The 576,716-nt window shown below is 39.4% G+C and overlaps 2 protein-coding genes across 4 annotated transcripts; one reads left to right on the top strand and one right to left on the bottom strand.

The window, feature by feature from the left end:
* Positions 1-44,605: 44,605 nt before the first annotated feature.
* Positions 44,606-103,956, top strand: LOC149313131 (bone morphogenetic protein receptor type-1B-like). The gene is made up of 12 exons (XM_089527253.1): positions 44,606-44,940; positions 48,900-48,958; positions 68,538-68,694; positions 79,597-79,699; positions 80,220-80,322; positions 84,583-84,679; positions 92,579-92,720; positions 93,912-94,104; positions 96,578-96,875; positions 99,253-99,428; positions 100,578-100,708; positions 103,501-103,956. The coding sequence occupies exons 1-12, from the start codon at positions 44,606-44,608 to the stop codon at positions 103,624-103,626; spliced, it is 1,920 nt and encodes a 639-aa protein (XP_089383379.1). The 3' UTR covers positions 103,627-103,956.
* A 21,922-nt stretch (positions 103,957-125,878) lies between these two features.
* UNC5C (unc-5 netrin receptor C) lies at positions 125,879-505,231 on the bottom strand. Of its 3 annotated transcripts, XM_089526097.1 has the most exons (17): positions 504,810-505,231; positions 279,815-280,036; positions 251,288-251,431; positions 227,328-227,431; positions 205,547-205,727; positions 201,316-201,483; positions 199,400-199,564; positions 176,839-176,895; positions 173,113-173,304; positions 168,339-168,683; positions 164,287-164,374; positions 154,461-154,629; positions 149,959-150,192; positions 143,133-143,282; positions 141,506-141,670; positions 127,939-128,117; positions 125,879-126,828 (listed from the first exon to the last, which is right to left on the bottom strand). In XM_089526097.1, the coding sequence occupies exons 1-17, from the start codon at positions 504,931-504,933 to the stop codon at positions 126,663-126,665; spliced, it is 2,853 nt and encodes a 950-aa protein (XP_089382223.1). In that variant the 5' UTR covers positions 504,934-505,231; the 3' UTR covers positions 125,879-126,662. The 3 variants fall into 3 exon arrangements, with proteins under 3 accessions (XP_089382223.1, XP_089382225.1, XP_089382226.1); XM_089526099.1 differs by lacking the exon at positions 176,839-176,895; XM_089526100.1 differs by lacking the exons at positions 176,839-176,895; positions 199,400-199,564.
* Positions 505,232-576,716: the final 71,485 nt, after the last annotated feature.

The following is a 576,716-nucleotide window of genomic DNA, read 5'->3' as shown; positions in this document are numbered from 1 at the left end:
CATGGCTTGAGTGCTGGATTTGAATTTAATTTCCTTTTATCCATGAAGCTCACTAGATGTCCTTGAGCAGATCTTGTACTTTCACCTAACTTACTGCTCAGGTTGTTGTGAAGATAAATGGCTTAATCCTCAAAGTATCAACTCCTTGGGATCATTGAAGGACAGATGGGATGCTAGTCTGTGGAATAAAAATATATGATTATGAACAAATTCTGCAAAATATGGTCAAAACAAAACAGTTGAAGACAAAATGTGCTTTGAAGTAGTAAGTGTGTTCTGGAAAGCAACATGTTTTGATATTTTGCAGCTCAATTCTAAGTTGTATGTTCATTTGAAAATGGTGTCCCACTGCATTTGATTATACTTACTCCCCTATCGGGTTTGCAGATTCATTGTTCTGTGATATAGTTAGCATTCTAGTGGTGGTACACTTAGTTATCATTCCTTTCCTTCTCCCTCAGATCTGTACCAATCACTTAGTAAAAAGATGTGTTTGAAAGAAAAAGTCTGGGGTGTTTGGGGGGTTTTTTGTATGGGAAATTGGCCGATATTTATTGGAGGAAGCTGTTATGGAGAATGGAGAAGAAAAGTACCTTTTTGCCAAATTGTTCTTCACTTTACCCCATCTAAACTTCTTAAAGGCATAGTTTCCAATAGCAACTGCAGAGAATTTGTTGGAAAACACACAAAGGGGGGCAGGAGGCGACAATGGGCCCCAACTCTACTCTGACACAGCTTTAAACTTTATTAAGTCTGCCTTGGACTCTCCTTCCTTTCCTCAGTTAAACTGAAGAAAAGTTTGGCAGCCTCCCTGCTGTGGGCTTGATTGATGCACAGAACATCTGAGGGACTTTTGTTTCCCAGCTTGCTTTCCCTGGGTGTATAATGTGTGAATACTCCAATAAGGTCGGCCCTTATCACATGTAATCTTGGCCCAATTACAGATCAACTGTGACAGTCATACCCTGTGAATGAGAACACAAATCATCCCATTCAAGCTTTGGAAAAATTATGGGATTTTCTCTGCTCATCTTGGTTGGAAAGGTGGGGAGCTGGGGGGAAAGAGAGAGGGGGAAGATGACCCAGCTCTTTTCTGCAAAGAAAAGGGAATACGTGCTTGGAATGTCACACTGCTCATTCAAGGGGGCTCTCAGAGTGGGTTGGGGTGGGTCTTGGGGAATTGTATCTGTTCATCTTTTCATTGGGAGTTTCAAGGGAGTTCTTCCCTATGGGCTCTTCCTGGCCAGTGTTAGGGAATGTTGCAAGCTAGGAACATTGTTGGGAGAAAAGATTCCATGGAAGAAAGCCGGGGTGGGGGCAAGGGAGAAAGCCAGAAAAGAAAAGAAACTCTCAGCTTGCTTTGATGATAAGGGGAAACTGCTGAATGGTTTCTGCTAGATCAACAAAGCAGTAAGGCCAGGGGTGCTTATATTAAATTGATTTAGGCTGTGATCTTAAGCTCGGGTGTTTGAAAGGAAGTTTCATTGTTGAAATTAAGCCCGAGTTAAGACCCACACCTGGCATCTCTCCTCCTGCCCCCAAGGTTATTGCACTGACACACATCTCAATTCACATACAAAATGGACCATTAGCCACCAACATGCAACCTTAGGTATCTGCTCAGTTCATCATCATCATCATCATCATCATCATCATCATCATCATCATCATACATTTATATGCTGCCTCTCCCGTGAGATCTAGGCAACTTACAATAACAAATAAAGTACAATATAAAATACAGCATATATTAAAACACATTATTTCACTCCCCCCAACTATACCCTAATAAAATATCATAAACTATTAAAACAGTTAAAACAATTTAAATAATCAATGAGCCAGTTCATATGCAAGCTACTTAAAACAAGATGCCAAACACACAGAATTTTACATTGGCACTTTCTCCCCTTTTGCCCCACATACCCACTCCATTTAGTTTGGCCTTTCTCTTTCAAGAACCTGTATGCAAGACCAGGAAATGGCATTACAGTTTTGCATGTGTCAACTAAATTATTTGACAGGCCAGCAAAATAAAATATATACATTTACATTTTATTCAATCCGTTTAGTTTTTTTAATGTAGTAATTAAAGTATCCATGCATGTGTTGTGATATCATTGAAATATCATAGTGGGACTGAGCACCTATAAATTCTGCCACAGAGAGAGAACAGTATATTTCCAAATATGTCTACAGATATTTCTTAGCAGCTCATTTCCCAGCAAATTGATTTCTCTTTGAAATGCACAAATTCATCTCTCTCTCTCTCTTTCTCAAACATTATATAAAAGGAACTTGTTTTGTTTAAATGAGAATTATGTCTGTCAGTGTACTCAGAATTTATTATCATGCAGTTGCTTTTAATCGGAAATAAAAAGCAAGGCAGATTTTCTTGTAATAGTTATTTTATCCTTTGTGCAGTTCTGTTGTTGATTTTTGACTTTACCTAATGGGTTCAGTGACTTTCTGATACAAGAAAGTGCATAATAGAATGAGTAACATTTTATCTGAAAAACAAAACAAAAGCTAGAGTTACAGCATGGATAAGATTAACAAGCATGGAAGAAATGATGTCATTTTCCAAACTGTGAAAATAACTGAGATTCTTCCCCTTTCATATTTTTTTATTAACTTGAAGCTTTTTTATAAAAATGCCCTCTTTCTCTTTTCAGGATTTAATAATGTTTACGTTAGCTTTATGCAGTGAGAAAATACACTATAGGCTAAATTATTTATCTAATGGAAAGCTCCGAATGCCTAGTGATGTACTTCCAAATTTTGCATAATCACAGTAGTTTCATGCGTTACTATTTTTTAAACCACACTTTTGCTTCCACATATAAGGCCCCAGGATAATTATTTAAATAGAGTATACAGCTAGATTTCGGAGGTTACTGTACCTCTGAATAAAGTGTCTTACCTCTGCCAAATTCAAGCTTCCTTCGGGCTGTACCCTGGTGTTATCTCACGGCTTCCATTTTACAGAAACTCCAGAAGGTGTTATCACATGGCTTTTGCCCCCAAAACCACCATATGGGTACAGCCCGGCTCCAATGCTGGTCCCTGAACTCGCTTTTGTGGCCATTTTTCAAAGTCGGGAACCCAGATGATGGTTTTGAGGACAAAAGCTGTGCAATAACATCATGGTACAGCCCGAATGAAGTTTGAATTCAGCAAAGGTAAGACATTTTTTCAGCGGTATGATAATCTCCAAAGTCATTGCACCATTATGAACACAAGACAAAAAACTTAGAACACTTCAGTAGATTATCTGTGCTATCTCAGTTGTAAAGGTAATTGTGTATGTGCTTCGTGTGTGTGTGTGTGCCTTTACTGGTATCACAATTGTCTGCATCTCTTTTATTTTCATTTTAGATAAAGGATAGATTCAAATACCCTGGACCTCTTATTCAGTGGGATCATACCTTTTTTCATGTTATGGAAACTCCAGAAGTGTGAAGCTTACAGCTGTATGATGTTGTGACTAGTCATGTGGGATTTTATCATGGTTTTGCATCTTTAACTACAACAGGCTGAGCTTTAACAGACAGAAAGTAGATTTAGTAAGCATAAACTGCCATCATGTTCATATTGCTCCTTTCATATATTTTTTCCTAAGATGGTGTTCACTGATTGATAAAAACCACCTTTTTGAAAGCTCTGCATATGAGGCAAGTTCTGTTGAAAAACACTCAGGAGTTGAAACACTCACTGGCTTTGAAACAAAGCAGACATGTTCAAGATACATTAAGAATTGTAATAGAATCAGTTTTATGACAGGAAAAATGTTGTGAGATGGACTTCATATCTGTTGAAAATATACAGAGCAAATAGATTTCTGCTATGAACATACCAAATTACACCTGTTCAGAAAGTAAGAACAAACCTGGGGAACATATAGCTGTACACACATGTATTTCTGTAACATAAGAACTGTTTATGTATTTTTTGTGGGTTTTTTGGGCTAACCCACAAAAAAACTATGGATGCCGGCCATGAAAGCCTTCAACTGTTTATGTATTTTCTTCGTAATCTTCTATTTTACTTTATTTCAGTGAATTTTGTAAGGCCAGTCCATGCACTGTGGTTGCTGAAACTTCACTATATCTTAGTTCATCAGATATAACTTGGAGGTGTAATATGGATAACTTTTTATTATGTGGTTTCCTTGTGGTACATCTCTTGTTAAGGACACATCCCTGGCAGCTGATGTGTGGGATAGCGTTGGATTGAACCTGAGACCTTCTGCATGCAAAACATATACTCTACTGTTTGAATCAAATTAATTTTTTGTTTTTTGAGTTTGGCTTCAGTATCCTTTTATGATTCAAAAAGGTGATGTTGGTATAACAATATATGATGCTGTTTTATTGCACATGAGGAAATAAATGACAGTTCCTATGTATTTAGAAGTACTATATCTAGAGAACCAGCAAGGTGTAGTGGTTTCAGTTTTGGACCAGAACACTGAGAGACCAGGGTTTCAATCCCCACTCAGGCATGCAAAAACCCACTGGGTGAACTTCAGTAAGTTACACTCTCTCAGCCTCAGAGGAACGCAAGGGCAAATGCTGGCAGGAAAACTCTGATAGGTTCACATTAGGATTCCCATAAGTCAGAAATGGCTCAGAGGCACACAACAAAAAAGAAAAAATAGCTGCAAAGGGAGATTAAGTCACCACTGAACACCATGGGACTTACTTTGTAATTAAGATGCATAGGATTGTTTTGTAAAATACTAACAGGTTCCTATAGACATAAGGTCTGTTAAACACAGGATTTCTCATAGGACTGCATGTACAGTGGACTCTCCATATTTGCTGGGTTAGTGGCACAGGACTAGGGTTGCCATATCCCGCCGGGGGGCGGGACAATCCCGGTTTGGGCGGTGCTGTCCCGGTCCCGGCCCGGTTTGGCGCCCAAACCGGGACGGCCCCGCCCACCGCGGCCACCTCAGGCCCCGCGGCGGCTCCAAGGCCTTGCTGAGGCCTGGGAAGGCTCTCCGCGGTTGGAGCTCCAGCCGCGGAGACGCTCCCTCCCGGGCCCCAGCGAGGCCTTGGAGGCAGCTCCGCGGTCGGAGCTCCGGCCGCGGGGTCCTCAAGGCCTCCACGAGGCCAGGGAGGAGGAGGAGGACGCTTCCCCTCGCGGCGATCGCCGCGATGAGGGGCGGCCCCCACGCCCCTTCCTGGCCTGGGAGGCGGCCTAGGCTCCCTCGCAGGCCGGGAGGAGAAGGAGGAAGCCTGGCACCGTGGCGATCGCCACGGTGCCAAGCTTCCCCGCGCCCCTTCCTGGCCTGGGAGGCGGCCTAGGCTCCCTCGCAGGCCGGGAGGAGGAGGAGGAAGCCTGGCACCGTGGCGATCGCCACGGTGCCAAGCTTCCCCGCGCCCCTTCCTGGCCTGGGAGGCGGCCTAGGCTCCCTCGCAGGCCGGGAGGAGGAGGAGGAAGCCTGGCACCGTGGCGATCGCCACGGTGCCAAGCTTCCCCGCGCCCCTTCCTGGCCTGGGAGGCGGCCTAGGCTCCCTCGCAGGCCGGGAGGAGAAGGAGGAAGCCTGGCACCATGGCGATCGCCACGGTGCCAAGCTTCCCCGCGCCCCTTCCTGGCCTGGGAGGCGGCCTAGGCTCCCTCGCAGGCCGGGAGGAGGAGGAGGAAGCCTGGCACCGTGGCGATCGCCACGGTGCCAAGCTTCCCCGCGCCCCTTCCTGGCCTGGGAGGCGGCCTAGGCTCCCTCGCAGGCCGGGAGGAGAAGGAGGAAGCCTGGCACCGTGGCGATCGCCACGGTGCCAAGCTTCCCCGCGCCCCTTCCTGGCCTGGGAGGCGGCCTAGGCTCCCTCGCAGGCCGGGAGGAGAAGGAGGAAGCCTGGCACCGTGGCGATCGCCACAGTGCCAAGCTTCCCCGCGCCCCTTCCCGGCCTGGGAGGCGGCCTAGGCGTCCTCCGAAGCCGGGAGGAGGAAGAGGCCACTGGAACCGCGGCGCGATTCCAAGCGGCCCCTGTTCCTCCTCCCGGCTTGGGAGAGAGCCTAGGCGTCCTCCGAAGCCGGGAGGAGGAGGACAGGGTTTGAAAATGTAGGACTTTTTTTTAAATTTCCTAGCCAGGAAATTAAAAAAAAAAAGTCCTACATTTTCATACCTGGTCCTACATTTGTCCCGGTTTGGAGGTCCTCCATTATGGCAACCCTACACAGGACCCATGTGAAAGTGGAAAAATCTTAAATATCTGATAGAATGCCTCTCTAGGAATCTCTAGGTCTTCCAGGGCAATTCTCAAGATCTGCCAAAAGTTGACCATGAAATTGTGCTGGAGGACTTACAAATGCCTACAGAAGAGTTCTGCCTAGGAATCTCTAGGTCCTCCAGTGTGGCTTTTGGCAGAGGTTAGCAAGAGTCATGCTGGATGACCTAAAGATTCCCAGAGAGGACATATTAATCAAACCCTTGAATAATCAAATTCACAAAAGTCAAAGCCACAAATGTGTGGGCCAACCGTAAATTTGAAACTGATTAATTGAAATCGATGTTCAAACTGCTGTTGATGTCAGTTTTAGATATCACTGGAGTATTCTAAATATTAAAGGTATTTGAAATGTTAAAAGAATAGATAACCTAATACATTTTCTTCATCTGGTTAGTCAATTAAAGATGTTTTCCTTGTTGAGGATCTGTCTGTCTCTAGGAAAATGGCTACAGGATCAGACCAAAGGCCCAGCTAGTCAGGCATCCCGTTTCCCAATTAAGAGATGCGTCAGGGGAGTGCCTGAGCAGTACATGAGCACAATAGCTCTCTCTTCCCATTGTTCTACAGCAGGCATTGACCAGAGATATGCTGGCTCTGATAGGGGAGATAGGCTATAGTTATCATGACTGGTGGCCATTGATAGACCTGATCTCTGAATTATTCTAATCTATTATCTTAAGGCTGTTTAAATTACTTGATGTCACCACATTTTGTGGTAGTAAATCCAGTTATTTATCTATGTGCAGTACAAGGAAGTATTTTCTTTCATCTTTTTCTATTCAGAAATGGCCACCATTTGGTGATATTGCATGACCCTGGGTTTCAGTATTATCTGAGAGAGAATAAAAGTTTAGCTTTCTCAATCCAAGGAATTACAGCTGTTCAGATGTTGTTGTGTTGTAACTCCCATCATCTCTCACTATTGGCTGTGCTGCCTTAAGTTGTTGTTTCAGTTTGATATCATCAAGGAGGGCACACATTTCCCATCCCTGCTCTACACTATGTGTAATTCTATCAGATTTCACTACATAACATTTTTTCCCCTAAATACAAGAGTTCCAGCATTTGTTTCCATTCCTCATAGCAGATTTTTTACAGCTTCTTGATAATTTTGTCTCCCTGTTTTGTTCTTTTTCAAGTAACATTTTTCATACCATGACTAGGGGCCCATTCATACTACACATTAAAGTGCTGTGATTCTGCTTTGGAATTTTCCTATGGAGTTGTGAACTCTCTGAAGGAGAATTCTAAACACCTCTCCCTAAACTGCACATCCCATGATTACATCAGACAGAACTATGACAGTCAAAGTGGTATTATAGTGCTATAATTATGTAGTGTAATAGAGTCTCAGAGCTACGCACAGTATTCCAAATGCACTTGCACCACATATTTCTTTAGGGACATTATAATATTAGCAATAAGTGCATTGCAGTGCGTCTCCCAATGATTCCTTGCATGCATTTTATTTTTTCTACACCAGGCTATAGACAACCATATTTACACACCAGAGAATCTTGTGCAATGTCACCCGCTGTGGAAAGGGCATGTACATGCCCCTCTGCTTCCTGGTTCCTGACCTTTCTCACCTGGAAGTGTAACCCAGGGAAGGAGCAGCCGGCAAGGGTGCACCTGCCCCCTTCCTGCGCCAATGGGGGACGAGGGCTCAACTGAGTGTCATCCCTCTTCTGAGTATCACCCGGTGTGGTTCCCACACAAACACACACACACCAGTGATGCTACTGATCTTGTGACAGCTTAGAATATTAGAGCACCATAAATGTACATAAACTGGGCAGAAAGGTTTTATGAAAACTAAATGGCAAAATTATAGCAACAGAGGAACTATACCAGAGGATGAAAAATGTTAACATAATAATTCTTTTCCTGAAATTGGCTGTGTTTTGCTGTGAATTTTTAAATGTGTTTTGATTACTTTGTGCAAAATCCAAGCATAGTTCCATTGGATTGCCATACTGTTTTGCACAAGTGGAACACACTGTAGCAAAAATGTAACATCTACTCACCAAACAAAACAGAGCACTGTGCAAACACCAAGAAAATCAGCCTGTGCAAGCTGTGGTCCATTGGTTTGCCCTAGTAGGATTGTGGCCATTAAGTGATCCCATAAAGCAGGTATTTGGAAAGGATAATATGAGGGAGGTTGTTTTGTTTTGACTTTTTAAAAAATACAGTATTTTATAGCCTCTTTATATATTCTATAATAGAATATAAACTCCATTCCAGTAGCTAAAATGGAACCCTTCTCTAGAAATACTGGGAAGTTTTGAACATTATCTCATGAGTGCAATCTAGTTTTGTACTTTGAATTTAGTTTGCAGCAACTGAAGCAAGCTGAGGACAAAGGGAAGTGGAAGGAGGAGAGAGAAACTGGGGCATTTGAAAAACAACTAAAAATGGGATTACAGAAAATTAATCAGAACTGTTGCTGCCAAATTGGAAAAGTTGGAGGGTATGCAATAGTATAAATTTGTCAGACCCTTAAAAAACTTAGTAAAGAACAAGAATAATAATCAGAATCCCAGGGGCTTTTTTCCATTACGCAGTAAGCTTGGGACACAGTTACTGCAAGAGGGTTACAGCAGTCCTTTGTGGAATGGTGGAATGAGCAAGATGGCTTGCAAGGGTGAAGGATAGGTGCCTGGGCCTTGTCCTATTCCCAAGGACAGATAGTGAGCCGTCTAGGTCTGGTTCTGTTTCCACGACACCAGAAGCAATGGCAAGAGTGGCCAGTTTAAGGATGAATACTTTGGGTGAACTTATTTTTAGGCCAGAACAGATTGAACTGAATCTGAAGAAGCTGGGCAGTTTTGAACATTATCTCATGTGTGCAATCTACTTTTGCACTTTGAATTCAGTTTGCAGCAACTGAAGCAAGCTGAGGACAAAGAGAAGTGGAAGAAGACGAGACTGGGGCATTTTAAAAATAACTCTCAACACTTAAAAAACATTAGTAATGATTTACCACTTACTATGTAATATTTATGTGTATTATGCTACTATTTCTTGCATTGTATGCCAGGGGCAGGTTTACTCATATCTATTTTATTGTTTGTATGTAATGTACGGCGCTGCGCAAATCTACCGCACTATATAAAGCATAATAATAATAACTTGTGAATGCCTTTGAAAGACTGCCTATTGATAGAGCCCATTCTGACCCACTGCAGGGAAGTGGAGACTACACAGGAAGCAAGGATTTATGAATGCTACCTTCTCCCCTGTCCCTGGATCCTTAGGTGCTTAGGAATAGGCTGAAATGAAAAGCCAAATAAACTTAAACAAACAAATAACATGGTAATGCAATTATATAATCCTCAAGCTGTACAACATTCTATTGTTCTGCGCAAAGAATAAGCAGTAAAATAATCCAAATGTCAGAAATTGCAGCTGTGGTGACAGGGGGACATTTGTGTTCATGGTAATGCTTCGCAGAATAATTTTATGTGCATCCAGTTAGATACTCCAGAATATCATGGCTTTGCTTTGTGCACAGGAGTGTGCAAGAGAAAAGGATAACTGGGATCTCTCGATCTCTCTTTCTGTCTCTCTCTCCTTGTCTTTCTCTCTCTCTCTCTGGCTGCAACTTCTAAGTTTACACAAATTCCCTGTGTGGGCAGCAATCACTCCATGCTCCTGTCTAAGGAATCCAGTCCAGCTTGGGAGCCTCTCAGTGCCCTTTTGTTGTCCTCCCCACGAGGGTGATCAGTTGAGGACTCTGGGGTGACAGAACCAGTTCCTAACCAGCTTGTCTTTCCCCTTCTCTTCTTCTCCAGGCTTTGCAAGAGAGATTCATCCAGGCATCTGAGAGGCGGGAGCAAATAGGCTCCCTGTGAAATAAGGAAGGGGAAAGAAACAGGAGATTTTAAAACCACAAGCAAATCAGAGAGGCAGCTGCTTGTTGCTGCTGCTGCAATGAACTGGCTGGAGGAACCAAACTGGCAGCTTCAGGTTTCCTTGCTCATGCTGCTCTCCATACACACCAAGGGTAAGAACAGAAAACCTTGTACAATATACTCCGGAAAGGGTGCTGAGCTAAAAGATTTCATCTGACTTGTCTGTTGCTGTTAAGAAAAATGTTGGACAGGATATCAGACGTTTGGTGTTTGCAAGCCCCCCTTGATTTATGTGAAAAGTTCAGCAAGTTTCAGCTTATGCACAGAGTTATTTAGGCTTGTGCATGGGGATTGAAAGCTTAATTTGGAAACAGATGTGTGTAAAGTTTGGAAGGCTCTGCTTATTTCATTCCCTCCCATATTTACTATTGGATCTGTAGTTCTTTGAACCACAGAACCCTTGTGGTGATAATGTTTTCATGAAAAAGCCCTATTTCTTTCTTGCTTGGAAGAGCATTTTCACTGTTGATAGCAAGTGATGCAAACTGTTACAATGTCACTTCATTAATTTGACAATTATTTTGTAATGCATTGTAATAAAGTTGTTGAAAGAAGAAGCTGAAAGGAAAAATATTAAAGAAGGGATTTTTGGCGATGTTTTCATGTTTAGAACTTGATTTTTTTTTTTAAAAAATAGCTGACTGAAATGCAAATAATTCTTAAAGAAACATGAGTCAGCACATTTAATTTGTTTTGCTTAAAACTGTAAAGACTCCTCATTTTTAAAAATAAGGAAAATGATGAAGAAAATTAATGAATGAACTACTCATTTGGCAAGTTGGTTTTTTTTAATGAACAAACTGATAATCATCAGGGGGAGTAATGCAGGAAAAAATTGCACAGAAAACCTGATTTAATTCATGTTTATTGTTATTGCCTTGTATTATCCCCTCTGTAGTAAGCCGCCTGGATTCCCCATGATTGGGCAGCATATAAATAAATCCTATTATTATTATTATTATTATTATTATTATTAAATGTGCATCTGTATGAGAGCAGAATGTTTCTGTGTAATTATGTAGCTGTTTATGCATCATGTAGCTGTTTAATTAGAATCTGGCTTCATTAATCTTACCCAGGGCCAGAATCTACCAAAAGCAGAGGGAACAGTCTTTTAAGTGAATAGATTTGAAGTGTCAGAAGTGAGCAGTACCTTGTGAATTTATTATCATGCATGCTTTTCTGATAATGTGGGGAAAGGTAGGACAATGGTAGGTTCTGATCTACCTTAGAAAATAAAATGTGTTGTGATGTCCTTGACCAAACCTCACATTTGTCATTGTTTCACATTTTTTTAAAACAGTTTTATCCACAATCTAATTTATATGTACTTTGAATATTTGACTCGCCTAACTCTGGCTTACTTTTCGCTATCATCAGACAAGATCCTGGTCTCTGCCACTCCACTCTGCAAGTGATGTCATAGGGCCCTCATTCGACATGGCACTAAACCAGAACCTGTTTCCCTCCAGATGTCTTTAACTGCAGTTGCTATCTGATCCATACAGCATGGCCAGGGGTCTCGGATATTGCCAGTAATATCTGGAGGCTTCACACCTTGTACTAAACTATGGTTTTGGTATTACAAGAAGAAGCCTTGGGATCACATGTGCCTCTTACCTTCTATCTGGCCATGAGAAGGAGTTCAGAATGCTCATTCAAGTTTTCAATTTACTCTTCTTACTTCCTAGCCCAACCTAACTCTATATAACCTATAGATATATATAAATTATATATAACCTATAGATGGTATATAGATGGTTGATAAAACTACCAGCTTGTTAGATGAAGGGAATGCTGTAGATATAGTATATCTTGATTTCAGCAAGGTTTTTGACAGGGTTCCCCATGGCATTCTTGTAAACAAGCCAGTGAAATGTGGGCTAGACAATGTAACTGTTACATGGATTTGTAATTGGTTGACTGGCCGAACCCAAAGGCTGCTCAACAATGACTCTTTTTCACCCTGGAGAGAAGTGACCAGTGGGGTCCCACAGGTGTCTGTCATGGGCCCAGTGCTATTCAATATCTTTATCAATGACTTGGATGACAGAATTGGGAGCATACTTATCAAATTTGCAGATGACACCAAATTAGGAGGAGTAGCTAACACCCCAGAGGACAGGATCAAAATTCAAAATGACCTGAATGGACTAGAAAGTTGGGCCACAGCTAACAAAATAAACTTCAACAGGGAGAAATATAAGGTACTGCACTTAGGGTGGAAAAATTAAATGCATAGATATAGGATGGGGGACCCCTGGCTGAACGAGACAACATGTGAAAGGTATCTAGGAGTCCAAATACACCACAAGTTGAAGATGAGTCAACAATGCGATGTGGCAGCTAACAAGGCCAATGCGGTTTTAGGCTGCATCAATAGAAGTATAGTGTCTAGATCAGGGGTAGGCAACCTTTTTGAGCTGGGGGCCAGGTTGCTGTCCCTCTGACAACTGGGGGGCCGAAGCCGGGGGGTGGGGCTTCCACCCCCGGGGGCGGAGCCGTGTGCTGGGGGTGGAGCTTCCACCCTCTGGGGGTGGAGCCGCATGCCGGGGACAGAGCTTCCACCAGGGGCCAGGCCCCTGCTCTTTGCCGGCCCCTGACAGGGCCCCAGGCCCTGTCAGAGGCCGGGAAAGAGCTGGTGGGGGCCGCCAGCGCTGGAGGCCTCCCCCTCTTTGCCACCCCCAGCCCCAGGCCCCATTAGAGGCCGGCAAAAAAGGCGGCAGGGGCCACCAGTGCTGGAGGCCTCCCCCTCTTTGCTGGCTCCTGACGGGGCCCCAGGCCCCGTCAGAGGCCAGCAAAAAAGCCGGCGCGGGGTGCCAGCACTGGAGGCCTCCTCCTGTTTGCTGGCCCTTTTGCCATTGCTGGGGCCCTCCAAGAGGGCTCCAGCGGCAGCAACGGGCCTCTTGGAGGGCCCCAGCAACGGCATTGGGCCTCCCAGAGGTCCGCTGCTGCCATCGGAGCCCTGTTTGAGGGCTCCAGCGGCCGCAGCGGGCCTCCTGGAGGTTGAAGTCTCGCGTGACCTTTTCTGTGGTCGTGCGAGACTTCGCCTCTGGGCGCCACCATTTTTTCACCCAAAATGGCGGCGAAGTCTTGCGCGACCTCGCTGCCATTTTGGGCAAAAAATGGTGGTGCCCAGAGCGGCGAAAAGCCGCAATCGCCAGTGGCAGCGGTGGTGGCAGCAGCAGCCAGGGGCCGGACTAAAGGCCTCCGCGGGCCGGAGGTTGCCGACCCCTGGTCTAGATCAAGAGAAGTAATAGTGCCACTCTATTATGCTCTGGTCAGGCCCCACCTGAAATATTGCGTCCAGTTCTGAGCACCACAATTTCAAAAGGATATTGAGAAATGAGCATGCCCAAAGGAGAGCGACTAAAAATGGTATAGGGGCTGGAAAACATGTCCTATGAACAACAACTTAGCGAGCTGGGAATGTTTAGCCTGGAGAAGAGAAGGTTAAGAGGTGATATGATAGCCCTGTTTAAATATTTGAAGGTATGTCATATTGAGGCAGGAGCAAGCTTGTTTTCTGCTGCTCCAGAGATTAGAATGCGAAGCAATGGATGCAAGCTACAGGAAAAGAGATTCCACCTCAATATTAGGAGGAACGTCCTGACAATAAGGGCTGTTCGACAGTTGAACTCACTCCCCCAGTGTGTAGTGGAGTCTCCCTTCCTTAGAGGTCTTTAAACAGAAGCTGGATGGCCATCTGTGAGGGGATGCTTTGACTGAGAGTTCCTGCATGGCAGGGGGTTGGACTGTATGACCCTTGTGGTCTCTTCCAAGTCTATGATTCTGTGGTTGTAATCTATATAGCATCTTCTGTAACATCATAGATGCCAGGAGCATAGAGGCTGCTGGAGTAGCCTGAGTTGGGCGGAACAACTACCAGTGACACAGAAGACAAACATAAGAAGTATTGCATGGGCCTTTAGCCCAACATTACATGGAAAACCAGGCCTTCTGATCAACCTCCGTTCTCTGTCAACCCAAAGAACAACTCCATGTTGCTTAGGAGGCTGGTCCAAAAGGTAGCATACGAAAAGAACTCATTCTTCCTTCCTGTAGTCATTCCCTCTCCTAAACTGACTCGCTCATGCAAACTGACAGCAACAGCCCTGATGTAGATCTTTCTTCCTAGTAAACATAGTATAGATCATACACTGCATCAAATTTGGAGGCAGAAGTGCAGGTGTTTTTAGTCTCTAAGGACCTATTAGGAAGAAAACGTTCCTATGTTGTTGAGGAAGTTTAGGAGTGGCTTTGGAAAAAATTAAAGAAGCTTGAAACAGATTTTGGAGATACAGATTGTATTCCACTACCAGATGCTAGACAGCAGTTCCCACCTTAAAACAGATTCTTAACGGTTTGGCTGACCCTCAAGGGAAACAGATCTTTTCAAAGATATGAACATCTGTAAGGGCGTGGAGAGATTTATGCAGGAAACCTGCAGTGGACTGGTGGAAGACAAACACTGTCGATTTTTCTATCCAAAGGAATGGAATTTGGTTGTCTTCTTAGGATATTTCAAGGGAAACATCAATAAAATAATGACAGTATGGAGGAATACAGAAGAGAATGACACTATGAATGCATTCTGTTTTAACACACATAGGAATCCCGACTCCTTTCTCAATGCCTTTTTTATTATCTATTGGGATATCAAACTTAGAGTATTTCCTTGTTACATAGAACCTTGAAACTGAGTTTAGGCATCATCTAAAATATGCAAAATACTAAGAGGACATTTCATTTTACTCTGCTGAAAGACAGAGGGAAAAGGGGACCCAAAGCATGTCATACCTTAAGGTATTTCCATATCAAAATCTGGGGCAAGGGGGGTTCCCCTGCAACAGCAACATTGCATAAAACAGGGAAGAACACTGAACCTGTATATCTTTCCCTCTTTGTTTTATTTGGAAAGGTATCTAGAGAACTGAAATTTGGAATCCGTATAATTCAGGTCACCCTGATGTTGAGATGTCAGCTTTCAAAGAGTTATAGGCTCATATCTTCTTCAAACAGAAGACTCATTTTGAATGGTTTAGGTAACTTGAATGAGATAAGGAATTGCAGAAGATACAAGACAAGAAGTTGCAGAAGATACAGAGTTGTATTTGGTATACATCTAGTCAAGGAGCCAAATTAGTCGAGTTGGAAATCTGTGGCTAGAGCTCTAGTTTCTCTTATTTTCTGTTGAAAGCAGTTATAGACCATAACTATGTAATTTAATGAGACACAACGTAGGGCCTATGATGTTGCAGGATAGAAGGTTCATTTTTTCTCTTGCAACAGTAGCCCTATTCAGGTGTTTGAAAGAATGCTTTGTGGGCTAAATGGGTGCTAGGGAGGGTAAGTGTTGCCCACAAATGGAAGTACCATATATATTCGACTATAAGTCAACCCCATGTATAAGTTGAGGGCAGCTTTGGGGACCAAAATCAGGGATTTTGATGTGACTTGTGGATAGGTTGAGGGTAAAACCCTTTCTCCTCCACAGCCCAGTTGCCCCTTGGGAGACAGCTGGGTTGGGGAGGTAGACTGAGCGGTGAGCATCCAGCCTTCTTCCCTTCTGCAACCCAGGTGTTCCCCTGGAAGACAGGCTGAGCGGGGTGAGCGCTGGCCCTCCATTCTCCCCCCCCCCCGGCTGTCTCCCAAGGGACAGCCAGAGTGGGGACAAAGCTTGGGGGACCAGCACTGGCCCTCTATTCTTCTCCTCACCCTGACTGTCTCCTGACGTAGTCATGGTGGGGACTAGGCCTGGGGAACCAGCACTGACCTTCCATTCTCCTCTCCACCGTAGCTGTCTCCCAAGGGACAGCCATGATGGGGATGAGGGTTTGGGGAGCCAGCGCTGGTCCTCCCTTTTCCTCACCATCCCAACTGTCCCCTCAGGAGACAGCCAGTCTGGAGAGGAGCCTTGATACCATATTGACCCATGTATAAGTTGACCCAGGTTTTTTGGCTCAAATTTTTAAGCAAAAGTTTTCAGCTTATACACAAATATATATGGTATATTAGATTCTTGTATGTTAAATGTATAACTGTGACCTGACCTATATCAGGTTTTATATATCATAACTAACACTCAATTGTGCCTGGAAGATAGTGGAGCTGTTGCAACAAGGAAGTTGCCATGGATCCATCACTGTGATCCCAAACCAATTTGTATGCCACCCACATTGGTTTGAAAAGAAATTAAAAAGGGTTAGAAGACCTGTTACTGGTATATTGAAATGGTTTAGAATAATTGCTGCTGGAGTGAGATGTGCATTTTTTGCTGCAATGTGGGTTCTATTATATTATTGCCTTATTTATTTATAAATGTTATATTTATTTATTGAGCTGATATTAGGTATCGAATCATAGAATGGTAGAATTTTAGAGCTGGAAGGTGCTGCAAGAGCCATCTAATACAACCCTCAGTCATGCACAACTAAAGCTTGTCCATTTATTGCAGTATTTTTATTGTCAGATAATTGCTCAGATTATTGTTTTGTGTTATTGAGGTTGATAATCATTTTGTTTGTTTTTGTGTGGCAGTGTTTACCACTTTGGACTTCCTTTTGGAGGTAAAATCAATTATGACGGTGGTAACAATGATGATGAATAAATAAAAACTATAATTATTTCACTGATTTGGAACAAAAAACACCTTTTGTTGTTAGAATGGTCTGACATGAGGATATTTCTATCCTTCAAAACTGGAGAGTCAAAGACTGGCATTCTGTTGCTGGCATATGCAGGCATAAATCTATCTAATATTCTGTACAGTATGTCTTTTTTGACTGATGTGGAGGTTCGTACTGTCTTCCACCTTCCACTACCCCCTCCCCACGATTCACTGTTTAGCTGTTGCAGCCCTCCACATGCCATTTTAGTGAGAAAAGAGATTGTAGAAGCATCTAGCTGTAGCTAGACACAGAATGATTGTATCATCTGCTGAAATTTCCAGAGGACCTTGGCAGATCTCCGTGCATGATGTAGTCATTCTGTGTCTGGCCATGGAGAAATAGCTAGATATTTGATGCCCAGCACTCTCAATAAACCACATAATAGCTTGGAGCACCTAAATAGTCCAGTGAGTATTGAGAAGACACTATAGCTTAGTTTGGTATGTGCCATACAGGCCAGCTACACTTTGCCATACAGGATATTAGCCAATGTATGTAACATGCTTTTCTATATCATTGAGAAAGGGGATAGCTGACATTTTATTCTAAAATTCGCTGAGTTACACTGAGATTGCCTGCAAATTGAGGAGGAAATATCTCATGATGTTCACCTAATAGCACAGGTCAAAATTCCAGCACAGAGCAGATCAAATTGCATGAGAGGGAATGTTGGGGTGGGGGAAATCAGTTACCTTTTCAGTATTAGGGTGTGTGGGATGTGCTGGAGGAATGCTTTCAATAGCAACTGAAATATGTACCTGTGTCAGCAGAATGCAAGCTTCACTGCTGAATTTTATTTTTATTAGCATCTACAGCTTTGAAATATTAACATGCATGCTGAAGAACTGTAGATAAGAGGGAACAATTTATAGGAGAGAGATGAATGCCAGAGCCAAGGTGTTATAATAATTGTCTGCTAGAAAGTGGTTATTGTGGTTCTGCCCTGCACCCTGACCTCCCACTTTTAACATTTTTAGCAGGTGAGGACAGACTTTCTGGGTCTGCAGATGGTGCTAAATGAGAGACATTGCAACCACTATACTAAGATTCAAATTTAAGATCATAAATTGATATTTTGAGCTGCAAGAAATAGCTTTTGCTTTGAGAACTCTAAAATGATTTATAAATAATAGTTCTGTGTAGTTTCCCCACATTTATAATAATTAGCTAACCAGAGGCATGATGAAATACAGTGGGATGTAGTATCTGTATGAGACATAAATGTATATAAAATAATCAGATTTTGGGCATAATAGGTAAATGAAACAATAGGCACATTTTGAAAACTAGATTTCTTGTAATTTGCTGGTGTCTACAGTGATGTAAGGATTATACACATATGATCTGTATTTAGACCATTGATATGATTGTTGTTGCTGCTGGTGGTGCAAGTTTTACTTGTTTAAATTATTCATAAAAGACATGGGAATGGCAAAAAAAGGGAAAATGGACCCAGACTTTGTAGATTATACTACATTATTGGCTAAAATAGCAGATATGATATACTGTAGAAATAATACAGTTTGACACCACTTATAGTTTTACAAGGTCTTTAGCCTTGTCTGCCAAAGAATGCTGGTGCCTCACACAACTGCAAATTCCAGGATTCTGTAGGATGGAGCCATGACAGTTAAAGTGGTGCCAAACAGCATTATTTATACAGTGTAGATGCATCTTGTGCAACAATGTGGTGGGGAACTTGAATGTACTCATTTTCATGCATGAATAAGGGATGTGTGATCAAATTGGCCACATAGCTGTACACTAAGCTGCACTTTCAAAGTCACACCCCTTCTCCCGATGTCTTGCTATTTGGCATAACATCTGCAGCAGGAATCTTCTGAGTTTGTGAAGGCTCCTCAATTAATTTAAAACCCTGTTGTTTTTTTACCTGAAACCCCAGAAGGAGATTCCACAAGGACAGGTGATTCCTTGCTCCAAACCAGCAGTGGCAGAGATGGGTGGGCAGGTACAATTTTCAGACTTCTGATTTCTCCTTTCATGTACTTAGCATGCTTGTGTAGGTAACAGGTGAACACGCATTCTGGATGAGAGCAATATGATATCCATTGAAATAAAAAAAAAATCCCTCATTTGATGCATAGACTGGTGAGATTAGAACTGTTTGTAAGTACTTGTGAAAGAGAACTTGAGAAAGGACTTGTTATGTATGGCCTATTGTCAGGTGTGGCCTCCCACTTTCCTAAAGATATTGGCCTTGGAACTTTTTCTTTTTTTCAACTGTTGACTTTTGGGTGGCTGCACAGTTATAGTTCTGTTGCTCCTTTTTGTTTCCAAATATTGGGTAAAAAGCTGATTTTCTAATGTTGTTGTGAACCTTCAAGTCATTTCCAGTTCATGGCAACCCTAAAGCGATCCTATCACAAGATAATTTTTTGCAAGATATGTTAAAAGGGGGTTTGTCTTTGCCTTCCTCTGAAGATGAGAGAGTGTGACCACCCAGTAGTTTTCCATGGCTGAGTGGGCATTTGACTCTGGTCTCCAGAGTCACAATCCAGTGCTTAAAGCTGTACATTGTGTTGGTTCTCAGTTTCTAAAATTCTAATTTTCTGAATACTGTTGTTGTTTTTTGCAGGAGAGGGAGTTATGGTTCATGAATGTTTCCTGGAAGAAAAAATTGAGAATCACGTTACCACCTTTACAGCTAATTTATAGTAACATCTTCTAATACACAAGCTCTGTCTCTTTAAGAGACAGGCTTGACTGTCTCTCTCTTTTGTGATTTGGTGTGGTTTACATAAAGCAGGGCTGGGAATTGTGTAGCCACAGGGGTCACATGTAGCCTTGGGGAGATTCTGTGTGTCCTTTCCCCCTGGCCTACAAACCCCATTTTTAAAATTCACCCCCTTCAAAAGAAATAGAGTGTAAAAGCTGAAAATAGAATGCAGAGAGCCTTGCACTGTTTCTGGCCCTCACTCAAAACAGAAGGAAAATCACAATGGAAGTGACTTTTGGTTGCCCAAAGGGTCACTTGATCACCAGCAGGCATCCTGGTACAGCCTGCCAAGAATCTGAAAGAGTAGAAATGGTGCTGTGACTCTCAGAACTTGCCCCCCCCCCCTGCCTTGGAGAAGTTAAAAGGGGCACTAACTGTTTGGAGATGTTGTCTGTTTTGCATATTGAGTCCAAGCTGTTGACCGTTTTATTATATTTGGTTGGCTGTTCCCTTGTTATTATAGCTTTAGCAAGTAGGGTCCATCAATATGCCCTTAATTTGTATTATCATGGAATGATTATGGAATACATATTTCCTTGTTTCTGGTGGTATAACTCCAAACTTTTTTTTATTTTATTTGCTTTTTTGGAGATTGTCAGTTAATAATCCAGTACATGATCCTGGCTGCTAACAGGCATTAAAAAAGTTTCCTGATGTAGATGTATAGTAAAAAGCAAAGCTTTGAAAAAGCTATCTAAGAGGGTCTGGGAGCTGTAGCCAAAAACGTATTTTTTCCAAGCTCTGGATAGGGAACACTTCTCTTAATACAAGCCAGAATCCAAACCCTAAAGCACTATAGATGGTGGGGAGATGAGTGTTCAATTCTGATGCTAATTGAAACCTCAAACCATAATTTGACCTGTGCCAAGGTATTGCACTGTTGTGGTGTGCTGTTAAGCATCAAGTACACTTTTTAGTATAAAGTGATCTTGGGTTCCATATGGTCAAATTTAATGGAAATTTCAGTGGTTAAGATATACTTAGCTATTGACACATAACTATGTCTGAGTGTGTTTCAGACTGTACATACTAAATAGGTAGGTAGCTCTGTGGAAAGATTTGGATTTGGAGTTACTGACATGTGGGCTGAAGCACTAAGGTTTTATGTGATGCTTAACGCATGACACTCCTTGCTGTTTTTCTTCAAATATTAGTTTTATCAAATACAACTTGCGCAGTACAGATGCGTAGAATTTTATCTCTTTTGTGGTTTACACCAGGGAGAAATGACAAAAACTTGGCATCAGTTTTTATCCTTCCTTTCTTTTGGGGGATCGGATTGTGAAAAAGACATAGTACTTCACAGCCAGCTCCCAACTTGTAATATGTATGTGTTTATGCCGAAACTGAATTATCATCATGTTTATTATTTACAAAATACCAAATGTAACTAGGCACTGTTCAAAAACTCGGCCAAGTCCCTAGCTGCAGATTTACAATCAAATAATGGCAGCCTGCTACATTATAACTGCCCAGCAACATTTAATAAGTTATTACTTCTAGATATTGTTATAATCATTTCATATGGAGCATATTATTTGGCTAGTTTAAACTGATGTATTTTATTTTATACATATTATTGGAAGCTTGTCTCTACATTTCTTTTTTCATGGTAATTCAGACAAATAAATATATTCATTTCTGGAATGCTGATTAGCAGTTGGTATGTTACTTGGGGAAAATGTAAATTAAACCAAAAAAATGAAGCCTTTACCCTATCTGCAGGTGATCACTTCTTATTGTATGTCTTGTTGGGAAAATGTTTAAAAGGCTAGATTTGAAATATAGTTTGCATATCTCAGCCTGTGCAGACAATTCTTAGAGGGAGTTTAGTGTCCATAGAACACAAGAAATCAGAAGCCTACAAAGGACTTGTTCCAACATTCTTTGGCTACTGTTAGATATCTATCAACTCATTATCTTTCCTTGAATTTACTTTCCAACTGGACTTTTCATAGATTTCTTTTTGTTTCTTTGAAGGCACAAAGCAAGACGTGATAACAAGCTTTTTTGTTGTTGTGCACAATCTATTTTGCTTACCTGTGTACAACAACCTGCTGTCAGCCATATACTACTATTCTATATTAGGTGTTTTTTTTTTTTTTAAATCACCAAAAAGCTATCTGATTTATTTCACCTGGCCAGTGCTTTTTGGCAAGTGTAATACAGTTTAGTTCTAGAACATGAGATAATGTCATTTATTTTAAAAATGTGGGGAAAAAATGTGTGGCATCATAGCAAGCAAAAAGATTTAAAAGGCTGGGTCAAATAATAAAAGATCTTCTTCACCTGACATAAAAAAATGTTTACACTCCATGTCAAACAGATCTCCTAGGGAAAAAAGTATGCAGCACTAGACAACTGAAAAGATCCTAAAAAATCACCAACCACCCCACTTTTGAAATCTGTGATATCCAAAGAAAGAACAACATATGAGGCAGACCTGAGTGTCCAAACACGTTAATAACAGTAGAAGCAGATGTCAAGTAAGTACACGTAGTCTATTTTGGACTATGAGGCTGCTTTAATCGCTTGCTTGGAAGGATATCCCATTAAACTCAGTAAGGCTTTTACTACCTGGTAGAAAGTGGTAGAATATCAAAATTGAAGTATACAATTGTGTTCTGAATGATGAGGCAGTATTCGGGTTTTAGGACTGGCAAAATGCATCCTCTGAGCCATGAGAATGGCTATTTAAAAGAAGGATGTCAGCAGGAAAGGAAAAAAGAAGGGTGGCAGCACCTTTAAGACTTACTGGATTTTAATTTTGCATGAGCTTTCATGATTGTAAAAAGTACACAGTGGTTGGCTGTTCCACTAATAGCAGCTTCTTTCTAGAAGCAAATGGCAAACACTTGTGGAGCTTGGAAAAGTTATGTACAGTCACCCCTCCTTTCTTGTGGGCTTGAGGTCTGCGGTCTTGAATATTCACAGGGGGGTGACCCCTGTTATTTTCAATGGGGTGTGCCTCCATGATGCATACCCTGTATGCGCTTGTGGGCACGCGCCTCATTCAAGCCTATGAAGCTTGAATATAGGCGAGTTTCCATTTTCGCAAAGTTTCCAGAACGGATCCCCTCGAAAATGGAGGGCCGACTGTATACTAGAGATCCTAGGATCTCTTCACCACCATAGCCATATTGTTTAAGGTAGATTTTAGAATTTGGAAACCAAATAGGTAATGTTTCCAAATTTTGGCTTAGTGAGGGGAGAAAACTAATCCAGAAGCCCTCTCCTGCCCTCCCCACCACTCTCCTGATTTCCATCCTATTTCTTGGATTTTCATTCAGGTTGAAAAAAGTGCCCAAGACTCAATCACATGATTATCATGTCTAATTTTGTCGTGTTTTCTTGGAGGATGTCCTCTAGCTTTTAGATTCCAAGGGAGGCTAGTTTGTTTTCCTCCATATTATCCTTCAGAAGGCAGGCAAAGTCTTGTTTATTCAGATGGGCCTTTGACACTCAATTGGATGGTTGTCTTTTTGTGTGTCGATGGGAAGGACATTGACTGATTGGGTTGTTTTTCTTTTACTGTGCTTTAATTCTGAATAATAAATAGAAATGGCTGATATAGGATGCTCAACCTCTGTAAAGGATCTTTGGGTGCTTGTTTTTCTCTGACCAACAGTTTTCATAGGAGAATCTGTTTAAAGTAGCCAGAGATTGTGTGAGCTTTGGAAAACTGGTTGCCTTTCCTGTCTGCTTATGGCTTGGAGTGGCCCTAGTGGGATGAAAAACTATTGTTTCAAGGCTTGGGGCTAGGTTGATTGACATGGATTTAAATCTGATATTAATCCAACATTGAAGAATAATCTTGGAATTCCTAGCATTTTCACCCTGTTTGAGGCAAGTATTAGCAACCTCTCAAGTTTGTATTTTAGGCTGCTGTCACAGTTAATACAGTTTGACACTGTTTTAACTACTATGGCTCATGGGATTTGTAGTCTGTTGTGGCACCAAAGCTCTCTGACAAAGAAAGCTAAATATCTCAGAAAACTTCAAATTTCAGAATTCCATAGCATTGAGCAATGATAGTTAAAGTGGTGTCAAACTGCATTAATTCTCCAGTGTAGATGCCGCCCGAGTCTCTGCTCATCAAGCTTTGCTGGTATCTCTCACATGAAAGGATCTCTGTGCTTGGCTTCTTTGGGGTTGGGATAGGGACAGGTAAGTGATTCCAGAACATATGTGTTTCTGTACACACACACACACACAAATCAGTGTCAACGTTTCGCCTGGTTCTGGGATACTGTCTTGTTGAGCTATAACCTATCCAGTGTTATTAGCAGCTGAATATCTCCATTATAATCTGACCTATGAGTGCAGAGATACTTATTCTGTATTCTATCCCCCCCCCCCTTTTTTTTTTTAACCCAGAAGCCTTGAAAACATATTTCTTTACATTGATTCAGTTGGTCCACTCTGGCTGGGACTAACAATAAGATTCAGGTCAAAATTTCCCTAAACATATCATTGATTTAGTTTATTCATATGAAAGTGATGCAGTTTGGAGATACCTAATAATAATAATAATAATAATAATAATAGTTTTGTTTTGCCTGGTACTAGATAGTTTGTGTCTTAATAAATCATTACTCTAAACACATTTTTCCAGCAGCAGAATTGGAAGCTGTTTGTTATCTTGGTGGCCTTACAACAGTTCTTTGATTTCAGGTAAAATACCTGGATACTGCTGGAGTCTGGCTATTTAACTCCCTTGTCTGGCGGGGGTGGGGGGGATCTAAATACCAGTTTTTTGTATGGCCAGTAGACATAGAAAATGAATTAAGCTATTGCTCTTGCTCATGTTAATTTAGAACCAACTATTTATCAATCAGGTCATAAAGAATAAGTATGGCGGGTCCCTGCCTCATAAGGCTTGTGTGTATGGGCTTTCAAATCACTGTCTAGTTAGTACTCGGATGGGAGACCTCATGAATTTCATAGAGTTTTCTTAGGCAAGGAATCTTCAGAGATGGTTTTGCTAGTTCCTTCTTCTAAAATATAACCTAAAGGTATTCATTGGCAGTCTCCCATCCTAGTACCAACCACAGCTAACCCTGCTTAGTGTCCATGATCAGGTGGGATCTGGTGCATTTAGGATATTACAGTCTAAAATAGACACAGGAAAACAACAATTAAAGGTAGAAAGTAAGGGAAGAGTGTAATTATTTCAGTTGCCTATGAAGATCACCCAGGAAGTTTCCATGGCCAAGCAAGGAATCAAACCATGAGTCTCCGTCCAGCATCAGACCGCTGCATCACACTGAAAATGTATATCAATTGTTCAGATGTACTTTTCACTAGAATGTAATACACAAACAAGTGATTTTTTTCATCCCTTATTAATAGAGTCCACATTAGTCCAGTCAGATACTAGTTAAATTAAATTCTGACACTACAGTGTTCATTCATTTATTCATTTCATTGTGCTATTTGTGTGTTGTTCCCACCCCACTGTATTCCACCCTACACACTTTCTGGTAATTGATTTTTAGATCCCCAGTAGATCAGGTGGTATCCAAATGTTATTATTTTAAGGAAAATATTGGACAAGCTGCTCTATCAAGTCACTTACTACAACCATAGTTGGATATAGCCACATGCTATCCATTCTAGTGGGAGTGTGCATCTTAGCCATTGGTTTGTAGGAGTGCATACTTTGATTCTGTGGTTGAGCTTTTAATTCTTGTGTTCAACATTTAAAGGGTTTTAAAGAGCTAATTAAAGATGTGGTACAATCACTACAACAGATTGTCTTTACAGGCTATTAGTGAAAATTACAAGATTTGTCTTTCACTCCTGGCATGTCAACCTTCAAACTCTGTGTGTGTGTGTGTTTTAAAAAGCCATGTTTCTGTGGTTTCAAATATATTGTCATTGCAACAGAACATGAGATAAGGGTAAATCCCTTCACTTGCAGTTTTCTTAATGAATAAATCAAATTTCTTCAGGTTGTACAAGGTACTATTTTTTCTCCCAAATTCTGTTTTGGGCTGTTCATATTTTGTATAACTGAGATTGCTGTAAATGTGGAGAAATGCTGTCTCTAACTCACAGTTTGTTACCTTGAGAATACTGGATTTCATTTTAAAAGATGTGTTTCTGGCCCTTATGAATTAATAAAGCTTGAAAAATAAACCAGTGTTTCCTGGCTTAAAAAACAAGCAAATGATGAAGCAGTTCTTGCCATTGATCTAGGGGCAATGCTTCAGTGGTGCTATGCCAAAGATTGGAAAAGTTAGTTCTTTGGACTATGTCTCCCTGAATTTCCCAGTAAACATGACCATTGCTCATGCTGGTTGATAGATTGCTGTGACTTATAGCCCAAAGAATAACATTTCCATGCTCTGTGCTAAGCTTTGATGCTATTTCAAAAAATACTTCATTCTGACATTTTCCCAGATAGAATGAGAGCTGGGCTGAGGAACTTGTGTCGAGAAAAGTGAATAAACAAAGCAAGAAGAGCTTGAATATATTGATACGATATACCACATGAGCTAAATCCCTAGTTCTATGTGTAAAATATTCCCTGACCACTTGCCTCCATTTAGGTTTGTTCCTCAACTTTGGCTAGGTCTAGCTTCTCATATACTCTGACTGAAAACTCTAAAAATAAAATAAAATGAGTAAATAACGAAAAAGTTAATCCTTCGAAAACCTGGATCATGTAAGGAGAATAAGGATGCGTCCACACTGCACGGTTATAGTAGTTTAATATCATTTTAGTTGCCTTGGTTTCATCCTTAGGTTGTGTGTGTGTGTGTGTGTGTGTGTGTGTGTGTGGTTGGGGGGGGGTTGGTGAGGTACTCCGAATTTCCAACTTGAGAGATCTAGTGTTTGTAGTTCACGGGAGTGGACTTGAGCTCTCTAGCAGAAAATCTACTGACCAAACTACACATCCTAGGATTGCAAAAGAAGGAACCATGGCAGTTAAAATGGTATCAAACTGCTGTAATTGTACAATGTGGATATACCACAGAACTGTAAGAAACTTGTAAATACGTGCAGATTGGCTTGATCCTTGTAGTTGACTTTGGTGCCTTGTATTTTTTGATGGGGGAAAAAGGTGGATAGGCTCCAAATGTAAAAAAAAAAAATCTAAAAAGAAATAAAGAAATATGCTGTCATTTCAGAAATTATAAAAAGACTTAAACTGTATAGTATGATGTTAAGATTTTTCATTAATTTCAGAATCATATATTGTGAAGCTAGTTGTAGAATTATTCCTGTGGAACAATGCTCCTAGTTTCTGTGACTCCATTTTTGAATTTTTAAACAGATATGCAGAGGCTGTGTCGAGGAGCAAACATTTACTTGGATGCATTTCCCATAAAAGTTCGTGTTTATTTCTATTATATAAGGAAGTTTCTGACTTTGATGTATGCTGCAGCACTGAGTATTTTTATTTTGTTTTCCTCCATAGAAAACAAGGAGACCGAGTAGTGAAGAAGCAGGGATTAAGCTTGTAATGCTTATCTCCACAGCACTGCTAATCTCTTAAAATAAGGAAAACCACCATTCCTCACCTCCTCCTCTATTTTTGTTCTCCTCTTTTCACTATTTCTCTAGGAGTAATTTGACGTTAAGCAAAACATGGACTCTTCCTGTCAGCAGTTTAGGATGGAGTGGAGAATCAAAATGTATAAACAAACCTTGAAAACCTTTTTCATTATAGTCTCATGAGAATTTTTTTCTAAAACCAGCCATAAAGAAACAACAACATAATGCTGAGTTTAGTTGATTGTTGGTTCGAAACACAGTTAACCCTTTCAAAGAGTAATGTTGAATTCAGTGTCCTATTTGACAAATACCTCTTGGAAAAATAACCAGAAGTTTATTGTTTGAGGTTGTTGTCATTCAAACCCTTTAGACACATACCATAATGAAACATGAGGCATTTTAGCAATGTTCAGAGTGCATAGTGTTGGTTTCTGTTCAATCTTCTGAACCCAAAGGTGTGAGGAGGGGCATTTTTCATTTCTCAAAGTGGAAAACCTGTCTTGAAAGGAGAGAGAGAGAGATTGAAATTTGAATGAATATTTCTTGTGCATGTAGAAACTGGCTGCAAAACAGGCCCTTCTCTTTGTTCCACACCTTCTCAACTTATCTGAAATGCAGGTTTGTCCCTTAATATTAACCATGTCAGAGTGCTTTCTTCCTGTTCTCATTAGAAAGTTGGTTGTCCTCAGTTGTTTTTCAGTTCTTTCCCTAGATATTTAGTGGGGTTCAGATCATTTGCTACAACCAGAGAATGGAATAATTGTGATTTACAGATATCAGTGAAAACTGTTACTGTGATTTTAAAATACCTGTGATTCAAAACTGTGATTTTCTGTGATTTCTGTGATTTTTGTGATCTGTACACTATGTTGGAGCTCAGTAACAGAATGAATCACAGTCACAGAAAAAGTAGCAGTTCACAGTTTGGAGGCTCAGTAGCAGAATGAATAACAGTCACAGAAAAAGTAGCAGTTCACAGTTTGGAGGCTCAGTAGCAGAATGAATCACAGTCACAGAAAAAGTAGCAGTTCAGTTTGGAGGCTCAGTAGCAGAATGAATCACAGTCACTGAAAAAGTAGCAGTTCTGTGAAAATCACAGTTTGGAGCTCAAGAGCAGAATGTGTGGCTGCATCCACACTGCAGAAATAATCCAGTTTCAATCACTTTCAGTGCCATGGCTCCATCCCACGGATTCCTGGGATTTGTAGTTTGTTGTGGCACCAGAGCTTGTTGACAGGGAAGCCTAATGTCTCACTCACAAAACTACAGTTTCCAGAATTCCATAGCACTGAGCCATGGCATTTAAAGTGGTGCCAAACTGGATTATTTCTGCAGTGTGGATGCAGCCACAGTCACTGAAAAAGTAGCAGTTCTGTGAAAATCACAGTTTGGAGCTCAGTAGCAGAATGAATCACAGGCCTGTTACAGACAGCCAAAATAAAGCTGCTTCGAGTCACAGTGGAGGTATGGTGTTTCAATGATGCATGCGTCCTAAGAGTCCAGAAGTCGCACCAAAGCCATGCTCCAGCCCTAAGGACTGGAGCGTGGCTTTGGTGTGGCTTCTGGACTCTTAGGATGCATGCATCATTGAAACACCATACCTCCACTGTGACTCGAAGCAGCTTTATTTTGGCTGTCTGTAACAGGCCACAGTCACCGAAAAAGTAGCAGTTCTGTGAAAATCACAGTTTGGAGCTCAGTAACAGAATGAATCACAGTCACAGAAAAAGTAGCAGTTCACAGTTTGGAGGCTCAGTAGCAGAATGAATCACAGTCACAGAAAAAGTAGCAGTTCACAGTTTGGAGGCTCAGTAGCAGAATGAATCACAGTCACAGAAAAAGTAGCAGTTCTGTGAAAATCACAGTTTGGAGCTCAGTAACAGAATGAATCACAGTCACTGAAAATCACAGTTTGGCCTTCAAGCCAGTCACAGTTCCAAACTGTGACTAGTGAGTATCTGTGAAAAAGTAACAGTTCTGTGATTCTATTCCATTCTCTAGCTACAACATGACATTTCTTTCCATTGGCCATTCCTACTTGTTGGAGATGAAAGTAATATACTGTGCTGCTGATTTGCCCTTTGATGAAAGATTCGGTTCAATTCAGGATGTTTGTAGTCTCCATCAGTCTGGATATTCATCTTCATCAGTTTTACATTAGGGATAGAAAAGTGTGCTGCTTAGCACCATTGGATATAACAGTGATTAGTTTTTAATCTTACTTCCTAGTCTATAGAAAGTTGAGTAAGATTTAATAGATGGTGGATCAGGAGCTGTATGGCAACAGTGGCTGTAGCCATAGGCAGTGGTGGTGGATTTGTAAATCCTCTCCTGATCTTCTGTCATCACACAAAGGTACAATACCATACAAATAACCTCTGCCTCCCACAGTCTGTTTCTTTCCCACAGCTCTCCCAAAATCTATCTCCCCTACCGTATATGAATACTTACCTCCTCTACATGAGACCTCCTCTATATGAGAGTATTCCACTTACCTCCCCTGTATGGGGGAAAATACTTATCAGTATTTTAACATTCTTTTCTTCCCTAGGCAAGGAAACTTTCCTTCTACTTTGTAGGCAAGGAAATATGGTTGCTTTCCATCTTCATGGCTTTGGTCAATGGATTTTTATCTCAGTAGTTTCTTGAGGGAAAAATTATAGAATACAAGAGGGTAGTGTGTTGTTTGCCCTAGTAGCTTGCTGTATGCCTTGATTTCTGACTTAAGAATGGAATTATTGTGAGAGAAATAACAGAGGCTAAAACACCAAAACTTCTCATCATCAATACACTGCATTTCTTTCTCAGTAACTTGCAGAAAGGTAGCAATGGCCCCATACAGACAGGCCAACATAAAGCTGCTTCGGGTTACTTTGGAGGTATGCTGTTGAAATGATGCATGCGTCCTAAGAATTCGGAAGTTGCGCTAAAGCTGTGCTCCAGTCATTAAGACTGGATCGTGGCTTTGGCATGGCTTCTGGACTCTTAGGACGCATGCATTATTTAAACAGCATACTTCCAAAGTGGCCCAAAGCAGCTTTATGTTGGCCTCTCTGTATGGAATTATTGTGAGAGTTTAATTGCTGAGACCAAAAGAAATTAAGAAAATCTTTTGATACCTTAAAAGACAAACACATCTCTGATGACATAAGCTTTTGTGGGTTCAGGTAACAAAAGCTTTGGCGGATTCAAGGAACAATTTATGAGAACACCTGAAATCCAAATGTGCATGTGGTATGATGTGCAATGTGAAAGCGTTCCTATGGAGCCATGTTTTTTCATTATAAAAACAGCCTACAATAAAAGGAAGTAAATCATGTGATGTCAAAATCCAAACTTACCTCAGGCAGAAACTTGCATACACATAGATCATTTTTCAGTTTCAACCTCGAGAATCCTATAGTCAGTTAACTCCAGCCTTGTCATCCATCTTGCTTCCTTCTTATCTTACCTGGCACATAGAATTGTTGTTGTTAACTGCCATCAAGTCAGTTTCAACTTATGGTGACTCTATGAATATGAAACCTCCAAGTCACCCTATTATCAGCAGCCTTGCTCAGGTCTCCCAGACTAACAGCTGTGTCTTCCTTGATTGAGTCTATCAATCTGGAATATGATCTTCCTCTTACCTTCACCCTTACGAAACATTATTGTCTTTTCTAGTGAATCATATTTTCGCATGATATGTCCAAAGTGCAACAGTCTCAGTTGAGTCATCTTGGCTTTTAGAGAGAGTTTCGGCTTGATTTGCTCTAGGACCCATTTATTTGTTTTCTAGTAATCCATGATATCCATAGAACTCTTCTCCAGCACCACATTTCAGATGAATTGATTTTCTTCCTATCAGCTTTCTTCACTGCCCATCTTTCACAACCAAACCTAGAAATACACGGTCAATCCTAACTTTAGTATTCAGTGATATATCTTTATGTTTCAGGATCTTGTCCACTTCTTTCATAGCTGCCCTTACAAGTCCTAGTCTTCTGATTTCTTAACTGATTGATTGACTGTTTGACTATTGATTAAGACTGAACTATTTCAGTGTCTTCATTGTCTACTTTAAAATGCTCTGTATCATCTGGTGTCATTATTTTGTTTTCTTAATGTTCAACTGTATAATCTATACTGTATACTGTATAATCTATACAGCATAGGCTACTTTTCTTCTGAAATTCTTTGGTGTTCTCCATTATCGAACATATGTTTGCAAAATGATTCCTAGCATCTCTTCCTTTCCTGAACCCAACTTAGGTATCTGGCATTTCTTGCTGCACATATGGTAAAAGTTTTTATTATAGAATTCTGAGCATTACTGAGTGCATGGAAAATTAAAGCAGTCCTATGATTATTGTAATCCCTGGTATTCCCTTTCTTGAGGACTGGAATGTATATTGAATGTTTCCAATTGGTGGCCCATTGTTTTGTTTTCCATATTTGTTGACAGATTTTGGTTAGAACTAGAGTAGATTCTGTTCTGTTGCCTGAAACAGTTTTTGGTTGATGTGCTGACTATTTCTAGTGATTGATTTTTACCATATGGTCTTAGTAAAGCTTCCACTTTGCTTTCTAAAATTGTGGAGTCATCTTCAAGTGGTTCTTCCTTGAATTAACCTGTCTTCCTTTTATCTCTTTTATATACTGTATATCAATGGTGGCGAACCGGTGGCACTAAGAGCCCTCTCTGTGGGCACACGCTCTGTCACCCTACCACAGAGTTCGCCAGATTTTGTTACTTGAAAGCCAGAGGAACGTGGCACTTTGTGATAAATAAGTGGGTTTTGGGTTGCAGTTTGGGCACTTGATCTGTAAAAGGCTTGCCATCACTGTTGTATATACTCAACTATAAGTAGACCTCATGTATGAGTCAAGATCATGTTTTGGGGCCAAAATCATGGATTTTGTCATGACCTGTGGATAGGTCAAGGATAAAACTTGGAGAATCCTTTATTGTGTGTATGTCTGCATATGGCAAGAAAGACTCTCGCTGAGGCTTTTTGCTTAATTGTTTCAGCCAGATGTGCGGGCGGGAGAGGGACTCTTAAGCAGCAATATCAATCAATGACCCAGGACTCTTTCTGCTTGGCTCCAGAGAGGAATAAACTCCTCTCTGCACCACATGGGGAAATCTGAAAGCACTGCTATCACATTACCACAGTGACCTATAGATAAGTTGACCAGGGATTTTGGGGTCAATTTTTGGCCATAAATTTTTAGACTTATAGACGAGTATATATGGTAGTTCTTCCATGTGTTATTTCCATAGTCTTTTTATTTCTATTTGGTCATGTAATATGTTCCCCTGCTGGTTTTAGCACATCTCCATTCATGGTTTAAATTTTCCTGTTGCACAAATACAAGAGAGCTGGCACAGTTCCAGAATTAACAGAAAAAGAACATTTCCCTTAAATGCTCTCTCTTGCTGCCTCATGTTCAGCCACACAGTGTAAGCTCACAGTGTGCAATGTTCAATATTAGTTTGGAAGCCACATCATCTCCATGAAGAAAGCAAGCACATGTAAAAGTGGTAGCAGATGCACCATACACTTTGTTAGGAATATTTTTTAGCCTTTTGCAGTGGCCCTAATGAGCACTCTTGCCCACATGCCTGATTTTAATTGTATACCTGCCAACTGTCCTGACTGCAGGGATAGTCCCGATTAATCTTTTATCACCCCACTTTTTAAATTGCTTTTCAAATGTCCCAGTTTCTTTCTTCCTCTCATCTTTCACCTTTGTCCTCAGCTTATTTCAGTTGTTTCAAACTGAGTTCAAAGTGCAAAAGTAGTTTGTACTCAATTATCTCAACAAGGAAGGAGAAGAGAGGAGATGGTCTTGGCTTTCCTTGTAGGGTAAGTCAAAAGCAAACTGCTACAGCCTCTCCAAACTTGTGCTATGTTCCTCATGAATAACCTTTACCATCTTGAGCACACGATGATGTTGCTTAGCCATGCAAAACCTGGTGAAATGTTGCAACTAATTTACTTTACTGCTTTTTAAAATTTCATTGATGTACAGGAGTAGGAGGAAAATATGTAAGGTTTTATGTCTTCTGACTCATTAATCAAGGTTTTTCTGTATTATAATAGTCTCCCTTAAAAAATGGGACCCATAGGTAAAGCTACTATATGGCAGCTTGGGCAGGATAAGATGTAGGCTACAAACTGTGTTATGTTTATCTCCTGAGAGTAGAACCTTTTTGTCTTTCTGTGTATGCATAGACATGTCCTTAGTATCCAAGGTCAGTTATTGTCAAGCTTGGTTGTTTATCACAGACAATTCATCATTTATTCTTATAAAAAGTCATGTTCTTAAATATTTCAAAATTGTACTATTTGCAGAGTGGCAGGCAGCCAGGAAAGCACTGAATAGTCATTTTTGTCCATCTTCCTGTCTGTCTAACTAACAGTGTGTGCTGTTTTTTGTCTTGAAGACATTGCACAGTACTCTGTCAAGGGAACCTACTTTATATTTAGACATGCAATAAATTAGCCTTGGAAAAAGACCAAGCCATTCAACTATATTTCTTTGCAGTACAAGCTGTGTATTTATTGCACATGGTTTTAGACACAGTGTTTTCTCTCTAACCTCACCTGCTTGGTACTGAAAGAAAGTATTTTGAACAAAGTATCGAGGACTATTGGCTGGTAAGCCTTCAATTTAACATAGATCTTTCCCCCTCCAGGTTTGTTATATTTGATTATGATATAATGTACAGCTCCTGGTTTTCATAATCTTGGAGGTTATCTTTCGTTACCTAGGTAAATAATATTTTTGTGATTTGGTAACAGATGGGTTCTTGGAGGCATTTGAGGTAACAGTGTTGTGGTGAATGTAGTGGAAAGACTTGCTTGCTTATTTATTTCTTGGAAGGATTTCTAAATCACCTATCAGGATCTTTTAGGAGTCACAAGACTTCCAGAGAATCTTTCAACTTATTTAAAACAATAGCAGTGGTAGTTTTACACAAACATTTAAATTTAAAATGAATAGATCCTTATGAAAACTCCCTAACTAGTTCAAGGGTAACACTTGAATAGGTGTTCGAGATGGGAAGAGCCCATCTTGTGATCCATCCCACTGAAAATGAATTGCCACCCAAATGACATTTCCATTGCAGAAAGCAGTGACTGCCACAGTTCTGAAGATTTTGGAGGCTGTTTTTGCTTTCCTTAGTGTTACCCCAAAACTAAAGAACAAAAGAAAACTGAAATTTCCCTTAATCCTCTGTGCCTCTGTCCAGGATTTTAAGACCTATGGCATATCCTGTTGTTGGTAGCTCTCCCCACCCCACCTTTCTTATTCTTGCACTAAATGTTCCCATTCCTGCACTAAATCAAATTGTTCATCCCAGGTAGAACGTAGAACCAGGGAATCAGTATGGATATAATAGTACAGTACTCATGTAAATCCCTTCCTTTTGAATGAATTCCTCCTGTCAAGTCTTAACTATTGGATTTAGGCTACTGTTGGCCACTACTTGTATAAAATTTATGCCCTCTTTTGGAAAAGTTACCCTTTGGGCTGTAGCTGCCAGAATAGCCCCAGCTGACATAGCTAGCAAGACTCTGCTTGTGTTCTTTCAGATTCTGGTACTCTCCCATAATTCTTCACCAACTGGTTTGTTGAAGACCCAAAACTAAGAACCTAGATATGTGAGGATATGACTACATAGCTTTGGTGTTGCCTTGCCTTGTAAACTTGAGCTGAGACTATAACCAATTATCTGCTAAGCCAAGAGAGTAAAGTTGGGCAGACAGTATCATCTCCCCCCCCCCCCACTCCTGAGTTTCTTGTAGGCATAAAATGTAACAAAATAAGAAACCAGAGGCACCTAAATAGGTATTACTGTGTTCTTCAGGGGGGAAAATACTTGTCAGATGCCATTAGTGTCTGAGCTACTTAGCCACTTGACTAAGGTGGCAATTTACTGTTTGTTTAATTGACCACAAAGGAAATGCTACTACTTTTCTGAATTTCTATTTTTTTTTTCTTTTCTAACTGGTTTAGTGGATCAGTGAAGTGCAGTTAAGTGTATTATACTTTCAGACGTCTTACTAAGCCTCAATGTCTTGAGTTACTTTAGCCTGGGCATATGAGTCAAAGATGAGTTGTCTTACTCTGATTAGAATACTTTGGAAATAGCATCTACTCGTATACGTCTCTCACATTGAGGATTCCATAGTGTGCAATCCCATAGATTCACAGTACTACAGTACCTCTGTTCAGGGTGTCGTAGACAAACGATAAAATATTAAAGACAGTGTAAAGTGGGCCCATGGTATTTGGTGGGATTTGATTGCAGACTCCTCAGTTGATACCAAAATCTGTGGATAATCAAGTCCCATTAAATGTAGTGGGGTAAAATGACATCCCTTATATAAAATGGTAAAATCAAGGTTTGCTTTTTGGAATAAATATATTCAAGCTTTGGATGGTTGAATCTGCGCATAAAGAACCCGTAAACAGGGAGGGTCATCTCTAATTATATAATTAAAATACAAGGAAGTTTAAAGTAGTTTAAAAACAGATCAATGACATAAAATACAAGTATTGGATGGATGGCACCTAGCTTGAAAGCAGTATATCTGAAAAGGATCTGGAGGTCTTAGTAGACCACAAGTTAAACATGAGCCAGAAGTGTGATGCAGCAGACAAAAAAGCCAGTGCAATTGTGGGATGCATCAACAGGAGTATAGAGTTCAGATCAAGGGGAGTAATAGTCCCAATCTGTTCTGCTTTGATCACACCTCATCTGGAATATTTCATCAAGTTCTGGGCACCACAGTTCAAAAAAGATATTGATAAGCTGGAAAGTGCCCAAAGAAGAGCAAACAAGTTGATGAAAGATCTGGAAACCAAAACTGGGTATGTTTAGCCTAGAGATGACAAGGCTGGGAGGTGATGTGATAGCTGTCTTTAAGTATCTGAAAGAATATCAAAGATTGAGTTAGCTTTTTTTCTGATGTTGAAGACACTAGAAAATCAAACAGTGGATACAAATCACAAGAAAAGAGATTCCACCTAAACACTAGAAAGAATTTTTAAGAGTTGTTCAACAGTGGAATAGACTGCCTCACAGGGAGTCTATTCCATCTCTGGAGGTCTTCAAGTAGCGGTTGGAAGAGCATTTTTGGTAGTGCTGTAACTGTGTATTCCTGCATGGCAGGGATTGGACTATATAGCCCTTGTGGTACCTTCTAACTCTAGGATTCTATGATTCATGCAAATGTATGGGAGCTCAATCTGTGTGTATGTAAATATCAAGTTTGGACAAAATCAGTTTATACATTCCATTGTAGAAGAAAAAAAATAGACATGCAAAGTGTGTTTGTCTAGTGAAATAAAGTATTTGGTAGATTAGGTCCAAAATTTTATGACATTCTTTCTTTTAGTAACATTAGATAATACATCAGGATATGGCTCAATAATAAAACTTGTGAATTTGTGTTGTTTAACAGTCTGACATACAGACTACAGCACATACACATGTGTATGTGAATTATTCCTAGTGGCATAAAAGCAGTATGAATAGTGGAGAATAAACAATTTCTAACATCTAACACATTTCAAGTTCTCAAATCTAACTCACTTCAAATTCACATACTGTTGGACAAAACAAAACAAAACCTTACCCCTCCAATGTATTCACATTAATTTATTTGCCATAACACCAAATCCTTTAACTAAACCACATCTTTCTTTCCCTTTAATGTTTCTTCACTACTAGAGTGCACAGCAAAATAATAACATTTTAAAATCTAGTCATTAATAATTATTTTGTAAAGAACAAACTATTTCCAAGGAGAGTCTGATTAATCACAGAAAATTGCAATGATGACCAATAAATACAACGTCAGGCAAATCCAATTACTGCATACAAATTGTACAGATAATGATATTCCTTAAATTAAAAGAGCAAATCTAATTATTTTATTTGAGTGGAGTGTACAGGAGCTGTCTAAAGATATTTCGCATGACTTTCTTTAGATACAGTAGGAGCAAAGGGATGAGAAGAAAGATATTAGTTTCCCCCTCATACTTCCATAGATTTTAAAAAAATACTATTTGTCTTGGTCTCCATTTTCTTGTAACTATACATATTTAGCATAAAAGTTTAGCTTTTGTAATTTTCTGTTTTTATTTTTTTTAAAAAAAGAAACATATCTGATACGAAACATGATAAAAGTGATTCTTAACCTTAAAATATGTAAAAGAATCCTGTAACCTATTTGTTGTTATTATTGCTGTTATCATCATCATGATATATATATAGCACCATCACTGTATGTGGCACTTTACACGTAAAAGAACAATTCCCTGCTCTCAGACTTGCAATCTAATTAAGACATGACAGCAAAGGAACAGAATGGTAGTATGGGAGTGGGATAAAGTCCAGCACACACTGCTGCTTCTTCTTCCCTCCTTCCAAGGCCACAGCAGAGGACCCTTCATCAGCTTCTGGGCCTAGGCATGATGGAGCTGTGCCTTCTTCTTGTACTCTTGTTATGCCAGGTTAGTGACAGTTGGGATGGAGGGAGGCACTCCATTTTTAATTTATAAATTTCTAGCATGTGTTTTGGTGGACTTAAGTCCACACCATCAGATTCATGGGGTTCATGAAAGCTTATGCTCAAATTCCCTTTTGTCAGTTAGTCTCACAAGTGCTATAGAAATCCTTTATATCTTTTTTATGCTGAAACAGACTATTGCTAGTTCTTTGATCACTGCTTCTGAGCATGTACAGGATACCTTATTCTCCAGATTAACATACTATAGCATGCCTCCATATATTTAGTAATACAAGTCAGTGCATTCTTCCAGGAAACACTGCAGACCTCCTGAGTTTTCCTTCTTTTTAGTGTCTAGTGCTACTTATACTTTTCTTGACAACATTCTGCAAACCAGGTGTCAAATTCACACTTGGTCATAATGTGGGAGACCTTGGGCAACTCACTTTTACTCACAGGCTAGGGCAACCTCTTCTAAACAAATCTTGCCAAGAACCCCCTCCCCCCAATAATTTCACTTTAGGATCACCATAAGTCTGAAACTATTGAAGGAACGCAGCAGCAGCAACATACCTCAGTTGAAAGTAGATGTATTTCTGACTTTGAAACACATCTGAAAGTAGATGTGTTCCTGACTTTGGGTACTAAAGGTACAAATAAAATGGAAATAATAGGAATAGGTTCCTACACCACAAAAATGAAGAGCAGTTAAATGGGTTTCAGCAAACTCTTTATTCAAAACTGGCATTATGCATGTGTGAAATGAAACAATCATAAGTAAACAAAAACAATTTGAATTTTCTAGAGACCACTTGAAAGCTTCTTCTAATCTAAAATGCATCCTGGGGTGATTTTCTTTCCCAATAGCCTCCACTTTTCTTATGATTTGCATTTTGGTGATGAAAATGATAGTTCTATGCTTTTTCAACATGTCAGGATAGCTGGTGAGGGAGGATACTCTTTCTCTGTTTTGCTATTCACCCTTTCACAGTAAGTGATTCTTACTGTGAGTAAGATGGTAGATAAGTCAGCTGTTTACCTTGTACATAAACACCCCCAGCTACAGTAGAAAACATCTAGAGTTGACTCCATTCTTTCTAGGTTATTGCATTGTTTACTACAGAGATGCTGCTGCAACTCAACACTGAAAGCCAAAGCAATAGCATTTATACAGTGCGCCCTTTCCTTACCTGGGGGATCCGTTCTGGACCCCCACCCCCCGTGTAAGGAAAAAACGCATATTCTGGAGCCCCATTAAAAGTGAGCTTCTGGGAATGCCGAGGCTTCTTCTGACACAGGCTTCCAGTGTATGATGGAAGCCGTGTATGGTGCACCCACGTATAACGTGGGCGCACTGTATTTCTGTACTGCTTCATAGTGAAGTCAGCATTCTCTAAGTAAGCCAATTGCCCCCAACAAGCTGGGTATTCATTTTACCAAACTACGAAAGAATAGAGGGCTGAGCCAACCTTGGAGACTTGGTTCAAACTTACCACACGGTGGTACTAGCATTTAACCACTGCACCAGCAGGGTTCCCTGGTGAAAGTCTTGTCTTTCTCCAGCCCTCCTTCATCTTCGTCCCTATGCCAATGTTGCCAACCCCCCCCCCCAAAAAAAAAAAAAAAACAAAAACCCTTCTAGTTAGACAGAAGACAAGAAAGGAGGGCTGGATTGGGGTTCCATAAAAAGACTGTTAAAAGGAACTTCTTTGTCAAAGGCTTTGTTAACTGAAGTATTTAACGTTACCTGGTGATGAGCTATGTATGTGTTTAGTTTGCTTTCTGTCATGACATAAAATGTGGGGCAGCTGTGGGAGGATAGAAGTCTACATTAGCCCTACGGGAGACCTTGGAAAGTTCCACAGCACCTCCCCTAGCAAAGCCCCAGATTCTCCCCACCCCATGCCAGCAGCCTCACCAGACCTGGAGGGCCACGGATGAGGGTGGGTTGTTGCTGCTGCTTGGCAGCCTTTTCTGGGTCTAGCAAGGCTGCTGGGTAAGTGGGAAAGGACGATGATTCCCTTTCTTATCCAACCAGCAGCCCTACCAGACCCAGATAGCAGCCCTTTGTCACCAGTGGCCGTTGCTGGGTGTGGACTGCCACTGCTCCCCCAAAGCCTTTCCCCAGCTTGATCAGCAGCCGCACTAGACCCAAAAAGAGCTGCCAGGTGACAGTAGCCTCCCACCCCCACCAGTGGCTGCATGTGATGGATAGCACAGGCCCCCTGACTGGCAGAGTGTTCACCCCACTCTGCGGTGTCACTCAATGTGATCTGAACCCCTGCACCACCCTAGTGACGTCCCTGGCGTTATGCTTTGTGCAATTATGTGTATGTACAATTGGAACACATTTCTACATGAAAGAGGCTTCTACCTCAGTAGGTCCAAATTTGGGGTGGGGCAAAAACAGAAGAGGAAGAATATCTAAGAAAACATCTGCATCTGGGAAAAATTACATTTGGGTCTACGGAAGTAGCCATTCTGAGAACTGTAGATCAAAAGGGGGAACTTTTTTCAAGATAGGACATTTTCTAATTGGGTACTTTTGCAAGAACTGTTTTTGTGTGAATAGAAGAAATGTTTAAACAGACAACTTTGGTGGTAGAGGGCTACCAGTTTCACCAGCTTATGAGGAGCTATTCTTGGTAAACCTATATATTTTTAAGTGGCACAGTGTAACAGTGAACTTCCTCTCCTTGAAATGTATACAGTATATTTTTCAAGGGGGAAAAATACACACGCCAGCCAAACACCAGGAACTGACTGTGCTAGATGTGTTGCTACCTCCCAGTGGTACTCATTTAACAAGAGTTTTTCCCTCCCTGAAAATATAAATCACCCAGATATTTTCCTCAAATAGAAACAGCTCAATTGTCTTTTCTGTGATTTCTCCTGCAGGAGCACTAGAATATTTGAGTTATAAACAAAACAAATAAGAAAAGGAGGAAGAAGGGGATTCTGGAGGGCATTGTGAGAAAGAAATTTACAACAGTGTAGATAGTTTACCTCTCCTTAGGACTCTGGGTTGCATCATGGCACCAGAAGCTGGGACAAATAGAGCATGCTACTACTCTGAAAAAACAAATGCCACTGACTTCTCTGAACTACAGCAGTGTTGCTTCTGGGAACTGGACCATTTTTGTGCCATAAAGTTCCTTTTGGTTTGAAAGCAGACACATCTGCAAAGGTCATGCTGAGTGAGCTCAGAGGCTCACCAAATGTCACTCATTTTTTTCAATTGTAAGTATCAAAGGCAGCGTCTGAACAGAGTGCAGTTTAAAGGATAAAATACATGTTAGTGATATCCTGATTATTCCTATAAATTTGAAAAGCTCATTGGTTTTTGCAGTAATGAAGAATAAAACACAGGGTTAAGAAAGCTGGCAAAACCAACTCTGAGTAATCTTTGCGTAAGAAGACCCTATGTAATCCATGGGGTTGCCATAAGTCAACAGGTGAGTTGAAGGATTTGAGCATCTGAGGATGGCAAACCCGCATTGTCCCCAATGGCGGCACCATTAGGGATAACTGCACTGAAGTCCTCCCCTCCCTATTCCTTCCTTCCTTGTTTGTTTGCTTGCTTGCTTCCTCTCTCTCTCCCCCTCCGAGGCTTCTGCCTTGAGCTTGGCTTCGGAGGTGGAGGCTGAAGCCCTTTTGTCCTGAAGGAGCCAGCACTGGGGCCAAGGCTTGGGTCTCGGAGCCTGGAGATTCGGTCCCAAATGTTGGGCCTGTGTGGGGGGTGTGCTTTGAGACCGAAGCCCTGGCCCCAGCACCGGTGCCAGCTCCCTCCAGCCAACAGGGCTCCAACCTCTGCCTCTGATCCTCCCCTGAAGCCAAGCCCTGGACATCAGCCTCCGAGGGGGAGGTGGGGGAGAGAGGAAGGAAGGAAGGAGGAAGCTGAGAGAGAAGGAAGAAGGGAGAGAGAGAGGATGGAAGGAAAGAAGGAAGGAAGAGGGAGGGAGAACTTCAGTACAGTTGTCCCTAATGGTGGTGTGACCATGTGGCTCCTCTGCCATTAGAAACAATGTGACTAGAGGATCCGTGGATTTTGGTGTGGATCCCCAGCGGATACCGAGGGCCGACTGCACAATACCAGATATGAAATGTGAGGATCTGTGTTCAAATTTCCTGACTTTTGAAACTTTAAAACAGTATTTATGAAGCAGTGACACTTGGCATTCTTCTGGCAAGAATATTTTGTGTTGTCAGTATAATCAAATACTGTCAATAATGAAGTCGAAGGCTTTCATGGCCGGCATCTATAGTTTTTTGTGGGTTTTCGGACTATGTGGCCATGTTCTAGAAGAGTTTATTACTGACGTTTTGCCAGATGCCACAGATGCTGGTGAAACGTCAGGAATAAACGTTTCTAGAACATGGCCACATAGCCCAAAAACCCACAAAAAGCTGCCAATAATACTTTGAGTTCATTTTGGTTATATAGTGAAATACATAATCCCTCAAATACTATTTATGCCAAATCGTCTTCATTCCTGGTTCCTTATTTTAAAACAGTCCTCGTTTGTAATTTACTGAAAACATGGCTAAATGTTTCCCACCATAAAAAAAAAATACGCTTCTCAACCTGATCTACGTGTGGCTGCCTAGTTAGCTAAAAGGTTATCTGATCTGGTTGACTTATGCTGACAACCCTTTAGCACTATGTATTCTGTGCTTATGACTCCATATTTAAATTTCACATCTAAACAATGGATTTAAATTAAATTTCTGCAGGAAATGAACAAATAGGAGGTGTTCATTAGGCCCTATTGTGTATGCTGATCAGATAAATTAAGAATTGGCAGTCTTCCTGCTAATGCACCACTATGTTATGAAGGCTGGAAATTGTTCCTTTCCACCTTGAAAGCTTATGTGTTAGAGAGATGTATTTTAGTAATTTCACTCAACCTGAGAACCTTCAAATTTGTTATCTCTACTTTTATTATTAGGAGTTCTTGGCTGGCTCAAATTCTTGGTCTGCTCTTCATCAGTTTTTGTAAATGTTTTCAAAGATTTGATGGTTTTTAAAATCCATAATGCTCTCTCTCTCTCTCTCTCTCTCTCTCTCTCTCTCTCTCTCTCTCTCTCTCGGAGATGGATAACTATGGCACATAATCAATCTATTATACATTTCTTATTGTTGTTTAGAAGTTGTGTCCAGCATATTGATGAAAATTTGACTTTTTAATATACAGTCAGAGAGAAGACTTGGCTCAGAACTAGCCAGCAATATGTTTCCTTACATCTGACTGGTTTTTGCATTTCAGAAAGTGAAACATCCCTTTGATGTGCTTCACAGTTCTCTCTTTAAAAGGTTCCAGAGTAACAAAACCCCATAAATTTTAGTGAGGGTTAGTCACACTTGCCACAGGTTTTTGAATTGTCATGCTTGTTACTCACCCATCTGTTTTTTGTATACTTGGAAATGAAACAGACTCTGTAATTCTAGTTCTATGATGTGTGTGTTGAACAGTATTAAGAGGCAAATATCAGCCACAAGTACTAGTGACTTTAAAGATACACACATTTTGTAAAAGATGCTCTTTTTTGTTGTTGCAATGTTGGCTTTACCTGAGAAATTAATTATCAGGTTTTCTCGAACTATGACAGAATAAATCTTAGTAAGTAAAAAAAAAAAAAAATGTTTTGCACACAGCCAAGAGAGATCTTAAATAGATTAATTGAGAGCATTCATTCCTCTCTTCAGATAAAGGGAAAATCTCTCCTGAGAGAAAGGCAACAACGTTCAATACCCTAGAGAGCAAGACTTTCATGAAGGCAAAGCAAAACAAAAGAAATATAAGCCTTTAACACTGTCATTGACCTTTAGCATAGCTGCTCAATTAATTTGGACAAATCACTGTTCACACTGTTGTGAATGGCTGTAAAAAAAATTCTTTGCTTTCCTCTGTGCCAGTCAATAGATACACAAACATACATTGGGATAGAGGAAGTAAACTGAAAGGATGTGGTGGAATTATCTAAAATCAGATCCACCCTTCCAGATTTTCTGTCTATGTGGCCTAGCCAAGGGGTTAATCTTCACCCTTTAATCCCATGGTACCATATTTCTGTGATCATTTATTTGTTTCCTTCACTAATTAGAGATTATTTGTGAATAACCTATAATCAATAATAGGTGTGTTTATTTGTCCATAACAATGTGTATTTATGTCAAAACGTATCACTTTCATTTACACCCTGTTCTAATTTTAACAAGTTTACCTATCAATGACATAAGGTTATTTTGTAAGGTAGACCCCTGGAAAAATATTATTCTTTCTTTCAGATATTATACAACCTGCCACCATGAAGTGCCTTTGCTTTAGTCACCTAGTTCTCATTATTCAGTATTTGTTTTAGGGTCTGGCCAGCTTCTTTTAAAGGAAACCACTGTCACGGTACAATATCTTTTGAGAATGGGAGAAAATCTAAAAAACAGAGACTGGAAAGAAAATAAAGCATTAAAAACACACCATTAGAAATAACAATTGCATCATAAATTCCACTCAGAATCTGCAGATAATGTTTCATTTAATTTTGTCTAAAGTCTTTTCTTTCCATGAAAGATAAATGTACATAGTATTTCAGTACCACATTATGCTTCATATTTAGTATGATTCTACAGCACTTAAGAGACACTGAAGCATCTGCTTGTTTTCATCTGATTAAAAAAGCAACTGCAGAGGAAGGGGCCTCATACCGAGTCAGACCATTGATCCAACTAGCCCAGTATTGTCAACTCTGATGGGCGGTGTGGTTCTTCAGTCAAGATTATTTATAATATACTATCCGTTGGACTACGGGTGCATCCATACAGATCAAAAAGACCAAAAAATTCCAGTCTTCATTCCTGTTCTTTCCAATCTTATTTTCGAGTTCCATAATCATTTTGATTATCCCAGGACATCTTCTGTCAGCTTCCAGAATACTCAGATACTTTTTATACCAGCTCCCCAGGTTGTCTTATTTTAATCCAGTATAAAATCAGGAAGAACAGGAATGAAATTTGGGACTTTTCAGTTAAGCTGGATGCATCCTTTGTCTCTCTATGAAGATTTTCACACCGGCGCTTACCGTGGGTTAAGCGCCAGTAAAACATCCCTGAAGCACAAGGATGTGAAAGCCAGTCATGCTTCTGAAACATCAGTGAAGTGTCCCCTCATCTCTATCGTCCTTGAATTGTTCGCAGAACAGCCATTTTCTATTAACAAGAACCTTGTGTTCTGGAAATGGCTGCTCCACGAACGATTCAAGGACAGTAGAAGCGAGGGGATGCTTCATTGGCTTTTTAGAAGTGTGACCAGCTTTCACACCCTCATGCTTCAGGGACGTTTTACTGATGCTTTACCGACGCTTAACCCATGGTAAGCACTGGTATGAAAATATTCTGTATGAGTTTGCCTGGGGCTGAATCCTCAAGAGAGGCCCTTCTCTCATATTCACCACTTTTACAGGCACAGCTTGTGGAGATGCAAGAGAGAGCCTTCTTGGTAGCTGCCCCAGGCTCTTCGGAATTTGTTTCACAGGGAGGTCCGAGTGCCCCCTCCTTGCTTCCCTTCTGTCAGCAGGCAAAGACTTTTTATTTTTATTTTGACAGGCTTTCAGAACTGAAGGTTTTAAAGAAAGAGCTTTAGAGCATGATAATACTGTTTTTATTGAACTATTTCAAACTTATGTTTTCTCCTTTTTAGTGTATGTTTTAAATTGTTTTACTATTGTGCATAGTTTAATTCTATTTTAATGTTGACATTAATATGTTTTAGCTATACAGTATTTGTTTTATACTGTAATCAATTTTGACTCCTAATTTTGCCAAAGAAGCAGAAATAATGATGGTAACTCTTATCTAGACACCCGTGGAGTTTCTTGGTCGTCTCCCAGCCAAGTACAAACCAGTTGGCTGATTTTCCGAAGTCATTGTCAAAAACTTAAAGCGTCTTTTCATAAATGTCTCATCTGCTCAGAAGCTCCGCAGGTTCCACATACAGCCTGGAAAGTTCTGAGCAGCTTTATTGCTGGGCTGGGTTAAGGTTGCCTGGTTGTCTTGTGAACCATCACAAGAGTGAAAGATGACAAAATGAGTTTAAAGGAAACTAAAACTTCTCAAGTGAGACAGTGAGTGATCAAGTAGAAATACTTCAAGGAACTACTGTTCAAGATATCTATATATTAAATTAGATGCAGAAACAACCAGTGCATCATTATAACTAGGATACAAGTTGACTTGTGTTCTTTGGGCACAATGGGACAGCATTACTAAAGCTATTTATCATGCATATCAACATATGGGTACCCAAGTTTCCTAATTTTTGTGTGCAAAAATGTAGTATAAAATGACCCTTTCATTTTAAAGGATGTTGACATATGTTTAGGAGAAGTGATCTGAAGAGAATTTAAAAGCTTTTATGTGAACAGGCTCTGAAGAGATCCACATTTCCAGCTGAACCAGCTTTGCATAGTACAAAGAAAGTGGTGGGAAGGGAGGTTTAAAGAGATCAGAGGTGTTTGTGAAAATTAGTCAGTATTAGTGTAATATTCCTTTAGGTAGTGTTTTATAATGCCCACCGGAATGTGTGGGTGGTGGGATCAGATTCCAGTCTAACTTGGTTGCTTTCATTCACTGACATGCAGTAATGCACATCTGTGTGTCTCACTACTGACCTGTAAGCTCCACTGAAAGGACCTTGACACCTGCATTTACGAGAGTGGGCTTTGTGTCAGTGTTTGTTTGGTTTTGTATGTGATGAAAACAAAATTCAGCAAAGGTTATTGTACGATTATACGTTTGGGATTTTGGAGCAGTGTAAAAGTTGATTTCTCAACTTTTCCTCTTGCAGTTTTCCACTTACAAATACATCTTCTTTCTGCTTTATTGTTGGGTCTTGTCTCTTTGCAAATGTTTGTAACATTTATAGTATTCAAAAGGGCAATGGTAAAATCCCTATTGCAGTTTTCCACAGTAAGTTATTTAGATCTAGCCCTCTTTCTCCAGCAGAGTATCCTACCTCTAACCAGCTAAATCTCCATATAATACAGAAAGTAAAGGCTCGAATCTAATTGTTAATCCAATTTAGAATAGACCCATTGATTCAGTGCTGACATTGCAACTTCCCATTCAATACAGTTGGGAATAACAGATAGATTTAGGCCTAAAATAGCTGTGCTTGTTATTGTTTTTTGTGTGGCATCAGAGGAGGCTTGCCATCCCCTTTCCCAGAGGATGAGAGTCTGTGACTTGTCCAAGCTCACTCAGTGAGTTTCATGGCTGAGTGGGGAATCGAACCCTGGTCTCCAGAGTCATAGTCCAACACTCAAACCACTATGCATAGTGCCTCCCGTGCTTAATATAGGAAAAGTCAATAATCCATATAATATAATATAATATAATATAATATAATATAATATAATATAGAATTCAAATATATAGCTGTGTTAATCTGTAGAATCAGTAAGTAGAGAGATCTTGTAGCACCTTTGAGATTAGTTAATCTGAAGGGTGCTACAAGATCTCTGTACATAATAATATAATATAATCTGCTTGATGATTGTGGTCTTCTGGTGGACTCCTCTCTTGTTTTCCACTGGATACAGCCTTCTGTGCTGGGGCACTCTGGTTGTGATATGCCCTCACCTTGGAGGCCCAAAGAGTACCAAGGTTGGTTAAAAGGTTAAAACTTGGCTGCTTATTAAGGCATGGGGGGGGGGGGCTTAATGATTTTATACAAGTCTGTATATATACGGCCTATTTTCACTTATTAATTTTTTTTTAGTTTTAAATTATTTAGTTGTTTAATATGTTCTTTTACAATATTTAAATTACTGTCATTGTTTTAATTTTATTGATTTTATTGTAAGCCAACCAGAGATGTTAAGATATAGGCTGTGATATAAGTATTTGAAGAATAAGAATGGATAAGCTGTGCTTCTGGTCAGATCCTACAGAGTTCTTTTGTTTTGTGCTACCTCTTCAGAAAACAGCACTTTTTATTTATCTATGTTTCTGAACTGCTTTTCCCACACACTCATGTAGATTTGAAATCAAGGATGAGGAATGTATGGCTAGTTGGATGCACAGGTGGTCAGTGGTGAATTTACTCTTGGTTTTATGGCTGCTACTACCACAGTTGTTCTGGGCTGTACAGGAGTGTTCAGAACCTCTGTCAGGAATACCTGGTAGCTGATGGCTCTCATGCAGCTAGGAGCCACTTCAGGAGAAACAGCTACAGAACTGAGAATGGAATTGCTATTGCCATGGCAAGAAATGTGGTGGATGTCCTTGGTTGATTGCATGCCCCCAGGGCCTCCTGTGTGCCCCCCTTTTATACTGAAAAGGACACCTCATAACATTTCAGGCCCATGAGGGCAATGTTCATGCTTTTGCTCTTCCAGGTGCTCTATACTGGGTGGGTGGGTTCCTCACACTGTTCCTTTCTGACATTTTAAAAAGAAGTCTTCTCCGGGGCCTAAATTGATCAAGATAAGAAATAGCAAAAATTATGCTTAGAGAATACAAAAGTGTAGTAGTTTGAGTGTTGAATTACATCTCTGGAAATCAGGGTTCAAATCTTGGCTGTGAAAACGCACTGGGTAACCCCCATGTGAACACATCTTGCTGATAAAACCATATGATAGGTTCTCATTAGAGTCTCCATAAATCAGAAGTGACTTGAATGCAACACAACAATAAGTGCAACAACACACTTTAAAAATTAGGGTGTGTGCGATGAAACTAACCCTCTGTGGTCCATCAGGAACCTAGGGAAGTTGCATGCCTCTGTTTTAACATTTACATACAGGTACGATGGGAATTTTGAGGGGCCCACGTCTTCATTATGGTGGTTGTATGCACTTGCAGTCACTTCAGGATTTCCAGAAACATTGCACATGTGGCACCATATTGTAGCTATGATTACTGGTACATACACAATAGATGGGTGTGCGGGTGGAGAATGTCCAGGGTTCAAGGCTAGGTGTAAGTTATTCTCCTCAGTTTTTCAGGTTGTTCTGCAGATTGCAGAACAAGACTGAAATGAGTTAAAGGATTTTAGGTTTTGCAATAACTGATTGTACTGGGTTAATCTTTCCAAAGCATGCTATGTACAAGCAACTGATTAGTCAAGAATGTTAAAATTAATGTACCAACATTTATCTTTCAATGCCATATTTTCACTATGTTGTCAAACAAGGTCACAGAGTACAGTAAACTTTCTGTACATTTCAATTTTCAAAATGAGATATGCCAGTCCGGTTTAAGTATCCTTGGCATAGTGTTTTCCTTTGTACTTTTTGCTTTTTCAATTGTGTTTTTTTTTCTTTTTCATAGCAGTTGTCTGAAACATCCCAAATCTTTTGTTGGTTTTGGAGGTGTTGCTTTTGTAGGGTGTAAGTTCATGATTATTATTTTAAAAAAAGCTTGTTTTCATAACGTACAGTATGTGTTATAGTCCAACTTCTTCCTTTCTTACTTTATGAACAGCTTTCTTTCTTTCTTTCTTTCTTTCTTTCTTTCTTTTCGTAGTCTGTTAAACAGAGTGGCTTCTCCTGTTTATTCTAAGAATGCAGATAAGTAGCTTTCAAGGCACTGTTTGTAGTTTAATAGCTCCTGAGACAAGAGTCAACACACTATCTTCTAGACTCTCCTAGTCATAACTAATGATCTGTTGGCTTCCAGCTCAGAACAAGTCAGGAGACAGTGAACTCTGTAGCGGGAACAAGCCTTCCATAAAGTGTGTGGGTAGTTTGTTTGTAGTGGCGCCTTATAGGCAAGACTTTCTGTTGCATTAATGGGGAACAGAACTGAGATCCTCAGTCACCTCTGACTTACTGCCACTGAACCATTTAGCTTGTGGATGTGAAGACAAGGCTGAGTCCAAGCCAGCATTATTCAAATTGTCATGAGATACAGGGTAATAAAACAGGATTGCATTAACTTGCCATCCCATACTCTTCAACTATATTCAAAGACATGTGTTATTCTGGAAGATCACTATGCAAAGGGATAGTGTTGTAACTTTGAGACTAATTGAAAGAAAGAAACTGGTACCATCAGCTTTTGTAGACTTCAGCCTACTTCCTCAGATACATGCATCTTTCTTTCTATGAAAGTACATGCTACCAGCTTCTTTCTTTCAATTACTCTTCAAGTATATATATTTAACAGGTGCATTAATTAGATCTGGGAAAGGGGATTTTGGATTGCATCTCCAAAAAAACCTCAGCCAACATGGGCATGCCAGCCAAAGGATTATGAGAGTTATAGTCAATAAAGTTAATTTTTATGTGAAAATGTAGTGTGCTTAAATCTCTTAAATCTCATTGTTGAAAACACAGGGGGTTTGAAAAGGCTTAAATTTGAAATGTACAATCAGCCCTCTGCATCCACAAATTCAAAAATATTAACACATAAAATATTCCAAAAAGCAAAGCTTGATTTTGTTCTTTTATATAAAGGATGACACTTTACTGTGCCACTGTATATAATGGGACTTGAGTTTCCACAAGGAGTCCTGGAACCAAACCCCATTGGATAATGAGGGGCCACTGTGCATTGTGTTTCCTTGTTACTATCAAATGCTGTACAGACTTGTATAAATAATAACAGTGATAGCAAGGGAGATAAGTCACATAGAGGGACATGCAAAGAAACCACTCTGGGTATACTTATCATATGTCAAAGCTTCTGAATGTTACATATGGGATCTAGAAGATGTTTTCTTCCCATTCACAATAAACTAGTGATCACTTTTAAGAAACATTTTCATTGTGGTTCAGGGGGAGAACAACGCAGCTTGCCCTGTTCTGTAATCACCATTCTGTATTGCAGTTATTCTGTATTTTTGGTTCATTATGGTTTGGATTTTACGTACCGGTAATGATTTTTGCAATACTGCCTAAGGATATTTCACAGCCAGGGATGAGATCTGACTGCCTGCTGGCATTTGTCCAGTCTATGATTTTATGTACTGTGCTAATAAAAATATCAGGAGAGAAAAAATGCATTGAAATAATAAAAATCTGTTCTCCAGGTTGTGAAAAGCCTTTGGTTGTTTCTTTTGATCTGAATCACTTTGCATTTCAAAGCTGTTTCAAGCCACAATTGTGAAGGTTCACCATATGGCTCCAGAAGTCTTTTAGGCTTTTGCAGAGATCACTTTAATCAGCGTGGTACCAAGGAAAATATTGGCATTGTGTGCCTTTAAGTTGTTTCTGAATTATGGAGACCTTAAGATGACCCTGGATGCCTAAATACCTAAAAGGCAGGAGATCCTGTCTGATCTTGGAAGCTAAGCAGGGTCAGCTCTGGTTAGCATTTACATGAGATACATGCAAATGCCTGCAAATACCAGGTGTTGTGTATATTTCAGAGGAAGGAATTGGAAATGCCACCTGTAAGTATTCCTTGCCTAAGAAAATCTTATGAACTGCATGAGGTTGCCATAAGTTGACAGGTGACTTGAAGGCATATATTTACACACACACACACACACACAGGGGGGGGGGCTATTATGAGGTTTTCTTGACAAGATTTCTTCAGAAAGGTTTTGCCACTGAGGCTGAGAGAACGTATCTTGCACAAGGGTTTCCATGGTCAACTCTGGGCTCCCACATTCTTGGTCCAATATGCAAATCATATGTGAGGCTGCCTCTCTCCATACAGACTACATAGCATATAGTAATACGTAAAACAATAACACCAAACAGATATTAGAAACAAAGTCAACTGCCATTTTAAAACGTCAAATGAGTCTTCAGTGATGGGTTCTGAGAATCAAAAGAGCTTCATTTCTCTCTTTTATTTTGTTTAATATGATTACATTTTGTTTATCATAACAACTATGCAGTTTTCATTCAAAATGTAAGACCAATATGTAAAGAGGAAGCCCCCACTTATCTCATGGGTTAGGGACCGGAGGACGGTCAGAAAGTAGAATTGCTTAAAAAGTAGAATAAAAGGGGGGGGGGGGGTAGCTTGTAAATGCAGTTTGGCCACCAAAAAAACATGGATAACATGAATGCATGTGAAAACTTAATAACAACACACACACACACACACAAAAATAAAGTTAAATGAACAAAAAGTTACCCTGAATGATCTGCTATCAGTACATTATTCTATATTATATATATTATATTATACTCTATTACTGTCAGCCTTCTAGATCCACAGATTCAATCATCTACCTTCTGAAAATGTTCAGAAAATATATATATTGTAAATTCCCAAAAACAAACCTTGATTTAGCCATTTTATATAAGATACACTATTTTACTAGGACACTGTATTTAATGGGACTTGAACATCCAAGGATTTTGGTTTCCATGGGGAATCCTGGAACCAAACTCCAGCAGATATGAAGGCCCCTTGTATAAGAACAGACACTGAACAGTAATACTGTAGGAGAAGCACTGCCCGTAATCTCAGAACCGTTATGGACTGAACACAGATTGAAGGAACAAAGGTGGTAAAGGAGGGGTGCTAAGCTGCAGCCTCTGTTCTTAGAATTATAGGAGTTTATCACATGGGAAAAATCGAGGGTTTAAACTGTCATTATCCTGTGAAAGTCATGCCATTTTGAAAAGATTTTCACACACATTGTGATTAAAAAGGACATATCCTGGCAATAACCAATCATTCATGGGATTTCCCCGTGAATGATTTGTTGCTGGTTATTACCTGGTTATTGCCGAGATAAGTCCTCTTTAATTGCAACGTCATGTGAAAATCTTCAGTATGATTGCACAGCTTTCATGGGATAATGACAGTTTAAACCCCTGCTTTTCTCCAATTTTCCTGTGTGATAAAATCCATAGAATTACAGAGTGGGAAGAAAACACAAGGGCTATCCAGACTAACCATCACATGCCATGCAGGAGCTTATAATCAAAGTATCCCCAACAGTTGGCCATCCAGCCTGTTTAAAGACCTCCAAAGGAGACTCCACTACACTCTGAGGGATTGTGTTCCACTGTTGAACAGCCCTTACTGTCAGGAAGTTCCTCCTAATGCTATCATATCACCTCTTAACCGTCTGTTTTCCAGGCTAAACATACCCATCTCCCTAAGTCTTTCCTTAGAACGCATGGTTTCCAGACCCTTCACTATTTTGATTGCCCTTCTTTGGACGCACTTCAGCTTCTCAACATCCTTTTTGAACTGTGGTGCCCAGAATTGGACACAGTATTCTAAGTGAGGCCTGATGAAAGCAGAATAGAATGACACTATTACTTCTCTTGATTTAGATACTATACTTTTATTGATGCAACCTAGAATCATATTGGCCTTTTTAGCTGCTGCATCACACTGTTGACTCATGTTCAGCTTGTGGTCTACTAGGACTCCTAGATCCCTTTCACTTGACTTGACACTTCTCCCCCTCTCAGATCGCTTTGGTAGCAGTGTGCACATGCAAGTAGTCCAAAACAAAACCACCTTAGGAAGAAGACCTGACAACGTTCTGCTGTTTCCACACTTGCAAATTCCAAAGATAAATTCCATTAATTCAAAGAGGATTTACATACTTCTTTCCATACTGCAGCTTTGGGACTGCACATGCAAGCAGTCTCAAGTGAGCCTCGTAGGCAGGAAGAACTGACAAAAGAGTGGATCCCTCCTTGAATTAATGGAACTTGTCTGTAATTTGAAAGCATCAAAAGAGCAACTCATCAGAAAGCAAGTTGTCAAAAGGCAAGGGAAGCCTGCATTAATCTAAATTCTGTTAAAATGTTTTGTTGAAAGTCTGAGGTTATAAGTATACTCATGTATTTAATTCATATCCTGCCTACCTCCTGACATGGCACCAAATGTGACTTAAAACAAAATTAAAAAAAACAAAACAAAAAACAAACAAAAAAAAAACAGCTGAAAGCTATTTAAAAAAGGTATTTAAAAGTTTTTTTTAAAAAATAACAATTATGTAGATTATTGTGTTAAAGCATCAATAATTTAAAACAGTATAAGGTCATGTAAAAACATAATATTTACCTCAATGTGACATTACACTAAAAGAGCTAATTAATCACTAAATTCCTGTTTAAATAAAAAAAGAAAGGAAGGGATGGGAGGTGATGGGAGGAGATCAGGATCGGAGGATAGTTTAGCTTCTTATAGAAGGGAATTCTCCAGCCATTCTGCCTTCCCACATTGCAGAAATAAAGTTTTAACTGTCATGGCCCCATCCTATGTAACCTGGGATTTGTAGTTTAGTGAGATATTCAGCCTGGTCTGTTAATGACCTCTGGTGCCTCACCAAACTACAAATCCCAGGATGGAGTCATTGCAATTAAAGTAGTGTCAAAGTGCTTTATTTTTGCACTCAGTGTCTATATAACTATATTGATTAGGAGAACTCCCTCTCTAAGTGCTGAGTCTCTCAGATGTTAAAGCAGGTGACAAAAATGGAAGAAGAATTTAAATATATAAAAGATTGCAAATGTATTGTTGATAAATGCAAACATGAAATGATTCATCTATATATATCACTGCAGAGTGAGCCCTGTGACCTTAATTGATGATATGATATTGCTGTTCATATTAATGTGTATGATGAAGTTGTAACCTTAGTTTGAGCGTTGGACTTTGACTCTGGAGACCAGGGTTTGAATCCCATCTTGGATATGAAACCCACTGGGTGAACTTGGGCAAGTCACATGCTCTCAGCCTTGGGAAGGCAATAGCAAACCTCCTCTGAACTATCTTAGCCAAGAAAACCCCATGATAGGTTCGCCTTAGGGTCACTATAAGTAGGAAACGACTTGCAGGCAGACAGTACACACACATGATAATGGTTATATTGATTAGTAATCATGAAGCTTCACCTTCATTAAATTATTCAGCTATTCATATTTTCCATAGGTGACAATACCAAAGAGTGAACAGTATGTTGCATTCTTCTTTCTTTCATCTTTCACTTTCGGTTTCAGAGGGTATGACACTTAGAAAAGAACTTCTCACAATTAAAGTTGTTATGCAGGCAATTAGTATTGATGTTTTTGTTTGCTGATCTGTCAAACTGCTTTCTAGAGTCAAAGTCATCTGGTCTCTTATCAGAACCAGTGGAATAGTTACACATTTCTCCTGATGGCATGGTTGTTGCCAGGTGTCTAAAGAGAGCCTCCAGGATACTTAACAGGGCCAACTTTCTCCCTCTGCTGCCATCTCATGGAATGGCTGCTGCAACTTCTTGGACAGGCCTCCTTTATAACAAAGGATGCTTCTCATCGTTGGTGCATATTTCTTTCATGTCAATAAGAAGAAGCATCCAAGACTTGGAGAAAGCATGAGAGGCCAGTTTTCATTGTATCTCTGTACGTCTTTTACAATCCCTGGATGATGGGATATTGCAGCCAGTATCTGTTTTTTCTTGAAGATCCCATTTTTCATTTCTTTCTCTCTAATATCCATTTGTAGCATCTGGCTTCCACATTTTCTAGATACATTGTGATATGCAGTGAACTTTTGCTCCAAAGAAATTTTGTGAATCTTTCATGAATTAAATTCATAAATCACAAACCCATCTGTACCTGTTATAAATTACAAACCCATCTGTAGCAGTCATTTACATCCAACCACTCTCTTCATTATGTTTGGACTGTTTGTACCACACAAAGCACAATTACAAAAGACTGTCGCTCATATTACAATATGAGATGCTGTTTACAATTGTATGTTATTTAGTAGGTTTGTTTGTTTGTTTGTTTGTTTGTTTTCGGCTTTGGTCAAGGCTTGCTGTAAATTTCAGAGTGGATGTGCAAAACACAACTAACCATCTAGCACCTTTAAAATTTTCACAACCAGAATCATATAGAAGCAGGATTTTCCAGGTTTGGCCATGCAGTACTAGATTACAGTACATGGCTGAATTATATTGGGTTATCTTGGGTGTATGTTACACAGTGACATACGATGCCAAACACCATACAGCATACACCATACTGACAAGTAGATTAATACAGAATGTAATTCTGTAATGAATTTTGCAATTAACAACAGTTTTGACTACTACCCTTGGTGTCTTTATCACATTTAGCCACATCTGCACATAGATGTGTGGTAGCAGCATAAAATAACACAGTGTCCATGGGTAAGAAAGAGATGAGAGGTTTCTGAAACTACCTGAGTGATAAGAAAGCATCCCCAAGGCTAAAGATGGACAATAGCTTGAAAGTGGTATTGAAAGAGTCATTGTTCCCTTCGGTGTATATAGCTTTCCCTTTTGTTCTTCTGTCATCTTTAGCTGAACAGGTTTTGCAGGTTTTTGAAGCTTCACAAATTTCTGCACACAGTGAAATAATAGTATAAATGTCAGTGAGTTTCTTTTATACTAGTTTTAGCTTAAATATGCTAAAGGCACCAGAACCTGTCTGATCTTGGAAGATAAGCAGGGTCAGCCCTGGTTAGTACTTGGGTGGGAGATTACCAACAAATATTAGGAACTGTAGGTTATTTTTCAGGTAGAAACTGACAAAATCACCTCTGAGTATTCCTTGCCTAAGAAAACCCTATAAAATTAATGGGCCACCATAAATTGACAGCTGACTTGAAACCACATACACACATACACAAGCTTTAAAAAACAAAAACCTAAACCTGGGGACAAATGTGTACAGCTAAAAGATTTAACTGGAGAAGCCAGTATAGTTTTTATAAGAGCCAGGTTTATAGTTATCTTAAATATAGATGGATATGCATTTGTCTCTGACATGTGGTCTACACAAGTTTTCAATTCCATTCAGTGAGTTTATTGTAGTAACTGGAATTCACCATATATACATTAAAGGTACATAAATGTATATAAAATACAAAAAAGTATTACAGACAGTAATCGTGTTTCAGACAATAAAGTAACACAATTTCAAATTTATTAATACAAATTAATACAAAATACAAATTAATATTCTGATTCCCCAAAACAATATGTAACAGTTTTATCTGATTCTGTCTTTCTAATCTTTTTTTCCCTTTCAACCAAACAAAAATAGCTGCTTTGTATATCACATAGCCATTGGTATCACTTCCAGAGGTTGAACTGACTCTGCAAGAGCATTCCCACTTCCGTGACCCAGAAAGGGTTTCAGAAAACTTTCTCTTGGAGAAAGAGCAAGAGACAGATTAATATATGGTGAACAATGTCTTCCACCTGGCTGTGTGCACAAACATACAGTCTGTTTTCAATGGCACCTTGTTCCAGCATCCACTTAGAACATTAGGTCCTAGAACTAACTTGAAATCACAGTTCAGTGAAAACATTACTTAGGGAAAATGATGTATGTTCAGTGGTATAATTAGCTATGAAATGTTGTGTTTTTTTAAAAAGAAAACCATGGAGAGAATTTAGGGATCTTGATTAATTGTAGATCCCTTCTAGAATCTATCCACAATAGCCAATCCCTTAATTGCCTCTTATTCATGCTCAAAGCAGAATTCAGCTCAGGGCAGCGATAGCTCTATACAAACTTTTGAGAACATTGGCTTCTAATATTGATTATTGCTCATTTCCATGTAACAGTGCTGGAAGGCACTCATTTGATAAAGTAACAATTTAATTAAAATACAGTCTACTCTTTTCTCAGTTGGTGGCCAACCAAAATCTGTGTGCAAAAAAACCCTGCAGATATTACAGATGGGAAACAGTAAAGTTATTGGAAGAATGTATTATGTAGAGTTTCCCAGGCTTTGTAAGCACTAATAGTACAGATTTCAGCACCATAAAGCATTTGAGTGATCACATTACTACTGTATTTTTTAAGGGCAGGTTTGATCAACTGTCCTCCCTTGTAATAAAACTTAAATCACTGCTCCTATGGTTTTCTCTGCTTTCGGCTTCAGCACCTCCCTATCCCCTTTCCATGAGAGAGACTCACTGAAAACAACACCGAAAGGTCTAAATATATGGATTTGTTCTATGACTTGATCTAAACTCCATTTGTGCCTTTGGCTGTGTCTTATCAAAATGTATGGTCATGGTCTAGAATAATTTCTTGACAGATTTTTATGTTTACAAAGCATCCAAAAAGATTTTTAAAGACCTAAGCAGGAAAGAGTAATGAATACTAAATCATCCACATGCATCAGGTTGAAAATTCTTCCATCCTTGGTTACTTAAGTTAAAACTGCTCCACTGGCTACCAGTTTGTTTCTGGACACAATTCAAAGTACTGTCATTGCTTTTTGAAGTGAGTATTGAGCATGTGGCTTTGAAGAGATATCTACGAAGCAAACTAGCCAGTAATTTTACGGGATCCTATCACTTTTCTTGTGAACTCGGAATATAAGAGGCCTTTGCCCAAAACTGTTCATTGTGGTAAATAACCCAGCAAAAATAGACAGTCACCATTCTCTGTGTTCTTTACATTTAGTTTTCTGTCCCTGTCCATGTTGCATCCAGGAACAGTTGTGGCAGTAGAGCCATCCTTACCTGTCTGTTCATACAAAAAAAAGTGTGTGTGTAGGGTATATATAGGAGATGTGGTGGCTCAAGTGGTTAAGATGCTGACTCTGTTGATTGCAAGATCACAAGGTTGGCATTTCGAGGCCCAGGTGCCGCCTGATAGGGTGAGCTCCCATCATTAGTTTCAGCTTCTGCCAGCCTAGCAGTTCGAAAGCATGCAAATGCAAGTAAATAAATAGGTACCACTCCGGTGGGAAGGTAAACAGCATTCTGTGCAATCATGCTGGCCACATGATCACAGAGTAGTCTCTGACAACGCTGGCTCTTCGGCTCATTTACAGAGATGAGCATCGCCTCCTATGGTTGGACACGACTTGACAACCTTGTCAATGGGGAATACCTTTACCTTTTATATATGTATATATTTAAACATTTATATCACACCTGTCTGGTGTAGAAAAAGCACTCGAATAGATACATCTCAGATTAGGGGAACTGAATTAATTCCTTTACTGCTGAATGTAATTTATTCAGACATAGCACTTGAAGACAGATGGCAAACAGACTGTATGTCTTGTTCCTAATTTATCACATTCCTCTTATTGAATATCTACTTGCAACACACAGTTAACATCACATACCTGATTATATTGCTGTGGGTGTGTGTATGTGTGTGTGCATTTCACAGATGTATGGTGGTTCTTGGATGTTAGAGCTATAATGTGACAGTTCATGTTTAGATTTCACAAACAGCTTTTCGCCCATCTAGATATGAAAAACAAAGTATGAGCAGTCAATCAGTTTTTAATGTCCACCTATCACGTGCTCTTCATCCTACATGAGGGTCTTTGCTTGGTTGTGTGTGTGTGAGTTTGCTTGCCAACTTTGTAATCAAAGAGAGTACTGGCAGTCTGAAGTGGAGGGGGGAGAACAGCTGAGCTGCATTAGGCAGCCGTAGTCGGGGCTGTATTTCTTAACTGCTGAATAACAGATCACAGGTGCAGGATTAACCCAACATACGGTGCTCTATTTTGTTAATGGAAGCCCCTTAGCAGCAGTAGTTTAGTGTTTTGTCACATGATTCTCATCCGGGAGAGAGGGAGGGAACTTGGCAAGGATATAACAAGCCTACGGAAATTGAATGTAAGTAGAAGAGGTCAGCATTTTTTTTCCAACCCCCCCCCCCCCCCCCCTTTAACAAAATACTTTAGGGAAAGGAGAATGGTGAAGAATGAGGTTGAGTTTATCTTCTTTGTATGGGAGAGGGAGAGAGGTTCAGTAGCTTTTTACAAAAGGTCAGGCATGGAGACACATGACTGGAGAATGCCATTTAATTGAGGTAGGATTTTAAAATTTTCAGCTAGCTACCTGTTGGGCTAAAATGGCATGGTTTTACACATTGCCTTGTATTTAATTCTGCCAACTCTGCCCAAGAAATCTTCGCCCACATTCAGTTTGAGGTAAATGGCACTGATTTCAGTCGTGTTTATTACCACCAGTTCAGTGTTCTTAGGACCACAATCTCTTTTGAAGACCAAATTTTCCCCAGTGCAAATTTGTCTTTCACACACTTCTGTTGAGAATGTGGTTTCAAGTATAGGAATTAGGCCTCCTCTCAGAAAACATTTTTGTAATATATTGATACTCAGGCTTTGATGTCCCTTTCTGTGAAAAGTCAAAAGATGCATATTAAAAATGACACACAACTACAGTATTTTTAATATTTAAATAAAAAAAAAGAACCTGGACTCTTCTGCAGTTAAATGCAATTTCACAACTGTCATGTCTGATGCTTTGAGGCAGAAGCAATACCATAAAGGTATTGCACAACTCGTTACAACGTCACTGCAGTTTTGCTAGCATTTTAGCAACTACTAGTGGAATGATTCAGAGAACCCACATGGTGTAATAGTTTAAGCATTGAACTACGATTCTGAAGACCAGTGTTCAGATCCCCACTTGACCCTGGAAAATGGGAAGGAGGAGTGACTCAGTGGGCCCAAACAGACAGGTAAAAATAAAGCTGCTTTGGGTCACTTTGGAGGCATGCTGTTTAAATGATACATGTGTCCTAAGAGGCCAGAAGCCACACCAAAGCCACGCTCCAGTCCTAAGGACTTGAGCGCAGCCTTGGAGCAGCTTCAGGCCTCTTAAGATGTCTGTGTCATTTAAACAGCAAAGTGACCTGAAATAGCTTTATTTTGGCCTGTCTGTTTAGGCCCACAGTTACTTTTACTTGCCATTTTGAAGGAGTTAGGGAAAAGGGGTATTTTGGTATGTTGGAGGGGATATGTGGCTTACAGGGAGGAGTCTGGAGGAGATAAACCTCTCAGTGCCCACGCATTGCTGTTTTGGATCTTCAGAGGTTATTTCGTTTAACTCTGCCATGGGAGGGTCCTCAGTCAGCCCTCAGATCAATGGTAGTAAACATCAGGAAGCTGATACCTTCTTTCCCTTCTCTTTGCCTCATAAGGATGCTCAGCCATTAAGTGATGCATTTTCTTTAGCCTCCCCTCCTCTTTCCCCCCCTTCTGTATGCAGAAGTTAGCACATTTGACATCAGACCTGAGTGCAGTCATTTATTTGCATTGTCTCTGTTGCACCTTTATTTATGTATTGCTTACAGGACAGTGGAGTTTGAGCTGGAGTCATGCATTCTGAGTCAGACACAGAAGCAATTTTGGGTACAGTCAGAGCTGGTAGAAATGTACTGACTCTGGCTTCAAAATAAAAAATTATTATCACAGTGTATACTAAATATAACATTTTATACAATCAAATATATTTTATGTTCTATAAATCGTCTGATGATTCACATAGTAGTGATGAAATGACTTGTGCTACCATTTTACTACAGTACAATGGGCTACATTAGCGATCTGCAAATTGTAGTGTCTGCAGGTCGCCATGCCCCATATTATACAATGATGGCATATCCATCCATTGAATAGCAGGAGCCATGACTGTCCACTCCTCCCCCCCCCCCCCCACAATCTACAGAGGAGCTTGGAACCAAATCCCTGCGGATGGGAAGGGTCCACTGTAAATAATAATAATAATAATAATAATAATATGATTTTACTAGTTAATATATACAGTTGGCCCTTCTTATACACGGATTTTTTATACACGGATTCAAGCATCCACGGTTTGAAAATGTTCCAAAAAAGTATAAATTTACCTTGATTTTCCATTTTTTATAAGGGACACCATTTTGCTATGTCATTATGTTTAATGGGACTTGAGCATACACGGATTTTGTTATACACGGGGGATCTTGGAACCAAACCTCAGCGTATAACAAGGGTCCACTGTATTTGCCATTTAGGAAGGAGTCAGACTTGGACAGTAGAAAAATAGAGGAGCTATAATTGGAGTAAAAAGTTTGGAGTCGTGACTCCACACTCATGTTGCTTAGTCCCCTCCCCAACACTCTTATTTTCCCTTCACTCACTGACCAAATTGGTTTTCCTCTCCATGGCTCACATACTTATATGCATACCTAGCAGTCTTCCCTGCAGAGCTATGTGTGCTTTCTCTCCCCTTTCCCACTCCAATGTTCTTTCTTCCCCTTTACTCAAGTGCCTTTTCTCTTTCCTGAGGTTCAAATAACCAAGTTTTGCTGGTTTTATAGATCAGGGTGTCAGATCTATATAGCAGCTTTTTATTTAGTCTGGATTCAGATCTCATTTCTGAGATTTCCTTCCTTAAGCTCAGGATATTAAAACTAAAAGAAAGAATGTCATGCTGCTTTTCACTTCTAAAAGAAAACATGACACCTTACGTTGTCTCTCTCCCACCACCCACCCAAAACAAAGCATGGAGCGGACACTTGACACAGCATTTTGGCTTTTACTGACCAACAGCAGAGTATCATCCCCAAATGTGTGGCCAGCTGCCAAAGTAGTCAATGAATTCCTCTATATTCTTGTCAGAAGATTGAGAAGCCAATGTGCTGCCACTACAGTTAAACTAAACAGCTGCTTTGTATTTCTGAAAGGCAGAAATGCTTGCATACTGTTGGAACAGACCTAGTAAATTTCACAGCACTGTTGCCAGCCTCACACTCATTCTTGTTGGCTGTTGTATCATGCTGGTTGTGGTTTGCCATGAAAGTATTCTCTGCTCATAGAGGCTACATGTTAAGCAGGTGTAAGCAGGTATTCTCTTTCTAATGCCTGTTCTCTTTGTTTTCAGAGTACACATTGTATGAGTATATTTATAGTCCATCTTGTTACTGAAAAACAATTGTAAATAATTGATTGACTAGATCTACTTTAGTTGTGACTAACCAACAGGATGGCATCTAGTGTGTATGAGATAAAGTGGGCCCTTACTATTCACTGGGGTTTGGTTATATAAAATGGCAAAATCAAGGTCTGCTTTTTGGATTTTATATGTATATATGTATATATATATATATATATGTGTGTGTGTGTGTGTGTGTGTGTGTGTGTGTGTGTATATATATGTTCAAGCTATGGATAGTTGAATCTATGGATGCAGAATCTGTGGATACAGAGGGCTTAACTATCTTCAACGTTCGGAAGCTCAAATGTGTTATTATATATGTGTAATATATGAGTAGTGTGATTTCATTATAGTACTAACACAACTGTGGATTTAATGTAATTCTCTGAAAGCAAAGTAGCAGCTGGTTGTAAACCAGAGCATGTGTGTGTGACATAGCAGACAATTCAGTACTGTATACACTAATTAAACTTGTTTTCCAGATAGAAGCACTTTTATACTAGTGCTTCTTTTTGTGGAACCCATGTTTGTAATTGGGATATGAACATTCTATCAGTACAGTGAACATACACATTATTTTAAATGACTTTTCTTGTGTCTTCTTTCCCTAGGCAAGTAACATTCCCAAGGCAGAGAAATCAGCACAAGAGTGTCTCAGGTCCTCTAGGGGTGGCATTAATTATATGAATACATTTAACGTGCATATATTTGCAGTGCAAATTGAAGCTGTTGAATCTGTGGGGTCATCAGTGGGGTGAAGATATTTTACTTTGTTCTCTCTGACAAAGTTTCTATTAACATGTAAGAGAAGCTGCTATTTTTGTCAAGTTTTTGGATGCAGAGGCCCAGGGTTACAAGGCTGGCCAGATGGTGGAGCAACTAGCAGAGCTCTCTTTTAGAGTTTAACTTTCTTTAGAGGGAAAAATCTTAAAGGGACATGCTCTGGTCTTGTAGCCTAGCTTTCCTCCATCTCTTCAAGAATGTGTGCTGAACATACTTCTGGCATTGATGTGCAAGCTCACTGGATCATGGAGCTCTTGAAGATGGCTGTGTGGGGTAGTGGTGGAGCTAGGTTTGTGCAGTGGGGAGTGGGGGTTGTCTGACCATGTTTAAAGATATCTTTTCTGGTATCTCATAGATTGTCATCTTGGTTCTACAAAGCTAGTTGGGTCCAGTGTGTCTTCTGTTGACATTAGTCCTCACCCTCTGAATTAATGTCCAGATCACTGCTGGACTTAATTAAAAATGATATTTGTGCTTGCTCCTTTCTCCACTCCAATTGTTGCAAGGCTGCTACGGCATTTTTAAAATGTGCACTTTCATTGTACCCCAGAGTTAATATTATAACTAACTTGGCCTTCTGTGTCATGTGCAAATATGCTGTTCAACCTTTCTATCTGAGCAGAGAGCCAGCCGTAAAACCTGCAGGTAGTAGAATACTATTGCCTGAGCAAACCTGAAATATCCATACCTTATTTGGGGCAGTTTGTTATTTTTGGAAGAAAATTATGCATGTTAATATGGGCTGAGAGCGTATGACTTGTCAAAGGTCACCATGGAGCTTTCTGTGGCTGAGTAGGGAATTGAACCTTTTCTCCAGAGTCCTAGTCCAACACTCAAACCAACACTCATTTTGAGATATCGGTATCTGTGCGTGACTGTGTGTGTATTCATTCCTTCTTGAAGGAGCAACCTCAGTGGAATAGAAGAGGGGGGACATTCCCTCCTAGAGAGAAGGGGAGAAGGTTGGGTATTCTCAGTATTTGCTTGAAACACTGACTACATTTAACATCTTTGAGGGTACTGCTTGTCTACCACAGAAAAGGTGTGCTTTCAGACATGTGGAAGAGATGTTATCACTCATAGAACACTCATGCATTTTTCTAGGACAGAGCGAGATAAGGGGGGAAAGTTTTGCTTTTATGAGGGAGGAGACAACAATAGGGTGCTAGTTGCTCTGGACCTGTCCTATAGCTCAGATGGATACATCTACACTTTAGAAATAATTCAGTTTGCTACCACAGCAGAATTCTGGGATTTATAGTATTGTGAGGTAAGACTAAAGACTGTGTAAAACTACAAATCCAAGGATTCCATAGGATGAAGCTACAACACCTACAGTGGGGTCCAATTGCACTACAGAATAGATGTTCCCCTTGGTGTATTGATGTACCAAGGGTATTGATGCACCCTTGTGGACTAAAAATCCTGCTGATGAATGCTAGATTGGTGAAACTGCTGCCATTCAAAACTTTTTCCTAGATTAACACATCAATGCCCTTTGAGTCATGATTCACCATTCATTACTCAGCCAACTGCCAGTATGCTTTCAGAAATGGTAGTAGGTGGTTGTGTTTCATAAACAATAGTCTGACATCTCCATATATAATGTGAAGGACTGAGAGTGCGGGGAAGACAGGAGATGACTGTTGTCCCAATCACACTCCAGTTTCCTATTGCCCAAGGCAAGAGAGATGGAAACTCCTTTGTCCATTTCTCCATGTTCTGGTAGCTCTAGTCATAAGCAAAGGTTATTCTGCACTTTGTTAAGGATGGGCTGTGAAGCCTTACTTTCGAACTCTGTTTTACTTCCTGTATGTGTTAGTTCTAAAGCAGTGATTCCCAAACTTTGGTCCTTCATTTGTTTTGGACTTCAGATCCCAGGAACACCAGCCAACTTGGCCAACAGTATAGAATTGTGGGAGCTGAACCACAAAACATCTGGAAGACCAAAGGATGGGAACCACTGTTCTGAGGCAAAAGTGGAAATCATGCAGTCCTCCAGGTGTTAAAATTATAGGGTTGGGAGGGATCCCAATGGTGTTCTAATACAATCCCCTGCCAGTGCAGGAATCTTAATGCTAAAGCTCTCCTAAAAAGTGGCCATCTAACCTTTGTTGTTGTTCTGCTAGGCCCAGCAGATCAAGCAAGCATAGTGGTAAGGAATGATGGGTGTTCCAGTCCAACATCTGAATTCCCATCCCTGTTCTAAAGGAATCTAATTAAAGTGTTTTATGTTTCTGGAGTAGAGTGAAGCATGGCAGATATTTGATTAATGTTTTATTAGTAGTGTACTTGCCATATTGAAGATTTTTGAAATGCTTCTCTTGCATTTTACTGCATTTCACTTTACAATATCACTGCACTGCATTGCACTTTCCACTCTCTCATAAGACCATTTTGAATTTTATCTTAATGGGGTCTGTTGACAGATAGATAACTTGTGCTTCATTCAGTACAGGCTATTTCAAATAAAACCTTGTTTTAAAAAATGAACCTTTGGTTTTACTGTCCCTTTCTGAAGTAATTTATACAGTAGATTGGGCTTGTGTTTTGGGAGACATAATTTATAATAATTTTTAGTGCTGCTGTTCTATCGCTGCTTAGTTTCCAAAAATATCCTGTGGAAGTTCTTTTATCTGATGTCAGAAAAACAATATTTCCCTTTCCCATAAAAACAATCATTTTTAGGATGTAATTCAGCTTGTTCAGTTGGTTGACTGCTTATTCAGTGCTACTGCAGAGTATTTCCTGCTTATTATTTTTTTAAGGAAGTGTTTTGGGGACTGAAACTTAATCATTCAGAAAATGATGATGATTATATATAAAGTGCAGGGAAGCCCATTTTAAATATATTTAAGTCCATTTGATTTAAATAGGAGATATTTATTTTGCCAATAAAACTCTTTGTTTAAATCTCTGAGACTCAGTTCACCAGATTATTTACTGTGGGTTATACATATGTGAAAGAAAGCAAGAGAAAGAGAAAGAGATTGAATCTGATGACTTCATCAGCTGCAGGAGGTGGAAAAACCTAGTTAATTCTACAGAAGTATCAAAATAGATGAAAATGAAGCCTGGTATTTCCCTCCCAAAAAACTTTACTATTAACTTTTCAAATGTAACCTTGTCTCTCCCTGAGCCAGATGTCTGAAACCTCTGCCTAGAACATTTTGAAAAGTTCATTTTCATTCCATGAATAACAATGTTTCTCAGTCACAATCCCTTTTTGCTGAAAAGGGGACTCAGTTTTAAAAGGCTCTGTTCCACTGACCCAGAAACAACCACTGTTAAATTGTGTTGTGAGGGATAGATTTTAAAATATCCTAAATAATAAATATCCTAAAAATAATCCATCCATAAAGGCAAGGGGGGAGAGAGAAACAGAGAGGTTTAAAAGAAACACTGTAAAGGTTGTTTAGGGCAAAGTAATAGTTGCTACTTGCAGATGGAAGATTATAGCCACTTAATACCTACAGTTCTCAACTCAGATTTGTTATTTTTGTGTAGATGATATTTTGTTTCCTGCCTCCCAAGAAACCAAGAGAATTGTATGTTTGTTGTAGTGTTTTATATAGCTATGCAGGGAGAAAATGTTTCCAGCAAAGATTTATTTCCAAAAAATAAATAAAAATTTATTAACATTTTTATGCCTTTCACCCAGCATGGGGCCCAGTCTGGCTCACAAGACAGAATTTTAGAAGTACACCTAAAACATAATGATTATGATAATTTAAAAATTATCCATTAAAAACAGCATTAATTTAACCCACTTTGAAAACATTTAAAACATAAGTATATGGTTAAAAATACAGCACACACATATTCCTCTAAAAGATACCCTATAGCAGTAATGGTGAACCTTTTAGAGACCGAATGCCCAAACTGAAAGGTGTTCCCACCAGGGCTGGGGATAGTGGTGATTTTGGGGTTACTTCTTGTCTTACTCCAGAGTAAGACTTTTTTTCTTAATGTTACTCCTACCCCTACAAAAACCTCTAACTCCTTTACTCCTTAGTCCTACTCCCGAGCCCTGGGGAAAAGCCCTGGTTACTTTGCAAGGCTGGGGTGTGTGCGTGTGCATGTTTAAGTGTCTCTTCCCCCCCCCCCCCAGTCTCTTTCCTAGTGCAGTATTATAAAATTGTTTTACGGTGTTTGCATGTACAATATAATAACAGTAATAAGGAGTAACAAATATATTTTATTACTCCTTATTCCTATCCCTATAAAATCCTCTTACTTCCTACTCCACAGCCCTGGCTCCTCACTCCCTGGTAAGGAGTAAGAGGATTCCTATAAAATCCTCTTACTCCTACTCCATAGCCCTGGTGTTACCTGGTGCCAGTGGGGTGGAATTTCTGGGGGGGGGGAATGGAAATCTGGGGGCGGGACTTCTGCCTTTGGGGGCAGGACTTCCCCAGAGATAGCTGAAGACCCAAGAGGGTGGGGGGAAGAAGAAGAACAGTTGTGTGTGCCCTCTCTGGCGCATGAAGCAATTTCTGAGGGCATGTGGAGAGATAGGAGGGCAGGGGAAGAGTAGGAACAGGCGCACATCTTTTCCTCCTCTTTCCCCTGCCTTCCTGTGCCTTTGGCTATCTCCAGGGAGGCAACTGAGACAGTGCACACCTGTTCCTCTTCTTCTCCCCACCGTCCCGTGCCTTTAGCTGTCTTTGGGGAAGCATTTGAAGGCCCTGGAGGGTGGGGGGAGGAGGAGCAGGCGTGGACCTGTTCCTACTTTGCCCCTGCCCTCCCGTCACTCCGCATGCTCTCAGAAATGGCTTTGCGTGCCAGAGAGGGTACGTGTGCCATAGATTCACCAACATGGCCCTATACAAATAACACATGGTACCATCCTTTCTTTTTTCAGTCTACATATGGGACATTGCACATCTGAATGATATCACACTGCCATCCAAGCTTCCATGCAATTTTCCGTATTCAGAATATATTTACTCAGAAAATTCAAACATGCAATTTACAATCTGCAGCAGGAAACACTATACCATGAGTAACATCTTGAATTCACATTCATCATCAGTGTTGCTTCATACAATCTAATGTTACCTTTGTTAATTTTGCAGGAAACACCCAGAATCCCAGATTTCCACTAACACTCCCTTTTTGCTATCACTGCTTTCAGAGGGGCAGCCATAGTAGAGGTTTATAGAGAGAGGAGGCTTGTGGGGCAGGCTTCCTTATTCATGAGAAGACAGGAAAGATAAACTTATCTTAAGCTTACTGGGACAATCTTTCAGACAGCATAATACTGCAGCCTTAATTTCATAAAAATATTTACAAAATAGCACATATCTAAAAAGAAAAGCTAGCAAATTCAGAAAAGTTACTTGCTAAAAAAAAAAACTGTGATTATGTTAGTCCTTTGTGGTTAGTCCTTTGACCTTCAGTGAATGTCTTTCTGGTATAAAAACACTCTTGCTAATTTAGCTGTGGATGACTAGCTTTTGATCCTTAAAAAATAGGAAGAAAATATTTAGCATTCAACTTTGTAACTTATTTCTTATTTTATTCTGTTTCCTTTGCAGGGAATTTCCTAGACAGCAGACCCTTGAGGGGTTCTGGTAAAATAAACATGGAACCCAGGAAAGAGGATGGTGGGAGTACAGCTGCTCCTCCCCAGAAGATGCTGTGGTGTCACTGCCATCACTACTGTCCTGAAAACTCAAAAAACAACACCTGCAGGTTGGTGGAACAATGCTTTCTAGAATTCATAGCTCTCTTGCACATTCCAGTTCCTAAAGATCACCTAGCTTCATGGACAAATTTGTGAATGGCTAGTAGCCATGCTAATAAGCTTCAAAGTCCAAAAGTCATTGTGCCGCCAAATACACATCTTTGGGGAAGAAACAGTAAGTAAGGGTTTCAGGTCCTATTGCTCATTACTAAAAATGTTTTGTTTCTCCACAGTTGGAAACATAATGGTAGACTCTTAGTCTGCTGCTGAGCTGGAAACACAGGAAAAAGTTTCTGCCTTATACAGAATCAGATCTTTGGTCCATGTAGCCTATTAGTGTCAACTCTGATCAGCAGCTGTTATCTAAGGCTTCAGACAGGATTCTTTCCAGTACTATATGGACATCCCTGTTATTCTCTGCTTGGCTCCTATCCAAATGCTAACTAGTCTTGATCCAAGTTAGCTTGCAAAATAAGATTAGATACACTCAAGTTGGTTATGATAATGCAGCTCAGGATGGTTTTCCAAATACTTGATTTCATTGTTTCAGATATCAAACTGACATCTGTGCAGGTGCCCTTTTAGTGCCCCTTACTTTGTGCTAATGGTGGGGAAACTGAGGCCACTCCTGGTTTAGTCCATACTAGATGTTAAGTTCATAGTTTGGTGTTGCATGATCCAGTTTATAACACTAAATAGTTGGCAGCTGCTTAGAGAAGTGAGGATCAGGACTGGGGCCGTGGAGCTTAAGGTTTCATTTACACCAATGAGGGTAGCCATTCTCCTGGTGATGTTGTTTGAGTATATTTATACTGGTAGTAACTTTTCCTCCAATAATAGTTTGGGGGTGAATAAGAGTGTGTGAGAAAAATTAAACATCATCTCTGTGATCCTCTTCTAATCCACTTTCTACATTATATGGCTCCTTTTTTAGAGTAAAAAATAACCAATTTATACCAAATTACACCATTTAATTTAAATCACTTTTCTCCCTACTGTCTTTGAAAACTGCAGGGTTGTTGAGGGCAACCAAGTACACATCCAGCTATTGGAACATAGCTGGACAATCCTCAGCTGCTTCCTTCCTGCTTGACATAGTCAAGCAGATGCCAAAAACCACAGGACCTCAAGTCCTGTTATTTTCAATGATGCTATACTGCGCACATGGCCATATTAGCACAGCTGGCTGCACATGTGCCACTATTGGGGGAAATGCAGCAGGGCCATCCATGGATGCTCTAGTCCATGGATGGCAAGCCCATAGATAGACAGGGCCTACTGTACCATATAGATTTTGGAGCAACAGATTATCATGGCTACCTGTCTGGAAGATAAAACATGTTGCTGACCCTCATAGTAAAGAGAATCACATTCTGATGTTTCATTCATGAGCTCACACCAGTTTGGCAGGGATACCTGAGCAGTTTTCCTATATGATCCTATGATTAAGACATATTTAGGATAATAATAATAATAATAATAATAATAATAATAATAATAATAGGATATAATTATGACTGCTCATTTTTCTGTACTTACTATTTTAATTCCTTCAAAAATGGTTATAGTTGTTTTCAGATTTTTGTGAATGTGCCAGTTCTTATGTAAGATAATGTAGTAATTTTAGTATCCCTTTTGTGCTACTTTAAAGAGAGTAAGGGGCTACTCTGACAGGTGTAAATATTAAGAGTTACCCAACTGCAAATATTTACTTGCCTTTTTTCCTACTGAAAGTGGCTAGCTAGTTGTTTTCCCGGCTCACCATAAATGGTTGCTTTGCAGCTTGAATTTCAGAGGGGCAAGATTATTATTTTTTTCATGTCCATAAGTTCAGCTCAGTATCAACCACATGGACTTGGGTCGCTTTTCAGGACTACGGTATTGAGTTTCCTTTTACCTTACATCACCACAAAGAACATGTAAATACTGTCAGCCTATCTGAAGGAGGTGGAGGTTGAGTACACAGGTGTTCGGAGGACTGAGTGATTAACAAGGACCTTTCTCCAAGAGAGGTGAATGCTTTTGAAAGAGTCCCCTAAACTTAGTCTTGTAAAGGTTATGTTAGCCCTCAGCCTCTTGAAACTTTAATCGCCTCTGAGAATGTGTTCTGCACCTGGAAAGTTCCAAATAGAGATTTATTTGCTTGTGCTTTATGGACAGCTCTGTATAATACAGCTTTGATGTTGCCAAGACACACATTGAGTGCATCCTTTTAAAAGCATTGAAATGTGTACCAGTTCCCAGTCGTGGCATTGTTCATTTCAAAGAGCTTGTCTACATTTTTTTCATCCTCCACATATCTGAAGGACCATTTTAGTTTTGTCTCTTTGAACATTTTTCTCCCCTTTGGCCTAAAACTTGGAATATGAGATGTATGAAACAGGGAAATTAGAATCATAGAGTTGGAAGAGATCTCAAGGGCCTTCCAGTCCAACCCCTTGCTATGCATGAACTCACAATCTAAGCATCCATGACAGATAACCATCCAGCCTCTGTTTAAAATCCTCCAAAAAAGGAGACTTCACCACTCTCCGAGGAAGTGTGTTCTACTGTTGAACACCTCTTACTATCAAGAACTTCCTCCTAATCTCGAGGTGGAATCTTTTTTCCTGTAGTTTGAATCCTTTGCTCCGAGTCCTATTCTATGAAGCAGCAAAAACAAGCTTGCTCCAGCCTCAATATGACACCCTCCAAATATTTAAATAAGGCTGTCATATCACCTTTTAACCTTCTCTTCTCAATGTTACACATACCCAACTCCCTAAGTCTCTCCTCATAGGGCATAATTTCCAGACCCTTCACCATTTTGGTCACCCTCCTGGACATGTTCCAGCTTGTCAACATTTTTTTAATTGTTGTGCCCAGAACTGGACACAGCATTCCAGGTGAGGCCTGGCCAAAGCAGAATAGAGTGTCACTATTACTTCCCTTGATCTAGACACTATGAAGCTTATTGCACTTACCTTAGAATGGCCCCTGAGCGTTCTTAAAGGGGCCGTTCCTGGAATGGGAGGCGTTGGGGAACGCTGTATATCGCATAGCGAGAACGCTGCCGCCGAGCGTTACCCTTCCATTGTGGGAGCGTTCCCCAGGGGCGATTTTTGGGAACACTTTCTCAAGCATTCTCGAAAATCGGCCCTCTAGAACAGAACGGAAGGCTCCCAGAACGAAAGGGGAACGCTCGGCTGTGTGATATACAGCTTTCCCCGCTGCCTCCCCTTCCAGGAACGGCCCCTTTAAGAACGCTCAGGGGCCATTCTAAGGTAAGTGCGATAAACTCCTATATTTCTATTGATGAAGCTTAGAATCACATTGGCTTTTTTAGCTGCCGCATCACACTGTTGAATGTTCAACTTGTGGTCTACTAGGACTCCTAAATCCTTTTTATATGCACAATAATTAGCAACAATTCGCATTAATAATTATTAAACAATACAAATCTAAGATTCCATGTGCAAGGAGGCTTTATACAGTTTTTAACATACAGATAAATTTTGTAGCTGCCTACATTTTCTTTCCACCTTTCTTCTTCTTCTGAGAGCAATTAGTCCTTCTGGCTAAGACATGAACAAGTAGTCCCATGGCAACTAAGGATATGAAAACTGTTCTATCATCAACACCCTTGTCATGTCCGTGAATTATAACAGATTAATGGACTTCCCCCACAACCTTCCCACATGGAAATTTGATAGCATATTTTGATAGCACCTTTCTTAATGCATGCATTTTATCCATTTTTTCCACATTGACCAAAATATGTTTTTGCACATTTTTACAATACAAACATTTTCCTCATATTTAATTGTGTTGAAAAAGGATCATTTCACTTATGGTTTCCTCTTGGAAATGGGAAAGTACATGCATACCTTTATTAGTCTCACAGACCCTTTGCATGGAATAACTTCATAAATAAATCTCAGTTGATGCATATTATTTCTATTCCTCCTCCTCCTCCTCCTCCTCCTCTTCTTCTTCTTTCTTTCTTTCTTTCTTTCTTTCTTTCTTTCTTTCTTTCTCAGACATACTTCCTGCAACAGTATGGAGTTCAAACCAAAAATGTATGGCTTGGGAAATTAAAAGTTTCCTGAGCTAAGGTGGTTATGTAGTTCTGTACTATGAGAACTAATTTAAGAATTCTTGAAGTAATCAGTTCATATGGACCTTACTCAGTACCCAGGGAGCAGAGATAAATTTTCCCCTTTTGGGCTTGATAGAGGTCTTATAAAATTATGCATGATGTGGAGAAAGCAAATAAGAAGATTTCCACATCCCTTCCCCTTAAAGCCAGACACGACTTGACAACCTCATCAAGGGGGAATATCTTTACCTTTACTCCATAGTCGTAGAATCTGTGCTAACCTGATGAAGCTAAATGAAGAACCTCTTCACACAACCTATATTTCAGCTGTGAGATTTGCTATCATAAAATTTAATGATGACTTGCAACATGAAGGCAATTCAAAAGTGGTTAGAAAAATTAATTGGGAATAAGAATGTCCATGGTTTCGGGTCACAGTAGTTATATTTCTTCTAGTATTAGAGGCAGCATAATTATGCTTTTATATGTTAGTTCCTAGGGAGCACAAGTGGTACTTTAAATACCCTAATGGCACGAGATCTCATCTGATCTTGGTTGCTAAGCAGGGTCATCCCTGTATAGTATTTGGATGGGAGACTGCCAACGAATAACAGATAATAGGCTATATTTCAGAAGAAGGACCTGGCAAAGTCACCTGTGTATGCCTTGCCCAAGAAAGGATTCCCTCAGACATATGGTTATCCAATGTGGAAAGAGAATGCTCGATAGACCTTTAGACTGATTCATTTGGATTCTTATGTTTTTGTTTCAAAGCAAAGTAATATTAGGTTTCTGTACTACAGATTGAGGGATTAATGGTTTACAACATTGATTTCATAGTTAGTTGAAAGTCAAGTTCAAACATTCAAGGTCATATGTGATAATGTGATTGTACCACTTTAGACTGCAATGGTTCCTTGTGTGTATAATGCCAGCAAGGCAATTTTAAAAAAAAGGATGTGGGGGAACTAGTCAACTCACATTGAGATCACATGGCAGCTACTTATAATCTTGTAAAGGGCCATTGTTTAGTGGTAATGCACAAATGTTATATGCCACTGATACAATCCCTGGAATCCCCAGTAGTACTAGGAAAGATCCTCTCCTGTAACCCTCAGAACTACTGCCAGTGTTAACAATACTAAGCTGGTAGACCAAAGTTCTGATTCAAAGTTTACAGCAGCATCCTATTTTCTTGAATATGGTGAGGTTGTGCTTCTACCATTTCCTGACTTCTGACCATTGCATTCCCTACTCATATGGAAAGGGGACCACTTACAAGGAGAGAGAACAGAAGCTTTGAAAAGCCCTGACTCTAGCCCAGGGAAGAGAGGGGAAAAACTGAGTGGCAGAAAACGTGAAAGAGAGGATTGTTCTACTTACTTTTGTCACTGGCTACTACCACAACCATTATAACCCCGATAGGTTATGATCAGTACCCCCAGATAATGAGTGCAGCCACAGTCCTACCTTTTCACCTCCTTAGTATGTACACAATAGTGCAAGCATGATAACTGTGCTAGGGAAATGTCTTTGGACATTTCTCTTGAATCTCTAGGGGGAAAAAAGTCACCCCTTAACTAAGTTAAAGGGGGGAATGGGCCATTCTGCAGTAAGGACATCTGTTTAAAAGCTGCAAAGTTGCTGGCCTCAATCCCTCCATTTGACATTTAGAAATGATCTCTGTTAAGATCACCTTCTTGGACTAGGTAATCTTTAATTAAAACAGCACCCTCTACTTCAGAATCTGTCAGCATTTCCGTTACAAGCAAAAGAATTTCAGGTGTTTTCCTTGGCTGTACAAATTCACCCTTGGCAGTGAAACATGACACACCAAACCTCTGTTTTCTTAATTATTACACTCAAAAGCTGAACTCTGTGGGAAAACAATGGAGATCCAGTTGAAGTTCAAGTACATACATGGTACTTATATTTTACTGATTTTTTCCAATTAAAGCTAAAAATTGTGTGTGTGCAGATTCTTTAAAGAACAGGCACAGTTCAGCTCAGACATAACCATCTCACTTTTGAGCTAAAAATGAGGTATGTGCTTATTTCTCTCCGCTCATTCTTGATTCCTGTCCTTGGTTATTGGCAGTCCTTAAACCTTAGTTCCCTGTTTTAGATAGAAAAACTGACAGGTTGTTAGTGCAAATGATTGTGCTGGCTGGAGCTTCTGGGAGTTGAAGTCCAACAGCATCTTGGACACCACTGATTTAAAAGAACTAGTCAGGAACAAAAGAATAGTTTAAAATTGGCTTGTTTACTTAAATCAGTGTTTCTCAAATTTTGGTGCTCTATGTGTTTTTGACTTCAGCTCCCAAAAACCCAAGCCCTTTTGGCCAACAATCAGGAATTTGGGGAGCTCCAAAACATCTGGATGACCAAAGTTTGGGAACCGCTGTCTTAAGTGATGGTTAACACTAACCATAGCTTCTATGGGATTACATATAAGTAGCAAGCTGGGATGAGATGAAAATGGAAAAGAAAGCTTCTAGTTTTTTAAAGGACCATATGGGAGGATAAGATGGGCAGAAACAGGATCCTGTGTATTATATCCAAGTGCAGTCAATATCTGAGTGCCATACAAACATGCACACCTTAAGTCCAGTAGCCCATAAGATGTTAAAACCTCTGTTAAATGTTTTAAGGTTAAAAAAAAACAACACACACTGGATTTCTGTATAAAAGAATGAAGAGAAACAAACATTTGTAGGCTTTTAGGTCAACCAATACAGATACAATAGATATGTATATTAAATTTATTACTGTGGACATTTTGGCCAGCATTTCATAGTGACATATGCAGAAATAATCAAGGTTACATTGGCATATAATTTTTTTTGGAAGAAGGTAACCAATACCACTTCTGCAGTGCCCCCTCTTTGTTATGCAAAAAATAGTTAGAGGACGGCTGGGTACAGATTGTACAGCTGCTCTTGAATACTGAAGGAGGAATGAGCAGCTTTACTCTATCTTCTTTCCATGCTCAAGAGTAGCCAGAATATGCTCAAGCACACCCCACAGCTGATCAGTGGCCAGGGAGAAAGAGTTGCGTCCAGTCTTGTTGCAAAGTGGAGGAAGGATTCAGGCTGTCGGTGAAGCTTCCACCATCTCATGTAAAGACATAGGTGGGAATGTACACTCCACCAGCATGGCATCAGATCTCAGCTTTACTTTCTTTGTTGGGTGTTTTTTTAAAGAAGCAATGTTCTGCCTAGTATTCCCACCCCTTGTGTAAGGCATTGGGAAGATACTCAGGTAAGTGATCTTAATAATAAATAAAACTTTTATTTATATCCTGCTTTTTGTGAAAACAATCAAAGCGGCGTACAGCATATTAAAAACATACAGCAATATATACATAATATCCCCCCTTAAAAAGAATTAAACTAGTTAAGATAAAAAATTACATGAATAAACAATTAAAATCTTATATGTGTATAGAGAGAACCAAAGACAAATTCTTAATTTCACAATTGTTCTCTCTTTAGGTCAAAATGATTATGGCTTGCATGATCTGATATTTTGCATTAAAGTCTTGGTTATTTATTTAGTTGCAACAACATACTGTAGTATCTTTGCTCAGGAAACTTATTTTACTGTAAGTCATTATATAAATTGGCTTGATTAAAATTATCCTAGGTAATTCTTAGTAATGATGCAGAATCTATGCATAGAATTCATTAAAAGTTTCACCCTTTTTTAATGGACCCTGAAGTTCCTTTCCATGAATGGAAGGGTTAATTCTATTTAGCAAAGGGAATCAGCTCCCACAGAAATCTCTGCTTCGAGAAAGAGAAAGAGTATAATTTTTGACCAAGTCCCTTGTCTTGCAAACCCCACTTCCGATGCACCTCCCAAGCTCCCTGATAGATGTTGGGAGGAAGCAGATAACTTATATCTCGAATAGAAAAGCAAGGCAGGATGTGTACGTGTGAAAAGGGCAGGGGATTCCATCATCTTCAATGGAAGAATTGTTATCATGCTTAATTTTATTTGCATTAAAATCAGGCAACTCAAAAGTGTCTAACCTTGGCTAGAATGTGCCCTACGTTGCCCCTCTTTTCATTCTTGTTGTTGCTGTTTGCCTTCAAGCCATTTTCAACTATCACAGGGTTTTCTTGGTTTGATTTGTTCAGAAGAGGGTTTGCCTTTGTCTTCCTCTAAAGCAGAGAGTAGCTTGCCCCACATCAGCTATTAGGTTTTCATGGCTGAACAGGGATTCCAACCCTCTCCTCTTGGAGTCCTAGTCTCAATACTGAAACCACTATACCACACTGCATGTCCCCTTTCATGCTACGTATTCCAAAAGTCATTCACTTTCTCCTCTTGGAGGAGCTCATTGTGAGGATTTCACTGGTGGTTATTAGCTGATAATTTTTTTTAAAGGCTAATTGCTATCCATTGTTCTGTTGCTGTATACTTCAATTATCCTTGCTCATTGATATGGAGGTATGGCACCATGTAAAATAAATAAAATGCAACATAATATAATATACCACCCTAATGGATGCTTTTCAGTCTCTTCTTGGCTGTTCTTTCTATTATTCTTTCCTGAGCATGAGTGATAGAATTATAATAGTACTCAGAAGAACAATTGTCTTATTTGAATTAACTAAATTCATTGCATGACAGTACAGCAGAAGTAATTGTCAAATGCAGCTTCCCTGCTATGCTTAAATAGCTAGTATTTCAGACATAAATTGTGTCTAGGTTTTCCAGAAACGTAGTTGGGAAATGTGCTATAGAGATACAAGATAACTTAGACATGTGGAGTTTGTTCAGTTTCTTCTTTTCTACCAGAGGAAATGTGTGTTAAATGGACTTCCAATCCAATTGAGGTAAGGATGGTAAAATTTAGAACATTTGCAGTAATAAATGGGCGGGGGGTGGGTGGTTGAGAGAATGTATCATAAACATATACAGAACTATCTTTCATTATTGCTTTAAGAGCATGGCATGTATTATGTGTAGCTTTATTCTCAAATTGAACTGTGTTTATATTTATGAAAGGTATAAATCCCTTTTAAAAATCCAAACAATAAGGATATATACCACATGTTACTAATTGAGATAAAAGTTGTTGTACTGCAGGGGCCTAAATCCACTTGCTATTTCAAACCAAAGTAGAGGCGTGGAATCAATAGGATTTACATAAGTGATAACTTGCTGTTCAGTGGTTTTCTTTTAGTTTAGACAAGCAGTTGGATTTAGGCTATGGTGTATCATATTTCCTAGTGGGGTATAGGCATATCTTACTTTCCAGTGGAAATCCTAGGAGTAAAAAAATAACACCAACATTTCAAATATAGACTATCAACATTATAAAGTAAGAGTTGTGGTCCACAGGATCAGGAGAAACTTATAAATCAGGGATGAGTAACTGTGGACTGGGGAGGGGGCGGGGGCGGGGCAAATTGGGCCCCACTGTACCTTCTCCCTCACATCAAAAGTGCTTTTTGACTTTGGGAGCCACAAAAATGGCCCTGGGGACTACATGTGGCCCATATGCCACACTTTGCCCACCCTTGTTGCAAATAGAGACGAGATCTCTTTTGATTGACAGCTTTAGCCAATCTTAACTATTGTTAATTTAGACAAGCCACTTTGAATAGTTACAATTTCAAGTTGGCTTATTTGAAACAAACTAGAGTTAATGCTGGTCAATGCTAAGAGAAGTTTGTTGATTGAGGCCTGATATAGACCGGCGCTTTGCGCAAGCCTGGGGCCAAAATTAGGGTTAAGCAGGGCTGGGTGTCCATATGCACCCAGCCCTACTATTGGAATGCAGGCGCCATCTTGCCGCGTCCCCATCCACACGGGGCATGCAAAGATGACGTCTGCGTGGTGCAGTGCCCAAACAGCGCCACACAGAAGTGCTCCGATGGCACCCCACACACAGTGTAAAAAGAAGCCACCAGGAGTGGGTTCTTTTTCAGCCTCCTGGAGGCCGCACTGTTTGTCTACTGTGGCCTCCATCTGGGGCAGAAAGGGGCGGCATATCTCTGCCCCTTTCTGCCAGTTGTATCCCCCATTAGATGACATAACAAACTGTGCTAAAGGAAAAGCAGAAACTTCCAACACCCCACCCCTATGAAATGAGCCCAAGGATTGCTAGGGCTTAGCTTGTTTACATTAGAGGACCTAGACAATATGTGCAAGGATGGATGTCATGGTGCTCACTGTCACACTAGTCAGATTCAGTTTGTACACAAGACAAGGTGAAAATATGCAGTGAATTTGGAGGAAAGAGTAGCCATGCTAATGTGCTACAGCCACAACAAGAGATAAATTTGGTGGTTGACAGGCTTGATTTGGCATGTTTCACCAACTCCAGCCTATTCCAGGTGTATCTGATGAATTTCTCTAAGCTAGTGCCAAATAAAACTTACCAGTATTTAAGGTGCCACAAGAGTCACTCTAGTTTTTACTGCCTTAAAGATCATGCTGGGAAATTATCAAATATGTTCATGCCATGTCTAGATTTGGAATCAACAAAAACAGCACATGTCTTGCTTGTTTCCTTTTGTTGGGCCAAAAATAACTTGAAACATGATACCTAAATAAATAAATAAATAAATTCACACTTCTTCCACCAGAGTGTACCAGAGTTCTCAGGAGAAAGGGAAGGAGTCAGTAGCAACAGTAACTAATGGATTGTCATGCGGCATGTACCATATAGCAGGCCATTCAAAATAAATACATTTCATTGAAATTTCATTAAAGGTTTTCCAACGCAGGATGATGTTAATTATGAACAATGTCAGGATACTTGTGAGAATTTCTAGATAAATAGAAGTATTTATGTTTCTCTTTTTTCTCCACACAGTACTGATGGCTACTGCTTTGCCATGATAGAAGATGACGACTCTGGAGGACAGACCTTCACCACAGGCTGTATAGGATTAGAAGGCTCTGATTTCCAATGCCGGGTAAGTTGTGTAATAGATTTGATTTTTCCATTACTTTATCTGTGAACTAACCTAGATATGGTTTTACATTGTCTGTGGACAGAATAGAGACATACTGGTTTTTCTTTCTTCTTTCAGGAAATTTCTACTATATGTAAGAGACTAGTATATTCTAGTATTGTCCAGTAGCCTATCTACACAGATCAGCAAAATTGTACAATTATTGTTTTTTGAGAAATGATGCATATCGTACAGAAAATTCTGGTTTGGATTGTGAAATCAGTATTAAATAAGATAGTTTAGCACTGATCCTTTGGTTCAAGTTATTTAAATGTAAGGCACATTTACAAATACTGGATTTCCTCTGTAGGATTTTTCACTGGAATGGCATTTAGTCATGAATTCAGTTTCCATTGTATGCCTCCTTGAATATGCATATTACTTACTGAAGTAATATGGTCCAAGAAGGATAATATCATTTGTTTTTTTCTAAATGTTGACCATTTGGGGAAACATATACTCATGTCTTCTCTTATTTCAGGACACTCCATTGTCACAACCAAGGAGATTAATTGCATGTTGCACAGATCAAAATTTCTGTAATAAGGATCTTCATCCTACTCTGCCACCACTGGAAGGTCGAGGTAACAGAAAATACAAATCTTAGTTGCCTATCTGTATATTGTCTTTTTTAAAAAAATGAAACTAACCAGTAAGAATTTGGGGTACAGTGATGACATTTAATGTAAGCATTATGCATATACATATTGTTCGTTCAGCTAAAATGTTTTTAGGATGGTTTTCTGAAGATAAGCAGCTTGGTGCTACCAAGTCAAGAAAAAGCATATTCATTATTTTTTTTTAAAAAAAGCTGAGATATTTACATTACCCGGTTTGCTGATTAGGTAATAGGCCTGAATGTGAATTTCTCTGAATTATATTATATTTTCTGTTTCTGCTAGAAACTATTTTATTAAGGTATACATTTCCTTATGAATCGTTATAGCCTAGACCTATTGATAGTCCCAGTAGGTTGGACCAGTTGATCAATGGGATTGCTAACCTTTTTTCCTTCACTAGTTTGGCTCTGTTTGAGTCAAGCAACTGAGTTAAGGCTTTAGTGCAAAAATTCATTAATGAAATATCCTGTTTGGTACCATTCATGATTGGTGCAGATGCACTGTTTTCTGAAAGTGCCTTTCCATGTCTGGAATTTTCTGTGGACCATTGTCTAAATATGAGAGGAAAAAAAGAGTTGTGTACATGTGGATACATCAGAATGAGGCATGAATGACTAAGCAGGTATGAGGGCAGGGAATGTTTTGGTGCCCCCTCCCCCCAGGAGGCAAGATTTGAAAGAAAAAATCCCCTAGCAACAACAATTTAGCTACATTATCTGTTCACAATTCTAAATAGCCTCCTCATCTAGCAAATAAAATAAAATCTTCTGATGAGTACAAGAAGACCCTGTGCTAGTCAGGCAGTGTGCTTATTACAAGAAAGCAGGAAAAATAATCAGATCCTAATATAACATTGCCATTTTAAACAATAAAAAGAAATATTACTGGAAATCCCAATGAAAAGGCAGACTGCGGCAAATGAGAGGAGAAATCCGTCTTTACCGATTTAACACTCTCATAAGCAGAAGTGTTGGTGCCACCATGTCTGGCTCCCCGCCTGTATAGCTGGTGATTGAATGAGATGGGCATTGATGACTGGGAGAAAGGATATGTGTACGACCTACAGTTGTCAGGCCTTAACTCGCCAATGCAGTAGAGCCAAACACTGCCAGCATGCAGGAAGAGGAAGAAATGGTCAGGGCTTGGAAAAATCCTCCCTGTTTGGACTAAAATCTCAGGTTCCCTCAGTTAAGCACTTTCCCAGTGTCTGGACATTCAACAGGAAATTCTTCCCACCAAAATGAATAGGAGTGATTCCTATTCATTCTGTGTAGGGTGTGCCCAAGTTAATTTTGTAGCTTAGGACAGATTCTAGTTGGAACAGTGGTGTTTTATAATTCCAGCTTTGTTCTCAGGTAGCTTAATATGATTATTGAACTGTATAAAAAACATTGTATCATTTTAGGCAGTTCTGTGAAGCATTTTCCATTTTATTATTCTCTGTGTATGTACCTTCAAGTCATCTGTCAAATTATGGCAACCATATGAATTGCTTAGGGTTTTCTTAGTCAAAAACAGTCAGGTGATTTTACCAGTTCTTTCCTCTGAAGTATAATCTACAGCCCTGGTGTTCATTGGTGGCCTTCCATCTAACCAGGGCTGATCCTGCTTAGTTTTCCAGATCAGATGGTTTCTTGCCCAGTATTAATTTTACACTATTAATCCAGTGAATGGTGATCTGTATATTCTAAAAAACCACACACATCTTCCACTGTAAAAACTGTCATATTAATATTACATCTCACAAATCCATTATGAAATAATAGCCCCCTAGCCCCCATCACCTGTAATAACCATTTGTTACGGGAATCTCACTAAGTTTACTCTAGAATGGATAAATATTTCTCCCTTTACTGCAGGGGACACTTCTCCATGAAAGTATGACATTACATAATCATGTCTCTCCTTAAATACAGTTTGCTTGTTAACTAGTTGTTAGGCAGTGTCAAATTCCTCCTGTCCCTGAGAGCTTGTGAATGGACATTAACTATCTACCAGGTTCTTATTCTGTATTCCCAACAGACTACATTCCAAAGTCTGCAAAGCCTGTACTAAGATGTTCATTTCCTTCTCAAGCACACTGTTTATGGAATATATCTATATGAGTGGTATTTAGGCTGAATCTGCACTGCAGAAGTAATCTGGTTTGACACCACTTTAACTACCATGGCTCAATGCTTCAGGAATGGTAGTTTGTTGTGGAGCTCTGGTGCCACAATGCACTACCATTCCCAGAACTCCATAGCATTGATTCATGACAGTTAAAGTGGTGTCAGACCAGATTATTTCAGCAGTGGGGGTGCAGCTATAGTGGAATAAAATATTGCACCCAGTCCATGAAAACTCTGCCATGTTTACATCTACTCCCAATTAAGGACAAATAAATATATAGTTTAAGAGTGTAGTCATTTAATTAAGTGGTTTGTAAACACTGTTTTGTATCTCTGAATGGAATCTCCATCTTAGAGAATTTTGTAGCCTTCCTGTTACAGCTGACTGACATTCCTATGTCATATTAGGGAAGATGTCATTGGTCACAGTCCACCAGGAATTGGTGCACGTCCTTTTGTTACCACGCTATGTTCTGTTAAAGTTTTTCCATTTAGACACTATCTTCCACACTACACACACAAATGCATGCATTGGAAGGGATTTTTCACCCATTAACAGTTATGTTCCTCATGCATTACACATAATGACTTCTCAGTTAAGAAATACCACTCTCTCACAGATGGCACTGCTCTGGCTAGCTTGTGCCTCCTATGATACACAAGACCAGTATTGAGCCTGATAAGTGTAGCATTTACCATGTTGTGCTTTTTTCAGAAATGAAACCAAAGAAACTCAAAACTACTATTCCATGATTTTGATGAAACTGGAGATGCATTGCTGGGTGCAAGCCACCCTAATTTCACAAACATGATGCTCTTTTCTCTCTGTGTCTTTATCTTTGTCTTATTAACTTTATTTTTCTGAAGGTGTTTAATTTGCAACAGATACAGACTGTTGTAGGCAATTTGTATTTGAGGGTGGGGGGAAGACAAGTGGAAACATAGCTCTGATTAACAGTAATACAGAGCATTTGTTCCCCATCTGCTTGCCCCAGTAGCAGCCTTTTCCTTCATAGGGACAGCTGATCTCCCTGGTGGATTCTCAGTTTCCAGCCCCCCTCACTTGGAGTGATGGCTCAGGTACAAATCTGCTAGCCTAGTGAGAATACAGCACGGCAGTGTTTTCCTGATTGCCAGTGTCTCTTTACAAAAGGGATTTCAAAAAGAACAACATTGTCTTGAGTGTTCATGCCTGTAATATACTAGTAGCAGGTAATGTTAGGTTAAAACACTAAACCTGATGCAAACAGGAGGCACATTGTTTGTCAGTCTCTCACATTTGAAGCAAACTAGGAGGAAATGTTGTTGTCAGGGGGCCAAAATAGAAGAAGAAACCAGAGCTTAGAAATAAAAGCGCACAGGAGAAAGCCAAGTCCCCAAGGAATAGCCCCCGGTCGCATCACTCTGGTAATCTGAAATACAGTAAGCCTTATTTCTGGACAGATCAATAAGAATAGAGTTTCCACTGCTTTTTGGCTTGCTCCAGTTTATCATATACTGGCCTGTTACAGACAGCCAAAATAAAGCTGCTTCGAGTCACAGTGGAGGTATGGTGTTTCAATGATACATGTGTCCTAAGAGTCCAGACGTCACACCAAAGCCACACTCCAGCCTGGAGCATGGCTTTGGTGTGACTTCTGGACTCTTAGGACGCATGCATCATTGAAACACCATACCTCTACTGTGACTCGAAGCAGCTTTATTTTGGCTGTCTGTAACAGACCACTATGGTACAAGATAATCAGAATGAAAAAGCTCCTCCTGATCCAAAATAACTGGATGTACGTTAGAAGTGTTAGTACACTGAAGATAGAGAACCTCATCTGTACTAGCGATCTCTAAACACCTCTAGCTCTTATGCACATTAGTGACCATGGTGAATTGGGTTAGAGTGGTGGCATTTGGCATCGAAAATTGGCCAGTTTAAGAAAACAATTGAACCATAAAAGCTGAGCCAGAGTTACTGCTGTTGATAGTTGGCCTTTGTTCTGTTTTTACTATTTGAATCACAATTGTAAGCTGTCTCAAACAATTGGCGACACAAGGTATGAATTACATACATAAGGTAAATATAGTAATTTTCAATCATTTGAAATGTTTGTTTTTATTTGAGGTTTCGCAGAAGGAAATGCTCACCACAAGGCCTTGCTGATTTCAGTTACTGTTTGTAGTGTACTCCTTGTGCTTATCATCATATTCTGTTATTTCAGGTAAGTTTGAGGAGCTCATAATTCTTCTCTTCACTGCTCATTTTAAACACCCTTGTTCTGAATTTGTAAACAGCAATGACAAAGCAAGCAGAACTTTAAGAAAATGTATTCTATATTCTAGTAATGCTGAGGTCCCACAAATGTTAAGGTCACACAGATGTTAACAGGATCTTATTTTAAAGTGACTTTTATTTTCATAGCAAGGAATTTTCAAAGTTAACATTTCTTTTTAATTAGAGAACTGATCAGCCAACAATAGATGATTAATAACTGGAGCAAGAAGCCACTTCAGGCAGTAGTCTCATTTGCTGATTTACTCACTGAAAATTTAAAATGTTCTTGCAGTCTTCTGTGATGTGATCGTTGAACAGAAGGTGGGCCCGAGATGTCCAAATGGAGAGAATGAGAAAATAGAGGGAGCATGTGGGGTTTCAGGTGCTGTATTGGCTCAAAATCATGGATAAAGTATGCTTCTCTAAGGAGGTTGCTGAACTGAGCATCAGATGGACCCTTTGCAACTTGTGCAAAACATCTAACCATAAAAGGAGATGTGCTATCTACTGGCAATATCTATAGGCTTTGTTGAAATGAACCAATAAACTTTAAGAATATACAGTGCTGAAAGCCGCAGGGGGAGAAGGGGTGGTGCGTCCCATAGGGATGAATGAGGTGTGTGCCGCCACGCCTCCACGCCACTGCATGCATGAGCCCCATTCATTTAAATGGGGCTCGAGCATAGGTGGTATTTGCTTTACGCAGGGGAGTCTGGAACGGATCCCCCACGTAAAGAAAGGGCAAACTGTATTGTAATTCTCTAAATGTTAGTATGCAAAGGGATCTTGCAGAACCTTTGAGACTAACTGTGACAAAGAAGTTGTAGCATCAGGTTTCATAGACTAGATCTTTCCTCAAATGCTGTGGAAGGTTGTGTAAATGTTGGTAAATGAGCTCTTGGTATCTGCTAAGGTTTGGTTTCAGAACTCTCCCACCCCCACAAAATCTGTGGAGACTCAAGTCCCATTATAGACAATAGAATAGTAAAATAGTGTCCCTTCTATAAAATGGCAAAATCAAGGTTTGCTTTTAGGAATTTTTTAAAAAAAATATTTTCAAGCTGTTGATGGTTGAATCCATGTATACAGAATCCAGGGATATGTAGGACCAACTGTATTGTTAGTTGACAGAATAAAGCGACTTGGAGGGGAAGTTCATTTCTTTTTAAAGGCTGTTGTTTTGGGATGCTTGGATGACTTGGGTGTTCTACTTCACAACTCCTGATGAAAGCAGCCAGACCAGTACAGCTCTTTTTTCTGACCTTTTAAGTGTATTTACTCTAAGGAATGGATGTAACTGTGATTATCTTATCTGTCTTCACATTGAATTTGTACTTTTCACAAGCATTTGAAATGAGTTTGCATGCCACCTGATTCCCTAGTCAGTGGGTGACAGTTCAAAGAAAGAGAAGAAAATCCTTTCCTTCATCATTAAGAAGGATCATGGGTTAACATCTAGAATTTAGTAATGGCATTTCCAGGAGGAGGTAATGAAAATTGATCTGAAATTATGAGTAACTCAGGAATGAGCAATTTAATATTTTTTATTTAATAGCTAGCATTGGACTGTTCACTACAGGGACCCTTTCACACAGGACAGTTACAGCACTATGATTCCACTTTATGCCATGGTTTGATGCAGTGCAATTTGTAGTTTAGGGAAGAACATTTATAATTCTCAACCAGAGATTTCTGATGCCTCACCAAACTACAAACCCCAGGATTCCATAGGATGTTCCTATAGTAATTAAAGAGGGTTTAGAATACTGTGATTTCATATTGCTGTGTAAAACCACTACTAGATAATGTTATCTGGAATTTAGGAGAGAGATTTTGTAGCATCTTTGAGACTAACTGAAAGAAAGAAGTTGGCAACATGAGCTTTCGTAGACTTAAGTGTGCTTCTTCAGATGCATTTGGAATTTTGGAGTTCAAATTCACCAGTATGCTGATGACACAACTCTATCTCTCCTTTCCTTCTAACAAATGAAGCCGCCCAACTTACCGGGCTGGTGTTGTTGTGGGGAAGAAGGCGCCCTAGTCTCTGCAATTGTGTCTCACCCCAGCAGCCTTTGGGCCGGCAGGAAGGACCGCCATTGGCTGCTGGGGTGGAAAGGGTGGCTCTTTTGCACTGAGTGCTAGGACTACATGTCCCAGCTTGTATTGCAAAAGGGACCCCCGAGCACAGCCTATTGGTGGAAGGGGTCTGAAAGGTGCCTCTGCTCTTTCCAGGCCCCTTATTGGTGGGCGGGACTATTTAAGTCCGTGTTGCACACCATCCGGTGCCATTTTAGCTTTGCAATCCCATCCTCCCTCCCTTGGCTAGGGTTTTTTTGTCACAGCTTTGTTTTAGGGCAGCAGCATAGGCCCTGTATCTGGTGGGTGTGGTTTCCAGGGCTCCATAGCACTGGATCGGGAGTCCATTGGACCCGGGAGCTCTGAGGGCAGGCGGTGTGGCCATTGCGGGGACCACATCAAGTGAACATCTCCCGGTGATTAGGGGCTTATTGGAATATGCAACTGATCAGTTGCATATATACGAGAGGGCATTTCTGTTGCCCTTACGTCATCTCGATGCTTGGTCACGACCAAGCAACCTTCCATCAATCAACTGGGGTGTTGATTGATGTTTCCAGATCTGGACCTTATGCTTTGGGCCAACCCTACCCTTTGTGCTGTTTGTTAATAAAGTTGTGGCCTTTTCCTCCAATTCTGTGTTGTTGTCTTATTGGATGGCTTCCTTCCCACAGCAAAAGTGAAGCTGTGTTGGTACTAAAGCAGTATGTTAGTAATGGACTGGATGAGGGCAAACATACTGAAGCTTAATCAAGAGCTGCTCCTGGTTAGTCAAAAGACACACCAGGGAACAGGCATTCAGCTTGTATTGGTTGGGGTTACATTCTTCTTGAATTATCATCATCATCATCATCATCATCATCATCATCTTGCTTTTTCCTGAAGAAATCAAAGCGGATTCCAACAGTATAAATAAAACATCAAACAATTAAAAATTACATTTTAAAAACCCCAGGTTTGAAGCTGAGGTGTACTCTTGGATTCAGATTTGACTTAGATGCTCAGGTTTATGGCCATGGCCAGGAGTGCATTTGCATAGTTTAAAAGTTTGTCAGCTGCACTCTTTCCTTGAGATGTCAGATCAGGCTATGTTGACACATGCCTTGATAACATCCTGGCTGGGTTAATGTGTTGCACTTGATGTGGGGCTGCCTTTGGAATCTGTTCAGACTTCTCGGGTTCAAAACATTGTGGCCAAGCTGTTGGTTGCAGGGAATGTATAACTTCCTTGATGGAACAGCTTCAGTGGCTACCAATCTGTTTCTGGGCATCATCGTCATCATCATCATCTTCTCTTACCAGTCTATTCCTGATTGCCTAGAGTAAATGTTAACCAGCACTTTGTATCTTGCCAAAAAACCAACTGGAAATCAATTGAGCGATTTTAATATTGGTGTGATATGATCACTTCTGGATGTACCAGTGACCAATCTGGCTGCCGTGTTTTACACTAATTGAAATTTGTGAATTTGATACAGAAGTAGCCCAATGTACAATACATTGCAAAAAGTCCACCATTGAGGTCACTAGTGTGTACACTACCATCTTCAGGTCCTCCAGTTCTAGGAAGGGGCACAACTGGAGTAACAGCCGAAACTTGATAGTAGTAAGCACTCCTGGTTGTTGTCATTTGGAGTGATGGATCCAAAAGCAGTCTCAGGGTGCGAACATAGTCTTTCAGGGGGAGTGTAACTCCATCCAGGCACACCTCTAAACCTAGTTTAGGACCCTTGAAAAGCATCTATGTCTTGTCAGGGTTCAGCTTCAGTTTTTCCTCATCCAGCCCATTACCCCTTCATTCATTCAGAGGCATTCATTCAGATGAGACATATTATCTTTAGCAGTTCAGCCCATGCATCTGGGGAAGTAGACCAGCTGCAACTTCTTTTACACAATTAGTTTTAAAGGTGCTAGATACTCCAGAGCAGGGGTAGGCAACCTTTTTGAGCCGGGGGCCGGGTTGGTGTCCCTCAGACAACCGGGGGGCCGAAGCCGGGGGGTGGAGCTTCCACCCCGGGGGCAGGGCCACATGCTGGGGGCAGAGCTTCCACCCCCAGGGGCGGAGCTTCCACCCCCAAGGGCCATGCCACCTCCTCTTTGCCGGCCCCTGACGGGGCCCCAGGCCCTGTCAGAGGCCAGGAAAGAGCCGGCGGGGACCGCCAGCGCTGGAGGCCTCCCCGTCTTTGCTGGCCCCTGACACCAGGGCCCCGCTGCCGCCGTCGGAGCCCTCCTGGAGGGCCCCTGCGACGGCAACTGGCCTCCCAGCGGGCCCCTGGGAGGCCAGTTGCTGTCCCTTGGGCCATCCAGGAGGGCTCCTGCGACGGCAGGGGGCCTCCCAGAGGCCCGTTGCCTTTGCTGGGGTCCTCCAGGAGGGCCCAAGGGACAGCAACTGGCCTCCCAGGGGCCCACTGCTACCGCTGGAACCCTCCTGGAGGGACCCTGCGATGGCAACGGGCCTCCCAGGGGTCCGCTGCCGCCGTTGGAGCCCTCCTGGAGGACCCCGGTGAAGGCAACTGGCCTCCCAGGGGCCCGCTGCCGCCATTGGAGCCCTCCTGGAGGACACCGGTGCAGGCAACGGGCCTCTGGGAGGCCCTCTGCCGTTGCAGGAGCCCTCCTGGAGGGCCCAAGGGACAGCAATTGGCCTCCCAGGGGCCCGCTGCCGTCGCAGGAGCCCTCCTGGAGGGCCCCAGCGATGGCAACTGGCCTCCCAGGGGCCCGCTGCCGTCGCAGGAGCCCTCCTGGAGGGCCCCAGCGATGGCAACTGGCCTCCCAGGGGCCCGCTGCCGTCGCAGGAGCCCTCCTGGAGGGCCCCAGCGACGGCAACTGGCCTCCCAGGGGCCCGCTGCCGCCGTTGGAGCCCTCCTGGAGGACCCCGGTGAAGGCAACTGGCCTCCCAGGGGCCCGCTGCTGCCATTGGAGCCCTCCTGGAGGACCCCGGTGCAGGCAACGGGCCTCTGGGAGACCCTCTGCCGTCGGAGGAGCCTCCTGGAGGGCCCAAGGGACAGCAACTTGCCTCCCAGGGGCCCGCTGCCGTTGCAGGAGCCCTCCTGGAGGGCCCCAGCGACGGCAAGTTGCCTCCCAGGGGCCCGCTGCCGTCGCAGGAGCCCTCCTGGAGGGCCCCAGCGGCGACAACTGGCCTCCCAGGGGCCCGCTGACGTCGCAGGAGCCCTCCTGGAGGGCCCCAGCGGCGGCAACTTGCCTCCCAGGGGCCCGCTGCCGTCGCAGGAGCCCTCCTGGAGGGCCCCAGCGGTGGCAACGGGCCTCCCAGGGGCCCGTTGCGGCTGCTGGAGCCCCATTTCGGGGCTCTGGAGGTCGCAGCGGGCCTCCCACAGGCCCGTTGCGGCTCCTGGAGCCCCGTTTCGAGGCTCCGGAGGACGCAGCGGGCCTCCCAGGGGCCCGTTGCGGCTGCTGGAGCCCCGTTTCGGGGCTCCGGAGGTCGCAGCGGGCCTCCCAGGGGACCGTTGCGGCTGCTGGAGCCCCGTTTTGGGGCTCCGGAGGACGCAGCGGGCCTCCCAGGGGCCCGTTGCGGCTGCTGGAGCCCCGTTTCGGGGCTCCGGAGGTCGCAGCGGGCCTCCAAGGGGCCCGTTGCGGCTGCTGGAGCCCCGTTTCGGGGCTCCAGAGGCCGCAGCGGGCCTCGTAATGGGCGCCGCCATTTTGCCCTTCAAAATGGCGGCTGAAGCCGCCGAAATCGGCAGCGATTTCGGCGGCGGGAGGGACCGGGGGCCGGCAGAAAGGCGCCCACGGGCCGGAGGTTGCCGACCCCTGCTCCAGAGTAATATGGCTCTGTTTCTGAATTCTATTTTTAGTTGAGGCTGTTTTTGAAGGAATGGAGAAATACATTTGGGTGTCATCAGCATTTTGATTACATCCTGTTCCATGTCACTAGGTCATCCTTCCTGTATTGGTTTCATGTAGATGTTAAATGGCATTAGGGATAGAATGGCGTTTTGTGGTATGCTATATAACAGCTCATTTTTTGAGGATCACCTATCCCCAAGGTCCACCATATAGAATATGACGTTAATATAGGACTGGAACTACTGAAACACACTGCCTTCAATCCTCAAATCCTCCAAGCATTACTGAAATATACTATGGTCAATCGTATCAGTGCTGCTGCAGGGTCCAAAAAATCAGTGGGGACATGCTCCCTTTGTCAATGCTCAGGTGATGATCATCCACTAAGGTGACCATAGCAGTTTTAACTCCGTGTTCTGCACTGAAGCCAGTTTTAAATGGATTTACATAACATGTATCCTCCAAGATTGTCTGGAGTTGGGAGGCAACTACCTTCTTAATCGTCTTGCTTAGAAAAGGGAGATTTGATTAGCTTTAAAGCCTACCCAGCTTGGGTCCAGATTACCTGAAAGACAGTATCTCTCTTTATGACCCTGCCCAAGTTTTAAGTTCTGAGAGGAACGGCTTTATTTCAGTTCCACCACCATCACAAGGACATTTGGCGAGGACATGAGACTGGGAGAGACCTATCTCTGTGGCTGCTCCAAAGTTTGGAACTCCCTCACACAGAAGATTTGGTTTGCTCCCTCTCTGTATTCATTCCTGCACCAGGAAAATATCTTTTTATTTAGGCAGCATGCACTTTTAATGGGGTGTGCTAGGCTTTTTTTCTTCTTCTAAAATCAGAGTTCATAGAATCATAGAGTTGGAAGAGACCACAAGGGCCATCCAATCTAATCCCCTGTCATGCAGAATCAAAGCACCCATGACAAATGACCATGCAGCCTCTGTTTAAAGACCTCCAAGGAACGAGACTCCACTACACTCCGAGAGAGTTTGTTCCACTGTTGAACAGCCCTTACTGTCAGGAAGTTCCTCCTAATGTTTTGGTGGAATCTCTTTGCTTGCAGTTTGCATCCATTGTTCTGGATCCTAGTCTCTGGAACAGCAGAAAACAGTCTTGCTCCATTCTCAGTATGATTACCTTCAGATACTTAACAGGGCTATCATGTCACCTCTTAACCTTCTCTTCTCCAGGCTCCATACCCATCTCCCTAAGTCTCTCCTCATAAGGCATGGTTCCCAAACCTTTCATCATTTTGGTCAAATGTGTTTTAAACTGCTTTGGTGTTGCTAATTTTTGCTTTTTTTAAAAAAGAACTTTTCTATCAATAGTCATTTAGCTATTTAATTTTTTGACAGCCACCTTGAGTCATGTTCTGGGAGCAAGGTGTTAAATAAAATCAGTCAGTCAATCAATCAGTTATGTAGTGATAAAGGTGCTATCCAGTGTTCCAGTGTCTCTGGCACACCCACATCCCCCAGTGTTGCAAAAGAAGGCACATGGGTTTCCTTCGCTGCCTGCCAGTGGTTGTTATAACATTGATGTTTCTCACATAGAGGGACATATATTGGTTTGGGGTCCCAACCTACAGCCAAATATTGGTCATAGTAGGTATCATAAAAATGACAAAGTATAGTAAAAGAGAAAGGAGTTTCACGATGTTGAGGTGCACAGTAAAATACTGTTAAGTCTGTGTCTGTTTGTGCATGCACCAGTGCATGCACTGAATTACCCTCACTACTGCATATCTCAATGAAGTGAATTGAACTGGGCACAAGTTCAAAGAAATGGAAGTAGTACTTTAGTTACGGAGGTTGCTGGAAATATATGAGAAACTTAAATGCTCCAGAGAGTTTAACATGCAGCACTAGTGGGAAATGAAACAGACTCAATTCGTAATTACTGCCTACCGTCTTAGACCACCCAGCAGTAGAAATCACCCATGTTTATTTTCACATAAAACTGCAGGTATAAAAGGCAAGAAAGCAGGCCTCCTCGTTACAGCATTGGACTCGAACAAGACGAGACTTACATTCCTCCTGGAGAATCCTTGAAAGACCTCATTGAACAGTCTCAGAGCTCAGGAAGTGGTTCTGGGCTCCCTCTGCTGGTAAGAAAAATGTACTAAGACATCTTCATCACAATAATAATACACCTGTGGAACATCATAGCCTACAGCACAAAACAAAACATCTGAATGCATGGTGGTGGGGAAAAAAGCTGATCTAGAATAAGATTCTGTAAGATAAACATTTTGTTTCCCTAAGAACAGGAAGAGAGAATCTGGTGTAGCCCAGTGTAACAATATCCTCAGGACTTCTTTTTCACAAAAGCCCACTAGTAAGAAATGGCAGGTCTTCTCCTCAGTTTGTTTCCAAGAACAATTAAAAGTGTTGCTTTTTATACAGAAATCCCTAAAGGCCCAGAAGTCTATACACAATGGAGTGACATAGTTTGAACCTTCCAATATATTTAGATTATCAACTGAGAAACTGTTTTAAGTATCTCTCACCTTCTGAAGTTGGGAGGAAATCTTCCAAGAAGAAGAGCTTGCAAATGCTTTTTGGGACTACAGCTCCCAGAATCATCTAGCCAGCATGACCAGTAGTTTGGATTCTTTCTGTTATGTGTGTTGAGTGTAAATTGTCACTGGTGGTGCAGTGGTTAAATGCCTGTACTGTAAGCCACAAGGTGGTGAGTTCAATCCCAGGGGCTCCAAGGTCTACTCAGCCTTGCATCCTTTACTAGAATGCTAAAATGAATACCCATCTTGTTGGGGGCAATTAGCTTACACATTGTAAACAGCTTAGGGAGTGTTTAGTTCACTGATAGGTGGTATAGAAATGTACTTGCTATTGCTATTGTTATTTTCCTAAAATTTGTTTTGATTTTTTTTAGAAATCCAAACAAAAATATTTCCTAAAGCCTTTGGTATATTTTCATCAAGAAGAAATGTTGCATTTCATTTCTTCAGTCCTGCTGCTATTTCAGACAAATTCATGAAAGATAGATTTATCAGTGCCTGTTAGCTATGATTTATATATTATTTCCATTATAAGAATTAATATTGTGGTGTAGGAGTGGATCATGATTGTGGGTTTCTGATAGGCATCTTGGTAGTCACTCTGGAAAGAAAATGGTGTATTAAATAGGTTTGAGGGGAGCTCACCCTATTTTCTCAGATGGTCTGTCAGTTACAAAGTCCCTCTCATTACCAATTTCTGTCCTTGAGCCTCCTCCCCATGAGGAGATTGCTGAATTTTAGGTAGTAGTTAACATGCCTTCATCTTCTTCCCAATAGGTGCAACGAACTATAGCAAAACAGATTCAGATGGTGAAGCAGATTGGTAAAGGTCGCTATGGGGAGGTCTGGATGGGAAAATGGCGAGGAGAAAAGGTGGCTGTCAAAGTCTTCTTCACCACTGAGGAAGCCAGTTGGTTCCGAGAGACAGAAATCTATCAGACTGTTCTGATGAGGCATGAAAACATTTTAGGTGAGTGGTTCTAACATTAAAACATAGCATAGAATCATAGACTTATAGAAGATTTTCATACCAGCTCATCCATATAGGCCAACTAGGCAGCCGCTTAGGGTGGCAAAATTTAGGGGCGGCACAGCGGATGGCAAGGGAGGCCAGAGAGAAAGCTGAGGACAAGGCGAGCAGTGAGCAGCAGGAGGAGAGCTGCTTGGAGCAGCTGCAAAGGGTGCCTGGCACCTGGCCAACAGAATCCCCAGGCACCACCCACACACCTGCTGCTGAGAGCTGTTTGGAGCAGCTCTGCAAAGGGCGCCTGGCGTGCACGCACTGCCAGCAGAATCCCAGGGCACCGCTTGCACTCCTGCTGGCTGCTGCTGCTGCTGTAAGTGAAGGGGAAAAGTGGCTCCCGTTTGCATTATTCTCCTCTGGGGTGACTTTACCAACAGCTGCAGCACCTGTGCGCCCTCTGGCCACTGAGGTGTGCTTTCCCTCACTCAGGTAAGAAGAGAGGCGGAAAAGGTACCTCTGGTTCCCTCTCTTTTCGCACACGACGTGGCCATCTCTCTCTATCTCTTTGTGTCTTATTTTGAGGCAAAGATTGTGTTTGCGTTCCTCAGTGTGTTCTTCCATAGAAGCCTTCTCCCTCCTAAAAAAAAACCCAGCCCACCTCACCTACTGCAGGTGGCTCTGAGGAACTGGTTTGGACTTTTTTTACTCTTGTAATAAAAAAAAAATACTTTCAGTTTAGGTCAAAAATGATTTTATAGTTTTCAAACACAATTTAAATAGTAGTGAAATACATTTATGTTCTATAAACGGCGGTTTTTTACTTGTATTGTTTTTAAGTTTAAGTAATAAAACTGATCTCAAATTACAATTAAAAAGACCAAATTTTTATTGCTATATAAATGGACAATAAATCGGCTACTTTGATTTGTGTTTAATTTTAAACACTTTGTAGTTAAAAATATACCAATATGGTGTAAATAACATTGAAAATATATTTGTAATTTAATTAAGTGAAAATAATTATGAGTGGCGACAGGGGGTGCCAAAATATTTCTTGCCAAGGGTGGCCAAATACCTAGAGCCGGCCCTACATACCAGCACTTACCATGGGATACGCGCTGGTAAAATGCTGGTAAAACATCAGGGAAGTATGCATGTCTGAAAGCCTGACACGCTTCCTAAATGGCAGGGAATTGTTTCTGTTCATAGGAAATTGCGACTCTCCAATGATTCAGAGATGCTGGAGGCAAGAGGAAGATTCCCTGCCGTTTAGGAAGCATGTCAGGCTTTCAGACACGTGTGCTTCCCTGATGTTTTTGAGGCATTTTACCAGTGCTTACCCCATGGTAAGCGCTGGTATGAAAATCTTCATAGAGTGAATAGGGACACCATAGATATCTGGTCCAATGCTTTGCCAGTGTAGTAAATCTGCAGGTAAAGGATCCCTGTGAAGTGACTATCCAAATTTTGTTTCTAAACCTAAAATGAAGGAGAACCCATAATTCCCCTGACAATCTGTTCCACTGCCAAACAGCTCTTAACTTGTGCAAATTCTTCCTAAAGTTTAGGAAGAGTCTCTTTTGTTGTCATTTGAAGACATTGCCCTTCCCTTTGGGGTTTCTAAAAAAAAGTTTTTTCAGCTTCTATGGGACAACTCCTCAAATATTTGAAGATAGCTTTTTTTATTATCTCTGAATTTTCTTATCTCCAGACTATCCAGATCCTTCAAATATTCTTCCTAGAGTTTGGTTTCCAGGTCTTTCACCATTATTGTCATCCTCCTCTAGGCACATGGCATCTTAATATCCTACACATATTATTGTTTCCAGAATAGGATACCATATTCCTAGTGTGATCTGACCAAAGCAGAACCACTGTGTGCCATTCTGGACACCATAGTTTTAGAGGGATATTGGCAAACTGGAACAAGTCCAGAAGAGGGCAGCAAAGATGATAAAAGTTCTGATGAACATCTGAAAGTTCTTGCAATCCAGAGAGCACCAGCGAATTGGATTTTCACATTTCATTTCTGTATTTTACAACAAAAAATTGATTATTATTAATCAACTTCAAATTTAATGCATCAGAATTTTTTTTTTTAAAGAATGGTTTTGCCTCAGTAATCCTGACCCAGTTTCTTCTTAGCTTAGCTGATGCTTAACTTCTTCATAGGAATTTTTCTTTGAAGAAAACTTAGACCTTACTTTGTTAAGTAAGTAAAAATTTCTGGGGGGGAAATGAGAATGCCTATGCTTCTAGATTCAAGCGTTACCCATAGTTGCTCATAGACTAGAGATAATCTATGTGCATTTGGTATGAATGTACATTTTTTAAAAAAATTCCCATGGCCAATAAGAGAAACCAATATATTCACAGGTTTTAGGATCATGGGCATGGTCTTCCATAAGGACTTGGAGAGTGACTACTCAAAATCCCTCAGTGGATTTAAAAGAACAGTTGTGTCTTTCTTTCTTTGTAGGTTTCATTGCTGCAGACATTAAAGGCACAGGGTCTTGGACTCAGTTGTACCTTATAACTGACTATCATGAGAATGGATCCTTGTATGACTACCTGAAATCCACAACCTTGGACACAAAAGCCATGCTTAAGCTAGCATATTCCTCTGTCAGTGGATTGTGCCACTTGCACACAGAGATCTTCAGTACTCAAGGCAAGCCAGCTATTGCCCACCGGGACCTCAAAAGTAAAAACATTTTAGTAAAAAAGAATGGAACCTGTTGTATAGCAGACCTTGGATTAGCAGTTAAATTTATTAGGTGAGTAAAATATTGGAATTCTGAGTGCAAATGGTTTGGTGAACATGGAAAGAATAAAGTGGGGTTTGGGACTGGAATTGGATTTGGGTGCTTGGTGGTTTCAGTGGTGGTTTGAATATCACAGAGGCAGATAATCTGCTCTGAGTTTAGTTTGGAAGCTTATTCACAAAAGTTGGGATTCACCACTCTGTTGATGTGGGAACAACAAGCAATTACTGGGTAGATCATTGTGACTAAAAAGGAATTGCAGTTTGGTTTGGCCAAATTTGAATCCAAATTAATGCAGCCCAAACAGAGCATTTCCTGTTTATGTCTTATAAGGGTAGCACAGAGTTGATGTATTGCCATCATTACTTTCTATTTCTACCACCATGTGCTGCTGGGAGAAGCCTTCTTTATTTTAAAAAAGTGTATCTGGGAACAATGTTGTGTCATAATGTAGTGTCAGTCTCATTTGTGCATCTGTAGGACAGAATGGTCAGTGGGCAGCTGATTGCCACTTCTAGAGGTATCAAGTCCTTTTTGTCCAAAGAAAGGAATACTTAAGGAAACCTTCTACCATTTCATTTCATTCAAAGAAATGCCTGTGACATGATTTCATCACAATGCCCCTTGCCTGAATATAGATCTGGTTCACCATCTCCTCCCCAGGGTTTGGTTGTATTATTCCCCTCCTCATCTCTTGCTAGGAATAACTGGAAAATGAACTAACTTATGTATAAGAAAACATCACAGGTGATGCAGTGCTAACTGTTGGTACAGGAGCAAGTGGAGAGTCTCGTGATCCAAACGGGGACCTCACTCCAGCATTTTGAGGCGAGGTAAACCCCTCTCTACTTGGACTCTGGACCACCCCAATGATCAGTGTTAGTGATGTCAGTAGGGCAACTATCCATTTAGCATCTATTAACTTGCAGAGTGCTGTGTGTGGCATGCTACATCTCCACAGCCATTTTGCAACATGAAAAATTAACTTCTCCCCTCCCCTGGTGTGGAGCAATAGCCAGGAGTTTTCTGATGAGCTAAACATTATATGCCACTGGTTGCATATTGCTATCTGAATAAGAAAGCAGAATGTTCAGATTGGACTGACACCCCCCCCCCCCCCCCAATATGTAACCAGCAAGCTGTTTTTACTTATGGAGAAGTGTTTTCTACACAGTGGTCTGGCTCATACAAACAGCACCTCCTTGTGATTTCACCTGGGCTGTAAGATCTCTGGAGGTTCCACATATTCCCAGAGGAGATTACATAGGGGCCAATAAATGTATGAATTTGGCCAGTATGAAAAAGTAAATAAGGTGATAAGCTATACTTGTGCAACTGATATTTTGTCAAGTAAAAAGACATTTAAAATGCTGGACCAAAGAAGATTGTCTTCATCTGTTCCAGGATTTGCTTAAAACATTTTGGTGATGGCCCTTTTATTCTATAATCTGCAAATCTGGCTGAAAGACTATAGATGTGTGATTTAAAAATAAATATTAGAAAGTTAAGTTTATGAGAGCCATTAAAGAACCTATGAAGAATTTCTTCCTACTGGCCTTTCATTTGATCCACTTGAAAGAAGGTCCACACATGTACATAGAGTAAAATGGAAATACCCTTTCTGTGATTTTGTGAACCTAAGAGTATATAAAGTGTCAGTGGTTGAATGCTTGTTAAGATAATTTAAACAAAGAAAAATTACACAGACACATTGAAAGAATGACAGCATGAATTGTACAGGAAGGGTGGGGAAATGTGGCTTTACTACTTATCATGTGCTGTTTGTGGACATTTAGCTTGTTTGAGAGCATAAAACAAGAACTAGGATAGTGTATTTCTTATAATTGTGACAGACAAAGCTTGGGCCAGACTTGAATTCTGTTACAGCTATTTTTTTTAAAAAAAAAGTCTCCATAACAGATCTATGTTTTAAGAATGCTAATTGTGCTTTTGATGTCTTCCTTTAATGAATGAGAGATTAAAACATTAGAAATTGAGCCATGTTAGGAAAACTGCCTTTAAGGAAGATTATTATCTTGTTTTTAAAATGATTTGGCTTGTTTGCTGTCCTTGGCATCAGAATCCATCTTAATGTTACTGAAATCTCAAAAATGTTACCAGTGTTCCCTGCTGAGTCCCGTCTTTGCTTTGAGTCTGCATTTTAATGCTTAATACAAACCAGACATCTAAACCTTTTTTAAAAAATTGATTAATGGATGAGTAGCTTTTCTGTATAAAGGTAATTTCCATCGAGATTATTTATTAGTTCTCAGCTTTTTCCTTGATGATTTAATGTTGAGGTGTTCTCTCTTTCATATTTGGTTTAGTTTTGTGGAGATGCATCTACAGCTTATGCCATTTAAGTCTTCTCCTTTTCTCTATCTTTCAGTGATACAAATGAGGTGGACATTCCACCAAATACAAGAGTAGGAACAAAACGGTACATGCCTCCTGAGGTCTTGGATGAAAGCTTGAATCGGAATCATTTCCAATCATATATCATGGCCGATATGTACAGTTTTGGTCTCATCCTTTGGGAAATAGCACGGAGATGTGTTTCAGGAGGTAAATGCTACATGCATTGGTGCATGTCCCTATTCTGCTTCTATACCTTTTTTTAAAGGCAACAACCAGCTAGCAATCTGATGATACTAAACTTATTTATAAGCATTTCCTTCAGCTGGGAGTTATTTTTCAGTTCCTGTAAGTTCTCATTTAACTGCAAAGATTTATTCTCTGTTTTAACAATCTCATTTAAAGATGCAGTGTTTCATAATTGTAATGGGAATTTGGACCTCATTTATGAGCACTTCCAGAGTTATAAACATTACTGCTAAAATGCAAGCATTCCTGTTGTTTATGTAGAGGTACAGTGGGGTTGATTTTGCTTCGGTACTATGATTAACGAAGAGATTACTTAGATTTAAGTGAAGAAATACAGGCATTAGTGGGTGTTAGCTAGCATTATCAAGACTATACAGAAAGAACAATGCTGCTCTTGTATAAAATTAATTCTTTATCTGACAAGATTGGAGCTTCTCAACTCAGATCCTGTATTTTCTTGTATTCCCTTCTGCCTTCAGATTTCCTCTGGCTGCTTGTTATATAACAAGATGGGGAATGAAATATTTAACTGTTTAAAAATTCCTATATTTCTTCTGCTAAGATTTAGCAAGTTAAACAAAGCAGTTAGATTTAATTGTCATTACTTTGGCTGATGAGAATTTGAGGATGGAGTAAGTTTAATCAGGCTTACGCCTGGATATTGTTTTGGTGTCAAGACTCAGTCATGAGACTTATTGTACAGGGGAATATTAAGTGCTTTTGGACATGTACCAAGTACCTTTTTCTACTTCTGCCACCTAGATGAGGTGGAGAAATTTCAAGATTGTGGAGGGAAATTTATTTCTAACTTGCTTGAGTATGAACTACATGCACTGTGTATTACTGAGATAAGATATTCTCAATTAACCTACGTTTTATATATCTGTTTCATTTGAAACAGGGATTTTGTAGCATAATATTCTGAAATATGTGGATGTATTGTTCATACACCTCCTACAACCCAACAACCACATCCCAAAAAGATATTGGGCTTCATTTGTTGAGTACATGTCTTTAATTGGCTTTTTAAATTCTTGTAGAGGTCTTGAATCTTCTTGAATCTTAAATCATATGATAAAGAAATATCCGACAAATTACATCTTTTTCTAGGTATAGTTGAAGAATATCAGCTTCCATATCATGACCTTGTTCCCAGTGACCCTTCATATGAAGACATGAGGGAAATAGTATGTATTAAGAAGTTACGGCCATCTTTTCCAAACAGGTGGAGCAGTGATGAGGTAAGAAGGGAAAATATTTTCAAAGCTGACATATAGTTTTCTCCCAGGTCTGCCTGGAGTCAATTTTATCCACATTTGGTTGATTTATGAAGAAAAGGGTAATAATTGTACTGAAATGCTAGGAGCACTGCCTTTGCCATTAGAAGAGACTACTAGTAAGCACTTGGAAAAGCTTTAGAATATGCAGATATATTGTGAGAAATCTTGGAGAGAGCTTGTGATTGAAAACACAGATTTTCAAAATGTGTGTAGTTATACTCTTCCACAAAACCTAGAACAAATTATAGATGAAACTTATGGACTAAGTCACACATGCAAGTTAGCCTGGTAAGTGTATATGTTTGTATGTTAAAGACTTGTACCCTGTCTTTCAGTTCAAGTGAACTCAAAGTGGCTTACAGACACAAATGAATAATGTAAAATCCTCAAAAGTGATAAGCAGGACACCATGAAAATGATTATAAATGGAACGGTATTAAAATAACAAGTTAAGAAAACATTCAGCCAAAAACCTATTTTAAGACTAATGACAGAGCAGATTATTATTGCTATTATTACTATTGTTATTACTAATGTTATTATTATTATTATTATTATTATTATATTAAGGTAAATTACTATTTACAGTTATTAATGTAAAGCATGTTTTAAATATACAAGGAATGTGGATCGTCTCTTCTCCATCTGCTCTTCTATCTATAGTTGCTCAAATGGGACTGAGATGATCTGAATCCCAGCTGGGTTTTGGATAGATTTGACTTTTGCCAAGGGCGTTTTCCTTGAAGGGGAGGTCCTGTAGATGTACACGTTTGACATTTAGGATACACATATTCTTATTGCTTGTGAATTCGTCCTAAGAACCTCTGTGTGTATGTGTCTAACATACCATGCTTGCTTGAGGCAATGTAGTAGTTTGTTCTGATCTCTTGAACAAAGGAGCCACTTGTAGACATGAGTTGTTAGATAGGCTACTGTGATCTGTAAAGGGCACAATATTTTGTGGGGCAGGGGGGAGTGAATGTGTTGAGGAAGACAAGGAGTTGAGCTAGATGTCCTATGGATAATATGATCTGCAGAATCTTTAGTTTGTGATTGTAAGGTAGATTCTTCACAAGGAGGTATCTGGTGATATTTATTTAACTGTTTATTTCATATGCTAGTACATAAAACCTCAGGAAAACAGAATACAAATGCCATTTTACAAGCCTGACTTATCCACTGTTTCTTTTTGCCAAAAAAAAGTGGGGGAAGGGGTAACAGAGTGGTCTTAAAAGCCCTTGTGTGAGTCTTCTGCCCTCTCATTCTCACCTTTTGTAAATTAATATAGGAAATTGCTCTTCAAAGCTATGCTTCTATTTTCCAGGGAAGGGAAGGGAGAAGGGGAGGAAGTTGTCTGAACACTTTCCACTGAGAATTTATAATGAAGCAAAATTGTGTTTTGGAATCAGTAGACCAGTAATTGATGTATTGCAGACAGATCTGCCGACAGTTATGGTGATGCTATGCAGAGGTCATTAATCTTGTTAAGTGGTACAGTGTAATGCTATTATTGTAGGAGACAGCTGTGATTTGGGAATAGCAGTCTTAGCTTAAGTATTCTGCAATTAGATTTAAAAAGACTTAAATGGCAGGAGTTGTAAACAATCTTGAGTGTGTGTATAGAGAAGCCTTATGGTGGGTGGGGAGGGGTGAAAAAACAGCGGGGGGGGGGGAGCATGGCATGCCAAAGTAGACTAAAAGTTGATATTTGGGGCATTTGGTTCCACATAGTGGAAGTGACTCGAATTCTTCTTACGATTACTGACCATGTTGTAAAATTATTTCACAAAATTGGTGAACCATCAGTGAAGGGGAAAGTCATGCAGAGCAAGCCCAGTAACATTTTGGGCAGCTTGAGGCAGAAACTTTGCTGGGTAGCAAGACCCAGCTCTTCCCATCATATCCAGTTAGTGGGCTTTCCATGGGCATCTGCTTCTATGATGATATTATAGTTCTTGTCTAGATCAGGAGCAAGGAACATATAGTCCCTCAGGAAATAAATGCAACTATTAGTCCTAAATGAAATAGAGTCATTGAATTGGCTAAGTTTGTAAGTACTATTGGTTCACTGGGTCTGCTGTAATTGGGATTAACACTTGTATTTAGCTTTGTATGTTTTTGGACTGCAGCTCCCATTATATCTAGCATTCAAGCCAAATGTGAGTTTTACTCCAGCAACATCTACAACACCACATGTTCCCCATCTTCATGTATTACTGTAAGCAGGTGGGAAATTGTGTTCACACAGCTCTCACAACATCTAAGTGGAAAACTTAGATGGTTGTAGCAAGCAATTCTAGTGCCTTTTCACAACTTTTGCCTTTTTCATATAGTTCCTTTATGTAGAATTTGACTGGAACAGGTGCAGACTGTTTCATGTGCAAGTAACTCCAAAATTAACACTTTTAGTAGCTGTAACTGGACCAGGATTAGAATTCAATATCTTTTTTAGTACTTTAACTAGCCACCCCCTTGGCTTCTTCTGTATGACAACCAGCAGTCAGCAGGCAAAAGGACTAAGAAAATCCCCTTGTTGGATATCTGCATATTGAATATGCTGCAGGAATTATATCTGTGGGGAAGTAGAACTTCTGCAATGTCCATATTCAGTAGTTGCTGTTACATAAGTATGTAGAGGAGCCAACAACATTCTATATTCAAAGTAGCTTTCAAGCTTGCAGCCAGCTTTAGACCTTGCTTGTATGAATATGCGTGTATAATATATATATGCATATATGTCTTCTCTTCTGCAGTGCTTAAGACAAATGGGCAAACTAATGACAGAATGCTGGGCTCACAACCCTGCTTCTCGGCTCACAGCCCTGCGAGTAAAGAAAACACTTGCCAAAATGTCAGAGTCACAGGACATTAAGCTCTGATTCAGCTGACGAAAGGCTCCTCATTACTAAAGTTCAGAAAAATGGACTTTCCTTCATGTTTCAAAGAGACAGGAAGAAGAATTGCAAAGCTCTCACTAATATAAACCTTGAATGCAGACATTTGGCAAAGCATCTGCGTACACGCGCGCACACACAACCTTTCCAGGGGAAAGAAATGTGGCTCAAGCAAGAATGACCCAAAGAAGAAGACATTTTGCCTCTTCTGGGAGTGACCAGAGAAACAGTGTCGACAACTGCTTCAAGATTGTGCATGCTGCTTTCTGCGAAAGCACCTATTATTAATATTGTTCTTATTGTTGTTGTTGTTCTTTGGATGGTTTAATTTTGATGAAAATGAACCTTTGCAAATATAAAGTACAAGAAAAAGAATTATATTGTAATACTAAAAGAAAAAAAATTGAAACTTCACCAGAATTCTAAAGAAAAGTTGCTATTCTTTCCTATTATCAAAAAAAGTAAAAAAAAATTGGTTGCACTTCAAGATAACCCCAAACCCATTGCAGTGAGAAACGAGACAAGACTGCAATAGAATGTGTCTTAAAAGTGATGGTCTACACACCTCTGAATGCCATGTCAGAGGAATCTGTTAGAAAGACGATACCATGTAGAAATCACCTGAATTGCTGCTAAGCAGTGCCTTACACATCTGGGGCTATTCTCTTGCAGTTTCCTCTACATAAGTCTTTAACATTGCCAGTTAAGAAAATGCCACCAAAAGCAATAATAGAAAAATCTTTTGGGGATACCTTTCCAAAACAACAGCTGATTGGACACATTGGCTTAGATCCTACTTGAAACTGGAGGTTTAGGAAAATAAAGGTGAAGGAAGCTCATCAAAGAGACAGGGAATATGATCATAGTCAGCTGGCCAAAGCTTTCCTGGCACACCTGTGACCACTTAACAGTTGTTCAGATTGAGAGTACAGCTGTGCATGGGTGCTGTATGGTGGCTGTTACATGGCATGGCAAAATCACTGCAAAGAAGGCACTAGATACCTCCCTTTGCAACACTGGAAAAAGTAGTTGTGGCATCACAGCCTTGCTAGTACAATCCCATCATAATAGTATAAGTCATCAAGAAGATTCCAGCTACTCTGCACAGATTCCAATGGAATCAATGAAAATATAGCTTTGGCTTTTACAGGGGTTTTGCAAGGGACATCAGTGGAGAATTTTGCCTTAAGAGACAGCTTGGTTTTCTGCTACATCTTACATTATTTTGAAGCAAATGTGAATTATGAAATATAATTCTTTAGTAACCTTTCATTTACTGGTGATGTAACTGGTAAAGAAAGCTACTCCCAGAGGTGCATTAAAATCCTTTTTGCCTTAAGATAATTGAGTTAAGACTACAAACAATGTTGACAAAAGGAAGAGTATTGTTTAAAATGTATCAGAAAATGGGAGGTTATAATTGAATAGTTAAAGTAGATCTGCAGTCTGTTTTTAAACAGCCAAGATTGATTTGAAAAGAACACTTTCTTTCCGGTTTGCATTAAAGAGAAAATTCTAAGGCCTTTTTTATGATTATTCTGAAGAAGGTTTTTATATGGTATTATTAGGCTGGATTCTTCTTTCTGTTTTTGCCCAAATTTCCAAAGAAGTCATTGGGAGAAAAGCCAAATGCACAGAACCTCTGTCTGTCTGTCTGTCTGTCTCTCTCTCCCTCTCCTCCTCCTCCTCCTCCTCCCCCCCACAGTGATGGATAATATATTGTCCATCCCTCATTGTTGACTGTATTGGCTTGGAAAAGTGTGAGTTCTTGTCCAACATCATATGAAGACCCACACGTTCCCCACCACTGCTCTATACAAAATTTTGCCATGCAATTTATCCCCTTGGTAATGTTAATCAAGACACAGCATGTCATTGAACTCATGCTTTTCATGTTTTGAGCAGGGCTCCAAGGAGCTGTATGATATGAAACCTGTGTCAGGACTTCTCAGGATTTATGAGTGCCTCTGCCGTCAAACTGAGAGGTGTCAGTCTTTTCAGTGCAGTATGCTGAAGTAGGAAACAAAATGTGGCAAGATTTTATGTACACTGAGGGAGGCCTACCTACCAGCTCTTTGAATCCTAACCTTGTTCTTAGAACTTTTCTTACACATCTTTATAATTCTGTCTCTTGGATTTGTGCTCTTTTAAAAGAAAAAAAATGTCAGATTGTTGTGGCTTTTTAACAACAGACATGCTTTTTTGTAACATTTTCATTTGGAAAGTCCTATTAAAATGACTCTTAAAACTCTAGGGGGCACCACAGAGCTTTGAATTTTAAGAGCAGTGGGCTTAGTTAGTCACAGCAAAAGCAAAACTCTACACTGACAGCCTAGATTTTAGTGATATGATCAGACTTCCTTCCTCTTTGCAAGGGTAGTACAGTAAATATAAGGTTTAACATACTGTGGAAAGAGCATAGTGCTTGAAGTTAAATACTTTTTGTTTCAAAATACTGTGTTGGGAGCAAATCTAAGTTGTGGTTGGAAGTTGTTTCAGACTGTTCATCAGAGAAAACAGGTCTGGATGTATGAAGATACATAGATCTTACTATACAGATACATAGGTTATACACATAAATTCAGAGGTAATTCTGATCATATGAGAATTTCAGATGTTGAGACCTCAATCCTATAGTGAGCCTGCTAGGAAAAAATATTTCCTTTTTTTTTTTAAAAAAGCTGCAACTCCTTTCCTCTACAACTCTCACAACTTGAATAGGCTTGTTGCTGCATTCAGTTAAGCATGGACGATTCTCATTGATTTGGAGTAATTTATAGACTATTCAGAAAGCCATTTGACATCTGAAGCTATTAGTTGCTTTTACATAAACATTGCTGTTCCAAAGGAGAGGCAGTCATGCACAAATCCAGTTTCTTCATAAGTTGTACTCTTCTGGGTGCTTTGTGACTTGACAGCAAGCCCCATAAATTATCCATGCCATGACTAGTGATTAGCTAATAGAGGTTAAGATTAAAAGCCCTACAGAGTTTCTGACATTGCGGGGACCAAGAGGGGAAAACCTATTTAAGCTCTTACTATATAAGTAATGGGCATTCTTCTTTCGCACAACATCGTACCAAATGGCTATAAATAAACCTGAATTAATATGAGAGAGTCATTCAAATAAATGACTTGACTGCTCCGAGGTAAATTTCTTAAAATACTCTCAACTGTTCAGCCAGTTCATGTTCCCTCTAAAGGTCTCCGAGCACGACAAAGATCACAAAAGAAGCAATGGGTGTAATTGTCTACTGCCAGGGGCCTCCTCCAGCGATGGGAATTCCTGTGCATTTGTTGAGCATTTTCTTGTGTCTGGTAGCTTGCCTCATGTTTGAGCATTATGTGAAGTACAGGTTTGTGATAAATGTGATTTCTGCCTCTAAGGGAAAGCTGACTCTTTGGCTCTGTACGGTATTTGCAGCAAAATCCATGGCCTTGTGTAGTTTTTTTAAAAAATGCAGTTAGATGAACCCTTCATGTAGTTTGTTCTGTGGTGTACTGTTCAACTAATTCACAGCTTATGAACACTGTCAATCTAATCAGGCATTGAAAGTTACTAAACACATGAGAAGAGGGTACATGCTAGTCTTGTCCCCCTTTGCTACTGGTTTCACTGCCCTATAAATGTGGAGGGAGGCATTGGGCCCGTTCATACCACATAACAGTAGCCCTTTGGTTCTACTTTAACTGCCCTCATTCCATCCATGGTTACAGGGATTTTTAGTTTTTGGGAGAAGCATTTAGAATTCCCAGCCAGGGAGATCTAGTGAATCCTCAGATCACAAAGCCCAGAAATGCATAGGAAGTTGTCATGGCTGTTCAAGTGGAATATAGCTCTAAAATTATGTGATGTGAAAGGGTCAGCTCCCTCTGTAGAGGTGAACAGATCTGGCAATATGGGATAAGGGCACAGTTGGCACAGACATCGAGTGGATACTTCAACATAATGCCTGAATAGGGCTTGTGTGTTGTGTGTCCACAGCTTACCCACGGGGAGATTCATTGTGCTCAAACAGAACAAAAACAGTGTTCTTGACTTAGTGAATTTATTAACAATCTTCTTTTATGGTTGTTTACAAAAAGTGAGATTTTAAGATGCCAGTTTTCAGATGGCCTTGTTCTTAAATCTGCTCAGATATTCAGGTGTGGGTGGGTAGGTTTTTTGTTTTTTTAAGACAATACATTCACTTGCGAGTTAGAACAACTATATTATGTGTATATTCCAAGTGCTGGAGCACTAGATGAAGAATTTATTTATGGAAATACATGCAGTTTGACAGCTGATAGTGACAGCGTGCTATGAAAAATAAAAAGGACTAGCACTGGAATTGAAAGGGCATAATAATAATATTTTTGTTTAATTCAGTGTTGCCCCAAGACTTGTAGAACCATTTACCTTTCAGTGTTAATTTGGCTAAAATTGAGTTATGCAACAGGATTGTTCAAGAAAACAGAACCAGTCTCTCGCCAATGTTGCACTATTATTTGACTGTACTACAAAAACTACTCATAAAGATTGTGAAGCTGTAATTGTTCTGTTCCAGTTGGAAATTTTGTTATCCACACAGAGATGTCCTTGTTAGTCATTGTGTTCAGAAAAATGACATCTGACAGGATTTTTAAAGCTTTTCAGGGAAAGAGAGATGAAAATGTTTTGTTAATGAGATTATCTGAGTGGCAGGTTTATTGGGAAGAAACAAGCTCAAGGAGAACAATTGTTAGCATACTATTTCTTTTGAAGAAAAGTTGACCATGTAATTTTAAAAAATAATACTCATTTGTGTTCTTTTTTGAGAACCAGTGCCTTATTCAGTCTGTAAATATTGTAACTGTAAACTAGGGAGCAAACATATGTTTGTAATTGTTCAAAAATGGTTATATCTGTTTTAACATTCCCCAAATAAAATATTTTCAGTTCCCCATTAGAAAAATAGCCTGTTTTCTCTCAAATTTCCAGCAAAATTTATCACTCATAATGGCATTGACTGTGTCCGACTCACATTTCTTACTTACAACAGTCTCAGTTTGATTGCAGACATTACACAATTATGAAAACTTTCTCACTCGCATCAGATAACTATCAACCAATATAGGAAACAGCAAAGTGGCCATCATTTGGAAACTGCCACAAGCCATCATGAGACAGTAATGCACTGGCATGCATTAGAGTTTCTAGGCATCTAAAGTACGTCAGCCAGATCAAGATGTAGTGCAGTACTGGAGAGGTGCACTGAATACATAAACACAATGTAATTTGGTGGTACCTGCAAGGAAAGTTCTCATCAGATGCTAATGGAGACACTACCTGGACATGAACTTTCTGTAAGCAGTCAGTGCTTCCAAACCTGCTCTCCCTGTTACCATTTAACAGGTAAGGCTAACAATAAAGTGTTCTTGCATATAAGTGTGATATTTGTGAAACATAGATGTGGTACATACTGCCAACAAGCGGCATACTGGTGCCAATTCTAGGGTTAGGGACTGCATAGCAACCGCACGGTCCCTAACTCGAGTACCTGTTTGGTGGCTGCGGCTTCCCTCCAGAGGAAATTAGGCTACTGGCAGGCTGCCTTTTTCGGGCGGTTTGTCCTGCGCCTGAGATAGAGTCTGAGAGATATATATGGGTGCAAACAAGGGCTGTGGAATGGCCTCGAATGGGGAGATGTAGCCATGAGACACAAGTATGATTCCTGTCCCACTTCTCACCCCAAACCCATTTTTTCTCAGATACCATCCCTGAAATCTCTTGCAGCAGCAGCAGGCAAATGTCCAGCTGTTGTCCTCAAAACTGGACACCCAGCAAAAAGCATCCACAGGAACCTTCAGGGGACATCTGGAGATTCCTGTAAATTATATACTGCTCTGCATCCAGCTGTAGGAAAACAGGTAGGATGCTGGTCTGCTTCTCCTCTACGCTCTCCAAAAAGTGGCCCAGGTTCAAGGGCTGAAGAAATATGGGTTGGAGTGGATTTTGGGTTATTGTGTAGTCAGTAGAGAATTCCAGTCTCTCATTTATGGTATCAAAATTCACCAACAGGAAGACAGCCAAGGTGTATTTCCTGTCTGCTCTCCATGTTCTGTTAGAAGATACACAGTTTAGAGCCATGTAGGAAGACCTAGACTGACATTTGAGTATCAAAGAAGGCATAAAAAAATACCAGGGTTAATATTACTAGGGGGCCATAACACTGAAGTTTTATGTATTTCAAACTGATTTTAAATGGATATTTTAAGTGTGCATTTTTAATTTATTGTAGCTTCCCAGCAGCCTCTTCTGATTTTTATTCTCCACTGTACATCTATGTTTTACTGCCACTGCAGAGGAAGAGTGGCACGTTCGATTGCTGGCCTTGCTGTGGTGCATGCAATAGAACTGAGCAGGAGAAAAGTTAACAATTTGGAAATAAGTTGGAGTCTAGAATTGGTGAGCTCCCTTTGCAACAATTCTATTCTCCCATAATTGATTGTTTGAGACAGAGATCAGGCTTCTGCACTTTCCTTCATTGTTCTTTTTCAGGTGCTTTTAGAAAATCTGTCTGGAATGTTTTTCTTCACTTTTGCTACTGCCAAAATGAAGGCCATGTAACAATGAGACAGACCCACTTCTTGCTTTGTTTCCACACAACGTCATACCATTTTTGTCTGCATTCACTTGTCTGCACCCTGTTATTGATTTCCATGTAAAACACCCATTTGTTTGAAAGAAAAAATGCCTCATGTAGATCAATGACAGGATGTAGTTCATAACGTTCGGTATGTGAATCTTCATTGATGCCTTAGGACCTAAGGGTCTCAAATTTTGAATCAGACACTGGCTGGAATCCTTCTAGTGACATTTGTTGTTGCATGCCTTCAAGTGCTTATGGTGATCCTAAGGTGAACATATCATGGGGTTTTCTTAGCCGGGTTTACCATTCACTTCCCCTGAGGCTGAGAGAATGTGGCTTGCCCAAGATCACCCAGTGGGTTTCACTACAGTTAATTCTCACAATGTTGTAGATGCAGTGTCTAAACAGCAGCTTAAACTGACATCAGATATGTGACTTATTTTACCAATGGATAAACTAACAGTTTCTTTATGCCGAGGGTCAGTTTTTTGTTGGTCTTAATTTCCCATAAACCGCTGAAACACCATTATTTTGTCTTCTAAGAACCATCCATATCAGGAGTCCAAAAAATCTCTCAGAATTTCACTGGCATGAACTGTACATGTTCTGCAACCTATGATTCTGCTCAAGTAGGTAAAATGTACCAAATTAGATTCACTGTTTTATATTATTCACAAGACTCACTGAGAGCCAGCATAGTGTAGATGTTTGAATGTTGGACTAGGACACTGGATGACCAGAGACCGAATCTTTGGGCATGGAAATCCACTGGGGGACTGGACAAGTCACACATTCTCTGTCTCAGAGGAAGGCCAGGGCAAACCCCCTCGGAACAAACTTCCAATAAAACCCCATTATAAGCTTGCCTTACAACTGCAGTAAGTCAGAAATGACTAGAAAGGCACAGAACAACAAACAAGACACACAGTATGATTTAGTAAGATTCCCTTTCCTCAATAAAATTATTTGCATTGTTTCAATGCATTGTTTAAAGGGGGAATTAAACATGTCCACATGTGATACCATATGGTATAAACTCATCCATTATATTCTTAGGATATTTCATGTGTTTTCTGTCTTTACACAACTGAATACAAAACATCCTTTTAATTTTTTCTTAAATTAATGGGATGGGAGAGAGGCTTAATCCATGAGAACTTGAAGTCTTTTGGACCTGTCTGTTAGCAGCTTATCCCAATTCTTATGTGGGAAAATGCTGCAAAAAAGAGGACCTACCATTAGAAGAAGATTCCCACTTCATCCTCCAAATCTCTCACATAATTTCTGGATGGGTCTCAGATTTCTAAATGAGAATGAAGACTTACTGGAATCCTGGACCACCTTTTACTGAATGGGACTGTATGTATACTTAGGTTAGTAGCAGAAACACTACAAAACCCTGTTAGTGGATTCTGTAGAAGGGTTCTGGGGCACCAGCAAGAGTGCCCAATGCATATGGTGAACGATGCACCCCAGTGCATGATGCACATTGGCTACTTTGCCAGATCTGCTGCATAGTAAAGTAAAATCTGTCTTCTATTAGAAAAAGACATTATGAACCTGACTAATTCTATTTTTAACAGACTGTATGGCCATCTGTCAAGGGTACTTTGTGTATTCCTGAAAAGCAGGGGCTTGAACTGCATGACCCTTGAGGTCTCTTTCAACTCTATGATTCTGATCCCTGAATACGTGAGTCCACTTCTGAAGACATAATTCCCATACTTTCTCTTCTTTCTAGTATATTTCTCATAAACACTGACATCCTAAATGTAGTTTCTTTGAAAAATAAGTCTTGTTGATTTTTATAATGTTAAGTCTAGTAAGATTATTTGCTTTTTTAATATAGAAAAAATAACCATTTTTTTAAAAAGGCTTTCAAAAAACAACAACCAAGTTTCTTTATACAAACATTTCTGTGAGGTAGAAACTAGCCAGGCAAAACTCAGAAGTTTTTCTCCATATGTGATACTAAGTTTTCTTCCATGCCCCTCTGCTGTCTTTCAGGATTTCACTTTGTTATGCAAATTCATTCCCAATAGCCCTTTCTCGGTTTTACCATTTACCAAGTAAATGTGCTTTCACACTGCTGGCATGCCTTCCAGTGAAAAGCAAGACAGCATTTTCCATTATACTCTGTTCTTATTTCCAACCATATGTAGAGTTTGTCCTATGACAAGTTGAAATATCACCATGATGTGACATATTTTATTGATGGAAAACTTTTTAGCACTTAGCTGTATTGGATTCTCTTCTTTTGAGTGTACAATGAAAGGTAGTCATCCCTTCTCCCTCTGTGTCATGTCTTTTTAGATTGTAAGCCTGAGGGCAGGGAACCGTCTAACTAAAAAGATTGCATGTACAGCGCTGTGTAAATTTACAGCGCTTCATAAATAAAGGTTAATAATAATAATAATAATGAACTTAGTCAATAAAGCAGCATCTGGTAACTGTGGAACATTTTCCGCTTCAGAATCATCAGTGTCCGAAACTTCATTTCCCCTGCTGTAGATAATTTGTCCTTGCATTTCCCTCCTAGTATGTTTGGTCTTTCAGAAGAACTCCATTTTGTGTGATGTCATAATTAAAAAAACAACCTTTTGCAGCATCTATGAACAGGGACATAGCCAGGATTTTGGGAAGGGGGGGGTCCAGACTAAGTGCCACCATTATAATGGGGCTTGGCTGTGGCGGCGCAGCAGCACACACCATTCATTTTATCTAACGGAAGGGGGGGGGGTCCAGACCCCAAGACACCCCCCCTTGGCTACGTCCCTGCTATGAAAGTACTGTAGTAAGCTGAAGCTTCAGAAGAGGTCACTCAGCATTTTTGACTGGCAGAGCATGGTGACCAATAATTGTGTACAAAATCTAGTTGTCCCTCCCCACCCTTTACTTTGGAAAAGAATCTTTTTTTTTCAAGTGCATAGGGCAGCTTAATGAATAGAAAATACATATAGTTGTGGGAGTATACTGTAATGGGATCCTGAAAGATGAAAATCATGACCACCACCACCTTAAGCCTTCAAAGGGCTGTTTGAGGTTATTGGTTCTTTCAGGTCTTTAAAGTGGTCAGTTCCTTGCCACAGAATTTACATATCAAGATTGATGGGATGAGAAGAGTTACATGAGCTTGTACCTTCATGGCCCCTTTGTACATGTATTGGTCATTGTGTGAGTAAGGCTAGAATATTTCATTCATTTTCCCCCAAAATTTATAATGTATTAGTGTCAGTAGAATTTCAAATAAGGCTCCTCTTTCTGTAACAAAGTTGGTTTATTGTCTAGATGCTATTATGAAGAATAGTGGTGCATAATCAGTAAGGAGTTTACCAGTGATTCCAGGAAGGCTCAAGTGTTGCTGTAAAATTATTTTCTTCCCAGATGTGATGTAAAATGCCTTTGTATTATGATGAAGGCTCTTAAGTTGCAATCTTATGCAAATTGAAAAGGAAATAAATTCTTGAATACACTGGAGTTTACATCTGATAAAAGTTTCTAAGGCTTGCACAGTAAACAAGGCTGCAGTCCTATTCATTGTATTGCTTTATATTAAAAAGGATAACAAAACACACTATGGGTATACATTCTCCATACACACACACCCAAATAAGGAAAGAGGAAGCAAAATTATGAATGTCTGAATTTGTGCAAGGCAGAGTTTTATCCTGCCTACAAAATTCCACATGAGAAAAAAATAGGGAGATTATCATCTTCTGTTAGATACACTATTTTGATGTTTGTTTGTTTTTTTTAAATCTCATTTTAGGATTTTTGGTGGCCTAGGACCAGTCAGGTTTGCACTGCACACTGAAAACTATGCATATAGTGTGTTGTCCAATCTCTGCAAGCCTATGTATGCATGTGAGTTTCATTCGTTCCTTTGCCTGTAATCCCATCATTGAACCATTTCTACAACTCTACATAAGAAAGGTTTGTTGTTGTGCATGACCAATGCCATTTGGTCTGTAGCTCTTTGTCCTCCTGCTTTATCCTGCCCTGTAGCTGATTACTCAGGAGTGCTAACATTGCATGGTGTGCTGATTAAAAGATTGTCATTCTTAGAATACTTGCTCAACCATGAAAACTCACTAGATGACCTTGGCACGGCACACGTGCTCAGCCTCAGACGATGGCAATGGCAAACCCTCTCTGAAGAAACTTGCCAAGAAACCCCTGTGATAGGATTATGGCCTTAGGGTTGCCTTAAATCAGAAACACCTTGAAAGCAAAGAACACACACAAACAACACATTATTACCTTTGCCACTTCCTAAGTATAGGACCTCAGTACTAAAGTTAACAAAATATTCTGCTGTGTTGCTTCTTAGACCAAATCAAAGCTTACTAGAATCCCGGCAGGAGATTTTGTTATTTCCCTGACACTGCAAGCCAGGATTGTGAACCTGGCAGGCCGGAACGTATGTTCTACCAGTCAGAAATTATGCAGGATTATGAGCAACACATGCTTTAAATCTACTACAGTTGGTTTTATTAACCCATTGGGGATCTGTGCTTGGCTTGGTAAATTCATGAGTTGTACAGTCTTGCTGCAACACATCAACAACCAATGTGCCATTTCATTTCCAAGGATGGAACATAAGAGTAGGCAGATCAGTTCAAATACTGCAAAACCATGTTGTGTCCACCACAATTCCCAAAATCACTCTGCCAAGGTAAGACAACTAGATGTGATGCTGGCACAGTTTCCATTGAGTTGGTGAGTTCTTTGGCTGGGGAAACATTAAAGTGCAGCATGGTTGGGGAGGAGAGGATGGCAAAACCTCTATGTCGTGCACATTTTTCTCCGTGAAGATCTTCTCCCTAGCTGAGTTGAGTTCTCCTCTTTGGGATGACGGGGGAAGGATAGCTGGATTAAACAGATTCAGGAAGATATGATTCTGGGAAGATTTTTTCTGGACAAAAGTGTGCCTAGGGGAGAGCCTGTTCAGCAATCCCACTCACTGTCCCACTTGCATTATTTTTACATGTATTTAACAACAACACACCATGCCTCATCCTAAATGTATAGCTTGTATCACTAGTGCAACTTATACGTCACTCATACTCCATCATTTCCTAGTATTTCAGTGAAACCCAAGTTTGTAGAATCATAATGAGGAAGCCAACCTGGGAACAGCATGGCAAAACAATGACTTTTAACTCTGATTTATCCTCCTTTGATTCTAATAGAACAAAGCAACAGATTTGACTGTAATAAAAAAAAAAATCAGGTGTCTTTCAAGTTTCAAAATTATTTCAAGTTAAGGAGTACAAAAGAATCTATGTTGTTGGAGACTCCAGAGAGATAATATGACTTGGATAACCAAATGCCTAATTGACTAGTGGGATCAGGAGACAGGGCAGGGTGGAGGCAGGAGCTGGGTTGAAAAGAGTTCACCCAAATAGCTCAGGATTTATCTGTGAGAGGTGACTCCTTTCATGTATGTTCTGGGTCCTACTGATTTAAATGAGCTCTATTCATGTGTAACTAAGCACTGAAAAAAGCCCTGTAAAAACAGGAGTAATAATAGCACATTAATGGAGAAAGAAGATGCAGAGTACCTACAGCCATGCTTATCTCTTCAGTGGTCTTATTTTTCCACCAACTTAAACAGATAGTTCAGTTTTCTGGATATTCTGAGGGAAGGAGAGAAGGTAGTGGCAAAAATTGAAGCGTCCAGCATTTTTTCAGGAAAAAAAAAGGGCCTTTGGCCTCATTATCCCTTTGCACAATCACTAAATTTGGAAGAGTTTTTAAGAAGCTGGGAATGCTTATGCTAGTCAGGCTTTCTCCCAGGGCTGAAACTTATGAAAGTAGGCTTTTCATTTGTATTTTTGTGTGTGCATGCACTCTCAAGTCATCTGTTGACTTATGGCAACCTCATGAATTTCTTAAGGTTTGCTTAGGCAAGCACTACTCAAGAGGTAGTTTGCTGTTGCCCTCCTCTGAAATTTCTAATGCCTACCCTACCATGCATGGCTAGCCATATTTTGTCACCCTATAGTCATGCCTGCTACTTCTATCTAGATTCTTGCACCAGTTTAGTACCCTTCCCTTCTGTTTAGCCAAAGGAAAGGTGTTGCAGTGACCTCAGTTACAGGACTGCAACTTCCTTGCCAAACCTTAAGGGACAGAACAGAACACTTACAGGCCTCCAATTACTGCCACAGCCATGATCTAAAGACATAGGCTGGCATCCTGTTAGTGACATGTGCAGGTGTAACTGAAGGTTATTCTGTGTGTGGTGAATATTTGTTGTGAATTGGAGAATTCAGCTCTTCCAGCTGCTATGACTCCCTGCTCCAGCCACCTATCTGTTTTCTGTGGCCACGGAAGGCCATGGGGAGGAGAAAGAAGTCAGCAAGCTCTATTCCTGCAGGGACCCAAATAACGGATTATGGCTGGTGGTTCTGCCAGGGTAATTCAGGGCCTCAACATTTTTTGAGCATGCTCAAGGCTTTTATGCTGCCACTTCATACGCCCTATGATTTCCCCTGGGGCATTGCAAAGTGATGCTGCTTAAGATACTGAAGTTTTGGGTTTATGCAACTATGTGAATAGCTTTCTGATCTTTTCCCTTCAACATCTCAGGGACCACACAAAGATAGTCATGTCAGAGCTAAGCGTCCTTGCAAGGTAGTTGAATCTCCCCTGAAGACACCAAACATTCACCTCATTCACAGTTCCCAGCATCTTGGAATGGAGGAAGAATAATACAAAGATGTCTGAAGGTCATTCTCTGTAACTAAATGAAATACACACATGGATTGGTTTTTTTGCTTGCTTATAAATATAATTTATAACCTGTTTAAAAATTCTTTCTTACACTTTATACATGTCAGGCTGACAGCATAAATGCAGGCATTTACAAACAGAGGGTAGAAGAAAAAAGGGAGAAGGGGACAGAGGCACACTCTGAACTAGTAAACTACACCTCCACTGTACAGCAATACAAAGAATGCAATGGCTAGCGCTTTGCTCCATTAGTCCTAGTAATTCATTAGAAAAAGGAATTGCATAGAAGATACAGCAATAAGGGAGATCAAAATCAAACCAAACACTTTTTCATAAACTGATCAGCAAAACCAAAGCAAAAGACCAAAACCCAGGCCTGTCATAAAATCTGAGCCATACTTCTATGGGTCAACTGTGAGATGCAAAAAGTGGGGAAACAAGAGTCTGCTTTCAAGCTCAGGTACCATAAATTTCTTCCCACTCCCCATCCTCCCTCCTCACTTGAGCCAGGACTGCTTTTTGCCTGTGCTGAAGTCGGTATCAAGTGCCCTGCTCTCTCCATCCTTTTACTGTTCAGTGATAGACGGAAAGAGCATTTCTCAGTAGAGGAAGTCAAAGATGTAGACGCCATAATATCAGCCCCAGGAGAATCTTATTTCTTAGCAATGATTATGTTCAATGCTCTCTCACAGAAAGAGGGGTTAGAGGTTCATGTGTGGTTTAGGATTTATTTTTTTCCCCAATGATGATTTGCAAAGGCCATGGAGGGAAAATGAAAGGGAGCACTGTGCAGCAGCTTTGCTCTATATTATCTTGTTTACTTGGTGAGTTATTTTTTCCTTCACCTAATTCCCTGGGTTTATATTACCATCAGTTTTTGGGAATAGTCAGGTGGAGACCGCACAAGCTCAGCTAAACAATGTAACAATGTTTCCCCTCTCCCCTAGTAGAGAAACATTTCCTCTGTGCCCCACTGCCTATCGTTCTTAAATAAATGGAACTGCCAAGGGAAGTGACATTTAGCTTCTTGGCCCTGGAAAGAAAACCAGAGTCATTAGATAAGGATGCCATCTCTGTAATGTCCGTGTCTGGCAAGGCTAACTCTGTCCCTTGATCTATAGGAAAAGAAAAGATAAAGGGGACAGGGAAAGAATTCATATCTGCGAGCTGTAACCATTGCTAAAATCACAATATACATTTTCATTGACATTATAGAAAATGCTAAATTGCTTCCTCCATAAAGTTGGTGCATGATGATACACAACAGCTTTTCATCAATGTCTTGCTCATCTGGACTGTTCCTGCTCATCTGGACTATTTTGCTTCTTTTACCAAGTGCACATGTACAAGAGTAAACGACAATACCAATCAGGTTTACAAAAATGCTATTTTTTCATGTTTTAATTAAAAAAATGGATCCTAGTGTCTGTTGTTCAAATTAGACTGATGTTAAGATCCATCTCTTTTGATACCAAGCCTAAAAGACGAGTTGAAAGGGGGGAGGGGGAGAGAAGGAATGGAATTGTTTGTGCATATTAGGTAATTGAACCATTTATGAATAATAATTTGAACTGAACTCTAGCCATGAGCAATAGTCAGCCTTAATTTCTCAAGATTCCAAAATGGGATTAACACTACCATCCAACTCATTACCTGTAGTTTTTATGGGACCCACAAGGGCATCATGATACTGATGTGGGTATGCATCCAGAAGTGCTGATAAAAATCAGGATTGTACATGGAGGGCACTTTCTCCATGCAGTCATTCCTTGCAGAACCACACAGGAACAATGATGTATGAATGTATACATTATAAACTCCCACTTTGGGAGAACGACAGAAGATGGGACAGAAAGAGTATCCATCAAGCATACACATGTTCATCAGTTGGTTCACCAGTCAAACACATATGCTAATAATCACCTCCTTATGTTATGGTTTCTCTGTGAAAGCATCGGCCTTCTAAAGATGGGGCATATATGTGATATATCACCACACTGCCAACACAGATGTCATCCTATCCTATCCTTACACTGTCTTGCTACAGAAAGAAGTTTCCCAGACTAGCAGTTGAATCTTATTTCAGAATTGTCAGTGGGATAAAGTCTTCCTCCACCAGCACCACACTAGAAGGGAGTGAGATAGCTCTGTGGGCTTCACAGAAGTTGTGCAGCCCATACAACTCTATCAGCCATAATTCACCACTATCTCCCACAAATGTCCTAATGCAACAGGACTGGTGCCAGCCTGTGTCATGGGAGCAGCCCAGCACAAGTGTGATACTAGTTTACCTTGTCTGTGACTCAGTTGGGAGCCATCCCCAACAGCACTGCATCTACCATATTGGAAGAATGTGAGCAGACAAGTTAACTGCCCTTCTCAGGCCAGCAACCAGCAGACACTGTCTGGCACTGAATGGGGATTTGAATGGAAGGGGCATTCAGGGAGAGGAGTGAGAGAAAAGGCCATGAGGCAGCTCCAGCTGCTCCTTCTCACCTGCATCTGACACTCAAAGCAGCTATTTCCCTCTATCTAATGGCAAGGTTGGCTCTGTGATCTTTTGAAAGGCAACATGGAAACAGGCAACAAGAGCAGAAATTGCCTTCAAGCAAGAAACCTACTTGGAGACCTCAAAGAGAGGACAAAATTTCAGGGACAGATTTGGTTTCTCTCTGAAAGAAAGAGACCCTCAAAAACAGTCTAATTTTTGAAGTCTATCATGAATATAAAAATAAAAAAGCAGTATTGTTTTCTACAAAATTCATGTGTCTTCTATATTTAATGCCTGCTCATTATAAATGCAAGCATTCTTGTAATCAATAGAATCATGGTAGCCAGCATTTTATACATGCTTTTGTGTTCAGTTGAGTACAGTTGGCCCTCCAAATCCACAAATTCTTTATCCATAGATTCAAACATTCATGGCTTGAAGATATTCCAAAATTATATAAATTCCAAAAAAACAAACCTTGATTTTGCCATTTTATATATGGGACATCATTTTATTATGTCATTGTATTTACCAGGACTTGGGCATCAATGGATTTTGGTAACCACAGTGCATACCAAGAGCCCACTCTATTCATACTCTCTTTCAGTAAGCCCCCCTGCTCTATCTATTGATAAGTTGAGTCACCATTGTTTTAAACTGATAGTATAGATAGAGATGCAAAACTGAGAGCTGGAGACTTGCTGATGGCCTACTTGTGCATGCTACAATTTCAGGATTTCAGGAAATCTACATAGGTCACTATTCAGTCTTTGCTTACCCTCACTAGTGGCACTATTTGAAAAAAGAAACCAAGAAAGAGGTAATACATTTTGCCTTGCTTGATACTATCTTTGAGTTTTTGACTGCTCTGTACAAATAATGGTTTATGAACACCACAAATGAAGAGGAAGGTGAAAGGTGATAGCCCAGTCCAGAAACATCAACATAAGCAGATATGCATCAGATATGCAGATGCCCATAAAGTTTACCACTACAGAAATGATCAGTGCTTGGATTCAATGACTCAATGTATATGCTAGATCTCACTGGATTGGAATGAATGGATGTTTCCAGACATCAAGCCAATAACATGAAAAATCATTACTACCCAGTCATAATCATTACTACCCAGTTCCCTCAGCCATTCCTCAGAACTGCATTGGCTTTACTTGGGAGTAACCAATGGCATAGTGTGTCTAAATATCCTAAAGTCTCAAGATCCCATTTGAGCTTGGAAGCTAAGCAGAGTCACCAGCCCTAGTTAGTATTCATATAAGAGACCACCAAGGAGTACTAGGTGCTGTAGGCTATATGTCAGAAGAAGGAACTGGCAAAAATCCCTCTGAGGATTCCTTGTCTTAGAAACTCCTATGAAATTCATGGAGTCACCATAGTCAACAGGCAACTTGCAAGCACAAACACACACACAAAATCATTACTCAAATATAAGACTCAACTCAAATGAATTTTGAGTAGAAAAATGTAAGGCTGGCCTGCTAGTGCTTAACCAAAAAACAGAATCCTATTGTCAGAGACTCCAGAAATCTATCAGACATCTGTCTTATGTAAGCCTTGGAAATTCCAAATATTACCCAGTAACATCTTTTATCTAACTACACTGACAATCGCTTTGTCAAGAAATACTATAAAAAGTTGTCAAAAATGCTTCCTCAACATAGAACTTTAAAACTAAAAAACTAAAACGCTTAACTTTTCTAGTTATTTTTATATAGATGTATATATAGATACATATATGTATATATTTTACTTATGTTACTAATAATTGACATGAAGGCCTGCATATGATAGACATTAGTACTTCCCTTTAAAAAAAATATACCCTGAAAGACTACAGTAACTGTAGAGGTTTAGGGGATATTGTTGTCGGGTTTGTTTTAGCATGTCTGATCTCTGGGTTGATTCCTTCTACGACTAATCATAAATGCATTTTGCCAAGATCTGAGCCCCTACACTTCACTAGCTCTCAGTATGGATATATTTAAAAGAATGCAAGGAAAAGATAAGAAATGATACTGAATGCCAAGATGCAAAACATTTTTCATGCTTTTTTAAAAAGTATTCAGATTGTGTACTTTCCCACTAGGTGGCAGTGGGCTCAAACACTCAAAATCACTACACTTGCTGGTTTACTCCCTTTTTTCATGACTCCCAAAATTCTTTTCTCCATATCTTCATATATGGATTTAGCTTCACAATAGATACATTTGCTTGATTATTATTTATTTATTTTATTGCCTCACAGCTCTCAAGAGTTCCTGAGGCAATGAACAAATAAAAACCAATTAAACCAATACAAAGATTTTAAAAGTACATTTTAAAAGCATATTAAGAACTCTTTTAAAACTCCTAAAAGCAGTTTGAAAACAACCCTAGAGTCCAGTTTTGAAACAGTTAAAAAAGCAACTTCAAACATGGAATGTCATGCAGCACTGTTGTGGCTGCACACCGGAAGCTGAAAAGATATGGGGCCAGTCTGACTTCTTTGGGTAGGGATTTCCACAGCTGAGATATTGCTACAGAGGAAGCTGTTACAGGCACCCATAACCTTAACTTCACAAGATATTCAAACATGCGATAAGGCTTCCTCTGAAAATTTTAAATTTCTGCTAGCTTATTTGTTAGGAGGCAATCTTGGCCCACAGTTGTTTAGAACTTTGTAGGTCTACCCCAAAAATTTTGTTCAGAAGCAATTCGAAGCTAGTGTAATTCTGGTAGGACTGGTGCTATATGATCATTAAGAATGCATACATGATTCCAGTCTTGCAGTTGCATTTTGCACCGAACAGCCTTTTCATTTTGCACTATATGCAGTTTCTGAACACTCTTCAAGAGCAGCCTCACATAAAGTACCTTACAGTAGCCTAATTGAGAGGTAACTAAGGCATGAACCACTGTGGCCAGGTCTGTTGGGCGGCCATTCTGTACCCTGCTTCAAAAAAATCTATATCTATCTTTAACAAGACTATACCTAAATCACATCATGCCTTGACTACCACAATATGGTATGTGTGGGAATATCTTCAAAGAACACTGAGAATTTTGCATTGGTGCAAACAAGTGCACAATACTGAGATATAAACTTTTTGCCCGCTGTTCTTTGTGCAAATTTCAAGGTGCTAGTTTTAACCTTTAATGCTTTAAAAAGCCTGGTTATTTGAGCCTGTCCACATGATAAGGCCCTGGTTATTAGCCTGTCCACATACTAAGATCTTCAAGAGAAGCCCTCTGGAAGATAGCATTATTCACAGAAGCTTGCTTAACTGGGTGCCAGGATTTCTCCTGTATTGCTGCTGAATTGTGGAATAAAGTCCCGTTGGAGGTGTAGTTTGTTCCCTCTTTTGCTTCCCTTTATTATGACTGTAATAGCTTTACTGTCTTTAACTGTTTTTATGATGCTTGTTAGCCACATTGGGTGGCTACCTCACAAGGAAGGATAACATATTTTTTGCAGCCTTCCCAAGTCTCCCCCACTCAACAAGCTTTAGTATTTTCTGACATAATGGGCAAGAACTAGGAACCATGTCAAATTCACTCTTACACTGTCCATGAATTGTTTTCATTATAATTAATACCATCTTTACTATTTTCTGTTGCATCATAAGGATTAAAACTGTGTACAAAGCAGGCAACAGATTTTTGAAAGAAAGCTGTCAAAGGATAGTACCCCACCTCATGCCCACTTTTAAGAACAGGGATGAATGCAAAAAGAAATGAAACGCTGAGACATTAGGTTCCTGAATAGAGCTTGGTAGCTTTATGGCTGAACAAGAGCTAACAAAACTACTCTCCAGTGATGTTTCCCTTAGGGAGGTCCAGTGGGAACGCTTCGTTCATGATCAGGATCTTCCTGCCTAACATACATATGGGCTGAGATCAATATGGGTTCAGGAAGAATTCCATCTCATTTCCTCTATTCTTTCCCACAGGACTCACCCAATATGGACAAGAAGTGTTGGGAGAGGCTAAGAGCAGCTGAGAAGCATCCAACTATGTTTCTCTAATGCAGATTTTCTCAGCCTTTTTACCTTGGAGGAAAACTTGAAATCATGTTTAAGGTTTTAGGAAGTCCTGCATAAAAATTATAGTTAAAGCTCAAAGGAAGGAAGGAAGGAAGGAAAAGAAAAGAATCCCCCTTCCCATGACAATATTTAGAGGAATCACAAGCAATCTTTTGAGGAACCTTAGGGCTTTGGGAAACCCTGGTTGAGGAACCCTACATTAGCTGGAACACAACAATAAAGGCACATCCCAAGTCCTCCTGGGGTTCTTCTGGAGATCTCAGACAATTTCTGGATAGGGCTATGATTGGACATTTCTTGGCTGTTTCTGGACACTAACAGTGGGAGAATTGCACGAGAGAGGTAGGGAATTGCTTCTCCTGCAATGACTATAATAGGGCAGGATTCCAACCATTGAATGAGGGAAAAGGATGGGGTTAGCAAGCAAATCATGAGGATGTGCTGTATGTGTGTGTGTGTGCATTTTAATTGTTCCCACCCACTCCCCAAAATGTCTGGAGTTGCTAAATGTAATTTTTCTCTTTTTCTGCCACAGGGGGATCTCCAGGTTTAACAAGTAGCCAATAGTCAATCTTTCTACACCTATATATTTCTGACACAGCAGCAGGATCACACACACACACACACCAGTAAGACAAAGCTATACAACCATCATTAAGTTGTATAGGCCACACCTCAGTTGAAAGCATCAGTCATTTAACAGGAACATTACATTGATTAAATCCAAAACTAACTTTAAGTATGGAAAAGTAGAGTAAAGTGAAATACCACCTGACTTCAGGGGGTGCTGGATCTGACTTCTAAAAAGACAGAGTTTGTGTCTCTGAATACAAATGATAATTAGACCAAAAAATCAGCAGCGGTGGATCAAGAAACACTTGCATATCTGAACTAAAAATTTCCAAACTAAACCCTGACCACTTTTTGAAAAGGGTCCTGTGTCCATAATGATTCAGTCAAAACCTACCTTTTGCTTTTGACTGTTTAAAGGCTGAAGGCCAACTTTCCTAATACAGAATGTTTTATGAACGATCTGTGTGTTGAATAAAAAAACACAGTCAGTAGGTGAAAAATAAAAGCCTGTGGAAATGTCAAGATGGAGAAAAGGTCAGGCAAAATTCACCTTCTCTGCTAACCAATGGCATTTTCACAGCTACTGTTAGAAATGCAGACTAGAGAACCTTCGGAGAAATAAAATCCTGCTGAAGAATGCAAAGTGAAAATGAAAAAAACCAAACAAAACTTCACCACAAAACCCTCTTATATACACTTGCTGGACAGAGGACCCAGGCAAGCAACAGGCAGGAGACAGGAGGATGCTGAAAACAGAACCCAAAGTGGGAGGTTGTGATTTATTCAAAATCAAAACCAAAAAAAAAATCTTCACAAAGTGCCAAGCAAGGAAGTTGCTCACAAGCCACAGTTAATGAACAATCACCAATTTGTTAACAGGCCACCAACATTTTATAATTTCTTGCCATCCAGTTGCTATGCAATGACACCCAGAGTAGCCACCATGAATACTGACATCCAGTCCATTACTCTTTCTTCAAAAACCCAAGGACAAAACTCAAGCAAGTAACCAAACTTTAAGCTCAGTAATCCATTGACATTTGCATCTACTCTCAGAAGTAAATGCACAGATGAACAAATCCCTCCTTTAGTAGAAGCCTGCAAAAATCTGCACAAAACATTTTTTTAATGCAGAAACATCTTCATGTCAAGATCCATCTCTTGAGGGTAATAATAAAGGCTAGGTACCAGTAGGAAAAGGCAAATCCATCAGAGCCCATTGATTTGCATATTTTATGACAAACGGAAAGGCAAGCCAACATGACCACATGGTAGAGAACATGTCTAAATGGATAAGGGCGCATTGATCTGCAGTGTTCTTTTCTTGTGAACTATCTTGTTTGTATATGTTCAAAAGACTGAGCACCCTTTTCTCCAAATGCATTATTATCTATCTGCAATGGCATCACTTTTCATGAGAAATTATCTTTACTTGATAACAAACTATTCATTACTCACTAAAACTGGTTTTAAGGTGAGCCCCATGACTAGAACAAAAAAAGAGAGGAAGAAACCTCCACTGGAAAGAGTTAGAAGACCCCTGGACACTGCAAACAGCGTCCAAGATGCTGATGCCATTGCACATAAGATTGCTGCAAAAATTTGGTAAACAAAAAAAAATAGTAATAATAATAAGAAATATAATATTCTTTGTACTAGATACTATTCAGTAAATATTCATACAAGATTTTTTTTAAAAAAAAAGATTTTGGTAGGGTTCTTACCCTGCTCAAACTATGCCAAATTGCATTCCTCTCTCTCTCTCTCTCACACACACACACACACACACTTTTATGATGGAGGCAGGATATATGAGCTTGAAAAAAATATCCCTGCAATTTAATTCACCAAGGAACACAGGCATCCCTGGGGAAAGTAGGGAAAGGTACGTGCATTCCTGCTTAGCATCCACATTATCTCCTTGCCAGATGCAAGATTTTGAAACTCTGGCTCAATAACTCAATCTAGAAACAGTATTGTTTTAAGGATTATTTTAAGACATCTGATGGACAGATTTGCAAGCATGAAATGGATCTGCAATGGGTATTAGGAAATGATTTGTCTGAAAAATAGCCACAACCCTGCTTTATCCACGGCTTGGTCTAAAATGGCTTTTAACAAAAGAAGAAGAACAAGAAGAAGAACAAGGAGAGCAAGTAAATATATAAAAAGAGAGCCATGGGGACAGACATTTCCATCCCGCTGCCCAGGATTTGATGTAAACAATGTTCATAGAAACTGGGATTGTTAAGAAAGTTTATCCATATATCTGGATAGCAATAAAAAGCGTTTCCTAGGAAACTGTAAAATCCTGTACCAAGCAGTGTACAGCCAAGCTGAGAGGGATGCTAGACTGAATTATATTATCAAGGTAACAACTTTGCGTGATTTCTTTCAAATCCTGTGATAATGTACAAGGAGACTATGCATGTGAAAAGTCAGGATTTTGTGTCTTTTCCCCTTTGAAATGCCTCTTGTTTTAAAACACATTGGACTGGGGTGTTCGGTTTGAGTAAGTCACAGCTGACATGGTTAACATTCCTTCTTTCTCATTCTAAGCTCGCCTTCTTAGTACTTTCCTTCGGCCGACAATGAAACAACTGTCTCGTGCCTTCCCATCTCTTCAAGGACTGTTGCTAGCATGCTCAGATTGCCATCAGGGAAATTTTGGGCTTCCCACAGGTCCAAAATCACACCAGTGGGACTTGATTTTGTAGCAAAGTAATTAAGGTACCTGCAGTGGAACAATGGTTATAGTTAGGAAAGGATGCAGAGGAGACTGAGAATGAAGAGTGTAAGCATACAGTTGTTGAGTGGGGGCACTGGTGCTGTGTCTTCCCACAACAGCTGGGGCACAATGCTTACTAACACCAGTGCATTACTAAATTATTGCTTGAACTATGACTCTACTGTTACTAGACACCATTATATTCATACATATACACTGAAGAAAGCACAGAACAACATTACATGACCTCCAGCAATACACTTTAAGGGATACATGGCCTAACCCAGAAGAGATTATGAGTTGGTTAGCATTCCAATGATTCCATTGTGAAGGAGGCAACTGGGCAAACATGGCTACAGCTAGCTATCCAGTCACAGCTCATGGCATGCTGTGAGGGGGTGCATATTAAGGTAACAAATATAACAACCAGGGTTAGATAGGACCACTGAGAAATAGAGTTAGGGCCAGTTAGAAAAAGAGGGACAGGAACAGACAAGAATGGATTAAATTTTGAAGAGCTGGATAGGACTAGTTAGGAAGAGGGGAATGAAGAAAATCTGAATTGAATTTGAGAGCTGACACTGTAGAAGGCAATGAATTTGGGAGCTGAGATTGTAGAAGGGACAGTGCTGCTCTGTTGGAAATGAAGGTGTTAACCAAAATAAGGATTGATGTTTTATTTGTTATACAACAAATCTTTTCTGTAATTTTCTATATTTCTCTCTGGATTTTTAAAAATTTAATAATTAACAAGGAAGACTGGTGGTGCCTTACCACACTGAACCCACTGATGAGTACATCCACTCATCTAGATGGCCTTGTGTCTCAAGTACCTGATCCAGAGAGGAATCTTAAGGGTAAAAGGACAAGGTAAATGCTAGCAGCCCAAACACTGGAATAGCAGGGCCAACTTGGATAGAGGCTCCATCACATCCATTGTGTGACTTATTCATATCATTCTATATTGCTTGCACAACCTGGGCAGCAGCAAAATTCAGTGGAGACTGAGCATTAGAAGTCCCAGATGAATTGTGTCATGCATTGCTAGAAAAACAAATTTATCTATGTTACTCACTGCAGTGTTGCATAGTTTGTGTGGCCAATAAGCCAACCCACCTGTCCAATTTTAGTTTATGTGCCAGCATCCTCCAATCATGACCTCTTGTCTGAGGAGCATCTAGGCTACTGCAAAGCTTCTGACGGATTGGGAGGGGAATACTGAATGCACAAGGTCCTATGATGCTGGTGATGGTGCTTGCTGGATCCATTAGTGGATATTCAATGCCAGTAGGTTCCTGCAAAATACAGAAAAAATGTGGAGGAAATGGCAAAGGTATCAGCAGAGGAAAGAAAACAATTCATTGAGAAACCCTTTGTGAAACAGAAGTCACTTAGAAAGTATACATTGCAGATGTTACAGAATATGCTTTGAATATTTTTGTAGAAAGGCATCCTAAAATATTATTTTCATAAATGACTAATAAAAGATAAAGTTCCTTATTGTTAACTAGACAATACTTTCAGCCTGTTCCTGGTCTATTGCAAGTGGCAAAAGTGTTTCAAGTCTCACACAAAAGTTTTTTCCAACCATAGATACCAGGAAGCCCTTCCACTGGGATAGAGACTTTGTGGGCTACAGCAGGAGCAGAATTATACTTTACCATCCCTCCCCCCCGCCCAAAAATCATCATGCTACTACCAACACTAGAACAATAGTTGTAGGTAGGGAGATATGGAAAATGAAACCTATATTGGTGTATTAAATGTGTTTGTGTGTGGTGTGTGTTAAAGTAGAGGGGGGAGAGAATAGAAATGCAATAGTGCCTTCACCACTCTTTTACAATGCTCAGGGCTCTTTCACTCCAGATCATAATTAATGAGTTTCATGGATAATACAGAATGGCAACTCTAAATCTGCAGCAGAGATCACAATTTGGATGGTGCAACTGAACTCTTTAAAAATGAGGAAAGCAAACATTGTACCCTATGATTCAACCAATATCACATGGAAAAAAGCTGAAATAAGAAAATAAAGGATGTCCTGCTATCTGTGAGAACATGAACAGACACATGAGAGCACACAGTCCCTAGTAAAAGAGATGGTAAACATTTTCCGTAAAGATTCAAACTGTGATCTTCTGCACATAAACCATATGCTCTGCCACTGTACTTCCATATCATTCAACATTACACAGAAAAGGAATCTTAAGACTAATTGAGGTGCCACCAGATTCTTTTTCCATGCTTTTTCTTTTATACTGAAACACATTAAAACAATTCTCTCTTTGAAAACTGTTAGATATCAATGTGTATCTTTTTGTGTAGCTTCTTTTCCTTATTTTTTTGATAAATATTCTTACTTTTTCGTGACATGGGGCCCTTTGTAAATGGTTTGAGGGCTAAGTAACACAAATTTGTATCTATTCTTAGTATCTATAGATACATACTCTTAAAAAGACATGAATATACATGTTTGTGTGGATGTGCAGGGGTAAGCATTTGTGTGTGATGGTAATATTACTTCCATTCATGGGACACAATAGCCTCCCTTCCTTTACCCATGGCTTTTCATGCATCCTATGAAAATTCTCCTGCTAATGATTCTGCTCATAAAATAAGCAACCACTGATGGCAATGCAACTTGCCTCCTGGGTCAACAGCAGATGGGGCAGAAATCAATGGGTAATAGACCACTTGTCTATTACCCTCTGTAGGGCACTTTAACCATTACATCACCGACTACATCAGTAGTACTTAACACAGTTGATTTGCAATTAATACTTACTACAAGAGAAAGGATTTGCTCTACTTCCAACATTTCTTTACTATTTCATCTTGCCGAAGGGTCATAATTCAGTGGCACATGCAATGCCCCCTGCCTAATATTCTAGGTTCTATAGGTAGCACTTGAAAGACCACAATCTAAGAACTACAAAAGCTGCTGTTGCTATTTGATAACAGTATATAGCTCAATGGTCTGATCTGTCAGAAAACAGCTTCTTATAATCTTAAGAACAATACATTTTTTAAAAAAAAGTTTCTATAAAAATCAGTTGTGGGGCAAAGGAAAGCTAAACTAGATATACTGCTCTCCATGACAACTCATCTGAGTTCTTTTTTTTTTTTGTAACATTGCTTTACATCTCTTCTGCAGACTGTTGAAGCTTTTTTTAAGCCTCTTGAAAATGCTAAGGCATAACAGCCTATATATTTCCAATTCCCAGATGCCACCTGTCTTCACTTAAAATCAGTAAGAGCTCAGCAGGTGATGCCACCCATGTAAATCCATAAACATTTTGAAAGAGAATGTTAAAAAGAGACACCCCCCCCCCTTTCTGAAAGAAGGAATGTCATAATGAAAGAGACATTTCAACCTGTGGATAAAGCTTACTAGCAAATGGAAAAGAAAATAATAACTGATCCCCATCATTGGGATGCCAGATAACATTGAGGTTTTTCTCATATGCAGCATGTCTCATCTCTAGTACAAATCAATGTACAATGCATAAAGACCACATCCATAGATAGGGAAATTGAGGTCAAATGCTCATATCCAAGATAACTACACACACACGAATCTGCAGCAGAATATCCTGACCTATTTTTGTTCTCCTCCACTTCCCAAGATCAGCACCTTTTCCCCTACTGTCTTCACCAGTCATTCAAATATTTTACTCCAAGTCTCAAGTCAAATCTCAAGTCTTTGCCTTCAAGTCTCAACTTTAACATAAAAAAGGAGATGATTTGTGTTTCTCAGAGGTGAACAGCAAACAGATTAGGCAATAGGTTTGAGGTGGGAGGTGAGGTCTACTCAGCAGCCTGTCTCTGCTGCACATCTGAGGAGTGCTCTAAAGCTTTTCAAAACCCTTGGAAGGACTTTTCAGCCTCAAGCCCATTGCCTAAAACATTTGTTGTTCCCCTCCAAGAAATGTGCTCCATGCTCTTGGGTTGGGTCTTGCCTGCTGTTCAAAGTGAATGACACCAGAGAGTTGGTTACTAAAAATATATGAGTTGGAAGTCAAGATGAATCAGAGCATCATTTATGACTAAGTTGAGTCCAAGTTGAACCACTGAAGTGACTTGAGTCTGATTTGAGTCTGAGTCAATAGACCTGAGTCTACATCACTGGTTTTCACCATGGAATGAAATTATAAGAAATACTGTCTGTCTCCTTGAGAGAGAAAAAGATTGACTATAGGACTGTCAGAGGCATAAATATATTGTTAAAACTTATATTAAAAGCACATACATAGCTATAACTATAAGGGGGAAAACTCTGTGTGACATTTAAAACAGATGAGAACAATAAAAACATCATTTCAGGATCTCACATCTGAAGCAGAAGAATGGAAATTAATTTGGCCATCACATCAGCTGTCTGGAAAAGCAAGGCAAATGTTGTCTGTGAACTACTAAAACAATAAAAGAGAGCTGCTTTAAATGTCAGCTTCTTTATATATCAGCTAGTTGCCTTGATATCCATGACATATCTAGCTCTCCACGATGCTTTAGCACTAATAAAACCACTTTAAAACTTGCCAAGGTCCTAGGGCATATGCAGCTCTCACCTGCTATAACAGCAAATGAAGTGTGCCCAGTTCCACTACAAAATATTTTGCTGCCTGAGAAGGCAGAGCAAACAGCAACCCTTCCCACAAAGTCATGTTACATAGTTCCTAAGGCAACCTGAGTTATTTTTTGCACCTGAAACATAGAGATCTCACAAGCACCTCTTTCTGTCTCTCACAGTTATACAAAATGAATATGATGAATTAATAACTAACCACTTTCTGCCTTTTCATGATACATCTCACCCCACTATTTTGCCAGAGATGTTTGCCTCACTCTGCCTAGTAGTAGGGTTTCCCCTACTATTAAAAAACAAGTATGGATGATGGAAACAGACTTTCAAAAGTTCTCAGTTGAAGTTCTCCACATATTAAATTATACATGTTAGAGATGCCAGTAAAAAGCCAGAGAAGCTTATAAACTATGCTTCAGAGGAGCTATGAGCTTTCAAGGGTCCCAAATTCTTTTCCCACTTCACAGCTCTCTTAAAACACATCTCATTTATGCAGTGTAAATGAACTAGGGCATGTTTTAAGGGTGTGAAATCAGAGGATGGGGACAAATCCTTCATGGATAATTCAAGAGCGGTGATATTTGGTCTCCATTCCCTATTTGTTCCCACAAAGTATTCCCTTCCTATCATGGAGGCACTTGGTTCTATGCCGGTATGGATAATAAAACTGTACAAGAGGAGAATAAAACTGGGGGCCAATGGCTCTTCTGTTCCCCCCTCCCATTTTATTCTCACAGCTCTTATGAGGGGGGAATCTTAGATTTTCTTGTGAGGATTGTCTTGGATAAGTTACCCAATTGTTTCAATTTATTTTAGAATAACTCAATTGCTTTTAAATTAATCCAATGGAAGCTTGGTGAAGCTTGTCTACCTGTGCCATACATTCATTTCTGGATCCCCATGAGTGTGAACAAAATATATTACCTTCAGACTTACTGGAAGCTGCAGGTTCACAGGCATTCATCAAATTTTCTCAAAATATTATTTGATTTGGTCAAGCTACACTCTACATGCAATAATGTAATGACTGGAAAATGTACCACACAAATCAAATTTTAGAGTTCTGATTCTAAAGGTCCAAGTCCTTGCTATGGCAGAGAAGACAAACAAGTAAGGAGAGGGAGATGGGAGGTGAGGTAGATCAGAAATTAAGCAAATTGGCAGTGTTGAAATGGGAAGGTTAGGCTTTAAACCAAATTTTCAAACTTCTTGTAGGTTTGCTAACTACAGTGTAAACTGAGATGGTGGTGGTTGGTGTTTTGTTTTCCACATCCTTTCTCATTTGGATTTTGGCACTAGCTGACAGGGTCCCTTTTACCTGTCCCCTTGCTCTACTGTCATTGATACATTCATTGCCTTCTTGCATTCCAAAATCTACATGAGATCTGAGTAACCAAGGCTACCCATGACTGGGTTCATAGGTATGAGCTACCAACTGTGCAAAAGTTCTAGGCGCCAGGTCTGAAAGTACTGAACAACCAGCACCTATCAAGCTTTTTTCCCCTTCAGAACTGGGATTCAAGGCAACTTAAAAAATGTAAAACTGAGACAGAGAGGGAAAATAGGTAAAATATATGAAAAAAGTTATTACTAAACTATAATAAAAACAGTGCCAAAACTATTTAAAACCAGTCTTTATGAAATCCCATTCCCAGAATAAAAATGTTGTAACTGGTGGCTGAAAGGACAGAAAGAAGGAAACCACTCTAGCCTTCCAGAACCTTGGAGCAGCCACCAAGAACTCCCTTTCACGCATTCATAACAGATGTGCTTGTGAGGATAGTGGGACTAAGAGAAGGCACTAAGTTCTGAAGATTTGAAAGCATGGAGAGTCTTTCAAGGGAATATGGCCTTTGTTACTACTTCCAAAAACTGATAAGATAATTAAAACCTGGATGTTCTTCTCTTAACTTTTTTCCTTTATAGACCATTCTGGCAAATCTTCAGTACAGTAGTTGTGAGTAAGGCCTAACTTCATCCAAAGTTTTTCTAGACTGCACCTTGGGAGTTAGTTTTTATATTAAGATTATGGAACATATGATCGGTCAGTTGCACCATTCTTTCCTCATCTCTCAACCTTTCCTCATGGTTTTGTCCAAGAATATGGACTCAAAATGGGGCTGTTGAGACAAGCAGCAGCTTTTTAATGCAGGGATGAGCAACTTTATGTCTCTTCCAAAAACTTTTCCTCTACTGCATACAGCCAAAGGTGATAAATAATGGGAACTGTAGTCCAACTACATCTGGAAGACCACATGTGGCTTACCCCAGCTTTAATGGCTAGACTCACTAATCATGTCGGGGGGAGGTTTACTTCTCAACCCAATGTTTTTACTCAAATACAATTCTCCTACATTAGTGAATGACTGTTTGTTATTGTTGTTGTTGTTGTTTAAACAGACAAACAATATACTTGGACACTGTTGCATTGAAGGGAAAGCTTACATTGCATTGAAGGAAAAGCTGTCTCTGACACCGGCAGACAGTGTTTATGGTTGGATCTTAGTAGCACACAAATCTAACTCCTTTGGGAAGATTACAAAACCCAAGGACCACCAGACCTTTCATCTCAGGGTGCTACACAACAGCTGGACAGGCTAATGGCAGGTCTGTGCCTTCATCTCTCCCTCTTGACATAGAAATAAAGAAAAGGAAGAGGGTGTTTGAGAAATTGAGCACAGACTAACTAGGTGATATTTGGAGAGGCAGTAAGGGAAACTTGAAATTCTTATCTGGCTTGGATATTAATCGAAGCCAGAGAAAAAATTTGAGACTTGTAAATCTTGCTGCTGCTGCTGCTGCTGCTGCTGCTGCTGCTGCTGCTTCTTCTTCTTCTTCTTCTTCTTCTTCTTCTTCTTCTTCTTCTTCTTTTCAGGTGGGCTTTTCCTAATTCCTGAAATCCATTACTGAACCAAGCTGTGGAAAATGTCATTGCCATTCCTACTGCCAGGGGGACATTTGAAAAATTCAAATATTTTGTGAGATAAAAGAAATAAATAACTGGAGAGCATGCATGGAAAAGAGAGTGTTAATATGTGGTCGATGGGAAGGCAAAGTGGAAAATTTAACAGAAAGAAAAGAGTAGGGTTTTACATATCCTTGGTGTGTAATCACTAACAAATATAAACCCAGTACTGCATTACAGATGGAATCAGAGCACAGAAGATTGAAAACTACCGGTAATAACAAAGTAAAATAAAAGTCCTCTTTTCTCTTTTACCAGAGCCTCTTATATATAAGACAAAATTAGCTATATACTATAATTTTACTAAAGATAATGCCCACTCATTCTTCTGTTCCTTAGCTAGATTAACGTTGATATTACTTCAGTGCAACACTTATTGTAATACTTGTTTATGACACTTGTTTTACCATCTGCCTTTAATGTTATTGTGACCCATGTTGAAGATATAACTTTACACCCAATAACCATGCAGATGTTATCTCCAATGGTACACACTGCAGAATTAAGTAACTTGCAGTTGTTATCTTTTGGTCCTTGAACATGGACCCAGGTCCCACTACCCACCCAGACTACTTTTTTCTTTCATTAAAATTTTTCAGATCTTGGCTAGTCTAACCTAAAGAAACACTGAATTAGTCCCTCAGGCAATTAAATAATTATGTGTACTGTTCTTTACTTTCTGTGTGGGTGGGAAGACTTCATCCATATGTGACATTTATACAAAGGAAAGGTCATGTAACAAACAAATTATAATGACTGCGTTTATGTGAAAATTAGTTACTGCTTTGCGGAACTTATTTTTATTTTTCCATCAAGGTATATATAAAAGAAGAGGGAGCCAACAGTGACATTCAGTTAGCATAACAACTGAATCCAGCAGAATGAGAAAGGGGCAATTCTCTATATGCAGTGTAGTCCCATAGACGTGCAAAACCAGGTCTGATGGGGTAGGAAACCCGTAGAGCCAGTTTTCTGGAATGTGGAATAATTTCTATCACTGGAACACCAGATTCAGCACAATGTAATCAACTGCATTAATCTACTGGTTTTCTGAAAATTATGATGATGATGATAATGATGATGACGGACAACAACAAAAAGAACTTATAGATCATTGCCTCCCATAATACAGTTGTCCAACAATGAAAAGTGATAACATTCATGAAGGATGCCATAGTGATCTGATTAAATCTGATCTCACATGTGCATGTTGTTTTGCTAATGCAATCAGTTGCTCACATCCATTCTTATGAATACCAGTATCCAATTTGTTAAATTAAAGAAGGGAGACAAGCAGTATCTGAATGTGAAAACTCTTGCACAAACCAGGTGGAAGGGATAGTAGATAAACCAATTAAACATTGTGATGCATATCTGAGTGTGGGTGTTTTTCAGCAACACACACCTTTCAGTTGAATGCATATCTGAGCTGGGCTAAACTTTTAACAAATCTAGAGCTTGACTCAAGTTTGACGCAGTTTGTAGCAGAAGAAGCAAAGCTGCATTCCTGATTTTGTTGTTGTTGTTGTTGTTGTTGTTGTTGTTTTGGGGTTTGTTTTTTTGGTGTTTTCTAAAATGGGAGGATAATTTTAAGAGTGGAAGGTAATGTCACACTTTCTGGGTTTCTTCACATGCCAGCTACAAGTCTTCTCCAGATTTATCAGACAATGTAACAGGGTATAATTCCAACAGATACATTGGGGGGTGAGTGGGTGGGTGGAAATAGTATCCAAAAAGGATCAGAAAGCAGATAGGCACAGTGGAAATTCATCTCTACACCTTGAAAAAACTACAATCCATTTCTTCTAATGAAGCTGTCCATAGGTGAACACTGGTTGAATTACACCTTGTCATAATCCACTCATACTTCTTTAGTCTGTAAATGGGGGTGAAAAGGGGGTGGGAATTTTGTTCAACCCTATACTTGAATATACACATTCGGGTTTGCATTCTTGTTCCTATTTCATTGCAAACAATATGTGTAACTGGGATTAGATTGGAATATATATGAGCAAAATTCTATGTGAAGGCAAAAATGAACAAAAAGCCCCCTAATATGAGTCCACATTTCACATTTTGTGGGATTCCCCATAAAGCATATGTGTTTATACAGCTGTCTGCTTTTCACCTTTTCTCAAATTCTGTGGGTCCCTATAATAAAGGCAAGCCAATTGCAATTATAGTGCAACCAGCCTTACTGCACTTATCCTTGGCATCAATGATGCCAAATGTAATGCCTTCAAGTCATTTCTGACTTATAGTGACTCTAAGGCAGTGGTTCCCAACCTGTGGGTCGGGACTCCTTTGGGGGTCGAATGACCCTTTCATGGGGGTCACCTAAGTCCATTGGAAAACACCTATTTAATTACAGTTATGAAGTAGCAACGAAATAATTTCATGGGTTTGGGTCACCACAACATGAAGAACTGTATTAAAGGGTTGCGGCATTAGGAAGGTTGGGAACCACTGCTCTAAGGCAAAACAATTGTTCAGAGGGGGCTTTTGTCTTTGCCTTGCTCTGTGGCCGAGAGAGTGTGACTTATCCAAGGTCACACAGTGGGCTTCCATGGCCAAGTGGAAATTTGAACTTTGGTTACCAGAGTCGTAGTCCAATGCTCAAATCACTACACCACACTGGCTTTCTACATTTCAGTGTACATTTCAGGGATAAAATAAGCTTAGAGGAGCATTTAAAAATATAATGCATAAAGCAGGTCTCAATTTTGATAGCCTCACATCCTCATGGCATGTTTCTTTTATGGTCCATGGATGGTGTCATCTGCTGTCTGAACAGACCTGTGTCTGATAACAGATAAAGCCCCTCCCCCTTTTCTCCATTTATCATTCCCTTCCAGCTACTTTGCACTATCTTTTTTGTTTATCTATAATGTCAGTTGCTGGTACTGAAACCTTATCAGCATTTCTCCCACCCACTCTGTTTGGAGGCTCATCCTACAGCAGACTCATGAAATAAATAATTATTTATCCCAGAGCAACTCACATGAAGTCTTTATTCTTCTGATACCCTCTTTGAGGAATAATTTCTCTACAAAAAAGAGGATTTTCTCCTTCTTTTCCTTTGTTCTTCTGTCTAATCCACCTTTCTCTTTATCTGTTGGCACTTGTGCACACCAAACAGAAAGCATTCATCAGAGGGACAGCTCACCCTTCCCTCTGATCCCCAAAATGCTTTCCCTTTAGTTGTTGCCAGAGTTGTACTGTTATTGAACTTCACAGACCTGCTGGGCTTGGAAAGTAAAAACATCATCCAAAGCCAGCAGGGGTGGAGCTGTGTGGCTCAGAGATATGGTGTGCGGAATGAAAACCACTGGCTGGTTGCTATGGCATCATGACACCAGGATCATTCCTCATTAATGTTGGCGGCGCCTTTGACTGAAGTTGTTTGTAAGTCCAAAAGGGTGGTGAAACTCGGGGAGGCTATGGTGACCCCACCACAGGAGACTGCAGGGAATAGAGAGGAGGTCAAGGCAGCAGCCTGCTGGACAAGAAGGCCTGCCCTTAATTATAGCTGATGAAAATGAAGACAAATGTTTCACTTTGTGTGGTTTTGGCACTGCATGGGAGGGTAGCCCTTAAAACACTTTGAAAATAAAATTACAGAGTGACAGAACTTACTCTGCCATTGTTTCAGCTAAGTCCCCAGGCAGTGATTGGGTCAATTTCATTGCTCTGAAGTCAAATGAGTTCAAAACAGAATTTTCAAAACAATTCTGACCCTCCAAAGGAGTGTCAGTTTATTGACAAAGAATGTGTAACACAACAACTGTAGAAATCCACTGCGCTTTGAAACAGGATTCTCACTAATTTATCAGCATTGCACATAATATTTCCCCTCTCCTTATTTCTTTTATAATGTAAATCAGCCTGAGACAATTGTTCAAATGATAGAGATGAAGTATTAATAATAATAATTCAGTCCTAAGTGGCCAAAACAGCCAAATGTCAGCTGAAATTATGTTGAAGCCAAGCCTCTCCCAGGTTAAGAGTATTGGGAATTATTTAAAACAATTCTAGTCTTGGCCTAGCTTTATACTGTAGCCCTGCAGGGGATTTGGATCTGGATCTGGCATAACTCAGCTCCTTCCTCGCCCTGTTCCTTCTTTGCTCCTTTTTGACTCTTAGATCTTATTTATTGCAGCAGCTCAGCAGAAGAGGACAAAAAAAGTTTGGCTTAATCCCAGCAAGTGTATCATTGTATTAAATTGTAATGCCCATTTGCCTGGGAGGGCGGCGCCACAATAACACATGAGCCATATGTGGCGGAAAGGCCACAACTTTATTCACACAAAACCAGCAGCCAAAAGGTAGGGTTGGCCAAAAGCATGAGGTCTGGATCATCGTACAACCCACTGTTGTAAGATACTGGCCAGTCATATATCAGCAAGATATCGGGATGAGCTAGGGGCTGATGGAACGCCCTCTCATATCCATGCAACCTAGTGATTGCATTCAAATTAAATCCCCTAGTCACTGGGAAGTGGTGTCACGTTATGGCCCCCGCAATGGCCACAACACATGTCCTCATCGCTCCCGTGTCCCATAGGGACTCCCGATACAGTGCTATGCAACCATATAGACCATGACCACCAGATCCAGACCCTCTGCTGCCGCCCCAAAGTTGTGACAAACACCAACACCCTGGCGGAGGGCGGGTGGGAGAGCCAAGCAGCAAATGGCACCGTGCACTGGGCAACTGGGCGTAAATAGGCCATGCCCAGGGGGTTGCTGGGAAGGGAGTCGTCCCGCCCCCAGAGCAGCCGAACCAATCGGTCGCCCTGGAGAACCGAGGCAACCATAGAGAGGGACTATCAGCCCCCTAGAGCGGCCTTTCAGAGGCGGAAGTACCTCCCTTTCCTTCCCCAGCAACTAATCGCCAGCAAGCACGCCCCAGCAAAGCATGCTGGGGCACTCCACCGAGCCTGCGTCGCCGGTCCGGCGGCAACACAGCCTGCCCGCTCAGTCGGGCGGCCGTCTTTAGTTGCACTTAATTCCTGTTGATATCAGAAGGGATGTAACAATGGCTAATTTGTCTTATTGATTTAAACAGGATTCAATACAACTTAATTTGGATTCAACTCACTGAAATGATCTGCTTATATTTCTACATATGGCAGGTAGAAGTAAACTGCGTTATTTCAGTTGAATTTTCTTTCATGTAAATTATTTTGAAATGTATTTTAGCTATTGTACTTACTTATTAATAAAATTTAACATCCTGTTCTTCAGTACAAATAAAACTTCTAGGGTGGCTAACAGTGATAAAATCCACAGAAACAAAGAACACCACGTGAAAGATTAAAAGGGATGTGTAATTAAGAAAAAGCACTAAAGGAAGAATGATTGGAAGATAAACCCATTGTATTATTCAGGTGAAGAGGTTGCTTAAGTAGAGCATTGCCTCTAAAAAAATTCTCCAATTGTCACATGCTTTATCTCAGAAGGTGAAGTCACTCTGAGATGATAACCTCACTATCTGGACAGATTACATGGGAATGAATAGTCCCAAACAATATAGGTCTCTGAACATTTAAATACAACATCAGAAATTATTGAGACCAAATGGATAGCCAAGAAAGCCACTTAAAGACTGGCTTGTTTTGTCCAGCAGGTTCCAGCTGACATCTATATATTCAAAGTTGAAGAGTAAATGCATCTACAACACATGGTGGATGTCTGCTTCAGAATTTGCCATTGCATAAGGCCAGGCTCTCTCTGTTCAGAAGATGCTGCAGCTGGTGAAACAGCTGTAGCTGTTAGAAGATGTTTCATGCAAACTGGGCATGCAAAGATCACTTAACTGTAAACCCAGTCACTTAGGCAAAGCTTAGAAAAACCTCCAAAAAAGTCCATGTTGGCAAAAGGAGAAGTGGCGTTAGCTGCCTCTTCCTCTGTTTCCTCATCTTTTTTATTTATCTGCTTATGTATCTTTACCCACAGTACATCCTACCTTTCTCCCAAAATGGGAAATCAAGGCAGTTTACAATTTAAAAAAGAATAATGCTTTAGCTTATAGGTATTATGTCCAAAGTATGGAAAAGCCTTCTGCTGCTCCAGAGACTAGAACATGGAAGAATGGATGCAAGCTCCAGGAAAAGAGATTCCACCTCAACATTAGGAGGAATGTCCTGACAGTAAGAGCTGTTCAACAGTGGAACACACTTCCTGAGAGAGTGGTGGAGTCTCCTTCCTTGGAGGTCTTTATACAGAGGCTGGATGGCCATCTGTCAGGGATGTTTTGATTGTGATTTCCTGCATGGCAGGGAGTTGGACTGGACAGCCCTTGTGGTCTCTTCCAACTCTGTGATTCTATGATTCTATGAGGAATGACTTGTGGGGCTGGGAATGTTTAGCTGGTTAAAAGAAGACTGAGAAGTGATATGATAAGCATTATATTTGAACAGGTGTCATATGGAAGTTGGAGTAAATTTGTTTTCTGCTGCTCCAGATACTAGATACCCCTTAGATGAAAATTAATAACAATGTTTATTATTATAAATAAACATTGTTATTATAATTATTATACCATGAACCAATGGATTCAAATCACAAGAAAATAAATTCTAAATAAATTAGAAAGAGTTTCTTGGTGGTAAGAGCTGTCCAACAGAGGAATGGTGGACTCTGGCTTCAATTGAGATATTTTTAAAAAGGTTGGACAGCTCCCAGGAATGATTTAGTTGTGTTTTCCTACTTGGCAACAGGTTGGCCTAAATGGCCCTTGTGGTTCCTTCCAACTATATGGAAGGATTTGGTTTTCAGATCAAAGTGTAACATTACCTACATATGCAGCATTATAGGTATATGGGTCCCTTCCCATGAACAGCAAACTAATGGACTGGGAAACCACACCTACATATAATGTGCATTGCAATTACTTTCATTGCTTCTTGTGTCTTCAGACATGAGTGAAACCACCAAGAATGCACAAAAAGTCTTAGAACCCCCTATGTTATTTAACCATGCAGTGTTCTTTATGCCCTTTTCTAGAAGGCAGAGCAATAGTTAATGGATATTATATTTAGAAAATAAGGTGTGTGAGAGCGCATCTTGTCATTGGGAAACTAAATTCCCTTTTCCTTCATTTCAATATTGAAGAGAAATTTGAGTCTTCTTACCTCTGATACTGTGCAATTGAGTTGGAATATTTGTCCTTCTCCTTCAACTTGCCGTATGCAAAGCTTGCACACCAGCTCCAGTGTGCTCAGGCTGAATCTTTCCAGGGTGAAAGTACAATGCAGATTTCTTTGACATCCACTCCAGATATGGTAAAAAGGAATTTCCTGTAGAAGAAGTGATAGCATAGATGTACAAATTACTAATTTACTTCCAGCAAATCTCAGTGGGGAATAGCTCCTTAGTGACTAAATGAATATACAGTGTTGATTAACACATATACAAATGTGTAACTACATATTTGATGCCTCAAACCTCCCTTAAAAACCAGCATTTGCACTGAACAATGCAAGTCTGTCTTGCTGCCATTCAGCAGGAGATGTTTCCAGTTCCCTCCCACCACCAATCTGCAGTGCCAAAATCAGGATAAGGACTGTTGTTGCAATTACTCATTGTATCATAGAACTGGCCTGCATCACTTGGTATAACTGCTGGCTTTTAAAGTAGGTTTTGGAAGGCATTTGCAGTTGTGGCATTAGTGCCATGATCTTAAGCATGAATTACAGTTAGAAATGGGTAAGTGCCATATTAATAGAATGCACACTTAGCATCAGGAATGATTTAACACAAGACATGGCAATGGCCACTAGTGCAGATCCATTTGAGAGCAATTGATATAGAAATATGGCATTCTGTCAATTGCTCCCTCAGATTTTTTTGACACACTGGGGAGAGAAAAAATCTGTATTTTGAGCATGGGTATTGTTCACATAACAAAAAAATGTGTTCTTGCATATGTTCGGCACACACAAAATGAAGTAAGGGAGGGCATTAAAAATAGGTGCTGAACATAAAATGTAAAATAGAAGAGGAATACATCTAATTACAAAGTAAAAAAGATATTTGCTCCCAGTCACTGTTTGGTTTTAAAATACTTTTGCACAGTCATCATCATCGTCGTCATCTCCTCCCAAAACCAAGACTGAATGTACTTTATACATTAAAAATCAACATTAAAATAAAGTTAAACTATGAGCAGTAAAAACAATTGAAAATGTTTAAAAGCCATTTAGAAAAACATACAGAGCACTATTAAAACCTGTTACTTTAAAAACTTCATTTCTTAATAGCCTGCTTGAATAAAACTTTTTTTTATTAAATCCTTAAAACTAATCACAAATATTTGTCAAATAATTCTTAACTATCATCACATTCAAAATTCATTTCAGTTTAAATCATCTTCTTATATAATCTTCCAGGCTTGACTTCCATTGCTAACATTCCTTAGTGTTTAACTAATTTCCCCAAACTGTTCCTAGACTGCATAAACAAAAGTAAACAAGGATTCCATCTAATGCTAACCTATATGATAGCGCATGAATAAAACTTTTGCATGCTGAAAGAAGAACAGCAAGGAGGGAGGGATTCTAGCCTCTCTTGTGGGAATTCCAGAGCTTAAGGGCAGGCACAAAAAAAAAAGAAAAAAGCCTTATCACATGTTCCCATTAACCCTGCCTTGGAAGGTGATGGGAGTGACAAATATAAGGAATGCCGAATATCTCTAGACCTTTATCCCTGTAACCTTCTGTTGTGTTTCAATTGATATTTAGAGAATTTGCCAAGTCTTACCTGGTATTTAGCCAGCAGTTTGCTCTTCCAGAGGGAATGGGTGATATCATGAATGGATAAGCGGAGGTTGTGAGTGCTACCCTTAAAATGTAAAGCCTTTGGTTCTTCCAGGAGTTGTCCACCCATTTGCCTCTCCAACTGTAGTACTTCCTGAGTGTAAGGAGAGAAAAGACAAAATGCATTGAATCTAATTCAGTTAAGTTCCAAGTATTGAAATAACGTTCAATATTACAGCAAAACATCCTGTATCCTGCCCTTCTCCATGAAGCTTAGATTGACATAAGAAACAATCCTGTTTTATTTTATTTTTCTCCTAGCATGGACTCAAATTAGCTTACAGGGTTAAAACAAGATAGAGCTAAAACCTGGTGATAAGAAAGCTAAAATACAATTAAACAACCTACAGGGTTAAGGTAGATTAAAATTAGAAGTTACACAGTAAGCTTCCTAGCTGAAAACAGTTTTGCATACAAGCCTTATAACCAAGTCCAAGCTTCTGTCTAGTGCACTGTGGTAGCACTCAATATAAATCTAGCAAATCATTCTTAAATGGTCCATGAATTGAGCTGTCTACTATTAAACACATGCCTGAAAAGCAGCTAGCAAGCAACAGCATCAAAGGAAGGACATCTGTTCTACAGCCCTTTTCCAGAGGAAGGACACAAAATAAAATCTGTTTCAATACAGTGGAGGGCATCATCATGTTGTTACTGGAATAAACAGTGTTGCATGATAGACTGGTCTGCTGCTATGAAGTTTGCTTAATTGCTTGAGAGACTCCAAGTCAAAGCCCCAACACAGTCATTGACAATGTGTCATTCTGGATGTGTTCATTTCATGATGTCTTCCAGGGAATCTTATTCTTTGCCTTCAAGAGAGCTGAACTTCTGAAGTTGTCAGAAACTTCATTAGTGTGTGCCCTCGATTTAAATGGTGTCAGAAATCTGTCGTGTGAAACAGACACACTCCCCCTGCCCCCAGTTAATTAGAAATTGTTTTTGGACCCTAAAAAGCTGCTACAAGTGAGAATGCATTATAAATAAAGAAGCAGAATTTAGATATGGATGAAAAAGTTAACTCTTTTTAGAACATGTTTGTACTGGAATAATATGCTTTAATGGGATTTTTAAACACACACACAAACACAAATGCATGATTATCTTACCTGCCTCTCACATATTCTGCACAATATACAAAAAACAATAATGTTAAAGCCAACTGTTATGTAAAAATGTGAGATCTGGCAGACAGCCACCACAAAAGTCCTTTTCAGTGTTGACACTGTCTTTATACAACACCCTTAGCTAACAGGTGAAGATTGAGTTATGCATGTAGTATCGCAGACTATTCTCCCTTTACTTTTTAGATCTGTTACACTGATATTAATATTTGCTGATGGATTTAGTTTATCACCATTTTACATTTCATTTTCAAGTTTATTTCTATTATTGTGTTACTATTTACTCATTAGCTGCCCAGAGACACCAATTCATAATAATGGCACAGCATATGGATACATCCATATATACGGCATAATCACACCTTCCATTTGCACGTTGTTCTGAAGTATGCTAACAGAACAGGCTTAGGACCAGGGGTTTTGTTTGTTTGGTTGGTTTTTTAGGGAACATGCAAATCCCTATGAACATGTTCAGGCCTAGAATTAGCTACAGATGTCTGGGTTGTGTGAAGTCTATTATGTTGTTGGACATTAGAACCAAGGTATTTTTGTGGTGACTCATCCTTGTGGAAAGTCCTACCCCTTGGATATGTCAGTGCCTTGGGTTCACCACAACTGCTCTAAGACCATAGCTAGCAACCTAAATGGTTTTCACTTTTGCAAAAAGATATAGAGATACATAGAAGCAGTAACACATTATGAAAAGAAAGAAAGAAAGAAAGAAAGTTTGAATTCTAAAAGTAATTATGTTTTTGCTTCAGCAGTGATATGCAAGAGCATTATACGTTCACGTTCATTGTTTATTTAGCCTAAGTGAGGAAGTTTGTGTTCCTCCAAGTAACCTAACATCTGACAAGTTCTAAAACCAATGGTGTCTGCTTCTACACTGTTAGATGAAAAGAACATAATTAGAAAGCTTTAAGAATTAAGGTAATGCCAATCAATCAGTTCCAGCATCTTCCATGTAAATCTTAATTATGAAGATGCCTATAGAGCAAATCAATAGTAATTATTTGATAACTATCAAGGCTAATTATGCCCAAATTATCTTGCAGTGCTGTCTAAACTAAAATTTGTTACGTTTCTTCACATCAGTTTACTGATATATGGTTCACATAGACTGTACTCATACACATCATTACTGAGGTTCGCTTATATATGCATATTTATGACCTTGTTCATTATACTGCTAAACAACTTATCATTTATATAGCATTTTAGAGCATCAAATCAATTCACATGCATTCTTTAACTAACACTAACAATTTATTTTAACTTTATGATGTTACTATTGTTCCTGTGTTGAAAATTACTACTGTGTGATGTTGCTATTGTTGCTGCATTGAAGACTGCACAAGGGAAAGGCTAGGGTTGAGAGGTAGTTTGCTTGCAAATGGAAATATATGACTGTCTCAAAATTTTATGAAGGACTTCTCAGTTTGAGGAATCTGACCTTTAAAAACTCCTATATGAGAAGACCCAATCCATATCTATTGGTCTAATGTGCAGATTGAAACTTTGGTATTCATAATTTTTCACACTTTCCTGAATACTGTGCCATAGTTCTTAAAGTTCATGGAAGGTTAAACATATCAAAACATGTGTTCTGAGAGAACATTTATAATATTTTGAGAGAAAATATTCATTCCAATAATATTTTCTTGAACAATTCCTCAGAAATATAGTTATTCATACTCTTGCTTGCTATTCTAAATACACTTACAGGATGATAAGATCTACTGAAAACAGTGGGACATAGTTCGGAGCAAACATAGAAAGCATTACTCTGCTAGCCATCATGCCACACTGCATTATCCACTGAGATGAAAAAGAGAGAGTAAAATGCACAAAATTTGCATATATTAAAATATAAGTATAGACAAACATTTAATAATTGTTGTTAAGTTTCATCAAGTCATCTTCAATGCACACCAATCCTATGAATGAGAGGCCTCTAAGCCATTCTGTCAGCAACAGCTCTGCTAATCTCCTGAAAACTCAGGGCTTTGGCTTTCTTGATTGAGTCATTCACCTGTAATGCAGTTTTCTACTTGTTCTATTGCCTTCCACTTTACCAGGCATTATCAACCTTTCTAATGAGATCTCGTCTCATGATATGGCTAAAATACAACAGTCTCAGTTTAGTCATCTTGGCTTCTAGGGGAAGTTAAGACTTGGTTTGCTCTAGCAATAATTTATTTGTCTTTTTAGTAGTCCATGGTATCCGTAGAGCTTTTCTCCAACACCACATTGCAAATGACTTGATTCTTTTCCTGTCAGCTCTCTATACTCTCCAACTTTACAGAAATCAGAAATACAATACTATGGATGTTCCTGACTTTGGCATTCAATTGGTTGATGATCAACCATGAAATAACGAGATCAGACACATATACAGTTGGCCCTCCATTTTTGTGAACCCCCACGAAAATGGAGACTTGTGCATATCCAAGCCCCATAGGCTTGAATGGGGCATGTGCCTGTGAGCATGTGCAAGGTGCGCACCACAGGGCACGCCCCATTGGAAACAATGGAGGATGCCCCTCCGTGAGTATTCAAGACCACGGAACCCAGATCCGCATATTAGGAGGGGCGACTGTATATGGGAAAATAAAGGGCCATTTATTTGACCTATTCAAATACTAATAAACTTGACTTTTTAGGAAACTACAAGACACCAGGCTTGAGGTAAACCCAAGATAATGGATTGAACCTTTGGTCTAGTCTATTGGAAAGCAAACATAGGGCTCCTTTTCATCCTGGAGAGAAGTGACCAAACTTTGCCAGTAGTGAGATGCAAGAATCCAGTCTTTGCTACTTAACTCTCCTTAATTTGGATTCCTCATTTGGGACATTAACCATGTTGTTCGATACCACTATGTGTCCCACTGTGTGGCTGCTCTTGTCCAATGCTCCATATAATTCCTAAGATATATGAAATGGGGAAAAGTCCTTAAAAATTCAAGAACATACACATTTAAATACTCAAGCCCTGGTATGCGAGCAGGTTGGATATGTCTCTCTCCCGCCTCCCAGGTTACTTCTTGAGTTTCAACCTGGAAACTCCCGGTGTCCCCAGGTGTCTACAGTGGGTTGGCTACTAGTTGTATTTATTGATTTTTCTATTCTAGTGCAGAATCAAAGCCAGGTGTGAACACAGTAAATAATTAGAAAAACAATCCAGGTGCTTTAAATCTGTGATTTCTGCATCAACTACACCACTGCATTCTTACAACCATATATCTCTTCCATTCATTTCTGCTGGGATTTACCAAAATAAGGCTAAACTTTCAGTGAAAGTCAGTCATATTTTAATCTGAATCTGCATCTTTAAAGCAGAGGTGCCAATTCCCTTCTGTTAGCTGATAAGCTAAATGGCAGACTAGAAACTAGAAAAATTAGCATTGGCGGCACCATCTAAAACTGTACTGCCAAACAGCATTACAACTGGCATCTCTTAAAGTATCTAACCCTGCTTTCAGATAATGCTATACTGCTAAAATCCAACATAGAGGGAAATTGCTTCCTGGGCACATTGTCAGGCATGTGGGCACAATAAGTGGTTCTTGAGGCATATATATCACTAGTCATGAACTAGACACCTTGCCAAAACTAAAAACAATAACAAAAAATGCCTGGTGGACCCACTATATTATGGGACTTGACCTGCTCCATGTGGTCCAGTATCCCACTGTTTGTGTAGATCAGAGCTTAGAAATCTTAAAGTTTTGTTTGTTGTGTTCTAGTTTTTTTTTTTGTTTTGTTTTGTTTTTGGACAGTAGCAATACTAGCTGGGAGGGTTTGGGAGCTGCAATCCAAAACAGGTACTTTTTCCAAGGTCTGCCCAGAGTAAGAAAGTACAAATAAGCTTGGATTATTACTCTACACACTAGGGGAAAAATCAGGAAAGAGGGAAAAACATGTCATTATGCAATACTGCTATATGGAGAATATGGCTAAGTATCTTAATTCTTAATAAAAACATTTGGTTCCTTGATGAACCTGTGACTTTCTGCATAAACCAGGAGGACAGATGCCTCTATTTCTAATTCTCAGATGTTTGTTTGTATATGCAAATTCTGGAGAATATGAGAAGACACCCACAGATTATGAAGACCACGATGGCCAGATCGGAAAAGATAATTTATCCTTGGGAGATTCAGACCTTGACTTTACTTAGAACTTAATCCCCTTTTAATGAGTTTGGGATGCAAGCAATAATATTCTGATGAGTAAAATGCAGTAATTTTCTAGCAGAAGCTGTCAAGACATTGCCTCAAATAAACCCCATGCAGAGCACAAAAGCTTTTCTGGCTTGCATTCTCTGGTTGGTAAAAGAGAACGACCCCCCCCCCCCCGAAACTATTACTCAATACAACACAAACATTGCACAAAACTGATTTATTTCATTCCACTCTTTATCACTGCCCAAATAAGTTTAGCAGGCTTTTGGTGGACTACAAACCTGAGTGTACACTTATCTAGGATAACAATTATTCTTTTATATCACCCTACACCTTTCTTTAGTCACCTAGATAGCTTATGTACAGCCTATTATTTTGAAAATTTCTTCACACTGTGTACTTGTTTAATAACTGCAGAAACCAGTTCCTTACACCCCTGACAAAGAAAATGTGATGGTCCAGAAGGCACCGTAACAAACAGCATTTACAAAGAAATGAATTGGTAGCACTGCACTAAGAAATTCAAAAATCTTCTAGGCAACATTTATGGATATGTTATGTAAACTCTTAAGAGTATTCCCGTCTGAAGGCAGCTTGCTAAGTGGTGAGTCACTCAATGCACCAAAAAAAAAGTAATGTTGGGGAGCTAAACCACTCAGCACTATAGATACTACCAATGAAGGAACTGTATTTGTAAATACAGCAAAACTGTTCTATATTTGATCATAGGTGTGTGAGGGTTAATTTGCTGGACACATGTACACATGTCTTTACAATAAATATTACTTATATGGTCACTAGATGATGCATATATTACTATAATCTAATCCATACAGATATGGTGTAAGGTATGTACATATTCAACTATGCATAACAGGATCATGTGTGTCAATACAGACAGCAGTGTTTCATTTCCATTGCAAATTGTCAGTGCAAAAACGGCAGACGAAGTCATCTCAAAAAGCAATATAGCAGCAGGCTCTTGATTAACAACCCTGGAGCTTCTTTTATCATTATCAACTATTTACAAAGAGGTATTTATATGTTTTGCATCTTTGGGGAACTGGCACTTAGCATTAAAAATACATGAATAGCCAATGAAGTTCTTGTGCACCTTATGGCCTTTTAATAATGCAAAAATACCAGAACCCAGGTTATGATACAGGTAAATGAGAAGAAAAAAGAATACGAACAGAAGAATTAGCCTACTGAACAAGGAAAGTAAATAGGCAAACTATGTAAATCTTTAGCTCAACTTTTTTTCCCTTTTCTACCCACTGATTGTCAAAGAGTATTTTGTCAACTGTCATACCAATCAATCACGAAGTCTAGCAAGATGTACAATACTTGCAATAAAGAGGATAATGTATGTTAATTGTAGTTCTAAAATTACAATAGCAAAAAAGGATGTTGTACAGAAAAGGGATGAAGGAAAGAATTCTAAAGAAAAAAAATAAATTACCTTAAGGGCATCTTGGGTGTCATCCAGACAGTAGACACGGATGTTGTATTCCAAAGATGAGCAGATGAGTGGACCAAAGATGGCCACTTTTAGACGCTTTGCAGCTGCTTTGGTGATGGACTGTCCAACCAAGGCATAGGTGCTGAGAGTTTCTGTCAGGATATGGCAGGCTTCTGGATCCAACTGGATGTAGCATGGGGTTGTAAAGTTTTCTTCTCCGACCATGACAACATCCTAAAATGGGGGGTAGGTGGGAGTTGGGAAATTAACAAAATAAAAGCAATCTTAGTGGCTCCGAACTATTAAGAAATTAATGTAGCCCACTATTAGGTCTCAAGTACTCCCTGACCAAAGATGATACAGTGGTAGGCATTTCAGAAAGCAAAAAGCTTCTGAGAACAGAGGCGGGTATCGGAGACAGGGTTTCAAATAAGCCAGAACTATCTCTGTGAGGATTATTGTATCCATTTATTGAAAACACATTTGTGGTGAAGCTATCACTGTAAAATTCCAGTTCAATTAAATGTACTACCTTTTTGGTGAAAGCTTAAATTGAGGCTGGGTTATGTGGTCCACCAAATGTTGCTGGAAAGCATCTTCTGCTTGTAACTCCCAGCTCTTCTCATTATTGACTATGTCGGCTACTGTGATGCTTAGTGTTGCAGTTCAACAAAATCAGGAGAGCCTCATAACTCTTACATCTTGCTTAAAGGGGGAAGTGCAAAGGTATCTGTCAAGTGAAGGATCTTGCAAATACACTGTCACCCACCCTATTCACAAAGAGCTTTGACAGTCGCCTTGAAAAAAAAAAAAGGATCCCAGAGCATTATCCTTCCTCTGCTCACTTATGTATGGCTTCATGTCATTATATTCATTCATCTTTTAAAAATAATATCTCAACTTTGTTGGATTTTTAAAGATGAACATACAGTAAATGATGATTAAGGACAAGATCCAAAACCACATTTACTCATGCAGGTTGTTCCCTTTTACTTCCACAGAGGAAACAGATCTGCACATTTGAGCAATTATTTTATTAATGGCCTTATATGCAAACCAGAAAGGTCCCTGCTATCATCGGCTTCTGTTCCTACATTATATACCAGAAAAAGAGGACTATAGGCATGAAAGCAGTGAGAATAAGTATATGAATCTCCTCTTCTTCTAAAACATGTGACAAATCAAATGTCAATTGTTTGGGCAGGCAGGATTCTGAGACTTATATATATTAGTAAATTAATTGTTGCTAACTGCTATTTTTGGTGTTCTGAATTGCATACATACAAAAGGTGCTATGAATATTCAGTAAGAGAGAAGAAGAAAAAGTGCACAATTCCGTATTGTAAATGTCATATCTGTAAAACAAAATGGTCTGGGGAATTCTTGAAGAATCTTCCCTCTATTGCCTCCAAGTAGGAATTCTGGTAATGGTAATGATATGAATTAACAGCTGGATTTAATAAATTCCTAGAACAGGAACCTATTCAAGACTCTCAGTTTAGGACAGGGTGATGTTACACATTGCAAAGGTGTCATCACCCTTCCCAAGGGGCAGGAAGAAAAGTATTATCTGCAATGCAGATTCCACCAACCCCTGCTGGCCAAGCCATGAAATATTTGAGCTGGCACTCTTAAGATTGACTTGCCTCCAGCAATGCAAACATCTGTTCAGTGGAGGGAAAAGAAGCACAGAGATGTGTTCCAAAATGAGTGAATGTGGATAACAGAATGAGAAACAAGATGTTTGGTAGACTTCCTACATACATAATGCCAGAAACCGATTTAAGATTTGCACTGTTATGAACATATGAAACTATAAGGGGCTACAACCAAAGGAATCCCCAGTTAACATGGCTACAGCACTTGAGTTGTGCCCAGAAAGAAAGAAGAAGTCACATCAATCTATGCATGAAAGAGTACACCCCTGTTTTCCCTACCTCTTGTGAGTCAAGTGAGCAGTCAACTCCCTCCATTATCAACAAGAAGTAGAAAATAATGACCCAAGACAATCATCCTCAAAAAGAGGGCTGAGAGGACCTATGTATAACTTTATCAACAGGCTTTATGGAAGGCAGCAAATGCTGCATGGAGATCAGCACAACAGGAAAAATATTAGAAGTGAATCAGCACATGCGTACTTTCTGTAAAGCAGGTTCCCAGACAAGGGATATGGCCAGATTTCAGGATGCCCTCAGATCTGGTGCTGCTGAGTTCCTTCCTTCTCCTATCCATATGCCATCCTACAGGACATCATCACTGCCTGCTTCTCTTGCTTGTGGCTGATATCTTCTCCTGCTCCTGCCTGTGGAAGCCCATCTGTCCCCATAATCCACCTCCTAGCCAGTTGCAGCCACTTCCTTCATCCTCCCTCCACCCTCAGCACATACTTGCTTCATTTCCTGCTCAACACTGCATCATCACACTTCTTTGCTAATGGCTGACTGCCTCCTTCTCTTCTGTGCTCCACCACTTCAATACAATTTTTTGACAGGAGCCAGTGCTTCTAAATAAAGCTGTACACTACACTTTAGTGCTGGCATTTTATGATGGGCAACTAGCAGGGTTGGGGGACTAATTCAACAGGAGCTTGAAGGGCTGCAGTCCCCCTCACATTCCCCTCATGCTCCTAACCTTGAATTTCTTTTTTAAAATCATTTTAAAAAGTATATTGGGCTGTTTTGTGCCCAAGTGATGTCTGCTTACAGAAGGAAGTGAACCAGACCTCTTGGGGGGTGAGCTTGTTCCCATATTCTGAACAAGAGATAGATCTGGTGGTGCATGACATGCCGTTGTTTATCATGGTCACAGACCAAGATTCATAGACACTAAGAGAGTCTCTAAACTACACAATTATAGCAGTTTAATACTGCTTTACCTGCTAATGCACCACCCTACAGAATTGTGAGATCTGTAGTTAGTGTGGCACTTTGAATTGTCTGACAAAAGGGTCTTGTGCTATGGTTCAAGGAAATGCACTAGAGCAATTTAGCAGAGAATTCTCAGTAAGTCATCTAAATATAGACCTCAGAATTCTGTAGAATGGAGACATGGCACATAAAATCATATTGAAGTAATATACCTGTGTAGTATAGATATAATCTTAGATTTACCAAACAAAAAGATCTGAGGAATGGCTACAAGCTAAGACACAGAACAGATTTTTAGTGGAATATACATTCCCTGCATAATTTTTTCTCTTATCTTTTGCAATAATGGCATCAATAATAACAATAAAATCAACTTCCATCACTACCACCAGCAATCTATAGATGAAGTATGCTACTTCATATTTATTATTAATTAAATTTATTTGCTTATGTATGTGTAACTAAGGCTGTCATTTGACATTCAAAACTTTCACTCTCAGAAGATTATTGCACAAGCCGCCCTTTGCCGATCTGAGCACGGGCTGTGAGCAGGCTGGGAACATGGGCTATTGCACAGCTCCTTGCCCAGTTCATTATCATTCCATCCTTCTCCCATCCTAAGGTAAAAACACTTGTTTTCTGTTATGGAGATGTTCCGATCAGGGATGGGATGGTAACAATGTTGGCACAGAGCTGTGTGATAGCCCATGCTCCCAGCCCACTCTCAGCACGTGTGTGATAATCTAAAACAAGAAGAACCAACTACAATACTCTAAAACCCTGAAATAATGGTGGGAGATGTGGCATTGTAGTCTTTACCAATTTCCATTTCCCAGTATGTTACACAACTGGCAGCATATAAATTATTATTTCCACTGCGTTTTATAAACAGTGCCATTACAAAGTACAGTTTACAAGGAATGAAAAGTAGATTCTTCATCTAAATCTCAACAAAACTCTTCTTTCCTACCTACATCCTGCACTAGCCAATAATGAAAGCAACCATAAGAGAGTGAGTATGTTAAGCCAGTCAGTGAGTACATCCATAGTGAATGAATATATTTAGCCAGTCTTTCTAACTGAAAAGACAAACCAAATCATGGATGTTTTCTAATGAGTATACAGATTTCATATTAAGGGTGTACACTTTTTTAAAAAATCAATCAATTGCTATTAGTTATGAAGCAAACATATCAAGATGTGTTTGAGAAAGTTTAGCCAGCATTAATAAGCAGGTGGAAATGTTCCAGTTTACTAATTTCTAGAGCAATTCATGTCATAAAACTGGAATGTAGAGTTCCCCTTCCCTACTTAGCTGAATAATTTATTCATACCTAATGTTTTCTTCAGTCAAGCTTTCAGCTGTGAGACCAATGTCAGGTGGCAGGTATTATTAAGCTGATCACTAAATAGCCACAAATGTTTCCAAACTCAGGATATAGTAAAAACACCAACGTTCTGCAATATAGCTTGTACTGTCAACCTGTAATGTTTTCTGACAACACTTTAGAGCTCTTTTAAGCTGCTCTCTCTTTTTGAAATTTATTTTCTATGACAAATTTTGCAATTTTGATAACATTATGGCTACTCTCCTGAGCAATCTTAGCAATATATAGTGAAGACCTATATTCTTACCTCCCATTGTCCCTGGGCTGACTGGTTCTTCAGTTGGATTTTCCAATCTTCTGTGTTTGGTTCTGCACAATGGTGCATTGTTAGAATGACAGGCCGAGTCAGCAATGCTCCTGGAGGTCCACAGCTTACAACAGGGGTCAAAAGGGTTTGACTGTCTTCTACTGGGGGCCTGGAAGGATTATAGGGCAGAAAAATCCATATTGATGAGATCATAATAAGGGATTTTATACAGAAAGAGTAGATTTACACACTGTTGAAGTAAAAACCAATGGAATATTTGGTACTAATTCATATTCAAACTATATCAACAAGATAGGAAGCAACATAAAAACCCCAGAACAAGAAATAAACTTTTTGGCAAGTTTGAGGCTGTGCAGACTGCCCCTAAGGGACGGCTTGCAGATGCCTCCAACTATGCCAGATCAGGGCCGCGGCAACCAAATGCCACAGCCCTAATCTGGCCTTTCCAGGGTGCAATAGTTGTAGCGCTGTGGCTTTAAGGTGCTCCTTTGGAGCTACGTCATGTAAACACAGCACCAGAGGAGCCCCAAGACACTGCACGCCATGTGGAGCGGCGCATGGCATCACGTTGACATGGGGGTGGAGTCAGGGCATGCTTCATATGGATGCCACATCCTGATTCCACCCCAGGCCGGCCTTAATGGCTGGTCTGCACAGCCCCTTTGAAAGCAAAGAAAGTACACTCCCTTCCATGTAGTTTCTGAACTTCAAGGTGATGCTTTTCACTTGTACAAACTTAAATGGATCAGTGGTAACACATCTGAAAGACCGCCTCTGTAAATTCAACATGTTCATCTCAGATGCTGTTGCATATGTTGCCAGTCAAGAGAAGTTAGGCTGAAGAGCAGGGTGTTTCCTGTATCGACATCTCCATTATGAAACTCTTTCTCAAAAGAAGTCAGGTTGAGTACATTCTTAATGAGTTCTTAACTGATAAGAAAAGCTGTGCTGTTTTGCCACTCTTTTGGTTCTTCAAACTGTTTTTTGGGTCTGTTTTAAGGGATGGATTTTAAAAATTATTTTATTGTGATTTTATTATATGTTATTTTGGAGGCCCTGATGGACACATAAGTGATATATAAATACTTTTACATAAAAGTAAGCTTGTGTTACTCTAATGTCTACTGAACTGTACATAGGTAATTGCACTACTTTGGTTTACCTCTTATCAACTAAGCAGGTAAAAGTGCTGCACAATAAAGAAACAAGAAATTGAGAAACATCACACCTATTAAATAGCCAAGCAAATGGTCTTTCCTGTTTATACTATGGCACATTATTAAGTCCCACTGCCCATAAACAGCTATTGGGGGTGTAAATCACTCATGTATATTATAAAATGAGAATGCACAAATTGTTTGGGGAGAGGGTTGCCTCCAGACTTCCTTGTTCCAAGTAGTCTAGCTATCAGTAAGACTCAAGCAGGAATTATGTAACAACAAAAACAAACAAACCCAATGAACTTTATTTAAACAACTCTGCAGACAACTCGCCTAACAGCATTTTTCTCCTCACCTCAATCTCTTTACTGGTCTCTGTCTTGGTCTCTCTTTCTCTCTGTACAATCAGCTGTTCCTGTACATTCTGTCTTCCCTCTGTGCAACTAGGGGTAAAAATAATGCAGTTTTGACACCATTTTAACTGCTATGGCTCTATCCTATAGAATTCTGAGATTTGTAATTTTGTGAGGAGAAGGATAAAGGCTTTGTAAAACTATATATTCCAGGATTCCATAGGCTGATGCTACAGCAGTTAAAGTGGCGTCAAACTGCCACTTCTTCTTCTTCTTGGCTTTACTTCGCGAACGAAGATTCAGGAAGGACTCATCCGTGCTTTCTACAAGCACGTTGATGATGTTGGATGTATCCTTCGAGCCTGTGCAATTGATTTTTCTGGTGGAGCGCAGCGTGCACAGAACTGGCCTCACCCTTTAAACCAGAGGTTCGACTGCTGAGGCCTTGACAAGCATGGGCGGTGGCAGCGAGGTCCTCGGGTCGTAGGTTTGATTAGAGTTTCCTTCTCTTAGATGGTTGACCTTACAGGGTTAGATGAGCACCAACTGCCCGGGTTTGGGATTAGAGTTTTCCTTCTCCTAGGATGGTTGCCATAACGCTAGAGAGCCCATCCTGCCCTTTGGCGCTCTTGGTCAGATCCTTCAGTTGTGACCTGTCTGGCATGGGAGGCCCTACCGGTGGCTATTATACCACTGCCAGCATAGCTCACAACTTCATTAGGGTACACAAGCCTCTCCCACACACAGTCAGAGCACAGCTGGAGGGGAGTAGGAGGCCAGAAGATGAAAGTTAAGGAGGGAGGAGTCTCTTCCTTCAGGCTAGCCCTGATGGAGCTGGGTCTGCCAGATCATTCCCTCTCAGGCTGGAAGATGACAGTTAAGGAGGGAGGAGCCTTTTCCTTCAGGCTATTCCTGATGGAGCTGGGTCAAACTGCCACTTCTACAATGAAGATATACTCTAAAGTTTCTCTTCCTGTCTGCTGTCTTAAACTTCCTATTTACTTCGACCTAAACCAATACACTCCCCACTCTCAAATTCCTCCCTTCTGCTGGTTCCCATCCATTTCATACACACTGTTTTTGCAGTGAAGACAGAGTGAATGCATAAGGAAGACTGGGGAGGTGGTCCAAAGAAGGTATTTGGTCTCCTAGAGATTTTAATACAGATTGCTCTCTCCTAACTGGAAAGGACATCATGAATCAGGGTCAGACTTAGACCAACATTATACCTTACTAGTCAGCACAGTAAAACTAGATGAGGCACTTATGTACTGAAATCCTGCTGATATGTGATCTTATATTACTATGGTATCTAAGGTTAGTGCAACACTAGTCAAGAAAAAGACTTCTTGTAGAGAAAATTGCTTCTAAAATTTATCACTAATACTGGATTAGCTGTTGCTTGCAAAAATTATGAGTTTATGGCCTGATTTAAATGGGCCTTTGCGCCGCCCCGTCACTTGCTAGGGGTTGGCTGAGGACTTAGCGTCCATACCAGCCTCACCCCAGCATGTGACGGGGGCGTCAAAATGGCGGCATCCTGGACACACGGGTACCACCATTTTGAGATGACGGACGCGTAGCGTCCGCACGTCCCAGCGCCTTTGTGATGCCGCAAGTGCGCCACAAGAAGAACTTGCTTTTTGCGGGTTTTTTTTGTTCCACGATGGAGCCACGCGGTTTGTCCGCTGCAGCTCCCTCACGGAGCAAACTAGGGTGGTGGGAGACTGCCCTTTTTGGGCGGTCTGTATCCCGCCTATGTTACAAATGTAAAATAAATTTGGGGAAAATGTCAAAAGTAAATTTCTACTGTAACTGAGAAGAGCAGTGAAACAATTTTTACAAGGTTTTCTATTTGTCTCAAATGTTCTTTATAGGGGAGCCTTTACACATCTTATGGATGTATCTTTTTGTCATAAGGTTTCCCCACTGATGACATTAGGGATGCTCTTGTAGGCAAAAGTGGATAATTGTACAGGTTTTCTCCCAATCCAAAACTAGACAGTTTTTGAGGACAATGTACAGTTTGCAGTTATTCCGTGCAAATAAAAAAAAAATTAAAAATGTGCATTTTTGAATGCAGAAAATCTCATTTTCTGCACAAAAAATATGCAGTTTTTTGGGTGCAGATTATATCCCAAACTGTGAAGGTTCTCAACCACCCACGATTGTCCTCACCACGTTTTCTGACATAGAGAAAAACCACTTTTCATCTATTATTCAAAAATCTGGGGGTATTCTTTCCATCCTCCTATCACACTTTCCAATGTCCTCCCCCCCAAAATGCCCCTTTCTTCTTATCAAGATATGTGCCGCAACCCAGAGCTATCTGCTCACTTCACATGGCCTACAGTGATCTCCTTCTGGTTACTTAATGATGTGCTGATGTATGGTGTGCAATGTTGAGGGTTGCAGGATAGAACAGCCTATCAGTCACCTTTTATAAAGAGAATAGAGGGACACTGTTTTGGCCTTTGCGTATGGCAACAAAATACCTTGGCCAAGCTTCCTAACTTCTTTCTTTCTGCCTATCTGCCTCTGGAATCAACTGAAACTAAAAATGGCAGGACACAGATGATAAGCCCACCCACCACCTAGAAAACTGCAATTAATAGTTTTAATTACTTATGCATACAAAAGTTTGTTTACAAAGGGCAACTGTCATCTTTAACTGTCATGGCATCTCTGAAGGAATTCTGAGATCTGTAGTTTATATAAGGTTTTTGACTATTCCATTAGTGATACCATCCAATCTTTCCTCTATGGTACATTTTTCAGATTTCCCTAAAGGGTAGCCAAGCTAATCACTTTAAGCTTGTGGAATATACAATCCTGAGTACAGATTTCATTATGGCAATTATGTTTGTTCTCTCTGTCACTCTGCCTACCATTTGGGTTGCAGAAATGAAAATGTGCTTTTTTGATTGACATACAGTTTTAATAGCTATGCTCCAAGAAGGTAAGGATGAGAAAAGGGAGATGAATAACTCACAGGAGCAGATGGTACCCCTTCCAGTCATGTTAAGTGAGGATTTTGCAAATCTAAGACTCTGTTGTCTTCCTGCTGTTTTATGTTATGAAAAATGTTTTGTGTCTTACAAATTAAGATCCAGATTGTCCCAAGCATCCTCTACCTATCTTACATCTGTACTGCTTTTTTCTTCTACCTAGAATTTCCTCACCATTTTTATTCACCATTTTCATTTTCTCCTCTTTTATTTTTAAAAAAGGAGAAAGGAAGCAAAACAAAAGCATTCTCAGCTTTGTCTGTTACTGAAATAGATTAAGAAAGGAAGTCTTGACACACTTGTTTATTTGGAACGTTTCTTTATTGACACTAGGTTGAACCTATAAAACTGTATCTGTAACCAAAGTAATTTATGTTTTCAAAGGCATGCATTCAAACACAAGTGTAGAAACCATTATTATGCAGTTATATTTACTAAGGGCAAGATGTTCACCAATGTAATTTTGTCATCCATAATGTTTACCAATCAACCACAATGGACCTCTTTATTTTATCTCCACTGTCCAATCCATCCATCCAACTAGGAAAGGTAATCCAGTTATGGCTGAAGTGGCTACTCTCAGGCTTTGGAACATCTTCCCCAGGGAAGCTAGGATGGCCATCTCCTTGTTGACATCCCATTGGCCAGTAAACCTTTTTTCTTCTGACAGGCTTTTAGGAATTGACTGCAATGGACTTTTAGTGGTATGTTTTGTTGATTTTTATCTCCTGTTTTGAAAGGCTTTTTAAATTGCCTTGTTCCTATAGATTATTTAACTGCATTTTAAAAATGTGTTTCACTGATGAGTTTGTATATATTTTAATTGGAATTTGTTTTAATTTTTGTAAACCATAAATATTATCTCTTGTTGTTGTTTAGAGTAAGCCCAGATTAGGCTAATTGTCCTACTTGCGTGGCAATTACTAGCTTTCACTGCAGAAATAACATTAAAAATAAATAAATAGAATGAAAATGAAATCATGGCAAAATCAAGATGTTATATAAGAACTAATGAAGGAATTCAAAAAAAATGTAATTACTGCAATGAAAAGTGTTGTCTCTTTACTAAGTATTGTTGGAACAACAGACTATCAAATGATGTTAACCATTAAATTTTCTATGTACTGTTTCCAACATACATTGTAATCAAGAAAATCTTACATGTGTATGCCAGTATCCTGAGCATTTTAATTAAGACCAAGATTCATACATGTAAATTTGAAACTATTAAGAGAAAATCAACATCTAGATTTCCAAATACCTATTTAAAACAATGGCCTTAACTACACTAAGAGGCTATGCACACCTGCCATAAAGGCCGGCCTGGGGTCAGAGTCAGGACATGAGTCCACACAACACAGCGCCAAAGGACTGCCTTAAACCCGCAGCCATCGCACCCTTCCCAGGGTTCAAAAAGAAGCTGCTTTTTGAGACTCCTTTTTGTGTTTGGGAAAGGCCAGATCAGGGGCACGGTGTGCTGTTGCTTTAGCCCTGAACCGGCACAGTTGGAGGTGGCTGCAGGCCGCATCTTAAGGGTGGTCTGCACAGCTTCTAAGAAAGCAGAAAGTCCTCAAACCAACTTTCTTCAACATGGTACCATCTAAATCAGTGTTTCCCAAACTTTGGTCCTCCAGGTGTACGGGGCGTCAATTCCCAGAAGCCCTAGCCAGTTTGGCCAACAATCAAGTTTTCTGGGAAATGAAGTCCAAAATATCTGGAGGACCAAAGTTTGGGAACCACTACTCTAGATGTTTTGGACAACAATCCCTTCCAGCATGACCAATCATCAGGGATGATGGGAGCTGCAGTCTAAAACATCTGGAGCTTACAATATTGGATATAGCTGCTTTAGGTCATGCTGAACTTACAGGAATGTCCTTGCGACTGTCTTTTTTTTTTATAACAGTGGGACAAGACTGTGACTATCTGGGAGCAACATTAGCTTGTCATATGGACCATTAAGATTCCCAAGTTGATGGCTAATAGTAACACTTTCAACAACACTCTCATACTTTTAGATGGAATTGAAGGAAATGCTCTGACACCTCCAACCTTTACCAGCAGAAAGAGTGGCTTTATTGAGCCGCAGAGCGAACACTGTCAAACTCAAGCAGTTGCAGAAAGACAAGAGAATGAACCTAGGGAGATTAGAGGGAGAGAGCAATGTTTTGGAATGTGGAGGTGGGAAAACAAGGAGCTGGCAAGTGGGACTCTGAGGAATAACACATTTCTGCTTTTAGTCTGCACTATTAACAGTTGCCCTGTCATATTCTGAAGTAGGCTCAAGGGACTGTAGGTTTGTAGCTAGTGCAGTTTTGGTCATGACTCTGATGCTCACAGCACAATCCTTATGTCTGTTTATGCTCAGTCATAAACAGGAATAGCTAGATTTAAATAAAATTGAACTCAGTGGGCTTCACTTCCAAGTAGGCATGCTTAACGCTGAAATTCTTAATTTAGTTCCCAATTTATTTGCAAAATTTCCATTCTAAAATCCACTTTGCAATTTAGTTCTCAAATCATGACCTGTATTACAGATTATTTCTGTTGGTTTTGGAGTTGAAGAATCTGCAGTTATGCTAAAATATGCCTGATTTAGGATTCCAAAGTCCATCATGTCCTGGAACTTTAAGCCCAATGTCAGTTGTCTGACAAATATTAAATGATACCACATCTGAATGAAAACCAGGCTCACTTGCAATGCCAACCTTCTGATCGTAGCAGAAGGATATCACATGGCCATTATCTGTTGAAATACAGGATTTCCCCCTTCTACGGTAATGACCTAACTGGATATGAAAGTATCGAAACTTAAAATGCACCCAATAAAAGGAAAAGGGTGCAGGAAAAGGGAAGTATGGGTGAGAACTACAAAAAGGTCTTTCCAACCATAACCTAATATCCTACAAATTCTCTGCTAATGTGCATTCCTCTTAGTTAAGGTAACTCAGAAAGACAGTGTGGTCCAGTGGTTTGAGCAGTGGACTATGACTCTGAAGACCAGAGTTCAATTATCTGCTCAGCCATGGAGACCCACTGGGTGATCTTGGGTGAGCCACACACTCTCAGACCCAGAAAACCTTGTGACAGGTTTGCTTTAGGGTCACCACAAGGCGGAAGTGACTTGAAGGCACACAACAACATGTTAGCTCATTTGATGCTACAGAAAGGAAAGCTATGAATGGTGTCCAAAACACTTCAGCTCTGCTGCTAAACTGCACTCAAGTTCCTTTTTGTGTGAAGTACTCTTGTGCTTGTGTTCTGTCCTGAAACAAAAACAAACAAACAAGCTTCATTTATATACCGCTTCATACCGCCTAAGCAGTGTCTAAGCGGTTTACAACTGTAAGCTAATTTGCCCCCAACAATCTGGGTAGTAATTTTAGCGACCTCGGAAGGATTCAAGCCTGAGTCGAGCTTGAGCCCTTTTCCTGGTCTTGAACTCGCAGCCTTGTTCAAGTGAGTGAGTGGCTGCAGTACAGGCATTTAACCACTGTGCCATCAGGGCTCCTAAATATCCCATATGGAGCAGTGTCAAACCTCAGGAGGGTCTGATGTTGATCTTTCTTGCCAGGAGGAAGAAGAGGGAAGAAGAGGTGATTCAGAGTGTAAAGATCCAGCTGCTCTGAGTGTCTTGAGGGAAGGAAAAGGTATGTTCATTTCATTTAAGAGTGCAATCTCATTTCTGCCCCCCCCTCCCCCGAGCTGAAATCAGGTGCTTCTCTATGATCTGAACTGCCATCTCTCCAGCTTTCCCACTGGTAAGAAACAGCACCAAGGACCCCTTCTAGAGCTTCATAGCTATTGGAAAATAAAAGTTCAGTATATCTATTGAATTGATGTGATGTGCTGTGATTTGACCTGTGTCGACCTGTGTTGATCCTTGGTTACAACATTTGTAACTAAGTACACTGTACTAGGGATATTGTATTGTGTCTTGATGTTTATGGGCAATTTTAGCAGAAGGAGGGAGGGTTAAGAGAATTAGGGAAATTTTATTATTGTCTGTATATCTGTTTTATTGGACTGTTGTTACCTGCCTAGATCCCGGAAGGGATATAAATAAATATTTTATTATTAATATTCTTATTCTTATTGTGTGTGTGTGCGCGCGCTTATGAGAGACAGCATAGTGTAGTGGTCTGAGTGTTGGACTATGACTCTGGAGACCAGGGTTCAAATTCTGCCTTGGCTATGGAAACCCATTGGATGACATTGGGCACATTACTCTCTGTCAGAGGTAGGCAACGGCAAACCCCCTCTGAACAAATCTTACCAAGAAAGCCCTGTGATAGGTTCACTTTAGGGCCACCATAAGCCAGAAACAATTTGAAGGCACAGAACAACAACAAATGTGTCCTTACTTCCTATTCAGCAGTTACTTCAGTGGGTCTGCTCAATTTTATTTTGGCCATATTGTTGCCATTTCCCTAGCAAATACACCAAAAATATTTCAGAACAATTAAAAAAAATCAGGCCTGGTTTTCCCCAGTTCTCACCCAGGAGCAAATCATAGTAGGTCTGCTCTTACCGAGACTAGCAATTTTATTGAGGCCTATATAATTTTCTGTAGATGGCTCAAGATCTAAGGCTTTTTAGGAGGTGAAGGGGTTAATGGGTGTGTTTGTAGTAATTTTGTTTTTAAAATTACTTTTATTTTACAAAAATTGTTGTAATTGCCATTTCTCATTTGCAGGATGTGGATATGGTGAGTAAAAAAAAAATGCTTCTCTTGAAGTTTAATTTTCCAAACATACTAATGTAGAAGTGGCTGACCAAGCACCAATTAAATGCAAATATTTGTGGATGAACAAACAACACATAGGCTCTCAAATTTCCAGGATATTAGGTTTTGCATAAAATATTATATTTCAGTTGTACACAGTTCAATGTGACAATAATTCCTGTCAAGGGGCTGGTGACATTACCTTATAGTTCACCTCCCAGTATTATGTTGTATTGTATCCTTGTGGCATTTACTTTTACCCAAATCAAATTAAACAGAAGCTATATAACAAAACCAAAGATGTTGCTAGTAGCACAATGTAACTTTCCAGTCCCAAACTCACACACCATATAGGAAAGAGCTCGGTGTAGATTCCCACCCAACCCACATCTCATCCCCCTCCTGGCATTGCTTGAACAACTCAGTAGATTTTCAACCTTGCGTCAATATACATCTATATCTACAGTATATGCTGATCAGAATGTTGCCTTAACACACTTTGCCTCCTCCCAGCAATTAGTGCTAAAGCAAATGCACTGTAAGCAGAGCCTCTTTTACCTCATGTTCTCCTTGCGGTGAACTGTCACATACATTTCATAGACTCTCCCCTGGGGAACAGCCCCTGCAGGAATCAGCAAACTTACTCCTGCAGAACAACAACAAGAATAAGCTAGCAGCAGAGAAAATGAAGAGAGAGAAAAAGTGAAGCAGAATGACCTTTTTGAGCAAGAAGCTTGTGAAGAAGCAGCTCAACATACCAAAATCCTACCCAAATGATATTTTTACAAAGCTTCTAGATGCTTACACCTGTCAGTTTATTACATAGTAGTGCCTCCCAGCCTTCTCTTCTACATTGTAGGAGTTGGAAAGCAGGGTCTCCCCACCCCCAACTCCTGTTTATTTTATTTAAGGAACAAGCAGATGGCTGCTCTGCTGTTTGCATTGTAAAAATTGGAAGAGGGCACCAACAGTTGTATTTCCCATTCTAAACAGCAGTAATAGGATTTTTTCCTTTGGCAATTATTATTTAAACAAACTGGGGCAGAGGGGAGCCAGCAGAACTTTGCCTCGTGAAACAGTAAGCATCTCCCAACCCCATTTATCCCAGGCCCAGGATATTAATTTTATCTAATCATCATCTATATGTACGAAGCTTTCTCTAAACTAAGATGACCAGGGTGATGTAGTGGGTTGAGTGTTGGACTACAACTCTGGAGACCAGGGTTTGAATCCCTGCTTTGCCATGGAAACCCACTGGGTGAACTTGGGCAAGGAACAATCTCTCAGCCTCAGAGGAAGGCAAAAAAACTGCCTCTCAACAAATCCTGCGCCAAGAAAATCCTGCAATATGGTTGTCTAAGGGTCACTATAAGTCAGAAACACAAACAAGAGAGAGGGAGGGTTGTACTTCATTCAGCCCAAGTATTGGGATATATCAAGGATCACAACTGTATAAAAACATAGCCAATCAGGGAAGAAAAGTAAATTCTCTGCATGTACTGATGCTAGAATCACCAAGATTAAAAATTAAGGACATACTTAGTCAGATCTGGGAGCTATATCCTCCACAGAGGCTTTTGGGTTGCTATAAGGAACTATTTGAGAGAGAATGGGATAGGAAACTTTCCTTCCATGTAGTTCACTTCTCATATAAATCATGTTTCTATCAGCATGTCAGTACGCTAGCCTTCCACAATTGGGGGACATTCTCAGGCAGGGACAATGGGAACTGTGACCCAACTAGATGTACAAGATTGGGGGAAATTGCAAAATATAGTTGTTTTGTAATGTTCTGTGTGGCTATAATGCACAATTCTCTCTCTTTCTCTTTCTCTCCCTCTTCTTCCCATCCTTCCTTTCTCTCCCCCTCTGTGTGTGTGAGAAAAAGGGAATATGAATGAATGGGTTCACATGGCCAACCCTAGCATTAGACAGAATAAGGCTGTTGCCATCTCTGGCATGAGATTCTAGGAGTCCTGAAAGGGCATTTACTTTCTCTACTTTGCTGCTATTGTATTTTTCCTGCCATATATAGAGAAAGGCCATTGTGGAATATTCCAAAATGATTTGGCTTGCTTCTGCTACAGAGCTTGCAGCATCAAAAATTAGTGTGTTGAATAAGGTTGAATGCCAAATGACACTTCCAAGTCAACTGTGCATTTTTGGTGAGGTTCCTACAGATGACAGTGCCTTGTGCAAAAAACAAAACAAAAACAAATGGCTGGAACTCACTTTTGTAATATATCGTGCAGGGTCTTCTCATGGCGATGTGGAAGTGTCATTTTGGGTAGCTTAGTGCTTATTTTGGATGTCTAGCTACAATTACCTTATTAATAACTACTGACTGTGGTGATTGAGCATTTCCGTGCTTTGCACAAAAACAATACTAGAGACTGATTATGCATCTTGAAGGGCAGCATTTCCTGGTGATGGAGATGTGTGATATTGGATTTCATAACTCATGTTTTGTGGTGTGGGGTCAAATAAACTATCAAGGCTATTCACACAGCAATTTGTTAGAAAAGGGAATAAGGAACTGGGCACAAAATTCAGCTTCATAAAAACATACAAGACAGTGATAACTGCAAGATCAACAGTTGGTTTTTTCCAACTATTAAGATATAGATCTTGTTTAAAAGTAACATTCAACCTTATTCAGAATACTTTGTATCAATTTCAGTCTTGGTTTGTATGCTATTTGAATACTTGTGTAGATAGGTGGTTCCTGCTTGCTGTACTGTTCAGATAGAAAAGTGCTGGACTGCTTGTGTATGTATGCATGCTTGCATCATGACAGCACATCCTGGTACAGTGGGCCCTCGCCTTACGCGGGGATCCATTCCGGATCCCTCCGCGTAAGGCAAATTCCGCCTATGCTCAAGCCCTATTGTAAACAATGGGGCTCGTGCACGGCGGCGCGGTGGCGCGGTGGGCGCAACGGGTGCGCGCACCCATTCAATTGAATGGGACGCGCCGCCCCTTCCGCCCCACGCGTGCCCCGCGGCTTGAGCGTGTATGACGTGGGCGCACTGTATATGCATGGTTCACAAAGACATGTGGGAGACCCCAGAAATGCAGTTATACATGCATATCTTGGTTGTCTTAATACAATTTGATTGCTTGCCTTGGGATGCCTCATGTTCACTCAACTCCCTCCTATGCATAGGTTTTTTAGAACAGCATGGGCATGCTCCCAGGGGCCATGTTCAGCTCTGTAATCTCTTAACAAACTGCAATGGCACATTCAGAGACTCCTGAAAATAAGATTTTGAGATGTTACTTCTGAATACTGCAGAGGCAAGTTTGGCTAGTTATTGGGTTGTTCTACTGGTTTGTCTTTGCAGATTTTTTTGGGGGGGATGTGCCCACTGGAGTTAATTTCTGGCTAATTTTTGGATAATTTTTTTCAGCCATTTTGTTATATTAAAAAAGTGCATATAATAATAATAATAATAATAATAATAATAATAAAGTGCATATGGAGAGAGTCTGGAAGAGTTATAATAGGAATAAGAGCCACAGCAGAAATAAAATGGCTGCATGTAGTCCAGAGACCACACAATTTCGTCCCCAGCTTTTAGAACATACAGCATGCCTTCCAACTTGCCAAGGACAGTCCTGGTTAATTCTCTGCTGTCCCACATTTTCAGCAGCATTTAAAATGGCATAAGTTCCCTTTCTCCTTCCACTTTTCCGCTTTGTTCTTGCCTCACTTCCACTGATGCAAAAGGCAAAAATAGTTTGCACTGAACTCAGCAGGGGAGAGAGGAGAGGAGGAGGAAATCTTGCTTTTCCCAGAAGGCTCAGAAAAAAGCAAACAGTTGTAGGCTCTCCTAGCTTGTCTGTTCTTCATCATTAATAACTTTCATCATCTTGACCACACTCTCATGTTGCTTGGTCTAATGTGTCCTTGTTTTCATCAGCAAAATGATGGTGGGTGTGCCTACAGAAAGGGCCATTGCAATCCTTTAAAAGATTATTATATTTCTTCTATTTTTTGCTGAACACCCAACACTGAATAATAGCTTTTTTATTTAAAAAAATGAACAAAACAAAAATACCGAAGAGTTAACTGTAGAGAAAGAATGTTTTGCACTGGAAACTAGGCCATGATAAAGGAAAAAAAAATCTGTCACATCCTAAACATGTTTCTCTCACACCAGACATATCTGAAGCAAAATGGAATTTGGAACAACTGATTTGTTTTCTAATTAATTTGTCCCTTTTATGTCTAGCATCAGCAGTAACAGATTCTGCCTTGAAGCTGGGCATTTTCTTTTCCTTTCTCTCCCCCTCTCCCTTTCTTTGGTGCTACATGAAAGAAAAGGTCAAGGGTTCTGAATCCCACTACACAAGGAAGTTGGGAGGTCTAATACTTCTGAAGGCAATGACTCAGAGCTTTGCAATTTTCTGCTAAAGAAGGCCAGGGCTTTGGGGAGAGAATATGTGTAATACTTGAGTAAACCCAAATGGGAGAAAAGACACTCTTCATTCTAAACATAGAAGATATAGATTTCCAAAAATGACCTACATTCTTCTACTTTTTTTAACTAAGAAATAAAATAGAATACTTTAAAAAAAACAGTCAGCTTGTGTGTGTAGTTGTTTACCTGAATTAGGAACAATCAGATGACCCCCAAGGGAGTTGAAGGTGCCAAAAGCAGTGCATGATGGATCTGTTTGCCGTGCAAGACTCTGGTTTTTCATGTTTAATGCCTCATTCTCCAGCAAGGACTGAGTGATCTGTGGGGATAGTTTGGATGAAAAGTCAGACAGCTCATCCTGTGGTGTGACTGAACCCGAATTGTTGTACACCTTGATCTTCAAGTTGGGCAGTGGATCAAGAATTGGAGAGTTGGTCATTGGGATTTTATCAGAGACCTCGTGCAAGGCGTAGACAGGCCCTCGGTACATGGCTGCAGCGGAGGTGAGGTCCGGAGGCACAGCTAAGAGATCTGCATTCAAACCAAAAAGATGCCACATGAAAGTTATTTTGCATAAGCTATATTCTTACCATTTGAAACACCATTTAGAGTAAAAAGAAAATGTAGGGGTCTAAATGACAGCTGGAGAAAAGAAAAGAACCCCTCTGCTTGCCACATCTGCTATGAAAGGATGTAGAGGCTTCCAGTTGAGTATAGAATCTTTACCACCTTGCTTTAATCAACTTAAATGCACTAAAGGCATCAGATCCCCTCTGATCTTGGAAGCTAAGCAGGGTCAGCCCCACTTAGTACTTGAATGTGAGACTGCCAATGAATACCAGGTGCTATATGCCAGGCTGTAATTCAGATGAAGGAACTGGCAAAACCACCTCTGAGTATTTCTTGCCTAAGAAAACCCTATCAAATCCATGGGGTCACCATAAGTCGACAGGCAACATGAGGGCATGTGTGCACACACACAATGTGATATTTGTTCTTTGTCAAGGTTGAGTACCCTGTCACCCCCTAGATATCTTCAGAATCCCATGAATTACAGGTTTGGGCTATGAAACTTAGATCCAAAAGTTTTCAAACTTTCCTCTCTTGATCCACGACCAAAAACCTGGATTTTATGCTAATATAACTAAATTTTAAAGTGAAAAATCCCAGTCTTTGCCAAGAAAACTTAATGCTTAACTCATGTTTTTGAATACAAATTATCCCTCCACACACATTCAGATCCTTTTTTTAAAGCTACAGTTGCAAAGATTGTTCTACAGTGGTATTTTTCCCTCCAGGTTACTTGTCATTTGTAGAGCACAATAATATATGCACTAGCAAGTTCAAATAACAAGAACAAGAACAGGGCAAAAAGTCAGGACTGGGCTGCAAAAGTGATGGACAGAACATAACAATTAACACTTAATCATGACAATTGGAGTTCAAGCCAAATGCTCTATAGAGTAAATTTTCTCTGGCATATTTTTGCAAAATGCTGACTGCAAAACATCAATCAGTGTGATCAAAGGGAAGAGGAAAAGAAAACAGAGAATTGCGAACAACTATGAAATCATATTCTTTATCATTCTTAGTCAGAGCTGAATTGTTGCCTGTGGCATATTCTTGAATGCCTTCTGCAGCACTGCTTTAAATGAATCCTTGGCAAGAAAACTGCAGTGCTGCTAATCTTCTGCATTGGACAAAACTCTGGGTGTATTTACTTCCAACTTGATTTAACTTTAATTTGCAAAACAGTGTGTCTGTGTGTGTGTTTTAAGATGCAGCATTAACAAGTATTTTCCATCTCATAGTCCTTCTTGGCTTCATTGCCTTTATTTTCTAAACTTTCAGTGCTACCAACATAAATCTATCCAAAGGGTCAGTTTAAGCAATCAGTAAAATCAAGTCTTATTCCTTTACCACTGGACTGTCTCACTGAAGGCTTCAGGTGGGGGGGGGGGATAAATTTGTGAATACTCCATGGATGCATTTTCTGGAGGAGAAACACAAAATGCCAGGGATGGATATTCACTTTAGCCTTTCACTGACATCCCAATACTTCATGGTTTTTTTAATCATAGAAAATATATTCAGATCCCCTCTGCAGCCCAGAATATCCTTGGATCACTCTTTATTGTCCATGTGAGAATTAGGAGCAAAGAGCAATAAATGAGAGGTAACGGTAGAAAACTGTCATTTATTGGTCTTTATCCCTAGTCCTCACATGGCCAATAAGGATCCACTGTTAGCCAGTTCAAATTACATGGCTATAGTACTATGATAATGCCTTATGCCATGTCTGCATCCTGTGGAATCTAGGGGTTTGTAGTTTAGTGAGGCACTACAGCTCTCTGGCTGAGAATTCTAATTATTCCTTCATAAACTGCAAATCCCAGTATTCCATAGGATGATGCAGTTAGAGTGGAATCATAGCACTATAACTGTGGATCCTGAAAGGGGCCTAGACCTCCCTTCATTCCCTAACCACTAATTGCTGGAGACAGATAGGAATTACAGCTTAAAATCACCAACAAGGCACAAGCTAGGCAGCACAACAGCATTTAGTAACAACAGAAGGAGACTTCAGAGGCCCATAGAATGTCTTTTTAGTCCATTAACTCATCCTCATGAGCATTTTGAAAAACAACCACCCCTGTCTGGAGCTCAGAAATTGTATGGAACATAGGTTTGATATTATCAAAAGGACTAAATGAGTGAGTTCCTTGAAAAAGTCAGCAGACTTTTCTTTCTTCTTTGTTCCTATTGGAACACATGAAATTCAATAAAAGCATGACTTAAGTGAATGACAGACAGATGAGTCACTCTATCTAGGTAAATCAGTTGATAAATGGTCAGTCATAGCTGGCTGTCATGGCTCTTTACAAATTAAAATGTGGGCAATGACATATGTGTTTGGACCAGTTGAAGCACTGGTTGAGCTGCAAGGCCAAACAGGAAAAGAAGGACAAAAACTTGAAGAGTGGATTTCTAAATGAGTTTATCTTCTAATTCTGTACAGAAGGGGTCGACAAGCTTTGGAGCTCCACTGATCAAATTTTGGCTTCCAGGACCCACCACAGTTAGCATACAGTCCTCTTCCACGATTGATAATGTCCAGAACCAATTGAGTCCCCCTTTTATTGTTTTTCTTATGTGTGATTTGTTTTTAACTTTGATGTATTGTTTGTACTTTTTAAACATTTTTTTTTTTACTATTTAATTTTATAGTTGGGAGGGAGGGTTGGGTCAGGGTTTTGTGGGGCTTGTTGTTTTTATTGTTGTATATTGTCTTTACTTTGTTGTTACCCGCCTCGATCCTCAATCGGAAGAGACGGGATAAAAATAAATAAATAAATAAATAATAATAATAATAATAATAATAATTATCCCAAAATGGTCCTGTAGCCTTTTTAAAGCCAAATTTAATGAATTTTGAGATTTCCCAGAGTAGAAACAGCCAAGCTTCATGATGGGGCAACTGAAGCCACCAAAAAAGTCCTGGGGTCCATATATAGCCTACAGGCTACAAGAACCCCACCCCTTCTGTACAGATATTCAAGCAATCAAATCAAATCAATAGCAGTAGCAATGGCATTTACATTTCTGTACTGCTTTCTTCTATAAAGCACAGTCAAAGCAGCTTACAATCTGTAATCCAATTGTCCCCAACAAGCTGGGAACTCATTTTACCAACCTATGAAAGGATGGGGGGCTGAGTCAACCGTGGAACCCTGGGATTGATTTACAAGATTCACAAACTGTGGCTGCAGTAAAGGCATTTAACCCACTCCACCACATGGGCTCCAGGGATCATATTTATATCCTGCCTTTATCCCAAAATGGGACTGCAGATGCCTTACAATATAGGTTAAAAACAGAACAAGATTAAAATGAATCATAATACAATGTAAAAAATATAATAAATTTTTAAAGCATTAATTTGCAACAAATTAAACAGAGTGAACACATAATATTGTAATGACAGTTTTTTAAAAAATACAGCATACCCCAGTTAAAAGACCTTTTTTGCAATGTCCAGTTAGCAACCAAATGCCTGGTGGAATAAAGAAGGTCTTTGCCTGCCAGGAAAAGACATCAGAAAGGGGCCAATCTACTATCATGAGGGAGAGAATTCCACAGCTTTGGAGAAGCCACTAAGAAGGCTCTTTCTTGTGCCCTACCAAATGTTCCCGAGAGAAATGTGGGACTGGGAGAAACCTCTACCCAAAGATCTTAAAACTTGGGCAGGAAATATATATTTTCAGATAGTCTGAACTCAAGCTTTACAGTACTGATTGACTCATTATGCAAAGGACTAAGATTCTAGGTAGGCAAGGAGGAATGGGATATTACTGAGTCACGGTGTGTGAAAATGGGGTAAGAATAATAGAATCATAGAGTTGGAAGAGACCACAAGGGCCATCCAGTCCAACCCCCTGCCATGCAGGAAATCTAAATCAAAGCATCCCCGACAGATGATCATCCAGCCTCTGTATAAACCAATGACATTCAGATCAAACATACATTTTTTCTATATATATGTGTGTCTATCTATCTATCTATCTATCTATCTATCTATCTATCTATCTGACTTCTTTATCCACAGGGCATATGTTCCCTGATTTGTGGCGGATAGTAAAAATAGTGAATAATAGTGAACTGTATTTAATGAATGACTTCTGGTGGAAGCATACCACAGAGTTTCCCTGGAGGACACAGAAAATGTCTAGAGATATATTTTGTCAGGTGCAGGTAAATGAAACCTTGGGTACTGACAAATACAGGGTAAAACTGTATTTTTTTCCTTTGTTTTGATGTGTCATTTACTTATAACTCACACTAGCTGCATTTTAGCACATTATCTTTAGAACATAAAGAAATATACCATAATTCATATGATCCCCAGGGCTGTTTCTTTACACCATTTCCTCGAATTTGGTCAATGTTGAATAGAACTCACCTTGCCTTGCAGCTTTGATATTAACAGGTTGAAATCCACCGTTTAGTGCTGAGGAATCTATAATATCTGACTCAAAGTCCCGATGGTTTTTCCGGTAGATGAATAGTGCAACAATCACTGAAATAGCCAGGCACACGATCACAGCTATCACAATTCCAACATACAGAGCGACATCGTCTGAGTCAGGAGCAGCTAGGAGGGAAAAGGAAAAGAAAAAGAAAAAGAAAATATTGGATTAGCGGCACAGAAATGTAAAAATGTAAAATATTAACAATATTCTCATAGTTCTCATACTCTTATATGAGTATCATTTCCTACAGAAGTTTACTACCTATTTTATAAGTAAATTCAAAATTTATTTTAGAACCTCAGCAGTAGGGCCGTTCAGTCAATATATATATATATGAATTTACTTATAGCTGGGTTCTCATTCCTTATCTCTGTAATTTTCTTGTAAAAAAAGAATAATAATGGACTATTTATAACCAGATAAGGCAAATGTAGACGAAAGGTATTCATCAAAGCCTTTTCAGGGTAAATGATGAATTTGAATCTAGCAGAGATCTGATTATAAAATCAACCAAGCAATTACACTTTTTTTTCTTACACCAAATGCTTAAATTTATTTTTTTTAACAGAAAATAGAGGGCATCTCCTAAATCTGAATTTAGTTTTGCATTCTTAAGGAAATAATTCAAGGGACAAATATTCAATGAAACCAAAAGGTCTTAAAATTTATCAACTATGTACTGATAATTCCTAAAGTCACTATATACATACTGTGATTACTTGGGGAGCTATGGCTGGCAACCTGCATCAGGAGACATAGCCATGATTATGGAGCCCCATCACTGTAGCTCCATCTCTTGATCTGGGACCTCCAAAATTGACCTTAGAAGCCAGGCAGTACTTCCAACACAGGGATTTACAAGGCACTGGGGAACGGGGTAGTGAGTGAAGAAAAATCCACCCCGAGGTGCTTTACAACTAGTATCTGGATGGATCCCTGTGGAGTCCTGTCACAACTCCTTGTCCCAAAATGCCTCATTTCTGGGAGAGGAGTGGACACGTCTTCACTTGCCACTCCACTTCCCAGTGCCTTGGAAATCCCTCCCTCTGCTGGCAGGGCTGCCTGGCTTTCTCTGGTAGATTTTGGGGAACACTTGCCATTATTGCAATGGTGCAACAACTGTAAATGTGAATTATAAATATACAATATTATAAATTAGGTGTATGCCAATGTGTATGTGTGATAGACAGTGTGCCTGTGTGCACATGAGAGAAATCAAGAGAACAAGAGCTTTTGCTTTGGGAACCTTTGAGGCTGAAGGGCAGGGCAAAATATTCTAAACAAACTAACGGATGGTTAACCTTTTTTTCTCTACAATTGACATAATCATTTTTATTGACTGATAGCACTGCAGCTCCTTCTTGGACTTTGGGAACATAAATTCCAAGGAGAAGTGGTTTTGCACTTGAAAACTACTGTAAACCTATGACTGGCTCTTACAAGTCCTGCAACACTTGGGAAGCCTTCAGGGACCTGTCTCAGTGTAACACAACTGATTTTTTTTAAAAAGAAGGTTTTTGTGTCTGACTATAAAATATAACCTTTCTCACCATAAACATTTTTCAAAATTGGCCAGCTCATATTGTTTGAAAGCAATTTTGAATTAAAGTCCTCTACATCAATGCTACTCAAAACAGTGATCTCTGGAAATGCATACTCTCCAACATTTTACAGATGAAAACCAAGACACGTATGGCCAAGCAACATGGTCAAGATGGCAAAAGTTGTTATTGAGGAAGAATATACAAGCTAGAAGAGACTATCACCATTTGCTTTTGGCTGAGCCTATTGGAAAGGATATGGTTCTGTCTCTCCTTTCCTCTCCCCTCCCATTAGGCTGACTGAGAGCATACTACTTCTGCAGCAATTTAAATGAGCTGAGGACACAGGGGAAAAGTGGGAAGAAGAGGGAAAATCTAGGACACTTTAAAAGCTATTGAAAAAGTAGGATGGCAAAATATTAATTGGGACTGTCCCTACCAAATTGGGGCAGTTGGAGGGTATGCCAGTGTTGGTCCATGAGCTTCTGGATGTCAAGACACTGGCAAGTTTCTAGAAAGAAAAGAAGTGACTATAGCCAATAGGCGCACATTTACTGCTAGTGCCTGGCATATTGGGGGGGGGGGGGGGGGACCTGCCAGTCTCCCACACCAGATAGCCTAAGAAGCACTGTACTACATTTGTTTGCAAATGGACAGAATTCAAGAAATCTGCCATCTCTCAAGTAAGGAAGGTCTACATCAACTGACCAAAAGCACTTTTCCAAATAGCCTGGCTACTGAAGCAAGGTGGTTGGCAATTTCTGAATTGCCTTTCTTTCTTTCTTCCTTCCTTTCTTTCTTTCTTTCTTTCTTTCTTTCTTTTTGCTTCATAAATTAAAATAATGCAAACAAACAAATGAACAGTGCACAGAAACACATTTTGAAGGTTCAAAGTGCTTGACATGAACACTTTTCTTTGATTAGGGAACCACTGGTCTTCCAGATGTTTTGGACTACCATTTCCATAATTCCTTACCATTGGCCATGATAGCAGGTGCGTTAAAGTCCAAAATGTCTGAGAGGGCCAGAGGTTCCCACCGTAGTCTTACAACAACCCCATAAGGAACGCTAGAACTCGTATCCTATCCCAGCGAGGGTGAATCTAGAGGTGAGTAATATCTGCTTGCCTAGACTACAGTTTATGGCTGAAGCAAGCTTTCCCATTAAATCTTTCCCACCTTATTCACTTAGCTCCATCTATTCTCAGATTTCAGTAGAGTAGAAAGCTACAAAATCTCTAAAAGCAAGGCAGGATTTTCTGTAGTTCTCCTGTGGGAACGAGGCCAGCTTATGAGACTTTGTGCTATCTGGTTGTAACACATCTCCTTCACTAATCCCAGTGTAATACTTAATGCCACTCTTCTCCTCCTTGCCCCCTCCCTGGATATCGTTCAGAAAGGCTCGATTACGTGACAGGAAACTTGATGCAGACTTTTGGTGTAGGCAAAAGAAATCCTATCATTATTATTTTTAAGCAGGCTGAGATTAGAAAATGTAAACTTATCAGTATCTTTTTTTAGTGTTTCACTTTGCATGCTTTCTGCCTAAAGAAAATATTTTTAAAAAACCACCCTAATCTTTTCCATGTTTTGTTCTCCACTTTCTTTAAGTCTGTAGCTGTTTCCCAGCGGTGTAGCTAAAAACAGAGAGATGTCCAAAAGGGAATGATCAAGTTCAATCTACTCTACACTAATGGAATTTATAGGCTCCATTTTGAAAACACTGCTATTTATCGTATTCCATCTGTCAGCCAGCAGATAGTGCAGGAAGGTGAAAGCAAAATCAACCAGGAAACTATTCCATTTTGCTGTCTTCCCTTCCCTCATCAAAATCAAATATCTGCAATCATTTTGTGCTTCTAAGTTTCCTGCTTTTGATGGGGATTTAAATACCTTACTCCTCTCCAGTTTTTACTTCCTCTCCAGTTTTCTCAACTATCCCCTCTCTTGTCCCATCTGTTTCCCTAATAGCAGCTAGGCTATTTCATTAAAACAAGCAAAGAACAACTCTATCTGGGTGGAAAACTTCTCTTCTAGGTACAGACAGGACTAGACTGAAAGTAAATCTTGGACCAAAAAATTAGTATCCAAGAATATAATATCAAACAACACTTACAAGAAAATCCATATTCATTCTGGGTTCTCTGTTCAGTTGATATAGGGTAAATGAAACCTTTAAAAGAAAAAAAAGATGGGAACAAAATCAAATTAACAAAGGGAGCTTTAAAAACACACACACATACATGAAGAATGGTTTAATTTAAAGGGAAAAAAGGAAAAATGAAACGAAACCCATGGTACTTTAAAATTCTGATTCAGCATACTATTATAATTTTGCATCTCCTGTCTGCTCAGGAGTCTCACTAAGAATTAATAAGTAGGCAGATTGAATTTCAGAGCCAAAAATCGGTCTCGAGTCACTAACTTTGGAGTGCTTAAAGTGTTTCTTTTATTGAGCATAAACTCTAATGGATCTAATTTATTTCAGACATCAAGGGTCATTAGCATATGGAAAGTCTTCTTCCCTCCAATCTTTGCCATATGCTTTAATTCCCAGGACATATTCAGTAAGGCTCTAAACAGGTTTTTTTTTTTATTTAATTATGGTAACTTGCTGTTGGCCTAATAGAACTGAAAAAGGCTTGCCGTCATTGGTCAGAGGTTAAATACCCATTTACTGAGAGCTCAGTCCATGCAAAAGGCTTATTCTCCCACCTTCCCTTTCCCCTAGATTTCTGGGGAAATGGTTTTAACCTTCCCTTTAACAGAAATCCAATAGGAATTCTCCAGGGAGCAAGCAATTTGCCAGAGAGTTGGAAATGGAATGTGTTCCATTTGAGATCATTAGAAAATCAATAGGAGCCTTGAGATCGTGGAGTAATTTATTTTAGATTGTGAAGGCTTTGTGTAATATTGACAAAATCATAACACAATTCACTTTTTTTAAAATAGTAGAGACAGAAATAAATAAAAGTGACTTTGTTCATGATTTCCAATGATAATACAGTGATTTAGCCCATTTTGCAATCACTGTGATACAGGAAACATCTCTTTCTTTGCTTTATAATGAAAGAGAGACATGTTTACTTGGGAAGCAAGTTGTCACTGAAAACGGTTGGGCTTCTTTCCAAATAATCAAGCATACGGTCAGGGCACCAGATGAAGAGAAGCTGGTCCACTGGATCAAGAGCACCGAATGAAGTGAATTTTGCTCAATTGTAAAAAATTGTGTCCAGGCATACGGCAATGATGCAGTGATACTAATTTGAGATCAGTGAACAAGATAAATTAAATGGAATGGAATATTTGTACTATATACAACTCAAAAAAAGAGGAGAAAAATGAGAAAACAATGAAATGAAGAAACAGTAAACAGAGACTTGTGGATGTTTGTGCAACATGAAAACATTGCAGAAGACTGTATAATATTCATGAATGAAATGTTTCTCTCTCCTCAGCATTTATGAAGCTACAAATATTCTCTTCTAACCATTGTTGTTTTCACAAGGACCCTGACATTGTGTGGAGTTGGGAGAATGGGGAAAAGATGCTGCAAGTGGTATCTGCTTGTTTCATATGGAAATGAATTTGCTTTTGAAAGCTTTCCTTAAGGGTGTCTACAGGAGACGGGGGATTTGACAGGCCAAGGAAATTCTTCTGGGGCAATTCGTTTGGGAAAACATATGCCTGGTGGGCAGAGTGCTGGGTGCAGACTGAGCCCATACTCCTATTGTTTACTCATACTGGCACAATCCTATTTACATCAACTTGAGTATAGTACTTACATATTGATCAAGTGATATCTAGTAGCTCTTTGCACAATATCACTGATGCATCTATATGTTTCCCCGGCAGACTTCCGTCCGCTGAGTGGTTGAGGATGGGGGCAGCCAGGTACTGCCTCTTTGCCCTTGTGCACACAGACCTCACTCTTGTTCATGGGCAACAACGTCTGCTTTGTCTCCTCCTCTTATCAAGTGGTAGCAATAATTTTAGGTTGATGCTACTTTTCCTCTTTGATCCCAGTGTTTGATCCCAGTTGGTGTGCAGAACCCATTTCACTGTTGCTTGGACAGGTACACTAATTTAATACAGCACATGCAAACCATTTGCAGGAGAGCCAGCATATCTACTTGGGCCTTTCATCTTTAGCAACCCATGAATATGGAAATGTTTGAAAGAAAGATGAACAGAGAAATGGGCTTTTGTCCCTGAACCATGTACTCTTGCCTTTATACTATGGAAGCAAAATCAATTGCCAGCCAGTGTTCTAGCTGGCCAAAAGAAAGGTCACTTAGAAACCCTGAGCTTGCTGATCACTTAGAAACTATCAGCCTGTTAATGGCGGGATACAGACGGGCAGAGGAAGACGTCTTGGAGGTGTATTCTGCTGAATACGGAGCCTTCAGACCGCCCGCCCCGGGGGCGTGGCTCAGGAGATGGGGCTTCCACATGGGGGGCAGTGAAGATGCCTCACCTGGGTCCGTTTCGGACCCACAGTTTCCAAACCGCCGCCTCGGAGGACGCTGCAAAGAGAGAGGCAGCTTCCTCACGGGCGGCCAAAAACGGGGCTTTTTTTTTCCTTTGCCGGCTGGCGGATGCGCAGCTGCGCAGCTGCAGCGCTAAGCAGCGGCGGCTGAAAGCCTATGGGCACAGTTAAAGTGCCCAAGCCCCTTTAAAACTTTCCCCCCCGCTCTGCCCAAGAACAATGGTGGTCTCCTGCCAGCTGGTGATCAGCTGGTGTTGGCATCCTTGTCCGCTTGCACTTTGCCAGTGTCACCAGCATCATAGATGCCTCCTCTCCTTTGGTCCCCGCGCTCCTGCTGAATCTGCAATGCACAGCCACAGCTGTCTCTGCTGCCACCGCTGTCCCCCTGCCATCCCCCATCACCTCCCTTGTATATATGTAAATATTTACAGTTTTAGCGTTTTTTATTGTTAGGTGAAAATGGCACAGGAATGTGTGTAGGGGTTCACTTTAAAGTCCAAACTTTCCAAGCAGTGGATGCGTACATGTTGCTCTAGGGTTAGGGTTAGGGTTACGAGTCTTAAAATGCGCTGCAGCTGTGCTGCAGCTTCCACACCTGCATGGCAGCTGACGCTGCAATTAAAGCCTGACTGCAAACTGCGCATGTTCCAGGACCCCGACTCATTATGCAACGCAGCAGACACGGAGCTTTTAAATGGGCAACTTAAATTAGCGGCGTAGCAATTCTGGCGTACCGGTGCAGCAGCTTAAACGGAAAAGAAGCGGAGAAAAGCAGCACCTTTTTAATGCCGCCTCTTCCTGCTTGGGGCGTGCGGGGGGCGTGTTCATGGCAGCATTCAGGTAAGGCCCGTCTGAAGGCTCTACCTTCATGACGTCATGAATACACCCCTTTTTGCCCGTCTGTATCCCGCCAATGACAGGTACTCTTTCTTCACAAGCATATTTTATTGTAATTTGCTTTAGGCCTCACATTAATGATAATACTTCATTGATCCATACCTCATCTTTGCTTTAAGATCACAAAAGTATTTAAATAGGTGTAGAAATAGTTTTTTCATGGCTTCTTTCTCACTATTCTCATCATAGGAAGAAAAGAACCATATGGGAACGATGAAAACATATGAGGAAAAGCCACACATGTTTAAAAGCTAGTTCACATGTTCTCAAAAACCTCACATGTCAAATGTACATATTAGCTAGTCACTGATTTTAACATTAAGTGGTGATGTGTATTTATGAATGAATTGCTGCAGTTCAATTTTTTCTGCCATAGATCTTGTGCTTACATAGAAACAGATCCCGTTTAAGCACAATATAGCCTTGTTTTCTCCTATTGTCTTCAAAATACATGTATGGCTACCCAGCAGTCCTGGTTATCACAGGACACGACAGCCCTTTGAGCACACTGTCCACCCAGTAAAAAAAAAGTGTTGACTAACTCAAGTAATGGACCCTAAAGTTTTTAAAGGTCACCACCCCCTTTCCTCTTGGACAACAACCCTAGTGCCCCCAATACCTATTTCTTGAGATTAGGTAAACTGTGAAGCAGTAAGCCAGACAGTGACATCTATCTCAGCTGTGTCCAGCTCACCGCTGCTTCTTCCTCCTCCAGCACCTCAGTCTCTCATGATTGAATACAGCGGTGGCAGTATTCCAGGCCTGTTCCTCTCTCTCACCCACACTGGCCTTACAGTAAAAATGCCAGCTGGCTGGTTACAGGGTTGATTCTGCCAGGGTGACTGGATACAAGGTTTGACAAGTATGGGAAGCATACGGGATGCCTCTCATTTCCTATAATGGTTTGGCACTTTCAGTGCCCATATGCCCATGCCACATAAAAAGAGGAAGAATAAGGATTTGTTGTGACCTATGTTGGGGTGGGTAGCTTCCTCCCACCAAAGGCTGCATGAAGCAATGGACTGGAGTCAGAAAGTAGTTGAAGACAGTGGTAGGTAATGCCTCAACTCTTGATAAGGCACGGCAAGCATTCATCTTAGCCCCTAATTTCTCATACAAACATATACACAGAAAGAGCTTGCTACCTGTCTCTTTCTCTATCTCTTTTCTTCAAACACACAAACATAAACCCAGTCTTCTTGCCACTCAGCCTACAGGGATACATCACTATCACAGTTTCCTCCCATCCAGACCAATATAGTTGCATCTCTTTACCCTCACACCCTACTCCCTGCTGCATATATGGCTGGAAATAGCTGAGAAACACACTGATTAATATGCTTTTCTCCTCTTCCCAGGGCCAACTAGCTCAGCAGGAGCAGGGGCACAATTTATACAGGAGAGTTTGGCGCATGGTGATCAGTCTGCCAGCTCTCTTTACCACCTAAATTGTGCTTTTCCAGGCAGGGACGTAGCTAGGATTTTAGGAAGGGGGGGGGGGGTCCAGACTAAGTGCCACCATTATAATGGGGCTTGAGTGTGGCTGCGCAGCAGCACACACCATTCATTTTTCTAATGGAAGGGAGGGGTCCGGACCCCAAGAACCCCCCCTTGGCTACGTCCCTGTTCCAGCCCAACAAACTACTTTCTGCTGTCCTGGGAGAGCATGATTGTGACAGGAAGGATGGCACATGAAGAGAGTTATCTCTATGTGTTTCTCCCTCCATTACATGTTCCCACAGTCTGTCCAACAGCTGGGAGGAAGGAGCATGATTTTAGCAGAATATTTTGGTGGTGCAGGGTCATGCCCACAGAAACAGGAGAGGAAGGCATGAGTTGTAGGCAATCTACATCTTGCAGGTAGCCTGCTTATGGCCCTTACCCATCTTCTGCATGTAGTATGGTATATTGGGCAGATGATTGTTCTCAATGGCCTGTTTCACACATCTAGGTCTGAACCACCAAGCACTAATTAGCCAAAGAGATTCACAAGATTCAAATACCTATCCAATGGGACTGTGGGATGGGGCACTGGAGCCAGAAATTGCAAATCACAGCTTTGTAACACTGCATGATTAAGGACAAACAATAACCAAAACTTCAATTTATGGTGTTCATACATTACATGTTTTGAGGGGGAGAAATTGCTCATAAATGCGGCACTCCTGATTCTACATAGATACTTCTAAGGGTGGGTGTCTCACTGTAAATCAAACACTTTATCACCTCTCTGAAATGACTCCTAATTCTGACTTTTAATAGGATGGGGAGTGGCAAGGAAAATATTTGAGGGACACAAGCAATTAGCAATTGATGTCTGCTTCTTAATATGATGTGAGCTGGCTATCTCTTTAGAAAGTTGTTTTCCTGCCACAATCCATGCTTGCCTATCTGATCTTTCTTATAATAAGAAAGGACGTTTTCTTCAGATAATGAGGCAAATCTGCTGAGATTAGTACCTGTAATAATGAAAAATGACTTTTCTCCCAGCTTCAAAGTGAGAGCAGAGCAAAGCAGGGATTTGTTCTCCTTCTTCCTTGATCTATTTTGCTACTGGTATCAGCACTGCTGCATGGTAAGTACCTGAGGGACTTCAACTATCACTACCACATTTCTTTACTAGGGTAAATGTAGAAAAAAGGTGCCAGGAAATTTGACTCCACAATACTTGCTGGCACTGCTGATGGGTGCCCTGAGCAGCTGGTGTCACAGTGAGTAACTTGCTTTGAGTAAAAAAAAAAAAGTAATTTAAGATGCCTCAAGTGCTTTTTGATGAAACAACCACAAAAATATTTTCAAAGGTTTTAGTGGTGTTTCTTGTTAACTCCTTGTGTGTTTACTGCAGAAACAGATACACTTACATTAGTTCAACACTTAGATATGCTCTTGCATTTAAATTAACATTTCACATTATTCGGAGCGATGGGAATTAATCATTCCCATTTTAGGGAAGAAAAACTAGGACACATTTAGACTTAAGGCTTTGTTGAAACTTCAATTACCATTTATATCCTCACCATCACAATATTGACAGTTTTTTTAAAAATCATTTTACCTCAGTATCAACACCTTCCATCCCTCCTGTTTCAAACTTTGTAACTCTGAGAGCTTGTAAGAAAATATCACATGGAGCAAAGAATAATAGGGTAGTAGTTCCATTGTGTGTGTTTGCCAGTTGCAAAGACACCTCATGTCTAATTTGGTCCTCATGTGTCGATGGCCTATAATCTGATCAGGGGGAGCTTCATTTGAAATTATGGGCTGAACCTCTCACTGCTCAGACCATGACCCACACGAGTTCCTTCAAGAACACCAAAATTAGGACCAAGACAGAGGAGTGAGATCTGGGCAGAGAAAGACAGGTGCTTAGTGGAATCTGCCATTCTTTGGTCTTGTTTGCACTGGCCAGGATATTCCTGGGGCAGCTGCAGCACCCTCCCCTGTTACAAAAAAGCCCCCTGATCTGACACTGAGTGGTTGTTCGCATGGGCATCTCACTGAACTGCCTGGCACATCTGAAGCTGCCATGGGTCATTTCACTTTGATATAAGAATGAGGCACCCAGCAATGATCATATAGCTGGCTGCCTTATTCTGCCATCAGTGTGAGCAACTGGTGGTATTGGCATGGGGCGACAATCACCTGGTATAAGAACAGAGGCCTCTGGATCTTCTGTTAAGTTCCAGAGCAAACACTGAGGTATTTTAGTATGGTTTAAGAGGGATATACCTTAGTTTTAGGGCTGAATGGAATCTGGACTGTTCACACCAGAACCAGAATTTGGGTCTTGCACTATTCAGTCTCCCTGTTAAGAGGATGAAAGGGGGCTGTTTTGCATGCAGACAGACCCTTTGAAAAGCACTCAGAAATATTTTACAGTGAAAAGTAAGGGTATACCACTAGACTAGTAGTCACAGGGATTACACATATGAAAGTGAGCTGACTATTGAAGGAGGGACAGAATTGGGGTGAAAGCTGTGCACCTACCTAATATGTTGCTGGACTGAAACACCCAGCACAGCTAGAGTAAGGGCCCACCTGTCACAATAAACACTTACCCATCATAGTGCCAGCCTGGAGACTGACCTGAGCCAGAACCAGGAGCAGGATAGCATGGGTCATGTTATCCTGCCCATCTACTTAGGACTAATGTAATTTTGTTTTATTTTCCCCCACAATTAAACACTAAATCTGAGTCCAGTGAAAAATTGGCAAAGATTGGTTGAGATTATTTGATTTCTCCCACAATGTCTGCATTAAACCAGTTTTCTTAAGCAGCTTGCTATATACTTATGGTGGCGAACCTATGGTACACATGCCCTGTCTGGCATGTGAAGACATTTTTGAGGGCACATGGAGAGATGGGAGGGTGGGGGAAGAAGAGGAACAGGTGTGTGCCTGTTTCTCCTCTTCCCCCACCCTCCCATGCCTTTAGCTGCCTCCCTGGGGCAGTAGGCAACCCGTATCCAATCCAGGCTTCTCTGGAAGCTTTTCAAGAATAGGAAAATCCTGTTCATGAAAAGCTGCTGGAGAAGCAGGGGTTGGAAACAGGTTGCCTACTGTCTGGACATGGGCAGTGTGATAAGATCCACCAGTGACAGTTATAACCCACGTCTGTCCCAGTGCACATTTCACGTGTAATAATCTCCTAAGATCCCCCTTACCTTTGTCTGAAAAATATAATAAAACTGCACAATATTGTTGCATAATTGAAATATTGAATAACTGCACCACTTAAACTACTGAGACCTAGTGGAAGCATGCAGGATGATATGTTAAGGAAAGGAATTTCTGGCAAGAATTTAGTTATATGCAGAAAATTTCCCTCTTCTCTGTGGGCTACAGGAAAGCAAAAATATAAAATGGTTTCAAAGTAACTCCTGGTGGTTCCTTTATTAACATGCTATATTAAATTTGTGTTAGATTTATATGTCATGCAGGGTAACAACTGCTGTTCATTTTAAGACTCTGTCTTGGGGACCAGAGCATCAGCTAGGTAATATTTTATCTAGAGTAGTCAAATTTCAATAAATCAAATTTAAGCATGCTAGACATGTCTGTTTCCTTTAGCATATCCTGTGCTTTCTCTCCAATGCTTCATGAAATTCACAGTACGACACCTAAAGCTACATATCAAAAATGTTGTATTGGCGATATAATAAAATAATAAAAGAAAAGAAAAATCCATCCTAGACTGTAATTGCCCTATTTTAATTTTAATTTTTTTATTCTTCCATCTGTTTTCATAACCAGTAAGAACATTTATATTTAAATATCTTTGTATTTAGATACAGATGTAAACAGATTTTGTTCTCCAATTGAAAAAGAATCTGGTTCTCACAGCAAGTTTCCATTTCACAGTGGGCACTACATTCACACACTATGCTGACAACTCCAGATGAATGTCAGACTTTCCATTGTTTATGTGTATCTGTGCAGATAAGATCATTGTGTAAGTATTTAAGTTTGGATGGTGTACTAAAGAAAAAAAGAGGGGAACTGATGCAAATATAATAATTTCCATTGAATAGCTTTTTAGGGTCTTCATTATTTTCTTTCCCCCAAAAGGTCTCTCATCTCCTCTCCCAATTCTAAGACCATAAACATTCAAACCAAGCCAAGGGGAAGGATATTTAACTAGTCAAAACTAACCCCCAAACAACTCTTTCCAACCATTTTTTTAAAAGAAAGAAAGAAAGACAAATTTTGTCTTTAAATAAGACTTCTGTGAAATGAAGTAGTGCTCAGTTCCAACAGAGAGGAATCATGACATTGCTTCATATTGTTTCCTCTTCTAGTCACAGGACATCCGGTTCTGCATGATCTATGTGAAGGACATGGACTAGGTTCCAACTGATGAAGCAGTATCAGGTGGAGATAGTGTTGCTGAGTGTGCCTCATCTGTCTACCTCTTCTGCCCATAAAGTAGTGAGTTCTAAATGGCCTCCATGAGAATCCCAGCTCTATACTTACGGACAAGTAGATAGGACAATGGTGACCTTCATTTTTCTCCTCTTCACAAGTCTTTTAGGTGACTGTCAAAACTTAGCATTTTCCCCCCTGGAGTTCCCTGGTATTGTGCTCTAGGTCTCCAGCTCCCATTTTGGCTTAGCTTCCAAAATGTTCCAAGAAGAGCCTTGGAACATTTGGGGGTGTTAAGACAGAATGTTGCTGAATGCAGTCCAAGAATTGTCAGTATTCACATGTAAATATCTGATGACCAAATTCCTCACTTTGACTGAAACTCACGAACAACTGCAGACAGCAATAAAGGATTGTACCCTGCTATCTAGATACTGTATTACAACCCTCTAGAAGATGTTATTGATAGTATATCTGTTGATATTAACAATGTAATTACAACGGTCTATATATCAGAGATAGATATCAATGTATCTTTTCTGTGCTTCCCTAACATGCTAACATGACCTGTCCAAACATATTTCTACTTGTGAAAGGAAGCAATAACCTATTAGATTTTATTTTACTGTTTTGACCAGTTTACTCTTAATATCAAATTATTGACTGTTATCTGGAACATCTTTTAGGCTTCAATTGATGATGCCATGGATGGCCATTGACATCAGATATCCTATAGCCATAATCATTTATCTTCTTTATGAAGTCCTAATTACTGCCAGTTACACAGTGGGCAATCAGAATACATTTTGAGGTATTGTCATCCATTGATCCAGGCTTTTCCTGAGGGGATATGTTAAGTGGATATTGCATTTCTTTCATGAAAGAAGAATATTTATGACTCCATACACAAATTAGAACAGTTATGCATATAATGCGCTTCAAAATCAATATGTAGCACCTTCTGAGTTTCTGACATCATTTTCAATCTAACTACTACTACGTTTTGATCAAAGGTCAAATCAAATAATATTTCAACTTGATCTTCAGACAACTGATTTCAAGGTTTTTAAAGAACTAAGTGTGATGACCACAAGTCATTTCCCCAATCTGCTTATTTAAGGTGTTTTCCTTCCCACTGTTGAGTTTTTTGTACAATTTGCCTTGTTCCCTCTATAATTTATTATTTATTTATTTATTTATTTATTTATGGTATTTATACCCTTCCCTTCAACCCTAGAGGCTCTCAGAGCGGCTTACAATTATTATTATTTTTAATTAGATGGTTCTCTGCCCTCGGGTTTACAATCTAAATCTACAATGTATAGTCTAATAATAGTCTAATAATAGTCTATAGTCTAATATTGTCTAATAGTAATCTATTATTATATAATCTATAACATTTGGGCTATTGTTTCCAGCACTTGATGAATTCCTTCCCTCAGGAATACTGCCTCCCTCTCCCACATAACTCAGTTTAAATCCCACCTGATCAGGTTTGTGAGACTCTTAGCAAAAGCATTCCTGCTAACTGCTGTGAGGTGCAGCACTTCATCTGCCAGAAGTTCACATCTTCATAAAACCACAGACCATGGCCTAAGAAGCCAAATTTTTCCCAGCAACACCATGTGTGCAGGTGGTCGTTCACCTCCACCTTCCTGGGCCATGTCCTTCAACTGGGAAGGTAGACAAAATGACAATCTGTGGATGAAGGCCCTTCAGCTTTTTACTCTGTGCCTTGTAATCCCTTGTGATATCCTGAAAGCTATGCTTTACAGTGTCACTGGTTCCTATGAGGACCAAAAGGAAGTGGTAATTGTCAGTGGGCTTGATGAGTGTTGTTGGCCTTTCTGTTACATCTCAGATTTTCCCCAGGGAGACAGCACACCTCTAAAGCCATTCTGTTAGGATGCAAACCACTGTATTGGCAGGGGCCATTCTATGTGCTGAAACTTCCAAGGTAATCTGTATGTTCTCAAAGGACTGTTGCTCTTGTTGCCCCTTTTCATCACTGATAAGGGAGAGAGTTTCAAATTGATTCTGTAGCTCCAGACTCACAGAATGATCCTTGGTCCTTTTGCTTCTGTGTGTCCTCCAAATGTCTACCTCCTCTGTTTGGGAACTGATCTCCTCCTCAGAGACAACCCCTGTGTTTTCCTCATCCAGGATAGTCTGCTCTGCTCTGTCCAAAAAAGCCCCATGCTGCCTAATATGCTGAAGAATAGACAGATGGGCCTCAACTTTCTGGACCTTCTCTTTTAATAGGGCAACCAGCTTCTTCTGGCTGCAGATATAGCTACCTACACCTTTGGCAAGAACATAAACATACCACAGCCATTTTAAGTGACTACAGCATTCATATCCAGTTGTTCTAAGTAGGTAGTGAAACATAACTCCAGGCCTCCCCCTAAAAACTACCCTGCTGAAAGCCCACATAAAATGCATGTTGGCCTTGCTGCCAAAAGAAAGAGAGTGCTGGGGTAAATGAAGCAGATGATGCAGGGAAAATGAAGGGCCCTCCCTCCATTCCAACTGCCACTGTCCTGGCCTCAGAGGAGGGAAGAGGAGACAAAGCTCCATCATACCTGGCCCAGAAACAGAAGAAGGGCCCTCCCTCCATTCATCAGCCATGGCCCTGGCATCAGAGGGAGAGAAGAACCACTGGACTTGATCCTCCTCCCCACTGCCAATCCCTTCTCCTTTTGTTTCATGTCTTTTTAGATTGTAAGCCTGAGGACAGGGAACTGTGTAATTAACAATTCGTAACCACTCTGGCAGAAGACAGGGTATAAAAACACTGAATGAATGAATGAATGAATGAATGAAAATGCAGCACAGAAGAGGTATAGAGGTAGTACAGAAATACCTGGCTAATATAGATGTAATCAGTTCTACAGGCCAGATGAACTACATCTAAGCATATTAAAAGAACTGGCAGAAGTTATCTCAGAACCACTGGTAATAATCTTTGAAAACTTCTGGAGAAGTCCCAGCAGATTGGAGGAGAGTAAATGTTGTCCCCATTATCAACAAGGGAAAAAAGAAAAAAAGAGAAAGGACCCAAACAAATACAGTCAGCCCTCTCCATAAGTGGGCCTGCCTTCCATGGCTTTGAGCTTACGTGGAAGGCAAGCCCTGGCAAAAGTAATGGGGAATGTACTTTTGCCACCCTGAGCATGCAAGTACTATGGGGCTTGAGCATATACTCTTTTCCCCATATGCGGGGGGGGGGGGGGGGTCTGGAATGCATACCCCGCATATGGGGAGGGCAGACTGTATTTCCCAGTCTGCTTAAATTAATACAGTGTGTCAGCGCCTTGCGCAGACGCATTTTACATGGCTTCCAGCTTACGCGGAAGCCATTTGGGGAGGGAAACAATGGTGCGCGCACCCACGGTACACACGCATCGCTCTGCCACATGTACAAGCTCCATAGGCAGATTTTCCCTTATGCAGGGGATCCATAACAGATCCCCCGCATAAGGAGAGGGCCCACTGTACCATGAAAGATTCTAGAGCAGATAACTGAACAGTCTATAAGCACTTAGAAAGGAATTCCATAACTACTAAACTAAAAGTTGACTAAATGTTGACATGGAAGAACTTCCTGGCAGTAAGAGCTGTTCAACAGTGGAATATGCTGCCTCAGACTGTAGTGGAGTCTCCTTCTTTGGAGGTTTTTAAACAGACACTGGATGGCCATCTGTCAGCAGTGCATTGATTATGTCTTCTTGCATGACAGGGGATTGGACTGGAACGGAAATCCCTTGTGGTCTCTTCCAACTTTATGATGTTATGATTCTTTTACAATGCAGTTGAAAGACAACAAAAGACCTAGAATAGTTTATCTTTCAGGACATAAATACAAGTTACATGTTCATGTGGGACAATGTAAGATTCCTGGGTAATGACACTAAGAACCCATAGGAGATTATCACATTCAGTTTAAAGTGATTTATCCCTGATGGGATAAACTGGGTTTCATTTTAAAAATGGCTGTCATCACACTCAGCTACAGGAGCTTTCTGTTTTTGAAAAACCACTAGATAAGCATAGCTGGAATATGGGTTGTAGACAGATTGCACTTGCCTGGCCATGGCTGAGTGTGATAACACACACTTTTAAAATTAAACATGACTTTATCCCATCAGCGATAAGTCGCCTTAAACTGAATGTGATAATTTCCATAATCTAGCACCCATTTCTCAGCAGTGGCCAGCTAGGTGCTTCAGTACCATCCAGAGGTAAGATATAAAAATAACATGTGTAAAAGGGGCAGGAAGGTGAGATGAGCATGGCTTGCCCTGCCGTTAGGAAGGGTGAGGCAAATGTTTCAGGTGGCAGATGGCACACCAGCATCAATCCTCTCTGTCTTCCTACAGCTGTTCACTTTCTATTAAGGGCAGTGCTCTGTATGTCATCTTCCCTGCTCTGTCCTGCCTTACGTAACCTTCTGCCTGCCAGTCTAGTTGGACATTATGCACAGAGTGTGACAACAAACTGTCTTTCACCTCAGAAAGCAAAATGTCTTAGGCAAACCCTGGAGGTGATTACTGCGAAGAGGAAAAATGAAAATGAAAGGCAGATCTCTGAAGAATTTGATGTTTTTCATTTATTATATCTAGAGGCCCGTGGGAGGAGCCACAGCCTCATTGAAACAACAGTATGATGTTCACATCCCAGCAAAGATTAAGAATAGGGAAATCCAAATTCAAATTCCCTTTGTGCCATGAAGCTTTTGGGTGAGATTTTTACCCTACCTCAAAAGATTGTTGCAAAGATAAATGGAGGAAAGGGAAAAGGAAAACAAAGTTGGGGTTGGAGAGAGGGGAAAAAAGCATGCATACTGCCTTTAGCTCCTTGAAGAAAGGGCAGCATGGTGTAGTGGTTTGACTGTTGGACTATGAAATCCATGGGTGACCTTGGGCAAGTCACATGCTCTCAGCCTCAGGGGAAGGCAATGGGAAACTTCCTCTGAACAAATCTTGCCAAGAAAACCCCATGATAATCTGGCCTCAGGGTTGCCGTAAGTTGGAAATGACTTGAAGGCTCACAACAACAACATATAATAAATAAAATAAACAAGTAACATCATATATTGGGCTCTTTTGGCAAAACAAAACAAAACAAAAAACCCACAGTTCTGCAAGGGTATGTGTAACGGGGATCTAACATACGATTTTCAAACTACAGTTCTCAAAAAATCCTTGGAGAAAGCCATCAAAGTTAAAGTAGCATTAAACATTTTGTAGAAGAACTATACTCTTTGTTGGTTTTCATGTTTAATTTGTCAAGATGACTGTGGGTGCCATTTCTTCTTCTCTCATATGTATACTGTTGAAAGTAAGTGAAGCAGTCATGTGATAAAGTATAAAAACGCCTGCATAAAATCTTGCAACTTGACATTGGCCTTTTAAATTCCCTGTGATTATGCATGTGAGAGCTTTGTACTATGAACTGAAGATCCCTCATGCACATCTTCAGAGTGCTTATGTCTAAAATGATATTATATAGTTAAGGCTGAATCCTTCTGAGATATATATATATATATGAATTTTCTTTGTGAATAAATAACTGTAAGCTACTGTGAAGACACTGAAATATATGAATCAAACCAAATACTGGCAGTTATTTATTCCAAATTGTTTTTGGAATACAAAATCAAAGAAATAACTGTGATAGAATATATTTCTAAACTGTCCAGATCTCGTAGATGTAGGGAACTGGTTGTGTCATCTTAATAAATGTTTTTGTATTAACGTCACTCATGAATCGTAATTCCTGTATATCACTGAATGTAATGGTAATAGTTGTGACATAAACAACTAGCAAAATTAAAATTAACCCTTTAAATTATAATACCATACACACGGCTTACATGTATTTATATACATGTTTCATGTGGTTATGGTTAAAATTTAGTTTAAAAAATTAAAAAATATTTTAACAATAATTTTAAATTTTTATTTTTTAAAAAACCCAAGTCCTCTCCTTTTTCCTCCCAATAAGCCTTGCCCCACTCATACTATCTCTTCAGCATTTTAAAGGGATACAGGTGAATGCCACAAGTGGTGTCTGCCAAAAGGCAGATGTTTGAGGAGCAGTGGTGTCACCCCCTCCTTAAGGTCTTACCTGTTGAAACCTGCATGCACCTCTCTCCCCTAGTGACACCCTTGGCTCTATAGGTCAGAAACAGAAATCTTGATATCTTATATGATTGTGATGATTATATTATTGTTGTTTTGTATGTAACATACAGTTAGCCCTGTATATCCATGGATTTTTTCACCATGGATTCAACCATCCAAATCTTGAAAATATTCCAAAAAGATAGAAATTCGAAACACCATTTTATATAAGGGACACCATTTTACTATGTCATTATATTTGATGGCATTTCAGCACCCAGGGATTTTGGTATCCATGGGGGATCCTGGAACCAAACCACAGCGGATACATTGTACATTTAAACCTTCAAAGGATTCAAGTTAGACATTTAGTCTGCAGTCCTACACTGACTTTTCTGGAAATAAGTCCCATTGAATTCAATGGACTTTATTTCTGAGTAGTAGACATATATAGGTTTATGCTGTTAAATATTGCAAGAAGTCTAAGGCTGCAGTTCATTGGTCATATCCTGAAACTATGTCTTACAGAACAGCATAGGGATTACCTCTGAATAAACATGTATAGGATTGCAATACAAGCTGATATGTACCAAAAATATTAACATTTTGTGTAGTTTCACTAGCCCCTGTTTTGTAGATTTCAGAAATATCATACTTAGCAGTAAATAGAAACTGCAGAATGGGCACCACTATATGCAATCGATAACATGTTTTAAACTCAAGTTACTGGTTTCACTCAGTGTTTCACAACCTGAATTACATCTCTATCATCCCTATTCATCACAACCTATGCTTACTGAATGGGACTGATAGTCCAACACATCTGGAGGGCAGGATGGGAACAGTTGGCCTAATTCCTTGGCCAGGGACAAGAAACCCCGATAGCCCTGTACCAGATGATCTTTCATTGGCAGGCAAATACATTTTACTCAGAAAGTCCTTTGGCCCATAAACTAGTAAATATATTCTGATTTATTTTAAATGGTAATGCATTGTTTTCCCCCAGCTCATTTTTGTTGTTTATTTATTTTATTGCTCTTTTGTGTACTGTATTTTATTTTCATTGGAATGAATCCAGTTATTAATCCTAACTGGCATAAAGCCATTGAACCAATGGAAATTATTTATATATCAACTCATCATTTATTAATTCAGTGGGTCCATTCTAATTTGCATGAACCACTATGATTCAAACAACTGTGTTTGTATAATCACTGTAGAGTAGTGATGAAAAGAATATTTGAAAATATAGTAAAAAATGTTAAAACGTGGATTTCTAGCATCAACAAATGCTTATAAGAATCCTAAACCACTGACACTCTTCACAAGTGATTCTACGCAAAATCTACAGATGGTTGTTTTGGGCAGAAAACAGCATTTTCTGTGCAGTACAGTAAAAGCTGTTTTCGTTGCAGAAAATATTGTTTTCTTTGCAAAACAATCATATGTTATTTTTTTGCAGACTAAGCCCTGAACTGCAATTAGGCTCTGAAAACTGGTTTGAAAGACTTTCCTGCAGGAGAAAGAAAGTGCTAAAATAATGTAATGCTCCCTTTGGGGAAAAAATGAAGTATTATATCTCTACTGCTGAGCACCATTTGGTGGAAAGACGGGATACAAATTTATCAAATATATAAAAACATCAGTGGGTGAACTAGTACAAGGTTGTAATTCATGAGGACAGACTTCAAGAAAGCTACGATTTGCACTATAGTTCTCAGATTTCCCTATTATGCTGGGTAGAGATTCTGGAAGCTGAAGCCCAAAATAACTTTTCCAAGCTCTACATGAGAGATCATTTGCATTCAAGAGAAATCATGTCCTGAAATAACTATGTGAGAACACAATGTGAGAACTGGGCTCTATAAATTTAAGAGTAAGATCTGAAAGTTTGGTACAACTGAACATGTATCTATTCTAAAAAAAAAAAAAAAAAAAAAGGTAGCATTTACCATTGGTGTACAAAATGGAATATATCACAACAGTGCCTTTATGCTCTAGAAATGTGAGAAGTTTAAAATATTAACCGCATGAATCAACAAACAATTTATACTGTAAGCTGGAAAGTACAGAATACAGCAGATGCAATGGTGAACAAATGAACTCTTCTCGATGGCAGTTGGCCAGATTTTAATGCAATGCAAGGTACTGCTGAGACCTAATTAAAGCCATTACAATAATTAGTAAATTTCTGTAACAACACTGGCATAAAGATATTGTGTACTGAAGACGCATCTAATAATGCAGTCCTAAATTTTCAGTACAGTTTTTTCCTCCTCTGAAGGCATGGTGGCTTAATGACTATTCATCCTTTCACATTAGTGGGGAAATACTAACTACAGAATGAGAGAGTATGTGTACTGGCAAGATCATTAGTCTGAATAAATGTGACAGCTGAGTTGCACTAGAAATACCACAGTTAGCAGTAAGCACAAACTACATGTTTGGGTGAAAAAATACTGTAATTACAAGGGACAAGGTGCGGGGAGAGATGCAGGGAAGGCTTCACAGTTTTTATCTTCAAAGAAATCAATACCAGTTCAGAATGCTACTTTACACAGGAGTAGAGCTAGGTGTATGAAAGAACTTATTGATTTGCCTGAGTGATGTTATTGTAGTGAATAATGGACTGGAAGAGAAAGAGCTTGTAAATGCAAAGCAATCTTTTCTAGGATATCTATATTTATTTATACAGCTATCTCTTGTTGGTTGTATGTGCGAGAAAGGGAGACTGCCTGTTTGAGTATTCCTGTGCTTGTTTATTCAGACTTGCTCAGGCTATTATTTTCCAGTTACTGGTATTTTGCTGGACAAAGCTGCCCAATGACTTCAATCCAGACCTTCAGCCTGCAAAGTATGTCTTTAACCTCTAAAGCTATCTTCTCTTTCATAAGAAAGTAGATGTTTTTTAACATGAATGGCTCAGTGTTACTTTTTAGTTCCTTGTGTACAAATCCAGGGTTTGTGTGTATACAGTTGAAAAGACATGGATTAATCAGTTCCATTTGGGAGTTGTCACCACTCTCTTTGTTGTTGTGTGCCTTTGAGTCATTTCTGACTTATGGTGACCCTACAGTGAACCTAATACCCTAAAGACATCAGATTCAGTCTGATATTGGAAGCTAAACAGGGTCAGATATGATCACTACTTGGATGGGTAACCACCAATGAATAGCAGATGCTGTAGGCTGCATTTCAGAGGAGGAAACTGGCAAACCACCTCTGAGGATTGTTTGTCTAAGAAACCCCTATGAAATTCATGGGGTTGCCATAAGTTGAGAGGCAATTCGAAGGTGTGTGTGTGCACGTGCACGTGCGCGCACACACACACAGAGTGGACCTATTATGGGTTTCCTTGACAAGATTAGTTCAGAGGGGGTTTGCCATGACCTTCCTCTGAGGCTGAGTGTGACTTGCCCAAGGTTTCCATAGTTGAATGGGGATTCAAATCTTCGTCGGCTGGAGATATACGCCAACATTTAAACCACTACACCATGCTGTCTTCCCCTCTCTATCCCTCCCAAATGTAAGGACATTTGTCAAATACCATGAATAAAATTTTACTCCCAGTGGTCATTAGATCTTTGGCAATAATCTGCAATCTAAATTGACCCACTATCAAGTAAGTGTGGTGTAGTGGTTTGAGTTCTGGACTACAACTCTGGTTGTACGTTACTAGGGTTTGAATCCCTGTTCAGCCATGAAAACCCACTGGGTGACCTTGGGTGAATCACACTCTCTCAGCCTCAAGGGAAGGCAATGATAAACTTTCTCTGAACAAATCTCACCAAGAAAACCCCATGATAAGTTTGTCTTAAGGTCGCTGTAAATCAGGAACAACTTGAAGGCACACAACAACAAACCTAAAAAGATCTGAGTCCAACTGTGTAAAATGTGTGCTGTGAGTACCCAGGATAATACCAAGATAATCAATATATTGTCTTCTGCAAGTTACTTTAATTTTTTTAAGCCACAGGGGAGGGGTTAAAATAAATAAAGAAAGAAATGGTCAGCTATTTGATACAAGAGTAGTAGTCAAATTAAAGCCAAAAGCAGAAATGAGAAAGGCAAAAGGAATGGCTTGGCTAGCAAAACTGTCCAAGCAAAAAGAACTAAGCAGAACCAGGTGTTCCATTTACTCATACAAAAAAGCTAGGCATAAATGGGAAGCAGGTGAGGGAAGCAACCAATATCACTCCTGTAGCTGTCTGCATAATGTTTCACTCCGTATGAAACAGGGCTGATGGAGGATTCTCTGCCTGGGCCTAAATGCTTCACTTTGAGGGAGGCCTATTTTTAAAGCAAGGAACATAGTCACAAAGACAGATGATCCTGTGTAGTGCAGCTAGCATGTCTTTCTTGTGATCCCATCTACTTGACATCACAGTCTGAGTGGATATTTAATACAGCAGGAGAGAGGGGCAAGTGGGGTTCCTTGATATAGTTGGTGTTGCCAAAATGTAAACTGACAAGGACACTTCTCTCTTTAACAGTTGTGTAGAAGAGGAAATTTCAGCAGGCATTGCTTGTCATGCAATCAAGTAACAAGCAACATCTCTTGAAATTCCCCATCCTATCCACCAATTAAAGATGTGGGATCTCTGTCCAGTTTTCATTCTGGCAACTCTGTATATAGCACCTTACTCCACCAAGTGATGCCAGGTACACCTCCGATGGAGTTCATGTGGAATTGACTGCTCGTGCTGTTCTTCTGCCTGAAGTGGGAGATTCACTTGCCTTTTAGGGAGGGCTTAATATGACAGAAAGTTTTGTCAAGCTGTCATTACAAGTTATTTTGGCTGTTTATCTTGTCTTAGCTCATTATTAGTAGGTCTAATTAGGACTGCCATTGTCTCTTCTGACAGAAGACCTTTTTCATTAATAAATGTAAGGCAACTGTAAATAAAGGGGGACTGCTTTTCCCAATAAGGACAATATTTTCAGAGGCCTTCATACTGAATCTTAACCTCAAATCAGGTTTGACTGATATCCAACAATAAACATTAAAGAGCAAACCATAACTTATATCTCTTAAGACATATGCACCTATGTCCGTTCTTTTCATTTCTTATGCAAAAGCAAACATGAGGGACCCAGCTCTGACAGAGGAGGGCAGCAGACATTCATCCCTTTGTCACCTTTTGATTGAGTCTCCTACACATGCAGTCCGCATAATGAAAAAAACCTGCATTCACCAGCTAACTCCAATGGAAGATCACCCCCGTGGTGGAGAGGGAAATAAAACACAACAGAATGTTATATGTCAAAGTCAGTAGTTAGTTTGACTCTAAGCTGCACTGTTTGTGGGACTGAATTTCATTAGACCACCTTGAGCTACAACTTTATTTTGAACAACAGGAATAAAACCAGGAGTCACTGGAGTGGTTTTGCACATGCTCAAAGAAGGAGAAAGAGAGAAAAAGAGTCAGTCCAGCAGGTCCATAACATATGGCAAATCAATCTTTCCAGCAAGACTGCATCACACAGCAAGAGCAAAGTTTACAAGTAAATGTACCCTTAAGGTATAAAGACACTATTAAACAGAAGCTAAGAAAGTCAGCATGAAATAATACACTTTTCCTTCACTATTTGTTTGGTGGTGGTGGTGGTATGTGTGTGTATTAAAGAGAGACTGAAAAACAGATACTACTATTTTTCATTCTCCTAGAGAGAGCAGAGGTTTTAAACTCAATAGTCACTTTTTTTTGCAAATAAAAAGCAACACAGAATCTACAATACATAATAGTAATAATAATGGAACACCTATAGGGCTCTTATCATTCCATAGCATAATAATCCTCATTTTGAAGAACAGGAGAAAACCTCTTCAAATGCACAGAGATGACACATGCCTGACTAAATATAATCTAGTAATATAAAACATAATATGCTCAAAATGGAGTAAATGTCTATTTCCTGATAATTCATCATAATGGCTCATTCAGACTCAGTGGAGTTATGTGTACATTAGCTCTTCTACCTCCAAGACATAATTTGGAACAGAGTTTGTTCGTTTGTTTGTTTTTTAAAAAATCACTCTTTCTAAAGTTTTGATGTTTCAGAAATATTTTTGCTTCATAGTTTTTTGTGGGTTTTTCGGGCTATGTGGCCATGTTCTAGCAGAGTTTCTTCCTGACATTTCGCCAGCATCTGTGGCTGGCATCTTCCCATCTTCTCTAAAGATGCCAGCCACAGATGCTGGTGAAACGTCAGGAAGAAAATCTTCTAGAACATGGCCACATAGCCCGAAAAACCCACAAAAAACTATGGATGCCGGCCATGAAAGCCTTTGACTTTTTGCTTCACTTCCCAAGAGGCTGATGAAATACAAATTAATTTACACGATTGCTACCAACAAAATAAGGAAATACTGTGATTTCCTTCTGCTAAGTGAGCTGAATTTTGGTACTTCTGAGGTGCTTTATTAGGTGAATTGGGTTTTGATATCTTGAAGTAAAAGCCAAAAAGGAAGAGTAAGAAAAATATATAATTTTGTTCTTTTTGTCTTCATAAGGCATTTGCAGTCTCTTTAGCTAGAGACTACAGAAAGACAGAAACTATTATTGTACTGAGATCCCAAACTCTCCTAACACTATCAGCTGTAAACAGTGATGTGGCTGGATAGGAAGTTAGAAATGCATACTTTGTGAGAAAATAATACATTCAAAATATAAATTTAAATATGAACTCTTACACAGATACCATGTAAATAAATTTGCAGATGGATGTATAAATGGGATGACGCTGCCTTATCAATTAACACATTGAAAACTGGCACAAACCAGAAACTATTGTCCATATCTATCCATCACTATCCAAGGAAAGACTCACAAATTCCATAGGGACTTTTTCGGATATCATACTAATTTCAGAACTTGTACGTTCACTTCTAGATTGGAGAATTACTAGGTGTAGTAGATCTGTGCAAATAGCAAAATTTAAAATGAGATGTTTGCTGTGCAAAATGCTATGCAATTTTAATATGTTTTGAAGGGAATATCACCTCCTGTACCCAGAGGGTCAGGAAGCTGCAATCCAAACATATCCCCCAAATGGATTAGCACAGCACAGAACAAGACTTGTTTCTGTCACGTTGTGCCAAAGTCTTTTAAATGTAGAGTTGTTTTTTCCTGTACTGCTATAAAGTGGGGAATTCCTTTTGGATCTACTCCAACAAATGCTTACAAAAGCCCCTTTTAAAAAGTATGAGAAGGTTGATGCTTCATTCTGGGTTTTGGTTGCTATATTCCCCCCCTCTCCAAACCCCAATTCCAACAGAGCAGCATTAAGGTGCTTCCACTTACTCTGCATACAAAGCCCATCTGTGCAGTTCTTGGACTGCAGAACAAGACCCTCACAGTCCTTTCCACCATTCTTAGGTGCTGGCGCCGTGCATTCCCTCCTCCGCCAGTGGGTACATTCAGTTCCACATGTAGACCATTTACTCCAAGCTGTCCACTTTCCATCCACTGTCACACAAAAAGGTAAAGATAAATGGTAAGGGGAGTTGGGGAGAGTCAAGTGAAGATAAAATGTGAATTTGCTGTGTATAGGAGTTACAAAACAGTGGAGAAATCAAATACTCTGGTTTATTCAAAACACAGAATATATAGATGAAAATTATATATTTAGCAAGGGGAAAAAAGACTTCAGCAATCCTAAAGGATTACACTTCTGGTCAAATCAGTTTGTGGGCCATTTGTACAGTTTAAGAAAAAGCCTGGATTGTTGGAGTGCACTACTGTGATGAAGCTTTAGGAGGAACTCTCGACATTGCTATCTCCAAGGGATAGAAATCAAATTCCATAAAGAGAGTTGCTAGACTATGAACATATGAAATCCCAAGTATTAACATCCAGGGGACCCCTTGGACCTTCAATCCTGATATTGCTACAGTAATTGAGAGAAGGGTCAGGAGCACATTTAAAGTGTTTTCCTACTTTAAAATATACTTGTAGCATGCAGAAGGAGCAAATTGCATAGCAAACTGCATGACCAACACCTTCATTCGAGCTTGCTGTGATAGTTTAACAGATTAGATGTAATGTCAGAAACATCGGCCTAAATCCAATTGTTAGTATCAGAATAGATTCACTGAATAAATACAAGTGTAGTAAGTTAATGCTTATGTAAACTCCATCTTTTTTCTAATTGGAAGTAACAGTTGAATTCAGGCCATAATAAAACATAATGCCACCCCCAGTCTTCTGTACATTTCTGTACATTTCTAAATCTCAAGTGTTTCTGTTATTGTTGTTGTCAAGTAATTTCTGCCTTACAGTGACCCTATCATAGTGGTTTCTTGGGAAGATTTGTTCAGATGAGGTTTGGCTTCCTTGGAGGGTGAGAGTGTATGACTTGCTCAAGGTCACCCAGTGCATTTCATAGTCACATTGGGAAATGAACCCTGGTGTATAAATTCATATTTAAATTTATAGTCCAACTCGCAAACCACTATACCATGCTGGTAATCACAAGTGTTTCTGTCTTCAGCTGGATATTCAGAATAGCTTAAGTATTCTGCTGGAGAACCACCAATCTTGATTCTCACCAGTCTTTTTGCTGAGTAAATAGACAAGCCATAAGTTTGATGACAAGGATCCCATGATTGTTCGTTCTAGGGCAACCTTCTACAACCTGGAGGCATCCAAATGTGATAGCCCAGTGCTTCTTAAGGCATTTCATGTGGGAGACCAGCAGTTATTATGTTTTCCCAGTGTGCCAGGGACTAGTATTATAGTTGTGCCCACTGACTACAAGTGTTTGTATTTCCTGTAAACTCTCCAGGGACTACAAGGTGAAGGTTCCTATACCTTCATCCAAATGCTTCAAGCAATATACTTTACTAAATAAACTTCAACTGAGTTTACTAACATGTATTTGGCTCAATACCATTTTATATACTTAAATTCCTGTTTACTTCCAGAGATTTCAGCAGATTTTAGGCTTAAGTCTCTTAATATGTTGAGCTTTGAAATGTTACGTAAATTGTCAGAATGACAAAGGATTGAGATGGGCACAGTTTTGTACAACAATAGGAATTAATTTACTGTCCACCACTTTGTATATTTATATAACACAAGGAATTTACTTGCTGGAGGAGGAGGAGGAGGAGGACAATAGAGAGCAAGGAAATAAGTCCTATCTAAAAAGCATTATGAGAGAAGAAAAAGGTATCAGTCAAATGCATGTAAGTAGATAATCAAATTATATAGTATACCTGGACACAGAGTAGTACATGCTATTTTCTGTAAATTTTGGCCTTCACAGAAGGCACCTCCGTTGAGTGGAGCAGGGTTGGTACAGGTTCTTGTACGCTTCTGAGAGCCTTTCCCACAGCGACTGTTGCACACTGACCATTCAGTCCAAGTTGACCACCCTCCATTGACTGAGAAGTAAAAGAGACAAAGATACTTCAGAGTCACAGCAGACAGTTCATTAAGTACTAGCATCTTACTGATATAATGATTTTACTGTTTCATGTGTTGTGTTGGATTTTCTTGTTGGCCTCTGTTAAAATAAATGCAAACACTCAAACATTACTGATGCTTAATCACTATACTTACCTGTATTCATAGACTAGTATTTTACTTAAGCTCCTCTCCACTGCATGCTATGCAATTTCCCTCTTGGTTTCCTACTGATTGCCAAACTCTTCAGTTAAATGAATATATTCCAGGCAGCTATCCAGCTGACTTTAAATTCTCTCAACAGAATGTTTATTTTGATTTCAGTTTATATTTGCAACAGAAACATATAATGTATGAATTCTAAAGAAATGAATAGAATTGTATAAGTTAGCAAAAATATAACTAGCACAGAGGTAGCAAAATGTTTTGCCTTCCAGATGTTGTAGTCTACAATTCTCATACTTCTCCCAGCATGTTCAGATTGTGGGAACTGTAATCCAGAATATCCGGAGGCCCAAAGTTTTCCCCACCCTTTCTTTAGTAGATGAATTAACTTCATTATCTAATGAACCTTTAGTCATAAGTGTCATGCATCAAATTTTCAAAGTTTGTAGCATTTACTTCCCTTTCCCCTATTGCTAGCACTTGCAAACAATGTCCCATTACTAGCACTTGCAAGTATTTACTTTATGCATGGTTTGTAACATACATGAAGTAGATATCGTTTTTCACATTGACAGGCATGCTTGTCCACACTGCTCTGAAGCATCAAGCACCCTTCTAGTAGATAACTGAACTTCCAGGTTGCACCAATGGAGGCTATTTATTTTACTGATGAAAATTCACAAAACAAGTAAATGAAAAAACAAATATTGCATTTGCCATGTGACAATAGCTTATTGAGAACCCTGAAGGCTGCCCTGTCATAGCTTGTAAGCAGACAACGGTAGATGTGGATGCATTCACATATGGACAAAAGGAGCCTCTAGCTTCCTTTCTCTTATTTGTTTAACTATCTCTTTCCATAGTAGCTAATTTTCCACCCAGCTTTCAACTCCTGAGGAGCCCTCAGATATTTCAGTAGGCAAAATCAATGCCAGGGTGCTCCCATATGGTGAGTATAATGTGTACTTCAGTTCTAATTTTATGCTGGCTAAAAGCAACCAGGCTGCTTATTCCTGCTGCCTGCTTTTAAGCCTTGATAAGTGAAACAAAGTTTGAATTCATGGGTAGTTTCCCTAGGGGCAAACATTCTGCAGTAACAAGAAATGTAAACCACTAGAGTATAATTTATTCAGCACCATGTGTTTCAGTGAAAATAAAATCAAACACGTTCATTTTTTTCATGCTTTGTTCCAAAGTTCATTCATGTCCCCAACCAAGATTTTATGTTTGGTTGAATTTTTTGGCATCTTATCAGTTGTCATTTCTTTTTGGAATTGTTGCCTTTCCTCCCTTTCTTCTTTGCAGCACAGTTCAACAGGCATTGCGTAGACCAAGTATCTTACTTTTTCTCGATTCACTGACTTTTCAAAAATATAGTGGTACAGTAAATACACATTCAGAAACAGAACTAAGGAACTTGAACAGGTTCCCAACTCACTCCCCATTCCTCACATATACATAGGCCGAATCAACACCTGCAAAATAATTTAACTCCAGTTTGTAGTATCCTGTACTGGTTTCAACCTGGTTTGGCCCATTAGTGACACACTCAACCCTTTTAATCTGAACTCAAATTGATTTTGGGGCCACATATTTTCCTATCTGAAGTCACATTGGTATAAAAAGGGCATTTCTATCTTGGTCCGTGTGTTCAATATTACGGATTATGTTGGGTCACATGACTGCACTCCTCCATCCCATCCTCTTCTCATCTGCTGTACAAGAGAGTGAGTGAAGGAAATTTCAACTTTATATGTTGTGGTCTAAACTAGGAGGCGTTTAACTCTCCTGACAGACAGAACACACACACATATGGGACAGAAGGCGGGTAGTGTGCTGGACTTGGGGTGGATAGAGGGAGCAAGATAGGGGTGGGGCTGAGGAGACAGCCCCTTCCCGCTTCCCTTGAACCTTATACAGTCCCTATTAAACCCAGACCCAGTGAAGCCAACACTAAAAGGGAAATGGGAAGGAGCTCTGTCCTCCTCCCCTCCTCCATCCTGCATCCTCCATCTGCCCTGCATAGATCCCTTTCCTATAAATATTTAATAAAATATAACACACACACACTCCATAAATGCATTTTTGAATAACTGAAGGCTTTCAAGGCTTCTGAAATTGAGGACTGCTCAATTATCTGAGGATTACATACATACATATACTGAAGTAAAGAAATAATGAGACCCCACACTTTCCTGACCTAAATAACCAGCCACCAATCTTTTTCACCCTTCACCCTATCCCACCCCGGCTCCACCCTGATCCCGATTTGGGAACAGGAAACACATATTAAAAAGCCATTTTTTCCTCATAAGGAGGTAAAAAGTGAGGTTTAAAAAAATGCATTATAGCCTAAAATTCTAAAAACATAATGTGCTCCAACAACACCACAATCGAGGTGGCTACAGTTGTTGTTGTTGTTGCTAGTGCAGATTGAGCCATAGTCAAGAATTCAGAAAGGATGGAAGAGAAAGAGGGAAAACAGATTAAATTTGCTCATGTTAATGCATGCCTTGTACTTTCCATCTGAACTTAATAGTGTTTTTTTTTTTTTTTTTTTTTGTAGTGCTGGTATTGTAACAAATATACTAATCAGCTCTATTCAATGAATTTCCCATAGAAAGTGGAATTGAAATCCCTCATTGTGACTTCACTGAAGCAATTGCTTACACTTATGCAAACTGCTACTCTGGTTGCAAACTGCTAGTCTGGTTGTGAAAGAAAGGTGCAAGCCCTATCAATCTTGTATTTAAACTAATGACAATAAAATACTTAACAAACACCAGCTAGTATATTGTTAAAGAAAGATCTTACCCTCACAATACTTTTTTTTTTACCTGAGCAGACAATAAAAGACAGTTTATGCATTGCTTTAGCCACTTGTTAAACACCAGGAAATTCTTCTCTATTGAACTGCAGTTCCAAACAGGACATTAAAACATAAATGTTTGATAAGTAGACTCATAGGACTTTATCAAAATCCGCATGCTAGTGACACTTGCCAACAAAAATAATGTACCAGATTATAAAGAGGGATCATAAACATATGTAGAGTTACGTGACCTCTTTGCTTTCTTCCTTTTGCTTTAGGGAAGAAAATAATATTAAAGATTATTTGACAAATGATCGAAAACTTATTTCTTGAATGCTGGATGATAATAATAATAATAATAATAATAATAATAATTCATAGCTCGCCTCTCTCCGGAGGATCGGGGCAGATTACAACCCTGACCAAGAAAGTTCTGAACTGATTAGAATCTTTGCAGTTTGGGTCTTGTTTTGCACCAAATTCATTCTTCATCTTCTCTCTCTCTCTCTCTCTTTTATACAGAAAATAGCATAACAGTAACAGAAATTCTGTTTTCTGCACAAAATACCATGCATAAATCTTGTGCTTAATAAGGCCCCAAATGGCCGCATTTTCTGCACCGTTTTTTTGGTGCAGAAATGTTATTTTCAGGGCACAAAATGTCATTTTTTTCCTGCAGAGAAAATGCTAATTTCTGTGCAAAAAACAAAACAAAAAAACCCCCAGAAAAACAAGCCAACAAACCAAAAAACACACATGTGAATCTTGCACAGAATAACCAAATAGTCTTTGAAAACTAAACTTTTGAAGACTTTCTCAGCAGGGAGAAAATTGCTAGAATTACTTGTTGCTGCCCTTGAGACTGAAATAAATGAACCATTTTACAGCTTGAATTTGTTAAAGAGGAGTTTAAGAAGGACATAAACTTTAGATGACATCAAATTACTAGATATAGGGTCCTGGAGAAAAAAATGACAGTCTGGATGCTAAAACTACATATAGGAAATTTAGCAAATATTTAAGGCTGCAGTTTCATCGACACGAGACAGAACTATCTCTCTTACCATATACAATGACAGCAGCTGTTGTACTCTTCCTCTTTGCCACAATGTTTTTGGCCACACAAGTATAATTCGCTGTATCAGAGAGACGTGCCTGCTTTATAATCAAGTTGTGGTCTATAGTAATGTAAAAATTCCGGTCTTCTACAGGATCAATCACTTCTTCATTTTTCAGCCATTCGACCTGTTGAGATTCACAAAATAAAGTTAGCAGCCCTCAATAAAACAGCAGAGGCATGTTCATCACAGAGTGCTCAGAAAGACCATGGTAGGAATCCATTATGCCCAGTCTCAGAGGCCATGATTTTTCAGGACATGAATATGATAGAATATCAGTGATATAAATCTTTGTTTTTCTCTTCCTTTTCACAAGAAAGAATGAATAAATGCAAATGTTTTCTTGTCACTAGGTGAGATTAAGAAAGTTTTGTGTATTTTTCAGTAACCTTTTTTTTCACTTTGTGACTTTTTTGTGCAAAGGTCAGTTGTTGAAAAGTTGTTCAAGATGCCATAAACTTTAGTTTTGTACAAAACTATTTTCATGCCCTGCTGGAGGACCTAAACATTTCTGTAGCCCAGACCAGACTTTCAGCGGTGACCCAGAGGACCTTCTCATCAGCCGCTCTCAGGCTCTGGAACAACCTACTGGATGAGACTCGCCATATTATCACCTTGGAAGCCTTTAAAAAGGCTATTAAGATTGATCTCTTCTGGCAGGCCTTTCCAGACTAGGTTAGATCCATTAGACTTGCCTCCCCCCTCTAATGATACCTCTATTGTTCTGATATCAAAATTGATTGATACCATCCCCCACCCCCCCTCATTTCTTGCACTAATCTGCCTGAAATTTTAGTATATTCCTATTGGAAAGTTTTAAATTTGGATGTTTAATCTCTTTTTATGGGTTGATCACTGTGTTTATGATTGGGGGGAGGGTTGGGGTCTGGGGTTTTTTAAATTATAATTTTTAATTGTTAGATGTTTTAATTATACTGTTGGAATCCCCTTTGATTTCTTTGTGAAAAAACGGAATACAATAATAATAATAATAATAATAATAAGCCATTTGCACATCCTCCAGTGCAATTCTATGACCAACATCTGGAAGATGTTGATCAGAAGCGTTGCACTGGAGGACCTAGACATTCCTAGAGAAGTGTCCTCTCAGATATTTTTTTTCTTTGTGCGTTTTCTTTGTGGGGTTACCTGTGCCCCTAACCTTAGTCAATGTGGAGGGAACACTGTACTGTCTTAGATGCCTACACACATAGATCTTACATAGATGTATAGATCTTACAATTGGTATATTATCTAGAGTCACATTTACAGGAAATTTATAGCCTCATGCATTATTCACTTATTTCTTTTTTTCAACAGTTTATAGAGCAAAAGAGAGAAACAGTTAAGGATCTAAATATGTGCTTTCTAGTTGCACAATCCTGCATTCATTTCTCCTCTAAAGAAGCATCTCCTTCTTCCAGAGCTGCCTGAGGTAAGCTAGTCTAACATAAGTTGGCTGAACACTCAGTAGCTTATTTGCTTTTTAACTAAACATGCTTTCAAGGCCAAAGATTGATCAAAGCTGTGCCTTAATGTCACTGATCATTAGATTGAATGCCCAGCACTTTAATCTAGTAAAGAGAGGGGGGGAAGCCCACAAAATATTCCCTGAGCCCAGCCAACCTAATGAAACAGAAAGAGGTCTCACTACTACTACCCAGTCTGTCCAGACATACATTCCCCTTGACACTAAACTATCTGAACATCTGCACAGGAACACTGTAAGCCAACAAACTTTAGTCCATATTATTTCAGTCACATAGAAGTGACTAGGATTCATCCAGGCAGTTCAGCCGTTCCTGTTTTGATTAGCATAAAGCTTGATTCATTCCTTAGGAGAACCAGACAAATTCCAGCAAATTAGCAATTTCTCCATGACAGGAGTGTGCCCATTCTGATCAGCTGTTCCATTTTAACATGTAAAATGATATTTTTCTCAGAAATATGCAAAATTCTGTGCTCAGTCAAGTTCATGTCAGCTGCTATCTTATCATTCAGTGTCTTATTTGCTTAGGTGCAGCTAAATATGTCACGTATCCTCACTGTGAGCTATTGCGCTTGAGCTGTTGTGAGGTTATAACAAAAGTTCTATTTCTGAGGGGCTTTTTGATATATGCAGTCCCTGAGAAAGAAATACAGTCAGCCCTTTATTTGGATTTTGGATCCAAGGGGGTTCCTGGAACTCCCAGCAGATACCAAGGGCCCATATTATTAACTCAGGAACCAAGCTTTGCATTTCTCTAACAGGTTAAAGCAATCAATAACAATAGGTCATGCTCAGTGTTGGCTTCTATGCTGATATCTGGCTGCACCCATTTAGTGCATGTCAGGCACATATCACAATGCATTCATCATCCTAATCCGTTTCATTGTAAACACTGCAACCAACACACAGTCTGTACACTCTGCAACAAGCAAAAGCACAGGATGCTGTTCTTCCATTGCTGCATAAATGTGCTTTCCCTTTGCCAGCTTCTAAGTGCAACTGTTGAGCCTAAAACAAAACCCTATATAAATCTTAGTTAGACTAACCAAAAAAGGTTTAAAAAATGGGTGCAAAATTTTGAAATTTCCAGATCTTTTCATCAAAAAAGATGTCAGAGAAGGTAAGGAAAAAAAAAAGGGAGGGGGAATAGCCTCTAATTTTATGCCCCCCCCCCCTTTGTGAATACAGAATGCAGTCACATAGCAAAATTGATCTGGTCCTCTAAAATGCTATAAAAGTGATGCAACCAGGGGGGGGGGGTAAAGTTCTTTCAGAGCTCTTCATTAGTACAGAAATCAGATGCTGGGGAAACATTCAAAATTAATTACTGTATCTGCAAAATTAATCACTATCTCTGCAGCTGAATGTAAGAGGTGTTAAATAATGTCAGTGTCCAGCATGCTGGGAAGCACAGTTAGGAGCTTATCACTCAACATTTTAAACTGGCTCCAGCCTCCTGTGTCGGAGCTGGGATGCGGGACTGAGGCAGGGACTATTGCACACTAAATCACTGCCGAATCACTGGCTGCCATCAGCTGGGTCCTAGCTGCACTCCGCCAGCACTTTTTAGGAGTCAGAAAGCTTTCCGGCTTCTAAAAAGTGCTGGTGGAATGCAGCTGGGACCTGGCTGGGACCTGGGCTGATAGCAGCTGGCAGTTCAGTGGTAATTTAGTGAGTGATAATCCCCACCTCTATCCCGTGTACCAGCTCCAGGCCAGGAGACTGGAGCCAGTTTAAAATGCTGAGCAATAAACTCCTTAATAACTGCTCTCCATCCCCACCAATAAGTGACCTGTCCCATGTATTTTGACCCCAAAGAACACGTGTTCCTGACATAACTGAGAGAACAAGCAGAGGGAAACATGGCACTTTCCATAGCAGCACAGCTGGAGATTAAATTTAGGTGACACTCGTGATTAAAGTCAAATGCACCCAAATTGTAAGTAATAGCAAGTACTTGACCTAAGTGGAGTCTCTAGAACCTTTTTTAAAAAAAAAAAAAAAACTTTTTTGGACGCATGCAATTGCCCTCAATGAAAAAAATTCTCTGACGATAATATATTTAAATATATTAAATGAATAATTTAGTTGTTAAACTAAATTCACTATAACAACACATGACAAACACTGTAAAATTATTTGCATACTTCACTTGCTGTTGAGACAATACCAAATAAAACCAGGATGTCTTTCAAAGTGAACACCATCTCCCATGAAAAATCAGCATAAACACTAAAGATATAGGAGCATATTCTGAAACACTAGTCTAAAAGAAACACAGTGTGACATTTATTCATTCAGACAACATACAATAAAATGATTGTGAGGAAAGATTTGGTACAGATTATGGATTCCAAGAGCAGAGACTAGTGGCCTCATTATGAGGGTGTTGGGAGTGCAGATCACCACTGCTCCTCAAACGTCTACTTTTTTGGCAGAAAGGGGCTGTGGCATTCACATGCTTCCCTTTAAAATGTTTTAAGAGATGTTGGGAGTGAGGTGAAGCTCAGTGGGAGGAGAAAGGAGAGGCCACAGAATGTTTTAAAATTCAAATTTAAAAAAATATTTTTTTGAAATTTTGAAATTTTAAATTCTTTTACAATTTTATTTTAAAGCATCATGTTTTAACCAAATCTTCATTATGCATATTTAAATACATTTTTATTATTATTTAGGTTGTGCATATGATATTGTGTTTCTGTCACAACTATTAGCATTACAGGAGGTCAGACTTCTTCTCCTGTTCCCTTATCTGTTGGAGTTCCCCAGGGCTCTGTTCTGGGTCCCCTTCTGTTTTCTCTCTACACACTGTCCTTAGGAAAACTCATTAGTTATTTTGGTTTTTCCTACCATCTGTATGCTGATGACACCCAGTTATATCTTTCCACCCCTGACCTTTCTCCAAGGCTTGAACAGCAAGTTTCGTCTTGCCTCATAGCTGTCTCACAGTGGATGCGCCATCGGTGTTTGAAGCTCAACATGTTCAAGATAGAGCTTCTTGTCTTTCCACCTAAGTCCACCCTTCAACACTCCTTTTCTGTCTCTGTGGACAACATTTCTATTCAAACAGCCCAGCAAGGCTGCAGTCTTGGTTTTATCTTTGATTCTTCTCTGTCGTGTATCCCTCAGATCCAGACCACAGCCAAGGCTTGTAGATTCTTTTCATACAATATTGCCAAAATCCAACCATATCTCTCCGCCTCTACTGCCAAGATCCTGGTCCATGCCCTAGTGATCTCACGACTTGATTACTGTAACGTCCTCCTGGCTGGGCTTCCTCTTTCTCACCTCCGTCCTTTAATCTCTGTCCAGCATACAGCTGCACGCATTATCACTTCCACCCACCGCTCTGACCACATCTCTCCTGTGTTGGCATCCCTTCACTGGCTCCCCCTCCCTTTCCGCATTCAGTATAAGCTCCTGCTGTCGACATTTAAAGCCCTCCATGGACTGGCCCCTCCTTACTTATCAGACCTTCTTTCTCCTCACCTTCCCACCAGGTCCCTCCGTTCTGGTAGTCAAGGTCTGCTGTCTCAGCCCAGGATTTCCTCTGCCCCATCCCGGATTCGCCCCCTTTCACTTGCTGCCCCTCACTCCTGGAACCTTCTTCCCCCACAAGCAAGAGCCATCACTTCTTTAACCAGCTTCAAAATGGAGTTGAAGACCATCCTGTTCAGAAAAGCCTTCCCAGGCATCGCATAATTGTTGCTTACTATTTGATGTTCTTTTGGTGCCTGTTTATCAAACCATTTCCTGTATTGCTATGTACTGTATATGTACAGTGGGGCCTCCGCATACGCGGACTTTTTATAAGTGGCTTTGAGCGTATGCGCTCAAGCTGCGGCGCGCACGCGGGGTGGAAGGGGCGGCGCGTCCCATTCAGTTGAATGGGCGCGCGCCCATTGCGCCCCGCGCACCTCCGCACCGCCGTGCACAAGCCCCATTGTTTACAATGGGCCTCGAGCATAGGCGGAAATCGCCATACGCGGCGGGATCCGGAACGGATCCCCCGCGTATGGTGAGGTTCCACTGTATTATCCTACTTGAGAGTATGTATTTTCCCTGGAAGAAGATTAACCATCCATTATGAAGCCAAGCCCTCCCTCCAGTCCATCTGCCTTGGTCCAGGCCTTGGAGGTAGAGAGGAACTGCTGGACCTCTTACCCTTTCCCTCCACCACTCCCTTCTCCTTTTGTGTCATGTCTTTTTAGATTGTAAGCCTGAGGGCAGGGAACCATCTAATTAAAAAGATTGTATGTACAGCACTGTGTAAATTTACAGCGCTTCATAAATAAAGGTTAATAATAATAATACACTCAGTGGTATATAGGAATTAGGATTTACGAGTAGCATTAGTGAATTGCTAAGGATTCTCTATGGAAGAGGTCAATTCTATATTGAGGCGGGAGTGACACCATGAGTTACCACACCAGGCGACACCAACCCTAGGGATGCCACTGGCAGAGACCAAACTAGGGAATTAGAAGGAGTATAATTGTTCTTATTGTTAAAACAACCACCTTTCCCCCCTTTCCCCATCAAACTATTAAAACAACCTGTTAAAGTTGATTGACTAGTGCAGCAAGTGAGAGAAAAATTAATATGAATATCCTGAGATGGAAAATCATTATACCCCTCAGTTTACATTGTCTAGAGATGGAAAAAGAAAAGGAAAATGACTTAGTATAATACAGGTAAAGATACTATAGACACAGGCAGAAAAGAAGTGTAAAGTATCTTACCCATATAAAGCCATAACAAAACAGTGCAAAACTCTTTTGGTACAGAAAGTTGTGTAGCACTCCACAGAAATACATCTTGTTCTGCACAAAATACTGGGGTTTTGCACGGTCATATTTTTCAAGCAAAATGAAAATAATTGTTTCTCATTCAGCAGAGAAAAAAACCTTTTGGAATTGTTTATTCATGCATGTAAATTTTTTAAAAGTGCATATTTTATCTCTACATATACCAATATCTTAGGTGAACCTCACTGGTAAAATATTTGTTTCCACCTCTTTTCTGAAAATCAACATTTTGCTATGTCTTCAGAGCAATGTTAATAATGTCTTCCAAAATGAAGCATCCACTTCTAGAGAACGAAAATCCAAACTATTAGCCAATGTTTTATGTGTGTAATTTATCACAAAAGACAGGATATTGCATTTTAAGCTCCTTGGGGCTTTGACCAAAGCACTGAATCTACTTGCAGTGTCTTTTAAAAATGAGTCAGTTATAATGCCATTGGTAAGAGTAATATTACATGCAAAAGAAATGCTCCATACCAGAAAAATGCACATTGCAATAATCTCAGGAGCATTAAAAGCTATTTGCAATAAAAACACTTTCAGCTTTTTAAAAAAAAACAAAAAAAAAAACCCACTCTCATATCAGTAATTTAGGATCCTTCTAATAGTAGATTTCTATAGTTTGTGCTTCCTTATATTAGCTACACTTATGTTGAGATCAACTGTCTAAGCGAAAACTACTCAGGAATCCATTTATCTATTAGTAAATTACTCTGACCCTTCTCCTCATGCATACACGGCTTCCTCCATTTTTTCTGCTCATCTACCTTGTGAGGTCAGTTGGTCTGAATAGAGTAAGTGCTTTTGCTTGCATGATATGAAAAGAAGTGATACGATAGCACTGTTTAAATATTTGAAAAAATGTCATACTGATGAAGGAGCATGTTTGTTTTCAGCAGCTCCAGAGACTAGGACCCAGAGTAATAGATTCAAACTACAGGAAAAAGTGATTCCACCTCAACATTAGGAAGAACGTTCTGACAGTAAGAGCTGTTTGATAGTCCAATAAACTCCCTTGGAGTATGATGGAGTATCCTTCTCTAGAGGTCTTTAAATAGAGGTTGGATGGATATCTGTCAGGAGTGCTTTGATTGTGTCTTCCTGCATGGCAGGGGTTTATTTATTTCATTTGTATGCCATCTTTGAGGGCCCATCTATGACCCCCAGTGATTCTCATGAGTGACAGGCTCAATAATTTTGTGAATTTTTATTAAAAATGTAAATAACAGCTGCAATGCACAAGTTGTGTGGGTGTAGTGGACAGGGAGGGACTAGCATTCGAACTGTTTGCCCATGTTATGTCACAATCTGGATTCCCACACCAATGGCTGCCATTTGAATTTGGGAGAGAAGCTCCTCAGAGCCTTCCCACTCTGAGATGTGTTTTCAGTCTCCTTTCCTCTTTCCTGTAGTGGATAATTGTTCATTTAGAGTTAGTAGGGCCATATAGTCCAATTTTTGTCATTCAGGACTACACAACTGAAGCACTCCTGAAAAGCAGTCCATCAAACCTCTGATTAAAGACCTCCAGTGGAGGAGAGCCCATCCCATCTGAGACAGTCCATCTGACTCTGGAACAGCTCTTAAAGAAGTTCCTCCTTTTAAACGTTTTTTATTGAACATAAAAAAGATAAACATATACATAGAGGTTCCTTCTAATATTTCAATAGAAGCTCTTTTCTTGTACTTTGAGTCCATTGGTTCATGTTCTAGACTCTGGAGCAGCAGAAAACAAGCTTGCTTCATCTTCTAACAGACATTCCATTCCATGCTCCATTCTTGTAACTGACAGCGCTTCAATGACCCTCACTTTACCCCTCAATCTTCTCTTCTTCTAGGTAAATATACCAACTGAATTGAACCCTGAAAACAATTTCCATTTCCTTATTGGGGGGCTGCATTCCAGAGGGTGGATGCCACCACTCAGAAACCCATGCCATATATTTATGAAAGTCTGCAATAATATTTTATTTGCTTGCTAAACTTTCAACAGCATTCTCATTCTAGCAGACCACCTTAAAATCTATCTGCATGATTCTTCTAGTAAAGAACCTGAAAGAAAGAAAAATTGTTTGGTAAATCCTTCCTTCTCTCTCTCTCTCTCTCTCTCTCTCTCTCTCTCTCTCTCTCTCTTTCTCAATCTCTCCTGTGTTTCTAAGGCATTTGCAGATCTTTCAAGACTGAGCATACACATTGAAGAAATGGGCAATCCAAGGTGGCAATAATTCAGAATGCTTTGCACCTCATACTTCCAGCTTCCCTGCAGTCTTCCATTCTTCTTCCTGGTGGGAGACAGATGTGTTGTCTCTAATTATTTGCTGATTGACATCAGGAGATATATTATCATAATTGGCACATTTGTTCTAGTTAACAGAGGGAACCTGCCACATGTCACCCGACATGAAATGTGAGAACAACAGTTAACAGCAAGGGGGGGGGGCAACACTTCAAAACTCTCCCTTATAGCCCTAATCAGACCTTTCTCTCTTTAGAATGTTTTGAGCAACAGTGTAATGTTAAAATAATTTATCAGATGTACAAACATGATAACACAAAACTAATTGTTGTTTTTCTTTTAATATGTGCTTGGATTTATTTTATTTATTTAGTGTTTTATGGATCAGTGTCACAAGGTTGGTTCAGCTAACCAATTAGATTAATCAACTCAAAAGGCACTTCAAATGATTAGATAGCATAAATAAATTAATAAATAATATATATATTTTGAACTTTTTTAAAAAAGCAAGTACTTACAGAAACAATGGACTGCAGTATTATCTTACTTAAAGTGCTCCACTCATTCCCATGGAGAAAATGCTTTTCAAAAGATTGTGTCTGCTCTAACCCACGTGTGTATCACATAAAAAATTTGGATGGTAGTCTTCCAATTATTTATTCATCATCACAACTGAGAGGCAGGAACATGTTACCTTATCAGTACAGCCATAGCATTAGCAAGTACATTTCTATACTGCTTATCATTGCACTTAAGCACTCCCTAAGCGATTTACAATGTGTAAGCTAATTGCCCCCAACAAGTGACTTGGAAGGATGCAAGGCTTGGTCGAGCCCCTGGCTGGTACTGAACTCACAACCTTGTGGTTTGTGAGTGAGTGGCTGCAATACAGGCATTGAACCACTGTGCTACCCGGGCCCCATGAGGTGCTTTGTTTTTCATTTCATATGTATTTTATTAAAACTCATCTTACTAATTAGCTATGTTTTCATTAGTTAAGAATATTTGCGGACTGGGTGGTAGTTTTCCAGTTAGTTGTCCATCATCACAAATGAGAGGTAGGTACATGTAACGTCATGTTGGAGCCTTGCAATTATCCACTAGGATCCTGAATGGGATGATAACAATCACATTTTAAATCACAGAAACAATCACATTTTAAAACAAAACAAGAATTAAATTTTGGGACCCTATTTTATGATTGTTTATACAAAATCCTTGAAATTTATGTGGTCATCATAAACTAACAGGCATCTTGAAGGCACATATATATACATTTGATAGCTGTATTATAGTGCGCAACATCTGCAAATAAGATGCTAGATGCTTTCTATGTATCTGTTGAAGAGAAATACAGTTGGCCCTCTACATTTGTGGCTTTGGCTTTTTCAGATTTGACTTTGCAGTTTTAATTAATATGTTCTCTCTAGGAATCTCTATGTCAGGGGTAGGCAACCTTTTTGAGCCGGGGGCCGGGTTGCTGTCCCTCAGACAACTGGGGGGCCGAAGCCAAAAAATAAATAATTAAATAATTTTAAAAAAATTAAATAAATAAATAAACTGGGACAAATGTAGGACAAAAATTTCAAATGGAGGATACTTTTTTTAAAACATGGAGGACACACAAAAAAAATTGCTGATTTTTTTAAAAAATGTTAATATAAATTCATGTTTCGGAGGCTTCTATAGACAATTGCTCCCCTTCCCCGCCACTTGCCCCCCTTGCCTGCCACTTGCCCCCCCTTGCCCGCCTCCTCCTGATAGGCCAAAGGCCCCACGCCCTCACGCGAGAGGCCAAAGGCTCCGTCGGCAATCAGCAGCAGGACCGGGCTGGGGCCAGTCCCAAGGTCTTGCCGGGCCGCATCCGGCCCGCGGGCTGCAGGTTGCCTACCCCTGCTCTATGTAATCCAACGCAATTCTGCTAGAAGTTGATCATAGAGTTGTGCTGGAGAATCTAGAGGTTTCTAGAGAAAACACTGCTCTAGGCATTTGTAGGTCCTCCAACATGATTCTATGGTGTTTGACAGACTGCCCAAAAGGATGGTCTGCTGTCGCCCTTGTTTTCTGTGCGAGGGAGCCGCAGCAGACAAATCGCGTGGTTCCCCTGTGCAGCAAAAAGAAGCCACAAAAATGGCTTCTTTTTCCGGTGCGGTTGTGACGCCACAAGGCGCCAATGGCACCCTTGCGGCCTCACAAGGGTGCCGAGATGTGCAGACACTAGGCGTCCGTCATGTCAAAATGGCAGCGCCCATGGGTATAGGGCGCTGCCATTTTGACACCCTTGTCACGTGCGAGGGGTGAGGGACGTCTAAAAGCGTCACCCCTCGCACATGACAATGGTGCCTCTATGGACCCATCTATAAAGCGCCCCTGATTAACCTCTGGCAGATGTTGACCATAGAGTTGCACTAGATGACCAGGAGATTCCTAGAGAGGTGTCCTCTTAGATAAAAAATAATAGTGTTTTATTGACATTTTATTGTTGCTTTTTGAAACTGACTGGTAAGCAAATTAAATCCTTAGTTTCATAGTCATAAGATATGAATGTCTATATTTTTCTTTTTCTTTTTAAAAGAGGGAATCTAAAAAATTATATATCTACAAGATATTGCCAGTATACACTAAGAATAAAAGTTCATGAGGAAACCATAGTGACATTTTGTCAATTGCCATTAGTTTATTTCGCACTGCCAATGCAGAGAATTTGTGTTATGGAAAAACTTCTGTAATTGCACATATGTCTATGTTAGAGATTCACTGAGTGCCGATGACTGTAATTTTTAAAGAGACAGTCGTGATAGTCTGTTTTAGCATAATACCAAAAGTGGAGGGAGATGAAGGACATGATCAGCACTTCTGAGATGTATTTCAGCATGAGGTTGTGTAGAAATTAGTCATTTCTAGTGTCTATTTGAAGAACTGGATTGATAACCATTAAAGATACAGAGACAAGAAAAAGAAGATAAACCAAGCCTCTTAAAGATCAAGAAAGAAAAAGGGGAAGCAAGGTATCTCAGTAAATGAAGGTAAAGAGGGCATGGGAGATGACAAGGAAAAACAAGGTGGGGCAGAGCCAGCTGGGTTCAGGGATGAAAAGTGGAAGCTGGCACTTTGCCCAAACATTCAGCTGCTGCCCCTCTTTATGATCAAGGTTCCATCACAAAGCCTCCCTTTGTAACTATTAAAAGGCACCTCACTTTTTAAATATATAACCTCTTCTCTACCTTATTGATATACCTTCCCAAAGATGTTCCCCCTATGCGTCACATAGCTCAGCAAATGACAATGCCACTTCCAAGCCAATCGGTATTCACAGCCATCTCTTCTTTCAGCTCTCTTGTCTTGGTATAAAAGCTTTCCTTTTCTGAACAGAATACAAAATGCTGCCAGGTTGACAAAAGCGCCTGCATGGAAATGCATACACACAGGAGTTCCAATTAAGGGATAACGGCAGTGAAAACAGGAGCCACTCTCATCAAACAAAGCAAACAGCAGTTATATTAACAATCAATTAGATGCAGCAGCCACCTGATGCTGCATATTTGGATAAGTCCCAGGCTGCTCTGAGCTTTCTGCCCAGACAATGCCAGCTGAGAGAATTTGTGTCATGCTCATCCTAGCTTGGCAAGCAAATGTGTTCACTTGACACTACTGTGACTACCATTCCTCCTCCACTCACCTTGCATCTAACTTGATTTAAGCAGGTACAACAGAAGTTTTTAAGCCCAATTGGGTCACCAAATTTTACAGCCGATGCTGTCCAATTAAACTCTTACGGAGAACTGGCCCCTTTATAATTAGCAAAGCAATTATCCTCTTGTTGAAAGTGCAGCAAATTACATATTCCAATGCAAAACTTCATTTAGCTGCTTATGGCATATTAACTAATCTTACAACTTGCTGATGTTTTGATCTATAACCTTATTGCAAGGAGTTAATTTCATGAAGTTGCCTCACTCTGAGACAATTTCTCACTCCCAAGGAGACTGGGGCATCTTTGAAAGGAGCAAAAGTGATGAGAAAAAGGATTAATTTTCCTAATAACTCTGCTGTGTTACTCTGGAAAAATCCCAGTAAGTGCCCTGGGAGAAGGATGTTGACTTTTAAGAAATATTGAAGTGATTTTTTAAAAAAAGGATAAAAAAAAAAGATGGAGATACAAGTGAGTTCTATAATCTTGCTTTACAATATCCCACTCCACCAGCCATAGCACTGCTATGGAACAACACATTTTATGGAACTGTTAAAAGCTCAGCCAGAAATGTTTCCAAACTCTAGTCTACAAATACAACCACAAATAAATCCAGGGAGTCAGCTGAACCAATTATCCTTTAATGTATTATTTTACCACTAGACTTGCTCTTCAATGTTAAAGGCCAATGAAAAAATTCTGTTTGGATATGAGAATGTGGTAGAGAACATAAGCCCAGAATGCTCACAACCTGTGTCATGAAAGTTATTTTATACAATTGCTATCACCACTGCTAGCATAACATTTAACCATTTTTAAACCCACTGGGTCAAATTCATGTTCCAGAAAGATACAGGGAGGGGCAACTTGATTCTATACACTGAAACATTAAAAATGGATAAACTTAATGCACCAGGAAAAGCAAACTTACATTGTATGGGTTGTGGGTTAGTTCCTATATCATTTCAATATAATGTAGAGTATAAATATAGCCCATGTTCCACCCTCACAGAGGCAGAAAATAGAAGATGAGACAACAGTAAAATAAAATTCAGCAAGACAAAAATAAAGGAAAAACATACCCTAATGAATTCCACTGTTCCCAGAATGCAAGACGCTTTAATTTCCTTCAGATGAGATTAGCCTACTGATAATCAAGACATATCACATCTACTCTGTTAAATCAAGGTTTGTTTAGGAAAGGAAATAATGGGACAGATTTTGGTCATAATGTTACATTTGCCAGGCACAAATGATGGCAGCCAGGATTGGAGGAGGATAAAAAGTTCTGTTTTGACATTTTTCCCCTGTGGAAAATGGCTGAAATTTAGGAACACTGTTCAAACCTATGCCATTGATAATGCCATGCAATGCCTACATTTTAGGACTAGTTCTATATGGATTCTGCCATATACAACCAAGAGACAACCAAATATGTCTCTGCAGGTATGATTTTATAAGCTAGATATGCACTTTTCTGAATACAGTCAGCCTTCCACATTCACAGATTCTTTATCCTGGGATTCAACCATCCACAGCTTGAAAATATTTTTAAAAGGTATAAATTCCAAAAAGTAAAGCTTGATTGTAACATTTTATATAAGGGACACCATTTTACTATGTCATTGTATTTAATGGGAACATCCACAGATTTTGGTATCCACGAGGGAACCAAACTCCAGAGGATACCAAGGGACCACTGTATTGCAATGTATTTAAATTAAACATGCATTTAAATATGTATTCTAAGACAAAACATATAACAGCAGAGAACAACAAATAACATGTTTCCCTTTTTTCTTAGCAGAGTAACTTGAAATACTATTAATAGTCCCTGACTGTATATTGTTTATTTTATATGTCTTGACTTGGATGCCAATGGTCACAGATAGCTAGCTATCTGACATCCAACAGTTGCTTTTTATGGTATTAACTATAATAACATAATAAAAGTCTTCAAAGAAATGAGTGAAATCCTAAACAAAGAACATATTCATCTCCTAATTAAAATAATCACATAAATCCTTCAGCAGACCAACTTATCTTTCATCACTCCACTTTTTCTTCTTCAAAACTTTATCTTGCCCATTACAGCTAGTGGCAGCAATAAAACCAAACATTAAGGTATTCATACTCATTTATGTTTGGTCCTTTGTTCTTTTAATAGCATTGGAGGGAGTCTACACAGCAGCCCTATTAAGCTAATCTCCTATCTGGGTGTTTGATCTCCCTCCTCACTTTAAAAAGAAAAGAAAAGAAAAGAGGTCTTCAGAATAGCTACTGACTAGATGACTCTTGGACTTGCCAAGTGTTAATTGGTGTCTGCCCCGACATCAGTACAAATAGCTTTCACAGCCAATTAGCTTGCAGTCATCAATCTTTTAGGCTTGATAAAGTGAAATTATGTTGCATGGTCTGGAGGAATATCAGATATTAGCAGGCCAGCTCTTGGATGATTGTTCAAGAGGAGTGTTCAGAGAAACATAGTATACTAGGAGGACTCAAGCTTTGTCTCCATCCTACAAGCTTATCTCACCTAATCACAAATTTGGGAGCTAGGGCCCAGGCTTCAGTTATTTTTTCATGGCAGAAATGTAGCATATACTTGTACAAAGGCATCAGCCACTTTATTATGTTTCAGGGATGAGCCCTTCAGAATTTTAAAGAATTTATTTTAAAGCAATACTTATATTGTATCATAAGTAACATATGCTAACACTAAAAGCAGAGTAAACCAGGTCTGTAAGCAAGTCAATGGAAAATTACTGTTTTACAAAAGAAAACAAAATCAATATATACTGTATATATAGTAGTCTGTTCCAAGCTCACTATAGTTAGTTACTTATACGCTAAAACAAAAATGAACTGTGGTAGTTGTTAACTTCCCTCAAGTTGACCATGCTGACCCCATGGATGAAACATCTCCAAGACCCCCCATCCTGCACTGCTCTGCTCAGGCTCATGACCTCCCTAACATAGGCCCGTTACAGACCGCCCAAAAGGGGCGGTCTTGGGCCGCTGCTGTTTGCTCCGTGAGGGTAGGGCTGCCATAATTGTCCACTTTTACCAGGGACAAAATGTAGGACAAATTCAAGACCAAACTGTAGGGCAACTGCAGGACAAAACTCAGCTCAAAATGTAGGACATTTAAGGTCCACCATTTTTCTTCAATGTCCTACATTTTGGGCTGAGTTTTGTCCTGCAGTTTGGTCTTGAATTTGTTCCACATTTTGTCCCTGGTAAAAGTGGACAATTATGGCAACCCTACGTGAGGGAGCCGCAGCAGCCAAACCGCGCGACTCCCTCACGGAGCAAAAAAGGAGCGCGCAAATACCATTTGTATAGGGTGCCGCTATCTTGACGTATCGGTTACGCGCGAGGGGCAAGGCGTGTCCGGAAGCGCTGCCCCTCGCGTGTAATCGCGGCGCGAGGACGGCGCCTCTTAGGCCCGTCTGTAACGCGCCTGAGTCTACCTATCTGGTGTGGGGTTGTCCTCTCTTTCTGCTTCCCTCTATCTTATCTAGCATTATTATCTTTTCTAATGAGTCATGCCTTCTCATGATGTGGCCAAAGTATGGCAGCCTCAGTTTCGTCATCTTGGCTTCCAGGCAGAGTTCAAGTTTGATCTGATCAAGGACCATTTGTTTGTCTTTTTGGCTGTCCATGGTATCCTCAGCACTCTTCTCCAGCACCAGATATCAAATGAGTTGATTTTCTTTCTGTTGATATTCTTCACTGTCCAACTCTCACATCTATATATGGTGAGGGGGAATATAACATCTTGGACGATTCTAACTTTAGTGCTTAGGTGTATATCTGTACACTTTAGGATCTTGTCTAGTTATTTCAAGGCTGCCCTTCCCACTCCTATCTTCTTATTTCTTGACTGCAATCCCTGTTCTTGTTTGATCCAAGGTATGGGAACTCTTTAACTATTTCAATTTCCTCATTATATATGGTAAACCTATGTAGCTCCTCCATGGTCATTATTTTGGTTTTCTTTATGTTCAGCAATAACCCTGGATTTGTACTTTTTTCTTTGACCTTCCTTACTAATTGTTTCAAGTCTGTAATGTTTTCTGAGAGTAGCATGTTGTCATTCATGTATCGTGTTGATTTTCCTTCCTTCTATCTACATTCATCCTTCTTCTGAGTATAGACCTGCTCTTCATAGGATGTTTTGTATGTACAAATTGAACATGTAGGAATTTAGAATGCATCTTTGCCTGACCCCTTTGCCAGCTGGGAACGATTCTGTTTCTCCATATTCTGTTCTAACAGTAGCCTCTTGTCCTAAGTACAGATTTTTCATCAGGACTATCAGATGTAGTGGCACATGCATATATTTAATTGTCCATAGTTTTTTGTGATCTATGCAGTTAGAGGCTTTGTTACAGTCTATGGCTCTGGAGGTCAGGGTTTAAATCCCAGCTTGGCTATACAAACCCACTGGGTGACCTTGGGCAAATTGAATTCTCTGAAATTAAACAAAACGTGTGCTAAATCCTCAATTTCATGGGCACCGCAGATACAAGTTCGTTCATTGTAAGGAATACCCTGGAATCTCCCATATCTTACCATGGTGTCAAGTTGGTCAAATCTAGCTCGGGTAAATGCCTATCTCAGGTGTTTTGGGATCTGAATTTTTAGATAGTTTGCCATTTGAAAAGACTGTTTGTATCGGCTCTACCATTTTAAACTGCCTACCATGCTAAGGGTGGGCTATATCTTTTTGGGCCTCAATGTCCAGGGTTCTCTGTCTCAATGTAAGTTAATGAAATAGTTTTGGTTTGGGGGATTTTTTTTTCCACATAGTAGAAGGATAATGAAGTGAATGTCGTATGTGAAATCACACCCTGTTTATTATTTCAGATAGCATTTTTTTAGTGCTTAGTAATTAGAAATCAAAATCACAGACACATAGGAACTTAAATGCATGAAGAGTACAGTGTGAACAAAAACTTAAAGGCTAATGATCCCCTCCCATCCCTATTAGTCTTTTGGCTAAGATATAGACAGATGGTTGATGGGAGAATCCGTTGAAGATTATAAAATAATAAGAAGAATGACATACAGTGAACAATTTCAAGTTCATAATTGCCTGCTATATGTAGAGAAAGCCCAAGATATTCACTAAATGAAAGTTCAAAAGGGTCCACTTGTTATCAATAGTATTATCATGCAATTAATAAAATTATGTAAATATGGTTGGTACTTGCTAAAAATATAATCATATTAATCTAAACTATACGTACATAGTAGATGGGGAAAGTAAGCACTTCATATTGGAGAAATATTATCATAAAGGTCAGATGTTGTTACTGTAGGTCAGAAATTTTAAAGGTCAGATGTTATTAATATTATAAAGTGGTTATGAGATAGCAGTAAATCTGCTTCTAATTATTGTGGTCTCTAAGAAACCACATGGGTTAGGAGAATAGAATTTGGTTGATAAATGTGTTGATCACTGCAGAATTCTTCTTGGAAACAGATATATGCTTACCCTCAATAACTGAATGGTTATGTAATTTGACAAACTGTGTTAATGAATCAATTCACTAAAAAAATGTATGGGATGAGAATAACTAATATCAATGCTCATAAAATTGCAGCCATCTATATTATGTTAGAATATGATCTAGCGTAGAGAAAATGGATGATAAAAACCATTGTCAATGGTGTAGCATACCGTTATTCAAAATAGGCCTGGCTGCCTACATTTCCACTAAGAACTCCATTCTTAGAAGGCTTCCTCCTTACTGTCCTTCCATCAGCTAAAATGTTTTTAAAAAATTCCATCAGGCTTTAAAAATAGATAGAAATGGGCTTTTAACTGTGTGCTTTTTCAGGTAGCTTTTTATCTTCTCCTTTTCATATATTTTAAATTGTTTTAATTCAATAAAATGTTTAACTGTACTTTAAAATAACTTTTTTAAACTGATTCTTTGGTATTTTAATCTGTATTTGTTTTAATATCTTTTATGTGGCTGTGAGTCCCAGTAATGGGGAAAAGGCAAGATAGAAATGAAATGATGATAACGATTCAACAGATACACATGACAAAAGTAAGAGTTTGCATTCTATTAATCATGCTATTTCTCCTCTCCCTCCCCCCCCCCCCCCATTCTCTCTGGCATGCATTCATTTTTCTATTTTTTATTTTTTCGGGGGAGACAGAGCTAGCTCTTAAGACACTGGGAGGTATGATCTGTGTTATATCCACAGTACTGCACACAGACAGTCTGCCAGTCATAACTAATCTCACTTCCTAGCAAAGGTAATGAAGTCTCTAAGTACCACCATGCATCTGCAATATGACATGCCTGTTACAAGTAATCTTGTCACTGGGCAACAGCTGGCTGGTAAGATGTTCAGAGGCAAAGAAGCTGATGAATTCTTAAGAATAGCAAACTGATTAATACTACAGCTAACAGAAATCTGGCTTATACCAAAAATCAACCTATCTCTCTAATAAATTATTAATCCCATCCCACTCCAGGAAATAAGAGGGCAAAGGAAGAAAATAGGCAAATAAAATACGGTTAATTGTACACTATTTTTCTCCCTGTCGTTTGCAGACAGTTTTGCATAGCTTAGACTCCAGGCCACAGTTCTAAGTAACACCCAGAGTCTATGGAGAAATAAACAGCTAAGGTGAATGACAGGCACCTTGTTATTAAACAATGACATTCTTATACAAGCTGGCAAGACTTTTGCAATCGACAGACAAAAGGGGAGTATTCTGAAGTGGGGGGAATTAAGGATCCTTAGTAATCAAGTTTTCTGCTGATCAGCAAAAGTACAGTTCCTCTTTCTGTAAGTTCTTTATTCTGGAAGAATTCTGTCACAGATACATACCCTGCAACTATTTCCTTAGTGCAAATTGCTGATATGTTCCTAGTTTGTAAAAATAGGATGGTAAGCAAATTTATATGGGAGCCATTAGTTCAAAAGTATTATGACAGTTGTTTCCCAAGTCAGTGGTATGTTGTGCTCAAATGCCACAATCCAAACTTTAGTTTCTCATGATAGAAGAATACAGACTTTTTCTGATTCACCTTCTCACTGCAGACCAATATAGCACTAAAAAAAAAAAACCGTTCCAAATTTTCCAACAGATTTCAGAGGGTATAAGGGAGACTGGGAGAAGTGCAGATGGTATATTCTGGCAAAATCAGTAGGATCCAGACAACTCTATGCCTGGATTATGGTGAAAGTAATTTTTGAAAATTTATAAATTGTTCAGACAAAGTTAATTAATCCTCACAGAATCAAAGAATCAGAGTTGGAAGAGACCGCAAGGGCCTTCCAGTCCAACCCCCTGCCATGCAGGAAATCCAAATCAAAGCATCCTGTGCTAGTTAAGGTTTGTAGGCAAGCTGAGCCAGAGCTTGGAAATGTTATGCTTTAGGAGCACAGGTCAGAATCTCTTAGCCAGTATGACCATTGGTTGCAGACCATGCTGACTGGAGGATTCAGGGAGTTATAGTTGTTAAAAAAATTACTTTTTTCAATGCTGGATGGAACATACACTAAATTCTTCCTCTGAGATCATTATAACATGGACCAGGAAGGGAGAGAAGTATAGTGTAGGTGAACAATTTGGCTTCTTGAACCATGGTCTGGGTTTCACCTCAAAGCAATTGACAGGAGGGGTTTTGCTAGGAGTCTCACAAACCTAAGTTAAACTGAGTTATGGTGTGTGTGGATGTGTGAAGAAAAGCATCCTGATAACATAATGTTGCTGCCAAATCATACTTCACTGTAAGGAAGGTGATCTTAGTGCAATGAGCACTCTTGGTTTGGAATCACATTAAGGTTGAGATCTTGCATCAGAGGTTATGACACATCAATTTGTGATGTTGTGCCTGTATGCCTGACACAATATTCTTAGTGAACTTAGGCTATGTATATCAGGGTTTCTTGTGCAATATCTCAATATGCAATGGGACTTGTAGTGCTATGAAGCTTATTACACAATGAGGCCCATTGCTCAGTGAACATGCTGTCTGCTGTGCTATTTCAATGGTCCTAGACATGCAGCTACAGTTGCATCCATACTACAGAAATAATCTACGTTGACACCAGTTTAACTGCCATGGCTTAATGCTATGGAATTCTGGAAATTGTAGCTTGTTGTGGCACTACAGCTTGACAAAGAAAGCTAAGTGTTTCACAAAACTACAGCTCCCAGAATTCCATAGCATTGCACCATGGCAGTTACAGTGGTGTCAAACTGGATTATTTCTGCAGTGTGGCTGAAGACATAAGTCTTTGTTTTCATTTCCCCTTCATGAGCTTCTAAGTTGTTTTATGATGCTGTAAATATCTAACAGGATGCCAGCTACAGTATTTTACAGCAAGGACCAAAATGTCAGTTTTCATCTCATCAGAGCAGAAAACCTATTCCTACATTTTTATGGTGTCTACCACACGCCCTTTTGCAAACTTCAAATAGGCTTTTATATGTGTTTGTTTCAGCAATAGCTTTCTTCTCACCATTCTTCCATGTGGCCTAGCTTTCTGGCGCATTCAAGTGAGCACTGTCCCATGGACATGTTCTGTTTTGCCAGCAGCAGGCAGTTTGATTTGTACCTTCAGAGTAATTAATTTCTTGTGCCTGTCAAGTGGCAGCAATGCTAATTAAATCCATTTCAGTTCCAAGTTGTAATGCAACAAAATGTGAGAAAGTGAAAGGAGAGTGACTATTTTTGCAAGGCACTGTATGTTCATACTTGTAGCTTGCTCATCACATGAGGGAGGAAAAGGATTAGAGGTTCAATTTTTCTTTTTCAACAGATGGGCTCCTTATTTTGAATATCTACTCCCCCCCCCTTTTTTTTTTTTTGCTTGGTAGGGTCACTTTCACAAGACAAATGACAGAACACCCTCCCCATGTGTTTTTCATTGCTATTAAATAAAATAGGAATTGAACATTAAAAGATGGATTATGCCCTTCCTTTGTTCTATCATAGTATCACATCACAGCATGCACATTCTTGTAGCTATGCAGCCTGAATGATGCACCATATGCACAATCGTAACAATAAAACAAAATAAAGCATTTGGGAGGGTGGAGGAAATGTGGCATTTGTTTTAATTATGTATGTATGTGAAAGCTTGTTGCTTTCACTGGTAGCATGTTAGAAAGGGTGGAGATAGTTGGGTGGTAGGTAATGCAGATGCAGTAATAAATTCTAACCAGTGTTTGCCTTATAGATAACATAATTTTGCTGTGCTCTCAGTTTCTTGTAAAGGGAGCAAAAGAATGAAACTAAACTGCCTGTAGCTCTGCCTAGTGGGGCGTTCTAATTGACTCTGAAGTCATTAATCAGTTCCCAATCAATCTATTCTACCAGCAGCAGGCAGTTAGATCTCCATTACCTCCCATTTATCATGCCATATCCTAATTCACTGCGCCATTAGCCACAGATTAGGCCTCAGTTAGGATAACTGTGTCAGCCCCCCCTCCCATTGGCTTTCAAAAAGCTGTTGTCACTCACCTCGGCCACTGGGATTCCTTCAGGAGGGCGGCACTGAAGTAAGACTTCCTGCTCCAAAGACACTTCCTTTCCAAGTGGTTCCTGCTCAAACGTCTTCCGTAAGTCTGGAGTGGAACAGAATAGAGACACAATGTATTTTATTCTGTGTTTATCGCAGGCTGTGTATTCTTTATCCAGAATTCCAGAAACTGAAATATTCCATGTGGGTGAATGAAACAGTAACACCTTTGTTTTCTGATCGTTCAGAGTACATAAACTTCGTTTCATGCACAAAACTATTAAAAATATTTTGTACAATATTACATTCAAACAATGTGTGTAAACTGTACATGAAACACAAATTAATTTGTGGTCCCATTTCCAGATATCTCCTATGCATATGCAAATATTTCAAAATCTGGGGGGGGGGGAATCCAAAATCAGAATCACTTCAGATCCCAAGCATTTTGGATAAGTGAGACTCAATCTGTATAGTTAAGGATGTGGGAGAATTTCAGTTGGTCTGCATGTATAGAAATTTGTTGTTGCTGTTGTGTGCCTTCAACCAATCATGGGGTTTTCTTGGCAAGTTTCTTCAGAAGGTGTTTGCCATTGCCATCCTCTGAGGACTAAGAGTGTATGACTCACCCAAGATCATCCAGTTGGTTTCATGGATGAGCTGGGATTTGAAGTCCTAGTCCAACATTCAATTCACTACTTCATGAATATTCCATTCTAAATCACACTTCCAAAACTACCATATGGATTTGAATACAGTTAAGACTAAGACTGACAGTTTTCTGAATTTTGTACCATTCGCTGCAACTAAAAAATTATCTGTGAGTCTCAGTTGTATTTGTGAAAACAAAGCTTTAAGGAAAAGATGAGATATAAATATTAAAATAATAAAAAGTAATAGAACATAACAGAGAAACGCTGCATGCAACATATGTGTATTAGAGAAAATTGACTGTGAAAACCACATATTAGGGAAAACTGAATTCAAAAATCACAGGGAAGGTTGCAAATGAAAATAATTATGAATTTGTACAGTTAAAATGCAGGCAGATGCAGAAATTAGGCAAAACAAATTTATGAGAGCACATGTGAAATTTGTAACTTGGAATACACTGATCCATTTACTCTTAAAGTACCAGAAATAAAATGCCCGCTGTTATGATGGATATGGTACAAATGCAGAGAGGAGGCAGAGACCTTGTCCCTGGCAAATACCATTCCTTATTTTCCAAGAGGATTCCTATATGATAAAACGTCACTATTAATCCCTAAATTTCTAGACAATGAAGTCTGACTATGCAAGCGAGATTTTTGCCCTCACTGCCATGCTCAAATCACTATTTTTCCCCAAAGGGAAGAATGCCAGGTATCACTTTAACTGGAAAAAGTAAAAGAGGAAGGACACACATTATTGTCCGTGACAAGACTCAACCTGGGTTTCATTTTGTGATCACACTATAATCTGACAAAAGCTGCTTCCATACTACAGAAATAATCCAGTTTGACTCCACTTTCACGACTCTATGCTACAGAGTTCTGGGAATTGTAGTTTGTTGTGGTACTAGAGCTCTTTGACAGAGAAGGCTAAATGTCTCAGAAAACTACAGTTCCTGAATTCCATAGCACTGAGCCATAACAGTTAAAGTGATGTCAAACTGGATTATTTCAGCAGTATGAGTGTAGCCCAAATCTTGATAACTCACTTTTTATAGACGCAGATTAACCTGAAATTTAGAGACCTTGTCTTTGGTGTATACCTTTCTTCATTTCTCATGAGAAGGCCAGCATCGTGTAGTGGTCTGAGCACTAGATTAGGACTCTGGAGACCAGAGTTCAGATCCCACTCAGTCATTGAAACCAACTGAGTGATGTTGGGCATTTCATACACTCTCAGCCTCAGAGAAAGGCAAAGGCAATATTTTTTCTATGCTATGTTTTTGAAATGACTAGAAGGCACACATCAACAACAGCAATAACAACATTTTCCAGGACAATCAAATAGTGTGATGCTTGTCCCTCTAACTTATTTTGGAAATGTAATTGGAAATAATTTCTTAGCCATATAAAAAGTCACTGAAAGTACTTCCCAGATCAGCTGCTAAAAGGGAACAATGCCATTTTGCTTTATTGGCATGAGTCCATAATACATTGAGTGAGGTTACTGGGTATGCTTCACTATTAATGAATAGATGACCTAATGCTGTGGTGTAATTAAATTACCATTGTCAACTGAGTTCAGTGAAAAACCACAGGAAAGCTGGAGCAGTGTAGAATCTATTTAGTTTCTTTACAAAATATTGTTTTGCAAAGGAAATTTAACTGCAGAAACTTAAACTGGAAGATGAACATCAACTTCGAGAAGGCAATCTAATGGAGGGCCAAGACTGTCTGAGATTCTCCTCCTCCTTACTCTATTAACTCTATCATCAACTACTTCCTTGCAATTGTTAGTAGTAATATTACTACGGTAGTCTGTTAAATTGAGATTACCAGGGCTGCTTGCTATATCTTGAAGAACCATTGCAAAGGGCAGGCAGGGACATGCATACATTTTCTGTTCTATTCTATTCCAATCCATTGGATGATATTTTTGTACTGGTTTTTCTTACTATCTTGTCATTTTCTGCCAGTATGCTTTATCACCAGGGTTGCCATATTCTACTTCCTGAAATCTGGACATGTAATCTGTAAATTATTCTAATTTAGCAAATTACTCAGTCTTGTATTCTAACTATGTAAATTTGTATTCTAACTATGGAAATTACGCACACTAATTGTTACATTTTTAATTCTTCCACTATGTTTCAACTTCCATACCATTTCCCTAAACAATTACAATTGATCTAAGCAAGCTGGTATAGAATAATGTTTAAATTTCTGGACTTGAGGCACCCCAAGTTTCAAATCTTCTACTTGGTCATGGAATTGACGATGTGATCACTACATCCCAGTAAACCTACTGTACAGCCCCTTCCCTTGTTTTTGCTCATCCTCCATTCTCTCCTACACCCTCCCTTGTCTCACCTCATACTTTCACAATATGTCTTACCTTGTTTTATTGCACTCTGCCACTACAGTTCTTACCCTCCTGCCCCCTTCTATCACCCCTCTTACCCTCCTACTCACTTTCTTGCCTTCTGCACCACAGCATTAGGTCATCATGCACCCTCACAATGCATCCCCCTTTATGTCTTGCAAAATGTTGACAATTGGTTGGCAATCAAGGGAATATAAATATGGATTAGATGCACATATTATGTCTAAATCATGGGAAATTTATTTCAATCAAATTTTTAACTTTGATGTTGGTACTAATTAAGGCAAGAATCTTTTGCCATTCTTTCAACCTCCTTTGTGTCTTGCCACTCACACCACTCTTCCTTCCCCCACTCTCTCTTTCACGATACCTTGAACCACATAAAGCAACCCTTTGTCCCTCTATTGCTTCTTGCATTCTGCTGCTCAAGTGTTTCACTCTCCCTTCCCTATTGCTCCTTCCCTTGCTTCATCTCCATCACCCTTGCAATACACCCTTCCCTTGCTTCTTGGACTCTGATGCTGACACTGCTGCCTCTTTTTCATCCCACTCCCTTTCCTGCTTCATCTCATAACCTCCCAATGTATTTCTCCCTTTCTTCTTGTACTTCAAGAGAAGGGTCAAGGCAACTCTAGCCTTGACTGAAGGTGCAGAGAAGAAGTCAGCCCAGGCCAAGTGCACTAGTGGACCTTATGCACTGTTCTTGTTAATCTCCTCACAGAGTTCCGGTGACTCCCTATTCTCCACTGCTCTGCTTAGGTCCTGCAAATTCATACGCATGATCTCCCTAATAGATTCCATCCATCTAGCATACCCATGACCTCCCTAACAGAGTCCATCCATCTAAGATCTCTTTATACATCCCTCCGCCTTTCCTAGCATTAGTATCTTTTCTAATGAGTCATGACTTCTCATGATATGGTCAAAGTATGCCAGCCTCAACTTGATAATCTTGGCTTCCAGGGAGATTTTAGGCTTGGTCTGTTCAAGGACTCATTTATTTGACTTTTTGGCTGTCCGTGGTATCCTCAACACTCTTCTCCAGCATGCCAGCTCAAATGAATTGATGTATTCTGCTCCCATGATCTATGTGGGAGCAGATGATGCTGCATTTCTACATTTGGTCCTTTAGTGAGTAGATGCAAGGGGGAGTAATGAGCAAACAGCAAAGTGCTTGAGGGCAGACCTGCATGTTAGATTAGATTAGCCTAAACTAGCCTGCTGCCCTTGGGTTGAAGATGCTACAACAGCCCCAATTGTGAAGTAAGATGAAAGTGCCAGTCTAAATGACCTTTACACTTGGACTGGAAGGCATTGGTAGTCATCATTTTGCCTATCACTTCAGGCAGCAAGATATACCTTGACTCAGACATGTATTGCCTCCATTAAATTTGTATAAAAGCAAATATTACCACAGCAGAAAAAGAGATAGCAAGAAAAAAATGCAGTGTTTATTGCAACAACATACACACATGGCACCAAACAGGATTGAGAAAATAAACCACAAGTATTCAAGGTTATTGCAGTAAATGGAACAGTAGTGTATGAAGAGCAGATAATAATGCAAGCTTGTTCCCTGGAGCTTGTTTTTACTTTTCCCCATCTACCTGTTGAAGCATTAATTTAGACTGATTTTAATACTCCAACCTTTTAAATCATGATGCTCTCTGTTCATAACACATTTTGTTTATGAAAGCACAATTCTGCTGGCAGCTTCATTAACTTGTAAGGCTGATAATTTGTTTGTGTTGCTTCTGAACAATCTAAATCCTCTTCCTTATAATGAAAAAATACAACTGCAGATGGGCACAGATAAAGCCCATTTCCCACCAGTACTTCAGAAGGATTTAATAATTTCAAACTCTCCCCCAACATTTCTTTTTTTCTTCCATTGCAGCAACTTGATATGCTGCAATGCTTGAAAAAAAAAGCCATTACATTCCATTGGGTCAATGATCTACAAACTAAAACTATCCTTAACTACAGGTCCTGACATAATAGTCTGTAATGTCCTTAAAATAGCCATTAGAGACTATCAAGTAAATAATGCCCTTTAAGAAGGAGGAGGAGCAGAAAAAAATAATCGTGCGCTTAAAAGGCAATGGATGTCTTATATTCTGGTTACTCACTTATGTGTACTGACAGAAAGATTCCACTAAGATATTTCAGAACAAGGAAGATGCTAGTTTGCTACACAGTCTGTTTACCAGACAGCAGAAACATTAATGCCAAGAAACACACTAGCCAATGTACTCATTTTAGAAATACCTCCCAAAAGAATGGAAAAAAATAAATCAATAAGTAAAGCATAAGTATGAAATACAATAGTTTATGTGAAACAGTATGTTTCTCATGTGCTGGACTCATTTCTTCTCTCAAGATTCAATGCTACTGCATTTTCCAAACACTCAAAATACAGTATTATTGTTGTGCAGGGTCCGTTTGTACAGCACACTTAAACAATTTTTTTACAAATGTGATTTTAAAAAATGTTTTAATACAATGAGTGACAAGTGATATGATTTTCTCTCCTTAGGTCTGTGGACTATGTCATAAAATGTCATTGTTTATTTTTTATATTTATAAATTTCTGGGGAGCATATTTATTCTCCTACTGTACAGCTTCAGATGCATTAACTTCCAGAGTTGTTGACAGATCCAAGAAAAACTGGCTTGTTACATTTAGATTATGGTTGAATGGGAAAAATAAAGTTGGCATTGGACCTATGTTTATAGCTGCAAAAAGGAGGTATATAAGTCCCCAAAGAAAAGGTAAGGTAAAAGTAGCTATACTTGTAACAGTACAGAGCTGTAGGTGGCAATTTTACAGTGAGTTTCTGTGAATCCATTTTCTATGCCCGAAATCCCCAAACAACAGTGAAATTTTACTCTCTTTAAAAAGCAGCTAAAATAAATAAAGCCATGTCTTGAATTTAAAGCACAGTAACATTCAATTCATGGACTTCATGTTCAACCATCCTGTACTAACATAGATTCTTTTCCAAGCATTTATCAAATGTTCTTCCACTAACTGACATAATGAACATCCAGGTACAGAGTATATTAAAATCTGCACCCATGAATCAGTAGAAAAGTCAATACACTAAGAAGGGTCTCACTGTTAGAATTGTGGCCTATATGATTTTGGCGTTCTGTGGCAGCCTTCCTCTACCTGATATCCTCCAGAACTTTCATCTTCCCTATACAGAATGGCTATTGATGGCTGTTGTAGTTCACATATATGCAAGATGCCAGGATGAGACTGACTACTGCATTATCTGAAGTTAAGGTGTAGAGGTAGGTCTGTTCAGTCAAGGGTAAATTACGAAGGAAACCAAGATTTTGTGAGTATATCATTTTAGCCCTTTTACAGGCTATCACATTGGTGAATAATAGGGATCAACTCTGTAGATTTTCTTTTTAAAAAGGCAGGGTGTTGCTCTCCATTTTCTTCACTTTATTTTTAAAAAAATTGCATTTCTGCTCCATTTTTGTAGATGCTACATTTCTCCACACTTTTACATGTTTAAACCACTAGTCCTCAAGGAATTCCCTTTGTGTGAAATTACCACTTAATCTCTTCTTGTACTTTTGCTGGATGCAAGTGGTTTGTGGCTAAAACTTAAAGGATATCTTTTGTCATGTTCTGCAAAATGTGATAAGAGGCAGGTGAGATGCCTTCAAGGCAGTGCTAATGCAAGAATGACTAATGAACAGGCATGAAAAACAGACACTTGTCAACTAGGAATTAAATGTAAACCAGGAGCATACTGAACAATGGTGTATTACTGTCAAAAAAGATGGATTTCTGCCCTTGGTAGACCTTAAAGACTCCCTATTTCACTCTCATGCTCTTCTCAGTAATTCTAGTTAGGACATTTTCCCTAAAACAAACATAGTAGGAGCTTACAGAAACAAGAAGAGCTTTTATATGCATTTTTCTTTGACTCAGGCTTTGATTTAAAGCAAACCCGGGGTGCTTAAGCACTCTTACACACTTTTTTTTAAGAGAGAGAAAAGCTTTAAACAACCTAAGGATCATTCACTAAATGTTTATTCAGATGTATGCAATCACATGTAGAATGGAGTCAAGATTTCACATTACTACAAACTAGCATTTTAAAATCTTTATTAATGAGAGATTTTAAGGCATTGGTTTGTCTTGAGAAACAACAAACCAACTTTTATTTTTATCAATAATTCAAGCCTGTTATTAAAATGGATGCATTTCTGTTGAAGTCCTCAAGTAAAAGCACAAAATTAGGTTTGTGGATGGAAAGATAGGGGCAGCAATGCTGAGGATTTGCAAAAGGTCTAAGAATACACACTGATGCCTCTTCTTCCTTCTTTTGAGGGCTGATAGATTTTATTAATTTTGAACGGAACAATAATGAACAGTTAAGACTTCCATTCTCCCTGCTCTCTCATCCATCATAATAAAGATAGTTCAGGTTGAAATCTTTCCCCCATTTATCAAGAAGCAAATCCCACTGAACACAGTAAGGCTTACTTTTTTGTAGACATATACAGAATTGCATTGCCAGTGAAAAACAATTAACAAATCAAAAACAAAATAAACGCTGAACCAATTATATATATATGGGAAGAAACAGAAAATTAATGGAAGAACTATAATAAAAAGATGAAAAGATGGCAGATTCATTTAAAAAACAACCATATGACTATGCACCTCTGATTTTAAAAAGTGAAGTAAGAGTTGTACTCAGAGCACTTCAGAGAAATAAGTCACCAGGAACAGCGTGCATACTAATAGAGTTGCTCCAAACCACAGAGAAAGAATCTACTCTAGTCCTAACTAAAATGAGTAAACCAATTTGGAAAACAAAACAATGGTCCAAAGATTGGAAATGCTCAGTATACATTCCAATCCCCAAAAGTCAAATAAATGTGTATTAGAGCAGATCAGGCCTGAACTCTTGCTAAATGCCAAAACGACTGAATTGAGACTATCATGCTGCATGTATCATGAGAAGACAGAAGACATGGCTGATTAGAAAAGACAATGCTGCTTGGCAAGTTAGAAGGCAGTAGCAAAAGGAGAAGACTGCATTACAGGTAGATAAACCCAGTCAAGGAAACCATGGCTCTGACATGAAGCCATGAACCAGGGTACTGATAACAGGTTGACATGGAGGTCTGTTGTTCATGAGGTCATCATAAGTTGAAGTTGACTTGATTTTACTTAACAATTCAGAATGGTGGATTTGGACATTTAAATCTCCATTTCCATAACAGACTGGAGATCTATTATGTGTTTGAGATCACTAATATCAGTATGTACAACAAAAGCTGTCCTGATAATAGTGATGACAGGGAATATTTCAAAGCCATTCTGGTTTTGCTGTCCATTCCAGATTTTCTGTTCTACTCTGTAAAGACTGCATGATTCAAGAACTTGCTATTACATATGTACTTCTGTGGTTAATTGCAGAAGGCCACACTTCAGTCCAAAGGATCTGGCATTAGTCAATTAGTCCCAAAGGTGCTACAGTGATTCCTTTGCATACTATATCTGTATAAATGTGAAATGGATACATTCATCTCAGCTGATGAAAGCTGTTGTGAGGTTTCAGAACTTTCAGAAAACAGTATTTTTCATGTTGAGAAACATCTGAGTTCAGGTATGGATGCATTATGAACATCTTCATATGCAGTGCCCATGATTAAAACAAAAGTGTGATTGGATTCATATGTGTCTCACCAATTTGTAATCTTCTGTAATGTTTACAAACAGATAGACATTATTTATATACAGCCATTATTTTATGCAAGGTATATATTTAATACACTAAAGAAGTGAAAGCAGCAAGCCTTGCAACTATCTTTTCCACAAATACTCCTCCTAACTTTTCACAAAACTTAAAGTAACCACTTACTATCTACTTATTAATTGTAATAAATTCCTGTCTACCCCTGCCAATTATGAAAGTGACCCAAAATTATATAACAACTTTAATTTAGTGAGAGATAATGGCAGTTCTTTTGTAGTGTAACTGCAACTAATTTGTTAAAGGGGAATGATCTCACTGGATAGTGGTGGAAGACTATTACAGTACGTGGCCCAAAGTGCTGGTTCTTGCTGAGTTTGCAATGGCTAACAACAAGAAATATTTTGGATTTGCTCCTGCTAGGCTGTTTGCTTTTGCCTCATGTTTTTTGTGTGCTGAAGTGGTAATATGGTGGATGAAGGAAGAGTGTGTTTTGTACTTTAGGTTGGTAACTTGTACTATTTAGATTTTATTTAGAATATACACAGTGACAACATAATTAATTTAGAGACCTCTGAAAAATGTGGAAACAATGAACTACTTGCCAAAAAGTGTAACACTTTACATTTCCAAAATCTTGCTTTTAGAGCTATGTTGTCAAATCTTAGACTTTGAATTCTCACCCATTCATTACCTGTGTTATAGTATAATGAATGTTAAGAGGGGAATAATAATCCTGTACTGGTATCTTTGTTGTTGTCTGCCTTTGAGTTATTTCTGCCTTATAGCAATCCTAAAGTGACCCATTTGATGGGCTTTCCTTGGTAGGGTTTATTTAGAGAGAGTTTTGCCTTTGCTTTCTTTGGAGGCTGAGAGAGTGTGACTTGCCAAAATTCACCCAGTGGGTTTCCAAGATTTTCCATGGCAGGGCATTGGAACCATGCTGATTTAAAAAAAAAAATCATTGGTGCACTCCATTAGCCATTGTATGTTTGCAGGGTTGTACCTACTGCCTTTGCCTTTCCTAAACCCTGCTTGTACCTCTGGAATCTCTCTCTATATATGTAATTGGTGTCTGTCTTGCAGAATTTTAAGTATAATTTTTCTTGCTTGAAAGATGAATGCTATGGTTTTGCTCCATGTGTTTACTTCTACTCAATTCCTGCATCTACAGATGCTAACAGCCTGGGTTACCATAGCTCATCTGCTCTGACAGTAAGAATTCCCTTCAAGAGTTTGGGTGGTGGCCCCATGTTCATTGTACCATACAGTTTAAAGTGAAAGTAAAGTACTATAACTGTAGAGAGGGAGATATCCAGCAGCAACAGCCACAAAGCTGTCCAAAATCACTGTAGTACTGTAAACCTCCAGATTCTACTGACTGTACTGAGTGGTTAGCAAGGATACAGCAATTTCCAGGCCCAGATAACAGCAGTTTAATGCCTTGCTTTGAAGAGGCTTTGGTGTCAAAAATTGTAGCGTTCACAGGTCTACATTCTGTAAAAACAAACAAACCACTTTTCTTTTCAACTGAAGTTTATATTCTAGGGATGTAAATCTTCTGCTATTATGTCCTTGCATGCAAGAATGGAATACTGCAGAAGTTTTCTTCCTATCAAGGAAGATCACAAGAGCTGTTTAATTTGTTGTTGTTGTTGTTGTTGTTTATTTATAACACCCTGTCCACCAAAGGGTGGTACATCAAAACATATGCAATAAAAAGTGAACAATAAAACACCACACTATAAAATACTAAAATAATAGATTAATATGCTAAAAACAAAACAAACAAAATCTTCCTCAGTCACTGCCCATCTCGGCCAGTTTAGGCCTTCTCAGAAACTTAATCCGGTAAATTGAAGAGGAAGGGGTAATGCACAAATTGGGTGATTACAGGAGTAGTCAGTGGACATTTCTGTGGTACTTTTCAGGCACTTGAATAAGGGACCTGTTTAATTTACTATCTAGAATTACTACATTTTCCCACCTGGGCACATTCTAGGGGATGGTTAGGCCTACTCCTATGACTAAATTGGTGATGCATTGCATTTCCTGGCACCATCCCTAACCCTACCCCATGCACAAAAAGCAAAACATTTCACCATGTCACATTTCAATCCAGACAGCTGATTTCACAGTGATGAGAGAATCTAGTCAGGCTATGAATAATTATAATATAAAAGCTTACAAATAACAATGTAGCATCCCCCAAGGCCATGGATTAACTGTTGGAAAGTGATGTAACTATACATTCACTTAAAAAAAAAAACCAAGAAAAAATTAGAACAACCAACACTGGCAATGAATTCCCATACACAATAGAACAAATAATCAAACATCCGTCTAGGCTGTGGGAAACAACACAAATTTTCTGTGGCCATGTTCTAGAAGAATTTATTCTTGATGTTTTGCCTGTATCTGGTGTTGGTTATTACTTTTAAAGCCCTACATTGCCTGAGTCCAACCTATCTAAGGGATCAACTACTTCCGTAAAATCCACCCCGCACCCTCAGGTTCTCTGGGAGGAATTTATTACAACCTATAAAAGGCCAGACTAGCTGCAACCTTCCAGAGGATATTCTCTGCTGCTGCTCCCAGACTGTGGAATCAGATTGTAGAATGCCTTGCCAGAGGAGATTCATCAAATTATTTCTTGTTTTGTTAAGAATGAGACCATTTTCAAAAATTCTTTACATCTTGGCTTTTTATCCAGTGGATAAACTAAACTTCAACCAAACTGCTTCTACCACTCCTGGTACTGAAACTTAAAGTTCAGACCCTGGGGTCTTTTGAAAAACTTGGCCTAAATCTACTGGAGTAGGCCCACTGAATCAATGGAATATATGTAAGTGTTGATGCTATCAAGAACCTTTTGACTAAGTAGGGCTACTCCAGTTGGGTATTAAGTGGGAACTGGAATAAGATCTTTGCTGCAAGCAAAAGGTAACTGAATTTTGTCATCTCTGCTTTGGTGGCAGATAGTAATTTCCTCGACTTATTATATTATGATTATAGGGCAACAGTACTCAATGATCAACTATCTGTTACATCCTGTGTGGAGACATCCTTATGTATTGCTGGCCATGTTTTATAACTTTGAGAAAGTTGGGAACTTATGAGATATACTGAACCTTATCTTCTAGAATAATTTTATCTCACTGAAGGTGCTTTATTCCTTTAATATGCCACAACATAATTTTTTGTGTGTCCATCATGCTTCCTCTTCTTAACATTGTCAGCATTATCAAGACACAGATGTGAAAATAAACTTCAGAAACAATACTGTATGGGCATTGGACTCCAAATGAAAGAGGTCAGCAGAATGGTGTCAATAGTGGATGTGCAATTGTTATTTTTGGCTTTTGATGTTTGTTGTTGTTGTTGTATAAATGCCTTTTCCATGAACAGAGGGCTAATAAATCAGGAAAACCTCTTTACTTTTCACTGCCACATTAATCTTATCTGTGCATAGCATATTATGTATGAGTGGAAGCTATACTCAAACTTCTTTGTATTACAACAAACTTGTGGAAAAGGGAGATTTTTCAGATAACTCTTCTAGAAATGGCACTTTTAAATTAAGTCCAGTAACAACAAATCGTTAAGTGATATTGAATTCCTCCTTTAAAAGGCATTTATTGAGTTACTCTTGATTTGGTTTCTGAATAATCCATAAAGATGTATTTATTTATCTTCCAGGTGTTTCAAAAGGGCTATTTATTTGACAGAATTCTAAAATAATGTTGCTCATTTTCACAACCCAAGAAATGTTTAGTGTGTTCTCTTGCAATATTTGAAGTGGAAGATGGATAAGGACTTGAATAAAGAAAATCTATGATAGAAAGAAAGAATGGGAAATTGTACATACTATAGAATATGGGCAATACAGTATGAAAAGTGTGATGGGCTAGGATGATAAGAACACAGTGAAAAGTTAAGCTATACAAAACAGATCCTTTACTTCTACCACAATCTGCACAAACACCCATCTAAGTGTCTGTACCTAACTAACAGCATATACAATGGGCCCTCCATATTCACTGGGGTAAGGAGCACAGAACCCCTCTGAAAGTGGAAAAACCACAAATATGAAACTATTTTTGTTTTACCAGAGAATCTGGGAATCTCTAGGTTCTCCAGTACAATCTATAGTCAACATCCACCAAAAGTTGACCACAGAATCATGCTGGCGGATCTATAAATGCACACAGAAATATTTTTTCTAGGAATCTCTAGGTCCTTCAACAGAATTCTATGGTCACCTTCTTGGTTGTGCTGGAGGACATAGAAATTCCTAGGAGAACATATGCATCAAACCCACAAACAATCAAATCTGAAAAACTCACAACCACAAAAATGGAGAGCTGCATTCTTAAAATGCTATAGATCTGTACAGAAGAGCCAAATATTTGGGTGTATGATGGCCTCCATGTGATATGGGGCAATGAAACAGCTGTTTTGAAGCTATTCAATGTGCCCAACCTATCAAGGGGTTTAATATTTAGAACTGTGGATAGCTTCTTTAAAGTTTGGACTATAGCCCAGTGTGGATTCTCTATCCTGCTCACACAGAAGCTACCAGCTACCACTAGCATAATTCAAATATCAACATCTTCAGTGTCCTCATTGACCAGTTAAATTTTTAATAGTTCTTTCACTCTTCTCATTCCTGTTTACTACCCTTTATACAACAAGGCCTTATACAACATTATATATTACTTGTTACCCTGATTTCTCTGGTCTCCGTTCTCTGGTCTCTTAACCATTATTTCTTGTTCTGTCCCACAACACAACCAGCTCAGTCAGAGTTTAACCTTTACCTCTTTTGTGAGGAAATTCTGCTTCAAGTTATACTGTGCAGTACCATATACATGCCTGATTGTATGTGCATCTGTAGCATACTGCAAAATTAACATGTTATAAAATAGAGTCTACAGGGAAGCATCTGTTGTGCAAAGGTCACTGGACCTCTGTCCCAAGAACTGCTAATCTGTCCCTGTTGGAAGGAGTCATTCTACTGAATATCAGACTTTAGTTACACTTTCTCTGCTTTTGAATATAGACTCTGCCTCATGTGATAGAATGTTAGGGTTAATTTATTATGTTGTTAACTGCCTTTGAGTCAATCTCAACCCATGGTGACCCGGTGAATGAGGGATCTCTAAGTCACACTATCCTCAGTCACTCTGCTCAGCTCCTAAAGGTTCAGGCTCTGGACCTCTCTGACTGAGTCTAACCCTCTGGCGTTTGCTCTTTCTCTCTTTCTACTGCTCTCTATCTTTCCAAGCATTATTGCATTTTCTTATCAGTCATGCCTTCTCATGATGTGGTCAAATTACAACAGCTTTAATTTAGTCATCTTGGCTTCCAAGGGGACTTCAGACTTGATCTGTTCTAGGACCCATTTGTTTGTCTTTTTGGGCATCCATGATACCTCAGCATTCATATCCAGCACCACATCCCAAATAAATTTATTCTTTTTCTATCCCTTTTCTTAACTGTCCAGCTCTCATATACGCACATGTTGTTTGGGAATACCATAGTTTGGATGATCCTAACTTTAGTGGTTTAATAAATCATACTACAGTGGGCTCTTCCCTTATGCAGGGATCTGTTCCAGACCCCCCACGTAAGGGAAATTCCATGTATGCTCAAACCCCATTGAAGATAATGGGGCTTGTGCATGTGATGTCGCGTGCGCCATTAGAGCATCTGAACGCGCCAAGGCTTCTTTCGGTGCGGACTTCCAGCATATGCTGGAGCCCGTGTAAGGTGTGCCCGCGTATAACGCCAGCACACTGTATGTCCCCATCAGGAAGACACTTGTTGGTCCTCCAGCCAGAATATAAATTCCTTTAAATTGTATGTCACAACTGAGATATTCTGATATAGCTTGCAGTATGAATCACAACCAATCAGCCTATCAATCAATCAATGTATTTGTTGGTTTTGAACAGCTATGGCAAAGTTTAACGTAAAGAAGCAGCTGGTGTGACATTCTTCATAGCCACCTGAAGGTGGCACACATACAATCTCTCATGGCACACTGTCCTCAATGCGTGGATCTGAGGAACAACCCCTTAGAGATAAGCATTTAGGCTTAGTCATCTTATTAGTCTCTCTCCAGTAAACATCTAAGATCCATGTTACTCCCCCCCCTACTCATTTTGTGAGAAACTCTACATTTTTACTGACCACATTGTTATGTAGGTTTTGATTCCTGCCTAGCCCTGCAGTTATTAAAACAAATATAAACTTCTTTTCAAGGCTGTATTTTCATTCCTCCTTTCAGATTACTTTTTCTTAGTTCTGTTAGATTCATTGTAGAAGAGGGATGTTGATAAAATGTGAGATGGGGAGGGGACTTAATGGCAACTGAAAAGAGCTGTCCAGAAGACACATTAATTATACCACCTCAAGAAACAGTTACTGTGGTGGTTTAAAATAGGGAGAAAGTGGCTCTTTCTTCTGCATGTGCTGCAAAACACTAATTATGTCACAGTAGCACAGTGCGACTTGTGTGGAAATTGCCAGAATTGGCCATTAAGAGAAGCAATGGAAGCCAGTTGAACCCTTTATGTGCCTCTTTCCTCCCACCAACTGTAACAGCCTTCATTTTAATGTACTTATTAAAAATGAAAAATCTCTACTTGTGAGATAGAAAACAAGAGCATTGTGCTTATTCCTCCCACTTCTTTTTGCTGTCACACAATATTGACTGCATTTGCCATCAACATATTCTCAAGCAGATCCCTTTATTTCTGTAGAGTTATTCTGGAGCAAACAGACTGAAGGGCATGCAGCAGGGCTGGGGGAAGAAACACCAGTCATTTATGAAAAGACAAATACTGGCCTTCTTCACATAGCTCCATTTACCAGTCAAGATTGAATGGAATAATTCTGCCAACAGAACTGCTTCTGTCAGGAAGAGGAATGCAATTCTTCAGAAATTTTGTTCCCTAAGGAAGTGAAAATAATTTTAGGAATTTTCTTCCCACTGTGAGCAAGTAATCAAAAACAGCACTACTTTTGAAGATTATTTGCAGTTTGAAACTTTTTGATGGCAAAATTTTCATATGTATTTTTGCACAGAAAACATTTTATCCACAAGGATAAATAATATTGATGCAGAGAATAATATTGATGCACAGAAATGTTATTTCCTGTACAAAATAAAAAGAGAGAGAGAGAGTTAATATAAAATGGCATGGTTGCTTATCTTCTGCTCAGGAAGTAGATTTTTTTGTGAAGAAAATAATATTGCTATGTGGAAATACTATTTCCTGAACAGAAAAGGCTGTTTCCTACACAGAAAATGCTGTTTTCTATACACATCACCCATATGTAAATTCTGCACTGAATAAGTCTCCAGGTATAGCATTTTTGTACAGGTTCCCCCCCCCCCCCCCCGTATAGAAATACCACTTTATGTTCAGAAAATACTAGTTTCTGCTCAATTAACCCACATGCAAATTTTGCACAGGGTAAATCTCAAACTGCAAATATTCTTGTCAGTCCAGGATTCTTCTCATTGTGTTTTCTCAACATTTGAAAAACATGAGTAAAAAAAAAATAAATCACAATTTTTGAATATTTTCTAATATTCTTTCCATCTCCAGAGAAGATCCTTTCCTTGCCATATCTAGCAATCCCATAGGTATTCAGGACTGTTTACATTGGCGCAGTACAGACCGCCCCTTTTCTTGCCAGGTTGGGGGCAGCCTCACCAGCAACCCAAAGGCCTCAACCCGGCGCTTTTCGGGACCGAGGAGAAGTGGCAAAATGCCCCAGGACACCCTGACAGGCGCAGCCATGGAATAAATGGGGCCGCCCGGCCCCTTTCTCCCATGGCTTCATTCCTGCAGCCATCTGGTTGCCACGGGAATGAAGCTTGTGGCACCGCAATGAAAAGGAACTGCCTAGAGCAGCTCCTTTGTTGTGGCGCTGAAACCAGGAATTGGCGCTGTCATGACACCACTTCCTGTGTGCCACATTTGGGCATTCAGTGGTGGAGCCAGCATTGTGGCGGCCCCCGTGTAGATGGGAGGCCGCCATGATGACACCGCCACCACGTAGTAGGGTTGCGGGGCATGCGGATGCTCTGCCCCCGGGCAACCCTACTACGTGTCCAGTCTGGCGCAAAGTGCCGGTCTGAACTGGACCTTTGTGAAATCAGATGGGATCAAGTGTGTTTATGGTAGTCTGGTGAGACAGTAGAATTTTGATTGTTATTTGCTACCTTCTGAACAATTTACAGAGAAATGTGGTATATGAATGTTTGATCTGAAAATATACAGATTGTCTGGTTTTTAAAAAATGAGTCTGATACCAGGGTGCTTTTGTTTTTATGCATTGCCAAGTGAACCCTTATGAGTTGAGAAGTAATATATAAATATATAAATACTAAAAATAAATAAATAGGAGTTGTTGCTGTGTGCCTTCAATTCACTTCTGACTTATGGCAACTCTAAGGCAAGCCTATCATGGGATTTTCTTGGCAAGATTTGATCTGAGGAAGTTTTGGGAGTTGAACCCTGGTCTCCAGAGTTGTAGTACAACACTCAAGCCAATAATAAAAATAAATACATGAATGAATGAATAAATACACTATGTTTTCTGGTATTTATCTCAATAAAATGGGAACACAACTGGGCTGCAAGTCATTGTAGCCTTAACAGCTCAGGAACAGTGAACGTGTTGGCCCATGATGCTGTATAGCAAAAGTCTTTTACTTGTGTATCTGAAGCACATTTAATTTTAAAATCCAATCCCAACAAGTAGCTGTCAAATACAGCCATCAGTCTAATTTCTAATTATCAATGTGGGTTCAAATAAAGCATTCTTTAAAAAAGCATTGGACTATTAAGCCTCTGTAGCATTTGCAGTTTTAAACTAGAGACTTAATCAAGAGGAAATGCACTGGAATCTACTGTACGTAGTACTCACAGCTTATGAAACCTCTCTTTTTTCGCTTGCTGCACCATCAAATGATGATTGAGAAAGACTTTAACTCTCTCACAGAGGCCTAGGGGCCAGTAAAGGAGTCAATACAGTAGTGAAGCAAAATTAATAAATGAAATTAAAAATCTTAATTGATCCAGTAGATGTAGTAGTCACATACCTGGGGCACAACTACAACTGATAATGTGGATATATGAAATTTTTTGCTTATACTATGGAAACCCTCAGAAGAAAGGTAGACAAGAGAGACATTATTTGTTTCTGACACTGCTTCTATTTCCCACTATTATACACTTAGTATTTTAACTATTTTTGTGCACATAAAAGCACTTTGCATTTGTTAGTTCAGTAATCCTGATGGAATCCATTAGGCTGGTATTTTGATTGTTCTCTCTCTCTCTCTCTTTTTTAGTATTCTTTTTTTTAGACCTTAGCGTGAATCATTAAATCTGCAAAAAACTGTAAAGACTTTAAAATTCTTGTGTATTTATTACTATAGAATATTTAGCCTACTGTATGCTTATTTAAGCCTTGAGTTGCAACTGCTACTGCACTTTTTGATGTGTTGTATGAAGTAGCATTTTTAGTAATATGGTTATAGACGCTCCCTTCCTCACCCCAGTTTCTGCATCCAAGGGAATTACTTCCTAGCTGCCATTCAGTCTTTTCTTCCAACACATTCTTTTCCAATCCTACAAACACCACTGGCATGCTGGGATTCACATAGCAACATTCCTTTACCCCTTCCCTTTATCTCTTGCTTCTTAGTGACAGTACCATATTTTTCTACAACATTCTTAATCTCTTCAGTGTCGTACATAAAGTCTGTATGAGCAACACATTTCTGTAGAGACCAAATCACAACTTTTCATCTACCTCCATTACAACAATTTTGTCTTTGCAGCTTCAGTGGCTGGGCATAGAACTCTTTCTGAGTTCTATGGGGCTAATTATAATTGAATATTGCAAACACAAATGTTAAAGTCTCTCTTTCTCTCCCCCCACCCCACACACAAATGCTATATTGTTCTGACTCAAAGGTTCCATGTATCCAATGAGTTACCAATGCAGGACAATTGATCCTATTGTGAAGGTGATTCCCACTCACTCAATTATCTTCCTCTTGTGGCAGCACAATGGGTTTTGTTATCCCACTACTTCCACAAAATTGTGAAGAACACTTTTAGTGTTTCTATTGTGGCAGCCCAAAGGAGTTTTTCTATTCCCTTGCTACCACCAATTTGTTACAGACTCTTTTTAAAATCTCTCTATACTTTGTTTTAAAATGCTTTATATTAGTAGTGTGGAATATACTCAAACTGTAGACAAGCTTTCACTAAAATAATAACAAAACTTTATTTAGCAGATATTTCAAACAATAGATACTTAGGGGCTCGACAGACTGCCCCAAAGGGGCGGCAAGATGCCACTCCTTCCCTAACTGGATCAGGGCCACAGCAACTTCATGCCACAGCCCTGATCCGGTCTTTCAAAGGCACAAAAAGGAGCTGCAAAAAGCAGCCTCCTTTTGTGCCCTCAAAAGGGTGCCATAGCTTCAGCAGCGTGGATATATGGTGTTCCTTCAGCGCTGCGTCGTATGAATTCCTGAAACTTTTTGTTTAGTAGTGTTCCTTTGGAAATTAACAAAAAATATTTTTTACCCCTTTACAAGATCTTTTCTCTTTTTGACCTGTCGATTTTTTAGTTTGTACAACTCCAAGACCTTTAACAATTTTTTTTAAAAAATCTGCCATTATTTTTATGATTCTCCTGAGCTTCACCATTTAATATACCAGAAAGTTTGTCCATTTCCACCACATCTACCATGCTCAGAATCCAGCTATCTGTAGAAGGAATATCCGGGGTTTTCCATTTTTGAGCAAGCAATACCCTTGCGACTGTTACCATATATTCGATACCATAGACCATGGTATCCTTCTGGGACGCCTGGCAGAGGTGGGAATCGGGGGCACTGCGCTCCAGTGGTTCCGGTCCTACCTCTCCGGGAGGTCCCAGATGGTGCAGCTGGGAGACGTGTGCTCCGATGAGAGGGCCCTTAAAACTGGGGTCCCTCAAGGAGTCATTCTGTCTCCCATGCTATTTAACATTTACATGAAACCGCTGGGAGAGATCATCCGGAGACATGGGGCGCGGGGTTATCAGTACGCTGATGACACCCAAATAATCTTCTCTATGTCTCCGACTGATGCAGTGACTGAGGATGGCGCCTCTCCTCTCGTGGCCTGTCTGGAGTCAGTAATGGGCTGCATGAGGGAAAACCGACTCAAGCTGAATCCAGAGAAAACGGCGGTACTTGTGATAGGCTCCCCTGGTCCAGGAATGGTGGTGGTTCCACCTGTCCTGAACGGGGTCACGCTCCCTGTGAAGGACTCCGTGCGCAGTCTGGGGGTGTTTCTTGACTCGTCGCTTCACCTGACTGCTCAGGTGAATGCGACGGTCAAGAACACCTGCTATCAGCTTCGGCTTATTCGCCAGCTGCGCCCATACCTGGCCCAGAGGGACCTTGAAACTGTGGTACATGCCCTGGTAACCTCGAGACTGGATTTCTGCAATGGACTCTACATGGGACAGCCCTTGTACCAAACCCGGAAGCTTCAAATGGTGCAGAACATGGCTGCAAGGCTGGTCACTGGCACGTCCAGGGCCAGCCATATAACACCGGTTTTAAAAAACCTCCATTGGCTGCCCATTCGCTTCCGGGCGCAATACAAGGTGTTGGTAATGACCTATAAAGTCCTAAATGGCTTGGGCCCAGGATACCTGAAGGACCGCCTCTCCCCATACATTCCGCCTCGCACCCTCAGAACATCTGGGCAGCAACTCCTTAGGGTTCCTGGGGCGAGGTTATCCTCCACTTCTAGGAGGTCTTTCTCCATCGCCGCCCCGGCCCTTTGGAACACGCTGCCCATAGAGCTCCGCTCAGTTACCTCCCTGGCCCAATTTAAACGGGAGTTGAAGACTTACCTGTTCAAAATCGCATTCCCCGATTAAGTCCCTATAGGCCCCCCCGCCGCAAAGGCCGCACAGGCAATGGTTGGCTAACCCGGGGGCATTTGTTGTTGTTTTATCTTTGTTTTGTTTTGTGATGAAGTGTATCGATGTAATTTTAATATGGTTTTATTGGAATTTTTCTGTATTTTTACTTGCTGTAAACCGCCCTGATCGTATGGAAGGGCGGTATACAAATAAAACGTTTATTATTATTATTATATATAAAATTTGCTTCCAGTATTTATTTCTGTCATTTTTATACAGTTTGTCATGTTTAATAGGTACAGCTCTGGTGCAAAATCAAAAGAAATGTTAAAAATGTCTTGAGATTGTTTTATGAAGTTATTTCCAAAACTTCTCTATTATCGGGCAGGTCCACCACATGTGGTACCATGCATCAGCATTTTTATGACATTTCCAGCACAAAGAAATAATTTTTCTCTGCCACCATTTCACCTGCACAATGTCCCAGAAGAGCAGAGGGAGTGTAGTGTTCTTATTTTATTATGTTTAGAATGTTTTATGTTTATTGTGTTTTAAATGTCTTTTTAATGTTGTTTTAACTTGTGTTTTTAAATCAGAGTTAATTTAATTGTAGTTTAAGATTTGAATTAAGAGGTTTTTTTTAAAGTTGTATTGTGTTTTTAAGGTGTCATATGCTGCCTTGGATCCTGTATTGAGAATAAAATAGGATATAAAATCAGACAATGAATCCATCCCTCCATCAATCAATCAAGCCAATATATATGACCATGTTTAAGACATATCTTACTTTCCAAATGGAAACCTCAGTTAGTGCAGGTTTTCTCAGCTGGTTCATACATGTATATTAATACCTTGATATTTTTAAAGAAATATTTGATCACCGCTACACTTGCTTATCAAAAACTGAATATGTGAGCTGATTCCCTCAAAGAGTACTGAGTAAGCAGGGAAGTAGGCAACAATCTGAGTGGCTAGTTGTTTAAGTCTGGGATGAAGACTCCAGGAAACTAGAATTCAAATCAGTGAAATCTACTGGGTGATGCTGACCAAGTCATACACTTTCAGCCTCAGAGCAAGGCAATGCTGAACCTCTTCTGAATAAATCTTCCCAAGAAAACTCTATAGTATGGTTGCCATATATGGGAGTCAAACTAAAGGAACATAACAATAGCAGGTAGGGAAGTAACAATAAATCTGTAACTATCTATACACACATATTCATGGTATCAGTTGATGGTGCAGTAATCAAACAATAAAACATCCATATGTGAAACAGTCCCGATTGATCTACTGGGCTCTGTGTTCAATTTGTGCATCTTTGGTAACTTTTCAGAAAGACTGGTCAAATACTTTAAATTTCTACTGACATTAAAAATAAAAAATAAGCAGTTTAAATGGAAAACAGATTAAAATTTATCAGAAGAATCAGTTATGATTGCCATTTTCAACTTAAAGTCTCTATGTCCTTGCATTTTTGGGAAAGAATTATTCTAATAGCTTTTACAGTTTTTCATAGGAAAATTGTACTTCCTAATCAAACTTTTTTCCCTTGGGGAATTCATTTTTTTACTAGAAGAGAAATTCTCTTTCACTAAAATGCCAGGCTAAATGCCAGACAGATAGCTGGCTTCTAGTGAGCATTCACCAAAAGCTGTTTGTTTCATTTCCCGAAAGGCCAAACATTTTTTAAAAAGTATGTAAAAAAAAATCCCAGACTCTGACTAATGTGTCTTGCCTCCACTGTAAGTCAGAGTAAACTCATTTCAGTCTATATGTCAGTGGAATGAGAATCTGCAGAGCAAATACTGCATTAGGACACTCCTCGCTTGGAAGACTAATGAAAATTAAATATTTGTATAATAGTCTAGATAGCTGTGTTTCCAAGAATTGTTCACCTTGAGTTGTGTCAAGGGAAGGGTGAAGTACAGATATGACAGCAGAAGAAACCATTCAATATTTGTATGAGTATCAATAGGATAAATATGGCATTAAAAAAACCAAACCTTTATTCTCCCTTTAATTGAGGCAAACCAAGCCATATGTAGTCTCTATTCATACTTGCTAAATAATAAAATAAAATGGTTACACGGATCTCATCTACAATCATGGGATTGCATTTATCCTGTCAGGAGGTTTATTTGGATAAAATAACTGTTTGTTTGACTGCAGACAATTTCCTTGGATTAAAGGCCATTATTTGCAGTGCACTTCAGATCTGACAGATTAATGGATCCACATGGTACAGCTTGGAAGTTCAAGTGTCTGTCAAGAGAAATAAATATCCAATTTTCATTTGTGAATTTGGAAAACACTATTCATTTTCATTTCTTCTGCAGTACCCAAAGAAATGCTCACAAAGGACTTCAGAATCATACTAATTCTCACAGGTTTCTGTTACATACATTTAGCAAACTAAATAAATACTGAAAAGCTAAACAACATATTTGAAAAGCACTATTGGTCTTAGCCAGAGCCTGAAAAATTACTTGTTTTGGAATAAGGCTTCTAAAATCTCCCAGCCAGTATTATATGTAGGCAAAAATATTTTGCATACCCTTCAGCATTTCAAACATATTCAAACTTTTTATTCATACCCATCAAATCCCAGTTCCTCTTGGCACTTCTTTGGGAGGAAGTGCCAAAGAGGTGCCAGCACTGCCGTTTTCCCACCCAGGCATTCAAAACAGTCAGAAGTGGCAATGTGGCAGAGAGAGTAGAGGTGCTTCTTTTAGGTACTTCTGGGATCAACTAAGCTCTTGCCTTTTGCCAATCTACTCAGAGAAGGAGATGGTTCCTCCTCCTCCTCCTTTTTAAAATAAGATTTAAAGTAAAATACTTACACTGACTAATGGGTAAGTCAACCCAGTTTTTTGGGGTCAACTTTCTGTCTAAAATTTCTAGACTTATACTAGAGTATATACTGTAATAAATCAGTATGGTGCAATCTTCTTCCATTCATTCTCATTGTTGAGGGTGCCAACAGTGTAGGAAGAGAAATAACTAATCATGAAATGTTAGGTTAACAGTAACCTATATATATATATATATCTGAAGAAGTCTGCATAGAGTTCATTGTACAACATTATCCTTGTGATACAACACTCCAAAATGACTCACTGAAAGGTAAGCACTGATGTTTGGCACATTATTGTTGAATCAGACATAGCATGATACAAAATTCTGCCACTGAAACAAGATATAACAAGATACGTTATAGACATAAGAAAAGAAACACTTACATGCAATACGAACATAGGCTTTCCTGCTCTTGGTAGTGCCAGCTGAGCTCCAGGCAACACACTGGCACCAGTAGTCTTCAGGGCCAAAGAGTTCTTCAACTTGCTGGCGTGAAATCTCGATGCTTACTTCTCGGACAATCAGTCCTACCAAAACACAACCAATAGCTTCATGTTTATTTCAGTACTTGGAGGGGAAAATGTATATATACTCAATGAATATTAACAGCAGCAAACACATGGTTTACCATCATGGTGGGCTGGGCAATCTCTGTACAAAAAGATAATGTGTTAAGCTTATCTCCGAAGCCCTTGCACATTGTTATAATGTTGATCAAGTAGATCCCTTATATGGTTTAATGTTCACATTCACAACTGTTTCAAGATTTTCAAAAGATACAGAGAAAAGGTGAGGGTTCTTTCCTCATTGTTGCTGATGGGATAAGTTGGGATAAGTTGGTACCTGTCTGGTACGTATTTATTCACATGTCCCTTCTATGTGGGTTCAGAGAAGATGAACAAACAAGAAATGGTGGAAGCAGCAAACAACCAAGCAATGTGTTCCTCTTAGCTTTGCCTTGGAAGTATGTCAAGGAGGAAGGCAAGGAAGGGACGAAGAAGCAATTGTATGATCTCCCTGGAGCATGGCTGGTTAGGGTCTAATTGGGTCTCTAGAATAGTTTAAAAAAAATTGTGCTCCCTTTTTACACATTAATGAGTTATCCTAAAAGTCACATATATAAATGAATAAATATAAAATAAGATGCAAAATACAACAGATAACAGCACCAAACTTTCAAGGGTAATTCAGACCTGCAACTGTAAGATTACAACTTAGAAATATCAGGAGATCCATGGAAGTGACTGAAAAAGAATGGAAATGAAGCTATACCATTTCTCTTCAGCACTGGGTCTGTGAGGGGCCTCATTCTACTATACCAACTGAACCATTGATAATATGGCCCAGCCTTTCAGAATATTTTTCTTTAAAGTCCCACTCTACACAACCTGGGACTGGGACTGCTAAACATACCTAGAAAAAGTGGCAACTGTTTATTTCCTGTGCTTCCTTTAAAAAACTGAAATTGACATTTCCCCCAAGAATCTAAGGAGCTTATTGCATGGATATTTAAATCATTTTACCCTAACCTTTAATTCAGGTAACATCCTGATATTATTGCAAGGTTTTTGGATCCAATTTTGCTGCCCGAATACATTCCAGGTCCATCCCCGCTTCCAGAGCTGCTCCTCACAGCTCTTTTCAGAACCAGGAGTTTTCTGGTTTGAATAAATGGCCACCGGAGCCCTCCTGGAAGCGGGGATGGACACGGGATGTATTTGGGTGGCAAAATTGGAGCCAAAAATCTTGTGATAATATCAGGATGCTTATCTATGCAATAAGCCCCTAAAACATATCTTATTTCTACTGAGATATTCCCCTGCTTTCTGAGGTAGAGATTATGTCTGTGTGTATACCTAAATTCTTTCTCCTATACTCCTGAGGCCCTTTCACATTACACAATTATAGCACTTTAATTGTCATCACAACATCTCCTTGAGCGCTGAACTCTGGGGGTTGCCATGAGCTGGGGTAGACTCGGGCAGTTAACAACAAGCCCCTGAAATGGAGCCAAACTGGAAAAAGAAAAATACATTTTGGAGCTGGGGCAGAGCCCTAGTGTAGCTTCAACCCTGGTTACATTTTGATTTGCAATAGTCTAAGTTAAAGTTTTTACCTGTTTGCACAGACTCAGTTCTGGAAATGTAACCTTTGAAAAGTGACAGCAATATGCTTTGGTTCGTTTAAATTAATTGCAGTAGGAGTGTATTCATATAAACCCAAGCATGACCATGCTAACTATGTTTGGAAATGGACTATGCTATGTGGGCTGCACATTCTGATTATTTGTTCAAGACAAGGAACAGATGTTATATTAATAACAGCACTACATGCTCATGCATCAGTTTTACCTTGGTGAGGTTTTGCCTAGTTTATTGTTTAAAAAACTCAAAACAGCTCCAGGTGCTCTTAGGTGTTTCACAGTTACTTGAACACTGGTATCCAGAAGTGTGGTGGTTTCTCCCTGTCTAGAAATCTTCAGGCAGAGGGTGGATTGCCACAAGTTGCATTTTTTGTAGGTCTGGATTTCAGTGTCAAGAAAGCGGTTGGATATATAACCTACAAGATTATTTCCAACTCTGTATAAGTATGATGATTATTAAAATTTCATACACTGCTGTCCGTCAATAGTTAGAAAGTCAGGCATTTGCTAAGAATCCCCAACTGGTAAAGTTCACAGTCATATGCCTCTTTAAGCAATCAAAGGATGTGTTTTTAAAGCTGTCAATACATTATAAAGAATGAACTCTAAATGGTATGTTAATATTTTAAAATGCTGTGTAAACCTGTTAATGACATGCACTGCAAATGTTATATATAATATTCTAACAAGTCTCAGTTTGTCTCTGCTTACATGATAAGCTTTGCTTGAAATCATGATGTGTTAGCTATACATATATATGCACTTTTGCATATATGTACTTGCTATTGCTGGTGGCGGGATACAGACGGGCAAAAAGGGGTGTATTCATGACGTCATGAAGGTAGAGCCTTCAGACAGGCCTTACCTGAATGCCGCCATGAACACGCCCCCCGCACGCCCCAAGCGGGAAGAAGCGGCATTAAAAAGGGCATTTTCTCCGCTTCTTTTCCGTTTGATGCGCAGCTGCGCAGCTCCGTCTGTAAGCTGCTGCACCGGTACGTCAGAATTGCTACGCCACTAATTTAAGTTGCCCATTTAAAAGCTCAGTGTCTGCTGCGTCGCATAATGAGTCGGGGTCCTGGAACATGCGCAGTTTGCAGTCAGGCTTTAATTGCAGCGTCAGCTGCCATGCAGGTGTGGAAGCTGCAGCACAGCTGCAGCGCATTTTAAGACTCGTAACCCTAACCCTAACCCTAACCCTAGAGCAACATGTACGCATGCGCTGCTTGGAAAGTTTGGACTTTAAAGTGAGCCCCTACACACATTCCTGTGCCATTTTCACCTAACAATAAAAACTGCTAAAACTGTAAATATTTACATATGTACAAGGGAGGTGATGGGGGATGGCAGGGGGACAGCGGTGGCAGCGGCGACAGCTGTGGCTGTGCATTGCAGATTCAGCAGGAGCGCGGGGACCAAAGGAGAGGAGGCATCCATGATGCTGGTGACACTGGCAAAGTGCAAGCGGGCAAGGATGCCAACACCAGCTGATCACCAGCTGGCAGGAGACCACCATTGTTCTTGGGCAGAGCGGGGGAAAAAGTTTTAAAGGGGCTTGGGCACTTTAAATGTGCCCATAGGCTTTCTGCCGCCGCTGCTTAGCGCTGCAGCTGCGCAGCTGCGCATCCGCCAGCCGGCAAAGGAAAAAAAAAGCCCCGTTTTTGGCCGCCCGTGAGGAAGCTGCCTCTCTCTTTGCAGCGTCCTCCGAGGCGGCGGTTTGGAAACTGCGGGTCAGAAACAGCCCCAGGTGAGGCGTCTTCACTACCCCCCATAGCCCCATCACCTGAGCCACGCCCCCGGGGCGGGAGGTCTGAAGGCTCCGTATTCAGCAGAATACACCTCCAAGATGTCTTCCCCTGCCCGTTTGTATCCCGCCATTGTTAAGTATCTTAACACTCTCTACCGTTGGCTGTACTAGCAAACAAAAGTACAATAAGAAAGTGGCAGTTGCACTGAGGCTGCTGTCACAATGCAGAATTAATATAGTCTGACACAGCTTTAACTGTCATGACCCCATCCTATGAAATCCTGGGGTTTGTAGTTTATTGTAGCACCAGAACTCTATGATAGAGGCTAAATATATCACAAAACTGAAAAAAACCCAGTATTCTATAGCACTGAGTAAAGGAAAGTAAAGTAGTCTCAAACTGCATTAATTCAGTAATGTAGAAGCAGCCTGAAATATTTTTAAAGGGGGGGGGGATAATCTATTAAGTTTCTCAACAACAGTAAATGATCAGACACAATGCAGAAGAATGTGCTAATCCTCTCCCTACAGTTTGAAAGAAATCCACCATTCTTCCTTTCTGCTTGAGGAAGGAAATTAGAGACAGGAGAAACATTTGCCCATAGTTGTGCCTAAGGAAAACTTCCTCTAGTGCTGTGTCTCCCCATATCTCATCTCACCCAGGAGAAAAGAAGGACAGAAAAACATAGAAAAATGAAAAGGAAAATCTTGAATGCCTTTCTCTTTATGAGCTAAGAATATGACTACCATACTACATCAAGGTTTGCCATGTTTGAGAATAGCTAGCATTCACACTAAACTAGGGCCCCATCCCACTGGCTTATAAAGTGGATCCAGATGCAGATTATGGGGCATCATTTCCATTTGAGCGCACATTCGATCCTCATTGCACTGATATCGTTCCCATTGGAATTCGGGAGGGAGAAGGTGGAATAGGTGCGTGCCCATTCTGCCTCCTCCCTGCCATTTTTGGGCCTCCTGCTTTCTCTCTGAGACAGCGGGAAGCCAGAAAATGGCACCTGGGAGGAGGAGACAGAGGCACGTGTGCGTCTGTCTCCTCTTCCCAGCCCTCTTTCCTCCCGGCTTCCCTTTGCTCCGCACAAAAGGGCTCTATGGAGCCTTTTCGCGTGGAGCGAAGGCCGAGGAGGAGGCGGCTGGGACGTGTGCCCAGCCGCCTCCTCCTCCTCCCGGCTTGCCTTGGCTCGCTGGGAAAGGGCTCCACGGGGCCCTTTCCCGGTGAGCCAAGGCCGAGGAGGAGGGGGCTGGGACGCGTGCCCATCCACCTCCTCCTCCTCCCAGAGAGCCAATGCCGAGGAGGAGGGGACTGGGACGCGCGCCCAGCCGCCTCCTCCTCCTCCTGGCTTGCCTTGGCTTGCCAGGAAAGGGCTCCACGGGGCCCTTTCCCGGCAAGCCAAGGCCGAGGAGGAGGGGGCTGGGACGCATGCCCAGCCACCGCCTCCTCCTCCCGGCTTGCCTTGGCTCGCCGGGAAAGGGCTCCGCGGGGCCCTTTCCCGATGAGCCAAAGCCAAGGAGGAGGGGGCTGGGACGCGGACCCAGCCGCCTCCTCCTCCTCCCGGCTTGCCTTAACTTGCCGGGAAAGGGCTCTGCGGAGCCCTTTCCCGGAGAGCGAAGGAAGGTCGAGGGCCCTTTTGCTGGCCTCTGATGGCCCCAGGAGGGACCCTCAGAGGCCAGAGGCTCCCTCCCTCTGAAAAGGGGGCGGGAGCCCCACCCCCTGGAGGGCAGGAGCCCCACCTCAGCACCCATCCTGGGGGTAGAAGCCCCGCCCCTGGCACGTGACTTTAAAAAGGTTCGCCATCACTGGCTTAGGCGCTCTATCGGGCGTCCAAACATAGAAAATTGCTACATTGATGTCCAAATACGGTAAACACATTACAACCTCCTGGAACCTCTCCCCTGCTCCACATGCATAGATTGACATGTGAGGAGAGCCATTGAACACCATTTTAACTATTATTATTGTTTTTTACATGTCTGCTCGATCGCCCCCCAAACAGCCCAGGGAGCAATGGGGAAGGAAAAGGGACTGGGGGGGATGGAGGCTCCCTTTCTCCTTTCCCAGAGGCAATCTGGGAAGACACAGGATTGCCCAAGAGGCAAAGGCACTTGGGGGAATAGAGGCACTCTGGGAAGACACAGGAGAGCCCGGGAGGCAAAGGGACATGGGGGAAATAGAGGCTCCCTCTCCTTTCCCAGAGGGGAAAAGTGGCTAAGCTTCTGATTGGCTGTGGTGTCAATAATAGTAAATAATAATTTGTTTTATTTATATATCGCTATTCCAAAGATCATAGTGGTGAACAGCAAGTAAGCTAATTAACAAGTAAGCTAATTTGCCCCCAACAGTCTGGGTACTCATTTTAGCAACCTCGGAAGGATGCAAGCCTGAGTCGAGCTTGGGCCTTTTTGCTGGTCTTGAACTCGCAACCTTGTGGTTTTGAGTGAATGGCTGCAGTACAGGCATTTAACCACTGCGCCACCAGGGCTTAGGCACTTGATTGACAGCTGCTTTTTAAAAAAAGAGGTTCTGGAAGGGCAATGGGAATGGGGAGCAAAACAGTCCACTTCAAATTACAACCGAGATAATTTCAATGGGAACGAGAACATGGGTAAAAAAAACCTGAGTCCGTTTGCCCCCTTTCGTAATGGGAACGAGGGAGCAGATTCAAATTTGACTCGGGGAAAAATCCGAGTCAGAATTGCAGCAATATAAGCTGCTTTTTTTCCCCAGTGGGAATGGGGCCTAGGATTTCAAATAGTTGCCATGTCAGACTCATCCCAGGTCTTGAGATTTCAGGGCCAAAATCTGAGACTACCATGCAGGCCCTTGTGATGTCACTGGAGGCTGACCCTAGTAATGTTCCTAAGCATGACAGATAAGCATGATAGCAAAAAAAAAAAAAAAAAGCAGCATCAAGTAGCTCACAACATGTCATTCAAATAAAAACCTCAAGGTCTAACAAATTAGAAAATCTTGTTCAACATTAAATGTCCCATGAATTGCATTGAACCTCCACCCCCACCAAGAGAAAGTAACTCTTAGCTGGTGTAACTTGTAGTAGCAGAAGCCATCAGCACAGAGGATTTTTATTTTCAAGACATTACTCTTGTCTTGAGATTTCTCCTCCTGCCTAGAGCTGTGGAGAAGAGGAGTTGAGAATTGGGATTTCAGAAACGTGATAAATCTGAACTCCAGTAAATCCAGGTAAGGAAGGGAAAGGGTCAATTGTTCTAAGAGATCAGCTTGCAATCCTTTAAGCTTGCGTCTGTGCATAAAATATCCTTCATCTTACTTTCCTAATATTTTAGTTCTTTGCATTTGAAAATGAGGAACTAGTTTATACATTCTGTGTTTTACCTTTCGGAACCTGATTGACAGACTGAATCAAAGTTAGTAATAATTTCAAGTTGAAGGCTTTCATGGCTGGCATCCATAGTTTTCTGTGGGTTTTCCAGGCTATGTAGCTGCATTCTGGAAGAGTTTATTCCTAATGTTTCACCTGCATCTGTGGCTGGCATCTTGAAGATGCCAGCCACAGATGCAAGTGAAATGTCAGGAATAAACTCTTCCACATTGTGGCTACATAACCCAGAAAACCCACTGAAAAGTAGGAATAATTGCTCTTTTAGACCAATAGTCCCCAAATCCTCAGGAATAGCCACGTTCGCTGGTGGATTCTGATTTTTGTAGCCCAAAATGTAATTATTCCATAAGTAGGGTCAGCATCTAGGTGCAGGGCTCAGCCTACCAAGCAATAGCCTAAAGTTTAGGGAAGAAAAAATGCTGGGTGAGTGAAGGAATGTGGCTGTTTCCTGTCCCGTTCCATATTTCTATGCATATATTTATTCCCTGGGAACAGAGATAATCTTTTGCCAGTTCACTACTTCTACATGCTGACTGAGTATAGCACTGAACAATTCAATGGGGCTGTTATGATGAAGGTAAGAAACTGAGCAGTCTTGCACACCAGGAGATCAACTAAGATGGGGAAAAAGTTTTAAATGAGTTGTTTTGTCTAGTTGCTGGCAAAGGAGAATCAGCATCACTCATCCGTTTATAGACACAAAATCCACAACTGAATAACTGCCAGTAACCTCTGAGAAAAACCCAGGAAATTGCACATTTGCATACATTAATATATTTGCATAAATTCAAACACCAGGGCTCAGAAGCATGTGCTTTCCATTTAAAGTTATGTCATAACAAACTTAATTGTAGGGGAATAATTGCATGAGTTTGCAAAGACCAGAAAGCTCAATAAGTGCTGCATGCTGTATAAAAACCCAGTAATTAAAAATTGGTAATGGAATGCCGTGTGCTTTCATTTAGGCTTTTGCTATTTGCCATGATGAGCAGCAATAATTGTACAACATTCTAGGATGGTGGAAGTCATTCCTTGACCTTGTGATTCTCTATTCTGAACACAGAAATGATACAACAGAATGTTGTGCCTTGTGGAAATACTAAAGTTCTAGGTTCCCTACCTTAGTTTCTCCAGGAAGGGATGGGGAAGATTCTTATCTAAAGTATGCTGCTGCCAAACCTTATTAAAAACATCCAGGGTAGTGTATGTGTGTCTGTCTGAGCACATGCATGCTTCTTAAGAAAATCCCACACTAGACTCATATCTATAATAATTTTTAAATATGATTTGAGCTACTGATGCTGTCTTGCTGTCTGCTGATTCTAATGGGAAAAGCAAATAGCTGTATATTTATAGATTTTTTTTTTAAAAAAATTAGGAATCCAAAAATGGGCAAAGTCTTGCAATCCTGCGGAGAGCTAATGTACATCCAACACCTCCATGTATTCCCTGGATGTGCTTCCATTCTATGAAGCTTGTGTGAATACTCATGAGGTATCATGTATGAAGCCTTCCTCCAGATTCTATGAAAACTATTCCTCAAAATTCCTGGAGTTTGGGGGAAAGCGTTCAAATATTCTTCCAGTTCTACTTTTGATAACATTTTGATGAACCTTAAAGCACATCAGAAAGTAAAAGGCACTACCAACCTGCTAATTTAATTAGACGTTTAAACAGATTTGCAGGCTGAGAAACAAGGTTTGCACAAAAAACATATGTTTTATTAGCACAGTATAATTCCTCTGCAATGCTTTGTGATATTTGAATATAGGTAAAATACTGTAAAGGAATGTTGATTTTCTCCTTCAATGGGAAGAAAACTTGCCCTATTTATTAATCTTTGCATGTGAAACAAAATAGTCAAGGATTTATATTCTTAATATTATTCCAAAACCAACATTAAGACTGTTTTGGAGTTTCTTGCAACCACTTTTGGATATTTTCTAAACATGCCTAGATACAGAGAGTATTTGTTCCTGTTTGTCTCTGTCTGGGCCTAGCTCCTTCTGCTGTTTAGTGTAACACCTCAAATCTGTGTTGATATAAAACTGCCTTTACATAAATGCTGTTTGTATGATTAAGGACCTTGCCAAATCAAGGATAGGTATACATTCATAGACTCTTTCAGACTAAATGCACAAAGGGGACAGAGTGGGCCCAGAATATTCCTGGTAAAAAAGAACAAACACAACCATCCTGTTTCATCCCTTTGGCAAGCATTCAGGAAAAAGATTTGAATGGTACTCCAAAATCTACCAAAGAAGTTAAGTAGATCTGTTTTATCAAAGCAACTGAATTAAGGGAACTTCTCTAAGTAATTAATGAAATCTTTCCTTAATTGTATCTGACATTGGTAGCAAATATGTACATGCATGTACATTACCATTCCCAGACCCACACAGTCATAGGGTCCGGCTTGAGAACATTGGGTGAGAGGGCCTCACCAGCTGCATATATACTTTCCCACAGACTCAGTCAGCCACGGTTGCTGGAAATTACTTCCACCATCCAGTCAGAATCATCAAGTTAAAAGGGGCTTCAGAGGCCATTGAATCCAACCCACACATCACCACTACTGAATGGAGGAAATAGCACCCCCAGCAGGTAAATGCCTAGCCTCATTTGATGACATCCCAAGAAAGAGATCTCACATTTCTCTATGTAAAGATGTTCCTTCCACTGTTCATTCAAACATTCAAAGTACACAGACTTTCAGGGAAGGTAACAGGTTTCTGTCCTCCTTCCTCCAGTCTCTGAAACCTCCATCAGTACCAAGATTCAGTGCAGGGTGGTTACTATACAGAGACTCCAGGACAAAACAGATGGCCAGGATGGAACGGGCTTGTTCCGCTTTGGCGGTGTTTGCGCTGGGACTCCGGTGACCAAATGTACCTGGTCACAATCTGGGCTGCCACCATGGTCCTAAACAAGGCCACTGGAAGGGGTGGATCAATTCGCTCCTTCTTGGCCCGATTCGTCCGTGATGGTGTGGCATTGGTCACATTCAGGACATGAGTCATCTAAACACCATTCCCCCAATGCGTCCTGAAGCCAGCACTTTTGGCCTATCTGCTTTGGGCCTCTCTCCCCCCACCTTTACTATAGAGGAGAGGAGAGGAGAGGAGAGGAGAGGAGAGGAGAGGAGAGGAGAGGAGAGGAGAGCTTAGGGCAGGAGCAAGAAAACATGGAGGAGAGGGAGGAACAGCAGCCACTCCAAGCATTTCTTTATTTTATGTCCCACCTTTCTCCCAGGAAAGGACCTACAGTAGCGCATAATACAGATTAAAACAGAACAGAAATAAAATCAGCCATAATGTTAAAAAAAACCAAAAAAACATTAAAACACTTTTTAAAAAGACTGCTTTAAAAAGCAGCAATGAATTAAAAGGTTTAAAAGTACAATGGGTCCTTGGTATCTGCTAGGATTTGGTTCCAAGACCTCTTATGGATATTCAAATGTGTGGATGCTCAAGTCCCATTATATACAATGTAGTAAAATGGTCTCCCTTACAGTACATAAAATAGCAAAATGAAGGTGGATACAGAGGGCCGATTGTATTTAAAAAAAAAATCAGAAGAAAAGTTAAAAAGTGAAGCACCTCTATTAAGAGACCCTTCCATAGTAACTAGTAAATGGTCAAAGGATTGTCTTTGATTTTCTTCAGTGATAAAAAGAGTTCATGCAAACTTGCCAGGTCAGAAGTATCCCAGGGTCTCAGTTTTCAGGGCAAAAACCTGAGACCTAAGAATGATGACTTGTGATGTCACAGGTGGCACACCCAGCTGATGTCATTAAGCATGAGAGACAAAGCATCAACCACAGTTGCACAGAGTACACCATTCAAATAAAAAAACACCAGGTACTTTTTAAATTGTGTTTTTTATTTTAACATATTGTATCCTACCTCAAGCCTTGAGGAGAGGTAGGGAATGAATGAATGAATAAATAAATAAATAAATAATTTAGCAAATGAGGAAAATATATAGGAAAAATATATGTACATTTTCCAGACAATACTCTCACCAGAGGTTTCTCCTCCTGAAAAATATCCCAGGGCATTTGCAGAGTTCATGCTAAGCCTTGCCAACCAAGAGGGACTTTTATTGCAGACCTACTCAGATTGTTGAATCCTTGCTGTCACATTTGTGAAGAATCATCTGTGTAACTTCTTCAGTTTCTATCTGTGGGATTTTTTGTTTTTGTTTTTGCAGTTTGCATAAATGGCTTTAAAAAAAATTCTTAAAATTGCACAGGAGTGCAATCTTATGTGATTGCAAAACAAAAAACAAACGGCTTCCACTGTAAACAAGACCTTTCTAGTTTCTAAGAGTTTCTTTACATCAGTTCAAAGAAACACAGAGTGGAATGAGATATTAAATGTAGCTCCCTAATCTAATCTAAAATAGGTCAAGTGACTCTCTCCCTCTGTTCTCCCCCATATTCCATGAACAATGGCGTGGCATGCATGTCCACAGAGGAAATTTATCAGGGAAAATAAAAGCCTCCCTTACTTTTGTGCCTTTTAACAATAGTTTTATCTATGGTAAATGGTAGATGAAGCTTTCCAAGGTATGACTGTTCGCTAATCTTTACTAAGGAAGCAAAAAACCAGGATGAGTGGGTAGTGGGAAAGTTGGCAACTCTTCACTGATTACACAGTGTGAGCTGTACAGCTACCTGCTTTAGCTGCAGATCCTGCATTGAGAAGGGGATTTGACTGAATGACCCAGGAGGCCCCTTCCAATTCTACGATTCTAAGCCCAGATACAGGAGTCAGTATTTGTTTTTGTAGATGGAAAGTCTTTACTCAGAAATTATTACTATGGATTACTTACACTCTAAACATGTGTGAGCAGTATGAGCATCCTCCGTGAGTTTCTGAGCATTCTTTTGAAGCAAATCCACATACCCACACCAGTCAAAATAAAAACTGAACAACAGCAGTGATGAATTTATCATCATCTGTCTTCATAATTTCATTATCATCATCATCACCACCACCACCACCACCATCACCACCACCATTGACTGGCATATGAGTATTTGACTTGTTAGCTGATGGTGAAACCTTCAGTAACTTGGGTCAGTCTCTTTCACTTTAGTAACTTTGGTCAGTCTCTTTCATCTGTCTTACAGGTTGTAGTGACTATTGAGTGCAGAAGAAGAAAGCTGTGCATGCTGCTCCAGAGAAAATGTGGGATAAAAATGTAAGTAATAATACAGACATAAAGTTTTGATAAAACTAACATATACATACACATGCCACACACACTCACTCACATGTGTGTGTGCATGTATGCGTATCTCTCTCTCTCTCTCTCTCTCTCTCTCCCTGTGTGTGTGTGTGTGTGTATGTGTGTGTATAGAGAAAGCAAAAGAGTTGGGGAGGAAGAGAGGGAACTGATAGTGGAAAATACAGAAACGATTAGTAAAAAAAAAACTTGAAATTTTGCATTTCCTCATATTAGTGTGTTGCAGCAAAAAAGAGAAAACAACAACCTACCCCAAGAAAAACTTACAGAGTATTGTGGCATTCTCAAGCTTTATTTGGCATAAACCTCATAAGCTACAGCCAACTCTTTTGTATACTATAATAGTTGAATTAATTTCATTAATTAATTGCAGGTTGATGGGTTTTAGCAGTCTTTGTACAAAAAAGTGACCTTCCCATGCATTTTTCTTTACTTTCTGTGTATAAAATTATATTTTTGTTGTTGTTTTCTTCAAGTCATTTCTGACTTATGGCACCCTTAACACCTATCAGGGCATTTTCTTGGCAGAATTTGCTCAGAGCGGGTTTGCCTTTGCCTTCCTCTGTGGCTGAGAGTGTGTGACTGGCCTAGTAGGTTTCCATGGCTGGCTGGGGTTTCATCCCTGGTTTCCAGTGTCCTAGTCCAACATCTGAACTATTATGCCATGCTGACTCTCTATAATGATGCTACCCCATCATTAACAAAACAAAACACCAGTAACACACATTATTCTTTACCAGTTTAGTCTGCTCTGTATGCTTTGCTGTTCTTAATGGTGTTCTTTTATCTGGCTAATCTCTTACTGCCACTTTTCGTGCACCCTGTTTTTGCAACCCCTCTCTCACTTTCCTCTTTAATTCTCCACCTTGACTTCAGCAAATCTTTAAATAATTCCGTTTTTTAATGTGAAATATAAAGCTAGCATGACATTTGGAGACTACTGCATTGTTAATTCTGCTTTTATTTCTTTTTATTATCTCCTCCCCCCCCCCCCGCCCGCTTTGTCTTCTTTTAAAAGATTGTTATAAAAGTGAGGAAGGACTGTTCTTTTTTCTACAGTGACCTTGTTCAGATGACTGCTTCTCAGGAGCATGCTGAAAGTGTACTGAGTACACTTAGAGATGTACGCAAAATCTATATCTAGATGTCTTCCCTTCCCCACCTCTAACGCTTGCCTGATTCTGTCTCACACACACATAGAGAAACATAGTTTTCAAAGATGTTTAAGTCCTTAGGATTCTATGTATCAGCATTGCTACCTGTTCAGATGTGGAAATCTGGTTTTAAGTGGAGAAGGAACCAAGACACTTCTGAGTGTTCAATCATAGCTCTGTATGCACTGTGGCATCATGATGCCCCTGTTGGGAATACCTGGATTAGGCTTACTCAGGCTACTTTTAATGATGCTACTCAGCCATGGCCTTATGAGTATAATTTAAGAGAGTGAGAGAAATATATAAGCCTATTACTTTAAAGAAATAAACATGTTTTGGATATTAAAAAGAGCTATTCCTATTTTTGGAAAGAAATACATTTAGAGCCTTCTAGAACACGGGCCTCAGACAGCCATAAAGACTTTCTGTTCAAATACTTCAAAGCACATATTCTGCAGTGTTTGCTATTCAAAAATTAATAAATAGGTTGAAAGCAAATAGGCTCCAGATGTAAAAAATGCAAAAAATGTTGCTAAGGGAAAAAGGAAATGCTGTCCGCATCTAAACTGGGAGCTGATTATTGTACAAAGGCATCTGCCTCTAATGCAATACATTTTCTATACTTATCAGCCAGGATATTGAAGATGTTCCTTTGGGGGGGATTAACCTAAAGCATAAAACCTATACACACTTTTTTTTTTTTTTTACCAAAGCTTGGATTTAAAAGGTTAGAAATAACATGGTTACCTGTAATGAGCTTAATTGCTTCTAAGTAATGATGGTCTCATGATGTTACATTTCAAAAGTAGCTACTGTTTTACTTTATAAAGTTGCTAAGTTAGATTTAAAAGAAATTTTAGACACTATTTTGACACATCTTTTTTCCCCAAGATTTTGCCTTTTTTTCAGTCTTAAGATTGTTGGGATTTTTTGAAAGTATTGAAAAATAATGGAAAAGTAAAAAACAAACAAAAACAAAACCCAAAAAACATGCAATGAAATAGTTTTTAAACCCTAACGTTAGTAAAAGTAATACATTCCTTTTCAAAGCTATAACAAATAATGGGATTGACATATTTTTTGAAAGTAACATTGCAAGTTCTTATTTTAACTAAAGTGAAATTATGTGATGAAGCCAGCGTGCTTGGTTTTCTACATTTGCTGAGTTGGTACCCAGAATCAAGAGCATGAATCAGGAAATCCTTGGTTCATCTCAAGTCATGAATCCATTAAATGGCTTCAGACAAGCCTTTATTTGCCTGCCTCAGCCCTTCCAGCTACAATATAAGTTTAATGATACTGGCCCATTTTAAAAGGATGACTAAATAATATATATGAAAACACTTGAAACATTCTACCAGTATGATCCTAAGCTTATCTATAAAGAAGCAAGCTCCAGTAGATTCAATGGCGTTTACTCTCAGGCAAGTGTACATGCTATATAAAAGGGGAAGGCAACTGCAGACAGTTCTGGGGCTTAATTTTGTCTTCCCTCCAAAGCTGCTAAAATAAAAACGAATACAAGTGTAATTCCAGTTAAGACCTGGAATTATTCAGGCATTTTTCAGTTGTAAAATGGGGTTTGTAGAGATGTGCAAAGTCAAAACTTTGGGACAGTTGCCAGGGGTATTTTTTTTCCTTTTAGACTAGCAACAATTTGGGTGAGGCCTCTTTGGGGCTCAGGGCTTGGGAGGGGGGGCAGTGGGGACCCCAGGCCTCAAAAAGAGAGATGAGAGATATATGTGGCTCCAAACCTGCATTTTCCCCATCCCCACTATATATGATTGCAACCTTGGTGGTGACTGCATGGGCCTAGAATATTCTGGCCCCAATGTTTCTGCCCTGGTGTCCCCTCATTACCTGGACCCTCCGGAGTGATGTCAGGCAGTTCTTTGCATGTGCACCCTATTGTGCCACCTCTTGGCACCACTGCTAATGTGGGTCACTTCCTCTGAGGCCAAAAACGAGTCAATCCCATGGCTTGGCACCTTGTTCTGAGCTTAAGAGTGACTCATGGTGGCATGACTGGCAGCAGTGGGCAACACAGCATGATGCACTGTAAACAGCCATCTAGCATTGCTCTGAATGACTCTGGATCTCCTGGGAAGATCCAGACCAAAAGATGAGTTTATTTAATCCATTGTACGCGTGGTATACCTTGGATTTGGAGCTGAATTGGCTGTAAGTTTTCCAGACAATTCACATCAGAACAAGGGATTGAGTCCTGTGTCATTTGGACTATTCACTGTGAAGACGAGAAAACATGGTATTTGGCCTGTGCAGACACAGCCTTCAGGGGATTCATAAATGCTGGGTATAGTTATTAGAGATGCTCCTATCAATGTGAAACTACAGAGAAAAATTGCAGCATGTATCTTCACTTCTTATTGACTACTGTATTTATTTATTTTGCCCTCTCTATGGCAAAACAGAATTATTACAAATCATTGATCTCCGCCAATAAGAGGTGCCCGCAGCGTTTGTTCTCCACCTTCAACACTTTGCTTAAACCTCCCTCTCCTCCTGTCTCTTCATCATTCTCTCCTAATGACTTTGCTAATTATTTCATCTCTAAGATTTCCACTATTCGCTCTGAGATAGTCCTCCCCGATTCTTCTTCTGCTTTTAATCTTCTATCTCCCTTGCCTCTGACCACATTTCTCCTGTGTTGGCATCCCTTCACTGGCTCCCCCTCCCTTTCCGCATTCAGTATAAGCTCCTGCTGTTGACATTTAAAGCCCTCCATGGACTGGCCCCTCCTTACTTATCAGACCTTCTTTCTCCTCACCTTCCCACCAGGGCCCTCCGTTCTGGTAGTCAAGGTCTGCTGTCTCAGCCCAGGATTTCCTCTGCCCCATCTCGGATTTGCCCCTTTTCACTCGCTGCCCCTCACTCCTGGAACCTTCTTCCCCCACAAACAAGAGCCATCACTTCTTTAACCAGCTTCAAAACGGAGTTGAAAACCATCCTGTTCAGAGAAGCCTTCCCAGGCATTGCATAATTGTCGCTTACTACTTGATGTTCTTTTGGTGCCTGTTTATCAAACCATTTCCTGTATTGCTATGTACTGTATATGCATCATCCTACTTGAGAGTATGTATTTTCCCTGGAAAATGATTAACCATCCATTATGAAGCCAAGTCCTCCCTCCAGTCCATCTGCCTTGGTCCAGGCCTTGGAGGTAGAGAGGAACTGCTGGACCTCTTACCCTGTTTTATCATGTTTTATGCACAGTAAAAGGTAGGACTATGCATGCCAGACATTTTCTTTGTGCAATATAAATATGTTCTTTCAAACGCAGATGCTTAAACCTAAGCCCAGACGTTTTTGCTTAGTCTTTCCAATCACACTCTAGTTAATATTTTAGTTCCATTTGCTTGCAGTTTCACTCATACAAAATTGTCAAAGGATTTTGAGTTTCCTAGAGTTTTATGCACTTTTGTGGGAAAGACAGAGACTGGATCAATTAAGATGCTGACTCTACCAGTAGAGGTTATGCAGGGAAATGCATTGAACCTCTAGTGTGCCCTACTTAGGATAACTTTTCAGAAAGCAAAGCAGAATTAAAGTTATATACTTGAAATTAAAGTTGAAGCTATATACTTGAAATGATGTTTCGGAATTTACATTTTAGTTAGGACTGGAAAGTGTCCCAACTTCTAACTAAGAGAAAATTTCAAGCAGAGGGGCTGTATGGAGGTGTGATTCACCAGCATTCTAGGCAGAAGAGAAGCGGGAAGTGAGATTGAGTAATCTTCAGTAGTAAACAGTACTTAAATTCTGCAAAATTCACATGTGGTCATTTGCAGAAAATAAAATTTCTGCACTGCAAAAAATGCTACTTTCTACAAAGAAAACAAGCATTTGTGCAAAACAAGCATTTGTGTGAATTTTATGCAGAATAAGTTTCCAATTACAACATCCTGCTGTGCAGGAAACAGCTTTTTATGTGCAGAAAATAGTACTTTTGTATAGAGATGTCATTTTCTGTTCAGAAAATGCTGTTCTTGAACAGAAAATGCTGTTTTCGGCAGAAAACAACCACATGAAATTTTTGTGCAGTATAAGCTGGTGAGGCACAGTGGTTTGAGCATTGGGCTATGACTCTGGGTTTGAATCCTCACTCTTCCGTGAAACCCACTGGGTGACCCTGGACAAGTTACTCTCTCTCAGCCTCAGAGGATGGCAATAGCAAACCTCCTGAAGAAACTTTCCAAGAAAATTCCATGATAGGGTTGCCTTAGGGTCACCATAAGTCAGACATGACTTGAAGGCACACAGAGCAGCAGCAGCAGCAGCAAATAATTTTCAAACTGCAAAGATTATCACTAGCCCAGGATTATGTTTTAAGGTTTTTCAGCATTCAAATTCCCATATATTTTCCAATTAGTTACCCAGTACCTTTGTGTATTGTTTCCATTACTATTATTGCCTATGAATTGCCTTGCTAAGAAAAGATAAAGCTAGAATGACAGTACAAAACATGGTTAGAGGCATGCAAGATGCCATATGCTATTAACCACCCCTATTGCTCTAGTAGCAAACAGAAGACATGAACATGAAGCTAATGCTTTCATGAAATTGTGCTGCCCACCCTAAAATACCCCATTATGGTGACAGAGGCAAAGGACTAGGCACTTAATAGTGCATGCATAATTACCTGGATGTAATACCAATACCACTTTCTCTGTACTAAACTGCCTTGTGCATGATCGTGCCCTAGGCTGCCAAGCCTTTCTGGTTACACTGGAGTTAAAATAATTCCCCAAACAGGGATAGACTCCAGTTCAGGAGTACAACTAGATATGTGACAGGCTGTCTGTGCTGCTTGCTGTTTTCTGTCATTTAGTGATCCTTCATTGTCATTTTTGGAGATCCCTCAGCAATGCTTTGAAAGACTGGAACAGTGGAAAGGAGCATGGGGAGGAAAGGTCCAAACAGAGAAATATGGCAAAAGGCACTGGCATTAGTTATGTGGGCACTTGACAGAAAGCCCAGAGTGGCTTTGTCTGTTTCTTTATGGATAAAAAAGTATATGCAAATGACAGAGAAAGACAAGAGAAAAGAAAAGAAAAAGTAGCTTGAGAAAAAGATAAGACTGAAATGAATGTTTTACATACATTTCACAAACTCAGTCTACATACTCATGCATTCCTGGTTCAGTGCATTTGCATGCTTTCCCCTCTAATGACCTAGCCCTTCAGTGTAAGATAAGACATCCAAGTCCCCAGCTTAGTGCTCTTACAAACTGAAGTACTTTGAGGTAGTTCAGAGCTGGCAGAAGAATCCCAATGAGCAAAGAGAAAGCATAATGGTTGTTAGTACTTAGCAGAAGCTGAGGAAATTAGAATGTGATAAAACCACCTCCACTCTGTTCAGCCATTTTGTCACATAATAAAATTTTGCAGAATAAACATAGGTTGCATCTTGCTAGGGCAACCCAAGAGTGAAGAGATTCAAATAAATGTGTTGTGGAACATAAATTGTGTTCTTCTCTTTAAAGGAAAATACACAACCCTATGCTATACACATTTAGAGATACTGTTTAGATGGAAAATGCCTTATTCCCATGCTGTTGATACTGTCACATCTTGGTGAGTGGTAGAAACATTGTGGGAATAAGTACAACCAGCAAAGTGACACAAGAGGTCACTAGGGAGCCTTGCTTTGTTTTTTGTTTTGCTTTTTCTTAGTTCACACAGTGCAAAACAGCAAAACAAGGGTAGATATCGAAAATTGCTTGTTCTCTCCTTCCCTTCTGCTGCAAGCAGAATCGTATTTCAGAGTTACCTTCAAATCTTGACTTAAAAATAAAATAAAGTAAGAAACAAGGGGAGAAACAGACACTTGCAAATGTTCCCTCCTCCCACCCCGCTCCCAGCTTTTTTCCAGGGCACTGTCAAGTAAACTGACTTTCTGTAGGCAGGCAAGGGCTTGGGGAGTAAATGTCTGCTCCTACATTTCAAGCACATTCACATCTCTCAGAAGCCAGAAGTATTTAATCCACCTCATGACTACCCTTTCATCTCTTGAAAGAGAATAAATGTGTTGTCAACAGAATAGTGTGCAAGAACATACTATTCAAGTTTAATATCTTCTGAAAGTGTTGGCCCAGACATGTGCAATAAAATATTATTTGCCTAACATCTCTCGTTTGCCTGTACATCTCATTGACTTTGTTGGGGTATAAAACTTATTACATTTAGAAAGCATCAGCAATCCTGTTGATTACATATAGGATAGCATTTATTGCAGTCAATGGAGGTGAGCAGGAAGGCTTTTTTAGCCCTGTTTACTGAGTGCAATGATGGCAGGTTAGTGGAAAACCCCTGAATGGAATAATTAGGAATTTGTTCCTAATTAATCATTATGACAGGCCTTTCACTTCAGTGCCTGTTATACCATACTTGCAGTTAGCCCTGGGGTAGAGCAGTTTGCAGGTGGTCCAATTTTTCCTCTCTTTTCTTTAGGACGTACTGTACATAATTCTGAGCACCCCCTTGGTCTACAGACTATGGAACAAAGAAAAGAAAGGTAGGAATTGTTGTCACCCTTGTTCAGGAACACTTATTTATGGGCCAGAGTAGACAACTTCTGAATTGTCCTGGGAATAAGCAGTGACAATGGTGGAAGTGAAGATAACAAGTTTAAATTGACACTTCTTTTTATCACTTCTTTCTGTATTGTTAATCTCATAATTCCTAAATACGATCTGGTTGTAAATTCTATCTTTCTCTGTAATGCTCCCTGTGTGTATCCCAGTGCTGCTTTTCTCCTAGATATTTGCCTCATGATTTGCTTACATTGTACAGTTCTGTGCAAGTGAGATAGTCAGCTAAGTCCACAAACCCATCCTACCTTATTTAGGATGACCCTCATCTGCAGGTTCCTCAGACCAAGTCTACATCACCACAGTTTGTAATTTATTATGACAGATGGGACACCTTAATAGGGAAAGTGAGGCATAGTGGTTCGAGTGCTGGATTAGGACACTGAGACACCAAATCCCTGCTGAGCCATGGAAACCCACTGGGTGACCTTGGGCAAGTCACACTCTCTCAGACTCAGAGGAAGGCATGGGCAAACCCCTTCTGAACAAATTCTGACAAGAAAACCCCGTGATTTTGTCCCTTACATTCTCCCTAAGGCACACAGCAACAACAAGGAAGACTTAAGATTTCTTTTCTTTCCTCTTCTCCTCCAGATCTCAACCTCTAATTGTTTAGAAGATATTCTTGCCTTCTTTCTCAACTCGACCTATTTACTCTAGCGTTAGTCATTCTTGTATGGATTATGCCCTTGCTCATGATTATGATTTTTTCAAAAATCAATCCTTGCCCTATTTTGCTTGCTCTACCCTTGAACTTACCTGTCAGGACAACATTCCTATTTCAGAAACCTACCACGATGCAATAGTTATTGTTCTCCCATCCCAATGTTTATGGAGTGATTAGAGGTTTTTGCCCTTTATCTGTCAACCTGTGTATAGCTGGTATTCCTTCTTATTCACTGTTTAGTCATTTAAATTCCCATGGTTGTAAACAGCAGTATTTTCCAGTAGCCAGATCCACATCCTCATTCCCCTTTAGATACTCTTAACATTTGGATTTTACAAATATTTTATTGACATGACAGTAAGCAGGCAGCCTTCCCAACCTAGCTCCTCTCCCCGTATACTGTGATTCACGTTGCTCTGTCCACCAATTATTTTCTTAATTTTAACACTATTGTATTTTATTGTTTTTAAATGCTGATTATTTAATTGCAATTTTAGTACTGGGATGGGGGGTCAGGAAGGGACTAATTTTTAATTTTATTGTATTTTCTATGTATTTTTATTGTTGGAAACACTTGTGATTGGGTGGGCTACAAATAAATCATTTATTATTATTATTATTATTATTATTATCTTTCTAGCTATTTATGAATGCATACAATTAGTTTATGCTTTTACATACTGCCCGGGAAGTATCCTCATGACAAAAAAGTTTACATTGTTTAGAGATATTCTTATATTGGTACATTGTTATACAGGGATATTTGTGTAACTATACACTCCTATTTTGAAAGCAGTAGTGGAGAATGGGAATTAAGCAAATAAAATCTTGTGGTTTCAATTTTGAGTTTTTCTAAATTCTACCTGCACTTTCTTCCTGTTCTTTTTCATATTGGGATAGGAAACTTTTTTTTTAATTTTATGTAAATTGATACTGCTTTTAAACATGTTTTTTTCCTTATCTGTGCAATTTTTCTAATTTACACAAACGTGAATGCCTTAGGATAATTACCTTTATGATACCATACCACTCTGAACACGTTAATGTCTTCTTTGATTTCAGAAGCTAAGCAATGGGTTGGCCTGGTTATTCGAATGGGAGTCCATCAGGTAATACCAGGGGCCTCCAGGTAGACTAGGAAAGCAACCCAACTGAAACAGGATAGATCCTGCCATTCAGAGTTGAACATACTGGCCTAGATCAGCCAATAGCCTGACCCAGTATAAGGCTGCTGGTTATGTTTCTATGATAAACTCCATTTTACAATAGCCAGCAAGAGGATGTGATGGAACCAGAAGAGGAACCTGAGAGACACTTAAAATGACAGTATTTTAAATATCAGACATGATGAAGGAGAGAAAATGAATATATTTTCCATATTTTAAAGCCATGATGTTAGTGGGGAATGATCATACTGGTCTGAAATGCCGCTATTAAGACAAATGGAAGCCATGGGGCCAGAGCAGACACACAAGAAAAAGGAGCTCAATCCTGGGTTTTCTGAAAGTGCATCAAAATCCTACTGTCTGCACCGCCCGCTCCCAATGCGGGCCAAACACCCATGGATTGTCCACACCATGTGGCATCAAGCTGCGCTGTGCGATTATTATTATTTTGTCATTTCCCCACCATGCATGTGCATCATCGCACAAACACACTGCCTGCAACCTTCAATTGCCTCCCTCTTGTCGTGCGAGCAATGCACCGCCTGTACAGTGCATTGGTGTTCCTGGTGATACTGGCAAAGCACAATACACGCCTCTTCACTCCATTGGCCCCTGTCTGGTTTGTGTATGTTGCAATTACATCCATTGCTTTATTGGTGATCATGGTTTTGCTTTGCCTTAGTCTTGCACTTGTGCCGTGCTGTTTATATGCCAGTGCAATAATATTTATTTCTGCCTTGAGTCGGATTATCCCAGCTTCTTTTTGCTCCAGATTTTAACGAGGCTTCATTTCACTTTCCACCTGGTTTTGCCTGGTGTATCATCTAAACACCCCATCTTCAAAGTGGTTAGAAGCCACTTGGTCAGTGCAGACTACCTCATATTCTGCACCAAGTGTTTTGAATATCTTCGTTCAGCAGTTGTCATTATTACTCATGCAGTAACTGCCCCTTTAAGTCTCTCCATCTCTATATGGTAGCACATGTATTTAATGTTGCTGAACAAGATGTTTACAACTGTTATTCTGACAGAGATGTATTTATACTTAGCTGATTTACAGCACATAATGTACATGCTGATGTATTTATCTGATCATCTCATAACTAAAGAGTCTCTGGTCACAGTTATATTCAGTACATGTTTACTGTTCTTCACAGATTAATTTGTAAATTCAGCAGATGTGTTGTTTAAAACTTGTCAGTTTGGTCCGGTCATCTGGTTTGGTCTCACTACCTCTTCAAAGAAAATATGTTCCATATTATCAGTAAGTTGTGGGGTTTCATTTGTCCATTAAATTTATTGTCCCACAAATGACACTCCAGCCCTAGGAGAGAATGCAGGTATATATTTTGGAAGCATGGCTTTCAATATTTGAAATATTCTATGGAAATTGCTGGACCATCAAAGTGATTGTTTAGCTTTTGGTAGAATTATCATTCTGTATAAGGCTGACAGTCATGGTTGTTTATAGTTATGGCATCAAGTTACTCACTATACAGTTGGCTCTTTGTATCAGTAGAGGTTGTTTTTGCAGGCCCACATTGACAGTCACACACCATATTGTTAGATGGTGGTGATGTAAATGCACACTCTGAAGCAGGGTGGTACACCATTTAAGTTCTACTTCCAGTAGTTGAATGCCTTGACAAGTACAGTCACTTGAGAAGTATGAACCTTCAAGTGTTACAACGGCAAGCATAATACAGATCACCAAAACTGAAAGCTAATGTAAGAACCAGCTTTTCTCAGTCATCTACTTTCCTTTGCACTATGTGTATTAGACTGTGCTCTTGGGAAAACAATCTTATATTTCAATATCTATCTCTACAGTGCTTACAGAACCATGACACTTTACAAATTTAACAATAACAACCCAGAATAATATCTTGAAAGATTATCTAGAAACTACACAACCTTCTAGTTTTGCTAGTAGCAAGACATTTTACCTCCAGGGGACCCATGCTTTGAAGGAATCAGAGATTTGCGGATACCAGGTAGCCTTCAATCTCTAGGTTTGCATCTATTTCCAGTTATCCCTATGGAATGTAATCTAAGATGCTAAAGGCCCTAGAATACAATTACAGATCTATGATTCCATGTTAACTGTCATGGAAACATATCGTGGAATACTAGGATTTGCAATTTAGGGAGGGATATTTAGCATTCTCAGTTCTAATGCCTCACCAAACTACAAATCCCAGGATTCCGTAGGATGCAGCCATGTCAGATTGTGGAATCATAGTACTGTAACTGTGTAGTGTGAAATGTCCTAGTTTGCAACTTTGCATTAATAAATCCAGACATACTTCGCCTATCTGTTTTAAATTTTGTGCTGCACTAAATTTATACTGATAATAATGTTCTGTGCTCAATCAGCAAGTAGGCATAAGACTCTTCCTGTTAAAAATAATTGCGCCTCCGAGGACCTATATTTCCCATTACTCTCAATGGGAATTGAAATGACTAACCTCCATTTCTTTTGCATCGTCACCTAAAGCTGAGCAGAATATACACTCCGTTGCTCTATTTATCAATGAGGAAAATGTGTTCTCACCAAGAAAAGGAAAAAAAAAAGTAGAAAAGATGTACTACTGAATGCACCAATTTCATCTGACTTGGCCCTTCCAGCATTTCCGAGTTCATGAACATGTAATCTTTCAGAGCCCTTAAAGGCTTTCTCTCCCTTTCTCCTTCTTATCTCTTTACATTTTACAATCCCAGATAAGTTGCTATGCCAAGTATGTTCAACATTACACCTTTATTTCATGTCCCTGGTCCTTCGTCTCCCTAATCTCTGACTAACACCTGCCTTTTAGGGCAGAATGCATGATCAGACTTTTCCACTCCACACATGTATTTTGCTACTAGCTTGTCTTGTTTTCCTTGTCACTGCTTACTATCTGGGGGCTTAGAAGAAAATCTGCTTCTAAGATGGCATTTCAGAAACAACTTAAGATGGGCTTTGCTTCCTGTTATTTGAACACTGGTGCAGCTATAGCAACAGAAGGGAGAAATGGGAACTCAGTCTTCTTTCCCTGGTTAACAGCTAATGTCAGGCTGTTTACAAGCCTGTTTATTAAGAATTTAAGCATCAATGAGGAAAATAAATAAAACAACATCCACAGGCACCCTTAAATGCTACATAATCTTGATTTATTGTCCGACTTTCATATGTGATGCAGCCAAAAAGACTATAATTGCACAATGCTTTTCTACTTAGCTATATTACATGGAGGAAATGAGGAAGACTGTTTAAAGGGAAATATGTTTACACAAGAAGTGAGAATCAGGTGATCTTATGGAGAGAGTGATGAATTGTGAAGGAGGAAATAACACAAAACAAAAATACACTAGTGGTATTTTGGCTTGAACATGTCAATAACTCATATGACTCGGGAAGTACTGATATATCCTAGGGACTATCGGTCTTGTTAGCACGTTAGACTTATGACAATACTTTAATTTCTTGCACATTTAGTATTTTTCTCACAAAATAAGGCCAGTCAACTTACAGGCCAGCTTGGCTGCTGTGGGGAAGAGCCACGTTTTTTGGGTCCTTTTTGGCTTGCCTGTGCTCCCAGCATGTCTTGCAGGGGACGGGTGGCCTTATCAAATTTCAAATTCAAATTTTATTGCTTTTGATCAAAGGTCATTGCACAGCACAACAAGGATGGCCTTATCATTGGCCTTGAGAGGAGGAAGAAGTGGGTCTTCTGCTCCTTGGCACTGGGAGACTATATCTCCCGGCATGCCCCAGGAGAGGAAGTGCCCTTGATTGGCTGCCCCCAGTTCCCAGGTGCAGATTATTGCCTGGGAGGCCAAAGAGGAGGTGCTTCCATCTTTCCCAGCCTCCTCTGGGACTTGGCCTATTAAGGCCATGTGGCGACCTGCTTGGGTGCCATTCTCACTCAGCTCTCCCATCCTCCCTCCCTTGGATTGGGTGCTGTCACGACTTTTTGGGGGTGGTAGCATAGGTCCTGGATCTGGGGGGGGGCGTGGTTTCCAGGGATGTGTAGCACTGGATCGGGAGTCCTTCGGGACCTGGGAGCACTGAGGGCATGTCATATGGCCATTGTGGGAGCCACATCGATTCAGCATCTCATGGTGACTAGGGGCTTAACAGAGAACATGCACTCGTCCGGTTACATGCCTTTGATAGGGCGTTTACCATTGCCCCTATATCATCCCGAAGCCTGGCCATGACCAAGCAATTTAGTTCATCGACCAACCAAGAGTTGATTGATGATCCAGATCCGGCCAACCCTACCTGTTTTGTTTGGTTTAATAAAGTTGTGGCCTTTTCCTCCAATCTTGTGTTTAGTCTTCCTTGGTGACTTCCCTCCATAGCAAATGCAAAGCTATGATGGGGAAAATATACAGCATTTGCCTAGGTTGGTTTCAAGAACATTGTAGACAACTATGCAGAAGTCTGAAGGCTGACAGTTCTTCCCCAAGTCTCTCAATTATATTGTATTTTATAAGCTTTGGAGGGGAGGCTGGAACTAAATAAACTTGTTTTCCAATTATATATATTTTAAGACCAAGAATTTGTGAAAACTGTCTTTCACTTTTGCAGGATTTATATTGAATTTTTGATTACTTGCAAGTTTGTAGCTGCTGCTTAACTAGCCCTTGGCCAATAACACCTCCTGTACCTCCCTTGGCCACTGAACACTACACACCTCTGCCAGATTAGCCTATTCCCTTCATTTCCCTCCACTCTCAATCTGATGCTACCTCCTGCTCCATTCCTCTCTTGGGCAACTAGCATTACTTCTCTCTCCTTTGCCTCTGCCAGATTAGCCATAAGCAGAGGTGTGCAGTTCTAGCTGGCTGAGAGGGGTATGGCAGGGGAAAGGAGGATCAGGGGAAAAGGTGATAACGGCAAATTCACAGCAGCAGGAAGTGGAGACATCTGGATAATTTGGCAAAGGTATCATGGCACTAGGTGGCCAAGAGAGGTACAGATTGTGCAGTTGGCAGGACAGGAGGAGGAGATGGGGCAAGGAGGTAGGCCCTTGGCACCTGGTGGCTGCAGCTGTTGCATGTTTGGGAGGCCTTGCCATATTTGTATTTTTCCACTTTTGTGGGGATCCTGCACCCCTATCTCCCACAAATATGGAGGGCCAACTGAAGTTTCATTCCCACTCTTCAGCTATTTAGTTTTGCACAGAAATGGTCTGATACTGTTCATATACTGTTGCTAAAGAAAAATGTGTTGAAATACTACCTGTATTTGTTGCCATCGTCTAACTATTAACATTATGCTTTTAATGAGGGAATTTATTACATACCATAATATGGTTTGGGCTCTCGGTTATTTTGTTGTATTGCATTTGCATCTACATGAACTAAGCACTTATCTTTTGACCATTTTTGTTATAGTTGTATTTTTTCCTTATATACTTCTGCTGATTTATGAAAGTACAGTGCACCTCTGTCATACCTGGGCACACTTTACATGGCCTTCAGCATACACTGAAAGCCTCACGGGGAGGAATGGGGTGGCGCATCCCATAGGGACTAATGGGGTGTGCTCCTGTGGTGTGCGTGCTGCCGCGCCACCACGTGCATGAGCCCCATTCATTTAAATGGGGCTTGAGCATAGGCGGAATTTGGTTTACACGGGGGAGTCCAGAACAGATCCCCCGCATAAAGCAAGGGTGCACTGTATTATTGCCAATGATAGTGTTAATTATTTCCCACCAAACTGACTTAGAAGTGGCCTGACTAATACATTTCACCATTTTCTTATATCCAAATTTTGCACATCCCCTTTTATTCTTAAAAGTGTATGTTTGTGAACAACATTCAAATAAATAAGCTGAAAGAAATAAAACCCAATTCCTATGAGACTTCCAAGATTTTTTTTTCTGGGTAATTAGTCTAGCTGATGGTGCAATTCCCATATGAAAGAAATCACCTTGCTTGGTAGTGAGTTATTTTTCACTGCTGTCAAGACTGCACTAAGATCCACTTCTCTATCTTATATGTGACTCAGTGTATTGATTACTAATCTTTCAAAACAAAAAGAATCACATTATTGGCACAAACATGTTTATGGCTCATGGGATATTTGGTAAACCTCTTTGATTTTAATCTGCTTTCCCTTCACCTCTACATCAAGTGTGGATAATGAAAACCCCATACAATTGCTACAGTATACATATACTTGTAATCAGAAATTCACATACAACATGTATTATGTGTATTAAATCACAAAATGTAAACCTGGTTCAAACCAGCATTACTTTATTGTATATACAGAAGATATATGTGTAGGTCTCACTCTTCTTGTTGACTTCTTCATCAGCTATATAATTTGTACCTCAGTAAACAACTTATGAAAGAGAGAACTCTGAGCTTTATCAAGAGATAATGAATGTCTAAATTAGATTTAGCTAGAGTGCACTTATGATCTAGATGCATGTTAAGCAATGTGATAACTGATTTTTAGGCAAAATAAAAAAGCTCTGAAAAAGAAACTTTATTGCTTCACCTGTATTATTTTAATTGTTAAATGTTATATATTTTATTATTGTACTTTATTGTATATTTATACTGGGTTGTAATCCCACCTTGATCCACCTGGGAGAGGCGGAAAATATAAATAAAATTTGTATTTATTATTATTATTATTATTATTATTATTATTATTTGCCTCTTCACCTAGAAGTTACAGTTTTCTCTCCCTTGCAGCTGAGTCAGCAGAAACTCCATAATGCAGATCTTTTAAACAGTCTACCCAGCATAGCTATTAGTACATTTCCTTCAAACAACAACAGCTTACCAGAGGTTTCATCAACTCTTTCATCTACCACATGATCCTTTTGGTGAACCCATTCACTGTTGCATTTGAAGTAGATCTGTGTAGCAGGACTAGCTTTACAATAAAGGTTCACAGGCTTGTTCTTCACAATGTAGGCTTCTTCAGGCTCTATGAGGAAGTGTGGAAGGGGTTCTGGAGGATCAGAAGGGAAGCTTTCTGGGAGTTCATGAAAAAAATCATCATCTGTGAGAAAGAAATCAAAGGAAAACATTAAGGAACAGACACATATAAAATTAAATTTGATCTAGAGTAATGCTTTTAAGCTTTTATTTCAGGAGAAAATAAATACCATAACTATTATAAAGATTCTATTCATTTCCTGAATAACAGTGATTCTTAGAAGATTAGCCTATGAGTGTTTCAAATAAATCTTTTGTGAGATTTGGCAAGTTTAAGAAAGCTTTCCTGCCTCATGGCAAACCACTGATAGCATATGCAAAATTACAACGAAACATTCCAGCAGGCCAATTTATTTTCCCAACATCAGGATTTACTAACCATCAGTTATAATACTGGAGGCAATAAGACAGACTTTTTAAAATAGCAGGATTTGTTCTAGTTTACTTTGAGATGCATCTGAACATTTTCTGGGTAATCTTCTGGACTCAGTAACATAGATTTCATTTTACTGTTTATGATTGTATTAAGTTATTTTAACACATTTCCGAGCACTCATTTTCTTTTCACAGGATGGGTGAAATGACTTGTTTATAGATAAATGTTCACCATGGGGAAAGAGTGAGAAAAGCAACTGCATTACCACCACATGATATTACAGGTGATTAGTACAATCTTTCTCCATGCAATCTTAAATCAAAATCTACATGGCATTAGAAACAAAAGAGTAAACCAATGGAAAACCCCAAGCAGCTCATGAATGCAAGAGGCTACTCTCATTCAAAGATATACAATATATATAAAGATATAAAGTATATAAAAACAAAGATATACAACTGAGCAGAAGAGTTGCCTCAGATGTTGCTGTCAAATAACCACAGTACAACATGTTGGAAGTAAGGCCACAACTTTATTTGCAAACAATTGGTAGGGTTGGCACAAAGCATAAGGTCAGGATCTGTGCAATCAAACCACCTGATGTAGTCTGATTATCCAAACCGGGCACCCACCTGGTGCTTGGGATGACCTAGGGGCTAAGGAACACAACTTGACCACAAACCTTGTCTTGCGTTCACCAATTCACAAAGCCCCTAGTCACCAGGAGGCGCTCCTGCGTTCTGGCCCCCGCAATGGCCAAACGCCTGCCCTATTTGCCCCCAGGTACCTATTGACTCCCAAACCAGAGCTCCATAGCCCTGGTACCACAACGTGCAGATCCTGGCCTATGCTGCCGCCAAGTTGTGACTAAAAACCACCTAACAACAGTGGTGGGCGGGCGGGAGAAGCACCAAGACTTGCTCCCTTCCACAGCTTGGCTCTGCTCTGCTCGAAGCCAAGCAACCAACTGAGGGAAGGGGCCAGCAACACGGCCTTATATAGGCCTAGGCCCCTCCCTCCCTGCATGCTGTGCGGGGCCCCGCCTCCAAGGCCCAGCCCACCAATGGGCAGCCTTGGAGGACCGGAAGCCCCCCACCAACGAGACCGGCTCCCAGAGCGTCGCGGAGCGGAAGGGCCACCCCTTCTGCCCCTGTGCACCAATAGGGAGCCGGGTAAGCCCCAGAGCACTCTGGGGCTTGTAGTCCAGCCGTGTCTAGCGGCAAAACGGTCTGCCGGGCGAGGCGGGCGACCGTTGCTTAGAACTGTACAAGCCATTGTATTCTCTATTACCATGTATGGATGCAAGAGCTGGACAGTTAAGAAAGCAGATAGGAAGAAAACCAATTCATTTGAGATATGGTGCTGGAGAACAGTGCTAAGGATTCTGTGGACAGCCAAAAAAAAAGACAAACAAATGGGTCCTAAAACAGATCCAGCTTTGGCCAAATCATGGGAAAGCATGACTCACTGGGAAAAAAACAAAAATTCTAAGAAAGGTAGAAGAAGGTAGAAGTGAAGAAGGCCACATGCTAGATGGATGGATTCTATTAAGGAGGCCACAAGTATAAATGTACAGGAACAGAGTAGAGAAGTGGACGACAGGGAACCTTGGATATGTCTCATCCACAGACTCATCATGAGTGAAGATCAACTTGAGGGTAGTTAACAACAACAACAACTATCATTCAGTTTTCCAGTGTCTTAGCCTAGAGACATCATATAGCCATCACAAAGAGCAATAGCTGTAGTATCTATGTCTTTACTGACAGATTCGTGAAAAATGTATAGGCAAGATCCAAAACTCCAGAAATAACAATGACCACAGAAATTGTGCAGAACCAGGAGAAAGCACAATTGGATTCAGTGGTGTCACTAAGGTTGGTATCATCCAATGCAATAACTCATGCTTTCACTTCTGCAGGGGAAAACCTACCTCAAAACCACAGTTTTGCAAAGTATTTTGTCTTTCTTTCAATCCCCTCCCTCAACCCACATGTGTGTTAGGCATCTCTGATGTCCCTTAATAGCAGCTAACTAAAATAAAGATCCTTGTCATGCAACACCATAAATGGTCAGGCCTGGTCTGCACCAACCTGATTTTTCCAAACTAGGAGGACCTGGTATACTGCCACCCAGATGGGTCCAAGTGAGTAGAAAGGGTTACCCCCTCATTGTTTATCTCATGTCTAGATGCTTTATTCTGGCTAAAGCCATTGGCTATGTAGAGCAATTGACTTTTGAGCAACTTTGTAGGTGGGACTCAGCCAGGAAAGTGGTGGTAGCCTCAAGGAGAAGGAGAACCACCTGATTTCAGACCAATTTAGTGGGCACAACTGTTTTCTAAATCCTGATTATTATTGGGTTGTTTTTTTATTGTTTGCTTGCATTTTTACTTCCACACTAGTCTGCATTTGGTATGATTAGGTAGGATGCACTTTAGGATGGAGTGATGAACATGAGCAAATTGAGGATGCTGGATATACACATGGGGAATATCTGTTTTATTTCATAAATACTACTACCCACTGTGGCTAAAATTCATCTTCAATTCTATGTTCAGATATTCCTTTTATCACTCTGAGAATCATATTTGTATAACTGTGTGCAGGACTGGGAAGTGAGATCACAGTAAAGACTGAATTTCACTGAACCGTAAAACTACCAGTCTTCATAGTCTATGTTTTAATAATAGACACTGGCTTTTTTCTTGGTATGTTAAAAAAATGAATGAAAATTTTTACATAGAGCAACCAGCAAAATTGCTGGAAATGAATTGAATTTTCAGACAACTCATTGTTGGGATCTTTAAAACCCAGACAATGATCTTGCTTTTTAAAGAGGAGGAATTATAGCAATTTAGTTGCAAAAGCTCTTTGCATTGACTTTAAACTCTTCTTGTCAATATGCAAGAGCATTTGCAATGCCCAAGACAAACCTTACTCACAGTGGTAAAAGGATGAGGGAGCAGTAACTATTGACAGATCTATCAGTAAGAGGCTGACAATCCTGAAGGCCTTATTCAATCTCCTCTTTTCTGCCTCTGAAGCAGTTATCGTTATACTCAGTGACGGACGCCGGTGATGATCAATAAAGCGCCACAGAATATCAAACTAAAAATACTGCAGAAGGTTAGCTCTCGTCATCGTGTCAGTCTTCATGAAGATTAAATGTCAGCCAACTACCTTTCTTTACTGTAGGTACACCTATATTTTCCTGCATCCAGAATTACAAAGGATATGAAAGACTTTTTCCTGCAGCCACAGCTTTTGTAGAAAGACAGATAAAGAACAAACAATGATAGATGAAAGGGATTGGATAGATTGCTATCATGATATCTATCTTCATAGCTAGAGTTACACCATGTCTTTATTGGACATGAGTAAATTGAGAGGTCTGTGGTTTCATGGACCTCCACAGCTTCTCAAACTGTATTAGATGAATGCAAACCTTTCTACAGTCATTTAAAAGCAGTCTTTAACTGTTTATAAAACCAAAGAGAGTTTCTTAAATGGATTCTGATGTACACAAATGCAAGACCACTGAAGGAAGTAGAATAAAGCATGAGGAAAAAACTGGATTAAGGCAGGACCATTCCTATGGAAAAGATTAATAACCATTTGCCAGATTGCAACCTTTTACTTCTTTTGAACTTCTTAAAATTCCTCCTGAGTAGGGAGCACCAAATTTACCAATCTTTTTTTTGTTTTATTTGGAATCTGATAGTAATGTAAGTCTCAGGACCATTTGCACACAGCCAAGTATCTATAAGCAGGATGGTTTTTAAATATATATTGCAGAATAGCCATCAGACCTAGACTGTAAAAGCAATTGTGTAGGATCATGGGAGTTGCAATCCAGCAAAATCTGGAGTCACAAGTTGTTTGTCATTGATTTAGGTCTATATTTTTCCTCAGCTAATAATAACTCATTAATATAGGCATGCTAATCCTACAGTCAATTTTAAAAGGCATCAATGTCTTGTACAGAAACACTCTCTTAAAGGAGGTGTTTATATGTAAATGATAAACTAATTTGATCCTTGTTCAAATATAAAGATTTATATTTACAGTTACATGACCCTAATTTGCAGTTTCTGGATTTGTTTAGAGAATATATGAAGATGTTTTAATGGCAAAATTTTAAATCACTGGTTTTTCTTTTACTTGCTGTCTTACCCTATCTTTAGGATTTTGTGCTTGCTTTCCAAATATTGAGAAATGTCTTATAGATCCAATGGCATGGACGAAGTCTTAATTATATTTGTCCTACTTTGACTAAGCCCACTGAAATCTAGGAGAGTTATCTTTGTCAAAATTGCCCTAAATCCCAATAATATCACTAGGCTTGGTCTAACTATGACTAAACCTGGGTCCAAGACAATTTTATGCCAATAGAAAGCTTGTGGGAGTGGTCCTCAGATATACACCTACACAAAAGCATAGTACAAAGTGTATCCATTAGAGATGAGTCATTTCCCTTGAATAGCCACAGGGCACATCTTTTTTCTTTTGGTCATTTAATTGCAAATCAGCAAAGAGACAGATGGAAACTAACAAAGCATACATATGTTTTATAATTAAATAAGCATTGCCTTGCTAATTCCTGCTGACTGGAAAAACAAACATTCATTTTCATTGACAGCTCCCAGTACATTTACTGAAGATAATGCTCATCATCATGCTATCCAGGTAGTACACTCAAGTTTTCTCTAGTGGCCAGAGAGCCAGATTTTCAGATTCATGATACATTTAGTTATGACAAAGATCCTCGTCTCAAACAATGATTTTTTTTTCTCCCAGACAGATTCTTTATTATGATTTACCAGAACACTGGTTTGTCTTTGCCAAGTGACACAGTATAGTTAGGAAATACATTTTATATACCTATACTAGATAACCTAAGAAATTATTGTGGCTTTTCCCTGCTCTTACCCTCACTTTTTAAAAAGGTCAAGAGAAATTTAATTCAAACAACCAGAGTTATCTCGCCAATACTCAAGTATGTGTAGCTTCAGACTGCCATTATATTAATTATTCTTAAAGGTAATTTTTCAGCCTCTGTTTTCAACCTTGTCATTTCCCAGCATTTTGTCTGTTTGCTTATTGAAACATTCCTCCAGCTGGATTGAAATATCCAATGTTGTGAATGTATTAGTATAAATTGCACACTTCAACAGAACCCAATAAGCCTAACACTACAACATTCTCAGAAAGCCAGGACAAACCAAATCATGTTTGTTTGTTTTAACAAAAATCACTAATTAATATCGTTTTTTAATCCTCCATTGGCAAGTACCAGTAAAAATATACAACACCCATTTGCAAACCTGAATTAATTTTTTTCTAGGTAGCACCTTCCTTGTGACTCCAAAAAGCTGTGCTGCCACCACCCAGCTTTGATTTTGTAAAAAGCCTAGTCATCTGACTTTTGAGTCACTTTGGCTACATCTGCACTGCAGAAATAAAGTAGGCTAACACCACTTTAACTGCCATAGTTCAATGCTATGGAATCCTAGGATTTTTAATTCGTTATGGCACCAGAGCTCTCTCACAGAGAAAGCTTAATATTTCACAAATCTACAAATCTAAGAATTACATAGCATGGAACCATGGCTGTTAAAGCAGTGTCAAACCACATTCTTTCTGCAATGCAGATTAGACTTTAGACTGCATCTGCAAATCTTTGCAATCAACTGCACTTCAACAGATAAGCAAACTTAATGGCAACTCTCAGGCAAAAGCCATTAGATAACTTATTTTTCTCTGTTCATGGAAACAGTTTTACAAAATATATTGCCCTCAAAACTTCAAGAGCACTCTCTGGCCTGCTTCAAAACAGTCCATGTAGTCTTCAGATTTGGTGAATACCTTAATTTCTGAACTTCCAAACTATGAGAGAAGATTACCACATGTCCAAACTGTTAAATATATTTCTCAATTATCATAGGTGCAGTCCATATAAACCATCTTGTACCTTTCTAAGTATTTAAAGCTATGCTATATGTTCATGTATCCATATTTTTGTACTGCATCAATCAACCGGGATTCCACTTAATGGGTTCCAGGCCTTTATTTAAAAAATGAAGTTCTGTGCATCACAATCCTTTTTATATCCTTAATGGCCACAAGAAAAGGCAAAAGAAAGACATTTCATGTCTCTACTTATGATCTTCTGTTCTTACAGATATCTGCATCTTCCCTACACATGTCCAACTGGATATATGTAATGTTCTCAATGACTGGGAATCCTAAAAAGGTACACCGCGAAGAGAAGATATTTCATTCTTCAAATTACAAAAGGATAGTACATGTGTGAGAAGGTTATAAATCTTTATTAATTTCTGTCCTGCATGCAAGAAGAAATATTTTGATTTTTTTTCTTACCACTGTGTAAGATCATGAGACTTTTTGTACAGTTTTTGACTGTCTTTGCACTTTAGAACATTTTTTTTTGGGGGGGGGGTATTTGTGCAAAAAAAATTGAAAAATGCAGAAAAATCTAGGCTTGGGAGTGCAGAAATTTTTGTTCTAACAAAACATAAACAAATTATTATTATAACTTTCCTATGTAAACATTTTAAAAAGTACCATCATGGGAAGAATCTCACACCTATTCGTCATATTTTTCTTGATAGAATGTCTGAATGTGTGTAGACACCCTTTCTTTACATTCCTAACATGTGATCCTCCTCTACTACTCAGCTTTCAAATGGTGTCTTCTAAGAATGGTCTGGAAAGATTGGAAAGAGACCTTAGTCAAATGTATGTAAATTATGAATAGAAACACTGTGCACATTTGACAGTGATTTAGATTAGCATTCAAATTTATATTTGTAGCAACTAAAAATGTCATCTGTAAGACCCATCCTGATGGAACCCAATACTTCCTAAGTCCATTCGTTAATTTTCAGTGCCTAGCATGGGTAGAAATTGGGAGAAGGCTTAAAATATTGTGTTCTCTCTTCCACTTAACTTACTATTGAGGCTGAAGGTGCGTAACCAAACTGAGAGATCTCACAGTTAATTGATTCTCATTCAACAGCATGGAGCAGGGAAGAAGTCATGATTAAAGCAGGGAAAGGTACATTCTTTCTGAGAACAAAATGGAGGAGGGACCATCAAGACAACTCTTCTACCAGTGTTCTGAGATTAAAAAAAATATTGCTAGACACAAAAATAATGTTCTTTTTACATTTTCTTCCTGCAGATAATCATAAAAGGACAAGACATGTCCCACCCATATTTTTCAGACTGAGACATTCTCATTCATTTGCAGGCCTTCTATTTTTCATCATTCACCAAGATAATAATTTTGTGTAAAATAATGTCTAACAATGAAAAGATGATTGGATTTTGCTATTCCCTACAAAGGCAGAGAGAGAGAGAGAGAGAGAGAGAGAGAGAGAACTCCAGCAATCAGATGCCACATTCTCCTCTCTATCAGCATTCTAGACCTCTAGCCTACACATCTGCTGCACACCCCTAAGAAGTAATAGGCAAGCCTTATCAGACTGATGAAATCATTGCTGTAAATGTAGTTTGTGCTTTCCTAAGTTCCCAGATACAATTAGATCTCCTGCAACTGGAACACAAAACATTATTTTCTTCTGTCCCAGGCAGACAAATTGTATCTTTACAAGTCCCATTCCTGTATACATGTTATATAGACAACTATATTAAGGGACTGGGGAGAGGAATTGCAACCCGGATGTCCTCAAGCACAGCTAAAACATACATGCCTATCTCACTGGTGCTATGTGATAGCAAGAGCAATATCCCACAAACCTTGGAATAATCCTCTGAAGCAAAACTCAGATAGAAACTTGCTTGCAGTGTACATGAGGCAATTGTTTGTATGCATGCACAAAATGCCTTTCGTTCAGTGCAAAGGAGATGCAGACTCCAACAAAAAACAAATAGCTTGAAAACAGCATTTTCTATTTTTGGAGATCAGTATCTGTGTAGAAGAAAGCACTGTTGACTCATTTACCATGCTTGGGATCAACTTTGTACTTGCTGGGGCCATCCCCTGCCCTTCCACGACAGTAATTCATTTCTATTCCTTGTTATCATGATTTAAAAGTAATTATGCCATTAATCTGAATAATATTTGTAAAGTAACTTGTCACATTACCCATTGCACTGCTCTGTTCTGTTTTCTGACTTTTTAAAGAAAACATTAGGATTATTAAGAAAATGGCCTAAGACACCTTAAAACAAACTTTAAAGATAATGTTTAAAGAAACTAGGGGCCCGAACAGACAGACCAAAATAAAGCTGCTTTGGGTCACTTTGGAGGTATGCTGTTTAAATGCGGCATGCATCCTAAGAGGCCGGAAGCCACGCCAAAGCCACGCTCTTCTTCTAAGGACTAGAGTGCAGCTTTTGCACAGCTTCTGGCCTCTTCAGATGCATGTGTCATTTAAACAGCATACCTCCAAAGTGACCCGAAGCAGGTTTATTTTGGCCTGTCTGATCAGGCCCAAAAAACTAATTCACATTACGCCAATAGAGTGACCTAAATTTAAAGATGGCCGCCCGACTGAGCGGGCAGGCCGTGTTGCCACCGGAGCGGTGACGCAAGGCTCTTTGCACGCCCCAGAATGCTTTGCTGGGGCGCGCTTGCTTGCAATTGGTGACTGGGGAGGGAAAGGGAGGGACTTCCGCCTCCAGAGGGCCGCTCTAGGAGGCGGATGGCCCCTCTCAATGGTTGCCCCGGTCCTCCAGGGCACCTGATAGGCTGGGCTGCTCTGGGGGTGGGGCGACTCCCTTCCCAGCACTCACCTGGGCATGGCCTATTTAAGGCCTGAGGTCCGGTGCGTGGCGCCATTTGCTGCTCGGCTCTCCCACCCACCCTCCCTCCCTCGGGTGTTTGTCACAACTTTGGGGTGGCAGCAGAGGGTCTGGATCTGGTGGGCATGGTCTATTAAGTTGCGTAGCACTGTATCGGGAGTCCCTATGGGACATGGGAGCGCCGGGAGGGCATGCGTTGTGGCCATTGTGGGGGCCATAATGTGACACCGCTTCCCGGTGACTAGGGGCTTTCATTTATATGCAATCGGTAGGTTGCATGGATACGAGAGGGTGTTCCATTAGCCCCTAGCTCATCCCGATGTCTTGCTAAAATATGACTTGCCAGTATCTTACAACAATTGTACGATGAGCCAGACCTCATGCTTTTGGCCAACCCTACCTTTGGTTGCTGGTTTTGTGTTAATAAAGTTGTGGCCTTTCCTCCACATGTGGCTCATGTTTTTTTGTGGCGCCACCCTCCCAGGCAAAGTCCATTATGCTTGCTCTCTTCCAAACCCCTTATTAGGAGTACTCCCCCGAACTGTAGTTCATTCCTTATACAGTCCTCCCTTTGTTCTCATGGACTTGGGATTCACACCCCTTGATTCTCTGTGGGGGGCAAACAGAAGGAGTTAAAATGGGGTGCACACCCACAATGCACGTCCGCATGCCCACGCAGGGGATATGGATCCATTCAACTCAAAAGGGCCTGAATATTCATGGTTTTCCATTTTCACAGGGGTGGGGGGTCCAGAATGGATCCACCACGAAAATGGAGGGAGTACTGTATTCCCTGGCTACAACTCTGATCATGCAGGATTCTAATTTATATGGGGAGCCTGGAGACCTATGCTGGTAAAGAGCTTCTACTCCCAAAATATGGATGGTTGGAGCCAAGACTGTGTTCTCCCCCTCACCAGAGTGCAGTCACCACAGATGGAGAATACATGAATAGGGGTTGATATATACTTGCTGGTGATAGCACTAGTAATCCTACCAACTTGCATCCCCTTAGAGACAGTGCCAATGGCATGAGAGTGGGCATTCCATTATGACAATGTGCATTGATGGAATCAGGGAAAGGAGGGGGGGGGGACCCATGAAATCACTTGATCTCTCACTTAACACACAGGACAGCTCTCTCTATTCTAGGAAGAGTGACCAAGTAGAAGAACTGTACAATGCTTCAGTGCCTGTAATAAACAGCTGCACAGACTATTTTTTTCCTATACAGCTATACTTCAGTTGACAAAATAGGTATGTTCCTGGGCTTTACTCCTTTAACAGAAGCATTAGTACCAGAGATAGATATAGAACAGAGATAGTTTCATACATGAAAAGAACAGGGATAGTTTCATACACCATGCAAAAAAAGAAGCAGTTTAACATGTTACACCCACATGAAATTAAAGTATCAGGTCAGGTAAGCCTTGCATAAGAGAACAAAAACATTTTGAATCTTTTAGAGATCACTAGAAAGCTTATTCCAAAATGCATTTTGGGATGATTTTTTAAAATTCCAACAACCTTTACTTTTCTTTATTTCCATTTTGGTGGCAAAACATATCCATGACTTTTCAACATGCCAGAGTAGCTGGTGAGGCAAATCAATTTGATTGGTTTTGCTTTTCTTTCTGTTTTGCTCTTCACACATGCTCAGTAGGTGATTCGGGAGGCAGTTGCTTACCTTGCCTGTTGTATTTAATCCCACCCACCTAGAGTAGGATCAGCTGGAGTAGAATCCCATTCTTTCCCAGGTCATGTCTGATTGCATTGTTCACTGCAGAAATGCTGCTGCAACCAAACACTGAAATTCCATCTTTCTCCAGTCCTCTTTCACTATCCTCTCAATGCGAGTGCTGCCCCCCAATTGCCCCAAAACAAATCCCTTCAAACTAGATGGAAGACAAGAAAAGGGAGGCTGGGTTGCACTTTCACAGAAAGACTTTGTAAAAGGAAACTTTCTTGTTATAGGCTTTGTTAACTGAGGTATGCATGTACTGTACTTCAAAACAGGTGTGCCTAATATAGAAGTTTTATTTTTTAACCCTTCTACAAGTGAATGAACATCAGGTGTGGGAATCATGCGTCCCTTCAGGTGTTGCTGGAGGAAGTGGATTTCAGGATACTATTAAAAGGTGGCCAATTGTCCTTTTCTGTTATATCACTTCTAGCGGTGCCATTTGGAATTACTTCTTCAGGCATCACAATACATTAAGACCTTCTCTGGAAGACAAACTTAGCTTGTTTCCAAAGATGTGATTACTGCAATTTTTAAAGGAAATCTATTCCTTCCTTTAAGAGAGTACTTGAAATTGATTTCTACTTTTCCTAAGGCAGGCTATCCTAGACCTTATGTCATTATGGAGAGATTCTCAGAAGAGCTCAGGATAGTTGCTCTATGCTTAGACAAAACCTGAATATTACATTTTGCTTATTAAACATATTCTGAATATAGAGACATATTAACAGGCCTTCAATCTAGTCTAAACATTATAACCAAGATATCTGGTGTTTAATGTGACAATAGAATCCCTTGCATAGGACCAGTTTAAATCAGGGTTATTTCAAAGTAAAACTTTCCAAAGAAAAATGTTTGGTCCTTCATACCTTTGTTCTTCCTGCATGGTTCTTTTACCTGTTTTTGTAAAAAAATAATCAGAATTTGTCTACAAATGAACAAAACAAAATCCCAACCCAGTCCTGACCTTCATCAAAGCAATAATGTCCTTGAATTTCAAAGGTAAAGTCAGAGCCCAATGTTGCCTGCCCCCATCCCGATCAAATACTAAGCGCAGAAGCATTCAGGAGCATTCTCCAAAGCAAGCACAGGACCTGTTTCAGCATAGTTACTTGTGGTTATTAGCTCTTTTCTGGCAAATGTCACATTCAGCTGCACTTTTATGAAAACACACACATACAACTAAGCTGATGTTGTTTGCAGCTCTATGCCACCTGGACAACAGAGGCGATTACGAGGTGATTACAAGCCAAACTGCTTTCACTCATACCATTTTTATTAAGAAGGAAAAATTTGCAATACAGTTTACCACTGCAAATTGGTGTTTGTTAAGTTTTAGCATCCTATCAGTGTATGTTAGAAAAAGATCAAGTATTTCTCTGTGTCCAGATACTGGAGATGCCAGTATTATCAGCATAGTCTCAACTGTCTTTAGCACATGAAATGACCAGAACACAAACGATTTGTGCCAGATATCATACATAATGAGGCTGTATTTTAACAAAAGAGTAAAAGCCAGCTGAAGTTAAATATCCAAAAGAACACAAAACAGCTAAAGGTCCCAAACACACTGCATAACTAACCCAATTTGAGACTGCTTTAACTGCCCTGGCTCAATGTTGAGAATTTTGAGAATTGTCATTTTGTGAGACATCTGGCCTTCTCTATCAGAGAGCTCTGGTGCCACAATAAACTACAATTCCCAGGATTCCCTAGCATTGAGCCAGGGCAGTTAAAGTGGCATCAAACAGGATTATTTTTGCAGTGTGGTTGGACCAAAGTCTCTTACTGATGCATCTGAACTGAACGTTTATTTTTTCACATGAAAATACAGTCAGCCCTCCATTCAACCATCCACAATGTGAAAATATTAAAAAATATCCAAAAGGCAAACCTTGATTTTGCCATTTTGTAAAAGGTACCTCACTATGCCATTGTTTTTAATGGGTCTTGAGCATCCATGGATTTTGGTATCCATGAGGGGAAGAGCCTAAAACCAAACCCAGTGGAGACTGAAGGCCATTGTACTTTTCCCATGAAAAACCAGAAAGCTAAAGCTCAGTTTTATGGCATGAACACTAAACATAATTAACAACTGAAAAAATATTTTTGTGCATATTATTTTTTATCAGTACCTGAAAAATGTTTTATTTTTATTAATTAATTTGTTGTTGTTGTAACCCCAGCAATGTTTGTTTTATAATTTGTTACTTATTCAAAGATATTATTTCATTAGCCATTGTTATATTTATATAGTTATATTTGCATTTGAAAGGCCCTGTTTACTTTCATGTTTCCTAAAAGCAATTGAAAGAATATTTGAGCCACAATGGAAGGCCATACTTAAACATATGAGAGCCGTCTTCCACAATTTAGTGAGGTTACTCTCACAACTAGAAAAGTAACTAAAGGTTAGGTACACAGCAAAAGACATAAGTCTTCTTCCTCCCTAAGTTATAATCACAGTGTGATGTAAACTCAAGTAGCTAGGTTTATGCATCTAGTTACTTCTAAGGTCATTTTTTTTATTAAGTTGGTACACACACACAGTCTAGCAGGAGGAAAATACTATGTACTGTACAGCCACCCATCAAGCCTTATCTTGCCAGGCTTATACCTACAGATCAAGAGTCAGTTCTCAACCCCTTTTAGGTATCTTTAGTTTTAAAATCTAAAGATGCAATTATTATTTTTTTATATTGTAATATATCTGGCTATTATCTCTTTGCCTGAAATTTAAAGTAAATTTTCTAAAATGGAATTTACTTTGGAATGGTTCCTTTTGTGATAAATAGCTGCCAAGGTAATTCCAATCACATTTGGATTCTCATTAGTCAGTGAAATATTCCACAATGCATTACAACAGAGGCAGATGGAGTTAACTGAATGTTTGGTATCTGTGCTTCATTGTTAAATGTTACAGTTAAAGATTTTCCTGGAAGAACAAATCCTGTTTTGCGTGAAATTAACAGCAGGTGCTACTTTGGACAGACAACTTTATTGAGCAGTAGATAATGTCTTGGTTTTGGTTTGCTTTTTCCCAAATAAAAATGCACATCGTTTTTGTGTGTGTGTGGAGGAGGGTGTTTTTGAATCACAACCATTTCATGGTGTATACTGTCATGGAGATAGGCAAACATTTGGTATGTATCACACTTCCTTAGAAAATGTCATCAGACTGTGTGGTTACAAATCTGTGCTGGGTTCATACAGTGCATTTTGCAGTTTTCATTTGTATTCACTTTTTTCCTTGTTATTATTGCAAGCATTGTTGCATACCCTCCAACATTTCACAGATGAAAACTGAGCATGTATAGACAAGCAAGATCAGAGTGTAGTCACAATGGTGCAAATTATTAATATGGAAGAACACAGTAGCAGGGACGTAGCCAAGGGGGGGGGGTTCTTGGGGTCCGGACCCCCCCTTCCATTAGAAAAATGAATGGTGTGTGCTGCTGCGCCGCCGCACCCAAGCCCCATTATAATGGTGGCACTTAGTCTGGACCCCCCCCCTTCCTAAAATCCTAGCTACGTCCCTGACAGTAGCTAGGAGAGGCTACAGCAGTTTGTTGCACCCCTCTGCATCCTGCTGCATTACTCCACTGCAAACTACTCTGCACTTTGAACTCAGTTGACAGCAATTGAAATAAACTCAGGTCAGAGGGAGAAAGTGACAATTAATCAGGACTGTCCCTGCCAAATCAGGACAGTGGGGGGCATGTTATTGGTTTTATTAGTATTTTTATTAATATTCCGGCCATGATGAAAACCATTGTTTTGCAGTATGATTAGCCAGTATTCTATTTAAGATCTGCATTTCCATTATTTATTATCCACATAGGCTGTTAATCTGATTTGTATTGTTCTTTGCTATTTGCTATTAGTCATCATTTACGGCTTCCTGTCAATATTGTGTGTGGATTTTCTGTTTTGTCTCACTGGTGTATGTATCCAATGTCATGTTTTGATATTATCACATTTGTACATGGCATCTATTTGTACATATATGCTCAGTATATTACATATTGTTTCAACTCTTTCATATATATTATGGCCTGGTTACTATAGTTCTTGTGTTTCCCTTTTGTTTGTTAATAATTTTAAATTCTGCTATACCAAGTCATTTCCCACACTATGGTCCATCCTTTAATTTGCATTCCAAACTATACCCTCTAAATGTCCTGATTTGGCAGGGACAGTCCTAATTAATCTTTTCATTCCCTGTTTTTCCAGTTTTGCTCTCCTCCTCCCACTCCCCCCTCTGTCCTTGGTTTACTTCAGTTGCTGCAGAGCTCCAGGTACAAAATGAATTTGTACTCAACTCAGCAGGGGATATAGGACAGCAGAGGGCAGAATCTTGCTCTCCCCTGTAGATTCAGGCTGCATCCTCTTCTGTTTTGTATCTTCTTTCTTGTAAACAACTTTTACCATCTTAACCACAGTCTGATGTTGCTTGGCCACAGGAGTCCTTGTTTTGGAAGGTAAGCACTTTCTATAAGGCAGCAGCTCTGGGTGGGCAATAACGTCCTTGCTTCCATTTTCTTCTCTCTTTCACAATGTGTTGGGCAGAAATACTATGGCCTGTTACAGACTGCCAAAATGAAGCTGCTTCGTGTCTCTTTGGAGGTATGCTATTTAAATGATGCATGCATCCTAAGAATCTGGAAGCTGCACCAAAGCTGCACTCCAGTGCTTAGGAATGGAGTGTGGCTTTGGCGCGACCTCCGGACTCTTAGGACCCATGCATCATTTAAATAGCATACCTCCAAAGAGACCTGAAGCAGCTTCATTTTGGCAGTCTGTAACAGGCCATAGTATTTCTGCCCAACACATTGTAATAGGCCTATGATTAGCCTCAAGCCTCCCAATGACCATCAAGGGTACACATATAAACCTTATTCTGTTCATAAGACATTTGGCTGTTTTGCCTTTCACAATGTTGTAAAATGTTATAAAATCAAGCAACTTATGAAGGAATAAAGTTGTTAATGGGCACATGGAAATTTAAGATTTTTTAATTCAATACAAGATAATATACTGAGATTCTAGGGAGTACTTTCAGGCATGGCTGTAGATGCACAGCAGCCAAGTACAGTAACTAATGTCTGTCCTATCTTTATGCTGTGTCTTACAAGCACACAAACGAGGCTTCTTTAAGTTCAAATCCTACTCTAGTCTACAATCAACCAATAATTTGAATCCTTCTGACTCTTCAATAAAAATTACCTCTTTTGCTTTAGTCAAAAAAATTAAATTATTCAAATTCTGGTCTGTATATGTGCAAGTTAAAAAATAATTATTATAATTTATCAGGTTGTCAGTCTGCTCTATCAAAGTTATCATCTATTTCCCCAAACAAACAAACAAACAAACAAACAAAAATACAAAAATCGGTAAGACATTGAAAGACACTTGGTCTGGCATCACTGGTACACTTCAAACTCAATTTATCAAAAGAAAGTTTAAAAATACATGAAATAACTGAAATATATCTGGCCAATTTCTGCTAACTGCATTTGTGTTTGCCTTAGAAGAAATGTCAATTTGTTGCTTCATACCTCAAGATGTGGAAAACTTGGATCTTACCATCTCATTATATGAACCTGATAAAGACCAAATTGCCAATTTAAAAAAAAAAAGAAAACCTCAAACAAACCTGGTAAGCATAGAAAGAGCTGTTGTTTCCCCACTACATGGGGCCCCAGTGAATCAGTTTCTTGTCATCATGTATCAAAGCTACAAAATAGGTTCTGGCCAACCAAAATTCACTTTTGCAAGGATGATGTAGAACTTTGGCAAATAAAAACATCTGCCTGGCCACATGGACAGGTCTCCTTGGCTGTATAGAAGCCACTTCTGATACTATGGTAGAAATTTACTTAAGACTCTGCCCATATTGAGTTAGTTTGGCTCAGATTACAAAAGGACCCTCATTTGAAAAGAAAGCTTTCCATGCCCATTTAAGCTGGTGGGGGGAAGTGCCATGGAAACTATCTTCTAATTATTACAAGCTTTTGCATGGTTATTCTTCTGTGCTGTCACCTTTCCTTTTCATTTGTTTAAAACTAATAAAATATTTACACTCTAAAACAAGTGGCTCACAAATTGAGGAGGAAACTTTATCTGTGCATCTTTTTTCATGCAACAAAAGCACTGTCTTTAGTTTGTAAGAGCTCCAAGTGTGAGCTCTGGGCACTTTATCTAATTAAGAAACTGACACTAGTCAAATTAGATGTAGTCATGATGGGAGGTTATGAGCAGTTTGGAATCATTAATATATGGTGTTCACTTTATGTGAATAAGTGAATATTGGATTTGGAGAGCCAACAATTTGAAAGAGACATGCAGGGTCAGAAGATAAGATCTCATCTTTTCAATTTGCTCATAAAGCTTAAATGCATTATTCCATTTAGCTTTAGCTTTAAAAAGGCCTACTCTCTAAGCAGCCCAAGCTTCTGAACCCCATGCAATGTAAGAACACAAGAAACATTTCAGCCCCCATTAGTATCCCAAATGCTTGACATGGGGTCAGAGAATTATTGCACCTCTAAGCAGCATCATTTCCTTCATAGTGTTGGGCTTCATTTTTCTTTGACACATTAGTCTTGAAACAGCCCCAAGCTGTCGACCCTCCTTTAACCTTGATAACTAATTAAAGATGGACAAGGCTTAGGCTAAAATAGTTTTTCCTGAACCTATTCATTCATAAAACCCCTTAAGGCACACTTTGGTGCTTAGAGAAAAGACTGAAATCTAGTTGCTATTCGCAACTAGAGTAAACCCAATGAATCAGCAAGGGTTTGGTAAGCCAAGACTTACATAAATTCCATTGATTTGAGGATTCTACGCTACTTGGGCCTAGAAATTGGGTTTAGGCAGTTGTTTACCATAGCTGCATAAAGATGAAAGGTGATGCTAGAACTCAGCAGAGAGAAATGCAACATTTGTGATGACTGGGGTCTTGGTGTTGATGTTTTAAGTAAGTATAAAATGCAATTTAGTGCTCCAAATGGACTTCAGCAAAAATGCTGGAAGCTTGTTTCTTAGGAATATTGTCAAACATAAAGTTTAAGATAATATATTCTATATATTTTTACAGTAAGTAGTGAAGTAACTCTGCCTAGTTTTCAGCTACAGGCACAAAATTCTTGAAAATGCAAGGTTTTTCTTTTAACTTGAAATTAAGTTGACTTGTTAATTTTGTTATTTTGTTATTTCTACAAAGAAACACAATATTTGTCAAGATAAGATATATTTTCCAAAACATTAATCCTGATTATGTTGAGTATTATATCCAACAGAAAAATATTAGACTATCTGGGGGACCATTTTCGAGACTGATATTTCTGAATAGTTTCTGTTCTCATATATACATTAAAAAGTGACCTATACATCATGTCACTCTTGGTCATTGTGTAGTAAGCAAACATCTTCTAGCATAACCTATTACATTCCACAATCTTACAATAAATAAATAAATAAATAATACTTTTTACAAACCATTTAAGAATTATCCTTTTTCTGCAGAGGACTGCAAAAATTACATGTGATATTAGACTGGAATAATTGCATATTCTTTGCATCTTCTGAATATTTTTCCTGTGTTTAAGACTCAAATATTTTCCTTCATTTTCTCCATAGTATACCCGGTAACAAGCATAATCCAAGAAAACAGAATGCAAAAGGTAGTCTGTTTAAGATTGCATACTAAATGTCTTCCTACAATTAAAATAGATTACTTATACATGAATCCTACTTATGATAAAGTGCTACGTTTTAGATGCCAAAGCATTTATATAATTCCTGAATTCTAATGGTATGCATTATCAGTACACTGCTAGTTATCTAGTTCACCTACTGCCAATTTTGCAAGCCTCATAAATCCTTCTCTTTGTGACTGATTTATCACTACACATGTCTCAATTGCATTAGAAGTCCATTACTGATATTCTGAAGAGGAGGGTGGTAAACCCCCACATCTTACTATTGAATTAGGCAGATGGATGTTCAAGCAAGAAGATGTTAGTTGCAACTCAATACAAGGCATCAGATTGGAAATGTGGTATAAAACAAGACCAGCAAGCACATAATAGTTTCCAGCATAAAGCCTGGAAAGTTAATTTTGAAACTAAAAGTCTCAGAATTTTGCCAGCATCGCTGACTAAGAAATTCTTGGAGTTACAGTTCAAAAAAGGAACTTTTGCAATCTTTGGCCTACATTAAATACATTAAATACCAAATTCAAGCAAAGCTGTTGTTTGTGTATTTTAATACTACATCCTCAGTTATGCTCTATTGAAATCAGAGGACATTAGGCTCCAATCCTGCAGTAATTATCTAGGAGTAAGCTCCACTGAAATCAGTGAGTAAATATGCTATTAAACATATACACGGTACACCAGAATTCCCTAACAAGAATAATATCAATACAAATAAAATTCCTAACTATTTTGTTTCCTCACAAACAGAAAGAAACCTAACTCTGCAGAGGGATCAAATATGGTGCTTAAAAACATTTAATGAGTTTTACATCTCTTTCAGACTCTGTATTTATATACAAGAAGATATATTTTCTCGACAGGTCCACTCTATCTCAGCCATGAACAGATTCAGCAAAACAATCAGGAATACAACTAGTGCATTGAAATAAATACCCTTTGGCTTTTCCAAAGCTTCATAATGCATTGAATTAATTTCAAGGATCACAGTGGGGCAGTGCAACTCCATCTGGCTCTTGTGACATACAGAGACAATCTACAGCCACAGAGCTGAAAGTTCTCAGAAGTTCTGTAATGTAATGGCAATATCTGGTTACATACTACAACCTTCCTCCCCCCCTCCCTCGCAGTAACTAATTCTGTTGATTCTCCTTTGAAAAATCTTGTTGATTTGCTGTTGTCTCTTTTCATTCCCTTCCTAACCCAAACTGATTTGATTTAAAGGAAGCTGTCGAAGTCAGGAAAGGAAATCCAAAGTCAGGAAAAGAAATCTCAATGTTGCCTTCTCCTCTATACACACACAAAAAAAATCACCTCAAATTCTTACACAGTTTGATACTTTATGCTTTGTATGGATGACATCAAAGCTAATTTCAAGTAGGACTTTTGGTGAGGGATTTGACATATCATCTGTAAAGGGCAGGATTCAGAAATTAGGTACATTGATTACATTAGGATATTTGCATACATTAGGAACATGTATCAGTAAAATACTGGCTCAAAATGTAGTCTGTCTCTCAAGAATCAAAACATAGACTTCTGTCATCTAGACATTTTTCTCCCCCAAATGGATTTCTATCTTCAGATGCTTTCAAATTATGTACAGATATCCTTTCCAGCCATATACAGAATTCACCTCAATACAGATGGCTACTGAATCTTAAACTGTTACTTTTTAAGGAAACAAACCTTTTGGTGTCCAGATGTGTAAATTCAATGCATTTCCTTTTTTTCAGTTATAACTTGGCTTTAAGCTGTAAAATACATATTCTTCTCTAGACTCCCAAAAGTTCAAATATAAATAATTTATTAGACAGTTGGGACCAATAAAAATTCTGTATACATCAGTATATATTGTTACAACATTTTTTAAAACCATGTGTACATAGGTTGTGTAAATCTTATCCATATACCAGGTCCTTAGTACCAAAGCGTAACTACATCATCACCAAGGCCTTTTTTCTTTTCCTTTACAGTGCATGTGTATTCTAATTTGGAGTAGAATTCTATTGGTGTAGTACTGTGGCCTATACTCCACTTTCATTTGTGTTGTACAGTGGTTGTGAAGGCAACCAGACAGATTCATCATCTGAGAAGGAGACTGCCAGTTTCAAGCAGCAGGTTTCTGTAATTCCAGCCTTCCCAGGAGTCCTCACATCTAACAGCAATCTGGAAAGGCTGGCTTGCAAAACTAGTTGGCACAGGCAGTTTTACCAGCTACCCTTCCCAGAGTAATTTTAACTATAAGTAGCTCTCCTTCCATAGAAGACCAGCAGTGAAGAAGCAGCGACTTGGAGTTGGCACTTTTCTCCTCCCAACAACAGGAATAATAAATCTGGCTTCTTTTCTTCATTGCTACTATGCCCACGGACTTGGATGTAGCCTAGGCTAGCTGAGCTATGGTAGTAGAGGTACCCAAAAGGATCTTGACTCTGATCAGAGCAGAGCTAATGATAGCGAAATTGAATATTTCACCATTTCCCTCTCTCCCATTTTCCATGTGTAAAAAAACTCCTTACAGTCCTTGGAAAATCTGTCACTATTTAGATTACTGAAATTTAGTTTGTTTTTTGGGATGCCTTTGGAAACTGTATAGAAACTGCCTCAAATGCTGCAACTAGCTGCTGACTGCAGTTAGTTATAGGATATTTACAGCCTGCTTGTTGAAATGGCTACTAGTCCATTTCTAGGCACAATTCAAAGAGCTGGCTATGACCTTTATAGCCCTAAGATGTTTAAAGTCCTATATAGCCTGGGTCCTGACTGTGTGAAAAGCCACATCTTTCTCTCTGTCCCACCAACATCACAAGTATGAATGGTGAGACACAGCAGAAAACCTTCTCAGTGGCTGCTCCCACAATATGTAACTCCCTCCCATGGGAGGCTAAGCTGCCCTCCACTGCCGGGTTAATCTCTTTTTGTCAGTAGACAAACAACTTTTTATTTAAACAAGCCCTGCATCTGGCATCAACATGGAGGCAGAACCTCCATGCATATTAGCTGTATGTACACTGGCCATGCCTGCATGATCAGTATTATTCAAAACTGACCATGACTAAACACACAGAGTTTGTACAAACAAAGGTTCTGTGTGCAAGGTGTAACTGAACAGATATTTGAGGCAGGTTTGGTGGTAATCTTCAGTACAATGGCTATATCTACATATTAGTGATCTGCACAGGTTATTAATGATGATAATGCCAAGTACAATAATGCTATGAAAGGATGATACTAATGCTGAACATCTTAACCTAAAACTTCAGTGGACAGTATGGGCTAATTTTAGACCATTTAGGTCTGAGATCAAGAGTCTAGCTTTGATGTCCAATCAATAGCCACCATCAGGCAAGCTTTTGATTAAATATTTGGACCGCTGCTCTAAGCAGCATAAAGATAAGGCCAGTTAAGCCAGGCTCATTCAGCAGATTTCTAATTTGCAACTAAGCGAGCAAAGCAATGTTATATCAGATTTCAGCAAGTAGATGATAAAAGGTCACAGAGAACAGCTACATAGATCTTGAGGAGATGATGGCTTGGGAAAACACATACAAGATTAATTTTAAGTTACTGAGAGAGATGGTTTTCCACCCCAAAGGTCATTTTTCTTTATTTGATTACACTTTCAAAAACTCTTCATCTTTAGTTGCAAAACCACAGCATAACTAAATCAGTACCAAATTTAAAATCAATCACAGAGAATGCTGGCATTAACATAGCTTGTACACAGCTAGGAAAATGTTGTGTTCTGGTGTAGTTCCCATTATGTTTTTTTTTTTTTAAGTGATCCATCCTTTCTTACCAAGATTAAGCCTCACCTTATACATGAAAAGAGAAAGAAATTTGGAACTCAAAATCACAGGAATAGAACCTTCTGAAAGCAGAGCGTGTAGATATGACTCCATCTACTCTTGGACTTCAAAAAGGTGAAGCTCCCTGGGAGAGCACATGCTTTGCATGCAGAAGGACCTAAACTGAATTTTTGTCATAGCCAACGAAAAGAATTAGGTGACTTATGAAAGGGAGGAGGGACATTCCTTCTGGAGTCCTGACTTTATGCCACAGGTGCACAACCTTTTCAAGCTTGAAATCTACATCCAGTGTCAATAATGATGGCGGGAGAGAGAAGAGTCTGTACACACAGCAGGAATTCTCATCCCTCAGCCACACAAGAACCTGAAAAATTTGTGGATCCCTGTCCTACAATCACAGTTTATGACTGTTCATATCTTTTTGGGATATTAGATAGAAATGCTCCCCACCACCGTGGCTTGTTGCCTAATCCTTTTAACTGCAGATGCCAGAAACTTCATCTTGGAACCTTTGTAAACAAAATAGGTATTCTAAGCTAATCTATGACTCCACTGCAGGAAAAAAGGGTTTTTAAAAAAATGGGTTAATTTATTCAGTGAATTTTGAGAAACTGAATGTCAAGAAATTGATCCAGCTTTGTATTAGGGATACATTTGTCTTTACTTTCTTTCTTGACTTTACTTTCTTTCCTCTTTCACTCTTTTCTCTGCTCTGGGCCCCAAAACATACGCCAACTCCCTCTTTTCTGGCTCAAGACTATGGAATTCTGGGAGTTGGAGTATATTATGGGGCACAGAGTGGAGAAAAGAGTGAAAGAGGTGCCAAACAGGCTATTTCTCTAGTGTTGGATGCAGCAAGGGTTCCAAAGCCCGGAGCCTTTGTCCTGAGCTGCTGGCTGGGCCTGGGGCTCCCTTGAAAGTTGGAAGTCAAGCCTCAGCCCTCAACCCCAGCAGACTCCACCCCCGCAGTCAAGCCAGGGCAGAAGCCACCGAGGAAGGAAGGAGAGGAAGGAAGGAGAGGAAGGAAGGAGAGGGAGGTGAGGGATTTTTGTCCCCAATGGTGGTGCAGCTGCATGGCCGTACCACCATTAAAGACAATGGGACTTGAGTATACGAGGATTTTGGTATGCGCGGGGGGTCCGGAATGGTTTGTCCTGACTGTGATTGTTGGCTATTGATGAACTGATGGATTATTATTTTAGAGAACTAATAGGAATGTTGGTTAATTCAGTATTAGTACTTTATTGATCATATTTTGTATTATTGTATCATTTTACTGATCCTTGGGAGTGGCAGGAAATATAAATAAACTATATTATTATTATTATTATTATTATTATTATTATTATATAATGAGGGTTTACTGTACACACATGGCTCTTGTATCTGAAACATCAAGAGCTATTGCTGTTACGATTTCAACTGGGTTCGTATGAGACTTCAGTGATATGGATATGGATAACTAGGTTGTTTAACTTGCAAAGGGTTATTCTAGCACCTTTAAGACTAACTGTGAAAGATGTTGTAGCATAAGCTTTCATAGATTTGGTCTGCTTGCATCTGAGGAAGTAGACCAAGTTTACAAAAGCTTATGCTACAACTTATTATTTCACAGTTAGTCCCAAAGGTGCTACAAAATCCCTTTCCATATTGATATTCCACACTGACATGGCTATGTTTTTCAATTCTAAGGTTATTTTTCCTTCTTAGGTTTGTATATGCATTTGTTTGGGGGTATTTTGGGGGAGGTGTTTTGCTTTGGTATTCCTGCATGGCAGAGGTTTGACTGGATGGCCCTGTGGTCTCTTCTATGATTTTGTGAGCACTTGTAATAAAAATCACTTTATGATTGGCAGATTTGTACCATTTAAAAATTGTGTCCAGTTGAACTTACTACCTTGAATTTGTTTGTGGCACATTAGTTCAGGTACAAATCTGAAATTACCTGGAGTTCTATTGACTGATTTTGTAAATGGGTTTTAATTTGAAACATCAAAAAATTATTTTGATACTATTGAAAGTTGGTCCAACCATATAAAAAAAAATTTTGACCTTATGTTTTCTATCTGATGAATCTGGGTAGGTACTTGATATATATATGTCACTGAGAACCTAGTGAGGGTGGACTATTAGGAAATATTCAGTAGCTGTGTGAACAATGAGTCACTCTACTTGACAGTTCATTTCTGGAGAGGTAGGGAAATTAATGTCTTCACCTGCAGCTCATGCAGTACTGTCTCCAGCCATAAAGAGATGAAATGTTGTCATGTTCAGCAGGTGTTCTTAACTGCTCAAGCAAGGAAGGCTTGTGAAGCAACTGCTCTGCTGAACGCCAAAGCCATGGAAAAACATTTAATTACAAAAATCATGAATATGGAGTGGAAGTTTCTGTTTAAATAATGCATTATAAATGTTAGATTCCCCACAGAAGTGGATGCTAAGTAAGAAAACCCAGTTTAAACATAAATTATTCTGCTATAAAGAGTTGAATTTTTGTTATAAATATATTTTACCTTTCAAATGATATCAGGGAGAATGTTTCTTAAATACTCCCCTACCAGTCTAGTTTTTCACTTCACAAAGTTATGTAAGTCCAAACCATGCAACCAGGTAAAGATGCATGTTTGAAAATAGTAGTAACAATTCTGTGGCATCATCACTTACTATGTAATAGACTAAGCACAGTCCAAATGACATTAAAGACTTCTGGGGATCTACTGCTTTTCAGACTTCAAAGAGACAGAATAGAAGAACATAGATATAGCAAGCCTTTTTCAAAATGAAGAAAACCAGCAGAATACAGTCATTCATAGGAAAAACAGGAACTGTATATACTCATGTATAAGTCTAGAAATTTTAGATCAAAAAATTGACCAGAAAAACTTGAGTCGACTTATCCACAGGTACTGTATCTTAACTTTTATTTAAAAGAAGGAACCATCTCATGGTAAAAAGCAAGAGTATAATCTGTATTGGAAACACCTACCCACTCTACTCTCTCATCCATCCAGTCTTAAGAGTAAGCACAAAGAGTTATGTCTGATGGAATTTTGTAACTTCTTTGACATTGTTTTGCTTTGCTTCATCCTTTAGATCCTTTGCTGTATGCGCCTACGTTTTACCCTTGACTTATCCGCAGGTCATATCAAAATCCATAAATCTGGCCCCAAAACTTGCCCTTGACTTATACATGAGGTCAACTTATACTCGAGTATATACGGTATATTAGGGCTGATGTCAGTCTGTACACCAAAGAGAGTGTAGAGAGTGGAAGTTAGTCATGCCTATGATACCATGATTCTGGGGCATGAATTTACTCTCAACAGGCTGAGAATATATGTAGATAGTGGTGACAGTAGTTGTTAAATGGTGACACAGAACCTGAAATCAAGATGGTGATAATGCATGTAATCATCCTTTCATGTCAAAAGCAATGTTATTGAATTATTGGTGGTAACAGTGATTGTGGTAAATATTTGTTGGAAACAGGAGTTCACTTTTTTGGTGAAAAGATGTGATGCTCAGTGTAGAATAATAATCCACCCACTTTAGTGTGTGTTGTGGCAAGTTGCACATACATGGAAGCTGTTTTTCAATCAAAGGATTGAAAGCATTCAGTGCCAGGGAGGGCTCTTGTGGTGATGATAGCCTGTCTTCAGAATATTTTCCACATGAATCTCACCTAGCACTGGCATTATGTTTGTGTTTTAATTGCAAGGCCAAGAGTTTTTCTTGATGCTTTCCCAGGCTCTCAAAACATTTAAAATATGTTAAGCATTTAAGACCTGTTACTTTGGTCCATGAGATCTGTGATTAAACTCCTAATTGTTAATGTTTTAGCACTGTAATTGGCATTTTATTATGATGGTGTTTACAACTATGCTTTCAAACTAGAGAACTAGTTTATGATGGATTTAATAAATATAACAAATAAATGAGCAGTGCAAATTGACCCTTTCAGCTTGAAAATATTTAGAATCAGATGCATAGTTCCCCAGTTTCTAAACTACACAAATGGTCAGGTGTCCTTTTGGACACTAATGTGAATAAACAGGCAACTGTTAAAATGCTTTCATTCAAATACCTCTAGTAAGTCTAGCTGTATCTTCCATTAACATAAAAGAGTACCAAACTAACAGCATTAGAATTATAAAATTGTGTTTGAAAACACATGTGAGTATTACAGATTTAATTTGGACTTCAACAGCCATGGTTATTGATCACAATTACAAGACCACTTACACCACTTATAGTTGTAATGGTGGAGGCAGCAGAAACAGAAGAAATAAGAAAAAAGCATTTAGCCTCCCTTGCCTGCCAGGTTTTTTACTCCATACTCCAACCAGCATACCTTAATATAAAAAGAAATGTATAAATTGGGGAAAATGAAACTCATGTTGCATTAAATATTAACTTACTGCCAACTCTTCCCCCTTCCTTCAGTATCTTGCTTAACAGATTTGTTTCTGAAGCAATAACATATGCACAGCTCACTTTATTTGTATTCTGATATATGCACAATTCAGGACTGGCAGTAAAAACTAAGGAGAGATCATGGTAGCAGTTAGACGTAGTACAGATACTTGGCTATCACTATCAGCAGAATTATGCAGTAGCAATAGCAAGTACGTTTCTATACCACTTATCAGTGCACTTAAGTACTCCCTAAGCAGTTTACAAACTGTAAGCTAATTGCACCCAACGAGCCGTGTACTCATTTTAGCAACCTTGGAAGGATGCAAGCCTGAGTTGAGCTTGAGCCCCTTGGCTGGTACTGAATTCTCAACCTTATGGTTTGTGAGTGAGTGGCTGCAGTACAGACATTTAACCACTGTGCCACCAGGGCTCATGTACTATTTGATGTTTGTGCATATTTATCTGCCTGGCAACTAAAATAAAGGTAATATTGCAAGTGAAAAATTGTATTATTGTGTGCCAATCATTCATAAGATAATGGCACCACAAGACACAAACATTCTTTTGAAGGAACTTCTGAAATACAGTTTTGCCTGGTTCATGCATGGATGTTTATCACATGTTGTATACAACAATTGTGTGAATGGACCGCTGAAGATATAATACTTTCTAAAATTGTCACTAGTAGTAGAAAAAGCTAGTCAGTGAAGAATTGGCTCCCCATCATAAAACAAGCAACCAGGAAAGCTGTTTGTCACATAACAAAAATATCAATGGATGATCCAGCAATCAAGCATATCAATTAAAGATATCCACCCCTTCAAGTACTTGATCAGAGCAGAAACAAATGGTAAAATAAGAGGGGTGGATCTATGCATGGAGCAATTAATTTAGCTTTCATAATGATAACTTTAATACCAGAAGGGTTTTATATTTCTTGCTAAGTTACCTGAAAAAATACACTTCCTTTTAGCAGGTGCTTACACCCACAATACTTCGCCAAAAGATCAGACAGCTCCTGACCCCAATTGGTTGTGCAGTCCACATTCCTAATGCCAGATAATTATTTTATTTCCCTCCATAGTTTTTTGGGCACTGCAAAATTGAACAGAATCAACTCTTTTGCTCTATCCCAATTCAGTCAGAGATAAATCAGCTAAAATGCACCCTAGAAAGCATTTGCAATGTACATTTTTCTGTTCAGTTCCTTGTGAAACAGTGTCCAAAAAAGATTAAAATGCTCCTCTCAGATCACCAATAAACATCTTTACTAAGACTACACTGAGACTGACCTGTAGTTTGCCAAGCTCCTTGGAAACTGAATCATTAGCACCTCATTAGCACTAACTGCCACTGAGCAGTTAGCCCTTCATTGATATGCTAGAGCTGCAGATCAGTTGAGGCCATAGCCCAACAATTATTCTCTGTTTCATGTACAGTATCCACTGCCAGCAATGAATCTTCCCATGCATGCAGGTTCTGTTAACAATAGCAAATAATGATTACCATTGAAATGGAGGTGGAGTTTTTACACGGGGATAGTAGCCTTGTCGATTATAATTTTGACATCAGTGTTGATATTTGACAAAATACATACATATGCACAAATATAATTTCTTAAATAATGTGCTGTAAAGTGGATGTGTCCACCAATGGCAATGCCTTTGGTGGTGGGATTGTGCACTCCTATGTGGCAAGAGGCTATACTGATGGCAGTAGTGCTGCTAGTAGGTTCTGACAGCCATTTTGTTGAGGGGCCAGACTAAATGTGCCAAATAGTTACTGAGCAGCAGCAGCAGCAGTGTGTGTGTGTATGTGTGTGGAGGGGGACGGAGTGGTGCTGGTGGAAGTTCTCTCAGAGACAACAGTAGTAGTCCCATATTCATAACCTCTTAGTACTGTGTAGAAGGAGTCATGAAAAACCACTTTTGAATGTCTTTTACCATGAAAATCCTATGATGAGAAAAACCAAAATGACACAAGAGATAGTGCCAGAAGATGAAACTCCCAGGTTGGATGTCCCTCAGCAAGCTACTGGGGCAGAGCAGAGGACAACTATTAATAACACTGTGAAGAACGATGTAACTGGACTTAAGCAGAAAGCACATTCAGCTGCTGACATGCTCAGAGGTGAAAGGAAAGTCTGGACCTGTACATTCCTGGGGGAAGCTAGACATTGGAAAGCAAAAAATGGAAAGTATAAACATTGAAATACTTGGTGTTAGAATGGGATATTTAGAGCCAGATAATTACACAGTGTTGTATTTAAAAAATGAAACTCTTAAGAAAAGATGGGGTGGCATCTCATAGTGAGACAAAATGTACCAAAAGCAATCAAAGGATAGAATGTAAAGTCTGACTGAATCCTATCAATAACACTTTAGGGAAAACCCATCATTATAACTATAATCCAAATTTATGCTCCATCTTCAGGGGTAGAATAAAAATAAATTGAAAGATTCTATGCTGCAGTTGAGGAGGAAACTGATTATACACCCAAACCAGGAGTTCTTGTTAATCATAGGTGACTGTCGGAAAGTAGGAAAGAGTGCAGGAAAACCTAACCTAGGATCAAGAAATGAAGCAGGAGAATGACTGCCTAAATTTTACAAGGCCAATATTTTGTTTAGCACAAACACATTCTTCAAGCAACCAAAGAGGTGACTGTATACATGGATATCATGTAACAAACAATACAGACATCAAATCGACTACATTATCAAAAGCAGAAGATGGAGAAGCTCCACTAACTCTGGAAAAAGAAAAGCAGGTAGAGAGTGAGGCACAAACCATGAAGTGCTGATATAAAAAAAACTACACACTAGTTGTCTAATACTTAAAAGATTTGATGGTATCCCATAGTTACATGTGCTAATTCTTGCACATCAAACAGGAAATAGGACAGAAATATCTAGAGGTAGTATTGGACTGGAGCCAGTAGGCAACCTTTAAGTGATCATGTTTGTGCAGGTGGAAGCGTTTGGCACCAGGGCTTAAATAATCCACCGAGAGCTGGGTTTCACTTGGACTGACTTCATGTGCTCAGCCCTTGTTGAATACATGATTTAATATTTCTGAAACCCAGGAAGGAAGGTGCCTTCCTATACCAACTTGTCTATACCTTAAAACTATGAGAGAAGTTTCTCCTCAGAGTTCCTTTGCCAGAAGAATCTTGTATAGAAAATAGGAACAGGCTCTTATCTGGGATGGTGCCTCATCCATGGAATGTCCTCCCCACTGAAGCTCGGTTGGTGCTGGGCTGAAATTTATTGTCAAATTTATTTGACAGTAGTTGGGTTTATGAAAGTTAATGCAGTGTAGCAATTTGATTGTCGGACTATGGAGGTCAGGGTTTGAGTTGCTGCTTGGCCACGTAAGCCCACTAGGTGACCTTGGGTGAATCACACACTCTCAACCTCATGATAAGTTTGCCTTAGGGTATCCATAAATCAGAAATGACTTGAAAGTCACACAACCATAACAAAATTGGATTCATAATAAATAATGAGGAGAGCTGAAAAAAATGGGAATGCAGAAAAGCTGGAAGGAACCCAACTATTTCCCCTGAATTTTTTTAAAAAATAATTCTCAACTTAATTAACTTGTGCATCTAGTCACACTTTTAAATGTTGGCAGTGTGACTCCCAAACTACACATCACATTTTTCATGACTAAAGTAGTACTATTGTGATTGACCAATTTCTTATTCATTAGTCACAGTACAAAACCTACTATAATTATTTCCTATAACAATTCACACATATAATCGTATCAGACTTTACCCACTAACGTCTGTTGTTTAATGCTAATTTACAAGAGCTCAGTAAGAGAAATTGCTATTGACTGCTTTCATTAGGCAACTATTGACCCTACTCCATTGGAGCATCTTGGAGAAGGAATTCTCTAAATGCACCCATATATCATCTTTTGAACATCAAGGTGCAACAGTCATGCTGAAGGATATGGTTTATTTAATCCAAAATTAAAATTTTATAGGCTACATTACCTAAATTAAATTGCTTAATATATTTAGGAGAACAGCTGCTTTTATAAAACTGCTTCTTAAGTCTTCTCTAGGGAGTGTCCTTGCAAGTCATTCCTGTCAGATAAACAATAACCGAAGAAAAAGTTGTATCCACTTCTTTCTGTAACTCAGACAAGTGAATGTGAGCTCACTTTCATGTTTGGTTTGCATCTTTTTGAAGCATGCATTAGGCTGACAATAAATACATTCCTATCATAAAAGGTCCCCCTTCTGGAATATTGCTTATATTGTACCAAATTTTACTAAAATGAGAACAGAAGAGAACAGTTTTCAATCTTATGCGGTGCCTCTTGCTAGCACCAGATGTTGCCAGGGGACAATTTAAAAATAAAGGTAGCTGCATCTTGTCCCTTCTCCCTATGTAAGATGAATAAGGAATCTGTACCAACATTTGTTCTGTTGTGGAGTTTAGCCAGAGTTGTGCAATGGATAAAACAGGGTAAGCAACTAGTTGCTCTCCAGTAGTTATTGGACCACACATACCACCACCCTTCATTATTGCCAATGCCGATTAAGGCTGATGGAAATTATAGTCCCATGCCATCTGGAGGACCACTAGTTGGCCATGTCTGGGCTAGAGTTTTAGAGCTAGAGGTGAGAAACTTAGTTCAATTCCTTTCTGGATTGCTTTGGGCCAGTATTTCTCCGTATACATTCGTCCAGATGAAAATATTAATATCGCTGAAACAAGAATGCATTTAAACTGTTATATTTTCAAATGTCACTCTCCTAAAGGTAAGAGAGTTTATCTTGTACAGTTTCCTTGTATCTTACTGCAGTTTTATAATTACATACAAGATCAAGTCTCCAATTCTACAAAGCTATTTGCACAAAGAAAGGAGAAATGCTCACATAGCCTGGAGGTGTCTTTGAACTTGAAACCACTTGCTTGACTTCACAAGCAAGCCATCTTCCATTTTCCAATTGGCTTGCATCTTCAGCATTTTGAGCAGTGGCTTTAGAAACCTTAAAAGACATCTCAAAAAGTATGTGTAGTTTTACATCCAAGCACTTATACACTTAAAAGAAATACATACTAGAGTATTCGTTCACTCATTCATTCATCATAGTGGATCAGCTCCCATTGTTTATTGGCTTACCAAAGTCTTGCCCACACAACATTTTGAATTTCGTCTCTGAACTTGGCCAATAGATAGATGTCCTTCTCAATGCTTATCTCATGGGATATATGATACATGTTGTTTTCTTCTCAGGTAAATGATAATATCAGGTAAATGGTGGCATCTGGCTTTGTGTAGCATGAATGTCCTCTGTTTATTCAGCTAGAAAATGCATAAATGATTCTTTGGAAACAACAACAGTGACTGTCATGTATCTCCTAAAACTTTTGCACAATGTTATTTTTTAAAAATAGAGAAGTCTCAGCACACAGGGGCACTCTTGCTGGAAATTGCTAGAAGCCAAGCAGTTTCATTACTGCATGATATATAAATAACATTAAATTTCTACAAGTATTTGATATAGACAGGGTGAGATCTAGATTTATCTTATGGCACACTATTCCTGAATAACTCCTCACTTCAGACTCAGAAAGCCGAGGCTCACGTTTCTTAGCAATTTTGGATGTGATTGTTAGAGGATCACATTTTGACTGTGTTCAGATATGTTCCAATAAACTTTGTTGTTCTTGTGTGACTTCAAGTCAGAAATGGAAACCCTATCACAGGGTTCTCTTGGCAAGATTTGGTCTGATGAGGTTTGGTATAGTCTTTTCTGAGGCTGAGATGTGACTTGCCCAAGGTCACCCAGTGGATTTTCATAGCCCAGTGGGTATTCAGACCCTGCTCTCTCTGGGTCTTACAGTACTCAGACCACTACACCAGGTTCTTCCTAGCATCACTTTTTCCATAGAATAAGTTTTCTTCCTCACCTGAGAAATCATAGAATCACAGAATAACAGAGTTGGAAGAGACCACAAGGGCCATCCAGTCCAACCCCCCTGCCATGCAGGAACTCTCAATTAAAGCATCCCCGATAGATGGCTATCCAGCCTCTGTTTAAAGACCTCCAAGGAGGGAGATTCCACCAATCTCCAAGGGAATGTGTTCCACTGTCAGACAGCCCTTACTGTCAGGAAATTCTTCCTAATGTTGAGGTGGAATCTCTTTTCCTGTAGCTTGCATCCATTGCTCTGGGTCCTAGCAACAGCAGCAGAAAACAAGCTTACTCCCGCCTCAGTATGACACCCCTTCAAATATTTAAACAGGACCATCATATCACCTCTTAGCCTTCCCTTTTCCAGGGAAGAGAAGTTTGTTTAATATCCACTTGTTCTGAAATTAACCACAGTTTCCTAGTTTACAGACACACTAGTTTGCTTTATCCCCACCATGACGAGAGGAGCAAAGAGGACATGGACCTTGCAAAAAGTTTATATATATTTGGCATATTTCACATAATTAAACCACTGCATATGCCAATGCTGCTCTTTAAAGAAAAAGACTATGATTTAAGCAAATGAGTGTTCAATAGTAAAAACAAAATACACACACACACCCCACACACATAGCAGGCACCCTCACCCCCCCCCCCAGGAGGCTGGGAGGTGGGGAAAGGGAAAGCAGAGCATACGAAATTTAAGTGGCTTACACTTAAATTGGTGAGCTGAGGCTGAAGGTCATCATGGGGATTGTTATTTGTGAAAAGGGTTTACATCAAAGTTCAGCCTACAGGCTGTATTTGTACACATATGCCAGCATCTGCCAACACAGATAATGATTTTCAAAGTAAGTCTCTCAATTGAATGATCTGCACATTCTCTCTGAGAAACAAAACAACAAAAACCACCCTATTAGTAATTTTCTTGCAATTGCCATCACACCTGGGAGCTGGATGGTAGTATAATATAAATGATCTGAGACATTTAGTTGCATCAAGCACACTTATCTCTCCTGCCACTACCACTCTTGCCTGTTAGGCATGTAAAAGCTACCCAGCTGGGGAAAAAACTGGGAAATAAACACACATGCACATCATCTCTTTTATTTACACTCATCCTTAAAAAAAAAAAAAAAAAAAACCCGGAAGACATTCACTCCCTTGATCCATTCAGTAATAAAACATTTAATTTCTGTACAGTTCACATATGACCCTTACAGGGAAAAAATACACTAGTGCTGTTCCTCTTTGTTTTGTACTCATGGGAGGGGAGCTAATAAGCTGTTCAATATTCTTCAAAGCATGGAAGAAGACATTTTTACCTGAAGTGGTACAGAGATTATTGTTTTCAACTTGTGTATGTTTTCACTATCTTTCAAGTATTCCAGACTTCTAGAAGTCATTGAGCACCGCTCTAGTGGGAATATTGCATCTTGGAGTAGTTCCAGCACTCCGGAAGTCTCACAGCATTTAGATCTGTGAGTGGGGAAAAGCCCTTTATATTCCATCCTTGGTAGTGGTATACCATGTGGAACGCTCTAGCAATGGTGATTCAAATGGTACAGATAGTATCCTGATTTCAATGCTACAGGTTGAGTATCCCTTATCCAAAATGCTTGGGACCAGGAGTCCTTTGGATTTTTGTGAATTTTGGAATAGCTGTATTTGCATATACATACAAAATGAGATATCTTGGAGATGGGACCAAGTTTAAACACAAAATCCACTTATATTTCTGTGATTCTATGATCAGTATATACTTTATACACATAGCCTCAATGTAATTTTGTACAATATTTGTATTAATTTTTGTGCATGAAACAAAGTTTTCTACATTGAACTATCAGAAAGCAAAGGTGTCACTATCTCAGGTACTCATTTAAAAAGTTTTGGCTTTTGGAGTATTTTGGATTTCAGAATTCTAAATAAGGGAGGCTCAACCTGTATGTGAAAACCAGGCTGTTCATCGAAGCATTCTCCACCTAGTGGAATGTTTCAGAGTAAAGTATTTCAGAGTACAGTAGTCTATTTGTTTCGAGATGGTTTTATTGTGATTTTACTAACTGTAGCCCACCCTGAGATTAAATGTTAAAGGGCAGGTTAGAAATACTTTAAAATGTACAGAAGGAAACTGAGGTGAGCTATTACTGCACACTTAGATTATTACAAATGGAAAACTATGTTGCTGCTCTGCAGGACTACATACAGCCTAACATACAAGCCTCACAGTATTGGTCAGGCATGGTGGTGATGGTGGTGGTAGTGGTGGGGACTAATTGGAAATAGGAAAAGGCCACTATTTTCATTTTCCTACTAGTTTATATTCATCTGGTCCGAAATACAGTGGTCCTTCCACATTCTCCAGGTTTACGGGTGAAGGACCCCCATGAATGTGGGAAAACTGCAAATAAAAAGCACTATTCTTTTTACCTAAGAGAACACCTCTCTGTGAATTTCCAGGTACTCCAGTGCAACTCTATGGTGAACATCTGCCAAAAGTGGACTACAGAATCATGCTGGATAATCTACAAATGCCTAGAGAAGTGTTTTCTCTAGGAACTTCTAGGTTTTCCAGCACAACTCTATGGTTGACTTCTGGCAGAATTTCACTAGAGGATTTAGAAATTCCTAAAGAGAACGTACTGATCAAAACCACAAATAATCAACTCTGCAAATGTCAAAGCTGCAAATGTGGAGGGCCGATAGTATGAATCTGAAGAAAAGGAACATTGTATAGATACATGTAAAGGAATATAGCTATACAGCCTGAGATAGGTGACTGTGAGGGGGAAAGGCAAAATGTGTTCCTTTCTTCCCCCCCAACAAAAAATGTATAGTATAATGCATTTTCTATACTGTACATTAGACATTTCCACGAAGTCATTGCTGTCCTATAGTTCCTGAAAGATGGGTGGACAACTCATTTCAGCTCCAAGTTTAACACCACAGAGTGGGATTTCTTTCTGTACTTGGCCTGTTTTTAGTAGTGCCACTGTCAAATCACATTTCAAACAAGCATTTTCTGCCTGTCAACACACCCTAGGATTTCCTGTCATTTGAACCAAAAAAGCTAGATGAAAGAGGATGGCAAGAGAATGAAGACGTTAGAACAAACTATCTGTATTCACTTAACATCCTTGAATATAATTAAAGCTTTAAAAATAAGTTGATTAACAGATCCTACAGCAAGCTGGCTCTATTATGGCTTGGATATTTACAATATCCAAAATATTTTTTCTTAGGCACTGTGGCAAATGTGCATTTTATATTGATGACATTAGAATCCCTGACCCCATTCTTAAACTTAATCCATTAGAGCAGAAAACATTAGTTTCAGCCAGCAGCACTACAGCTCAATGCTAGGTTAGATTTCAGAGATTGGAACATGAATGAATAATTAGCTATTGCTCTTAATGGCCCCAGGCCAATGCCAGGTAATGTTTTGAAAGAGTCCAAAACATAGTTCACCACTTCCTTGCTTACACAAGCACAGCTGGCTCTATTCCAAACCAATTCCAGTAAGTACTTAGGGTAGTTATAAATGCTGAGTTTTCAAAGCAGTACAAAGTTTATATTTATTTCTCTAAGGAAATGTATGGTAAGGATGACTTTAGAATATGGTGTATACCATATAAGGTAAGGTGTTAGGCTATAGAAAGCTACATAATATCACTCTAGACTATTTTGCCATCTGTCTGAAGGGTTGTTCCCTCCAAAGTAGTGGGGGACTGGGGGGTCCTCACCAACTGTGTCAGATTCTCTTTAAAATGTTGGGGAATTGCTTAGCTCAAAGAAGCTTGCAAGCAGCTGGGTAAATTGAGGATCATTTCCACCTATGTATACCAGGACTAACTGAGCAATACTCCAAGTTTGGATGAATAAGAAATTTTTATTTAGAAATATGCAAGAATGCAACAAAACACACAATAGAAACTCAAACAGACACACCATTCAGAGCTAACCAAAATAGAGGTATGAATATTGAATAGAGGAGTTTAGGGGTGTAGATAGAGTAATGATGGTCTTGCAGAGGAGACCATGGAAGCGTGATATGGCTCAAATGGAGTCTGAGTGACACAGTGAGTGGAAGAACCTTTGTGTTCACATGAGGAGGCTAGGTTTAGGGGACTAATATTTATATGTGAGATCCTAGCCTTAAGGTGTTCTTGCAGTGTAACAGAAATCTGATGGTCTTCCCAGGATTCTGGGACAGTAGGATTCTGAAATGACTGATGGTGTTAATTTGGAGTAACAGAAATAATGACTAGACATAGGACAACACCAGGATAGATGGATAGGGAAGTTGGCTTGGAACACAACAGGGTGCAAATAAAAAGTATTGGCTTAATCACTTTTGTCTTTGTCTATGGTATGCATGGGAGGGGGGGCAAAGTGAACAGCAAACCCATTCAGCTTTTTTCTTGGTACTACTTGGGTCCCTCACGTGTCTTCAGGTCTACATGTCTTTCTCATGGAAAATTCTCCTGGTGTTTCCAAAGGTCATCATGACCTCTTAAGAACATGCCTGGCTCCAAATATGAAAAGATGGAAACACGAAATATAATGCAGGGTACACTAACAGAGTGGGCAACTTCCAGGCTGCAGGAGCCAGATCCAACCCCCACTCCAACAACCAACACCTCCTACAGCAAGCATCTCTGTTTTTCTCTGCATTTCCCTCTGAAAATGGTGACAGGCAGTGACACGCTTCTTGCCCCTACTAAGAGAAACTTCAGAGGAAAACAAAGGAATTTGCAGGATAGTACAGGGCATTGTGGTGTCTGTGTGCATTTTCACATGTTTCACACTTCTCTCTGTTATGGCTTCCATGAGCATAATAGGTAGGAATGGGGGTGGGAAGCCTTTTGTATGGCTGCCCCCCCCCCACTTTGGAACTCCCTCCCTAAGGAAACTAGAATGCTTCCTCCTTTGCTGTCCTTCCAGTGGCAGCTTAAGACTCATTTTCCAGTAAGCCTTTGAAATTTGATTTTTAATTTTAAAACAGGGGCCCTTAGGTGGGATACAGACTGCCCCTTTTGGGCAGCCTGCTCCTGCCCCTTTCCCCGATGGATCGGGGCCTCAGCTGCCACAGCGGCCCCAATCTGCTGCTTTTCCTGGCCTTGGGGGAGCGGCAAAATGCCGCTTTCCCACGGCCTGGAAAGGGGCGGGAGCAGGCTTCATGCCCCAAGGACACCCCGACAGCGGCGGGGAAAGGGAGAAAGGGGCCGCTTGGCCCATTTCTCTATGTATCGCTGTCATGGCCGTTTAAAGGCTGGACCAGCGATACACGCGGTGGAAGGAGCTCCAAAATGAACCGGAAATGCCAGAAATGAGCCTGGAAAGTGTATGTGTTATTCCTTTGCTATGGCCTCTCCCTACTGAAGGGGGAACCCCAAACCCCCTCTGGCAGTCCCCCCAGTTCACATACAAATAAATAGGTTGATTTTGTCATGATTTTTTTTCACTAGAAAACAGCCCTAAATGCAAGGACACTATTAGAAAATCTTTAGAATGCTTAAACCACCCATAGCTATTTGGGGGCTACAAACAGAAAAAAAAAGGTGACTGGAAGTGCTATGTCAGAGTGAAAACTGGAGAAGGCTCCTGTATTTTTAATGGATATGTAGAAGAAGGGATTTCAGCAGGTGTTGCTTGTTATCTTTCTGCATGACAAGCAATGCTTGCTGAAATTTCCTCTGCTACAGAATTATTAAAGGCACAGGAGCTGTCTCCAGTCTTCAGTCTAGCGATCCTGTTGACCAATATTGTGATGTGGGCCATGGGCCCCTGTCACCATGCAGCTCTCCACTCCTGCCCAAATTGAAGTGGCATGGCCATTACCACGAGGAACGGCACAAACTTCCAAAGGAGAACATTTACTGTTGTTTGGTCTGTGAGTAGAATTGCAGTAGGAACAGTCTTCAGCCTCTAAATATTATGTTTTTGCACTGTAACTCCCCAGTACACACACACACACCTCTCAGTTTGAGGAAGGTGGTTGATGTAGATTGTAGAAGGTGAAAATGGGCACTCTCTGGTCCATGGTAGACAAAGATGCTGCCAATACCACTTCTTTCTGCTGAGAAGGAGGGGTTCCTTTTCCAAGAGTGATCATACTCTTTTACAGTGGTACCTCGGGATACGAAATACCCAGGTTACGAAATTTTCAGGATACGAAAAAAAATAATTTAAAAAAAATTTTCCGGGTTAAGAAAGTTTTTTCGGGTTACGAAAAAACTTTTGGTGCTTTTCTGCGCGATTTCACACGGAATCGCGGCTTTTCCCCATTAGCGCCTATGGGGATTCGGCTTGCGAAAGCCTTTCGGGTTACGAAATTGACAGCGGAACGAATTAATTTCGTAACCCGAGGCACCACTGTACTTATAACACTGGGTCCCTTCTCAAACATGAGCCATTATCCCCTCCTTTTGGAAGAGACTCAGCCTAGCAGCTGGCAGAATGCATTTCTGAAACTTCCCTCAAGGAACCTTGAACATTTGAACTGTCTGCTCAAAATGCCTGATTTATGTCTTCACAGGCCATCTTCAATTACCACATCAGCACATTTTTGGATCCAGCTGCTACCCTGGCATAAACTAGCACTGTCTGAAATGCCTCAGTGACTAAAATAGGATTGCACATCAGGACTAATGACTCACACACCTTGAGATACAGAGAAAGTTGCTGTTGTATATCTACACCTCCTATTCTGTCTGCAGTGCTACTGTATGCATATCTTTAAAAGTAGAATGAACCATGACTTTTAAGAAAAGTATGGCCATCTCATAATGCTCTTGAAATGTTAATTTCAACGGAACTCATTTTTGCGTATTGACTGCTGGGTAATACCCAACTCATTCAATTTTACAGAACTAATAACACCTCTATAAAAGCTTTGGCTCAGCTGTGAAGACTAGGATTGGGACAAAATTTCATTGGACTTGACAGTCTTGATGAAAAGTAACATTTTCATACCTCATGAGAACTCTTGTTGCCAGAAAATGCATACCTTACTTCAAGCATTTGCACTTTTATGAGGCTTATAGAATGTTCCCAAGAAATAAAGTGAGCTGAAAACAATGTCCATGTCTTAAAATATGAATTTCTAGAATTTTTATGATTGAAAAAGATATGCACCAACACACTTGAAGGGATGAAGTCAAGTGAAGAAAGGAAAGTTGCATAAAAGAGGTAAATTGTGTAAATCACACCTCCAAAAATGAATTTATATTATACACAAAATCTCAAAACATAATATTAAACCAGGATGGAAAAAGATTCAATAAATGTTTCTGAGAAATTGTCTTATTCCAGATGAAGACATTTGACTATTTAAAAGGACAGGTTCAATGGATTACTTCCAAACATTTAAAAAATGATAAAGGTAACTTAATACAGAAATACAGCAGTGTATTTCATTTCAATTAAACAGTAATTTCATTTCAATTCAACAAGTAATTTCTCTTTCAACATCAATGCAGCCTTCTCTCTGCTTCTAATAAGGGCACTCAGCACTGTTTAATTGTATTTCTCTGTGCTTTCAGAACCCTGTTAACCTGATTCTCCAACTGCAATAGACACTTTATATTTGGAAAGGGAAATCTGAAATACTTTGGGAACTATTGACTGAGCTGGAAGTTGAGAAGAAAGATAGTTAACAAGAAAGGAAAAACGGAAGCAAGCAAGCAGATTACTCACTATGAAGCGTAAAACTTTCTCAGGAGACCCTGGATCTTCAAGTTCATTTAAGCCTTAACAAACTTTACATTTCAAATCATATCTTGTGGGACAAGTGATGGGATTACACAGCTAAATCCATAAGCATTGATTTTGTCTCAGTCACAGATGCACAGTGTGCAGTATTGGAAAATCCTCTAAGAAGATAAGGTTATGACATACAGTAAATAGCATGCAGCTACAGTTTAGATAAACCTGTCCATATCTGAGCTTCACATCGTCTGAAAAATACAAATGCATCTGGAAGTATATGGAGATTTTTCTTCAGATCGATGACCTTTTCTGTTGGATGTTGCTACAGAACATTTAGTGTCTTAGTCATAGCATTATTGCCAAAGTCTTGACTGCTTTGATTTGGACTGTTTACCTTTAAGCATCACTTCATGCATGTACAAGCTTTTGGAGAGAGGGAGAGAGGGAGAGAAAAATATTTCTTTCATGATTTGTGGGAGACATCTGGTAAGTACAGTATAACATTATCAGAAAAGCCATGGCTTTTCTTACCACTATTTTCCTCCTGAATTCACTTGGGCTTTAATCATCTTCAAGCTTTTCTTCTGGAAAGCAAGTTTCCATTTCTTGAATAATGTCAAGTGAAAATAGCTCAATAGCAAATAAGCACTTCAGGGTGACTGTAATCCTGCTATGGAATATGTAAGTAAAGGTGAGAGGTTCCTTATGAGTTGTTAGATGGATTAGCAAAAGTAGTTTAGAAGACAGAGATATTGAGAGTCCACATAGTCAGCAAATGAGGTGAATAAAACTGTTTCCAGGCTGTTGTCACTTTAGACTGTAAGTATGAAGAAAAGGGAACTTATTTCATTTATTTTTTAAAAAAAGAATATTATTTGTGTTTCATTAAAAAGGGGTGTGTTTGTACAAATAGGCCCTTAGTATCCACTGGGTTTGGTTTCAAGACCTCTCCCACCCTCATGGAGACCAAAATCCGAACTCAAATGGAACAGTGAAATGGAAAACCTGACCCTTGCATAAAATGGCAAAATCAAGGTTTGATTTTTGGATTTTTAAAAAATATTTTCAAATCATGGATAGTTTAATCCATGGATGCGGAATCAGTGGATACGGAGGGCTGACTATACAAAAATATGCAATTTTTTTTATTTGACCACTGAGAACTAATAACATTATCATTATGGGATTCACCAACAACAAAATAAACAAGAAGTAGTCAATTTAAATTTTGCCTAGAAAAGAAAAGGCCTGCCTTCCAAAAGAAACTAGGAAAAGGGCAATAATCTTGTAAGGGAGAACGTTGCAAAATACTTTGTCCTTAAGAGAAAAGCCCCTACTTCTCACTGAAGAGTAACTGAAACAAGGCCTCACTCACTGATCTTGACTGCTAATATTATAGTGTTGAAAGCTCTTACACACTTCACAGGGAAGTGGCCTAATGCAGCATAATATGCTACTTTTCTGGAGTAAGGATTCAATAGCCGATACAAGTCTAAATTCATACTGTCCACAAACAGATACTGTCCACTTCATCTGTTGGTTTTGTGCATGACTACCAGCAGCAATTTAGATAATGACTGCAGTGGAGTCACTAGGGTTGGTGTCACCCCAGTGTGGCTCTTGATATCACCCCCAAGGCCACATCCCTTACCAACCAGAAGGTGGGGAGGCAGTCGTCATGAGAACTGGGGACCTCACATGGGCATGATGCCACACAACTTCCCTCTCTAAATGGTCAGTTTCTCCATGTGCAAAAGTGTGTACCAGGCCTCAGACCCCCCCCCCCCCCCATTCTTGGTTTGCTGGGGCATTGATGCTCACCGGGTGTTACCCTTGGGAATACGTGGCCAGTCAGAATAGCTTGAGGAGGGAAGGGGCAGCAGTCACAGTCCTAGAGACTCCAGATGTTGGCTGTATTTTCAGGAAAATATTCTTCACAGTCAGAAGCTAATAGTATGCAACAATTTGTTAAAAGACTCGTGTACTTTAAAAAATGTGCAAAACTCCATAGACAGAAATAATGGTATATTTCATTTAAAGATTATCCAGCTAAGAGAAATTGTGAAATGTTAAATCATCATGTAGGATTTTTTTAAATGGCTCAGAGTCACACTGGATTACAGCACTCACAGAACAAGACACTATGGCCTGATACAGACAGCCAAAATAAAGCTGCTTCGAGTCACAGTGGAGGTATGGTGTTTCAATGATGCATGCGTCCTAGGAGTCCAGAAGCCACACCAAAGCCACACTCCAGTCCTGAAGGGCTGGAGCATGGCTTTGGCGCAACTTCTGGACTCTTAGGACGCATGCATCATTGAAACACCATACCTCCACTGTGACTCGAAGCAGCTTTATTTTGGCTGTCTGTAACAGGCCAAAAGTAGGCTTTTTGTGACACCAGAACAGTTGTTGGGAAAAAAATACCAAATGTATGTTACTTGCTATGTATAGATTGCTTTATTTATTTATTTATTTATTTATTTATTTATTTATTTTGGTCACAAACAATAAACCAAGCAGGGATATAAAAAATAATCCCAATAAGGACTAATAGCTGCAGCCATTTATCATCAAATAATGTGCAGCAAATCAAAGATTTTGTTATTATATAGTTGGCGGTGTTTGGAGGGACACTGAAATACGCAGGATACTTAAACCCACTGACTACATTTTCCTCTCCAGACACAAAAGTGTTCATTTTACAATTAACTGGACATTTCTGTTTAAATCTGAATTAATATTTCAAATAAAAACTTGCTCCTCAGTCTTCATTTTCCTCATTTATACTCAGATGGAGCAGGACATTGACCATGGTGTACTTGTTTAAAAGAAATATCTTAATTAATACCTAGATAATTCTATCCATTCACTTCTAATATTACACCAAAGTTAGTTTTAAAGTTTATTACTTTAAATTTTCAACAATTAAAAATTAGTTCTCAGTAGAGCCAAAAAATAATTTGGTCTGCATCCAAGTCACTGTTTAAACTATTTGGGTACTGAAACAGCTGAACAGCACAAACAATATAAGAACAATATGTAGGTATATCTCTTTTTTCCCTCTTTCCCTCTTCCATAAACTTAAATATGACCAAACATTTTCTTCAGAAGTCCCAGAAAACTTAAATTGAGCTTTCTTGGTTAGTGTTCCAAATGCACAAAGTTTGGAACTCTGTTTGACCACGATCCTTTCGCCATAGCATAAAAAGTCATTGTCTTGTATGATTGGAAAATGATTCCCCTATTTAGCCCTGGCCTCATCAATGCTTGGCTGAATGTAAAACTGAGAGTGAGATGCTTCCCCAGGGTGCACTGTTCTTGATAGGTTAGCTGTCAAACGCTCCATTGTCCAAATTACACCAGTACTGCAGATTTCCTGCTAAGAAACAATTTACTGCAGCCTTGTGCCATCCGTCTTATACACCATTTTTTTCAGTGAGTTTTTCAAGTATCAAAAGCTGATTGACTTACTGGAGACATATGAACCTGTTTGTGATACCCTTGCCACTAGTTTCTCCAAAATTTCCGTTTGCTCTGATAATAGGGTATGATAGTAGGGGGTGATGAAGCAAACTTTTGTTTGTCATTTAAAGCACAGGTCTACAATTAAGCCATTATGTCATGAGATCGGGCAGACAATATATTAATTGCAAAATAAGCTCTACAATGAAAGAGTCCTAAAAACCTTACAACTTTGTCATAACATTCCTTTTTCTTAAAATGCTACAATTATTTTTAAAATAATGCCTTAGTTTCCAGATACCATGATAAGCATGATGTTGCAGTTGTTCTACTGTATTTTTTTTTAAAAAAAAAAACCTTAATAGGAGTAAAATTGGAATAAATGAGTATTATAGCAGGCATTTTAATTTTCTACAGTGTCTTCCAGTACACATTCTGTATCACAGTACATTCACATCTTACTATAGCATTGTGACATAAATCAGTCTGAAAGTTAACAAACAGCTGAGAGCAACCATGGTTCTCCCATATGCAAACACAAATGTTAACTTCACAACTCTGAAATCTCATCACAATGGTTACTAGTTTCCATGGTAAATCTGTGTTCCATGCTAACCACATTTGGGCCATCCAGAGGGCAGAGACTTTATAAGGATACTGATGTGGTTGACCAACCAAACCGAAAGGGTGCTCACTAATGGCTTCTCTTTATCCTGGAGAGAAGTGACCAGTAGTGTACCACAGGGTTCTGTCCTGGGCCCAGTGCTACTCAACATCTTTATGAATGACGTGGATGATGGAATCTATGCTTATGAAATCTGCATATGAAAACAAATTAGGATGGGTAGCTAATACCACAGAGAACAGGATCAAAATTCAAAATGATCTTAATAGATTAGAAAGCTGGGCCAAAACTATTTCAACAGGGAGAAATGTAAGACACAACAGAAAAAAAATGAAATACAGAGATACAGGATGGGGAACACCTGGCTTGACAACAGTACATGTGAAAGGGATCTAGGAGTCCTAGTAGACCACAAGTTGAACATGAGTTAACAGTGTGATGAACCAGCTAAAAAAGCTAATATAATTCTAGGCTGTATCAATTGAAGTGCAGTGTCCAGATCAAGGGAAGTAATAGCACCACTCTATTCTGCTTTGTACAGATCTCACCTTACCTGTACAGCTCTGGGCATCACAATTCAAAAAGTATGTTGACGGTGTGATCAGAGGAGGAGTGTGATCAGAGGAGGTTGTCCAAAATGGTGAAAGGTCTGGAAACCATGCCCTATGCTGAGAGGCTTAGGAGATATGTTAAGCCTGGAGAAGAGAAGGTTAAGAGATGATATGATAATCCTGTATTTGAAAGATTGTTGTATTGAAGATGGAGCAAGTTTGTTTTCTGCAGCTTCAGAAAATGGAACCCAGAACAATAGATTCAAACTACAGGAAAAGAGGTTCCACCTCTACATTAGGAAGAATGTAGAGTAAGACCTGTCTGGCAGTGGAAGATGCTCAGAGTGTGGTGGAGTCTCCTTCTTTGGAGGTTTGAAAAAGAGGCTGGATGGCCATCTGTTCAGGGTGCTTGGATTGTTCATTCCTGCATGGCAGGGGTTGGATATGATGTCCATTGAGTGTCTTCTCACTCTATGATTATATGATTTTATGTCTCAAGCTAATAATCAACCTATTGCCAAAATTACCATTCTCAACAATAACGATGTTGATCCATCTTAGTATCTAGGTAGCCGCTTAATATATTGCATTTCAGGGCAACTATTATATTGTGTATTGCTGATAGGAGCACAGGAAGCTGTCTTATACTAATTTAGACCATGGTAAATCTAGACCAGTTCTGACTGGTGTGGCAATGGCTGTGTAGGGTTTTAAACAGAATTCTCTCCTAACCCATACTGTAGACCCTGATATTATCTGGCAGTTTATATCCAAGTAGTAACCAAGGTAAAAAAAAAATCAACATTAAAAGTAGAACTGTACTTGGTCCACAGTAAATTAAATTCTTTAGTTTTCAATTTGTGTCATTTTACTGTTACTCTTTTTACCTGTTTTTATAGCTATTGTGAAACATGGTTGAATAGCAGTGTAGAAATATTTAATTGTTAAAAATTGTAAAACCATTGTGAGGCAAAATGGCCCTTATAAAGCAATTCACAAAACTCTTATGTGATTAATGGAATAAAATTTTAATTAACAGTTATGTAAATACATACACATCTACGTTAAGATAATACAACTCAGCCCATGGATTTCATTCTTTACTCCTTTATGTGTCTTGCCCCACCAAAACTGCTGCTATTCTGTCTCTTGTCTTCAACATTCCATTAAATAATTCCATGTATAGTTCTTATTCTGTTTATTTGAAAATAGGTCAGTCACAATGAGTTGTTTTCAGTATGAATGTGATTGCTTGCCCATTGAATATGAATTATTGTTCATGCTGGTACAAAGTTTCGCTACACTGCTCTGTTTATCTACTTAACTGTATTATAATCATTGCCTGCAGTGGTTCATATATTTTTCATGGAAGTCAACCACTTACGTTGGAAGGTCCCAAGATCTATAATAGTCAGATGATCTAGGGGTATGTGTGTGTGTACAAGAGAAAGAGAAAGAAAGGGAGAGGCTCATGATGAGAAAGTAATGTAAGATTCATGTAAGATTTCATCTGATAGTTATTCCTTTATTTGGCAACAGCCAATATTCTTGGGGCAATTTTCAATTGGCATGGCAAACACACTTGGGGAAGTTTACAAATCTTTAAAAACAACAGCCAAGATTAGAGCAGCCAAAATAGTGTTAAAATGTTAAACATTCTAATATTAAGACTCACAAATGAAACACAAATAGTAAAGCAACGATAAAATAAAAATAAAAATCAAGAACTGAATACTTGCCAGAAGATCAGACTCTCAAAGTAAAATCTAAATGTTACTAAGGAGGAAACCACTGAAGTGTTAATGTGATGACAGTCCACAGACAAGTGCTTGGTATTGAGAAAGTTTGTTCTTTGGGAACTACCCATTACACCATTGTGGGAGGCAGCACCCAGAGAAAAATCCTATTTATGACAAGAAGGCTAGGATCCTGATCTACTGAATCAGTCACTGAATGGTGAGTCAATACACTGATCCATCCAATTGTTTCAAGGGTTCCACTCTGGTTGGGACTAACAATAGCATTTAGGCAACATTTCATAGTTTCTCCATTGTTTTCTTAAGTTAGATGGTAGAAATTTTTGTCAAAAATTGCTATGACCTCTTTGTTCCAGCTGACCATAGAAAAGCATTTTGGTTAGTAAATAATTGTTTTGTTTTCATTGTTTAAATTTTACTTTTAATTTCTATTGCAGCAGGAGGGCAGCCATCCTAAGTGCCAGAGTTTGTTGTCTATGGAGCATTACAGACAGGCCCATGAGGCGCCATCATTGCACCATCATTACGCATGAGGGGCAGCGCTTCCTGACACGCCTTGCCCCTCGCACATAATGACTACATCAAAATGACGCCGGCCGTTCCACACGGCCGCCGCCATTTTGACGTAGCGGATGCTCTGCATCCGCACATCGCACGGCGGAAGCGACGCTGCGAGTGCGCGACTAGCACCTCGTGGCATCTCTTCCGGGGCCGAGGAAGAAGCGCGATTTTTGCGCTCCTTCTTTGCTGCATCCGGGAATCGCGCAGTTTGGATGCTGCGGTTCCCGGATGCAGCAACCAGCAGCGGTGCAAGACTGCCCCTTCTGGGCTGTCTGTAACACGCCTATATCCTGTTCTGAGATATTTTGTCATAAGACAGACTATATTGTAAAGGTAACTACAGGCTTGCAGATATTTCCTTCTTTTCAGCTGTGAAATATTGAGGAGTATGTCCTTGCCTTTGGCAGGTTCTAGAAGAATATCTCCATGTGTGTTATGATATCAAATGGACCATCTTTGACACCAACTAGGAAGAAAAATTTCTAGCAAAAGATGCAATCTGATATTGCATATTTTAGTTAAAACAGACACACACATCTACCAGTATATTTTTAATACAAATGTATACCTTCAATCACAAGGAATTTGATACCAGGTAAAGGTATTCCCTGTTGACAAGGTTGTTAAGTCATGTCCAACCGTAGGGAGTGATGCTCGCTACTAAGCCTAAGAGCCAGCATTGTCAGAGACTACTCTGTGATCGTGTGGTGAGTATGATTGCACAGAATGCTGTTTACTTTCCCACCGAAGTGGTACCTATTGAATTTCAACATGGAGAAATGTAAGGTACTGGACTTAGGGAAGAAAAATGAAATACATAGATATAGGATGGGGGGACACCTGACTTAATGCGACTATGTGTGAAAGGGATCTAGGAGTCCAAGTAGACCACAAGTTGAACATGAGTCAACAGTGTGATGCAGCAGCTGAAAAGATTGCATCAATAAAGGTATAGATCAAGGGAAGTAATAGTGCCAATGTATTATGCATTGGTCAGACCTCACTTGGAACACTATGTCCAATTCTGGGCACCACAGTTCAAAAAGGATGTTGACAAGCCAGAGCATGATCAAAGGAGGGTGGTTAAAATGGTGAAGGATCTGGAAACCATGTCCTAAAAGGAATGGCTTAGGGAGCTGAGGATGTTTAGCCTGGAGAAGAGAAGGTTAAGAGGTGATAATATAGCCTTGTTCAAATATTTGAAAGGATGTCACATGGAGGATGGAGCAAGCTTGTTTTCTGCTGCTCTAGGGAACAGGACTTGGAACAATGGATGCATGCTATAGGAAAAGAGATCCCACCTAAATATTAGGAGAAACTTCCTGACAGTAAGAGCTGTTTGATAGTGAAACACACTCTCTAGGAGTGTGGTGAGACTCCTTCTTTGGAGCTCTTTAAACAGAGGCTGGACAGCCATCTGTCAGGTATGCTTTGATTGAGAGTTCCTGCATGGCAGGAGATTGAACTGGATGACCCTTGTCAACTCTATGATTCTATGAGCATTCCAAATTCCAGTTGTATCAAAGCTGAGATGAACGCATTTTATTAGTTTCTTGGAGAGATTCCCTGGTGCACAAACCATCTCTAAGTCCTTTATTGTGTACAAAGAAATAGAAAATGGGCATGATGCTCCTCCAGCAGACTTTTCCATGCTCTAATACCTCCATTTTATAGCCTGTGCAGTAGCAAACAGCTTTGCTTTCTCTCAGCACTCCATTAGCAACCCTAGGAAAAGCCACTAAAATCACCACAAGGAAATTCTTGAGGCTTCACAAACAGTATATCGTTTCCCACTAGAATGCTATCACACCTGCACACTTCAACAGGGCCATGCTTGAGTAATCACTTAGGAGAGGACAAACTGTTAAAGATGATGGCACCCAGAATGCATAAAAAAATAAAGCACAGGAAGCAGCAAAGCAGTTAAATGGTGTACTAGAATAAGAGCAGCTCTAAAGCAGCTGGCATTCCTCTACTCCTCACAGCTTCAGGGACCATATTCACACATCTATTTTTGAAGTCCTAAATTTTTCACCTATAAACATGATGCTGTCATTGTCACATTGCTGTGAAATAGCTCCTGCGTGAAAAAATGAAGTTGTCATGTTTGAAAAAAGTGCCTTCTCTTATGTAATAGTCAATTTTTAAAAAATTGACTAAAAAAAACCAGACAAAAGCTTAAACACGTGTAAGAAAAATATGCAGGACTGGTAGTGTATATGGAAGGCTAAAAAAGGCATTGTAAGGACTTCATTTAAAAATGTCACACTTGTACTCTGTTCCTCCTACAAGGATACAAAAGCTGAATATATGCATTATTTTTGTTTTATTCTGAAGTAGGTTAGATTGAGTTCTATATAGTGAGATTCATAATTTCGAAGCAGTAATTCAGGCCTAGATATTCTAAAATCCAACACTCTATCCATTACCACCATGTTACTTCTTCGTTTGTTTCTCCAGTTAGGGAGACACATGGGCAATGATCAGAGATTATAAGAGATGTAATTCAAATCCTTTAGATTGTAGTATGTTGCATATCTCAAGCATAGAGATGTGCACTGTGGGCCCAGACAGACAGGCCAAAATAAAGCTGCTTCGGGACACATTGGAGGTATGCTGTTTAAATGACACATGCATCCTAAGAGGCCAGAAGCCATGCCAAAGCCACGCTCTAGTCCTAAGGACTGAAGTGCAACTTTGATGTAGCTTTTGGCATCTTAGGATGTGTGTTTCATTTAAAAAGCATACTTCCAATGTGACCCAAAGTGGCTTTATTTTGGCCTGTCTGTGTGCCCTGTGTCAGACATATACCTCAGTGTACAGAGATGAAACAAGTAAACTTGTAAAGACTATGTATGTACAACTCTATGAGTATAACTGTCATACAATCAGGAATCCCAATTGTCCTCATGTTCGGACTGTGTGTGAAGAGTCCAAAGGCACCTACACTTGTACACAGATTGAAACAAATGTGAACAAATCAGTTAAATAGCCTACAAACCATTCAGATAAAAATATATTCAATACATGTATTGTTCCTCTCAGAGTTAATCGTTGCCTTATTAGACATTGATCAATAAGATGTTTTATTCAAGATTACAAACTAAAAGTTATGATGACTATTAATACAGGATAAATGCTCATGTATACTTTCTGATAGTAAGATCTCTTACTATGATAATCATAAGTAATAACTAAATGTCTCTTTATTACACTTAAATTTCATCAGCTCTCTCACATTAGCCTTCAAAAAGTCCTTGAACTTGATGACATAAATTACAGGTAGAACAACAGACCATTAGTACCTTGAATTAACTGCCCTAACAAAACCTTTTTAAAGACAGCATTTTCTATTTTAACAATGCATTATTACTTAGCTGTTATAGCAGGTTAGCTTGGGATAACTGGTTTGGGTGGCTTACTTCTGATCTGATTTCTATTGGCAATTATGTGATCTGAAAGTACTTTCCAAAATGGATTTCCCTCTGCATTTGAGAAGTAAATACAGAAAAGCCAGTAATTGGAACCTGTACATTACTAATTGTGGAACCATGTTGTGCTGATCTATATTTTCTCCCCTGTAGCACTTGTTTATTTCAATTTCAAGATACAAAAAGGAGCTTTATTTTGTTTTATATGGACAGCTGTTATATAAATTACAAAAGGATTTTATAGGCTACACAAAGTGATTTTCATGCAATCTGCTTCCTTAAAGATAAGTTAACTAAAGTTCTTTTCTCTAGGCCTGGAGGCTTGCAAGCAGAATTGTGAATTTAAACAAGATTAAAGTTATGATAATGGTCTCCCATTATAAAATCTGTTGCTGGCTAGCTACACAGAAGTAGGAATGCTGCAATGTGCCTTCATTGATTTCTTTCATCTTTAAATATGCATTAAATATGCTGTTTGTCCTTTTATTTGGTGAGATAATAGTGATATGGTGGTACAAATGTATTGTGTTATGCTGAAACTCTCTTCTCATTTGATTTAAATAGACTACAACTTATTCCCTGAGTTTAAATTAGTGACCAAAGTAAATAACTGAGTTATAACACTTCTTGATCCTAACAGACTTTGCATGCATTTACATCTCTTGCAATTTTTAGAGCTCCTTGCATTAACCCCCCCAACCTCTTTTCATCTTTACATGTAAACCCACTTTTAAGCAGAGATCAGTGTATTGGACCCGAGAGATCTAGGTTCAGCTTTCTACGAAGCCATAAAATTCAATTGGTGACTTTGGGCCAGTCATCTTCTCTTAGACTGGGGGACTTCATAGGGGGGTTGTGGAAGTAAAATGGGAGGAATTGAACCATGTATATCACTGACTTCACTGGATGAAAGTCAGTATATAGATGTAATAAACTGTAGAGTTTATTGCATGAACTTTTAAACCAACTCAAGCCTCCCAGGCTGCAGGACATAGGATGGAGGCGGGGATTATCACATGCTAAATCACCACCTAATCACTGGCTGCCATTAACCCAGCCATGCTCCACCAGCACTTTTTAGAAGCCAGACAGCTTGAGTGGCTTGGACCCAGGCTGATGGTGGCTGGCAATTAGGCGGTGGTTTAGCATGCAATAATCCCTGCCTCCATCAAACAGCCCAGGAGGCTTGAACCGGTTTTAAAGTGCATGTGATAAGCTCCTGAGAAATACCTGATTTCAGAAAGCAGAGAGGACATTCTGGATATTAGCAGCAGAAACAAGGATACCATGTATTTATTAATTATTAGGGGATGATTAGGAGCCAGCATGGTGTAATGGTTGGAGTGTTGGACTAGGACTCTGGGAGATGAGAGTCTGAATCCCCACTTAGCCATGGGAACCCACTGGGTGACCCTAGGCTAGACACACTCTCTCAGACAGAAAGGAAGGCACTCAGAGCAAATCTTGCCAAGAAAAACCTGCAATAGGTTTTCTTTAGGGTCACCATACATTAGAAACAACTTTGAAAGACAACAGCATAGGATTATTAAATGAAGATTCCACCAGTTTTCAGACACTGTACTCCATGGTTCCTTGATCTGGATCTCCACATTTTCCAGTTAGCATAGAAAGATCAGAAGCAGGAATCATATTTCGTATCCAGCTTTCCTCCACATAGTCAGTATAGTATGCTGGAGAATAGTATCCACTGGAAAATATGAAAAGGAAAAGATCTGGAACTAACAGAGGAGAAACAATGATAATGAAAAGAAAGTAATGGTATTTAGAGGCTTAGTTATACACACTCACAGATATATATTAGCAATAAAAGCTTTACATGGGTTCAAACTGATTATCCCAGACCTCACCCCGTTGCTATTTTTTTCTACCTCAGTACTTGTCCAGCTGGTATGAGCTTCTTCTGTGTTGGAAATCATCCCCCTGCTCCAGAAATCATCCACTCCCCAGCTTTGCAATAATATTATCTGAAATTGGTAACAGTCTAAGTGAACTGATGCAGGGCTACTGTCAGATTACTGGACTAATATCAATAAAGCCTCAAAATGTTATGTTTATCACAATTATGGTTTAATTCATTCATTCTCTAAACAGACTGCAAAAGCATACCACATTCAAAGATTCTCAGATGTAAAAACACAGCTTTTTTTCCCTTAAGGATCCTTGTGTTCAACACCAGCTAACTTATTATGTGCTTTTACAAGGAACAGGTATTTTGTCAACACCGGATGCCATTTCTGGCTGTTTTTCAGCTGAAAAAAAGTATTTAGTGGGAGACTGAGGTGTTGTGAGGGAATGGGAAAGTGAAATCACCTCTTATATTTTCACCTGAAAATTCATCAAAATTAGATTGTGGAGGAATGCCAGGAGGTTTTGGAGGTCACAAAAAATGCATTCAGCTGGGCCTGTGGACTTCACTGTCCCACTAGATGCCCTAGAACATCTAGTATATGCCAAGGAATCTGTATAGACTAAATATCACCCTTTCTTCTCCAACACACATCCCAAAATTTTGTCCAGTGATTTGACCAGCTGGAAGAGACCATCTCATTCTAATGTTGGGTTATAATGCAGGTGGATGCAGACACTGTGTAATTTTCTGATTTTGCTGGCTAGAGTGCTGTAGCAAATCAGACACCTAATGGTAACTAGGATTAATAATGGTGGGAGAGGAAAAAAATCACTGCATAAATATAGCATCATGTACAATAAACAATAAACAAGAAAGGCAAACAGCAGCAGAAGGTAGGCTACTCAAATTAACAAGGCAAAGGGACCAAGGTGAGACAAAAATCAATAAACAAACTCTCACCACATATTTTTCATGCTCTGGTGCTAATAAGTAGATCTAGGAAACGAATGAAAAAATGTGCAGGAGATCTTTGAATATGCAACTTTAATGACTTTATATACTCTCCCCCTATAAGCACTGTTATTGGAGAGTGCTGGTGAGATTGTTGCCCCAATGCATGTTAGAACTATCATTGTGGAAGATCAAGCTCCCAGCACCCCTCTTACCTCCCCATATCACATCAGCTGATAAGGTGATACTTCCTTATAGATAAGTAAATATAAGGCTATATTTACTTATATGGTCAATGTGGTCAATGTTGAGGATGCACAGTCCCTGCTTTTCAACATCCAAATTTTAGATCAGTCGAAATTGCTTTCAACTGTGGTATTCTACTCCAGAACTGAACTGGGCCACTCTGTCCTGGTCTTCTTGGAGGCCACTCCCATACTTTATAACTCCCTTCCCAAGAAGCCTAGAATGGCCTTAATCATTAATCGCCTTCTATTGGCAAGTATGGTCTTTCAACGAATTTAAAATTGTTTTGTTTTACTGTTTTTCAAGTAACTGTTATATTTTATTGATGTTTCGTATGATTTTTAAAGAAAAATCTGTACTGCTTTTAGTAATTTGTAAGCCGCCTTAAGTCCCATTGTTGAGGAAAAGTAGGGATATAAATGAATAAAATAAAATCAATAAACAAACAAACAAACTCGGTCCATTTTGGACCTGTAAATACTTGACATGGCTAGGTTCAGGATTTAGAATTTGGCTAAATCAGTCGCAAAGCCCAAATATATGATAAACTCAAATTCCCCAAAAAAATCACTCTGTACATCTTCCTTCTGATATCTCCTTCAAAAGCCAAAATGCTTTGTGTCATACTATCTTCTGTTCAATGACCAGAAATCTGTACACCAAAGTTGGGAAACCAGACAGAGATGTCTGGGAGCCTAGTAATCTCTTGAAGACCCCTTTCCCTAAAACACTCACATCATTCTGAACCCTGACTGAGAAACTAGCTCCATAAATGCTTCTTTAGCTGGTATTTCAGTAAAGAACCTGTTTTGCTTCAGCTAAGAAAAGTCTGGAGAAAATAAAACAAAGTGAGGGGGTTGGCTAAAGATGCATTCATTCAGAGATTCAGCTACCTCTTGGTTTGTTTTTCTTGAGTAGGAGAACTGAGAGTGGAGTAAAGCAGACCATGCCAGGAGAATCTTTCCCTGACCTGGTAGCTGAATGGGCTGGATAGAGGAGGTCTGGTTGTCTGAATCTGGCCTGTGGGTCAAAGGCTGTCTATCCTTTGGTGTTTAGCATGACTGAAACATTGTTTCAATTTACACACCTAGCCCCCACCATTTCATAAGCCATGTTTACAGCCTGAAAGAAAATAACATTTGAATCAGGACATAGAGACACCATGATGAGGCTAGAGGAGTCAGTGTTCTCCTATCATATGGCAATTTTTGCATCAATCAGCAGAGGAAAACAAAGCCCGATTTTAGAAATATCATGCTACAGGTTGTGTCTCCCTTGTCCACAATGTTTGGGACCAGAAGTGTTCTGAATTTCAGAATGTTTCAGATTTTGGAATATTTGTTTATACATGAGATATCTTGAAGGTGGGACAAAAATCTAAATGTGAAATTCATGTATAACTCATATACACCTTATACACATAGCCTGATGGTAATGTTTTAAATAGTTTTGAGCATGAAGCAAAGTTTCTGTACACTGAAACATTAGAAAGCAAAGGAGTCACTATCTCAGCCACCCATATGGACACTTAAAAAATTCAGATTTTGGAATTCCAGATAAGGGAGACTCAACCTATATATTGTTTATACTTCAGCATTAAAAAGCCATCTAATGCTTGGTATATCTATGCATGAAACAGTGAAGTTTACCACTACAACAAAACAGACTCTTAAATAGACTTTTTCGCTTGCAAAGAACATAAGCATGTAATTATGATTTCTAACAAAGAAAGATTCTTCTGTCATACCCATCCCTTCTGTGTTCTTGCCTGACTGTGAAAATAATCCTGCTGTTTTAAGTGAAAGCAGGAAAAGTGTTGTAAGGTGAAGAATTAAGAGACAACTAAGGGATGCTGGCAAAACTATACACACTTATGCCATTGCATGCATATATGACAACAAAAATAATCTGATTTTGTTACATATATGTGGCAATGGCAACCCTAAAGGAATAAATAAATATATACCTCAAACAAATAAAAAAAGAATAACCTCACCCTCCTGCATTCTCAGCACCTAAAACAACAGGCTGTGAAAATGGTTTCATTAAAAAATAACAAGCACGGGCTCACCAGGGGATAGATCAGGGCAAACCAAATAAAAAATTCTTCAATCATTGCTCAAGTAGGTCAACTAGAATTAATTCAGAGGGCAAACATTCAAATTGAGCCTGCTGCTTCCCAGCCCCCCAACCTGCACCAGGCACACGCCTGTACTTTGACACGGCCAAGTGGAAAGCTTGACATACTGATTATTTGATATGAAGAAAGCACCCATCATTCTGTCTTGGTGACTTCCTCTGCACTGTATTGTAAACAGAGGAAAAACTCATTTGGAGCCTCTGAAGTGCAGCTATGCTGCTGTATGCAGGAATTTTCTAGTTTGATGTCTCTGGGTCCAAACTATTGCATTGTACGTTTCTTTTAAATTATAACACTGAGTTTTACATTTTGCACCTATTCATGTACAATTCTGATGCAAATGTATGTCTTCTTCTTTTGTTATGAGTGTTCTTTCTTATTTGGCAATGTGGAAAAGGTCAGCTTTGGGCAGAAACCACTTTTATCACATTTGTCAGAAACTGTATTGCACAAGGGAGAAATTTGCTATTGGAACCAAAGAAAAAGGAGAAAAGGAGACCATTCTTTCTTCTCCCTTACTTGATGACACCACATTTTTGTCCTACCTGTCTACAGTTATGGTAGTTGGATGCCATAAGTGTCTGCAAAATCTATCCACTATTCATAAAACTACCAAAAATGATAATTTTATTGGGGTAAAAAAATCTTTGTCACCACATTTGTTTCTTGGCAGTCTGGGATGCCGTTCCTTCTGCTGACAATTTCCATGTTCCAGCATAAAATCAGAGAAATATGCAACTTTTATTCAGTGGAGATAATCTTGCAAGCCTTTTGGGAAAATGAACTAAAAGTGTCATTCATAATCTTGAATGCCGGATTTAAACTTCATATATTTCATAAAGAACATTCATGCCAAACTGAAACTGGGTAGTATCAGAAAGACCATTTTACAGAACTTAACATTTTTAGTTCAGTATTGTACAGTATTGAAAAACAATATTGTACATATTATTTAGAAGACCAGCATGGCATAATGGTTTGACTGTTGGACTAGGACTCTGGATACCACAGTTCAAATCCCTGCTTGCCCACAGAAACCCATTGGGTAGTTTTGGGCAAGTCACAGTCTCGGCCTCAGTAGAAAGGAAGGGCAAACTCCATCTGCCCAAATCTTGTCAAGAAAACCCCATTATTGGTTTTCTTTAGGGTTGTCATATGTTAGAAATGACTTGAAAGCACAACACATATTAGATAGAATTTTGTCAGCCTACAAATCTACATTGTGAAAAACATTTTCACATTGGTTTTTAAATATATTTTTAGATCCCCCCCCCCCCAGGAAACATCCCAGAGATTCACTAGATGTAATGCAGCAAACTTCTAAGATAAGAGTGGTTGACCTGTAGCCCTCCATCACTGGCTGTATAGGGCTAATGGGAATTGGAAGTTATAGTGCAGTAGGTAAGGCACAGTTTGAGAGCTCCTGCTCTAAGCCATATTCACAACATTGATGAGCATCTAACTTCCTCCTGCTGTAATTTTTGACATCTAACTTTAACCACAACACAGAGAACATATTTTGCATATGAAAAATGAGAGCAAATGAGAGAATGAATGAGAAGTGAGAGAAGAGTGAGAGGCTGTACAGACTGCCTCTAAGGGGCAGCCTGCAGCTGACTCCAGTTGCACCAGAATGGGGGCTGTGGCAACTGCACACCACAGCCCCGATCTGGCCTTTGCAGGGCACAAAAAGGAGCTGCCCTGCCACAAATTTAAGGCACTCCTTTGGCACTGTGTCAGGTGGATGCAGTGCCAGAGGAGCTCTGTGATGCCGCACATCATGTGGAGTGGCGAGCGGTGTCATGTCATGCCCTGATTCCACCCTAGGCTGGCCTTAATGGTTGGTATGCACAGCCCCTAACTAACTGAGTGGTAGGTGGGGGCTTCCATGTCCCTGGGGTGATAAATCTGTTCCATGCTTTAGTGTGAACTTTTAAGTATCTTAACAAGTACAGATAAAGATGCAAGTGTAATGGATTGATTTTCTGATTTAGAACCTCCTGGTCCTGTGTGGACGGCCAAAAATTTCCCAAACAAGCAAAACTGGAGGTGGCTGGAAATTCACTTCTCATTATGAAAAATGGGTTTTTCTTAACAAGTCAAACAGTGTGGGGAATTGCAACCTATTTAAAAGGTAAATTACCACTTCTGTAGACTTCCAAAAACAATTTATTCTCTGTTTTCTGACTAGAAAAGGAAAGTCAGGGGAATCTAGAAGTCAAGTGTTTCACACACAGCCTTGGGGCCACATGCATCACTAGGGCTCCTTTGTCTTAACAGATAACAGGGTAAGACTGCTATTCAGAGATACTATTAGGGAGAAGGAAAATGATCCAATACACATATAAAGGCTCAGAACAGCAAATACAGCTAGTATAGTACCCAGCTTGTTGGGGGTAATTGGCTTACACATTGTAAACCACTTAGGGAGTACTTAGTTCACTGATAAGCGGTATAGAAATGTACTGGCTATATTGCTATTGCTGTTGTCATTGTTGTATGTCTTCAAGTGTTTCTGACTTATGGCAATCTTAAGGTAAACCTATCATGGGGTTTTCTTAGTGAGATTTATTCAGAAGCGGTTTTCCCTTGTCTTTCTCTGAGGTTGAGAGGGTGTGACTTGTCCAAGGCCACACAGTGGTTGCCAAGGCTGAGAAGGGTTTAAACCCAAGTTTCCCAGAGTTTTTGTCCAACAGAGACCATTACACTACACTGGCTCTATATTGCATCCTGACATTAAATTTAACATGTACAGTTATATAGGTTCAACCCAAAACTGGGATGAAGGGGGAAAATATTGTTACTCCATTTACTCTTGCATCTAGTTTTTCCAACATTATTTTATGTTTTCACTTCATTCTGAACTCTTTAACCATGCAGTGCCTCTATTTTGCATTCAGGGTTTTTGTACATATCAGCCATTCAAACTGTCAATTCATAAAGCATGTCCTTGGTTACAGAGGTCATCTGTTTTGCATAGTTCATCACTTAACAGAACAGTACTTCTGGCATACCTGTGCAGAATTAATTCTCTTTAATAGCTTTCAGCTTTTTGTACACTGTGAGGCTGGTAGATTACAAGTTGTGCTTAACAGACATATTTATCTTGTAATAAGGTAATTTATAAATTATATTAAAAACTCACACATAGACATATATGCACATCCCTCTCTGTTTCATCATGGTAAAACAGTTCCTAAAAAAAAGTGGGGAAAAACAAAAATTACAGATCACTTAAAAGATCAGCCAGTATATGTAGTAGTTTCAGGATTACTGAGCAGGTTTGAATTTTTGCTCAGCCACTGAAACTTACTGGACACTAGGTAGGTCACACATTCTCAGTCTGAAAGGAAGGAAAAGATCAGCCTTCTCTGAATAAACTCAGCAAAAGAAACCCTACAATAGGATCTTGTTAGGATCACCATGAGATGGAAATGACTTGAAGGCAAGCAACAACAAAAAACAACAGCAAAATATGCAAACCAACTAAAGCCTGCTGTGATACTTTTAATAACTTTTTCGTGGATAAAATCTTTTGGATAAGGGCTGATTTAGACGCCAGCATTATAGCAAAGATGGGAAGAGAAATATCCAGTGAATCTGTGGACCTTGTTAGACTGGATCATTTTGAGTTTGTAAATACTGATGAAGTGGAAAAGATTCTTGGATGTGTCAGGAGGACGACGTGCCCTCTCGATCCTTGCATCCAGAGGAGAGATGCCATCCTTAGTCACTGCCATAGTCGGGGACATAGAGAAATAAATTTGGGTGTCATCAGCATACTGATGACACCGCACCCCATGTCGATCCTTGCATCCAGAGGAGAGATGCCATCCTTAGTCACTGCAATAGTCGGGGACATAGAGAGATAAATTTGGGTGTCATCAGTGTACTGATGACACCGCACCCCATGTCCATGGTTGACCGCCCAGGGAGGGGATGCAACAAAAACATTACTACAATCTATAATCAATGCATCCCTCAGGGAGGGAAGATTTCCATCACAATTAAAGCAAGCAGTTGTTAGACCGCTTTTGGAAAAACCCTCCCTGGATCCCCTGGTGAGAAACAATTATAGACCGGTCTCTCTTTTACCATTTTTGGGCAAGGTGATCGAGAGGGCAGTCGCCTTCCAGCTCCAGGCTGTCTTGGATGAAGCCGATTATCTAGACCCATTTCAAACTGGTTTCAGGGCAGGATATGGAGTTGAGACCACCATGGTCGCCTTAGTCGATGATCTCCGTCTGGGCATCGTCAGGGGAAGTGTGACCCTGCTGGTGCTCTTGGACATCTCAGCGGCATTCGATACCATAGACCATGGTATCCTTCTGGAATGCCTGAGGGAGTTAAGTATTTGGGGACACTGTGCTCCAGTGGTTCCATTCCTACCTCTCAGGCAGATTCCAGATGGTGGTGCTGGGGGACAGCTGCTCTTCCAAGAGAGAGCTGACATCTGGAGTCCCTCAGGGTGCCATTCTGTCCCCCATGCTCTTCAACATTTACATGAAGCCGCTGGGAGAGATCATCTGGAGACATATGGGACGCTGATAACACCCAAATTTATTTCTCTGTCCCCAACTATTGCAGTGACTAAGGATGGCATCTCTTCTCTGGATGCTGGTCTTGGATCGGTAATGGGCTGGATGAGGGAAAACAAACTCAGACTGAATCCAGAGAAAACGGAGATACTCGTGATAGGTACCCCAAGTCCAGGGATGGAGTTTTGTCACCCAGTCCTGGATGGGGTCACATTTCCCCTAAAGGACGAGGTTTGCAGTTTGGGAGTATTCCTGGATCCGTCCTTACAATTGACATCCCAAACAGATGCGACGGCCAAGAGTGCTTGGTATCAGCTTCGGCTGATACGCCAACTGCGTCCCTACCTGGACCTAAAGGACCTTGAAGCAGTAGTACTTGCACTAGTAATCTCTCGGTTAGATTTCGGCAATGCGCTCGATTTGGGGCTACCCTTGTACCAAACTCAGAAGCTTCAACTGGTTCAAAATGCAGCAGCCAGATTGGTCACCGGAACATCTAGGTTTGACCATATAACACCAATACTGAAATCTCTTCACTGTCTGCCAATTAGCTTCTGGGTGCAATACAAGGTGTTGGCTATTACCTTTAAAGCCCTACATGGCTCGGGCCCGAGTTACTTGCGGGAGCGCTTCTCCCTACATAATCCACCCCACACTCTCAGAACATCTGGGAAATTCTTACTAGAATATTATAATACCAGGTTAATGACAACTTCACATAAGGCATTCACTGCCACGGCCCCAAGATTATGGAATGACCTACCAGAAGAGATCCATCTCATTACTACCTTAGAGGCCTTTAAGAAGGCACTCAAAACGGATCTTTTCCGGCGGGCTTATCCACTGAATTCCATATAAAAAGGTTATCATGACTGCTCTTCCTTGACTCTGATTGTTGGCTAATGGACAAATTGTAATTTTTAGAGAACTAATAGGAATTCTTGGTAAATTCACTGTTAGTATTTTATTGTTGTATTGATTGTAAATTGTACTAAGTGTCTTTTAAGGTTGTAATCTCACCTCGATCTGTGGGAGAGGCAGGAGGTATAAATAAACTATATTATTATTATTATTATTATTATTATTATTATTATTAAAATAGGGAATAGGGATTCGGCCTGTGTTGGATGAAATTACACTCCCACTGAATTCTCAGGTTTCCAGCTTAGGTGTGCTCTTGGATTCAAATCTGAGCCTAGATGGCTAGGTTTCAGCTGTGGCCAGGAGCTCATTTGCACAGTTAAAACTGGTGTGCCAGTTTCACCCATTCCTTGAGACATCAGATCTGGCTACAGAGACATCAGCCTTGATTACTTCCCATTTGGACTACTGTAATATGTTCTACATCGGACTGCCTTTGGAAACTGTTCAGAAATTTCAGTGGGCTCAAAATGCTGTGGCCAGGCTGGGACTGGCTGCAGCAATCAGGTGAAAAAGCTGCACTGGCTTTCTACCCATTTCTGGGTAGAATTCAAAGTGCTGGTTTTTATCTTTAAATCCCTGAATGGCTTCACAGATGCTGGCAAAATGTCAGGAATAAACTCTTCCAAAACACAGCCACTTAGCCCGAAAAACCCACAAAAAATAAATAGATGTTATTTTCTGGATTTTTTATTAAAGAAATAAAATATCTGTGGGCTCCCATCAGAAAAGTGTCATTCACTGAATATTATAGAGGGGAGGTTGAGAAGGGGCAGAGTAGTAGCGGCAGCAGGAGAAAAGGAGGAGGGCAATGACAAGAAGGATGGAGAGAAGGAGAAAGAAACAAGAATGTAACACCCCCTTCTACTACAAGCAATCTCTGGTCAGGAAAGGTTAACTCTAGAGGGGGTATTGTTGCAACAGCTTTCCATGTGACCTTTCTAATGTAACAGCTGTTACAATTTAAGTCATCCCTTTCCCAGTGCCCCAACAAAGCTAATTAACCTTATCTCAAGAAGAAGAGGAAAAGGAGGAGGTGGAGGAAGAACAAAAAACCCAAGCTGTTGATATAATAAAGATGTACTGCTTTCTTGATGCTGCCGTTATGGAAATTTGTGGGGTGGCAGCCACCTTCTACATTTTACTTTAATTTCTGAATTGAACTGCTAGGACAGGAACTGACCAAAAAACGAAACAAAAGCCCACAGGGGTGGTGTGGGGGAACGGGTCCATCTGCATTCAAATCTCACTAGGGTAACTCTGTTTCTCTGTCTTAGTAAAAGAGAACAATAAATATGTGGCACCTGAGAAGTAATTGAAATCACTGTGGCATGAGCTTTCATGGGCAAATATCCAATGAGGTTGTTATGCTAGCACAATGTGTCTGTGGATATCTAGTTCCAGATTTTGAGAAGGGGGAATAAAACACCATCCCAGTTGTACAGCTGGTCACATAAGCAACAATATGTCTAGGTATCCCCAGAATACGCGTGCAAAGAAGAACCCATGGTGCTCTATTAGCACAGTGCTCTTCTCCCTTAAATGTTGCGCTAGGTTTTAGCCATAGGATATTATCACATAGAGGCTTACATGGGTAAACTGTCTGAAAATCATGATGGTGTGATCGCCAGTCACGCTTGTTTCCCGTGATTAAATTGTCAGGGAGGTATCCCGCTTCTCTCCCATTATCAAAGCATTTGTGCAGCAGCCATTTCCCCAATAACAGAAGTTCTCATTCCTGAAGAAATGGCTGCTGCGTGAATGCTTTGATGACAGGAGAGGAGTGGGATGCCTCCCTGATGATTTAAAATCCAAGTGTTAGAACCAAGCAGAGTAGGTACATTGAATTGATGGAGTTTAGTGTTCATTTATTTTCAGCTAACCTTGTTAATCGTAGCAGATGAGAGTTGACCTACTGAATCCACTGCTGAATGGTAAATTGAATCAATTGGGTTATTCTAACTTGACTAACAATTGGAATTAGAACCATATATTAAAGTGCCTGTTAATTCTTTATGCCATATGAACAAACTCTTATAAGAAGGTGCAAAGACACACTGAAAAATTACAAGGATGGCTCATGACCATGTAAGTCAGGGTGACTGATCTAGTGGGCTGAAACAACAGGTTTCAGTGTATCCTAAGTGATGTGATGTGATTTCTGGCTGCCATTTTGGCTAATCTGGGGGCATCTTTTTCTCTTTTTTGGTATTTTGGAGAGTTTGAAGTTTTTCACAGGACCAGGGGCTGAAAAACACTGCAATTTTAGGCAATTTCGGCCATTGGGGGATAAAAAATTGCTCTCTTCAATTCAGTTTTTTTGGTAGGACGTCCAGGGAGGTCCTTACATGGCTAAATTGTCTGAAAACCCCGAGAGGCTTCCAGGGGCTGCACACAGGGGTCCTAAGGGCTGCATGCAGCCTGCAGGCTGCACATTGCCCATCCCAGATGTCACTTAGGATCCGTTCATTCCAAATGTTTCAATGTGTTTACCAAGAGCCAAAGAAACTTATGGAATTAAACTCTGTCAGTATCTCCAGGTAATAATGACAGACATCAGAACAGCAATTCAAATAGCTAGTCCCTGTCTTAAGGGAACGGAAGCCATTATATTTTAAATAAACCTTTTTGTATACAGATCTTTTTATTGTACTACTGCGAAGATTATTATCCAAACCATTATCCCTAACTCTCATTTACATTTAAGCACAGTTTTTACTGTAATTGATTGTATTCCTCTCACACTTCATAATTTCATGTGGATGAGGTCTATTTGGGCTTCATAGAAGTGGCCTTTTATTATGCCCCTGGGCGGCAATTTTCCAACAGGATTTGTCTAAATGTAGTTTTTCCTTCCTTTTCCTATATAAATGTTTTTCTCTATTACCAGCAAGCTCAGTCCCACAAGGCAAGAAAATAATCTGTACTGCTGAACCTATACAGATGGGGACAAAGACCCCTGTGTCTGGAATCAAACTTCTTCTCCTGCTTTTTGCAGTAGCATTGCTAATCGCAGGAAGCTATTTTCTGCCACTCTGTATGAGGAAAATGTCCTTCCTCACTGAGTATTTTATGTTATACATCTCATAATTCTGAAACTGGAAATGATCAAATTTAGGACTGATCAGGATGTCAGGAACTGCAAATACTGTCAACACTGAACCCTAGCTTCACTGTGACATTATTTTGCTGTGGAAGGGCCCAACATTTCCTGTGGACCTCTAGCATTCCTTCTATGCAGCCATCTTTATGTGGACAAGTAAACTTGTTCTCATCTGTTTGGGTTGTTCAACTGGTGCAACTGCTTATGCAAATGAGAACTGGTTTGCTGAGCTGCTAGTAGTCTAAACTCAATATCCTGGCTTATTGATGCCTTTAAAAAACAGAATTGTAAAGGCTCAGTCTAGAGTTTCTTCTTTGTTTATGAAGCTTAGCTTACAAAAGAAATAAGTAACCAAGATCTTGGATTTACTTCATATACTTATCAATGGTTTTGATTTGCTGCTTATGCTAGGGAGGAAACCAAGCAGGAATGAATGGACTGCACACACCAGAGTGCAGTTCATTCATGGTATGCTGGTAGTATTTTTTAGTATCTTGATTTACTCTTCTGGGCAAAATGCAGTTGCTAAGATCTGTCATCTGTCAAACACCACATGCATGTTTCAAAGGTTGCACATGGAAGAAATATTACAATTGTCTTTATCAGTTTTTTTTTTAAAAAAGTAGCTGTAATAATTGCACTTCTTTGTGCATGTTACACATTTACGGGTTCCTGAAAGATTTTTACAGCATTGATTTCAAACGGCACACAAACAAAGCATCTGGGCTTTGTTTTAATGAGATAAACTTTATCCAACATATCTTTTGTGAAATGAATTTTCTGCTTTACTACATAATTGGTAGCAACTATTTCAGCAGTCTGTCCTCTTTCTGCCAAAGAGTTTTCTAAGTGGGTATGAGGGAGCAAAAGAAGGTGCACAGCAGTTCTGATGGAAGGCTGGTTTACACCTAATTAGAGGAAAACACAGTGGGACTAAAACAGCATCTTATAAAATAGAACTTTAAGAGCATTTTGCTGACATGCATGGTTCACTAAATCGTATAGAATCAGATACGATATGTTATCCAATCAAAGCCCAAATCATAAAATGCTTGTTTTCATATCTATTCACAGTGCTAAGTAAGTAAATCACATGTTTTAGGATTTGCTATTTTGAAATGTTCTGTAGACACAAAACTTGTAAACCTGTAGACACAAACAATAAAGAGCTCACATGATAGATCCACATTCTCAACAGATAAAGTAGCAGTGTGAAGCACAGCAACTCAGCAGTCACAATAAATTATTGTCCCAAGCACAAGAGATGCATTTCTCATTCAGCTATCTACCATTAAATGTATTAAAGGAGGAAACACAGGTCTAACAGTCCTTCTGGTCCAACCCAGTTATATCTTGTTGCAACTATGAACCATGTGAAGAAGTAACCAAAAAGAAAGAAAAAGAAAAAAATGGAAGGAGGTGCACATTCAATGCACATTTATACCACAAAGTCCACAAATCCTGGTAAGATCTCTTTATCCCGTGTCTTACCTGCTTATGTATCTCTTTCTGTTTTCTATGGGACCAACTATAATCGTATTTTAAACTTCAGTTGCCTTTTAAACCTCAATATATCTATTTTACCAATAAAATGATGTATTAAATTTTATACATATAAACTATCCAAAAAGTTCCATGCACCCAATGAGGAGCCAACACAGGACACGACTGATGGATTCTTTTCTTGGTATTGCTTAATACCTCTGCAACATTTGGTGCAACCCTAAAGCCTATATTCAAAGTGAAAAGGGTCTACTCTTTTGTTCTGGCAACTGCAGCTCCTCTCCAGCTCCAGATGCAGTTCTCGTCTCCTTCTGAACTAAAAAGTGCAGTTTCTTCCTTAGGGTTTCCACACACTGGGCTAATACAATACCCATAAAACCACAGTTACATCACTTTTGGTAGCCAATGGTGAAATTCCATGGATCATGAAATCTTATGATATTACAATAAAAACAGGAGCCGGTGTTTTGAAGACATTCACTTCCTTCACTATGCTGTGGAAAACTGGACTGAAAAAGGAAAACTATAGTGATCTTTTGGAAACTTATGCACTTAGATGTATTTTATTGTATATATTGCATTTCCATAAAACCACAATTTCTATACCTAAAAGATGTGAAATTGACACATTCTGCCTTGTGTGAAATGGCTGGGTATGGGATGTAGTTACTGTAGAATGGGACAGTTATTCCGTTGCAGCTGAAGGGAAAGAACTGTATTAAGTCCAAACTCAGCAGCTTATGCCATAGCTTATGCCATGGCTCTGTGATCTTAATGGCCTATATTCAGTTCTCTAACTAGAAGAACCCATTGAATTAATTTCTGAAATATAAGTCAACACATATATAGATTCAATTATGTCTACTCTAATTTGGGCTGGCAATCTGATTTAGATATAGCCGTGTTTTAGCATGGTTTCTAGTAGACCACAAACTAAACATGAGTCAATAGTGTGATGCAGTAGCCAAAACAGGTGATGCAATTCTAAGCTTCATCAACAGCAATTCCCAGATTGAGGGAAGTAGTTGCACCACTCTGTTCTGCTATGGTCAGATGTCACCTTGAACACTCTGTACAGTTCTGGGAATCATAACACAAGAAGCATAAAACATGACCAAAGGAGGGTGATCAAGAGGGTATATGGTCTGGAACACAAGCTGTATGAAGAAAGGCTTGGGGATTTCCTAGTGTTTAGCCTGGAAAAAAGAAGACTGAGATGTAACATAATTGCCATCTTTAAACATCCGAATGGAATTCAGCTAGAATATGGAACAAGCTTGTCTTTAGCTGTTTCAGAAACTATGACATGAACCAATGAATCCAAATTATAAGAAAGAAGATTTGACCTAAATATTTGGAAGAAAATATTGACAATAAGAGCTGTTTGACAGTGGAACTGACTGGAAGTGGTGGATTTTCTTGTGTTAGATGTCTTTAAATGGAAGCTGAATGGCTATTCCTCAGGAGTGCTTTCATTGTGTGTTCCTATGTAGTAGGGGTTGGTTTATATGGTCATTGTGGTCCCTTCTAACTCTGCTATTCTACCATTCTTTTGGGATTGGTCTGTGTTGTGCTTGGTGGGGCCCAAGTAATTGGGTGGCCCTGACAAGACACCCAGCCATTGTGACTGCTGACACCAACCCTATCTGTGATGCTAAACATATTTACTTGAAGGAATATTTAGTCTTAAAAGATTTGCATAATAGATCTGGGAGTGCAAAACCCAGGAGGATTTTTTGTTTGTTTGTTTTGGTTTTGGTTAATAAGTCTAATTCAAGCTTTCATGTGATGAGGAGGTTTCTTTTGTTTTTGCTCATAGCCCTAGGGAACAATAAATGAGAGTTTCTTAAACAGATGATTTGCACCTGATTCTGTCAAAGCAATTTTGAGCAAACTGGGGATGGAGCTGGAAGCAGGTATAGTCCTTGAAAGACTTGCAATGATAAAAAAAACACCTTGCACCAAACACCTTGTTTACATATTGGTGGCAGTTGAAGCTTTCTTTTCTAAGGACATCATCATTTCCATGGGGCTGTTTTGACAAATAGGCCTCTTCTGTTTGCTGAATGTGTAAAAATAAATTTCTGAAGAAATACAACATGACTCCATTATCCTTGCTTCTCCTAAAGAAAGCAAACTCCAACTGTGTAAATATTTAATTACTCGCAGAAAAAGGAGCAATAAATGGTAACACAACACACATGTGAGTACACACACACACTCAGACTGCAGTACCAGATGGCATTTTTCAAAATGTACAGAGGACTGGGGATATGGAATCTCTTTCTTAGAAGCTAAGCCACTAACATAATATTCAGTTCAAACTGAAATGCAGACCTTACATAATGGCTGTCAGCACTGTAATCATTTAAAAAGAAATGGATGATCTCAACTCCTTTTTTAAAAAAAGGAGGGGGAAAACCCTTCTACTGGCCCTACCTCTTTTAATGCTCTTGGGATCTTTAGCTTCTGCAAGGTACATGTCAAAATTAGTTGAGGGGTTATTTTTAATAAGCAGGGAGAAATGTAGGTGATCCCAAGCATGATCATTGAATCCAGCATATTAAAAACAGCCTGCTCTGTATTACAAATTATAGTCATCTTAAAGAGGACGTAGAGAATGGAACAATGTGTTTATATGAAATACACACACACCTTATAACCAAAAATGCAAAGTATCCCTTCCCTAATGAACAGCAATGTAATTTGAGGCTATTTTGCAAGGGAACAATTTGCAGAAAGGGTAGCGTTTTCATTTACTAGACTCTTTCTTTACCTTCCCCATCACATCCCTTTATCTAGTGATCATATATTATGTAAATGTATTTTTGTAATTATTAATTTAAAAAACAAATGATTTATCCAAAAAAATCAATTCAGCTTTGTATTGTACACAAACAATTCATAGAGAAAGGGACAAATGGTTATGCCATTTGTGCTTAGAGAATTTTGAATATACTTAGGGTTAGGGCCTTGGGATTGCTGTGAGCTGGGGGATTCCTTTTTATTATTTTTAAATTAACCTCCATTAGTGGCTTGCTTGAAGAAGCTAAACACTAAGGTCTCACTAAGATCTTGGATGATCTTTCATGAGCCAAGGCTAATGGCCTTTACTCTGTTCTCATTCTTCTTGATTTGTCTGCAGCCTTTGACACTGCTGATCACTGTCTTCTAGTTGATATACTTTCTGACCTTGGGTTCTCAGACTCTGTAGATTTTTTGAAGTGGTCACGGGTGGTCAGGCTTCGTCTTCTGTTCAGTTATCTGTTGGAGTTCCCCAGGGCTCTGTTCTGGGTCCCCTTTTGTTTTCTCTATACACATTGTCCCTAGGAAAACTCTTTAGTTCTTTTGGCTTTTCCTATCATTTATACGCCAATGACACTCAGATGTATCTTTCCACCCCTGACCTTTCTCCAGGTCTTGAACAGCAGGTTTCATCTTGTTTTACAGCTGTCTCTCAGTGGATGTGCCATCAATGCTTGAAGCTCAATATGTCCAAAATGGAGCTTCTCGTTTTTGCACCTAAGGGGCCATTCATACTACCTTTTAACCTGGTTTTGAAATTGATTCTTCCACGTGAAGTTCATATTGGGCCTGATTCTGTCACAATCCATGTCGAGGCTTGCACAAGGAAATGCCCTTTAGCGCAGGCTATCGAGATTCGGGCTAAAATATGTCTTTTCTTAAAAGACCTGGGTTCCGCGAAATATGAACTTGCCCTCGATCATGATTGGGGCAAATTCAGGGAGGGATTAAGGTCAGAGGGCGGGTAGAGGTCAGAGCATTCCCTCCCCTCAACAGAGGGGAGGGGGAGGAAGAGGAGGAGGAGGAAAGAGCCAAAAGAAAAAGGAGAATCTGGAGGAAAGGGTGACAGGAGACAAAAGGGCTGTCAGAAGGAGGGTGGGGGGAGTGGAGAAAGTGATGGAGGAGGAGGAGGAGGAGGAAGGAGCTGTGAGAAGAAGGGTGCCATGGAGGGCATTCTATAACAGAGCAGGAGGAGGAGGATGAGGAGCCAGGGCAGCTCAAAGGAGGGGAGGGTCAGAAGGAAGGAGGAGGATTGCCAAGGGAAATTGGGCTGCGGGGCTAAGCCGGGAGATGTAGGGAAATCAGATTGCAGCAGAAGCAGCCTCTTTTATTTTTGACAATTTATGCACATGATTTTTTGGGTGACATGTCTGTGTTTGTGCTACTTTCATTTCCTCTTGCTCCTGGATTATTATTATTATTATTATTATTAGTGTTATATGAGGATGCTACAGTCAGAATGCCTGCGCTGCATTTCCCTTTTATTCCAAATTGATTCCATGGGTCAGTTGGAACTGACAGGTCAGTCGCTCTCAGCCTCAGTGGAAGGCAATGGGAAAGCTCCTCTGAAGAGAATGTAGCAGGAGGAAAGGGTTCAGGTCACAGGCAGGGCATGAATGGAGCTCGCATCAGGCACCTTCCCCCCTTTTTTATTTTTTAAAATTATTTTTGACAAAATATGTGCATGTTTTTTTCTTGAGGCAGATATATAGATGGATAGAACGTGGCTAGCTGCTTGTTCCCTTTCACTTTCATTTGCTGGCTTCCAGCAAAGGGGAAATGTTGCAAAGGGCAAGACTGAATGCTACAATTCAAATGTTACATTTGTTGCTCTTGTCAATTTGGCAAATTGGCAAAATGATACATGCTTTTGCTACTATATCTAAAGGGTAGCCCTGAACTGCTTTTAAAAGCAAAAAACAATGCATGGCAATCACATCCTTTTCTGGCATTTCCAAGGTGAGGAAATTATTATTATTATTATTATTATTACATGTGCAAGAGGCATTCTGGGGTGGCAAAGAGTGGGGGATACAGAACGCATTAGCTTGCATTTTGGGGTTGAAAATGGGGCCAAGGGCAGATCATTACCTGCACTGACCCAAATGCCCACAACACACACACAGACACACAAAAGAGGTTTTTAAATTTGATTTGACAAAATGTGCGCATTTTGTGCCTTGCTCTTTAAAAAAAGGAGGGGGAGCACACTTCTGATGCCCCAATGATTGCTGCAAACGTCACCTATGACGATCGCTTGATTGATAGCAGGCACCTTCATGTTAAACCCGATTTCTAGTAGAAGGCATTCGGGTTAAAATACCCTGAATTGTAGTGGGCACTTGCTAACAGAGAGATTCGGGAGGGAGGCCTCCGAATCTGCCCAGTTCCTTCAGGTGCAAACCTGCCAGTGGGAATGGGGCGTCTGTCTACTCTTCAACACTCCTTTTCTGTTTCTGTTGATGACATTTCTATTTGACCAGTCCAGCAAACCCATAGTCTTGTTTTTATTTTTTATTCTTCCCTGTCGTGTATCCCCCAGATCCAGACCACAGCTAAGGCATGTAGATTCTTTCTATATCATATTGACAAAATCCAACCATTTCTCTCTGCCTCTTCTGCCAAGAGTCTGGTCCATGCTCTAGTGGTATCATGACTTGATTTCTGCAACATCCTTCTGGCTGGGCTTCCTCTCTCTCACCTCCATCCTTTAATTTCTGTCCAGCACTCAGCTGCATGCATTATGACATCATCTTTTTAAAAATCTGAATTTCTATGACAGGACAAAAGAATTTATGGTGTATGACAATAATCAGGTACAACAATGTTGAATGGACATATTGTATAATAATGTAATGGAATGTATTGAAATGTAATGCACTGTGTAAAAGAAGATGATAAACACTGAATAAAAATATTTTTTATAAAAATCTGAACTCAAACTGGTCTTGAAAACAACAGTTTCCCCACCCTGAAGTCATTTCAATACAAAATAGTATTTCTACCATGTTCACATGTTCACTATATCAGATTGTTTTTTATTTTATTTATTTATTTAGACTATTTATACCCTGCTCTTCAGCCACAAAGGCTCTCAGAGTGGCTTACAATTATTATTATTAATTAGACAGTACCCCATCTTCAGGCTTACAATCAAAAGGAGAAGGGAATGGTGATAGCGAAGGGGATCAGGTCCAGCAGTTCCTCTCTTCCTCTGAAGACTGGAGCAAAGCAGATGGACTGGAGGGAGGCCTCTGCTTTTTATTTTTATTTTTTATTTTAGATGTCTCTCACACACATTAACATATGTAGTAATAGATAAAGTGATCCACATATCCATATAAACCAATAGTTTTTCTTGTTTTTTCATCATTCTTATCAACCACCTGCACTTTCAATGGAAGGTTTGTATACCTGGGAGCCTACCAGTTACCTTAGCTCTCACGTGTGTTTTCTCCACCTCCTCAAATGGCTAATGTAATTGCCCTGATCATCTTTGCATCTTCATACACATTCACTGTCCCCTCTAATGGCAATTAGGTCACTTCATCCTTGCTCCACAACATACCTCTCCCCTTTCAGCTCAGAATGGTAACTGTCAATCTACAAAGTGAAGCCATAGAGCAAGTTTAAATCCTGATTTCCAAAGGGATATGCAAATTTACATATATCTGCATACAAATAATGAACCTTTAAAAAAATGGAAACAATATACTTGCTGGATGTGGATGCGTGGGTAATCAACCACCAAACTGTCCTGCTATCCAACCACCCTACCCCACCCCGATTCCACCCCAATCCTGATTTGGGTCACAAGGCACATGTTTCAAAAATTGTTTTTTCAAGTAATAGTAGAAATAGTAGAGCAGAATGAAATGCTAAGGAAAAATATTAAAGAGAAACATACACCTTCTCATTTAATACAACAGAACAGTGGCGTGTAAAATCACAGAGACTTGCAAATAAGTAATGTGTGAAGATATTTCTGTTAGTACATGATGTACTTGCAGAAATAAGCAGGGAAAAAAGCTTATATTTAAGAATACATGAGATGACTATTTCAAGCAGATTAAAAGACTTTTTTTTTTTAAAAAAAAAGCTCTTTCTTTCTTTTCTTTTCTTTCTTTCTTTCTTTCTTTCTTAAAAAGACTGTAGTGTGATAGTTTGCTTTTCCAGTACAGTAATGTACGATAATAAAAATGGGGGTAGGAACAAATAACGAGTTGCACAAAAAGCTGTGGGTTTTTTTTTTTGGGGGGGGAGAACTTAGGCAAATGCCATTTCATTTATTTAATTAATTAAGATGTCACCTTTCCCTTGGAAAGGGACCCAAAGTGGCTCACCAATAAAAATATAAATCATCTCCCATTTTCACATTCTGGAAATAGTCCTTCCTTTATGCCTGATTTGGCTAGGACAAAACAAAGAAGCACTCTCACATGCATTTCCATCTGCATTGAAAAACACTTCCTTTTCTGCCTACAGTTATGCTTGGGAAGCACAGTCAGAATAGGCTTTATCTGCCCTCTTAAACATCACCACATAATCCTGATGAGCCAACATGCTGATATTCTCAATATAACAGGCTGAAATCACTTCAGGCACAAAGCACCCCTAACTTGGAAAATGCAAATAAAAACAGAAAAGTCCAGCATGGTGTGTGTGTGTGTGTGTGTGTGTGTTTGGAAAGGGGAGAACATGAAACATTAACTTCACCCTAAAAAGGCACAAGAAATTATGTTATTTTCAGTCATTCAGAATGGCAGCCAGGCCAGCACAGTGGGAGACTCCACGGGAGCCCAAATTTGTGCAGTGAAGCGCTCTGGTCCCTGGCACAATGTTGTTACTGCTGAAGATAGATTTGGGAAATTGTGCATTTTCTTAATACTGATATACCATAGCCTGATATGGAGTGTTATTGCTCACTGATACTAAGAGAAAAATGATTGCATTGATCGAAAAAGCAGAGTAAAAAATCCATAAATAAAAATGACTTTTTAAAATAGGAAAAAGTGAAATGGGGTGATGAGGAATGAGTAGCCTGTGAAGTTTGTAGTTAGCAATTATAACTGCTCTTTTCAAAGTCTTGAGGACACAATGATTGACACATCAGCTGGTACTGTAAAACTGTAAGGTATCTCATACCCAAATAATATGCTTTGTTTTACAGAATTATGATTTCCTCTGCTCCTCGTCCCTCCATGTTCCAGGAAAACAAATATAGAAACATTGTTGTAAGAGTTGAAAGAATACTTATGGCAAAAGAAAACACAGTATTTGGTTATAATGTTCATATTAAAACAGCACTGCAGAAGTCAAAGAGAACAAGATTGATAGGGAAAAATATACTGATGGAAGCAGAGGAGTAGAAATATAGCTCCATAACCTTCAGCTACAAAAGAGTCAAGCCTGAGGCACAGAAGAAAAGCACTTATTGAATATGTCTGAGGGCATCAGATACAAACATTAAGCAGATGACAGCTGCCCACTCAAAGGGTAATCCAGTGTTCAAAAGAATCGTTTCCTTTTTGTGCATCCCCCTTTTAACTAATATACAGAATCAAAGTCCCACACTAAGTCAGCCATCATCTGCCTCCAGGTTAAAGAATGCAAGATCAGCCACTTGGGGTCTACAGTTGGCTCCCTGTGGACTGTCCTAATGGTCTAAGAGCACAGAAATTATGTAATTTGTCAGGAATGGGACAAATGCTATAATAACAATGGTCACCTAACACACACAACAGTTCAGTTTAATTGTCCCTGCAAGACTCCCTAGCTAAACCTAAAGGCTTGGGGAAAAGGAGTACAGAAAATATGTTATTTGTCCATTCTTTATTGAAAATTTCAGAGAAACCAAATGCTGTGATCCTCCAGAGGCCAAGTACAGAGGGCCAGTGACAAGGAAAATTAACAACTCCCAATGCCAACAACAGATATAATTTAGAAATATAGGGATTATCATCATGCCTCTCTGCTTTGATGTCTTTATTAGAAATACAAGATTTATGACCTTTTTAAAAACTGTACAAAACTGGGACAGGCACAAAATGAGTAAGGAGATTAAAAGGTAGAGCCTACCTCTAAATGGTGAAAATGTCTTAGTTTTGTGCAATTCACGCATACCCTTTTAAAGAAACAGAAAGCTCAATTCAACTCCCTTGAGTCATTATTTATTTATTTATTTATTTATTTATTTACATTATTTATACCCCACCTTTCAGCCCCAATGGCTCTCAGAGTGGCTTACAATTATTATTTTTAATAAGATGGTTCCCTGCGCTCAGGCTTACAATCTAAAAGACGTGACACAAAAGGAGAAGGGAATAGTGGTGGGGAAGGGGATGAAGTCCAGTGGTTCTTCTCTCCCTCTGATGCCTGGACCAAGGCAGATGGACTAGAGAGAGAGGGCTCTTCTTCTTCAGGCTAGCCCTGGTGGAGCTGGGCCAGCCTATTCACTCCCTCACAGGCCAAAGGATGACAGTTATGGATGGAGAAGCCTGTATCTTCAGGCTAGCCCTGGTGGAGCTGGGCCAGCCGATTCCCTCCCTCTCAGGCCGAAAAGATGCATTAAATTAATATGTGATCCATTAGGTTTTCAGATTCTACTGAATCTGGAATCTGTGGCCAATTTACCATCTGTCAGTCCTTTTCTAATACTGTGGTTTCCAGCATACCGGCAGTTCTCTATGACAGACCAGCTATAACTATATCTATATGCAACTAATGCCACCTGTTGTTGCATCTTTTAATGCATATAATTATTATATCTATATAACTAGGTGAAATCTTTAGGTTAGAATGTTAGAATGCCTTATCTGTTGTAGTGCTCCAGTTGTGAAACATCCCTCCGTATGTAGACCCAAGTGCCAATGCTAGTTTTATTCTTCTGCCAAAACACAGCTTTAAATTAAATTAAATTAAAACACAGCTGTGGAACCTAATGATTTCACCCAGTTATATAAATGTATATGGTTTTAATTTATTTGAACATGTCAAATCCTTTTTAATATAGAGCCTGTACAGATAGGCCAAAGTAAAGCTGCTTCAGGTCACTTTGGAGGTATGCTGTTTAAATGATGCATGAGTCCTAAAAGTCCAGAAGCTGTGCCAAAGTCACACTCGGCTCCTAAGGATTGGAGCGCAGCTTTGGCACAGCTTCTGACCTCTAAAGATGCATGTATCTTTTAAACAGCACACCTCCAAAGTGACCCAAAGCAGCTTTATTTTGGCTGGTCTTTACAGGCCCTTAGTCTCTTTAAATTTTGTTTATTGTTTCAAATTGTTTAACTAGAGTTTATATGCATTCTGCCCTGAGATATTAGGACATAGGACAGGACATATCCTTGTTGTTAACTTCAACAGTAAACTTCAACTTATGGCAACCCTATGAATGAGAGTACTCCAGGTTTCCGTATCTTTGTATGCCTTGCTCAGGTCATGCAGATTCAGAACTGTAGCTTCCTTGATTGTGAAGATTTTCATACCTGGCCCCATCTCTGGTCAAATGTGGCTCAAACATCCTTAAAAGCTGGAGGAAGAGTACATGTCTGGAAGCCAGGCACGCTTCCTCTATCATCAGGGAATCTTCGCTCCCTCCTTACCATCCCTGAATCATCACAAGTGGAGCGGATTTCCTATGAACACAAACTTTCCTAACTGCCCTTCCAAGTCCTAGTCTTCTTCTGATTTCTTGACCAGAGTCTCCATTCTGATTAATGATTATTAGTTATGGACAATCTTGAACTGTTTCAATGTCTTCATTGTCTACTTTAAACTTATGTAAGTCCTCTGCGGTCATTATTTTTGTTTTCTTAATGTTCAACTGTAAACATGCCATTGCACTTCCTTCTTTTACTTTGTTCAGCAATTGTTTCAAGTTTTTGCTATTTTCTGCTAGTACTATGGTGTCATCTGCATATCTTATATTGTTGATGTTCCTTCCTCCAATTTTCATGCTTCCTTCTTCCAAGTCTAGCCCTGTTTTACTTATGATATTTTCAGCATACAAATTAATTGGATAGTGTGATAAAATGCAGTCTTGCCTGATTCCCCTGCAGGTCAGAAACCATTCTGTTCCTTTGTATTCTGTCCTCACAGTAGCCTCTTGTCTTGAGTACAGGTGAAGGATTAGGAGAAGTAGATGCTATGACACACTCACTTCTTTAAGATAAATTTTAATTTTCTTTTAAGTATCTATTGATCAGTGTAATAAAGAGTTAATTATCCAGATTGGGAGTATGGGAAATACTCTAATTGACTGTTCTAAGATACTTCTAGCCTACTTTTTTGTTTCCAAAAGGACTGTTTCCCAAGTTGTAGCCTTTTACTTCCTCCTATAGAGATAATCAGAGAATGGCAAGAGGAAAGCAGGCTATTGCCTTTGACCAACACATCTATGTGTAGAAATGTATTGGGCCCCCCGCATCATTTTTTATTGCTTTGCTTTTATTTTTATTGCTTTGCTTAACCAGCAATTGCCTAAACCAAGATGGGGACTGTAGGATCACTATAGTTTTATGCCTATGAATTCCTATTGAGATTGGATCAAATTGTCTGCAAAAACATGCATATCTCTATAGTATATTTTACACCAGCTTTTATGTGTCAATCTGTGTCTTGCTTTTACTCTTTTCACAGACTTCCAGAAATTTATCAGCCTGGCTACTATCAACATTTTATTGAGCAGACATTTTGTATTATTCACAGAAACTGATCAATCCACTGATTAAGACTGAATGTGATTTCTTATCTTCTTTTTTGGTATATAAATGGGAATGAAGGCTTTGTGAGCATCAAGATGTACTAAAGATATTTTAGTGACCAAAAGAATTTAATGGATTGTATAGCGGCATGAAGATAAAATTAATTGGGTCTCCCTTCGTGGTATCTGTTCCAAATGCTGTTAAAATAGATTTGCGTTTTCTGTATCAGCTAGGAAAATGCCATTTTCATGACATCCTCACCTCCCATCTTTTCTCTTCTCCAGCTTCTATTTTGTGCTGTGTCTCTTTTGATTCAAACACTCTTTTCCATGTCTCTTCCTCTATTCATACTTTAACTTGATTAGTTTCATATTCTTTAGAAAATAGAAAATCCAGTCCCCAAAGAGGCTAATTATTTGGTTCATACTAAGCTTTTATTTTGTTAGGAACATCAGTTGAAGCACATAAAAATGAACTCTGAAAGAGGTGAGGAAGCATCTTCCATCCATGGATTTCAGGGGTATGAACATTGCATTTGTTGTTTTAAGAAAGAATGCAAACTTGAAAGCCAAAACAGCAGAAGAAAACAACAAGCAAACAAATGTTAAAAGTTGTTGGGAGGGACTGTTCAGAGAATTCAAGTTAGATTTTTGTAATAATTAAGATGTATTTTTATCACAAGACTGGCATAAATCCATTCCCCATGAGAAGAAAAATCTCAATAATCCTCCATTTCATACTGTACAGATGAAATATATTAATGATTCACATTCATGCAGAAGACAAAATTGAGAAATCCATATTGAGAGTGGATTTAAATTTGGGCACATAATGTTTAAAAAGGCAAAGATAGTCCCTTGACATGAATGTCTAGTCATAACTGACTGTAGGGTGTGGTGCTCATATTTGTTTCTAAGACAAAGAGCCAGTGTTGTCTGAGGACTGTTCTGGTGGTCATGTGGCCAGCATGACTTCATCGAACACTGTAACCTTTCCACTGAGAAGTGATACCTGTCTACCTAATTGCATTTGCATGCTTTCGAACTGCTTGGTTGGCAAAAGCTGGGACTGGTGACAGGAGCTCACCCCATCATGCAGTCTTTGGGCCTTGACTTGCCAACCTTTTGATAATCTGACCATCAGAACTGGCATCTTAACTGCTAAACCGCCACATCCCTGCACAGAAAAACCTTCCCAGCTAGAGCCTATCCAAAGCACTACACAGAGGCTCAGATTACAGCACGCCTGCTTCATACGTGGGCGTGCCATATTCATCTTCCAGTTTACGTGGAAGCCACACTGCTATTCATTGAATGGGGCCTCTGTCCATGGCGCACGCGCACTGCCTCGAACACAAGCCCCATTCTATTGAATGGGACTTGAACTTACATGGTATTTGCCTTACGCAGGGGGGTTCGGAACAGATCCTTGTGTAAGGCAAGGCTCCACTGTACCTTGATAAACTCAGTGGGTTATGAGCAAGGGGCAAGAGGGGAATCCCAGCAGTTTGAGCAGAGGCACTTTCCATTAACAGAGTTCCACTCACCAAAGTTCATTCAATTTGGGATCCTGTCCTGCCAAACCACAACCCATCCCATCCCATTTAACAGGCCCCCAACTCTATGTATGTCCCCCTCCACCCAGGTTGTGAAGACATATAATGGATCAAGGTACAGTACAGTACATTTCCTCTAAGCCAGAGCACATGCCTAAATCTCCATAAAATTCAATATGTTCTTTTTAAAGGAATGCATTCACCCAGACCTCTTTCACAAAATTAGTGCTCTCCTCTGTTCCCCAGCTTTATTGTTATCCCCCTGCCCCGTTCTGTACTACAGGTCTGTCTTAACCATGCTACCAAAATGGCTTAGGGAAAATATACTTTAAAAAATTCAATTTTAATGACCATTTTTTAAAAAAGAAATACTTTTAATTTTATAGTTTTCCAATTTGCAGTATGATGACATTCATAGATCTCAAATAGCAAAAGAACTGATTTGTAAAACTGGATGAAGAATGTCTGCGGGTATTTATCTAGTTTATACCAGGTTCATAATTTTCCTTTCAAGCTTGAATGAGGTAATCTTGCTCACCTTTCAATACACTCTGTAATGTGGAAGGGTTTTTAGTTGTGGGGGGCATTTTAATGAAATGGAAACTGATTAGAAAGTAAACAACTGCAATCTGAAATATGCCTTTGGACAGTGGCATAATGCATGGGAGCAGAGTGTATTTATAGTCCACTGAGGCCTGTCTTATAGTACAATAACAGGAACATCATTTACTAAACAAACACCAGCTGCCCATATATCTTTGACACCTGACCATTTTGTGAAGCACAGAAAGCTTCATCAAACACAGCCATCTATTATGGGGTAGAAGTAAAGCTTTTAGTGCTAATAGTAAAAATAAATAAATGACTGAGCTGAAGATTTACTCCAAATGGTGCAGGAATCATTCTTTTTCAGATGATGAACATGTTGTAGAGCATACAACAAAGGTTCACTGCCAAATTGTTCTGAAGCATGGCAATACTTCCTACTACCTATTTACCACTAGAGAAGAGTGCAGCCATTACAGGAACGAGTGAAAAAATCTTCCAAATAATTTCTTAACCTCATCCCTGTTAAAATTCATGTTTTGGAAATGTAATAAGAATCCTGAGAGAAGAGACCAAAACTCATTGTAGTACAGCACCCAGTTTCTGGTCACCAAGATGTCAGATATAAGGGCCATTCGGATATATTTCCCCCAAATTTCCACTTGGTAGTCAACATACACTGCCCTTGATAGTCTCATTGTTGCTAAATTTGTCTAATTCCCTCGTACAACTGTCACTATACCACATGGCAATGAATTCCATGTGTTAAGTTCCATCAGTTTACATATCAAGGTTTTTTTTGTGTCACACACACACACACACACACACACACACACACACACACACAGTATATATATGGAGAGAGAGTGAGTTTACAGTCCTGCACACATCACTTTATATGGAATCTCTGCAGCTCATGTAAAAACACCACTCAGTTTTCTAAAGATGTTTCCCCCCCCCTTTTTTTTGTTCTCAGGTTATTTCTGACTGGAGTACTGTAGTGTACATGAGAATGGATGATCCTTCTGAGTAGCTGAAAAAAGCCAATGCACCAGAGGTCAGGAATAATGGAATTACTGCATTTGAAGCAATGGAAACAACTGATGGGAAGGATTCTCTTCTTCTGTACTTCTTGACTAAAGTTGATGTAATCTAGTTATTATCAAAGGATAGCAGTAAAACGGAGGCAATGTGAAGCTGTCTAATTTTTGTAACAAAGTGACAATTACTTCCTAGCTTTTTAACTGCAGACAGACATATTTTCCTCCTTAGTCTTGACAAGATATTCTTTCAAAAGTTCAGGACCCACTCTGAATGCATGCGTAAAACAATATCAATATCCAGTCCCTGTGTAAGATTTATAATGACAATAATGAATCTATAATTGTGAACAGAGCAGGACACAGATACTTCTCACAACAAGGAAACTAATATTAAAGAAAGCATTTAAACACATGAATAAAATGTCACTTGTATAATTTTAAAAAAGGATGCCAACAAACTGGAAAGAATTCAGTGGAGAGCTGCATAAATAATAAAGAACAGCTAGGATACCCCATGCTTAACTGAAAGAAAAGAAAGACAAGGAAAAAGAATAATGTTACATTATCTGGTCATTTTTATATATTAAGATGCTAAAATGAGGACAGGTAGGAGGAATGATAAAAATGATATACATACTGTAAGCTATTGGAAGCAGCATTTCATAAAAACAAGTTCCCTGTTTGATTGCTTATGACAAGGTTAGGCTGAGAAAGATACAAGATGGGTCCAGCAGGACTTCATGTCCCAGTGGGAAAACAACATTGGTCACATTAAATTCTGGACCTGCCTTTCTGCTTCTGTGCCAGGTAAACTAGAAGGGCCTTAAAAGAAGTTAGAAAAAGGGGATCACTGATGATGGTCAGCAGTCAACAGTCTGATTATTTTGCACACTCGTGGAAGGTACATAAACTATTAAATGTTTACGAACGCTTGCAGGGAATGCATCCAAACAACCAAGTTCCTTTGGTATAAACATAGTAATGTTCTTGCATTCCTAAGCAGGAGATTTTTTTTTAAAAGATCCAAATGGCAGAATTATCTGATCCAGAGTGAACAGTAATTAGGGTCTAGTATAATGTGTTCTATAGATAACAAGTAATGTCCTGCCATGCAGGATAGTAAATAAAGAACACATTAGATCTCTATTTAATAATTAATTTGAGGTATACTGCTTTTAGATGTCAAATTTAGGTGTTTCTTTCACTGCACCTTGACCCTAAAGATACATCAAAATTCAATGGTGAAAACTGGTTTGTTTTGGAAATGTCTACCCTGCTAAATATAGCTTTTTCTCTTTTTTGTAGTCAAAAACGTATGCAGGTTCACACTACAATATATGGCTTTTTTCTCTTGTCAGTATTTGTAACCTTACTGTGAATCTAGGAAAAACTTTCCAGGATCAAGGAAAATTTAGTAAAACCTATTGATATATGTATTTATTTATTTACTTTATATCATATGTTTTTCTCAGCAAGTGTCTAAGAAGTTTACAGCACAGATTAAACCAAAATATCACTAAAAATCTAATAGTAAAAGATTTTTTTTAAAAAATTAAATAAGCAACAGCATTAAAACACTTCTTTTGAAACAGTTTAAAACAGATTAAAAAGATAATAAAGAGGTTAAAAGTACAGTACACCATTAGAAGACTCTTCTTCCACTAGCACTTCACAGCTAAAGACCTGTCTAAGTAAAAAATGACTTTTTCTGCCCATAAAGTGAGAGCAGGGAGGGGGGTCCACTGAATTTCCCATAGGAGAAAATTCCACAGTCCTGAGAGCAATCATTAAAAAGGCTCTCTCCCATGACCTCATGAGATATCTCTATGACAGAGATAGGACCAAGAGAAAGCCCTCCCCAAATATTTTATAGATCAAGCATGCTCATGTAAGGAGATAAAGGCCCAAAACAGATAGGCAAAATGATGCAGCTTCAGGCAGCACTGGGGGCATGCTGTTTACACAATGCATGCCCTGAATGCAGTCTGAAGCTGTGCCAAGGCCTTGCCAACAAAAAAGAACTGGGCCAAGAAGGAGTGATAGAATCTACTCCTTCTGGCAGCCCAGTTCAGAACCATTGCAGTGGCACAAATCGGAACCGGGCACTTGCAGTTGCCATGATCCTGGCACAAATGGCACCAGTGCGGCCTTACACTACTCATTTGGGCCCATCTATTCAGGCCAAAGTCTCGCAGATAGTCTGGATCCAAGCTGTAAATGATTTTATAGGTTACCAGTGCCTTGAATTTTGCTTAGACAGAGAATTGTTTCAACAAGGGTGTTGCTACCTCTAACCTAGGACTACCGTTGCCATAATACAAGTCTGGAGTTTCCTGTTGGGTGCAGACATTTTGAGTAAAGTAAATCCAATGTTACAGGTGAATTTGCCACTCAAAAACAACACAACACAACATCAGAAGGAAACATTATAACCAGAGACTTCCATACTCACATGGCCCAAATAATCATTTTATAGTTGGAAAAAAATTTCAACATGAAATCCCTATGTTTTCTGTTACAAATCAAGCTGGAACGCATGTCCGGCTGCTTCCAAATGCAACAATTAAAACTCAATGTTCTTTTTAGATCTTTTTATAAAACATAACATTCTGAAAGAAATCACCTTCTGCCTGATGATGTGAACAGACTAGTAAGTATATCCACTGAAATACTGGAACAGGTTGCATGAGAAGCAACTGAAAATGGGTATACTCTAAAACATTGTAACAAAAATTGAACTGTGTTATGAATTTGGAAAATTAATTTAACAGAAATAAAATAAGAACCCAAACTAGTTGTATAATACATCTGCATAACTCTAATTAAAGGTGGAATTAAATCAAATGAAAATATAATGACTATGCAAGCATACCCCAAATGTATTTTTGCTAAAGAGAAAAGGTATTATCCTCACTTCCTGGATAATTCAGAAACTTCCCTAATTTTAATTGTCCGTATTTCCTTTCTTTTTAAAATAGTTTTTTTCCACATTGTTTGAAAAAAATTCAATTCTCAGAGAAAACATTGCAAACATTTCAGGGGCAAGCATTTTCCTTATATAGTCTTTGAAATTATTATTTTCATTTTCAGTCCAGTCTTTGCCATCCTGGTGCCTTCCAGACATGTTGGATTAGAAAGTGAAGCATTCCCAACCAGCACAACCATGTTGGCTGGGGATGTTGGAAGGTGTAGTTCAACATGTCTGAACAACACCAGGTTGAAGAAGACTGTTTCAGATTATTTTAGATTTTTTTTCTCCTCATTTACTGGAAGTGATACATCACGTATCTGCAAAATGTTGAAAGGACAGAGCCTGTAGAGACAGAGGCTTTGGCATGTTTGTTTATTTTTAGCCTTCCTTTTCTGCTCGTTCTTAAAGTGTTCAGTTGTTATATCTGAAGTCAAATTGAAGCCAAGAGTGCCAGGCATTTTAAAAGCACTTGGACTGAAAGATTGACATATCTAGTGACTGAGCAGAATGCTTAGTTTTTATATGCCCTTAGGCCCAAACAGATTTACTTTCATGCGGTAGTCTGGCATCTATAAAATCCCAACAAAGTGGACTTTCTTCCCCCAGCTCCTTCCCCCCACCCTCCCTCCCTCCCCCACACGACCACAGCTGCAATCTCTAGCAACAGCCAAACTGCACTGTTAATAATTGGAAATGTTCCTTCTGAGAGCTTGGTGCCAAAAGATGCTGTTCTGAAATAACAGCCATTTATCTTTTGTCACAGCATCATGGGATCTGTAGTTTGCTTGTCACCTCTCAAGTTCTTTCCAACAGCATGCTCACAGATACTGAGCGAATCTTGTGGTTTTCAAGATGTGTTCCCAGAAATACAAACTGTAGAGTGCTTTGGGCAGTTATGGAGAGCTTGTCAATGAGCAGATCAGAAACAGTCAGCAAGCTTCTCTGAAAGGCAGTTTGTTCATCAGTACAAAATGCCTCCTAACTGCACAACCACAGAGACTGTTGAAACATGTTTACAGGTAGCTGTGTTGGCCATTCAGCAAAATACAACAAAATACAAAATGCACACTTTTACTGGACAACTGAAATGAACAAAACATTTTCAATGTTCCACTGGCTTCTTCATCAGGCAAAAGATGTTTAAAATCATGCAGAAGAAAGGCCTACATTTTGCATCAGCTATTGTTTCTGTACTTCTGGAGGGACCTCAGTGCAGGCAAAGGCCATTTCCCTTCTTGGCCATGTGGGGACCGAAGACAAAGGTCGATAAAATCAACTCCATTAGCAACAGCAAAGTAACTTCCCTTGAGGCCGAGGAGAAGGTCAACATGTTTTGCATCTTGAAAACAAATACATTAGGAAGCAAGTTTCAACTTATCCCCAACCATAGAATCATATAATCATAGAGTTGGAAGAGACCACAAGGGCCATCCAGTCCAACCCCCTGCCATGCAGGAACACAGAATCAAAGCACCCCTGACAGTTGGCCATCCAGACACTCTTTAAAGACCTCCATAGAAGGAGACTCCACCACTTTCCAAGGGAGTGTGTTCCACTATTGAACAGCCCTTACTATTAGGACTTCCTCCTAATGTTGAAGTGGAATCTCTTTTCCTGTAGCTTGCATCCATTGTTCAGGGGCCTATTCTCTGCAGCAACAGAAAACAAGCTTGCTCCATCCTCAATATGACATCCCTTCTCCAGGAGTTCTCAAAGAGTATTGCTAATGGCTCTGAGATTATATTTACCAGTTCTTTCAATATTCTTGGGTGTAGTTCATCTGGACCTGGAGACTTAAATTCATTTAGATTAACAAGGTATTCCTGTACTACCTCTTCACTTATTCTGCACTGCATTTACCTTATTGTGTCCTCTACTCCATTTTTCTCAGATTGAGCACCCTTTTCCTTTTCTGAGAAGACTGAGTCAAAGAAGGTATTGAGTAATTGCTGTTCACATTTCTCTATCTTCTTCATGCAGTGGCCCTACAATTTCATTCTTCCTTTTGCTACAGACATAGTCCCCCCCCAAGCCCCTTTTTATTGTCCTTAACCTCTCTAGCAAGCCTGAGCTCATTCTGTGGTTTTGCTTTTCTGATTTTATCCCTACATGTACTAGATATTTGTCTGAATTCATCTTTGGTGATTTTGCTCTTTTTCCATTTCTTACACATGTTCTGTTTAAAACTTAGCTCAGTTGAAAGTTCCTTAGTCAGTCTGGTATGGTATGTTTACTTTCTAGGCTTTATTTTTGCTTTTTAAGATAGGGTTCCATTCAAAAATGACTTTTTTCCTACCTCCAATCTCACCTGATACAATATTGTATCAGCCAAGTCATTTTGCTATTCCTGAATATATCATTTTTCTAACATTTTTTTTAGTTCTGCACTCCTACATTCTTTCTCTAAAAGATAAGTGGACATTAAAAAGACCTGTGGACTGTTCTGGTATTACACATTTTTTTAAAGAAGGGAGACTTCCAGAAACACAAAAGTGTGATTCCATATTGATTTTGATATTTCGTGCTAAGTTTTAAAACATAAATTGCCCATAGATCAGGCTGTCAGGAAACTATAGACAGTAGATATGAAAATATCTCACAGTTAAGACAGACCATATCATAGTCAATTTAGGAGTGTTGCTAACTGTGTACATTCTCTTAACATCTAGATTGATTATTCAGCCCCAATTACTGACAGCCTCCAACTGCTTAGGCCTAGTTCCAGTTTTTGTCATTATTCCTATGAGGTTCCCAACTGTTATTTTATTGCAAATGTCATAATGGTACATGCTATTCAAGAGTGAAGAATTAATGAAAACTATGGCGGGTTACAGACCGTGGCGGTCTGCCGCCACCGCCGTTTGCTCCGTGCGGGAGCCGCAGCAGCCACACCGCGCGGCTCCCGCACGGACCGAAAAAGAAGCTCCAAAATGGAGCTTCTTTAAGTGGCGCCTCTATGACGTCGCGAGGCACCAGGGGCGGACTCGCGACGTCATAGATGCCGCGACACGTGTGGACGCACAGCGTCCGATACGTAAATATGGCAGCGGCTGTGTGGAACGGCCGCCGCCATATTGTATGTACAGAATATGTACTAGGGTTAGGGGGGTGCGGAAGCACCGCCCCTTCCTAACCCTAGTACGTATTCATTACGTACTAAATGGCGGTGTGTAACCCGCCTATAATACTTAAAAGAAAAACAGTAACTCAGGCTGGAATACTTTCAGCTTTTCTCAATATGCAAAGAAAAGATACATGTAGTGAGGGTTGAATACTTAATTAAAACTATTAATTGTCAGCCTAAAGAAGCAATTTATGAACAGTTCATTTATTTCTTTTTTATAATTTCTAATTTTTAAGATTGTACTCTTAATTCAGATGTGGTGGCTCAAGTGGTTAAGATGCTGACTCTGTTGACTGCAAGATAGGTAGGTTGGCAGTTCGAGGCCCGGATGCTGCATGATGGGGTGAGCTCCCATCACTAGTCCCAGCATCTGCCAACCTAGCAGTTCAAAAGCATGCAAATGCAAGTAGATAAATAAGTACCACTTCAGTGGGAAGGTAAACATCATTCTGTGCAATCATTCTGGCCACATGATCACAGAATAGTCTCTGACAATGCTGGCTCTTCAGGTTAGTAAAGGAGATGAGCACTGCCCTATGGCGGGACACAACTTAATAACCTTTTACTTTTAATTAGAGCAAACCAACTGAATCTATGGGTTTTACATAAATGTTCATTTACTGTTCAACAATTGATTCAGTTGGTCTACTTTAGCTTTGACTAGCAATTGCATTTAGACTTCTGAGCAAAGTTTGTGTTCTGTGTCTGCTGTTTAAAATTTGCACCACAAAGGATAACTGCAGATGGAGCATTTTTAATCCACAAGCCTGCTTACTTCCATACTTCATTTCCTGACAGTAAAACAGTACAAACCAAAACTAAAAAATGAAACCACACCATCAAACCACAGTATCTCAAAAGTCATCTGCAGGGGTTCAGTTCCAGCTCCCTACCATGAGAAAAAACATTCATGCTCAAGCTCTATTCTGGTCAATGGGCAGTGACATGCACACAACCACCTGGTGCGCCTATGAGCTTTATCACACTAGCGAGATCCCGTGAGAAAACGGGAGATAAACTAGAGTTAAGTTAAATTTGAATTTAAGCAGAACTTGCAAATTCAGAAAGTTAATCACACTAATTGCTGCTAAAATGAAATAATATGAAGTTAATCCTCAGTTAAAGTGGAGGAAACCAGCAGCTTTTTAAATTCGGGTTGTTCTGAATTTAAAAAGCTGTTGGTTTCCTACGCTTTAACTGTGGATTAACTTCACATTATTTCATGTTAATTGCAACATCATGTGATAAACTTTGGGCATTTCCGGGTTATCTTCACATTATATCGTATTTAACTCCCATTTTCCTGCAGAATCTCGCTAGTATATGTGCAACCATTTACAATAATGGGGCAGGATGATCCACACAAGTCCATGGATGGCTAGCCTGCTGATACACAGGGCTCACTGTATTTGCTCTCTCTCAAGAGGCATCTTCTGTATTCAGAGCCTAACATATAATTCCACATTGTATAAAAAGATACAAAGGAGTCTTGCAGCATCTAATGAAGTAGACTATAGCGCCCAAACCTTTATCTGTAACAATAATAGAAAATGTCTCTGTATCTATGGCACCCATAACTTATTAAGGAAAACATGTGGTGCCTTAAAATCTGACTACAAACCTAATTGTAGCAGGGTCTTCTCCCACTAAAACTGTGTCCGTTTCAAAAGCATTATTCAGTTGCGACTGCTCTCTTCTATATTGCACCATCATAAACTATTTGGTTTTATAGCCTTAATTACTGTTAATACCTTATCACACACAGTTTTTGACACTGCCTTCCCTGTGCCACACAGAAATATAAATAAGAACCCCCCAACACACAAGAAATATAAATTTAAAAGGAGTTTTTTTTTCTTTTAAGAAGCCATGGGGGAGGAGAGACTTCCTGATTTGGGATAGACTAATCACTGCCAGATCAAGGTGATTGATCTGCCAGTGATTAATCCAGTCTGCTCAAGTCAAAAATTCCTTTCTCCCTGACAAACAAAGGGCAGGCAGAAACCTAAAGCCCGTCCACTGCCTATCCAATTGATTAAAACAGAATTGATTTATCACACTGAAAATGCTAGTACACAGAAGTGGGGAAAGGAGGTAATTCATTGAGGTTTTGCATGAATGAAAAATAATGCCAAATGATCTCCCACTAAGATAGCAACAGAAAGGAGGCAACAGTGTACAATAAAAGTCCCAGCAAAAGACACTATAAACCAACTGTTATTGCAATTTACTGCCTTGTGTGATAAAGCCCTACTTTTTTGGCTGTCATCCAAATTATTGTGCTGTCATCCAAATTGCTGTGCTGAGTTTCCAACTGAAATTCCAACTGAATGGCTTGCTAGAAGCAAAAAAAGCAGGAAACCATGGTAGATTTCTGAAAATATGCCAAAGCACTTTTAGAAGTGATCCAAGCTGCACTGCCAATTTTCAAGTCAAATTTTCACAAGGACATGTAAAAATCCACTAGAAAATATGAGAGAGCTCTCTGATGCACTGTTGTTAAAAAATAGTTGGAAAAACACAAGAGGGCTAAGGCACTGATATTAAGATTTCTGAGGTTTGAAGAAAGGGTAGGGAATCAGAAGAGGCTTCTCTGGGGTTGTGCTGGTAAGATGCTTGAAGTAAAAAGGGGCTAGTACTAGGAAAATAAAATTTAAAAAAAACCCATAGTGTCCTTTGGTGGTATTAGATATTAAATAGTAATTCGGCCTGCTCTTGGCGCATTCCAGTGTGTGTATATATATGTGTTGTTGTTGTTGTTGTATGCCTTGACGTCATTTCCAACTTATGGCGACCCTATCATAGAATAGAATAGAATAGAATAGAATAGAATCTTTATTATAGTCATAGACCAACACAGATCTATCATAATTTTTTTTTTTTTGGCAAGTTTCTTCAGAAGGAGTTTGCCATTGCCATCCTCTGAAGCTGTGAGAGTGTGACTTGCCCAAGGTCACCTGATGGGTTTCTATGGCTGAGTCAGGATTCAAACCCTGGTCTCCCAGTGCAATGCTGAAACCATCACACCATTCTGACTCTCATATGTCTGTATCTATATCTACCTATAATACCTATGATAATACCTATGATGGCAAGACCTGTGATGGCTTTCTCCCTTCTTCAGTTACTAACTCCTCTCTCTCTCTCCTTCCCTCTGTATATAATATAAAAATAAAATCTGTAACAAAAAATTTCAGTTCATCTCAATTTAAATATTTATCTTCTCTGCCTTTAGTCAAATTCTACAGTGGGGAGTATAACTCTCTAGTTTTGAAAAGAATGGAGCAAACCTTGTATGTTTCTTTACAATTCAGGTTTATGTAGAATGACAGATACATTATAGAGGGCTGCTATAACCCTTCCCCCTTTCCTCATTAACTTGCATCTAGCTGGCAGCAGGTGCCGAATGACTGCATGCTGCTGGTCTTAAAAGGAGGTGTAAAGAATGCTATACAGCATGCTGCTCCAGGCACATCCTGAGGCAGTTTGCATGGTCATATGCCTAGTGCAAATGGAATGTCTCAGAGCACCTCTGTTCAAAGACTATTGCAATCCCTGCCCCCTGCTTTCATAATATACATAAAGCACCTACTTGACCTTGCACTTGTATAATGTGCTCAGTGATGCTACAGTCTGGGCCACTAGAAATAAATGCAAAGTAATTACTGTATGTGCAGAGCAGTTTCCACCCTAGAAACATGATTTGGCTTAACTGAAGTGATCACCAGAGATGCTATAAAGATTTTCCAAAGCCATTTCTTGACTGAATTGCATGAGTTTAACAGGTTTTCATAACAGGGCTTAGTTTGGAACATTGTTAAGCAATAAAAAATAACTTCTGTCCATCTTCAGAGTAGGTATAGAAGTGTAGTTTCCTCTAGTTTCTCATTTTTCTCGTCTGAAGCTTGCCCCCTCAATTCCTGCATCAGTTTGTGATATTTAAAAAAGTCCCAAGAAAATTAGTATGCTTTTTTATACCATTTACCCCTTGTATTTGCATTCTGACAAACAGTTTTCCTTAATACTGCCTTGTGCTTTATTCAATAACATTCATTTTTCTGGACATTTTCAACTAATTTAAGCATTCCTGATATGCATCTTTCCTTAAAATATTCAATTGCATGCATATTTTTTTGTTAAAATAACTACATCTCCAAATGCTAAAAATGCCAAATATATTTGATTTATTTATTATATTGATTTGGAAAGTGCAAACTAAGCAAATCCTTATCAAAATGAGAATTCAAGAAAATCACCATCCCTACATCCCTGCAGTAAAGCGAGGTTAGTCCAAGCCATTGTATTCTCCACAGTCATGTATGGATATGAGAGCTGGACAGTGAAGAAAGGTGACAGAAAGAAAATCAACTAATTTGAGATGTGATGTGGGAGAAGAGTGCTGAGGATACTGTGGATGGTCAAGAAGACCAAAAAAAAAAAAAAAAAAAAAAAAGGTTCTAGAACAGATCAAGTCAGAATTGTCCTTGGAAGCCAGGATGATTAAAAAGAGACTTTCGTGTTTTGGTTACATCATGAGGATTCATTAGAAAAAACAATGATGTTGGGAAAGGTAAAGGACAGCAGAAAGAAAGGAAAGCCACATGCCAGAAGGTTAGACTTGATCAGGGAGGCCATGGGCCTAAGCCTGCAGAACTGAAGGACAACAGTTCAGAACAAGAGATCTTAGAGATGTCTCATCCACAGGGTTGCCATAAGTTGAGGTCAACTCAAGGGCAGTTAATAACAGTAACAACAAACATCAGAATATTGTTTTTCACCACCTCCTTCCACAAGTTAGAGTTAGAGATTAAAAGGGGAAAAAACTGCCTGAGGAATTAAAACTGGGGCCATGGCCAGATTTATAGATAGATGCAACAATATGTGATAGCATGATGCCTGTCATGGTCTGCCTACTCAGTGAGTAAATAGAGCTCATGACAGGCACATTCCCAAACTGCTAACTGCTTTGAATTATCATCTGTCCTAGGTGTGTATGTGTAGTGGCTAGTTTCTAAGAGAATGAAATGCACTATAGATAGTTCCTATAGCATGAATAAATATTTATCTGCAGAACCTAACATAAGATCATTTCACAAATATTATAAGAACATAGGAGAGATACTGCTGGGTCACCTAGAAGGCCTGTATAGTTTAGCATTCTGCTTCCCACTGTGAGAACTCCAGTTCTCACATCAACACACATTGTTTTTTACCATCACACAAAATATTAAATACCATTGTCTTCTCTTGCTTGTCTTTTCTGTTTGTCACAGTCCATCTTCAACTCACTTATATGGTGGGGCTATAAATGAGTTCAAGATATATAACTTCAATCTTTGAAAGATCCAAGTTCTGATTTCCATTCCACCAAAGCTCTCATTGGATGACCTTGGGTGCATCATTCATTTTTAACCAACCGAGACATAAGTACAGTGCACCCTTCTTTTATGCGGGGATCCATTCCGTATGCTTATGCTTGAGCCCCATTACAAATAATGGGGCTCGTGGTTGCAGCGGCACAGTGGTGCAGCGGTGTGCATATGCCATGGGCACGCACACCATTGTTCTTTCCGGCGCATGACACCGCTTCTTCCGGTGCTGCTTTCAGCATATGCTGAAAGTAGTGTATAATGCGCCCACATATGACGTGGGAGCACTGTAGATATTTTTATCATCACTGTCATAACCACCACCAATACTACCACTAGTGATAACTGCCTATCATGCTTTAGAATGACAACTCTAGAAACTCACAGTAACTAAAGTTTCAAATGCCTTCGCCAAAGGCAAAAAGAGCTAGAAAATAGGGGTGACTGAAACCTAGGAACTGCCTCTGGTAAACTGGGGCAGATGTAGAATACTGATTGACTGGAAGATCAGTGTTTTGCATAGATTTCACCATAGAGATTTTGAATAACAATTTGTGACACCAACAAGTATGTCCCAACATCCCTCCTAATAACTGTACAATTTTAACAACAGCCCACACTGCACACTAGCGCGACTGGTGCCATGACAGCAACATAAAACAGAAATAAGTTCAGGACCTCTGCTGGCAACAACAACCTTAATGAACACCTTCTTAGGTGAGCATCAAGGAGATTTGTAACAAAAACACAGTGTGTAAAGACTGCTACATATGAAATATTAATCCCTCTGATTGCCTACATTTGCATAGTAATAAAAGAAAGTTCATCCTCTTGGCCTGCTTTGGCCTCAATTAAGGATTCCATAACTGTACCTGAGATTTGGGGGGAAAGGAATGGGTTGCAGAAGTATTTCCCTCTGGAAATGGCATCATTAATGGAGCTTATCACTACCATCATTAATTTAATCAGAAAAACCTTGAGGCAGAAGGCTGCAGCAATCTGTTAAGAAAATAGTTTCCCAAAATGAAAGCAATTGTAATTTCAATTAGGCTCAAGCTTTTCTTGCTTATTTTTTTTAAAGCTCTTTACTTTTTAACCTTCTTCTTGACCCTTTTCTTTTCACAGCCCTAATTCTTTCCATTTTGTCTTTTTCAGTTGGATGTTTGGTAACCCAATATAGCAATACCCTTCAAAGTGTGTTGCTTGATAAATTCTGGATTGATTGAATAATTAATTAATTAAACCAGTATCCTTTTCTGGTGCAGTTCAAGGCAAGGAGCTGAATCATTAGGATTTACTACAGCTAGAAATGATTTCATTTTTGCAAGTTCTCATGGATTCACACATGTACAGTGTGATCTCTTCACAGTGCCCTTGCTCTATTTTTTTGTGCTCTAGGCAGGAACTAAATGTAGCTTTCAAAACGTTGTTTAAAGGGTTTGTGTCCAATTGTATTCTAGCTCAGTTGAACCTGGGCTGAGTTTTAGTCACTAGGGTTGCCCTATGCCTATCTAGTTTATGAAGTATTTAGTAAGTTTTCAGCAACTTTTATTTTGCTAAATTATATTGTTTTAAAAATAAACTCCAGTTTTGAATAGTAATTTTGGACAACAGCATGGATTTAAGGAATAGAATAAAGTGTACAGTGGGGAGATTGAATAACTATACCCTGAATCAGAAAGATATGATAGTGAATGTATGTGTATCATCTTGTTTGGTGCTTTTCATAACAATGAAGTTCCTGTTCCATCATTCTTTTTTGTTTTGTTTCACTTTTTTATTTGCATTTATCCTTCTGTTACAATAAAATTACTAGAAAAAAGATACAAATGAAAGTCTCTGAAATCACTGTAGTGTCTGGTAGAGAGCATTCTAGTGTCAATACACAGAAACAATCACTGTCTAGTTATTAAGTTAGCTGATGAAGTATAACATTGCAAAGGGTTATGATCATTTCAACTGCTTGGAAGTTTAAAGTTCTATCACCACACTAAGGCTCAGTGGCAGATGGCTCTATGTGATGAAGGAACTATGTAGCTCTACTGAAGCTTTTGGTAAAGTTGCAATTTTTTTGGATCAACATCTTTGAGGATAGAGTGTATATGAATAGTGTGCATATTAATGAAGCAGTGTGCTAAAGAGAGAAAACAGAATCACCTAATATTATATTCACACATAAACAAACAGCTTTCATTTTTCATAGGTCTTCATTTGTATATTCTACTGGTGAACATACAAATGAACTGCATGTTGTTGGTCATAATATGTCAGTGCTTTATCACATACCTTGGCTTGTAGTCAAATTTCAGGGCTGTTTAAAGTGCTTGTTTTAACTTTTAAAAGCCCTTAATAGCTTGAAAACTAGGGAAAATATCATATCTTGTCATATATAACTATCTGGACTAAGATCTTCTTCAAAGGCCCTGCTCCATGTGTCCCAACCAAGCAAAGTGAGGACTTTCTTTGAAGTGAGACTTTTCATCTTTCTAATGCTGGGTGAAGACATTTTACTTCACACAGGTCTTTTAAATTATTTTTAAAAAGAAGGCTTTTAAAGTTTTGTCATACTTCTTCACTATTAAAAAAGACATTTTTAAGGTACACTTTACTGTGTTCTCTGTACTGCACTGTACTGCATTGTACTGCCTGTTCTGTAAACTACCCATAGATACTGGTAGGCAGTCAAACAGAATGCTAAACAAACAACAAATCCATTAATTATTGGCCTGCTGCCATCTCATTACCTTTCCATCCAGGTAAAGCCACTGCATTAAGGTGCACACGAAAATAAATATTCCAGACTAATCCTAAAGTTAAAATAGAAGCTAAGAGAATCTTGAAAAGGACAGAACCTCTTCACCATCCAAGTCTCATAATGGAGCTTTGACCACCAATGAATCTGAGCTGAACACCCTTCTGCAAAGTCTTTTGTGATCTCTTTGAATCCACCTATTCAGCGTAAAGGTTAAGTGGGTAAAAGCCATCAATACTCTTCACTGACAAAGCTCCTATAGTTTACTGCCTTCTATGCAGGCCATCCACTACAACTCTATTATCTGTTATTCACTTTCTGTACCACCTTGATCCTTAGCTCTAAGTTTTTCTGTAATAGTTCTCTTTCATGGACTTTACTTTCTGCCTCTTGTAATGACCATGTGTAAGACATTTGAAAGCTTTCTCCTCTGTGTGCAGGGTGGTCTAAGCCATGGCAGCTGACAAGCAATCCTTTTACTGTTAAGGGTGGTGAAAGGAAGTTTTGCATCCCAAATAATCTCTTTTTAGTTTGCACGAATCCATAAAAATGAGAACATTATAATGACAGTGAAAGAATCTGAGCCAGCTCTTATTAAAGCACCCTCCTGGAATATTTCATCCTATCCAGACTGCCATTTCTAGGACTTTAAAATGTGCAGTCATGTTAGCAATTGTTAAACAGTAAACTGAGCTTTATTGTTTAAATCTGTTTGTATGGACTGTCTGGCCTTTATCAGAAACATGAGCACCAAAAGGCTTTTTCTGCCCCAGACCTGTCTTAAACAAAATAAATCTCTTAACTATGATTTAATCCAGATCAAGGAGCCAAGCAAAGAATAAACTAAATTCAGTTGTCATTGAGGCAAGAGCTCTTTGGCAAAGTTAACATCTCCATGGTATGTTCCTCCCACCTCCTGGGCCTGGAGAAAACACAGTTATGCTTAGTTCAGTACAAAAAATTTATATCTCATTCAATATAAGAGTAAACAAAAACATCATTCTTCTCTCATTGAGAACAACAATACCTGGAAGTGCTTGCATTTAGCCCTTAATTGTTCCTTTAAAAATTAAGTTGTTGCTTCTTCCTTGAGTATGAATCATCATTTTGTCATATGAATCAATACACATCACGTAATTTCAACAGACATACATATTTTAAAGATATATATTTAATTCAAATCTTGGGCGAAAAAGTAATGAATTGTCTTTATATCTCTCTAGATGGGAGATGAGGAACCTGTGGCCCTCCATATGTTGCTGGACTCAAATTCTTGTCAATTCACATAGTTAAGTCAGGAATGACTGGAGATTCAGCCCAATACTAAAGGTCCACATATCTTCTATCCTTATCTAGATAATGGTATATTAAGGAAAACTGATTATTTTGCTATATTACTCTTTATAGGGCAAAACGTGAAACATTGTATTAGAAGTACCTTTAAAACAGTGTTTGAGATATTGTACTAGCTTGTAACATCAAAGCCACTCAGCTGAGATTCTAAAACTGATGGTTATTTGTTATGTCATTCCTGCTGGTATGTGACTGCAGATTTCCATTAAAATGGAATGATCATTGCTTTGGCCAACACCAGACATGTCTCTATGTAAGTAAAATGCTGAAGTTTGTAAAAAGAAGCAATTCTCTGTAAAGCATTTATTTCAGATTTCTCTGCGCATTCTTTCTAGCTACCAATGCAAACAGAGACCATTTTGGTTTGGCATTATATACTTCATACCTAGTATTATGTGGGCAAATTTTGGTCACTTGCCCACAAAACCACAAAAGTATTCATGATGAAATTGGAAATACCTCTGGACCACATCCTGTTTCAACTTCCTTTACATCATCTGACACTTCGAAAAGCAGACCTCTTATGTAGTTACATTGACTACATATTTCTGCTGGAACAGGATCAAATTCATGGTGACACTGCAGGAGTCAATTAATGTCTCTTTGGTGTTTCCTCCTTTTTCACTTTGTTAGTGTATCACCCGAAACAATTCCATACATACAAAAGGTTGAAGTAGAATAACTCATTGTAATAAGATGTAAAGACTAATTTCATTCTCAACTTTCAGGCTTCAGTAGCATGTATGAAAGAGAAAGCAGGTCTTTTCTGTTGGCTTTCCTGAGGTGTATTAATTTGAAACAAAAATTCCACTCAAAGATCCTAACCTTATTTCTTACGAGGCATATTGTGAAATCTATTTTGCTAACTCAGAGTAACTATCTATATAGGGGCTTTGCACCAAGACCCAAAGGAATCCCTCCCACCCCACTGGGCTGTCATACCACATCACAGAAAATTTGCCCCTTTGTCCAGAAATATAGAGAGACAGGTCTCAGCCAGCACACATTTTTACTCATTCTCAGTGTTCACCATGCCACTTCAGTGAAATGTATTACTTATTTTCATGTACTGGAATCTTATTCCACTTTAGTGCCAGAGGGCCAGCAAACCATTTCTTTTTCTGCTGCAGTACAAACAAAAATGCTAGATATTTAGCCAGCAGGACAGCAATCTCAACATTTATGCATACAAAAATATAGTGTTAGGGAATAAAGCTTTTAATTATTAAAATTGGCATCACAGTGACTGCAGTTGTGCTTAGCATTCTTAACAAAAAGTAACAAGACCCAGCATTAACACAGCAGTGGCATGATCCATCAGAGATGTTATCTTGTGCAATATATCTCTATTTTAGAGAGGACCAGCAAAGAAATCCACCCATTGACTCTACTGACAGTATATTAGTGAAGGGTCCTGAGAGCCTTGTGAAAAAAGCTACGTGGGAAAATAGCAAATACAATACTGGGTCCCCACTGAAAAGAATGCTTGAGCCTGTAGGAGGCTATTCATCATCTTACCTGCAGTCTCTAGTGTAAAGTATGACTCCCCACACCCACAGATTCATTGTCTGCACCTTCACTTATCCAACATTATGTGTTATTTGTTTCCTTCGTGACTCCCCTCCATGGCACCCCAGAAGGTGGCTGGCACCCAGTCAGTCCCTCCCCCCGCCCCCCCCCCCCCATGGGGCCTTCCGGGGCCCTGGGTGCCCTGTCTAGGCTGCTGCAACACCTTGCATGCCCAGTCCCAGTTCAAATCTCTGCTCGGTAATAGAAAACCACTGAGTGAACTTGGGCAAGTCACACTCTTTCAACCTCAAAGGAAGGCAAAGGCAAATCCCCTCAGAACAAATCATGCCAAGAAAACCCCTGTGGTAGATTGTCTTAGGCTTGCCATAAGTCAAAAATGAATGTGCACAACAAATAATCCCATTCTTGCATCAGTTTCTATTTTTTTAAGAAGTTCACATGAAAATTAACCTGTATTTATAAGACATAAACATTGTATGCATTTGGGTTCACAATGTCTCTTGATATATGCATCTGTGCAAGCAATTTCCCTTAATATATACCTGTTTTACTCCATTTTTACTAAGACATGGATCTTTATTTTATATTTATTTTTTACATTTTGACTATATACTTTATATTTGAAGAACTGAGTGGCAACATTTTGAAGGGACAGGATGATAATGCATAGCAAATCAGTTTCCATAATTTTCAAAACTAGAGAATCTTAAACTACAGTGATAAACTGACAGACAGACAGACATGTACAGACACAAGCACACAGAGATAGTGCTGCTGTCATTACAAAGTACAGGTGTCTTTTGTAAATCAGTGGACCAGGCAACCTGAAACAATTCTCCATAGCAGAGGTATAATTAGCTTTCCTGTCCCACTTCATTTAGCAATGAAGTTGATAAAGGTGGATATAATCATTGGCATGCTATTCTGTCACACTAACTCAGTCATCATGATAAAATCTAAAGCAAAGCCACATGATACTGTATTGGAAGCAATTGGCACATCCTGAATAATGCCACTAAATTGTTTTCTAACCTCAAAATAAATAAAAATAGAATGGCAGGATCCTTATCAGGGCCTAAGACTTTAGTGTGATTAATTCTACCTTTTAGCCATAGTTTATTTAAGTGTTAGAGATAACAGCAGAGCCATGGGTAAATGCTAGCTCGCTTGTGTCCCTGAGTCCATTAATAATCTGTGCAGATTTCATTCAGTTACTGAAACAAAACAAAGTGACTAGAAGAGAAAAAAATATTGTCCCCTGCCTCTCCTTTTACTAAAGAATTCAGCACTTTCTCTGTCAGCACTGCAGGAAAATCAGATCTATCTTGTTGCTAGGACCTTGCTTTTCTGTACTGTTTAACAAAAGGCAAATATAAATATTATGGAAATTTGCTAGCAAGATTGGTAATCTTTAATAATTCTTGAGGATGCCATACAGTCAAACTAATATCAATTTAATTCTCATAAAAAACCACCTTGCTCAATTGTCAACAATTTTGGATTGCACTGTAAATTCATTATACTGCCATTTAATAGCTAAAAATAATGACCATACATCTATCACTCCTGTTTTCATGTCAAATCTCACTTTACTCCTTGTATTACACCCCCGCAAGGGAAATTTGGCTACTAGTGTTACAGACATTCAGTAAGGAAAATAAAATTATAAAATAAATTACTGAAGGTTCTATTCTGTTAGTTACTACCTCTGTGATAACCTATTCTCTACAGAATGAAAAGCCATTAAGATATGTTCTTCAGGCTGGGATATATTAAAAAAATAAAGCTCTACTCTTCTGGTGGGAAAGCCCATAAAGCCACAGTGGGATAAGTTGGAGAAGACACAAGGTTATAGATGAAGCTTGTCCACCAACATCTCTACTGAATTTCAGAAAAAGAATGATTTATCAAAGTAAGATTTGTGTGTAATACTGTACTAATTATTCAGCCTTGCTGGTGTTGAGGTTCAATTCACTGAGTATTATTTTATGTTATTCAGAGTTGAGTGCTGTGGTTTGGGCTATAGTTAAGGCATAGCTCTTGGCTTTCCTTCACTTTGCCCTATGTGTATCTGTTTTAACCCCTTATATGAGTTTTAGGTGTGATCCAGTTTTATCTTTGTATGTATGAGGATATTTTGATATTTTTTTATCTTGTATTTTATATTTTGTATTTTGTAATTGTATTTAGTATTCCATTGATATGGTCAGCTGACTAAAGTTGTTGTTGTTGTTGTTGTTGTTGTTGTTGTTGTGTTGCCCAATGGTTCTAGTTCTACATATTTTGAAAGCAAAACCACTATCACAGGTCTGCTGCCAGAATTTACTGGGCAATAAACAGGGTAGCAATGCCCATTTCCACTACTGATCTGGGCCTCTGTTCTCAGTGGCAGCCCACTTTTACCAGACATTGCATTTTGAACAATGTAATATTATGGGCACCTGAGCATTCCTATCCAAATGGAAAAAGGATTTGGGGCAAGATAGACCTCCTGCATTTAGCCCCTTTGCCAGATTTCAGAACTGGATCAGAACAGCAATAACTCTAACATGTACAGTAAATTCAGACACCAGTTCAAATCAATTTTTGATCAAAGCTAGTCTGCAAATCAATTTGCGGTAACAACTTCTGATTGATCAGAACCTGACTTGGTTCACCAATTCAAATAGCACACCAAACCATACTTTAACTTTCATATATTTAATTCATATATTCTCTCAGTATGGGGCTTCTTTGTTTGGATATATTGTTGTTGTTTTTGCTGCCACTGTTAGGATTAAATTATTCTCTTTTCAAGTCTTTAGTTTAAGTAGCAAATTATTGAGTGTTAAACTGCAGTAAGTGACCTTGAATGTCAAGACAGCAGACAAAAGTGTTTTATATAAAACACCTTTCACTTTTCTGCAGATGTTTTAAGAACTAAAGTGTGTGTACAAAGAATAAAGGCCACATGCCTGGCAACTGGCATGAATATATCAGTATATGTATCTTCAGGACATGTACTGAATCTTAACCAGTAGATCCTGATTAAATAGAATGGAGAAACTATGCCTTCCATGATGTGGATTAGCCTGAGCTGCTAGATCGAAGCTTGTAACAACACTTAAATAAATATATAAAAAAAGAACTTCACTCTCCCACTAAGGAAAACTGTTCAATAATATACCATCACTCTTAAAGCACTGAGAATATGGAAGGTTCCATTATGCATTTGCCACAAAACAAGATGAATAACTCCAGGAGATGCACATCAGTCAGCACTAAATGTTCCCATGTCAAGTCAAGCCCCATTTCCATCCTTCATGTCCTCTCAGTAAACAGGCTGTTAGGCAGCATGTTCTTCATCAGGAAGGTAAGCTTGTGTAATACATGTTACTCTTAAGATTTACATGTAGAGGAAGAGGAAGAGTATAGATGGACAGAGAGCTGCTATAATAAAAAGGGCTTCCTTTTCCCATTTGAATTTTTACAATTAAAAGCGTATTGAAAGCAAAAATAAAATAAAATAAAATAATCATTTATCAATTTAAGACAAGGACATTGGAAGACCTGGTATTCCTTTTAACTCCAGTTATGAGTCATGTATAGACAAAGAGGGGCATGGAAGGATGAAGGAAACCTACTTCACTCATGTCTCAATCATCTCAGACAAACTTAATGACCTCTACACTGAACTGCTTATAAAACAGACAGAATTATCATGACATACAGAAATTCTAAGAGCATCATAACTACAGAGATCAGTTAATTTCACTTGATTTCACTTGCCCAAGTTATAAGCAATCAGTTTGCTCAAGAGTTCATTGACTTTGTTGTCTTATCAAATAAATATTATTTTTCTCCATATAAAAAGACTACTCTCCTTTTAGCATCTTTGTTACTGGAAATTTGTCAGACTTTGAGATCAGTTTCAGGGAATCTGACAACTATAGGCACCTGATGCTATGTTCCAATCACAAAGCTTTTTTTAAAAAGGAAAAGTCTAGCTTCTAAAGTATGATTAAGCTGTTATACCTTTCATCTTAACTTGGTAAGAGAGAAAGAAAACAGACAACCCATTTTTTTTGGAAGTCAATTACTTTCACTTCCAACCTTACTTGCAGGTTGAATGCCCCCCTCCCCCAAGGCATTTTATTTCTGTAGTGAACTATACATAATTTCTATTTTATTTTCCTTTTGAGGTAATCTATTTTGCCTCATTTTAGTAACTGCAGAGTAGAGAAAACAGGCCTATGATGAACTTAATTGGGCTGTATAGTTCTGTCAAATGAAAACTGAGTCCCTGTTTTCTTGCCTTAGTATGAAGTGTTTCATGTTAATCTTGAAGAGTTAACACAAACTGAGAAACAGCTAGAATTCTGAAGTGGAATTATGTGTGAACGAATGTTGGCATAAGCAGATATGCAGGACTGGACAAAATGTCAGAGAGAGAAAACAGTTGTTCTTATGCTTTTTTGATAACTTAAAGAATTGCAAATAAATGTTAGCCTATCTACATTTTAACAGTCTTATTTGCATTGTTCAAGTCCATATTGTGGTGATACTTATAATAAGCCAGTCAAAATGGCACAAAATTCATTGTAGTAGCATTCAGAGCTCACAAGCTTCTTCATCAAGCAAAGATGGTAAAAAAAAAAAAACCCATACAAGGGAAAGCTAAGTAACAAAGATTGTTTCTCTATTTGAAAATCCAAAGCATTTCCCTTAACAAACTAGATTTGCCTCTAGTGCCGGGGTCAATGATGCTTTATAGAAAGAATGCAGCGAGTTTCTCAGGAAGGAACTTCCTCAGGAAGTTGATATACCCTGAACCTTTGAATGGGAGAAGGGGACCTCATTGCTAAAAACCTCTGGCTCCTATTTGCTCACCTGCACCCCACTGTCCCCACTACCACACCATCCCTTTTGGGACAGTTCCTCATTAATAGACAGAAAGGGATACCACTAGAAAGTTGTTCTTGTTAGACGTGATGATCAATAAATGTGAATAGTAGACTTTGATGCATAAGGAAAGCTGTCTTTTTTCCAAAGTCAGCACAAATTGTTAAAAATGCACAATGGATAAGCTAGGATTGCTGGTGTCTTGGACCTTTTGTTCATATTGGGAAAGCCTTATTCTAAAGACAATCTGGAAATTTCCAGATTTCTCCAATCCTGCTGACAAGGGCTGCATCTTCACAGCAGAAATAATTTCCAGAATTCCATAGCGTTGAACCATAGCAGTTAAAGTGGTGTCTAACTAGATTATTTCTGCAATGTGGATGCAGCCGATGAAATGGTTTTATGACTGAGAGCAATCAGGGTTTAACTATCTTGCTTACCTACACAGAATGAAGACCTGCTGAACTGTCTCAGATTGATCCACCACCAATTGTGAAATATCCTGTCACCTTCAGAATGATTGGCCAATACATCTGGATTGCAAAAAAGGTAAATATCGATATTTGATTGGCTTTTTGTCTGGTGTATACAACCTGTTGGACTAGACCTCTGGAAACCTCTATTGCTCAGACCACTTAAGAGCCATTATCAGAACCTGAATGGAACAGTCACCTACAGCCTTTTGCAAGCATATGTTGAGGTCATGTTTTGCCCCATCAAGAGGTGTTCTTTTCACCCTTAGGAGATGAAAGTTAGGAAAACCTTTAAAAGACAGACACACAGAGAGAATACCTCCCTGATTTCTGCTGCCCCATATCATTTCCTTCTCATCGGAGGATGAGAAAATCCATGTGTGTATTCTAGGCCTGTAGCATTTTAAGATTAGCTCAAGCCCCCTTAGATAGATTAGAAGAAGGGTTTTGAGCTTCCATGCTGTTTTTCCTCCTCTTTTACTTTTTTTTTTAAATTACATTTTATTAATAGAAATACAGAAGTACAAAATAAGTAGAAAAAAGAAAACAAAAAGAGAAAGGAGGGGGAAAGAGGGAAAGAAAAGAGAAAAAAAATTAAAAGGAACTTCCTTTCTCCACCACAATTCTGGTATATCTTCATGCTTCATAAATAATGTCACCGTTAACAATTAGATTCAAAGATCTTCACTTAAGTCTCATAATCCTAACACTTAACTACCTATACTTAGAGTAAAATCTTCTTACAGTACTTTGAGAAAAAGTGGTTGCCCGACTCGGCGGGCTGACCGCTTTGCCGCTAGACGCAGCGAACGACTACAAGCCCCAGAGTGCTCTGGGGCTTGCCCCAGCTCCCTATTGGTGCGCGGGGCGAAAGGGAGGCCCTTCCGCCCCGCGACGCTCTGGGAGCTGGGCTCGGTGACCGGGAGTTCCGGTCCTCCAGGGCAGATGATTGGTTCAGCTGCCCTGGAGGAGGAGTCTCCTGGTCAGGTGGTACTGAGGGCGGGGCTTAGGCCTATATAGGCCGTGCTGCCAGCCCCGGCCCTCAGTCAGCGCTTGGCTCTGAATGGTTAGGAGCCAAGCAGGAAGGGAGGAGGAGCTGAGCCTTCTCCCACCCACCCACTGCTTGGGTTTGGGTTTTTTGTCACAACTTTGGGGCGGCAGCATAGGCCAGGATCTGCACGGTGTGGTACCAGGGCTACGGAGCTCTGGTTTGGGAGTCAGTCGGGACCCGGGGGCGAATAGGGCAGCGTATGGCCATTGTGGGGGCCATAACGCGAGAGCGCCTCCCGGTGACTAGGGGCTTAGCGAATATGTGAATGCATGGCAGAGATGCGGTCATACGGTGGTCCTTAGCCCCTAGGTCATCCCAATGCCTGGTGGGTGCCAGGTTGTGGTTAATCAGACAAACGTGGGGTTGTTTGATTTCGCAGATCCTGACCTCATGCTTTGTGCCAACCCTACCAATGGTTTGCTTAATAAAGTTGTGGCCTTTCCTCCAGCACGGTCTCCTGTGGTTATTCGGCAGCAGCATCTGAGGCAAACAGCTTGCACTGTGTATAGACGGCTTTTGTTGCTGGCTTCTGTTGCTATTTTATCCTGTCTTTTTAATAAATAAATAATTGTTTTTCTGCAAAATCAGCTTGCCCTTCTATTTTATTTTCACCTGGAGTCACTCTGGTTCATTATCCATTTTTAAAACCTTCCGCCTGTATGATGCTACACAGAAAGAGTGCCTGGAAGAGATCCCCTTCCATATATATATATATATATATATATATCCCCAGTGGACTGCTCTTAAGTCTCTTGCTTTCTCCCTCTGCTTTCCTCTGGGAAATGGAGCAATTTGTAAGTTGGAAAGAAGCTTTAAAGAAGTACAGAATAGCAGAAATCAATCCTTTTTTTAAAAAATAAATCTCTTAGATGTACTGTATAAATACAAGATTAACAAAGCTACTGTGAAACAAAATTGGTAGAGAATACAGATAGAGGGCCACTATTTTCAAAATCTTGAGTCTGTTTTTTTAGTTGAATGTTTACCACGTGACATCAAAATAAGTTTAATCAGATATTTAAACTATGCTAAAATCCACCAGGGGGCAATATTGCATTGTGGGCACTGACTGAATTGAAACTCATCACTGGGTAATTTACAAAGAGGTAGTTGTGTTAGTCTGCACCAGCAAAACAACAAAAATTCTTGTGGCACTATCAAGATTAATACATTTATTTTAGGACACTGTTTTATAGATTATAATCCTCTTCCAAAAATCATATGCAAATTCAAATACAGTATATTAATCTTAATAGTGCATGAGACTTGATCCACTTCCAGAGAGCCAATAAGACAAAGTGTTTTGGGTGTTGGACTAGGACTCTGGAAACCAAGTATCAAATCCCTGCTTGGCAATGGAAATTCACTGGGTGAATTCACTGGGTACCCTTGGGCATATCACACACTTTTAGCCATGACCCCCCCCCCCCCCAGAACAAATCTTGCCAAGAAAACCCCATGATAGATTTGCCTAAGGGTTTCCATAAACTGAAAATAAACTTGAAGGCACACAACAAGAAAATACACTTCCAGTGCACAAAATCTCATCGTAAAATAGATCTGTTAATCTGACAGGTGCCACAAGACTCTTCTGTTGTATAGTATTTTCCCTGTAGATATGCCTACAGTACAATAGTGGTGTCACTCAACTACCAGGAACCTTAAAAGTTCTGTCATGGTACCATGCTGCTATGCTTTACAGATACCAAATGATTTCTTTCTTTCAAGCTATGGATTAAATCTAGATTTAGGTATGTGAAACCTTAGGGTCACCATAAGTAAAAAAAAAAATGACTCAGAGGCACACAACAACAGATGGGGCTGGTGGGTTTCCCTGCTTCAAAATATAGCCTGCCCTGGCCTCCCTATGGCAGCATTTCCTGAAAGGTCAGGAGATCCCAGAAGGCCAGGAGATCCTGCTAAACTGGATTACCTGTGGGTTGGGCAGATGCTCCCCCCAAAATGTAGAAGAGATTGTCCATCACTGACACTTTACAGTATAAATCCTATATCTAACTCCAGCAGATTTTTGTAGTCACATTGTCAGAAGAGAATTAAAATGTGCCATATGGTGAAGCTATGCCATTGCCTTGTGGCAGAAATCCATGCATTGTAATAGTCTCTTTAATATCATTACGAATATAAAGTAACAAACATGATGCTTTTGGGGCTTTTATAATTTCTTATTGTTTTGTACTGGAGGGTCTAAAATGGATGTATCCAGTTGTTTCTTTTTTATTGTTTGTTTGTTTTGGTATAATGGATAATACCACTAAATATTTTGAATTGGATTGGAAAATGTCACATATTAAACACTTCAGTCAAGAACTTCAGCATGCTTAACTTTAGTTAGATAATGGACTATGTGTTTGATCAGAATGGATTCATAGAAAAGAAGCAGAAATTTGAAGAGTGACACAGTTTGCAGATTGCAACAGGTACAGACCTCTGAAGGTTAGCACAAGGCAGACAGAAAGACTGCAGTGCTATTCTGTGAACTCTTGCCAGAACAGTGGCAATCGCTGCCAACTACTGGGTTTGATAGCTTGTTTTCCTCTGACAGCCAACTAAAGGAGGTCTTATTAGAGCTACCTTAAGTGTTAGGTATCATCCATTGTCTGGCAGTCAGAAGTGTTAAAATCTATTAACATGATACATTTTTCATGAATGGATTTATTCATTTTAAAATGATTTCATGGGCTTAAGTCCATCCTGCCTGTTAATTTAACCAAGTATTCAGTCTTCTCTCTACAACAGAAAAAATTACATGGTTGGGGTATCATCCAAATAAATTAGCATTTATATTGCATATAGCAAAAAGAATATAGCATGAGTGGGAACCAACAGAATTGCCCTTTGTACACTTTTCTGCTCACTTTTTATCTTTGGGATCATTTATTCATTAGCACTTCAACTACTGTCTGATTAACATTTCTTTATGTACAATTGATGGGATCCAGAAAATATGGAATGTGGAGGAATTTGCATGTAGAAGTGGAAGGATTTGTTTTTGTTGTCCCCTACACCAAAGTGCACAGAACATTGGAAACTGATTTCCAAAACTCTCAAGTCAGCAGTGTGGTGTAATTATTTGTAGATGAACAGGAAATGTCCTGCTTCAAAGTATAGTATTATCTAAAGTAGTCTGCTCATATAACCAAAGGCAGCAATGTGAAGCAAGAAGCGGTGATTGATGTGTGTGCATTTTGCTTCCTTTTCATTACAAGACAGGCAGTAACTGCATAGAAAGACCAAATTTTGCCACTTTCTTTTTTGCCATTTCCTCAAGCAAAGTTGGAAACCTACAGAATTCCCCAAAGTCAGAATGAATATTTCTCTGTCTAACAAGCTTTCCTGTGGCTGACTTTGAGTTCTGCCCTTGAACTGCACTAACACGCTGAGTGCCAGCGCTGGCTCTCAGCACCTGCACAGTGGTCCATTCTGCTGTCACATCCTAATTAAAAAATCATTGCTCTCAGTAATGTTTACTGCTATGAAGGAAACTGAACCATGAGGCAAATTCAGGTAGGGCACAGCCAAAGGAATATCATTTAGGCTAGCCTCTGTGCTGTCAGCCAGACTCTGGAAGAAAATACATAATGGCATTCTAAGAGAGAAGAGACAGAGAGAGAGATTATTTTATTTCTTTATTGATTGTGAAATACAATTACCCCCACAACCACATATATGCATAAATAATTTTTTTCTCAAAGCTAAATCACAAATTCTGGAAAAAAATGTGAACAGAGATTCAGTCCTTTCTTTACATTAAAATCTAGATTTCCCCAAACCAATGAAACATCAAGTCAAATTGAAAGGAAAGTCTTCTGTAGGCTCCTTTCAATTATTTCCCAACACATGCTGCCTTCTGTCATGTCTGATGCAGCTCTTTGATGCCATTAACGTTTAGCTGGGTCTACCATCCCTAATGCGGAACTGTCCCCCAAGTGAAAACCCTAGTGGTCTGGGATGGGAACAAGGCTTCAATTTACCAAGTCCATTATCACCCTGGACGTGTAGAATGATAATGGAAGTGACAGAGGTGCAGTTGAAAATTGGTTCTTAATATTTTATGTGTTAAAGCGGAGGACCAGAAATCTCACACTGCTCTTCAGGGGGAAATGTGGGTGGTGTAAGTCTCTCCATTTTGGATTTGTTCTCTCTTCCATAGATATCTTGAATGCAACTACTTTAAAAAAATAATTAGCAAATGTAGCAGCAAAATGGGGCAGAGAATAGTGTTTGCTTTTTATCATTGAATAAAATAACTGCTGTGCAACATAAACATTATTATCCTAATGTGTGGTATTGCTGGAAAGATGAAGGGAATACACTGAAAACATACATGCCAGTGTTGCATTCTTACTATTTGTGTGTTCAATTTGAAGACAGGCTAGAATGTTTGCCCTGAAGCAGTAATTTCAAATTGCTTTCATTAAAACCATCTTTCTCCCCTCTCCCTGTTGTTGTATGTTTGCTACCTGTTCCATTTCATCCTAGTGATATAATGCTTGCAAATTAAATCTTTATAACAAGACAAAAAGCACTCCCTGAAAAACTATTAATCAAAGCTGTCAGGCATCTGTTGCTATGTAATGGGAAAGGAAAAATAATTTAAAAATTAAAATGCTTTTTGCATTCCTTTTAAGTGATTGCTTACACAAACAGAAAATCAGCTGTCTGGTCCTATGCCTTACACTGCACACAGACCTTTGTATCACTCTGCTACTTACTGCAAGCAATGCTGTATGTGATGTCTTGAATGCTGGTGCATTCATCACTTCAAATTTTCCCATCTGCTACCTCATCAGGGCACAAAGAAGGATATATATACCTTCAAAAAGTGTTTTCCATCTTTCTCCTCTTTTCTCTATACAATAGTTTTTCTGACAACTTACTAGTGAAAGATAAAGTATGTTCTGCAAAAACCTATTTTGTTTGGAGGTTTCTCAGTACTGCCAATATTGGGCTTTTCTTCCTCCAGTGCTTCTGTTTGGTCAAGGTTTACTCACAACACTTGAATACTAGGATATCACATTGATCTGTACAGGGAATTTATTAGGGAATAAGACTTCAGGCTGATATTACACAACAATTGATATAATTGATTTTTCAAGCCCCAGATCAACCCTATTATGGCTGATTCAAACTGTGTGTGTGTGTGTGTGTGTGTGTGTGAGAGAGAGAGAGAGAGAGAGAGAGAGAGAACAGTAGTCATATCTAACATGGAAGATAATGGTCACTTTTAGCCAGTGGTGGGAGTTTTTTGGCAGTTTTACTCTAGGAATATGGAAAGGACAATACTTCCTTAACAGAACCAAAAACTTATATTAGTAGGTTTGTCCCCACCTCCTTACATCAAATGTCATATAAAATTCCAGCAAAGTCTGACAGGTGCCATATTGAGAAGACAGCACTACAGTTTCCTTTTCTACCTTTGAGTCTGCCTATCTATTAACATGCAGCACTGAAATGTAATAACTGTCAAAGTTCTAGTGATAAATATTTTCCATGGTTCACAAACTGCAAGATATTATTTTAGCAAGTCAAATTGCTATACTTGATCTAAGTTTTTAAGGTAGGTGCAATTAGCTCCTTGAAGAATTACAATTTTGAAAGTTCACTAGGTTGGATTATGCCTGCTGCATTTCAAGAAGCACAAATTTTTATGTGGCAGTCTCTTTGCAAATAAAATAAATAAAATAATTATTTGAAACTGTAATGCTGCAAACAAAATATTCAAGGTCACTGGGAAGCTAAGCAGTTATTCAGACATTAAATTTGTTCTCAGGTTGTGTAGATAGTGTGTGTAGATACAGAAGAATGCTTCAGCTGGATTTAACATTCTATAGTAGTCATGACTGACAGTACAATCCAATATACAGCATCAGAATTACAGCAATTTTGGACATTTTATGGTGTTTGCCATTTTTCTGCTAGTCCTTACCATTCTCACCAATGAAAGCAGTATAGACTGCATAGAAAAGACTGAGAACTTTATTGCACACCTTCCCCTCCCCCCCCCCCCCCCCCGTTATGGGAACTGGAAGGGGACTCTTGGGGCCACATGAGACCTGCAAAAAACGGATTTTATCACACAGCAAATCATCCTCAAAAGGGCCCTGTTCTGTCCCCTGGCACCAAGCTGTCCCCATTCAGTGCTGAGGGGCGTTAAATGTTCTTCCGATCGAGGAAAATGGCACCCCTCAGCACTTAATGGGGATGGCTTGGCGCTCAGAATGCCTGATGATGCCTGTATGCGCAACTCACTCCACAAACAGCAGCCTCTCCCACTCCAACCCATCATTCCACTCATTGCTCACATCTTTGACCAAAATGCTTCAAATAAAATGCTTAAAATAAAAACAAGAAAACAATAACTGCAGCAGAAGTCAGGGTATAGTAGGATAGGTCTTTTTGGTGGCCGGGGATCTATTCAGGAAAGGCCTGCGGGAAGAGATCTGTTTTAACAGCTTTTTTAAAGCTGTTCAAGGTGGTGATGTGACGGATGTCATCTGACAGGCCTTTCCATAATCTGGGAGCCGTAGTCGAAATGGTCCTCTGGGTGATAGCAGACAACCTTGTTTTTATAGGTTGAATCAAACTCCTCCCAGAGGACCTGAGTGTGTGGGGTAGATTATATGGAAGGAGGCTGTCCCAAAGATAGGTTGGACCCAAGCCATTTAGGGCTTTAAAGATGATAACCAACACCTTGTACTGGGCCCAGACACTGATAGGCAGCCAGTGAAGTGATCTCAAAATTGGTGTTATATGGTCTCTTCTAGTTGTACCTGAGACCAGCCTGACTGCCATGTTCTGTACCAATTGGAATTTCCAAACCAAGCACAGGGGTAGCCCCATGTAGAGTGTATTACAGAAATCGGGACGGGAGGTTACCAGCACATATGCCACAATTTCAAGGTCCCTAGCTTCCAGAAAAGGACATAGCTGGCGTATCAGCTGAAGCTGATACCAGGCACTTCTGACCATCGCATTTACCTGGTTAGTCATCTGGAGCGATGGATCAAGAAACACCCCCAGTATGCAAACACAGTCCTTTGAGGGAAGTGTGATCCCATCCAGGACTGAAGGTTGTATCCCTATACCTGGCTTTGGGGCCACTACTCTAAGTACCTCCATTTTGTCTGGATTCAATTTCAATCTGTTTTTCCTCAGCCAGTCCATTACTGCTTTAAGACAAACAATGAGAGGAGAGGCACCATCTGAAGTCAGAGCTGAAGACCGAGACATGGAGAAATATATCAGGGTGTCATCAGCGTACTGATAACACCCTGCCCCATTCTTACAGCATAACCTGTTTCCACCTGTTTAAATTGATTTTTTTGTATGCTGAAGTGAGATCCTTTGATAGGGAGTAGAATATATATATAAAAAATAACATACAGGTATGTGTATGTGTACACATTGTATTTGGCTCCTACTGGTGTCCGCCTGTACCAGTCAACATCCATCTCCTATGGCAGTTACCTACACTGGCAGAACTGAAAGCGCACCAGCACAGTAACACATAATGCTCCTCGCCATTGTGCATGATCCCCATTAGGATGACACAACATCGACTTATGTTACGGGAGGTTATGGATACTTTGTTGCAGAGAAAATATCAAATCATAAAGGTCAGTTCTGCAGAAGGTTTAACTCAACAGGCCTTGATTTTATGTGGAAGTATAGATTCTAGAAATAACAAGAATTCCTGGAAACAAGATATTTATTCTGTCAAAACAAAATGAAAAATATTTTTAAAAATTTAAAAATTCAAAATCCCAATTTGTATTTAAGCAGTAGTCAGCCAGAGGTGGTTAACCCAAAATCCCAATGGTTAAACTGTCAGGTGAGATGTGAAATGCTCTATTCCCCAGTTGCACTAGGCATGGAAATGAAATCAGATGCCAGTGAAATGAAATTCTTCTTTGGCATCATTAGCACAGAAATGCAGCTCTGTAGCCCATCTCTACCAGCCTCAAGCAGGCTAATAACATTTGGAGACTTTTTCCAAATCTACACTATCTTCATGCAAATCCCTGCTGCAGGAAGGAAAGGTATGGGAAAGTTACTAGACTTACAGCAGGGGGCAAGTGCTATTCTGCTGTTATAATCTCAAAACCCATGAAAGATACACCATTTTCCCAGATACATATTAAGAAATCCCCTTAGTGGTTGTTGGTTTTTTTTAATGATATCTGTATGGATGAATGAGAGCATTAATTATAGATATTTTACAAAAAAATAAAAAAAGATCAAAAGCAATCAATGTACGAGCCCGAGAGTACACAAATATTTCTCCCTCGAGTTTTTCTGCATTTTTCAAAGGTAGCTTTGTATTTCCTGGGGGAAAAAACCAAACACCACACCACCCATATTTCCTGCTAAATCTTATCAGACAGACAGCTTCTGCTATCAAAGAAATGCTGTTGCAATATCCACGATCCTCATCACCCCTGTCACTCTTCATTTGGGCGAGAGAGGCAGATGAGATTCCACTCTCATGGCAACTGAAGGAGGGAACAAGCAGGCTAGAAGAAAACTGCCTAGAGGAATCTTTGGCCTGCACACACATTTCCAATTCACCTGCATTTAATGTTGTTAATATTTTAGCAGCTGTGGTACCAGGGTCAAACTGAAATTTTGTTCTCTCTGTGTCATTCTGAAATATCAGTCATAGGCTTTCATTTTTCCTACTTTGCATTTGTCCATTTTAAATAATAAAAATGAACCTTAAAAAAACAATGAGAAAAGTATATATAAAGAGCCCAATCTTCACTCTCACTGGTTTCAATTAAAATCTTACATTACAAACTAAGTGAGAATTTTAGTATCTCTGCAAGGAGAATACACACTTTCAGAGATGGCCTGAATATGAAATAGATGTAAAAATAGGACATACCATTTTATATCATTAGGTCTCTTTTTCATGAAAAAGTATCCTGCTTTCATCTATATTATATAATATAAAAAAGCCATAAGAAATATGGAACTAAGACTGGGTTCAAATTAACAGGGAAGCATAAGATTCACTCTATATAGTTTTAAAGTGTGTTCCAGAAAACGTTGGGGTTCAATAATAATAATAATAATAATAATAATAATAAAATTTATTTGTATCCCGCCCCTCTGAGAACAATTGGGGTGGCTAACAAGTTAAAAATATGCAACATTTCAAATCCCTGGTACCCTCCCCCCCTTAAAAAGGTATTATATCTAACAAAGAATTAAAACCATACAGGTTAAAACTGACCAAAGGGTCAAACAACAAAACAATACAACTGAACAACAGAACAATAATCAATACAACAGTGATCAGTGGGAGCAGCAGTATCTCTTTATGGGAGTTTCCTGAGGCCGGGTTGGCTATTCTGGAAAGGCCTGCCGGAAGAGATCCATCTTAACAACCTTTTTAAAGCTGACTAAGGATGTAAGCAGATGGATCTCATCCAGCAGGCCATTCCACATTCTGGGGGCGATGATGGAAAATGCCCTTTGGGAGGTAGCCAAGAGCCTACATTTTTGTGGCTGAAGTAGGCCTCTCCCAGAGGAGTGGAGTGCGCGGGGAGGATTGTAGGGGAGAAGGCGGTCCCGAAGATAGTTTGGACCCAAGCCATTTAGGGCTTTAAAGGCTATGTGGGCACATCACCAGTGGTAAAGAAGCTATCTTGCAAGACAGCACAGCCATCATTAATATACCTCCTTGGCTATGTACAGCTTCAGATGAGCAATGGAAATGGTCCAGGTATGGCTACTGCTGATGCAAACCAATGCACGCAATAGGTCTTGTCCATGTGAGAAATGACACTATATAACAGTCCTTTCTCTAGCATCCCAGTGAAGGTTTTCTGTAACCATGTAAAAATAGCCCACAACTTACTTTTACTTTATAAAGAAGAATATTACTTATCTATAGAAAGAATCTGAGAAATAGCTGTTTTCCTACTCTAGTAACCTGCATATAATCAAGGAAATGAAGACAAATGTTCTTACATACTTCTCACTACAACAGAGGAGTTAAATCATATTGAATTGGCAATCTTATTTTCACCTGGAGCAAGCCACAATGAACTCAATTTCATTTACTTTAATGTAAAGACATGTAAAATTGTGCTGAAAAGGTCACTGAATCTTGTCATTCTTTTCATTTTAACAGCCTGAAACAAAAATTACTTATTCCTATCTTACAAACACTACTGAATTGAACATGCTACTTCCTGATCTTCCTTCCTGTTCCCTTGTTGGAGTTGTTTCTAGACTCATACACCAAACTTGCCTTTGCTCTTATTTTGCAAAGGATGTTTATAGTACCCCCTTTTTAGCTCAGGGTTAGGAAATGTGTGTGTCTCTAGACACGGGACTTTATCTCAGCATGCTCCTCCCATCATTAAATTACCATTAAATCCTATAAATAGCACCATCGGGGGGAATATTATCACACCCCCGCACACATCTCTCATTCTTGTCCTGTCTGTAAACAGTAATGGACACGTCATTTGGTATTAACGGAAACTCCTGCTAATACCAAATGACACCTCCATTACTGTTTACAGACAGGACAAGAATGGGAGAAACGCGTGGGGGTGTGTGATAATCTTCCCACCCAATCACACCATTAACAAGATTTAATGGTGATTTAATGACAGGAGGAGGACACTTGCCTCCTCTGTGTGATAATCTTCCTAATTGAAAAACAAGTCCCAGCAGCCCTGTCCATCATAGTTACTGGTGAGGAATGCTTGGAGGATATTCAAGCCACACAATTTCCACCCCTGCTTTAGCTCTAAATGGATTATCTGTCTTTACCTTTGTCAGTCTCCTTAGTGATCATGGGGAGACACCTCAGTCTGTTTTTAAGACCACGTGTCTTAAAATATCACAAACGTATCTGTATCTCTTCCTGTTACAGAGCATAAGAAAGCAACAAGAGTGTCCTAAATCCATTGTTGTTCTCAAGGAGACTAGACTTACTGAACTGAATAAGAATCATTACTCAACAGTTACATCAGTTCCATTGATTTCAGTGGTTCTACTATTTCTACTGTAAAGATTACTTGTATCATCTACATTTTATTATGAGCAGCCATTTGTTCAAAGCGAATGAAATGGGACAATGGGGCATTAGTGCAAGAAGTGTTCTTTATTCGTCCCCCCCCCATTAAGTCTTGAATATTGTATGTGCATTTCTGTATGCACATACACCTGTCTTTAAACTTCTCAGAATTTTCTTGTCACTAGTTCTTCCACTCAAAACTCTTTGCCCTCCTTACCCAAAACCAGGGGAAATGGGATCCCTGGTTTGTTCTGTTTAATGTTATCATCTCCCTTTAAAGCTGTCAGCAGCACAGCCCCCATCTAAGAGGCAATTAAAAGGGTTAGTAAATATATTAATAATTTAATCCTAACAAAAACCAACTAACTGATAATCCACATAAGAAAGCAGCTTTGGGGAACATTTTCTCTTATGGAAATACCATAGAATTTGTGTGCACGTTGAGGCGTTACATAAATGCACATGAGCATGCACTCATTTAAAGAAAGTAATATAGTGAACAGTAAACAGCTTTGTACCACTTTTCCCTGGAGAGGCAATGACTTTAGTCTTGCCAACTCTGTCCTTACAGAATCAGACTTACTGCTTAAATTTAAAATAAATTATAACTAGATAGTGACGACGGCGGCAGCGGCAATGATGATGAAGATGATGAAATAACTCCTGTATTGAAACAGCTTCACTGGCTACAGGTTCGTTTCCGAGCACAATTCAAAGTGCTGGTTATGACCTATAAAGCCCTACACGGTTTAGGTACAGACTATTTGAAAGACCGTATCTTCCCATATGAACCACCTAGAGCCCTAAGATCTTCAGGAGAAGGCTTTCTCTTGGTCCCACCACCATCCCAGGCTTGCCTGGTGAGGACCCGAGAGAGAGCCTTCTCAGTGGCTGCTCCTTCCCTGTGGAACTCCCTTCCATGGGAGACTAGGCTGGCCCCCTCACTGCTGGCCTTTCATAGGCAGGCAAAGACATTTTTGTTTAAACAGGCCTTTTGAGATCTGGCAGGCTTGGTTTATTGGGAGATGAGAGGGTTGGACTTGGACTTTTTAATTTTAACTCTGTATGTTTTAAAAATTTTATATTTGTAATTTTTATATTTTTATGATTTTAATTGTAGTTTTAACTTATATTTATATATGTTCACTGCCTTGGGTCCCATTTTGGGAGAAAGGCGGGATAAAAATAAAATAAATAAATAATAAAATAAATATCTATAGATTAAGAAAAATGTTTTCTGCCACAGTTGATATTATGAGACCTATTTTATTTGATTTGAATGGCTATTCATAATAAACTGTAGATCATACAAATAATCTTTACAGTATAAATAGTCCAGACTATAATAGCAAGAAACTCTAAAATATAATCTTAGTGCTTTGTAGAAAATAAAGTGTTTGCTTTTCTCTAAGCTGTGAGTAGCATTAAAAGTAAAGCAGACTTCTTCATGTTTCTTATAAAACAAAGAGGAATCCTTCCTGGCTTTGTACTTGTATATTTCCCAGTTGCTAAGGTAGGTTAACAGACATTCCCAGTTTTGATATTTGCAAAGATCAGTGTTCCTGTCTTACTGAATGGTAAGAGAAGTCAGGAAAATTAAATGATCATTATATTTCCTTTCCCTTTTCCAATAATGTTGTCCCCATTATTAAAATTTCCAAGCAAAATGGAGAGATGAGAGAATGGCATATCAAAAGAGCAAACTGCCCCAGTCAGTTGACCCACAAGAAACAATATAGGGTAGCACAGCAGGTGTGATCAGTGAACTATTTAGCCCTATCAAATAGAAACACTAAGTTGTAAATGTAACCACCAAAATGCTCAAGGGGATTATTCTGTGTTATCTTCCTCTTCTTGTGATCGCATGACTGATGCTGTCAGCAATTTCACTATTTTTCCTCTCTCCCAACCATTTCCCCAGGTGAGACAGAAAGATTGTCTAAATGTGGAAGAGAAGGTAGAAATATAAACTGGCTACCTGATGTAAGATCTTTATTTCTTGATCCTAAAGCTGGGGTGAGAATTATGCAGCTCTTTGGACATTTTGGCCTTCCAGCATTTCACAGTATTGGCTATGCCAGCTGGAGTTGCAATTCAACAAGTTTACCTAGTTGCACAACTCTCACCTTAATGGACTGTGCTGAAATAAGTTGCACAGATTTTGAAACAATCTGTTTTGGCTTTACATAGCATTTTTAATATAGTCCTAGAAGTATCACTGCAAAGTATAGTTGGGCACCTGGGTGGGAATGAGAGTGCCCAATCCCCCTCCACAGACCATTGCTTTCTCTCTGTTTCTCTTCAAAATGGCAACAGGAAGTGACTTTACATCAATTTCCAATGTTATTTTTAATGACAAATAGTAGGAAAATAAAGTATTTGACAGAGGTAAAGGGCTTCTGAAGGGGTTGGTGGCATTGTGGAGGGTTTGCTTTGGGGGTCTGCAGGGAGGGTGAGTGTGATTTTCAGGTAATGTTTGTGCACAGGCAAGTGGATTCAGTTAATACAAAAATGGGGCCCAGAGGCCACATATGGCCCAGAGCTGCATTTTCCCTACTCCTGCAGTATAATTATTACACTGTCTGGGAGATCAGCTCTAAAGAAGAGTCTGGAGTTTAAGAAATAGCAGTTAAATATTCAAGAGAGTCAAATTTTAATTTTGCACATTTAAGGCCGTACGCAAAAGCAATTTCATTAGGTAATCTGCCAGATGCTGTTGTTGGACTGCAGTTTCTCAAACTGAGAATTCCTCAAAACCAGGAAAGCCACCTGGGCAAAAGCATTTCATCTTGCAGTGCACTGTGGAGCTAAATATCAAGAAGGCAGCTAAGTGGGCAGGGCAGACAACCTGAGTCTAGGCAGCTGTGCAGCACATAAAAGACCAGCATGGGTTGAACCACTCAGTGTAAAAGGACTGAAGAAATCCAGCATGCTAAAAACAGAATCTTGATGTACCTATAACCATTTGCAAGAGATAAATGCATTCTCAGCAAAGCCACACAGCAAAGTTTGTCACTTAAGGCTATACTTTGTGAGATAAACAGTTGCACGTAGGGAAGAACTATTGTAGCCAAGGCTGTTCATTGCAATCTCCATTTTCTTGACAGTACATTTGGATTTCCATGTAGGAATCATAAGACAGAGACAGAGAGGAAAAGGGATCATAAGGACTTTGACTATAGATTAAAAAGTTGGAGTGCATAGGGAACAGAAGTCAAGTGAAGATAGTATAGTAGTTCTAGAATGTTATATGTTTATTGGCAGAAGATTAATATAATATAATGATTATATATTAATATTATATTATACATATCTTTTGTTCTTATGTGTTATTTTTCCTGTTCCTGTCCCTGTTCTGTGGGTTACCCATCCGGCTATCAAACTCAGGGCAATGAAGCAGACTTAAAAAGTTCTGAAGTTCAAATGTAATGCCATAAGTGAGGTGTTAAATAATGGAAAAGAACCAGACTCTTCACACAGGGATGTACCAGTTGTTTTTTTAAAAACCCACAGCAGAAGCCACAAAAGTGGCAGCATAGATTCTGCAGGGTGTCAGGAAATGCATTACTACTAAGTGGCGCAGTTCCAAATGAAATCTGTATGGGTCAGCTGCAGGTTAAGCTAACAAAAACAATAAAAAATTAAAATTGAACAATTACAAAGCCCGAAAGCACTCAGGAGACAGAGTGATGGGTGGTTTCTCATACAGACGGGAGGATCAATCCCAGCCCTTCTCCCTGGAGCTGATTTTTCAAACCGTGAAGGAAATTGTAGCTGTATTTTCCAAGACAGCATGAGAACTCCTCTGAGTGGCATTTTGCCAAGCCATTGGACTTTAGAATTGTCAGAAATGTGGATGTTCACAAGTAAATAACATTTAATTTTATGCTTTGGGATGATAATGATGATCCATTGCACATTTATTTCCATGCTTCTTGTTCCCTCTTTCTCTATCTCTCCACTGTTTGTTCCTGGGTTTGTATCAGTTTAGGCAAACCAGTTTATCATCATCATCATCATCATCATCATCATCATCATCGTCGTCGCCACCACCACCAATTTAAGTGTTTAAACAAAGCTTTTGTCCCAAAATAAATATCCACAACCATCATCACCTCCATGATAAAGAAGAAAAGGAAATAGTAATACAAAGATCATGTAAAGCATGGGTGGCAACTCTGGTTCTGCAAATATTGTTGGGCTGTAACTTGCATCATTGCTCATCAGCAGTGTAAATTGTAAGAGATTATGGTAGTCTTAGCCAACAATATTGGAAGGGCCACATGCTGAACACCCTTGATGTAAGACAGGAGAAACTCTAACAAGGTAGCATTTATATACAGGTTGGCCATCCCTTATTCAAAAGTTTGGGACCAGAAGTGCTATGTATTTCAAATTGTTTTCAATTTTGGAACACCTGTACAATATTTGCATAAACAGTCCACCCTCCCTCTTATTTGTAAGAGTGGTTTCACCTACCTGTGTCCAGAAAAAAAGTCTTTCTAGGCATCCGGAGGTCCTCCAATATGGGCAACTCTATGGGCAACTTCCACTGGACAAATAGGTTTCACTATTATCTGCAATTTTCACTAACTGCAGTACATCTAGGAATGCAGCCCCTATGGGTATGGGCATCAAATAACAAGATATAATCAGGCTGGAGAAAAGGGATCTATGAAATGGTGTGCGGAGTGGATTCCTGCCATTTCACAGATTCTTGCATCTCTCCAGCTGTGTGTCTTTTCAGCTGCATCTGCCTCTGGCATTACAACTACATTATAGGTCTATAGTACATTACTTGTGTTGTAGTTCAAAAAAATTCAGAAGTTTATAAAGTGTCAGGGGTACTAAAGGGGTACTCAACCTGTACTTTGAGAGCACTAAGTTAATAAAGTGTCAGTTTAAATAACTGGGGTTCAAAACACAATGCATAAATAATCCAGTTTCAGACCATTTTAACTGCCCTGGCTCACTGCTATGGAATTCTGGTAATTGTAGTTTGTTGTGGAACCAGAATGCTCTGACAGAGAAGGCTAAATGTCTCACAAAACTACAGTTCCCAGAATCCCCTAGCCAGGACAGTTAAAGTGGTCTCAGAGTGGTTTTTGTGGGTTTTTCAGGCTATGTGGCCATGTTCTAGAAGAGGTTCTTCCTGATGTTTCACCAGCATCTGTGGCTGGCGCTGGCAAAACGTCAGGAAGAAACTCTTCTAGAACATGGCCATATAGCTTGAAAAACCCACAAAAAACTGTGGCTGCCGGCCATGAAAGCCTTCGATTTCACATCGGTCTCAAAGTGCATTATTTCTGCAATGTGTTTTGGACCTAAGGCAATAAAACTGACTGGTCTTCAAATAGATTCATTAAGCTGCTAGTTGTTAGCAGAGATGGGGATGGTGAGCTGTATTATTCCACTGGATGAGAAAGAGACCCTTCTTGAGCCATCCACTTGGCTTCTGTGCTGTCACAGAAGAGGAAAGGAACACTCCAAACCTCCTATTTCACAGTATGTTTACTGATCTAGGTGGAATTCCAAGTACAGTACTTGCCTACATGCTGTTCTCAGCCACTGTGGCTTAATAGATTAGTGCTCAAATGCAAGACTGTTCTAAAAACTTCTTAAATATTCAGTGATGTCTGCAATAGGGAGTATAAAGACTCAGAAATATATATGGATTTCCAAGGGTTTTCTCTCCTCCCCCCGCCCCCAAAAGAGAGCACCTCACAGCTGGTTAACCACAGAGTGATATCAAAGGGTTAGGCATGGGGAAGTGAAAAAGACTGTAGTGACTGTTTATAGCCTATGAGTGTTATATTGTCCACAGCCTGAATTTGCCCAGATATATCTGGGGAAAAATTATAAAGCTGTTCCCAAAGACTCAACAATGTTGGAAACTTCTTTTTAAGAATATGTGTATGGAAAAGGAAAAATTGCACAATTTTATTACCAATTCCCTTTATTACCTTTCCCTTCTCCTTCTGTGTCATGTCTTTTTAGATTGTTAAGCCCGAGGGCAGGGAACCGTCCAATTAAAAAGATTGTATGTACAGTGCTGTGTAAATTTACAGCGCTTTATAAATAAAGCTTAATAATAATAATAATAATAATAATAACAACAATTCTCTTTTCATGCTTTGTATTAGGAAGGTTTGCTGAAATATAATGACAGGTGATATTGCATCATTTGGGTTTTTTATTTTTTTAGTAAATTGTTGAAGTATTATTTTCTTTTCTGTGGGAGTTTTTCCCCCCTGTGGCATTGTGCATTTTGTATGGAATATGCAATGTTTCAGCTTGAGTTATGTAGAGTCAGCCCTCCATGTTTGCAGCTTTGACATTTACAGATTTTGATTATTCATGGATTTGATTAATATGTTCTCTCTAGGTCCTCCAACATGACATTATGGTCAACTTTCACCAGCTGTTGTGTTGGAGGAGCTAGAAATTACTAGAGCGAACACTTGTCCAGGCATTTTTGGCCCTCTAGCACAATTCTATGGACAACTTTGGGATGCAGAACCTAGAGGTTCCTAGAGAGATGTCCTCAGATATAAAAAACAACAGTGTTTTTTATTTGCATTTTTTCCACATTCATCTAGGTCCTATGTCCCTAACCCACTGGCCCACTGTATTATATGTTGTGTTAGTTATGCATTATATGTGATATTATTAATAAAAATATTGGTCCAAAAAGAATGTGTATACAATACATAAAATAAGTGACATTATAAAATATATAATATATAAAATACTATGCTGAAGCCATCCATAACTGGCAATACTCAAATCGTACCTAATTAAACCATGAAAATGAAACAGTGATGCCAAGGTAAAGTATTTTTTGAAGAAGTAAACAATTTGTCCTAGAAGAAAAAAGTGAGGAAAAATCATGGTCCAGGAAACATTTTATTGTAAACATCATGCCTTTGGAGAGAGCCCTCAAATCCAGTGCATAACACAGAAGTGTATTTCTCTACTAACTTGTCAAATGTTCTGCACACTGAACCAAGACACACTAGCTTGTCACCAGAGTTCCAAGGAGCTATTTGTTACTGTGACACCTCTCATTTAATGTCGACTTGTACAAGCCTGAAGATTCCCATGGGACCATTTGTTAATGCTATCATCTTTTCTGACATTAAATGTCCTCTAAAGTAACACATGTGTAGGGTTGGTGCTGTTAATTTGTCCATATTTATATCCTGAACAGTACGACAATTTTATCTCAGTATTAGTGTTCTGTTAATTACAAGCTCAGTATAATGTCATTATTTGTGGCATGACTTCCATTAAAGGTGCTACTGCACTTAGTAAGCTGGCATAAGTAGTCTAAAAAGCTAGTCATATGAAACTCTTTGAAGAGGGAGGTGAGAAAATGGTAATGTTTGAGAATGCATTTGTTTCACTTCTTGTAATAAACATGAACAACTGAATGTAATGAATCTTCACTGAATGTTCATCTTCATATCACTGGGCAGTTCATTCCTTTATTATTGTTTTTTTTCCAATTTCTCATTACTGACACCTAAAAAAAAATAACGTTAAAAGATTTCATTTGCCTTCATTTATTTTTCTCTCTGAAATCTCCAAAAGAATTGAGTAGATACCACAATGTGAGATATATATATTCTCCTCCCTGAAAGATGGTTTTTCTTCCTTCTTGCTATGTTGGTAATTTTCCTAAAGCAGTTCTGAATATTGCCATGTGATTAACATAGCATTAGAAAAAATTAGAAAGACAACAATCAATTTATTTAAAGATCAAGGTGGCTTCCAACAGAATAAAACATGAAGAATTGAATATTGTTTACAAAATTTAAAATAATACAACAGAATAAAAGAACAACTCTGTATGTAATAGACAAAACCTTTCCGGAGAAGAGTATAAATGCCTCCTGACTTTCCTTGCAGAAACTAATACCTAAAATAAACTGTAAGCACCCAATCTTGTCTGATCTTGGAAGCAAAGCTGGATCAACCCTGGTTAGTAATTGGATGGAAAACTGTCAGTGAATATCAGGTGCTGTAGGCTACATTTCAGAGGAAGAAACTGGCAAAATCACCTCTGAGTATTCATTTCCTATGAAACCCTATGAAATTCATGAGATTGCCTTTAGTTGACAGGCAACTTGAAGGCACATACAATGCCTTGTGACAAAAGATGCAAGTGTCAGGACATTTCTATTTCCCAACCTGTAATTTAAGTCCTGTGTGAGCTTTTAAGGCTAAAAAATCCAGTGTGGCCTGTCATATTTTAACACAACAAATCACATTCTTAGATCACTTCTACTTTGCTGGACACTCTAGTATTGTGCTTAAGGTGGCAATCCTTCAATATTTCCTCTAATTTTCCTCTGATCTCATTGCCTTCAATCACTCCACCACTTTCTGCTCCCCTGCATCAGAAGGAAACCCTTCATATAAGTGATGAAGTTTACTCTAGTCTATGATACTTTATGGCAGTGAAAACATATCAGTATTGCTAAAGGCAAGGTTCTGTTGCTTTTTTTCCGACAATACAAGTTAATATGGCTACCCTGCTGGTAACAGACCCAGTCCAAAAAGAACCTTAAAGAATAAAGAAAGTACAATTCAATTCTTTAAATAAAGTACATTTCAGACACAATACAATACAATTGTACACCAAAGTACAATTCAGACACAAGTATTTCATTTTATCCCACGCCTAGGAATTGTATTAATGCTAAAGCACTGTCAATTTTGAGTAGGACAATGTAAATATGAATTTGCCTTTCAATCACTTTTCTAGGTTAATGACACTGAGTAATAGCACATTAGCAAAGTGTCATTCTAGATACCAGTCAGGCATGCCAAACAGATAATCTGAGAATCATTTCAGATTCATTTTCCGTGAACAGAAACACTGTTAGGGCTTATTAGCTGGCACATCTGCACACAGTGCAATGTGGAGCACAGGGGCTCAATTACAAGCAGCAATCACACTCATTAATATAATTTATAAGGATATTTGGCTCGTTCAAGTGTTGTAAAACTTTTTAATATAAAAAAATCGTGGTCTTCCTGAATGCTATCCTAGCTTATTTGCACTAATGTTTTCAAGTGCCTAGTAATGGGGAGGTGCAGCTAAATCGCTTCACCCCACTTGAGGTTGAAATTGCATTTTTATGCAGTCAATACACACTCCAGTGTATCTTCTTAATAGTATTGGCTTTCTCAATGAATGCACATAACTTATGTGTACTGAATTTGTAACTATTACTTGACAAACTTGTCCAACATATCCAGGACTTGTCAAACATACTCAGCTCCAATGGGACATGCTTTTCCAGGTTTAAATATTATGTGTGGAGGATGTGATTTGGATTGTGTCCGGGATTGCTGCCAGCAATCTCTGACTTATGCTGATACGTGTAGGCAAACAAACCTTGTGGAGAAGCAGTCAAAGAGCAAGCCGAGGAAACAAGCCGGTGTCGGGGTTGCAGAAAGTCAAGCGTGCCGAAAGACGAGCCGAGGTCAGGAAGCCAGAAAGCAGCGTGGTCAAAACAGTCCGAGGTCACAATAGCCAAGAGATAACAAAGGTCCGGTCCGAGGTCAAGGTAGCAAGGAAGCAAGGTAACAAGATGTCTGGAGCTAGAGCGACAGCAATCACACCAAGGGCTCATGCAATAAACTCTAGCAACAAACTCAAACCTCTCTTCCACTTAAATCAGGGAAGCTCTCCCTCGAGCCACCTGAGGCTGATTTGCTAACTGTCTTTCTGCAATCCTCCTGGATCTGCGCCTGCAAGCACTCTCGGCCCTTCTCTCTTGATAGGAAGGCACCTGCAGGCAAGCTTCGTCTCCAGACTCACCACTAGGCTGTGGTACCGAAGGAAGCCTCTCTGTGGCACTAGGACCTGGTTGAATCTCCTCCTCTGGGGCTGGAGGATCACAGCTGGGACCTGGCAGAGCAGAACTAACACCTGGCGTTGCCTCAATCAGCCCTTGCTCTGGAGGAGGCTCATCCTCCTCCTCATCCTCCGAGAGCTGATCTTGGCTGGCCATGACAGATTGGGACTATAGAACATAGAGGGCAATCCTTTCCACATGCAATGGACCCAATCTAAACTGGTGCACTCTTTGTTTAGTATAAATATATATCACATAATGTGGACTTCAGGAGCACAGCTAGGTTCCCTTCATGATCTGGAACAGTTTTCTTACTACTATATGTGCTATGATCTATTTCTGCTATAGATTAACCCACTTTCTTTGTCAATGGGCTTTAGATGCTTAAAGAATCCTCCTTAGGCCTTTAGAGATTCTCCCCCTTGGATTTGCCTTACTCATCTCTCTTCATTTAATACAGCTTTGTTTGACACTTTCTTGTCAGTATATTTTTGCCCCAGGCTGTGTAAAATGTCTCAGGTACATGCAATGGGTTAAAGAGGAAATCCTGACTCAGAGGAAGCTGATGCAACATGAGCATGGAGATGAGTCATAGCAGTTCCAAACTGCACAGTTACTGGAACTATATTACAGGAAGCTGATGAAACACTAGCAGGGGTTGGATCAGAATCCTAGATGTGTTTGTGTATATAAGGATGAATGCTCCAGTACATAGTGTGGTGGTGTGGATGTTGGTTGAAGGTAGAGCATTATGCTAGTTTGCATAAATATTGTTGCATAAATATCCGTTATGGACTCCCCCACGTAAAGCAAATTCTGCACACGCTCGAGCCCCATTTAAATGAATAGAGCTCATGCATGTGGCGGTGCGCGTGCCACAGGCACACGCCCCATTACTCCCTATTGGACGTGCCGCCCCTTCCTCCTGCAAAGCGGGCGCACTGTAACACTAAACTTAGAATAGTGGCACTGGCTGCCAATGCACTTTAGGTCTGAATTCAAGCTGCTGGTGATGAAACTGAAAGCTCTACATAGCATAGGATTAAAATATTTGATTGAGTTTCTCTCCCTATATACATCTGGCCAAGGATTAAGGTCTGATGAGATCCTCTGTGTGTGTGTGTGGGGGGGGGGGACGTTGCTGGTGTCATGGGAGAGAACCTTCTTTGTTATGGTGTTGCAGTTGTGGAAAACCTCTCCTTAGAGGTCTAAAACGTTCCAATGCTGGCTTCATTCTGGTACCAATTAAAAACACAATTCTTTACTAAAACTTTTGGGACCTAACTGAATTCAACTAAATCTGCACATGTGCATAATTTAAAATTGTTTTAAATTGTTTAAAGTGGTTATATATTGTCTTTTTAAAAACTTATAACATGGTTGGGCATGTTTTAGTCTAAGATTACTTTTTTTAGAGTTTTCAATTGTTTTAAAATGATTTTACTACCCATCACTTTGAGATCCCATGATTTAGCATGTTATATAAATAAAATCATCGCCCCCAGACTGTGGAACGGCCTGCCGGATGAGATCCATCTACTTACATCCTTAGACAGCTTTAAAAAGGCTGTTAAGACGGATCTCTTCCAGCAGGCCTTCCCAGAATAGAGAACTCGGCCTTAGAAAAATGTCTGGGAAAGATACTGCTGCTCCCACTGTTTGCTTGTTGGTATGATGTTGTTGACCTTCTGGTCAGTTTTTAACTTGTATGTTTGTTTGTTTGTTGTTGTTGTTTGTTCTGTTTTTTAAATATTGCATTGAATTTAATACTTTTTTAAGGAGGGGAGGGTATCAGGGATTTTATATGTTTTGTATTTTTAACCTTGTTAGCCACCCCGATTGTTCTCAGAGGGATGGGATACAAATAAATTTTATTATTATTATTATTATTATTATTATTATTATTATTAAAATAATAATAGAGAATTGCTATGGTCAGAAATATGTCAAAACCTAGCTGTTAAAACAAGACTATGATGCTATTGATTATTATGTAGTTGACCATGCTGGGATCCGTTTGATGAATATTTGAACAATAACATCATTGCCTGTTACATTCTAACCCTTATTCTCTGGAATTCAGAACTTTTCTCAGAGACAGAAAATGTCATGCCAAGTGCATTTCCAATTTTGTTGACCAAGCTGTGCTAGTTGGTCCCTTTCAATAGATCCCATATATTAGATTAGCTATGTATAGTGATTTCCCCCCTAGGCAATAGAGCATGTTCTTCCAAGGCTCTGCCAAAATCTTAATAGCTTGTGCTGTCATTGCTTCAGTGCAACCAGCAAAGCTCCCTTCATGGTGGCTGCCAGCAGCTTGTGGCCTGATCCATGCTGGGCACTGAAGTTAATGGGTAAATTTGTTGCACACCACAGAACAAAGCCGACAATTCCTCTCCACCTTTTTCACTTTATCTATATCCTTAGGTACCACGAGACTAACAGGTGTGTCTTCACAGACTTTTCATTCAGAAGTACTACAACTTTCTCCCAAATGTTCCATTGCATTTAAAACTGGGGGGGGGGGGGGGGGAGATGAATTTGCATGAGCTGCAGACAATAATATGTGAAAGTGGCATCTTTTACAGAGGAACATATGCAATAACTGCAATCCCTGCATAATCCCTTTGTATATGTTTATTTGGGGAGGGGGTATAAGAAAGTTCAAAGACATTTGAAAGTAGGAAACCATTCTTCCTCTAGCAAACATTCCTTGCAAAATTCATGGGTATTTTGTATAGTGACATTACATATTTCATTATTGTGACTCCTCAAGTATGCTTTCACTGGTGAAATAACATTAAGTATCACATGTTTGGAATGCTATGTCATCTCAATACACGTCAAAATCACTGATGCTTTTCAAGGCAACTGAGTCGCTAATGACCTGCAAATTAGACACTTTATTTACATGAATGTTTCTGCAATTCAATAACTGTTTCTTCAAGTTATTTTACACTGCATTTGGTTTTTTCGCCTCTTGATAAATAATTTCTACAAAGCCTTTCTGTAAATTTTTGACATAATGCTATCATAATCTCATTTTGAGTTGTTGGTTGGTTACAGTTATTCTGTTTGGTTCTATGTGGTACACATGAGCACTTCTATAATGTCTGTAAATCCTGCAAAATTGCATGAGGTCAACTGTCTACATTGTAAGTCTTACATATCCTAGTTTAACAACACTGTACCATGTGTGGAAAAATATTGCTGGATGACAAGTAAATTTTGTTTCTGTTTCTTCAGGAAGAATAATCCTGAAGGAAAGGTGATTTACTGGGGTTTTAAAATCCCAGGCTCAATTTCACAGTTTGCCACAAAATTCCCATAAAATTCTGAACAACTCAAAGTAAATTTTTAAAGCAGTTTTACCAGGTATTACATTTTCCAGATATTTATCTCTAGAACCACGTCACAAAATCTACACAACTGTCAGTTGAGAAATGCACACTATATTGGCCATTTCCATAATGAAACAGATACTGGTCCTATAATTTATGCCTATAAAAAGTAGCACCAGTAATAACAACATCACTATAGAACAGTGTGGGACCATCAGCAATTTATCAGCTCTTAAATAACAGAGTTTCATATTTATTAGCTAAATAATAGTAATACATAGAATATTATAAAGTCAACTAGAAAAATAGGCTTGTCAAAATAAATGCCCATTTCTACATTTGTTTATATATATTTTATAAGGTTTATAGGCTTTATTTCAGAAATCCAGTCTAGCCAGTTTACAGCACTAAACATATAGCAGACTACTGAGAAACAAAATTGTGAATCTTGGCCATTAAATAGCCAAGATTTCACCAATGCCAAGCTCAGCTGTTGGGGTGGACACACAGAGAAACAAAAAGAAAATATGTCAGTAAACATCTCATGTTGGTTACAGAATTGTTGATTTCCATTTCATTCAATATTACACTTAATCTGAACATTAATTTTCTATCACTCCAAATGATTTTTTGTTCAAAACATTACTTTTGCTTCATTGACTTGTCCCAAAATTCTTGCTGCCTTCTGGTGCTCTATCAACTCAGCTACTGTGCATAAACTGGGATTTATAGAACATGCAGTGAAAACATACTATACACACATATGGATTAAAGCAGATGTATCCCAGGCAACTTTTAATAGCTTAGTTTTTGCAAAGCCTTTCTCTGTGCTTTGAAGCTTTCATTGCCCCACTGGGCTTAGAGTGCCTGCTTGTTTTGGAGGAGACTGCTGAGAGAACAACTCATGGCCAGGATGATTTCATGCCTCATTAGGACTGTCCTGATGCAAATCATGGAAATAAGTTTTGAGAGCCAAAAATCAATGGAAACTATTTGTGCTTCAGGAGGAAAGAAAAAAGAGTGGGAATAGTGGTTAAACCAGAGTTAGTGATAAATAGATGTGGCATTTTATTTGTATCTTTAAGAAATAAATTATTATGGACAGGGTAAAGGTTTTCTAGGTGTTCTTAATGCTTACCAGTTCTTTAAAGGATAGATGTTTTTCTAAAGCAAAGTCAACATAACTACTTTGTGGTGTGTACCAAGTGAAATATGAGATTAAGTTATTCATCACCTCTTCATGCCTTAGTCTGATATGAGTCACAACTTAATTAATGGCCTCATAGCCTGAAAAACCTACAAAAAATAATATGGATGCCGGCCGTGAAAGCCTTTGTGTCCAGTTCTGGGCATCACAATTAAAAAGGATGTTGATAAACTGGAGCATGTCCAAAGGAGGGTGACTAAAATGGTGAAGGATCTGGAAACCACGCCCTATGAGAAACGACTTTGAGAGCTGGAGATGTTTAGCCCGGAGAAGAGAAGGTTAAGAGGTGATATGATAGCCCTGTTTAAATATTGGAAGGGATGTCATATTGAGGAGGGAGCAAGCTTGTTTTCTGCTGCTCCAGAGAACAAGACCAGGAACAATGGATGCAAGCTACAGGAAAAGAGTCCTCCTCTACATTAGGAGGAACTTCCTGATAGTACGGGCTGTTCAACACTGGAACAAACTCCCTTGGAGCGTGGTGGAGTCTCCTTTTTGGAGGTCTTTAAGCAAAGGCTGGATGGCCATCTATCGGGGATGCTGTGATTATGATTTCCTGCATGGCAGGGGGTTGGACTGGATGGCCCTTGCAGTCTCTTCCAACTCTATGATTCTATGATTCACTAATTAATATTGTTTACTGTTTTTCCCTTATAGACAACATCAGGTTTGTATGATTCTAAGGTGGCATTTCTCAAACTTTTCAAAACTGAGTCTTTTACAAGTAATTGCTCGTCTTCATGTCCTGTACCTTTTCCCCAGCAAAATGTCTCAAGGGTCAACCTTCAATGAATCAGTTTTATTTACTTCCAGCACCAGAACTGCATCACGTGCTTTGAGGTCACTTTCTGGGTCATGTACCTTATTTCATCTACACATAAATGCCACAAACTGAATCTGATACTTCCATATATTTCCTGGCCATCTTTACTCGCAGACTCATTAACCAAATCAAGAAAAAGTAAACTTTGCCTTCTCCTTCATTTGGAATTAAACCTACAAATTTGGAAATACCTTTTTGGTGCCTTTAAACAACATGAACTTTGCCCATAACCAAAAACAACTCGAAGAGGAAGATATTGGTCAGTGTTAATTTACACCCATTAACATCTCACATAAGACCAGTCTGAGAAGTATTTTATACTTAAATATAGAACAAATACAATCAAAAGGAACAAGAAGTAAGCCACACGCCTACCAGCTATTACCCATTTCCCTGCCTCCCTTCACCAAAACACCCCTTGCTTCTTAAAAAGGGAGGATAAACCCACACTGTGGCTATTTTTAATTGTGTACACATAGTAGTGACAGACACTAAACATCATTACTAAATTCCACAGGAATAAAAGCAGCCTCTACCACATGCCAGAAAACTTCATAATAAAATTACAGTTGAGGTAGGGAGACATTGTTGTGCTAAGTGTTTACTCAAAAGCCTTTGAATGACATCCAGCATTTTTGCCACTTCTCCGACATCAATGCATCACACAGCAGCTGTACATTTACTCCTTCTGCCTCAGACAAGAATAGATGATTTTCATATGGCCACAATGGAATCTGCTGCCACACCAGTGGGGAGCAGTAGCAGTTCCCACATGCCAACTGTTGCTCTCCCAGTGCAAACAACAGTCTTTTGCTGCTTTTCTTTCATGGACTCCTGCTGAATTCCAATGTCCAGGCCTCTACTCTGGTATACAGAGGACAATCATGGCAAGCAGTATTGCCTGCATTCAAACACAATAAGTCATCAGTCTTACAGTCTTTCAGCAAGAAAATAACTCACCCAGACCCTTTCCTCTCTTGTGTGTCCTTTGACCTCCTGTTGAGCAACGCAAAAAGGTCATTTAATGTTTCCATCAGCCCATTTTGTTTAGTGGCCATCAAAATCAAATCAACAACTCTCTCCAAGTGTCTTTTGCTTTGCTTTTCTGTGTTGTTTCTCTTTGTCTTTTCAATCTTCAGTTCATTTAGCACAACAGGAGTTTCTGGCTGATTTATAATAGGCTTCAAAAGACAGCTGCTCTACACACACTAGGGCCAAATCCTAATTCTACAAGGTTCTCTTTGGGGATACCAATAATACAGTGTAAAAGTATATGTGGTATAATCTTTTTTTTCCAGTAGTAAGAGTAATGGCAAACCTTCCAGAAGATATTTTTCTTTTCTTTCTTTTCTCCATTTCTTATTATTTTGTTGTCCTGCAATCAAGTATCTAAATGTATTTTGCTAGCTCTGACCAATACCATTCAGGGTCCCACCAAATGAATGCTTTGTTTTAGGTTTAGGTTTGCATCAATAGCAAAAGCAAGTACATTTCTATACCACTTATCAGTGCACTTGAGCACTCCCTAAGCGGTTTACAAATTGTAAGCTAATTGCCCCCAACAATCTGGGTACTCATTTTAGTGACCTCGAAAGGATGCAAGCCTAAGTTGACCTTAAGCCCTTTCGCTGTTATTGAACTTGCAAGCTTATGGCTGCAGTACAGGCATTTAACCACTGCGCCACCAGTCTGATAGATATCATAGCCTGATCCTTAACCAAATCTAGGCTTCATAGTCTCTGGTTTTCCCCTCCTCATGTGCCAGTATCTGTGATGTACATTTGTCATGGCATATTCTTCATATTCACAAGAGATATTTCAAAATATGCTATAGAGGTTGAAACAGAAAGGGATAGAATTCACAAAGAATGAAGAACGAATACAGCAATGAGGAGTCAGAGCTCCACAAAGTCAGTGACCCACAGAGAAGTCTTCAATGAAAATAATTTCCAATGTGTGTAATTGCACTACATTTTAAAAAGGATGTTGACAAGCTGGAGTGTGCCCAGAGGAGGGCATGAAGGGACGTTATACTGAAGATAGGGCAAGTTTGTTTTTTGCAGCTCCAGATAATAGGACATGGAGCAATTGATTCAAACAACTGGAAATGAGATTCCACCTCAATATTAGGGATAGTCAGAGCTATTTGACAGTGGAACACACTCCCACAGAGTATGGCGGAGTCTCCTTCTTTGGAGATTTTTAAACAGAGGCTGAATGGCCATCTGTGGGAGAACTTTGATTGCAAGTTGCTGCATGGCAGGGGGTTGGACTGGATGACCCTTGTGGCCTCTTCCAACTCTATGATTCTATGATCCTATATTCTACACCTATGAATGTGGTTACACATATTCACATTCACACATTCCAATATCTGGAGTTAACTATAAATAAACTGTTGCAGAAAACAGATTTCTACTTGCTTTAGGAAGAAACTCATCATTACAACCTTATTGATGGAGTCGGTTTTATTTCATATAATGAATATTACAGGCCACTTCTATCCAGCCATTGTCTTCCTTTCATGAAAACTGTCCTCCTTTTAAATCTCTACTAAAGACAAGTCCCCACTTTTCTGTACTCAGGCTTATGATGCTTCTCCTTATTTACAGAAGACTGATAATCATTACACAAAATTCCCTCTTTACAGAGCCATCAGCACTCAAAGCCACTGTTGTGTCAGGCTAAGGTGATGAAGCATTTTCCACAAAGATACTATAAGAGGAAGGATAGGTGTAATGTTAACTGAACTTGACTCATTTTTAATGAAATATTTCACAGTGGAGAAAAGAGAAGTGAAACAATATAACATTTGTATCCAATGGCAAATTTGTTGGTGCCGATAAAAACCCAGATGCTGATGTATTTTAATCATGTAAAGTAACATTTTCCTGCCTTTGTTTACAATATAACATAAAGAGCACAGTTCTATCTGGTTCAAATGAATACAGTCCAGTTGAATCCATATTCATCTACCAAAAGATGTGCTTAATCCAAACCTCTCCTAGCCTAAGGAAGTTAGAAATAAATAGAACAAACTGTTTTATGGCCTAGCCTTGTGCCACCATATCCCTGAGTTCAAGGATGTTAGGATATGGTGTAACTCCTCCCTGTCCTTCTCTGAAACTTTTTTTGCTATTCTGCTGGGCAGTTCTCCCAGCAGATTGTGTTGTCAACAGATCTCAGAGAAGACGGTTCTGCAGAAACCTGGTAGAAAAGGTATGTGAATAATCCTACCGTGCTAAAGCCAGAACAATATCTGATTTAGTACTGCATTTGCATGAAAGCCACAATCCTTTTACACAAGATGGTACAATTTGTCTGACTATTTAATGTGTGCTTTTGGGTATGGTGTTCAATGTCAACAGATGATAGAAGGAATATGTCAGCAGATAAACAAGATCAATCTACCTTCAACCATTTTCCCTAGGTCGACTCAACATTTTAGAGTGCAGCAGTCTTAAAACAGATGCTGTTTGGAATATCTGTCATTTGTAATTCTATGTCCCTTCTTATTCATACAGGTATTTTATGATGTAGTATTTATATTGCAATTTAAATTCAGCACACTGTCTTATTAGTGAAGAGCCTCTGATGACAATTCCCATGGAAAGAAGTAGAAATTCATTAACTGTCAGCTGCTAACCCACATTAGAGTTGTTCTGAATAAAGAATTTTCATGATTAATTTAATGATTTCTATTAATGTTTAAACCCCCTTCTGAAATAGCTCTGCACCTAATCCACACACCCACAATATTTTGTTATTATATTTATGTCAATATGAAATTTTATATATAAATGTGATTTGCATATTAATATAATTTGTCAAACATCTTTTATCCCATTGTAAAAGAGTACTAATTCATATACTGAAATGGTCGATGAGGACTTACAGTGGACCCAGCTGTTTAACATATAAACATCAGGACATTTCCTAAGCCCATGAAATGCCTAATGTACCATATGTAGTATCACTTTTATCCTACAAGGAACAGTTCTCCTCTCGTGAAGGTATAGAGGAAAGCTACCTCATGCACTTGAAAGTTGAAGGGAGAAAGTGAGGACAAATGCAGCTTTACACAAGAAAGACCTTGCCTTGCCTTCTATCACTCTCTGGTGCTAAGTAGAGTTTATACTACCTGCCTATTGCTAGAAGCACAATATTGTAAAGATGAAATATTGTAAAGATGGTTTCTTAAGATAGCCTAAGGCACAAGTGTTAGGTCCTGTACAGATGGGCAGGAAGGGGAAGCAAGACACCATCCCTTTCTACCCCAGATCGTTGCTGTGGCAGCAATCCACTCCAAAAAAGAGCTGTGAAAAGTACCTCCTTTCTAAGCTGCTGCTAAGGCACCATTAGCACCCTGGAATGGCATGGTGACATCTCTTGTGCACCATGCCATTTGGACGTGGTGCACAAGGCATGTCATTGGTCCATGACATCTGAACATGCATGCATGCCAAAATGGCGCCAAGAGAGCACGAAATGTGCAGACGCTCTGCTATTTCTTTTTTCTTGAGGACACTAAGTTTGAGAAATCAAAATTGACTTTGTTTTATCCCTGCAGTGGGATTCCAAAGGCTTCCCTTGAAAAGGCTGGTTCTGTTTCACTGTCTCCTTATTTTGTTCACATTGGCCCAGTACAGACTGCCCAAAAAGGGCAGTCTGTGGGCATCCTTGTTTGCTCCACGAGGAAGCCGCAGCTTCTTCATGGAGCAAAAAGAACCTGCAAAAAGAGGGTTCTTTTTGTGGCATCATAATGGTGCCACGACATGGGGATGCTAGGCGTCCATCACGTCAAATGGCGGCACCCATCTGTACAGGGTGCTGCCATTTTGACATACAGAAGACATGCTACGGTTGTGGGGCATCTGTAAGAGACGCCCCGAGGCAACCCTAGCACATCTTAATGACATGCTATGGCGCCGGTCTGTACCGGGCCATTGTTAACTTGCTCACATTAATGGCACTGGCTTATCTCCCAGATATTCTTTAGTAAAACAGATTTCTATCCTTTTTCTTTCACAAACTACAGACAAGTACATTTTGGGCTTTTGATTTCTAACATACAGGGCATGCAATGACAAATTATTGGCAAAACATAATATATTCCCCATAACAACTCTACTGTGAGGCCTGCATAGATGGATGGAGATAAGAGTATACACAAAACAGGGAATAAAGCTAATTTTGGAAGCATATCAGAAAAAACAGACACATAAAAGTTTAGGTGTATTTTATATTAACTCACCAAAAGAAAAACAACGCACCAAAAAACAAAACAAAAACCTAACTCTGAACAACTCTTGTCTCTGTTTTTCCACTGGTTTATATATTCTGGTCCAGTGATACTTAGATATGAACCACGTAAGACAATTATACAGTTAGTCTCTAAACCGTTATTTATTTTTGTCTTTAAACAGAGTATGAAAGAGATTTCAATATTAACAATAAGTTCAGATTAGAGAGATAGAATTAAATCTATCCCTCCCTCCCCCCCCCCCCCCCAAAAAAAAAAAAACCTATAGAGCTTGAACCATTTATTTATTTCTTGGAAGTTTAAGTAACAGATGACTACCACAGGACAGCTGTGAATTACATGATTTAAGAAAACCTGACTAACAAATAAAGCCTGCTTATCATACCCAATAATTCTAAATCCTCTAAATTCAAAGTAAGCAGGTCTAAAGAGTGGCTTTTATCTTTTTAACAAGCTCACCTCAACAAATATTTATTGAGCTGCTTTAAAATTTTTAAAAACTAGAATTCATGCAAACTATTTTATATTGAAAAGTGTGATAATACTGAAATGCAAGTGGTGATGTTTTCAACAGCAAGGAAATTTCCTGAACAACACTTTTTATACATCTAATGGCAGTATGTCTTGAACACACTTGTAATGTTATTTATTAGGGAGAGAGTTGAGGCATAAAGGCCTTGTGCTGGCCAGAAATCAAAACATAATAGCTACCCCTTTTATAATAAATCTTGAATACACTTGGGTTGATCTTTTTTCCTGCCTATATATTCCACATAAAATATATGTAGGTTTTATTTACACTGTACATTAGCTAGCAGCAGAAAAAGGTAGCATTCTGAATTTTTTTTATTGTCTTCTGTTTCTAAAACATAGAGGACTATTATAGAAACTTAAAAATGATCACAAATTGAACTTCCAAGCACTTCATATACACACCAAAACAAACTAATAAACACCAGCAAGATGAAAACCTTTCACGACTAAAATTTAATTCAGTCATGAATTTCAACAAATGAATAAACAAGAGAGGATTGATTCATGCTATCCTCTTTTTAAAACACACAGGAAAAGAAATAGTGAAGACGGACAGCATTGTTTAGTCTATAGGCAATTTCTTTTTTTATTAGTAAACCCATATCTATTTCCAGTCTTATCACAGACCTACACCTAACCTAAATAAGCTGAGATTTGGATGTATGGTGCTTGACAATATCTGTGTTATAAAAGTAAAAAAGGCGAGTCTCGTCACCATTGGTGTCAGGGTCACATTTAATTCACTCTAAGGCTTTGATGTGTTTCTCATAGATAATTAAAAATCATACAGGAGGAGAAAAGTGATGATGGCAGTGTCACTTTGTATCAGATGTTGCTTCTGTTGTAGTTCAGTTGTTCTGGAGGGATCGCAATGCAAGCAAAGGCCACTCCCATTCTTGGCCATGTAGGGATTAGGAACAAAGAGCAATAAAAGACAGGTAATAAAAATTTCAATGCGATTAACAGAATAATTGTGAGAGAGGCATAGAGAGTGAAATAAGACTGACGAGACAATCCCTATTCGAATGGTCTGTCTGCAGAATGATAGGATCTAGTGGATTCTTGCAGGCTTTTGTAGGTTTTCTTGTTAATTTGAACTGGTACTTCTTTTGAGGCCTTGCTCTCCATGTAGAATATGACAGTGACTGGGATGGTTAACACATTACTCCTCTGTGTCTGAGCCTCTACAGCAACGTGTATATAGTGGAGCTGAGAGCAATCCAATCAAAGCAGAAACAACTTAAGCTCAAATGGAAGAGAACTAGTACTAATTCTGGTTAAGCACTTGTAAGAGTTCATTATTGTGCTTATTCTGTAGTGCTGATGATGGCAAAGAAGAATTCGGGGTGGTAGTGCTTCAAACTTTTTTACAGCAATAAAAAGGATCAGGAGAAGGAACTAATTGAATTCTCAACTGTTTCTTTTTGCCTATTTGCAAGGCACTTTAATTGCTCATTCCCACCAAAATTTGGACTGTATAGGTGATCCAAAGCACGTGGTGGTGTCAAGTATGTAATCTGCAAGTATAATCAACACATTTCAGCTTTTGAGTACTGACAACAGTCTACTTGGTTCTGCCCACCTAACCACATGTGTTTTCTGCTGTTGCCATCCTGACAATGTCATCAACAGTAGCATGGAGTACACCTTCATTTCCACATAATTCTTCTCAGTGTCAGGAACTTACAGTGAATCACTTGTGACAGGCACATAGGTTTAAATAGTAAGAGACTGGAAGGAAGTGGTGGAATTGGAAGTGAAATTAGTACCTTTTTCAAGGTACCAGCTTTTGCTGATCAGTAGGAAAGAACCTGAATAGCTGGATAATATGATACCCACTGTACAAACACAACACACATTTTGAAATCCGACACCTTTGGCGATTGCCTTGGATCCATTTTTCTCTCTTAAAGCATATTGTTCCATTTAACTCAGGTTTTTTTCTACTTTAGTTAGTACCAAAACTAAATGAAAACTGAATCTTATAGGATGTTTAATCTGTACCCTTTCTTTTTCTGTTTCTCTGAGTATGGCTTGAGAAGATCAGCTGGTTTTCTTTTTGTAAAAAAAATCAGGCACAGAACAAAATGGGGTATTTTAGCAGTACTGGAAAAAATTACACTAAATCATTCAGTTTCTTTAACCAGGCATGGAACACAAGAGGATTTTTCTCCCTCCAGTTACTGGCTCCAACTTCAACACAACGAACAGAATGGGACTCTTTAGAAGATGTCAATCTTTGTTTATCTAAGAGCAGCAGTGTGCAATTGCAAAAATAGCAATCTCTTGTTTAACATGCCAAATGGGTTGGACCAGTAAATGTGTGCTTTGGTAATTCCAGTATTCAAGGAATTTCCTAATATAAGTATCAAGAAACATACTTGGCATTTGGACAGAGACAGAAGTGACTGCATCCATTCATTTTTAATACAACATAGGTAAGTTAATAAAAAGGAAGCCAAACAGGGTTCAGGATTTTTAACCACAAATAAAATATTACATGTGTAACGCTGCTACAGAATAACAAAATTGCCAAACAACTTTTAACTAAAATTTTGCCAAGAAATTAAATAAAACAAAATAGACAGTACAACTGTCTTCTATAATAGCTAGCTATGTGACATTATGATTCTGATTATTTTTAAAAATTATTACCCTGATCCTGCCGTTCAAGCTGTTATGGCTATTAGAGACGATGTGTTCTCAGCTAATGGTAAAATGAGCAAACCCTACCCCTCAGAGATGGTGCTCAGAGTTCTCTGGCTTAAAATTAACACAGGCAAAGCTCAGCAGAAAGCACAATATTCAAATAGCCATAGCACCCTACATTAGTAGGTCTTAAATTATTAACATAGCTTTGTTTTTTCTGTGATTAATTATTAAAAGTTCAATGCTTGTCAACATATTCATCACAGTACCAAGAGATTAGTGTCGTCTCATCCACTGTATTATCTGACTTCTAAGCAGTGACCTTTGAGTCATATTTCATGACTCGGAAGGTTTCCCGTTTGGCATGTCTTACTTACTAGGAAGCAAGGAACAAGCAGTGATTTTTGTAAGACACTTAGGCATTTAACAGATTAAGCCAAATGCTGACCTGAAGAATATGCAAAAGAATGCAAAAAACAATTAGAATAGTATGCCAGTGGAATATTATTAGTATGATAGTCCATAATTAAGTAGAGATTTGTACCACTACCTTTGTTTTGAAAAATCAAAACTGAAGAATAATTGATAGATTCCCTAATTACAATTCTAGCATTAGAAACAAAGTACAAGGTATTGTTATTAATCAGCCCCAGGAACGAAAAATAAATAAATATTTGATCAGTAGTATAACTGGACATGCTCTTATTTTAAGAATCTCGGTTGCAACTAACAGTCTCCAGACCCCTCACTTGGCTTATCTGAGGATGACTCTGCTAGTCATTAATCCATTAACTCTACCTTAAGTATGCAAATTGATGTCATTTAACCCTGCAGGTCAGCTCTGGTACTCATAAACAATCTCCAGTCTAATGACATCTATATTGTTTTCTGCCTCATTTACATTTCATCTGCAGTTTTCTTTTAAACATTTGATTTGACATTTGCAAAGAAAATAACTCACAGCAGGAGCCACATTTCAGTATGACATAACATAAATTATGTTCTCAACAGTCACTGGGAAACTTTATCAAGTATCCAAGAATGTGTGACCTGCATTTATCTTAAAATGTCCCAAAACAACAAAGGTACCTAGGCAGTATGAAGGGTGTTAAATTAAAATGTTAATTCTCTCTAGTTTGCCCCATTTTCCCTTTTCATCAAAGAAAGGACAAAACAGTGACGAATAGATTCAGATCTAAGCACAGTGTTTTGATTCCTCTCATATTTCCACACTGAAAAGAAAGACAAAAAAATTAAATACCATTTTCTTCTTTCCCTTGGTGATGCCCAACATTCCACTGTCATAGAGTTTACTCTGACAAAGATACACATCCACATGTTGCTATGCACCAGCTATGCCTGATACAGATTTATTCTACTAGGACACAATGCAAGATGAGTGTGAGGTGGCCTAAGGTCCTTTATTTTTTTAGTTATGTTAGTCTTATTATGGGGCATTACTATACTATACACTGTTGTTTTTGCTGTTGTTGTTAGCTGCCCTTGAGTTGACTTCAACTCATGGCAAACCTGTGGATGAGACATCTCCAGGATTCCCTGCCCTTCACTGCTCTGCTCATTTCCTACCGACTTGTGCCTGTGCCTTTCCTAATTGAGCCTAGCCATCTAGTGTGCTTCTTCCTCCCATTCCTCTCCTTCAACCTTTCCCAGCATTATTGTCTTTTCTAATGAGTCATGTCTTCTCATGATGTGGCTAAAGTGCGACAACTGCAGTTTAATCATCTTAGCCATCAGGGGTATTTCTGGCTTGATCTGCTTAAGGACACATTTGTTTGTCATTTTGGCTGTCCATGGTATTCTCAGCACTCTTCTCCAGCACAACATCTCAAATGAGTTGATTTTCTTTTTATCTGCTTTTTTTCACTGTCCACCTCTCACATCCATGATTGGGAATATGAAGGCTTGCACAATTTTAGCTTTAGTGCTCAGTTGTATATCTTTACTCTTTAGTATCTTCTCTAGTTCTTTCATGGCTGCCCTTCCCACTCTGAGAGCCTTTGCAGACCAGTATAAAGAGCCAGCATGGGGGCAGAGTGGGGGTGTGGCAACTTCATACCAGCTGCCCCAACTCCGGCCCCATGCCGCCCACCTGACCAGACAGCAGGCGGTGACATGCTGCATCTTCAGCACAGTGTTTACATGCACTGCACCAAGCTATGAAAAGCTACTGTCGCTGCAGCTAGGATGCCCTTTCCGCAGCACGAAAAGGAGCTGCTTTTTGTGGCTTCTTTTTGTGCTGCGGAAAGGCTAGATCAGGGCTGCAGTGTGTAGTTGCCACGGCCTTGATCTGGTGAGGAAAGGGGAAGCTGCAGGCCACTCCAAAGCAGCAGTCTGCTGAGCCCCTTAATCTTCTTCTTATCTCTTGATTGCACTCTCCATTCTGGATGATGTCTGATCCTAGGTACAAGAAATCTTTGAATATTTCAATTTCCTCATTTTCTAATTTAAAATTATGTAGGTCTTCCATGGTCATTATTTTTTTGTTTGTTTGTTTTCTTTATGTTCAGCTTGATGTTCAGTCTTGCTTTGCACTTTCTTCCTTGACCTTCCTTAGTAATCATTCCAAGTCAATGATGTTTTCTGTTAGTAACATTGTGTCATCTGCATATCCAAGGTTGTTTATGTTCCTTCTTCTTCACTCCTCCTCCTTCTGAGTCTGGCCCTGCTCTTTGTATGATATTTTCTGTGTACAAGTTGATGCTGATAATATGTAGCCATGCCTGACTCCTTTGCCTACTAGGAACAATTCTGTTTTTCCATATCCTGTTCTGACAGTGGCCTCTTGTCCTGAGTATAGATTTCTCAACAGAACTATCAAGTGTATTGGCACTCCCATGGCTCTGAGAGCCTTCTATAGGTTTTCATGATTGATGCAGTAAATGGCTTTGCTATATTTTATAAAGCACATGCTGATTTTGGTAGTGCTTCATTAGCCATTGTATGTTTATAATGTGGTCCCTAGTGCCCCTACCTTTCCTAAACCCTGTTTGCAGGGATTTCTCTCTCCATATGTGGTTGGAGTCCGTGTTGCAGTATTTTGAGCATAATTTTGCTTGCATATGAGATATTTTCATATTTGTTGGCATGTTTCAGTTAACACTAGAGTTGATTCTGTGTGTGTGGTTTGCAGAAGATCAATTGGTACTATACTTTACTATACTATACTATACTATACGATAAGATACTATACTATACTTGGAATACAAAGCCAACTTACACAACACCAAAACTTAGAAACTTTTATATGAAATATAATTTAATAAAGTTTGAGTTAATTGGTTTGCTGGATATTTTTTTTAAAAAAATATTTATTTATTGTTAGTAACACATTAATGGGGTGCTGTATTTAAAGTACAGTAATAGGAAACAATTCCAATCACTAAAAATAGCTGCTAATCCCTTCCCATGAAATTTTTGAATGACTCTGACTTATGGCAGCACTATGGATGAAACATATCCAAGTCACCCTGATATTAAAATCCTTGCTCAGGTTTTGCAAACTCAGGGTCACATAGTTGGAACCATTGTCCTGATATGAAAATTAAGGAAAATTATTCCTATGATCAAGAAGGGTAAGCACATACTGGTACAATTGGTCCTGCTGACCATCTACAGTATTTTTTATGTTTAAGCATTTAATACATGTTTCGGTTAGTTATATATATTACAGCAATACTTAATGTACTACTTAGGTAGAATTAATTTTTGATCTTTCCTTAGCATTATGATTTTTATTTATTTCTAACAGGACAAATTGAACATCACAATATATCAAATGACTATGCCTACATTTCATCAATAGTGTAACAGCAGTCCAGTGTTTAGATATCTTTTAACTGTAAGCCACCTTGATTGTCTTTTGAGAGAGACGGGGTAAAAATAAAGTTTTTATTATTGTTGTTGTTGTTATTTTGCCTTTTTACTGCAACATTCTTTCTAAGAAGCCAGGACCAGCACCTATGAAATCCAAACTTTCCTCAATAATTACAATGGATATAACACTCCTCAACTGAATTAGGAGACTGTTTTTAAGTTTTGGTTTTTTTGTCCAACAAAGGGCTCAGACACAGAGAAGAGCTTGCCCAAAAGCCACTTAAAAAAGAATGCAAAAATATATTCTAGAACAGTCAGTCAAGTTAGCAGCTGGGGCAGTGGGAAGAAGAGGAAAAATAAGAGGAGGAGGAAACCACTGTCTGGGGGACCGCTGGTCCTGTTACAACCAGGGGCCCTCTGTTCTGGGAGGCTGGAGGAACTCTGTGGCTTCAGGCGGTTGGGGAGGGGGGCAAAGTCCTATTGTCCCTAATGGTGGCACAGCCGCATGGCTGCACCACCATTGAGTACTATGGGAATTGAGCATCTGAGGATTTTGGTATCCATGGGTGGGGGGTGTCCATAATGCATCCTCTGTGATTATTGAGGGCCCACTGTACAATGATTTGGGGATACTTGTGTGTGGGAGGGGATACTTTTGGTCACTTTTGGATGCAAGTATATTTATAAAAGTAAAAAAACCCACTAAAATGTTCCTCTTAAAATAATGCATAAATTAATTTAAAGTCAGTGTGCAGAAAATCAAATCAAGAGTAACACCTAAAACACTGCTTTTAAAAATGCCCCGGGCCCTATTAAAAAAAGAAAAGAAAAAAACCATAGGCAATGCAAACTGTATTTGCAGACTGAACAGTCAATTATCAGAAGCAGAACTAAAATTGCTTATTCTAGTTATACTGTAGGAAGAGAAAATGACAGGAATCATTTGGCCATTGCTTTAATATTCCAAATCTCTATCGAATCACACTTTAATCTACCAATGTGCATCATCATCAATTGATTTCTCACCATTAAACACACATAAATTTGGAAAAAGATGAGACAATGACTTCATTGGCCCTAATTATTAATTCCATGGTGTTTTTTTACTTAGAGATTTTATTTGAAAAAAATAGTCTGTCATACAAAATAGACAAATAACCCTGAGACACTGTTTACCAGCACCAACAATTTACTCTGATAAGCTTAACAGTAGCATTCATTACCAGCTATAAAAGATTTTGGGACAGAATAATCTCAGTCCATGAAGAGCTAATAACATGCGTCGCTACTAGTAGATATCACTTTTGAGACAGACAAAGCAGAACAAATCTCTTTACAGCTACGTTGTTAACAGGACAATTTGCAAGCACAGTGAAATTCTGTTTAAAAATGATGTCTCTTTATTTCTATTGTCTTGATATCCTGGCCTCTCTTCCTTTCTCGGATCCCCTCCCATCTAGTATAGGTAGTAATTTCTCCCCCAAAGTTTTGTTATGACTGTAAGGATTAGTGTATACTATCGATATAACAAAAGCATTAAGAGAGGTGGGTAGGCCGATAGGACAAATGAATGTTGGAAGTGCATGTAGACCCAGCATCAGCATCCAGCATGGCAAGCCCAGATTTCTTGCCCATATGGACTGCTGCCAGGATTATAATAAATTATTAATGTCACTAGCACTATTACAGTCAAAAGTAATAGTGGGTAGTCAGATTACAAATCAGAAATTAAAAGACAAAGGTATTTGAGGAAAGGATAAAGGTGACTGCTGTAGTTGCCTAGCTGCTGTATCAGCAACAAACCCTTTCTGGGAAGGGTACATAATGCTGTACATCAACGTAAAGGACAAAACTGTCCTGTTGTCCCAAATAAGAAGAAGGGAGATGATCCTAATTGGGCCAGTGTGACTTTTCCCATTGTCTGAAGGTATTGGTGTTGAATGGAGAGGTTGGGCTACTTGCTACTTGTTTCCAATGATATTACATCAAATAGTTTTCAAGAGAATGTAGAATACAGGCCAGATGCACATGATAGCTCTCTAAATCTGTTTCTTGAAAACAGGCTGGAAATTCTGAAGGTTTTTTCTTTCTTTCAGAAAATGCTATTTCCTGCACAGAAAATGCTATTTTAAGTGCAAAACAACCACACAAAAAACCTGAATCTCTGAAAACTGCACATTTTTTCAAAGACTTTCTTACAGCAAGCAGAAAATTGCTACAATTATTTGTTGCTTCTTTTGAGAAGAAAATTAGCTAAGAATGAAAGTATAAATAACAACCTGAACTTTTTTCAATGATCAGAAGCACTTGTCATTCACCAAAGAGAAACTTTAGATACGGTGAAATAAATGGAGTTGGGTAGGTTCTAATAGTTATAAAAGGGTCAAAAGCATCTGCTTAGAGAGGATTTCTTTGTTTATTTTTCAGTCATTTTAAGTAGTAATCAGCTATTTAAATTTCAAACTTTCACTAACACTCCATTAAAACTTCAAATTTCTTCTTCCTCCTCCTAATACTTCTTTCATGGAATGTTTCTCTGGTTTATTCTGCCAATTCACACTATGATTTGATGCCAGCTTTATTACTAGTATATGAGGAATACTGCATATTCAACTCTTCTTCTTTTAGTAATAAGTGCCACTGAAGCAATGTGATTAGAACAGATGGTGCTATTTTAGCTATTCCCTTTTAGCTTTGTCATCCTGCCATCTTGTACTATATTAAAGGCTAGAAATAATTCTGTAGTGTAGTTAAAAAACAAAAACAAACCTGATCTTGTATTATGTGCAAGTGATTTTAAATGGAAGAAACAAGGGCCCCCAAATCTCTGTTTCTTCTGTTTGATATTTCTCAACAGAAAACAAAAGATTACAGTTAATACATCTTCACATATATCAGTGAAATCAGAAGCCAAGTGTATCACTTCCTTTATCCATAATGGGACAGAATGGCTGGAGCTATGCAGAATACAATGAAGTTCTTGAAAAGGCAGTGAACAACAAACAAACAAACAAACAAAAGCTTTTAGAAAATCCTGCTCCCAAATTACTCTACAGAATGAACTAGAAGCATAATCTTAAAAAGGATCTGCGAGGGGGATTAATTCTCAAGGGGTAGAAGATAGCTGAAACCATGAACTACACACACACACACACACACACACACCTTTATTTTGAATCTTTAGTGAAAAATACAAAATAATAAATCATGGCTTTGTACTTTTCATTAAAGATTCAAAGCAGAAACTGTTATGGCTTTATTCCTATGCAAAACCAAGAGAATCTCAGGGTTATTTCTCTTTTTTAAATGACAACAACCTTGTAGCACAATGCAGGATCAACCAAAACAGAAACAGAGGGGGGGGGGAATAAACTAATCAAATATCAAATAACATTAATAGACCTTCTTACCTACAAACTACTAAATAAAACATTTAAACCATCTTAAAATGGCATTGTTCAAAGAAATCCATTTAATAATTTAATAGAAAGTAACATTCATGCGGTATTTGCTGAACTGCATCTTCTAAAATTGAAGATGCTTTTGATAATATTTTTCCTCCTCTCCTGCTGCAGTTCTTAACTGATATGTCAAACTTATAGAGGCAATGGGATATAGTGGTTTAAGTGTTTGACCAGGACTCTGAGAGATAAACCACTGATTGACTTTGGGCAAGTCACGCTCTCTGTCTAAGAGGAAGGCAATGGCAAACTTCCTCTGACTAAATCTTGCAAGAAAATCTTATGATATTTTACTATAGGTGAGAGTCAACTTGAAAGTGTATAAGAGCAACTTTCCATTGGCATTTGTTCTTATAGTTTCTTAGTTAAATTTGTGTTCCACATAAGGAAGTTTAAAGCAGATAACAGTAATATATAAGTAAAATGCAAAGTGAATACAAAATAATAAATCAAAGAGAAAAATAGAAATCTGACATTAAACATATCAATAAAAACAGCAGTCACATGAACATACAAATAAAAACAGTGTTTATTTATACTTACAGCAAAACCTGTATAGTTACTTAGATGTACGCACCACTGTTTCTCCCAAGCACCCTTACAATGGCAATAAATCATTTCTTTGTTCTGTCTCCTTAAGGGTGGTAAAAGATTATTTAAATTGTTCTAGCTGCACTTAGTAATGATATGACAAAATTCTTCTTGCATGAAATCAGGATACATTTTAAATAGAATCAGGCTGGAATAATGAATATTTTGAGATATAGGTTGCATTGATATTTGTCTCAAATTAATATGTATGTTGTCCCACATAAAATACAAGTCAGGATGGCTTACATTAAAAGTAGATATAAAACCATTTAAAATTACAAAAAAAAAAAAAATAGCTGAAAGCCATCATAAAAGCAAATGAACAAATAAGCAGCAATAATGTAAAACACAGTTAAAACTAGAACAACTAAAATGTATGAAAGGAAAAAAGAAAGACCTTCACCAAAAAGGAGAATGCTCTTTTATCCTGCATCAATAGAAGCATAGTTTCCAAGGTGAGGGAAGTGATAGTCGCACTACATTCTGTGCTGGTCAGGCCTCATCTGGAGTTCTGCATTCAGTGCTGGGCATCTCATATTAAGAAGGATATAGACAAGTTGGAGCAGGTGCAGAGAAGGATAACAAGGATGATAATAGTTACTGAGAACAAAACATATGAGGAATGGTTGAAGGAAGTGGGCATGTTCAGCTTGGTTAAAAGAAGACTGAGAGTTGACATGACTGCACTCTTTAAATACCTCAAGGGCTGTCACAGAGAAGAGGAGGCAGGGCTGTTCTCTTTTGCTGCAAAGAATAGGACTGGCTCTAACAGTTTGACGTTACAGGGTGGTAGATTTTCATTGAAATCAGAAGGAACATCTTTATAGTAACAGATGTCTGGCAATGGACCCAGTTACCTGGAGAGGTGGTGGGGTTTCCTCCTTCAAAAGGAGGCTGGACAGCTATCAACTGGGGATGTTTTAGTTGAAGATCCTGCTTTGAGCAGGGGGTTGGACGCAATCACGCTTCCAACTCTATAAGCAAAACTACAAAGTAGATGCCAGATGTATATCGCAGGACAGAATATTATGGATCCAAGAGACCTCTAGTAAAAGGGCACTCTCTTTGGTAGCTAGTGTTACCCACTCAGCCACATTTTACAAAGCTGTCAAGATGGATCTCTTTCAGCAGGCCTTCCGCAAAAAGAAAACCCGGCCACCAAATTGAACCCTCTATCCCTCTGAGTTTGCTACTTTCTATGTGCTTAATTTGTTGGGTTTTTTGATGTTCTTGATGTCTGAGGTTTAATTGATGTTGATTTTAATGCATGATTTTAAATTGTTAATGTTTAATTATGTTTTAGGGGAGGGGGGTTACGGGGATATGGGATTGTATGGGAATTTTTAACTTGTAAGCCGCCTCAATTGTCAATGACAGAGAGGTGGGATGTAAATAAAAGTTTTATTTATTATTTATTATTTTATTTAGATCACTTTACCCCTTCCTTGTTGATCACACAGGTGCTCCATTCTGACCTCAGCAGAAGTAGTGGCATTGACAGGCAGGCACTCGGAGGGAGCTGCTTGGTTGGTGAGGAATTAGTGGCGGCAGCTCTGAAGGGGATCCAATCCCTTCCCTGTATTACTCAGGGCAGGTTAAGGGGGATGGCAAAGCTCTTGGCATGTGGACAAATGGATCAGCCAAATCAGAACCAATCCAGCTGTCTACACAGCTAAAAGAACCAGAAGCACCTTGTGGTTTCCTAGAAACCTCAAAGTTTCCCCCAGTTTTGCTTACTTTGCAGCAAACTCAATAAGTGCTGGAAACTATGGATTATACATCACGAAGACTGCCAGCACCAGCTTCAGGGTAAGTTTGGCATTTTTCACCAGTGCAGACAAGCCCAAAAGCAGCATCCCATACAGTGTATTAGTAAACTGGAATTTAGCTGAGCATGAATTGCTGATGACATGGATTCCTCTGCACCATCCAGGGACTACTTTTTCAATTCAAACGGTGTTTGTCATGTGGCTGACAAATGAATGAAACTAGTCTGGCTATTCTTTGGAAATCATTCTTTAGTTGAATGAAGTATATTTAACACTTTTACAGCACAATCATATTTATTTAATATCCCAGCTTTCTCTAATGGGGTATCCAAATCCTATGCACCTTTACCCATATGCATGTTCTACTAAGTTCACTGAAACTGAATTCAATGTAGTAAGTATATTCATTAACATTTTTACAAAACCAGTCAGTTTTCACCCAATACTTCCCATTGTGGAACCATTTGATATTTTACGTTAACAACTTCCATATTTATCATAAATTTTAATTAGCTTTATGCATCTGCCAATCATATGCCCATTTATGTATATTTGCTCAGTGGTTCTAAGCTAGAGAGATTGTAGAAACACCTGAAGTATGTTTTTCTCTGATAATCTGAAAGCCACAACCCTATGAATTATTATTATTACATGCTTTGAACTGCTGAATTGTAAAATATGGATTCAGCACAGGAACCTTGCTACTACGTGCCCTAGAATACTCTAGTGTTGTTACATGTTTATTAAGTAACTGATTGGAAATTGTGATCAGGCAGCGAATTACTGAGTCAACTGAAGAAACTTTAAAAAGATGAAAATCAAAATAATCACGCACAACTTGTTTCACGTTTTCTCCTTGAAAGCTAATTTATATTCTCAGGTTACACACAAAGAGGATGGCACTGACAATATTATCAAACTGTATATTTCAAGGGTATTGCTTTTTTATAACACTAAAACAAAATCCCCAACAACTAAATACAACAGAATTCTAACAGGTCAAAACCTCTTTCCCCCATGGAACTGTGGAAGATTTAAATCAAATTAAAGGCCCTGTCAAAATTATTGAAAAGAAAGCACAACAGGGAATAGAGTTCTTGAAGGAAGATTATGTATACTTGTTCTGTGGATTATTATTACTATTATTATTGAGAGTTTTCACTATGCCAGGAAGGAGACAATGTTAAATTAAAAGGAAATTATTCCTGTATGGTGAGGGGGGAAGCAATGACAAAGAACAGCCCTTTGATTCTGCCTCCTGTCACTTTCTCTTCTATTTTGGGAGTGCGCAGGCCAACACCCTGGGGCAGCTGTCACACAGGGCTCCTGTGCTTTTCTGATTGCAAACCTCAGGCCAGGAAGTGTGTCCAAGGCCAGTAAACCACTCAGCTCTTGACTCTTCTTCATAAATAATTCCTCTAGGCCACTGAGGAAGACTAGATGCAGCTCTCGGCTTCATTATGGTTACTTGAGAGCACTCTTCAGTCCCGCATCTGTGCAGGCAGCCTATTCCTCTGTGGGAAACTATAGCAGCCTTTTGGGAGCGGGGAGAGAAAGCAGGCAGCCTCTCCTTGCCTGGAATCCTCACTCCTGTGTGTTCCTCTGCAATCAATCACAGCAGAAAGGTCAACAGACAGCTTTCAAATAACTGATCCATTTAACTACTGACATTGATCTGGGCTAGAGAAGTAATGATGGTGGAGAAGAAAGGCAGGAAGGGAAAGGACAAAAAGGAAAGCAGCAAATGAGGGGTATGTTGGTCAATTGGTGGATAGGTAAAAAGAGACTCAAAAAGACGTTCCCACAAGTAACTCTTAATTCATTGAGTGGTCAGGTTAATGATCACTTAATGAGAGATATTTTCTTGCCTTTGCATCAATATCTGGATAGAGAAAAATGCAAAAAGACACACATAAAAGTTTTTTTTAAAAAAAAACAAGACAAAGACTTGTAGGGCAGACATTTCCAATCTTCCAACAGTAGAACAACATGTTTCCAAAATGACTTCAGAGATTCACTTACTCTTTTCTTTTATAGAGTGTATAAGAGTGAGAGGTCTCCTCAGAGTAGCCAGCTCCCAGTATTTCTATAATATATTGCTCTCCCCACTATTGAGGAAAGGTGGGCCACAGCAACTGTACACTATGGCCCCGATCTAGCCTCTGGAGAGTGCAAAAGGAACTGCAAAAAGCAGCTCTTTTGTGCAACCTCCAAGGGGTGCCATAGCTATGGCGGTGCAGCTTTATAATGCCTCTTCAATGCTGCATCATGTGGATGCAGCACCAGAAGGATGTCATCATGGCACATGCCATGTGGCCCAGTGCATGCCAAAATGGCACCCTGGGGGTGGAGTTAGGGCATCCAACATATGGATGCTGTGCCCTAACTCCACCCACAGACCAGCACAAAGTGTGAGTCTGTATAGGGCCATAGTCATCATTTTCTTTGCTTTGTCTTTTCATTATTCTTGAGATGTGTGCATTTTCTTATTCCTGCCCATACCTGGTCACCTCCCCTACACATCACACAGGCCTAATTTATTGTAATTCACTCATCATCCATCCAGTCTTTAGGATGAGCACAAACAGTTGTGTCTGTTGGAATTTTGTAAGTTATTTGGTATCATTTTCCTTTGCTTCGTCCTTTACATACTTTGTTACATGCATCTCTTTTCATATTGTCATGAACCAATGAGCCCTAGCTGTCTTCTACAGATATTTACAGTATTGCCAAAAAGATTTTTCACTCTACTCCCAATAATGTGTGTGTATGTGTGTGAGTGTGTGTGTGTGTGTGTGTGTGTGTGTGTGTGTGATTTCATCTTAGAACAGGAGTGTTAAAACTTGGGTATTTTCTCAATTTCTAAAAGGCAAAATTGGATATAGAAGCAGTTACTTCACATTCCACATAGTTCTACTACAACCATTATTGGAAAGACCATCTCTTTCCATGACCTTACCTACATTCTAATTAACAGATGCAATACAACTCTTTTTAAGACACTGAGCTGACCTTACACCTTTTCAAAGGAGAATAATATATGACCATATAAATAATCCAGACTGCATATGAAGGGGAATGATGTTCCTAGACAGAATGTCTTAGATCATCCAGAGATATTTTTCAGTTAAAGTGATCCAATGAAAGCAACCAGGCTCAAAGCACTATTACAAACATAATAAATAAAATTCCATGTATGTTAATGTAACTGTGCCAGGAGAAGTGGTATTACATTAAGGGTGGGGAGGGGAATAGAATTAAAATTAGATTTCAACAACAGGATTAAATTGTAAAGTATATCTAGTATGGAGAATCCTGTTTGTAAGATAATCTTTTTTCTATAAAAGGAAGAATATTCAAGTAAATAACTGAAAGAAACCCAGGAAGCACTAAGCTTTCTTGTATAACAGATGGATAATGCAATCTGGTGAACCACACACATTCACTTTCTGCATGTACAGTTTTTAAAAGGCTACTGGGGGGTGCTATTTTAACTCTCACATTGATAAACATGTGCACCACAGACAAACCACCACCACCACCACATTTAATACACAGAAACCTAGCACACAATCATGTAGACATTACCATGCTAAATACTGAAAGCAAACAGACAAGTTCTTTGTAATTCAGTAGGTATTCATAATTTTCTCTCATACACTTACTTCTGCTTCTGTGTAGTGTCAGCTTCAGTAATAAAGCCCATTCTACCATATACAAGTAACTAGGGCTCCACGTTAGTTCATCAACCAATGGCAAAAAAAGAAAATAGAATTACTAGTAGTTAATAAAACATCAAGCTGTTTAACTGATGGGGTCTACAGGGTTCATAATACTACAAATACCTTTGAGGATGTTATTCTAAAAGGAGAGTATCTGCCCTCTCAATGATGAAAAATATTAGCACCATTTTCATTAGATATAGGGCTGGTAGTCATAAATAAGAATGAAACTAAATTCTGGAAAAGTGTAATACGTGGATGAGGGGGCAACACAATACTCCATGGAACCCAATTTTTTGATGAAATAATATTAATCACCTTTTATAGATCTCATTAATAAAGGCCAAGATCTTGAGCGATCTCTTCTAATATTTTTGGAGATATGTGTGTGTGTGTGTGTGTGTGTGTGTGTGTGTAATCTCCCATTAGTAGAACAAGTTGTCCATTAGCTAACAGAAGGGAACATTTACTGCCACCAGCAGTTACACTAGGGTTGCACATTACTGCAGAATTAAAGCAGTGTGACATTGCTTTAACTGTCATGGCCCACTGTTATGGAATTCTGGGATTTGTAATTTTGTGAGACATTTAGCATCCTCTGTCAGAGAGCTCTGGAGCCACAGCAAACCACAAATCCTAGGATTCCACAGGACGGCACCATGACAGTTTAATCAGTGTCAAACTGCATTAATTTTGCAATGTGGCAGCAGACTGAATATACTAATACACACATATATAGACATAGGCATATACATAAGTCATTCTTGTTGTGCTGAAACAGACTAACACAACTTTATCTGAAAATTAAATATTTAGGAATGCTATTTAATGAACATATTTCCTGGAAACGGCACAGAGCTGCTTTTGGTTATACATTTATCCACACAATTTGATTTGTTTTCATTGTGGAGGTCATCATCTTGTGGCACTGACAACTGAAATCTTTATAAGCAAAGGTCATTGCCCACATCTTACATGTAGATTATCTGTAAATTTCCTATGATCAAATTATTTGGAAATGATACAAAATAAGTTTTAAAGAACTCTTTTGCGTCTCCCTTAGGGCACACCAGCTGCAACACTGTAGTCAGGCTTCTTTCTATTCCAGCTTGAATAAATAAGGTGTTATTCGTGTACTATTTAAAGCTAAACCAGATGCGTGAAACAGGCTTTCCCCAAAATCTTTGCTTCAATGGTTATCGTCCTATAGTTGAAGTAAGATGTATTCTTTTCATATTACCATCTGTCCATGGAATACCTATATGCAGCTGAGTGTGGGACATGAAAGAAGCCAGAATATTTGGAAAAGACTTCTAAATGAATTAGGACATTTTTTGTTGTAAATCTTGAACCTTGCTATAGTATATAGCAAGGGAGGGGGTGCTATCAGTATGCTGATGATACCCAAATATATTTCTGTATGCCTTCGGGTAATAAGGATAATGTGTCTCTTCTGAATGAAATATGTCGACCAGTCCTGGATGGGGTTACACTCACCCTAAAAGACTGTGTTCACAACTGTGTGTGCGCGCGCACTTCTGGATTAGTCACTTCAAATGAGAGTTCAGATAGATGCAACGGCCAGGCGTGCTTACTATCAACTTCAGCTGATATGCCACCTGCACCCCTACCTAGAGCTGGAGGATCCCAAAATGGTAGAGCACATACTGGTAACCTGTGGGTTGGACCTCTGCAATGCACTGTACATTGAGCTACCTCTGTACCGAATTTGGAAACTTTAGTTAGTTCAAAACACAGCAGCCAGACTGATTACTGGGACAGCCAGGAATGATTACATTATACTGATATTCAAATCACTCCACCACTGACTGCCACTTAGTTTCTGGGGAAGTATTGGTTATTATCATTAAAGACCTACATGCTTTGGTTACCTACAAGATCTCCTCCTGTATAATGTATGCTCAGGTCCTCTGGTGAACATTTACTCCAGTCAGCTGGGACTACGTTGGCAACTGTTAGCCAGAGGACTTTTTCTTCAGCTGCCCCTAGATTGTGGAATGATCTGATGGAAGAGATCCAACAGCTGCATATGCTGTCTGAATTTAAAAGAGCATTAAAGACCAGCTTCTTCCAGCAGGGTTATCCTGATGATTTCCAAATTGTAAATTTTAAATGATGAGTGCTAAACTGATGTGTGTTTTAACTGATGTTATTTGTTAATTGTTGCTGTTAATCCATGGGGGGAGATGGCTAAGAAAAAAAAATACAAGTTTGTGGTTTCAACTGACCCCATCCACTTAATTCTTCAAATACAGTCAGATCTCATGGGAGATCTGTTCCAGAGCCCCCCTCACAGATACCAAAAAACATGAGACCTCATTGTCCCTAATGGCGCTGTGATATGTGCATGCCTGCTACCACAGCAATGTGCTCACACCACCATTGGGGACAACAGGACTTGCCATCTACAGATGCTTGAATCTGCAATGAGACGCCACTGTACCAACTTGGTCAAAGCCTGTGGTCAAAGGATTATCAAATACATTAACCACTAAATGTGTCATCATCCATTAAACCAGACACAAGCAATTGCATGGAGGTCAGGGGAAAATTTTCTCCTGTGCCCCCCAGTCGGGCAACCATAAATGGCATGGTAGTCCTTTTGACCAGTTTTCAACCATTTCAAGTTTTTTTCTGTGGGTTTGGGAAGGAACAAACCAAATTATCATGTTTTGGAATGGCTTTGGAGGCATTTTGTGCAACATCTGGATAAAAAGTACAATTTTGTTTAAAATGGATGGGAGTCTTGTGGGCTTGAAAGCTGGAGAAATGTTTGACGCCACAGTATTCCTGCTCCTGCCTTAATCAATGCCCTTAGAAGTTCATTTTTGTCAGGATTTCTTGCTATTTGATCAGGAAAAACATATTACTCATAGGACTTTTTTTTAAAACAAAAGCAAGTTTAAAATAAGGACCAACTATGTCTTCTTAACCTCTTTCCCTTGTATTAGTAGTCATTTGCAGTGATCAGCTTTACCCTACTAGAAGATGTCCAAGGAGATCCCTCGCTGAAGTAGGCTATAAGTGTGCCTTCTGACTGCTCCTGAAAGACTGGGACCTTACTGGACCACCTTCCTTTGAAGGAGCTCCTTCTGAGGTTACAAAAAGTAAGACCTATACCATTCAGGACATAAATGCGTATGGTTCCCTGGTTAGTTTTAAAACCACAGGACAAACATTAGGAATTCAGTCAGATATAGCAAATTGCTAAAACTTATCTGAGCTTAAAACAATAGTAGTGCAGAAGTTAAAATCCCTTTTGGTCGTTACTACTGTTTGTTGGGTCCAACTAATTCCAAGGAGCTGACCTGATAAAGGAGTAAGAGCTGGATTTTAGGTTTGTATATTAGCTCTTATTTACCCTGTTATAGATAAAATGACTTTATACGATCAAGCCCTTTCATTGAACATGGCATTTTATTTTATTTTATCTTTCTGTTGCTAGAACTTGAATTTACAACATATTTCTAGCAAATGAATAGCTTGAAGAAAAACCTAGGACAATGTTTTTTAATCAAATTAAAGCTGTTGTTTATCCAGATGGGAAGTTGCTTATTTACCAGCTATTTCTTTACATCAAAATACAATAATAGTACACAACAGTTGTTTGATCTTAATCCTTCCCTGAAGGAACATAGCCTGCTCGTCTTTTATTAGATCAATGATATTAAGGGCAGTAGCTTTTAGCAATTTCTACAATTTTGTGCACTCAGATATAGTTACAGATATAGATGTGCATAACTGTTACATGCTTGTTCCAGACAACACAATTCTGTATATCACTAAATTCATGATTAATCCCACCTGTGTATTCTTGTACTCTTATTTCATGCCCACCTATGGAGATCAGTTCTACAAACATCTTAGTTCTCAAATGATCAATACAGGGTAGGATCCATTAAAATTCCATTGCTTAAAGGAGGGCGAGAACTAGGCTTGGAGAATACATGCCAGAGGGGTTACATACTTAATGTTCAGCTCTTAGGCACTCAGGATAAAGAGCATCAAATGTCTCTTCAGCCTACCTAGTCTTAGGACCTCCTTTTTTATAAAAGCAAATTTAAAATAAGGACCAACTATGTCCTCTTAACATCTTTTGCTTGTATTAGTAGTCATTTGTACGTGACTCATTAATTGACTGGCTGCCTGAGGACAGCACCTTTGTTGTTTAAAATAATATTCCCTTGAATTTAAAATCTGTCTACTTCTAATGGCCATATACATATTCCTTGGTAGGTACTACAAAATTATTGGGTTCCATTCAACATTTCATGAGTAGATTTCTCACAGAATGAGACTTATCATTCCTTTCCTCTCATGTGCACTCCCTATGTTTATTCCATTATCTGGGGGACAAGGTAGGTGGGTACAGAACATAAGTGGACAGGACCTTTGCACAACTCTTAGTTGATATGGTGTTTAAAATAATATTTCCCTGAATCTGGTCTGTCAGGTGGTGAATGGACACAGTTGGAGACAATCTGTAAAATGTGCATCAGAGTGACAGGAAGAAAGCTAACCAGACGGAGACCAAAGAACACTAGAGATACTCACTGTGGATTCCTCTGCTTGAAGTTCTTTCAGCTATTCAGCTGTGAAGCTGTTTTGAATTACAAGGTTGACATTGCCTTTGAAAAGGCTTTTAGGGTGATGCATATCATCTTACATCTTTTTTGTCATTATTCTTATTATTTTTGAAACATATTCTCATAAGGCCTTCTACTGCTGATAGAAGTGTCTGTAATACTACCTGTGACCTCAGACAAACATACTGGACCATGCTGACAAATCTATAACACTGAAGTCTGTTACTCTGTTTTTCAGGACTAACAGAATTTCTCCAGTTCTGTGCCTTTTCTAAGTAAAATAAAACACATAAAAGGAATGTTGGTTGGGGTTTTTTTTTTAGGGTTTTTTGGTAATTCACTTTCCTTTATGGAGTTCAAGATGGATGTAACATGTAATTAATTAATTAAAAAATCATCAGCATCACTGATACCACTACCATCACCTCTTCCTCCTAATCCTCCCCCCCCTTCATTATTTATTTTTCGCTTTTACTTCTCAATTAACACTGAGACTCCACTGAGCCTATAAAAACTTAAAAGCAGATACATATAAAAATGTATGAACAAGTTATTATTAAAATATAATTCCAAATTTCATAGCATTAAAACTCACCAATTAAACAATACAAAATAAATAGAATGACACACTATTAAAAGACCTTGCAGTTGGTTTTTAAAGGCCTATTGAAATAGAGGTTTTCAGCTGTTGAAAGGAAGGTATCTAGTCCAGCCTTCTCAGGAAGAGAGTTCCATCCACTGAGAAAGCCCTCTTCCACATTCCTACCAAATGTGCTTGTGATGGCGGCAGGACTGAAGGATCTTCCCACAAAATCTCCAAAAACCTGGACTGGCTCACATGGGAAGATATGGTCCTTCAAATAATATAAATTCAAGGTGTATGTATCTTTAAATGCCACAATTTAATGTTGAATTGTGTTTGGAACAGGCAAGTGGAGCTGTTTTTAAAAAAGAACATGCTTCTGCCAACAGTCTGGCTGCAGCTTTTAGGAGTAGATGAAGTGTCTGAACATTCCTCACAGACATTCCCATGTTGAATATGTTACAGTAATCCAAATGGGATGTACTAGGGCATATGTGTAACTAGAACAGATATCTCCAGCCCTAGAATCTAAGCAAGAACCAATGTGAACAATTTTATCTGTAATATGCTAAACACAGCTTTTAAGTGCTCTGGATTCTCCTCTTGTAAACCTCTTCTTATGGGCAAAATTGCAAGAGATCTACAACAATCTGACACTGCTCTAATGGACAGATCTTTGCAGCTGCATTGGTGGCAGAGAAAAAAGGGGGAGTGATGTCCACATTGCCATGTAATAGAACTTCAAATAGGATCTAGCCTGTTTACAGTTGGAATTACTCTGTTTCATCGGTGTTGATCTAGTTGCCATGCCATCCATCTCATTGCCATCAGCTTGCCAGAAAACCATGTGTGTACCACTTTGGCCATTTCTCTATTAAAGAGATAATCAGGATTTGACAAAATAACTTGCCAAGGTGACAGAAAAGCACTCAGTAACCAGTTTGCCTCCATCAGCTTGCTAGGTAGACCATCTTAGATGGCCCATTCTGTAGAGACTGTAGAGTGCTGAAGCATCTAAATTCCATCAGGGCTTTATGTAGCTATCTGTCTATGAAAAAAAAGAGCTATTGAAAGTTCTTCAGCTCCAATCACTATCATATTATCTAGCATAGAAAACAAAGCCTAGACTGTGTCTACCAATATGAGTGAAGGCAGATTCCATTTTGGATAGTTCCATGATTGTTCTGGTGGACATGAAGTTTTGAGCCAGTCCCAAAAGGACAGGCTTGGAATTGATGTTGAAGTCCGGACACCATAACAAGCAAAAGAGTTTTCAACACCACCACTCCAGCTAACTCAGGAAGATAGCCTATGGAGAGATGGCATGGGTAGTAAGCCAACAGAATACTCAATCTGTATCAGTCACTCACCATTAAGTAGACATGCTAGAAGCAAGAAGACTATGGGATATACTATATGGTGAGGCAAACAGACTCACAACAGACCACTGCAATTCCATCACCCTTGCATATCATTTGAATGCTGCTAGTCTTATACTTCCAGACTTATAACATTTTAATTCCACACAGGTGAATATGTATTGTGACAGAAAACAGACAATAAGTACTTTCTGCACGCTATACATTTTTCAGAGTATAGTTTCACATTTCTGATTTCTATGTATGTTTGTGAAAGCTGGATAGTGAAGAAATCTGATCAGAAGAAAATTGACTCATCTGAAATGTGGTGCTAGAGAAGAGTTCTATGGATAGCATGGATAGCTAAAAACACAAATGACTGGGTCTTGGCAAACTAAGTCTAAATTCTCATTAGAAGTGAAGATGACTAAATTGAGGTTGTCACACTTTGGAAATACTTTGGACTTATTGGAAAAGATTATAATGCTTGACGAAGTGGAATGCCATAGGAAAAGAGGGAAACTGAATTACAGGTGAATTGATTTAATCAAGGAATCCACAGCTCTGAGTTTGCAAGACCTGAGCAAAGCAGTTGATAGCTAGGTCCCTTTTACATCCCTAATTCATAAGTCAAAGTCAATGTGAGGGAAAATAACAACAAAACAACAGCAACACAGAGAGAGAGACACAGACATGTGCACACACATATATTTGCAGGACGGAATGCACCAGACTGCATACCAAAAACAATGTGAAACTATTCTTTTTACTTGTAATGTTAGGCTGAATATAACTTCATGTTACATCATGAAAATGATTATTGGTTTTTAGAAAAGCTGAACCCTCATTTGAGTGGAAAGAATGAAATTATTGGTTTCCCTCACATCTTTGGTGCACTGAGATACCAAGTACTTTGAAGAGAACACAATTTGTGTTACATGTCTTACATTGTTGATGACATATCTGGGCCAAACAGCACAGCTTCATTATATCTACTTGACTCATTTAATAAGAGAGGCTGAATGAAATATATACATTCTGCAGATATACACACACTTCGAATATATACAAATAAGTATAAATTATCAGACAACAAAAGCTGTGTAGCAGAAATCCTACTGAGTTCAGCTAGGCAGAAGGATTACCAGATGACCTACCATTTTAATCTGTTTCTGGGTGTGCTTTGGTAAAATCATTCCTTGCCTTGAAGGCAACTCTACCACCTGTTTCCTCCTCATCTTTGATTCTAGTTCCCCAAGGATGGGAAGCATGCAACCTTCCTAAAAGTGTTGGATTGCAATTCTGAAGAATGTTGGAGTTGCAGTCCAAAAATATTTTGAAGGCCACATGTTTTCCACCCATGTAATATATTATGGATGCCTTTTACCAAAATTGTCTAGCCTGAGTTTTAAAAATAAAATGCTACCTGGACAGGGACACCAGAGCTGAAATGAGCAGGAATAGATTTAGCTACTTTGGTAGGCATAGAGCCTCTCATTTCTGTTGCACAGAGGGTAGTAAACAACAAAGGCTCAAGCCTTCACAGTGACACAGAGGAAAGTGTGGGTTTGTGTGTCTGAAGAAGCTAGAGATGAAAAGGAGTATTCCTTAATGGTATAAAACAGATACAGACAGAAATGTCATTTTTTTTGTCAGAGGGGGAAAATGGTCTTTGAAGACATTGGCCTTGTGTGGCAGTAGGACAAAAGACAAATATGAATATCGCTTCATTGGAAGAAGCAAGGAATACAAATCTTCAGAAAATATGTTGTTGTTATTCAAGGCACTGAGGTTAAACTTTATCTAGAAGACAGGCTTCAAGTTTGCTCAGCTATTTATATACAGACTATTGCTGACTTGAAGCCATTGTGGCATAGATCACTGTGTCTATGTGACAGTGTGTGTGTATGTGTGTGTGTGTGAGAGAGAGAGAACTAAAGAAGTCAAGTTTATCACTCATCATAAGAATCAGTTTAACAATACCTAAACTGGATTTTCTTTAAGGCACAATAGATAAAGAAACAGCAGTGTTAGTACAAACAAAACAAAAGTATTATTGTTGTTGTTATTGTTATTATACTCATTTATAGATATTAAGTTAAAGTAGTCAGGATCCTTTTTCATGCTTTTTATTACATTTGTATCATGGTACTCAGAGGATCAAATTAGAGAAATGACAAAAGAAATGGATTTAATCAGGGCTGTGTTTTATTAATTAGCATTTATCAGAATCTACAAAGGTGGGAAACCTATGAGGGAAATGTACTGTAACAGACGACAAACCTGAATAAACAAATAGGCAAGTTCACTAAGAATCAGATGAGGGCAATGGCAGATGCACACACTATCTCCAGGCCCACACTGATGCGACAGAAGAGGATGTCTCATGTTACCCAAGACCTGTTGCTTCAGAATTCTGAATAAGTGGAGGAAGTTGGTTTCAAAAGTGATTTCCTATTCTACCAATAGGCCCCAACCCCTCCAAGTTTAAAGCCTAATAAACCACAATTTAAAGATGTTTGTGCGTGTCCATTGACCCTAATCTGTAAATGCCCATACAATTTGTCCAACATCACTAATAACAATAATCACAATATAAATCAGAAAAGCAGAATTTACCAATATGAGCACTTAACAGCAGATTAAATCAAGTAAGACTAAACCAACCTAATAAACTGAACCAACACTTACCAAAAGACTACTGGCTCCTACTACAGTCAGTAGACAGTAGGCAAAAGGACTCTTGACACTTTTGTTGTCTCACATATTATATAGCTTACTCAGTTTTAGAACATATGAATTATGTTCAGCTGGTTTTGTAATCACTACAGTTTGTTCCGGGAAGAAAGAACAGCATCACTTTTTACATGGACCATTATCATGCTGAATAATTTCCCCCAATAGGTTTAGATTTACAAAAAAGGCATGTGAATATTGTTTGATTGATTAGAAAACCTGGTGATATCCCAGTTTCTGTCCATGGGACAGATTGCTTCTGCCACTGATAATTCATTGTACCTCTCCTCAGAATCTACTATGGTAGGTTAGGAAAACTGGAGAAAGAGAATAAAAGAAGTCCATCCATGGAACTCAGCAGTTCCCATTTTAATTAGGACAACCACTAATGCATATAAACGAGGGTTTGCTCACCCATACAGAATTTCAATATTATCATTACCTTCGTGAATATAAAACTGTGCCTTATTTGCAGCTACACTCTCTTCTGATTCTCCTTCTCTTTGAAATTTTAGGGGTTGAGCTTGATGTTTTTATACTTCAGAACTTATCACTCAGCATTTTAAACTGGCTCCTGGGTTGGAGCTGGGACATGGGAAAAAGGTGGGGATTATCGTACATTAAATCGCCACAGAACCGGTGGCTGCCATTAGCCCAGGTCCTAGCTGGGTCCAAGCTGCACTCCACCAGCACTTTTTAGATGCCGGAAAGCTTTCTGACGTCTAAAAAGTTCTAAAAAGAGGGGGCTAGTGATTTGACAGTGATTTAGTGTGATAATCCCAGTCTCCATCCCGTGTCCCAGCTCCAGTTGAACGATAGGCTCCTTCTTTGGGGCTATACAGATTGCCCCTAAGGAGTGGCATGGAGCTGCACCTTTCCTGGCCAGACTGGGGCTGCGGCAACCTCAGGCCGTGGCCCCGTTCTGGCCTCTGGAGAGTGCAAAAAGGAGCCACAAAAAGCGGCTTTTTTTGCGCCCTCCAAAGGATGCCATAGTTGCGGCGGCGCAGCTCTATGGGACCTCTCTGGCACTGCATCATTTGGATGCATGCAGTGCCAGAGGTGCATCATGATGGCACATGCCATCTGGACTGGCACATGCCAAAATGGTGCCATAGGGGCGGACTTAGGGCAAGCATAATCAGGACGCTGCATCATGACTCCGCCCTCAGACTGTCACTTTCTACCGGTCTGTATAGGGCCTTTATCTCATAATATAAGATAATAAAGAGGTTCTTCGACCACCAGTGATTGTATTTGTTTGATTAATTGTGCTGTGATGGTTATAGGTTGAACAAGAAGTTTCAGTGTTAATATACCTGAATTGTTTCTTGAATACGTAAGAAGTTTGATATGAAGATGCATTTGTTTCTGGTAGTCCTTCAAAATAATATTGGCTTGTTGCAAGGACAATGACTCTATTGGAAAGCAAGAACAGATTGATCTCTCTGCCTGTTCACCTAGCAGACAACAATGTTTCTAAATACAGTTGGCCCTCTGTTTTTGCAGAGGATTCATTCCCCATACCCCATGAAAACAGTGGCTCGTGCATATTCAAGCCCCATAGGCTTGAATGGGGCATGCCCCTGTGCATATGTGCCAGGTGTGTGCTATACTGAAAATAGAGGTCACACCTACACGGGTTTTCGAGGTCGCAGATCTCAGATCCGCGGGTTGGGAGGGGCGACTGTATAATCTACACATTATTTAAAGTCTTAAATAAATATCATCACTTTGAATGAGTCCCTAAAGAATTATTCTTGGAAACCTTATTGCTGGAAACTGGGTTGGCAAAGCTTATTCATTTAGCAAGCTCCTTGTTTTGTTTTGTTTTTAATTGTGTTTCCCCCAAAGGAAAATGCTTTCTCTTTTCATTTTCACACCAGCAGATATGGAAATACAACCACTTACAAGGGCTTCTTTCATCCAAATTGTTCTGGGAAAGGCTAAAACTTCAAACAAACAGAAATGCTATTTATATAGAATAATCATGACACTTTGAACCATGTGCACAAATAGGAGGGGCAGAAAAAAGTATCATATTACTCTACTTTATGATGAGTTAAGAGAATATGGAGTAAGGAAATTTCACTGTATTTAACAGTATTTGCTTGTAGAAGAACTGTTCCTTTCAGTCCAGTGTTTTAGCATTTTGGATTTAGCACTGGGGAATTTGCCTGAAATCTCACCTCTCGATAAATGCTGCTGTAGCTGCTATTACCTTGTTAAGCAGTAATGATGGTCAAACAGCAAAAATGTTATGACAGGAAAGCACATATTCTAAGCCTATAGAGTTATATTATCTTCTTATTCACCAAAATATGTAATATATTTTTATTTTTATTTTTTTAAAGGAATTAACAAATCTGCAATCTTTGCTGGTCGAGGGGAAGCTAACAGCCAGACTGAACAACACAGCTGCTGTTGTTCTCTGAGGAAAATACCTGAGGAAGTTCTACCTGAGGAAGGTATTATTTTGCTAACTGTTGTCTTCATGTCCTAGGGCCAACAGTCTTACCAGACTGGGTAGTAATTCATGGGAGAAGGGCACTGCTTCTGTTTCCAGAATAGTTTTCTTCATTCCCTTATCTTTAGTTTCCCCCCCTTCTTTCCCCTTCAATACTATCCTTGAAAATGATGTCACATCTCATGACAGCTGGTCATATAAACTGTGCTCACTATAAAAATAGTTTATAAATCACTCCATAATAAACTTGCCATTCCTCTATTTCCCTAGTCTTTGGATTCGTTTCTTCTTTTGTTCTCTGTCTTGGGTACTAATTTGTCAGGTTTAACTTTTTACCTTTAGGGACAAAACACACACACATACACACTGTTCATTTAAGTGTTTCTTTATTGAGTTCACTTTATAACAGCAGCATTCCAAAGAGAACTGGGATGAATTTTAAGCATCATTGGGACTCTGCGTTTATATACAGGTCATCTTTCAACACACTGAATTTTTTAATACTTAAAGGTCAACAGCAAGAGAGAACAAATAAATTGAGAAAAAAGCAACTCCTCTCAAGCCAGTGATTATAGTATAATGGTCTAGTACTTCCTCAAATAGCAGCATCAAATACCAACTAGACAGAATAAAAATGGAGACAAAACAACTTCCTAATGTGGAAAATCAAAGCCTTAGAGCCGATTACAGCAATTTTTTTTTCCTGCACAAGTTTGCTTTTGCTTTAAGACATTTATATTATAGCCATACAAAGGTACCAAACATGTACTGGTGTGAAGCATATACAGGAAACAAGTGGGAAAGATGTGATACTCAAAAAGGAAGTGACAGCTTGAAATTGTATTTGGCCCAGTAAATGAATCCTGAGCACAAACCAAAATTATATTGAAAGATTATAGGGAAAAAATGTTTTAGGACAGGTGAATGTGCCAAAGTGGACAGGAATGGGACATTTTGTTCAGATAATCCTGTTTTGTTCAGGAAATGAAATAATAAGAAGAGGTAGGATGGCATTTATAGTAAGAAGAGATGTAGCAAAAGCAGTCAACGGATATAATGCAAAATCTGACTGAATCATGTCAATAAGACTCCAGAGAAAACTCATTATTATAATTTATTCTCCAACTATAGAAAAAAAAGAGAAAGATATTGAAAGTTTCTATGCTGGAGTTCAAGAGGAAATTGCTAAAACAGGACTTCATGTTAATCATAATTACTGGAATTCAAAAATAAGAAATTCATGTACCCGAAGCATGCAGAAGCACAGCAGGCCTGGTTTAATGAATGCCACTGGGGCAGATGCAGATGGCTGACATCAGCTTAAAATATGTACTGTTATTGGTTATTAATTGAGCATCCAAATTCCTGATTAAAAAAATAGTATTAGCAACAAAAATTCACATTGTGAACTCATTATTCAGGTACTTTGGCTGAAAACCTGTTGGTATCCTACAATGATGCAACTACACTGGTGTAGTTTGTGTTGGCAGAAAGGAAAAGATAAGTGATGGGGCAGATATGAGAGAAGTAAGCCTTATGTAGCAAAGCTTCGGAGAAACAGGTGACTCAGATCCAGTAGATTTTGCCTGTCTTCCTTCACCAATGCTGTGAAATCCTGGAGAAGGTTCAACTATTGAACCATGTTATATTAGTCTAAAATTAAAGTACTTTTGGTAGTCATATACATTGTTTGGTAATCATATAAATTATTGTCATATGCCAATCAAAACTGTACAAAAGCCACTGAAATAACCAATACTTTTTAAAATATAAATTACATTTAGTATGTTCATTTTAAAAGTGATTAATACATGTAGAAATAATTATATTTGTTTCCACTGAACAACAAAAAATGTACTACACAACTGTTTGAAGCTGGACATCCTTATCCTCTCTGCTTTTTTTTCCTTCAGAGATTATTGTCCATCTACTAATCAATGTTTAAAGCAGAAGGGGAATACAAAGTATACATTCTATTATTGTATTCAGCATCAAAACTGACCTTCAAAATATCTATTGCAATATTGTGAACTATTAGACACAACCTAAAAGTCTAGGCTGGCACTTCTGTTATTGTTACAATGTGAAACCTGTAAATGAGTTATTAGTTTTAATAAACTTGCTTCTGATTTATACTTCTACCAGTGACACCACACTAAACAATCTAGGCTGGGAGTTTAATTTTTATTTTGTTTTTACTTGTAGTGTAAGGTAAAACCAGAACAGTTTTTCCCTCTTGCAAATGCGAGATTTTTAAAAACTACTCAATTGGTGGGGAAGAATCACCTATTTTCAATGTATAGGAGAGCTGCACACTGTTCTTATGATTTGTTAGTCTTTAAAATTAAGCACCACAGGATTCCTTCTGATTTTCACTACAAGATGCTGTGACTACCCTTTTGGAAGTTACTCTCTTTCTCTTCAAAGTTACAGCAAAGTCTTATCTTTAAGTAAAGCTGTCTGTGTCAGATAGAAGTTAGAATGCCTTCCTAGGCTAGTTGTTAGATGTCCCTCAGGAGATGGAGCTACCATCTAGGTCAGTATTAGGAGTCATATTATCCTCCAGATGTTGAACTGCAGCTCCCAGAAGCCCTACTCAGCATATCCAATGGTTAGTAATGTTGGGGGCTGCAATCCAAATCATCTGGGGTAGCTGCATAATTCCCACACCTAATTCCCAGGTTTAGGTGAACCTTAGTTAAAGCTATCAATCTATTTCCTAATTTAATGGCTTTCTTTTTTGTTTCTTTTTTAAAATGCATATCAGGTCACATTCACATTTTGCTTACCTAAAATATCCTGAGCAACAAGCCATCAAGGTATTGCCATCATATGAAAGGGACATCTGTCTGAACAATTCCTGTGAAGAACTGCTGATGTCAATGGTCATTCATAGGATTTCCAAGATTTTGCCACAAGGCAAATCTGACCTCTTAAAGCAGCCTTCAGAGCAATAATAGAAGCACAGCCTCTCACTCCATATTTAAGTCAAAACACTCTCTTCACTAAATCAGGATAATTCTTCACAAAACCATTGGGATTCATCAGTGGGATTCCTCGCATTATGCATTTTATAATAACTGTACAATCCTACTCAACAGTAAGTCCCATTGAGTTCAAAATGTAGAAGTAACCATGGCCTCTCACTCAGTTTTTAAGTCACAACACTAAATCAGGATAATCCTTCACAAAACAAGTGTGATTTATCAATGCATTTCTCAGATTATATCCTTTATAGTAACTGCATGTTCCTTTTCAGCAGTAAGTCCCACTGAGTGCGGTGGGGCTAAAAGTGCTTGACTACAAAACTACAGCATAAATGTCTAAAATGCAGTACACACTGACAATCTCACAATATATGGAGACATCTTAAAATTCAGAAATACAACACTGCATGCTAAATGTAAACAGATGTATCTCAAAGCAGACGTCACTGCAGTACTTTCTTGGGGAGGGGTTAGCTTCTAATAATTTTAAAAAGAATACAGAGATTGCTGTTGACAGCCAGCTGAATGGCTTGGGACTGTTTTCCTGCTGCTTTCCACTTTCCTTTGAATAATCATACAATTTTACAAATGAAATATGTGTTTATTTGAAGCATCAAATGCCCTTGTTGTCAACTTTTTGGTTAATTGTTTAACTCATCATGCAAAGGGATTTTCTAGTACCCTTGAGATTGTGTGAAAGAAACTCCCTCAACGTGTGGTGGAGTCTCCTTCCTTAGAAGTCTTCAAACAGAGGCTGGATGCCCATCTGTCGGGGATGCTTTGATTTAGATTTCCTGCATGGCAGGGGGTTGGACTGAATGGCCCTGGCAGTCTCTTGCAACTCTACGATTCTATGATTCTATGGACTTGGACCATGCAACTCAGGAAGGAGACTAAGGAGCTTATTGCTTAGCATTTTAAACCAGTTCCAGCCTCCCTGGCTGTACCCGGGACACGGGCTGGAGATGGGGATTTCCCGAAACTTCCCAAAAGTTAAAACTTCCCCTTTACGCGCACTTTAATTTCACGTTATTTCAGTTTTGCAGGAATGCCGTGTGATAAACCTCCTGCACTTGCAGGTTTTTTTCTACTTTAAATCTACTTTAAATCCCATTTCTGAGATAGTGTGATAAGGTCCTATGAAGGCTTATGCTACAACTTATTTTGCTCAGTTAGTGCTGAAGCAGATGGTCCGAATGAGATGCCAGAGGCAGCTCCAGCCTGAATTGAGCTACGACTCGTGACTGCATGGCCCACTCCCCAAGTGGGGTGCCTCCATGATCTCAAATGGTTTGGGGAGTGGGATTTAATCCGCACCTGAAAAGTCTGGCTCCTTCCGCCTTGGCGCAGGATTTTCTTGTAGCACTGGAGCTCTGACAGAGAAGGCTAAATGTCTCACAAAACTATAGTTCCCAGAATTCCCTAGCACTGAGCCAAGGCAGTTAAAGTGGTCACGAACTGGATTATTTCTGCAGTGTGTTTTGGACTTGGGTCTCTGATTTCTATCCCCATGCTTAATTCACTATTATAATTTATCTTTAAATGCATATTACATGGAGGACAGACTGTAACAAATGGGTTTTAACAAAGTTTAAAAAGAATTCCACCAAAGATGGATTATAACCTCTTGACAATCAGTACTCTGTAAGTCCCAATGTGCACAGCCAGTTTTGAAAATCCTAGAGAACCTATCTCCCTGTACTTCATTCAGGAAGGGAAGCAGTGTGTCAAGAACATGGTAGGTATGGACAGCAACTGTTGTTTCCTATGTGCATCTGTTCATGGTCTAAATGACAAAACATTATTAGCATAATTTTGACCATATCTAAAAACTCTGTGTGTATGCACAGATATTCTTTTGTGAATGTTTGCAACCATCAAATTTTGGATGTAATATATGTCTGTGTGTATGTATGCTGTAAGATTCCTAACAGAACAAGCAGAAAGTGCAGAGGGCAGAAAATAAACCTTATTTACACAAACATTAAATAGAAGTGTTTGCTCTTTGAAACTAAGCTAAGCATGTTATATTTACTTTGACAGACAACATATCAACTTCCTTGCCATAAAAAAAAAATTACCAGCAATTACAGGATATCAAGGTTAAACTGCAGCAATAACAGGCACGATTCCTTCCCTCCAACTTCTAATCTGTGTAGCAAGTAGTGGGGGAATCCTCATTTCCTGAGCAGAGTGGCCCCTTCATATTGAGTATTTGATTCTTTTTTTAATGAATGAGTAAATTATTACTCAAACATCAGTTACACAAGAACAACTTGAAGCACTAAATATTCAACAATCCATTCTGGAGGCCAACAGAACTAGTTCCCCATTCCCACCCCCCAAAAGGACCAATTTTCTTCTACAGCCTTGTCTTTACGAGCAAGCAGCCATGGAACACATCCTAGAAAAATAAACTGTGGAAACATTTGAGCAGCTAAAGTGGGACTTCACAGGGTTTTTCAAAGAGCTCATTGTAGTTGCCTGCTCTGGTCATCAAAGATTCCAATTCAGACTCAGAAACTGCATTGGCTGAACAGTTAGCGCAAAGGTTTAGGAATTTGCTCCCTAATTGTATGCAATGCCTCACAAATGTTTTTCCCCTGTCAGAGTATTTCAAACAAGTAAAATGGACAGAGGTAGTTTTTCAGTAGAAGCTGCCAATATTATAGAAATCCCTTATCCATCTTTCTGCGTGTAAACTGCATTAAAATTACTACTTACCTTTTTAATTATTTTTTTACTATCTTCCATGACAGAAATAAAGCATACTGCATTTAAAATAAGGCCATCCAATATTAATTTATTCAAAATGACTCTTGATGTACACTCATGTAATAGTGCCCAGAGACACTCACTAAGGGGATTATGGAAGGAGTTTGGTGGTGATGAATCTTGCTGGTGGCATGAACACGTCTCCCCCCCCCCCCACCATGCAAATGAAGTATTCACTATCTTCTTGTACACTGGCCTGAACATTTACTGAGATGAAGAGAGAACACCCAAGCAGCACCAGACCCTGGTTGCAGTTCTGAAAACTGACTTCATCCTCATAGATGTTCAGTGGGCTCAGAAGAGCAAACTTGTCTCTCTTCCTGCATTGCTCTCTGGTCATCTTTCCATCTCTGTCTCCCCCAAACTGTAAATACCTGAGATAGCATGCTCCAGAGTGCTTTATAGATGCCTTCTGGGAGTAGGAAGGAGGTAGATCTGCATGGGTGGGCCATTATGCAATACCTGCTAGGTGTAGGATCATGGTTACTATCTTTCAAATGATAGAATGTGATGTGTTTAACTGTACTTTTAAAAATATCTGGCTATATCTTAAATTAACATTCAAAAACTGGTTTTGTACAATTGAGCATGTGGTAATGTCTGTGAGCCAATTCAGACAGAGATTCTTTTTAGAGTACAGAAGAGCTTCTGGCTGTAATGGAAAGCATCCACTGACAGAACAGAAGGCTATACCTGATGCAAGGGAATGGGAGACAGTTCTCCCTCCTGCAGAACCACTCCAAGGTTTCATGCGAGGATTATGCTGCCAACAAATTTGATGCCTTAGAACAGAGTTGGGAATCATGTGACACTCCAGATGTTGTTGAATTTGGCAATTAGTGTGGAATGCCAGGAGTTGCAGTTCAACAACATATGTTGATGGGCCAATAGGGAGGGGAAATATTCAAAAATATTTTTAAAAAACATGGTAGAAAAACATGTTTCTCAAGTGTCAGGAAATCCTGGACTGGCAAAATCTTTGAAGCTTTTCAATATTGTCAGGAAAGAATGCAAAAAGACATTATCTCTGTCCAAAAAGAAAGGAAAGCCTCACTGGATGCCCGATGAAACTCTTCAAGCAGTTAAGAATAGGCAAGAAATAAAAGGTGACAAAAATAGGATCAGATTCCAGAATGCAACTGTTCAGTGCGTAGGGTCAAAGAGAACTCTCATAATAACCAGTGCAAATAAATAGAAGACAAAAAAAAAAAAAAAGTACAAGAAGAGAACTCTTCCACAAGATCAAAGAAATCAAAAGGGAATTCAAAACAAGAGTGAGAATGCTATATGACCAATACAGAAACACACTGTGTGATCAAAAGTGTGTGTGTGAGAGAGAGAGAGAAAGAGAGAGAGAGAAAATGTAAACACAGAGAAGCTCTCTCTCTCTCTATATATATATATATATATGGAGATGAAAGGATGACAGTTACATTCAAGAAAATAGCTTTTGGTGAGGAACCCATAGTTTGAAAAACGGAAGCAGAAGCCACTCTCAAAGCACTTGGGAGAAATAAATCAACAGAAACAGATGACATACAAAATAGAACTGTTTTAACAAAGCCATTCAAACTGTGACTAAATTAAATATGGGGGGAAATGGCTCACAGATGCTCAATAGATATTCACATCGCTAAGAAAGAGGGAAACAAAAGTAATGATGATTTACATAACTTGAAAGTAAATTCTGAAGACAATGAAATAATCATAGACTTTCTGTACCTTGGCTCATCATATATCAAAATAGAAACTACAGTCAAGAAACCAGTTGAAGACTAGGTCTTAAATGGGTAGATATGAAGAAGCTAGATAAGATCCTCAGTTACAAAGATATAACTTTGAATACCAAAATCAAGATTGTCCATACCATCATATTTCCATTTTCTGTGTATGCTTATGAAAACTGGTTAATGAAGAAAGCTGAACAATTTAGTTCAAATGTTGTGCTGTAAGAGAATTCTGACCACAGACCAATAAATGTATCCTACAGAAAATCAATCCTGAAATCTCTGTAGAGGCCAAAATGACCAAATGGAAGATATGGCATGACTCGCTAGAAAATATGATAATGCTTAGTAAAGTGGGAGGCAGTAGAAAAATAGGAAAACCACATTACAGATGGATAGAATGTGGAAACCACCTCCTTCGTTCTGCAGGACATGATTAGTGATATTGTTTGCAGGGTGTCTTGGGAGGTCACACATTCATAGGAACTTTGGCGCATTACAGACCGCCCAAAGGGGCGGCCTGTACCCGCCCCTTTCCCCAACGGATTGGGGCCTCAGCTGCCACAGTGACAGCCCTGAGGCCCCAATCCGCCGCTTTTCCAGGCCGTGGAAAGCGGCAAAAGGCCGCTTCCTGCAGCCTGGAAAGGGGTGTCCTTGGGGCTTCAAGCCCCAAGGACACCCCGAGAGCAGTGGGGAAAAGAGAAAGGGGCCACTTGGCCCCTTTCTCTTTTGTGTCGCTGGCACAGCCGTGTAAAGGCTGTGCCAGCGACACAAAGCAAGGAAGGAGCTCCATTTCAGAGCTCCTTCCTGTGCTTCAGGAAGGGCGCCACAGGCGCCCTTCCACAGCACCAGGACGTCACGTCCACACCATCCCGTTTGGAGGTGACACAGACGTGACGTCCTAAAGGTGGTGCCCATGTAGCCTTAGTAACAGCATTTATAGGATCCTCTTGACAGCAATTAAAACAACATCAACAAGGCTTATTTTTATGATGGGGAAGAAAGGTTTCAGTCACCACCAAATTGCACCGCAGTTATCAGAATATATTTTATATAAGTTAACCTAAGACACAGAATGTTTGTGCACTTCAACAGCATTTTTGTGCACCTCAACAATAGTCTTTAACTAATTTTGTGTATGTATTAAAATTCTTGTTTATCTTCCACTAATCAATACTTAGTCACATTAATTACATCTTGTCCAGCAGTCTAAAGTCACCTTAAGTGAGTGATGATAGTATAAAACTACAAGTGAAATGACTATCCTGATGAAACTTTAATTTCATTAAACACAAAATTGACTTTAAAAAGACAAAGAGGGTCAACAGTCTTTACGCATCAGTATTACAATATTGTGAGAAGAACTTCCATTGATTTCAAACTCTGGTGACCACTAAAGTATAATTTTACAAGCATACAGGAAAATATTGGAAAAGAGAAAGGGCAGGTCAGCTGCAAACAAACTTCTAAGCACTTTAGAGGCACATTAAAGAAAGGGAAGAATACACAGAGGATTCCTGCAGCTTCCTATGAATGGACAATGATACATCTATGACTGAACAATCTTGCTATAAGATATTGTGGCTCTGGCATTAGTTTTTGGATGTCAGTATTTCCACTACATTTTAATGTCATTTTAAATTTCACTTCCACTGTATCCACCCACCCTCTGGTAGTTGTACAGCAAACAGAGCTATCAAAATGACAAAAGTTGTTTGATGGGAGTATGTCTCCACAGTGAAGAGTTCATGAATCAGATGTGATTGGTCTATCATATTTGATATCACATTCTCCAACATGCTTGTGACCACAGGTGTGTTTGGCCCTATTCAGACCAGCCTGAAAAGCTGGCCTGTGGGTAGAGTCAGGGTGTTGCATCCTGATGACGCATGCCCTGACTCTGCCCCCAAGCACCATGATGCTGCACACTGCTCCAGATGGCACATGGTATCATGGTGTGCCTCTGGCACTGCATCCAGATGATGCAGCACTGAAGGGGCATCATACAGCTGTGCTACGGTGGCTATGACACCCTTTGGAGGGCGCAAAAAGGAGCCGCTTTTTGTGGCTCCTTTTTGCACCCTCCAAAGGCCAAACCAGGGCTGCGGTATGAAGTTGCCGCAGCCCTGATCCAGCCTGGTCTGTAGAGCCCCTTAGTTATCTCATGAACAGATCACAAAAATATGCATGTCAGTATATTTGTGGAACATTACTATACTGTTTTGCACATACCGTGGAATATTTCCGTACAGTCCTGTACATTCTAGAGGGCAGGTAGTACACTCAGCCATCCACATTGGTGGGCTACCCATGTATGGATTGAGAACCCACAGATGGCCCAACCCCATTATTTTCAATGGCAGCACATGCATGGGACTGCATCAGTCCCATGTCCCAAGAATGGGACGTGAGGTTTTATAATTTTTGGTAATGGTGTGTGTGTCCAAAATGGAACGCCACAGATACAGAGGGAGAACTGTACTATGGAATGGTTCACAGTGCCCAGTATCCTATTTAAAAGTGGGGAACCACCTTTGACAAATCTTCTAATGCTGTTGTGCAGAATGCTGATAAAAAACACACAGGGCAGTCCTTTATAGAAGCAGATAAAAGATAAAAGATAAAGAAATTTACATAACATATGATTTAGAATTCACAAGAATCTATTGTGATTCCACTGTCAAACATGGAGAATGTGTTGTCTACTGAATTTTGACTAGTTGGGTTAGGTATCATACTATTGTCAGTAACAACAAAATACAAAATACAGACATGCAGACAGATGTCTACATGGAAAGATAAAGGGGATGAGCTGGTTTCTAGGTGGTATTTTAAGGATGCACAGTCAATTTTTCATGACTAAATAAAAACATTATACAGTTATTTGAAATATTCTGCACTGAACATGAAAGAAGAAAGCAGACCTATCCAAAACCACATGCCAGACTTGTTGTACTGATACAAGTTCTCTTCTATGCAAAAGTATCCACATTACAAATCTCCACAGGAATGCCTGTAAAAGCAGAATACTTTCACATTTCAGTTCAGCAAAGCTAAAACAAAGGAGTTGGAACTCACAAGAGCATCTTGTGATTTTCAATAAATTACTCTGTTGAAATGAATTTACAAGCAATCCATTTAATTTAATAGCAAAGAATCGAAAGGCTATTAAAAATATTTGAAGAAATGATCAAAAACATGTTTTTCAAGTATTGCGATATTATGATGAGAAGAACCTTGGACTGGTTAGAGTTTTCACAGTTTGATACTTATTCTGTGCAAAAATTGCAAGTGGTTATTTTTGCTCAGAAAACAGCATTTTCTGTGAATAGAATAAAATTAATTCTACACAGAAAATGGTGTTTCCTGCACAGAAAATGCTTTAATTAGGGATTTTTTCGACACAAACTTTACATGTGATTGATTTGCATAGAAAAGTACATTTTCTGTCCAAAAAATTGCAATATTATTTCCTGTGAAGAAAATACAGGTTCCTGCATAGAAAATGCTGTTTGTATGCAACATAATCAGGTATAAATTTTATGTACAGATGGTCCCATACTGCAAATTGTCTTTGAAAGATGCAATGTTTTCAAATACTTTATTACACTGAGATGAAAATAGCTAAAATTACTCATTACTTCTTTTGACAAGAAACTTATTGAAGAATCACATCCCTAAATATAATACAGTGCGGCTGCATCATACGTGGGTGCGTCATATGTAGCTTCCAGCATATGCTGGAAGCCATGCCAGAAAAAAGCCTTGCGCACCCCGGAAGAAGCAATGGGGTGTGTGGCCCCACTGCCCGTCCCTCCCCACACCGCACAGTGGGCACGAGCCCCATTACTTCTAATAGGGCTCAAACTTACACGTTATTTCTTTTACGGGAGGGGGTCCGGAACGAATTCCCCACATAAGAGAAGGGCCCACTGTTCTTATTATATGAATATGGGCCTGAAACACACAGGAAAGATAGAGTGACTTCCAGCTGCTTGTGCACATGATGTATGTATCCAGAGTGAATGGAAGCTGGCCTGAACCTGCCTCAGGCAGCCTCAAAAAAGTACTCCTTGCTGATGGCCCATTCAGGACTGCGGCAGCAGCGGCTGGTCACTCCAGTCCCATGCCGACCGGGTAGCAATCCAGGCTTGCCATCTGCTTTGCCCTATGGTTTTGGAACTATGGCACTTGAAATACAAGAACTCAGTCTGAGAGGCAAATATAATGAAAACTGATGTGGGGGAGGATATTCTTTTATGTATGTAACCATATTTTAATCTTTAACACAGATTTCTTTGAGAGTGCTTGATACTTGGTACACCACAGAATGCCAAATATCTCTTTTCTGAAAAATAAAATACAAGCCAGGTGAATTTTGTAAATGTGTAAAAATGTAGACAAGCTAGATATTAAAAAACTTGTTAACTTAAATTTTAAAAAATTCTGGAATATTTAGAAATGCATGTTATGATCTTGATGTAAAATAACATGATATTCTAATAACTGCTTTTATGTAAAATAAAGAAACCATTACAGATATCTTTGCACTTCTTCATCTTCTAGTGCCACTAGAGGGTGTTGTTACTACAATCTTTCCTTTACTATTTACTTTTCCTTGCTTTAATTTCTCATTTATGCATGCAAGGGACTGAATTTAGGCAATCAAATCATACGCTTTCAGTGCACTGTATACATTTATAGGAGACATTATCCATTTCCCCCTCTCTCTCCTTTTAATTTCTTCTCCTTGCCACTTTAAATGAATTTATTTAGGACCAAGCATATTTATGAACAGTTACCTAGGACTTATAAAGTTGAGTAGGAGTAAAAGAGAAGTGGTATTTTTCTTCTGATTTTTAAAATCACGTGACTGTACTAGAACTAATTTAGACAGCCTCAACAATGAATGACAAACAACTGCTTTCAGAAGGATATTAAAATTCTCAGGTATGTTAAACAGTATCAAGTCTGCAGGCCCCAAATTCGATAATGTTGTCTCAAAAGCAGACTTACCATTTCCATAACTCAATTTGCCTCCTCTGCGACAGAGATGTATGGCATTGATATGCAAAGAAGAAAAGTGGTTGTGTTGGTGTCAGGGACAATCAGGGTCCCCACTTGTGTGCCCATTAGCTGAGTGATTTGGAAGTAGTGCAATGGTTGAGTCATCCCCTTGGGAGATTAAAGAAAAAGGACACAGATACTCTGTCTGGGGATATTGATTGAGACAGGCTAGTAGCTAGGATACTTTTTCAGTGACAAAGAAGTTAATGATTTAGTGATTCATAGCACTGAAGCTACCTCAACAACCTTTGGTAATTGTTTGCAATGCAGACAGCACCGCATGATTTGACCTTGTCAAATTAGCAAAAGACTACAATAATATCATAGCTGCAGCTACCTTGCTAGCAATTTCAGAGAGAAAAAAATTCCACACATGCACACACACACACACAAATGAATCTCCTCCTTTCATATAAAAGATTTGCTTAAAATTGTGAATATCAGAAGTTCAATTTCAGGGAAATTTTACTCACCTTGTGCTATACTACTTTGCAATATTACTATTAACAGCAACATTCACTAATTCCTTTTGCTGTTTCCCACAACCCCAAAGTCCATTTTCTTCTTATCTTTCTTAGAACTAATAGAACTCAGTGAGTCAGTCAAGTAGTGTAGAAAATTACTGAATAAGCAGTAACACCTTGTACCAGGCTGAACTGTATTTCTTCTCCCCTACAACTAAGCATAAAGTGCAGGGAAATGAATATGGATGTGAAATGAAGTCTCAACAGGAGTTCAAAATAGGCCCAGCTGGAGGATAACAAGCCTCAGGGGACTGATAATAGTCTACACTTGTTTTTGTTGTTGTTGTTTTTAAAATGCATTTCTTATTTATAATCGCTGAGATCTTATTAGTTATCTGGATTGGTTTTCTCAAATGGTTTGGTCAACATGTTGACTTGACTCTTGTTAAATGTAGAATTCTTTGGATTGCTTCCAATGATCACTTAGAACTTTGTGTATTCCAGACATACCATAGGGCCCTCTCAAATGACCTTCTAGCTTTGTTCACATCTTTAAAATGTGTTCATTGAAGAAGAGGAAGGAGTGGGAATAAGTACACATTGCCCTTACATCTGACCTCTACCCAGCAAACAAAGATGCTGATGAGGCTCTCTCCAGATGGACACATGGACACACTTTTCAGTGTAACTGATTCCTGGTAGCACATGCAGTTGTATATTTATCAAGTTCCATTCATACTTTCTTCTAACATCTAAACCAGGTATGAGCAGACTGTGGTTATCCAGATGTGGGCATGCAAACTTCTCTCAGTACTGTCAGTGATGAGGAAGATTGCAGTCCAACAACATCTAAAAGGATGTACCAAATCCAAATACTAGAAGATCATAGAATCATAGAATCATAGAGTTGGAAGAGACCGCAAGGGCCATCCAGACCAACCCCCTGCCATGTAGGAAATCTACATCAAAGCATCCCCGACAGATGGCCATCCAGCCTCTGTTTCAAAACCTCTAAGGAAGGAGATTCCACTACACTCCAAGGGAGTTTGTTCCACTGTTGAACAGCCCTTACTGTCAGGAAGTTCCTCCTGATGTTGAGGTGGAATCTCTTTTCCTGTAGCTTGCATCCATTGCTCCGGGTTCTAGTCTCCGGAGCAGTAGAAAACAAGCTAGCTCCCTCCTCAATATGAATAGGTAGATTATGAAAAGGAGCAGTGGGTGTATCTGGAAGGTATGAAACAGGACTGCTATGTTATATAATTTATGCACTGTAGAACTCTTTGGCAATCAAACAGAATTATAGTTATATCCAACAGAAATATAGCACATTGACATAAATCAATTCCAAGTGTTTGCCTGTTTTTTTAATCAAATTTTATTTTGCTTTCGTTATATTTGTACTATGAACATGTAGGAGCCAGCATGGTGTAGTGGTCTGAGTAGGACTTTGGAAGATCAGGGCTTGAATCCCTGCTCAGGCATGAAAATCCACTGGGTGGCCTTGAACAAATGATGACAGGGAGTGGAAAGAAACATAGCATAACAGAATGGCAAAGGAAAAGGAGAAGCCAGAATAAGACTGTCAAGTGTGGGTGAAGGAAATGTGTAAATGGTGATGAAGAGAAAGTAGGAGTGTTGTCAATGTGTAAAACCTGAACAGTTTTTTTAAAAGATATTCAACAAACCCATGTAGGATAAGACTATTAATGGTTATCAGTTATGAGCATCATATACTAGGAGGCCTAGTCTCACAGTGGTTAAATGCCTGTACTGCAGCCACTCTCTCACAAACCACAAGGTTGTGAGTTCAATACCAGCCAGGGGTTCAGGGCTGACTCAGCTTGGCATCCTTCCAAGGTTGCTAAAATGAGTACCCCTGCGGGCAATTAGCTTACACATTGTAAACTGCTTAGGAGTGCTTAAGTGCACTGATAAGTGGTATAGAAATGTATTTGCTATTGCTATATTACTTTACACTACTGGCAGAATGCCACTGAGCACCAGTTAACATAAGAAACAGTAGAAAAAAGTCATTTGTTTGTGTTTGAGGGCTTCTCAGAGGCATCTAGTCAGCCACTGTGGAAAAAGAATACTGGGACAGATAAGCCTTTATTCAGCATGGCTGTGCTAATATTTGTCTATTCAGTGGCTCCTCCAAGTCCCTGCTTGGGGAATCTGCACTGCCACTGAGGATTTTTCACTGGCATCTCAATGAAAGAAGCATGAAGGAAACACAGAAGCTGTGTGTGCATGGCTCATTCTCATGCACAAACACAAGCATAAATGTATAGCAGCAGTGGGAACATATGGGGACACAGCACAACATTTTGTTGAAGGCCTCCACTGGTTTCTTTCAGTTCAACCCTATACTGCATAAAGTCTTTCATGCTCCCACTTGAAAGTCACAAAGAGCCTTCCTCTCAAGTCTTCTTCTCTTCTCCTCTTTTCCAAACTTAAGTTATTGAAGCAAGGGTTTGCATCAGTCACAGGTGCTGGTGTTGATGTAAACATACATGCACAATAACATTCAATGGACCAGAACTGTGGGCACAATATTATTATTTTGTATTTATTTCATTTACGTCCTGCATTTCTCTGCAGAGAGACCCAAGCTGGCTCACAGATAAAACCTTTAAAATCACTATAAAATTCAAACAAAACATCTATATAAAAAATCACATAAAATATACACAATATAAAATCACATAAAATATACACAAATTAAAAACAGACTAAAAACCCATCTGTCCAAGAAAACCACCCTGCTATGCATTATGTACAGAAAACCTGCTGGCATAAAAAAGTGTTTTTACTTGGTAGTGAAAGGCCAGAGGGAGGGGGCCGGCCTAGCCTCCTAAAGAAGGGTATTATAGAGGGTGGGAGCAGCCACCGAGAAGGCTTGCTCTTGTGTCCTCCCCAAGTGAGCCTGTGATCTTGATGGAACTGAGAGAAAGCCTTCTCCTGCAAATCCTAGGGCTCTTGAAGGTTCATAAGGGGAGATAGGAGACTTTATCGCACAGGGACATGACAAGAATGGTCCCAAAGGAGCCAGGAAGGGAACGGAACAAGTGGGGGATGCATTTTACTGCACACAGAGTCCCTCACTCATTCTGTTCCCTGCCCTTCCGTTCCCAGTCCATTCCAGAGAGGAGAAGATTTTTTAGAACTGTTTTGAACAGATAGGCGGCCCAGAAGGCTACCATGGTTGATGATATTGAACGCTGCTGAGAGATCCAACAGGGCCAACAGGGACACACTCTTCCTGTCCAGTTCTCTGCGTAAGTCATCTACAAAGGCGACCAAAGCTGTCTCTGTCTCATGGCCAGGTCTGAAGCCAGATTAAAGCTATATTTACTATGCTTTCTCTCTCCAATGGATACTGCTGTGCATCCTTTCATATCATTGCTGCAATACCTAGAATTCACTTTGTACAGTCCTGAAATTACTTGGTCCTACATGCCTTAGCTTGAAAAGGGGGTGTTAGGGGGGGAGCCTGAGGTGTTTAGGACAAAACAAATCCATCAGAAGTTTGCCTATACTGTTATTGTTATATTTATTTATATTTAGACATGGAAAAATTATGCATGTTTAAAACCCATGTTGATTAATGCATAGAAGGTTACAGAAAATTCCTCAGAGAGGCAGAATAGGGAGCTCTTGCTCAGTAAAATCATAATTTGAAAACAGGCAACATAAAGTGGTCTGCACCGGGCCTACATTGTCATGGATGCTGTCATGAATGATTAAATTTATCTCCCAGATGATTTGCTTTTTTATATAATAAGAAAAATGAATATCTCAATTAAAGAAAAGTTCATCCGCAAAAGTTTATAGTGGTGTATTAGCAATTACAGTATCTGTAGATGGGGCATGTTACTGCAGTGCAAACATGTAAATCATACTGAGCAGCATGCATCTAAAGGAAGTGACAGATGACTGTAACTGCCATTAAACCTTTATCGCATCCCTGCCATGTAATACAATTAGATGGCAAGAAACAACTAATGTGTATCGCTCTAGTGGGAGAATGGAGAAAATATTGGATTTCCTCACTTAATCTATTTATATCTTGCAGTGGGGGCATTAGTTAGATTAAAGCTGGAGACGCTGCCCCCATTCAGTATGCTAAATAGTGTTTGTCACTCATTGTGTTATACAACAGTAATAGCTGTAGAAGCCATGCACATTACAATCATATTGAATTAGCTGGAGATGTAGCACTAACATCTTCTGCTCCCTATGTGCTGTCTCATTACATACACTTAACTTTATTTTCTTATAAATAAAAAGGCAGAGGAAGCAAAGCCCTAAAAGGTCTTAATAATGAACATTATTTTCAAGAAACTAGTACAATGTTCTAACTGTGTGCTTCTGATACTTTAATAGTAAATTATATGGCTGTTTTATTAACTAAAATAATGTCTGCACTTCAGCAGCACTTCTCATCTGCCAGTCTCACAGCCAGACAGAACACAGTAGCTAATCTTCACAATGGCATGTGAGCAGCCACATTCCCTGGCTTTATTTATTTATTTTTTAAAATTCAAAAGCCTATAGTTGTCTATAGTTTTATGTTTTTAAGGGTTTGTATGTCATGTCTGTTCTATGTAATGGTCAATGTTGTAAGTGTATGTCCTTGGTGTAATGTTTTTAAGTACAATAAAATAAATTAAAAAAAATTCAAAAGCCTGTTGGGAACTCAAGTATTACAGAAGGGAAGAATTGCAATGAAATAACCTTTGCTATGTACCAGCCTGAGCTCGTGACTGATAGGGGCACTGAAGACACTTCTTGTAGCACCAAGTTCGTACAACGAAGGCACACTAAGCCCTCAACTTTTCCTCAGCCCTTCACCTTCCCAAATTGCTTCAGTATCCTGATACCAGAATTTCTCTCCTCTTTAAACCTAAATCGAAATCCTTTACTGGACTTGTATTAAGTAGCTGCCTTACACTGTGCCATATTTTATTTTCAGAAGCTCTTTAGTCTCAAAAGAACTCTTCCTCACCATTGGATACATGATTTTTTTAAACTGGAGATGTCAGAGGCTTGAGACCTTCTCTTTGCACACCATGTGTGCTATCACTTAGCTATGATTATTTCACAAGTAAGTGAAAAGCAATAGTATAAAGTAACATAAGGAAGAACCTACAGGTAATATTTGTCTATACAAAATAGGAACATTTAGGATTATCTCTGATTATGAATAAGCAATTCAGGATGCTTAGTGTAATTTGTCTTTATTGTTATAATAAACATAATATTTAATTTCAACATTAAGAGGTTGTCCAAATTATTTCATAGACTGGATCAGCTCCACTGCTTTCAGCATTGTTCACCATCATTGTTCTCAGATCATTTGCACTCCTCTGCCCTCATTCAGTCCTTAGCTAGACTGCTATATTCCACTGCTGAATGTACATTGGAAAAATATGTGTTTATTCTCATTATTTCGGTAGCAGAATGAACTGTTCCCCCTCTGGCAAGAAATGCACTAGCAGCTTGAAAAAGGATGAATTCAACTGCCACTATTCTTTGATCAAAGATGCCCAGAATGATACAGGCTAGTGACACATTTCATGTGTCTCAGTCACCAAAAAGAAAGGAAAATAACTAAAATAAAGAAGTGTAATAGTGACAGTGGTTTTTGAAGACTGATTGTTTAATGGCTTAACTTTTTATTTGTTTTTTAGCTGTAATGTATTTGAATCTATGTAAAAAGTTAGAGAACCAGTGTAATGTACTGATTTGAGCATTGGACTATGGAGATTATCGCATGGAGCATGAGGGCGGGAGCATAGTGGATTGCTTTCATCTTTATCCCATCCCATTTGCATAATCAGGGGAAAGATTATCACACCCGTGCACTTCTCCCATTCTTCTCCCATTGGTGAAGTGTAATGGACCCATCATTTGGTATTAATGGAAACTATAGTATTCAGCATCCATGTCTTCATATATCAGTGAAAGAAACTTTCTGAACAAAAACAAAGAATCTGCAAGAAGATTAAATAATAACTTTACTGAATCTCAGAGCACTGTGAAAGCCTATAAAAATGTGTTTTCAGGATCTTCATACCTCATACATTTCTCTTTTAAATACTGAAAAACTTCTATTTTCATAATTTTAAACCTGTTTCCATGATATTGTCATTTTGAAGATTACTAAGGTTTTCTGCAAGACAATCTTTTACAGAAAAAGTACTTCTACAAGACTGGAAAACAGTTGGGCAGAAATATGATTCTACACTGCTGGATGAAATAAATTGGTATGTGTAAGGTATTCTAAAATTATTCCACAAATGAATAAAACCATGGAACAAGAAACACTAACAACTTCATATTATACAACTTTTATCATCAACAGTTACAAAATGGCTTCTAACCTTATTTCAATTCTCTGCTGATTTTCTTCAGAACTAGTTTCTATCCATGCTTCTATTCAAAGACCACTTTAGCTTCTACTCTTATCAAATAACTCATTTAAAGAAAACACTAGTTTATAGAACGGAACATCCAGTCATTCTGCCCACTGATACAGTCACTGACATTTCAGTGTCCAAAATGTCTTCATAACTGATTAGTGTTGTCAGTTATAGTATCTTCTTTGTTAGCCCATGCCATGCAAATATAGACTTGTAGTGTTTGAATACATTTATTCAAAATATCCTCTGACAAATATAATTCAGTCTTTCTTTTTAAGTTCAGCTAAATCCACTTCCATCTATTAATATGATCTTTTATGCATTCCATGGTAGAACAGATTATGGTAGTTTGTAGGGAGGGCTGTTTATGAAGGTATGACATCTTGTGCGAGACTATACCAAATGTACATTATGACCACATATACCTGGCTATGTTTTTGTGCCACTTCTATGTAGCTCATTTTACGATTGACTATCTCTGCAGTTTTCACTATTTATTTCTTTTGGTCTTGTAGGGCAAAAATAAAGAAGTGATTTCATCAGATCTATTTAATTCCTGTCCACGGTTCCAGTATGTCCAGATATTGTCTTGAGCATACTGCAGAGCAGTTTATCCTTTACATCTACATGCAGACATCACTTCCCCTCCACCTCGATGCAGTAGATGAACAAAAAATATTTTGTTCAGTGTGCATATTTTTATTCACACGTTCATGTATATTCATATTTTAACATTTTATAAAGAAATAATATTGTTCAAATTAGAATAGAAAATATAATGAAGAATATGATGAAGATTAGTAAAATACATTCAATATTTAACTCCACACATGTGTAAATTTTACACATAGAAACATAGAATCGTAGAGCTGGAAGAGACCACAAGGGCCATCCAGACTGATCCAGTCCTTGTGGTCTCTTCCAACTCTATAATTCTACGATTCTATGTGTAAAATTTACACATGTGTGGAGTTAAATATTGAATTTATTTAATTAATCTTCAGAAAATGCTTGGGAAAAGAAGGAAGGATAAGTGCCTTCAAGTCTTGTGCCCTCCTTCGGCAGCTCTTGCACCTACTCTGGGGGTCCTGTCCTAGAGTTTGAGAACCACTCGCATATTACATCTGAGCATCCCTGCAAAATACATTTTTGCCTCAGATGTTGCTGTCAAATAACCACAGTACAACATGTTGGAAGTAAGGCCACAACTTTATTTGCAAACAATTGGTAGGGTTGGCACAAAGCATAAGGTCAGGATCTGTGCAATCAAACCACCCGATGTAGTCTGATTATCCAAACCGGGCACCCACCTGGTGCTTGGGATGACCTAGGGGCTAAGGAACACAACTTGACCGCAAACCTTGTCTTGCGTTCACCAATTCACAAAGCCCCTAGTCACCAGGAGGCGCTCCTGCGTTCTGGCCCCCACAATGGCCAAACGCCTGCCCTATTCGCCCCCGGGTACCTATTGACTCCCAAACCAGAGCTCCATAGCCCTGGTACCACAACATGCAGATCCTGGCCTATGCTGCCGCCAAGTTGTGATTAAAACCCACCTAACAACAGCGGTGGGCGGGCGGGAGAAGCACCAAGACTTGCTCCCTTCCACAGCTTGGCTCCGCTCTGCTTGAAGCCAAGCAACCGACTGAGGGAAAGGGCCAGCAACACGGCCTTATATAGGCCTAGGCCCCTCCCTCCCTGCGTGCTGTGTGGGGCCCCGCCTCCAAGGCCCAGCCCACCAATGGACAGCCCTGGAGGACCGGAAGCCCCGCACCAACGAAACCGTCTCCCAGAGCGTCGCGGAACGGAAGGGCCGCCCCTTCTGCCCCCGCGCACCAATAGGGAGCCGGGCAAGCTCCAGAGCACTCTGGGGCTTGTAGTCCAGCCGTGTCTAGTGGCAAAACGGTCTGCCCGGCGAGGCGGGCGACCGTTGCTTGTTGAAGTTAGTGGGATGTTTCAGAACCTGTATTTTGCAATGGTTTATTCTAAAGAATACATTCCATTTAATTTTGTATCTGTGGTTTGAAAATAAAACTGCATAATGTATATCTTTGCCCTATGGGTTTTTCTCTATCTCCCCCATTCCTTTTCCCTCAAGCACTGAACAGGGAGAGCTCAATTTTATTTCTAACCTCATTCTTATCTGCAGTCATTGACTGGACATTAGAACTAGCATTTCCTTGTTCAGTCTATTTCTAAGTACAGTGCATGGAATGTCCATTCTTATATTTGCTTATAAACTGAAATTTACAGTTATAAATTTCCCTTTTCAAATTTTATTTCTTTATTTCTACTCAAGACAATTATCTTGATCCTGCAAGAGATAGCTGCATGCGGACTGAATGTTTTACATATGTAGCCAGTACAGAACCACATTTACACACACATTTCTGTTAACATGCTTATTTTTGCTCCATAAATAGCAGAGCATGTCTTGAGAAGCATAAGAAACTGGCATCTTTGTTCAGACCCATCACTTGTTATAACAAGCAACCTGCAAACATAGCTGGCTCAAGACCAATGGCTACATTCCTACCAAAAGGTGATAAAATAATTTTAAAAATATTTTTTTATTTAAAAAAGACCACTAAACTAGTTTCACCATAAACTGTAAACTGTATTTGGACAAGTAATTGCTTGCACTACAATTCTGAAGTGTGTTACTGTTTAGCTCTCACACACATACACACACAGGAAAAAGAAAACTAAATGTTTTTTGTTAGCTAGATCCAAGACTTTACAACATCTGGAAGGGGTTAGCAACAGCTTTAATATCAGTCTCAGAGACTATTATCTCTACACTGATAGCTGATTTACTTAAAAGTGGAAAAGTCAACAGAGATATGACTGTGTTATCCAACTTAACCCTGCACTTCTTACTCAAACACTGATAAAATACCAGAGAGGCACACATTCTGGCAGAATTTAACAATGGTGGCTGTTTAATCTCATTTCAATTTGGCCTAAAAAGTCACTAAACGAAGTGTACTGGATATCCTCTCTCCTAATGCATATCCCACTTCTGATGGACAAATTAAGGAAAATATAAACAAGCACATAATGGTACTAAGTTTTTCTTTTTAAATAAAACATGGTATTCTTAATATTGATGTAAACAAGGGTTTGATTCAGACATGTATGAGTGTATATTAATTAACCTAAAGTAGCAGAAGATGTTTGTCTTAGTACAGTAAATACTAAATACAGTAAGTGTTTTATTTATTAAATATTTATATTCTATACCATAAGGATCTCAGACTCATAAACAGTTATATCAATTTTTTTAAAAAAAACTGAGAACAATTTAAAACAATAAAAATTATGTAAATAGCTAAAAACATATTAAGCAGCTGAAAAAAATAGTTTTAAAACTATCAAATGAAAACCAGTTTGGAGTGATTAGATCCCAAAGGGTTTGATAAAAAAAACATGTTTTGACTTGGCAGAGAAATGATGCAAATGTTGGTGCTGATAGGGCCTTCAAGAGAGAGAATTCCTCAACAAATGTACAGGGCACATATTATTTAGCTTATATTGGAATAATGTGCATTTCATTGTTGCTGATGATAGGTATGGTAAATGGGCCACTTGTGGGCTTTTTCGGTGCTGTTTCCAGGGCTTGTTTTTCAAAGTGTTCCATCTGTAGGGTTGCCATAATTCTCTACTATAAACCGGGACAAAATGTAGGACAAAATTTAGACCAAAATATAGGACAATTGTAGGATAAAATTTAGCCCAAAATGTAGGACATTTAAGTTCCTCCATTTTTCTTAAATGTCCTATATTTTGGGCTAAATTTTATCCTACAATTGTCCTATATTTTGGTCTAAATTTTGTCCTACATTTTGTCCCGGTTTATAGTAGAGAATTATGGCAACCCTAGTTCCATGTAAAAGTTTGCTATCGTGGGACTCAGAGTGCTTCCCATGGCTACCTCATCTCTCTGCTTGTAGACTCTATTGTTCCACTGGAAGTAGCTTGTGGTCACACAATTGCAAATCCATATAGGGCAAGCCTTTCATTATAGCTCACTTCATAGAAAAAATCAACAACCTTGAACCTAAACCTGGAGACAATCAGCTTCAATGTCTCCCTGTTCACCAAGTTACCCATAATGGACACTCTGGCACTCATCCAACAAATTTTTCCAGAAAACATCACATTCCTATTTGAACATTGCCTTGCCACAAGCTACTTCCAGACAATGGATTGCTAATTAAATAGACACACATCCTCCTGCATATCCTCCCACCTTGAAGCCTTGCCATTCAGCAACAGACTAACACAGAGATTACCATGTAAATCACTTCCTCCCAGCCATGGGTCATACAGTATATATACTCCACTCACTTCTATGACACCACCCTCTGAAAATGCCAGCCACACAAGCAGGCAAAAGGTCAGGAGTAAATTCTTCCAGAATACAGTGTGAAAAACCCACAAAAAATAATTTCTTGTTCACTTCCTGTTTCAATAAAGGGCACCCCTCAGCCTCAGTGGCCATTTGGGGGGCATTTGAGGATACCCCCAAATGGCCCTGGATGGCTACAAGTGGCCTCTGAGTTGTACTTTGCCCATCCCTGTTATAAAGAATAGTATTAATCAAATCTTGGATGTGGAAGAAAAATATAAGTATAGAAGTCAAGGGATTGATTCTCATTATTGTTATGTACCTTCCTGTTTAATGTGATTTTCGACAATCCTATCAGAGATAGTTTGGCAAGATTTATTGAGAATAGGTTTGCCACTGCTACATTCTAAGAGAGTATAACTTGCTCAAGTGTGTTTCCATTGTTGAGCAGGTTTCAAACCTTGGTCTCACAGTGACCTAGTCCAACACACTAAAACCCCTACACCACACTGACTCTTTGTGGGCCCGACAGATATTTAGGAGTATTCAACCATTTGATATTTGTTCTCCTGAAGTGGGTTCTAAGTTAATGTGCAAACAACCGAGAGTTAAGTTCAAATGATCCACCAGCACATTCTCATGAACAGTTGGACCGTTCAGCTTACTTTACTCTCATTATCCCAAGGCCAGGCAGACTTCGTTCTTTGGCAAATCCTTGCATGGAATCAGGGAATCATTTTCCTTCCAAGTGGTTGCTTTTATCTTTGCCTTTATTGCTGTCATGAAGAAAACATGCTTCTGAAGATATTAAATTAGCCTGCACTATCATGTATAACACCCCACAACACACATTTGATCTGTGTTTTTGTCAGTTCTTCTGCTGTTTTATGGCACAAGCTCTGGCAGTTCTTTCACATCTCTGCAGGAATGCAATTTTTAAAAGAAACAACAGAATGTAAAGAGAGATATTCAGTGGACATAGAATATTATTATTTTTCTTTCCAACAATTCCTCCCACATGGTTATTTTTTAAAAAATTAAACATATACACACACTAAGAGGATGCATACAGCTAATTTTGGTGAAACTGATGCCCAGAAGCAATGTTTCAGGCATACTGCATATTCTCACAGGAAGTATGTTTACTGTAACTGCAGCCATTATTCATACAGCAATATAGATGCATGTATGATGTCTCTAAAATCACTGATCAGATGGACATCTGTCTTTACAAATTTCCCATAATACTCATATAAATGAAGAAAGCATATTGCAGATTAACATCAGTTTTCACACTTCTGTCAATAAAATGTATGCAATTTATGCTCAATATTCAAGATGCAACCCCAGAAAGCTTGTCTTTACAACCATGTTTTAATGCATTACTAATATGGAATTGACTGATTAATCCACTTCCCAAATGAAAGCATCTTGTCTGTTATGCTTACCTTCTTCACATTCAGGTCACTGAAAAGGTCTTTAATATTATCCTGTGATTTCAAGTTTCCTAGTCAGTCAGTCTCTTAACTGAAAGTTTGTAAACTCAGGCTTCAAGCAGACTATGGCGGGGTACAGACCGCCGATTTGCGGCGGTCTGCCGCCGCCGCCAGTAGGTCCGCGGGGGAGCCGGAGCCTTCAGACGGCCCGACTCCCGCGCGGACCGAAAAAAGAAGCTCCAAAATGGAGCTTCTTTTCAAGTCACGTTTGCGACGTAGCGAGGCGCCAGGGGCGCGCTCGCTACGTCAGAAGCGGCACGACACGTCTGGACGCTGTGCGTCCAGTACGTAAAGATGGCGGCGCCCATGTGGAAGGGGCGCCGCCATCTTGTACGTATTCTATACGTACTAGGGTTAGGGGGGTGCGGAAGCACCGCCCCTTCCTAACCCTAGTACGTATAGAAGACGTACTAAATGGCGTGTGTATCCCGCCAATGTTTTCTGCTCTCCACATCACTAGTAGAATCACATAGCACACAGCCTTCTTCTCCTGTTCAAGGAGGTGAACTTCAAGGAACCAGTGCCAACTTTTTGCCATGTGAACCAGCATAGTCTACCTCAGTATGAAGGAATAAACTCAGTTCTTCTCTTCTAATTTAAAGATATTAAATATATCCCTGTCTAGTCATTTTGACTGAAAGTTAAGGAAAATCTGCCTCCAGTTCTCATTTTTTTTTTGCAGGGTGTGTAGGATGTGTGAGAATCACCACTCCTCGAATAATTCTTATTTGTGAGAATTTTGAGGGGAGGGAATGCCATTGGCTGCACAAATGTGTACAGGAGTGACAAGGATGCAGGCCCTGTGGCATCCCAATCCTATTCTACAATAACCAGTTTGTTGAGGTTCACTTACAAAGATAGATTGTCTGAAAATTTTTTCCTCATGGTGGCAATGGAGAGGGAAAAGGGAGTGATTAGCCTTAAGTTCATGTTGTGTTCAGTACAAGAAACCACCAGTGTACATATCACTCACTGTGTGTATGTGTTTATCACATAAACTGGAGTGCTGAGTTATTAGTTACAGCCACTATGCAGAATACTCTGGCCTATAACATATTGCACATTGTTTTTTTCTTTTTAATGTTTTTATATTAATCAGAGACAGGAAACTGCTGCAATTATTACTTCATAAAGTTTGGAGGGAAATGTAAAACATCTATGCTGATACCACACCAAAACATTTGAGATCGTTTCTTTCTGTTCATGTGCAACAGAATAGGTAAATTTGTGGCCAGCTGTATCCTAAAGGCTCAGGGTGAAAAAAGAAAACCTTTGAGGACTAAAATAGGATAGCAGAATAGAATGAGAATCCTCAAAAATAAACAGCAGCCCTTTGTGTGCAGGGCTAATGATGAAAAAAGGCCCAGGGCTTAGCAAAAATATGCTGGAGAAAACCTATAATCTTGAGGCAGCAATTTACAATTACTAACACTTGCATAACTATGTCTATAATCCATAACCTTTAGTTCCACAGATGTTTACCATATGAGCTAAAAAGGAATTTCACTATGGTTGGAAATAGTGGCTGGTCATTATCTTTTAAAAGAACTAGTCATTAGAAGTCTGAAACATTTAGAGTTTATAGATCTGAAATCTGAAACTCATGAAAAATTATGGACAGAGATTTTGAGTGAATTAGAAGTACCACTAGAGAAATCCTTGATCAAAGTAGTCATATCCAACCTATCTCTTTAAAGATAGTTTGAATGAAAGCCTTAACAGCAATTCATTAAGGTACTGTACACAAACCTTAATGAATTGGTTTGACATATAAGTCAACTAGGCCACAGAACATTTAAAAAAATTTTTTAAAGATTTTTTTAATAAAGAGCTATAAAAATCATTCTAAAAGGCATGATCAAACCCTGCTGTTTTGGATTTTTTTTTTAATGTTGAAACATATTGGACTGCTTTTCTTTTTAGTGGTGTAGACATCTATCCCTAGTCTTTTCATCATATTCCAGCCTCTTACAGGAGTCATGACCATGAACACATCTATCTTATTAACTGTATACTCAGTATACTGAGGTCTATTCAGCTTCAAGCCTGAGTAGATAGTGCAGGAGCAGAAACTGCAAGTATGACAGCATAAATTACTCCATAGTTATTGATATGAGTCTGTCTCAACAACATCTGTTACAGTATACAGTACTTGTTCAGCCTACATTGTTGAATAATTCTACTGAAATAAATTAGAAGTAATTAAATGCTTAATATAATTGGGATCATAATGTTCATATTTTGTATATGCTCCATCTACTCTGTTTCCTACTGAAAAAGATCACATACATATTATGCACATTTTTCAGACTGCAAGGCTTAGATTTACATGTGTTTTCTTTTACAAAAGGAATTTGAGGGTTAAACTGATTTACTGTAAATGTCTATCAAAACACCTTTGAGATAAATTGTATGTATTTTGCTTACTCTTCAAAATCTGTGACACTGAAATACTGGTCTACTAATCTTACCACAGTCTTCTGGGCATTAACCTTCAAACAGGAGAAAAAAATGCAGCTTTCATCAATAAAGAAAATGATTCCAACATCTCAGCTAAAGTACAAACCAAGAATTAATCCTTTTTTCTAAGTATTACCAATAATAAAAAGAACCTTTTCCTTGTTAATGAAATAAACCTATACATATGTCAAAAGATGCAAGAAATTCTAAGCAACCTATTAAGCTGCCTTTCAAAAGGAGCCCTGTACATTAAAATATGTCTAAATATCTACACTCTCCTTTTTGAGGAATAAAGGATATTGAACAATAGGATTCCTCCATCATCATGTTATATAGTTCAATGTGACTCAGAAGTGACTGCCAGAATGCTGAGGAGATTACCTTCAGTTCTTGAAAGGTTTTCTAGTCCTTGTGATTTAAGATAGATCTGAAACAATGGTATCATAACTACTGTGCATACATACATACTGTACCTTTAGGACCCATGACATAGTGAGATTCATTTTGTTAAAGTAGTAGAGATAGAAGGAGAACACAGAAAATTGAAAGGGAGTGAAGTTTAGAGTTTAGTGCACAGAAACACATGAAATAATGACAACTAAAACTGTGGTGACAGTTTATATAAAATTGATCTTGGCTTACTATACATGAGAAAGGTCAACCTATTCTACAGTACAAGTTTCATTTTCTTTTAAAATTGTTAAGAATTTTCAGTAAACATACTACTATGATTAGTATTTTTTTAAGTCTGGTAAGATACACCAGATAATTACAATATTTTTACCTCAGGAAGTAAAAATCTAAGAAGGAATGGGGTGGTATTTATAGTGAGGAGAGATGTAGCCCAAGCACTCAAAGGATATAATACAAAGTCTGGCCAGATAACATCAATAAAACTTCAGAAAACCTATCAATACAACCATAATCAAAATGTATACTCCAACTAAAGAGGAGGAAAAAGAAGAAACTAAAGGTTTCTATGCTGAAGTCTAGGAGCAAACTGACTACAAATAAAACAGGAGTTCTTATTAGTCAAAGGTGATTGGAATGCAAAATTGAAAACAAATTAGCATAAAAACCTGTAGGAAAATTTAGTCTAGGTTGGATGAAGAAATGAAGCAGGAGAATGACTGATTTAATTTTGCAAAGCCAACAGTTTCTTCATTGCAAATGTATTCTTCAAGTAACCAAGAGGTGACTGTATATATGGACATCCCCTGATGGCCAATACAGAAATAAAATCATTTACATAACTAGAAACAGAAGATGGAAACACACAATTCTTCCTGCAAAAAGAAGACCAGGAGCAGACTGTGGCACAGACCATGAACAGCTGATATCAAAAATTAGGTTCAAGGAGCTGTGCAGACCATCCACCTCCATCTTCCCCAGATTGGGGCCTTGGCAACCGCATGCCATGGCCCTGATCAGGCATTTCCAGGGTGGGAAAAGAAGCAGCAAAAACGCCCTGAAAAGGGGTGATAACGACTTTAAGACGCTCCTTTGCACTACATTGTGTGAATGCAGTGACAGAGGAGCGCCCTGATGCTGTGCGCCATGTGGGTGGACTTGGGCGTGCATCATGTGGACACCACACTCCAACTCCATTCCCAGGTTAGCCTTAATGGCCGGTGTGCACAGCCCCATAATTGAAAAAAAAAATACTAAATCAATTATTGTACCAAAATGCAACCTGAAAAGCATCTTCACAGAATTTAGAGATAATGTAAAAATAGATTGGCATTATTAAATCTAAATGACTGGACGCCAGAAGAACTCTTGAGGAAGCCAGGGACACTGTCAGGGAGGAATGCAGAAAAACACTATCTGCAGCCAAAATGAAAGATAATGGGTGACAGATTAAACATTTAAGGACAGAAGAGAAGAAAAAGAAGAAAAAGGACAGAAACTAAGGGCATAAATAGATGAGCCCAATGGTCTGCTTTGGGCTGTGTTGGGGACATGGCTTTTAGATGACACATGCCATGATTGCAGCCTGTAGCAGCTCGAACGCCACCCAACCAGGAAGAGCTGGCTTGAAAAGGAGAAGCTAAAACTCACTCCTTTTCAGAGCGAAGGGTCGATTGAGGCCACAAGAGTGTGGTTGCCATGGTTCTGGGGTGAGCGGGGCCACAGCAACCCCAATACACCCTTTTAGGGTGGTCTGTTTTACCCTACAGTCAGAACCGTGAATGCACCTGTTCAGCTATTTGTGAGCAGGGACAAGGAGAACTATTATAATCGTCAGGGCAGTGAAGTACAAGATGGCAACAAAGAAGATTTTCATACCTGGCTCCATCACTGATAAAATGTCCTCCAAGCATCCCGAAAAGGGGAAGGAAGTGCCTGAGACTGAAAGTCAGGCACGCTTCCTAAATTGCCATGGAAACGTGGCTCCCTCTAGCATCCCCGAATCATCTCACGGGGATCGGATTTTCTATGAATGCAAACTTTGCATTCAGAGGAATTCTGCTCCCCAGGAACGATTCAGGAAACATGCCTGGCATTCAGACATTGGCACTTCCTTCCCCTTTTAGGGATGTTTGGAGGACATTTTAGCAGCGATGGAGCCAGGTATGAATATCTTCACTAAGGGAAGAACTAGAGATGTCTTCTACCAGATCCAATCAATCAAAGGAGAATTTGCCATCAAAGTACCTATGTCTATATATGGTTGTAAAAGCTGGGCACTGAAGAAAGCTGATAGGAAGAAAATCAACTCACCTGAAGTGTGATTCTGGAGAAGAGTTCTATGGATACTGTGGACTGCTTAAAAGAAAAATGAATGTGTCCTAGAGCAAGTCAAGCCTGAAATCTCCCCAGAAGGCAAAATTACAAAAATAAGACTGTTGTACTATGGATGTATCATGTGAAGACATGACACACAAGAAAATGCAATAATGCTTGTAAGCTAGAAGGCAGCAGGAAAAGATGACCCACATTCCAGATGGATTAAACTAATCCAGAAAGCCACAGCCCTGAATCTGCAGGACCTGACTTGGTGGTCTCTCATTTATAGGGTCACCATAAATTGACAGCAGTAACAACAAGAAGATGAACCAAATAATTTACATTTCTTCTTCACACACACACACACACACACACACACACAGGATTGTTAAGGTAAGAAAGTTAAATACTTACAGAGCAGAAATTGCTGCTTTAACACATCTGAAATTAGTAGATTAGAAATTAGAAACCAATTTTCCATATTTCTACCACCACCACAAAGAGATGCCCAAGTTGATTCAAATAATGTACTCTAACAGGAAATAAGTAACAAGAGTGGGTCTTTTTGTTCTTTGCACATGTGAAAAGAGCCTTTATAGCTGCCAAGGTTAACTACGTAATCTCATCAATGCTCCACAGATCTCATTAGTGCCTCTTAAATGAAATCAATAAAATTCCATACATAACAATATTTTTTTTAAAAAAAATGTGTTTCAATTTACTGTGTAAGATAAAGAAAAAAGAAATTAAAACATTTAGCTACATTTGCTTTCTGAGAACCTGTGTAAGAATGAATTTGTTTTCTGGGAATCTGTATAAGAATGAATTTTGTTGTAATAAAATATTGGGAGTAGGTGGGTACAGATCTTAGTGTTCTTACTTGCAGAAGCAGTCTTTATCCAAACACAAAATGTGAAGCTACAAGATGTGTGCAAGTTTTTAGCTTCCTGTAGCCATCTAACTGGATCACATTTTGATTCTAGAAGTCTCAACTATCTGAATAACAACAGAGTGTGTATGAATGTGTCAGAAAGCTACATTGCCTATCTTGAAAGGCATAACTCCTGAGGCATGCAATTCACCTTCTCTGTAGGTTCCATAAAGCTCTGCAAAAATGTTAGATTCATCAAGTCTATACCGAGTAACATAAGGCATGCTTGGCAGACTGCATTCAGGTTTGTGAAATACAAGCAAAATTAGTATAGCCATGATTCAGGGACTACACCAATATTGCATACTGCAGGAACGTAGCCAAGGGGACCCCCCTTCCGTTAGATACGATGAATGGTGTGCGCTGCTGCGCCACTGCACCCAAGTCTCATTATAATGGTGGCACTTAGTCTGCCCCCCCTTCCCAAAATCCTGGCTACATACCTGCATACTGAACAATAGTATGTGGTGTGTGTGTGCCTTCAAGTTGTTTCTGACTTATGGCAACCCTAAAGCAAACCTATCATGGTCTTTTTTAAGCACGATTTGTTCAGAGGAGGTTTGCCATTACCTTCCCCTGAGGCTGAAAGCATGTGACTTGCCCCAGGTCACCCAGTGGGTTTTGTGGCCAAGCTGGGAATTGAATCTTGGTCTCTAGAGTTGTAGTCCAATACTCAAACCATTACACCATGCTGGCATATTACTTGCAACTAGGTCAACTGTAAAATAAATTCCATTAGAAGTACTATATTTGAGACTAAAAACTGGGTCCAGTCCTTACTGTACACACTCAAGATGCATAAAAACAAATAATATAGAGATATACAGATGGCAATTTCTGAAATGACACAGTATTTATTATAAAGATTTATTGTTTTCTTATTTTAGTCCATTATAAAGATCTGTTGAAAGACAGTTGCAGATAGGCCTCTTTTATTCCTTCTTCACGACTTTACAGACCTTGATTTAGGAAACCAGAAACTGTCAAAACTATGTTATTTGGTCATACTTTTTGACTTTTAAAACTAATTAAAGCCCCTGTTTAAACTAATGTTTTGATCCTGTTATCTTTTTACATTGTGACTTTGTTGTATCATTTTGGGGCTCTTCGTGGGCAGAGAAGCAATTTCAAAATTTGCTCTTATCTGCCTTCAACTTGTTTCTGACATATGGAAATCCTAAGGTAAACCTATCATGGGGTTTCCATGGCAGGATTTGTTCAGAGGGAGTTTGCCTTTGCCTTCCTTTGAGGCAGAGATGGTGTGACTTGCTCATGGCCACTGAACAGGTTTCCGTTGGCAAATAGAGATTCAAATCCTGGTGTCCAGAGTCACAGTCCATAGTCCATAGGATCAAACCATTCCACCACACTAAGTGTGCAAATTCTGTATCTGTTTAATATTTTTATTGAAGTTCAGTCCATACTGAAAGGCTGGTGAGATTGCCTGTGAAAGGGCATGATGCTTCACAGGATTGGCAATTCAGATTCATAAATATTTTTAATAAACTAAATTACAGTGTCAGGAGAAAGTGTTCTTTCTTAGCCCCACTGCTCCCATCCTTCCCTTCCACACTGTTTTTAAGCTTCAACTTTTGGCTTGTATTGAACAAAATCATTCTGCCCAAGTCATGGACTTTAGCTTAATGCTAATAAACAAGCCAACATAATAAATGAGAATCAGTTTTCTGCTCAAGAATTAGCATGTCAGTCCAATGGAGATTTGGCTACAGTTTCTTGACACGCTAACTCTATATTCACAGGACTTAATAATCAAATTTAAATATGATGCTAGTACTATGAACAAGTAGACTAGCACCTTTGCATGACCAGGCTGCAATTGCCTCAGATGTTGCTGTCAAATAACCACAGTACAACATGTTGGAAGTAAGGCCACAACTTTATTTGCAAACAATTGATAAGGTTGGCACAAAGCATAAGGTCAGGATCTGTGCAATCAAACCACCTGATGTAGTCTGATTATCCAAACCGGGCACCTACCCGGTGCTTGGGATGACCTAGGGGCTAAGGAACACAACTTGACCGCAAACCTTGTCTTGCATTCACCAATTCACAAAGCCCCTAGTCACCGGGAGGCGCTCCTGCGTTCTGGTCCCCGCAATGGCCAAACACCTGCCCTATTCGCCCCCAGGTACCTATTGACTCCCAAACCAGAGCTCCATAGCCCTGGTACCACAACGTGCAGATCCTGGCCTATGCTGCCGCCACGTTGTGACTAAAACCCACCTAACAACAGCGGTGGGCGGGCGGGAGAAGCACCAAGACTTGCTCCTTTCCACAGCTTGGCTCCGCTCTGCTCGAAGCCAAGCAACCGACTGAGGGAAAGGGCCAGCAACACGGCCTTATATAGGCCTAGGCCCCTCCCTCCCTGCGTGCTGTGCGGGGCCCCACCTCCAAGGCCCAGCCCACCAATGGGCAGCCTTGGAGGACCAGAAGCCCCGCACCAACGAAACCGTCCCCCAGAGCATCGCGGAGCGGAAGGGCTGCCCCTTCCGCCCCCGCGCACCAATAAGGAGCCAGGCAAGCCCCAGAGCACTCTGGGGCTTGTAGTCCAGTCGCGTCTAGTGGCAAAACGGTCTGCCTGGTGAGGCGGGCGACCGTTGCTTGCCTGCACACTTAACAAACTTAGCATTCCATATTAACTATGTGGAACTTATTTCTGAGAAACTGTGCATTAATTTAGTACTGCATGTGTCACTGGACTGAACCTTTCATCAAAATGTTTAAAGGACACAAAATTTGCCCACTTTGCTGTCTCTCTGACATTTTCCCTCTTTTAACTTCACATTCATTTCTTCTGTAGTTGTTCATTCACAATTCTCCACTATTTGGGTTTTCCATGCTGATTTACAGATCAGAAATGGATAGCTGATGGGCTTGCCTGTGGAGGGGGCATAATGCTACACAGCCACTGTATTTCAGAGCACTAGGGAAGAGGTAAGTATTTCCTGAACTGTCAAGGCAAAGGATCACTTTCTTCATGGGAAATTGCATTAATAAGTGCCTGGTATGGTGAATGTCTACAGGAGAATTTAAGCATGGCAAAATAGACAATGAGGTAAAAAGGCAACAACATTTCCAATTTTTCTATTGGCCCAAATTTGGGTTACGCCTGAAACACTGAAGACTGAAATGTGGGTTTGCAGTTAGACACAGTGATGGGTAACTCTATGACCAATAGAATACATATACTATGTTTAAGACCAGACTGAAAGGCTTCTGCAGTATTTTTTCTTATTAAAATTGATTATGATGAAGAGCAAAGAAAAAAACTGGTTTACAGTACAAAGTAAGAAAACCTGCCACCTAAATTACCAAAAGTGATTCATTCTACATCCAGAAAGAATGAATCAGAAGACCTGATTCTTGTATTCATTTTGAAAAGACTGTTGACCATAAAGTACCATTTTGGTAAAAAAAATACTTTTAGCCTAGAAAGAGATAACAAGGATGTATATAGTCTACTTTTTGTCCAAAAAGATAACAAAGATGCATGCAATTTATTTTTAATTGTTCAAAATGTTTTTTGAGTTATGTTTACAGTCCTAGCAGTGGTTTGCTAAAAGCTTTCAAAGAAAAAGTTTGCAAACTGAGCCCACTTGAAAGTATTTTTGAAACCCTGACATACTTGCCATTAAAAGCATATTGCCCAGTAATTGCTGTTCTGAATGCATGTCTTTTATTTTGGTCCTTTTAAGTGGGATGAGATCTTGTAAAGATACAGGAAGATTATTTTCATGACTGTTCAGTGGCACTCAAAAATCTTCTTGTTAATGCTAGAATTTCTAGCTAATGTGACTTGCTGCTGCGTTTGCTTGTTTTTGTTTCTCTTTGAAATTGTATTCCCAAAGTAATAGCAATATTTCTAAGGCCTAGTAACATGACAGAATTCTTTTGTGAAAAGCTCCACTTAAAAAAGATGGTTTTGGTTGATGCTAAAAAAGAGAAATAGATCTGGGTCATTTACGCTGAAAATAACATGCATTCCAATAGGATCTGGGGAAATAATAACAGCAGCTATCCAGGGGACTGCAATATTTGCAAGCAGAAGATGCAACCACCAAAAAACAGATAGGTGATAAGAATACTTTGAAAGTTAACCTGTCCCTCACAGTGTGAACTGGAAGTTATCATATCTTCTCACACTCTTCTACAGATTTGTTGCCTACTTTACAACAGCTGATCAGGTGAAGCTATGTAGAAAATTTTCCGCTTTGCTAAAAATTAGGACACCCTCACAACATTTCACTGAAACCCAATGGCAATAAGATCCTATTTGGTAAGGGGCTGTATACAACTAACTGTATAATATAATAAAGCTAAATCTGAAATAGTTTTTCCCCTCTGTATTTGCTTTTGTCTCATTTGATCAGAAGAAATATATCCCTTGAGCAGGCCAAAATGAATTAGAGCACTGCTATGGTAGGTTAAATGATTTTCTGCAGCGTTAGTTACACTTCCATTATCTTGGTATAAACAACCCCACTAACTCACTTCACCTTTTACTTCTTTATGTATGTGAAAGAAAACACCCTCCCCCATGCAATTACAGGCTCTTGACTTTTTTCCCTTTAATTCAGCTTACTAAAAAGTAACCTGAAGCAACACATTAGTCTTACCACTGTACAGTCCCAGATATAGCATGTACTTTGAAATGAGGTGGTGGGGGAAATTCTTTTGAAAGAAAGGAAATAGACATCTTGGGATTCTAATCAAAGATGGAAAACACCACCTCTGCATTGTATTTGGGAACTGAACTCCAAGAAAGTAACTTTTCCAAGAGCTTGTGGTTAATTTACAGCAGCAGTAGTATTCCTCCAGCAACAATAGAAATATCACTATGGCCTTCTAGAGAACATTTATTTTGTGCTTAGAATATGATAAGGCTTTTATTGAAACATGGACTACTGTGGCTCATTAGACAGTGAAATATAAATATTACTCTTGCACTGTGGAAAGCTGCATAATCAAGGTTCTAACCCAAATCTGGGTATGAAAGAATATGCTACTTTCTGGGGATGGTGTGGGCGATAACATCACTTCTAGAGCAGTACATAACATACACCCCCACCTGACTTCTAAATGTGCCCTCAGAGATGCAGCATTTGCACTAATTTATTAGTGGCTGTAACAGTCAGACTTCAACAGAGTCGTTACTTTGCTGGATCAGGTCCTATATTTCTTCTTAGTATCATTATCAGATTTACTTGGCCACAGCCATGCTCATAGTACTCCTTAAACCTTTGGCCAGGGTTAATATTAATATTTGACTGCATCTTTTAATAAATAAAACAAGATAATTCTTCTATACAGTGTATGCTATCAATAGGTGAAATATACAAACCTGAAACAATGGCCCTATTCTATACACTTGTGTATAGTGATGTAGACTCAAGTCATCTGACCTGGACTTGAGTTTGACTTAAGTAATTTCAGTGACTTGACTTGGACTTGACTCTGCCACAAATGAAGCACTGACTGACTCAATTTAAGACTTGCATATTTTTAGCTACTGACTTGCTGTTTTTATAGGAGGAGGAATCTCCTAAAGCATTTCAAAGCAGCAGGCAAAACTTATCCCCAGAGCACAGAAAGTGTTTCTCTGAAGGGAACACAGCAAACAAGTTCGGAAACATCTTCTAAAGCCTTTTCTAAACAGGAGTCAAGATTATCCTCCAGAGTGTGGGAAATCACAGACTGCTAAGCAAACCTCAGCCCTGCCCCGTGAAGCCTAGCCTCTAGTTTAATTTCCCCATTTTTTCACATAGCCTTTCTGCTTCTTCCTCAACCAGCCAAAATGAAATGCAGTAATTGTTGCACACCAATTCCCCCGAGACCTCTCAGTGCTACTGATCTCCTATAACAACCTGGAATCCTCCTTTCCCTCCTCCATCGCCCCCCCCCCCCACACCAACCAATGGTGGTAATGTGGCTGAGGAGATCCACCATATTGCCACCTTAGCAATGTTTTATAATTTGGGATGGGAGGTTGGGAGGGGATAAATTGTCTGGGGCTGCTTGGAGTTAAATTCCAACAACATCTGGAGGGTGCTAAATTCCTATCCATAATTCACCCAAAGATCAAAATAAAGAGAATCAAGTCTTAGAAGATTTTTATACCAGCTCTTACCATGAGGTAAACGCTGGTAAAACACCAGTAAAATGTCAGGGAATCACGCATGTATGAAAGCCTGACATGCTTCCCAAATGGCAGGGAATCATCCCCTTGCTTCTAGCATCCTTGAATTGTTCACTCAGCAGCAAATTCCTATGAACAGAAACTTTGTGTTCATACGAAATTGCTGCTTAGCAAACAATTCCAAGACACTAGAGGCAAGGGGATGCCGTTTGGAAAACACGTCAGGCTTTCATACACATGCACTTCCCTGATGTTTTACCATCGTTTACCAGCACTTACCCCATGGTAAGCGTTGGTATGAAAATCTTAGCATTGTCTCCCACTATAATAAATGCAGAATAGCCAGAAAGTATCCACCAAAAAAGAAAGCAAGCCAAAAGTTCCTACTTAGAACCTAAGCCATGATCAAAGTCTATAATAAACTAAACAAGGGATGATGGGTGCCAGGAATCCAAAGGGGCAAAGGTCAGATGAAATAAGGTTATAAGATCTTGTTACACTGTCCATCATCACCTTGAGGAAACACAGGAGAACATGGCTCCTTTGTCCTTGTCTGCAACCACTGCCTGGCAACTGGAAGTTCCTGGCAGGTTATCACTCTTCTTAATGTATTACTGAGCAGCAGTGCTGTGGGAGTTGTAAAAACAGGGAGAAGACATATTCACCAAGAAATATTAAAATGTTATTAAGTTTTCTGAAGAATGAAGAAAAATGATACCGCTGCAGTTTGGAGGAATAGGGAAACAGAGGCCTCAAAAATGAACTTATTCTAATCTGAACCCAAATCCTCCTAAATATAGGATAAAAACACAAGCTTGACCATCCTAAGCTTGAACTTCATTTGTTCTTTTCTTCAGTCCCAAACTTGCTGGAAAAGCAATGGAGAGAGTAAACAAAACAAAGAGAAGGCTGGTCCTCAGACGTCCTTAAATCCCAAAGCTTTTGTGAACATATTCCCAGTGCAATGCTTTCCAAGGATTCTCTGTAAAAACTTGGGAAGAATGAGGTCGTTCTGAATTGAGATGTCCTTGTGTGGAGGTGTCCAACTATGTCTGCAAATAGGTAAATTAGGAATTCAAACAAATACATGCTACACCAACATAGCCTTTAAAAAAAAGAGTATGCCTCCAATTATATTCTTAGGAAAGCTGTACACTTGTTAATACTTGCACTGGGTTTCGCTAATGGACTAATAATAGAAGAGGGTGGAAGAACAAGGTCATAGCGATACTTCATAGTAGTTACCAGTGTGACAGTGGAGTGATTAATTATTGCTCTATTTCAATCTGAGCTCGCACATTACCAAGCAAACCTCTGCATCTTTAGCAGCATTACAGTAACATCACAATAGCTATTTTCACAAGACACTTTAAAATAACAACTTATCAAAATGGGGTTGAATGCCAACAGCATTTGGGCATTAAGCCTGTTTGTACTTTGGAAGCCTCTGATCTCTAGGTTAAGGGCCTGTGGTTCCCTGTCTGCTTTTCAAGATGAACAGCAGAACTTTGAAAACTCTGTTTTTTTTCACTGCACTTTTTCATTTTTTTGCTTTTCTATTATGTGACAAATGTTTCAAAATATATTTCCCTAATAGCATCTTCTTTAGCTGGCCTGGATATTAAATGCTTGGTATAACATTTTTGGTTGGTTTAACAGAACCCTCTCATGGGCTCAGCATGGGATATGAATGATTTCAGGTGCATCTATAAACATGACTCCATTTAAAAACTTTTTTATTAACACTCTGCATTAAAAAGCAGTTTATTTTCCCTTCAACAAGCAATTTCTCCACTGACCTTTTCCTTCCTGAACCTAGATTCTACTCTATGAATTCTGATCATCATGAATATCCAACATATGATTTAGATACTATAAGTGGCACACAGATAGCGGCAAGAGTTTTGCAATTCCTGAAATAAAAAGAAAAATTACATCTGGGCTCATCCTATAATAAGCAGAGTCTTGTGGTTCAAGAAGCAGCAGCTGCTGTCATTGCCATCAGTGCCACACTCCTGAAAATTAGTATTGGCAGCACATGATATCATATAAACAATCTCTAATATGGAAGGGGTGGGAACAACATGACCCCAAAAGAGTTCATACACATTTCTATCCCCACAATCACAAGTTATCAAAATATAAAATATGGTTCAGGCCTTTAAGCACTTCAGAAAAGTTTTCTTTTTTTTAGAAACTTCAATTATGTCCCAAACAATTTAGATTACCTCAGACTGCACTAACTTGAACATTTTTATGTTCTATGCATACTTTCTTTTCCTTACTTTGGTACGATTACAAGTAGTTTCCTTTTACACATCTATTTCTGCAAGATTACATTTGATTTCCTATAATGTACATTGTTTTAGGAAAATTACAGATGTCCCATTTGTGCATTATGTAAAAAAATTCCAATGTACATTAGGCTGACATTGCATCAGCTGCTGTTTAAACTGGGCTTAGCTAATGGACTTTTAATGTCAATGGGGTTATATTCAGTGAGTGGCTATTAGCAGGAATAGTCCATTTCCATTTTTGTGAAGAAGAAGAAGAAGAAGAAGAAGAAGAAGAAGAAGAAGAAGAAGAAGAAGAAGAAGAAGAAGAAGCAGCTCTCATCCTCAAGTGTGTGTGTGTGTGTGTGTGTGTGTGTTTAAAAAGGATTCCTTCCTTTGATTTAATGACTGTCACTGAATACAAAACAAACTTGAAGTCTCTGGAATCTGTTGTTATCTCTAGAACTAACTCATTAACCTCAGCCCAACCTTACAGTTGTCAAAATTCACATTTTACTGGGGGCCAGAGGTTTAGCAAATTTATAGAAGGCAAAGGTCCAAGAGACCTCACATAACATCATTCCACAAAGTAGTGTTACACTGATCTTAACCATATGGTTCCTTTGCTAAGAAAAAAGTGGCTTGACTCTTCTCAAGTTGAGCTCAGGATGTGCTCCAACTAATGTTGAAAGTCACCCCTATAGCAAACTTGGATAATTAAAGCAAATTACTGAGAGACTGAACTCATGTGTGAGATATGCCAGATGAGGAGTTTCTAGCACATCAGTAAGTCATTTGAAGTCAGTTTATTCTATGATTTCTTATGAATGCAAATGCAAGACTCTGTTTCACAGGAGACTTTATAACAAAAAAAAAAGTTTTAAAAGAAAAGAAATTATTAAACACTTTAAAAACATACACTTTTGGAAGGTTTCATTGAGGTGGTATCCACTACACAGAAGTATATTAGGATTTATTTTATTCTGAGAAAAATAAGGACTTTCAGAATATTATTGCAGGATGAAGACATGAAGCAAATACAGAAAGATCTTTTTATTAATATGTACTACAAAAGAGACTATGAAAAATTCTTAAGAGTACCAACACATATTAAAGAGCAAATACTATTGCTGAAAATACATCAATGATGTGCTTCAACCCAATCAGAAGTGCTTTACAGACCGCCCAAAAAGGGTGGTCTGCCAGCACCGTTATTTGCTGTGCAGAGGAGCCCCAGCGGCCAAACCGTGTGACTTCTCCGTGCAACAAAAAGAAGCTGCAAAATGCAGCTTCTTCTTGCGGCGCCCTTAATGTCATAATGGCGCCAAGATGTGCGGACGCTAAGTGTCCGCTACGTCAAAATGGCGGCGCCCATGTAGAACGGGCACCGCCATTTTGTACACGCTCGGCGCGTACTAGGGTTAGGAGCATCCGGAAAGGACGCCCTTTTCTAACCCTAGTACGTGCCGCACATGTACTTTCCGCCCGTGTGGGATGGGCCAGAGTTCCCCAGTATGTTGACAGATGTGAAGAAAGTGAACTCATTTAATTTTTTTTATATCAAAAACAGTATTGTGATTTTTTTAAAAAAATAGTGCAGAGTCCTAAATAAGAGAACTGAAAAGAAAGATATTTTTTTTTAAATCTGACTTTTTAGAAAAACAGTGACAGTATCAACCAAGTCTGGATCTACTCATTAGGAAGCATAGAGGCATGTTCAGTTTCAAGCACTGTTATGAGACTGTAAACATAGGGCTTTTAAAAACAAACAAACAAAGAAAATTATCTATTTTCAATTGCTTACAAATAATTCATAGATTAGCCACTTTCATTTTACATCTGTATTTAATACAATCTATGTTCAAATATTCCTGAGAAAAAGTCATGACCCTTGAAACCAAAATTTTCAAGTATGTTTAAAGACTGACTGTTCTCTATTTTCTTGTATTTAAAACAGCATATATTCATCGAAAGAAAAAAGACCTTATCTAAAAACAAATGTGATTTCCCCATGGAAGACCACACAAAAAAAGGGAAGCAAACATTTCCTTAGGTATATCAGGCACAATTCATTTTCTCAGACTATTAAGTGCCTGCACCCAGGAGAGAAAAGAAAGTAAATCCAAACCTAGTCTGTTCTCACAGGATTTGCTGATAATCCACATAGCTTAACATTTCAACCTCTCGGCAATAAACCCACTTTGCTTTGTGAAAGATGACTGAAAGGAGTAATCAGCTCCTGCCAGGCAAACTTTACTGATTTCTTCTATGACCAGATACATGTTTGTAGGTACACACACACACACACACACACACACATTCTAATTATCTTTTAAGAATAATCTAGCATGACAAAGCTCAAGTATACAGACAAAACTTTACCCTGGAAAGTGTTTATGTGAATAGCTCTCAGTATTACTCACATTTTCAAGTTCTACAGTAGGATGGAAAAATCTGCAATAATATTCTGAAAGTCTTTGCCTTCTCCCAGGTGAAAACCAACCAAACAAAAAAACAAAAAACCTCAAGCTCTTTTTACTCCAAATATGAAGAAACATTTAAATTTGGGTAAACCCCTTATTTAAAATACCGTATATACTTGACTATAAGTCGACCTCATGTATAAGTCGAGATAAAGGTTTGGGGCTAAAACGATGGATTTTGATATGACTCATGCATAAGCTGAGGGTAAAATTTAGAGGCATATGACAAAGGATCTATAGGATGAAGCAAAGAAAAATGATGCCAAAGAACCCAACAAAATTCGAGCAGGTATAACTGTTTGTGCTCCCACTAAAAACCGGATGGATGAGAGAGCTTTGAAATTAAAGCCTTGGCCCTGGCACTGGCTCCCTCTGGCCAACAAGGTTCCAAGGGGGCTGGGGCTAGGGCTGGGGGTTGGGTTTTGAAGTCCCATCCCCAAGCCCTGGGCTCCAAAACCCAAGCCCCGACCCTGGCCATGGCTCCCTCTGGTCAATGGGGTTTTGCAGCCCACAGGCTCCATCCTGACTTCTGGGCCTAGGGACAGAGCTCCAGCACTCAAGCCTCGGCCCTGGTCCCAGCCAAGCCGGGGCAGAAACCGTGGAAGAAGGTAGGGAAAGAGGGAAAGATGGAAGGAGAGGGAGAGAAGAGAAGGAAGGGAGGGAGGAGGGGGCAAGGGACTTGAGCATCCACAGATTTTGGTATGCATGGGGGGAGGGGTCCAGAACAGATTCCCTGCATATACCAAGGGCCTACTGTATATACAATACAAACATAAAATAAAATCCTCACCCATTTGCACTAGACAACTTCGATTAGCATAGGGAGAATTAAATATTCTGGACTTCAAATGCCAAAATTATAGTTGTGTGCTAGTTGCAGCATTCCAGGAGTCATAATCAAAATAATGGTTCCAAACTGTGATATATCCTTCTGGCAGTCATCATGCTGATGGTGTAGATGTACTTAGGAGTCCAGGTAGGTTACCTGAAGATTTCTTGTGTGGTAAGGATGCCAGTTAGTCATGGGGGTGGGGATACTATCTTTTGTTATACACCCACTAGAAGGGATGCAGTTGCCCCAGTAGGGATTAGGTGGGAGAATATTGGATGCATTGGTCTGAAGGGAGGAATGAAAAGTACAGTAGCCATGTATCCATCTTTACACAGATTAAAATAGTCATCTAACTAAAGGTGTCCTCTGTTTAAAGGCTGTGTAGTTTAATGATAAAGAAAAAAGAGGAGTGGTCTTGAAATTGAACATAAACAGTTACTCTCCCATTGCCATTGGTCTTCAAAACTCTGGAAAAAAAGCTTCTTAATAGCACAAGTTAATCAGGAAATGTCTCTATGCCTGACATCATACAAACATTAAAGATGTGGGGGCTCCTAGTTAAAAAAGAAGTGGCCCTGCTAATTGTGCACCACAAATATAGCTGAATATATAGTGATAAAAAGACAGTTTTAAAATGTGTTAAGCAGTCAAAGTTATCAGTCTAGACAGATAAACTGGGCAGTTCTAGTTTAGCTAACATTTTTCCATCACAAATTAGGGATCTTGAAAATTTTGGTAAAATCTCATAAAATGGCAGCTGAAACCATTCTGTCCACTGGAACGTTGCAATGTTAAAACATGAACCACATAAAGAGCAGCTTCATCAACTAAAGCTCCACCTATTTGGTTACAATGTCATGTGACAGATTCCATATACGAATTAGGGAATACATGCAAGCATATGAAAATCATAAAATACTATGACAGACAGGAGCTCTAACTGAATTATATTCTGAGGATTCTGCTGCATTTTAAGATTTAATTTATCCTTGCCCAGATTTACATGATGGAACAAACAGCTCTAACCTGAATGATCAGTGTCAAACTGAGATAAATGAAACTTTACAGAATACATCTCTTCCATACATTTTGCCTCTAGCACTTTTTCGGTATATGATTAATGAAAAAAACAAAATATGCAGATATAACATCATAACTAGAAAGAAAGGCATTTGTACTACCACAGCCACTGAAGGTGGGGGGAGTGGAGTGGACATTCAAAGGCTGAATCCTAGAAAGATGTAAGAATAAAACAATGTGCAGGAACAGTGTTGATAGAAGCAGCATTGAAGAATAGTTAGGGAGGGACATGTGTCATAATGAGAACTGTACAGAGGATCTAACACAGAGATAAATTATATACTGAGATTAGAATCTGGGCTAATGTTCCTGACACAATTTTTCCAAATTAGAAGTATTAGATAGGGCTCTCTTTCTGAATAATGAAATACTTCTTTATCCTTAGGCTTTAATTACCTTGTTCCCCCAGACATCTATGCTGATGGATGCAGCATAAAATGAGTACTGAACAAAGTTGAACTTCATCAAGCAGACTGATATATTTTAAGAAGATAGGTTCATTTTTGTAACACTTTGCACAGCAAATCTGTCAGAGAAAAAAGAGACCATTCTGAAAAGTAGCAATTTGAAGTTCCATCCATGCTTCCTTCCACATTGCTCTTAAAAATGCACAAAGCTAAGGGCAGACCTACATTAAAAGCCAGCAATGGTAATGACCTTAATAGATTATTAAATCTTAATAGATTATCAAAATGAATTACAAGATTAGAAACGAACAAAATGATTTTCAACATGGAGAAATGAAAGATACTACATTTAGGCGGGGGGGGGGGAGAAAATGCACAGATATAGGGTGGGGGACACCTGGCTTGACAACAGTACATGTGAAAGGGATCTAGGAGTCTTAGTAGACCACACGTTTAACATGAATCAACAGTGTGATGTGGAACTAAAAAAGACGATATGATTCTAGGTTGCATCATTAGATGTATAGTGTCTAGATTGAGAATGCAATAGTGCCACTCTATTCTGCTTTAATCAGGTCCCACATGGAATACTGTATTGAGTTCTAGGCACTACAATTTTAAAAAAAAGATGTTGGCGAGCTGGAGCATGTCCAGAGAAGGGCAACCGAAATGGTGAAAGGTCTGGAAACCATGCCATATGAGGAGAGACCTAGGGAGCTGGGTATTTTTAGCCTGAAGAAGAGGTTAAGAAGAGGTGATATCATAACCCTCTTTAAATATTTGAAAGTTGTCATACTGAAGATGGAGCAAGTTTGTTTTCTGCAGTTCCAGAGAACAGGACCCAGAGCAATGGATTCAAACTACCGAATTCCACCTCAACAGTAAGAAGAACTTCCTGACAGTAAGAGGTTTTCAGCTGTGGATCATGTTGCCTTGGAATGCGGTGGACTCTCCTTCTTTGAAGGTTTTTAAGCAGAGGCTGATTGGCCATCTGGTGGAAGTGCTTTGATTGTGTATTCATGCATGCCAGCAGGTTGGACTGGGTGGCCCTTGAGGTCGCTTCCAACTCTCTGATTCAATAATTCTATGAATACAGAGTAAATACATTGTTTTTATTTGTTTTCATTTGTGTCAACCATTTTGAAATATCTCAAGGCAACCATGAGAACTGGTATTAGGATTGTCAACTAATTACATATTTAGTAATTTTGAAATTTCACAATTGAACAAAAAGTAGCAGAGAATTCACATCCTCCTATTGGTGCATCCTTGATCGGGTAATGATAGTTTTGCTGGCCTCTGGGAAAGAGGCCAGGAATAAAGGATGTAAATTCTTTATTCTGCTGCTGCTGCTGTGAGTGAGAAGGAATGGGGTGGAGCTAAGGTTATTTAAGGACAACTTTCCCCTGTTCTCCATCTTTGCAGTTTGTTGACCCACCCTCCCACCTCTCCAGCAGTGTGAGTTTGCTGGTCGCTTCAGAGTCGGGTAGGAATTTTTTCACCTTTCCAAGGGTTTTTTGCTTACTCTACATTGTTCTTAGGGGACCTGGACAATTGGCCAGGATGGTGTTCTAAATAGCTGGTCACTTAGCTGGTATTGGGGGGGAATATGGGATTTGGTGAACATCTATGGCACTCCTTTTGGGTGAATGTTTGATGTCCAAAATGCCTCTTTAGGTGATACGACTAAAGGGGTAGGGAAAGAGACTTGCCTTGGGACTGGCCTGAGATATAAACTGTCACTTAAGTTGTGAGGGTTCAGTGGAAAAATCTCAGATTGGCATTTCAGATGTGGGCCAGCCAGGGAACAAGCCAATTTTGGGTTATCATTGGGGCTCAAGGGTTTTCATCTAGAGGAAGCTGGGGAGATGGTCTGGAGAAAGACCACTTGACCCAGATGCTCCCACACTAAGTTACTACCCCCATTTTTGCAGATCTCAAGAAAGAAATAACTAAATAGGACTATCTAAATAAAGTGGTCCAATTTATATCCAATTCTCTGTGTCTGGTCTCATTATTTCCCAGGTAGGTCAGCAAAAGGAATCTTTAGCCATTTCCCCCAGTCTCTTAAAAGTCATTGTTTTTAGCATTCAACACACCTGAGAAAAACTTTTAGAAGTAAACAAGTTTAAACTTTATCAGTAAAAAAAAAACCCATAGATTTCAAAGACAGGTACAACATAAACCATTATTGCTAAGGCTAGAAAAAAATGTATAGTGGTTTTATTTGAAATCTAAAACTATATACAGTACTAGCTTTGCTAAAATAGCAATAGAGGTCCCTAATCTAAAATACTGGGGACCTTTAGTGTTTTAGTTTTTTTTGGGGGGGGGAGGGAGTTGGAATATTTGCACATGCACAATGATATCTCTTGGAGATGGGGCTCAAGTCTAAACATGAAATTCATTTATGTTTCATAGACACCTTATACACATAACCTAAAGGCAATTTTATACATACACACAAAACTTGCTCAGATTCACTCTGACTTGGATGCTGCAGTTGACATAGGTCAAGTGGATATAATTTTGGTGCCTGCATTGTTGGATAAGTTTCAATTTGTGCAGCCTGAGGATGTGGACAGGAACCTTGGAGAAGCGAGGGCCACCACATGCATACTGGATCCTTGCCTTTTCTGGCTTTTGAAAGCAGCCAGACAGGGACTGGCCAAGTGGGTAAGGGGAGTGGCAAATGCCTCACTGCAGCAAGGCAGATTTCCATCCTGCCTAAAGGAGGCTGTGGTGAGGTCGTTACTGAAAAAGACCACTTTAGATCCCACTATTTTGGATAACTATAGGCCAGACTCCAATATTCCATTCTTGGGCAAGGTTCTGGAGCTAGTGGCTTCAGACCTGGCTATGGGACAGAGTCAGCTTTGGTTGCCTTGGTGAATACCCTACGCAGGAAGCTGGATAGGGAGAGTATGTCCCTGTTGGTTCTGCTGGATCTCTCAGTGGCATTTCATACCATCAACCATAGTATCCTTCTGGCCTGCCTTTCTGGTATGGGACTTGGGGGCACTGTTATGCAGTGGTTCCAGTCTTTCTTGGAGGGCGGACTCAGAAGGTGGTGTTGAGGGACTCCTATTCGACTCCTTGGCCGTTGGCTTGTGGGGTCCCTCAGGGTTCTGTTCTGTCCTCCATGTCATTCAACATCTACATGAAACCACTGGGTAAGGTCATCTGGAGTTTTGGGGTGTGGTGTCACCAGTATGTGGATGACACTCAACTCTATTTCTCCTTCACATCTGATTCAAAGGAAGCTGTCTCTGTACTGAACCAGTCTGCTGTCAGTAATGGACTGGATGAGGGCAAACGAATTAAAGTTTAATCCAAACAAGACATAAGTGCTCCTGGTCAGTTGTAATGAAGATCAGGGAATAGAGACCGAGCCTGTGCTGGATAGGGTTACACTCTCCCTGAAATCTCAAGCTCACAGTTTGGGTATGCTCCTAGACTCTACTCTGAGCCTGGATGCCAAGGTCTCAGCAGTGGCCAGGAGTACAAAGTAAGTCACTTTGTACACTGTAATCATTCTGGTAAGATACCCTTAGGAGGTTAATGGTCAGGTTCCATTAAATATAATGGCATAATAAATTGGTGTTCCATATATAAAATGGCAAAACCAAGGATTGCTTTTTTGAATTAATTTTTTCTTTAATATTTTCAAACTTTGGATGACTGAATCCATAGATTAAAAAAAAAATCTTGGGATAAGGAGGGCCAACTGTATATCATTTTGTTATGATACTTGCATCTATTACCCTTGTTTCCATTCTCTCCTATGCCTTTATCTATACCTTATCTTTTCACCAGTGCTGGAACTCAAAAGTATATTACATTTTTTTAAAAGAAAGAAACAAATAAAACACACACACACACACATATCATACAAAATGTTATGATTAAAATAGTATTAAACCATCTAGAGTATTAAAATCATTTTAAAAATCAGCTGACATCCTTTCAGTATTTTGGAAGTTTTAAACTAGATTTGTACATTTTGGAATTCATGTTTACTATTAGAAAGACTCAAAGACTTAAAGGGAACCCCCCACAATCTAACTTAGAATTCACACAGCCCCACCAACATAGGGATTCCTAGGCAATGGGGAGCAGGACAGTATATGAACAAGAGTCTAGCCCTCTGTGAGCAGCAAGCTGCTGGTGGGACTACTTGGTTTCTAGAGGGTTCTTTTGGTTAGAAGGAAGGCCTTACTGGGAGATGTAACTATGGTGCCAGAACTCTATCTCCAGAAAAGCCATTTGCTTACAAAATTGTTTTCTGGTAGTTATCCTTGGGTGAGCACATACATGTTTTATAGCAAAAAGTTATAAACCAAACATTTAAAAGTCAGAGATTTTTTAAAATTAAAAATATGTTACTTACATAACTCTTATGAACATCAAGAATTAAAATCTACATTGAAAGAAAGCCTCTGTAGTAGCAGTAGTAGTAATAATAATAATAATAATAATAATAATAATAGGATTTATTTATATACCACCCAATCACTGGGAATCTGAGCGGTGTAGAACTGGAAGCCATAAGAAAATAGGTTTGTATGAATTTGAAACTTCAGTGCATATATTTGACTCCATTTTAAAAATTCATTTCCACCTACACTTTCAAGAAATTATTGGCAAAATGTTGCAAGTTTAAGCTGTACTTGAAAAAAACCTTGGATCCCAGAGGCTTAATTGCATTTTCTTAACATTGTCTGTTATACAACATTATGCTAGAATGATCTCAAGAGAAGTCCGAACTTGAGACTGGGACCTCAATGGAGCACTGCAATGAAATCACTTACTGCTTTAGTGTTCATTTTGTGTCCTTGAAAGCAGTTACTCTTCAGCTATGATACTGTACCAGACTACAAGATCATACTGAGCACACTAGGAAAGGGGCCTGCCTTCCCTCTTTTATTCCTTTTGCCTGATTGCCAACTTGGCCTTTAAAAGCTCACACTTTCATCACAGAAGGCAGAAGTGAAAGGCAAGAACCATCTAAGGAAAGCAGCAGGCAATGCAACTATTATTTTTTCAGTTCCAACGTCAAGACTGCTGCCTGCAAAAGTTGAACATCTCCACTGGGTGGCTAGGAACTACATACTTTACAAAGTAAAGCATTTCTTTCTCTTGATGAAAGTGAATGAAGGCATAAACTAAACATTACCTACCAATCTGAAGTTTTCAGAAGTACACTAACTACTGCACAAGATCAAGGTTTACTTTGGATACTGGAAAGTAACGTCATACTGATGTCAAAGAAGTTCAAATGATAGTTCACATTATTTAAAAGGAATATATTAGTCTAATAATTAACTAATTTCTTTCTTCTGAGTAGGCATTTTATCCACCTTGCTTGCAAAATTTAATGATTGTGGTGCAAAAATATAGCTACAGCTCTGGGGAATTCCAGTTAACCTTAGGCTTCAACAGATGATATTTGTGACTTCTTGAATTTGGAATGAATTAACAGAGCTGAGATGAGGATAAAAATAAAAAGTACAGATGAAGGATGTGAATAAACTCTCAGTCATAATTTCAAAGTTTTCGCTTCAGATCCCTATCCTTTGTTCATAGCAAGCAGAAAGCCATTTTTTCAATATGTAAATTAATTTTCCCCATGTATATATTTTTGGAAGAGTTTTTCATAATTTTCCTCATTTTGTATACAACTTTTCACATTTGTGTTTATTTTCCAATTGGGCACAAATATCTATCTGTTCACACTTTAAAGATACATACATAGTTTGGTCATTTTTTCTGTCTACAAGAAGCAGCAAGAAACCTCATAAACTGGGTGAATTTGCAAGATAATGGATTTGTCCTGCAATAAGTCTTGGTAGCTTGGAGGTCCTGTGTTAAAGTCATTATCATTCTTCACAGATGCTATGAATAAAAATGGGCAACAATGTTACTTTTTCACAGTAATAGAATAATATCCTCCAGGATTACTTTTTTGTTTGTTTGTTCATCAAATAATACTATTGTTAAATTAACACTGTTTTTGTGGGCCTTCAAGCAATTTCCAACTTATGGCAAGCTTAAAGCAAACCGATCACAGGGTATTGTTTTTGTTTTGTTTTTTGTAAGATTTGTTCAGAAGGAGGTTTGCCTTTGTCTACCTCTGAGGTTGAGAGAGTGTGACTTGCCCTAGGTCACCCAGTGGGTTTCCATTGCTGAGGGGGGGTTTGAACTCTGGTTTCCAGACTTTTAGTCCAACATCCAAATCATTCCGTTATGATGGCTCTCTGGTTAATATTTAATCATGTGAACCGGCCAGGGGTTCTGATCCTTTTTTATCATTACGTTACTAATTATGTTATTATTTCTCACTTTTAATTACTTAATGTGGGCAGGCTATGTATATTCTGCTACATGAACATAAGAATCTGCCTCTTTCTTCTCCAACAACCACAAGGTCCAGGGAGACACCTATGCACAACTTCCTTTATTGCTCAGAACATCCCATTCACAGTGTGAAGAGATGCTCTGGAAAATTTCTGAATTATGCAGCAGTTAGAGAAGGATGAGACAGGGTTTGGAAGCCCTGGGCTGCATTTGCATTGCAGAAATCATCCAATTTGACACCACCTTAATTGCCATGCATCAGTGCAATAGAATCCTGGGAATCATAGATGGTTGTGACACCAGAGCTCTCTGACAGAAAAGGCTAAATGTCTCACAAAGCTACAGAATTTCCTAGCATTGAGCCATGGCATTTAAAGTGGTATCAGAATGGATTATTTCTGCAGTGTGGATGCAACCCTAGCTTCACTCTAAAAATAGAACATCCTGTTGACCTCAAATAAGTGGCAATATATCACCATAAGTGATAAGTACAATGTAACAAATAACATAACACCACAGTGTACTACTGGTCTTTGGAAAAGTAGATAAAACTGAATAGACCCTACCTAGGTGGACAATGTGTAATCAACAAATTTACTTTCAAAAGGTAACCCTGACCAGATTAGTGTCAAAAACATTTTACAACAGAGTTCAGTGGTTGATTTCTATCCCACCCTGTCCTGAATACTCGAAATGACTCAAAATGAGCTACATATCTTGAGCTACATGTCTCAGACTTAGAATGAGCTACATAGTTTAAGCTACTATTAATAGTATTTCTACATACAGAAAGTTATGGTTATGTTTTATGCCAGCATCTGCACTTGATTAATGTCCAAACATGGCCCATTAACTTGAACGTTCCTGACATTTTCATACATAAGATACAGATCTTGGTTCCTTTTGCAGTTCAGCCACCATGAAACTGTTTTGTTTTAGAATATAGAATACTTTTATTTTCAGTTAGATTTCCTTCCTAAAATGTAAGGAAACATTTCAGCAGAATAAAACCTGTCTTCAGTGCAGCAATTCAAACTCTAAAGAATCACAATATCAGATGCAGATTGCTAAGTATCGTCTAATGAAGCATGTACAAGGGGAGAGGAAGAAAGAGAATGTGAATTCTTGTAGGCTAATCGACCCAGTTCACAAGCAATGGGAAACCATGATTATTTGCTAAGTAAATGAGTTGTGGTAAGTCTCAGGCTCATGCATTGTCCTCTCCTTTCTCTCTTCTTTGTGCAAATAGTAAGTAGTCGTTTAAACTATGATTTTATAAGGAGACTAGATCTCAACCCAAATCAGTTCTTTCTCACTAAACAACAATGAAATAAGTCTAAGTATAGACACAACAGAAAATGGTTTTAAATGTGGTGCATATACTTCCATTTTCCTCCTCTAATGTACAAAAAGTAAGAGAAAATGGGAGTGGGATCCCAAGGTTTTCAACAATGTGTATATATAAACAGGAAACTGTGGTTTGTCAATATAACTTATGTGGAACATATATGCCTCTGTGTTATAAGAATATGAATATTATCAACTCAGAATGAAATGAAAAACAAATGTACAGCTTTTACTTTTTTGTAATGGTTTAATTCTGGTAGTATTAGTATAACTGGATATGTGGTACGCTCCTTATGAAGACGCATACACACACACACAGGGATTTTAATCTATATGCTGCCTGTCACAGTGTCTTGCTTCAGTTTGCCCTTTACTTTGCAAGGAACAGCTTTGATGATACTGTGTGGATGCCAGTGTAGTAAGATCAAAGTAAGAGTGGCAGACTGCTCATGAATCCATCAAGTACCTATGAATCCATTGAAAAAAGAATGCTGCCAACTTGTTTATAGACAAAGTCTACTCAGTAATTCTTTTACAGCTATACAAATAGTTATATCCGACATATTAAACAGTACTGGCTCACTGATGCATCAAGATAATTAAGTCCTTCTTTTCCTGCAACCTCCTGCTCTCTCCTTTCTTTTTCGTTTTGACAACAGGATTCATTTAGATGCTTAATTAAAAAGCATATCCCCAGAAGGTAGCATGTTCACATATTATATTTCACTTTTTCCACACCAAGCATTTTCAAACTGCTGCTGTTGCTAATACAGTGCATCAGGGTAAATATCTGCGCATATGGCTCCTTTTATTCTACTCTCAGAATTATCACTTTAATTTAATTATAGGCTCTTGTGGTGTTCTCTCTCTCTTTTAGCTTAACAATACAGTCTGGCTGCACTTACACACATGGAACAAATGAAACAATATCTGTGTAATATGCATAACCTTTAGCCTCCACGTTCAAACCCAACTCTTTCACCATCATCCTCAGTGTATAAATCTGTCAGTATTGTGTGTATCACCAGAGAACTAAATGCTTAACTTTAAGGAGACTTGCTGAGGTATCAAAAATCAGAATAAAGTTTTGGAATGCATAATGAAAAGGGTAACACATAAATGCTCAATAATTAGGTCCTAGCAAACTAGTTAATGATACTGTAAAGTACAGGGGTTAGTCAATAGTGGTGTACTAAGGTCTCTTTGGGCTGGGGTTGGTCTAGAACTGCCAGATCGGTATCTGGACTGACCAATTCCAGCCTGGGGCTATGGGCCTTATCGCCCATGCAGGATGACACCAGACCAAGGGGAACAAGGTCCTTTTGGCCCATGTGTTCAGCCCCTAAGTTAATTATGCTTTAGTTCCATTGAAATCAATTGAATAAGTCATCATGTCCAATATTAAGTTCTGTTTATTTCAATGCATTTACGGTGAGACAAACATCATCAGGATCCACCCCAAATTATTAATATCATTAAAAAAAAACCTTTGACTGTTACAGTGCAAGAACTTCTTCTGTTTTTTTTCAACCCTTTATTTTTAGCACAACCAGATACTGTAATGAAACCTTGAACATCCACAGACATGGACCTACAGTGATAAAGTGGCTGTAGAGACCTGTGCCTGAAAACAACCTCAATACAAAATGTAAAGCACTGTTGCTGAGAGAGATCCTGCCTTACTGAATATGATCACCACCACCTTCATCTAGGTTTTAATTCAACCTCTTGTGGAGTGACATTGGTAATGATAAGAGATTGAGTCTTCATATTAGTGGCTCCTGTTTCCAAAAAATCCCAGGAAGTATCACCATTGTCCATCCCTCCTCACTATCAGAAGCCAGCATAAGACCAACAACTTAAACAGGGATAGTGCTACCACATATACAGTTCGAGGTGTGTTTAATGTTTTCACTGTAGCCATTCACCTTGCAAAAACACAGAAGTGCAAAAGCAATTTCTCTGTTCTGCTAGACTACTGGTTGCACTCAGAGCGTTCAAAGCTGTTACAGCTGAGTAGACATTTCTCATGAGCCCATACTGTCTGAGGCAGTGGCAAGTAAATGAAATCCTGCATACATTTAAAGTGTTTAATTCCTGTTTCTCTGCAGAGCTGCATTCCAAAAATTTTTTATTTCAGTTCTGCAGAAGTTTAACCAATAGATGTAGAATCACAGCTGGACCTACTTTTTTAAAATATATATTTTTGTTGTTGTTGTATGTACATTTATAAATTATTTTAAATTACTAGGGGTTACACAGTTTTTATGAAGTCCAAATATTATATTACACAAAACTGCGTCTAGAACTGCCAGATTGGTATCTGGACTGATCAATCCCAGCCTGGGGCTATTGGCTTGCATCACCCATAGAAGATGACACCAGGCCGAGGGGAACAAGTTCCTTTTGGCCCATGTGTTCAGCCCCTAAGTTAATTATGCTTTAGTACCATTGAAATCAATTGAATGAGTCATCATGTCCATATTAAAAAAAATATTTGCCTTTATTCATCAGTATGACCCCTTAGCTAAAACTGATGAAAACCTATTCCTCCAAGGTCTCTCCACTGTAGCTTACATTTAACAATGACCTGCTAAGAAACTTTATAAGACATCATGACAACTGGGAGAAAATAAAATATGCACACAATTTGAGATATTCAAATAAAGATTAGTAACACAATAAAAAGTTCTAATTCTATTTCTGGTTAATTATAGATGTAGCTCTTCCTAATGCTTGATCCTGAATGGTTTCTTCTTATGCTTAGCAGCACATCTCTCTAGGGGAAAGGACTAAAAAAAAGTCCATCAATTACTCAATTAGTAAATTTATTTTCCAAGATGTAATAGAAAGAACATGAAAGAAAGTGGGCTCCAGAATTGCCCAAGGCATCCATGCCCTACTTCAAAAGATCAAGAAAAGAAACAGAGCAAAATGCTTGATAATTATGAAACTATGTTATTAGAAGCAAATAAAATTAAAACCGTTATACTCACTCTCCTCTCTGTGCATGTGCACTGGCATGCATTTTTAAGAAAGGAACCCCACTTTACTAAATGTGAAAAAAATGGAAGATGTTTTCATTTAGTGCACACATTTCATTGTGTTTGAATTCCACAAAAACAAAACTAGATTTGAAACTAAGTATTCCTCTCAAGAGACTAGCTAGTTCTCTGCTTACAAACTTACTGGAAGTGGTCCTTGCATACAGACATGCCTAGGATAGGACAAAAGATGCCAACCCATGTGTTCAAGATTTTTGGTTAGGTTGTAGAAAAGATGTTTGATTCAGAATTTGATGAAAGTGTGGAGAAGGTTTCTTCTGACAATCCAATGTCCTAATGTTCCCTAAACTAGCACCTGCCCTCAAAGATGTCAGCTTGCTGCAACAGATAAGCATAAAAGAGACTAAAAGAAAGCTGGGAAATTAGCATTTAGTCTTCATTCTCCACCCTGGTAAGAGTTGCAGTGGATGTTTTGTCTCTTTCTGCTATAGTGTTCATATCAATATATTTATTTGGCATTATACTGTATTAACTCTAATATTTCCAAAGTGTCTTACTGTTCTAGGTGCACTAAGTTTGATTCTTCTCTTATTCGTTATACAGTATAAAGAGCAGAACAACAGCATGCAGATAATGATGAACATACTATTATGATAAGGAAACACAGGAAATATCATACATAATGGAGAAAGGAATTTTAAAGATGTAAAGGTTATCACCTTAACAGCACATGGGTGTTTTCATTACAAAATGTCAACAGAAACTTCTCCATACCTTAGTAAACTAACTGCTGGGATTACCTCTGACTACAGATCATGCATGTTTACACAGAGCATCAACAATACCTATATCAGCATACCCATAAATGACATGCACAATGATAACACAAAGGGGAAAAAACATTTCTCTGGGTTACTTCCTTATGAGGTTTTAATGATACAACTGCCTTGCTTCGTTCAGAAAATTCTAAAGGGATCAAAACAATGTTATATTTCATTAACTTGTCCTATGTTTTTATACTGTTCCTTCCATCATCTGATAGATAGCACTAGGAATCTTCCAGCTGCAAGGACCTTTCAAGAAGGTGCAACCAATTAAGAAACACGCTAGGGCAAGATATACTACAAAGTAATGCAGTTTCTCAAACTTTTAGAAATGTTACCTCTCAAATTAAATCATGGTGTGCTCTTTACTCAACATATGATCGCACAGAATCTTGTGTCACACAGCACTGTTCACATAAGGACTGGCTAACTGTAGGCATGACGGGGGGGGGGGGGGGGAGTGGTGGTAATCCAATGCTAGTCTTAGAAACAAAGCAAAAAGGGTCTGTTCAGATTATTTCTCCCTGAAAATCATCAAGCCAAGGATCAAGGTAAATACTGGAACAAATACAATTCATATATTTTGTAACATGGCAGCTACCACGATTAGCAGCTATTTCTGTGGTTAGCTTTGATGTTGAGAAAAGGTTCACATCACTTCCATATACAAATCCTCTCTCCAACCCAGTCCACAGAAATAATGGGAGGCAACTGCACCAGACGCAGATTCCAGAGAGGGAGCCATTTTGCAATCTTTGGCCACTCTGATTGGACTGAGGCTAGTACAGTCCACAACAGAGTGAGATCTTTCTAGCTTTGTGTTTCACATACAAAAATATTGAAGACTAGTCTAATCCACTTAATCAATGTTATCAGGTACTCAAATAAGAGAACTTAAACTATCAACATACACTATACTAGCAACTCTTTCCTTCAGTCTTCGGGGAGTCAGCCAATACTGTACCTATAAAAATGTTTTGAAATCCATCACAGTTTTCATATGCTATTTTGTAAAGAAAGAAAGAATTATACAGGTTGGTCAAAACCTTCAAATGGCATAATGTTGGGAAAATATGTATTTCCTTTTTTTTATGTACCATATACAGTTCATCCTATGGCTGGGTCCAATACACTGGGGAGGGGAAGATGCTGTGGATGTTGTGAAGTTGGAAAAGGAAAGGTGTACACACCAAGGATTCTCATGAAGATCCCAGTTTTCTTGGGTGTTCTGTGGAACAGCAATCAACTGGGACAAGGGGCACTTTGGATGGATGTGTATGTGGAATATTCCCAACAACATTGCTGGAGGTGGCACTCTACTGGAGCTGGAACTCCAGACACTATTGCTCAGGAATAAATATGTTACTGCTGATCTCCCCCACCTCCTCCAATTCCCATCCCTGATGGTAACAATGGAAACAGGTTTCTCAGTTTGTTCAGTGCAGCTGCTCTCCTTTGCAATATACAGTATAACAGTCGTATAGCAATCAGGACGCAAATAGTACTCCTTTCCACTGCTTATTATTGAGCCAAATGGTGTCTGGCAAAGGGAAGTTCAAGGAAGCCATTACTGATGGAGTCCTGAAAAACACATGCCTGGCAGTGTAGTAACCAAAGCACATATAATATTCAGATTTGACATTCTATGTAAGAGCAGTAAGAACGTAGCAAAATATCTACTAAGGAGCACAGAAACAGAGGTGGACACAGAGCTAGCTCCAAGGGAGATATTTTAATCTTATCTTCAAGCTGTAACAATAACAGTACCTTGGTGCTATTCTGTACATATGTGCAAATACTTTGAGGCAGATTATATTTTTGATAGGTATCAAAAATAGTGTAGCAGGAGAAAAGCTGCTCAGGAAAGCTCTGTTTCAGCTGAGCCAAGCAAAAATGAAGAAGCATCAGCTCTAGGCACTTAGATTGTCAAGAGATGGATGATATAAAAAAGAGCACTAGTAATCCAAATATTTGTCCCATTCACAATGTCTCTACATACTCTCCCTACATTTCCAATACTAATCATATCATCTTCCCATGTGATTGACTTTATTGAACCTGCTCTGCTCTCCAATTCACATTTTCATTTATTTTTGATGCTATGAGAAAAATACAGGGAGTTCAACAAACTGACAGGTATTTGACATGAGCTGGAAGAATCTTACAAACTTCCATAATGAATTCATTCAGTGGATATTCAGATAATCTTTTTCCATCAATTCTGGCCAACCGTGTATCGAGCAAACCATTTTTTAGAAGTTAAACCTAAAATGCCAACCCTCTGCTGGTGTCTAGTGGTATTAATTCTTCACACTGAAACAAGCTTGAACAGAAGTTTTAGTGTTAATGTCTTTACTCGGTTTCAAGTGTTATGGTCTGAAGGAACTGAGCCACCAATATAACAGAACAGTTTACAAGTCAATCTTATGCATAGCTACTCAAAAGCAAGCCCCATTAATGTCAGTGGTGTGACTACCAAGAAACTAATATGAAATACTGTAATCTTAGGCAAGGCTGTATACTTTGCAAGTCATTTTTCATGAGGATACCAGCACAGGAACGCAAGAGGGTACTGCATCACATGCTATTTCTACTTATGCTCTGGATATAGGTTAACTGACTTCAAATGAGATCCACAGAATGGTCTAGGTTCCTTTGCCCCCAAAGACTTCAGAGAGGATTAACACTTTTAAGTTAAGTGTTTGTTTTTTAAACAGCATATTTCACCTAATGGATATCTGGGAAGGGACAAAAACCCTGCAAATAGGGAATGTATACTAAGGAGTGGCTTGCTAATGGAATCTTCTCTAAAACATTCTGAATGAAAAACTGAAAGTATGCCACTGATTTCTATGGGGCACAATCCACTGTGAAGTTCTTGATATATATTTTTTTAAAACCTGGGTAAAATGAGCAGGTTTGTGGGATGAGGAGAACTAATGTGATGTTACCCAGCCCCTATTTCCATGGTGCTTGCATGGCGCAACTTTGCCACTTGGTTGTGCCCCATGGGTCACATCTGTTTCTCTTTTTCTGCCATGCCTCATGCTGCCAAGCCCTGTCATGTGAAGCAGCTGCCTCACTTGGGCTCATCTTTAGAGTTGCCTCTACCATGCCAACAGCACTCTATCTGAAACCTTTCTCCTGGAAGTCAAAATCAGGAGCGATTGCTCCATGAAAGCTGTTCCAGCCCAAAGGGCCCACTGCACATACCCTTGTGGCATCTTAAAATTAAAGCTGCTTGCCCTGATCAATGTGAGGAGCCATCATTTAGTTTGGGAAGTGGAGGTATTGGGGAACTCGAGGAGCAAAAGCGACTTAGACCTCAAGCGAAGGGAAGGTCCCAAATTTGGGAAGGGGCAAAAAATCCTGCAAACATGAAACTGTGACACTGATTTCTATGGGACGCAGCCTATAGAGGGATACAATCCATCCAGTTTTAGGGGAGAAGGCTTGAGTTTAAAAGATCCCTGAAGAAACCAATGGTTTCTAAAAGCCTGGTGCCCATCATATAGGAGAAAACAAGTACCTACAGCAAAGTCTGTGGGAAGGATGGTCGAGGGAAAGAAGCTAGTCAGCAAAAGACCATGTTGGTCTGGAAAAGGAGGGGGATAGGGAGCCCCATGATGGGCAACTCGCTCGACCCCTGGGATCCTAACTGCTGGACCTTGCTCTCCAGTGCTGCCCATCCACAGCTGACTTCCCATTTCGTTCCTGGATCCTGCTTTCCTCTCTACAGCTCTCACGGCAAACGGGTTTGGGAACCTCAGCCATAGAGATCGGGGCTGGCCAGACGGATTTCTGGCGAAAGAGAGAGGCCAGGGCAGGCACAGCTGGGCCGCCTCAGTCTCCCTGGAAGAGCAAGGCACCTTCTTCTCTCTCTCTCGGCTGCGCGCTTGGCAAGTTTCTCCCGGGGGCTGAAGCCGAGAGGAATGAATGAAGACGGGGGAGAACACCCAAAGCATTTTCCTGTCTTTCCCAAACATCCAAAGCATTTCCCTTCCCCAATAGTTAGGTTTGTTTCAGGGGGCTCAGGGTCTTCTAGGCGCCTTCTTGGCTGGACTGAACCCCTCTCTGAACTCCACAGTGCAGGGATGGTCCGGCTTGGCTCCACTTTGCCTGCCGCGGCTCCAGGCTCTGGAATCCTGGGAATGGTAGTTGGTTGTGGCTCCAGAGCGCAGCCTCCCATGCCCAGAATTCCAGAGGCAAAGTGGAGCCAAGCCGGATCAGTCCTGCAGGAGGGATGCTACAGAAGTGGCCCCACATGCAAGGCCCTTTCTCCGTATCCTTCCGTGAAGCTGTGGAGGCGAGAGAGGAGTATTATTCCCTTCGCCTGGCTTCGAAGGGAAGATGGAGAAGAGCCCAAACCCAGGAGGCCACTCCTGAGCCGCCTCAGCAGAACGGAGCCCCCAAACTCCGAGGGAGGGCGCCAGCCAGGCAGTCAGGCGGGCGAGCCCTGGCTTGCTTACCTTGGGCGGCGGAGCCGGGGCTGCTGGCGCCGAGGATGGCCAAGGCGGGCAGCACCAGCATCTGCAGTAAGTATCCCAGTCCCAGGCCGTAGCGGGCGGCGGAGGCCTCCAGCCCTTTCCTCATGGCGCCGGGAGCCTTCGGAGGGGAACCAGCAACCCTCCCCAATAGCTCTCTATCTAGAGAGTCCTCCTCCCCAGGAGCCCAAAGTCCAGCTCTTTCCAGGGAAAGGGCTCCTGAATTGTTTCTCTTTCCTTTCTTTGGCTGTATTTCTATCCCGCCTTCCTGCCCAGAGTGGGGCTCCAGGCGGCTCAGGGTGCTCAAGTGTTGGAGGAAGGTCTCTCCTGAGGCGAGGCGGACCCTGGTCCCGGGCTTGACTTTCCTGGAGGCGGAAGAGAGGAAGAGGAGGCCCTTTTGGTCCAGTCTTGGGGTGTGGAAGGGAGGGAGCTTGGTCTGCTCTGGGGCCGGCTACCCCCCTCCGACGGGGCCGCCTTCCTCCTCCTCCTCCTCCTTGGGCCCCGGGGCCACTGGGCAGGGGCTCCTGCTCTTCTTCTTCTTGGGGCAAAAGGCGCGCCCTGGGGCCCCGGGAGCGGAGGCAGACGGGCTCCAGGAGGCGAGGCCAGCAGGAATGGTCATCTCATAGCCTGGCCCAGAAGGAGGCTGAGGGAGAGGCAGATGGAGCAGGGAGAGGAAGAGAGGGCAAGAGCAGCAGGAGTGGCAGAGGCACCGGCTCCAGCAGCAGCCAGAGCATCCTTCCCAACTCCAGGGACCCGGCAAGAAGGAGGAGGAGGCGCCCGCCCCTCCGCGCAGCCCCAGCAGCCTTTGCCTTCGCCTCGGAGCCCCAAGCGCCAGGAGCCCAGCGAGAGAGAGAGAGAGAGAGCCACCAGACGGCTGGCCGCCTTTGCCTCCGCGAAGCCTGTCCCCAGCGAAGTCCGGGCTAAAGGCACAGCGCTGCAGCCAATGGAGCTCGCCTGCTCCAGGAACACCTGCAAAACCGGGGATGGAATCAGGGATCCAGGGAGGGGAAGGGCGCTTCTTCCAGGGAGAGAGGGAGGGAGGGAGGGAAGGAAGGAGGGACCGCGGTCCTTCAGCGGCCGAATGTGGAGGACAAGGGCGGGGCCGCGGAGGCTCTTCTTCCCTCCATCGCTGTCTTCCCCCGGAGGGTAGGGGTCCCTTAGTCTGGAAAGAGCTGTCTCTTGAGGAGCTTGTCTAGTTCTTCCACAACTGACTTCCCCTGGAGGGCAGGAGTCAAAGATATAGCCCTCTTAGTCTGTGAAATCAGTCTGGAAAGGGTTGTCTATCATTACTCTTGAGATCTGGTCTCGTTCTTTCATAGGTGCCTTCCCCTCGAGTGTAGGATTCAAAGATATAGTCTGTAAATTCCGTCTGGAAAGAGTTGTCTCTTGAGGAACTTGTCTAGTTCTTCCACAGCTGCCTTCCCCCGGAGGGTAGGAGTCAAAGATATAGCCCTGTTAGTCTCTAAATTCAGTATGGAAAGAATTGCCACTTGAGGATTTTGTCTAGTTCTTCCACAGCTGCCTTCCTTAAAATCAAAGATATAGCCATGTTAGTCTATAAAATCAGTATGGAAAGAGTACATAGAGAGATCTTGAGCTTAGGTCTACTTCCTCAGATGCATTTGGTGGAGTGGAAAGCCAAGGACAGACTTACAGATGCCATTAGTGTGTGAGAACGTCAATTCAAATTCAAAATCCTTTGTGTTTGGGAATGGTGGCAAGTCCAGTTTTAATATGGTTTGGTGGCCTCCTCCATCTGGATTTGAGGAAGTAGACTGAAGTCTAGGAAAGCTCATGCTGCCAACTTCTTTCTTTCAGTTAGTCTCAAAGGTGCTACAAGATCTGCAGACTAACATGGCCACATCACTGAATTCTACCAGTATGGAAAGAGTTGTCTGTCTTTCCTCTAGTTTCTTCACAGCTACCACCCCTTAAAGGTTAAAATCCAAAGGCATGGCCATGTTAATCAGTGAAATCAGTATGGAAGTAGTTGTCTGTCTTTACTCTTGAGGATCTTGTCTAATTCTTCCGCAGCTGCCTTCTCCTTAAAGGTAGAATTCAAAGATAAAGCTGTATTAGTCTGTAAGATCAGTATGGAAAGAGATCTTGTAGCATCTTTGAGACTAAGTGAAAGAGAGAAGTTGGTTGCATGAGCTTTTGTCAGCTTGAGCTAAATGCATCTGAGGAAGTAGGCTCAAGTCTATGAAAGAAAGCTCATGCAACCAACTTCTTCCTTTCAGTTAGTCTCAAAGGTGTTACACACGTAGTTCCCAAACTTTGGTCTTCCAAGTGTTTTGGACTTAAACTTCCAGACTTCCTGACTGTTGACCAAGGCGACTGGGGATTCTGGGAAGTTGGTCACATGAACTTTTGTAGACTTGAGCCTGCTTCCTCAGAGGCATTTGTCTCAAGCCTATGAAAGCTCATGCAACCACTTCTTTCTTTCAGTCTGAAAGGTACTACAAGATCTCTTTCCATACTGATTTTACAGACCAACATGGCTATATCTTTGAATTCTACCCTTAAAGGGAGGCAGCTATGAAAGAACTAGACAAGATTTCAATGTAATGGTTACAGCATTATAATACTATGGCTCTGGCATCCAGGGTTCGAATTCCTGCTCAGCCATGGAAACCCAGTGGGTGACCTTACACAAGTCACATTCTCTCAGTCTCAGAGGAAGAACTCTATTATTTTGTTGCTCTTAACTGGAGATCCTGTGCTGTGGAGGAGGGTTTGATCTGAGGGCCCATGAGAAAATTTCCAAGTGGTCCTATGAAGGCAAAGGCAACCCTCCTCTGAACAAAATATTGCCAAGAAAATTGCATGATAAGTTTGCATGGTAGGTTGTCACAAGCCAGAAACAACTTGAAGGGACAACAACAACAAACAATCACAACCCAGTGTTAAGAAGTGCACACGTATATCCTGACAGTTGCCATGGAATATTTGACTGCTTAGCTACCCACCTATGCAAACCTGAGGTCTTTTCAGTACAAAGGATTGTCTGTCACAGAGTCAAGTGCTGCTATGAAGAAAACCTCCTTCCTGTTAGCTTGAATCAGAGTTTGCATATTTATTTGATATATATCCCACCTTTCTGTTTACTTCCCCGCTCCACAAAAACAATACATCTATTACAGAGAGACATAATATATATTTCATCCCTAACTCTATCTGCTCCCACCTCACCTACCACATCTCTTACGCTGCTGGCTATTTTTCTTGAGTGGCACCACAAGAAAACAATTGAGCAATTCCCATGTTAAGCACTAGGCAGTATGGCTGCTTGTTCTTGTTTCCTTTCTTTGGGGACCTACTTACACTGATTTACCAACCACTGTGTTTGGGACAAAAATGCCCATAGGAGCATTTTTATAATAACTCACCATTATTATTCTTATGTTCATGTTTATTTATATCCCGCCTTCCTACCTCCCAGTACAGGAACTCACGGCAGCTAACAAATCTAAAACAGTCCAAGTTAAAAAACTATAAAACATGCAAAATACAAATTTTAAAAAAACAATTAAACAATTAAAACAATTAAAAACATTACATTATTAAAATTTTCTAAAACTAAAAACAAAAAAACCCCAAAAAACAGCATCCATGTCGTGTGAAACCCTGGTGGCTTAAAAACGTTTTTACTGGAAGGACAGCAGGGATGAAGCCATCTAGGCCTCCTTAGGGAAGGAGTTCCTTAGCTTGGGAGCAGCCACTCAAAAGGCCTTTTCTCTTGTTCCCACTAAATGCACCTGAGAGGGTAGTGAGACAGAGAGAAGGGTCTCTCCTGATGACCTCAATATTCTGGGGGCTCATACAACGGAGATGAGGTTCTTCAAATACCTTAGACCCAAGCTGTACACATTCATCCCTGGAAAATGGCACTATGAAGATTTGCAAACGCTCCAGACCAAGAACAATGCAAAAACCCATTGCAGAGTCAAACCCTTAGGTTGAGCAGATCTTCGAGGCAAGCAACAATGTAGTGACAGCTTAGTCTTCTCCTAGACTCCGCTTTAGCTACCAGATTAATTAACTCAAGCACTGGCATGCCTGGGAGATTTTAAAAAAATGAAAAATGGAGTCCAGACCTTGACTCAGAGAATAGCTTTTAGTTGCAAGGTGGGGTAAGCAACATGGACCATGTTAAGTGTGTGTGTCAGTTGTAAATGACAGTGCCTGCCTAAAGGTGCCAGATCCTGTCTGATCTTGGAAGTGAAGGAGGGTCAGCCCCTGTTAATATTTGGATGGGAGACCACCAATGAATACCAGGTATGCTATGGTTTTTTTCAGAGAAAGTAATTGGTAAAAGCACCTTTGAGTATTTCGTGCCTTAAAAGAACCCTATGAAATTCATAGGGTTGCCATAAAACAATGGGCAACTTGAAGGCACATACACGTAGACAAGTATGTGCTGGACAGGTTTCATATCTTTTTTTTTCTCAGTAATCCTATTTGGCATACTAATAGACTTGGTTTACTGAATTAGGGAGACCAAAGCACTGTTTCCTTGATTAATTCTGTATATACTGTTGTTTGGCTAACAGACTGTCTGCAGAACTGCTTTCTGGTCAGCTAATCTGTTAAAAGGTTAGAAAAGAAGAAGAAGAAGCAATACAATTATGCTTAGTGGGACTTTTGTTTACTGAACTGGTAAAGTCATGGGAAGTTCAGAGGCATGAGGGCAATTGCCAAATGCTTACTATATGGAGTGTCCAATTATGCTGTTATGGAACCTCTGCCACCACATCAGCTGCTGCCGCAAGCTGCACCATCAAAACTGCACTCATCAAGGCAAGCAATACAGCTTCAGAAAGTTCCTATCTTCTTTTCTGTTGCTGGAATGAAATCTCTATGAACTTACAGGGCTTGGTCATTGGGAGGATATTTCCACACCATGGCATGGTCACAGTTACAACCAACTCTTGTTAGTAGAAGACCTTGTCAGTAGCAGATTTAAGAGGGGTATGTGTGACTACTGGTACAGCAGCCAATGTGGGTCTCCTAGCCCAATAAAGTGTCCCACCTCTGCTGTAAATGTTACGAATGGTTTCAGTAAACTGGACTAAACATATCTTCACTTGATTTGGGAGCAGCACGCACGCACACACACACACACACACACACACACACACGAGAGCCAGCATGGCATAGTGGTTTTATTGTTGGACTAGGACTCTGGTGATTCCTTGCTAGGCTCCAGAAAACCCTATGACCATACGTTGGAATGACTTGAAGGTACACAACAACATTTATTTATTTATTTGCAAAATCCTGGTCTAGCTCAAGAAAATAAGGACTGCTATGTTGGGTTGGATACTATGGTTTTATCCAAAGTGGGGTCTTTAAAATTAGATTTACTGTATATAGGATAAAGAACTCATACCTTTTCTGAGATGCTCTTCCTTTGGAGTCTACCAAAGCCCCAATTGGTAGGATGATAAGATCCCCATTAAGTAGACTTGAAATGAGCAGGCAACAGCATTCATACAATTTTTTTTAGATAGTTTAAGAACTTAGACTACAAGTCGTATATGAGTTAGCTGGCCCCTATTTGCCAGTACACCAACCAATTTGTTCTTCCTCAATAGAAGGGTTAGCTGGTTTTTCATTTCCCCCAAGCATCACTATTCAAAGATAAGTGAATAATAACAGACTGATGTGTAAAGAAGCCAGCGTGTGGAGAATGTGCTTCTGCTGGGAGTAAGAAGAAACGCAAGCCAATCCTATGCATTTTTAATGAGGGGGGGGGGAAGTGTGAGTGCAGTGAGAACTTACCCCCAACTAAATGTGTATTCTGCAATAAAAGTCGACCTGTCTACATTCAGTCAGGAAGGGCAGTTAAAAACAGTGGGTGTGGGTGTCAATGTAAATTCTTGAGAGAAGTGGATATTATTTTGTGATTATTACAGTAAATGCTTGCCTAAATACCTCAAAAGCATCAGATCCTGTCTGGTTTAGAAAGCTAAGCTGGGTCAGCCCTGGCTAGTACTTTGATGGGAGACCAACACTGCATACCAGGTGGTTTTGTGATGTCATCCATAAGTTGACAGGTGAGCTGAAGGCACACACACTGGAATAAAGAGGTCCCTATTCTCTACTATCAATTGTCTTCAGTCATTTGTCTTCCAGATTATTTTTTGACTTCAACTCTCATATCTCAACGGTGGTCTTAGGGTTGCCATAAGTTGGAAAGACTTGAAGGCACAAAACAACAAAGATCCAATAAGGAGGGGGGGGAGTGGTATACAAAATAAATAAATATATAATAGCTATGAAGTCGGACGGTCCCACTGAAATCTACAGGTCCTTCTGTGCAGACATGTATTGACATTACAAATATATAAAAGCAAGGCACCCAACTTCCTCTAGTTCTTGACATAAGAGGCTGACATAAATATCAAGTCTCAAAAGGAATGTCCTTTTCTAGAGCTCAGCCGCTTGATAGTTATATTAAATGGAAATTAAAGAGGGAGGAAACGGCATGAAAACCATTTAGTGCTGTTGTGTATATATTGATTATTTCTCACAGGACTGCTAAGGGCACCTAGTGGGGAAAAAGCCCCCTCCCCACAGTTTTGCCATCGAACTCAACCCTACAGCAAGCAATGCAGGAATGGTAATAGGGAAGCATGTCCTGGAAACTGACATCAAGATATTCAGAGAACTTGCTTCAACAATACACAATGTTTCCATGCTGTTTAAATAATGTATCATGTTGCTTCCAGTCAAGTAAAATAAAATAAAATATCACAGTAAAGTGCCTGGGAGCTGACTTTCTATTTTGTCTGGCAGAGTGGGGTTCAAAAAGTTCTTCTCCCTCCTGTTTTGTACAGTGTGTGTGTCTGTCTGTGTCTAGATACACACACACACACACACACACACACACACACACACACACACACACAGATTTATGTTTGTGTATGTATATGTGTGTGTGCATGTATGTATACATATATATGTATGCATATATATACACATATGTGTATGTATATAAACACATATACACACATTTACACACATAGCTGTATATGTGTGTGTGTGTGTGTGTGTATACATACATATATATATACACATACACCAGGGTGTAAGTGTGTGTGTATATATATATATATATGCATACACACACTATGTATATGCACACATTTATGCATATATATATATATATATATATACACAGAGAGAGAGATGTATGTGTGCATGTGTATATATATGTGTGTGTACACACACTTATGCATGCATATATATATACATACGTGTGTGTGTATATACACACACACACACATACACATACATAGGTGTGTGTGTGTGTATCTACTCCGCAATGGTTCAGCCATTTGGTTTTACCTGCTTTTTTTAATTGCCTTTCTTGCTCGAGGCTGAACCGAAGTCGTTCCATTTAATCCAGAAGGAGCCCACTGACACCTGTCTGTCTGGAACTGTGTGATCTCGACACCTGCCAGCGATTTCGCCCATGGAGCAGAGGCCGAGAGGGATCGCGGATGGCGACGTTTTGGGCTGAAAGCGAGGCCAAACGGTGGAGTAAACCCCCCAGATATATATGGATTTGAGTTGTATTGAACTGCGCCCAGGAGGTCGGAGAAGCCATTCCCTGCCGGAACGCCTCCCTTTCTCAGGCTGCATGCGCCCTGGAGAAATAACCCGGTTTGGCACTGCTTTAACTGCGTTGGCTCAAGGCTATGGGATTCTGGGAGTTGGAGTTTGTTGTGGGTCCCAGAGCAGAGCTCCGCTCTTAGGCAAGGCATCCTCAGAGGTGGTTTGGCCAGTCCCTGCCTCTGAAGGATCGCCTGCAGCGCCTGTTCCTCCTTGATACCCGGCCCAGATGCTGCTCTGCAAGAGGCACTGGTTACCTCCAGCTCCATCACTCCCACATCTCCCTATTGGAAGTTCGCCTTCCAGCAAAAACCGGACAGGATTCCAGGACGATGGGAATGGAAGAAGGAGCAGACCCCGTCCTTCTTGCTCCACTTAGGGGCATCTCTCTCCAGGTGTCCAGCTGCAATGAAGGAGGAAAATTTGGCAGCTGCGAAAGTGGAGGAGGCTTGTGGAAAGATATGGTAGAAGAAAGTTGCGAGATATAATTCTCATTCTGGGAAAGGCTCCATGGCCTTTTGGGCTGCATCTGCACTGCAGAAATAATCCAGTTTGACACCACGTTAACTGCCGTGGTTCAAGGATATGGAATTCTGGGGCTGGTAGTTTGTTGTTCCCTTCCAGATGAGGGAAATGCAGCCAGGCGCCCATTCAGACAGTATAATAACAGCATTATTGTTCCACTTTTAAGTGCCCTGGTGTCATCCTATGGAATCGTGGGAATTACTCATTAGGGAGGGGCATTTATATTTATCTGCCAGAATGTAGGTGGCTCAACCACCATTGTTGTTGTGTGCCTTCAAGTCATGGCCAATTCATGGCGACCCTAAGTTGGCCCTATCATGGGGTTCTCTTGGCAAGATTTGTTCAGAAGAGGTTTGCCACTGCCTTCTCCAGAGGCTGAGAGAGTGTGACTTGCTCAAGGTCACCCAATGGGGTTCATAGCCAAGAGCGGAATCGAATTCCAATCTCCAGAGTTGTAGTCCAACACTCAGACCACTGTGGCCACACTGGCTCTCATTCACCAAATCATACACCCCAGGATTCCACAGGATGGAACCATGGAAGTTAACATGGAATAACAGTGTTATAACTTTGCAGTGTGAATGGGTCCCTGGCATACTGAAGCAGTACTGTTTTGGCCATGGCTGCACCCATCTGTTTAATAGATGCTTGTATGGAGAACCCTGGCAGCCTACTTTAAAGGGATGTTAAGATTACTGATAAGAGTGCTTCATGTATTATCATTCTATATAACTTCATAAATCTATCTTGTCACCAGAGTGGAACATTTGCATGCAATTTTTCTGGTGCTGTATTACACTGATGTTGGAGAAGGAGAGAACCACTGAGAAGGCCATTTCCCATGTTTTCATTAGATGTAAGGATCCCCCCCCCCGATTAATTCCCCCCCCCCTTTCTCTACAGAAGATAAGTTGGAGGCATTTATTTGATGTAAGCAATACCTGTCCAAACAGGAAGGCCAGCATGGCATAGTGGTTTGAGTGTTGGAGACCAAGAATTGATTCTCCACTCAGCCATGAAACACACTGGGTGACATTGGGAAAGTCATATACTCTCAGCCTCAGGTGACAACAATGGCAAACCTACTCTGAACAAATCTTGCCAAGAAAACCCCAGCCTTAGGATCACCGTAAGTCACAAACAACCTGAAAGCACACAACAACAATACATTAAATTTCATAAGGGAGGGGATGACTGAGCTTCCCAGGCTGGAGTTGCAAAGTTATAGGTGTTGCCAAAGAAAAAGGCCCATCTTCTCAGCTCAATCAATTGAGCTTCCATCTTTTATGGAACATAAATAGCTGAGTGGTAGGCAGTGGTTGCCTTGCTTGACAAGAGAAGGAATAACACACCCATTTTTTATATTTTAGTCTGAACTTTAAATAAGGCATCCAAGGTGCTAAATTATGCCAGAAATGGGTTCAGTACCTTGAATAAGTCATTTAAAGTTCACACTAAAACCCAGGGTGGATTCAGTACTCCATTCATATCAAGGTCACTAAATTCCCACTGCAAGGGCCTCTATGTCAGACCTTAAGAGACCAGCAGGTTATTAATGAGGGGAAGTAGTCCCCAAAATGTCTTAGACTTGAGCTGTTACCGACTTGAATGGTCCTCACCAACACTTTGAATTGTATTTGCCAAATAACCTGGCAAACAGCCATCCTACCAGACCTTGGTGCATGCAGTAGAGTTGCTAATAAATCACATGGCTGGTTAGTCCCTGAAGTTCTCAGAAAAAGCCCCCAAAATTACAATGTTCCAAGCAGAGAGTGATATTAAATCTTGAAAGGCAGTATAAAAGATTGTGATCCAAAAGCAGGGTCATGTGGAAAGTCAAGTTCAAACATGGTGGAGAAAGCAAAGGAGACAAGGGTAGTTTCAGGAACTTGATGAACCTGGTAGCAGAAGGTCAGAAGCATGGGGTATAGTGTCAGGGATGATGGGAGTTGTAGCTCTTCACCTCTGGCTCGAACTCACCACCTTGTTGCGCACCGACGCTGACCAGTTTTGGCCAGTGGATAAAGCTTTGCTTCAAAAGCAGCAGAGTTACAGAGAATAGGCTGAAGACCCTGACAAACTCTCCAAGCCTTCTCACTCTTGCTTCCACAGAAGTCTTCCCACTTCTTCAGGATCCAGCTGGCTCTTGTATCTTCACCCAAGACACCAGACAACTCAGTAGTCTTATATAAAAGATCTACTTTATTCTACTATATACAGCTCCAAAACTATCCAACACAACAATACTCCTCACTACTATCATCCACTGCTACTACCCACAAAATACATTGGGATTCATAGTCATTATTATAGTCCTTGGATAATACCACCCACTCTTGTCTGTTTCCACCCAGTGGGCGTGTACATCCATTCTCATTGGTCCTCTTGTTTCTACCCAGAATTAATGATTTCATCATCTCAGCCTTGACCACTTAACTATTTTCAGGTGTTTTCAATTATTCACTTTACTTTTCTGTCCTTGGCTTTCAGGACTTGTTAATTGTATTACCTTATACACCTGTGTGGTTCTGAATTTGCTTCTGTTGAGTCACATACATGTTTTATTTCTATCACTGTATGTCCCATGTTGCTTTTTCCTTAACATATAGTGCTAGCAATTAAGTTAAACAGAGCTTAAGATTTGTGTTGCTCTAACAATGATCAATACAAATGGAGAATCTGGTCTGTTGGAATCCAATATGGACCCCACTAAAAGCATTCCAAGTCCTTAATAATTAATAATTTGTTTTATTTATATACCGCTATTCCAAGGATCATAGCGGTGAACAGCAAGTAAGCTAATTAGCAAGTAAGCTAATTTGCCCCCAACAGTCTGGGTACTCATTTTAGCGACCTCGGAAGGATGCAAGCCTGAGTCGAGCTTGGGCCCTTTTGCTGGTCTTGAACTCGCAACCTTGTGGTTTTGAGTGAATGGCTGCAGTACAGGCATTTAACCACTGCGCCACCAGGGCTCCTTAAGTAAGTCTCCTTACTTAAGAGAGATCCTTTACTTTCAGGAATCTGCATACTTCCAAGGAGCCGTCCGTCTTTCTTCTAAGGAGCTTTGCTCTTCTGGCCCTAAGTCATACACTTCCTCAATATGAGGCTTTCTGTACTTTCTGGTATCAAGGCTCAACCTCCAGAACTGGGAAGAAGCTTGATCTCTTTATCTATCAATGAGGTCTTTCCTGTCAGGTGGGTCATGACACCAGTGCATCTCTTATATAGATGATGATAATCATGATCATGATCATGATTTAGAGCAGTTATACTTTGCTTTTCTATCATAACAGCTTACAAATTGTTGACAGTTCCCTACCTCCAGATATTACGCTAAAAAGGTGAAGAGACTTGGGGTCCCCAGAAACAATGTCAGTGTCTCTTTTATATCTTGGAGAAATGATTAGTTGAAGAGGAGTCCTGTGAGAGGTGGGTAACTTCAGGGATCTTTCCACCTAGGTATACCAGTATTATTTAGAAATATTTAAAGGTACGCACAAGCACATAAAGCCAATGCAACCTTAAGAGTTGGATAACAATAGATTGGGAATTCAAAAGGGTGATAATTACCAGTTTTGAAGAGGAGGCCACAGAAGATGGAGAGTGGCTCAGACAGAGTTTGAAGGTGACAAAGTGTGAGAGAGAAATAGACAGTACATGCAAAATCTGTGGGCACACTGTGTGCAACTGTGAGCACAAACTGCATGAGGAGGCTATGTCTGGGGCTGATGTTTATATCCAATTTCATAGCCTGAAGAGAGACTTGATGCTACCCTGTGGTGTAACAAAGACTTGATTTTCCCATGGAATTGAGAAAATGACTCTGAAATGGCTGATGGTTTTAATGCTAGAGTGACAAAACATTGATAGGATCTGAGACAACTCCTGGATAGTCAGACAGGATGGGTGACAGCCTGGGGTGAGGTGGAGGTACAGTCTTTAACTGCTTTGCAATGGTATTCACTCAGTCCACTTTGTGAGAGGTTGTGCAGAAAGCCTGAGGGAGGATGGAGTAAGCAGCAAACTCATTCTGTGTTCATTGTAGTAATGTCTCTAGGTCTTTCATATGTCCTTGGGCCAGTGTGCCTTTCACACATGAAATCTCCTAGTTTTCCAAAGATCATTGTGACCTCTTAAAAACATTCCTGATGCCAGATAACTAATATGAAAATATGAAATGCCATATTCAGTGAGATGAGTGTAAGGTATACTAGCAGAGACAACAGTTCATAACATACAATAAATACTGGCACCGACAAATGATGGTTTTACACACAGTCTCCGCACCCTAAGGAAGGTTGGAAAATGGAAGTACACTAGTACTGTGCTATTCACACAATGAGACTACTATCTATTACTGTTTGGTCCACTCACATTCAAGCTTTTATGCTTTAGGGGAACGGAAATGTTCTTCAGGCATTGCCAAGAAATGTAGAATTACTTGGGAGGAAGCATAACTGAATTTATTTGATCTGACTTTGAAGTTCTTATGCACAGGATCCGGCTGTATATGTCAACTCAAGGTTGATGAAAACCTTTACTTATTAAAGTTGCATGCCTCTCCCAACTCAGTTTTCATAGGGGGGTATGTGTCATGAAATTTTCACAGTCAAATTCTTTTCAACAATCACAACAACTATCTGTATTATATTTCTCAAGTATCACATTTTCCAGGATACAATACAGTACTTTGATTGGTTAGAAAAGATCCTTACAACAGAATCACAAACAAAGAGCTACTGATACATGCCAGCGTGTTTACAATATTAACATGTATCTCTGCCTCAAGGTAGCCATTTTTTGGGGGGGTCAAGAGCACTGGTAACTAGAATAATGAGAATAAAGTAACAGAAACTTTTTTTAAGTAGTAGCTTCTAGTAAAGATATATCAATTATGGCATCCCGCTCCCTGCTCCCCTTTGTTATTGTATTCTGGACGTTTTGGACCATGAGATCTGGTTAGCAAGACTAGCCAAAACATCTGGTTGGTTCCAGATTCCCTAAGCCTCTTTAATGTTATAAACATTGTACTATCAGTGGGGGTCAATTGATGGACACCCTATGAAATGAGAGACCTCAATGAAAACTGATTATTAACAGACCTGCTAAAGCCTTCCAAACTGAGGGCTGTGGATTCCTTATAGTAGATAGTCTACTTTCTCGTTTCCCACTGCATTCCACTTCACCAAGCATTTTCTCTTTTTCAGTGAGTCATGTTTCATGACGTGTGTAAATTATGATAGGCTCAGCTTAGTCATTTTGGCTTCTAATGACAGTTCAGACTTGATTTGTTCTCAAACACTTTATTTTATTATTTTTTCTTAGGATCCTATTTTGTTTTTTAAATAATAACCATGAAAATGTTATTAGCACAGGTCAAAGAATGAATTCATCTCCACCCCAGGAAAGCAAAATAATGGTTAGTGTTCAGTGTATATAGGTAAATTGAGGTGAGAGACAGATAGTTCACATGCATCTGTCAAGGCCCAGCAGCCATCATCTTCAAGGACAAACCAGTGAAATTCATACAACCAGTTAATATTGCCACGCGACATCCTCACACTAAACCTCATGCTCAGTGATTGCTTTTTGCTGTATTCCACTTTACTCTCTCTCTTGTGCTAATTCTTGTGCTTCCTCTTCTTGTTTCTTTCCTGCCTTAAACAAAAGGGATCCAATCTCTGTCTCTGAAATTCAGAGGCAACTGGGATGGCAACAAATTCAGTGGAAGTATTCCCATACATCTGGTGAATTTGTTCATTGCTGATCCAGGATCACTCCAGTTTCTCAGCATGAACTGAAAACTTGTTCTGAAGTACAGGTGCACCATGGAGAACAATCAAATATGATCAGAAACAATGGTAATGTGTTTGTGTGTGTACAAGAGAGAGAGGGGGGGAAGGAGGGGGAGACGGGGGGAGAGATGATGTCTCCGCCATCTCTGTATTATTTATTAAAATATTTTTATCCTGCCTTCTATCCAGAGATCTCAGGGGATCATTCAATAAACCCTGATGTATTTAAAACAGTGTAAATAAAATTATTTTAAAGGGATGAAAACATATTCACAGATTTCACAAGCTGAAAAGACCCAAACCAGTTAAAACAATTTAAAATGATTTAAAACCATGTACATGTCAGGATCTATGTAAAACCAGTTAAGTTCCAAAAGCTTTAGTGAACAAGCATATTTTCACTTGTTGCCAGAATGACAGTAAAATTGGCACCAATCAGGCCTCCAAGGGGACAGTGTTCCATAACAGCATTGCCACAGCAGAAAAGGCCCTCTCCCTGGAGTCTCACAGACAGATTTTTCTATATGGCTCCAGGAAGAAGGCATACTGTACTTCCAAAAACATAAACATGCAGCTTAAAGGACCTGTTTTTTAATAGGTGCATGTTTCTTTTTTACATGGTGGTATAGAAAGGAGTACAGTGTCCTACTCCCTGTTCATTCAAATACACACTCATCAGGAAAATTATATCTATGATAAGGTTCTGAGAGACCACATATTTCAGATTTCTCTAGCCAGCAACTAAAGTCCTCCAAAGCCACTTTTCTTAAATTTTAAGTAAAAGCAGTTCAACAGAGATCCAAAGCCCAGTTTCATTTTGTCCTGGAACAGATCCCACTCCTGTCAGCCCCAATCAGATCTTGGAGATTCTGGGAGGTTTTTATTTGCTTCTTTAGGATCTTGAGTGAATTAATATGCATAACATCTACTAGAATGACACAAAGAGCATGGGCCAGATGGCTCCAGGCAGAATTTGACTTGATCTGACATAGGGTATTTCCTCAGGGTCTTGGTAAGCTACTTTCCATCTCTGAAATGTGTTTGTGAAAGAGTGATAATAGGTGCTAGGCAGAGGATGAGCAAGACTTGAGTAATGTGGAGTGGAATGTGAAGTCATCATTGTTTTGCTTGACGCTAATGATGATAACAGGAAGAGCTGACCAAATGGTTTGTCCTCTGGGGAAGAGCTCCATGTGAATCATATAATGGAATGTACAAATGCTTATTTGAGTTATGTCATTTTTCAAAGTACCTAATTTCGATCTCCTAATATATACTTTTGTTGTTTTATGAAGAATCTTAAAGTCACATAAGGAAAAATGCCTATATTCAACACTGTGCTCTTTATAACTGTAATACTCAAAGTGGTGGTCCACAAGCTACTGGCTGCCAAGTTTTATGGAAATCAATGGACACACATATGGTACCAGTCCCTGGCACATTAAAGAAAGTTACCAGTTCCATGTTTCAAATAGCCTGAGAAGCACTGCTTTAAAAGGAGAATATCACTACCCTTTGTTCTTCAGTACAACTTGTCCTGGGCAGGGAAGGGCAAGGCAGGATAGGTAGAAGGCAGATCAAGGATGGAGAACCTTAGGCCATTGGGGACAATGCAGTTCTCAACCCATGAGATGTCCAATTTGGCCCTCTACACTTCCCCACATTTACTTCTCCATCCTTGGTGCTTTACCAGCTTCTGCACTGTCCCTTCCCCCATTCTAAATGGCAGTGAAGATGTTCAAGCTATAATATGATGGTATGTTTGCGTTCTCCCTTTTGCCTTACTCAATAATGGAATGGGGCCCAAGATAACTGGAAATGAATCCAGGCCCCGAGATGAATCAGGCTTTCCTTTTCGAGCAGGCATGTCCTTCATACCCATGGACAGTCTGTGGCAGCTGTCTCAAATGTAGTGGCCTCTGAATGTGCCTAATAACTACATCCATCTTCCCTAGCCAGCATGAGTCGCAGTTCAACATGTTATCAGGAGGTCACCAGGTTGGGATGTTGGAAGCAAAAGGCATTCATCAATGCACATGTCAGCTAAACAATGGGGGGGGGATGGCCATTACTTCCCAGTGTTTCCCCCTCTGTATTTTCTTATACCTGTATAAATTACTACACTTAGGCCTTCTGCTCTTTTTTCTTTCTATTCAAATCTCTTTGTCCTTCTTCAAGGAACCCATGCCACTTTGTTTCCTTAGCCTGAAAAACGGTCAGCTTTGTCCCATCTCCACAGATGACTGTCAGCCACATATAGCAGCTAGCTTTAGAGACTCTTCTAATTAAATATGGTTTAATTATTTTGTTTATCTCCTTTCCTGTCCTTGGATGGCCTTTCAGAGACAACAAACATAGGCTTTTCACTTTGTATTAGCCCATTGTACTATTCACTGATACTTAGGCAGTTTCAGTCAAAGTGACAGTGGACCTCCCATCTGTGGCTGAGATTTCCCTCAACACCTGGCAACAAGTAATTCCAAACAATTACTTGCTTTTTATGTGAATGTCTGCTCACTTAAATAACATTACTTAAAACATTAAAATATCTCGAGAGACTGCGTGTAAGAATGAAATGGAACTTCTGTATAACTGTAGATGTCCTGACTTTCTAAAAAACATAATCCTAGGACAACTTTCACAGTTCTTCTTCTGCTTTGATGGTATCTTCTGTAGTTCCCATAATAGCTCCTGAAAAATTTAGAACAGGTGTTGGATCATTTATTTCCCTCAAGAGCAGATGTTCTGCCCCTGCTGAAATGCTTAACGTTGGACTTTTCTAAGAGAAAACAGTCCACTAGGCATGCTCTAAGGATAGACAGAAAGGGGACAATTGATATGTCCTCAATAGGAAACACACAAATATGGCTTAACAGTGTACTTCCACAACTTGCTCTTAATCATAGAAATAATGGTAATGGTTACACTAGCAAAAATACAAAATATTCTAATGTGAGGAAGGCTGACTTGTCTCTTCAGATTTGGTTTATTCAAAAGTTAAGGAAAAGCTACTTTCGTAATCTGCAACTCCCAGAATACCTCCGTTAGTATCATCATTGAAAAAATGAAAACAGAAATCTCAGAAAGAGACAAAAGAAAAGCAGCATAATAGAACAAGGAAAAAAGTTAATAAAAACAAAGGCTGCAGTCCTTCTCGTACTGATGAAAATGGCAATATTCCAATTAATTTTCTTAAGGAAAATTAAAGAAAAAAATCCATAAAGATAAACAATCTGTAGCCGGGGGGGGGGACTTTTGTATTTCTGCTTGAACTCTATTACAAATGTGAAACAGAATGAGAATATAGAAAAGTAACTTTGCAGATCTGTAACTCCTAGGATTCCACAGCCAATATGGATAAATATGATCCTTGCATAATAGCTGCTTCTTTTCTTCTGGTTAGAAATTTCAATATGTCTTTGAAAAATTTGTTCATCTCCTCCAACAGAGATAGGCGTACTGTGTTTGTCATTAACTCTACATTGTGTATTAAAAATAGAAGAAACTGGTAACATTCTCTCAGAGATTCAGTAGGCTATGGATTTAATCCAAGGTCAATAAAGGAGCCCCTCTCTTCAAATATTCTGCCTATGAATCCAGGTCTTTTGTTTATTTGTTTGTTTTCTGCCTATAACATCTAGCAGCCAAAGAGTTAGACATACATAGGCAGAGAACATACAGCTGTCTTTGACAGAGAGCCTTCCTTTGCTTTTGGCCTTCACGCCTGCTGATAAGTACAGATCCTGGCACAGTAGTTTGGCAAGCCTAGTTCTGAAACATATGGCATGCGACAGGCTGGAGTTGGACAGCATTTCCTTGGCCCATAGATTGTTTCTGATTCATTGTTTTTCATTATAAGATAGCTGAACTTGGGTGTCTGGTGCATGCATGTTACGAATTAAGCAAATTCTTTAGGCATATTATAATATTACAGGACTTGTTACTTAGCAAAGCCATCAAAAGATGACGAACCAAGCTCTACTATAGAATAAATACATATACAAATTTTGTTAATAAAGCAGAAGTTGAATAACAACCTGTTCCATACTCACACCCCAGCCACCCACAAACAAAGAGGATATAGTAAAGAGGAAAAAACAAGCTTTGATTCCTTTCCTTTTTAAAATATATAAAAGGTAGATTATTTATGCATTACGTGTTCAGAATCAAACACAGGCACTAATAAAGGAGAGAAAAAGAAGAGAAGAATGGCTGAAGATTAAAGGAAGAGAAGGTGTGGTAAAATTAACCAAAATTAACCAAACAGGAAATCTGCAGAGATGAAACTAACAATTTAGGTGGGCCACTAGGGAGAATTCCCTTTGTGACCCCTCATTGGCCTCCCCTTCCCACAGCAAGCCTAAATACCTCCATTTTCCTCTCAAGTCCCTCTCAAAATAGCATCATTACTTCCTGCCATCACTTTGAGAGGGAAAACAAATGTTTGTTGTTAATCCAGGGTTCTGGAGTGCTTCTGGGGTAGGAATATGTTTGCATGATTTCATGCATTTGGGAGGCATTTGTGTGGTTTAAGAGTAAAAAAATGCACTAAAATCACAGTGGATTTTTTTTAATTAAAGGAGTTGGAGGCCTTGGGGGATTGGTGGAAGACTTTAGGGGCCACAAAAGAAGTCCATTGGCCACAATCCACTCCCATAATTAGAGCACAAGCAAGTAATGGCTGCTAACTCAGACAAATATTCAGTTGCCACCATATATTTTCTTACTAACCAATGTACAACAATGATAGGGAACCAGAAAATATAATGGGCAGTTTCTCCTTAAAGATATATTTCTCTATTGTGGTGGAATTTGCAATTACTGTTGCTGTTTGGAATTGGTGGCAGCTACAACAGGGCCAAGAAATTTTGCTGAATGAGACAAAGATGTCATCTGATACACCCAGCAAAGGCTACTGTAAAAGCAGTGGGTTGTATGTCAATTTTCACAGAAACTGAGGACAATTTAGTATATGTAAATAATGTGTTTGCAAGAGTATATTATGCACCTGCATTAGGCCTCAATAACATGGTTTAGGTTCTGTTATGCCACCTGTAGTTTATTGTAGAGCCTTTGGGTTGTGACGTAGTGGAAAAACAGGTGTGAGACATACCTTGCATGTCTGCAGCAGAACGCAGTGTGCTACTATATATTGCATTGCCTGTTCACAGTTGGAATAAGTAATTCCATTCAGTTTTAACTTCAATGCTACATTTGAAGTCTGCTAAGGAAAGGAAAATCATCCCAGCTGGCTGACATTCAATAGAGAGATAATATTTATTCAACCATTTTTATATACACTTGTGCATGAGAATCTACTTTTATTGGGAATTGGAAAATTTTGCGATTAAGAAAATTCCATTTTCTGAGCAATTTGTTTGGAATAGGATCACTGTAGTTCAATTCTATGCATGTTTGTGCAGAAGTCCCACTGGGTTCTATTGGGTTTCTTCCTAGGTAAATATGCATATGATTATGGCCTTGGGCAGCCACACACTTATGAACAATCTTTTCCTGTATGAGTCATGGCCAACTGAGTAGCTGTTGTTGTTTCCCTCTCTGTCCTTGCAACAAGTTAAGGACAGAATCAGCTAGAAACAAGACCTCTGCACTGTGAATCTTCTTTGTGAGCCTTAAGGAGTACCAGGGGGTATAGTAGGGGGTGAGCAAGTCCTTTCCCATACAAGTATCTTTCTATTGCTGGAGCGCTATGGTTATTTTCAGTAAAGGCACTGACTACCTATGAATTATAAATAAATAGAGAGCTGGATATTAATATTTCACTCCTAATTCTGAAAGGTTACAACCATCAAAATCATGAGGCAAGGGCTGCCCCCACCATTAGACCAAAGAATGGAAAGCTCTGGCCCCTATGCCTAAACCGGCCCTTGCAAACTAGTACTCTTTCCTGCTGAAGGCTCCACATTGGCATCCAAATCCCCTTCCCTCTCCATAAAGCTTGGTGGGGGAATGGGAGAGGATATCTAGCTTTTGATCAAAGAATGGAAGTAAAACCAGTGGTACATGTGTTTGGAGTGAATTAGCTCCTCTTATCTCTGATGAAACTAGGGTTGCCAGCTCAGAATTGTCCCAGGCTCTGAGGTTTCAGGGCCATAACCTGAGACTTAGGGACGACCCCATTGATGTAATTGAGCATTATGCCCTAAGCACCAACCAGAGTTGCTAACAGTTTAAGACAGAAATTTTAGCTAAACAGGCATTTCCCAGATCAAGGTGACATGAGGGGATTGTTCCTTCTCACATACTTAGAGAGAAAGGCTAAGGAACATTTCATCTAGCCTACTTGCTTCTAGCCAGAAGGTGGTTGCAGAGTAGAGCAGAGCAGAGCAGAGCAGAGCAGAGGGTGAGCTCTGGTATCACAAAGACTGGCAGGAAAGAAATAAGATAAATTAATGCATAAATCTGTCTAGAAAGTCTTTGCCAATTGACTTTGCAATAAATCCATTAAGGCTTACAAAGGTAGGAATCAGTTCATCTTCTAGGTGGAAATCTGTACACAAGCTACAAGAAAAGAGTCCACCTCTACATTAGGAGGAACTTCCTGATAGTATGGGCTGTTCAACACTGGAACAAACTCCCTTGGAGTGTAGTGGAGTCTCCTTCCTTGGAGGTCTTTAAGCAGAGGCTAGATGGCCATCTATTGGGGATGCTTTTGGATTTCCTGCGTGGCAGGGGGTTGGACTAGATGGCCCGTGATGTCTCTTCCAACTCTATGATTCTATGAAAATAAACAAATAAAGCATTTACTGGAACTTCATTTTGTGTAAACATGAATAGGACTAAATTACAATATGTCATCCCAAATACTGCCTTGCTTATGAAATTCTATCTGATCTTTTGCTAGGCAAAATATGCATTATGCTGCAATCTTATGTGTGTTTAATTGGAAGTAAACTTTAGTGCGTTCAATGAAGTTTACACTCAGTGCATTCTGGTTGGTTTTTTTTAAACTTTATTATAATTTTGTGATTGTCATCAGTAGTATCTCTTTATACTCTCTTTCATACAATCACGTATATTATCACATGGAAAATTTTCCACTTTCCTGTAGGATAGGTAAAGGTAAAGGTTTTCCCCATCGACAAGATTGTCAGGTTGTGTCCATAGGGGTGGTGATCTCCGTTACTAAGCCAAAGAGCCAGTGTTGTCAGAGACTACTCTGTGATCATGTGGCCAACATGACTGCACAGAACGCTGTTTATCTTCCCATCAGAGTGGCATCTAATTATCTACTTGCATTTGCATGCTTTTGGACTGCTAGCGTGGCATAGTGATGAGAGTTCATCCCATCATGCGGCACCCGGGCCTCAAACTGCCAACCTGCCGATCTTGCAATCAACCGAGTCAGCATCTTAACCACTTGAGCCACCGCATCCTGTAGTATAGTTTTTAAAAAAGTTGTCTTTGAAAAAACTTGAACAAAATATTCATAAGTTTTGTGTTTGTGTGTATGCTGTTTTTTTCTGATGCAACAAGGCAGGCTGGAGGTTTCCTTTGTATGTTTCTTTAGGATATGCAAAATTTCAGCTTTTCTAAGAATGGAAAAGAAGGAGCAAGACTTTTATTTCCAACACACTATAATGCTTTTTGGGGATCTTAAAACTGTACATCTGTAACAAATATCACAGATAACATTTCATAATTGCTGTTTTCAATTTCTTCTCCTTGTTTTGTCTACTGTCCATACCAACTAAGTGTGAAGTGGGCCATATAATGAAACAAATCTGATCTGAGACAGTAGAAGAAACTATTTAATTAGTGAACCACTTTAGTCCCAATTTTTGAGTAAAAGCAGGATATAAATCAATGTAACAACAACTCTGTGAGGAAATTCACATGAGTGCCTGAAACAAGTACCCAGCTTTCCATGTATGTGTCCCTCCAGTTCTACAGCCCTGCCTTTGGATTCTCAAAAGCAAAGCTTCTGTGCTGGACTAGTCTGTGATTTTATTTTAGGATCAGTAAAGGAATATGAATATCAAGTTTGCTCCAGTTAAACATTTAAGTCTGTATTGCTGCTTCTAAGACTTCAGTTTGATGAAGGCTTTGAAAATGTAATTATCTTTTAGTGTGCTGTACAAACAGCACAGCAGGTTATCTCCCTCTAATTCTGGACTATATAATGGACACATCTCCATCTTGTTTACATGCAAAAGGTGGTGCATACCAACTCATTGTATACGACTGGGACTGACATTCTCACTGAAGGATGATAGCTAATCATACCATGACATGCTGCTAAATGTGCAAATTACTTTCATTGAGGGGGAAAAAGAGCTGTGCCTAAAGAGATACTGGATAGTTTGACAGCCCTGTTAGGTTTTTTTGGAGTGGGTGGGTGGGGGGAATAGGGGTGTTTTTCAGGGCTTACCCACATATAGCAGCCTTTGCCTGATACAGAGGTTGACAAAATTGTCAGCTTTTATATATATTTATTACAAGCCTAAAGATATATAGGACTAGCTGACTCAGCAGCAGGGATATCAACATTGCATTTCAACATGGCCTAGAACGTTTAAGTTTGACACATACAAGATCTACAATTATGTTAGGTAACTTGCTTATTAACAAGCCTAAATATCCTAAAGACACCAGATCCTGTCTGATTTGGAAAGCTAAGCAGGGTCAGTCCCAGTTAGTACTTGGATGGGAGACCACCAATGAATACCAGGTTCTGTAGGTTATATTTCAGAGGAAAAATCTGACAAAAAACCTTCTGGGTATTCCTTGCCCAAGAAAGTCCTATGCAAATCATGGATTCCTCTTATGTCAATAGGTGACTTGAAGGTGCGTGCACACCTACACACACATTTGGTTTCTAAAAGTGAAAAGTAGATAATTATGCCATAGAAGAACCTATTAGAAAGAAAGAAAGACAATAGTAAAAGGCCATCTCTCCATTTTCCAGCAATTTTAATGATTTAAGCATTTTATGGAACATTTACAAATCCTCAGTACACTTTCAGTGAATCAAAGAAACAATCTAAAACTTTGGAAATGCAATTTGTCCACTCACTGTTATTCAGTGTAGAGAAGACATCATAACACTTTCAGGATCTGAATGTCTGGGATATCAATGTCTACTTTTCATATGAAGATTGTTTGGATAGTTGGTCACCTTCTCTTAAAGCTTATATATGAATGATTTCCCACTATTATTTATTATAGTGGGCTTTTGGTATCCATTGGGATTTGGTTCCAGGATCTTAACCAATATTACTTACACTTCACATCTAATTTTGCAACATGACTGTGTGTGCATGTGTGTCTCTGTGGACAACACCATGAATTTAATAGGATTTTGTTGGGTGAAGAATAGTCACAGTTTTCCATTTCTTTAAAGCACACATATACAGACAGACAGACATAATTTTATACACATTTATTTTTACAAATATGAAATTCAGCTATTAGATTATCCTCCCTGCAATGCAGGAGTACATACCACATACCCTCAAACAGTTCAGATACTTCCAACAACACAGAATGTTGAAATGCAGAAAATGTATATTCTCCAGGTGTTATAAGCTATATTTCAGAGGAAGGAACTGACAAATACTGAGTATTCCTTGCCTACAAAATTCATGGAGTCACCATAAGTTGACAGACCACCCCAACTCCACTCCCACACCAGTGTGATGCTGTCCAAGCAACCACACGGCGGGTGGCATCACACTGTGACTTTGGTGCAACGTTTACACACACTGTGCTGAAGAAGCAGAGAAAAGCCACTACTCTGGTGGCTAGGGCATCCTTTACATGGAGGCGCTTTTTGTGGCTTATTTTTTCACCACGGAAAAGCCAGATTGGGGCTGAGGCATGTGGTTGTGGTGGCCCCAATCCAGTCCTTCCAGGGGCAGCACAGAGCCGTCTGTCAAGCCCTTTAGTACACATAACATTGTTCAATCTTTTTTTTAAAAGAAGAAAACATTTCCTAACAAGTTATGTTATCAAGAAGAATGATTCAATCTCATTTGTAATTCATACCAGTGTTATTAAGATATTTATGATTTGACAGCATAACAAACAAACTAATGTGTTAAATATGTCCCTTCTTCACAGTTGTGCCACACTATACTGCCTTTAGAAGGGTTTAGGTGTGAGGGGAAAGTATAATGATGTGTCATGCCATTTCTATCACTCTTCTCCACTGCTTTGGAAACTCTTTAGAAAACTGGAAACCTTGAAAAAATAATATATATTTCCATCAGAATACGAGTTAATGCCTTCTTAGACATCAACACCGTTCTTATGCACTAACCTTTCAAATTTTTTTATGTTCACTATAAAATGTGCATATCTTGAGCTGTATTGATATAAATTATGCTTTAATCAATGTGCTAAGCACCTGCCTACTCAGGAAGAGAACACATATTTGCATATAAATCCCATGTCTATTTATAACATCACTTGTTTAGGATGGCCACTCTGAAAGCAATTCAAAAACAAATGCATGGCAGCTCAAATTGGCCTAAAATTCCCTCCTTGCCATTAAGAATGTTATAGTTTGTGGAGATTTTTAAAAGATGAAATGATTTCTGTCTACAAATTTATGAAAATGTCCAGAGTTGGCAAATATTACAGTCATCCAGAATGTATGTTGGGAGCAGACTTCACTTGTTTAACTTCATGTTAAATTTTCCCTGCATGTCAAAAGCTAATATGTCAAGAAGAGGCTTGTTTTAAAGCTTTTTTCAGGGGGCATACAAGTAATTTTGGGCCTGGTGTTGCTAACTGATAAAGTCATTTTGGATTTTGGATTCAATTTTTAAAAATCTAAATAGCACCTTAGGACAAGTTTTATTCAGCATAAGCTTTCATCGACTTTATTCCACTTCATCAAGTGCTTGGTGTGTAGCTTCATGTGTAAATATTAATATATACACTGGGGTGGAATGAGGGGAATGGAAATGCTAATGGTATAAGCAGGCTGTTTTTCTTTTAAAAGAATAGTCACTGAACAGTTGTTGAGTGATGAAAAAGATATCCAGCAATGGTGAGCAAATGAATATATGTATTACGAGTTTTAAAAAAGCCTGTTTTTGTCCATTCCAAGTACAATTAACCTCTAGGTTAACTCTAAAGCAATCTTCCAGAATCCCCCAGCCAGTCAAACCTTCCAACAGTACAGGAAGGGAGCAGGTTGAAGGAAGCTTCTTTTGAGGATGTGGGAATATGAGGATCATCTGAATGGGCTAATATATGACCCTCAACTGTGCACAATGTGCTCTTCTTCTGATACCTAGAGTTTCTGGACCATCTGAATGGATGTCTTGTGTCCTCATTGCAAAACTTTACTCTGCAAGAAAAGGTTCTCCCTCACCCCCAGTCATGCCTCTCACTACTGTTATTTTTGTAAAATGGTCATTATGGAACTGGCACAGGTACTTTTCAAACATAAAAAGTCTCTTACTTTGGCAGCTTGAAGATCTCATTACAATCCTGCTTCATTGTAATCATGCAGTTTCAAGTGAGGCAGAACTGTCCCACTTTGCCTCTTTTGCCACAATCTCAGCTTTTTTCAAAGGAACTGATGTGTAGTTCAAAAAGTCCCCAGGTGGCCTTTAGACCAGAGCATGTAAAAACTACTTTTTTGGACTAAAGCTTCCCGAATTTCTCACCCAGCATGGGTTATGGCTACATGGCCCCATCCCACCTATGACACAGATAGAATGGATATTCTTGCTTTGGTACACTAGTAACAGGGAGTACACTGAGAGGTCAGACTGACCGGACCCTTCCTTCTGTCATGTACTCACATGATATTAATCATTCCATCAGGCTGCTGAAGAGGATTAGATGGAGAGATGGAGAACAAAACCTCTCCATTGACTCTGCTGAGTCATCTAAACATTTTATTTTCATTCTAGCTGGTAATAATGTGACTTGGCTGCATTTAGAAATGATGTATATGCCTACTTGTTTTCCTTTTCCTTCATCCCTCATCTTTTAATTTGATGTCATGTCTTTGGAATCAATGAGCCTGCAAGAAGAGTGGCTCTGTTTCTATTACTTTTTATGTAACTCATGTGGAGGTTACCTTTTAGTAAAAGTTTGGTGGCTAGAGTGTGGCTAGAAGCCACATATTTGACAATCCCAGTTATAAAAATAAAATATTTTTTCTTTTACAGATAGAAAATTATTCCAAAAGAGAAACCCAATTTGAGATTTTGTATGGTAACCAGTAGCAGTTCAAAAGAAAAGGAGATGTGGGATGAGACCAGATGAGATGAGATGAAATAAGATGGGGCCTCCAAAGTCAGTTGACATACTCTCTTGCACTAACCCTCCTGAAATTTTGCACACAAAATTTGTTCTTTTTACTGAACTTTGGTCCTTGGATTCCCATTTACCTGTGCACATATCTAGTCCACATTTAACCTGTAAGCATGATCCTCGATCAAGGCTGTGTCTACTCCATTTACACACATGCACTCATTGCCAAATTTGCCATGGCTGTAGTGTTGGAAAAAAGGTATTTTGCCTAGTGGTAAGAAATAACACACTTCCCTTGCACTTTATTTGCAAAGTGAAATAAACTTCTGGGAATCATAAGGAAATGTGTTTTATATAAACAAAGCAAAACAGGGAAGGCATACTTTTTTTTTTTTTTAAGGAAATGTTGCTCTTTTTTCTACCCCCCTTCCCCCTGCAGTTCAGTAGCAGTAGGTTTGGAACACAAAAATGGCCAGAAGCATGAAGCTGTTGAGCTTTGTGTTGCCCACCCCTGTTCTAGCTTGACTGAGATGAAACGTTTGTATTCCCATTATGACTGAATTTGTACCCTGCTTTCCTCCCAAAATTGGGAATCAAGGCAGCTTACAAATTAAAATGAGTACAATATAGCTTAAGAATTATCAAAGTTCATCATTAAAATAGAAGTAAATTAGTAACATTTTTTTTAAAAAAATGTAAAACATACCATTGGAAATTATATGACAAAGTAGTATTAAAATTTATGACTGTATTTCTGATATTGAATAAACCAGAAGTTTTGATACTATACAGGAATTTGAATCTTTTCACAATCAATGTTGTGCCTATTTGTTTGGAAAAAGTCCCACTGAATAAGTGGGACAAGTGAAATCTGCTTGTCCATAAGTATACATAAGTAGGCTCTCTGTCTAATAGTGTACAAGTTTACTCAAAAGTAAACTCCACACATTTATTGCTGCTACTTTCCACATACATCTAGGAACATAGCTTGTTCTCATCTTTCACAGCATGTGTAAGTTATTTATTCATGAAAAGATATTGCAAAATTCTGGTGGTTATTAGCAGAGTGGTATCAGCTGTAAGCATAACAGTCCTGAATCTTTCATTTCTTGCTCCAGGGAACTGAAGGTTATCAGCATCTGTCTAGACTGTTATGTCTTTAATTTGAGGTTTATATTTTGCTTTATATTGTTTCAGTTTTCAGTAACACATGAGAATCTAATATCAAATAAATGACTGTATAATGGATGGTCCTTTCGGTGTGATAGCACACAATGTCTCCCATTATTAGAAGTCTCAGACATCCTATGTTCAAGGATTATTAAGTAGCTTACAATGAATTTCTTAGTTCATTTCATACCATATGCAGTCATAAATTAGTTGATGGTAATCTATTAATAAAAACTTAATATTCTACATTATACCCATAAAGACATTCACAGTTTCAAAAATAAAACTATTCTTAGGGTCTTTAAGATGCTGATGAGATGTCAGGCAGATTAGGATCTTCACTTTTATAGGAGGCTGGGGAGGAACTTGTCCTTACTCTCAGTGAAAGGGCCAGCTAATATTAAAATACAGTAGTGAAGCCATATACTTCCCTCAAGTCTTTATTATTCTGTCTACATGTGAGATAACAAATAGATTTTTTAAAAATATATAAATAAAGGATCATATTGTGAAGTTGAAGGCAAAAGGATCATATTGTTAAAGAGTTTCCTTCTGACAGAAAGCTATGACTGGATGAATCGCTATGCTAAATATGTTATAGAGTACCATCAAAATTCTGCCACATTCACTGTCATCTGATGGAAGATCAGATCCTTTTAACCTCCTCTATTTTGTACTCACTGCCAGCAAGGATGCAAAGGGTCACAAGCAGAAGGGAAATAAAAACTTGCTTGGTTTGCAAGAAGCTGGTGTCTATATGAGGCAAGAGAACAAAAAGTGGCTGCTTTCTTTTTCTCAGTGGATTCTATGGATTTCCATACAAGATTGGGATAAAGGGCAGAAAGAACACCAGCCTGAAGTCATGGAGTTGGTTGTTGTTGTTAACTGCCCTCGAGTCGATCCCAGTTTATGGCAACCCTGTAGATGAGACACCTCCAGGACTTCCTATCTTCCAAAGCTCTGCTTAGATCCTGTAAATTCATGCCTATGACCTTAATAGAGTCCATCCATCTAGCATGTGGTCTTCCTGTCTTTCTACATCCTTCCACCTTTCCTAGCATTATTGTCTTTTCCAACGAGTCATTCCTTCTCATGATGTGACTGAAGTATGACAACCTCAACTTTATCATCTTGGCTTTCAGGAGGATTTGAGGCTTGATCTGTTCTAGGACCCATTTGTTTGTCTTTTTGGCTGTCCATTGTATCTTCAGCACTCTTCTCTATCACCACATCTTGAATGAATTGATTTTTCTGCTATCTCTTTTCCTCACTGTCCAGCTCTCATAACCGTACATAGTAATAGGGAAAACAATGGCTTGTACAATTCTAACTTTCATGCTCATTTGTATATCTTCTTCTGCCTCACTGGGGAAGGGGACTAGAGACCTCCCTGGCCCCTCCTCAGCAGGGATTCATCTCTCCTTCTTCTTATGACAAATGTTTAGTCCATCCTGACATTAGCATTATACTGTGTTATCTCAGTTCCCTGCCTCTTCTGTGAACATCTTTGCATCTTTGTTCCTAGAACCATTTGGATGTTTGTAAAGGAGACTATTCACTTCTAGTTGAGGGGGCAACAAAACATGTATTTTACAAAAGCTCTTATGAACTGTAGCCCAAGTCATCAAATGTATAGGCTGTGTTCTCCAGAGCCAGATTATTATACACTTATTTAATTGAGAGTGAGATGTAATAAGTGGGGTAAGAGGGAATAGGCATGCAAAAAAAATATGAATATTGATTATTACCTTTACAACTTTTATTAAGAAATTGTAGTTGGATGGTGACAAATGTATCCTAAGTTTTAATTTATGGAACCACAGAATCTTAGTATCTGCTTGATGCAAGGTGGTTGGGGTGGGTAATAGTGGGCATAATGCAAAGCTATTAGCACAATCATATATAAATTTTGACTGAGAAGTGGACAGCTGTGGTCCATATTACATACTAGTCACATATTCTGTATGTTTCATTGCATTAACAGGAAGGCAGCAACATTTTACCCCTGGCTTGTGAAGTAGTATGAAAAAAATGGAGGAGAAAAAAGTTCTGAAATATTCCCATATGATTTCACAGAGAGTTCTTGTTGCTCTTACGGATTTCAAGTCACCTTCAGCTTACAGTAACCGCATGAATAACAGACAAAAAGGTCTTGTTACTCACAGATCTTTTCAATTTTTGTAAACTCATGGCAGTGGCTTCCTTTACTGAGTCAATCCATTGGTAACATAGCCCTACTGTTTTCCTGCTGTCTTTAGGTTTCCCCAGAATTTGTGTCTTTTCTAATGAGACATGATTTCTTATATTATGTCCAAAGTACAACAGTCTTACTTTAGTCATTTTGGCTTCTAGTAAGAGTTCAGACTTGATTTGATCTCAGATTCATTTATTTCTCATTCTGGAAATCCATTCTGTAAAGTGCTCCTCCAATGTCATCTTTTGAATGTCCCCCCCCCCCCCCCGTCAACATTGTTCACTGAACAATTTTCACATCAATACCATAGGACAGATCATTCTGATTCTTTTATTCAGCAATATATTTGCACACTTGAGGATCTTCACTGAAACCAAGAAAGGAAAAAAAGGGTAAATAACTCATATTGCATATGCAATCTGTATCATTACATGAAGAGAGGGACTTAAATCTTGGCAGTGTTCTTTGCATGCAAACATAACCAGTGAAAGAGGGGTGTAGTTGTGCCCAGGTAGTCTAATTGAAGAAGTTTCCCTCGTTACTTTTTTATTTTAAAAAAGCAAGAGATTTCAAACAGTTCATCTTAGTGTCAGCCTGATTTCCTTTTCTTGTCAATGTCAGGCAACTCAATAAGCTGGCTTCAAGCTGAGATGAATGTGAAAAAGGTTTGCAGCTAGAGGTGAAGTTTGTTATTGGCGAATACCCAAAAATTGTGTCACAAGCCTGTCATTTTGTCATTAGTTGAATATTTTGTGAAATCAGATGTCTAAGAGAACTAATAAATGCTACCTTAACTTGACATTTTCACTTTGGCTGTGCTCCAAAATATGCTGACTGGTGGTCAATCCATTCCAGTATTTGACTTCAGCAGTGCTTAGGAAGAATTTCCAGCAAGATAAACATTAAAGCCAGTTTTTTTATCTGGTAGCTGACAGTTGTTTGAAGACCCAGTAAACACAGATTAAGCTATAGATAAGAGCCATTAACTTGTGTTTATAAGATGATAGAGGTCTGTTCAAACATCTGGTTGGCCTCTGTGATAAACAGGATGCTAAACTAAGATAGACTTTTGCTGTATTGGAGTTCTAATGTTATTATGATGACATGCCAGGTAATTGGAACCCTCACAAGTGATATCAATGCTATGCCTGTGGTGTTTCAGCTGGGACAAACTGGTACATGCATGGAAGTTATCACTTGACATATAGAGTGTGTGTGGGGGTGTTCAAGTCACCGGTTTACTTATGGTGACCCCAGGGATTTTTTATAGGTTTGCAGATTCAATAAGGACCCTTGCTTCTAGACCACAACCACAACCGGATTACAGAAGGATACAGTCAGCCCTCCATATCCACAGATTTTTAATCCATGGATTAAATCATACACGGCTTGAAAACATACACACACACACACTCCAAAAGCAAACCTTAATTTTGTTGTTTTATATAAGGGACACAATTTTACTACGCCATTGTATTTAATGCAACTTGAGCATCCATGGATTTTGGTATCCTCAGGAGGTCCTGGAATCAAACCCCAGCAGATACCAAGGGCCCACTGTACAACAAATAGGAGAAAACAAGGGCACAACTTTTACTGATTACAGCTGTCTGTAAGTTTGGCACTATCATAGGACTAGATCCAGTCAATGAGCCAAATACCTCAGGATGAGAGCTGTGGGATTCTACATGCGAAGACACCACTCCATGTCACTGGGAAGCATGGCACAGTGGATGCCACTCCTGAGCTGGGTGTGCCTACCACTGTACACACCGACAGAATCCCCTTAAGGGAACTCCTCCATTCTTTGTTGGACCATCCAACTTGAAAATGCTATCTCCTTGATCTGGATCCTATGCATACCCACCTAAAATTGCGACAATAAATACATGCACACAATATAGTCTCACACAAAAGGTGGCTAAGTGGGATGAAGTTCCAAGCTGGTGTGAGCCTGGATTTGGGCAGCATCAGGTACCCTTGTGTGAAAGGTCATCTGGAAATAACAGGGAAGCGAAGTCTACGTTGCCTGACTGTGTACTAGCACTATGAGATGTTTCATAATTCCTGGAAGTACAGATTTTGAGTGTCTATCTCCTAGCAATGACATCACACCATTGAAAGATATGATTAATCCATATTGCTATAACACTGCTATACCTTTGGGAATGCTATCCTAGCACAAAGCTACTCTAGTGCTTCAAATACCTCATAGACAGGTTGGCTACTTGAGAAATATGTAAGGGCCATATGATTTTTCTAGCCAGGCTCATCTCTAAAATCAATACAGATAAAAGACATTTACTGCATTGTGCTATTACATTTCCAGACCTCTGATATTAACATTTTGACAGTAATAATGTTGTGAGCTCTTAGACCTTAACTGAATTTAAAAGAGGGAATGTCTGTAGAATTAAACTGTAAGAAGCTGGCAGAATATTTTAAGCATAAAGCAAGTCCCTCTTTAAAAACAAAAATGTAACAGGCAGAAAGGTGAAGGCCGGGAAAATAAAGAAAAAATTTGGAAATCTCCATTTTCCTTCTGGATTTTGGAGACGAAACATAGGAAAAAGGGGAACTTATCTCATTCTCCCATTTTTTCCTGCTTTTTTTTTAAAAAAAATGGGCTTTTCCATCTCTGCTTAACAGCTGGTATTGCAAACATGGCAACACTTGAAGAAAAGCAGTTGGTCTTATGTTAAATATTACCAAATAATTACAAGCATTTTAGATTTTCCATTTTCAGCATTCATATTCTGAACATAATTGAGTTTGAATCTGATATGTTGCTGCTAAATATTAAATCCAACTGTTTAGATTTACTGGACCCTCTTGATTGTTTTGATTTGGGTAGATATGAAAAGGGCATATGTATTTCATCTGCATTTCACCATGGGGTCTATCCCCTGTTGTGTGGAAGGAAAATGTTTTGTGTCGATGATGATATCCTAAATACAATGGTAGCCATTCACCTATACAGCTGAGATTTCAGGGCAAAACTCTGAGATTTAAGGATGGTTTCTGGTGATGTTTCAAGTCACTGGGGACAGACCCTGGGGTTTCATTAACCATGATATCATTAACCATGATAGCATCAAGTACAGTGGTTCAGAATAAATCATTCAGTAAAAAATACAAAGTGTCTCTCATATAGTGTGTGTGTGTATGTCTGTGTGTATGTCTGTGTGTCTGTATGCATGTGTGTGTATATAAATTATCTTTATGGAAATTACATTTTCTAAGCTTTGCACTGAACAAAAATCCCCAGCTCTGTTTTTAACTGAAGACCAAAGCCAAAGTAGAAGCCAAAGGTATATAAATTGTTTAGAAGAAGTATAGTACATAGGGGATTATAACCACCTTCTGGAGGAAGGGGAAACCATTAGGGTATATCTTTAGCTATCAGATTAGTTGTTCTGTTTTGTAATGGTATGGTTTGTTTGCCCTGTTTGTAGTGTATATGTAGTTTTAGATTTTCATATAAAATTTGTTTGTGTGTTGTTGTTGTTTCCTTTTTTATAGGTTTTATATGTGTGTGTGTGTGTGTATGTGTGTGATCTACCCCTCTATTTTTGGGAGACTGGATTGTGTTGATTAATCTAAGTGCACAATCAGCATGCTGTCATGAGATTGGTTTTGATAATCTTCTAGGTCTTTTATTCCTTGATTGTTTAAAAGCCTGAAGACATCCTAAGTAAAAGATCCCATGAAGCTAAAGCCCCATTGAACAAGACTGCAATGACATTTTGTTCTTGGAGAGGGAAAGAAAAATCCTTGGAACCTGAGCTGTGGATTAATGAAAATTCTAGCTCTCTGGGTAATCATACCAACCATATCACCATGATTATAGTACCAGCAATATATTCACTGCTTTGCATATTACATAAATTAAAAGTTCTTTGTTCAACAGCATTGAATTTGTTAAAGGGCGTATGATATGTTCCTTCAATAACACTCCTTTGTCATCCTAATGCACATTCTGTACTCGTAGAGATTACACAAACATTTTACAATCTATGTGAACGAAAACAAAACAAGAACACAATATGAAGGGCTGTGTAGTCCATTATGTGTTTGTTTGTTTGTTTGTTTACAATATAAGTGACTCATGTTGTTACCATAGGCTAAAGAAGATGAACTCAACTGATGTCTGAAAGTCATTTTGTAATTGCCAGGTCATTTCCAAATAACAGCAACTGTCTTTTTCCCATGACATTCAGTCCATTGGTTGTGGCAGGTCTCTATTCCAAGCTGACCCACTCTGTTCTGGAATTTTCTGTTTCTGAGTCTGTAACTCTTCATGACCTAAAATGTCCCCTGCTGTAAATGAGATTTTATCATTAAAATAACAACTGGGATAGTGAAAGGAAGAGTCAGATAATCATACCAATTGTCCTCACATGTTTCCAGTTTATCTGAAATGACTAAGCCTATTAGAGTTAAAAGATTTTTGCTCTCATAGCAATCCTTTTCTATAACTCACTCAGTTCCATTTAAAAAGGTTCTCAGCCCTCACTGAGCAAGGGGAAACTAGTACACCAAAGAAAGGTGTGTATGAGAGAGAGATCATGGCCTAATTCCAATTTCTAGCCCATCCAGAGTAGACCCAATGAATAACTGGAACTTACATAAGTGCTAATGTACTGTGTTGGTACAATCGATCTACTCTAAAGGTAAATGTATTCCCCACTGACAAGATTGTCAAGTTGTTTCCGACCATAGGGGCGGTGCTCATCTCCATTACTAAGCCAAAGAGCCAGCATTGTCAGAGGCTACTCTGTGATCATGTGGCCAGCATGATTGCACAGAACACTGTTTACCTTCCCACCGGAGTCATACCTATTTATCTACTTGCATTTGCATGCTTTTGAACTGCTAGCTTGGCAGAAGCTGGGACTAGTGATGGGAGCTCACCCCATCATGTGGCACCTGGGCCTCAAATTGCCAACCTGCCCAATCTTGCAATCAACAGAGTCAGCATGTTAACCACTTGAGCCACCGAAGCCTTTTACCTTTACCTTTAATAATTGCCCCTTAACTGAGGCTCAATATCATGATGTTTCACTATTGTAGAGATGTAGACACCATGAGCAAAGAATAACAATGGTGTCAGAGACTGGAGTCAAAATATTTTTTTCCATATAGTCTATCCCCTCTGTGTCATTTTTTCCTTATTGAAGCAGTGTAAAATAGAGTGACAGTGAATTATACTCAGGGTTGTCATACTCCACTTTCCAAAAAATATTTTTCATATTATGAACATTAAGTGATAATTATTAAAAATTCTTCCATTATGTTTCAACTGTCATAATATATTTTACAGTTACAACTGATCTGAGAGAACTAACATAGAACAAGGCTTAAAGTGCTGGATTAGGAACAGGGAGACTCAAGTTCAAAGGTCTGCTTGGCCATACAATTTGCCAGGTAACATTTGGCCAGCACTTGCATGCTGCTGCTGCTGCTGCTGCTTCTGCATACAGTATCCTACCCATGGTCATCTCCCATATCTTCATCCCTTCCATCTTGCTATAATCACACCTTCCTCTTTTGCTGCTTGCACTAAGCTGCTGTGCTTCTCTCACATTTTTCCTTCCTCCATTGCCTCACTTCCTCTTTCCTCCTATTTTCCCTCTTGCCTCACATCATGCCCTAGCAGTGCAGCCTTCACAGGCACTTTGCTATTCACAATACTTACTCTCCCATTCCTTCTACTCCTTCCCATGATCTACTGAACCCATGTGCACTCTGCTGCTCACATTACTCATTCTCCCATGTCCTACTCTCTCCCTTGTCTGATCCTGTGCTTTAGAAATGCACCCCTCCCTTGTTTCTTGTACTCCATAGCTTGCTCTTCTTATCTTGTTAGCAATGTGCTTCTCCCCTGCTTTTTGTACTCTGCCATTTGCACTGCTCACACTGTGGCCTTTCCTACTCCCTTCCTCATTTCACCTTGTGCCCTTGCACCCTTCCTTGCTTCTTCCACTCTATTGCTCACAACCCTCACTCATCATCCCCTTCTACTCCCTCCTTCACCTGCTCACAATGTGTTCCTCACTTACTTCTTGCATTCCACTGTCTGCATTACTCACTCTCTTTCCTTGCACTTGAAAATGACAGACTTGTTACCTGCAGAATAATTTGACTGAAGAAAGCCTTTATGTTTTGACCCACATCTTCACAAGATTCTTACCTTTTCAATTTTTTAAAAAACAGTTTAGAATTCAGTCCAGATGATGATCCAAAAAGGCACCAGGCGACATGTGTACAACTGGGGTAAAATCCAGTGAACTGGTGGTATGGCAATCCTAGCTACATTCCACTCATAAGAATCTACATCCTGCAAACTGGGATGGGAAATTTGACTTCTGTTTTTTTTAAACCTTGAGCTCTTTCTGTCAATATAACAAAAATGTGAACCAAAGCAGGCTTTATAATAGCACCATCATTTCCTATGCTGCTGCTTTTTCCTTGCATGCTTTAAAAAATCCTTACCTGATGAACCGTACATGTCTTGAAGTTTGCACAATGAAATATGTTTCTTTTGGTTGGCCTAATAATAGTACTATCATAGTAGGGATTTTGGAACCTGTATTATAATGGTGTACGGGTGGTAGAGCTCTTGTCAGTTTTTCCAAATGGTTAATGACAGGACAGGAGATCCCACTACAACTACTCTCTTTCTCTCTGTGTGCACCATAATGCATATCTGCATATATGTGAGACCTGTGTTTTGGAGGGCCTCAGTTTTCAGATGATCATTATTAGGGACAAGTGGCTTCTTTTCAAGTGGGGTCTTTATTTCATAGAAGATTTTTTTTTAACTGAAGCCAAGTGTCATCAACAAGGTGTTGGGGTTACACTTGCTCTTACAAAAATAATGCATGAAAAGTACATCCAATGTGGCAATGTCCTATAATAATGAATTATTATTTAACCTCTCTTTGAAAGACAAACAGCTTACTTGAGTATAACTTGCTTGAATCACATATGTTATACCCTAAAACTAATGTGTGCTTTTTTGTGTGCTTCATCTATTTTACATTCTTATTGTGAACAGAAAATAATTTCCACAAATGAGGTTTTAATTAGCCACAATGTGGTGTCAGCAACTGAAGCATCAACACCACATGCCTTCAACACATTCTGCCACACCTGTTGACACTTAAGTTCCAAGAAATGCTATAAACAGGATAAAATCCAAAGACAAGGAAGCAAAAGTACAAGAGAATTTACGGTGTTAGAAAACAGATTTGCATTCAACAAGTGCCTTTTACAAGAAGTTACTTTTTAAGGAGTAGTGATAGTTGGAGCACAATCTGCTACTGCTGATAGTCCACCACTGAGACTGCCATCTCAATTCAACTAATGGATTACAAATCCTGGACCCAGATTCCAGATTTATTGTTGTAAGCAATGTAAAGTTGTAATGTTGGCATAAGCCAGGAGCTTTCTCATAATGCATGACATTGCTCTTAGCTCTTAAGTTATCCCTCATGGCTATTCCTAAATCACTCTGAGAAATTATTGTACTGAGTTGTTGTTCTTCTGCAGATGCCATCCAGGAAGAATAAAAAAAACACAATTTATTATTCAGGAAACCAGCTGCAGTGGTACTCCAGAGGTTTAATGTAGAACCAGTATAATCTACTAGTCAATGTCCTGAGATCTGTGATGGTTTGAAGTTTTTATTTTATTTATTGTGACATTGCATTTGTTCTTTTAGTGTCTCCTTTTTATTATTATTCATAGAGGGAGACTGTATATGTCTCTGCTTGGTTTTTACCAAAGCATGGCCCAACTGATGTGTTTCCATACTGTGGTTCCTGTTTGGGCAGTGAACCTGTGAAATAATATCCATTGTAGTCTTGTGCATTCAGCACAGACAGCCTGATAATTTTATTCATACCTGATAATGTTCTGTGTTGATTTCCTCAGGGGGAAATAAAGTTGCATGCAGAAATGGCAATACTTAAAGTCTCTGGGGAATTTAAGGGTCTAACTAGACCATCTGGAGAAACCTGTGGCCCTTCAAATGTTGCTGGACTCCAATTTTCATAATTTCTTTTTTTTTAAAAAAAATAAAATTATTATTTAAAAGGGAAAAATCATGGAACACTAATTTAAATTTTACACTTAGGAATGATCTTAAAATAAAATTATTACAAGATATATAGGTGGTACATGACACCAGTAAAATTTTCCAAAATGACTAAAATGAAAGAAGAAAAATGTTGGAAATGTACAGATTGTTGAGAAACCTTTTACCATTTGTGGTAATTCATGTGATAGAGCAAGAACATATTGGGTAAGAATACATGATATAATTACTAATATATTAAAGATGAAGAGAGAAATGAAACCAGAACTTTAATTACTAAACATAAGAGATAAAAATACAGAAGGAAAATACATTAAAATATTATTATACATGATCAGAGCAGCAAGGATTGTTTACACAAAAAGCTGGAAATCAATGAGTATACAGTCATCCCTCCTTATCCCTGGATTCTTTATCCACAGATTCAAGCATCCATGACTTGAAAATATTGCCAAAAGTATAAATTCCAAATGGTAAACCTTGATTTTCCATTTTATGTAAGGAATACCATTTTACTATACCATTTTATTTAATGAGACTAAAAAATCCACATATTTTGTTATCTGTGGGGGTCCTGGAACCCAAACCCCAGCAGATTACAAGGGCCTACAGTACCATCAATAGATGACTGGACAATTAAGTTAATGGTCATGATGCAAATAGAGAAATTAATGACTATTATCAATGATAAATCATTGAAGAAACATGTGGGACAGTGGAAGGAATTAATAAAATAATGGAAAGAAATATGGGGTGATGGATGCATCTGCACTGCAGAAATAATCCAGTTTGACACCACTTTATCTGCCATGGCTCCCTGCTATGGAATTATTGGATTTGTAGTTTTGTGAGACATTTAGCCTTCTCTGTCAGAGAGCTCTGGTGCCACAACAAACCACACTTCCTAGGATTCCATAACATAGAGCCATGACAGTTAAAGTGCTGTCAAACTGGATTATTGCTGCAGTGCAGATGCAGCTAATAAGACACTGATAAGTAAAACATTGAAAATATATAGATAGTTAAATGTAACACTTCTGTATTATGAAATAATGAGGAATGGCGACAAAAAGATCTACAGTAACAGACAAATTTATAGAAAGAGGTTGGGTCTAAAGAATTGAGGGGCTTAACAGACCACCCCTAAGGGGAAGCCTGCAGCTGCCCCTTTCAACGCCACATTGGGGCCACGGCAACTACATGCTGCAGCCCCAATCTCACCTTTCTGTGGTGCAAAAAGGAGCTACAAAAAGTGGCATCATTTTGCACCCTGGAAAGGGCGCCATATCTGACAGCACATGGCTTTTCTGTGCTCCTCTGATACTGTATCATGTAGATGCAGCACCAGAGGAGTGCTGTTATGCTGCGCGCCATGTGGTGCAGTGTACAGCATCACAGCAGCCTGGAGGCAGAGTCAGGATGAGTGTCATGTGGATGCCATGCCCCGACTCCTCCCCCATGCTGGCCTTAATTGCTGGTCTGTACAGCCCCTTAGTGAAGATTTATGGCTTGGAGGAGGAGAGATAGAAATGGAAGGTTAGAAGGGGTAATTTTAGGTAATTTGTTGTGGAAGGTACAAGACACATTGTTTAAACTGTAAGAATTAATGGATGGAAGATTTAGTAGTAACTGTTGTAAAACAACAAAAACAACAAGGTGTTTGCATCTACATATGATCCAGACTGGGACAGAAACCATGTGGGAAAAGGAGATGTAATAACTCCTTATCTAGTTCCCACCTCTTCCTGAGAGGAGAGGGGATCAGTCCTTCTGCACAACATGTAGGTTTATACTGGGGTAGTAAACAAACATGTTTTCTCATTTACTATCTCTACTTCTGGTTTACCATTTCTAACTCTTGCACAAGAAGGTTTGTGGGAGGCACAATTTGGGAGGAAGTAATATCTCCCCCAAAACTGAAAACAACAACAACAAACCCCTCAAAACAGTTTGGTGAGACACTATTGCTCTCTGAGTGAGAATTCTAAACACCTTTTCCTAAACTGCACATACCAGGATTCCCTAGGATGTTACCATGACAGTTCAAGAGGTGTTGCCCACTGAAGAAGTGCTGCCAGTTATGTGTGCAATCACTTATACAATGAGGTAGTGATAGATTGTGTAATCTTTGGAGGGGAACTCACTCCCAGGGCAGTCTCAAGAGATTTTTGCCTGCTGCCCAAAACAGAGACAAGATGCTCCCTATGTCTAGTATCTCCTATAGCACATGACATGGTTCTAAAACACTGGGTCAAAACCCATCATATTCTCTGGCTACAGTATGATATTTTGTAAGAATTCTGATTGGAAATGTTTTTTGCATAAGGTTGCCAGAATGAAAACATTTGAGGGCTCCAGTACCTTTGATGATTATGTAGAAAGGGGGATTTCAGCTTGCTTGGTTGTTCTTTGGTTATTTGACAAGGAATATTTGCTGTATTTCCTTCTTTTATACAACCATTAAAGATACAGGGACCTTCTCCAGTTTTCACTTTGGCAACCCTACTCGGTCTTCCAAACACATACAGGAGCATAGTTCATTTAGGACAGTAGGGCAACTGTGGCCCTGCATATATTTTTGGATCACAATCCTCATAAACACACCATTGGCTAGGGCTGATACAAGTTGTAAGCAAAAGCACACATTTGTAGTTCCATAATTGCACACTCCAGATTTAGAAGAAAGTTGTCTATTGTTGTGCCCAAAGACATACCTTTTTCTTTCTTTCCAATTTATCAAGCATTGTGCAATTTGAAAGCCTGCTGTTATAAGCAGAGAATACGTAGGCCTTTCAGGATATTTTATATCTTGCTCAGAGGAATAAAATATGATGGTAGCAGTTAAGATCTGGTTTGTTTCTCTTTTCCTGTATACAAGTTTGAGTTTGCATTTGGGTTAAGAACATCTTGGTCACTGGGAATGTTTACTTCATATATTTATTGAGAACAGATGGGAGGAAGTTACCAAATTTGCAGCAACAAGTAACCTTGATCAAATCAGTGATAAGTCTATGTTGAAAACATGAGCAAAATGTTCTTATATAGGCATGTATTTTAAAATATGTGTGTTTTTTTTAAATGGAAGCATTCAAACTGTATGTATGTTTCTTATTTATTCAGATACATTTTAAACAAATAGATGATTTATGATTAATGTGATGTATTGTTTGACAGGAAATGGTCTAGATCTGTTTTAGACAGACAGACAGACAGACAGACAGACAGACATTTCCAGATTGACTATTTCTTCCTTTAACTGAGCAACAGCTCTGTGAGTTTCTTTTGAAGGTATCCCACTTCAGCCACTCAGAAAGAAGGCAGCTGGCTTCCCTTTGGTTCAGTCTCATGCCATTTGAGTCTGACAATGACTATCTGGATCACTTGGATAACTAGGACTAATGATGTGGGTCTTTCTCACTCAACTGGCACTATGCAATGAGGATAATTGCTACCTGGGTGGTACAGGCCTATGCAGGTAGCCCAGCCCATATGTTTAGAGTATTCATTGTCAGTATAGTACAACATGGAACTCCACAGATCATAGGTTGAGTTCTACAGGTAGATCTTGGAGATATCTGTAGCAGAAAGTAAGTTTCTGACTTGCAGTGGTTTAAGAACAGCTACAGTCAAAAGGCTCCCACCCTCACTATTCTAAATTAGACAACAACAACATCTGATTGTGTGTATAAACAGACCATGGGTTTGGACTGAGCATGAACAGAAAGACACATTGGCTTTAACCATGGAGAGATCCTCTAAGCCACAATGAAGCATTGGGCTCTCAAGGTTCTTAATAAAAGAGCAAAGTAGCTCCATCAAGCCTGAAATCTGCCCATTCTTGCATACTGATTCTGTCCCAGCTAGATGTTTCATTATTTGTTATATTGGTCTTTTAAATTTGCAAATTGAACTATTGTATATGCTTGACTATACACCAACCTATGCATAAGTCCAGGGCAGATTTTGGGACCAAAATTGTTGATTTTGATGTTACCAATGGATAAATTGAGGGTAAAATTTAGGGACATGTAACAAAAGATGTAAAGGAGAAAGGAAAACAATGTCTAACAATAACCCAGCAGTAATAACCATTTGTGTTCCCCCTAAAGGCTGGCTGGATAAGGAAGAACAACAGTAAATGGTGGCTGTGCAGGTTAGGCAATGAAAATGCACACATGTTAAAAAGGATGTAAAGGCAAAGCAAAAGAACTTTGCCTGATTTTAACCCAGAAAATCTGACAAACTTACAGAAATGTCTTATTCATATGTTTCAAAGCCTGATTCTTCTCTGAGCTACTTTGAGGGGGAAGTGCCAAAAAGCTGCCACCACCACCACCATTTTCCGATCTAGGCATGATTGTGTATCCCTGCTTGGCAGGGGGCTGGACTGAATGGTCCTTATGGTCTCTTCCAACTCTATGATTCTATGAAAAAGATCAGAAGCAGCATCCTAGCAGAGAGAGTAGAGGGGGTCAGTGATTCTTTTAAGTGCTCCCAGGAAGGTCCAAGTTCTTACCTTTTGTCACTCTACTCAGAGATGGGGATGGTTTGTTTTTTGATAAAAGTACAGTACTTACATTTACATGTGGATAAGCTGACCTGGGTTTTTGGTCAATTTTTTGACTAAAATTTGTAGACTTATACTTGATTATATACAGTATTATAATTTGGCCTCAACAGAACTGTTAGTAGCAACTGACTGTTCCCAAGCTGTTCTTAGGAAGAACATTTAGTTTTGCTAATTATATTGTGAGTGCAGGGATCTGTGTACAGAATCCTGATTAAAGAGCAAACTGACCCTCTTAAAAAGAACAAATGAATAAGTTTTATTATAGTAACCTCTTCTAAATGTAGAAAACTTAGAGTGCTGATCTAAGATAAGTTTATTCTAAGCTGGAAACAGCTGGAAGAGGGCTGAATGGAGAAGGTTTATATCAATACTCTTCAAAGTGACAGTCCTGGACCAGTGCTGGCCTGTGAGCCATCAGCCGCTGGTCCACATCAAGTCTCAAGGAAAAAAAAAGAAACAATTGTGTCCAAAGGACACAGATCTTCTGTAGTGCAAGTCCCTGGCATGTAAGGGGGGAAATTATAACTCCCTAACATCAGGCAGCTTTATATCTGAAATGGGAAAACTGTAGATAACAAGACAGGAGAACATGCAGATCACCTTATGTTTCTAACACTATTACTACTGTTCCATGCAGACTTTCCTGATTTTTTTTTTTAAATTCAAAACTTTAATACACCTTTCCTTTGCTCCCATCAGTTTTCATGGATTTGCTTCACTTGCAGGGACAGCTCATAGTCTGGACAGGAGGATCTCCTCACTTCTAACCAGTAGGGAGGCATTTTCCCTTCCCTTTATTAGGCCACTATCCTCCTGTTTTCACTTGTTACATACCTATGTTCACAGATGGTGTTGGGTTCTGTCCCCCTTTCTTCAAAACATATCAGTTGTACAGTTTACAGGCTTCACCTTTGTCCCTCGCAGATAGGGTTGCCATAAGTCCGGACCTCCAAACCAGGAAAAATGTAGGACAAAATTTTCAAATGTAGGACACATTTTTTGTGTGTCCTACATTTGAATAGGAGCCTTGCTGAGGGGAGGCGTTCCCTTGCTGCCTGGGCCCTGGGCCTCGCTGCGATTGCGGCGGGGAGCGGAGCCCAAGCGGCAAGGGAATCCTCCTCCGAGGGAGACTTTCCCTCACCGCCTGGGCCCTGGGCCTCGCCACGATCGCGGCGGGGAGCGGAGCCCAAGCGATGAGGGAATCCTCCTCCAAGGGAGACTTTCCCTCACTGCCTGGGCCCTGGGCCTCACCACGATTGCGGCGGGGAGCAGAACCCAAGCGGCGAGGGAAAGCCTCCCTCAGCTTGCCATATCCTGCCCGGGGACGGGGGCAATCCCGGGGGCGGGGGCAAACCGGGGCGGGACCGTGCGGACCCGCCTCAAACTGGGAAAGTCCCGCCCCCAGGCGGGATATGGCAAGCCTACTCACAGATCTTCATTCATAAATCTTGAGTGTTTACTCAACATGCTTCTCTCTTAGCTCCCCTTACAAGGAATGATAAGTGCACATGCACAGTATTTGGTGAATTCCACTCCTCATCTCTTCTACAGCTATGCCGTCCTTTACAAGGTTGTAGTTTATATTGCCATTTGCTTAAAGAGATTTGGAAGATGATAGGCCTTATGTCCAGATTACTCATCTCATCTCATGAATGAATGAATGAATTACACAAATATGTAACACTGCATTATGAAAGCCTCACTAAAAAGCTGTCATTGTATTATACTACAGAAAGTGGAAGATTATTTATTATTATTAGTATTAAATTGTACCTTATCCATTGTTAGAAGGTCTTCTCTAAAACTATGTTTTTCATTCTTTGCTATAGTCACACACCTAAACCAAAAGCCGGAATAATGCTGGCTCAGGAGTTATATTATTACCTCAAAAGTGATAATAAACTAGATGTGAGAGGAGGTAAATTGGTGTGCTCAAACAAAAGGTATTTTTCCATTCAGTCCAGTCATGCTGAAGTTGAGTATGTCAGAAAACCCTTCAATACTGGTATCCAAATATTTCCATAAAATATGAAACTTCATGATGAATTCACAAAGCCTCCTCTAAATTCCTCAGGAGTTTGCACCCTATAAATATTTAAAAGAAACCTCTCTCTCTGGTACATAAACACTCATACTGTCTCTTGTTTGGGTTTATCAGCACGAAAGAAATCAGCAAAGATGGGGGAGGAAGCGGGGGAGAATCCCTTTTCTTTGTTCAGATGTTACTTAGCATATCCCCAGATACTGTGAAAGTTTTTTCTGCTAATAATCCTTTTTACTCATACTTTTTCATCCCCCTATCATGTTTCAAACAAAAAATATCTGCAGAGATGAAATCTAACGCCTAATCATAGCTAATGGGAAATGTGTCTAATTAAAATCTCATCAGTGTAGAAATGTGTTTTGTTTATTGTACGTATCCAAAGTATATAGTCTAAAATACCTCTTTCCTGTAATTTTTGCCACTTCAATTTTGAATGTGTTATCTGCATAATCACATAGTGCTTTCCCCTTAGTTAAATAAACAAAATGTGGTGCCTTCTACAAGGACATCATCTCTTCCAATTTGCTGACTTCCTAGGAATGGAATACCATATATCTTCCAACATTTCACTGTTGAAAATGGGGAAACATCAGAGAGTGGTCAAGATAGCAAAAGTTATTAATGTGGAAGAACAAACAAGCTAGGAGAGGCTGCAACCATCTGCTTTTGCTTGGCTCTACTAGGAAAGGCAAGATCCCACAGCCTCTCCTCCCTGCTACTTTTGCACTTTGAATTCCGTTTGCAGCAGTTAAGCTAATCTGTGGACAAACAGGGAAAGTAGGAAGAGGAGAGAGAAGCTGGACCACTTTAAAAACAGTTAAAAAAGTGGTATAACAAAGTATGAATTAGGGCTATCCCTGACCAGTTAGGACAGTTGGAGGGTATGATACCATAAATTTCCACGAGAGTAATTCTCTTCTCAGGGTGGCCTCACTGGAGGAATTGTTGGAGGAGGCAATGTTCACTTCCCTCTGAGATTCCCTGTGTCTTCAGAATATTTAGTCCAGATTACATAACTTTGCTAACATCTTAATTATTACCAAAATAAACTATATAATTGTTCTTAGGATCTCCTGTGACTTCCAAAAACCAAATGTTTCAATAAAAACAAGAGGAGCATTACATCTTATTAATTTTCAGAACTTTTCTCTGTCTTCCTTGAATATCCTTTAAAGATAAAATAAAGATAAGATAAAGAACAAGGGAATATTGATTATTATTAATATTTGAGAAACCAAAGCTTTAATTCCTAATATGTATAACAGCATCTATATCAATTATATCAATCAAATGTACATTTAATTTGCTTTTCTTTATCCAAAAAACTAATTAATAGTTTCCAAATTTCTTTACAGGTTTCCCAAGCAAGGCCTCTTATCAAACATACTTTCATGCCATTGGCAGTTTTACCTTCAGAGAAACATCTCTTTGGGTTAGGTTCAGGATATTTCATACAAGCCACAGCTTGTGATATTTCTGGAGACCAGAAAGGCTTTTTTTTTTTTTTTGGACTATAGCTCTCAGAATCCTGGCTGAAGATTCTGTGAATTGGAGCCCTCCCCCAAAGCAGATTTTTAAAGCCCTGAGTATTGCACTAGTGCCATAGTTATCTACTGCTGTGACAAACATGGCTATCTTCATTTTCAAGTGCAGTGGTCAATAAAAATGTTGCATTGGTTCATTTCATGGGGAAAGGGAGTATCGTCTCATTGCTCTGGATGTCTGAGTTTGTTAAATGCATCCTCCTGGAGAGACTAGATATCACTTTCCTTGAGATAAATCTGCTGGGTGCTACATAGAAGATGGAGAAGCCTGCCACCCTAAACATTGATGGGGAAAATGGTAATAAATATTGTGTGTGTGTGTGTGTGTGTGTCAAGTCACCTGTCAGCATATGACAAGCCCTTGTATTTTATAGGGTTTTCTTATGCAAGGAATACTCAAGGGTGGTTTTGTGAGTTCATTCGTCTGAAATATAGTCTACATCACCTGGTATTCATTGGAGATCTTCCATCCAAGTAGCAAACAGGGATTCTGTTTAACTTCCAAGATCAGACAGGATTGTAGGCATATAATAACTGCAGTTCTTCCAAATGCATGAAAATATATTTTCTCTATTTTTTTTTAAATGTCCACCCCTAAATTAACATTACAGAGCAAGCACTTTATATCTTTGTGGTTGCAAACCTCTTTCCTCTCATCCTGGATGTAATTTTTTAAAAAGTATGTTATGCGAATTGGAAGGTTGTGAAGCATATCGAATTGACAGCCCATGAGATTGAAGTTCTGTTTATTCACAGACTAGGTCTTGTAGAAACTTCCGTGTATTCCTCTGCCAGAATGCTTCTATCCAGATGAATAAAATGAGATGTCTTGAACATCCAGTATGTCCCCTTCCATCCCTATCATCTCTGCTGAGACTAACAGCAAAGTTGCCACACATGGGTAGATGAAATTCCTCTGCTGTGACCTCTTGTAATGGAAGTTAATTGCCAGCCACAGATGACAGTATGGGGAGTAGGGAAAGGCATGTTGTGTATGTGTGGAACAGACTTCAGAGTAAATCCTTGATTTAACAAAGGTTCTCAAAATGTCAGCATTTCATTTATAGTAGGCTCTAGTTGTTTACTGATTCCTTCAAACAGAGCTTGACTTTAATTTTGAAATGATCATTACTCAGAATGTTCAGTGGCTGTCCTTCTCTGACTAGCTCTTCATAGGAAGTGAGAGAAGTGTTTTGTGTGTGGGGTTTTTTGGTCTTTTTTTTTTTTAAACTTTTTTACTGTTTTATATAAGATGGTTGTTATTATTAGCAAGGATCTAAAGAAACTCATGGCTAGCTCCCAAGGATTAGAGCTGCTTGAATAGCATTCTTCTTTGTTCCATTGGTCAGGACAATATGTTATGAGAAAACAGTGAAGGGACCTGGTCTGCTGTGGTGCTCCAGTTATGGAACCACCACAGTGCCCAGTTGGCACAGATGTTGCTGTCATTCTGGTGCCAAGTGAGAACATAGTTGTTTACTAATATCTTTGGGGCCTAATTAGTTTTACACAAATTTGCACGTGTGCATGGCCTTAAATTGCTTTAAACTATTTCAATAGGTCCTAATCTGCCTTCTTTTAATTTGTCAATATGTTTTTTAGCCTCTTAAAATCATTTCTATCATGAAATACTTGATTTTAAATTGGTTTTATTGCATGCTGCCCCGTGATCTTTAAACAAAGAGTGGGATACAAATATTTAAATAAATAGGTAATACTGAGATGACAGAAGGGGTAGTCACATACATATTGTATTTATTTCTGACCATATTTGATTATTCTCCATATAGGACCTGTATTTATGTCCACATCAAGAAACTAGTATGATCCTCAATCAGAAAAGAATGAAATAAATTCCTCAAGCAGGAATAAAGTCTGCTAGAGGAAATTGCTAGTTCATAACCCCCAAATGTCCTGACTCAGCAGGGATGAACTGTTAATCTTTTGTCCCATATTTCCAGTCCTTTTAAAATGTCCTAGTTTATATCTCCTCCTGTCACCTTCCTTCTATGTACTCAGCTTACTTCAACAGCCGTAAACTGAGATCAAATACAAAAATATTCAAATAACTCAGCAGGGGAGAGAAGAGAGAAGGGGATAAATTCTCCCATTTCCAGAAGACTCAGAGTGTATCCACACTGCACAAATAAAGCACTATTACACCAGTTTAACAGCCATGATTTGTCTTACAGAATCCTAGGATTTGTAGTTTGGTGAGGCACCAGAGCTCTCTCACAGACCAGGCTGAATACCTCACCAAACTGTAAATCCCAAGATACCACAGGATGAGGCTGTGATAGCTAAAGTTGTACAAACTGCTTTATTTCTGCATCCTCTGGCAAAATCAAGCTGCTGCAGCATCTCCTAATTTGTATATATTCCCTCATCAGTACCTTTTGCTGTCTTAATCACACTTGGATGTTGCTTGGCCACACATACTGTATCCTACTTTTCATCCATGAAATGTTGGATAGTATGCAAGTTCCATGTACCTTGAACCTTTATCTGTGCCCTGGACATGGAAGGCCTGAAGCTTAAGAGAGGGTACACAATGTAATCTGCCCTTAAGACAGAATTAAGAAAGGGCAATCTCTAGTCTCGTAAACTAAGGGAGGATTTATGCATTATGTGGTCACTTTAATCTTGTAGTCTCTTGATATCTTGAATAGTGAAGGTTTACAGGTGCTCTCCCTTCTCAGCTGGTGACACACAAAAAAGAATTACTTCTTGAAAGCTATGACTGTGATTCAAAAACCTAGATTTATTACTTATATTTATTCACACAAATTGTTCTTCTTATTTATTCTGTTCTGGCAGAGCTAAAAGTATGGGTTTTACATAGAATTTATTATAGTACCTCTAAATTTAAACTGTGATCTGTTTGCTATTTTTTCTCTTTGTGTGTAGATGGTGAAATCAATGTTTATTGATAACCTAATTCTGCCATGTCTATATATAACCTTTTATTCCCTGAGACTTTGCACATTCTGAAATATGAAGCACACACACAATTTAGAATCTGTCAGAAACACAAGTTGGAATCCTTTCATTCTCCCCACCCCTTTTACTTTTATAACTCAAGTCTCTCATTGAGAGATAGAGTTGCGAACTCATTAAATGATTAGATTAGAGTGTAATGTCTATGCTGCTTTCCCACAAACAATTGCACTAAAAGAGACTCATGATAAAAAGAAAAGAAAAGAAACCACTACAGGAATAACCATTCATTCAGAAATGTTAATGGGATGGATCCATAAATCCTTGGAACACTGAGGTGTATCTCTGCAGGGAAAAAGGCATTGTCCTTCAGTAAGAATTCCATTCCCCTAAATGAAAATTTCCTTCCATTTTCTCCAAATTTATAGGTTTGCAGAGTGAGACCTTGAAAGCTGTTCACTAGGACTCTTATATTTGCTGTTTTTGCATTCCCTTAGTAACCTTGCCTATCCTTTTTTTAGATGTCTTAATTGTATTTCTAAATGCTCAACTAACATTTTAAATTATTGTGAGGGTAAAAAAAAAAAAAATCAGGACTGAAAGAAAATTTCATTTTTGGGAGAAGAGGTCCTCTAATTGAATGTGCTGTTCCCAGATAGTATGTAGGTAGAGAGACAAAATTCGTATAGTTTGTCTCTTGTCTATACAACTCCTGTGGTTTCCACGCCAAAATTTGAGGATCAGTCTGGAACAGTGAGAGGGAAGACAAAGAAGAATGAAGGAGAAACAGAGGCATTACCAAGAACTCCCTTCATCCTTAAGAACGAGAGACTGTGATGGACCACCAGCCTTTTTGTGAATGGAAGGAGCCCCTTGTTTGAGGAAGAGCTATTCTGAACCCCCAAACTAACAAAATGGTTAACTTTTTGTATCAGCATCCCAATGAATCTGAAAGCGTCCCAGGCATTATTCTACTTCATCACTTTCTGAAGACCCCTTTCAAGTTTTTGCACATTACCTGTGATTACATCACTTGACAGCTCACAGCTAAAAACACAAGCTGATGCCCTGGGAAGTTCTGAGTTCCTTGTGATGCAATATGACATTTATCTGTGATATAATTAATCTGTGGTGGTTCACTCCTGCATGTTGAACAGCAGTCCTTAACTTTTGAAGAGTTAGAATCAGATGTAAGCTATGAACCCTTTCCCCAGGAAAATGTGCTCAAATATATTTTCCAAAGTAACAAGAAGGAAACTGAATTGTTTTATTTTTTTTTTTTTTTTTTTTTTGTGCCTGGTTCATGGACCTCCTGAAACCCATCCAGAGATGCCCCCGCAACTCTGTGCACAGTGGGTTAAGAACTTCTGATGTAGAGAATTGCTCCATGTTGCAGTCAAATTATGAATATTTAGCTTGGTATAGTATCTAGAGCACTGAAAGGAACTCCTCTGGGAGCGGGGCACATCTACATTTCGGCCATAAGAATGACTAGAAAATCCTGGGTCAGTCACTTACTGTGAGTTTAAGTAACATCACAGAGTTGTTGTCAGAATAAAATGGACAAATGGACACCACATAAATCACCCTAAGGTCTCTTTTAAAATGTTTTTAAAAATCACGAACCCTCAGGGTTGAAGATCTGCAAAAAAGGAAAATGTTGGAAGACTACTCCTCCACTGGTCAATGTGGATCTCCATTCTAGTTAAGCTAATTAAGACATGTGAACTGTCAACTTTTCAGGATAAACCACAAAAGCAAAAATGTAACGGAGATTATGAGCTCCAGAGACTAGTACATTAATATCCCAGTCAGAGAGATTCTTCACCTGACATTTCATGGCTTAAACTACACTGCAAATATTTGATAGTAACAATAAGGGAGGAAATAAGTGCATTGATAATGTATATTGAACCTGGCGCTCCTAGAATCCTTTTGGGTTCAATCCACTGGAAATATCCCTTGCAAAAGCCTCATCTAAATGAATAGAAATGTCACAAGTATTCTTATTCTGCTCTCACACATTTTTAATGGAACGGTAGGTTGCAGTCCTTCAACTGTATTGGAGACTCAAACATTCAACATTTTCGAACAACCTTTTTAAAGAATAAATGCCCACACAAACTGAAGCTAGTAGAATAAGAAGGCATGGTTTTTACTGTATTTATAGTCTTGTCAATATTATATTCATTGTACTGTGATTTACAAAAGAACCAGTAGGAGGAGTTTTTTTTCCAGCACAGGGAAGGAGATAAATGCAAAGGAGAAAGCAAGTAAAGAGCTAAATAACTGCACAGTTTCTATTTTTGAGGAGGCCAGGGGAGACACATCTGCCTTCATAGTTTCCAATGCAAAAGAATACTTGGTTCAAAAAGAAGATCATATTATGGGCCCTACAGTAGCCTGGCACTGGAATATATTCTATTTCTATGATCATATAGACATAAAGGACCAATGCCCTTTTGTCATTTGTGTAAACAGAGCTTTGACATCACACCAGATTATAGCTCAGTTCTATGGAACTCTGGGATATTTAGATTTACAAGGTCTTTGGCCCTCTTTGCTAAAACTACTAGTGCCTTACAAAACTACAGGATTGTGTTGGGAGGAGCTATGGCAGTTAAAGTGGCATCAAACTGAATTATTTTCACAGTGTAGATCCACTCCAAGATTCTATAAATGTCATGACTGCATCTTTTGGAATCCTGGGATTTGTAGTTGGGTGAGGCAATGAAGCTGAGAATTCTAAATATCCCTCTCTAAATTGCAAATCCCAGGATTGCACCAGATGTTACCATGGAAGTTAAAGTGGAATCATAGCTCTATTCCTGTATAGTATGAAAAGGCCCCAGAAAAATATTTTATTCTGTCATTAATCTGCCTCATTCATAGGATTTTATCAGGGGTCATGGCATTGCTGTTTTCTGTTCAGAACTTTTTCACATTTTATCATTTCTCCCATCTAGTTATTTAAAAAAAAAAAATCACAGAAAATATCTGGGGGGGGCGGGGGGAAAGGAAGAGGAAATAGCTATCCAGTGTCTTCCGACAGGTAGAACTATGTGTTTTTCCTTGTCTAACTGGAACTCCTGAATCAAAGACATATGATTTGGAAAGGAAATACTTGTAAAAGCATACTGGAAATATTACTCTTGTTTGGATGCTATCTTGGGGTTTTCTATATGGGCCAAATAAAGTGGTCTCACTTAGTTTTCACAGCAGGCTGTCCAGATGATGTGTGGGATGATGATCCCTCAGATCCAGACTTCTGTACTCTATATTCAGACCCCCACCTCCATACACACATTTCACATCTCCACATGAGCAAGTGAATCATAAGGGGTGTGAATGAAGTGGTAATTTGTTTGAGTGTCACTTCAAAGTGCTTTGTGTGTGTGAACTTAATAGGGTCACCGTGGGGTCCTTTTGGACCAGAAAATGAAAGGTGAAGGCTATTTATTTATTTATTTATTTATTTATTTATTTATTTATTTATTGCCAGTGTAGATGTGGCTTTGGATTCATGCTTTAAGAACAGGATGAAGAGGGACTATTGGTGAGCACCTTTTGGGTTTGATTGGTCAATCAATTTCAAATCCACCCAACAGTAGCATTGTGTAGTCCACATTTTACTAACTTGTTTGCAAGAATACCATGAGAGACCTTGTCAAAGGCCTCACTGAAATCAAGATATGCTACAACCTATAGTTTAAAACATATGAATGCATGCCATATAACCAAAATAAAATAAAACAAAATAAACCAAGCCAACTGTCTTTCTTGGAAGATTTAAAACACATTTCCTTGATCACTTAGTATTCTATAACAGCATGAAATCTATGACAATTGTTCTCCATTCCACCCAGTGTTGTTGGAGAAAAGAAGTTCATTAAACTCAACGGGCAGTTACTTTCATCCAAAAGTTAGTCCTTTGGGAGCCCTTGAGAAGAAGCCAGCTTGAACTCTGACAAACTGCTTTTGAACATTTTCATTCCTTACTACACAAGAAAAACTGTACAAGATCATCCCAAAGAGTATTTCGGGCCCAAACAGACAAGCCAAAATAAAGCTGCTTCAGGTCACTTTGGAGGTATGCTGTTTAAATGACACATGCATCTTAAGAGTCCAGAAGCTGTGCTAAAACTGCACTCCAGTCCTTAAGGACTGGAGCATGGCTTTGGCGCAGTTTCCAGCCTCTTAGTGCACATGCATCATTTAAACAGCACACTTCCAAAGTCACCCAAAGCAGCTTTATTTTGACCTGTCTGTTCAGGCCCTTAGTCCACTATTCTGTTCATATGGTAGCCAACTGGTTGTATAAAGAAAGTCTGTCAGTGAGGCATGAGTATAATGGCATCCTCTGTTCTATACTCTGGAGTACTGTGAAAAAAATCTCCAAAGCCTGGATTGCCTGTAAACCAACCAACCAACCAACCAACTGCTAATGAATGCCACCATAGATCCCTTAAATTGTACTGAAGGTATTTAAAGGTTAGAATGCACCTGACTACTTGTTCTTCAGATGCTCTGTGTCACCCTGAAACACTTGCCAACAAGAGGCAAAAGCATTCTGTCAAAATGGCAAAAGAAAAAGAGCACAGCTGCTGATGCTACTTGGATATTGTCCCAGTGTCAATTTGTCTTGGTTTCAAGTCGTTTATGGCTGACTCCTTCTCAGACAGGTGGAAGGAATCATGGTTCTTTTAAGTGTCCTGTGTGTGCAGCCGCATCATAATTCCCTTTGAGTATTCTCCCTCAAAGTGGTGGTTACCTGTCACTTAGTCCAGCATTTTGTTTGCTAAGGTTATTTCTTGTACTCCGCAACTCAGAAATTTTTCTTTCTTAATAGGCAGGTCAAGGCAAGGACCTGCACTCATGTCAGCACCATTCCTACTCAAGAGCTTGGTTTCATCTTTGTGATAATAATTCATTGTGTCATCCAGAGTAATTATTAGTGGACACTCGATTGCTACAGAACACACTAACACTCTTTCACCAGTTCGAGTGAAAGCATGAAGACAGGTGGTGGGGAATGATTAATGACTCTCTTTCCATGAGAAGCTAGAGAAAAAGGAAGCTAGTTTTTCTGACTGGACCATCAGTTACTTTCTTTAGTGAAGTGTTGAGAGGCAGCATGGCATAGTGGTTTGAGTACTGGACTAGTATCTCCAGAAGACCAGGGTTCAAATTCCCACTCAGCCGTGGAAACCCACTGGGTGACCTTGGGCAAGTCACACACACTCAGCTTTTCCTCACTCAGAAGAAAGCAGTGGCAAGACTCCTTTGAATAAATCTTGTCAAGAAAACACTAGGCACATAACAACAGGTAATGTGTCAGAAATCTGATCTTGGCAAATTTTTATGTCATACAATGAGATCTACATCTCTTGGCCTAATGTGCAGACTGGAATTTAGCTATTTAACAGCTTCTGTATATCTCTGAATGCTGCAGTGTAGTTCTTGGCAGTTTAAAGTATCAAGATACCAATGCTGTCATTTACAGTACAAGAGAAAATAGACATTAAAATCCATAGCAGCATATACATAACTAGCACAGGATTTGTTAGGGACAAGGCAAAATGTCCTAGTGGGCTTCCTTGTAAACTCTGCTAAACTAACTGGAGCTGGATGGGGACAAAAAGTGGCAGTAGCAAGCAGTGGAAGTGGCATTCCAGAGCTCCTTCAGTTCAGCACTTGGTGTGAGGAAGCCACAGTTGGTGCCAACTGCAGCTCTCAGTGCTGCAAAAAGATTTTAATAGCTGGGATAAGGCCAAAGATACAGAGAATCAGAAAATTAGCATTGGGTTTGCCTACAACTATGGCTGCTTCTGAGCTTGGGTAAGTTTGTCTTTTAGACTACAATCCCCCAGAATCTGTAGCAATCACTGAGGGCCTTTGTGATCACTGACCATGTTGGCTAGAAGATTCTTGGAGTTATAGTCCAAAAAAGAGTTTCCCCATATGCTGGCCCACCTCTCATTAGTGCTTACCTTCATCACCTTGAGAAAGAAGAGGCTGGTGCTGGCACAGGGACTGCAACACATCATGGACCGCAACACTTCCCTGATTTTGCCAGGAGCTGAGTCCAGTTCTGAAAATATGTATTTATATGTATAAGTATGTAGATATGTTGATGGAATATCCTATACAGATTAATTCAAGAATGGAATGGAATTGTGGAGTGAAAGATGCAAACATGACACAAAACAGAAATAGAATCCTCCATCGTTTTTTGTGGGTTTTTCGAGTTATGTGGCCATGTTCTAGAAGAGTTTCCTCCTGACATTTCTCCAGCATCTGGGGCTGGCATCTTCAGATGCTGGTGAAACGTCAGGAAGAAACTCTTCTAAAACATGGCCACATAGCCCAAAACCCCCACAAAAACTATGGATGTCGGCCACGAAAGCCTTCAACTTCAGAATCCTCCATCCTTAAATATCCTCAGAACAGATTGCCTGCAACTGTTATACTGGTTGAAGCTTGTAGAGCATGTGTGGACCATGCATGGCCCTCTAGAAGTTTCTGGCTTACAATTCCCAATGGCCTGAACTGGCATAGTCAATATACACCTTGGTGTGTACCTTCATTATTCCATTATTCCAACCAAAAGGCACCAAAACATTACATTGGTTTGTGAACAGTGATAACTGTGGGGTTTACAGTCCAAAACCTCTGAAGGGCCTCTGTTTCTCACCCCTGTTATAAAGGAAAATCTCTTGGTTTAGGGTGAGTTATCATAAAGCATGATAGTTCATTTTAGTCAATAATCTTTCATCTTAGTCAACAATAGTTCATCTTATTCTCTGGCCACACTGAAGAATTAAAGCAGTTTGACACTACTTAAACTCTCATGACTTATCCAGAATGCTGGTATTTGGAGTTTGGTGAATTATTCAGCCTGGTCTTTCAAAGAGTTCTGGTGCCTCACCAAACTACAGATCCCAGGGTTTTGTAATATTAATCATGATAGCCAAAGTGTTGTCAAACTGCTTTAATTCTGCAGTATGGCAAAACCTTATGTCAACCAACAACTATGGAAAACAATCAGGTTACAATCAAGAAATAATAGTAACATATAGTTCCTGGATTTGGCAGTTAGAATATTGGATTGAATGCAGATTCATGAATAGAAGGGCTCTTGGCAGAAGCAAGTTTGATCCAATGAAGGCTTCTGCTGGAGGAATGGAGTGAGTGGATTTTAATCACCCACATGGTTCCAGTGGTTTTCTAAATTTCCAGAGAATATTTCTAAGGGCAAAGAGGACTATAAGGAAAGAAGGAATCACTGCAAACTGTCTTTCCCTTTCTATTTGTAGAAGCTCAATATAGAAGAATGTTTTTTTGAACCACTGGGAAGGGGCCTTTTCTGCATGGCTGTTGCATGTAGAATGCTTTCCTGGAGGGCAGTAGCTACATCTAGGACCAATATTATCTCTTCTTTTTCAGCACAAAACACAATATATTTCTCTGCTCTCAGACAGTTGATGGAGTTGATATGCATATTTTTAAATATCAGCTTATGCCAATTGATTACCCCAATAATTTTTTGAAGAAGTGCAAACTTTAGAGGAGCCCCAAATCTGAAAAAATGATTATGCTCCTGTCTGTTGGGAGATGCTAATCATATCAGTTTGAGAGGTGCCAATCATGTCAGTTTGGCTCATGATTCATGAAGCTCAAGCTCCTTGAACCACCTTGAGTTCCAGCTTTGGGGAAAAGATGGGATATAAATAAAATAATGGGATGGAATGGAAACAACTCTGTTATTAATATAAATCCTGCACTGAAAACTTTTCTCAATGAATGCCACATCATATTTGCTCAGCTGAGCACAAAGGGCTGGTTTTCCTTACATTTTCTCTTTGACTTTGGGTAGTTTCCTGCAAAATATGCACATGCCTGCTCAAGAGTAGAATTTGTTTTTTAAGTGCAGATTAATAAATGATCATGATGAGTGCTTAGTGGTAATTATATGGACTTCTCTATATTTTTTAGCATATTGATTTATTCTCACAATTATACCACTTGGCTAGTGCTTTAATTGCCTTTTCTTCATCCTGTGGAGTCCTGGGATTTGTAGCTTCATGGAGTATCTGGAATTCTCTGGTAGAGAACATCAATGCTTATTTAGTTTCCATAAGCAGCAGCAATGGGGATTAAAGCAGTATTAAAGTGGTATAGTTCATCTTATTCTCTGGCCACACTGAAGAATTAAAGCAGTTTGACACTACATTGTGTGAAAAAGACAATTTAAGAAATGACTTTAGATGATCCAACTATGAAGATAACCTTCCTGTTTAGAAATCTAACAACTGCTGAATGGATCACGTAATCTCTTCAGCGCATTTTTAGCCCCCCCCCCCAATGCATTTCACATGCACAGACATCTTTGAGCTGACAGCCGTGTACATATTTTTATTTGGATAATCATACAGATGTGGTGTTATGCTTGCAAAGAAGTGCTTGTGCTTTCCCAAATTCTAAATGTTTTATACTGGACTCATAATTTTAATATGGATCCATCAGGCCCTGTTGCCCATAGAAAGCTTGTTACATGACTATATACTATACCTGACAGCAAAATGACAGATGAAAGGGTTGGGTCATAAATGGAAACTCAAATCAGACCCAAAAGAGCATTTAGTTCAGATGATTTGCAATCAATCAAAAGGATAAAATGCATTTAATATATTCATACATTGATTTATGAAGACTTTATGATTATGATTCATAAACAAATTGCCAGCTATCTTTGCCACTAATTCAGGCCCTGCATAACAACCAGACTAAACTTTATCACTTTTTAAATCCCATTTTCACTAACTTTTCTGACCTCTGTGTAGCAGATATTACCCCATTATCCTTTAATCAACAGGCTGTTGTTCATATATTCGCTGACTATGGAGAACAATGGGGGGAGGTATTCTTTTAGCCAACATGATTTATTACATTATTTATTGTGAAGATAATGGAAGATAGACCCACATCAATTCACATTCTTGATGAAAGGTGATACAAGAATGGCAATGTAGGAAAAGATAGGATATTTGGGATAGTGTTGGGGTACTCTGCCAGTTTAGGGGTCTTAACCAATGGTTGACCCCCGGAACTGGCCCCAAATTCTCTGCTATAAATTTCCTTCTGGGGAAACTGAACCTGGTTGAATGTTGGAATGCCAGGAACTTGTTGCTCTTCAAGTAATGCTGTGCACATGCACATGTAGAGATACAGAATAGATCAAAGACACATAGAGAAAGACACTCAGTTTGCAAATGAAAATCTCAAATATTCAGGCTTCAAAAATTCTGCATGTATGAAAAACAATCCTTTAAAGCCATTGGATTCAATTAACTGACTTCAGATCCCTTTCATATTGATGAAATGGCCTTCCCTTCTAGACACATATAACCTTGAGCTCACCCTTTAGCAAGGAGGGAGTTCTACCCAAGCAGAAGATGATGCTAAACTGATTTCTTTCAGCAGCAAATAGCTACTCTTTGGCTAGACAAACAATGGCTTTTCCTTTTCTTGGAAGACTGGCTTACTTCCCTGGGATCATGCCAAGGTAGTTCAGCTTGGATTGATAGGTATTGGCACCAGTGATGCAAGGTCCCGTAAGTCTGGACCTGGGACTCTTGTGGGATTTAGGAAGGCAAAGCCTGAACAGGTAGCCAACAAATTTTCTTACCTCTTTTATACCTTTGGCTGCTTTATGTATTCATGTCCACATTGCTATCTTTTTGTGCTTTTGCAACAATAGAAACACTACAAAGAAAAAAAGGCCAGAAAATAGCTAGAAAAATGCCAGAAAAAGCTTTGCATTGCTCAAGAATAAGAAAAACCCATGGATGACACATGTTTATTCATCCCCCCCCAAAGCATTTTCATTTATGGCATTTAATATGTACTTTGGATGACCTTACTGAAGGAACTGAGAAATGGAGGTTAGTGTGGTTGTTTCTCACACAAAGGAGAGACATTAATTGGTTGTGTTCACAGAAGAGCTATGTGCTCGGCTGCAGTTCCATGTTGCTGAATGGAAGAGGTACAAAGACAAATGAGCTCACCCTCAGAATGGAGGGGGGAAATCTGCACAAAACTGGATGGGAGTCAAGGGTGTGTTTGTGAAAATGACAGAGGTACAAAGTTAGGAAGAAGTTTAAATGCAAATTTGAGAAACCCTTAGCAGCCTTGTATTTTTACAAAATTGTTGCAATTATATTCAGCTAATGCTGCTCTCAATTCAAAGATGTATCAAGTATAAGAAGTTAAAATTAGGCAGAAGGCTCATCTTCCAGTAAAAATGGCCTCCTAAGAGCAGGTGTCTCTTCTGGTGGCTCATGTTATAGATCTGCCAATTATGTAATCTGTAGCCTGAACTGCTCTGCTGGCTAAGATCTGCCAGCCAAAGGTGGTTGTTGTGATAATGGGGAGAATAATGGAGAACCAGTGAGGCAAGAGAAAAGTCAAAATATACTATTAGTAGTCATATTATTAGCATTAGTATTGTTACTAAAGGCTTGGTCCAGACTGGCGCTTTGCACCAGCTTGGCCATGTACTAGGGTTGCGCAGAGGCAGAGTGTCTGCATGTCCACAACCATAATACGTGGTGGCAGCATCATCATGGTGGCCTCCCGTCCACCTGGGGCCCACCATGATGATGTCATGCATGCACCGCATCCAAATGGCTGTGGGAACGATGCCAGGGAGAAAAGGGCTGGGCGGCCCCTTTCTCCCATGGCTGCATGAAGCCCCAAGGACACCCCTTTTCTGCACCATGGAGAAGTGGCATTTTTCCTCTTCTCCATGGCCCAGAAAAAACTCCAGATTGGGGTTGCAGGGCTGCCAGTGACATTGCCCTGCCCCCAACCTGGAGATAAAAGGGACACCACAGACCCACCCCTTTGGGGTAGTCTGTACCACTCCATAATTTCATTTATGTCCCAAACTTTCCTCAGTACTGGGTTTCAAGGATGCTTACAGAATATTCAAAAAAGATCACATAAAAAAGGCACTCCCCTCCCATAAAAATATATATGAATAGTATTTTTTTAAAGGAAATAGTTTATAGAATTAAAACCATTTAAAAATGCTTTAAAATATGGGACATTTAAAAACAACAACATATCATTAAAAGCCCATTGAAATCAACTCCTAAAAGCCTGTTAGAATCATACCCAGAAACGGACTGGCATCCAGTAGAGCTGTGGCAACAAGGGAGTGGCATGCTCCCTGCAGCCAGCTCCTTGTAACTATCTGGTTGCAGCTATTTGGACCAGGTGAAGCTTCTGCACACTCTGGGCAGCCCCACAGCCCCACATAGGCCACATGGCGGTGGTCCAAGTTAGATCCAAATCTCTTCCATCCTAGGGAGACATCACAAAGACTAGTCCTAAGGAATTTTCAACACCCATAGCTGAGATGTATTTAAAATCAACCAAGTTTTAGATGGTCTAGTGGGATCAGAGGACAAATTGTCTTTCCTCAAGGCTTTTTGAGGTCATGAGTTCCATGAGACATGGCTGCTGAAGAAACCAGCTATGTCAACATAAGCTGAAGTATTTCAATGAAGCTGTCTCATGGGGATTGCAAATGACTGGGCCATACAGTCAGAAGACCCTGCATGCAGCATAAGCTTGTCCTTCTGAAATTACACTCATCTACAAGACTGGGATTTCTCCTCTGTCTACTGGTACTGGACAAACATTTCTGCCCATGTTGTGCACTGTTGTACTCTCATTGTCCCCCCACCCCAAATTCATATTAGCACTTTTACCTAGAAGACAATACGTCTTACTTCCAAGTAAACAAATGTGATACAGCTCCTGAAAAACAGGGGACTTCTTTATGACCATTTTCATACCGAACAAAGATGGAATTAGTTAATTTAAAAATAGACAACCTTTGCAATGAGAAGCCACCCTATTTGGATGAATAAGATACTACGTAGATAGCAAGACTTACAATCTCCAGTTCATAGATATAGAGCGCCATTAAGCTATCTGAAATGGTGATTATTCTTTGGCACTGCTTCAGTAGATCAGAGGATCTACTGATTTTGTCTGGTCTTGATAAACTGTTATCAGGCATGGGTAAAGTGAGGCAGTGATTAATCACTAATGGATGGAAGCTATGTTTAAACTAAGAAGACAATGTTTTGACTATAACTTCTTATATAATTTCAGTCCAGTGAAATTGATGAATCTCCAGGCATCCTCCTAGCTGACCAATTATGGGGACAGGGTTCACTAAAGAGATACCATTCAGAGGCTTTTTTTTTTTTTTTTTTTTGCAATATTCTGTTGATCTAAGACCATATAGTCATACCTTTTGCATAGAGAAATTATCAGCCTTTGAACTGTTTCTTCAGCAATAGCAATTAACTAGTCACTGATAAAGAAAGCCTTCACAACCAGTCTTCCAGTATGCACAGGAGCCAGGGTGGGTATTAGTTACATAGACATGTCTTTGAAATTTCCTCCATACATTCTGGAGCTCTGGTTTCTGTCTACTGCTGGATATATTTTCTCAGTGGTTCCAAGCAACCATGCCCAATTTGTATGGTGCTGAAGAGAGAGAATGGAGGTTCCTCTCCCAAATGAAACTTGAAACAATATCTACTACTTTTCATTGTCTGTGGTGGTTCTTGACCATCAAATACACAGAGGATCAGTGATTGTTTATCTAGAAATGTTCAAATTATGAGAATCTCTCTTGTTGCTTTTGAGTACATCCAAATCTCAGACTCCCTTTCCCCAAATTACCTGTGTATGCTAAATAATTTGAAATTGGAAAATTTTCTTTTTATGCACCAAGAGGTAAGAATCTCCTAGGGCCAGCTCAAGATAATTTGTTGCTCTGAGCAGGGGAGAAGATGGCAACTCATTCCCATGATGGCCTTCTCCTATTCCATATCATGAAACCAACTTGTCTGACAGTTGGATCATACTTCAGCACTGGAGACTGGATGGCATAGTCTTTCAAACCAAGCGTAGAAGATAATGGCAGGCACACATGGAACTGTTTTCCAACATTATGCTAGGATATATGATGTCCCCAACATCATGCCACTTGAGACAACTGCCTTACTTTGGCTTTGTCTCTCTTAAAGTTCTACACTGAATGTAGACCTTGAGTAACTGTTTCATCAAACTGAACAATAAAAAGAGTTTATCACTACTCATGCACTCTGAGGCCCTTTTCTATAAACTCAAGGTGAGCTAATTAGGCTAATAACAATCAGTTTCCTACATTGTTGCTTGAGCATGTCAAGCTGAAAGATTTCACCATGTTTCAAGCAGCTCCAGAACAAATCCCCTTCTGTGCTTTTCTCTTTGCATAATTTGAGCCTTCAGACCGATTCACTGGATTAAGCAGCAGATAGATAGCTGAGTGTTGACTGCATATGGAAACTAAGCTGTACTACAATTAGTAATTTTTGCCCTGTAATTCTTCTCATTCACTGCTGTTCTCATTCTGTATTTCCATTAAAATTCACTGCAAAGTGGCTGTTTCTTATCCTTTTAATGTTACATTTATCTCATAACATAAAGATACACATTCCTACCACATTCAGTAAATCACAGGTCACTTTACCACATGGAGACAATGCCATATTTTCGCATACCATAGATGTCTATGAACCAGAGATTGCAGGAACCTTGTAGTAAATGATAGTTTCCAGAAAAATACAGTGGACCCTTGTTATACATTGGGGTTTGGTTCCAAGATCCCCCGTGTATAACAAAATCCGTGGATGCTCAAGTCCCATTAAATATAATGACATAGCAAAATGGTGTCCCTTATAAAAAATGGAAAATCAAGGTTTGATATTTGAAATTTATACTTTTTTTGAACATTTTCAAACTGTGTATGCTTGAATCTGTGTATAAAAAAATCTGTGTATAAGAAGGGCTGACTGTAGTCTCATTTAACATACACATGCATACATTCTTGCTTGAGCATGTCAAGGTGAATACAGGGAGAGGTGGGATACAAATAAATATTATTATTATTATTATTATTATTATTATTATTATTATGCATGCATGCACACACTCACACTCACACAAACAACTGAAGAACTTCCTGATAGTAAGAGCTGTTCAACAGTAAAACCCACTGCCTTGGAGAGTAGTGGGGTCTCCTCTGTTTTTAAACAGGGGCTGGATGGTCATCTGTCAAGAGTGCTTTAATTCTGTGTTCCTGCATGGCAGGGGTTTTTCATTTGGCAGACTTAGTAGTTAATGGAGCATTTCCATATGTCAAATGGAAATGTGTCTTCTTATGGACTGAGAATAAAAGCATCATTCATTTCATAAAAATCATACAATCATAGAATTGGGAAGGACCACAAGGGCCATCAAGTCTAATCCATATTAAATATATCCCACCTGTGAAGATTTGTTTTCTTTGGATAAGACAGGCAACTGTTTTTTGGATTGTTTTTTTTTAAAGAATTATGAGAATAAAGGTTTCATTATGTTAGTGAGGGAATGCTTTTTCCCTTGTTAAATTTCAATTGAAAGATCATCTGGAGATGCTCTGACAAACACCTTTGGACAAATAATTTGGAACTCAATATACAAGTCAGGAGGCTGAAGAACTTTCACTAAGTCCAATTCAGTTTGGTTGAGGTCAGCGTGGGACAGGCAGAAGGAGCCTTTGGCGTCATTTTGGCTGCTGATGGGTAAGCAGATGTTGATACATCTGTTGTGCTGTTGAATGTAAAGTGGCACACTGGTTTCAGTTTAAAGCTCCTTTGTTGCAGCACAAATGACAGAACATTTCATTCTGGATTATGTGAAAGTGGCAGTGTGTGGCCTACAGTGAGTGACAGAGCAATGGTAGCAATAGCACTGAATTTTGATTTCTGAAGCTGGAAGTGGACTTGGTCTCTATACAAACTGGCCCAAAAGGCCAGCCTGTGGGCAGAGTCGAGCTACAGCATCCTGACTCCGCAGCCCTGACTCCACCCCAGATGGCGTACAGCATCATGCCATGCCTCCAGTGCTGTGTCCAGATGACACAATGCTGAAGGGCACAATACAGCCGCTCCGCCACAGCTATGGCACCCTTTGTAGGAAGCAAAAAGGAGCTGCTTTTTGCAGCTCCTTTTTGTGCCCTCCAAAGGACGGATTTGGGCTGTGGCATGAGGTTACTGCTGCCCCAATCTGGTCAGGAAAGGGGCAGTGTCTTAGGGATGGTCTGTAGAGCCTCTCTGTCATACTTCTTCGATTGTGACCATTGTTTCTGGTAATTTCAGTTTTGATGCTCCATCAGCTGAAACACTTCTTGATGACCACAACATTGTTGGATACAAATTATCATTGGCTAACTAGATAGGTCAAGTGTAAACATATATTTGAATATCAAAGTCAGGATTGCCCATACCATTGTATTTCTGATTTCTGTGTATGGAAACTGTATGGTGTTAGGTAATCTGTATGGTAAAGAAAGTTGATGGGAAGAGAATCAACACATTTGAAATAGAGGAGAGTCCTGCAGATATCATGGACTGATAAAAAAAATGGTTCCAAGAACAAATGAAGATGAAATAATAGTTGACTAATCTGAGGCTGTTGTACTTTGGACATATCATGAGAAAATGTGACAAATTAGAAAAGACATTAATGCTTGGCAAGGTGGAAGACGGTAGAAGAAGAGGAAGACTACATTACAGGTGAATAGGTTCAACCAGGGAAGCCATCACCCTGAATTTGCAAGACTGTTGATAACAGGGAGACTTGGAGGTCTCTCATTCATAGAGTCACCATAAATTGAAGTCGACTTGATGACAATTAACAACAATTAGATAGGATGAACTGTAATAAAAGGAGACCTTCCATTCATAGGATTCCATTTTAAGTTTTGTCCAAGATGACAACAAGTAACTGCCATTTCTGTAACAACAGCTTATTGATAAGACACATAGGGAAAAGTCTGATCAAAATTCTGAGATAGGCATTAGTGAACACACTCCTCTTATTTAAATCCTTGCAATTAAGGTCCTAATCTACACTTTTCTGAAACTGGCAAATGAATTACTCCCCTCCAAGATGCAGTCTGGGTTTTTAAGATGTACACAATCTATATGAATATTACTTAGCTTCACTGTGCAATTGCCAGAGGCCAGCAGGGTTAATAAAATGTATCAGTGCAAACAGATTAAAATTTCATAATTTAAATGCAAAGAAAGGAAAAATGATTTCAGACACATGCAAACACTCACAGAGCTATATCCCTCAAGATACAACTCCCTGCATTTCTCATTGATCCCCTGCATCCTACCTTACATGCATTACAAACTCCTGTGTACCCATGCCAATCTGTATTTACTTCTACACAACAAAAGTTCATCCACTGTTACATAAATTATTACAATCCAACATAAGTGCACCTGAGACACTGCGGGTGCTTCTACACTGTAGAAACGATGCAGTTTGACACCATTTTAACTCCCATGGTTCCATCCTACAGAATACTGGGATTTGTAGTTTTGTGAGGCCCTCTTTGGCAGGGAAGGCTAAAGATCTTGCAAGACTGCAAATCCCAGGGTTCACTAGGATGGAGCTACAGGACATAAAATGGTTTCAGGCTGCATTGTTCCTACAGTGTAGATGTACCCAATGCCTTAGAGATGCACATCTTTAAGTTCATGATCCTTGCAGGGAGGAATGAATAATTCCTGCAGTATTCCGCTGACCCTTGATTAGAATATGAACATTACTGCACAGTTTCTATTAGCTGTTCATGCTTCAGGAAGTATGTCTGATGGAAAATATATGATACCACACACATTCCTTAAATATGCAGAAACATATTTTCTGTGCAGAAATGCAATTTATGTGCAGAAATACATTTTATTCTGGTAGAGTTCAAAGATATAGCCATGTTAGTCTGTAGAATCAGTATGTAAAGAGACCTTGTAGCACCTTAGAGACTAACTGAAAGAAACAAGTTGGCAGTATGAGATTTTGTAGACTAAAGTCTACTTCCTCAGATATATCTGAGAAAGAAGACTTTGGTCTATGAAAGCTCATGTTGCCAACTACCTTCTTTCAGTTAGTCTCTAAGGTACTACAAGATCTCTCTACATAATATTTTATTATGTGCCAAGAACACAATTTCTGGGCAATACACCATATAAACCTTACATCTTACAGAAATAAATGTGCTTTTGTTCCTGTGCAGAAACATATATGGATATATTCTGCACAGAAATACACTCTCAGTAAAGAAATGCACATGATTTTTCTGTGCAGAAAACACATGTCTACATGGGGAAAAATGAAATGTATACTTGTACACTTTCCAAAATGCAAAGAATCTTGCAATAACCTTTCAGCAGCCTGTATTCTTCCTGATGCAGTTTCCCAAGCCTATTTCTCAACCAAAATTGAAGAACAAATGAATATTCATTCTATCACTACACACCAGATGATTTTAGCAGGGTAATGCAATTTTGATTGTCATGGGCCTGTCTTATAGAATTGCAGGGCAGTTAGTTTATTTCTATGTTAAAGCTCTTTTGTGCAGTAGGTCAAGGGAATCTGAAGCAGAGAATTCTATATGCTTCATAAAAGAACAAACCCTAGAATTCCATTGGATGGAGACAGTTAAAGTAGTATCAAAGTATAGTACAGATTCATTCAGAATCCTGGTGGTCTTCTGACCATGAAAACTACACCATCACCATCATCATATTCATCATGAACACCACTACCACTACCACCATTATGTACTAATTACTACTACAGTGTGAAAATTTAGACACAACTTAACTGCTGTTACAGAACGGCAAAAAACCCCTAGCTTCCTAGCGACTTGGGGGCATGGTGTATGCACGATGCATGTTCCCAAGATGCCGGGAACATGCCATGAAGTCCCAAGTAACCACATAGTGGTGGTGTTGAGGCATTCAGGCATTTAGATACCGCATGCTGCCAAAACCCAGAAAAAACACCTCTGTGGCAGCAAAGGCTCCTTTTTCCCAGCATGAAAAGAAGCGGCTTTCTGTCATTTCTTTTTGTGCTGGGAAAATGCCAGATTACGGCTGTGGCATGTGGTTGCCACTGCTCTGATCTGGCACACAAAGGGGTGGCTAGAAGCTGCTTCTTCAGAGCTGTCTGTTTTGCTCCTAAGAGACCCATTGATTTCAATGGTAACTAATTGCATTCTGTTGGTGATGCAGGTTTTAGTGCTTGAGTTATGAAGCTCACTAGATAACAATAATTCTTTGGAGACTTAGAAGATCCTTGCAAGTTTAGATGGTACTACTGCATTCAAAATATCGAGACTTAATGTGGATCCTTAGTTTATTTCCCCCTCTTCTTGCTGAGAAAGAAAATAATACCTGTCTGAAATCCCGAAGAGCTCGGTGTAATAAATATCCCATTCTCACTCTAAATAGCCAAAGGATGTACATCTCCTCCCAGTTCCTGTATTATTCTTAAAACAAGGATATTGAAATAAAATAGGCTAAGACACAGAAACCAACCAGGGTTCCCCATTCTGTATTTTGAATCTAGGAAGGTTTTGAATCTGCAGTACAGAGTCTCTATGCATGAACAAGCATTGGTTGAGTTAGAAAAGTGAATGGAAGAGATCATTCATACATAAAAGTGTGTGTATGTGTACATTTGTGTGCATATGGATATTATAGGGCTAGATGGTGATTACTACAGTAATTTAGAATATTACAACAGAACAGAAAAAGGTCTATTGTTGATGGTCCTGCATAAGTTCAGAAGAGAGCTGCAAAAGGTAGAACACATTGAAGGCACTCAGAAAACAACAACAATGTTAGAGGCATTTTCACATTTGAGGGTGGGTTACAGAAAAGCCTCTGCCTCATGTATTCACCAGTCTAGCCTCTCAGGGTTGTAGAACATTAAAAGGACCTCTACCTATGGTCTCAGATTACTGGCAGGCTCATAGAGGAAGAATTGGCCACAAACCGTTTAGTCCTTTTTGGCAGCAGTTTGAACTGTACTAAGGAACAAGTTGGAAAACGGTGTAAGGTGGTGATCTATGGCCTCTCAAGCACACAATACAACTATTTTGCGAGTTTATACTCCTGTAGTACAGCACACATTTCCATTTCACTAGTGTTATCCCGGATGGGATGATTGAATAGACCAGAAATATTTTATGTTCTCAACAAATAGTTATCATGCAAAATGAAAAGCAATCTTAGTGTGTACTACATGACCTAGTTTCCCAGTTTGCTTCTTTCTTTCTCTCACTCATTTGCTGTGCTTGCGGTTATGCTAATTGCAGCGTTTTTATTTTTCCCCTCTTATACATGTATCACTTGCATTAAGGAAGCTTAATAGTATTAAGTATGATTGATTTATCAATCACAGCAAGATTTATGGAACTATTGTGAATTAATACAATGGCTAACATCAGCTTTTAAATACAAAAGTGCTGTATACACTTAAAACATATACTTTTCTGTCACTGCTTATACTGCAAAAGAACAAAGTTGAGAGGATTGGCTTTACACTGTAAATAATCCTCATTTTAATATGAACATAAAAGAGCTCTAAATTTTAAAAAATAGGCCACTATTGGTTTCTATTGGCATTCTCCTGCCTGTTTAAATAATCAGTGTCAAGATTATCTAAACATTTTTATTGACTCATCTCGATCAATTTCAAGTAGTCTAATGCTACTTCTCTCCTAATATATAGGGTGGGAGTGCACTACACTCAATTATCTTGGTTAGGTCATGCTAATATTTCTGAAAAGAATCACGCTAAATTGACTTAAAGTCTCAAGTAAATTTTTAGTGACTTATAAAAAATGTAGCAGTGCTGTTCTTTTAAACAACATGGAAGGGAAAATTCTTTAATTTATAGGCAGTAAGAGGTGAATTCTATTTTTTTTAAAAAATAGCTGGCAATGGTGTTTGTGAACATGCCACTGCTATTATGGGGCATAATGGCTGGCAAGGTCTATTTTGACTGGCAGTGCCACAGTACAGAATGAAAGTTGCTGTGGAATAGTAGAGTTCCAAAGAGATATATTTTCTTGTATCTATTTGCCATTATTATGTAAACCCCTATTAAAAATAAAACAGTTAACTTGGTTCCAAACAGGCTTGTGTTAGCTATATGGGTCATTATTTTTAATTCAGGGGGTACAAAGTCAGTGCTAGATGCAGACCACTAGATTACAGTCATTACAAAACATGGGGTGTACTAGTTTAGAGATGTTGGAAGAAAATTTCTGGGAAGAAGGAAATAGGAACAAAGATCCAAAACACACTGCAGAAATAATCCAGTTTGAGACTGCTTTAACTGCCTGGCTCAGTGCTTGGGAATTCTGGGAACTGTAACTTTGTGAGACTTTTAGCCTTTTCTATTAGAGAGCTTTGGTGTCACAACATACTACAATTCTCGGGATCCCTTAGCATTGAGCCAGGGCAGTTAAAGCGGTTTCAAACTAGATGATTTCTTCTGTGTATTTTGGACCTTAGTTTAGTTGTTTAATTCCCTTGGTTAAAATAAGAGCTTAACTATAGTGATGGATGAAGGCTACAACATATTGATCTTAATCTTCCGCACAATGCCTAGTTTAGAAAACTGAGATAACATTATTACAGCCAATAGTCTGAACCAGTTGTTAATTCCAACTACAGTAGAGCTACTATATCAATGTGATTTACCTACAAATTGACCTGTCATTCAGTAATCAATTCAATGGGTTTATTTCAGTTGGGATTAAGCAACATAATTCAGACCAATATTTCTTGACCATTGTTCCTCATGGACTGAAGGGTAGAGAAGAAGAGGAACTCTGAAAGGGCAACTTCATGTGATTTTTGTGTATTACATATTCATATTGATGGAATCTGGGTTGTTAGGTGTCACACTTTTACACAAGTTTATGTGAGATACTTTACAGTTTCATCATATCTCCTTGAACAAAGGAAGTTGCCTTGTATAAATTAGATCAGTGGGTCTTGTACTTTAGTGTTTTCATCACAAAGTAGATGTTTTTCAGGTTTCAGACAGGTGTTTTTCTTAATAGCTTCTGTTTCGGTGGTGCAACAGGAATATATATATATATGCTAAAATTGGAGAATATCCAATGGAATCCAGGAAGAAAAAGGACACTAAAATGATGATCTTCATTGGTCAAAAGCATCTTGAGATGTGTCTCATGTTTTTTCATGGGCAACAGGAGCATGATGAGCCCTCAGATGCCACTGCCTCACAGAATGGAAGACTAGTGTGCAACTGCTGCCCAGGTGACCAATTTAAAATACCATCATAGAAGTGAACAGTTAGAGAGACAGTAGAGATGACAGCCGTTTCATTCCAGCCTGATAAAAGGGTACTCCAACCACAGGCTGTGGTAGTGAAGAGAAAGACAGCAATGGCAACAGAGATCAGGAAACAGCATATTTGTTCTCTGTTTTTGTGTGAGAAAAATGGCAAAAGTTCCTTCTATCATTTTCACTGACCTTTTCCAATCTATACATATCTACTTGATAGAAACTTACAAAATTAGATATTTCTATGAGTTTACCTTGAATAAAAAGGATAGACTGGGGGCAAACGAAAATTCCCATCAGAAGCAAGATGATCTTATGGACCAATTCTGTGGTTCATCTTTCCAAGTAGGTTTTTTAAAAAAAAAAAAAAACAACTAAATAAAGTAAAATTAAATATAGGATTAGGTGAGCAATACTAAGGAGACATAACAATGTCACTCAGTATTCAGATTTAGTCTTTGGTCCATCTCTACAACTTCACACACTCTCCTGCCCTGCTGCTCCATAGGGGATGAGCCATGTACATTGCATTGAATTCCTTGAAAGAAAGCCATGACCAATAAACAAAAATGAGATGATTAGAGTACGCTTTCCCAATATCTTATCTTCCATGTGTTTTGGGGAGACCCAGTATGGTGCAGGGCTTTGGGCATTGGGCTAAAGACTAGGATTTGAATTCCTGCTTGGCCATGAAAACCCACTGGGTGACCTTGGGCAAGGCTCGGAGGAAGGCAAAGGCAATTCCCCTCTGAACAGATCTTGTCAATATGAAGTCGAAGGCTTTTACAGCCAGCATCCATAGTATTATGTGCCTTTTTTGGGCTATGTGGCCATATTCTGTAAGAGTTTATTCCTGATGTTTTGCCAGATCCAGAACATGGCCACATAGCCTGAAAAACCCACAAAAACTAAGTCAAGTTAACATTAACGAAGGCCATGACAAAAAGAGCTTATCAAAAAGCATAAAACATTTAACATTTAAAACAAAAGGCACAGAATACTTGCCAAGAAACCCCCATCGTAGGGTCAGAAGTGACTTAAACGCACACAACAACATTGTGCTTTATACTGTAACTCCCATCATTCTTGAGCTGGTGGTGCAGTGGTTAAATGCCTGTACTGCAACCACTCACTCAAAACCACAAGGTTGTGAGTTCAAGACCAGCAAAAGGGCTCAAGCTTGACTCAGACTTGCATTCTTCCGAGGTCGCTAAAATGAGTACCCAGATTGTTGGGTAAACCACTTAGACACTGCTTAAGTGGTATGAAGTGGTATATAAATGAAGCATGTTTGTTGTTTGAGCTTTTCCCATGTTTATGGGGGCTGATAGGAATAATAGTTAAAATATCTGGTGGGTGCCATTCTGGGAAAAGTTGGGATTTTATGATAACTCTCATAACTGATTGGATCTAGATTTTTCTTTGCTTTATCATGTTTTGACATGGGAAACAAATAGTGTGTCAACACTGTTGGTTCCAGAATGGGATGTTCATCCAAATTGCATCTGCATTGGTCATACAAACAGAAGGTCTATATGAAGATCTTTTTTGCTGGGTCTGGACATTTGCTTACATTTCTAAGCATATTTGCTCAAGAGTATTTGAATTAATAGGACATCCAAGTAAAATGCCTTCAAGATTGAGTTACTTGTAAACATGGCCTGTACAAGAGCCAATAATTTCTTAACTTGTAGCTGTACACAATCTAGCATCTTCTCTGAGAAGTTTTCCAAGGTTTATTATACTCTTAGAAGATGTTTACTGCCTTTTAAATGTAAAATTATCGTACCAATTATCCAGGCTCTGTAATGTCGCCTTGAATGGAAACGCTGAACTGAGACCTGTTTAGAGTACATATATAATTAAAA

The sequence above is a fragment of the Sceloporus occidentalis genome, unplaced genomic scaffold (genome assembly GCF_023333645.1).
Source record: "Sceloporus occidentalis isolate IW3139 unplaced genomic scaffold, rSceOcc1.0.p SCAF_5, whole genome shotgun sequence".
NCBI lineage: Eukaryota > Metazoa > Chordata > Lepidosauria > Squamata > Phrynosomatidae > Sceloporus > Sceloporus occidentalis.
The sequence above is the reverse complement of the archived record's forward strand: the minus strand, read 5'-3'. Positions and strand labels throughout refer to the sequence as shown.

What these genes read in the sequence shown, in the direction of transcription:
- UNC5C (XM_089526097.1), bottom strand. Translation starts at nt 504,933, where the DNA reads ATGAGGAAAGGGCTGGAGGCCTCCGCCGCCCGCTACGGCCTGGGACTG. An exon ending in AGCCTATGTTCGTATTGCAT is followed by an intron (nt 227,432 to 251,287) that starts GTAAGTGTTTCT and finishes GTTCCACTCCAG; the next exon opens with ACTTACGGAAGACGTTTGAG. An exon ending in ACACCCAAGATGCCCTTAAG is followed by an intron (nt 143,283 to 149,958) that starts GTAATTTATTTT and finishes CCTTACACTCAG; the next exon opens with GAAGTACTACAGTTGGAGAG.
- LOC149313131 (XM_089527253.1), top strand. Translation starts at nt 44,606, where the DNA reads ATGCATCCTTTGTCTCTCTATGAAGATTTTCACACCGGCGCTTACCGT. An exon ending in TTACCGACGCTTAACCCATG is followed by an intron (nt 44,941 to 48,899) that starts GTAAGCACTGGT and finishes TCTTTTTCATAG; the next exon opens with CAGTTGTCTGAAACATCCCA. An exon ending in GCCACCACTGGAAGGTCGAG is followed by an intron (nt 80,323 to 84,582) that starts GTAACAGAAAAT and finishes TTTTTATTTGAG; the next exon opens with GTTTCGCAGAAGGAAATGCT.